General features: G+C 48.9%; 10 protein-coding genes, 4 long non-coding RNA genes and 1 other non-coding gene across 37 annotated transcripts in view; 6 read left to right on the top strand and 9 right to left on the bottom strand.

The window, feature by feature from the left end:
• Positions 1–22,685: 22,685 nt before the first annotated feature.
• PKP1 (plakophilin 1) lies at positions 22,686–71,751 on the bottom strand. 5 transcript variants are annotated; one of them, XR_004433769.1, is made up of 15 exons: positions 71,138–71,751; positions 60,994–61,097; positions 42,027–42,421; positions 38,865–39,009; positions 37,775–37,982; positions 36,774–36,951; positions 35,244–35,358; positions 33,512–33,667; positions 32,458–32,634; positions 31,052–31,205; positions 30,505–30,691; positions 29,833–29,917; positions 26,801–26,907; positions 24,529–25,587; positions 22,686–23,419 (listed from the first exon to the last, which is right to left on the bottom strand). XR_004433769.1 is itself a non-coding variant. In XM_033196883.1 (14 exons), the coding sequence occupies exons 1-13, from the start codon at positions 71,337–71,339 to the stop codon at positions 26,833–26,835; spliced, it is 2,181 nt and encodes a 726-aa protein (XP_033052774.1). In that variant the 5' UTR covers positions 71,340–71,751; the 3' UTR covers positions 22,686–25,587; positions 26,801–26,832. The 5 variants fall into 5 exon arrangements, 3 of the variants coding, with proteins under 3 accessions (XP_033052774.1, XP_033052776.1, XP_033052775.1); XR_004433770.1 differs by having other exon boundaries at positions 24,724–25,587; XM_033196883.1 differs by having other exon boundaries at positions 22,686–25,587.
• Positions 71,752–90,401: 18,650 nt separating this feature from the next.
• Positions 90,402–92,442, bottom strand: LOC117075282. The gene is made up of 3 exons (XR_004433931.1): positions 92,414–92,442; positions 91,329–91,605; positions 90,402–90,506 (listed from the first exon to the last, which is right to left on the bottom strand). It is a non-coding gene; the product is annotated as an uncharacterized LOC117075282 (long non-coding RNA).
• Positions 92,443–117,542: 25,100 nt separating this feature from the next.
• Positions 117,543–155,291, bottom strand: IGFN1 (immunoglobulin like and fibronectin type III domain containing 1). Its single transcript, XM_033197399.1, is given in 32 exon segments — positions 117,543–118,078; positions 119,257–119,418; positions 119,421–119,582; positions 120,367–120,666; positions 121,397–121,592; positions 123,418–123,506; positions 124,496–124,798; positions 127,459–127,587; positions 128,638–128,811; positions 129,352–129,651; positions 130,237–130,536; positions 130,895–131,036; positions 131,751–131,875; positions 132,453–134,623; positions 134,625–134,715; positions 134,718–134,741; positions 134,744–134,848; positions 134,851–134,942; positions 134,944–135,184; positions 135,187–136,707; positions 136,710–139,427; positions 140,186–140,458; positions 141,643–141,811; positions 143,809–143,922; positions 145,149–145,323; positions 145,903–145,948; positions 146,179–146,223; positions 148,299–148,398; positions 149,934–150,073; positions 151,985–152,104; positions 152,920–152,973; positions 155,176–155,291. Coding segments are annotated over 31 exon segments (10,548 nt in total). The 5' UTR covers positions 152,927–152,973; positions 155,176–155,291; the 3' UTR covers positions 117,543–118,064.
• An 18,945-nt stretch (positions 155,292–174,236) lies between these two features.
• On the top strand, positions 174,237–185,285 carry LOC117076832. Its single transcript, XR_004434490.1, has 3 exons — positions 174,237–174,321; positions 175,254–175,367; positions 185,245–185,285. It is a non-coding gene; the product is annotated as an uncharacterized LOC117076832 (long non-coding RNA).
• A 2,949-nt stretch (positions 185,286–188,234) lies between these two features.
• Positions 188,235–207,923, top strand: TMEM9 (transmembrane protein 9). 2 transcript variants are annotated; one of them, XM_033200744.1, is made up of 6 exons: positions 188,235–188,345; positions 188,835–188,936; positions 190,934–191,025; positions 195,962–196,070; positions 198,840–198,971; positions 206,895–207,923. In XM_033200744.1, the coding sequence occupies exons 2-6, from the start codon at positions 188,871–188,873 to the stop codon at positions 207,045–207,047; spliced, it is 552 nt and encodes a 183-aa protein (XP_033056635.1). In that variant the 5' UTR covers positions 188,235–188,345; positions 188,835–188,870; the 3' UTR covers positions 207,048–207,923. The 2 variants fall into 2 exon arrangements, with proteins under 2 accessions (XP_033056635.1, XP_033056636.1); XM_033200745.1 differs by having other exon boundaries at positions 188,235–188,642.
• An 18,704-nt stretch (positions 207,924–226,627) lies between these two features.
• ASCL5 (achaete-scute family bHLH transcription factor 5) lies at positions 226,628–228,477 on the top strand. The gene has a single exon (XM_033200743.1). The coding sequence runs from the start codon at positions 227,069–227,071 to the stop codon at positions 227,687–227,689; it is 621 nt and encodes a 206-aa protein (XP_033056634.1). The 5' UTR covers positions 226,628–227,068; the 3' UTR covers positions 227,690–228,477.
• A 1,469-nt stretch (positions 228,478–229,946) lies between these two features.
• CACNA1S (calcium voltage-gated channel subunit alpha1 S) lies at positions 229,947–304,275 on the top strand. Of its 2 annotated transcripts, XM_033200741.1 has the most exons (44): positions 229,947–230,249; positions 232,136–232,241; positions 248,568–248,707; positions 250,469–250,611; positions 250,790–250,942; positions 253,120–253,325; positions 254,637–254,740; positions 256,983–257,128; positions 257,580–257,661; positions 259,287–259,447; positions 264,757–264,982; positions 265,732–265,939; positions 267,274–267,394; positions 268,267–268,381; positions 269,488–269,581; positions 270,298–270,367; positions 272,678–272,810; positions 273,479–273,608; positions 273,885–273,944; positions 276,077–276,183; positions 276,754–276,841; positions 277,125–277,232; positions 280,753–280,805; positions 281,421–281,567; positions 282,043–282,244; positions 282,694–282,852; positions 284,523–284,633; positions 285,331–285,414; positions 289,222–289,278; positions 290,188–290,316; positions 290,501–290,566; positions 291,126–291,217; positions 292,628–292,787; positions 293,254–293,381; positions 294,675–294,771; positions 295,084–295,186; positions 296,149–296,250; positions 296,535–296,659; positions 299,672–299,800; positions 300,595–300,845; positions 302,191–302,276; positions 303,071–303,162; positions 303,409–303,552; positions 303,699–304,275. In XM_033200741.1, the coding sequence occupies exons 1-44, from the start codon at positions 230,098–230,100 to the stop codon at positions 303,948–303,950; spliced, it is 5,622 nt and encodes a 1,873-aa protein (XP_033056632.1). In that variant the 5' UTR covers positions 229,947–230,097; the 3' UTR covers positions 303,951–304,275. The 2 variants fall into 2 exon arrangements, with proteins under 2 accessions (XP_033056632.1, XP_033056633.1); XM_033200742.1 differs by lacking the exon at positions 289,222–289,278.
• A 2,018-nt stretch (positions 304,276–306,293) lies between these two features.
• Positions 306,294–319,786, bottom strand: LOC117076827. Of its 5 annotated transcripts, none has more exons than XR_004434485.1 (5): positions 319,637–319,786; positions 317,718–318,213; positions 311,764–313,128; positions 308,645–308,712; positions 306,294–307,505 (listed from the first exon to the last, which is right to left on the bottom strand). It is a non-coding gene; the product is annotated as an uncharacterized LOC117076827 (long non-coding RNA). The 5 variants fall into 5 exon arrangements; XR_004434486.1 differs by having other exon boundaries at positions 318,098–318,213; XR_004434487.1 differs by having other exon boundaries at positions 319,646–319,786.
• A 203-nt stretch (positions 319,787–319,989) lies between these two features.
• KIF21B (kinesin family member 21B) lies at positions 319,990–378,545 on the top strand. Of its 7 annotated transcripts, XM_033198889.1 has the most exons (36): positions 319,991–320,366; positions 334,211–334,433; positions 334,752–334,934; positions 340,418–340,567; positions 340,670–340,804; positions 341,180–341,347; positions 341,658–341,773; positions 342,332–342,527; positions 343,761–343,950; positions 345,285–345,348; positions 345,461–345,679; positions 346,106–346,187; positions 346,601–346,718; positions 347,487–347,678; positions 349,671–349,870; positions 353,597–353,704; positions 354,255–354,323; positions 354,841–355,073; positions 355,267–355,414; positions 355,655–355,849; positions 355,944–356,045; positions 357,081–357,246; positions 357,469–357,520; positions 357,660–357,717; positions 358,804–359,009; positions 359,087–359,161; positions 361,094–361,207; positions 362,972–363,010; positions 364,953–365,089; positions 366,303–366,483; positions 368,665–368,829; positions 369,148–369,265; positions 370,382–370,552; positions 371,134–371,333; positions 377,162–377,272; positions 378,411–378,545. In XM_033198889.1, exons 1-36 carry the CDS (start codon positions 320,326–320,328, stop codon positions 378,421–378,423), a joined length of 4,938 nt encoding a protein of 1,645 aa, XP_033054780.1. In that variant the 5' UTR covers positions 319,991–320,325; the 3' UTR covers positions 378,424–378,545. The 7 variants fall into 7 exon arrangements, with proteins under 7 accessions (XP_033054785.1, XP_033054780.1, XP_033054786.1 ...); XM_033198895.1 differs by lacking the exons at positions 377,162–377,272; positions 378,411–378,545 and adding an exon at positions 371,849–372,063; XM_033198891.1 differs by lacking the exon at positions 362,972–363,010 and having other exon boundaries at positions 319,992–320,366; positions 378,411–378,544.
• An 853-nt stretch (positions 378,546–379,398) lies between these two features.
• On the bottom strand, positions 379,399–424,981 carry LOC117074071 (maestro heat-like repeat-containing protein family member 7). The gene is made up of 18 exons (XM_033195304.1): positions 424,912–424,981; positions 424,638–424,819; positions 419,019–419,126; positions 418,376–418,511; positions 417,464–417,552; positions 414,989–415,138; positions 410,078–410,232; positions 398,133–398,277; positions 397,498–397,673; positions 396,730–396,867; positions 396,518–396,632; positions 388,222–388,362; positions 387,448–387,641; positions 386,692–386,941; positions 385,480–385,581; positions 380,932–381,034; positions 380,290–380,349; positions 379,399–379,676 (listed from the first exon to the last, which is right to left on the bottom strand). Exons 1-18 carry the CDS (start codon positions 424,979–424,981, stop codon positions 379,525–379,527), a joined length of 2,466 nt encoding a protein of 821 aa, XP_033051195.1. The 3' UTR covers positions 379,399–379,524.
• LOC117076958 lies at positions 413,944–414,046 on the top strand. The gene has a single exon (XR_004434566.1). It is a non-coding gene; the product is annotated as a U6 spliceosomal RNA (small nuclear RNA).
• A 1,407-nt stretch (positions 424,982–426,388) lies between the features above and the next one.
• LOC117075983 lies at positions 426,389–430,434 on the bottom strand. The gene is made up of 3 exons (XR_004434195.1): positions 430,243–430,434; positions 427,192–427,256; positions 426,389–426,460 (listed from the first exon to the last, which is right to left on the bottom strand). It is a non-coding gene; the product is annotated as an uncharacterized LOC117075983 (long non-coding RNA).
• Positions 430,435–432,020: 1,586 nt separating this feature from the next.
• INAVA (innate immunity activator) lies at positions 432,021–456,345 on the bottom strand. 4 transcript variants are annotated; one of them, XM_033198885.1, is made up of 10 exons: positions 455,788–456,345; positions 449,066–449,214; positions 447,962–448,086; positions 447,337–447,453; positions 446,399–446,621; positions 439,704–439,757; positions 438,659–438,869; positions 438,210–438,383; positions 435,601–436,285; positions 432,021–434,201 (listed from the first exon to the last, which is right to left on the bottom strand). In XM_033198885.1, the coding sequence occupies exons 1-10, from the start codon at positions 456,066–456,068 to the stop codon at positions 434,109–434,111; spliced, it is 2,112 nt and encodes a 703-aa protein (XP_033054776.1). In that variant the 5' UTR covers positions 456,069–456,345; the 3' UTR covers positions 432,021–434,108. The 4 variants fall into 4 exon arrangements, with proteins under 4 accessions (XP_033054776.1, XP_033054777.1, XP_033054779.1 ...); XM_033198886.1 differs by lacking the exon at positions 455,788–456,345 and adding an exon at positions 452,399–452,662; XM_033198888.1 differs by lacking the exon at positions 455,788–456,345 and adding an exon at positions 452,399–452,593 and having other exon boundaries at positions 449,066–449,129.
• A 17,206-nt stretch (positions 456,346–473,551) lies between these two features.
• On the bottom strand, positions 473,552–474,751 carry GPR25 (G protein-coupled receptor 25). The gene has a single exon (XM_033197612.1). It carries the CDS (start codon positions 474,635–474,637, stop codon positions 473,552–473,554), a length of 1,086 nt encoding a protein of 361 aa, XP_033053503.1. The 5' UTR covers positions 474,638–474,751.
• An 11,526-nt stretch (positions 474,752–486,277) lies between these two features.
• Positions 486,278–534,013, bottom strand: part of CAMSAP2 (calmodulin regulated spectrin associated protein family member 2) — a 120,896-nt gene continuing 73,160 nt past the window's right edge. The window contains exons 4-18 of one of the 4 annotated variants that reach the window (XM_033195820.1): positions 528,422–528,505; positions 514,715–514,747; positions 511,010–511,151; positions 510,514–510,653; positions 504,458–504,551; positions 502,022–502,109; positions 499,595–499,677; positions 499,213–499,282; positions 496,698–498,900; positions 494,342–494,478; positions 493,507–493,727; positions 492,126–492,198; positions 490,875–490,990; positions 489,578–489,696; positions 486,278–489,245 (exon numbers count right to left, since the gene is read on the bottom strand). In XM_033195820.1, coding sequence (XP_033051711.1) covers positions 488,940–489,245; positions 489,578–489,696; positions 490,875–490,990; positions 492,126–492,198; positions 493,507–493,727; positions 494,342–494,478; positions 496,698–498,900; positions 499,213–499,282; positions 499,595–499,677; positions 502,022–502,109; positions 504,458–504,551; positions 510,514–510,653; positions 511,010–511,151; positions 514,715–514,747; positions 528,422–528,505 — 3,909 coding nt within the window. In that variant the 3' untranslated portion in view covers positions 486,278–488,939. The remainder of the gene's footprint in view (positions 489,246–489,577; positions 489,697–490,874; positions 490,991–492,125; positions 492,199–493,506; positions 493,728–494,341; positions 494,479–496,697; positions 498,901–499,212; positions 499,283–499,594; positions 499,678–502,021; positions 502,110–504,457; positions 504,552–510,513; positions 510,654–511,009; positions 511,152–514,714; positions 514,748–528,421; positions 528,506–534,013) is intronic. The other 3 variants (XM_033195822.1, XM_033195821.1, XM_033195823.1) reach the window with 3 other exon arrangements.

The following is a 534,013-nucleotide window of genomic DNA, read 5'->3' as shown; positions in this document are numbered from 1 at the left end:
TGCAGCTTGATTTCTGGGAAAGGTGGGGCAGGGCCTGAGCTTCCAGGGAACCCGCCCTGTTTGGGGGGAACAGCTGGGCTCGGGAATATGTCCCAGGGCCAGGCTCTCCAATAGGCTCCTCTTGGGTATGGGGCAGGCTGGGGTGCAGGGGAGACTAGGCTGGACCCCATGTTCCCACAGTGTAGCCGCAGATGCTCACTTGCTTCTCTGGGCTTGGCTTCTCCTCTGAAAGTCCAGTCTGCCCTGTCATCCCTACCAGGAGGAAGACTAAGTGTGAATTTGGGGAAAATGCTGCTGATCTGGGTCAGCTCATCTTCTCCCGCTGCACACATACCCTTCATGTGTTTCTCGCTCTGCCACCCATGCAGGCACTGGGCCAGCTACCTTACCTATGTTCTCTCCAGCCAACCATCCACAGTCCCCAGATCACACCACAGGTTGCAGATGAGGAAACTGAGGTACAGAGAGTTTAGGCAACATGCCAAGGGCCATTCAGGTAGTAAGTGGCAAAGCTGGGATTTGAACCCAGGTCTATGTGACACCAGAGCCAGGATTCTTCCCAACATGTGGATCTTGTAGATTGAGGAGCACCCCAAACCTCCCCAGACTGCAGTGCTTGGGCCAGAATCAGAGCCTCCTGTGAGCTGGCTGGGGGTGAGGGCACAGGGCATGAGTCCAGGAGCTCGACTCTGTCTGCTCCCCTCCAGCTGCCCACCTGGGACCTGACAGGAGATGTGCTATATCCAGCACGTGGAGGCGGCCTCTGGAGGGAACAGTAGAGGTGGGGTGGAGTGGGGCTTTACCCAGGGTGTGAGAGAATTGCCAGCCAGCCTCCTCCTTCTTAGGAGTAATTACACCCTGTACCTGCGTCCCAGAGTAGTTGGGGGGATCTGTGTGTGATGGAAGCACTTGTCTGTGGGTTACCCCTCAACTCTGCAAAGACAGTGAGTAAACCTCAGGGTGGGTAGAGTCCTGGGTCTAGATACCAGCAGGGCCTATCTGGCTGTTGTTGGAGGTGGCAGAGGTGCTTTAGGGACCCTCTGCAGTCTACCTCCAGCCTTACTGCAGTCTACTTTTCAGCCAAATGGAGCCAGCTACTTCTGTTTCTCCAACATGTCCTATGGTCTCCCACCTCTGCATGGCTTTTTCTTGCCCTTCTTTCTCTGCCTATCCAATTGCCCTCCCCCTTCCTCAGGGCCTTGGCAAAGTCCCTGTTTCTCTAAGAAGCCTTTGGGACTCCCTCTTGAGCACCTGTGGCTTCCTGAGCACCAGTGATGCCTCTGGTGCTGCACATTGAAGGCCCATTTACTCTGGGCCTCCTGTGACTCACAGAAACCAGGACTGGGTGCCCAGCCCAGGCCTCTCTGCCTGGCACTGATCCCAGGGCTTCAGCCCCACCCACCTGCTCATCCCAGATTCTCAGTTCCCACCTCAGCATCTACAGGAATTTAAATTGCTCTCAAATGAAGACTCAGGAGAAAAATGTTTCCATACTTATGCAGAGCGCCCTGACCTGGGGCGGGGGTTGGGGGCAGTAGCCCCAGCTCTGCCCTGTGGCCCTGCCCTCAGTGCTGGCCTTGGCCACACTGGCCACACCTGCAGCACACCCCAATCCCAAAGCAGTTTTCCCTGTCAAGTCAGGCCTGAGCAATGCAAAACTGAAGAAGCCTGGGGCTAGGCTGGGGCTGCTCTTCAGGAAAGCGGTGGGCGGAGTGGGAGAGGTAGTGTGATTCCCAGGCTGAGAGGTACCGAGATTGTGCTGGGCTTGCTAAATGTAGGACAGGGAGACCTGTTTAGGATGAGCTGCCTCACTCTGTCCTCTCCCCACCCATCTGTACCCTGCCAATTCCCAGAAGATGGTGCCAGCTAGGAACGCAGGTTGGTGAAGATAAAGGGAGAAGGTCACTTCACTTCTACGTGGGGGCGATGGACAAAGCAGTTTTTCCCTCTGAACTTCACACAGAGACCCCTTTGGCCCCACATCTCCCACCTGTTCAGGCCCAGGTGATGTGGTGAGCAGTGGTTTCTGCTGGGAGACGCTTGGCATAACTTATAAGCCAGCTACATGATAATACTAACAAATGATATTTGCCTCCATATATAAGGCACCTATCATGTGCCATATACTATGTTATGTAATTTATGTGCACTCTGTAATTACAGTAACATGCAAAATTAGGACCTATATAATAACTCCATTTTATACACAAGGAAACTGAGGCTCAGAGAAGTTGGGTGACTCATCCAAGGTCATACAGGGCAGGATCCTGATTACTGTATTTTTATTACAATGTTAAAATTATGTGAATGGTACACTTTCTACCAAATTAAGTCAGGCATCTGATAGAAACAAAGAAAAGCATAGTTTCAAGAAGTCCCTTCTGTATTTTAGCCAACAAATATTTGAATAATTTCTGATTACATAATGCAAAGTACGTGTGCATCAATCCTTATCATAGAAAAACTTGTGTGAAATAATGTTCAAATTTGTCTATTGCAAAAATTTGATCACTCACCTGGGAAATCCAGACTTACGAATGTAAGATCTTACTACGGGCCCTTGCTCATATAAAGTGACTTGTGAATTCACATAGCCCTCATCCCACTCAGTTGCGGTTGTTGGTCTCCTAATCTCTCCCCTACATCTAGCTTGGGCACGTCTTGGGACCCGCGGCCCTGGGTTGTTCATTCATAGATCCCAGTGGCCTCCGTGCATGGGAATGAATACATGAGAAAAATCGTCCTTAAATTAGATGATCTTGTATAAGGTCTGATCTTTTAAATATCAAATATTGTCAGAGAGGGAAAACAGGACCAACTAATCACATTAGAGTTGCATTGTCTTACAGTTGTCAAAACACCGTAACAAGTCCATAGGATGATAACTTTAGAAACAGAGTAACTTTGATCTTGGAAGGGTCATATGTTTACCTCGCTCACATCATATCGATGCAAGCATTAAATCTGCTTGATTATCAATGTTTCTATTAGAAAATAGGGGTCACTGACACATTGGTTCAGTCATTGTGTAAATCCAACACGTATTTATTGAGCACATACTTTATTCCAGGTACTGGCTAGTTATCAATGTTATAACTGAGGACAGACCAAGACTGTTTCCTACCTTCATAAACAAGAGGAGAAAAGTATTAAACAGACATTAGATCATTGGATAGATAGATGATAGATAGATAGATAGATACATAGATACATAGATACATAGGAGACAGATAGATGGATAGATAGATAGCAGATAGGGAGATAGAAAAGAGATAGGTGGATGGGAGACAGGAAGATAGATAGAGATAGGTGGATACATACATCCATATGTGCATAGACATAGACACATGTATATATAGATATAGATATACATATGCAGAGCCTGAGTCTCAAATTGTAAAAGGAGAAACCCAGAGGAAAACAGCAGTGTGCTGTGAGAGAGAACAGGATGGATGTAACTTAAACGGAGGTGTTGGATGAGGGAAAGCTTCCTTGTGGAAGCTATCACTGAGTTGAAAACTAAAGGATTCATAGGCATTGGCCAGAGGAAGCGAGTGAGAAGATGCTGGGAGCAGAAGGAACAGCAGGTGCAAAAACCTTGGTGTGATGAATGGACTGAAAGGAGGTGGGAGGGCTGTATTATGGCTTTGGGGGTCGTGTTAAGGGGACTGGATTTTACTCTGAGTGTGAGGGGAAGTGTTTGATAATTTTAAGCAAGGGGAGGATGCACTGACTTATGTTTTTAGAAGATCACTCTGGCTGTGGAGCGACCTGTTGGTTGGAGGAGGACAGGCGGGGAAACAGGGAGACTAGGTAGGAGGCTGTTCTCATGGGGATGGTGGGGTCATGCTGACGACCTGGGCTGGTAGTGTTGGAGAAGGAGAGGGGTGGACTGAAGATCTGAGGTGATGCCAGCAGAAGGCAGTTTTGGAAAGTAGGGGTAGAATGTGGGGGCTTGTAGAGAGTGCACTGTAGGTGGCGTTTGTTTACATGAGTCCCTCCCGCCCCCAGGTTCTGAACCACTCCCCGCCCCCATCACAGGCATTCTCTCCAGCACCAGCCTTAGACCCTGGCAACTGGGAGTCAGGCATTGGGCCCTACACTTTAAAAGGCCCCAGTGTGGCTCTCCTCTGGCTGCCCTCCTTCCTACGGGACAAGGAGTCTGCAGGTCCCAGGGACCATCTAGACGCAGCCTTTGCTAAACCAGAGCCACTCAGGGAGACAAGCCACATGAGACCTGGAGTTTGCACCAGAAGAGAGGTCAATTCACTGCTTCCGTCATTAGGAAAGTCTTGCAACCAATGACATAATAAAATAAAATAAAAATCAGTTGGAGGAGCAGGGACACCTACCTAAGGCAGACAGCAGGACAGCCTTGGGTACTGAGGAAGGAGTCAGCTCCTTCCCTGGCCCCGTGCCCACCCCAGCAGGAGAGGGGCCCATGGAACAAGGACCCATGAGATGGCAGAGCACAGTCCTGCTCCCTGTTTGTCCCCCAAGTCTAGTCTGTGCTGAGTAGGAGAAGGAGGGGAGGGGGAGCTCTGAGTTGAATAGGAGATTGGAGTTTGAAATGGATGAGGGCAGAGACTTAATAACCAAAATATGACCTTGTAGGAATCAGCAGTGGCTGCAGAGTTCTGAAAACTTTGATAGCACTCACTGTCCAGCAGGGCAGGGGCTTCCCCTGTTGGTAGCAGTAACTGAGAAAAAAATTAAAACTCTTTGTAGTCAAACCTCACTTAAGGCCACACACTCCTCACTTAAGGTTTGACTCCTTGGGTGAGGTTTGACTATAAAACCCCCTTTCAGGCCGGGTGCGGTGGCTCACCCCTGTTATCCCAGCACTTTGGGAGGCCAAGGTGGGTAGATCACGAGGTCGGGAGATCGAGACCATCCTGGCTAACACAGTGAAATGCCATCTCTACTAAAAATACAAAAAATTAGCTGGGCATGGTGGCGGGCGCCTGTAGTCCCAGCTACTTGGGAGGCTGAGGCAGGAGAATCGCTTGAACCCGGGAGGTGGAGCTTGCAGTGAGCTGAGATCGCGTCATTGCACTCCAGCCTGGGCGACAGAGCGAGACTCTGTCTCAAAAAACACACAAACAAACCTCCTTTCAGTCCCCACTCAGCCTTCCCTGGGAGGCCAGCCCCAGCCACAGTAGCTCACTTTGTAGCAACCCACCCTTCCACACTGCACTCCTCCTCTCCTCTCCTGTCTGACTTTTCTCTCCGTGCTTTTTGTCTTTTACACACAATATGTTTTCTCCTCTCCTGTCTGACTTTTCTCTCCATGCTTTTTGTCTTTTACACACAATATGTTTTCACTTTTACCTTGGTTTTTTGTCTGTCTCTCTCTGATTGTAAGATCCAAGAGTTCAGGGTTGTCTGTTCTGCTGACCGGGCACACGGTGGCCCTCAGTAACTACTTGCTGAATGAATGAACGATGTCTGCCCAGGGAGTTGAGGACTCTTATTGAATAGATTGCATATACACAGTGTTCCACAAAGGGCAGAGGGAGAATCTTGCCGAACAGAAGATTTGGGGACTCCAGAACAGGCATAGGTGGGTATTTGACAATCTGAAGAGTTCAGGGAACACCACTTTTGGCTAGTGGAGCTATCGAGGCTGGGGCTGCTGCACTCTGAATGAATGAGTGGGGGACCAGTCAGAAAGGAGATTTTCATGAGAAAGAGACTGGGCTGCTTTGCCACATGGGGCAGAAGGATACTATTGTCCTCGCCAGCAGCAACCCGTTCTGCATCCTGCTCAGGCCGGGGTTGAGAGTGGCAGGGAGTGGGAGGAAGTCACTTGTGCCCCAGAATCTGCCTGGATTCTAGAAAGTGTTGAAGGGCATGGATTCTGAAGCCAGACTCCCTAGGTCCAATCCCAGCTCCACTATGTATTTATTGAGTGACCTCGGTCAAGTTACTGTGCCTCAGTTTCTTCATCTGTAAAACAGGCATGATATTAGCAACTACCTCATTGGGTTATGGTGAGGATTAAATAAGCTCCTATAGGGCTGGGCACAGTGGCTCACGCCTGTAATCCCAGCAATTTGGGAGGCTGAGGCAGGCGGATCACCTGAGGTCAGGAGTTCAAGACCAGCCTGACCAACACGACGAAACCCCATCTTTACTTAAAATACAAAAATTAGCCAGGTGTGGTGGTAGGTGCCTCCCAGCTACTTGGGAGGCCGAGGCACGAGAATCACTTGAACCTGGGAGGCGGAGGTTGCAGTGAGCCGAGATCACACCATTGTACTCCAACCTGGGCCACAACAGCGAAACTCCATCTCAAAAAAAAAAAAAAGCTTCTATAAATATAAGTGCTCGGAACAGTGCCTGGCACATGGAACAAACAGATGAGTGTCTGCTGTTATCTTTGGGATATTGTGGAGATAGGAAGGGTCCCCGGCTCCCTGTCCTTTTCCCTTAATTGTGATGCTCAACCCCTCCTTTCTGCCTGCCCTTAGTTTCCCCCAACTTAGGTTCCCCTTTCCTCCCATGCCCCAGGCCTAGGGTGGGCCTTGGCTGGCTTTCTCCTTCCCACTCTCCCCTTTCTCAGACGGAGTCAGCCCAGCCGGCCTCGCCCTGCTGTGTGCAGCCAGACAGTGATAGGAGATGAGTCTTCAGGGCTGGTGACATCCCTACCTCCCGCCCGCCTCCCACCAGGACAGCAGAGGTCCCTTCAAAGGAGTGGGTGGACAAGGAGCCACGTCTTCATCCTTCTCTCTTGAGGGATTAGAGCTCCCTCTGGGCGAGGTTTGGAAGCCCTGCACCTGAATTATTGTCGCCCTGCTGGTGTGGACCTGCCCACCTCCTAGCATCCACCTCCCAGCCCACATCTGTGTCTCCCACCCCGTTCCTAACTGTAAAATCTGTGCCCCTAGACTACCCTGGCCTCCTTGTTCTCCCTATGTCTCTGAACAATCCTTGCTTCCACACTCTCTCCCCACTTCCACATTGTTCTGCAGCCTCAGCTCTGCTTCCTTGTGTTTTTTCCCTCCAAGTTGCCCTTCTCTTATAGGTCCGCCCTTCCAGGAAGTCTTCCTGGATTGGCCAGGACCTTGCTGCTCCAAGTGTGACCCGCAGACTGGTATCAATGGTACCACCTGGGATCTTGTAGAAATACAGAATCTCAGAATTTGCATTTTAATAAGATTCCCAGGGATCCACGTGCACATTCCAGTTTGAGAATTATTGAACTAGGTTACTCTGAGATCCCAAAGGTCCTCCATTCCTTGAAAAGACAGAGATTCTGGGAGCCTGTCTCAAATGGTGACAGGAGAGAGACAGGAGAGAGCATTTCAAAGAAAGCAGCGAGCCCTGGTCCTGTCTTATATCTTGATTCCTACTTTCACGGCAGCCTGTCCAGCAGCCTGTCTAGGTTTTGAGGCTGAGCATGCTGGAATTCCTTCTGCAGGAATCAGTAGCATTTAGTCCGCAGACACACAGGTCTCTCCCAGTCCATGGCCGTCTGGTTTGCCATTTGACGTGTTCCAGGAGAGCCTTTGCCTGGGATTCCAGAATTTCCCTGTGGAATTAAGCTTAAACAATCTCAGTGTGGCTGCCCAAACTGGCTGTCTGAAACTGGTGTTCTGTTAAAGTTTTCTGCACTGAAGTAAGTTGGGACGGATTTCATGCCACCTCTTGGTCTTTTTCTCTTTCTTTCTCTGCTATGATACACATGAGCAAATTAAAACTTCTGAGAATCATGAGTAAAGAAAACTGATTCACTCATTTAGCCCAGAGTTTCCAAACTTAGACCTCCTTTGTCACTCAGCATTGTGAACATCCTCTGGAACTCATTTTGGGAAATGCTAATCTAATTCCTTAACATACACACCCCCCCCCCCCCCCCCCCACTCACACACACACAGCAACTACTAAGATTTTGTGCAAGGCTCTTTGGATGCCACAGGACCCCTTGAGCTCATTTTCTAAGTGAGAAGCTGAGTCTCCTAGTGTTGGAGACAGTCTGCTGGGGCTTCTCTTCCAAATCCTTTCTGGGCGGGGCAGGGCTGGTACAGGCATTGTCAACTCACAAGGGTCTATGGGGAGGCTGTCCTTACCAACCTTGATTTCTCCTGTATACTGGGTGGCTTGACTTTTATTTTGAGTCTCAAATGCTATTTGTTCTCTCAAATCTGCCAATCTAGTCCTGTAGTTGAAGTTCCTGCCAGTTCCCATGGGCCTGACGGCCACTGTAAAAGGTGTCCTCTCCAGCTGAGGGAAGGTGGGAAGGACTTCTACAAATCCGGTGCTTGGGCTCAGTTTATGCAGGGAAGTTCTATTGGCCTTGCCCACCTGGAGAGTGGTGGCAGCAGGGTTTTCTAGCCAAACCTCGACTCACCTTTTGCTGACACTGTGGTTAGATGGAAGGTGGAACCGGCAGGGCCAGTTCTGACAGCCTGACTCATGGCTTCTCTAGCTCCCCGCCACTGGGTACAGGGAGGTTGAGGCCGGGTGGGGGAGGGTGTGGGAATCTGTGCAGGAATGCTGAACTGGAGGCTTCCCAGGCCTAGCCAAGGAGCTGGGGCAGGCTGGGGGCAGTGTGTGGGGCTCACTGAGAACCTGGGGAAGCTGGCAGGCATGGGAGAAGGAGACCTTGAGAGCGCCAATGCTCTGAGAATCACAGAGTGAAGGCAGAGATTTCCGTTCCACAAAACTCACATGAAGGTCTGATTTGGGCTGGAAGGAACCCCAGATATATCCTCATTTCAGCAGGAAGGAAGCTGGTGAGGAGGTTTATCCAAGGCCACCTGTTGACTCTGTGGCAGATCTGGGATCTCCTGATAGTTCCATTGAGGCATCACTTTTTGTGGCATCTGGGCTGCTTCTCCAACTGAGCTGTCACATTCAGACTTACCTGAGACTAAATTTATCCCGAAGCTGATCTATCAGCTCTGGGGAATCCCATTTCCCAATACCAACATAGGCCACGCCCAATTGCCTTGCTCCTCCTTGAGGAGGTGGCAGAGTAAGATCCACCGTGGGCTGAAGGTGCTGGATGATCTGGGAGCCACGCAGTCAAAAGAGACCTTTGCATGAGTTTCCAAGGAATTGGAGTTTGGAGGCCCCACAACCTGGCAATTTCCGGGCTAGATGATAGATTTGGGATATCCAAAATCTGAGAGAGTCCAGCCCTGCTGTACTCAGTGCAACTCAGACCACATCTGATGTCCCTTGACCTATTCAGAGCTCCAGTTCTTAAGAGGGACAATGACAATCTGAGACATGTTCAGAGAAGGGTGAGGGACACTAAATCATGCCCTTGAGGAATGGTTGAAGCAGCTGAGGAGATTTAACTTGGATATGAGAAAGCTCAGAGGCACCAGAGGGCTGTGTTCAGATACTAGAAGGATTGTCATGGGGAAGAGAGGCTGGACCAATTCTCTACGGCCCCAGTGAGTAAGACAAGACCAGTGAGTGGAAGTAAGTTGCAGGAACCCAGAAACCAGAGCAATACCAGAGACCTAATGGCCAGCACAGCTTTGAGTTCTCCTCCCCTAGAGGTGCTTGGAGGGTGCAGCTTGGCCAATGTGGAAGACGATTTACGGGCCTTCAAGGGTCAGCTGTGGGAGGGAGGCCTGGGAGAATTTTCAGGTCTTTTCAATATGCAATTCTATGCATCTAAACCCAAACTACTGTTCTATTCAGCACATGTTGAGTTTGTGTTCTGTGCTGGACACTGTGCCAAGTATGAGGAAAGGGCAAAAAATGGAGCAAGTCACTATCACAGAGGGGAAAGCAGATGCACGCACAAGCCGGGGCACGACTGGGGCCTCCACACAGGTGCACGCAGGCCTCACAGACAGGATGACACACTGGCTGGGCCTCAGAGGATGAATAGGATTTTGACAGGCGGAGGCAGGAGAAGGGCACACCAGGCAGCAGAAGCAATGCAAAGACAGTGGGATTAACCTGGTACATCGTGTTTGGGGAGATGCCAGTCATGGTTGGAGTAGAGGGAGTGAATGGGAAGCAGCAGGAGGCAGGAGGGCTGGGCTGGGGCCGCCCTGGGAGAGCCCTGGGTGACAGACTAAGAATTCTGGCTACAGAAAAGTGGGAGCTGGCGATGCAATTAGGCAGAGGAAGGATACAGTCAGCATTATTTAGAAAGATGACTCTAGTGGAGGCACTCTGGGGGCAAAGGGGCGGGAAACAAGAGGCAGAGGGCCCAGCCAGGAGGCCCAGTCTGTTGCCGTGGAAGGGGCAGGCCTCATGAAGGCCCGGGGTAGACAGTGGTAGTGGGCGTGGAGATGAGGTAATATTTTAGAGTTGTCAGGACTTGGTGCCTCAGTGGGAAAGGAAGCATGAAAGATGAGGCCAGAGTTACTTGCTGAGGTGACTGGGTGGGTGGTGATTTAATTAACCTTTGTCTTTTGTTTTTCAAAAACAAATGAACCAAAACACATGTAGCTCAGGCTGGTTCAGAACTTTGTGGAGCCCTGAGCGAGGAAGGGAAGGCTCAGGGAGATGTTGGGAAGCTGGGTAGGAGCTCTGAGGGGCAGCCATGAGGGGCCGGAGGGTTGCTGTGTGAGTGCTCCCCTCTTGGGGCCTCAGCTTCCCCTGAATGAGCAGCAGGGGCATACACAGTGTCCCGGCTCTTTAGTGAAGAGCGAGACCCTCTCCTCTGCCTCCCTCTTCCACACCTGAGTCTCTCACTCCATCTCAACCTCTCTACCAACCTCTGCAACTCTCCTCTCAAGATAAGCTGGTAGGTTGATGATATGGCAAGTTGTCAGTGCCCCCTGCACCAGCCCTCACCCATCCCCCTAGCCAGCATTGCTAGGAGTTTAGGTAACCACCAGCCAGGATCTTTGGTCCACAGGGCTCAGACCTACCAGACCACCAGACGTGAAGTATGGAGCCCTTCTCTATCTAATCTCAAACAAGGGTTTGTTCCGGGTTATCTCTGAGTATTTGGAGAAGAGCTCATTTTCATCCCCAGAGGGTTTGTGTATTGACTGGTAACTATCATAGGTGGAGTGTGGGATAGTGGAATGCCTGGCGCTGCCATGGAGCCACACTTCAGTTTAGTTAAACAGATGTCTCATGTCATCACACTATCCCACTGCTGTCCCGTCTGTTGCAGTGACTGATAGACCCCTGGGGCCTCTCACTTCCCTGAAGATTTTCGCTGCAGTCTACCATCACTTTTTCACTGTTAGTTCTATTATAATTCTTGGTGATTTCAAAATCTTTGAGAACAATTCTTCTGATACCCTGGCCTCTTGGTTTCTTGATCTCTTCTCCAGAGATTTTTGTCCATTCCACTATAGCCATTTACTTTCATGGTTGGTCAACCTTGTTGTGACCAATAATGGCGATTCCTTCATAGTCTCAATTCCAAGCAACACACTCTTTGACCACAACTTTCCAAATGACACCTCACTGCCTCAAGTACCCAGGCCCTAATCTCTCTTTGGATCCTGCAATCTGTTTGGACAAACGGAGGCAAGATGGCGCAGTTCCAGGTTCTTCACTGTCAACTTTCCCGTGCCCGGGAAAGACACGGGTCGACTGCGCAGGCGCAACCCGACCTCCGACGGAGAGAAACCGGAACCCGCCTAGCCACGCCTACCTCCCCGCCCCTGACCCGCCTATGTCCCGCCCACTGCCCTCCCACTCCTGGGCCCAGGACATAAAAGCCGCTCCCGGCGGGCGCGCGGCGCGAACTTCCTCGGCCCCTCCTCCTCTACGCGGGACCCGGGAACCTCCTCGGAGAACGCCGGAGCGAACTTCCTGGGCCCCTCCTGGTACCCGGGACCCGGGAACCTCCTCCGAGAGCGCCGGAGCGAACTTCCTCGGCCCCTCCTCCTGCGTGGGACCCAGGAACCTCGCCCGAGAGGGCCGGAGCGAGCTTCCTTGGCCCCTGCTCCTGTGCGGACCTGGGAACCTCGCCCGAGATCGCCGGAGCGACTTCGTCGGCCTCCACCACCGGAGGCTGGTGAACCTCGCCCCTCCCTCACATTTGGTTTGTAAATAAAGGTTTTTTTGTCTTGCCTACTTGCCTTTTCTCTGGCATTTGCTCTGGGGGTCGCATTAAAGCCAATCACAATCTGTTCATACTATCATGTTAATTTTAATGATCTCTCAACCAACTCCCTCATGTTTTCTCCTTCCTTACCCAGGTTAAAGTTTATGGCCCATCTATGGCCATTCCCTTGCCCACATCCTTAACTCCCTTCCTCCTCTCTTGCCTCACTAACCTGCCTGCAAACCCCCCTGGTTAAGTCCTCTTCACTTACCCTGCATCTGCCCCTGTGTGGTAGCAACATGTGAGTAGAGAAAGCACATGACTATGCTGACCAGTCTTCCTTTAAATTCATTACCACCAACCTTCCTACTATATTTCACTAGTTCTTCAGTTTTCCTACACTTCTCAACTATTTCGTGCCTTCTACCCTCTTCCACCATCTAACATGTCCTCCTCTATCCTCACTCTCAGATCTCACTGAGATCATGGACATATCACAAAGAGAACTCCAATAATCTCCCAATACCACATCTACCCCCACCTGCCTCAGGAACCGTAGTTGAGCTGTCCATAGCCCAGCCAGGGCTAACACTTCCACTTATGGATCAGGTCCTATGCCCGTTCACCTACCCACGGACATCACACCAGCAATTTTTTTCTCTCTCTCAGGTCATCGATTTCTCCTTCCCTGCCATATTATTCCCATCAGCATATAAAACATGATTTTATTTTACAAAAAAATCTATGTTTATGCCACATTCACTCCCTAAAAGCACCTCATTTATCTCTTCTACTTTACAAATACCTTCTCAGAAAGCAGTCAGTTCTCACTCTCTAAAATTCTTTTTCTTCCTCTTTCTCTTGAACCCACTCCAGTCAAGTTTCTGCCCCTACCACTCAACCAAAATTGCTCTGGTCAAGGCACCAATGACTTCCATATCACTAAATTTGATGATCAGAAAGTTCTAGCAAATCATAGTCATCTTTCCTATAGACAACAGCTATAAACTCTGGGCAAAATATAAAAAGTAGCAACTACGTGCAAACGCTGATCAAAAGCAAGAGGAAACTGAAGGGAAGCTGGCACTCAGGTAAGTAAAATTTCATTGTGTAAGTTTTCCATTTTGTAGCTTTTCATCAAAGGGCAGACTGCAATTGGCTTCATGCAGACTGTCTCAAGTTCAAGTAGAAGTTTGTAGTCTTACCGGCTTAGAGAACCAGAGGAGAAAGTTTAGGGCAGCTGGAAAATGGAGGAGGGACGTATTATTAGAAAGGAGAGAATCACAGAGATAGTGCCCCAAGTTCTGAATATAAACTTAGCCTAAATCTCTGACTTACTTTAACTATGCAAACATAGGGGAGAATCCAAGAAGCCCAACTAAACGAACAGAACTGAACAGCGATTTCGGCTAATGCTCACCATAAGGGAAACTGGGTTTGAAGTTTGAGTTCAGCCAGTTAATTGTCTGCTAAAACAAAACATCAACACCCTTCAGAGGAGTGAAGAACAGAATCCAGACGTGATACAATGTATCATTCATGAAGTCCAGGATGCAATCCAAAATTACCAACATAGTAAGAAACAAGAAAACCTGACTCATAATTGAGAGAAAAGACAATACATGAGGACTGATCATAAAATGATTTTGATACTGGAATTAACTGACAAGTATTTTAAAGGAGAAATTATACTTTTGCTCAAAGATATAAAGAAAAATATTCTTTTAATAAATAAATAAGAACTGTTATCAACGAAATTGAGATTGTCAAATAAAACCTAATAGAAATTTTAAAACTGAAAAATATGATAAAGAAGTAAAATTTAAAAATTCACTGGATGGGCCCAACAGCACATTTACAATGACAGAAGAAAGAGTCAGGGAACCTGAATACAGATCAATAGACATGTACTAATCTGAAGAACAGAGAACAAAAATAAACAGGCACTCAGAGATCAGCAGGACAATATCAAAAGGTCTAACATACATGTAATTGGAGTCTCAGAATGAGAGAAGAAGAAAAGTGAGACATAAAAATAATTGAAGACATAGTGGCCCAAATTTCCCCAACATGCTGAAAGACATAATGTATAAATCTAAAAAGCTCAGCAAACCCTAAGCAAGCTGTGTCTAAAGAAAACCACACTTGGGCACATTGTAGTCATACTGTTATAAATCAAAGATGTAAAGAAAAGCAGGTGGAAAAAAAAAATGACAGACAGGGAACCAACAATAGAAATGACTACTAAGTTTTTATCAGGAATAATGGAGACCAGAAGGCAGTGGAAGAGCATCTTTAAAGTAATGACAGAAAAAAAGACACCATCAATCAGAATTCTGTGTCTAGGGAAATTGGCCTTGAAGTATGAAGGTAAAATAAAGACATTTAAAGATAAATGGAAACTGAGAGAATCCATCACCATTAGACCTGCACAACAAGAAATGATGAAGAAAGTGCTTCAAACTGAAAGGAAATAATACCAAATGGAAATTTGAAACTTTAGGAAGAAATGAGAAGCACTGCAAATGATAAGTACTAGAGGCTACTTTTCTGTTAATTTCTTTCAAACGGATATGACATTTTAAGGCAAAAATGATAATATTTTATTGTGGCATTTGCAATATATGTAAATATAACACAAATGACAGCTCCAACATAAAGGAAGACGGCTGGTAAGTAGATGTATGTGGCTCCAAATTCTTACATTTTATTTAAAGTCGGACAATATCAGTTGTAAGCAGATTAAAAATTTAAAGATATATATTTTAATCTCTAGATCAATCACAAAAAACCCCCAAAATATAAAAAATACAAAAAGTCCACTGATGAATTAAAATGAAATTCTAAAAATAACCCCAAAGAAAGAAGAAGAAAAAAAAAACCCCCAAAAAACAGAGGGCCAGAAAGAGAGTCGACTAATCAGAAAACAAATAGTAAAATGGCAGACAAATTTAACTGTACCAGAAATTATTCCACCTCTAAACTGATTAAACACTTGTTTAAAATGCATTGATCATCAGAATGGGGAAAAATAAGAGGAAGTCTCAACTATTTGTTATCTACAAGAGATGCATGCTTAATATAAGGACACAGATACATTGAAAGTAAAACAAAAAGGCAAAAGATGCAGGACCCAAACAGTAACCAGAAGACTAGAGAACAGATTAATACCCGACACAACAGATTTCAAAACAAAGAGTATCAACAGAAACAGAGGGATATTTTATAAGGATGTTCTTTGGGAACACAAAGCAAACAAATGTATGTGCATACTTAACAACTGTAGAATACACATGATTTTTGAGAGCATATGGTTCATTCACTAAGAAAATACGTCTGGCTCTGAAACAAGTTTCAATAAGATAAAAGGACTGAAATTATACAGAAAATGTTCTTTGAGTATAATGGAATTAAATTAGAGAAAAATAAAAAGTATCTAGAAACTCCCAAATATTTGAAATTAAATAACACTCTTCTAAATAATCCATGAGTCAAAAAAAAAAAAATCAGAAGGGAATTAGGAAAATATTCTTCCTGAAATGATAATGAAAGTACATGTCAAAAGTTATGCGATGCTGCTGAAGCAGTGTTGAGAGGGGACGTTAAATACTGGAAAGGTTAAAATCGATGGCCTAAGTTTCTACTTTAAGAATCTAGAAAAATAAAAGCAAAATAAGCCCAAAGTAAGTAGAAGAAAGAAAATCATAAAGAGCAGAAACTGATGAAATGGAAAAAAAAATAGAGAAAATTAACAAAGCCAAAAGTTGGTTTTCTGAAAAAATAAACTCCTAGCTATACTATTCAAGCAAAAGTATGTGTGTGTGTGAGAGAGAGAGGAAGAGAGAGAGAACACAAATCACCAACATCAGAAATAAAACAGGGCATACACTATAGATCCTGCAGATATTACTTTTTTTTTTTTTTTTGAGACGGAGTTTTGCTCTTGTTGCCCCAGGTGGAGTGCAGTGGGGCGATCTCGGCTCACTGTACCCTCTGCCTCCCAGGTTCAAGTGATTCTCCTGCCTCAGCCTCCTCTGTAGCTGGGACTACAGGCATGCACCACCAAGCCTGGCTAATTTTTTTTGTTGTTGTATTTTTGGTAGAGACAGCGTTTTACCATGTTGGCCAGGCTGGTCTCGAACTCCTGACCTCAGGTGATCCACTTGCCTTGGCATCCTAAAGTGCTGGGATTACAGGAGTGAGCCACTGTGTCTAACCCAGGCATTACTTTTTGTTTTGTATTGTTTTGTTTTGTTTTGAGATGGAGTTTCGTTCTGTCTCCAGGCTAGAGTGCAGTGGTGCGATCTTGACTCACTGCAACCTCCACCTGTTGGGTTCAAGTGATTCCCCTGCCTCAGCCTCCCGAGTAGCTGGGACTACAGGCACACACCACCATGCCCGGCTAATTTTTTGTATTTTAGTAGAGACAGGGTTTCACCATGTTGGCCAGGGTGGTCTTGATCTCCTGACCTCGTGATCCACCCACCTCGGCCTCCCAAAGATTACATTTTTTAAAATCAGGCAAAATTAATCTGTCATGAAAAAAGCAGAAGAGTAAAATGGCCTCTTAGTGGGAAGGGGGATTGTTGACTGGGAAATTGCATGAGGGGACTTTCTGAGGTGATGACATGTTCTATATTTTGATAGAACTTTGGATTGCAGAGAAGTCTGCATTTGTCTAAATCTATTGAATGGTACACTTAAGATTTGTGCATATCACTGTATCTAAATTTTACCTAAAAGAGCAGAAAGGATGGAAGAGGAAATAAAAGAATCATGAATCCGGTTGTCAGCTCTGCCTTCATCCCGTGTGCTCATCAGCACCATCCCACATAGCCAGGCCCTCCCTCCATCTAGGCACACTTTCTTCCCTTGGCTTCCAGATGCCACACTCTCTTGGTTGGCCTTTCACGTCACTGACTGTTCCTCCTCATTCTCTTTGGTTGGTTGTCTGCTGCCTTTGAAGCTCTTCTCTATTCTGTCTATCCCCGTGACCTTGGTCATCTCATCCAGTCTGATGGTGTTTTGTTTTGTTTTGTTTTGTTTTGCAGATGGGATCTCACTATGTTGCCCAGGCTGGTCTCGAACTCCTGGGCTCAAGCAACCTCCTGCCTTGGCCTTCCAAAATGCTGGGATTAGACGTGAACCACCATGCCTGGCCTAGTCTCATCATTCAAAAGTCCTTGGGTTTTTTCTTTTTTTTTTTTTGAGAAAGAGTTTCGCTCTTGTTGCCCAGGCTAGAGTGATAGGGCACGATCTCAGCTCACTGCAACCTCCGCCTTCTGAGTTCAAGCCTCAGTCTCCCGAGTAGCTGGGATTACAGGCGTGCACCTCCATGCTCGGCTGATTTTCTATTTTTAGTAGAGACGAGATTTCTCCATGTTGGTCAGGCTGGTCTCAAACTCTCGACCTCAGGTGATCCACCCACCTCGGCCTCTCAAAGTGCTGGGATTAGACATAAATCACCACGCCTGGCCTAGTCTCATCATTCAAAAGCCCTTGGATCTTTAATCAAAGGTGTGCGGCCCCAATTAATCTAGACTCTTTTTAGAATGTGGAAATATTTGGCCTCAATCTCTCCCCTGCGGAGTCCTGGTCACCAAAGCTAGGGCTTCAAGAAGAGCCCTACTCATCATATAGGGACACTGGTCCTTGCCAAGCCTCTGCCCTGTGCCCACAGTGCCAGGTGATGCCAGATCCCTCCAGCAGCCTTGTGGGTTGTGTGTGTGTAAGTGTAGGGCTCTATCAGTGTGTGTGTGTGTGTGTGTGTGAATTCCCCCTGCGTTTAGAGAGTCCCACATGTCTTGGAAACCAGTTAAAATAGTATACCAGACAAGAAAATATTTCTGTTCTTTTATTTACCAGTTCCCCCCTCCCTCCCTTCCTTCCTTGTTCATGTAAAAGAATAAATATCCAGTTCCTTCCCTGTGCCAGACACTGCTTGGGTCCCTGCCCTTAGGGAGCTCACAGTCCAGTGCAGAAAGTGGCTGTACCAACCACCCAGGTGCTGGGTGTTAGTTACATCAGGACTCCAGCAGGCACTGTGGAGCATCCAGAGGTGCAGTTAGTCCAGTGGGGAAAGGACGAGGGACTTGCAAGGAAGAGCAGAGAGTGGTGTAGGAGAAGGGGCCTGGCCTTGCTCCTAGTGATGCTTTGTGACAGCAAGTCACTTTCCCTCTCTGGGCCTCAGTTCCTCACCTGCAAAGGAGGGAGTCGGGCTAGACCAGTGGTTTCTCCACAGCTCCTCGGAGCCTGGGGTTCTGAGGGTCTCACTCCTGGGCAGAAAGGGAGTGGGTAGGTGGAGCTCCTGCCCCAAGTCTCTTCCACCTGGGCTGCCTCTGTCTCCCCATGTCAGTGTAGCTTACCTGAAAGATTCTGTGGTTGGAAAATGGGTGGATATCGCCTGCTGAGGAGTGCTCCCTGGCCATTCCACTCTGACAGTCTGTAACCCTGATGCAGGCCAGCTCCAGACAGCAGATCCCGGATGCTGGGTGGTGGGTCCAGCATGCCACCGAGCCAGCCTATTCCCCGCCAGCCTGACTCCCAGCCCCCAGCATCTGTGGCTACAGCCCCACACTCTGCAGTCCTGTCAGTGGTCCAGCCATCAAGGAGATCTGGTTGGTTGGGGCCAAGAATAAAGTTCTGCTCCCAGGAGTACTCAAAACCAGACAGCCAAGGGGACTAGGCAGGACCAGCTCTGAGCTGGCAAGAGAACAAGAAACAGAGAGATTGGACAAGAAGTGACTCCTTTCAGATTCAAGAGTGGCCAGTAGATGGGCTGTCTGGAAAACGACTGTCTCAGTTCAGAGGAGGAGGTGAGAGTAGGGTATTTTTGCCTTGACCTCTCAACTTTAGGAAGAGGACAACAATTTTTTTCCCAGATGTTTCTCGAATTAGAAAGAAAAGATGAGGAGTATATATCTGGGGCACAGGTGCTTGTTCTGTTTTCAAACACTGGTTACAGAAGGCTCAGAGGGGCACCATGGTCTCAGGTTGGAGTCATTAGAGGGCAGTTTTGGAGCCAACCTCATTGTTGGCAGCTGCTGTCTGGATGGCAGCTATAGAGAAGGGAGAGGAGCACCAAACTTGGCTTCAGACCTGGTTCAAAATCCGAATCCATCACCTACTGGTTGTATGACCTTGAAAAAGTTGCTCCACCTCTGAATCATAGTTTCCCTGTCTGTGAAATGGGAAGTATCCCACCTACTCTGCAGCATCCGGATGGAGATAGAAGGTCATTCATGCATGTCAGTGTCCACCCCCGTGGGGGTCACGGAATAGGTGGCCATTCTTCTGTGTTGTCCCCCACAGCCTTGCTATCCTCCAGGAAAACTCTGGGCCCAGAATGCAGCCAAGCGAGCCTAAATACGCATGGGCCCAGCGTGGGCCCCACTGGCCCTGGAGACCTGGTTGACATTTCTTTTCTGAGAGACGTGTAGAGACCAGGATTTTAATGGCCTTGTGTGCAGAGGGTGACATTTATACCCCAGAGATTTAGAACCACTTGGTAAATGCTGAAATGCTTTTTAGAAATTTTAAAAATTAATTCAGCAGCCATAAAACTTCTTAATGGGCCAATTAGAGGGTTTAGGAATGCCAGAAGCCTGAAATCCTTTCTGTATTTGGAATGTGTCTGCTGATCCAACATCAGTGGGGCTTCTCAGCTTTGACATGCTTCCCAAAGAGACTGGCATGTCACTTGGTGACATTCATACTCTGCCGAGGTCTGCAGGATGATGGGTTAGGGTGGAGGATACTGGCAGGAGTCCTTGAGGTATTTTTCACTCTGTGGCCCTGGCCTCATTACCTCCATATTCTAATCAACCAAACCACCAGCCCCAGACTAGATGATCCACACTGTAGTTTCTGGCATCTGATATTCCATCTATCAGAACTCTTCACTTGTTGGCATGTCTGCACAGCAACCACAGCTCATAAGATGTGTAATCTTACGATGCCTCGAGGTGCTGTGCGCTTCTGATTCATTAAAGATTTGGTTATGCACAGTATCGCCTTTTTGTCAGGCCTCTCCGAACATGTTTTAACACTTTGATAACTGGGCAGTCTCACATGAGTTGACCAGAGCGGACTTGGGCTAGGACACAGGAGGCCTGAGTCTAATGCTTGGTTCTGCCACACACTTGCTATGTGACTCTCAGCAAGTCACTTTTTCTCTTTGGTTCTTTTTTTTTTTTTTTTTTTTTTTTTTGAGGCGGAGTCTCGCTCTGTCGCCCAGACTGGAGTGCAGTGGCCAGATCTCAGCTCACTGCAAGCTCCGCCTCCCGGGTTTCCGCCATTCTCCTGCCTCAGCCTCCCGAGTAGCTGGGACTACAGGCGCCCGCCACCTCGCCCGGCTAGTTTTTGTATTTTTAGTAGAGACGGGGTTTCACCGTATTAGCCAGGATGGTCTCGATCTCCTGACCTCGTGATCCGCCCGTCTCGGCCTCCCAAAGTGCTGGGATTACAGGCTTGAGCCACCGCGCCCGGCCTTCTCTTTGGTTCTAAGTGTCCTCATCTATAAATTGAAATGTAATACTCTGGGCTCTGCCTGTCTCACTAGAATGAAGCAAAGATCAAAACAGAAAACCAACACCCTAAGGCTTTGAAAGTGAAAGGGGTTAACATGTGGCCCCCCTCAAGTAAAAAGACTATTGTTATTATTAACGACTTCCGTTCACTCTTTCCTCCAACTGTGTTGGATAACAGAATGCTCTGCATTCCAAAAATGATGCACAATGAATGCTTTTTCTCTCGTGGAGAGAATCGGGTTCCAGGCCAGAATACTTCCAAAGGCAACAGGAGGAAATGGCTTTGGGGCTCAGGGTAGAGAGACCTGGAGGCAGCCTCGACATGGAGTCTGGGAGACTCAGCCTCCAGCACCATGAGACCTTTTCCTTGCCACAGCTTAGGCTGCCAGCTGCTCCTGGTGCCTCTCAATTTGGTCTTGCCCATCTGTTCCTGGACCCTGTCACTCTCACTGGAAGTCCTCTGAAGGGGCCAGAGGGCCTGCCACCCGCTTGGCCAGGGACAGCTGAATTAATACTTCTGTAGCTTTTTGGCACTCCTACACTTTAAGTGCACCCACATCCCACATAAAATCTAATTTATTTACTGTTAGTTGTAATTTCCCAGTAATTATATCACATGTGGGAATTTTTAGGAAGTGAGACAAGTAATCCGCAAATTGTTTCCAGTTGTTTATAAATAATAGATGTAACAATGGTGGTGATGTAATATTGCATTTTACATTGTAGCATAGTTACACATAGATTACTATATGGCAGTGGTAGGAACATGCAATAGGAATGAATGAATCTTGCAAACATATTGTTGAGATAAAATAGCCAGACATAAAAACGGACTTACTGTTGACTGTTGACTCCCTTTATATAAAGTTCAAAAATAGGCAATATTAACCTATGGTGTTACAAGTCAGGACAGTGGTTACCCTTGGGGAGGAGGATAGTGACCTGAAGGGGTCTGAGCAGGGTTTTGGGTGCTGGTAATGTTCAATTTCTCAATCTGGGTGCTACTCATTTGTGAAGCTTCATTGAGCTGCATGCATTTGCAATTGTACATGTTTCTGCATGCATGCTGTATTTCAATGAAAGCTTAGCAATCTAAACATTTGTTGATAGTAAATTTATAACTTGATCTCACGTTTTGGAGCCAATACATGCTTTTCAGGTCTCAAAACATTTTTCAGATGTCCCAGGCCTCGTGTATTTAACAGTCTGGGCCACAGATGGGCCATCTTCTTCTTGTCTGTGGTACAGCTCCTTCTCCCCGACCTCTCTGGACATCACTGAACTGTGGGATGGTCCAGGAGGTCAGGGCCATGGGCTGTAGGGGAGGCCTTGCCAGTCACCACCCTTTCAAATTGGGAAAAGCTCACATTCAGCCCTTCCCCAAGCATCCTGACCTTCTCGACCCAGGCGGCCCTGACTGGCACTGATGGCCCACGGTGGTTATGTCCACACCATTACTTGGAATTCACTACACATGCCTCAGTTTCCTTATGCTTGTCTTGTCCCTTATGAGACTTTTGAGATTGGGGCCCATCACATCCTTTGTTTTTGTGACCCTCCAGCACCCAATACAGAACCCCGGTAGACTAGGCATTCAATAAACATCAGCTCCAGCTGGGCACAGTGGCTCATGCCTGTAATCCCAGTGCTTTGAGAGGCAAAGACAGATGGATCACTTGAGTCCAGGAGTTTGAGACCAGCCTGGGCAACAGAGTGAGACCCATAGTGGGAGGCTAAGCTGGGAGGATTGCTTGAGTCCTCTAACCTGGGCAACAGAGTAAAACCCTGTCTCAAAAAGTAAATAAGTAAAACTAAATAAACAACAACTCCTTGACCTTCATCTTTGGATTTCTCTTTTTCCCACAGATACCCTGACCTGGATGGGTTCAGGCTTGGGGACATTTACAAGCTGTGTGACCCTGGGGGTATGTGTTCCTTCCCTAAGTCTTGCTTTACTTATTTTATAAATCAGGACAGCAATCCTAGTGTCATGGAGCTGCGGTGAGGCTCAGATGTGCTGCTGTAGAGCAGGTGTCCATGGATAGCGCTGTCCCTGTGCCCTTGGGTGGCATTCTCAGTCCTTGCCTGGTACAGGGTAAGAGGAGATCACGGAAGGAAATGAGTAGCCCCTTCATCCCTCAACAGCACCCCAAAGAATCCACTCCTTGAAAAAGTTCAAAGAAACACTAGCAATTTATTGATTTTCTCTATTTCCAAAAAAGCAAATACATTAGTGTGTCACACAAGGAAACTGGGCCTGGCCAGCACAAGGTTCCTCTACAAATATGAAACAAGGGGAGGGTGTGCTACAGGGAAGCTCCAAGATCCCTCACAGCAGCCCCCGGCTTCCCTTCCCTGCCCACCCCAGCCACAGTCCTGGTCCTCCCAGCCAGCTCAGCCAGGTTCTGAGGTGGCCGCTCAGAGAGCAACCCTGCCTCTTGGGTCCCCAAGAGGAGTGTGGAGTCAGGGCTGCTAGTGTGGTCCCCACTGCAGAGGTGGCTGGTGGTCAATGACTGGATTTGTCATTGGCCACCAGCACAGGAGATCCCAGGGTCAGGGTAGGGGCAGAGTCTGTGTCCTTCCTCATTTGGCCCCTAATTGGAACTTCTTATTTTGGGCATTGGCCCTGGTAGTGTGAGGTCAATGTGGACTTAAAATTCTGAGACGTGTGTCGGCTACATGGAGCCTGGCAAACTCCTTGCTCTCTTCTTTAAGAAAAGCCCCTCTCAGTTTTGCCCCTCCCAAAGTGACAGGCCTGGGTCAGTGGCCCGGGTGACCTGAGCTGGCCTGGGAGGGAACGAGCAAGGTCACCAAAGGAAGGCCTGCCCTAACTGTCCACCTCAGCCCCTGAGGTCTGGAAGGCTGCCTGGTTCCTGGGGCAGGGGCTGGGCCCGTGGGGCTCTTCATCCTGTGGGGGTGGGAAGAACATGAGGTGAGGGGCTGCAGGAGGCCAGGGTAGTGCTAAGGGGAAGGGGCATCTGCCTGGGTTGGTAAGTTTCACATGCAGAGGTGCGTTTCCCCTCCCGCCCTGATCGGACTGCACAGCCCCCACCCCGGGGAGCCCTAAAGCCAAGGACTCGTGTCTCCGCTTTCTTCCAGGAAAACATAAGCTGCATGAGGACAGGGATGTGGTCTGTTTTCTTCCCTGATGTAGTCTAAGTGCTTAGGACACTGCCCAGCACAGATGGGTGTGCCATAAATATTTTTTAGGAGAAGAATTCCTCTGGGTTCTGATGGCAACAAAGGAGGCCCCGGAAACCTATGCCCAGGACAGTCCAGGGAGACCAGGCTCCACATGGTTCCCTGAGAGGGAGAGGTGGGCCAAGAGTGGGCCTCCCAGTGTAAGCAGAAGCAGGGACAGACCCACAGTACCACAGCACAGCTGGCTAATGACCGGGGACACCTCTCGGAGGACAGCATTCTCACATGTCTGGCTTCCCCCATCTCAGTTGTCATACTGAGTCCACATCGGTGTTTTCCAGCTCTGATTGCTGGGGCAAGAGGTGGGTTTGGACTCGGGGGTGGTGCAGAAGAGGAAGAGACTTGGGAGGAGGCTGAGAAGGGGTGGGGAGGAGGAGCATCTTATATTCTTCTAGAGAAGGGCACAGACCAGGAAGTTAATTCCTCTCTAATACCAGCAATGCTAGCATGGAGGTAGAGGCTGGAAGGAGGAAGGCTTGGGAGCACTGGGCTCTACTCTGTCCTAGTGTACACCAAGGGCTGTCCACACAGGTTTTCTTATAAGGCCCTCGGGAGCCGTCCTGCTACTGCTCGTCTGAAGTGCACAGAGTCTGGGGGCTCGATGTGGCTGATGCCCCTAATGGCCCTGTTTATCACATCCCCTGTGGGTTTCACAGAGTGGAGACACGACAACTGGGGTCAGGGGACATGGAGGATGGCCCCTGGCTGGGATGTGGGCTTGCAGGTACCCTGATATGGCACTTTCCTTTCCTAGTCTACCCAAATTCCCCCCCTCCAAGTCTCCTGGGACCCCAAACACCCCCTCACTTGACTCACAGCAGGCTTGGTGGAAATATCTTCCTGGTTAATTTATATACCCCAACTCCATCCCACTAGAAGCCAGAATAGGTGTATACACAGCCCCGCCTGTTCCCCTCTCCACTGGGAATATGAAGACCAAACAGCCATTCCCAGAACAGCTCTTGGGAAAGATCTGCAATAAAATAGCCTTGTTAAAAAATCATTTTTTACCTTCTTTCTCCTGCAACAAGTAGATTACAAGACCTCTGAATGCAGGGCCTTTGCAGGCTGAGCCTGCTCTGATGGGCACACAGAGGGTGGCAGGCACCATCTTTCAGCTCCTACTCGCCTGAGCAGGCCTCACTTGGCAAAGTATGCGAAAGTGTCCTGCTGTCCTCTGGAGCCCCACACCTGCCCAACCTCAGTCCTTGTGGTGCTGTAGGAGGGGTGGCATCATCAGACACACCAGATTTTCCCATGCGATACACCAGACCTCCCTTCCTGGAAAGCAGTCTCATAAGCAGGGAGGCTGGCCCAGCCCCAGTTACTCCTGCACCCTCAGATACCGCTGGTAGGAAGCCTGCAGGACTCCTCTGAGGGCCTGACTGCAGTAATGGCCCCCTTGCCCTGGCACCATACATTTCAGGAACTATGAGCCGCTCACCAAAAAGCACATGTTGTCCTTGCCTATGAGTAAGAAACACAGGAAAGTCCTTTTCGCCACCTTACGAGCTGCAACAAAATAGCTTACCCAGCTTTTTGCAGTTTGTGGTTATGCTTTGACACTCACACATACACACACACACACGCACATGCATGCACACACTTACATTATACACATATATATACCATTTCTCAGAGGAAGAAATATTGACTTCACATATAAGCCCCTTTAACTCAAGAAAGCCCCCCCAACCTCCCTAACCCCCATTGCCTGCCAGTTCCCGCAAGGAAAAAAAATCTAAAAATATTTCCGTTATCAACAGTTTTTAGGTTTCTTCTCAGTTTTTTGTGAACTTTTCCAAATACTGCACAGGATGGACAGAAAACCCCATCCAGTGAGGCCTGAGGGCTTCTCAGCTGGGTCATATCTTCCTGGAAAAGGAGAAAGTCCTCCAGTTAGTGTTTACAGTGAGATGTTTCCATACCACAAGCCCAGCCTGTACTGCCACCCTCTTCTCACATCGGCCCTCAGGTGTGCCCTGGCCTGAGACTGGATTCAGGGCAGCCTTAGACACATTTATAGGTTGCCCTGTGGATTCAGAAGCTTGCCAGCTTTGTCTGCCACCCTGCCCCACTGTTCCCTGTCCACTGTGTTCCTCACTAAGCAAGAAGGTGGTGTTCATTAAGGATCTGCCGAACCGAATCTCTTTCCCCTTTTCCGCCTTCAAGTTGTTGCAGCTTGTTTACCAGGAGAGGATATCTGAAGTCTTATTTAACCTTCATCCAGACCAAAGTTACAGTCCTCTCTCCCCACCAGGGGTTGCAGTAGGAGATGCTGGCAGACAGCCTGGCCAAGAGGTCCCCCTCAGCCCAGGAGACCCTGTCTTGATCCCAGGCTATTTGCAGATGGCTCCACACGGGGCTGCCTCTGAGGCCCCTCTCTAGGGGTGACAACATCTGGCTGGAGTATCTATTTGTGATTCTCAGTTTACCTGCATCAGAAACACTTTAGATACTTGTTTAAAAATAGACTTTCCTAGATCCCACTCCAGGGCTATTGAGTCAGAATAGCTGGGGTTGGGCCAAATGTGTGCATTTTAGCAAGCAATCCAGATGATTCCAATGAACACTAAGGTCTGCAAGCCTTTCTCATAGGATTGGTTCTGAGTTTTTGGGGCCTAGAATCATCAGCTGGAAATAAACTTGTCCATACTGGACATGTGCAGAGACTGGAAAGTGAATTATAAAAGGATAAAAAGGTGAGCTGTGGATGACCAAGCCCAGAATGACATATTCTAGAACTCCAGTTATCCATATTGTAGAACTCACTGTAGTCCATGTGAATGGCACCATCTGTGTTGTTCAGTGTGCAACCTACACATTTGTACCTAGCAGTCCTGCCCAGACCCTCTGACCCCTCTGACACTCCTAGGACATTATACACCCCTAACATCCTGAAGGTGGGACAACCCATGCCCCTAGCCAAGCAGTCTACACAACTGCTTGTGTTGTCCAGAGTCAGGCGAAAGGATGCTTCTGTGTTCCTGGGAGCACAGGCCTAGCCCCTGTCTCTGAGACTGGCTGAGGCTATTGCAGTGGTCCCGGAGGCATCCCTCGCTCTGAGGGTGGGGCGATTGATTCTTACCTGCAAGCCTAACTTGCTTGGTCAGCCTCTTCTTAGAATCGGGAAGTGAAGTTCCTGAGGCTGTTGGCCCCAGCTAAGGTCCCCAGCATGTTCCTATCGAAACCTTGCTGCAAAGGCAGAAACAGCAACCAAATGACACAAAACTGGATGGGGCTTGCTGTGGGGTCAGACACTGACCACTGCCCTCCCAGAGCATCCTTGGCTCACATAGCCTCTGCTCTTATTGCTAAGTACATGCATCAGGGCTAAAACCAGCCTCAGTAAATGTGCAACCAAACATAATAACTCTCAACGAGTTGGTGAAATGTGTTTGAACTTCCACTGACACATTTGAATTTCCTATTTGCATTTGCAGAAACCTGAGTCAAGGCATGAGGATTTAGGTTAGTATTATTTTTAAAACAGAGCAAAAATCAAAATCAGATTAGAGACGTTGTCAGTTGTTCTTCCCTCTGACCATCTCTATCTTTTTTTTTTTTAACAATTCTGACAAGAGCTCTTGGGCAGAGAGGACATGCCCAGTGTTTCTCAAACAAAGGAGCAGGGGGCTGGCACTGGTAAGAAGCTGCTGTGCTAGAAGGTTCTGTTTACTTGTCTGTTCTCCACCTCCAGCCCCACTAGCCCCTAAGCGCCTGCTGGATGGAGAGTGAGTCTTGTTCCTGTTATTTCTCCCAGCATACAGCAGGTGCTCAAGACATGCTTCCGAGTGAACGTGGACAGCATGATTTGAATGCAGCAATAGGCCCAGGTGCCCTTGAAAAGAGGGTCCTGCTGCCAGCCCTGAGCTCTGAGCGCCAAGTCAGCCATCACCGACCTGTGGGAACAGGAGGGGAGATGGCATAGGGGATCCGAAACAGCAGGTGGTTCAAGGCCCTGCTCCTCCTGTCTTTAGGCATGTATTACATGAGCCATTTTCCTTCTGCAGATTTGCATGCTCATTCCTGTCGAGCTTGGCTCATGTCCTGACTCACTGAATCAAGACAAAGTCCTTGGACCCTGATTCCCTATTCAGCAAAATGGATACAAGCCATGTGGCCTGTCTCACCTGTGCTTGTGACAACTCAATGCATGATGGATGTGAAGGCCCTTTGGGAACAGAAGCACCAACTAGATCATGCCCAGGACGGTTGTCAAGCACAGCTAGAGGGAGGAGTGGAGACTGAATGGGGACGCTGGTTCCCAAAGGCATGTGTAGAAGGGAATTCCCACCAAGAGCAATGTCAGTGGATTCTCTGTGTGTCTTAGGCCGGGGGTGGACTCCATTTGTGTTTTGGGGTAAGCTGAATGCTTTGGACCACCATTACACAGTGGGAGGAAGCTCTTACCAGTCCTCCTTACCTGCCTCCCCATCTCCCTTTGTCTATCTGGCAGCTGCCATTTGCCAAGCCCACCCCCAATGCAGTGCTGTTGGAAAGGAGCTCTGGAATGTCGCATGGAGAACAAGGGCCACTCTTTGCTGTGACCTTCAGATTTCCCCAATCATCTTTGGACACCATGGGTTCATGGGTCTCCCTATTGTCCCCTGCCATGCTGGAGGAAGAGCTGTGCTTCCCTCTGCCCCAGGCTGCTCAACTGATCCCCCGTCTTCCCAGTCCTCCATCCCCGTCTTTCTCCCTTCTTTGCCTACTCCCTCTCCTCCCATGACAGAGATGCTTGAGTCCCCTCTGTCTTTAAACAGATCTCTTTTTACCCACTCTTTGGCTTCTTCTTCTCCAGGCTAAATTGCAGTGAGCAGCATCTCCTCTCAGCAACTCCACGTCCATCCCCACCCACTGCCTTGTCCCCTGCAGCAGGCCCCATGGGGCTCCCTTTGCTTGCCCAGCAGTGCTCCTGAAGGGCTCCAGAGACTTCTGAAGCACCAGATCCAGAGCCTTTCCCAGTGTCCATCCCCTGGTCCTCTAGGCAGCGCTGGGAACTGATGCCCTGCCTTCCTTAGAGCTTCCTCTTCTCTCACCAGGTCTTCAGCCCCTTCTGGCACCCTACACAGTTCCCCCTTTCCCTGGCCTTTCCTCCTTGTCCCCAGCAGATGGTCTTCATATTTCTGTCCTGTCCCTCAAGACTTTTCCATACACATGTATCCCATGGTGGTCTTGCCTGTTCTCATGGCTTTGCCTGCCTGAACAAAGCACCACTCTGTATGGTAGCTCTGGCCCCTCTGCCAGGGCCCACACCACCTCCAGCCTGGTCTCCCATCCAAGTCTTCCAAACTCAACCTCTCCAAATTGGGATCCCTCTTCCTCCCATCTCAAAGCCTTCTCAGCCTCTCCACGTCTGATCTGTCTTTGTGAATGTAACCATAGTCTTCAAGCTAAAAGCTCCAGCCTAATCAGCCCCACCGCTCCGTTTCTTCCGCCTCCTGTCCTTTATGTCCATGCTCATCACTGAGGAATGGGAAAGAAGGGGCCATGTGAAGATTTCCTACAACAAGACCTTATACCCTAGAGGGCTCTGCCCCTGGCTAGGTGGGGAGGGATTGAGGAGGCCAAGGTCACCACAGGACAAGGACAGCAGGCTCCAGGCTTCTCAGCCCACCCTGCCTGGCTCACACATGTGGGATTAGTCTTTCTAGTGCTGCTTTGATCGTGAGACCCTCTATTCAAAACTTTGAATGGTTCCCCAGTGCCAAAGGTGCAAATCCAAGCTCTTCAGTCTGAAATTAAAAGGGCTTTGTAACCTAGCCCAAACCTACATTTCCAGCTGGAGTGCACCCCATGCCCTCAAGAGACTTGTGTGCTTTCTGTCCACTCTGCTTTTCAGTTTGCTGCTAAAGGATCCCACCGCAGGCCTCTCACACATTTCCTTGATTTCCTCTGCCCTCCATGTTCTCAGCACCCCTCGCAGATCCCAGAGCCCAGAGACTCGATCAGAATGTTCATCACATTCATTTTCATGTAGAAGCTGTCTTTGTTTCTCAGACTGTCCCGAAGGGCAGGGGCGTTTCTCCAGTGCCCAGCCCAGAGCCCAGCATATGCCAGGTCCTCTGCTCATGAGCAGGAAGAACCTCAGAAGAGGATGATGTCCTGAGCTCTTACCTGTCTGAGGACACCCTGCAGTTCCTTGCTGGACCACATGTCAGACAGGAGAAGCCGGGCAGCTTCTGCGGCCTTGGGTGAGGCACTGGGCAGGTGAAAAGTGCATTTGTGAGATGAGATTCCAGGAGGCGTGAGAAGGAACACCCTCTTCCCTCCCACCCCCACTGCCAGGGACTGGACACAGGGGAGGCCTCAGAGGAGGCCTCAGGTGTGCAAAAGAGAGGAGCCCCATTGGGGTGTGGTGAGCCTGGTCACCCTACACAGTGGGCACAACTCCATGACCCTGCCCACCTAGAGCACCCCAGGACTCTCCTCAGGGGCCATGAGGGGGCAGAGCTCTTCCACTCCAGTCCCCAGCCTTGTCCTGGGAAGAGGCAGCCCCACAGAACAGGATAATGTCCCTATTCAGTTGGACCTGCTGTCCCATGCCTCCTGCTGGCCCAGTGTGTTGCCTCTTCCCTCCGTGCAGCCCTGCGGCCTGGATGCTGGACCCTTCGCTCCACGCATTCTCGGCTTCTGGAACTTCTCCTCCATTCAAGCTTCCCCGTCCCTGGCTCCTCCTATCCTGGGTGCTTTCCCTGCTCCATGGAGAGCTGTGGGACTGCCTCCTGCTGTGCAGGGTGAGGAGGGGCTCTGACTGGGGTGCAGCCCGTGGGAGCACCCCCCGCCCACCTGTTGCGGCACAGGTTGATGATGTTGTTGAGCATGCTGCTGGAGAAGTACTGCTTGGCCAGCTGTGGCTGCGAGGTCATCAGGTTCCTCACGGTGTAGCAGGCCGAAGATAAGATGTCTTCAGAGTTGCTGGTATTGCCAGTGTGGCTGGTGAGGAGCCTGGTCACCTCTGGGAACACCTGGTTCCCTGGGAGAGGAAGGAGTTGGGGTACAGGGTCAGGATGACTAGGGAAGGAGGGGCTGAGGGGTTCCCTCTGGGGCCACACTCTTGGATAGCTTTCTGCCAGGCTGTGAGCCAGGGGGCCCTCAGGGCTTCCTGGCAGCTCAAACTCAGGGCTCAGAGACCCAGATAGGACTTTTGCAGATCTGCTCCCAGCCCTCAGGTGACAGGCTCCCCACTCCTGTCTCCACACCTGTCTTTGGCTAGCTTCCTTTCCTAGAAAGCTCATCCCAGGGAATGGCTTAAAAGATGACCTTCAAGCAGGCTTTGAATTGTAGGGAGCCTGCCATGTCTTAGCTAGAGGGGGAGGAGAGAGAGGGACCTTACCCATCACTCTGTGCAGCACAGGGTGGCGGGACATGTTGCTCAGGAGGGAGGCTCCGGACCGCACCACATCAGAGTTGCCAGATTGCAGGAGGCGGGCAATTTGTGGCAGGCCCTTTTCCTTCAGCCCAATCAACTGGCTCATGCCACTGGACATCTAAGAGAGAAGGAGCAGGTAAGGAGCTAGCCTGTGGCTTCCCAGGCACCATGGCAGGCAGAAAGGGGCAAGGAATCCCAAAGGCAGACATCCCAAAACCCTTTCTCTTTCACGTTGGAAGCACTAGCAGACACAAAAATCTGCTCACATGTGGGTAACAACAGAAACCTAGGCTAACATGCACCTCCCCTTTCCCAGCCCTGATCCCGTCTCCCGGATCAACCTGCAGACCAGATGGGTGGAGAGAGGGAAGTTTCATTTCTCCTACTCATAGTAACCCAGAGTCAGCTTCTAGACTAACCCAAGTGTCCAATGCTGCTCTCTCACCCCACTGTCTCAGCACTGCCCCCATTATGTCTCCCCACACTATCTGCCCATGTGAAACTATACGGTCAAGGGTATTTGTCAGTTATACAGCTGGCCTTCTTCTTCCAACTTTCTTACCTCTTTAGAATCCAACACATATTTGTTGAGGGCTTGCTTGAGAAAAGAGGGCTAAGAGAGGGTCTGGGCCCACATGGAGACAGAAGTGGGGTCCCCTAGAGGTAGGCCAGTTTACCCAGACCTCTAAGCAACAGAGCCACCCTGGGTGTAACAGGTCTAGGTGGATTTGGTGTTCTCAGAGCTGCCCAGCCTCACTCCTCACAGCCACAGAAGTTCTCCACCCTCGGTCCACTCTAGTGCTGCTGCTGCTTGGTTCCCTTGTCCTAAGTAAAGCTGGAGAATAGTTGGCTGCCTGGCCCATCTCAACTCTTCTTGATTGCAAACAGGTTTCCTCTGGCTTTGCCCCGTATCACTGTGCCCTCCAAGCTACATACATTTGGCCTTAACATCTGCACGAATTCTGTCCAGTCTTCTCTGGACCTGCTTGGACCCCAAACCCTCTTTTTCCACCTTTGTGAGTTCAACAAATGGGCAACTCCTTTTGCCAAACACCCTCTCCACCCCATTCCCTAACCTCAAGCAGAGCCCAGGAAGCCAGCCAGGGACCAGGAACCATGTGTCCAAGAGGATTGTGTGGCCATGGACTGAATCCAGCATTAGTGGGCCCACCCACTCTGCACCCCCCAGCAGCTCCTAAAGGGCAGAGGTGTTTCCCCAGTGCTCAGCCCAGAGCCCAGCATATGCCAGGCACTCTGCTCATGGGAGACTCCAAAGCCGGGGGACAGGCTGGGGGGAAAGGAGGGAGCGGAGCCTGGACAGTGGCTGGAGGATGGGGCCGCTACGGGAGAGAAGGTACAGCCCCACTCACCAGCCCCTTGCTGGCCGTCAGGTTCTGCAGGGCACCCGCACAGGCCTCCAGGGTGGCATCTTTCTTGCTTTTGCCCATGAGGTTCAGGTAGGTGCGGATGGCATCTGAATGGTACAACCAGCCGCTGCCCTTGGGGTTGGTCTCTTCCTCGGGCAGGGGGCAGTCGTAGTTGTTGTTCTGAAGATAAAGAGCATGTCGGGGGGTCAGTGGGAGCCTCGTGAGAGGACACAACCTGGGCATTCTGTCCCCGTCCCCCCAGCCTCAGAGTCGTGGTTCCAGATAGGGCGAGCTGAGGAAGCACCTGCGGAGGCAGGGAGCCTAGGACAGCCCCGCTGCACCCCTTTCCTCTACGCACTGCAGCAGCTCTGTGGGATGCAGGAATGGGCCATCATCCTCCAGACCACCCCAGGATGTGGGAGAAGAGAGCATCCTGGCATTTTGGGAGCTGTGCTCCAGGGCAGCCTTGGTCCAAACCTTCCAGATACGTGGGGCTGCTTTGGGCTCTCCCATCATGATGCTTCCTCCTCTTCTAGACTTAGAGAGTAGGTTTGACCCAGCCTGGGCCAACGGGGGTGGTCTGGGACCTGGATTCCACAGCTGGGCCCAGTGAAGGAGGGCTGACTACCCATCCCCGGCAGGCTTCTGCTTCTGGGAAAGCCTGGAGGGTTCAGGAGATGGCGGGAACCAAGGCCAGAAAGGGTGAGAGTTCTGGCTTTCCTCAGATTCTCAAGGGCAAGGGAGAAGATCGGGGAGACTTGACCCATTATACAGTAAGAAAGACCAAGGCCTGCAAACAGAGGGCTGGAGTTTTTGACCTCTAAGGTGGTCTGAGCCCTTATACTTCCAAGAACAGATTTCCCCTTGTGCAAGATGAATGGCCTCTACTCAGCTCCTGGCATGCAGCATGAGTCCCAGGCCAAGGCGTTGGCACGGGCCTGTCCCTTAGGGCTGGTTTCGGGCTCCAGGAGGGCCCAGAGGAAAGGGCAGATGAGGCAGTGACTCCTGGTGGGATGCTCGATGGGGCGGGCCCTGGCCCTGCTGATGCTGTACTCACCATCATCTTGTCGCTCTTGTTGCTGAAGCAGCCAGTGGAGGACTTCTCGGTGTAGGTATTGCGGGCGTTATACTCCAGCTGGCGGTAGCGAGTGGGCACCTCAGCATCCAGGCGGTAGGAGAGGTTGTGCAGGACACACATGCAGTTTTCCACGGACTGGGGACCAAGGAAAGGCATGGGCCTGAGCCTCTGCCCAGCCAGACAGGCTCCTGGCCTAACACCTACCCTAACTAATAAGAGAGCAGAGGCATCTGGGCTGCATCAGGAACGATGAGTGCAGGCACCACCACACTCTCAGCCTGGAAAGTCTTCCAGGGCCACCTCTGGGACCTGAGTTTGAATCTGTCATTTCCTGGCTGCATGAACTTGACTGGCCTCACTTCTCTGGGTCTCAGCTATCTCAACCGTAAAATGGGACTACAATCATCCACTTCACTAAGGTATTGGGAAGATGATACAGAGAAAGCCCTTATCACAGGGCCTAGCGTGTAGTAGAACTGCTGTGGACAACATGCCAATGGGCAGACTGGGATGCTGAAGAATGTGTCTTTTTTCCCAGAACAAACTCCTCCAGAAGAAGCCCCATGCCTCTAGATTCCAAAGCCATCCAGTGCACCCCTCATTCCTTCTTCCTATGGCCAGTCCTTAGCTGTCAATGTCAGCGGTGCTAAGTCAACAAACAGCAACACCGGGAGCCCAGGGCTTCACCATGGCATGGGCCCAGATCTTCGTCAATCTCCTTCAGCAAACCTCCAGGACTAGGGTTTGGGGGCAGCAGATTTCCCCTTCTAATGATGTTTGGCCCTTGCTGGGGTCTAAGGGAATCTGACTTCCAGGGCTTGGGGTTGCACAGGTGTTGGGGATGTTGTGCCCAGAGCAGAAAAGCATCTTGCCAGTTGGAACCAGGCAGAGCAGCCCAGCGTCACTGCTCTCCTCTGCGACCCTGCTGTTGTTTCCAGTGGAGGGAGCAGGAGATAAAATCCCTCCTCACGGAAACTGTGCTGAGAACCCAGATGCTGTGATGCCAGCCAGTCCCCTGGCGATCTGGGGCCTGCTGGACCTCACTATCTCCTGAGCCACTGTCCTGCCATGGGGGGGACATCTCAGCCTTCTGTTTATCTGCCCTCCACGATTTTGTTTTCTCTCTGTTTGTGCTGTGTCCAGAAGTCCAGAGAGGGCAGGAAGGTGACCCTGCCAATGGCTTTTCTGGGAGGCAGTGGGAAGATAGCAGTGGCAGAAAGAGTCTCATCTCAAGGGGACACTAAGCCCTGGGGACACCAGTATGGATTCCTCGGGGCTGTGGGGCAGGGCTCAGGGCCACGGGACAGGGCTCGGCACCGCCAGTGAAGTGCAGCCAGCAGATACTCGCTGGGAGCTTCCTCTGTGCCAGGCCCTCTTCGTGTTTTGCTTATTAACTAATCGAGCCTTTCAGACAACCCATGAGTTGATATGATTATGACCATTTCCATTAGAGTGAAGAGTGAACTGGGGAACAGAGAGATGAGGGAAGCAGCTGCATCGACTACACTTCTAAGTGAGGGAGAGTGGATTTGCATGGGCACACTGTCCTCAGAGCCCACCCCTGTAGCCACACTGGGCCCTGCATCCAGATGCCCCTTCTACCACCCCTGACTCTGTGCTACTGTCTTGTCACTGGGCCAGGCCTCAAAGGCACCCAGAAAACGTAGGGGGCTGGGCCTAGGGGTCAGGGTGCCACCGGGGATGCACTCACCTTGTCGTCACAGCGGCTGGCCGCTACACAGTTCTGGACATAGGCCATGAGGGAATCAATAAGCCCTGAGTAGTTACGCATGGTCTGGCGGCCTGCATCGGCCGAGCTCAGGTTCCTGGGGAAGAGAACAGAGAGTGGGAGAGGGCAGAGAAAGGGGGAAGAGAGAACAGGGAAGGTAGAGACAAGAAAGTGTGGTGTGGGACAGGAAGGAGAGAGAACAGGCAGGGGAGGGGAGGGCAGAGAGGAGACGACGGGGTGGAGATTGGAAGTTGTAGTAGGAGGAAGGAAGGAGAAGAGGAAAGGGAGGAAAGGAGTGAAGGGAGGAAAAGACGAAAAAGGAAGGAAAGAGAAACCATTTAGCCAATTCCGCCTGGCCCTGGCTGAGGCTGAAATGAGGTCTCATTTGCACTCAGTTCTTTTCCTCCTTCACTCTGCCCAGTAACTTTATAATTGGCAATGGCTCCATGTGGCAATGGTCCCTCTGCAGCTGCAGCCCAAGGCCCACACCCTGCTAAGCCAGAAGCTCCCACATGCCCAGTCTCTTTCTGTGGGGCAGGAAGAAGCCCTGTTGATGCTGGATCAGCAGTGGAGCTGGGGGTGGCCAGGCTGGGCACCAGAAGCTCCCTCTCCACCCAAGTCGTGTTCTGCCCCTAGCAGTAGGCTCATTCCCAAGCAATCTGGGCTCATCAGCCTGGTGCAGAGGGGTGTGGTTGCTGCTTGCTACCAATAGCACATCAACCCCATAAGACTCTTAATTACCCTCACTTTTCATCTCCCCAGCCTCTCTGCTTCTTGGAGGCTGCTACTGGAGGCTGGCAGGGAGAAACACAAGTTGAGACAGAGGCACATGCCAGCTGCACCCACCACTCTGAAGGGGGGTGGTTCTCAAGAGCTGGGAAAGACAACTCCCATTAAAGCAAGCTGGGACCCTAAAAGGGATCCTGCTCCAGGGTTCCAAGCCCTGTACAAGCCGCCCCTCCACACCCACCCCTCTCGCCAGCTTGTAAACCTCTGCTTCTAGAACAAGCTCTCCCACCAGCCCCATAGGGGCTTTGCCACACCCTGGTACGGAACTTAGGCAACTTTGGGCGAAGCAGTGCTGTCTTCATGCCAATGAACATGGCAAACAGTTTTAACACCACAGCTGGGAAGTGACTCATTAGCAACCCGTCGGTAGACTTTTGTCTAAAAGAACACTCTTCAAGATAGCACAAGAAATGCATTTTTTCATGGGGTGGAGGAGGGAAATGGTTGAACCAGTTTGGATATTCAGATCCAGGCATTTCACGCTCAGATTCCTGATTAATGTCCACTGCATTCTTTCAAAGCGGGTGGTAGGGTCCTGGGCCTTATCCAGATCCAGGGAAGTTAGAAAGGTCTGAGTCCCTGTGTCTTGGAGCCTGCCCATAAGAGCGAGTGCCAGGTTGTCTGTTACGTTCTATGCACTGGCTGAATGTTGGCTGAGATGGGGCTGTCTGGGGAAGGGCCCAAGGCTGGCACAAAAAGACCCCATGTGTCTTCTTCTCTCACCTCAAGCAGCCTGTGGCATTGAAGAAGACCTCAGGGTCCACCGCTTCCCGGGACATGTTGCTATTGCCATCGCACCAGCCAGAGAAGGGGATGATGACGCGGTCGGCCAGAACAGGCAGGGCGTCGGCAATGAGCTCCTCCTTCAGCTCGTCAGTGGAAGACAGGTTCCAGAGCAGCCCTGGGGGGCAGAGACCATCATCCCAATTTGTGCCAGGCTCAGGATGCCCTAGGGACCGAGGTAACAGCCCCAGCCTGGACTCTAGCAAATGGGCTCTACTGAAATGTCACCTTCCAGGTAGCCCTGGTCTATAGAACCTATTGTCTGACTGTTTCATGAGATCATTTCTCAATGTACCAACCAGACTGAAGGTTCCTTGAGGGCAGGGAACATCTCAGAGTTCTCTGTCAAGGCCAAAATTATGCATGTGGAAAGTGATCAAAAAATGTTTGATTGATCAGTGGTTTTTAGTGTAAATTGTAGCACTTGGAATCTTCTAACGCAGTCTCTTTTCCACCTAAAAGTTACTCCAGAAATACTTATCAATTATTACTCTGTACATGGTCTGATCTTCCCAGTCCAATTCTAGGTCTTCATGGTGACCTCTTCCTCTTGTGCCCCCCACCTTGAGAGCTTACCGTATTTCTTGAACACAGCGTAGGTGCTTAAGACCTGTTAACCCCTTCCCCCCTCAGTCTTACTCTCTTTCCATCACCTGGGAATCCCAGGGCTTGTGGAATATGATCTTGCCAGGACATGAGCCTTCCTCCTTTTGCTCTTTAACCTCAAAAAGATGGTGACCCCTTGTGTGTGTGCACACCACCCAAGGTCACCCTCTGGACACCCCTAATTGGTCCAAGGCCAGTGTCACTAAACTCTCAGGATATTGGCCCTAGGTCAAATCTGCACAGCTGTGTCTTGGCCCAGCCTGGAGAGACTGAGGCCATAGCCAGTGGCCTTGCCCAGCCCCCCACGCTGGCTCTCTATGGCCGTGGCATCCTACCGGTCAGCTGCTTCTGGATCTCGGCGTTCCCAGTTCTCCTCAGGAGGGTGACTGCCTCGCGGATCCCATTCTGCCTCCGGGTCTCCAGCTTATTGGTGGTGCTCCTGAACACCAGGTTGCGCAGGGCCCCTGCCGCGGCCTGCTGGACATTCTGGTTGGGGCTGCGGAGGAGGTCCACCAGCTTGCAGATGCCTCCCAGCTGATAGACCTGCCAGGAGAAAGTCGCCACACTGCCTGGTCAAGGGAGATGAGGCTGATCTAGTTATTCTCTACTCAAAGCTGACTTTTTTTTTTTTTTAGACCAAAAAATCTATCAGTTCAGAAATATTCCAGTCTACCAAAATAAATAAGCAGTGTGAGGTCATGATAACTGACCCAGATCAGGAGGCGAAAGACCTGGATGCAGATCCTAGCTCCCATATCCTAGCTCCCATATCCTAGCTGGGAGACCCTCAGCTAGGGTCCCTCCTCTTTCCTGAGTCCTGCTTTCTTCCTCTGGAGAATGATGGTGAGGACCTGATAAGAAAGTGGATGTAAATACATTTCAAAACCCTAAAGCAGAATACAGACATAGAAACGGATACAAACTTATTCGGGACTCTGGGAAACACATTTCTGACACTACATCCTTGGGCTGAACTGAAGAGCCCTGTAGTGTCCTTCCCGCCAGCAAAGCTTTGGAAGCATCAACAGGGCCTATTTTCTACCATAAAATGCCTGGAGAGAGAAGGGGAGTGGGAGAGAGGAAGCGGGTAGGAGGGCAGGAGTTGAGAGGTGGGGAGCAGTCATGTTCTTTAGTGGGATTTGAGAAAGGGGGTTTCTGTTGAACCCATGGCTGGCATTGAAGTATCTCTTCCACAACCAGTGGAGGAAGTGTACATGCCTAGTGTCCACTTAAACAGAGGGCTTTGCTCTGCAGAAAGTTAAGATGCCCAGCTCTAACCTTGGGCAATGTGAAGGCCCCTGGCAGCTGGGCAGGGCAAGAAGAAGCCAACTGCAGATGCCCCCACCCATCTCTAAGAGCAGAGTCAGGCTGACACACCCAGGCCCTGCGCAGGCCCACCAAGGAGGAAGGTATGCAGCCAGCTACCTGTTGCTTGGCAGATTCATCCTGGAAGCAGGTATGCTGGATGTAATAGGCCCCAATGGCCTGGTACTTCTCATCCTGGGAGCTCAGGTACTGCACAGCCTTGGGGATGGTCAGCCCACTGCACTCAATGTCCTCACTGCAGATCCTGTGAAGAATGGGCAGTGGGGGTGGTTACAGGGTGGGCTGGGAGCCCTGTTGAGGGAGCTCGGAATTCCTCCTGGTACGCTAAGCTGCCACAGCCTAATCTGCCTCTGGAGAGCCAGAACAAGGCAGTCTGGGCCCACCTGGAGAATACCCCTGGGAACGGTTCCTCTCTTCCAGAGAAGAGAAAGCTACACCCACTGGATTTTCCCCATGTGAGAATAGTGAATCCCTGGTCACAGTTAATGTCCAAGCAGGTATGTTATCTCTGCACTGAGGAAAAACTCCTCCCTATTCCCTGAGGGGAAGCTTCCCACCCACCTTGCCATCTCTCTTGTTTGTGCCTGGTATTAGGAATATGGAAGACAATGGACATGATCCCATCCATCCATCCATCCATCCATCCATCCATCCATCCATCTGTCTATCCATCCATCTATCCATCCATCCGTCTATCCATCCATCCGTCCATGCATCCATCTATCCACCCATCTGTCCATACATCCATCCATTCATCCATCCATCCAACCACCCATCGATCCATTCATCCATCTGTCTGTCCATCTATCCATCCCCAAGACCAGCTGGGCTTACACAAAAATTTTCACATCTACCCTTTCTTCCCAAATTATAGCCACCAATTTCCTGATTTTGATCACTTTAATGGCAGCAAGGGACTGCCATATTTGGCTTTCTTCCTCAAGCTCCCCCATCTAAAATTCATACCCTTTTTACTAGATAAGTGGTCCTAAAGCCCTGTTCACTGTGTTGTTCTCTAGCTCAGAAGCCATCAGTGGCTTCTCCATACTTCAGGTTCAAGTTTAAACAGCTTAGTCTGATATCCAGGGGCAGGTATTAGGTTGAATTATAGGAAATGTCTGTAGTTAACCTTTTTTGAGCCATAAAACCAGACATTTCATATGTTTTAACCTAATAACCCGGCTGCACTATGAAAACATTCCCCAGCCCCTATCCAGGGTCTGCTCCAGCAAGACTGTCCCCTTCACTGGACCCTGGCCAGGTCTCAGGCTTGCCTCAAGGCTCGTCACTGGCCCTGCTCAAGCCCCACCTTTGTAAAGCATTCCTAGGGAAGGGAAACCTCTCTTCTAAGGACCTCTCCAGCTCCCCTGGTGTAGAGTCACAGGGTGGTGACTGGCTATGTCCAGCATTCAGAGAGGGAGCCCTCTCCTCGTGCTTTGACATACCTAGTGGTCAATAAATACTCATGGTTTTAGCTACAGCAACCCAACTTCATTTCTAAGAAAACCACCCGAGTCGCAGGGCTCTCTGGCACTGGGTTAGTAGTACTGCTGCCTGCATTGAGAGAAGGTCACTGCATTCATCAGTAAAATGGCTTGACACTCATCCCTTCCATATCTCACCTAAAACCTCCGCTCAGGGTCTCCGGTTGGGGCAATGAGCTGAAGCCAGAGGTTGCCCTGATCAGCCTCTAAGAGAGAGCGGTTTCTAAGTTCTTCTCCAGATCATCCTAAATACGCCTTACAGCCTTCAAGTAGTTAGGAAAGGTCTAGCTCTACAATGGGGTCCTGCTTATTTTCAGAACAGTGTGGTATTGGTAGGGAAGAGCACAGGATGGAGAGCCAGCTGTGTGGCCTTGGACAAGCTGCTTAACATCTCTGTGCCTTGTTTTCTCCTCAGGAATACTCATGCCTGCCTGGCGAGGGGTGTGAGGATTAAAGATGAAGAATGCAAAGCTCCTGAGGCTCTCTGAAAAGGAGTTAATTGTGTAGCTCCAGAACAGCTCTGGGTTGTCCCTATCGTGGCTGCTGTCCCCTGCACTTGCCAAAGAGTCTGGCATGTAGTGGATGCTCGGCAAATGTTTGCCAAACACATAACAATGAGCAGTAGGTGGTGATGAAGGACAGTTCAAAGGTTCAGGGAGCCTCCAGCACTGAAGGGCAGGCTCAATGTCACTCACAACACCTCTGCGTCTACGGTTCCTAACGGCGCACCCCATTCGGTGTCCTTTATTCCCTCTGGGTGATGGCCGTCAACATCTATGCACAGGAGTTGTGCTCTGTTCTGTAGCACTAGATCATGAAGCCCCATGAAGTCCCTCAGGGTTTTTGTTGTTGTTGTTGTTTGTTTGTTTGTTTGTTTGAGACACAGTCTCACTCTGTTGCCTGGGCTGGAGTGCAGTGGCACTATCTCAGCTCACTGCCACCTCCACCTCCTGGGCTTAAGTGATTCTCTTGCCTCAGCCTTCTGAGTAGCTGGGACGACAGGCGCCCGCCACCATGCTTGGCTAATTTTTGTATTTGTTTGTAGACATAGGGTTTCATCATGTTGTTCAGGCTGGTCTCAAACTCCTGAGCTCAAGCACCCTCTACCCACTCCTGCCTCAGCCTCCCAAAGTGCTGGGATTATAGGTGTGAGCCACCACACCCAGGCCATGTCCCTCAGTTTTTATGTCTATTCATCTTATTTGTCTTTTGGATTTACAGGTTATGTTTTAGGTTACGTTATAACGTAACCTAAAACCCATTCTTTTCCCATTGTCCGTACAGGGGCATATTCCTTTGCTCTTTCAGAACATGGATAGAGATTTACATGCCTAAGATCAGAGGTTCTCAAACTCTAGTGTAAATCAGAATCACTGAAGGGCTTGTTAAAATATGCATTGCCGGGCCCCTTTCCCAGTGTTAGGGTGGGTCCCCAAATGAGCATTTCTAACAAATTCCTGGGTGATGCTGATGTTGCTGGTTGGAGGAACACACTTTGAGAACCATTAACCTCCCACTGTTCATAAACTGTGACCTTGAAAACCTACACAGTCTATGTCTGTTTCAGCTTCACTCTAAGAACTTCTTGAGGTCAAGGGCCCATCAGGCCAGGTTCTCCCCATCAGGGAGTCCATCACATCAGGGACAATGAACTCCCCAGGGACAGAAGCTATGTCTCTCCTGTCATCCCAGGAGCCCTTTGCAGGGTGCAGTCAGGCTAAGGGTGTGTCTCCCCACTGGCCCTCCTGGCTCCGCAACCCAGCCCAGCAGCACTCACTTGGAGCTGGCCCTGGAGTGGCTGAAGGACAGGTCCTTGTTGCAGGAGATGGGCGGGACATACACAGGGTCCTGCTTGGAGGCACAGGAGGGTGGGCGCACAGGGCACTTCTTCACGGCCTTCTGACCACTGCAGGTGCTGTAGAAGCTGTAGCGGTTCTGGGTGGTCTTGTGGCCCTTGCTGCCCAGCGTGCCCTTGCGCAGGGTGCCCCGTGGGTCACAGTAGAGGTCGGGCTCACTGCGGCTCGCCTTGATTTTCTGCATGAAGCAGATGTCGCTGCCTGCTCCGGTGGTGTTACAGCTGCCTCGGGGATAGTGTCGGCTCCAGTTCTCCATCTGGCTGTAGGAGCTGAAGCGCCTGTTGTCAGGCTCCCGCTTGAGGGTTCCATTGTAGATCTGTCCAGGGAAAGGGAGAAAAGCTCAGTCAAGGTTCCTAAATGGGGGTCCTGGATCCAGCGGGGCATGAGATACAGCCCTCCCCAGGCCCCATAATAACGCTCAGAGAATCCCAGAATGTTTGGCGTGGAAGGAACCTGAGCCATCATGTGATATATTACTTTTCTAACTGCAAACTGTGACACATTACAGATTATAAAGTCAATTTAGAAGACTGTGACCATCATTTTTAAAAAGATGGAATAGAATAATATATCCTGGAATATAAAATATCAGAGTGCAGTGCAGGTAGTAAAGTCACACATTGTTTTGTGAAACAGTGTATGGGTACTGGATTGCAACATACAATGCATTTATTACTGTGAATTGCTGTCAATAAAGTTTGACAACCTCTGATCTAATCCCACATGGTACAGTCCAGGAGGGGGAGTTGGAGGCCCAGAGGAAAGTGACCTTCTAGTAGTCACTCAGTGAGAAAAGGACAAAACCCAGACTTGAGCCTGGGTCTCCAAGCCCTATGCCATTCCCAGACACCAGCAGCTTCTCACACAGCCAGCCTTCTTTGGCCCCTTATACTCAGCACACAGAAACTTCTATTCTGGCCAGGACTGTTTTCTAGTGTTCTTTTCTGCTAGACTCTTCATCTTGCCTCCCTTCTTCCAGGGCAAGAAGCAAAGGGTAACAGATCACCTCAAATGCCAAACAGGGATGATATTCCTGCTCCCTGGGCCCTTTCACAAGGGACTGCGAGCTACGGGCCTGCTTGCACACATGGAGGCAGGCCTGGGGCTGCAGGGTGGGGTACAGGGAGGGCCTCCTGGGCTTTGTTGTTAGGCTGGCAATGGGGAGAAGCCAGGCAGAAGCTCAATCCAGCATGAAAACATACAACAGACAATGAGGTGCCCCAGGGGCTCTGTGTGAGCCCAAGTGGGGAGTTGGCCTCCTTGGGGCGAGCCTGTGAGGTTGGAGACTTGGTGGAATTAGCTCTGGAACAGAACTCTCCGAGGAGGACTTTCCCAGGAGCTCACAAGCTGGTGGGTCTGACCTGCTCCAACTTGTTCTCAGAGTAGAGGATCAACATCGAGTCTGATAAAAAATGTCTTCACACAGGTGCTGACTTGGGACTCACCTTTGCTGGGATGGGCCAGGGCCAAACCCAGCAACCCAGAGCCTGCCTGGCCACCCCTGCCCCTCCCTGAGAGAGAGAGAGAGAGAGAGAGAGAGAGAGAGAGTATATGTGTGTGTAGGGGAGGTCGTTAGGCAACTGGGTAATTCCCTTCCACGCCAGATCTAGCCACACAAGGCTGGGGAGGGGCTGGCACTCAACTTGGTCATTTTTCATCTCTGCAGGGAGTCACAGACAGCAAGAAACTCCCATGGTTTGAGCTCCCAGAAAGACTGGGTGTCAAACCACCAGTCAGAAGTTGCATCCAAAACTCAGAAGCCACAGACTGTTAACCTTGGCAATGGCCTGCTCATCCCCTTCACCCACACACCCAGCTGTGCACTCAGGCAGGCACAATTTTCTTCCCCAAACTGGGTCAAACCAACCTACCCCAAAGAGAACTGGTGTCTGGTTGTTGGGAGAGGCATAGATGGACAATCACAAGGCATGGGGAGAGGAGCTGGGCAATTTTCTGAGCATCTGGGTATGGAAAGCATGTCCTGCAGATTACAGGCAAAATATGCCATGAAAGCCTTTATAAATGGCCACACCCTCCATTCTCCTCTCAGGGGAAGGAAGGTGGCAGATGACAACATGGAGGGGGAAGCCCAGCATTGCCAAAGGGCGAAGAGCCAGCTAAGCCTTAAATGGAAACACAACAAGGAGCACCCTTGTTCTCCGTAAATGACACGCCTGGACGTCATCTCAGACACCTGATGAGAAGCCCAAACGCTCATCCTGGCTCAAACCCAGCAAAGATGTGATCATGCTGATTGAGCCTCTCAGAGGCTTTGGGCTTTGCTTTCCTGTGCTGGGAAAAGGAGCAGCTGGCAGCCTTGCCAAGTCTCAGCCAGGGTGGGCTGCCCACAGGGAATGCACACTGGCTGCACCCACAGGGGAGCGGGCAAGGTGGGGAAGGCAGGGACGTCCCCATAGGACTGCATTTCCCAGCCTCCCACCGTCAGCCACACCCCAGTGGCATCACCCATTCCTGGGAATTCCACCCCAGCTCCTAGTGTCATGGTGCTGGTGGGCTGTGCTGCCTGAGGACAGCTGGGTATGACTCTCTCCAATCATCATGGCCTTTTGCTATCACTTTGACAAGCAGGAGTAAAGTCTCCTCTCAGTTAGACCCCATCCTCCCCAAGTACCATGAGGGGGCCTGGATTCCCTCCAAGGCACGAGGAGGTGAACTGCTACCAGCTCTCCCTGCACAAATGGCCTGGGACCTGGATGAAGCCTGCAGCCTTGAAGACTGAAATGGCAGCAACTGCCTGGGAATTGAGGTGCTTCCTCCAGTTCACTGGGCTGAGACCTACAAAGTGGAGGAAGACCCGGGGTCAAGAACACAGACTCTGGAGCCAGCCTGCCCTGGCCTTGTCAGTTGCCCAGTGCCTCAGTTTTTCCATCTGTAAAACTAGTATAATTATACCCAACATAGAGGATTGTTGGGAGAATCCAATGAACTAATGTTAGGAAAGCACTCAGGATGGTCCATGACATGAGTGTTTGCTCAGTCATCGTATCCCTCTGACTCTTAGATTGGGCACAGGTTGGCTGCCTTAGGACTTGGTTCCTAAAGGAGAGATTGTATGTCACCCGTGACATACCTAAAGGAGCTACCAGGTGTCATAAGAGGGAGGATGAACCCAGGAAGCCAAGACAGTCCAGGAAAGGTATGTGCACCAGTATCAGAGCCCCATGCTAGTCTCACCCCACAGACACAAAACAGTTCTAAATATGTCTCAGAAAAGTGGAGGAGCATGGTCTGCCCAGATGGAGCACCTCGAGTGAAGCCAGGCTTTATCACAAATGGTGCAGTGTTTCTTTACGTGGGTGCTGTCGGCACCTGAGGCAGAACAGTTCTTTGTATAGGCTGTCCCAAGCATCCCAGGATGTTTAGTGTCCCATCCTCCAGGCTCTAAATGCCAGTAATGCCTCACAGTCATTGCAAAATGCCCCCAAACATTTCAAAATGTGCATTGCAAAATGCCTCCACACATTTCCAAACACTGTCTTCCAGGTCCCGGGCAAGGAGCTGCAGCCAGAAGAGGATGCACGGACAGTGCACGTGTGCCTGTTGCAGGTGGGAGAGCTTCACTGCCAAGACCAGCTCTCCCAGCCACACCCCCACATTCAGATGGCAATCTGCTGGCAGTGCCTGGCTCTTTGAATACAAAGGACAGTGACACACACACAACCTCTTGTCTGGTTATCACATGGATCAGAACATTCCAGAGGCTGGAAACTCAATTTCCTGGGAGCAGAGTTGATTACTCTGCCAGACAACAGGCTAGACTGGACAGCCAGACAGAAATCCAGAGTATTCCGAGAGACATGTTTCTTCACTGGAGACCAGTGGGGCTTTCGAGGGTTCTCACAGTCCGAGGTGAGCCAGGAAAAGCTGCTTTTAGCTAGGAGCCCCCAGCCAGTCCCTGCTCTGCCGTCTGCTTGTATAACTCCCCTTCTCCCCTTCCTTCTTGGAGAAGTGGGATGTTTTAACCCCACACTGAAAGCTCCCCTCTATTCCTGTCCCTCATTAAGTCAGGAAGCTCTCAGAGGCCAACCCCTCCTTTATAGGCAAGGAGACAGTCCCAGTGAAGCAATACAAGCCCCAGATCCAGGGCCTCAAAGAACTGAACATGACCAGTTGCCCCTTGAGGGAGCCATTCAATGTGGAGTGGCCCCCAAAGCTGGAAAAGCTCCTGATTGCCCAAATCATCAGATAGGGTAGTAGCCATTCAAAAAGAGATGGCATCCTCCTGTCCTTCCATTAGAGAGCCCTTATTGACCCTCCTCTTTTACACCCCTACTGCCCAGGCTCTGGCTCTGGCTCCCATCAGCTTACCACCAGGCCACTCCAGTGCCCCCACACGGCCCCTGCCCAGCCCCCAGGGCTCTGGTCCCTGCCTTGTGATGCCATCACTCCACCTTCCTCAGGGAAAGCTTTCATCAGCCCTTGCCACACTGGAGAACCTACAGTGTCTGCTCCTTACAAGACAAACTTCTCAGCCCAGCCCCACCCTGCCTGTCCAGCCATCTCTTCCCCTCCCCAGCACACTAAGCTGCCCCATGACCTCAGCCACATCCCGGGCTCCCTGCTTCTGTTCAGATGCTCCTCCACCCTGAACAGCTTTTCCTCACCTGCCGCCTCCCAAATGCTATATTTCTCTAAGGCCTCTTCTCAACCTGTCATCTCCAGAAGGCCTGTTCTAACCCAGCCGTGTCTCCGTAACAACCAGAATTGGAATTATTTGCCCTTACAGCCAGGGGCCTCTGGTCTTGTTTGTTTTCTAGTTGCTAATGTAGGTTTCTGTCTTTTCCCTGAGCTCTCCAGGGCAAAGATGCCCTTAATTGTACCTAAAACAGGGCTGAGCTCACAGCAAGAGCTCAGGGAAAGGTGAACTGTGACTGTGAGAATTTGTGCTAGGGATGGAGATTCAGGATGCTGATGGCACTGGAATTCCCACAGTCTCCAGGGCAGAGAAGAGAGAGGAGGCACCATGAGTAAAGTGGGCTGGCAGGAGGTAGGGCCGTTCTAGGCAGGGTGAGGCAGCCTGTGCTGGTGCACGGCATGGGGTCTAGCTGTGATGTCCAGAATGCTTCCGTTTACCCCTTGACCTGAGCAAAGCAGCTGGGTGGTTGAACCCAGAGAATTTTATCCAGCTCTAGCTGGACAGACAGAAGCTGCCGGGCTCCTTGGGAGCTGGGTATGTGCCTGGCAGGACAAGATGAAAAGAGTGTCTGTGTCCCCAGCTATTAGCCCATTTTGAAACCAAGCTTCTGCCAGCAGGGTGGGGCCGGCCAAACCTGTTCTCCAGCGAGACACACCCTGGTCTGCCTGCCGAGTCACACACCCAGCAGTGTCCAACAGGGCCATCTTCAGCATCGTGATCTCCCAAGGCCCTTTTCATGAAAGGGAGTGCATGCACAGTTTCATGGAGTCCTCGTGCCTCTCAGGCCTGGTGAGGGCTTGCTGGAGAAAGAACCTTGATTAGATGCCTTTCAAGGACAGGTTCCATTTGCCACTTGCCTAGTACCTGCCACTCCCCACTCAGTGCCCAGGTAAGGGGCTCTCATGTACTAGGCATGTAGTGACCCTTGTTCATCTTGCTGGGATTTCAGTCAGGACCGGGGGATAGGGTAGAGCTGACCTGTCACAAGGAGCACCTCGCATGTGGCTTAGTGGCGCTGCTCTCACCCTCTCTAGGGGTTTGGAGAGTACAGGTGATCTCCCAGCAAAGCTGCCAAGATTGGGGCACACAGGGCTCCAGGAGGTTGAGAATCTTCCCAAAGGGGTAGGGGTGGCTGCTTATTCAGCAGTCTGAGTCAGCATGGGAACCACTGGGGCCTGAGTCACGACAGATGGGACTTCAGCAGGGGAAGTGTTGATCCCTGCCTCCTGACTCCTCTGGGCATGGCTCCTTCTCTGAGAAGCAGTAGGTTCCACCCTGGGCTGGCCCTCCTTTCTTTTCCTGGCACACTGTTTTGGGCAGAGTAGCCCCAATGCTCAGAAGCCCTGACGTCTGGACACAGAACAATACCATTTGGCCTTCGAGGAGGTGTGGCGGGTGTGCCTCACTGTGGGTCCTCAAAGGCAGAGGGAGCTGCACCCACAATGCCATCGCCAGCACCCCGAGACCAGCAGTGCCCACCCAGGTGAGAACTCCAGAAGGCACTTGCTAAGTGCTACTGAACTGAAGTCGCTAAGTGTCCACTGAGAGAAGGCACAGCAGAAGCCACAAACACCCTGATGCCCAGTGCAGGCACATGTTGCCACCTGAAGTTTTAAAATGTAAAAAAATGTAAAAGTTTTGGTGCCTGTCCTCAGAGTAGAGACTTCCCCAGAGATCTGGTTAATAATGGTCAGTGTCCCTTACAAGCTTTGAAAAGCAGAAACAGTGAGCATACTTCAATCACGCCAGTATTAACAAATGTCTACGGATAACTGAGGACAACTTTTCTAAGCAGAAAACATCCTATAAAACTGTGTAGCTTGTGGGTCTTTTGGGAAGATGCTGCTTTCTCCCGTGAGGCCCCGATTCTGGGATAAAGAAGGCATCTTAGCCTCTGGGGCTCCAGGCTCTACGCCTGCCTGCAAAGGTCAGGTCCATGGCAGTTCCTAAGCCTGGTGTGGGGGCAACATGCGCTGTACAGCCCAGTGACTAGCCGACACCTGGTGCTCCATCAACATGAACACGCAGCTATGCCAGCTCCTGCACCAGCTCCATCTCCACTTCCTGCTCCCTGCCTATTTACTGCACTGTGGGAAAAAGCAGGTTTTCCGAAATGCTTCTCTTTTACCTTTCCCCCTCTATACCTGAGAAATAGGTTTTTTCTCAGCTCCTAACACTGCTAGGATGGGTTTGCAAACAAGAACCTAAGTTTTCATACACAGATATGTCTGTTTCCTTTTGGAAGGGAAATCCCTGGCAGGCGTTTGCCACTTCAAACGCTGCTCTCACTGCCCGAGTGGTGGAGGACCCCTGGCCCTCAGCATCTCCCTTCCATGGCCCCAGACAAGTGGAAGTCATGGTCATTCTGCCCTCCAGGAGCCCCGTGTTCTGAGGTCATAGCTTCTGGCTTTCAAACCCAGAGGCTGGTTCAACTGTACCAGTGATGGTTCGTCATGAAGAGGGAAAGCTGAGGGGGCCATCCTGATATGAAATATCTCCTGGAGCCCTGGATGATGGGCCAGCACCCCAGAAGAGCACCCTTGAGGGTCAGGAAGATTCCACTGGGCCAGATGCCCCCCATCCTATACTGGGAAGTTGGAGGGAGAGGCTGGCTGGCCCCAGAGCCACCCAGGCACTGAACCAGGAGGTGCTTTCCAGTCCTGGGAAGAAGAGAGCCAAAGGCTAGGAGGTGGCAGCATCCTGAAGGGCAGGTGCTTACCTGGCCCAGAAAAGAGCTCCCTGCAGACCCAACAGTGGAAAGAAACCACTCCTGCTGTTTGAGACAGCTCTGTAGCCCAGGCTGGAGTGGAGTGGTGCCATCATGGCTCACTGCAGCCTCAACCTCCTGGGCTCAAGCAATCCTCCCAACTCAGCCTCTCAAGCAGATGGGACCACAGGTGCACACCACCATGCGCAGCTGATTTTTAAATTTTTCTGTGAGACAGGGTCTCCCTGTGTTGCCCAGGCTGATCTCAAACTTCTGGCCTCAAGTTATCCTCCTACCTCAGTCTCCCAGAGTGCTGGGATTACAGGTGTGAGCCACTGTGCCTGGCCTGTTAGTCAAGAATTTTACATGAAGGGAGAGACACTCAGCTGGGCCCCTCAGTGCTCGGGTAACAAATCTCACTTTTGGAAGAGGAGCATGTGTGCATGCACGCTCACACATGGACACATACACTTCTATATGCAGTCCCCACCTGCTCACATGGGACAGACATCCCATGCCAAAAGTGGACTCAGGTAGGGAAGGTCTTTGGAAGTTGCTTGAGCATATCTTGAACACCATCGCTGGTGTGGCGCTTCCCAGTGTGCAAAGGGCTTCCCTGTTCATCACCTTGTGATTATCTCCCAGCTGGCCAATGAGGTAGCAGGGCAGAGAGCAGTAGCTTTGTTCTGTTTGTGAGCATATTAAGCTCAGAGAACTTTAGACTGGTCCGAGGCCACACAGCTAAGATGGGGCAGACCCTAAGCCAGGACTCAGGTCTTTGGTGTCTCTTACAGTGATTATCCTCCAGCCACTCTGCTACCAGAGTCTGGTGACACAAACAAAGCCTACAGGGCAAAAAGTTTCTGTAGCTAAGGGGGCCCTCTACAGAAATTCTAGCATCTCTGGCCAGTTGCTGGCCCTGACTCCTGGAAGACCCCATCCCCAGTGGTTCTAGACACAGGAGGTGCCAGCCCTTCTTCTTTGAGCCAACCGTGGGAGGTTCTTGAAGACATTTAAGAAGTGTGTAGTTACTTAGCTGTGTGTCACGATTCTAATGCCCAAAGACCTGGGCTGGAAGACCCTCTGTGCCAAGGGATGCCATGCCTGTGGCAAGGAGATCTTGTGGTCATGACAAGTGTTCTGTCCTGGCCAGGACAGTGAGAATGAAGGTGCAGTGAGTAATGGGAGTGTGACTGTTTGGTTCCTCTCCATCCACCTTTTGCTCTAAACGCACCACTGAGCACACACAATTGGGGCTGAGAAAACAGGGACTTGTGTTAAAGCTGGCACCTGAAGCTGAGCCCTGGATCTTCTGGAACTCCTCCAGTCTTGCTGAGCTTCTGGTGTGGTCAGGAAGGAGGAGGAAGGAGGGAAGGGTCCCTGGCTACCCCTGAGCACCCCAACTCTGCTCCCAGCACTGTGGGACCTCCTGAGAGCTGATTAGGACCCCAGGTAGATATGAAAGAAGCTTGGGGACTTCCTGGGGGCCCTCTCCAGGTTGGCCACAGAAGGCAATCCTCCCACAGGGCTCAGCACCCAGCAGGCCCTGGTGAGTCCAGAGAACTATAGGTGCTCAGTCAGAAACATCCACCTTAAATGTGCCAGTTAAAAAAGTGTTCAGCCAGGCGTGGGGCTGGTCACCTCGGTGAGGGAAGGCTGTACTTCATGGCTCTTCTCTTCGGGCCTCAGCTCTCCTACCTTGCCTGCTTTGGGAAAATTATCCTGAGCCATTAGCATATGATCCGGAATCTCCCCCAAGTGCTGGCCACGCACGACTGGTGGCTGTGGGGTGACTCCAGGGAAGTCAAGGACACAGCAATAACTGACATTGAAACTCACAGAAAGGACTTCTTTGTGCCATTTTGATTACTACAAGGAGAAAGTCTAGCTGGGTGTCAATATGTTTCTTTAATATTTGCCAATCTCCCTTTTTAAGCAAAAACAAAACCAAACAAACAAAAACAAACAAACAAACAAAAATTTTTCTGCCAGGTAAAAGTACCTAGCTAGAATTAAATAATGTTATGTTTTTATTCTATTTACTATAATTGATGACCAAAGTTGTGGTTAGTCTTCATTTGTGGCAAAAGATACCGGTTTCTATCATTTGGGTGAGTGATATAAAGTTTCCTTTCAAAATAAATACATTGGAATAGCTGGGTATGGTGGCACGTGCCTGTAGTTCCAGCTACTTGGAAGTCTGAGGCGGGAGGATTGCTTGAACCCAGGAGTCAAGACCAACCTGGGCAACATAGTGAGACCCCGTCTCTAAAATAAATGCATGAATAAATAAACAAATGCACTGGAACTGATAAGTAATTCTTTAAATTTTAAGTAATTACTTTAAGTAAATAATAGTTGGTATGATTTTGCAAAAATTGTGACAGCAGAATGCAAATGACAGAGGTCTGGGAAACATGATTGCTCATAGTGGCAAAAATACCATGATGTAACAGTGTGACCAGGAGCCCTGAGTCAGGAGTCAGGAGACTATGCTCCGGTCTTGGTCTCCCCTGCCTAGCTGTGCAGCCTCAGGCCGTCGCCTCACCTCTCTGAACCTCAGTTTTCCCAACTACAGCATGCCCTGTAAGGCTTCTTCTGAAGGAAGGCAGTTCAGCAGTCTGCGATTTACCCCTTGCTGAAGTCACAAGCAGCCTCCTTCCCAGCCTGTTTTCATCCCCTTCCAGGCCTCGCCCTTGGGCGCCCTGTGGGGGCGGGAGGGGGGGGGCTCCGGGTCTAGAGCTGCTTTTCTCCCCACCTGCGTCTCTACAGCTCCCCTGTCCCCTCCCCGTGCCTGAGCTGATTTTGTTTTCAGCTGAGTTTGCTCTCCTGGGGCAGGCAGGCCTCCGTAGAGACATGCCAGGGCCCTGGGGGAGAAAGTAGAGCCTCACCCTTGCAAAGGGTAGGGATGGCTCTTCCACTCACTTGGGAAATTCTGCTGCATTTGTCTCGCTGAGCCTAGTGACAAAAGGAAAACGCTCAAACCAGAAAAAAGGCACCAGAAGATCCCCCCAGGACTGTATTTTGATGACTTAATCCCATGCCTTGCTGGCTTCGAAACTTGGCCAGCAGGAGAGGCTTGGCCCACTTCTCCCCCTGCCCTTCTAGGTCCTTCCCTCCTCTTGCTCTTCATACCCCCTGCAAAGTCCACTGGGGTCCAGACTCAGTTCTGCCAGATTTATCTGTGAGGTCACAGGCAAGCCCCTGCACTTTTCTGTGGTTTGATTTCCCTACAAATAAAATGAGAATAACAAAGCCTGGTCCACCTACTGAGCTCACAAAGACTGAAGGATCAAGTCAGGAGATGAAAACACAAGCAGTTTGTACAAGTTCAAAATGCTTCAATAATTCAAGGGATTATTAAATAACGGGGGTGCCGCGGGGTTGGAGCACTTCCCCCTTAAGAGCTGACTGAGAACACAGCACAGATGAAACAGCCTTGAAAGCCACCACCTGTGGCTCATTCAGAACCCAAGACCCCCTCCCCAGATGTCCAAGACTCAGAACTTAAGCTGGGGAAGCAAGACTTGGAGATCACCCGGTCCCACGCCTTCAATGACAGATGAGGAAACTGAGGCCTGGAGAGGTTTAAGTTAGCGTGTGCTGCAAAATTTAGCTTTTAATTATATCTTCTTATGCTGTTGTTTTGTCTGTCATTTGTTTTCCACTATAATGTAAGGACTTTAAAGACTTGTTGGTTGAGTAGATTAGTTTTTGTCAGGGCCAAAAAAGAAAAAAAGAAAAAAAAAAGCCCAAAATGAAACTCCACCAATTTCTGCTGGAGCAAAATAAAAAAGTTTAGAATTATCCTTTATTCTTCAAATCTTCTCTCTAAAGTTTCATATTAGAGGAGAAGGAGAGAGAGCAACAGCCAACTCATCCAGAAGCTTCCTTCTCTGGAGAAGACAGAATTCCATCCTCTGTGGCCGGGGAATTGTCTGCCTCACAATATCTCATCAGAATGGAGGAAATCGAGCCCCAGGCCCATCCAAGCATAAGTGTTCCCAGCCTAGCCATCAACTCAGAGCGCTACACAACATGAATGGAAATGATTGAGGAAGACTTGTTGATTAGTGAAGCTAAAGGAAGAACTGGCTTCTGTTGTCTCTGGGAAGAGTGGAGTTCCTTCCTGCAGACATCCTGAGAAGGACCCACTGCTGACCGCATCCTGGGCTGCCAAAGCTTGGTGCTCCCCACTTGCTAAGCAGCTGCCACATTGAGTCCCTTGGCAGTGACGAGTCTCCCTGCACATCCTAACCAAAATGCCCTGGCCTTCCCTCTCCACCCCCCTACAAGGATCCACACTGTCAGGACAGTGACTGTTGGGAGTCTGCCCTCTCCTGGGTCAGGTGCTCCTCCCTGGGGCAGGAGGCTGGAGGGGCCAGCATGCTCACTCAGACCCTAGGAACATTGTTGTGAGGTTGTGATGAAGGCCTGGCAGGCTTACGAGACCTCAGGAGCTGGCAACGTGAAACCAGTTGCCCTCCTTGGGGGGATGCCTATTCTTTGTGAACAGTCAGCAAGCCACTCTCAGACCGCAGCCCAGATCTAGGGGCATGCCTGCTCTGCCCTCCATCCTGTCTGCTAAGGGCAGCCCTCTCTCCTCTCATACTCAGTTCAAAGCTCAGCTCCTCCAGGAGCCGATCCCGACTTCCTGCACCTGGAGCTTGCCCTTGGAGGACATCACTTGCATTTGTTCACTGGAACCATGTCCTCCTCCCTTTGCAAGCCCGTGCTGCTGACATGGGGCCATTCTCTGACTTATCTTCCCAAAAGAGCGACACAGAAGCCAGACATCAGAGTTACAAGGAGGTGGTCTGAGCCACCGGCTAGTCTTGCTGATGATAAGCCTGAGGTCCAGCAGAAGAGGATTCCCCGACACAGTCACGGGGAACCAGCCCTCAGACCAGTGTTTCTGCCTTTTCTCCACATTCTCTCTGGACTCTAAAGGAGCCTCGCTGGCTTGCCCAGTCCTCAGTCAGGAGGCAGAGCCTCAACTCACCTGCCATGGAGGAGAGAGCAAGCCCAGAAAGGAAGCTCCCCGAGCTCAGCCCAACCCTAAAGGCAACAGAAGCTCCTTATGGGAAGCAGAGCCACTCTGAGGGACTGTGGCTTGGAAAGGAGGGCCCCTCCCAAGGAGTACCCAGACACTAACGTTTGCCATAGGCTTCTCCTTCAGTTTAATACAAGGAGCGTCCCAGTGGCAGCAGTGTGTCTGTGAAAGCACACGGCGTGCTCCTTCCACAGGGAGAGGTGCCCCTGGAGCCGGCCCGCCCGCTCCTGCTCACTCACCTCCATTTTCTCTCAGGGGCACATTCTGTCCCTTGGCAAGTAGGATCATTGCCTCTTCATGTTGGGGTGAGAGCCTGGGGCCCTTCTAGGACCCTCCTATCTCCCAGGGCTGGGTGAGGGTGAGTCACAAGCTGGCAGCGGGGACACTGAGTTGGCAAACACATCAATTGCTCCCTCTTGGAGCAGGATCCGTACCTGCCTGGGAGTAGGAGGCTGTGGTCTACTATCAGTCCCTCACCTGGACTTTTCAAGAAAAGACGAGAGGCCCGGCAGGCACTGCCGAGGGAACCCAGCTCACACACCTGGAAAGTGGCATTTGGAGCTGAGACACACGGTTTGGAAAGAGGGAGTTGGGTCTAAGTCAGGGTAGTTATTCAGCAGAGCTACTTGTTGTGCCTCAGTTTCCCTGTCTGAGAAGCTAAAGTAAATGAAGTCCTACCATCTCTCCATCCTATTGCAAGGGCTAATTAACTGCTGTTTTCCTGGTGCCTGGAGTGCTCAGATGAAAGCAAGGAGGAAATTAAGAAGCTTTTATGCATCTGTAGGCTTGAAGCAAAAATCTGGGCTGGAGGAATTAACACTGCCTCTGACCCTGGAGGGACCATCACACAGGTTTTAGCTATGGGGCCCTGTAGCCACTCAGAGTCAGCTCTCAAGCCACATGCATCCCTAAGTGAGTCCTTGGCTATGATTTAGTCCAATTGCCTTGCTCCATAGTTGAGAAAGCCAAGGTCTAGAGAGGTGAAGGCCACTCCAGATCCCTCAGTTTGTAGCAGCCCAGCTGAGACTGGAATCCATGCCTCCCACTGCTGATGTGGTACATCACATCCCTAAACTTCATACTGCTCTTTGAGATAGGAATTTTCACCCATTTCCGAGATAAGCAAGCTGAGGTTCAGCTAGATTAAGAACTTGACTACAGTCACACAGCTAGTTAAGGAGCAGACTTCACTAAGAGTCACACAGCTAGTGAAGTTCCTGGCCAAAGTCCAGGGTCAGGTGCTCCTCCACACTAGGCTGTCTCTGGGCATGGCCTCTGTTGCCTGTGGATTGGTAAGGACAGTCTGTCTCTGCTGCTGCTAGGGTAGGAGTCCTGCCGTGTTTCTCCCTGGCAGCCCCTCTGCAGTACCTGGCCCATGGCTCTGCCCTTGTGGACACTGGATTAGCATGGCTGTGACTGAGGGTGAACCACCAACCTGGGGAGCACTGTGCTTGGCTTCCCCATCCCCTACTGGAGTGTGGTGCAACCCCAGTCCTCTCATCTGTAACAGAGGCTTCATCCACATTTCTTCAGGTCTAGGGTGGCCAAGATCAGTTCTCCTTAGGGTAAGGGTCCCTAGTACATTGTCCACAAGATTCTGTCACAATGGGATCGTCAAACACAGACATATCAGTTAGGCAAGTACAACTGAGAAGAAGCTGGGAGAAAGATTTGCTAGTAAGTCCTGGGTTAAAGTGGAGAAATGGGGTCAATGAATAGGACGATGCCAAGACAAAGGCAGAATTCTCGCTTGTTATATTCTGGAAATTCTCACTTTCAGGTACGCCAGGCTGGATTTAACTGAGAGATTCAATGTGGCAGTCACCATGGTCACCCTGTTCCAGACCTCCCGCTGGTGATGCCTGAACGGTTTTCCTCTCTACTGATTAGATCCTGAGCAGGGTGGTGCAGTACAATCCACTACCTAAGAACTTTTTACTTGGTAGGACTCCCAGAAGAACTGAATGCTCAGGGTGCACTTCTTGATCTGAAAATAAGTAAACCCTTTGGAGCTGAAGATGATAGACAAAAGGATTGTCATCTCAATCCAGAACCATTCCCTGGAAATCAAAATTGTCCACACACCTCAGCTTCATTGAGGACAAACCCATGTGATCAAGGCCTATTTTCAGCTTTGGAGTAGAAAGGCTGTGCCTTTCCATGGCTCCAGCTCTCTATTGCCTGCATCCTGGTCTTTGCTGACCCAGAGAAAGATATTCAAGGGACATATTACAAGGACAACTAAGATGGGACAAAAATCCTCCTTTTATCACCAGAAATGCTGCAGCCTAAAGTAATTCTGCTTCTGCTGGGTCCCTAGCCTAGGAGAGGAGCATGTAAAGGAGTGTTGTTTTTATTACAGGAATGAGTGGGGAGACATCGTGATGGACGGTTGCCAGATTTAATAAATAGATAGACAGCGCATATAGTTATATTTGAATTTTACATAAACAACAAATAATTTCTAAGTTAAGGCATGTCCCAATTATTGTATTTTGTTGTATTTTATCTGGTAACCCGGCCCGGAAACCCATTAATGTTTATAGCCAAGTGAACCCAGCTTGAGTCTAGGAAGGGAAAAACAGAGCCTCTCTCCTGCCTCTTTTGAGCTAGGCTGACTCCCCATGGGGAGAGTAGACCTGGTTGGAGGGGATGGGAAGGGAGGAAATGAAGGGACTCAGACTCATGAGTGTCTTGCAGATCCCTAAATTTTAGTATTTAGTGTTTAGTTGTAATGTTCAAATATTGAGAACGTGGAAACCCGCAGAACAGCAGTCATAAGAAGTGCAAATGTCTGGGGTAATGAAAACAAACACCACTAGGTTAGGAGTTAAGAGGTCAGAGATCTAGTCTGCTGTACCAGTAACCAGCGGTGTTGCCTTCAAGGAGTAATTTCTCCTCTCTGGGCCTGCATTTCCTCAACTGTAAAATGCAAACAGTGTTGGGCTCTAATATTTCACAGGTCTGGTGCTGAGAATCAGAACAGCGTAACTGAGTATGCAGCTGAGAAATCAGGCAGCAAGGCGAAAACCTGTCCCATCTTCTGCTCCATCTCACCATCTGCTTCCTCTCCCTGACGTCTGTGGGACTCTGAGGTTCCAACGTTGTCCTTCAGCAGATCCTTCTGCCTGAAGGAGGAGGAGGCTGGCGTGGCCAGCAGAGAGCAGGACATGGACTGGGCCAATGACTTTCTTTGGAGCAGTCTTTTATTTTCCTTAAGCCCCTAGATGCTTTTTGTGTGTCACACTATCTTTGTTCCAACTTTTATTTTATTATAAGAAAGCCTCTCTACATTCAATTTGTGAAGTGAATAATCATAAAATTAAAAATAATATGATGATTGTTTTTTAATTACAAGGCTATTATTGATACAGACTATAAGGTAAAACTATAAGGTAGGACCCTTGCTTTTTAAACATTTTTAGAGCCTTCTTTTTGGAATTGCCTACAGATCCTTTACATATTTAAATGAGATATGTACAGGAGGTGACAAAGCTTTGCTATTTGAGGATGGTTTGATATTTAGAACTAGAGTCAGATCTGAGGAGTGAGGTGCTCCAAGTGAGTAATATTATTTCTGGTCAAACCCAGGTCATGACAATAAAGAAATGAGACTGGTTTTCTTATCTGGCTCCTGAAATGATGCTGAAGACAGTTCTGAAATTTTAGGGGTTCTAGAAACATTCTGAGCAATGGCAGTATTGGTGTCATGCTCCAGTACAGAAACTAATGCCTTTATCCTATTTGTCTGTTGACCTCTGTGCTTCTAACTTGACTGCAAGTTCATTGAGGGCAAAGTCAGATTCTTTTCAACTGTGTTTCTGTAGCGTGCCTCACTCACTGCTGTGCCTCAGCAATTGCTCAACACAAGTTGGCTGACCAAGTGAATATAAAGTATCTGCAGCAAATGATCCTTCATCAGCTCTCAAAAGCTCCTGAAAATATGCTGATGATGCTTGTGCAGATAAACTACACCCTCCTCCCCACCCTCCGTGCCTTCTGCCGCCATATTGGTTTCACCAGAGGGGAGGAATAACATTGTCCTGTGCCAGTTGTACCATTCATGGGAAAATCCCACAGACATAGGATTATCTCATGCCGCAGATCTCTATTGCCTTTTTGCCTGCTCTCCTTCTCCCTATGTCTGGACCCCGTTTGGTTTTGCCCAGGTTTCATCTGATTATATGTCTGGCTCCAGTATCAATTATTCCACTTCCTCCCTACTTGGCCTCCTTCCTCTGCCAAATCTTCATGTGTGCTCAGCTCTTCCCTCTTCCCATAGCCTCTCCTGAACTGAGAGGAGATGGGACGTGCCTCAGCAGCTACCCTGCCATGAGTCATGTCTGCAGTCCTGCCAGCGAAGGAGCAAGGAGGGTTGGGTCTTAGGGTGTGGAGAAGGAAAGAGATTTTCACTGGTTGTCAGAAAATGGGCACAGGGTGGGGTGGGGACAGTTTGGGGGCATTAAAAGCTAGTGAGATGACTGAGGACTGAGTTAATTAACCAGAAGTGAAATGTTCAACATGGGCAAAATACAGATTTTCCTTCTTTCTTTCCTTCCTTCCTTCCTTCCTTCCTTCCTTCCTTCTTCCTTCTTTCTTTCTTTCTTTCTTTCTTTCTTTCTTTCTTTCTTTCTTTCTTTCTTTTTTTTTTTTTAGAAATACCTTCCCGGATTACACATTTCCATGGTTACATTACCCATTTGATAATACTTCACAGTTAATGTCATCTGATATCAACCCATGAGTGAAGTAGACACATGAGTATCATCATTCCCTTTTTATGGATGAGAAAACTGAAGTCCAGAAAAATTAAACTATCTAAAGTCATAGAGCCAGAGAGGGGCAGAACTAGGACTAGAACCTAAGCCTCCTAAGCTCTGATCAGGTAACGTCATTTAAGTAAAGACATGTACCACCTGTACTGTCAGCATAATCATCCATTCTGGCTGCTGGTGCAGTGATCTGCCTTCCTTGGGTTTCATCTAATCCCTTTATACTGCATTCCTAAGCCATTTTCTCAATTTGGTCATCACCCTTTTTGTCAAAGCCCTTTTATTCACATCTGTGCTTGATCTGTCAGCTTACTGGGTTCAGTCTGCTGGGTTTATTTTGCACTAAGAGTGTCATTTGCCATCAAGAATCAGAAAAAAGTGAGGGAAGAAAATTCGCAGCAAACCTGGTTAATTGTCCCCTTTTGTCCTCAAGCTGTAATATGTAAGAAAGACATAGCCTCCAAGATTAGCCCCAAAAAGAACTCAGGAATGGAAGAATCAAGCACATGACAAAAGAACACCAAACTCATAAACTCCCCACCCTCTCCTCTCCCCAGGACCCAGGACCTTTGACAATCAATCAGGAGTGATATCTGTGAGATGTCTGTGTCTTAAAGCAAATGCTGCTGAATCCTAAGGCCCCACCAAGACAGAGCCCCAGATTCCCACAGAAAAACAGCCTTTATTCCCCATCTGACAATGTCTTGATGGCCTTACAAAAGAATTCCCAAGAATCATGCAGGCTAATGTTGCATTAGCGAAAGTAAATGAAAGTCAAAGAATCTGGAGGCTAGGAGAAACCTTGGGTGCCATCTAGCCCAATACCCCTGATTTTAGAGCAGCAGAAAATTCCTGCACTGGCTGGTATGGTTGTATCCTGAGCATCTACTGCAGTGCTTGTCACAGAATTAGGTCTTAATAAATATTTGTTCAGTAAATGGATAGATGAAGTATAGTGGATTAAGATCACTTAGAAAGCAGACAGAGTCAGGATTACAGGATCTAAAATAACCTCTATCCATGTTAATTTAACAAATAATCTTAAGAATTATTGTAATCTTTTTTCATGTACATTAGTTCATTTAATCCTGAAAATAACCACTTGAAGTACTTTGTTATATCCACTTTCCATGTGAAGAAGCTGAGTTCCAAAGTTTGAAGTAACTTGCCCAAAGCCACATGCTCAGTGAGTAGCAGAGTTAAAATCTGAACCCAGATGTGTCTGGGTTGTCAGGCAGGCTCCACTCTAGCATGCAGCGTCATATGCAGGAGTCAATGCAGTGGACATGTTCTCTTGGATCTTTGACCATAAGCATAGAATGAAGAGAGATGACCCTTCAGGATTTTCCTAGAAACATCTAAACTGGTCCATTAATAGACCTCAAGAATGCAAACATTTCCCAAATCCATGATCAAATCAGACCTACTGGGAAATAGACATTTTTAAAAATGTCTTTTTAAAATGTTTTTCCCAAAATGTTCTCATTTGAGACATTCAAAAATGTCCAGTCAGCCCAAACGAGAACCACCTATGAAACAATGGCCAAGTCAACAGACCTAGTCAGAGTTAATGAGCCTCAACTCACGGACCAAAGCCTACATCACTCTTTTTAGCAACTGGTGCAGATTTTCTCCACTGTAAACCCAAAACCGTCCCCACAAGTACTCCAGGTCTTTTAGGATGGAAGCAGTTCCTTACCGGATATCCCCATGAGCCATTCCCTGCCTGGAACTTGGAGTAGTAGCTGCTTCTGCTGGTGGTCCCATAGTTGTAATTGTCAGCCAAGCCATCATACATGGAACCTAGAGGAGAAAGAAGGGGATTAGGACAGGGATGGCCGTGATCTTCATCCACCCCTCTTCCTCAGGGCATCATTTCTGCATCCAGATCCACTATGCCCATGGAGAAGACCAGGTCTGAGCTCCTGGAGGAGAAGGTGGGGAATGTCATCTCCATCTATCTCCACATCCTCCGCAGCCAGGACCAAGAGAAGGGCTACCACAGACCCCCGCAGGGACAGCTCTAAAACTCTCATCTGTCCCTTCCCGGGAGCCCAGTGGCTCTGCTGCTGCTTGGGTAGGTTAACACCTACAGGTCAGGACTTGGTCTGGAGGGCCTTGGAGCATGGCCATTCCAGTACAGGGAATCATCACTCCATGTTCCACAAGGATAAGATTCCCACTCCAGGGAGACAGGCAGGATCCCAACATTCCCAGTCCAGCAGCAACAGCTGATTAAAGACTGATTCAGGGGAGGACTCTGGATTCAAATTTCAGCCCAGCCCCTACCAGTGACCAGACAAACTTCCTCCTCTTCTTTCACCTCCAGCATACTCTGGCTGGTGAAGGGGGAGCGGCGATCAACCTCAAAGGTCCAGTGAGGATTAATTAATGTTTTCGGAGTGCTTGGAGACCCACAAATGACAGGCTCCGCAGGAGGACAGAGTGTCATTAGAGTTATTAGTGGCAAAGTGGCTTTGCATCACAGAAAACAGAACTGAGTTTGGGGCTCCTAGTGGGGCCACCCCCTTTTCTCCCTTTCATTGGCCAGCAGGGAGACCCTATGGGACAGCCTTGACTCCGCACAAGCTGGTCTGTTCACCGTCCTGCTGTCCTTGAAATATGGCCAATGGTGACAGGCTCACCACTTTACTCACATCTCCCTCCATGCCGAACCTGCCTTCCCTCCTCTGCCACTACCTTCTAATCTTGCTTGTCTCTTGAAGCCAAGCTCAAGACCTCACCCACTTCAGGAAGCCCTTTCTGACCAGCGCTGCACAAGGCAATCTCTCCTGCCTCTAAACACATACTGTCCTGCTCTTGATAGCCCAGGTCTCATTCTGCCCTGCGTCTCATTCCCTCAACTATACTGGGAGCTCTACGAGGAGTAAGCCATGGCTCCGTGGCCTGCCCCACACTCTTGTTAAGTGATAGCCTTGGGGGATGAAGGCAAGTGAGATCCAGTGAGAGCCTCCTAAGAGGGATATGCACTCCTTTTCTCTAAAGCGATGGTCAGATTCCCCCATCAGAAACTCTGTCTAGGGGTAAGAGAGTTGGGCAGTGATCTCACCTGGCCAAGTTAGCTACACCCCATCTGCCACACCCACTTAGGCTCCCCAGCCATTGCCTGGGGGAGCAGGGCTGGAATATCTGAGCTGGGAGTAGAGGGAATAGCCACGGGGCAGCTTAGGAATGAGGCAGGGATCCCCATCTGGTGCCACCTCCCCTGTCCAGGGCCAGGTAAACCACCCATAGCCCACAGCAGAGGGTGCTGCCCGATTCCCTGCATCCCTCCATCATGGACATTAGGGGTCTCGAGCTGTGGCAGACACAGCTTGCCCTGGGGCCTAGCGGTATTGATATTGGTCCTGGTTCTGGTGCCTGGGCAAGTCATCTGCTCTCTCTGAGCCTCAGTGTCCTCTTCTGTCAAAAGAGAGGGCTGGCCTCTTACATCCCATAGGCCCCGTACAGTTCCAGTGTTCTGTGGTGGTGTGATGACAGTAACACGTGACTGACTGCATTCAGAGGAGCCAACTCCTCCTCTCCAGAGATATAGCTCGGCTTACGAGGAAGAAGGGCAGACATCAAAGGCCACACCACTGCCTCGTTTGCCACCTGCCTCAGAGTCCTCTGAGAGGCCTCCCCTATACCCTAGGCCCAGCCCTGACTCCGGAAGGGCCATCCACCTTTGAGTGACATCCTGGGACTCTGCCGTGTGGCGCATTGAACCTCTGGTTTCCTCCAAGCTCCGGTGGAGTGCACACAGCTCTACCTCCACCTTTCCCCAGCAACTGCTCCTCTGGCAAGACTGTCCTTATCAGGAAGAGGCTGGAGATAATCTTGTGGGCTCAGTCACTCAGGACTGGTACTCCCAGGGAAGGGAGCCGCAACCAGGCACACTCACAGTCAGGACCCTAGGTGGCCAACTGCCAGGTCTTGTCTGCCTTCCTTCCACCCAGCCCACTTCAATCATTCTTCCAAGGTTTGATACGATAGAGTTCACTTGGCTCCAGCCCTGTGAGCAGGTATTTCTCACTAAAGGTTAGGTGTGGGTCAGCCAGCTGCTTCTGGATGGAAAATTTGGGGTGGTGACAGACAGAACTCTACGGAGCACTGAGGAGGCCTCCTGCTATGAGAAGCAGCCCCAGGGGTCTTGCACCAGGGCCTCCTTGCCCGTCTTCTGGGAGAGAACCTGTCAGCATGATGCTGCTGTCCTCCTGGGTCATCAGATGAACCATCTTCTCCCACCACACCCTGCACCTGCCTGCCTCCCTCTCATACACTCTTCTCTGTGTGAAGGTAGAGGCCTCTCTGCCATGGAGGTGGCAGTGGACACACAGACACATGGAGGAAGAGGCCAGAATGCCCTACAGTTCCCAAAGCCAGTCCCCATGTCCAGTGTGAACGCTGGTAAAGGCAGGTGTGACTGTCACTCACTTGTGGTTGGGCCAAGGCCTGCAGGCCCTTCCAGGCAGTTCCTGAAGGTGTCTCCTAAGACCTTTCTGTAGTTGAGGTCTGCTTGGCTCTGGTGAGAATGAGGGTAACATCACACCTGCCTACACTGCTAATCTGGCAAAAGTTGACAGTATTTGGGGCGGAGGTGGTGAGAGAGGGGAGGAGTCCATAGTTGTCACACACCTGAAATCACAGCTTGCAGTGTGCCAGATAACCAAGGAGGACTGGGGGCAGGTGTGCTCTCTCTGCAGGAGTGCTGTTCCCACAAATAAGTGATTTTCCGTGCTCTTGACCCTGGGGTGTCTGGCTGGTAAGCAATGCCCCCTAAAAGTCAAGTTCAACAGCAAGAGCATGGGCTTCTAATGAATGTAATGGTGTTAGCTCACTCTTCCACTTGGTCCCCAATGTCTCTAGAACACACTTCTAGGAAGCCTTTCCTGATGAATGACACCTACTCCCATCTCCATCTCATGCCCATACCAGTCTCCACCACCATGTACTTTGGATGCTCTCTGAAGTGCGAACCACATCTCTTCTTTCCTTGGGACCTTGAGCTCAGGGCACTGCCACAGCTGGGTCCGGGCCTGACTGGCCTGAACTGGCTCTTTGTGTCAATGACCTCGTCTCCCTTGCCCAACCCTTGTGGTGAACGTGCTCTGATGCCTGGTGCTTAGAGGCTCAGAATGGGGTCAGGCTCTCCTCCCACTCAAAGAGGTCCCTGGTGAGTGGGGTAAACCAGGAAGAGAGGAGGGCTGCTGTAGCTCTCAAATACTCAAGGCCACCTCCTTGAGGAGGATTCTTAGTTCCTGGGGAATGGGGGAGGGGCTAGTTCCCAGCTCACCCCGCAGAATCACTCCTACCCTCCAGATAAGCATCTGCTTTCCCCCTCTTCTCCCCAGATGGGCGCATGCACCATGAGCAGGGATGTGGTGGCTTCTCGGTGACACTGACAGTGTGCCCAACCTGCGTGTCATCCTCAGGAAGCATCTGCCCACCCACAGAACCCCAGGGTCACGGAGCAAGTGCCTCAGAGCATCTGCCATTTTCCCAGGTATACAAGCAACACAACCTGCTCTGTCCACATAGCTTGTCCGATTTTACGTCCCTGTTTTAGGGTGTAAAACCATCTCAGAAAATCTACTGCTCGGGTCACCAATGTCCTGGCACACTGCTTCCCTTTGGTGCCTTAGACAACGACGGGCTGATTCTCTCTTGTGTCATCGGTGCAACTCAAGCTTTCTCACCTACAAAACCTTTGAAAATGGAGGCGGCTCTTTCTTTAGGATGAGTGGGAATCTCTCTCCAGTAGGGGCAGGCATGCCTTTGCGGGGATGACTCATCCTCTTCCACCTCCAAGCTTTCAAATAGGTCACACTAACTGTACCTGAAACATTCTTTCTCTTCTTCTCCAACCCTCTCTCTGCATTCAAAACCTTGCACAAAAATCAGCTTCTCCTAAAGATGACCCCACCCAGCTCTGAGCACTCCAAACCTGCCAGCATAACCACGTCAGCGCTCAATCCAGTGGCTGACTCTGCACTGGCTTGTGGGTTCCTTGGAGTGTGGCTTCTGTACACTTGTGTGTGTGTGTGTGTGCACTCCTCCCAGAAGGTAGGGCCTGGGTCTCCCCAGCAAAGCTGGGAGCTCCCTGAAGCAAGGAATCTTCACCTTTGGTAGATCCACACTACACACCCCTAATCCCAGAACATCAGCCTTCCTGAACGAGAGGCTGCCCTGCAAACAGAGGTCATCAGGAAACCCGCTTTCTCCACTCTCTTTCTCCTCAAATCCTTCTTCTTTGTCACAGAGAAAGCTGCTCGGAACAGATTCTTGCTGACTCTGTCTCCCTTAAGGCTGATGCTTCTTCTAGCATATTCTACATTTGAATAAAGCCCACCTGTCCTTCAGCATGAAAAGCTTGAGAAAGGAAGCTCATTTTCCTTTAGTCTTGAAAATGCCTTTACTTCACCCTCTGAAATCTCTTTCACCTGTGGTGCCCAGAAAAGCTAGGCCCACAGCAGCAGCAATTTAAATGAGATAACAAGAACTGCCAGGAAGTTACTGCTGAGACAATATTTTCAGAGGTGTTTCGGAGTGGGCAGGAGTGGACTGTGTCTGCAGGATGGTTCTAGCTCCTGGAGGGAGGACTGGCCAGCTAGCCTCCTGCCCTCTCTGCTGGGCTGCTGGGAGCACCATGACCATGCCTCCCAAACTCAGCAGCTTCTAGGAGATGGGGAGGGCAAGGAGTTCAGCACAGCCTCACCGGGCACTTTTGTGTGGCTCTTGACCTTTTCCTGGGTGTACATACTGAACAGAAATGCTGAAACAAACTGGGTTGCCGTGACCTGTGTTCTCTCTTCTCCCACTGCAGCCCATGTGACTCCCTCAGGCTCTGCTGAGGCGCTTTCAGACCCGGCTCTGCCACAATCCTGCTGCTCTTTCAGCAGATCTGTTCATGGCCACCACCAAGACTGAGGACTGGGCAGAACGTGGGAACATCCTGTGGGGACAGGACGGGCGCAAGGGGGCAGGGTGGTGGGTTAGAGTGGGCAAGGGTCGATGGGTTCAGGTGGGGTTCAGAGTAAAAGGATCTTGCCAGCAACTACTACATTAGGAGTGTGTGTGTGTGTGTGTGTGTGTGTGTGTGTGTGTATGAGAGACAGACATGGGTATATGTCACTGTATAGGGGTGATCGCCCATGCTGGATCTATGTGAGTGAAGGACAGGGACTGGAACAGTGGTTCTCCAACTTGGCTACACATCAGAATCACCTGGGAGTTTTTGAAGCCCCGATGCCCGTGTCATCTTCATACTCACTAAGTCAGAATCTCTGGGGGTGGGACTCAGGCATTCGCATTGTTTTAAACTTCCAGGTGATTCCAATATGTAGCCAAGTTTGAGAAGAGTGGATGAGAAGACTTTTTAATATGTTAGGATGTTTACAAGAGAGACACGATGAGTGGCATGCCTTGAGGGGAAGAGCTTTTTGGCAGTACAGCTGCTGGCGGTCTGGGCAAATGGTTTGCAGAGCTAGAGAGTTATAAAATCTATTTCCAAAGAGTGTTACCATTGCAAAGCACTTTGGAGATGATCTAATCCAACCTCTGACAGCTGCAGAGATCCGAAGAGAGGCAGCGACTTGTCCGAGATCGCACACCAGGCAGCGGTAGATGCCAGGCTGGGCTCCTGACACAGCACAGCTGCAAGGACACACGTGTACACACACACGTAACGTATGTGTGTGCATGTTACGTGTGAGTACGTGTGTGCATGTATGGGTGTGTGGATTCATGTGTGGGGTATATTGTGTATACATGCGTATATGCATGTGTGATGTATGTGTGTACACATGTGTGTGCATGTGTCCAGCGTATGCCTAGAAGGGACTTCACATGAAGATCTCTAACATTCCTCCATTTTATTTTGTTCAAACATTACACATCTTCTAAGGGTCACGCCTCATCGCAGAAGCGATGCCCAGATTTCTAAACCTAGAACAATTGGCACATTGATACTTACAATGATATGGGGTAGGGGGAGGAATTTGTACTTTTAAAAAATCTCTGCCAAGGAGCAGGATCCAGAGAAACAGCATTTGCTGCGAAACACCCTAGAATACCCAGCATTTTTGCATGTGTTGTAACAGGCCAACGGAAATTCTGGCTAAAACTCCAACTTCAAGCCAAGGTGCATTGTAAAGAAACAAGAATTGGTTCATTTGAAGTTTAATTAGTATGTTTCGCCAATGGAACAAGCTAAAGCACACATAGCCATTACCATCTGCAATCTCAGCTTCGGTCCCAAGAAAACAACCCCAGAAGTGATGTCTATGGTCAGGAAAAGAAACTTTCAAGAGACTCTAATGAACAGAACATTCACTCAGGCAGAGGCTCATGCTGAGACACGGTCAAACACAAATACAAAAAGCCATCAAAGTGGGGGCTCCTGAGGCAAGCTCCTTCACTGTGCAGGCTATGGAGTTGGTGCAAGCGTGCCCCCCTCTTCCCTGACGAGGGCTGAATAGACACAGGAACCACAGAAAGGGGAGCAGATGCCTCCCCTGGCCCGACGTCGCCTCCGGCCCCTATCTCTGATCAGAGAGAAACAGAGGCTTAGCAATTTTAGATGGGAAACAGTACTTCTGTGAAGAAGGGAGAAAGAGAATTTCAGGCCAAAGGCTGAAATAAAAAATCATGGATGGCTTAGCAGGCAGTGAGACAAAGCAGGCAATGGTGCTGGTATTGCTAGGACTTCCCTGGAAGAAGACGTGACAGGTGAAAGGAAGTTCCTTTCACTGAACTGGGTGTGATCTGTGTTCGCAGTGGTGGGGGAGCACTTGGGTTAGGGCAAATGAGATTCAGGTTCAGCTCTAGGAAGAGATTCTAAGTGAAGTTATAAAGATCTGGAAGGTGGATAAGTGTTTCCTTCCCCATCCTCAGGGAGGTCGTTTCTCTAGCAAAGATCTTTTGCTGGGTGGTGACATCCCCCTCAGTTTCCCCTTGCCTCCCACACAATCTGGGAAGAAAAGGATGCCAGATACCCTGAGGCACACAGGGACAGCCTGAAAACACAGGGGAGCAATACTTCAGGGGCAGTTCAAGATGGGTAGGCAGGTTAAGGGCAACCTCCTTCTGCAAGGTCTCCAGGCCACAGAGGCAACCTTCTTCCTGCCTGGGACCTTCATGACCAGGGTGAGGTGTCTGTCCGATCTGCAGCACTTCAGGGAGGGCATGAGCGCGACAGGCATTTGGTGACAGGCTCCAGGGGCCCTTCGTCCAGCCCTCAGTGGCTCAATACTCCCTCAGTGACAAGAGAGAAAAGAGCCCTAGTGGAAAGGAACTGAGAAGCCACTTATATCACAGGACCAAGGATGGCTGGTCCTGACTGTCCTTCCTGGGGTACAAGGAGCAGTGCCTACTCTTCCAGGCAACCTGTGGGGTGTGGCTGGCCTTTCTTAACTAGGGGAACTTTGGATGGGATTCAAGGGGCTCAAGAAGACCCTAGGTGAACTGACTCTGCTCTTGGAAGAGACTAAAGGAGAATTTGAATCTGTCCAGGGGTCGAGGGAAAATGTCTGGGCATGGTCCTTCCATAGCCACCAGCTCATTCCATTCCAGGAACCAAGGCAGGCTCCTGACAGGTAAACCAGCATGAGAAGGAGGGAGCAGAGTGAGTAGAGGTGGCCACAGAGCAAATAGGGGACGCTTGGGCGTTTCTGATGGAGAGGACAAGGAAATCTGATGAAAACTAAGCTAGCTAAACCAGAAACACCAGCTCCAAGTGACCAAACCGCCTCTTCCAGCAAGGATGCCTCTGGGGAAACGAGCCTCCTTTAGGAACCTCTGCAGAGTCTGAGGGTAGAGGGGACACGCCCACAGGGCCAGACCTTGGAGTGCCTGGAGAGGTAGCCATCAGCATCAACCCTCCCCTGAATGAAGCCCTCTGAAGGACCTTGGGAGGAAAAACAAAGAGGGAACAAAGGAGACCTTATCAGATAGAGGTTCCCCACAAAGACCAAGTCCAGAAAGTGCACTTCATGCTGACAGACACTCAGCCGATATCCTGATAGGTGGGAGGAAGAAGGGGTCCTTGGGGCACCCAGGGCCATTTGAGTTTTCTGGAGTTGTGAGCCAAGAGCTCAGGCTGGGATGGAGTGGAAGTGGGAAGGGGTCAGCCAAGTCTTGGGCAGAGAGGAGAGTAGGTTGAGCAGTGCCCTGGGCTATAGCCAGAAATGGGGGCACTTTGTTCTTCCAAACCTACTTCTAAAGAGGCTAGGAGGCACCTACCAATGCACCAAATAAAAGGGAAGGAGGCATGTGCTCTGGAGGCGGCATGACCTTGAGTGGAAATGTTAGGAGAGGAGCCCAGGGCCCAGACAAAGGCAAAGAGCACACAGAGCAGCAAAGGCCTTTAGGTCTGGGGCCCAGGAAGTCCTCTGTCCGCCATTTTCCTTCCCTCGGCTCTACATGGGGCCACTCAGGAATGAGGGCTAGGGAGTGGGTGGGGGGACAGAAGACAGAGGTAGAAAGTGTGAGGGGTGTGTGTGTGTGTGTGTGTGTGTGTGTGTGTGGTGGGAGAATGGCCAAGGTTGGTTTCTTTTGTCTCCTTCCACCTTGTTACCCTCTGCCCCTCACTCTCTCCTAAGGCCTGTCTTAATAAATAAGTCTTGGTTTACCTGTACTGGTTAGTGATGGGTAAAGTCTTTATTAGTATTTTACTAAACTTAGCTAAATAAAATAAGTAAATAAATAAACAAGTGGAATCTTTGCTCACTTGTGTCTAATTCTTACCAGGCATCCTTTGTATTAAAGCATCTATTTGGTCTATAAGCTCTCCCCTGTCAGGTACTGCCCCTTTCTCCTTGAGTTTCGCGGGTGCTGCCCCTTTCTCCCAGGCTTCCCCAGTCATGGGATCTGGCCTCTCAGAGGCTGGAGGAGGGGGCGCCAGGCCAGGGATCCAGCTTGGAAAAGTTGCCGTGAGGGCTCAGCTAGAGGTCTCCCCGGGGCTTAGGGGGATTTCCAATCTGCCAGGCTCATTCCTTACTCTCCCCATGAGGCACTTGTCTACCTAAGCTGGGTGAGGTAGAAAGAATTCAGTGGGAAAGAGGAGTTCTGCATTGGCTATTCGGGAAAGAAGGCATCCTGACCCCCTTCCCTGTTGTCAAGGGACCCACTGGCCCTGGGGCAGCCTTCCAACTAGGCTAGCCTCTTTCAGGAGGCTCCCAATAAAGTGCCCTGGAGTTCCAGGGCCTCCTCCCTGCTCCCTGTGCCACTTCCCCGTCCCGCAGCGCTTCTCCTGAGTTGGACTCTTGTCTCAGCGACTCCCTCACCCCGCTCGCGGATACACATGCACACAGGGACTGGGGTTCCCCTTGGCCTGAACGCTGGGCATCGGCGGCCAGCTGAAGGCCAGGAGATCAAGCCCAGGAAGGTCGAAGGGTGGCCCACAACCGTTTGAGAGCGCGGGGACCATGGCCCCCAGGACAGCCAGGGTGAGACATGATGCAGGGCTGATCCCTAGAGCAGCATCCGAAAGAGAAAGCCGTCCAGACCCAGGGCTCAGGGACAGGAGAGCTGCTTGCAGGGGATCCTCAGCCTCCTGGCACGCTGGGAGATATTCCCGGCTGTGTCCCGGTGAACCACCCATACTTGCCCACTAGCGCGCCATCGAGCTTGTGGAGCTGTCGAGCCAGCCTCGGGTCGCTGTTCCACCTGCTTGGAACCGGCTAGGAGCTCGGCTGCTCGCATTCGGCGCGTAGACCCTGCATGGGGCCAGCAGCCCCTCGCCTCCCCGCACCCCCTGGGATGCTTGCGTCCCTTGGTCTCCGCCACTGGGCCAGGGAGCTCTGAAAAGCGGCACACGGACCACGCGGGGGCCGAGCCTTTACCTCGATTAGAGTGGCTCAGGGTGGACGACTGGGAAGACTTGGACTTCTGCCGCTTGACGGTCATCATCACCTGCTCCTGCACACGCTGCCTGCCAGACGTGCCTGTTTTCATCTTTTGGTCCGACGGCAAAGCCAACGTGGAGTTGTCCTGGTCCTGGAAGCATTCATACGCCAAGGCGGTCTTGAGCGGCGAGTGGTTCATGGTGGCGGGAGGCGGGAGGCGCGCGGCCGGGGCCTGGGAGAGCAGAGAGGCCAGGCGAGGTGCGGTGCAGCGGGCTGGCGGTAGCGTGCTCTTCTCGCTCTCAACAGCTCCCTACGGCCATAGAGTGCGTGGTCCGCGTGAGGGCTCCCGGCAGCTGCTCCTGGCGCTTCCACCCCGATTCGTCCCTCTCTGGCAGTGGCGAGGCCCGCCCTCCGTCAGACAGGATATACCACCCCTGCCCTGCACCACCCACTCCACCTGGCCGCGCGCTGCTGCCGCTCAGACGCGGAGCTGCAGGGCACTGCTGCTGCGGAGCCAGCGCTCTTGGGGGCAGGGCTGCGAGTCCCCCGTGTAGGACACTGGGCGCCTTCCTGCTCGCTCTTTTTTTCTCTCCCTTTCCTCTCCCCATGAGCAAGAAACGTCGTAAGCCTTGAGGCCCCAGGGAGACGCCCCTCTGTCCTGTTCTGCCGGCTCACTGAGAAAGCATGTGTTCAGCTCAGGAACCGAGGGAGACCTCTCTCTAGGAAAAAAGGAGTCTTTCTTGACCAGGCTGCCCAGGAGAGCCAGGCGTCCATCTCCCTCTGTACTGCGGTCATGGCAGAGACCAGCCCTGGCGGTGGAGGCTCCCGGGCTGATGGCAGAACCATAGCTCTTGCTCCAAAGGAGTGCTCCATCTTATGGGGGCAACCCAGTCTACTGTAAAGCAGTTTCCTCTGAAGCAAGTGGGGTAGGGGCAGGAAGGCCACATCAAGGAGCAGACTTGAGATATCAGACCACACAGTGGGTATGCCTTGGTAAAACTGGTGGTTATTTGTTGTTCATGAGTATACCCCGGTAAAACACCACGTGAACAGCAGATCCTCTCTGAAACTCCACTACAGCCTCTGAAACAATGCCTGGCACACATAATATTAGGCACTCAATAAAAAATATTTTTGAATAGGTGAATACATGAATGCTAGTTAATTTAAGGTAAATTAAATCTAACTTGGATCCTAACCAGATCCTCACTGAAAAATTGAAAAGCTGCTTTATCCTGAAACCCCACTCTGGACTTACTATTCTGGGACCACTGTGTGCATTCCCCTATGCACACTCACACCCCTGGGGACACATGTGCAGTGAAGCTTCATTCATGTAGCATCCTCCCCAGGCATGGAGCGAGCGCACATCAGTGAATCTGGTGTGTAACAGGAACTGAGTGCATTTTTTTTTTAAGTATTTACTTTGATGGAAATCTTTCTAAAAGGTATCACATTCTGCTTTGCCTCCTAAATCAAACAACACTGAACATATTTGCTGTACTTCTTGATGTCCTGAGTTTCACATTCTGGACATCCATTACTGAACCGTGTAGCCGTGCAGTCCAGTCAGCTTCTTGGTTTTGGGGCCTCCACTGGCTGTGTGACACTATCACAGCCGTCACTCTTGCTGTCATTTGAGGCTGCCGTTCACAGCTCACATGCTTTACTTTTAGTTTGCTCTTCTAATCTACGGAGGAAAGGGCAATCAGAAATCTATCCTTTTTGGGAATTTTATGTCGAGGAAGGATCAAGAAGACTGAATAACTGTCTCAGGGACCACATGAAGGTCACTCACGCACTTCCGGAGATGTGGGTGTTACATGCTGGGAGCCCCAACTTTCCCAAGGAAGGTATCCCTAGTAGCAATTTCCAGAGCAGATTGTTGTAAAACAGACTATAGTTTCCAATAGAAACAATTTTATTTTTGAGGGCTCTGTTCCTAAGAACTTATCCTCAAGTAAACCAGAGATGTGACCAAAAATATGTCATAGATGTGTACAAAACACCTGTAAACCTTTATTATCATTTCACATTGTAAGATTCTGCTTCCAGCCATAGACCACCAGGACTGGACAGAGCCTTGGACTTCATCCAGCCAAGCACCGCATTTCAGTGATGAGGAGAGGAGGCAGTTTGCTTGCAATGCCCCAGTTAATTTGTGGCAAAGCCTGCATCCTAACCAGGCCTTGTGACTCCTGGCAGAGTGTTCGTTCCACCACATCATCCAGCTTCCCTTATAAAAGTCCTATAAAATGGACATTAAAGTACCGTGCACACCGATTATATAAGGGCCCCAATGTACTGTAAAGTATACATGGCAGCATATAAAAATACAATTCTATTGTATCACACATTTGGCCTATCTAAAACCTAATATGCTAGCCATAATAAATGTTAATTGCATCTTTAAATAATGATAATTTTCCTATTCTAGGATGCAGAAGGGCCCTGAAGGAGGGGATTAGAGTAGCTCATCTTCCTATAAAAGGCAAGTCTGTGGAAGCTGAACTGATTATCTGTAAAATCATTTTCAGGTGTGAAGTTCAGTTTTTCTAGCTACTTCTCTACTGTGTTAATAGACATTATTTTGACATATTGATAGCAATAGCCAACATTTACTATGCTCCTCCAAACACCATGCCTACCAACCGGGCATGATTCTGAGCCCTGTACATGAACCACATCATTTGAATCCTTACAATGACCTTATGAGGTGGGCACCATCACCCTTCTTTCTCAGATGAGGAAACTGAGGCTCCATGAGGCCACCCAGCTGGTAATGGGCAGAGACAAGGCAACCGCAATCCAGAGCTGGACACTCAGTGGTAGTGCCAGGCTGCCTCCTTGAGATTTCCCTGTGACAAGCAGATCCTTCTCAGGATGGGTCTTTTAACAGCATCTATTCCCATCACAGGGCATGAAAGTCAGGCCAGCTGGGTCCCCGATCTAGTTGTGTCACTAACTAGCTTCATGTTAGGCAAGTGCCTTCCTCTGTGCCTCACACCAATCTGCAAAGAGGGGGTAAACTTAATGGCTCCTAAACTCCACTCTAGCCCTAACACTCTATAATTCTGATGTCAGTTGTGGAAATTTGTAGAGCAGGACATCTTGAATCAGGCCCTTCAGACAGAAGAGGAGAGGAAAGGGCAGTCAGGTTATGCATTCTGGGCCACGGTGAGGGAGACATACTCAGGCTGGGAGGATTGGTTTGGGGCTCGGGTGTATGGTTTTGAGTCAGCAGGCCAATGCTATTTCCATCATCACTCTCTCTCTTCTGCCTGCCTGAGCCCCACCCTATGTGGGGCCTGTCTCAGAAATCAACCAGGAAGGAGGCTAACACTCCTAAAGTGAAAAGTGAAGAAAAGATGTCAAGGAGGCACAGTCGCATGATCCCAGCTCTGAAATGGCATACTTTCAGTTGACTGTCAGAACATATATTTAGATGGTAAAATTCTAATGGATATGGGTTAATTTCGACTTAGAAGGTGTTGGGGGTGATCGGGGGAAGCTTCCTGAAAGAAGTTAATTTTGACTTGATTCTGAAATAAGATGAGTATATTTTTATCCTCAAAGGAGTGAGTATGAATGGGCTTCTAATTCTCTTTGCTGCCTGCCCTAGAGCATTAAGTGTGACCCAGATTTCACTTTCAACATTCTGGCTCCCAGACTTCACATCCTGTCATCTCTATGTTCATTAAAAAGTGAAATATGAGTTCATGTATTCAACAAGTGTCTGTTATGTGGCAGACCCTGTCCCAGGTACCAAGGATACAATGGTGAGGAGGGCAAAGTTCCTGCTTTTATAGAACTTACTTTTTTTTTGAGACGGAGGACTCTGTCACTCTCGCTCTGTGCAATGGTGCGATCTTGACTCACTGCAACCTCCACCTCCCTGGTTCAAGCAATTCTCCTGCCTCAGTCTCCCAAGTAGCTGGGATTACAGGTGTGTACCAGCATGCCAGGCTAATTTTTGTATTTTTAGTAGAGACAGGCTTTCACCGTGTTGATCAGGCTGGTCTCCAACTCTTGACTTCAGGTGATCCACCCACCTCAGCCTCCCAGAGTGCTGGAATTGCAGGCGTGAGCCACTGTGCCTGGCCTAGAGCTTATTTTCTACAGGAGAGAAGGAGAAGGTTGGGCCAGGGGTGGGTGGGGGCTGGCCCAAGGAAGCCTGAGAGGAGGTCTCTGAGGCTCCTGCAGCCTCTAAGAGTGTCTGGGCTGAATCTTCTCCCTCCTCCGTTTCCAGCCCCCCAGGTGAGGGAACCACCTCTAGCTGAGCCCCCCACTGATGTAAACACCCCAGGGGTGTGGAAGAGGTAGGTTTTCTTCCTGGATCCCTGGGCTTGCTGGGTGAACCCGTCTTCTTCAGCCCAGTGCCTCTGCAACTGGACTTCCTGGACAGCAGCCATGGGACCAGCTGCCTGTTCTGAAAGTTTTTCTGGATGACATCCTTTGGCCAGTTAGCAGACTCCTCAATGGCTGCTCAACTCAGGAATCTTATAACATTCCCTGATGAACTCACACTGCCCCCCTCCCTAGTCTCTAAATCGCCTCTGTCTTTTCTCCTGCATTATTTTGTTTTCATCCTAGCACTCACCCCATGGAGTTACCTGCCCCTTACCTTTGCATATTTGCTCTTCCCTCTGTGTGGAGCACTGTCAATCAGTCACTCAAATATGTATTGAGTGCCGAAAGGGGCTAGACACCATGTCAACCCTGGGGATACAATGATGAAAAAGACCAGATCTTGCTCTCATGGGGCATATGTTCTAAAGAGGTAGACAAAGAGTCGATTTGTAAATGATTGCAAATTATATTAAATGCTATGAAAGAAACAATGAGCGGTTTAGAGACTGCAGAGAGGGACAGCTTTAGCCATGGTGGCCAGAGTGTGACAGGCTGAGACGAAGAATGAGAGGTAGCTGCCCATCTCAGAAGTGGGCTCTGAGCAGAGGGAATGGTGAGTGTACAATCCGTGAACCTGGCATGTCTTCAGAACAGACAAACCAGGGAGACCGGGCAGGTGGGCGCAAGATGGGCAGGCAGGCAACGCTGTCCTGTAAAGCTTTCTTCAATTATGAAAATGTTCCATCTCTGTGTCCATTATCTAAATCAGTTCAAATTGTGTAAAGGAAACATTCAGTTCCTTAAATATACCAGCCTCATTTTAAGGGCTTGATAGCTACATGTTGCTAGTGGCCACTATATTGGCCAGCGCAGGATCATGCTGGAGCTTGGAAACTTCTGTCTAGGGGTTGAATTTTATTCTAAGAGTAATGACAGGCCACTGATAAGTCTTAAACAAGGGGGTGACAAGCCCCTCCCACCTCCTGCCTTCTTGCCACTTGTCAATCCTATCTATCCGTGTGGAGGAATCTCCAAACCAAATTCAAGACCCCCCTCCTGGGGACCTTTGTGCCCGATGCCAATTGTGTTATAGCCCTTGGCCACTTTGTTGCACTCACATGTCCATAAGACCTGGAGCAGGCTGAGGAAGGGGATGTGTGCTTTTCATTTCTGTTTCCTCTGTTCACACTGGTACACATCAGGTGCTCAATAAATGTTTTTGTTAAACTAAAGCCACCATCTTGCTCTGGAGCAAGCCCATGTCGCAGAACTTTCCCAGGTCTCTGGAGTGATCTGGGCTTAGGGCATCCTGGCCAAGCTTTTGCTATTCTTAATGGAAACTGTTCCATTAAGACCGCTGTCTTCACCTCCTGCCAGTAGGGATGCCCTCAGGAACAATCCCACTCAGCTTCCACGAGAGCACAGAAAACCGGCCCTTCTCACTTCCCAAGGGAAATTTACATCAGGATGTAAGAATTCATTCAACCCCCTGCCCTGTCCTGGGCATCTCAGAAAAAAATCAATCCCGGAAATCATCTTCACAAGGATCTGGACAAACAATGCCTCATAGAAACCCTGTGATGACTCCTTCCAGAATCCCAGACCCTCACCGCCCTCAGAGTACCAGGGCAAGAATGGACCAGACTCCCTGTCTGACTCCTGGTGTGATATATGCCACTGCAGGTACCAGACTGCAAGCCATTATGCTTGGAAGTGCACAGAGAGGCTTCCAGCCATGGACAGGGAAATGGGGGCTACTGGGGCAGGGGCGGGAACAGTAGGGGCCTCCCTCCTAGCCCTTTGGCAAGCACCCCAGTGAGAGAATCTGGGCATGTGACCATGAGTCTCCTATCCATGAGGATGGGGGCGAAAAGGCTGGCCTATGCCCGTTCACACTAACCCAGCTCTGCTCTGGAAGGAGCTGAGGGGTACGTGCTGGCAGTGGGAGGAGAGAGACAGCAAAAAGGCTGGTTACAGAGGCCTAGAAAGGAGGGTTGGGATGAGTCTAAGGCGTGCTGGGCTAGGCCAGCTAAGGGGCGAGGCCAGGGTGTGCACCTAGGGCTCCTCCACACACAACACTCTCAGAGCTGCCCTTCTGGTCTCTCTGGGTGGGGTGGGTGGGGTGGAGGTGATGAATAACAGCAAGGAGTCAGCACTAGATTTGCCCTGGGTCCCGCCCCTCTGCCAACCCAAATTCTAGTTCTGTCTCCCAACACTGGCTTGCTGGGGGCCTGCCTCTCTATCCACCCTGTCCCCTTGGCCAGCAATGCTGTTTTGTGGCCCCCTGAAAGGATGAGGGCCCCAGGCCTTGGCCACAGCCTCAGGATCCTGCTTAGCTCCCAGCTCTCTCTGGGACCAAAAGCCATTTCACATAGACTCCAAAGTGTGCCCAATGGCACAGACTGGGAAAATAAGAACAGAGACTTTGGGCCGGGTTTGGTGGCTCACGCCTGTAGTCCCAGCACTTTGGGCGGCTGAGGCAGGTGGATCACCAGGTCAGGAGATTGAAACCATCCTGGCCAACATGGTGAAACCCTGTCTCTACTAAAAAAATGTACAAAAATTAGCTGGGCATGGTGGCACATACCTGTAATCCCAGCTACTCGGGAGGCCAAGGCGGAAGAATGGTTGAATCTGGGAGGCAGAGGTTGCAGTGAGCCAAGATCGCGCCACTGCACTCCAGCCTGGCGACAGAGCAAGACTCTGTCTCAAAACAAAACAAAAAACAACAGGGGCTTTGGAGTCAATAGACCAAGCTGTGCACCCCAGCTTTGCCACTGCTAGCTGGGTGACCGGAAATGCTCTAGTCTCTCTGTATCTCAGTTTCCTCCACTGTAACATTAGATTAGTAACAGCCACCTCACAGGAGCCTTATGACCTTAAATGGGTATTATACATAAAATGCCTAACACAGTGTTTGATATACTATAGGTGCCTAATAAAGATGCAGGACTTCTTCCTTCCTTTGGCAGCACCGCCTAGCCTCCTATCTAACTGCCCTCTCTCCCACACTCTCCCCTTTTGACATATTTTCCAGGGCCAGATTCCCAGCTCATGCCCTTCCTTCCTAGTCTCAGGGTCTGCAAGCATTCCTTCTTCTCCTGGGAGCGGGGCCATACCCCTCTCCGGGTTCCACTCACAGCCTGTCTCCTACAGCCCCTGCCTCTCATTCTCTCCCCATTCAGTTGCAACTGTGGCTCTGCCATTAGTACGCTTGGAGACTTCAGAACTGCAGAGGTGGAAGGGGCCTCCGAACCCATCCCTTTGAGCCCCTGCATTTGTCAGAAGAGGCAGTTGAGTACAGAGAGGCATGGTGATGTGGTCTTTTGAAGTCCTGGGTGTCTGGGTCCTACCTCCCCCACACGGGGACCCGGGTTCCCTCCTCCTTCCTTGGCGGGTGGATGGGGGAGGGGGCTTGGTGACAAGTTTGAGCCTTAAAAGGGAAGTCAAGGCGGGAGAGGCATCCCAGAGGCGGTTCTTGTAAGTGCTGCTCCCGCTGCCCTGTGCTGGAGGCATCACTGGTATTTGGGAGGTGGAGCAGCAGCACAGGGAAAGGCCGTGGGAGCCGCAGAGCTGGCATCAGCATAGGGTGTGTGGCAGAGTGCTGAGCAGCCCCTGTGCTCACTCTTTCTTTCGGTCTCACAGTCACGGGCCCAGCCCCAACCCCAGCCCTGTACAGCCTCGATGATAATTTCATGAGTCACCCGCCCTTGCCTGCAGACAGGGCAGCCACACCCAGGGCAGCTGGCACCCTAGCCAGGGTTTCTGCTGTGAGCTGCTGGGCAGGCAGCCTGCCAGGCCACAGACGGCCACTGATGGGGAGCCAAGATGCTCCAGTGCCTAAGGCCAGGCCAGGAACCTGCTGAGTGGCAGAGCCTCCCGTCTGCATTGCCCCATTGCTATGGCCAGGGCCTCCTGCGGAAAGCCTCTGCCAGGTGCCTTCTTATTAGCATTGCCAATAACAAGCAACGGACCTGGCACCTGCCCCATCTGTGTTCAGTAAGGCCCTGGGCTTCAGGCTGCTCCCAAAGGGTTGGAGTCTCCCTCTGACCGGGCTTGAGTCAGGAGCCACGGGTCACTTGCAGCCCTCTCTGCCAGACACAGCTGTGACTTCATCGCTGCCCCTTTGAATCCCATCACAGCTCTGCCCTTTGAAGCCCAAATCAAATGCTCTCATCTCCCTCACAATCCTCCCAGAAGTCCCCAGCTGGGGGTGGCCTCTCCTTCCTTGAGCTCTTAGAGGGAACTCTGCCTCCTTTGCCACTTAACGCATCATGCTAAGTGATTAGGTGCACTGTGGGTTCTTGGCTTCAGCAGCAGACCCACCACAGTGCTCTGAATATCAGAATGGCTCAACAACTGTCTATGCAGTCGATCCACGTTCCACTTACATATTCTATTCTAACATTACTGGGACCAGATGCCTCTCTTGGCACCTTTCTCTTCCCGCTCCCCCCACACTCTTTCCAGGCTGTATCATCCTACGGGAGGCTGTCTCCCAGGCCTTGACTTTAGGCCCTGCTAGGTTGGGGCTGGGCTTTGACCCATTTTGATGAAGAGCCCTCAAGGAATTGGGGGGTTCCATGACACTCTGACCTCCCAGTCATCTCCAGTCTCAGCACTCCATGGTTCACCACAGCTGCCAAGGGAGCAGGGTAGGGGGCACAGAGGCCTGGGCAGAGCCTGGGAGAGCTGGGGAAGAGCCCCTCTCCTGCTTTCCAAAGAGGCCTTGTGATAACGCTTTGTGTTGGCCATTCCTAGCCCTTGACTGGCCTGCTCTGAGAGTCTCTTTTGTCCAAGAAAGACCCTGGGTGACTTCTATCATGCGCGGTTCTGTCCCCCACTACACTCCACTGTCTTAGAAGCTGATCAGTCAAACAGGGATCACTGGGATTGGATTGATAAGAGAGGTCAGCTCATCAGCTCAGGGCTCTCCTGATGAATCTGACCTCTAACTTAGGCCAAAGATGCCTGTCTCACCACTCTCAGCTCCAGAATTCAGGCTGGGAGTATCAGGGGTCAGGGGGTGGGAAGAGGGGGTAATGTGACAGTTGAGACAGAATCTGGGGGCCTTCTAGGAGGCTTTGAATACTGGAGACCACTGAAATTGGGAAGGTGAGTTTGTAGTCCATGGAAAATAGTTCTGTTTTTACTGCTGCAAAGGAAAATCATATGCTGACTCCCCAAAACAGTCAGGACTTTGAGGGTTCCTTGCTGGTTTCGATGATTTTGCCTTTACTTTCAACTTTTTGGACACAGGACCTTGATAATGCTTCAAATATATCTGGTTCTTTACAGTCTACCAAGTGGTTTCTGGTCCTTTATCTCCTGGAACCTGCCCATCTATTCCTTGAGAATTGTGGTCATTCTGTTATCTTCCCATAATAAGGATGAGGGGACTGAGGCTCAGAGAGGGTGTGTGGCTTGTCCAAAGTCACCGCTGTTTAGTGGCAAAACTGGGCCTCAAAGGTGCTTCCTATTCCCTGAACCCACTGCTTTTCCTCCATGCGGCACTGTATGTGCCACAAAACATTTCCAGGCTGGAGACAGCTGCTGTGAAATGCAGTCTTCAGGGACACTCGATTCTTATGAATGGTGCTCACCAAAAAAGATATGTCCACGTCCTAACCCCTAAAACCTGTGACCATGACAGTACTGGGAAAAGGGTCTTTGCAGATGTCATTAAGGGAAGGATCTTGAGTTGCGATTATCCTGGATTTAGGGCAGGCCGCCAATCCGATGGCAGGAATCCTTCCAAGAGAAAGGTAGGAGACTGGAGACACAGAGAAGAAGGCCACATGAAGATAGAGGCAGTCTTATGGAGTTATGCTGCCACAGCCAAGGAATGCCCAGAGCCTCCAGAAGAAACTAACCAGGCAGATACCTTGATTTTGGACTACTGGCTTCCAGAACTGCGAGCGAATACATTTCTGTTGTTTTAAGACACCAAGTTGGTGCTAATTTCTGCAGCAGTCCTAGGAAATTAATAGCGACAGTAACCCTGAAACTCTCCCAGTCATGTGGCATGAGCTGTCAGTCTCTCAGCAAACCGTCTCAGCATGTGGCCTGGTGGGTGTGTGAGATTCGTGAATGGCTTGGGGGGCAGTGACATCGTCCCTCAACAATGGTCCATGTGAGGACCAGCTGGCTCCTGCCCAGCCTGAATGGCCAATATCTTGCTCCTCTGCCCTGCTCCCTACAGCACCCATCTTTACATCTAGTTTCACTCCACACCAAGAAAAGAATGATGCCCCAATGGCCCTGGGAAAAGTGAAGCGGCCATGGACGACGTCACCGTTCCTCCAGGAGGAATTTATGAAGCCAGTTACGCCTCTGCCAGGAAGTTGGTGGGGGGGCAGCCTCTAACAACTGCCAGACTCTCAGCCCTGGCGGCTGTCATCTTCATACTTCCCCACTTAATGGGATGTCTTGAGGTAGTCAAAGGCAACACAGCCACAATTAAACATAACAAGAAAACATAATGGGACTTTGTCTTTCTATGGGGCCTTTCATTCTGAGAGCTCAGGTAGTTTTATGAGCCCCGGGAGGCCCCCTGTTACTCCCTTTACAGAAGCGTAAACTGAGGTACTGCACAGGAAGAGTGCCAGAACGGGGCTCTGTTCAAGTTATTAATCAGTGCTACTGACCAAGAGCTTAATTCTGAGAGTCCATCTGGCTCCCTTGATGGTCAGGGCCACTAGGCTTCAACAGGAAGCTTAGCTTTTTTTTTTTTTTCCCCCAGAAAGTTCTCAGTATTTGTGGTGTCTTCTTAGAGATGGTCAGAATGGGGCTCAGAGAGCCTGCCCAGCCTGATGGGGGTGGAGGACAGATGGGGCAGACGGTGGGTATTGAGGCAGAAAAAGCATTGCACTAGGAGTCCTTCGTACCTCACTCTAGCTGGGACAAAGCAGAGTTATGGGCCTGAGTTGGCTACCAACTTGCTGTATGGCTTTGGACAAGTCATTTGCCCTCTCTGGTTTCAGTTTCCTTGCTTGTAAAATGAGGGGGTTGGACGCTCTAAGTCAGTACTTCTCAAATCTTAATGTTCATCGAATCACTGAGGAATCTTGTTAAAATGCACCTTCTGATTCAGCAGGTCTGGGGCGGGGCCTAAGGCTCTGCATTTCCAGCAAGCTTCCAGGTGCTATTGATGCTACAGGTCCTCTGACCACACTTAGAACAAGTCTCAGGACAGGTCACTCGACCATGAGCTGTAAAATGCCATCGTCTCATCATCTTCACTTCCTCAGGGGTGCTGTTTGGAAAATAAATGGGCTAATATGGGTGAGAGCACTTCATAAGCCATAAAGTCCTGTACAAATACGTTTTTTAAAAAGATCACCACTGTATGATTAAGACCTGATATTTGGTGGCAAAGGACTTGGTTCTAGAGCCTGGTCTTGGTGAGCCTGTGACACGGGAGTAATAAAACTGACCTCATGGGCTTGTTATGAGGACTAAATAAAACAGGATCATTGAGAGCCACAACAGAACAGCAGATCTTATACACGAAGACACTCAGTGGTCATTCTTCCTCTTAACCAAGGTCCCACATGCAGGATGGGAACCCATCAGCAGGAAGAGGATGCCTTTACCCTGCTTTTGTCCCTGTACTACTGGAGTTCACCTGCTGGGTTGTGACATAATGGCCACTTGGTCTCCAAGATCCCTCAAGGTCCCCCTCAAGCTCCTCCACTTTCCTATTTTCCTAGAGGCTGGACCAGCAGCTCGTTCTGCCCAAGTGCCCTGATGGTGCCTGGGTCCTCCACTTGGAGCTGCTGCAGAATCTGTGAACACAGCTCCAAGAGAGCACAGCCATCTTCCCACCCCATCTCCACACTCACTGCTCCTGAAGATGCCCTGACTGGGTGAGGAGGGAGGCTACCTGTCAGGGGCGATGTGCATTTCCTTTTTCTTGGGAAACTGCCCGCCGCTTGAACGTGCTTGGGGTTTGGCAGAGCAGTCAGTCTCCAATGAAGTAAGCTTGTGGGCACAGCCTCCCACCCCCATTCCAGGCCTTAGCAACAATGGGGACTCCTCCAAGTACTGGCTTTTCCTTTCCCCACCCCTGTCTCAGCATCCCACCCTTTCTCCTAGCATGAGCCACTTGCAGGGTGGACACTGTGACACCAGAAGCAGCAGTGTGCAGCCTTCTGGAGAAGGTTTCAAGTGTAGATTCTCTCCCAACCGGTGGCAGTGAAGTCTGGTTATGTCTAAACAGAACAATTATCCTAATTGCTGTTTGTGCTAATTATATTGTCATCATTGGTCCGAGGATAAGATAGGCATTACTCACCTCACCTGGCCAAGGAACAGCAGCCTGCTACAGGACAGATCCCAAACCACTGGAGAGGGAGGACCCAGAATGCGGCTCAGATGGCCCTTGGATGCCAGCCAAGTCCTGTTTGAGCCTAAGTCTACCATGCACCATACTCCAGGCCTTTAGGGGTCTCTGACCATGACTAGAAGATCTCTTGGTTTCTAGGTATGGTATAGGTTTATGAATGCACAAAGTTTACATAATATACTTAAGTGTGCAAAAATAAAAAAAAAGAAAATTACTTTCTTGTCTATACCCAACTGTATTGAACTCACAGGCCCCCTTTCTGATGATGGTGGTGAATCGATAGTAGAAAGCAAACCAAACTTGCCCACTGTAGGAAACTGGGATTATTTATAGGAAACTCTCGGATTCATTCACAGTGATTTGGGGATGTAGTCAATTCAGAACTGCCTATAGGATTGTCCCTGCCCATCTAAAGGGGCTTCTCCACTCATCCACCCCCATGCCTCCTGCCCCAAATGCACACTCACAGTTTTGGGAGAGTGGGGTCTGCCCACTGCCCTCTGCCCTCCGTTTTCAGAGCCTTTTGCCATGTCTAAAGTCTGGGCCAGATCCCACCCCATCTCCATGCTCGCTGGTCCTGAAGATGCCCCGAGTCCTTGTTGTGACAAGAACTCCATCCCGGCCTGGGTGTGCCACCCTGCAGCCTCCTGGCTGTTTCCTGCCCCATCGCTGAATCCCTGGCAAATCTGCCAGGCAGCACTTTCAGCCTCTTGTGCAGCTTCCTCAGGGGCACGCTGGACCTTCTAGATGTCCTGCATGCCTCCTGAAGGCCACAGGCAGCAGGGGACAAGAGCTCAGGACCATCTCCCTCAGCACCTCTCTTGGTCATTTGTAATCAGTTGCCCTGTCCCTTTTTGGGGTCTAGTGGCTTCATGGGGAACACTAGACTTTTCTGAGAGCCTAGCAATTTTCTAGGTCTTTATCCTTAGAACCTAGGAGCAAGGTCCCTGCACCTGAGTCTCCCACCAAACCTCTTTTGGTGTTTCTACCCCTAACAATACTTTCCTCCTCTTGCCGTGAACCTGGTAGTAGAGGAGGAGGTCAAGACACTCGTGTCTGATCCCTTTATCCTCACCCCACAGCCTTTCCTGTCCCCTCTCCCAGGTTACGAAAGGGTTTTCTCCTTCTTCCTGCTGGGTGGAAGCTTCTTTCCCCTCTTCTATATCCTTTCTTAGCAATAAGCCTCCTGGCTTAGCCTAATCACAGAAAACTTCAGGGAAAGGAAGAAAAAAATCTGGATTACATCAGGAGAGATTTGAAAATCATCAACTACATTATACAGAAAACCCAGCAACCTGGGGTAGAGGAACGAGCTGGGACTTGGAGCCAGAAGGACTGGTTTATTTCCCAGCACCGCTCCTTTCCTAGCTCCACCTTTTCAGAAAGCGTGTACCCTGGTATTCAGGAGCCATGACAGTGACATGGACCTTTAGGGGTCCAGCTCGCCTAAACTGCTCCAAACAGTAACCCTGAATATGGAATCGGGACTGTGTGGGAATGAGCCTCTCTGGGTAGCGGGGAGCCTATTTGTCTACCATGTTGTCTGGCATACAGGGAACCCTGCTTCAGAAAGAGAGAATGAAGCAGAGTCACAGAGAGAAAGGAAGAGACAAGTGAGTCTTGGCAGATGTCCAGTCCCTGATTCTCACTCGGGTGGCCTTGCAGCATCCTGGTGTTTGGGCCCATGATAACTGATAGTAGATTTTTTGAGCAAGGGAGGGGTCTGGTTCCTGGGGAGTAAAAACAATGACGACAGCACCCCGTTTACCAGGTAATTCCATGCAGCCTGGCTCTCAAGATCAGACATGGCCTCCTGGCCACCAGCCAATGTCCACCCTCTCCCAGATGCTGCCTGTGGACACTTCCCTATGGACAAAGCCTTTGTGAATAATGACTCATTCTGGACCCAGATGTGGGAGTGCCATGGTACAAGGGAGTCTGGCAGTGATGGGAAGAAGAGCCAGATGGCTTGTCAGGCTCTTCCCATCGTAGGATCTGGTTCTGGGGGATGGCTCTGCCTTGGTGTCGGGTCAAAGCAGAGGAGATTAGCTCTCCACCACCCTCCCTCCCTGCAGCAGCAGCTGCTGAGGCAGCTGGATCAGGGTTCTGTGACAAGGACAAGCTTATCCCAGACAGGGCAAGCTGCCACGTCGAGGGCCCAAGGCCAGCAGACAGAGCAGAGTGGTGCAGGGTCCCTGCAGCCTGCTGGACACAGCCCCCTGCTGTGAGAAGACTGGCCATGTCCGCATACTCCTCTAGACCAGTTTCTTGTCACTAGTCAGCCTTCTTCGTTCCAGTCAATGATTCTCAAACTACAGAGCATGAGAATCATCTGGCAGTACTTCTTTTAAAAGGGACATTTCAGGAAGCCACCCAGTTCTAGGCTGGGGCACAGGAACACGAACTTCTAAGGACCACTCAGGTCGAGCTAAATAGTTATACATGTTTTTATTGTGATAAAATATGCAAAACATGAAATTCACCATTTTAACTATTTTTAAGTGCACAATTGAATGGCATTAGTACATTCACGTTGTTGGGTTGCCATCACCGTCATCCTTCTCCAGAATTGTTTCCTCATCATAGACTGAAACTCTGCAGCCATTAAAAAAGAACTCTTATTTCCTTCTCCCACTAGCGCCTGATGCATCATCCTCTATGAATCTGACCACTGTAGGCAACTCATATAAGTGGAATCATACAGTGTTTGTCTTCTGGTGACTGGCATGTTTCTCTTAGCATAATGCCATCAAGATTCATCCATACTGTAGCACGTGTCAGAATTTCCTTCCTTTTTTACTGTGTGGATAGACCACATACTGTTCACCATTCACCTGTCAATGGACAGAGGGCGGTTTCCGCCTTTTGGCTATGGTGAGTAATGCTGCGATGAACATGGGTGGACAAATCTGTGCTCAAGTCCCTGTTTTCAATTTTCGGGGTATATACCCAGACCCTTCTCTCGTGTCTCCCTCTGCCATTTCACCCCTTTTACTCCTGTGACCTAAAATGCCTTCTTGATTTCTATCTTTCAAGCCCCATTCTGTTTCCCTTGCCTTATTGAAACCTATCTAAATCTCACCTCCTTAACGCCAGCTTGGGAGGCAGCACAGTGGAAGGGCACAGGCTCTGGGGCTGGACCGGTGGGTTTGTGCACCTGTCTCAGAGACTCACGCGTCTGCGTCCTCGGACTACTTACCTAACTGCTCTAACTTCAGTTTTCCTATCTGTAAAAGGAGACATGAAAACATGCTTGTAGGATCATTTGAGAGGATTCAGTGGGAAGGTCCGTATACATTTTCTGGCACAGAGCAGGTATTTAATAAATAGTGGTGGTTGTTGGAATTTTTCCAGAAAGCTTTTCCTGACAGGGTAGATATGAGATGTAGCACTTTGCAAAGCAAACTCCGCACTCACAGAAGATGAGACAAATAAAATCCCCTTTCCTCACGGAAATAACCCTAAGGTTTCTGCCACTGTAAATTAGTATAAGTTAGTAGCAGGTAAACTCTTGGAATTCAGTAAGTGATGTTTTCTGAGTGATTTCTATTTCTCTTGCAGTAATTTAAATATATTTTATCTTGTTTTATCCTCAGTAAGCTCCCAGAGCTGCTGCTTAGAATCCTGTCATTATTTTTCTAAATGCCTTCTAGGATTTAAGAATCTGATATATCCCCCAATCTCTGACAATTAGAGTCAAAACCCAGGCACCCAATTCTGTGTGTCTGTAGCCAGCTGCATACCAGGGAATAGCACCGAGGCTAGAGGAGTATGAAGCAGGCTTCTTGTTTCTGAGGACGCCACAGGCATTCAGGCAAGACATACATGCATGAGGCAATCCAGGGAACAATACGAGACACCTGTGACTCATCTACTTTATATCAAAGCAAGTAGAGGGTGTGGACAGAGCTGTTCATGTTAGCATAAGCATTATGAAAAGAAATAGCATAGCAACTATGAAAATATACTATGGAGGCAGGGGCACAGGAAGGAAGGAATATACCTAAAACAGGTGAAAGAGTCCAGGCTGGAAGAAAACTCTGAGCTGAAAACAGAAACAAATTCCTCACCAGTGTTTCATGTTTCAGAGTATGATAATACAATATAAATCCAAAGACTAGATAATTCTAAAACTGAATGAGATGAAGAGATTGCAGGGTTAGGAAAACAATTGGCAACTAGATACAATTACATAGGTAATAAACTAGTTAGAAACAACAACATACAAGTCCAAAAATAGAATGGCTAAAGGAAAGGTTTGAAACCATCATAATCAATGCAGAGAAAAAAAGAGGCAGAGATTCGAGCAATTAGAAGATGGGAGGTTAGGAGGATAAAAGAAAGGAAGGGAGGAAGGAAGGGAGGAAGAGAGGAAGGAAGGGGGGAAAGAAGCAAGGAAGGAAGGAAGGAAAGAAGGAAGGAAGGAAAGAAAGAATGAAGGAGAGAGGGAAGGAAAGAAAGAAGGGAGGGAGGGAAGAAAGATTAGCCAACATAAGAATAATTAATATTCCTAAGTAGAAAACCATATACATGAAACAGAAAAGATATTCAGGGATATAATACAGAAAAAATTTTCTTCAATAAGGGACTGAATTTGAAAAAAAAAAAAAAAAAAAAGGCACCTGACATACCAGAAAAAAAGTGGAAAATGGTCCACACCGACATATCCTGTTTAAGTTACTGAACTTCAAAGCATAAGTAATTTTTCAGGAGTGCAGGCAGAAAAAAAAAAGCCATCATAAAAGAGAAAATTCACGTTCGACTCAGACATCACATTGAATGCCAGAAGTAAATAAAGCAATGTCCACAAAATACTGAATGGGAAAAAGTATGCCCCACAAATGCTATAACAGGTAAGTTGCATCAGGTCTAAAGGCAGTAGAGGCATCTCAGACATGATAAGCCTGTCTTGAACACGCAATCCAACACACAAGCCAGAAAACCGTGAATTATTTGAGCTAACCAACTTGGGAATAGACAACCCAGAGAATAAAAGGCTGGTGGTAAGCACTGTATTCATTTAAATATGGAATTGTTGCAGAGCAGAATAAAAACATGTAAAACTCCCAAAATGAAAATTATGTAAACAACAAAAATCGGGAGATGGGAAGGGGAGATGAGATAAAGTACAGAGTGCTAGCCATTTCATCTTTCATAGCAGGGAGTCAGCCAGACTGAAATGAAAGCATAATTTTAAAAGTCAATGACTAAAGTTTCTTAAAACAATTTTGAAAAATGATTTTTGTTATCCATAGAGGGATCTGATAGGTACAAGTGTCTCATGTAGTTATGAAACATTTATCCAAGATTGAATAATGCCTTCAGCTTAATTTCCATTTTTTTCTATTATATGTAAGGACAAATACATTTAACGTTTTCATATTTTAAAAGTATGGTCCAGGCATGGTGCCTTACTCTTGTGATTTCAACATTTTAGGAGGCCAAGGTGGGAAGATTACTTGAGCCCAGGAGTTCGAGATCAGCCTGGGCAACCTAGCGAGACACACATCTCTACAAAAAATTTTAGAAACACGTGGTATGTGGTGGCATGCGCCTCTAGTCCCAGCTACTCAGGAGGCTGAGGCAGGAGGATCGCTTGAGCCCAGGAGGTTGAGTCTGCGATAAGCTATGATTGCACCACTGCACTCCAGCCTGGGTGACAGAGTGAGACTCTTGTCTCTGTAAAAAATAAATAAGAGAATGTAACACATGACACCATTCTTATAAAATGATTTATCTATTATTTATTTGTTGACCATTGTATCTGTATTTATATTTTGAAATATGTCAGGACTGATATTTAGCAAATATTTATGTTGTTTTTTTCTGGGTGGTGGGATTTGGGGAGATTGCAAATTTTTGTGCTGCTTGAATTTTTATAAGTATGTATCATCTTAACAAAAATCATCAAAATCTCTACTTAGAAACATTAAAGGAAAGGTTAAAGTGAGAGTAGTCCAAAATCAGTTCTAGAGCAGAAGGGGTGGGCACCACCAGCTGGTATGTGGCGAAGGCTTTGGCCTCCCTCCGTGAGACTTGTTGACCCTCTCCGACAGGGATGGCCAGATATAGAAGACAGCTGCTTGGAGGAGATGGAGTTGGAGCTGAGTGCTGGAGAGCGTCTGCTTTGCCAGGCATTTCGTGAATTATCTTACTTAATCTTCCTAGATCTGTAGAGTAGGAAGTATGTACTCCATTTCAAGGATAAGGAAACTGAGGCCAGAGACCGACAGTAAGGAAGAACATGCTAGACAGAAGCACAAAGCACAGGCACTTCTGGGAACTGAAAGTGCAGTGGGAACTCTGACGGGCAGTGCTCAGACCTGGCCTCCCAGGGCAGTTGAGCAGAACTCTGGAGAGGAGAATATCCCAGTCTGAGTGAGGGAGGTTCTGTACAAAGGCTCTGAGGTGGGACCTTGTAGCTGTGTGTTTGAAAACAATAAGGCTTGTCTTCAGAATTAGATGGCAATGAGATCAGACAGGGGAGGGAGCAGTGATGGGTGTCCATCCCCCATGCCACAACAGACAGGATCCTGGGCACTGGAGAGCAGCAGCTGGCTAAGGCTGCAGGTCCTCTATGGGGATGCCATGCCCAAGAGAGGGGATGTAGAGGAAGACTGAAGTCGAAGCAGCAGGCAAGGTCATGGTGGTGACTGTACCCAACTGAACCTGCAGGGCACAGAGACTCAGATCTCAAATGGGGTCACACTCTCAGAGATCATAAATGACTCTCCTGCTCCTTTTGCCTCCCAAAAGGTCATTAAGTCATTAATTATATAGCAAGTGACAATAAAATGGTCTCGGTCTTCCTCATCTTCCCCAGAGTTCAGAGCCTTGGGACTCATGACCCAAGGGTTCTGTTCTGAGCCAGCTGCCTTGCTGTATCTGAGCTTCAATATTCCACTTGAAACTGGTCTTTGCCTGGATGGCAGAACTGTCATGGTACAGCAGACTTGGCCTTGAAGTCCACGCCGATGACCTACCCACTGGGCAACCTCAGTGAAGCCCCTCAGCCCCTTCCTACCATAAATGGCAGGGAATGATTCTAATGCAGATGCATAGAAGGGCCCAGAATGTTTTCAGAGAACATCAGTCCTGCCCCCATCCTTGCTTTGACCTTTGAAGCTCATTCCTTCCCTCTCCATGGATGGAATTTTCCCAAGCCCCACTCCCACCCCCGAGACTGAAACCGTCTCACGGGATAAGCTAGAGGCAAAGAGTATGAGCTCGTAAGTCCAATAAATTTTATTTGAATCATGGCTCTGCCACTTGCTAGGTGTGTGACCCAGGCTGAATTTGTTAATCTCTCAGGCCCCAGTTTCCTCAGACATAAAATGGAGATATTATCTACCCCATCTATCTGTCATGGAGCTTAAATGGGACAGCACAGATAAGGTAGCTGAGAAATGGGAGATGCCCAACGAGGGCAACTCCTTTCTACTGAACCCATTCCTTACTGTCATGGTCGTGGATTTCCTTCACACTACTGACCTCTGTTAGAGCTGGGTGCTGGCTGGTGGCTCCTGACCTCTGTTAGAGCTGGGTGCGGTTGGTGGCTCCTGGCCTGTTAGAACTGGGTGCTGGCTGGCGGCCTTGGACAGTCAGGCTTCCTCTCTGGGATCAGTTTCCCCACCAGCTACTGGGCTGTGGGTCTAGTTGGCCTCTGATCACCTGACCCTGTTCATAGGTCCTGGCCTGGGGTCAGATTTCTGCCAGTCAGGAGGGCAGGGCTGGGCTGCATGCTGGACAGAGCCTTCAGATTCCAGGGCTGAAGGAGAACGGAAGGAGACACCTGTCAACCACAGCTCTCCAACAGAAACATGACATGAGCCACCTGTGCAATTTAAAATTTTCTAGTACTGCATTTTAAAAAGTAAAAAGAAGTAGTGAATTTTAACATTTTATTTACCCCAACATATTATCATTTCAACATGTAATTAATATAAAAATTGAGTTATTTTGCATCCTTCTCCTATGAAGTGTTTGAAACCTGTGCTCTGCAGGCACATGTGATACTAGACAGCAAAGATTTTCAAGACAGAAACCAAGGGTATGATGACGAGGAGAATGGCGTGGACAAAGGAAGCATGGTGAAATATTCGTCCAGCCAGCCAGCAGCCATGAGCTCCTCCCACTTCCCCTACCAGGCCCTTTGCAGGAGGCCCCCTTTGCTGTGTGACTCCCCTACCCAATTGGGTTTCATTCCCAACTCTGCTCTCAGCAGGTTCCCTACCTGGGAAAAAAGAAGGAAAGGGAAGGGCAGGTGAGGGGAAGGGAGGGAAGAGGGACAGAGAACAGAATAGAAAACGTCCCTCTGGGTCCCTGGCCCTGGGGGAGTTGGGGACAGGGGATCTAGCTTCAAGTCTCCCCACAACTTCATTCAACACATGTTTATGATGGCAGCCCAGCAACAGGCCTTGGGGGGAGTGGCAAGTGGACCAGGTGGGCCCCTGCCCTCACGGAGCTTCCATTTCAAAGTGGGGCAGGCTTCCTTGGTGCTCGTGAGGTGCCACACTCATCTAGAAAGAGCCTGAGACCTGGAGACCTTCAGGGAGGCCTGGAGAGCTCCTCCTTACCCAAAGAACAGCTCCCAACTGCTCAGGGCCCAGTCCTCTGCTCCCCACCTGCCACTCCGGGTGTCCTCAGTCCACTGATGCCCTCATTTTCACTACAGCCCATCATCCCCACTCCCCCTCCACCACCCCCTCTCCCGGCCACTCTCAGGCCCTGCCAGGAAAGCTGGCCTGCCTGGTCACAGAGTTCCTGAAAGAAGATAAGCTCCCTCCTGCTGTCCTGAGGGTGGCAAAGCACAACAGTCAGGCTTCCTGGTGACAACAGCTGCTGGACAAAGACTACCCCTTCCTGCCATGACACAGACTCCTCACCTCATGCCTGGCATGCTTGCTGAGTGACTGTTGGGTGATGTAAACCTCCCAACTCAACACAGACGCCGATCCAGACCAGGGTTCACCCACTCTCCTGGACTCCTCACTGCAACCTGACATTCCTAGAGGGCCCAGGGTTTCTGCTACTAGCCAGTTGCATAATCCCAGGTGCGTTCCTCTCTCCTCTCTCAGTGTACATCCTCATCTGTAAAATGGGGTAGTAACCCCTGCTTTTGGGATGGTTGTGAGAATGAACTTAGGTCATAAAGACTCATGGCACATGGTGAACGCTCCATGCTGGGGAGAGCCTACCCGCCATCACCTCCTTGCTCACAGGGACAGGTCTTTTGGGGTGCCTGGCAGAGCCTAGGATCCATGTGTCTCTCCCCGAGGCAAGGCTCCACTACCAGGAACTTCAGAGTATGCGTCGTGGAACCCAAGGATCTCACTGGAGCTACTGGGGGAAGAGAGAGAAGGTTGCTCCTGGTGGGTGGGGTTCTGGACCCTTCTTGCCTAATTCGGAGTGGCTTCACTTTTGTCTGCTTTATGTATTCAGGTTCCAAACAGTGTTGTTTGAAATTTCTGATGCCTTGAGAGTTTGAGGTCACTTCTTTTTAACTTCATCATTTTATAGATTGGGGAAATGGAAGCCTTACCCAAGATCATAGAGAGAAGGAGGTGCAGAGCCTAGCAATGGAGCTGGAGCTCTGTGGCTATGAGCGGATTCACTCCACCACTGGGGGAAAGGGGCTGCTAACTACTGCTCCACACCTTCCCTGGGCAGAGTTCAGACTCAGCTATCAACACCCCTGGCTCAGGCAGGGCACTCAGCTCCCAGCTCCTTACCTTCCCGGATTCTGTGGGCACAGGGAAGCATCTTGGTCAAGGGTGAGTATGTATAGAGCTCAGAGGCAGGCAGCGCCAAGATCACGGGGAGTGGATTCAGCCTGGACTCTCCGAGTGCAGTGGGGTTGTCCTACACTCACGGAAGTCTCTGGACACAAGCCTGGGTACCCAGAGATCCCCTCTCATAGGAAGAGAGTGTGAGCTGCTCTTTGGGCTCTTGGCCTCCAATCAAGAAAAGAGTCTCCATGCACAGACTGGTGCCCGGTGCCAGGTGCTGGCAGGATGCAAAGGTGATCACAACACAAGTCATTATTTACAGAGAAGGACTTTCAGGGTATGGGAGTGTGCTGTATTTTGATTTTTACACATTCATCAAAATTCATCAAGACATACACTTACAGTCTGAGCATTTTATTGTATGTAAAATGTACATCAGTGACTTAAAAAATCACCTGAGGGAGACACTAGGAAGGAGGAAAATTTGAGTGGGGACTACCAGGTAGGTATGTGCCTCCTGCACAAAAGCCAGAGAAGAAAGGACTCCATCACACGGCGGAGAGATGGGTGTGGCTGCCCGCCCCAGCAGGGGGCCCCTGGAGTGCCCGGATGGGTTCTGTGTCAGGAAGCCCAGGTCAGACGCGCCCATCTGCGTGTGCACATTTCTACCAGAACCCTCCCTCCGCACAGGCCTCTCTTCAGTGTGGAGTACACACCAAGACCTGCCCCCAGGCTGGGGGCAGGCCAGTTAGCTCTTGGTCCCTTTCCCGTCCTCAGCCACACCCTCAGGGTTTGGGGAAGAGGCTGGGAGAATTCGCCCCTGACTTGGAGGAGGAGGATCTGTCAGCCTGCAGCTTCATTTCCCTCCAGTCCACCAGTGGACCTCCCTCTTGCAGACGAAAATTGGGGCAGGCACAGGCCATTTGCAGAGAGGGGCTCTGGGAGCACTCTGCGGAGCTGCCCCAGATGACAGGGTGTGAGCCGCCAGCGGCTTGGGGTGGCTGACTGGGAGCCGTGTCTCATCGCTTGGGAAGCCGGGTGCAAGCGCCAACAGCTCCCCTGACGCGGGAGGTGGGGGTGGGGGGGCAGGTGCTGCTCCAGGGAAAGAGCAGCCCCCACTCCACCAGTCTTTCAGTCGGGCAACAAGTCCCCCATTAAGCATCCCACGCACCTGGCGCATTTTCCCTGGGGGTCCACACCCTGGTGGAGCCCGTGCCTGGCCTCCTGCTGGGGAAGGGGCAGCCCTTCCTGGCTCCGGAGCAGGAGGTTCCCGGAAGAGGGCGGCTCTCTGGGCGAGGCCAGGCCTGGGGGAGGAGCGGATCCGCCACCTCAGCCCCCAAACAACCAGGCCACACCCCTCTTACCTATAACAGGTGAGAGCTCCCCCACCCAGGCTTCCCTGGCCAAACTCGCCTTCTGCCCTCCCTAACCTTGTAACTGCCACGATGAGACATGACTGGCCCCTGCCATCTTCCCCTGCTGAGTTGTCCTGGTAACGTTCCCAAGCCCAGCCTCCCCCAGCTCCAGGAGGGAGGCTCAGGCTGTCGACCTCTATGAGGAAAGCCACCAGAGAAGGAGCAGAGTGGCCCAAGGCAGTACCCAGCTCCTGTGGCTGCTCAGGATTCGGCAGTGCCCGTGATATTGCCAGGTTGAGCCAACACAGACCAACTCACTGATTTTTTTAAAAAATCATTTAAAAAAAACAAAAAATCCCTCCTCCAATTGTCAGGAAGGAGTTTGAAAACTGTAAGCTCAGCAGAACTGGGGGCCTTTCCTCTTCCCAGTGTCAGGGAGTGGCAAGTCTAGAAAGAGGAGAGGGTTGGCCTGGAGCCTCTAGGGCCATCTTTGTGCTGTGCAGTGCCACTGCCCCCCACTGCAGCCCTGCATCCCTCCAGCTCTGCCCCCACACCTTGCCCAGTGCCCACTGCTCCCAGGCCAACACACATGTTTTTCCAGCTTTTGGGCTATGAGTGAACTGCACCGGCTGAAGACAACATCAGAGACGAATGGGACAGCAGAGCGGTGGTGGGTACTCAGCCCCAGGTGGAGGCGCTCAAAGTCCACTGCACTGTGGATGGTAGAACTGCTCCTCAGCTAATATACAAGTGGCCCTCAGAACAGGGAAGTAGCCAAGGAGGATGGGCTTCTGCCTTAGGATCTGTCTCCTCCACAGCCCAGCCATGAGCTATGAGGGTGCCCTGGAGACCTTAAGACTGGGGAACAGGTCCCTGGGGCTGTGAAACACTCATGGATTGAGAAGAGGACGGGAACAGAGGGTCAGGGCTGAGCTTCCTGGGTGAGGGGGGATGTCCACACAGGGACGACAGCTCCACAGAGAACCATTGGGGGTGGGAGTGCAGGCTGGTAGGGCTTGGCTTTGCTGTAGGGGTCGGGGCTTTGCTGGGCACCCTACTCCCCAAAAGTGGAGATTGGAGACAGCAGGCAGCAGCCTGAGTGGGTGAGACAAGCACTCCATCACTCCATCTCACTGCAGCGCTCCATCACTCCATCTCACTCCATCACTCCATCACTGCATCACTCCATCTCACTCCATCACTGCATCTCACTCCATCACTCCATCTCACTCCATCACTCCATCTCACTGCAGCATTCCATCACTCCATCTCACTCCATCCCTGCATCTCACTCCATCACTCCATCACTCCATCTCATTCCATCACTCCATCACTCCACCTCACTCCATCACTCCATCTCACTCCATCACTCTATCTCATTCCATCACTCCATCACTCCATCTCACTCCATCACATCATCACTCCATCTCACTCCATCACACCAGCACTCCATCTCACTCCATCACTCCATCTCACTTCATCACTCCATCACACCATCACTCCAGCTCACTCCATCACTCCATCACTCCATCTCACTCCATCACTCCATCTCACTCCATCACTCCATCTCACTCCATCACACCATCACTCCATCTCACTCCATCACTCCATCTCACTCCATCACACCATCACTCCATCTCACTCCATCACTCCATCTCACTCCATCACTTCATCTTACTCCATCACTCCATCTCACTCCATCACTCCATCACTCCATCTCACTCCATCACTCCATCTTACTCCATCACTCCATCACTCCATCTCACTCCATCACTCCATTTCACTCCATCACTCCACTCCATCTCACTCTATCACTCCATCATTCCATTTCACTCCATCACTCCTTGATCACTCCATCTCACTCCATCTCTCAGGGTTCGGAGGAGCCCTCCCCAGCAGTTGGATGCCGGTCTCTTCCAGCCTGGTGGCTTCTGCAGCATGAGCGGCTGCCAACTGCTTAGGAAAGTGCCTGTCCCTTCCCTCGGGGCCTCTCAGTGAGCCTGTGCCCCACATTCCAGGCGCCTCACCCAGTACACATGTCCTAGTAGTGCGACAGCGCTGTCAGCAGCCAGGGCCGCGCCTCTGAGGCCGCTCGCCTCTCTCCTGGCCACCGCCAGAGACTCCCCTGTCGAGGGCTGCAGGGTGGAGGGAAAGAGTCCGACGCCATCTTCCAGGGAGCGTCTTGTTAGTGAGCCCAGTGCCAGCTCCTGGCCTCAGTGTCCTCTGTTGCAGCCCCTGTCCCTTGATTGGACACTCTGCAGTCCTGTCCCGGTCATCTGAGCCATGTCCTGAGGGAACTGCCATGCTCTCCTTGACTCTCAGACTGCCAGCTGTACATCCTGGGAAGAAGAGGTGAGGCCTGATGTGTGGGCCCGGCCTCTGTTCCACTCGCTTTGTCCCCAGGGACCCGCAGGGTCCCGCAGGGGCGGAGGAGGAGGGAGTCTAGAATCCTGCCAGCATACGTGAGGGAAGGAAGTGGAAAGAGGGGCGGCTGCGCGGCGGTGGGTAGGGCGAGTGGGGTAAGGAGGCCAAGCGGGCCAGGGGCACGGGAGAGAGCGGGTGGCGCCAGGCTGGGGCACTTAGGGCCAGTTAGCCCCTCCCTCACACACACCCCGGGGCTTCCCAGGGCCCACCCCACCGACCTCCACTATGCAGACCCTCTGTGATACCCAGAGCCTGAGTCCTGACCTCCAGAAGACCCCAGGCTGAGGACCAGGCAGGACAGTGAGGAGGCGAAGGAGGCACCCCTCACTTGGGGCCAGGTGCAGGCCTCCTGGGGACAGCATGCTGTCTTCCCCGGAGAGACCTGGCCTGCCGGCGCCCACCACTCCAGCCCCAGCCCACTTTCCACCCCACTCACCTGTTCCCTACCCCAGGTTATCTCCAGAGGTCTCAAAGGGCCCACTGTCCTCGCCCAGGCTCCAGCCCCGCCGCAAAGCCTGTGGTGCCACCTGGTGGTCATATCTGGGATGGCAGGCTGACTCCAGGGACTTGGGAAGGAAGGGGTCCAGGCCTCTTCTGCTCCCTCCATCTCTGTCCAACCACTCAACCCCTGCTTTGCTCTCCTTAGGACTTTTGGCCCTTATGTTGCTGGCCCCACTGATTCAGCCGCAGTGTTCACAGCTGCTTATTGGGTGTGCCGGAGAGCCACGCCATGCTGACCTCCACCTGGGGTGTGAGAAGAGATCTGGAAATAACAGCAGCCCCATGATGCGGAGTGACCTTGAACCCTCACAGCACTCTAGGGGAGGGCCTACTATTATCTCCATGTTACAGACGAGGAGCTGGCCTCCAGATGTTAAGTCACTTGCCCAAGGCTATGCAACTAGTAAACATGACACTGCACTGAATCACACATCCAGGAAGCCCAGAGCTTCCCACAGCAGAGGCCAGTGGAGTCCACAGCCTCAATCCCAGGACAAGCGCCAGCCTTGGATGGGGAGAGTGGAGAGAACGTAAACTAGGAGTTTGGTTTTAAACCCAGATCTGGCACTAACTCACTGTGGGACTCAGGGCAAGGCCCTTTCTCTGTGGGGGCCTTCTCTACCCTGAGGGAGTCACACCAGGCAATCCCATGCATTCCTGAGCTGTAGCTGGGCCCTGGGTTCACAGGTCCAGGCTGCTGCCTGCAGGGCTGGGCTTGGCTGGGTGGCTGCAGCTCCCACAGGAAGGTATTAAATGAAACTCTGAGTTCTGACTGTGGTGTCTGAAATGGGCCCTCACAGACTGCAGGTCAAGGCTCCATGACACCTTATTTGTGCCCCACCTCTCCTCCTTCCAGGAAGCACCTCTGACAATTCCTGAAGGCCCCTGGCTTCCCCCTTGGAAGGCAACCTTCAAAACCCTCCTCTCACTCCCCATGCACCATGGGCTCCAGTCCCCTCGAGCTTCCTTCTGGCTGTCAGAGGTGTTCTCCCGGGCCTCCCACTGCACAGGCGTTTCTGCCCTGGAATGCTCTCTCCTCACCACTTAGCCTGGAAGCCTCTGCCCCGCCAGGCCTCAGTCCAGGCCTGCTCGGGTCCCTGTGTTATATGGCCTAACGGCACCCAGCACTTTCTATGGAATATGCACTACTTTGACTGGTACAGTCAGTCCTCTGGGAAGCCTCACGGGGAGCATGTTGCCGCACCTTGGGTCCGGTGCTGCACATGGCATGCAGCAGATGCTCCAGATGCTTAAGCACTTCAGTGTGCAGCCTGCTACAACTGTCCATCACCACCTGCTCATGGCATCTGGCCCCACACTTATTTTCACCCATTTTGTACCCCCTGCACCCCCGTCCACCTAAAGACAGGAGCTCTGCCTCTCCTGCCTCCCATAGAGGAGGGGAGAGGCTGCTGCTTGGGGTCCTCCTCCAGCCCTGGCTTCAGCCCGCTGTTATCCACATCACAGGCATCCTGGGAAGGTGCCTGACACATTGCCACCCCCAGCCCAGGCCGTGCTCTCCTCTCCTGGGCAGCAGAGCGCAAACCTGGGGAGTGGACAAATGTAGAATGCCAGGAGGAGGGAGGAGGCCCAGCCCTACTGTGGCCAGAGAGTATCAGAAGCACAGGACAAGCAGGAAGGAAGCCTGGGGGTCACCTAGGCCAGCCTTCTCATGCACAGAGAAGTGAACAGAGGCACAGATGAAGTGGGGACTTGCCAGCCTCTCAAAGCTGAGGTTGGAGGTCAGGTGTCCTGGCCCAGGGTTCTTGCACTGTCTGTGGTCCTGGGTGCTACAGGAAAGGTCCCCATGGAGGCAGGAGAGTCCCTGACTCACCTCCCAGCATAGTTGGGTCCTTTGAGACACAGTGTTGTCGATTAGCAGGTAAAGTAGGACTGAAGGACTGGATTCCTCCAGGCAAGAGACAAGAGCAAAGCCCTCTTCCCCCTTGGGTTCTGTTCTTCAAGACCAATGTCTTGCTCCCTGGGGAATTTAAATTCCTAGCAACCTGGCATTGAAACCTGTTATTACTGCTATTATAAATAGCCTGATACTAGTAGCCTGTTAGTAGCCTGATGGCAATTGAATGCCTGCTAGATACTAAGCACTTCCCACACATATTTCCTCATTTAATCCCAACAACTCCAAGATACAGGTATTATTACCTCATTCGACAGATGAGGACAATGCGGTGTGGGTGATGAAGTGGCCATGAGAAATTGGCTGCTTGCTGCTGTTCCCTCCCTGCAGCCCCTTCATACTTCTCTCCCTGCCTGGCTTCCTCACCATCCCTTCCCTGTCTCTACATCCTAGCAGCACCCCCAACCTGTGTCAGGCACCACACAAGGTGGTTGGAGAGGTCTCCAGGATGATGGCCCTGCTGCCCGGCTCTGCACTCTGCATCCAGTGGCCCTGCAGGGCAAGCTGTGTCTGCTGCTCCCGGGCCAGCTTATTGGCCTACAGCTTCTGTAGCAGGGGCCTGGGAGCTGGAGGGCATGGGGCTCTGTGAGCTGGGCCCACCAGCAGCCACTTCCTCCCAAGGTCTGCCCTTGTGGGCAGAGTCTCCAGTGCCCCGAGGAGGCAGTACCATCTCCCCCAGGCTTTGGCTTTCACTCCTCCTTCTCTGCCCAGAACGTCTCACTCAGTTCTGCAGATCCTCCCACCTTGGCACTCTATGGTGTCCCTCCCACTAGCCTTGCTGCTTGGTCCCTGGCTGCTTCTGAACCCTCTGTCCACCTTGGAGTCCACTGTCAGCTCACCCCATTCTCAGTTGGCACCCTATCCTGGGACGACCTCAACCCCTCCCACGTGCTCCTAACTAAAGGGATGGTGATGTCTCCCAAATGCACATCTCCAATCCCAATCCCCTGACTCAACTTCCCACCAGTCAACATGCCGTGTTTAAAATGACCTCATCTCTACCTTTCCCATCTCTCAGGGAGTGGCTCTTCTCAGCTGACAGCCAATCACAAAGAACCATGAACTTTACCTCCTTCTCTCCCAGAACACCCACTTCTCAATGGCTCCTCTATCTTGAACTTCCTCCTTGCCTTTATGACGCTCTAATTTCTGATTTGTCCTTGGGGACGCTGCTCAGGTGCCACTTCCTCCATGAATCCTTCCTTGATTCCTCTAGGCTGAGTTGGTTATCCCACTGAAGCACCCCCATGGCACCCTGTGCTTATCTAAGCTAGGACTGACCTGCTAATAATGCAACTGCCTGGCCGCTGGCCAGTGTCCCCTAAACTGGGGGCTACTCTAGGCCATATTGTGTTCTCTTAGCACCCAGATGATACGTGGCACATAGTAAGCACTCCATCACTACTGAATGAGGGAATGGATACATTAATGAGAATAATACTTGGGAAACCCTGAGGCTTTGGGGCTCAGAAAACATCCACAAGGGAAGAAGTGAGACAGTGGGGTCTCCTCTACCACATCAATACTCCTCCCTACAAAACCCAGGGGCCTGCTGGTATTCACCAGTATCAGCAGGACAACAAAGGAGATCCAGCGGGAGCCAGTTACACGTCACCCGGTATTAGGAGTGCTCGAAGCAAGTTCATCCTCACAACCTTGCGCAGCAGGCAGGACAGCATCTCATCTCATTTAAGGAAAGCCCAGGGCTCAGGGTGGCTAAGTGAGGTGCCCAAGGCCTCCCCGCAGAGCAGGGCTACCCTTCTGACTCCCCATGCAGTCCGACTGACCACCCCTGTTCTCACCAGATGTTCTCTAGCTGCTACACCCCAGAGCCTCCACTTGTCAGCTCTGCCATACTCTCACCTCCCTCAGCTCCCGCTGGTTCCTGTCCGGCTGTAGCTGCAGAGCTTGGGAGAGTGGCTCATCTGGTCCACACCCTCTCCACCTCCAAGGTGCTCTGGGCTACATCCCCCAGCCTCTGCCCCAGCTGGCTCCTGTGCCTCCTATACTCCTCTCTCCAGGGCTTGGAGCATCTCCTGGGTCTCCCGGAGGCTGGTGGCCAGGGTCTAAACAAGGCACACAAGACAGGAGCCTGATGCCTAGACCCAGTCCAGTCCTCAGCTGAGCAGCCTCAGGTCCCTGCTCCAGGCAGGCCTGTTGTCTCCCCTGCAGCATAGCCAGCTGGCCCTGCACCTCCACCCTGCCCCACAGTGCCTAGGCAAATCTCTCTCAGGGTCTTTGACCAGTGCCTGCTTGGGTACCCCTGTTTCTCAGAGCTTCAGCCCCAGCTGGGCCTGTACCATCCAAAGCTCATCCGGTTCCTGCTCCAGGACTCTCAGGCCAGGGCCCCGTAGCCCAACAAAGCAGGGGTCACTCTCCCACTTGAGAAGCATCCTGCACCATTGCTGCATTCCTAATCATTTATAGTCACAACAGGCTCACCTCACATCCTCCTGCCTGCCCCGATGGGAGGCATTTTACATACCTTTATTTCTCACAATTCTGAAAGGAGTGCTGTTTTGTCCTCATTTTGCTGATAAGGAAGGTGAGGTTCAGAGAGGTCAAGGCACTTGCTCAACATCACATATCTGGTCAGTTTATTGAGTTGAGACATTAATCAAACTCCAAAGCCCATAACTGAATTACAGCCCACGATGGTTTGAATGTTCGTCCCTTCCAAGACTTATATTGAAACTTAATCCCCAAGGTGGCAGTATGGAGAAGTGAGGCCTGTGAGACGTGGCCGGGTCATGAGGACTCTGCCCTCATGCATGGGTTAGCCCATTCATAGGTTGGTGGGTGAATGCGTTATCACAGGAGCAGGGCTGGTGGCTTTATAAGAAGAGGAGGAGAGACCTGAGCTAGCATGCTCAGTCCCCTTGCCATGGGATGCCCTGGGCCCAGGACTCTGCCGAGCACCCACCAGCAATAAGGCCCTCACCAGATGCAGCCCCTCGACCATGGGCTTCTCAGCCTCTATAATTGTAGGAAATAAGTTTTCTTTCTTATAAATTACCCAGTGTCAGGCATTCGTTTATAAGCAACAGAAAACAGACTAAAACACTACCTTATTCATTATTTATCAAGTCTTTGAGTATCGGTTTTGTGCCAGGTACTATTTTAGGCCTGGAAATAGAGCAGTGAACCTAAAAGAAGAAAACCAAGTCTGTAAAAAAGCAAGTGGCAGGTAAGGAATCTTACATTCTCATAGGACGGTACAGATACAAGGCAAACCAATAAAATCAATGTGTCATATAGTGATATTGTGCTTTGGAGAAAGATAAAGCAAGGAAAATGGACAGAAATTGATGACAGGGAGGGAGGTTGCCATCTTAGATAAGGTGGTCAGAAAAGGCCTTATGGAGAAGGTGCTTTGTGACACAGGCCTGAAGGAGGCGTGGGAGTGAGCCCTGCAGGTATCTGGAGGAAGAAGGTTCCAGGGAGAGGGACAATAAGGAGACCATTGAGGCTGGAACAAAGGTGACCAAGCACTAGCTGGGCTCAGAAAGGTACAGGCGCACCAGGAACAGATTGCCTAAGACAATGCGACTGGATACAGTACCCAAGCATAATGAAAGATGTCAATTCTTTGAAATCCCCAGAAGTTTACCTAGCTGTGGGTGGTTTGACACCAGGTTTCTCATTCACTCCACATCCACCAAGTCACTTCATCGACCCAACCGTGGCAAGTGGCAGGTAAGGGAGGGATGGCTCAATCTTACAAGAGGAGAACATTGAGGCCCGGAGCGGTTCCTTGTCCAAAGAAAATAGTGACTTCCCCACAAGGAGGATCTGTTCTTTGTGTCTTTAGGATTTGGAGGGTGGGGGAGAGAGAGGACAGAGATGACGGTGATCCTCTTTCTTGTTTGCACAGGGGCAGAGGGATACTCTAGTCTGGAGCCAGAAACTACATCCTCCCCACTCAGTGCTCCCCACAACACCAAGCTCCAGGAACCTAAGGCGCAGGCCTGGCACCCCACACCCGGCCTTGGTGAGCCCAAGCTGCGAAGCCCCAGAAGGAGGCGCGAGGGTCGTCAGAACAACCGGCTTCTGGTTAGCTGCTGCCAGGCTCCATTGGCCAATGAAAGGAAAGAGAGGGAAGGCTGGGCTTGTGCCCTCCGGGTAGAGATGGAGTGGGCGGAGCCAGGAGGGCGAGCGTCAGGTGAACACAGTGGCTGGGAGTGAGGCGTTGCGCATCGGATGATGTAGGGTCATCATTGTTCACCACCGCAGAGGGTTCCCAGTAATGCAGTATTATCTTTTATATGTCAGTGCAGGTGTAACAACTTTTATCCTGTGCAGAGTCTAAAATTAGGAACAGAAAACACATGACTCGAATACATCTACAATCAAATCGAGTAAATTTAGATTTGGAATCTAAATTAATACACTCAACAGCACTCTTTCAACTATCATATATTATATATCTAATTCAGTTAAGGGGAGTCAGGAAAGGTGAAGAGAGAAAGAAGAGGGAGGGAGAGAAATGTTTTGTGCAATCGTTTATTACTTTTACTTATTTTATTGTTAAATATATCATCCATATGAGAATTTATTAACAAGTATTTTTTTGGCTTAAAGAGTGATAATAAACTCCATGTTACATTACCCATATTAAGAAATTAAGAAATAGACCATTACCAGTTCCCTAAAGGCCTCCCCTTAGTTCCTTGCCTATCTTTCCCCCTCAGGAGCAACCACTATCCTGACACCTACCTTAATTACTCATTTGCTTTTCTTTATAGCTGTACTGCCTATGCATGCATCCATCCTGCATGCATGGTTTTACTATGTTTAGTTTTACTTAGTTTTGACCTTTATATAATGGGCTTGGACTGTTTGTAGCTTATGTTATTTGTTTCTCTCAATCAAGTTGTTTTTGTGATACATTCACATTGATGAATAAAGCAGTTGCTCATTCTTTTTCAGAACTTTATTATATTTTATGTTTTTATCTATCCTACCATGGAGGGTATTGGGTTATTTCTAGCTTGTGGCTATTGACTATCCACAGTGCTGTTATGAACATTCTTTTACACAGGACACATATGCAAAAGTTTATCATCTAGCTTATATAGACATATAATTGGAGTTGCTGGGTCAAAAGACATAATTCCTGGCCTGGCACAGTGGCTCACGCTTGTAATTCCAGCACTTTGGGAGGCCAAGGCGGGTGAATCATGAGGTCAGGAGTTCGAGAACAGCCTGGCCAACACAGTGAAACCCCATTTCTACTAAAAATACAGAAATCAGCTGGGCATGGTGGTGGGTGCCTGTAATCCCAGCTACTCGGGAGGCTAAGGCAGGAGAATCGCTTGAACCCAGTAGGTGGAGTTTGCAGTGGGCAGAGATTGAGCCACTGCACTCCAGCCTGGGTGACAGAGCTAGACTCCGTTTAAAAAAAAAAAAAAAAAAAAAAGACATAACTCCCATGGTCAGCCTGATCAGGTAATGGCAGACTTTCTCCAGTTTACACTCCTATCAGCACTCCTATCAGTGGGTGAGAGTTCTCATTTTTTCACAGTTTTACCAAAACTTGTAACAGACTATTAAGTTTTGCCAATGGAATAGAGATGAACTATTACACAATTGTGGCTTAAATATGCACTTCTAGAGTTACAAATGATGCTAAGTATCTTTTCACAAGTTTATTGGCCAATATTTGTATTATCTCTTGTTTGAAATGTCTTTATTTTTTGCCAGTTTTTCTCTTGAGATTTTTTTTCTCAATGATTTGAAGGGTTTCTTATGAATATTAATTATGTACAATAATTTAACAGATATTTCTGTGGCAAATATTTCTCCTGCCCTGTGGCATATTATTTGACATTCTTTATTGTCTTTTGATGAAAATACATGTCTAATTTCAATATAGTCAAATTTATAATCTCCTTTATGGCTTTGCTTTTGGAATCTTGTTCAGAAATCCTTCTCTACCTGAGAAGAACAGAGATATTTTCCTATAGCATCTTCTAAGATTTATAGTTTTGCCACCTGCATATAAATGTTTAATGCATCTGGAATTCATTTTTGCGTATGGTATAAGGCAGCGATTCAATTTCACTTGGATAACCAATTGTCCCAGAACAATGTATTAAACAGTTTATCCTTAAACTGTTGACCTGTAATAATCACTGTGTCATAAATTAAGTTTCCAAATAGGCATGGGTTTATTGTTTTCTACTATTCTATGTGTCTATTGATACACCAATATCATACTGTTTTAATTACTATAGAGATAATAAGTCTCGATATCTAATAGGGCACATTTTCTCCCTTCCTTTTTCTTCTTCAGCAATGTCTTCCCTGTTTTTGATTCTTGGCTCATTCACATCAATTTTATAATCACTTTGTCAATTTGCATGAAAAACCCTATTGGGATTTTTATTGAAATGCATTGAATCTACAGACTCAATTAACATCTTCGAAATATTATCTTCCTATCCTGGAACATAGCATGTTCATTTATTTATGCCTTTTAAAAATTTGTTTCAATAAAATTTCATAATTTCTTCATGGAGTTTTTGCACACTTTTTCTTAGATCTGTTTCTGGGTGTTCCATATGTTTGTTGCTATCCAAAACGATATTTGTTTAAAGTAACATTTTCTAATTGACCATAGCTGTTCATGGAAATGCAAATAATTTTTTAATGTAGATTATTTTATTCAGAACTTTTGTTAAATTCTTTTATTAATTTTCATAATTTGTAGATTTTTTGGCAGTTTTATGTTGGCAATTATATCATCTGCAGTAACGCCAGCTTTGCTTCTCTCTTTCCAATTCTTACACGTTCACTGCACTGACTAGTAGCCCCAGTACAATGATAATTTCTGTAAATGATGACAGTAACAATTTGTCTTGCTTCTGATTTTAAAGAGAATGTTTTCAACATTCCGACATTAATTATGATGTTTCCTGCAGGTCTTTCTAGATGCTCTTTCCAGGGTTATGGATGCTTCCTTCTTTTTCTAATTAACTAACAGTTTTTAAAAATCACAAATGTAAACGCAAACATGTATTACCAGAAAAGATTGTTCTAAATGCTTTATATATGTAAATTATTTTAATCCTCACAACTTCATAGATAATAACTATGAAGAAGTTATTATTAATTTTATCTGTACAGACAAGAAATGAAACTGAAGCTCAGAGAGATTAAATAGCTTGCTGAAGGTTATAAAGTTTCTTAATAGTATAATCAGCATTCAAAACCAGGCAGTTTGGCTCCAGAGTCCCTCTTATAACACTCTACTACCTCTCACTGAATGTTGAATTTTATTGAATCCTTTATCTACATCTACTGAGGTGATTGTATGGTTTTTTCCCTTTATCAATGTGGTGAATTGTATTAATCATTTTTCCAATATTAACTCCATTTTGCAGCTCTGGTATAAATCTATCTTGGTCATAATGTTAAACATGTTTCCTTCTTGCTGAATTCAATTGACTGACATTTGTTAAGAATTTTGTTAAAGATTTTGCATCTATGTTACTAAATTAGATAGCCTGTACATTTCCTCCTTTGTGCTCTCCTTGTGATTCTAGTGTCAATACTAGGCTAATTTCATTTAAAAAATTGAGGAGTATATTAGTCAGCTCAGGGTGCCACAACAAAATATTATAGATTGGGTGGCTTCAGCAACAGAAATTTATCTCAGTTCTTGGCCAGGAAGTCCAAGATCACGGTGCCAGCAGATTCCACTCCTGGTGAAGGCCCTCCTGGCTTGCAGATGGCACGCTTCCTGCTGTATACTCACCTGGCTTTTCCTTGGTATGTGCACATGGAGAGGGAGAGAAAGCTCTTTAGTGTCTCTTTTTATAAGGACATTAATCCCAACATGAGGGGCCCACCCTCATTACCTCCCAAAGGCCTCAACTCCAAATACCATCGCACTGAAGGTTAGGGCTTCAACATGTATATGTTGGCAGGACATAAACATTCAGTCCATAACAGGAACTGAATAGACTGGAAAAGTTTGTAAAGATTGCAAATGTTCCTCAAACATTTGGAAGAACTTTCCACCTATCAGATTTTTGGGCTGTGTTTTCTTTGTGAGAAAATGCTTAACTACCAATGGGATTTATTTGATAATATAGGATTATTTGGGTTTTCTATCTTTTCTTGAATCTGTTTTGGTAAATGATTTTTTTCTAGAAATTTACACATGCCATTGACCTTTTCAATTGCATTAACCTGTTGTTTTAAATAGTATCTTTTGTCTCTTCTGAATCTGTAAGGGTCCTCTTTTTCATTCTTAATAATATTTGACATCTCTTTTTTCTTTGATTAATCATGACACATTTGTTAATATTAATAGCCACTTCAAAAAGACAATATTGAGTTTGATTATCCACTCTGTAATGTGTTTAAAAATCATTAATTGCTGCCCTTTATTGTTTTCTTCTAAGTTCTTTTACATTTATTTTGCTTTTTTTCATTTTTAAAAAGTTATTTTCTATGTTAGTCAGAATAGGCTAATTGCTGTAACAACCTCCAAATCTCAGTAACCTAATACAGTTAAAGTTTATTTTTCATTTCTCAGTCCAGTGTAGGTTGCCATGGAGGACCTTGCTCCACCCAAAGTCACTCAGGAACTGGAGACACTTTCATCAATTGGCTCCGCTATAGTCTGGGTTGCAGAGTCCTATGAAAGATGCTTTGCATTCAGCTGGTAGCTGAAGGAGGAGAGAAAGAATGGATGCTTGTACAGGAAGTAGCGTTATTCACATTGCTTCTGCCCTTATCCCTTGACCAGAGCTCGGTCACATGATTACAGCAGTCTGTGGGAGTCTGGACAGTTGTCTCTGACGGGGATCCTTATCTTATTAATATTGAACCTTTCCATTCTTTTTCAGAGTAAGCATATAGGTTACAGATTTTCTTCTACATTTTATTTTCACTGGATTCTATGAATTTTGATATGTAGCTTTAAACATTATTATTTAGTTCTATATATTTTCTTCTTTTTTATTATGATTTTTTCTTTGTGTAATTAATTGTTCAATGGCATGCTTTTGAATTTCCAGATGTATGGACATTTTATATATCTTTTTTATTTTAAAATATCTATACTGATCATTCTTTCTTGTTTCTCAGAGCTTATCGCTAGAATCATTTTTCTTCCATCTGAAGCTAATGAATGAAAATTATTCAGTTTATTGGTTAATTCTCTCAGCTCTGTTTTCTGAAACAGTCTCTATTTTGCCCTCATAATAATACATTCAGAGAAGTTAAATTATTGGATTACCAAGAGATCTCTACATGATAAGGCTTTTGGTATATATTAACTAATTTTCATGCAGAGACATTCTATTAATTTATAGAACAGCAGTATATGAAAGTTTATATTGTGATACACTGAAAAATTAGTTATTATAATTCTTTAACTCTTGCTAAACTGATGGGTGACAAGTGGCACATAATTGCAATACACTGCTCATAATTTTTATAAACTCCATGATTCCTTTTTGTACAATTGTCTATTACACTGTTGTCCTTTTCTTATTGACTTATAACTCTTTATTTATTATCAAAATTTGACTGCTATATATGTTGTAAAAATTTTAAACCAATTTTTCATTTCCCTTTTAACTTTGTTTATGATCATTTTAAAATTCAAAAGTTATTTTGTTATGTAGTCAACTCTACAAAAAGTTTTCCTCTTTGATGTAAAGGGCTCAGAAAGCCCTTTCCCAGCACCAAATGAAATAAATAATAAATTACATTTTTTCTTTTACTTTTATATGTGCATGTTTTATAACTCTCTTTAATCCGTTTGAAATGTATTACAGTGTATGGTATGAGGTAAGCATCCAATTAATTTTTTCCCAACTAGTTGATCAATTATCCACATACCATTTCCCTCCTTACTCAAAAACCATCATCATTTTACCTTTAAACTAAGCATTTCATTTTTTATTTGTTTGAATAAAGTCTCTCCATCCATATGGCATTTGGTAGATTTCCTCAGCCAAATACGACTAAAAATGGCACTTACATGAAACGTTTATTTCACTTTCTGTACATTTGCCTAATAGTCTCTCTGTAAACCCTCTCTCCTTTTTATAAATTGGAGCCAAGAGAGGGTAAGATATGTGAGTAATGCTGTCTCTGCATGTGGGCCTTTTGAGAGATTGGGAGGGATCATATCTTGAGAAGTAATAAAAAATATTTGAGCTCACTATATGCCAGGGACTGAGCAAAAAGTTGAGATGCCAAGAACAAATAAGATCCAGTACCTACTCTCACGGAACTAATGTTCTAGTTGGACAGACAGACAAAGATGCAGAAAAGACAAATAATGAAACGGTAGATGCATTCCTTTAACATGGTAAACGATACAGGGATGCCTGTTATCCATGCAACAGTTCAATACAGTGTTGGAAGCAGTAGTCAATGCAACAGGTGAAGAAAATTAGGGTGTAAAAAACAGGAAGAGAAGAAATAAAACTGCATTATTTGCAGATGATATGATAAAATATTTAGACACTGAAAAGATTTAACAAACTATTATAATGAATAAGTTCAGCAAAATTGGTGAATATAAGATTAACTTTTAAAAAATCAATGTCATTGTTTTACACCATCAATAACCAACTAAAAAATAGAGTGGACAATAGAATGTCATTCATAGTAGTTACAAGAGCTACAAAGTAGCTAGGAATGACTCTAACAAAGGATGCACATCACATTCTTAGGGAAAATGTAAAATTTAATAAAGACATTTAATAAAAGACATTTAATAAAGTCTTTTTAAATACTTGAATAAGTGAAAAGGTTAAATCTCACTCATGGGTAGAATAACTGAATATTGTAAATTTGTCCATTATCCCCTTTGATTAATCTCAATGAAAATTCCAGCAGTATTTTTTAAAACCCAAACTTATGCTAAAGTCTATATTGAAAAATAAAGTTCTACAAATAGCCATGCTAATTTTGTAAAAGAAAATCCAAAAGAGGGATCTAATCCACCAGATATGAAGTCATACTAAAAATTACACCATATGCTACTGGTGTGGAAACAGGAAATGGACCAAATAACAGAATACAGAGACCAGAAACATACAAAATTATATACTAGAACTTTCCCCAGTGGTAAAAGAAGAGACTATTGAATGCATTAGGAAAATAGATCACTAAATGGAGAGGAAGAAAGATAGCTTCTACTTCAATCCATTTATGAAGGTGAACAAATGAATTAAAGACCTAAATGTCAAGGTAATACAGCCAACTGAAGGAAATGTAGTGGGATATCTTTGTGACTTTTGGCTTGGGAAGAATTTCTTAAACAAAACTCTCCCGCAACACACACACACACACACACACACACACTATAAAGAAAAGAATAATGGATTTTGCTACATCCAAATTAATGTTTCTTGTTTACTAAAAAGCACCATAGGTTAAGTTAACAAACATGATAGGTTAGGAGTCTTCTATTTCTAGCAATACAATGGAAAAAAAAAAAATCCTGAAAACCCAGTGCTGCAAAACACCTAAAAATGCTAGATAAAATATTTTTAAACATAATTTTAAATGCATAGCTGAGATTACAAGAAAGAAAGGAAAATCCTCAGAGGCTAAAAATAAACTGGTAGCACAAATCCTGAGTGTCAAGTGAGTGTTGTGCCATCATCAACACTTTCGAATTTATCAAATTTTTTTTTTTTTTTTTTTTTGAGACGGAGTCTTGCTCTGCCACCCAGACTGGAGTGCAGTGGCCGGATCTCAGCTCACTGCAAGCTCCGCCTCCCGGGTTTACGCCATTCTCCTGCCTCAGCCTCCCGAGTAGCTGGGACTACAGGCGCCCGCCTCGTCGCCCGGCTAGTTTTTTGTATTTTTTTTAAGTAGAGACGGGATTTCACCGTATTAGCCAGGATGGTCTCGATCTCCTGACCTCGTGATTCGCCCGTCTCGGCCTCCCAAAGTGCTGGGATTACAGGCTTGAGCCACCGCGCCCGGCCCAAATTTATCAATTTTAATGAAAGGGGTAGAGGGACACGAAATAGGACCTTTGGTGAAATAAGCCTTAAAAGGAATAAACTGATTCCAAGAAGCTTAACTGTGTGCCAGAACAAAGACCAACTCTAGAACTTCTAGAGATTTAAAGGATACAATATCTGAAATGAAAAACATACAAAACGGGCACCAGTAGTTTAGACACTGCAGAAGAAAAAAATTCAATGAACTTCAATACATAGCTACTGAAGCACGGAGAAAAATAGAATGAAAAACAAACAAACAAAAAGAATACAGCCCTAATGAGCTGTGTTCAAATGTCAGGCATTCTAACATAAGTGAAATTGGAGCCACAAAATTAGAGGCACAGAAAAATATTTGGATAAATAATAGCCAAACATTTCTAAATTTGATGAAAATTACAACCCACAAATCCTTCCCACAAAGAAAACTCTAGGCCCAGTGGTTTATCAGTAAATTCTACCAAGCATTTAAGGAAGATATAACATCAACTCTATACAAACTTTTCCAGAAAATAGAAGAGGAGTAAGTAATAAAGATTTTAAAAGTAGACCCACACATATGGTCAATTGACTTTCAACAACCCCCCACGTTGAATAATCATAAAGAAAATCCCTCCAAGATATATTGTAATTAAATTGCTGATAAGGAGAAAATATTAAAAGCAGAGAAAAGCGTTCTTTGTACCTAACAACAAAGATAAGAATGATAGCAGACTTTTCAACAAAAATTGCAAGTCAAAAGATAATTAAGTGAAAAAAGATAATGAGGTAACAGATTAAGAATAAAAAGAAGACACATGTTTCTACCATGAAGAATGAAAGAGGATATCACTAGAGAGCCTACAGATAGCAAAATGACTGTAAGGGAATATTATAAACAACTTTGTACCAACAAATTCAACAATGTAGATGAAATTGACAAATTCTTTAAAAGTCGCAAATTATCAAAGGTCATTCAGGAAGTCATTGGTAGCTTGGATAGCCCTATGTATTTGCTGAAAAAATTTGCTGAGGTAAAATCCTTCCCACAAACAAAACTCCACGTCCAGTGGCTTTATTGGTGAATTCTACCAAACATTTAACGAAGATGTAACATCAACTCTATACAAACTTTTCCAGAAAATAGAAGAGGAATAAGTAATAGTCTAAAAGTCGACCCACACATATATGGTTAATTGACTTTCAACAAGCATTCCAAGGTAATTCAATGGAGAAAAAGAAACTCTAAGAAAAAAACACAGCTTGACTCTTAATACCTCACATCACATACAAAAATTAACTTAAAATGCATAGAATGAAATGCAAGAAGTAAAACCATAGCACTTCTAGAAGAAAACAGGAGAAAAATCTTTGTGACCTTGGATTAGGCAACTGTTATTCTTAATTTACAAATGAGGAACAAGACATAAATAGGTTAAAAATCTTGCACAACTAGTTAGCAGTGGAACTAGTCTTTAAACCCTTAAACATATGGTCAGATTCTTTTTTATTTTTAATTACACTTTAAGTTCTAGGATACATGTGCACAACGTGCAGGTTTGTTACATAGGTATACATGCGCCATGTTGGTTTGCTGCACCCATCAACTCGTCATTTACATTAGGTATTCCTCCTAATGCTATCCCTCCCCCGGTCCCCCACTCCCCAACAGGCCCCAGTGTGTGATGTTCCCCACCCTGTGTCCAAGTGTTTTCATTGTTCAATTTCTACCTGTGAGTGAGAACATGCAGTGTTTGGTTTTCTGTGTCCTTGTGATAGTTTGCTGAGGATGATGGTTTCCAGCTTCATCCATGTCCCCGCAAAGGACATGTACTCATCCTTTTTTATGGCTGCATGGTATTCCATAGTGTGTATGTGCCACATTTTCTTAATCCAGTCTATTATTGATGGACATTTGGGTTGGTTCCAAGTCTTTACTATTGTGAACAGTGCTGCAATAAACATACGTGTGTATGTGTCTTTATAGTAGCATGACTTATAATCCTTTGGGTATATACCCAGTAATGGGATCACTGGGTCAAATGGTATTTCTAGTTCTAGATCTTTGAGGAATCACCACACTGTCTTCCACAATGCCTAAACTAATTTACACTCCCACCAACAGTGTAAAAGCATTCCAATTTATCCACATCCTGTCCAGCTGTTGTTTCCTGACTTTTTAATTATCGCCATTTTAACTGGTATGAAATGTTATCTCATTGTGGTTTCAATTTGCATTTCTCTGATGACCAGTGATGATGAGCATTTTTTCACGTGTCTGTTGGCTGCATGAATGTCTTCTTTTGAGAAGTATCTGTTCATATCCTTTGCCCACTTTTTGATGGGCTTGCTTGTTTTTTTCTTGTAAATTTGTTTAAGTTCTTTGTAGATTCTGGATATTAGCCCTTTGTCAGATGGGTAGATTGCAAAAATTTCTTCCCATTCTATAGGTTGCCCCTTCACTCTGATGGTAGTTTCTTTTGCTGTGCAGAAGCTCTTTAGTTTAATTAGATCCCATTTGTCTACTTTGGCTTTTGTTGCTGTTGCTTTTGGTGTTTTAGTCATGAAATCTTTGCCAATGCCTATGTCCTGAATGGTATTGCCTAGGTTTTCTTCCAGGGTTTTTTGGTTTTAGGTCTAACATTTAAGTCTTTAATCCATCTTGAATTAATTTTTATATAAGGTGTAAGGAAGGGATCCAGTTTCAGCTTTCTACATTTGGCTAGCCAGTTTTCCCAGCACCATTTATTAAATAGGGCATCCTTTCCCTATTTCTTGTTTTTGTCAGGTTTGTCAAGGATCAGATGGTTGTAGATGTGTGGTGCTATTTCTGAGGCCTCTGTTCTGTTCCATTAGTCTGTATGTCTGTTTTGGTACCAGTACCATGCTGTTTTGGTTACTGTAGCCTTGTAGTATAGTTTGAAGTCAGGTAGCATTATTCTTCCAGCTCTGTTCTTTTTACTTAGTATTGTCTTGGATATTCGGGCTCTTTTTGGGTTCCATATGAACTTTAAAGTATTTTTTTCCAATTCTGTGAAGAAAGTCATTGGTAGCTTGATGGGGATGGCATTGAATTTATAAATTACCTTGGGCAGTACGGTCATCTTCACAATATTGACTCTTCCTATCCATGAGCAGTGTCGTCTTTTGACGTCCATGAGCAGTTTGTGTCATCTTTTATTTCATTGAGCAGTGGTTTGTAGTTCTCCTTGAAGAGGTCCTTCACATCCCTTGTAAATTGGATTCCTAGGTATTTTATTCTTTTTGAAGTGATTGTGAATGGGAATTCTCTCATGATTTGGCTCTCTATTATTGGTGTGTATTGATTTTGTATGCTGAGACTTTGCTGAAGTTGCTTATCAGCTTAAGGAGATTTTGGACTGAGGCAATGGGGTTTTCTAAATATACAATAATGTCATCTGCAAACAGGGACAATTTGACTTCTTCTTTTCCTAATTGAATACCCTTTATTTATTTCTCTTGCCTGATTGCCCTGGCCAGAACTTCCAACACTATGTTGAATAAGAGTGGTGAGAGAGGGCATCCTTGTCTTGTACCGGTTTTCAAAGGGAATGCTTCCAGTTTTTGCCCATTCAGTATGATATAGTCTGTGGGTTTGTCATAAATAGCTCTTAATATTTTGAGATACACTCAGATTCTATACTTGATTGGCAAGGACTTTTTTTGGCTTTGTGTGGAAATGAATGAAAGTGCCATGACTGTTCCTTTTGCCTTCATATCCCACCCCAGTTACAGAAGTATGCTAGCCCCTCCCAGGGACACCTAACCTGGCCTGCCCCAGGATATTGGCATTCTTCTGTCCACTGCCAAAAAGACCACTGTTTTCCATTGTCCCAGTCCTGTGAGAGTAGAAACCCTGCCTCCATCATGGTTGGTGCCCAGAGCACACATACACCTGTAAATTTGGTCCAGGAATGTTTCTCTTTGGCATCAGACCAAAGGGCTGTGATAGCTACATAGGTCACCCTAAATTGTCCAAACTGAACCACTTCCCAGTCCTTTAACCCAATTTTTGCTTTACACCTCCTTGCCTTTGCTCATGTTGTTCTTCACCCCGATACACCCTTGCCCATTCCTGCCTGTCCACTTGCTACTTTTCCCTCAAGTATGTTACCACTTTAGGTAGCCCTCCTTGAGGTTCTCAGCCTGCAGCATCTCTCCTCCTCTGAACTCCTCTGGACTTTATTGGTGCCTTTCTTAGAGTATGCATCACCGGCTACCTTGGATAATGGTTCTTGGTATACAAGTCTTGCCTCCCTACCACGGGTCCCTTGGCGATAGGACTCATATCTGAGTCACCTTCATCTCTGCCTCCACAGTGCCTGATCCAGGCTCATCAAACAAATGAAAGTGTCTCATGAAGCCATCATGGGTTATAGTCTTTTGTCCTTATATTGCTTCGAAAGGTCAGTTCCTTGTACCCCACCCTTAGAGGTGCAGAAAGGTCTCTCTTCTCATCCTTAATATGAGTGTCTGCTCAGAGCTAGGCATGCCACAGGCACTGGGTCACCCTCTCTGTGCAAACGACTTCTTCCCTGCATTTCTGAAACCACAGACTATTGGCCTGAGGCCCTGCCCTGCTTCAACTCCAGGACTGCGCAGCATGGAAAGCACTCAGGAGAATAGCCCCACACAGGCTGAGGTGTCCAGCCGCTGCCTCTCAGTTTCTAATCACCTCCTTCTTTTCCCATGGCCATGCTGTTGGCCTGCTGTGATAGCAAGGTAGAGATAACAAGAGAAATTCCAAGGAAAACAGCTTATGCAGGTTTCTTTGGTGGGGGAAGGAATGAGCTGTAAAAGGTCGTCTGGTCTGTGCCCCTGCCTCTGGGGGACACTCTTGGTCTGTTTTGGGTGAACAGTTCTCTCTCCAGTTCAGAGAACCTTCCCTTGGTCACATATTCTCACTCTTCAGAAACGGATTTTTGGCATTAACCCCTCCTCCCGTGATTTACCCTCCTTCCTTCATGCATCTGACCTGCAATTGGTGGCAAAGGGAGACTGAGGGAAGCAGAAGCCAGGATCTGAGCAGAGGGAGTGAAGGGCAGACAGTGTTCTAGCTCATCGGGTTACCTGCTGGTGACCTCAGAGCTGATGCCCTGGGAGAGAGTGGGGCTCAGACTTCCCCGGGGCTCCTTCCTTTCTTTTGGCTCCTGGAAACTCTGGAATATTTCTGGCGAGCCCGAGAGTTTGGGGGCCATGACTTGAGGATAATGGAGTGCAAGGGTTCTGGGGGCAGTGGTGGGGTGACCCACCTGGGAAAGGGAGCCATCCCATCCCTCCTGTGACATGGTGCAGTGGGGGCTGTGGAGAAGGTGAGGAGGCCCATGCAGCCTTGAGTGAGTCACACTCTCATGCACTTGATGGCCTCGTTCTTCCCCTTCTAACAGGGGCTCAGATCCTGGAGTAGGATTCTCCCCAACTCAGACTCTTTCTAGTCCTAGGGAGTGACAGACATAGGACAGTCCTAGGTAACCCCAGCCCTGTGGTCTCCACACATATAACACCTGGGGAGGCCTCCAGCCCTGCTGCTCACAGGGTTTCTGCCAGTCAGAGGAGTGCAGGAAACACGGGCCAGGAGGAAGAGAAGCATCTCTATTACCCTCTAACCTTTCTTGGCTTTCTCACCCTTGCAATCAACTATGCAGGCCTGGGCTGCAGGAGAAGAGTCTAATTCTGAGCCCATTCTCTCCTCCGTCCAGAACCCACCCATCCTCCCAACCGAAGCCTGGAATAAAGGCTCTGCTTTGGAAATCTTTCCTCCAACACACCCACCCCAAGTAAATTTGCAAATGATCTGCCCGTATTAGCCTAATGTTTTAATGAAGAAATGTACACAAAGCACATGCCGCACCCCTGTCCCCACCACACACACACCCTTGATGCCCCAGTCCTTACCCAGGTCCTCTGACCTCCTCTCCTCTTCCCTCCCTGTGGTCACAGCAGGCCCAGCTGTGCCCACCCTCCCTCCAAGGGGCTCAGCCCAGGAAAATAAGGAGCCGGCCCATCCTGCAGGCAGGTGCCCTCTGGATCTCCTGAAGCGAAGAAGAAAGAAACCCTTATGGTGAGGATCCAGGAGGTTCACTGTCATTCCGTTGAGTGGCTTAGCTTGGAGCCAGGAGGCAGAATGGCCTCCTCCCTTGTTTTTCTTCCCCAAGGACTTCATGTCCTCCTGGCCAAAACCTCACCAAGAGTCTTCTCACTCCTGTCTTCCTGGGGCTCTGGGCACAGCCTCCATCCTTGGGATTGGCTTCCCAGGCCAGTGCAGGTGTCGGAAGTGAAGCTTCAAGGGTCCAGGACCATCCCAGGGTGAGGTGAGGCTAGGCGCTGGGTTCTGCAAGACACAGGATATTCCAGTTGGTCCAGAGGGGCAGCCATCCTGCCTGTTCAGTGGTGAAGAAAACTTAGCATGGTGCTTAGGCTACAGGCTCTGCCGTCAGGGGGTGTGGATTCAAATCCGGAGCCACCATGTGCTCTCTGAGCTTGGGCGAAGCCCTTTGCTGGCCCCTCAGGAAACCATAGCCACACCCAATGCCAGCTTTGTTCCAGGACTACATGTGTACACAAGCTGGGGTGCTTCGAGAGTGGCTTCCTAATGCCTAAGCACAGGTGTTACAGAGAGGAGAGATACTCTGCTCCAGTGCAGAGGGGTCATTTTTCCACAAAGGTCACCTGAGGCTTGCCTTTTATTACTATTCAAAATATAAGGTGTTCTAAGCGCTATTGAAGGAAAAACTTTATTAACATATATTATCTGCACTACTGAAAAGGAGACTACCAATGAGAGAATAAGCATGGCTTTCTAGGCACTAAATGTCCGTATCTCGACATATTTAACAAAGAACAATACGGACGCCTGTTCATTTCTCAGCCTGCAATGTGTCGTGTGGCCCCACTGGGAAGCTTAGGTGGGCAGTACTCAGCCTTTCAATCAAGAGTTGCTCACCAAGTTCAAATACCTCAATTTAAAAGTGGGCAAATTGGCCGGGCACAGTGGCTCATGCCTCTAATCCTAGCTCTTTGGGAGGCTGAGACAGGTGGATCACCTGAGGTCAGGAGTTTGAGACCAGCCTGGCCAACATGGCAAAAACTTGCTTCTACTAAAAATTCAAAAAAATTAGCCTGGTGTGGTGGCAGATGCCTGTAATCCCAGCTACTCAGGAGGCTGAGGCAGGAGAATCTTTTGAACCCAGGAAGTGGAGGCTGCAAGTGAGCCAAGATCACGCCATTGCACTCTAACCTGGGCAATAAGAACAAAACTCCATCTCAATAATAATAATAATAATAATAATAATAATAATTTTTTAAAAGTGGGCAAATCGAGACCACATGCGGGCCTGTGTTGGTAGGTTAAATAGCTGAAAGTTATGCCATAGAGTCAGGCAGAGAGTCCTGGTCTCCTGACTCCCCACTGAATCCCTCTAGGCGTCCCCCGGAGGCTCCCTGAAGGCAGGCAGGTGACTGCTCTCCTGGCTTTCCTTCCTGTCCCACTGCCAGGGCAGCCACCATTACCTATGACAATGAGGGTGGCAGTACTGACTGCCTGGCCCAGCGTGTTCTCGGCCACAGCCTTGTACTCTCCGCTGTCCTTCAGGGATACGCTGGGGATGGTGAGGGAGCACACGCCCATCAGGTCAGTGCTGTACACTGTGGGGTTTCCTTCCAGGCTGCGGTGTTCTTGAACCAGGTGACGTGGGGCCGGGGCGAGCCCTGCACAGCGCAGCTCATGCAGCACTCGCAGCCCTGGGGCAGCAGATGGGACCGCAGGCCCACCAGGAACCGGGGCTTCTGGCTCAGGTCCAGCTCCCGGTAGCTCTGAGCCTTCACTGTGAACTTGTCTGTGGTGAAAGCCAGGGTGAGAGGGAGGAGGGTGAGAAAGTGAGGAAGGCCTGGCTGAGACTCGAGTCTGGATAGAGAGCTCAAGATGCTACCATGTAGGCCTTACGTGGGATTTCCTGCCACACCTTGCCTGCAAATTTGGACCCCAAGGCTTGCCTCATTCTATCCTTTTCCTAAAATTCTTTATGGATTTTTTTTTCACTTTATGTATGGATTTTTTTTGTAGCTAACACGCATTCACTGTGGACAATGAGAATACACTGAGAATCAAAGGAGAAAGAATAAAAACCAGTCATAATCTCACTACCTATAGATGACCATAGCTGACATTTTGGTGTAGAGCTTTCCTGACATTTCTGTATTTTATGAAAAAGAAACCTTCATTTGATTTTATAGCCTGCTTTTCTAGTGACTGATCTTAAGGTCCACATCTACCTTGCTGTAAAATATAGTTTGTTTTCAGAAAAATGTTAACCTCTATTTGCTTATTGTCTGTGGCTGCTTTTGAAAATCCTCCCAAAGGCACTTCAGACACCCAAACACCCACACCAATCTCATTCTCCCCACGGAGGTCAGGGATGTCAGTAGAGGATGTCAGTACAGGTAGATGTGAGGCAGGAGAGGGAGGAGCAGCAGCTCAGGGATGCTGGCTATTATTTGGCATGCTCCAGGCCATTTCTGCCACAGTCCCTATCCTGTGCGCCGGCCATGCTTGGGTGCATCCCGCTGCACTGCAGAGCGCAACCGCACCCTGCCTGCTCCTCCCTCTCAGGGGCTGCTTACCGCGCTGCCGGGGGATGCACCAGGGCTGGCTGGTGTAGGAGGGTTTGCTGGTCCCCAGCTCATTCTTGGCCACCACCCTGAAGTGGTACTCGTGGCCAGGGAGGACGCCCAGGAGGGTGAAGCGGTTGGTGTGGATGCGGTCGGCAGCCTCACGCCAAGGGCCATGTGCTGAGGAGCGTGTGAACACTGCATAGTGTAGCGGGACACCCCAGGCCTCGTCCGGAGAGGGCTCCCACTCAGCCGTCACCGTCCCAGGCACGTTCTCCTGTAGGTGGATGGGCCCAGGTGCCTGCGGACATGCTTCAAGACAGACAGCAGAGGGAGGTCACGTGGAGGGGACCCAGCAGGGCCGCTGCCAGCCCCCTCCAGGTCCCAAGTCTTCTGAGGGTCCTGGGGAATGCAGTCTTGCCACACAGGTAGCTGGGGCCAGAGTGAGCTTGGCCAGAGGTCCACAGTTATCTCTAGAGGGTGGAAAATCTCCCCAAAAGAGTAATTATAATTCACTTCAGTTTTTAAGTAAAATGACACAGGACAAGACATGCATTTTTGGACAGAGGCAGGGCTCTCATGAGGCTGCATTACAGAGCCCCCACTGTTAGTCTATTTGATCATTTCTGGATATCCAGAAGCTCCTCCAGGGCAGGGGCTGTGTGGAGCCAGAGCTGGGGAGGAAAGCCTTTATTCTGTGCAACGGCTGCAAACAATTTTGTCCCCTGGGTCTTTGGAGTGATGTAACAGTGGTGACTGCCTCTGCTCACTGACTCAAAGGGAAGGATAACTGAGGTTGGGGAGGAGATATGACATGACTGTCTCTAGGCTCCTGAGGCAGAAGGACAATGGAAGTACCCGGGGAGCTTCCGGGGTCCTTTCTACTTTCTATCATCAAGCACAGAGGAAAGGTGGAGAATGGTCACCTTGCATACCTAGCCCTGGTAGAGTGGCTGAGACCTATGACCAGACCAGTGGACATCTCCTTGCCTTGGTGAGTGGCCAAGCCAGCGTCCAGAGCCCAGAGCCAGGCCTGCCTCACCTGCCACCCTGATACGGAAGCTGTGGGCAACCTCCTTCCCCTGCAGGGTCCTCAGCACTACAGTGTAGAGACCACTGTCCGAGAGGCCAGCCACAGGGATCAGAAGCTGGGTGAGGCCATCCTTAGTGACGGTCACACTTCTTTTGGGCAAGGGCAAGCCGTCCTTCAGCCAGGTCACCTCAGGCATGGGCACAGCCTGAGAAAGGAGAGGAAGGAAAAGTTGAGAAGGGCAGCTGGCAGTTTCATGGAGGTGATGGCATTTAAGCTAGGCTGAAGGTAGAAGTGGTGAGAACAGCCTTGTACAAGGAGAAAGTTGGCAAGAAAACACAGGTGGGAAAGAGGGGTGGTGACAAAGTGTGAGGTTGGTGGATGGGGTTGGTAGGGGGGCAGTGGAACAGGAAAGGAAGTTGGACAAGGAGGTTTGGCAAAAATGCAAAGTGCCCTCCACATCACACCTATACAGACATCTGGATGTTATCCTGTAAGCCAGGAGCCACTGTTGTCAGATTCTGAGCAGGAAAGTATAATGAGTTCTGGAGTCACATGGCAGGGGGTGGGATGGGAATGAGAAGGGATGTGTGGGGAGGGGAGTGTTAACTACCCTGGCACCCACATAGGAGATAATTTGGCAAAAGTCTAGGAGGAAGATTTCGGTGTCCTGGCCTTGAACTGTGGTGACCCTGAGCAGGGTGGGAAGGCCAGCCCAGCTACTTGGTGACCGTGCCGCCAGTTCCCTACGGGGCCCTCAGTACAGGGCACGGTGGGTACCAGAGTCAAATGAAGACACTGATAGTAACTAACTGAACTTACAGGATTGTTCTGAGAATTTAAAGCGTTAATAATAAATACATGGAAAGCAGAGAGAACAAGACCTAGTACATGATAATTACTCAATGTGCATTAAATATTTTTGTCATCATTATCACTGTCATTATTGTGGTTAAGAACAAGTCATTTAGAGTAAGATAGACTGGTTTGAATCTGGCTCTGTGTGCTATGAGCTTCCTACACAGATGATGATGATTTTAAACAGTAATAATATTAGGACATATTGGGTGCTGCCATATGCCAGGCCCTACATATACACTTTCAATATATTAATTCCTTGAACCCTCGGACCTTTGAGATAGGTTACTATTATTATCCTCTTTTGACAGATGAGGAAGGTAAAACACAGAGACATTAAGATATTTGTCCTGGCTGGGCACAGTGGCTCACACTTGTAATCCCAGCACTTTGGGAGGCCGAGGAGAGTGGATCACCTGAGGTCAGGAGTTCAAGACCAGCCTGGCCAACATGGCGAAACCCAGCTCTACTAAAAATACAAAAATTAGCCAGGTGTGACAGCGGGCGCATGTAATCCCAGCTACTCTGGAGGCTGAAGCAGGAGAATCGCTTGAACCCGGGAGATGGAGGTTGCAGTAAGCCGAGATCTCGCCACTGCACTCCAGCCTGGGCAACAGAGTGAGACTCCATCTCTAAATAAATAAATAAATAAATAAATAAATAAATAAATTTGTCCAAAGTCAAACGGCTGTGAGTGATGACATCAAAATTTGAATCCAGGCAGTTTGTGCTTTTAGCCACCACCCTACTGTTATAAAGTCAAGTGGTGTTAGTGTTGGTTAAGGGTCACCCTGAGTCAAATGTGGGTCATGTGATTGCACAAAACTACATTGTGAAGCCAAAGGGGACCGTCGGCGCGGCCGGCTCTCTGAATTCCCGAACTAGGAGAGGTGGAGAACCGGAAGAGCCTTAATTTGGAGGTGCAGTAGCAGAAGCTACCACTAGAGGGATTTGCAGGCCTGGAGCAGAATGGCCACCCAGTGGCCAAGTGAGGGCGGTACCCTCAAGGAGGACCTGAATCCTTCCTTCCTCATGTCTCTGGCCTGATTTCCATAAGCCCAGGGCACTGACTAGGGGCCAAAAAGGAACAGGGAAGAAAAGAGAGCCACAGGGCTGAGTCTGGCCCCCTTGGCCTCTCTGGGCTTCCCTCCCCACACCCCTGTAGGTATACTCACTTCAAAGGAGATGGGCACACGAACAGTGTCCCCGACCTTGACCGTCAGCAAGTCCTTGGTGCTGGATTCCACAAGGAACTTGGGACAGACTGAAACACACAAGAGGACTGGTTACCTCCCTCCTGCCTCGCAGTTGGACCCCAGCCCCAGGTCCCCAGCAAGGCAGGGCTGGAGGGGAAGACTGGGCCAGTTGGGATGCTGAGATCCCAACACACTGGGGCCTCTAAAGGACTGGAGTGCAACAGGGAGCAGAATCTTCAGGGGGGACCCCAGGGGCTGGTGGGGAGATGCTAGCAGGGGAGGGACAGGAGCTGAGAAAGGGACCCTGCAGGGAGAGGGGTGGACTAGGCTGGAAAAGAGGAAGATGCTGATATGTGGCAGAGCACTTATGCTTTGCAGATGAAATAGACACCAATCTAAGACAGGAAGTGACTTGCCTGAGGTCACACCTTGTTCGGGAGAAAGCCAGGACAAGATCCTGGGACTCTGGACTCCGTGTGCTGTGTTTGTGTCTCCTTACTGTCACAGTGATGACTAGGGTCAGCTGGGGTGGCCCAGTGTCAGCTTGGGTCAAAGGCAGGTCAGGTGCTTGTAGTGGTTAAAGCCCAAAGGGAAAGGCAATCCTCTTTTCAATAATAACAGGGAGCTGGGCATGTCCCATTCTGAACGTGAACCACGGGAGCTGAGCTGCACTTAGGCCTTCTAAGGCCATGCGCAGGAAGCAGTCACTCTCTCTCCCAGACAACATCAACTTTGGAGTCTCCAGGTTTAAATCCTGGCTCTACCACATACCATTGGTGACAACGTGGGCAAAGTACCTTGAACCTCAGTTTCCTTCTCTGTAACTTCAGAATAGAAACATTAATGTTGTAGTATAGTTATGAGTCGTAATGAGAAAACATGTCTAAGAAGGGACTGCCTAGCCCAGTGCCTAGCACCTAGTAGGTGCTCAATAAATGTTACTTCCTGAAACTGAGGGTGGAGATCCTGGCTTAGCAAGTGCATGGCGGCTACTCAGGGGCCCCCTCTCAGGAGGGGCTTGCAGGGCTCAGAGGTCGGGGAAGGAGGCAGCACTCACCAGTAACAGGCATGGCTTGCACTAATGTGTCCAGGGCAGTGGGCTGGCTCTGACCTCCTTCATTAACTGCTGTCACCCGCACAAAGTAGCCCTCTCCAGGCCGAAGGCCCTTGGCTGTGTAGCTGGTGACTGGCACGGTGCCCGCATGGCACGGGAGCCACTGGAGACTGTCTGAGCCACACAGCTCCACCACGTACCCCTGGGCTTCGTCCCCGTCGTTGGTGTCTGGCCCAGCCCAGCTCAGAGTGAGGCTGGTGTTCGATGTGTTTGTGACTTGGAGATTCCTCACCGGCCCAGGGGGTCCTGCCAGGCAGCATGGGAGTGTCAGGAATGGCGTCTCCTGAGGGAGGCCACTCAGTGTGGATATTGATTAGCCTTCCTTGTGGGAGACTGCGAAGTTTTTCCACTTAGCAATTCTGCCTTTAGATTGTTCCTGAAGCACCTACCTTGTTCCAAATTCTTACTGTAACCAGCACTTTGTCTCCGTTATGTACACAGATCCCAGGCCACCTCTCCCAGGAAGCCTCCCCCAACTCCTTTCCCTCATTCATTCACCAACCTGCCAAATGCCTTCTCCTAACTATCCTTCTGTAATTCCAGAAAACCGATATTTTAGTTGATGACCTCTTGGGTTCTATTATCCTGTAAGACTGGACTTCTACATGTTTTTATTCTGAACTCTAAACTCTTAGAGTCAAGACTCTGCCTTTTGGGTACTCAGTGCAGGCTTCTTGTTCTCCACTTGTTACATGAGAACAATAATAATAGCCCCACCTACCCACAGAGGTTTTAGAACAAGCAAAAAGCACAATGAGTGTGGAACCGCCTGGTGAGCTTAAAAATACTGGCACCTAGATGCCACCTCAGAGATTCTGATTTAATTAGTCTGGGGTGCAGTCTAGGCATCAACATTTTTAAGAGTTTTCCAGGTGTTTCTAAATATGCAATGAAGTTTGAAAACCACTAGGCTAGGGCAGTGCTTCTCAAACTTTAATTAGTATAGAAGTTACCTGGGGATTTTGGTAAAACTACAGACCCTTATTCAGTAGGTCTGGAGTGAGGCCTGAGATTCAGCATTCCTCATAAATTCTAATAAGATGATGTTGCTGGGCCATAGGCCTTGCTTAGCAGCAAGAATCCAGAATATGTAGTGATTGCTGTGGCTGCTGTTAGACACTGCTTATCCTGTCCATTGTCTCTACTTCCCACCACTGATAGGAGAGATTAACAGGCTATGGGTCCATGGCTCATGCCTGTAATCACAGCACTTTAGGAGGCTGAGGCAGGAGGATAGCTTGAGACCAGGAGTTCAAGACCAGCGAGACCCTGTCTCTACAAAAACATAAATTAGCAGGGTGTGGTGGCACATGCTCATAGTTCCAGCTGCTTAGGAGGCTGAGGCAGGAGGATTGCTTGAGGCCAGGAGTTCAAGGCTACAATGAGCCAAGATTGCATGACTGCATTCCAGCCTAGGTAAAAGAGTGAGATCCTGGCAGAGAGGAAAGAAAGAAAGAAAGAAAGAAAGAAAGAAAGAAAGAAAGAAAGAAGAAAGAAAGAAAGAAGAAAGAAAGGGAGAGAAAGAGTGTGAGAGAGATAAAGAGAGAAAGAGAGAGAGTGTGAGAGAGATAAAGAAAGAAAGAAAGAAAGAGAGAAAGGGAAAGAAAGAAAGAGAGAAAGAAAAGAAAAGAACAGAGAAGAAAAGAAAAGAAAGAGAAAAGACAGGACAACCTTGGTCCATTTGCAAGGAGTAAGTTGCATGGGCCAGCTTTCCTCCCCCATCCCTCCATTCCACACCCTGCCCTTCCTAGGACTAAAACTCAGATACCACTTGAACAATGAAACTTACAGAATGTTCCGGTCTTGTTGGGTTCATTCAAACAGCCTGAACACCTGCAATGGGCTAGGCTCTGTGGGGCACAGAGATGCTCTCCAGGTGTTGACCACCTGGCCCATCCAGCAAGTGCCAGAAATGTGCTGCTCCCCAGAGGACTTGGTGTAGGCAAACTCATTAGGGGATGAGAAATACAGAGCAGCATTTTCTAAGCTGTATGCCTTGGAGAGACGCTTTTAATAGGTATTTTGTGAAAAAGCTAGATTTGGATCAAGGTTAGACAGGTTTTTTTCCCCTGCAAGACTTGGAAACATCATAGGCTCACATCATACACATCTTTGATCAAAGACATTTTTTGCTGTTCCTGTTGTTCTCAGAATGTCTGTTGGCATCTCTCGATACACTCCATATTCTCAAGACCACAGGTCTCAGATAGGAAACGCTATCTCAGACTGTAAGTTTCTCAAGGGCAGAGACCAGGATTGATTCACCTACTTCCTGGCACAATGCTGGCCATTTAGTAGGTGATGGGCAAATATTCATTGGATAGAGAATTGACGCTGAGCTTCCCCTGTCACCTGCTCTCCGCCCTGCCTGATGGGCACACAGGGGTGAGTGAATGCTTATGGGACTGGAGCAGGTGGGCCAGATTGGGGGCTGGCCTGCCTAGAGGCCAAAGAGTGAGTGAAGTGATCCTGAAAAGAACTCCCCCTTTTTATTTTGTTTTATTATTATTATTATTTTTTGAGACAGGGTCTCCCTCTGTCATGCAGGCTGGAGTGCAGTGGTGCAATCATAGTTCACTACAGCCTCCAGCTCCCAGGAGGGCTCAAGCAATCCTCCTGCCTCTGCCTCCCAAAGTGCTAGGATTACAAGTATGAACCATTATGCTTGACAGGGAAGGAATCTTCTAATCCCACTGCCTGGCTTCTGGGCCTATTTGATCTCAATATAGGGCCCCTAAGATGTGGCTCACCCGAGAGGCCTTTTGATTTTTATATCTCAGCCCTCCTGACCATGTCCTTCAGGACTGCCCCGACCTGTGACCTGTGACCTCCCGTCAAGTCCCACCCAGCTTCAGGGCTATCCTGTGCTCACTCCCACCCCCATCCTGGGTTGGTTCCCTACTTACTCATGGGGTCCCGAGCAAAGACGGCATCTGATGGGGGTCCAGGCTCTCCAGGGCCTGAGGGAGCCACAGCTGTGACCCGGAACTCGTACTGACAGCCCTGCCGCACGTCCGCCACCGTCCACCTCCTCTCTGTGAACAGCCCGCTCATGTGAGTCCCACCCGGATGGGGCTAGACATGGGGAGATAGCTTGGGTGCCTCCAAGTTCTGAAGGAGACCAAGCCTGGGGTCCCAACACATTCCTCCCTACAGCCCTCCATGCGCTGTGACTCAGTTCCCTCCAAAGTGGAAAGAGCACTGCTCAGGGCATCAGGGGCCCCAGATCCCTGTCTGGTTCCACCACTAACTTGCTGGATGTTCTTGGGCAAGTACCTTAATCTCCCTGGTTGTCTCTGCCTTACAGAGTTGCTGTCATATTTAAATAAAGCAGGATAACTAAATAGTGAAATTGTAAGGCTGCCCTTTGCTCATCTCTCTTTCCAGAGGTAAGGAAACTGAAGCCCTGACAGGCCTCAGCTTCTAAGTAGCAGAGCCATGACTTGAACCCAGGTCTCCTGGCAAGCTGTTCTGAGCCTGTTCTTCCCTCCTCAAACCTGGACTTCTGCAGCACACACGCAGAGCAAAGAAATGCTAAGGGTTACCAGAAGACCCCTCGCATCTGCCCAGCCCTTTGGCTTTTCCAAGTTCTTTCTGATCTCAGAATGCAGTTTGTTTCTTAGGAAACTACTTAGTGGGGCAGGGGACCCTCCTCTCCACTTCATGGATGTGGAAATTCAGATCTAGAGAGGAAGTGAACTGTCCAAGGCCAAGGCAAGAAGTAGAGGGGCCAGGGCTAACAGCTTCATCTCTGGCTCCCAGCTGGGATTTCTGAATCAGGGCTTCTTGACCTCAGCATGATTGACATTTTTTTTTTGCCAGATACTTCTTTGGGTTTTTTGAGAGGAGGGGGTGGGTTCTGTCCTGTGTACTGTAGGACGTTTAACAGCATACCTGACCTCTTTGCACTAGATGCCAGTAACATCTACCCTCCACTCAGTTGTGACCATGAAAAATATCTCCAGATACTGCCAAACCACCCTAGATGAGAACCACTGTATTAAACCAATCTGAACTGACAAGTTCCTGGCATCCTGGAGCCAGGAGCGGTCTAAGGAAGATCTGGAAGCCAGGACAATGCTCACCAGGCACCGGCTGGTCGTTCACTGCTGTCCAGGTGTTGCTCCCCTTCTTACGCCTCTCGATCAGGTAGCCCAGGATGTGGGCGCTGCCAGGGCCCCTAGGTGCCGTCCACGTCAGCGTGATGCCCTGGCTGGAGGCTGACAGGATGGCCGGCGCGGAAGGGGCCTTGGGGAGAGCTGGGAGCAAGGAAGATTCCAGTCAGCCAGAGGCCTTGAAAGGTGCCGGCTCACGGGGAGCCCCTGGGGGTAGGAGGCACGGGCATCTGGGGCAGGCCACACTCCTCCCTGTCCTAGCGAGTGTCGGGGCTGAGCCAGCCCACCCTAGGTCAGTGTTCCGGCTATTCAAGGGAAGGAATGAAAAGACAGAGAAGGCACCGTGGCACCGTGGCCTCGGAGCCTAGAGCCAGCCCTGAGGCCCCTCCGCCTCCGGTCCCCTGATAGGATGTTGGAGATGGATGCCTCTCTCTCTCTGGGGCCTGAGACAGTAGGCTTTGCTGGCCCATACCCTCACTCCTGGAGACTCTGTAAAACACTTCCTCATCTGGGTGCCAGATCCCAAATGCAGCTGAGGGAAGGAGTCTCCAGAGTGCTATAGAAGGGCCTCCGAAGCCCTGAGCACAGGCTGGTGTCATTCAGCCTCTGGGACAGCCTGCCCTCCTTGGCACAGTGGGGAGCCCAGGAGCGTCCCCCACCCCCAGCCCCAGCCTTTTCTCTCACCCTCAGGAGCCACCAATGTCTCCTCAGACTCCAGGGCCTCGCCAGCCCCCTCCGAGGTCACAGCCCGCACTCGGAAGGCATACTTCCTGCCTGGCTCCACATGGACATCCGTGAAGGTGGTGCTGTCAGCAGGGGCCTCACCCACCTTCAGCCAAGTGCTCCTGCCAGCCTGCCGTCTCTCCACCAAGTAGCACTCTACAGGCTGGCCCCCATCATCCCTTGGGGGCCGCCAGTGGAGGCAAACACCAGCCCTGTGGCAATCCTGAACCTTCATGGGGCCTTGTGGGGGATCAGGCTTGTCTGGGGACCCACAGAGAGGAGAGGAAGAGGAGGGGTCAGAGGAGCTAGATGGGAACGGCGCCGCCCCCCGCCCCCCTTCGCCACTCATCAGTGGATAAGCCTGCAATGGGGCAGACCCTCCAGAGAGCCTTGGGCATTACCCAGAGGGCCACACATTCTTGAGATGTCCCCACCCCCAACACATACGTGCACCCAGGGATGTGCCATGGAATGCACCAGCCCCTCCCAGCTCCACCGTCCAGGGGCTGGTATGGACACCTGCTCGGCTCACAGCAGTCCTACCTTGCTGGCACCACTCAGGGCTGGGGACCACCATCCTACCCAGCAGCTTCCTGAGGGCCCAGTGCATTGGGGTCAGAGAAGCGTAATTGGCTCCCCCCTAGCAGGAGCCCAGCACTGTGTTGATCTCAACTGCTTCTTCCTAAGCAGTCTGAGCAGAGTTAGGGGTAGGTCTGGATCTTAAACAGCATGCAAATGAGGATCAGAGCCACCAGAGATCACACCCCAGGCCTGCCCTTGATGGCAGGGAGGGCCTAGAATCCTGGGGACTCTCAGGCCTTGGTTGGGGGAAGACGGGGTTGGTACCTATGACTTGCAGGGTGAGCTCAGCCTGCACAGAGCCTCCGTCACTCCTCAGCGTCACACTGTACTGGCCGCTGTCCTTCCTGCCTGTGCTGGGGAGGCACAGCCGCGTGTAGCCGTCCCCCAGGTCCACCTGGGCCTCCTTGTCACCACTGCCCACCACCTTGGCCCCGTCCTTTGTCCAGGCAGCCTGAACGGGGAGTTGGCTCTGGAAGGGGATCTTCACTGTCACCGGCTTCCCAGCCTTGACCACCAGTGGCTCTCTCAGTTTCTCTGTCACATCTGAAGCAATGGTGGGGGAATCTAGAAATACAACAAGAGAGTCAAAGACCAGAGCACTGGGCACCGGGGAATGCGGAAAGGAGGATCCAGAGAAGGAAGTCTGGGGGAAGATTAAGGAATCTCCTGCCCTGCCACAAAGGGAAGGGGCTTCATCTGCAGTGGGAGAGACCAGGCTTAGACCTCATCAAGGACTTCCTGATAAGGAAAGAGCTAAGATGCTGGAACAGGCAGAGTATGAGTCGGCTTTTTAAATCATCTTCTCTGGGGATGAGATTAGATACTGGCTGCAGAGTAGCCACAAATTCAGGTGTTTTAAAGCAAGGCATATCACCTGGTACAAAGAGACTGTGGGACAGAGCAGGGCAGGGCTAGGCCTTACCCTGGACGGTCAGAGTGGCCTCGCTCTGCTGGTCACCAGCTACAAAGGTGTACCTCCCGGCTTGGGTCCCCTGCACACGCGCGATGAAGAGGCTGTGCACGAGACCATCTTGCTTAAAGATGACTCCATCCTGGGCGGTGAGCTGGAGACAGGGCCACAGCAGGAGAAGGTCACCCCATTCCCATCCCAGCTCCTCCAGGCCAGCTAACCAGAGCCCTTTACAGATGCCGGGATCCTTATAACAGCTGTGTGAATGGAATGCTTACTGTGTGCCAATGCTCTCTGTGCTTAGCACCTTATTTAATTGTCGTAACAACCTTATGAAGTAAGTGCTATTATTATTCTCACTTCATAGATGAGGAAGCCAGACTGTTCACCAGCTTGCTTGAGGTCACAAAACTGGTAGTGGCAGAGCCGGGATCTGAAGCCAGACCTAGCTGATACTGAGCCCCATGCCCTGAGTCACTTTGATGTTTCTCTTGGGGTGACAGCTTTAATGGAGGACAGGGAGGTTGTGCAGGGGGACGAGGGACCCCTTCTGGTAGGGATGAGAAGATGGCATTTATATAAACCCTTGAAGGATGGGTGGGATTCGGCAGGTATGGGTACAGAAGAGGCGTTTTGGATGGTGGAAGAACAAGGGGTGTGCTGCAGGGCGTAGGATACACATCATTTAAAAATCCAATTTTATTTTAAACACACCAAGTTATTGGCTATTTAAACTTCTCCTGAGGTAGATACATTAGTAAAATGAAGAATGAAAAATCTTTCTTTCAAAGCCTCTACCCTCTTCTTGTTCTCTGCTTTACCTCTGCCCCTCCTGCTGGTAAAGAGAAGCTGTGAGGGGAGGCAGTACCTTGATGCCATCCTTAAACCAGGTGCCAGGTCCCAGGTCACTGGTGAGGGTACAGGAGAGTGTGGCAGCCTCCCCCTGCTGCACCTTCATGTCAGCCAAGACCTGGGAGAAGTGGCCTATGGGGCCTGGAGAGAAACAGAGGGGGTCGCCAGAGCTGAGCCTCCCAGGCCATGGCCTGCGCTATGCCCTGCAAGGCCACCATGGTCCTGCCAACTGGGCACAGCTGGTGTCAGCAGGGCTGGTTCCCAGCATCTATGCTGCCTTGGTGCCAATGCCCTGGTCTTCCCAGACAGGAGCCCATGCATTGCTGCTTTTCTTAGCAGGACCTAGGCTGGTCCAGGAGACCTGGGGTGTAAAGTATACGAAGTTCCCCTTCCTCCCACCGCTGCAAGTCACCCAGGTGAGAAGTCCGGTAACCCACAGAGAGTTGGGTCAACAACTCTGGTGCTGTGGACATAAGGTTTCAAGAGCAAAGAGGTCTCCTAGGAGAACTCTGAGCCTCTCACAGGCTGGACCCCATCTTCATAAAGAGGAAGAGGTTGCTTCCTAAATTTGCAAAAGGTTCCTGAGAATGGGGAATACTGGCAGGGACAAAATCCTGGGGCCGGAGGCAGAACTGGGACAGACCCAAGCATCCCAGTGTCCAGGGAGCTCCCCACTGTCTCTAGCCCATGGGAGCCAGCTCAGCAGAGAAGCACCTACCTTGGGTCTCCTTGGAGAAACTGCCAGTGCCAGGCTTGTATCTGGATGTGGAACTTTGGGTAGCATCTCTCCTCTCTCCATAGATGTCCAACCTGCCATCTTTGCCACCTCTCCTGCTACCAAGGTGACCGGGGGGCTCCCGGCTCTGATCTTCATTTAGCATCTCCTCGAGGCACCCCCGGTTCTCCCCCATAGACTGCCATCCCATGCTTCCAGCCTCATCTGCTCCCCTTCTCTTTCCTCCTCCCACCTCAGCCCCTGACTGTGCCTGAGACCTGCTCCTGAGTGAGCCAGGCCTCCTGTCTGACCTCCCAGCCTCTTCCGCTCCCTGCACCTCATCCTCCTTTAGGGCCCCAGGACCCTGGACCTCACCATTCTTAGCCTCCAGGGACCCCTGCCCCCCGAGGGATGTCTTTCCTCCTCTCTGTCCCTTGCCTAGCTGAGAGCTCAGGTCCTGGGTCCCTCCTGACCTATCTCCAGAGGCTCTTCTGCCAAAGGGACCATCTAAGCCATTCCAGGCTCCCTGAGGTCCTGACTCCCCAGGTTTTGGGATGACAGCATTTCCCTGCTCAGTAGAATTCCCTTTGCCCAGGATACCTGCGTCCTCTGCACCACCAGAACTGCCCCTTCCAGGACCTGAACCTTTGCTATCCAGGGACCATGGGCTTCGGCATCCACCAGCCGCCTCTTGGCCTGGTGCACCCTCCCTGCCCTTAAAGGCCCCTGGCCCTTCATGGATCCCACCAAAAGCGGCATCTTTTTCCTGTAGAGAACCAGAAGCTCTGGAGCCTGCGGGCTGCTTCCCAGCACCTATGCTGCCTCGGCTAAACCCCTGGTTTTCCCAATCAGGAGCCCAGGCATTGCTCATTCCTAGTCCATCAGCAGGCTCTGATGTTGACTTGCCCCTTTCCCCAGGCATAGAGCTGCTGTCCAGATCCTGGCCTGTCCCCGCTGAGCTCCCTGAGCCTATCCTTCTGCCTCCCAAAAGTGAGTCCCTGCCTCCCTGAGATGCCAATCTCCCCTGGCCAGCAACTCTACCCCTGTCTGTCATTCCTGGGCCTGCTTTCCAGAGGTCCCTTACATGTCCAGACCCCAGAGCAGCCATTCCTGCCCAGGTTTCACCTTCTACTGCCCCCTTGCCATCAAGAAACCCAGAAGACCCCATAATCCCTGCTTGGTCTGGAGACCTATCCTTTGCCCTGGGAGCCCCTCTGTCCCTAGAAGACCCTGGAGTCCCAGAACTATCTTGCCATTCTTTGACATCTGGTTTTCCCTTGGCACCAGCAGCCTCCAAGGCTTCAGGGATCCCTGAGGTTCCATAGCCCCCAAGATCTTTGGTGGAGCCTCTCTCATCTGAAAGAGTCTGCGGCCCTCCCTGAGACCCCAGCACCCCTGGGCCCCTGGAGCTGTCTCTGTGTGCCATGCCACCTGCAGTGCCCAGCATTCCAGCTATCCCAGATTCCACCCCAGGTCCTGCCCCATCCACAAGCCCTGTTTCCCTGGCTCGCTCTGGACCATCCTTGCAGCTCGTGCCACCCTCTGATGCTACCCAATATCCTGACCTGTGCCCCATGGCTTTGTGGCCTCTGGGTCCAGCCTCATGTCCCATTCCAGCTAGTGAGCCTGGTACTCCAAGCCTCCCTGAACCATCTCCATAACCCATCTCACCCTCTGGCCCCATTTCCCCAGATCCTCCTGAGCCTCCCCTATAACTGACTTCACTCCCTGATCCCATGCCACCAGTTCCCCCAAAGCCTTGACCACAACCTGCCTCACTCCTTGACAAAATGTACCCAGAATCCTCCAAACTCCCCCTAGAACCTGCCTCACTCCCTAATGGAATCCTCCCAGAACCCCCTAAAACATTCTTATAACCTGCCTCCCCACCTGAACTAATTTTTCCAGAACCGCCTAAACCATTTCTGTAATCTGTATAACTCCCTGAATCCATTCCCTTAGGAGCCCCCAAATCCTTCCTATAACCTGCCTCATCCACTGACCCTATTTCCCCAGAACCCCCTAAACCATCCCTAAAACCTGCCTTGCACCCTGAACCCACTCTCTTAGGAGCCCCCAAATCCTTCCTATAACCTGCCTCATCCACTGACCCCATTTCCCCAGAACCCCCTACACCATCCCTAAAACCTGCCTTACTCCCTGAACCACTCCCTTAGGAGCCCCAAATCCTTCCTATAACCTGCCTCATCCACTGACCCCATTTCCCCAGAAACCCCTATACCATCCCTAAAACCTGCCTTACTCCTGAACCCATTCCCTTAGGAGCCCCCAATCCTTCCTGTAGCCTGCCTCATCCACTGATCCCATTTCCCCAGAACCCCCTAAACCATCCCTAAAACCTGCCTTGCTCCCTGAACCCATTCCCTTAGGAGCCCCAAATCCTTCCTGTAGCCTGCCTCATCCACTGACCCTATTTCCCCAGAACCCCCTACACCATCCCTAAAACCTGCCTTACTCCTGAACCCATTCCCTTAGGAGCCCCAAATCCTTCCTGTAGCCTGCCTCATCCACTGACCCCATTTCCCCAGAACCCCCTACACCATCCCTAAAACCTGCCTTGCTCCCTGAACCCATTCCCTTAGGAGCCCCCAAATCCTTCCTGTAGCCTGCCTCATCCACTGACCCCATTTCCCCAGAACCCCCTAAACCATCCCTAAAACCTGCCTTGCTCCCTGAACCCATTCCCTTAGGAGCCCCCAAATCCTTCCTGTAGCTGCCTCATCCACTGACCCCATTTCCCCAGAAACCCCTAAACCATCCCTAAAACCTGCCTTGCTCCCTGAACCCATTCCCTTAGGAGCCCCCAAATCCTTCCTGTAGCCTGCCTCATCCACTGACCCCATTTCCCCAGAACCCCCTAAACCATCCCTAAAACCTACCTTACTCCCTGAACCCATTCCCTTAGGAGCCCCCAAATCCTTCCTATAACCTGCCTCATCCACTGACCCCATTTCCCCAGAACCCCCTACACCATCCCTAAAACCTGCCTTACTCCCTGAACCCATTCCCTTAGGAGCCCCCAAATCCTTCCTATAACCTGCCTCATCCACGGACCCCATTTCCCCAGAAACCCCTACACCATCCCTAAAACCTGCCTTACTCCCTGAACCCATTCCCTTAGGAGCCCCCAAATCCTTCATATAACCTGCCTCATCCACTGACCCCATTTCCCCAGAAACCCCTACACCATCCCTAAAACCTGCCTTACTCCCTGAACCCACTCCCTTAGGAGCCCCCAAATCCTTCCTATAACCTGCCTCATCCACTGACCCCATTTCCCCAGAAACCCCTAAACCATCCCTAAAACCTGCCTTACTCCCTGAACCCATTCCCTTAGGAGCCCCCAAATCCTTCCTGTAGCCTGCCTCATCCACTGATCCCATTTCCCCAGAACCCCCTAAACCATCCCTAAAACCTGCCTTGCTCCCTGAACCCATTCCCTTAGGAGCCCCCAAATCCTTCCTGTAGCCTGCCTCATCCACTGACCCCATTTCCCCAGAACCCCCTAAACCATCCCTAAAACCTGCCTTACTCCCTGAACCCATTCCCTTAGGAGCCCCCAAATCCTTCCTGTAGCCTGCCTCATCCACTGACCCCATTTCCCCAGAACCCCCTAAACCATCCCTATAACCTGCCTTACTCCCTGAACCCACTCCCTCAGAAACCCCCAAATCTTTCCTAGAGCCTGCCTCGTCAATTAACCCCATTTTCCCAGAACCCCTTAAACCACCCCTGTAACCTGCCTTGCTCCCTGAATCCATTCCCTCAGGAGCTCCCAAATTTTTCCTATAATCTGCCTCATCCATTGACCTCATTTCTCCAGAACCCCTTAAGCCATTGCTATAACCTGCCTTGCTCCCTGTGCCCATTCCCTCAGGAGCCCCCACATCCTCCCTATAACCCGACCCCATCTCCCCATAACCTCCAATCCCATTCCTATGACCTGACTCACCCACTGACCCCATCTCCCCAGGACCCCTTAAACCACCCCTATAATCTGCACCCATTCCCTCAGGAACCTCCAAATCTTTCCTATAATCTGCTTCATCCATTGGCCCCATTTCCCTGGAACCCTTTAAACCACCCCTATAATCTGCGTTGCTCTCTGAACCCATTTCCCTGAAACCCTGTAAACCACCCCTATAATCTGCCTTGCTCCCTGAACTTATTCCTTCAGGAGCCCCTAAATCTTTCCTATAATCTGCTTCATCCATTGACCCCATTGCCCCAGAACCCCTACACCATCCCTATAAGCAGCCTTGCTCCCCGAACCCATATTCTCAGGAGTCCCCAAATCTTCCCTGTAACCTTCCTTATCCACTGACCCCATTTCCCCCGAACTCCCAATGCCCCTCCTACAACCCGGCCCATCTGCTGATCCCATTCCTTGGAGGTCCCCTGAACTATCTCTAAAGCCTGCCTCACCCCCTGGCCCTGTACTCCTACGCCCAAGGCCCCTTGACCCTCCTCCATAGGCTGTTCTGACCCCAGTTCCCGGAGGCCCTGGAAGTTCTGATCCATCTTCATAACCCAGCACATTGTCAGCCCCATAAGCCCACTGGCTCTCAGAAGCAGCCCCGGTGTGAGGTGCTAGTGCCTCAGGGTGCCTGGTATCATCCCTGTAACCAGTTCCAGCTCCAGAGGCCCTAGCACCAGGGCATCTTGTCCCATCCCCCTCACCCACTTTGCTCCCTGCCCTCAGAGACCTTGGTTCCATGGCTTCTGGACCCCCAGAGCCATCTTCATAGCCTCCTTCTCCAAAGGCCCCCAGGGCCTCTGAGGCTCTGAAGCCAGTCTGACTCCAAGGCCTTATTCTTTCAGAGCTCTCTGGTTCTGCTTCCACACATCCCATCCCAACAGTCTCCACTACTCCAGGGGCCTTGAGACCACCTCTACCCACAGACCCCGTCATCTCAGGACTCCCTAGGCCGCCATCTGAATGGTGCCCTCCCCTACGGCCCATGCCGCCCTGGCGTGCAGAGGCCCAATTCCTGATGTCATCCACGGGTGCTCCATTAGGACCACCTGAGCCATTCTTAAGACTGGCAACTCTCCCAGACCCTCCTCCTGCAGGGCCAGAATCTTCGTTTCCTGACCACACTCCCCCAGGTACTCCGGAGCCACTCCTGTATGCACCCCCTTCCTCAGACTCCATTCCCGCAGGTGCCCTAGGGGAAACTCTACAACCAGAACCATGGCCAGACCCCATTTCTCCTGGAACCCCTGAGCCATAGCTATAACCAGCCCTGCTTTTAGGGCCTATTCCCCTAGAATATCCTAAGCCACCCTCGTACCTAGATTCCATTCTCCCAGGACCTTCCAAGTCATCCTTATAGCCTCTGGGTCCTTTTACTCTGGAGCTCCCTGACCCATTCCAGAAATCTGGTTCAGACCCTATTGACCCAGGACCTCTTAATACTTCCATATCTCCTAGTATCCCCCCAGATCCCTGAGCACCCAGGCCTGGAGACCTGCTTAGCCCATGGCTTCTGGCATCCACCCCCTGACCAGACTCTGTCAGTCCAGCCACCTGGGTACCACCCATACCCTCTTGCCCTCCACTGGGTCCCAGCACTCCAGACCCATAGTGGGCTCCAGTTTTTCTGAGGCTAGATGGTGTGTCATCCCAAGGACTTGTGCCCTTAGATTGTATTCTGCCAACACCCCCTGCTGCTCTGTGATCTGCTGTCCACTCCTGGGAAGACTGGAAGCTTCTGGGGTCATCCCCTATCTCACCTGAGGCCCAAGCTGTTTCCTGGCCATCCCTTCCCCTGAGCTTCTGTAGGCCACCTTCACAGCCTCTGGGGTCTCCTGGGCCTCCAGGGCCAGTTTTGTAGACACTTCCTCCAACTACAGATTCCCCCCTGCACAGACCATCTGCCTCCTGCAGTGAGTCTTCAGCTTTGATCTCAGGACTCCCATCTCCCAGAAGGAATTTTCTACCACCTGATATTGATGGTTCCTGGAAGTCCTTGCCTCCAAATATCTGTCCTAGAAACTCTCCTGACCCCCAGTAGCCCCAGGCTTCCCCATAGTCAGTATCTCTACCTCCCTGAGAACCCCAGGATTCAGGGCCCATACCTGCCTTGGAGCCAGAACCTCTTCCTCCAGTAAACTCCAGGGTGCCAGGACCTCCCGCCCCATTGCTGTCTCCAGCTTCTCCCAGGCCAGTCCCACTACCCCACACTACTACTCCTCTCCCTCTTTCCCTACTTGGAGCATCCTCTCTGTCATTCTCAGCCAAGCTGTCACCCTGTGAAATCTTTATCTGCTTTCCTCTTGGCCAGGACCCTACAGGATCAGACTGGTAGCCCTGCAGGTCACTATTTCCTCTCTCAGGTCTCAGTTGAGCATCCCACAGTTGCTCTGGGGCATGCCTATCCAGTTGTCTTCCACCATCCCCTCTGTGCTCCTTTCCTTCCCTGCTGCTCCCCAGTCCTCCAGCCCGAAGCGGACTGGACTCAGCCTCCCAGCCTCCTGCTGTCCTCCAGCATTCATCACCATTGCTGTCTCTGCCACGATCTTGCTGTTGTTTTTCTGGGAGGCCCAACCCTGATTCTGATCTCTCTCCCTGTAGATGGGGCCTCTCTGCAAGGCTTTCAGCCCAGCCTCCCTCTCTGCCAGATTGCCTTTCCCTGGGAAGAGTGACTCTGCTTCCCTCTGCTTCTAGAAAGCCTTCGCCTTCCTGTCCAGGGCCCCAGGCTGAGTCAGCTGCCCCCTTGTCCTCCATCAAGGAGTAGCCATGTCTGCCACGGCCATCCCTGTCTGGGCTGGCTATGTGCTGGAACCCAGAAGACATCCCTGCCCCCTCAAGGGCGCCCCCACTGGGGTCCTGCTCTCTGAATTTCTCTCCCTGGCTGTTGATGCTCCCAGACTCTTCTGCTCCTGAGGCCTGGGCTCCTTGCCTCTGTAGTTGGTGGTCAGCATTTGTGGACTGAAGGTCTTTATCCTTCCCAGCTTCAGTGAGGGGTTATTCATGTGGAAGATCAGTGCCCACATGGAGAGACAAGAGAAAATACCAAAACTCCTGTTAAATCCAGCCAAAGCACCTGCCTGAGCCCAGCTGCTTGCCTGACCTAGGCTTCCCCAGGAGAGAAGCAAGCTGACCACCTGGCAAGGCAGCCAGGGTGTTCCAGGGATGGATGGGTGAATCCCATCACCACCTCCCCCAGTCCCATATCCACAGGCCACCCTGCTACAGGCTTCACGAGGATTTTGGAGAAAACGCATAAGCCAAAAGTCATTTGTTTATCAAACTGCCGCAGCAGGTGCATGGTTTTTAAAATATCGACTTGCTCTATCACCTGCCTTACTTATATCCAATTTACACTTTCCTGGGAACATCTTGAACCCAAATTTCAATCCCCAGGGAGGTTTGAGAGTGCTCTCTGGTCTGGTGCAGGAGCTTCTCATCCAGACTGAACCTGGGCCACTGTCCCAAGGCTGCCTAGGACCCTGGAGCCATCTGTGCCCGAGTAATTCCAACAGACCCAGTGGAGCAGGCACAGCTGAGAAGGGCTGGGTTGGCCATGAAGGTCTGCACAGCAGTGGGTGGAGAATAATCTAAGGAGCCTTCCTTATTCTCTCTGAACAAGGGAATCGTTCCAGAGCAAATGGCTGGCCAAAAGAAATCCCACTGCCTCGCCTTCCTCATGCCTCCGCAGTCCTGAGGTCTTCCCTGGAGGCAGAGAAAGACAGAGATGTGAAACACTCACCTTCAACCACCAGCCAGGCGCTGGAAGTGTAGGGCCCAGTGCCCAGCGAGTAGGGGCCCATGTCTGAGAAACGGGCCCCCCTCACCACCAGCCGGTGGGTCATCCCGTCGGGGGACACAGACACTTCATATTTGTCACTGGGGTGGAGTGGCCGGCGCCGGAAATGCCAGGCTGCACTAGGGCAGGGGCTGGAGAAGGTACATTCGAAGACTGCGTCATCGTGCTCCTCACAGTGGGTCTCCGCCAGTGGGACCACCACTCTTGGGGGTATGGCTGTCAGGGAAGCAGGAATGGGGATATCAGCTTCATGGTATGACACAGTGTGACCTGAGGCGGCAAGGCTGGCCGTTCAGAAATCCTGGCTTAGACCAGCTCAGCCACAAACTCCCTGTGTTACCTGGGGTAGGTCTCCTCCAGACCTCAGGTATCAATTTCCCCACATAAAATGAGGGGTTAGAATTATGAGCAATGAGGCTTATTTTCAGCTCTGGGATTCCACACTTCTAAAGCCAAAAGTTATATTTGGGGACAAGGTGGATGCATGAAGGAAACCACTATGCTAAGTGACAGTACTTTATCTTATTCATCCTTTACCTTATTCATCCAAGTAATAATTGCTTACCCCCAGGTAAGTATTATTAATTTCTTTTTACAGGTGAGAAAACTGAGGCTTAAAAAGTTAAACAACTTGCTCCAGTCTTATGCAGTTAAGAGAAACCAAGATTCACACCCGGGTCTGGCTGACTCCCAAACCCACACTCCTTTTCCCAAACTGCACTGTTTTCAGGCTTTCCAAAGCCCCATCTGGGCATCTCCCCGCTGCTGGGACACATAACCCCCTTTTCTCTCCCCCAACCTTGATTTAGCTGTGTTCTTATGACATGCTTCCTTTCCCAGGCCTCTCCTTGTCCTTTCAAGAACCCCCTTGAGCTGGCAGGTGCTCTGAGAGTGATGTGGACACAGGTACTCATGGGGATGGGACAGAGTTTGATGAAGGAGGAGTGGCAGTTCCTAGATGGGGAAGGAATACAGGAAGCAGAAAAGGAAAGGTCTGTATGGAGTGCGAGGATGTCTAACCCAGAGATTCTTGCTAGGGCTTTGTGGGAGATGAGGACATGTGACAGAAAAGAGTTCTAGAGGCTGTGCAATTAGTCTGGATCTGATCTGAAAATAATTGGTGGCTGCAGAAGGTCTGAGCAGAGGCATGACACATATGTTCTACGTCTGTGATGGTAATTCAGGAGAATCCAGCTCAGCACCAGGAGAGATAACTTGCACCAAGGCTTTGGAAAACAGAAAGCATCAAAATTTGGCCATCTAGGTATGTGTCCGTCTCCCAATTGTCTTTGCAGCTGGCGCCATGTCACATTTACCCCCCGACACACACATTGCACCAACATGGACTCCACTTCTCACAGATCTCCCCGACTCCAACTTCAGCAGTGTAGACCACTCACCACTGGCCTCCAGTTCTGTGGAGAAGACCACAGCATCCTCCACCTTGACCTGGTAAATGCCAGAGTCCTCAGGCCTCAGGTCTTGGATCTGGAACTCATAGCGCTTTCCCAGCCTGCGCAGACAGTGCTTGGTCTGGTTGTTGAAGCCATAGGGGATCATCTCACCATCCTAAGGCCAGAAAAGGAAGAGGAGGCGGGCCTCAGCGGGTCCTCAGTGCTTCCTGCCCCAGTCCCATTCTGGCTATAACCAGCAGTTTTCTCCCACAGGCCCAGTCACCAGACAACAGATTCCTGGAACCATAGAGGAGCTGGGATGGGGTGGACAGCAGGGCCTGGAGGATATGGGAACAGGGATTGTGAGCTGGATGGGAATCCATGCTCTAGGAATGTCCATGGAGTGAAAAGTCTGCAAGTGTTATACAAAGGGGCACCTGAAGTTGCTGACATTCCAGCTCAGGCTGTGAGTAGAGTTACTCCCCAGCAGCCCTGCGAGGATAGCAGGGGAGGTTGGACACAACACCAATAGCCCACGGGCCCCAGCTCAACTTATTCACCAACGGGAACTTGCAGAGAATACCATCAGATACCCATAAGGCTCTACAAACCCAGTAATCTATATGCATACCTACTTCAAGCCCTAGACAGGTTTGCTACTTGCTGAATATTAGTAACAGCTAATACTTATTAGGGGCTCACTGTGTGCCAGGCACTGTTTTAGGTACTTAGGACACATCAATGCCTAAAAAAAGATTCCTGCTCTCACTAGCTAAAATCCTATGGGGGAAAAATATAAATAATAAATATCATAAATAAGTAAATAATTTATGTTAGAAAGAAATAGAACTGGCTGGGCATGATGGCTCATGCATGTAATCCCAGCACTTTGGGAAGCTGAGGCGGGTGAATCACTTGAGGTCAGGAGTTCAAGACCAGCCTGGAAAACATGGTGAAACCCCATCTGTACCGAAAATACGAAAAATTAGCTGGATGTGGTGGCAAACACCTGTAATTCCAGCTACTCGGGAGTCCGAGGCAGGAGAATTGCTTGAACCTGGGAGGGAGAGGTTGCAGTGAGCTGAGATTGCACCACTGCACTCCAACCTGGGCAACAGAGTAAGACTCTGTAGAAGGAAAGAAAGACAGAGAAAGAGAGGGAAGGAAGGAAGGAAGGGAGGGAGGGAGGGAGGGAGGGAGAGAGGGAGGGAGGGAAAGAGAGAGAGAAAGAAAGAAAGAAAAGAAAGAAAGAAAGAAGGAAGGAAAAGAAAAAAAGGAAGGAAGGAAGGAAGGAAAGAAGGAAGAGAGAGAGAGAAAGAAAGAGAAGAGAGACCCAGGGAACAAAAAGGTAGATATGGGTCCAGGGCTCCTGAGTGCCAGGACGGGGCTGGAGGGACATAGTGGAATCACACGGAGTGGCCAAGGGAAGTCTCTCTGCCATGAAGGAATTAGCCCTGTTGATATCAGGGATGAGCATGCCAAGCTGGGGAACAGCTGGGGCAAAGGAACAGGGACAAGGCCGGTGGGGCAGGAACAGAGGGACAAGGGGAAGAGAAGCAGGAATGAGCAGAGAGGTGAGGGGAGGGGCAAGTCATGCATGATGTCATTTAGCCCTGCAGTACACCATGAGGCAGGTCCTATATTATCCCCAGTTCACAAGTGAGGAAACTGAGGCACAGGGAAGATAAGTATCTTGTCTGAGGTCACACAGCTTATAAGTGATGAAGCTGGATGAGTCTGGCTATAGAACTAGCCAAATTTTACCAGCTCCTCCCCACCTGCCGCTGCCCCCATCTGGTTGGCAGGTAATTACTCCTAGAGCCCAGGTAGGGATGTATGAAGCCTCTGTAAAGAAAGCTCAGATGGAAAGGGGTGCACTTTCTCAGAACCCTCTTTTCACCCCCATGCTCTGGTGTTAGACACAATTTACAGAGAGTCACAGGCCCAGCTGGAGAGACTGGTTGCTCAGTGTGAGCTAAGAAGTCCTTGTGGATGGATGGTCTACACCAGGGTTTGGCCCAACTCCAACTAGGAACTCCATGGGATGAGGGGCTCACCACTTGTGTGCTCTGGTTGTTCCCATGGAGGAATCCAGGGTACCCACAGTTCCCTCCCCACTAGACCTGCAGCATCCCTGCCAGATCCCCCCACCCATAACCCCTCCACCCTCACCTTATACAGGTAAATCTTGCTCTGAGAATCCTTGAGATCCAGCTCCAGGTCAAACTTTGCAATCCCATCCTTGGTGACCCTGATGTGTCTTAAGCTGGAGATGGCATTGATGTACTACAAAGCAGACAAACCCACCAGGAGAGTTCATGAAGCTCTCTCTTCGGGGTACTCCAAACCCTCATAGGCCCTGGTACCATCCCAGGCCCACAGCGTCCCAGATGAGCATGCATTGGCCCCTTTTACAAGTGGGGAAAAGTAAGCCCCTCAAGGAAGGAAATTCTCCAAGATGAGAGATCAGATCAAGAAGACAACCAAGAAAAGACCCCAGGTGCCCAGGTGCTAGAACACAGTAGGGCTTTTCCATTCATCTGTACTTCTAACAAACATTAGTTGAACACCTACTGTGTGCAAAGCTCTGTGCTGGGTCCTGTGTCAAAGCCAATGAGAAAGCTTTGAGGAGAGAAGGCCGAGACCCGAGGTGTTAGGTTTAAGGAAACCTATCCTTCAAGGGGATAGGATACTATTTTCGGGACAAGATACTATTCTCAGGATAATGAAAACGAGTTCTTTTCCATTTCCAGAAGTAAAATTATACTTATGCTATAGTTAAGTTAGACACAGGGAAGAAATCCCTGTACAGCTGATAAGATTCTGGAATCAGAGTGCTAATGGGAACTGTAAAATTCCCTTCCATGAAAGCCTTTAGAAATAAACCAGGTAGCCGGGCGCAGTGGCTCACGCCTGTAATCCCAGCACTTTGGGAGGCCGAGGTGGGCAGATCACAAGTTCATGAGATCGAGATCATCCTGGCTAACACGGTGAAACCCCATCTCTACTAAAAATACAAAAAGTTAGCTGGGCGTGGTAGCAGGCGCCTGTAGTCCCCGCTACTCAGAAGGCTGAGGCAGGAGAATGGCGTGAGCCTGGGAGGCGGAGCTTGCAGTGAGCCGAGATTGTGCCACTGCACTCCAGCCTGGGCAACAGAGTGAGACTCCATCTCAAAACATAAAAAATTAAAATTAAAAAAAAACCAACCAGGTACTGCCCCCCAATTTGGTGACAATGATAATGATAGCAAAAATCAAGCCCTTACCATGTATCAGACACTAAGCTAAGTACTTTAAGTACATTCTCTCATTATCTTCCCAATAACATTACGAGGTAAGCATGACTATAATTCCCATTTTACAGAAGAAACCAAGATACAGAGGCCCTAACTCTTCCAAAGCTCCAGAGTGTGTGGGGTGGGCATGGAGTGAGGGGTGGCCATGGGGTGAGGCACCTGTGGTTCAGGTGTGTGGGGTGGGCATGGAGTGAGGGGTGGCCATGGGGTGAGGCACCTGTGCCATCTTGTCCTCCTGCTCCTTCTTCATCTCCTGTAGCCTGCGCAGCATGCCACGGTAGTCGACGATGCCGTACTTCATGCAGATCTGCTCGTAGTCCTTCCTGTCTGCCGTCATCAGCAGCTGCCATACCTGCTCAAGGTCTATCTTTTTCTCAGGGGCTGGTGGGGCCCTGGGGAGCAAGGCCAGCTGGTCAGAGGCCAGAGGAATCCCTGCTCCTTTGTTGGCCACCTGGCTCTGGTGCCCCAAGTAGTTCTAGGAAGCTGCTCTATCTGCACTCGAGGAAATACAGAGCCTGGAATCTCTGGGACCGACCACTGTTGGGGCCCGAAGGATTCAGAGGTGGGTGGGGCGAGCCTCAGTCTCACCCCACAACTTTCAGGAGAAACGCTCCTAACAACCTGTATTGTAGATTTCTGAGTAAGATGTCTGGGGAAAGTGGGTGCTGCATTGTTCTGTTGCTTTAAAAAAAAAAAAAAGTTACATCATTGTTCCAGTGGACCACCACATTTTGCAAATGAGGAAATCAGAGGAGAGATGATTAACTCAAGGATATAGAGCTTTGAAATGGCAGAGCTAGATCCAGAATTCCCAATTCAGTCCCCTTCCCATCCTCCCATCTGCTACAGGCAGTCTAGCTCCCTGCTGTGTTGGGTGGAGGTGTGGCCCAAGCCCGGCTTACTTACGGAAATAGCAGGGGGTGAATACTGTGGGAGCCTCCAAAATCCCTCATGGACAGGCCCAAACCCACCTCTTTTTCAGCAACTTTCGGAAGTCCATCAGCTCCTTCCTGAGGTCTGGAAAAGGAGCAGGAATGAGGCCTCAGTCCCAGGTGGGATGCCTGAGGGTTGATGCAGGGCTTTTCTGTGTGCCCATGCTGACAACCAAGCCTTTGGAAGGGGCTCTCCTGAAGACTGGTGGTGACCCACAAGGTGTGCATGGTGTGGCTCAACCACGCAGGGAACACTAGGAAAGGAGTAGTCTATCCCCCACAGGCCCTAAGGAGATTTCTGACAAATCTACCTACCTTCCTGTGGTTCCTTGTGCCTCTTCCGATTCTTCCGAAAGCCAACTGGATCATCCAGGGAGGAGAGGAAGGAGTCAATGTGGACAAGCAGGGAGAGAAGTAAGACACGTTGATGGTCTTCCTGAGAAACTGATGGAGTCCCAGAGCCCTGCTCTCCCCACTGTCCTCTAAGGCATGGATGATCCCAGCAAGAGGGATGGAGGAGGATAAACGGCCTGTCCATCATAAGCTTTTTTACCCCAGAGCATTACCCATGACCAAGGGGACCAACCTAAGCATCATCTCATGCAGGGGAGGCCCAGTCATGTGTCCACAGGGGCCAGGGAGGCAGCAGAAATGCATGAAGCAGACATTGGCAACCACAACAAACTCAAGAATATCTAAAGGAGCAGCTGCTCTTTCACTCCACCTGGGAGCTGCCATATCAGGGCATAGGCCCAATATTGCCAAATAGGTCAGACCACCCTGTGGTATCAGGGTATAGGCCCAATATTGCCAAATAGCTGTTTGGCTAATCCTGCAGCCATTTGTAATCCTCATCATCTGCTTCCACTAGAGAGGCTGAAAAAGCTAAACACTAGCCTTCCCAGCTTCCCTTGCAACTAGCAGTGCTCATGTGACACTGTCCTGACCAATGAGCTCCAGGAATTCCTGAGAAAGCCTTTGCTTCCTCTATAAAAAGAGTGGATGGGCTGGTCGTGGTGTTTCACACCTATAATCCCAGCACTTTGGGAGGCCAAAGTGGGAGGACAGCTTGAGCCCAAGAGTTCCAGACCAGCGTGGGCAACATAGGGAGATCCCACCTCTACAAAAAAAAAAAAAAAAAAAAAAAAAAATCAAAAAATTAGCTGGGTGTGATGACGCATGGATGTAGTCCCAGCTACTTGGGAAGCTGAGGTCGGAGGATCACTTGGGCCTGGGATGTCAAGGCTGCAGTGAGCCATAATCACACCACTGCACTCCAGCCTGGGCAACAGGTCTCAAAAAATAACAGATAAAAGGCCGGGCGCAGTGGCTTATGCTTATAATCCCAGCACTTTGGCAGGCTGAGGCCGGCGGGTCACCTGAGGTCAGGAGTTTGAGAACAGCCTGGCCAATATGGTGAAACCCTGTTTCAACTAAAAACACAAAAATTAGCCAGGCGTGGTGGCGCACACCTGTAATCCCAGCTACTCGGGGGCTGAGGCTGGAGAGTGGCTTGAACTTGGGAGGCAGAGGTTGCAGTGAGCCAAGATTGCGCCACTGCACTCCAGCCTGTGTGATGGAGCAAGACTCCATCTCAAAAATATAAAAATAAAAATAAGAGAGGCAGATGGACCTGGGCCACCTCTTCCACCTTCCTACCTTGAATATAGATTAGGTTTGGATCTGCCATAGCCCTCTTATGGCCATGAGGTGATAAGCCAATCTGCTAAGGATGGCAGAGCAGTGGGACCAAAGGAATCAGCTGTCTGATGGCAGCCCTGAGCTGTGGTATCAGCCCTGGACACCACTTGCAAAACTTCTTTTGTGAAGGAATGCAATATCTTTATTTCTTAGGCTACTCTTAGTAGGATTTTCTGTTACTCGTAGGCAGATGAATTGTAAGCATAATCAATGGCAAGACTAGACCCGCTTCCTCAAGAGATATCTACCTTTTAATTACTACAGGTTGACAATTTTTAAAATTTCAAACACCACACACACCCAAATACACATCTGAGGGAGAATTTGGCCTTTGCGTGACCTGTTTGTTAACTCTGGCATAGGCCTGTCCAAAATATCCAAATATCCTTTGCACAGTGGAGAAACTGAGACCCAGAGAGGAAAATAAAGCCCATTCAATGAGTTAGCAGAAGCTCTGGGACTAGAAGCCAGCTTTCAGGTCCTGCTCATTTACTGGGCCAAGAGAATATCCTTCAGAGTATCTGCCAAGATGTGCCTTTTTAAACACATGCAGACTTCAGTGTGCATGTGGATGAAGCCGGGGGCCCAGCACAAGGTGGGGCTGCAGCAGCCGCGGCAGCCTCAGTGGGCCTCCCTCCCCTCTGCTCCCCTCCCTCACTAGCCACGGAGCCTCCGATTCCTCTGTGGGCTCTCTGCCCTGTGCACTGATGAGACAAACTCAGGGAAAAGCCCACCTTCAATGACAGTGAGTCTCGCTGAGCACGTGGCCTCTCCGTACATATTTACTGCTGTGCAGCGGTACAGATCCGTGTCCTCACCTGTCAGCTTGCTGATCTGCAGAAAGGCCAAGGGCAGAGGAGCAGGGCTACCATGTCCCCTTCCTCCATTTACTAGACACAGCTATGTGTTGGGGGTATAAAGTGATTAAGACATGGTCCTAGTCCTTATGGAGCCCACAGTCTTTATCAGGAAAGACAGATCCCAAAACAAAAACCTGGTTCGGGACAGAGGGTGGATGTACCAATTCTTTTTTTTTTTTTTTTGAGACGGAGTCTCACTCTGTCCACCAGGCTGGAGTACAGTGGCGCGATCTTGGCTCACTGCAAGCTCCGCCTCCTGGGTTCACGCCATTCTCCTGCCTCAGCCTCCCTAGTAGCTGGGACTACAGGGGCCCGCCACCGCGCCCGGCTAATTTTTTGTATTTTTAGTAGAGACGGGGTTTTACCGTGGTCTCGATCTCCTGACCTTTTGATCCGCCCGCCTCGGCCTCCCAAAGTGCTGGGATTACAGGCGTTAGCCACCGCGCCCGGCCGGATGTACCAATTCTTTGCCATCAGAGGCAATGTAGCATAGTAGAAAGAGTGTGATTTTGGGGTCAGATGGATCTAGGCCTGAAAAGTCTCTGTCCTGTATTACTGGTTGTGGGACCCTGGGCAAGTTATCCAACTTCTCTCAACTTCAGTTTCTTCATTTGTAAGATGGGACTATAATTCCTCAAAAAAGTGGTGAATAATTAGAATTAAATATAATCTATGTCAAATGTTTAGCCCCTGGGACATAGTAGGGCCTGGCACATAGTAGGTATCCCATGGTTAGTATTTATAGTATTGCTCAGATTAGCCAAGATCGATTGAGTACTCACTATAGGCCAGGCACTAGCTAGACACTTTACATAAAACTTTCATCCTCATAGCAGCTCCTGGCCTGGCACGGTGCCTCATTCTGTAATCCCAGCACTTTGGGAGGCCGAGGCAGACGGATCACCGTTGGTCAGGAGTTCAAGACTAGCCTCGCCAACATGGTGAAACCCCATCTCTACTAAAAATACAAAAATCAGCTGGGCGTGAAGGTGCATGCCTGTAATCCCAGCTACTTGGGAGGCCGAAGCAGGAGAATCGCTTGAACCTGGGAGGTGGAGGTTGCAGTCAGCCGAGATCATGCCATTGCACTTCAGCCTAGGCAACAGAGCGAGATCTGTCTCAACAACAACAACTCATAACAACTCCTTAAAGCATGTCCTGTTATTACCCCATTTTTACAAATGAGGAGACAGAAATAGAAAGAGTAAAGTGACTTTCCAAAGCCAAGGTGGTGGGCCTGGGATTCTAACCCCAGCAGTCTGACTTCAGAGCTTGAGCTCTTAAGCTCCAAACTACACCACCTCCCCAGTTATCAGCAGAGGTATCTGTGAGCCTGCCAGATCCATTCTTGGCTCAGTCAACTTTGAGCCACGAGATGGAGTTAAATGGATTCAACTTCAACGAGGAGTATGTCTTACTCCTCTAGGGACTGGAGGCTGCCAAAGAGATCTTCAAGGGGATGGGAAAAGATGAACAGACCCTGGTCAGGGGAAGAGCTATGGTTATTACCTGCAGCACGTGCTCCTTGCTGCCAGGGCTGGAGGAGATCTTGTACTTGATGGAGTCACTGAGGTCACCTTTGGAGTTCTGCCAATGCACCTCGGGCCTGGGCTCCCCACAGACCACAGCCCGAAAGATAGCATTTTTCCCTGCAGCAGGAAGAGATGAGCAGGAAGACTGACAAGTTGGGAGAAAGTGACTGTATACTTTATTTAAATTCTAATTTACATCATCTTCCTCATCTAGGTATGTCAACAGCCCCTTCCAAAAATGGTGCCAGGCCTTGGTCCCCTTGACTCAGGAGCCAGAACACGCAGGTGGAAAGCAGATTCCAGGCACCTAGAGGGCAGTCCTTCCTCTTTCTGTATTGTGGAAGCTTGGGCTGCTTGAGGGAAAGAGATAGGTGGACTGGCCCTGGTGAAAGGGGAGGCCAGCAGGGCTTTAGGGGAGAGGGGCTTTTCTTGAGAGTGGGTAAGCAAGGAGTCTGAAGGCTCTGCCAAGACTGGGAAGGGAATGAGATTTTGTGCGTTCCAGCCGGGCGCAGGGGCTTACGCCTGTAATCCCAGCACTTTGGGAGGCCAAGGTGGGCGAATCGCCTGAAGTCAGGAGTTCGAGAGCAGTCTGGCCAACATGGTGAAACCCCATCTCTACTAAAAATACAAAAATTAGCCAGGCATGGTGGTGCGTGCCTGTAATCCCATCTACTTGGGAGGCTGAGGCAGGAAAATTGCTTGAACCCTGGAAGCAGAAGTTGTAGTGAGCGGAGATCACGCCACTGCACTCCAGCCTAGGTGACAGAGTGAGACACCATCTCAAAAAAAAGAGAGATTTTTTGTGGGTTCCCTTCCCCTTTCTACTCTCTAGAGGGAGGAGGAATCACAACCACGGGAAGGAATGGCTATTTGGTGCCCAAAGGAGCTGGTGCTGAGACATAGGTTCCAACCTCAGAAAAGACCCCAAGCTCCATGCCTGGCATGGAGGCCTGGGAACTGCCTGCCCTCAAAGAATCCCTCAGCCTCCCACCAGGAACATCTTAGTAGAGAGCAATATAGACCAAAGGCCCAAGGGCCCGTCCCAGTTTCTCATTACTTTGTTCCAGATTTAGAAAAATAAAATACCATTCTTTGGCCAGGTGTGGTGGCTCACGCCTGTAATCCCAGCACTTTGGGAGGCCAAGGCAGGCGGATCACCTGAGGTCGGGAGTTTGTGACGAGCCTGACCAACATGGAGAAACCCTGTCTCTACTAAAAATACCAAAAAATTAGCCAGGCATGGTGGCCCATGCCTGTAATCCCAGCTACTTGGGAGGCCAAGGCAGGAGAATCACTTAAACCCAGGAGGCGGAGGTTGCAGTGAGCTGAGATCGAGCTATTGCACTCCAGCCTGGGCAACAAGAGCAAAACTCCATCTCAAATAATAATAATAATAATAATAATAATAATAATAATAGAAAAAAGAAAAATAAAATACCGTTCTTTTTCTTATTATGAGGATGCTATGAACTAAAATTTATTGCAGGGATGTGTGTTGGGGAAAGAACACCAGTTCCCACTTTTTCCCCAATAAGCCTTTGTTCCCACCACTTTTCTGGGCACTTTCTTATGTGGCCTTCTAGAAGGGCCTTCCTGAGCCCAGCCTGTGAGCCACTGCGGGTGCTGCTGCCTGGAAGCGAGGATTGGGAGGAATCACATTAACTGTATTAACAGTGCCTATCTGCAGCAGTGGCTTTGAGGAGAGGAGAGAGGGACCAGAAAACACCACAACCTCTCCCTGCTCCCCAATTTAGCATTTTTCCATCCTTGCCCCCCAGATATTTCTCACACTGGAGTAGCGTGTTGTCTCTTCATTCTCTTTATCCACTCTTTTCCCCAGGCCCCTTGTCACTTCTAGGGTTCCAGGTAAGCACGCACCCCCTTAAGGATAGGAGGGAGACAGGCTATGGCCTGGTGATGAATGTAGGGCCTGGGTGTCCAGGAAGGTGTGTGCCCTAGCCCTCTCCCCTGGGAGGTAGGAGAGCAGGAATCTTGCTTCCCCTCCACAGCTCCCCTCTGGGCTCTCACCCTCTGGCAGAGCCAAGGTGACGGGCTTCTGCTCAAAGTCCGGTGTGCTGCAGCCTTCAGGGATCTCCTCCACCAGCTGCCAGATGCTCACCCCAGGGATATGGGACTTCCGGAACTTTCCTGGAGAATGCAGGAGAGAGGGAGATGGGCCTTCTGCCTTCTCCCTATTGGGTGACCCTTCAACAGAATGGGCATCCATCCACTCACCCAAGGAGCAAGAAGCCCCTTCTCGCTCCTACTGTTGGGGCAGGATTTTTGTCCTACCTCCTGCCTGTGCACAGTGCTTTTTAATTCTCTAGTGGGAATCTGGTGGCACCCCTCAGGCAATGTGAATGGAGCCTCTAGGAAGTGGGTGGGGCACCCTGGGAAGACCCTGAGTGTGTCACTGGAGAAAAGCTTGGAAGAGAGAGTGGGAAAGGGCTCCCTTTCAGGAAGCAGGAGCTCATGTGGGGGCTCTGCACCCCTTATTCAGGAAAACAAATTGAAATCCAAAGCCAAGACTCTTAAAAAAAAAGGTCCAGCACAATGGCTCATGCCTATAATCCCAGCACTTTGGGAGGCCAAGGCGGGCAGATTGCCTGAGATCAGGTGTTTGAGACCAGCCTGGCCAACATGGCGAAACCCCATCTCTACTAAAAATACAAAAATTAGCCAGGCATGGTGGCACATCCCTGTAATCCCAGCTACTCAGGAGGCTGAGGCAGGAGAATCACTTGAACCCAGGAGTCAGAGGTTCCAGTGAGCTAAGATTGTGCCACTGCACTCCAGCTTGGGCAACAGAGTGAGACTCTGTCTCAAAAACAACAGCAACAACAACAACAACAACAAACAAGATGGGCACATTCCCAGAAATCTCTGATCCCTACCACTTCTCTCCTCTCTGTCCTGGTAAGGATTGCCAGGGAGGGTTGGGGAGGGGAGGTTTGTTCTCTTACCTGCCATAGTTCTACCTCCTCTTTGACTCCTCTCAGGGTAGAAGTTCTATTTTCCTGAGAACAGAAATGGAATTGCTTTTGAGAGATCCAGTCTGGTCTCACCACACCCCTTCCACACCATCAGTGCATAAGCCAATGTCTGGGGTGGGAGCTAGAAAAAGCTGCCACCCCCAAGAGCTTTTCTAACCCACTAATGGCACTGATTAGTTTCCTGCAATTCCCTGTCCCCTGCAAAACCAGTTTCCCAGAGACCAGGGAGTGGGTAGGATGCTACCCAGTTGATAGCATGACCCTGCCCAGAGGGTGAGACACAACCTTCCCAAACCTGAGGAAATCAGACCCATTCAGGACCCTTCCAGCTGTGTAACAGCTTGCCCCGTTGACTTTGGAACGAGAATTCTCCAAGGACATTCTTTGGGACTCCCGGCTCCTTCCCCAACTCTGAAATTTTCTGGCAGGACCCCGAAGTCCTCTAGGTCCCACGTTCCACCAATCTAGAATCCTTCCAGTCACAAGGTCTGCAGGGGAGAGTCCTCAACTTTGCTGCTCTTAAGTTCTTCTTGGCCCAGGCCCATAGGATCCCCATAAATCCATCTGCTCCCCTCTGAAGCCAGTGAATTATAGTGTCAGATGAACAGGAGTATTTTCCATTCTGTCACCACCACCATCTCTCCCGATTTCCTCTTAATTGCATCCATCTGTTATGGCCGATGGGGGGTCCCACACAGGAGAAGAAGGGGGTTGGCTCTGGGATGGGATGAGAGCCATAAATTGGGGTGGGGAGATGTCTTGAAAGAGTTCTCCAGCAGTCCCACCCTCTGTGCGATTGGCTCATGGCCAAGCGGTTCCATTTTGGGGACTCCATTTTCTGCCCCAAAAGCCCTGTCATTAATATAGAATCACACATGACAGAGCGAATTCCTCTCTCCCATGAAGATCGTTCCATTTCACAATGGCCCACCCACTGGCACTTCTGGCCCCTGGCGGTCCCTCACCAGCCCAGCCACTGCACCCTAGCGTGCTGGAATGCCATGGTATGCCAACTGTGTTCTGGAGCGGTCACAGGTGCCACAGGGGCTACGCCTAAGGGAGTCACGAGGAAGGGTGGGAGGGAAGGCAGTCACCAACGGATGAGGACCCAGCTGGCCATGGCCAGGGGGAGGGCTGTAGGGGCCCCCATCCCACCCACCCCTCAGTGCAGCCTCCTGGCAAGTGCACTGGCAGCAGTCGGTGACCCCACACTGGAGTAGTCTGAGTTCAACACAGCTATCTGAGTCATCATCCCCATCGTCACACACATCATCACCATGAGCAGCTATCATCCTGTTACTCAGCTATTGGTCACACATGAAGAAGGATAACAATGATACCACTCTTCTCCCTCCAGCCTCCTGCCTACAGCTCCCAGCTGAGGAGGGCAAAAGAAGCAAAGCCCTTGGGGGATCTTAGGGGTGTGACATTAAGCCATCCACTTCTGGTGCTCCACCGTCTTCTAAAATAAGCCAGATTTGGTACAAAGTCAATGACATGGGGGAAGAGATTTGTTGAGTTGGAGACTAGAGGGATGTGGTCTCAGTTGGAAGAAATGAGAAAGGAAGTTAATTCTCTCCTCCATAATTTATTCCCACATTTAAGAAATCCAGTTATTCCCAAAAGCAAATGGCAGCTTGTGTCCTCACTTCAGCTGTCCCAGCAACACTCTCAGCACTGGATCCCGGGGCAGTGTCTCCCTGGCCCCTCTCCAGGATCTATGGCTCCCTACCCTTTTTCCCTACCCTCCCCGGATCCATCCTGCAGATCCAGATCCCTGCTACCTCCAGCTGGTCCCTGCTACCTCTCAACTGGTAGAAATTGAGGCAGGAAGAGCCAAATGGGGTTCTCTCAACTGCTTTGACCATGTTACTAACCAAAACATAACAAGTCCCAGCCTGAGGTCCTTATTCTGGACTGCTAGTGATATTTTTAATCTGGTCATCGTATCACACTCAAAGTCAAGCAGTGTCCAGAAAATTAGAGCCAGGACAGAACCACCCAGACAGGACACACTGAAATGCTCTCTTCCAGATATCCTGGAGTCGCTTAGAGGGGATATAGGTGCACTCCAGCGTGAGAACGGCCAGCCAGGGAATGTTCACCAGGCAGATGTCCTACCCACTGCCTGCCCCTTCCTGCATAGAAAAACTGGACAGCAGGTTAGTGTCTCCATCTGGCCCTATCCTGGCCTGGGTTGGCAGCCAGGTGTGAGTGCCCACTTACCTGGGTGTACAGCTGGCCTCCCGCTTCCTGTCTGCTCCCTCTTCCCTGTTTCCAGCTGCTGCTTGCTAGAGGCTCTGGATCGACTGGTAGTAGACAGGCAGGGCTGGAGCAGGTGTCAGTTGCTGCAGGCGCCTCTGCTCTCTCCGCCCCTCCCACTCACCCCGCCTCCTCCTCCTCCTCCAGTCCAGGCTTGGCAGGGTAAGGCCCCCCAGGGCTAACACTCTAGCTCAGAGGAGGTCAGAGATGGAAGGGTCCTGTGACATCAGTCCATCCAACTCCTCGCTTTGCAGAGCTTTAAGCTCTTAACCAGACTGGCTTAGTATAAATTTGCCCCATGATGCCTCATTTATATGACCCTGTTTAGCAAGGACATTTTCATCATCCAAACCCTTAACTTTTCAGCTAAGCTGGTCCCTTGGGACCTTTGACACCATAAGTCACACAGATACATCAAGCCGCTGCCCTCTTGGGAATCACATCTCAAAGTGGTACCAAAGAGGCAGCAAACTTTGAGAGTGGGAGGGAAGGCAGTCACTAATGGAGTCATAGACACAGAGTCCACCGAGTGACCAGGAAGGAGGAGACCCTGGGAACTGTGTAGTCAGGAGGCCCGCTGGAGAAGGTGAGCTTGCTCAGGAGCTTTTCAAGGAATAGAAGGGGTGACCTGACCAGCAGGGTTGGGGGCTGAAGTTGGCAGGGCAGATGGTTGGCAGATGGATGGCAAGTGGAAATTGGAAATACAAGGCTGGTAACAGATTTTCTTAGGGAGAGTGAAGGGTAGGTGAGGCCCAGGAGATAAGGCCACTTGGTGTGCTTTTAAAGAGCCACATTCTGTCTCCTTAACGACAGAGAACTGCTTTGTTGCCACCCATAAGCAAGGCTGACCCAGGATTCAGGTGAAGTAGAAGGGAAATAGGGTGAATGTCCTCCAAGGGAGGACACTGAATATTTACACGTATTCATTAGCATCTTGCCGATATCTACAGGCACTACCTCTGGATGTGCTCCTAGAAGGGACGTGTTTGACCTCTTCTGCACAAGTGTGTGTATATGTGTCCGTGCATGCACACACACATGCATTTGTGTGTCCTCCCTGTGTGTTTCTGAGTGTCAGGGCTGGTCTTTCATTTGTTCAACAAATGTGTGTTAAACACCTACCCTGGGTTGAGCCCTGGCTCTGGCACTGTGTTAAGCCCTGGGAATACAAACGTAAGCGAATGACAGGGCCCTCCCATCATGAAGTTTGCAGTCTAATGGGGCAGGCAGATGTGGGGGCTCTGAAGGAGACAATGGAAAGTGTGAGGGGTGGGCTGGACATTGGACAGCAAGGGAAAGAGTGGCAGTGAGAGTTGAGTTTGGACAGGTAGGCTTTGGGGGCCATTGAAGAGTTTTGATTTCTATTGTAAGGGTTACTAAGGTTTGTTTAAGGTGGAGAGGTGACAGAATTCAATCTGCCTTTTAAAAGAACTCATTCTGGCTGCAGAGATGCAAGGGCCCAGGAGTGCAGTCCCAGGAGAACACCCCAGGGTGTTCTTTCTCATGGTGGAGCCCTGAGCTCCAGGGGCCTCCTGAGCTGCAATGCTGCATCATCCCAGGAGCGGGAAGGAGGAGGCTGTGAACATGGCCCAGTGCAGAGCCCTTCAGCATTTCAGGTGCCTCTGTTGCCCCCGTAGATAGCCCATGTGCTCTTCCCTGAAGTCTGGGGACGGCCTGCAGATCCACGAGTCAAGGTGTGCCCTGCTACCTGGCCTCCATTTTCCATGTTGTTGTTGTTGTTGTTGTTGTTTTCTAAATAGAGATGAGATCTTGCCATGTTGCCCAGGCTGGTCTCAAACTCCTGGGCTCAAATGATCCTCCCTCATCGGCCTCCCAAAGTGCTGGAATGGCAAGTGTGAGCCACTACATCCACCCCATTTTCCATGTTTTAACAGCAGCCCACATTAGGGGACTCACTCATCTCTGTGCTGTGTCATACTTGGATCCATATCACTGCAATAAAATGGAAATTTCATGACTCTAAGGAACTGAGATGAGTTACACAGTTTTTACCACTCTACCCACTTTATCCTCCATCAAATGTAATGTCCAATAATATTTAGCTATGTCTGGATCTCTAGCCATCCACCACCACCACCACCACTTCCCAGGGTATAATCTTATTACACCTCCTGATAGACATTTCCTTTCCTTTGGGAGATAAAGAGACAGGACCTGGCCGGGCACAATGACTCAGGCCTGTAATCCCACCACTTTGGGAGGATGAGGCGGGTGGATCACAAGGTCAGGAGATTGAGACCATCCTGGCCAACATGGTGAAACCCCATCTCTACTAAAGATACAAAAATCAACTGGTTGTGGTGGCACATGCCTGTAGTCTTAGCTACTTGGGAGGCTGAGGCAGGAGAATCACTTGAACCCAGGAGGCGGAGGTTGCAGTGAGCCAAGATTGCGTCACTGTACGCCAGCCTGGCAACAGAGCGGGACTCTGTCTCAAAAAAAAAAAAAAAGAGAGACAAGACCTTACCTTCATCGATTAGGGGAATATCCACGTCAAAAGAACTCTGGGCAGTGAATTTGTGTGCATTATTCATTGTTCCTCAATGCCTTATGGAAAGGGCTCAGGGACTTTGGGTAGGGATAAGGTCACAATTCATTAATGCTCTCCTGCCCCCACAAGAATGAAATGCATTATATGGCAGGTACCAAGAGGCTCGGGCCCCATAAAGGCCTCTCTTGGGACCCTTTTACTCCTGATGGCATGGGTTGGATAAGATAGTCTCTGAGATCCTGGCCAACTTGAACCTTCCACAGTCCTCTGACTGAATGGGCAAGGCCCTGTGGACTTGAAGAGCAGTCCATGTGACCCAGGAGAGAGTTTAATTCATTCACAGGCATCCATTGCCTCTGGGCTTGGTGTAAAACTGATTCTGTCCCAGCTGGGTGAGTCACTAAGGGTGCTCTCCAGAGGAGGGTGTCCTCTATCACACCCGATGGGGTCCATGTAGATGAGTTAGCAGAGGAGGGTTCTAACCAAAGACATGCAAACATGCTCACACACAAACATACACATACACCACACACCACCAACAGAGCGGGTCTTTGTGAAAGGTAGAAGACCACGAGCTGCCCTGTGGAGATGGCTTCAGAGCCTAGGGGCCTTCTCTAGGCCTGGAGCTAGGGCATAAGATTCTATTTCACCACAGTTCCTACCCAGGAAGATGGAGCTGGGAGGACCAGTGGACAAACGACACCCCTCCTGTGCTTCCCACCATCCTCCTTGTCCACTGTCATGGCTGCCCTCCAGTCCACCTGCTCCCTTGAACCATCCACTCTGTCCCGCAGCTGCCTGCCTGGCCAGTATTCCTCCCTATCTCCAGTCCAGCCCGTGTGTCAGCCTTAGTTCATGTCTTTCTCACCCCACCTGCAGTGTAGTGAATCTCATGTAGCCTCATGGGAAAGAAGACCTTGGAGACCCCAAGGGCAATTTCATGCTTTCAAAGCTGGCTTTCAGTGATGGAGAAACGAGTCAGGAGCCAATCCCTAATCTGGAAGGGGCTAGTCCAGCAGGCTCAGCTAGCCCAAGGGCTACAGGAGGGGGTCCTTTGGACCCTCAACAAGGAGAGGCTGGGGAGAAGTTACAACTCCACTTTCCAGGAATAGTTGAGCCACAACAGGCTTCAGTCTATTGAGGCAGCGTAGACTCTCACAGAATATCAGAGCTGGACAGGACCATTGAGGATATCTAATAACAACAACAAAATTATAGCAATAACAATAATAGTATTTAAACCTGATAGACTTCTTGCTACATGCCAGATATTCTTTTGAATCTTTAACTATATTAACTTATTTAATCTCTCACAACAAATCCAAAAGGCAGAATCGATCACTAAGCCCATTTTACAGAAGGGGAAACTGAGATACAGAGAGATTATGTAACTTACTCAAGGTCACACAGCTGGTGAGTGGCAGAGCCAGGCTGTGGACCAAGGTCGTCCAGTGCCAAGTCTACTCTCTTAACGACTAATGTCCTATGGATCCAATCCAACTCCCTTCTTTTCAGATACAGACACTGGGGCCTGGAAAGAAGTGATTTCCTCCTGGAAGGCACACAGTGAAGTGCTTTGCAGCCAGATTCGCCTCCTGGTGGGAATGAAGCACCAAACCCTAAGTCATTCCAGAAAGCTGCTCCCTTCAAATCTCCATCAGGTGGTGAGGAGGTAAATAAACCACTCCAGCTAAACAGATGCAAACCCACTCAGCTTTCTAACGTTGCATTTTTGTTTTGCAGGGACACTTGCCTATTTTCATATAATCAAGCAAATCACAGCACTCACTGGTCCCCAACCTACTGTGTGATGTTTTCTACATGGGTTATTTCATTTAGCCCACATAACACCCTATGACGTAGAAACATATCCCCATTTTAAAGAGAAGGAGGTTGAAGCTAAGAGCAACTAAATAATGTTTCCACTGTTACACAGCTAGTAAGTGATTGAGTAAAGATGTAAACCAGACCATCTGATTCTACTACACTTCTGCCTCCTGCCCTAGATATCGGATTCTTTAAAAATAGACAGTCTCATATTTTGCAGGCTTCATGGCTATATTCTTTTAATCATCAATGTTATTCTCAAAAGATCTAACAGGGCCTATCAGAAGTTGAGAAGGACCTGGCCACTTGCAATTTTTGAGACTTCTAGTATTTTTTTAAAAGAAGATAATAGGACTAGAAATAATGGGTAGTACATTTAAAATATTTACATTAAACCACTTAAAACGTTTACAAATCCTGTAATAATCTATGAAAAGCATGATTACATTGCAAGGCATTTTGTGTCTATGAGTTAAAATAGTTCATTCCTGATGCCCACCAGTAGGGTAATAGTGTTTACCAGGAATAAACACAATTTGTGGTTAAAGTTATAAAATGAGTATTCTCTTCTTTCATTCCATCTATCACCGTGTGGATAACTCATTTGTATATAGTGTTGGGGCTCTTCAAGGAGTACCCCCTCCCCATTCCCATGACAGGCCCTGTCTAGGGCAGGAGCCCAGCAAGGGAGGCAGGTCTGCAGGAGGTTAGAGGAGGCTCTGCCTCACCCCTTCCAGGCCCTGGCTCTCTCCGCACAGTGGCTCCAGCTCACAATGGCTTGGAAGACTGGCCTAGTGACTGGCAGAGAGGAAGGAGGTAGCTGGGAAAAAGATGCCCTTCTACCCATCTCTCCCAAGAGTGGTGAGGAGCCTGGGGCTGCTGCCCCATAACTCAGAGCAGCCGTGCCGTGTGCTTCTAACAACCACCAGCTGCCGCTTCTCCTAGTGGCCCTGGGCCTCGCAGCAAGAGGCTTTATGCTGGTAGGAGATGGGGAGAGGTGGGACTGCAGAACCCACCTGGGCAGTCCCCTGGAATCCTTACTCAGCTCTCAGTTAAGTCACCACCCTGAGCAAATCCGAGAACCCAGGACTGAAAACTGTGTTTCTGGTGCAGAAAGAGAGTCCAGAAGGAGCTAGAATGCTGCGTAAGTAGCAGTGAGGCAGTTTGGAGGAGCCAACCACCTTCAGTTGGGAGACCCTGAGGCAGACTGGGGCAAGGGAGCCAGGAGACCTGAGTCCTGAAGCTGTCTCCTGGAAGCCCCAAGCTGGACAGCCTAACGCAGACTCATACTAGAAACATACTCCGTTGGGCTGGATTTGGAGTGGCGTCGCTCTTCCCTGCTGAAGAGGGCACTCTCCTGCTCATGCATGGAGGCTGGCTTATGACAAATCTGAACTCTTCCCGGCATCCAGAGCATTTCACCAACCAACACCCTCACCGCTGACCTCCCAGCATGTTCCCTCCAACTCAGGCAGGCTGCCCTCTCGTCCCCACTGCATTCTCCCTCCTGCCTGGAGTGCTGACCTCCCTGCCCTCCTGTGATCACCATATTAAGTGGCATTTCCATGTGACTGCATTAATTCACCTCCGTTTTCAGGTCTCAGTCTGTCTTGCAGACATACTCTATCTCCTTCTGAGTCCTGGGAATTTCCCAAGAGCCAGAATTGCCTCTCCTTGTATTTCACCTTTCCACAGCCCACCACACCCCAAGACACGGCTCTGACCACAGAAGCTTTATGACAGGGCAGTTTCTCCTGAGCCTCGAGTCGGGAGATGCTCAGAAGCTGTATTGGCCCTTTCCCATCCCCACCCTGCAAGGAAGAGTTCCCTTTAAGTAAAAGAGAGTCCTGGCTAAACATGTGTTTAGCAGATTCCCAAAAACAAGCTTCAAGTGGGTCAAATTTCTTGACATGCCAGGAAAGAGCCCATTACCAACAGGACTGCCCACATCCAGGCAAGCCATAAAGTGTCATTTGTACTTTGCTATGGAGTTTGGCATTTATTTTGGAGTGGATGAGGAGTCATGGGAGGCTCTCAGGCAGAGAAATGACATATTTGTATTCTAGAAAGAGCCCATGGGTGGTATGCATTGGTTGGATTGGAGAAGAAAAAATTCTGAAGTCAGGACCTGTCTCTCCCAAGTGAGGGGCCATGTCTCCTACATCAGACTGGGGGCTCCCAAGGGCAGGGAGAGGGACTCCCAACCCCTGTGCTGAAGCCTGGGGCACACGCTCAGGGAAAGCTTAATGCCTGTGGACTGATTTACCTGAGGTGGAAATTGGGACTGATTTACCTGAGGTGGAAATTGAGGCTGATGGGGACATAACTTATCTCCAGGGACATAACTTATCTCACTCTCCCTGGCCAGCCCAGAAAGGGACCCTGGGGATGCAACAATGTGACACAATCCCCCTGACTCCAGCGTGGCTCCTTCCCTGGATCATCTGTCCTCTTTCTGGCACCAATTTCCCAAATTCCCAGCAGCCCAGCCACACACAGCTGGTAGTAAAGATCAGGCTGAAACCCCATCCCTGCCCAGTGGCTTGGCCGTGGAAGCAGAACACCATGGGCAGAACAGGCTGAGGGCTGGGCAGGGAGTGGCTGGGACTTGCTTGGCACCTCAAGTCCTTGGGAAGCCCAGCCATGGGGAGGAAAAGGCTGACACTCCCCTGCCTAAGAAACATGGGGACAGGACCCTCCCCTGAGGGCTAGTGAGGAGACAGTTCCTGCCCACAGGAGGCTTAGCCTCAGGCTTCCACCTAGGATGGCAGAGGCAAAACCTCAGTCCTCTGATTGAGGAGACACGATCTCCACTATCAGGTCACCATTAAGTTGTATCTGTCGTTGCTATGGTTGGCTCCGACAGCCAGTCCTATCTATGACAAGCAGAAATGGAAGCTCACAGGTATCATGGATCTACAGCGGGTGACTGTGCAAGGCACTTGGCACTGTGCAATTCTCTCTTTAATTATCTCACTCCATTTTACCATTTCCACTGTGGATTGTAGAGAGGTATTTGTGCATGCTATGGCTTCTGCCTAGCTGACTCATCTTCAGATTGGTTTAATGTGACCTTTGTCCAATGCAAAGTAACTAGCACTTATTGTCATTGCAATTTTCTCATCCATCTTTAGGGCATGTATTGGTTTATGGGCTCTCTCCCCACGTAAAATGCAACTTAGATTGCAAGCCCCATGAGAGGGGTTCTGTCTTGTTCACTGACTTTGAGAATAGTGCTTGGCATTCATTTATTAAATGAACAAGGCCTGAGAGAATCTGCAAATAGTTTACCTGACTCTAATTTAAGAGGGAGTAGGGGAGGGTGAGGAAGAATAGATTCTTTACCACCACAACTTGATTTTAAGTCTGGAGATATTTGGAGACCCTTCTGTAACTGTAACTATGAGAGGGGAGAAGATGTCTATTAAGGCTTTGTATAATAAAACTGGAAGACACGGAAGAGAGAGGTTCCACATAAAAGAGAACAATGAGATTCTGAGTGAGAATGGAATTACACACTTTAGGAGCCAAGTTAGAAATGTGGCTGAGCTGGGCTCAGTGGCTCACGCCTGTAATCCCAGCACTTTGGGAGGCCGAGGCGGGTGGATCACCTGAGGCCAGGAGTTTGAGACCAACCTAGCCAACATGGTGAAACCTTGTCTCCACTAAAAATACTAAATTACTAAGTCATGGTGGTGGGTGCCTGTAATCCCAGCTGCTTGGGAGACTGAGGCAGGAGAATCACTTGAACCCGGGAGGTGGAGGTTGCAGTGAGCCTAGATCGCACCACTGTGTGACAGAGCAAGACTCCATCTAAAACAAACAAACAAACAAACAGAAATACCATGGCTGGTCCTTAAAGCTAGGGGCTGAGAGTAGGGTCATGATGTAGGATTAATAAAGAAACTCTCTCTTTCCTCAGCCCTGACTTTTGCATTACCACAGTGTTTTACAGTCACCAAATGGTTTACGAAAGTTGTCCACCCTCCCAGTTCCTGAAGAGCAATGGAGAATTGGTTAACAACTGAAGACTCAAAGGGCCCCACGGTAGAAAGCCAAACTCACTTCTCTATTGACTTTCATTTGAAAGAACAACTGGTGCTTCAAGGATTCAATCAGAATTTGCGATGCAAAGTGTTAAAACTTCCTCAAATATTTAAATATTTCCAAACACAAGTACAAAAGAGCAGCAAAAGGAAATAACCATTGAGTGCTGGAGTAACATCAGTCACTCGAAAGTTAGAACCAGGATTTGGGGTATGTTTGGTGATACGCAAGGCATTTGGCTCTATGCAATGTGGAAAACCTTGCTCCATGAGGTCTTTCTGTTTTAAATTTGCATCTTTTTTTGACTTCCCAAATGTTTTTACCACAATTAATCCCTACTCATTTAATTTCTCAAACATTGCCCCAAATAAATTTGGAGTTTTTTTTCCTAAAAATTAAATCCCATGTTCTGGAAGGTTTGTGCCACTGTCAGAATCCAGTGAATGACAGAGTTCAGGTGAACGTGAAGCCCTTTACCAGGGCTTTATGCCCTGGTTAAGTGCCAGGTGCCATGCTGGGCTTTTACTTGTATGGAGACCTTCAATCCCATAACCCCCCTGTAAGGTGAGATTCTTATCCCTGCTTTACACATAGGAAACCTGGGACATGAGAGGTAAAGTAAGTTTAGGTGACAGAGTAAGCCCTGATGAATGCAGTGGCGGATCTGGAAATGGAACTGGCACACAAGTCTCCTGGCCTCTCAAAATTTGGGCTCCTCCATTTATAAAACAAGAAATCGAGATGTGCATGACACCAACCCTGTTCTGTTCCTCCCTCCTTCTAGAGAACCAGAAAAGATGGAAGAAAAAAGAAGGGAGTAAGGGATGGATGGAAGGAAGGAGAGACAGCATGTGGAAGAAAGAGAGAGAAAGACAAACGTAAAGAAGAAGAGGAAGAAGAAGAAGAAGAAGGAGAAGGAGGAGGAGGAGGGGGAGGAGAACAGAATTCCACCGGAGGAATGCCATTAGTACCAGTCAGAGAAAAGACGACAAACCCTTTGGTTTGTTTAGCTCAGTAACACGCTTTGGTGCTGTTCTGTCCAAATGCCCAGACAGCATCAACCAGTGATTTCAGGCAGCCAGAGCATGCTTCTCCCTCTTATGTCCCAGCTTCCCTTTTCCTGAAACTCCCATTCCTCCTACGCTCCCTGCAGTTAATTCTGGAAAGTGTCCCAGGCGGTCCCTGGGCTAACTTAGACAATATCCCAGGGGGCCACCTGACAGCCTAGGTTGTTAGATGCTTGCTCCTGGGAGATTGACTGAGCCAGCTGGATCTCACTAATGCCTAGGGTGGAAAAGGGCTTTGCTGCCTGGTGAATGATTTGTGTTCCTGGAGGAACTCGATCAGGAACCGCTTGATAGCGCGCCAGTACAGTGGCTTCATGAGCTGAGAACCTGAAGACCTGAGATCCATTATTGGTTCAGTCTTGTGTCCATCCTGAAGATAGTTAACACTGGTGTTCATCTCCATGCTGAAGAAAATTCTCTGAGACTTTCTTTCCCGTTTCTTCTCATTGCATGGGTGTGATCTGACCCACATGAGTGGAAAATGGTGTCCTGAGCCTGCTGGTTTTCTCCTGGGGCTTTCTTGTCTAAAGAGCTTTTCGCTGTCCTCTCATGATGGCTCCACTGATGATACAATGAAAGCTTTCATTGGCATCTCCTGAATCTCCTAGAGTGCCCTGAGTGCCCTCTCTACAAGAGGCTGGGAGCAGACTTCCCAGGTGCTACCCTCTACTTTATTTTAAAAACTCGTGGGGATGAAAAACACTGCCCTTACATTCTGGTAGCATGAGAATGTAAAGGAAGAGAAATTTTCATTTCCTGGTTGACTTTCTGAGATCACTCTAAACTGACCATAAGCTAAAAGGACCAAGACCACAAGCTATGGTAGAAATAAGAATTATGAGGAATTTGGTACAGTGGAAGGGACCTGAACTGTCAACAATATCATATCCTGGTCCACACTGGGGGACATTTATGATCCTCTGGAAGAAATGTCATGGAGACTATCTCAGGATTTACAATTATGCTGACATTTCCTAGTCATGTGACTACAGCCTAGTCTTAAACTCACTGAATGTCTGTTTCCTTATTTGTAAGAAGGGATGACAATATTATTAGTGGAAGAAACATGGACTTTTGAACCAGATCGACCCAGGTTTAAATTCCACTTTTACCACCTGGAGGCCATGAGCCTAGAGTGGAGGGAGCAGAGGGGAAGTGGGAGGAGAATTATCAGAGAGCAAAGGGGCCAGTGATCACATTGGGCTATAAGGCCATACTAATGACCTTGGCTTTTACTCTGAATAAGATGGGAAGCAGTTGCAATGTTTTGAGCAGAGGGATCATAATTTGTAACTCATGTTTTTAAGAGACTGGCCTGGCTGCTGGGTTGAAAATAGACTGAAGGGAAAAAGGGGTGGAAAGTCGGAGACCCAGATATGCAGCCCCTGCAATAATCTAAATGAGAGAGGATGACACTTCGGACAACGGTGTCACAGTGGAGATGGTGAGCAGGTCAGATTCTAGATGTACTTGTAGGTAGATTCTAAGGACTTACTGACTTGTCACAGTTTATCATTATGTAACTGAGTAGTTATTTTTTTAAGAATTTGTCTAATCTACTAAACTGAATACTCTATGGGGCAAGAATTGTATGTGTATTTTATGCACTGATGAGTTTCCTGTGTTGAGCTCAGTTCAGCAATATTTGATGAAGGAATGAAACCTGAACATCTTGAGAAGCTGTGTCTGCTGTGCTCCCTAAGCCAACTCTCTCTCGCCCACCCTCTCCACTTCTCTCTAGCAATTCTCTGACTCCACAGCAAAGTGACAGGTTGGTTGCAGCTGAGGCCAGAGAGGAATTGCAGCCACAGACAAAGTGGGAGAGTGGTGGAAAAGTGGTGATGGAGGTGGAGGGGAAGGAAATATGGAGATGAGAAGGACATACTCAGGCAGCAGCCTGGATAATCACAGGGCCAAAGAGAGGGAGGAGATGGGAGAGTCACATGGAGGAGATGGGAGAGTCACATGGAAGATGGAGGCTGGGGCCAAAAGAAGAGAGAAATGGAACCTGGGCTTTTCTGTGGCTAATGTTAGTGTAGGTGCTCCTCTGAGATCAGTCCACCAACGACATTGATTCACTGGCATGGTAGGGATGGACTTCACATCAGAAATACTGGGAGCCATGGAGTTGTTAGCTTGTGCTCTTCCCTGGGCACCAATAATCGAAGGTCTATATCTGACTTCCTCCTCTTTTGTAGCCTGGTGATTCTGGGACAGGGTAGAAATGGATGAGGGAGGGTGGAGATATTGGGTTTGAAGAGGGTCTAAGTCTGTTTTATGCTGCTGTAACAGAACATCACAGGCTGTGTAATTTATGAATGATAAAAATTTATTTGGTTCATCATTCTGGAGGTTGGGAAGTCCAAGAGCATGGCGCCAACATCTGGTGAATGTCATCTCATGATGGAAGGCAGAAAGCAGAAGAGTGCATGAGACAGAAAGAGAAAGGGGGATAAACTTATCCTTTCTATCAGGATCCCACGTCCATGATAACTAACCCATTCCCAAGATAATGGCATTAATTCTCCCATGAGGGCAGAGTCCTCATGACTTGATCACCTTTTAAAGGCCCCACCTCCTAATACCACCACAATGACAATTACATTTCAACATTAGTTTTGGAGGAGGCATTCAAACCATACCAAGGGGCATGTGTATGTGAGAGCAAAGCTGAAGGAGGAGAATAGTGCACATGGAGGTGCATGGCAGGGCATGAATGCACCTCAGGGACAACCAGAGAGCAGACCATGGCTGGGGTCTGAAGGAGAAAAAGAGAGGGGATCACAAGAAACGGGGGCACAGAGATACAGGGATGCCCCTCTTCTGACCCATGTCATCTTCTTTTTTTTTTTTTTTTTTGAGACAGTCTCACTCTGTCACCCAGGCTGGAGTGCAATGGCACAATCTCAGCTCACTGCAACCTCTGCCTCCAGGGTTCAAGCAATTCTCCTGCCTCAGCCTCCTGAGTAGCTGGGATTATAGATATGTGCCACCACAACTGGCTAATTTTTGTATTGTTAGTAGAGACGGATTTCACCATGTTGGTCAAGCTGGTCTTGAACTCCTGATGTGATCCGCCTACCTCAGTCATCCAAAGGGCTGGAATTACAGGTGTGCACTACCGTGCCTGGCTTTGTCATCTTCTTTTTAAATTAGTGATCTTCCCTCACCAGGCCATCACACACCATCCCTGTCTTCAGCAGGGATTCACACATGTTCACAGGTTGTCTCATAGCTCTGGCCACAGCCTACGCTCACCCCCATACACAGCTCACCTTGCTACCTATGACATATATGTGCACACACTCCTTGCTTTCTCCACTGCCTCGCCTATAGAAGAACTTCACACATTTGGTTGTCTAACATGTGTGTAAACACATGCATACATACGACACATACACACACATCTAGGCACCAGACAATTTAGTCTTAAGATTGTAAGTCCTGCCCTGAAATGTGACACCTTTCTTGCCTCATCATTCTTCTCCTAGGTCTAATCTGGAGAGAGAAAATTCTGGTGATACTAGAATTTTATTCTAGCCCAGCATACCTGCAAGAGCCTTATTGTAGTCCTTCCAATAGAAGGTCCCCTTTGCTGCCTCTGAGCCTATTTTAAAGTCACTTAATCTGCTCTGAATCTGGATCTCTTTCTTTTTGTCAAGTGCCATTCTTCAAAGCTTATTAAAGAACTGTCTCTGCCAGAAACCTTCCGTGGTTAACTATTCTTGACTCAGTTTCCTCCTGCCCTCTCCTCTCTATCTCCTCCTCCATCTGCTGCCATTCCAGCATCACATGAATGCCTTCCAGAGACCAGGCCTGCATGTCTTATCCATTCCCCTCCCCACCTCACCCCCCCGCACACTCAATACACAATCCCTGTGAGCTCCCTAAGGACAGGACGGTGTCTCCTTCTCCCTCTGGTTATCCCCACAGCACCTCAGCCTGGGTTCTGCCCAGGAATTACTCATCCCTGGGTGTTTTGCCAGGAGATGGGATCTTTAAGGGCAGAGACCTGAGCAGACTAAACATATCACATGTTTACCGAATGACTGCCTGAGGAATGGAGAGGGGTGTGGACAGGACATTCAGAGAGTGGCCAGCTCAGGACTGCAGGTGCTAGGGTGAGGCTTCTCACCCAGCAAGGCCAGTCTCAGAACTTGACACGGACCTCCCCTACTAAATGACCTACAGGAGGTTGCCCTTGACTGGCTGGAGAAGATTTAGTACCTCTCCAGCTCTAGCAATGAATGAGCTGCCCAGGCTATTAATTACCTTCAGTTAATTGTTAGCTTTTCTGCCAGGGACACTATGGTGAGGAGAGGAGGTGAGAAGAACCTGGAACTATGGGTAAGGAGGGCAAGTCTTAAGGGCAGGGGGTTGCGGAAGCTCTACAGTCTAAAGGGGACCTGGGCAAATCAAACCCCTGTACTGAGGGCCACCCCAGGAGGTGAGAGGCCAGAGGCCAGAGACAAAGGGCCAGGAATAGAAAGAGATGTATATATTTGCTTGCAATCTATTTTGAATATCCCATAAACATGCTTTGCTCATAACCAAGGCCTAGCTGAGCTTCCAAGCAGGCTCATTCCAGCTGCCCCCCAAGAATTCCTCAAAGGTTATCCCACCAAAGTCCCAAAATCCTGAAATCAAGAGAATCAACAACTCCTGAGTCACAGGTCTGACACTACCCAAGGGCTGTGATTGGGGCCATTTATGGCTGGCCCCAAAGAAAAGGGTGAAAATAGATCAAGACAGGTTTTCCGAAGAGATAAGGAGAGAAGGGCATGGAGGATGCCTGAACAGGCTGGAAACGCATCTTTCCTTCCTCCTCTCCCCACCCCCTGTCCACCCACAAGTTGGGCACTGACCAGCCTGGGGGCAGCAGAGCTACCACCTCCAGTGGCCCCATTGAGGGCGCTGAGGAGCACAGCAGTGCGGCTAGAGCAAGGTGGTGCACAGAAGGGAGGGTGGGCTGCTGTTTGAATTCAAATTCTCACTGGCTCCTTTCACCTGATTTTCTTCAACTTGTGTTTCAGTTTCCCTGACTCTACAACACACATCTGGGCGCCTCTCCTCCTTTCTGGGGAAATTGGGAAGGTTGGTATGATGACATCTGGAAGGTTCTTGCTGCTCCTTGGGAGACAGTTGCTGAGTCCAAGGGGTATTATCAGAACCCTTAGGCTGCAAGCCCAGCCCGTGTTCCCCAGCTGGTGGGAGAGGAGGGTTGGGGGTGGTCTGCAGTTAATTTGCAGTGGTGTAAAAATCCTAATTCCAGTTACAGTTGGAATTTTCTGAAGAACACAATGAGTTCAGGAACACCCCTTTCAAAAGAAAACCCCTCAAACGACTCCCAAGGTAAATACTCACTCTACCAAGGGTTCCTTCACACAACAACACACACAGACACACACACACGCACACAAAACACTGTACCTTTGTACTTATTTTGTATGTATGTATGTACGTATGTATGTATGTATTTATTTTTAGAGACAAGGTCTCACTTTTCCACCCAGGCTGGAGTGCTGTGGCACAGTCATCATCGCTTACTGCAACCTCGAACTCCTGGACTCAAGTGATCCTCCTCCCTTGGCCTCCTAGAGCTCTGGGTATACCTTCATACTTATGAAGGGGAACTAAGTCACGGAGAAATAATATGGTGCCTAAGAATAAAGGGAGACAGGAAGTTCCCCTGCCAGGAGGAGTCCAGGAAAATATTCCTCCCATCACTTTCCTCTCCAAATGAAGGCCCACTGAAACAAGGTGTCTGCCTCTGTTCAAACAATTCTTGGAACATGCAGCACACATACTAATAGGAACAGAAGCTGAAAGGGAAAGGTTGGTTCTATAACCACAGGAAAGGATCTTTACTCTCTCAAACTTCTTGAGAAGTTTACAGAGAATGTGATGGACGCATTCATTTTCACAATAGTTAAAGGAAAGTTCTGCCCACTGACATGAGTGAAATTCATTAATTCATTTAATACATATTTATTGAGCTACTTATGTAGACCAGATATTGTGCAAGATGCTGGGGTCCTTGTCCTCACAGAGTTTTCAGTCTAACTTACATTCTAGTGGAAGATACAGGTGAAACAAGTGATCACAGAGAAGCATAACGAAGGCTTTAGTGGGAGACTATGAATCAGAGCTCAATGGGAGCACATACAGGAAGATCAACCGAACTGAGGGAGGAGAGCAATCTGAGGAGACTTCCTGGAGGAGCTGACAGGATGAGAAGGACTTAGCTAAGTGGAGAAGATGGAAGAAGCAGCAGAGGAAACAGCATATGCAGAGGCTTAGAGGTGGAAGAAAGAGGGATGCCCCAGAGGAAATGAAATAAGTCCATTACATCTGAGGTAATTCCTTGAGGCCCCTCCTCACCAAAGACCTCTCAGAGCTGTTGGGCACCCTGTCCTGAGCAAAAACCACCTCACCAGCCACACACAATCTAATGAGGTTCTGCTTCCGGATTTCTTCCGAAGTGCATCCAAAAGGCCTAGTAAGCTGCTGCTGCTGCTCCAGCCGGAGAAGATAAACACATTCGTCATTGAGATTTGTGTGGGTCTCCTTCCTTAGGGAGAAGGCTGGGCAGATCAGGACTGAATACAGTGGTCAGAAGACCTGTGGGGGCCAGGTGCGGTGGCTCAAGCCTGTAATCCCAGCATTTTGGGAGGCCAAGGCCAGCAGATCACCTGAAGTCACAGGTTCGAGACCAGCCTGGCCAACATGGCAAAACCCTATTTCTACTAAAAATACAAAAATTAGCCAGGCATGGTGGCAAATGCCCATAATCCAGCTACTTGGAAGGCTGAGGCAGGAGAACTGCTTGAACCCAGGAAGTGGAGGTTGCAGTGAACCGAGATCACTCCACTGCACTCCAGCCTGGGTGGCAGAGTTAGGCTCCTTCTAAAAAAAAAAAGTGACCGATGGGTCTCCTCCTCCCTTTTGACACAGCACCCCACAGCTCCATTACAGAACAGCAATCTTGACCCTTGATTAGTACTCCCCAGTGGCCTCTGTCCACCGATGACCTCTGGTGGGAGGGGTGAGGGAGGTGTCCCATGCTTGTGCAGGTCCAGCCAACGGCATTACACAGAAATTGCCCACTGCTGCCTACTGGGGTGCCCACCCAGGCCCCAACCTTAAACCACTTCTATCAGAGACCAGCAAACTATATGGCTCACAAGCCTAACCTGGTCTACAGTCTAGTTTTGTAAATAAAGTTTTATTGGAAAAAGTCACATTCATTTATTTACCTATCACCTGTGGCCGCTTTTGTGTTCTAACAGCAGAACTGAGTCGTTGCCACAGAACTTGTATAACCTGCCTAAAATATTCACTATCTAGGCCTTTACAGGAAAAGTTTGCAGACCCCTGAGCTAGATTATCTGAATACTTTAAATCCTTATATATGCCCCCAACAAATCCCTGAAAGCCTTCCCCCAGAAATTCCATTTCACCAAATGCCCCAGACTTATAAGTTGTCAACACTGAAAAACATTGACAAGAAACATGAAGAACCCCCTTCTATGGAGATTTGGAAGAAGAGCTCTCAGTTGGGCATGGAGGAGGGATCATCCAGCTGAGAAACAGGAAGTGGACTTTTGTACCTCCTAGCCCTCTGTGTGAGCTGAGACCAGATGATGGAGGGATGACGTGGAAGGTTATAACAAAAGATTATGAAATCGTGGCAGCTGTGAGAGAAGCATCAGGTGGAAACAAGAAGGGCTGGGTCACGGGGAGGCCAGGGCTTCTGGAGGAGCAGGAAGAGGGCTCCATGCTCAGCCCTCATGACTCATGAAATAGAGAGGCCCTGTCAAGTGATGTCTTCTGATGGTTGCCTCATCAGCAACCCTAATCCTGCAGGGTTTGCACACTCCTCTTCTGTCCCACAGTGACAGCTGAACTCAGTCAGGAGGCCCAGACCGGCCTGTTGGACAGTACAGAAAGAGAAGCAAGTGAAGTCTGAGAGGGAGGAATTCTCCAGGGGGGGATTGGAGGATTGTAAATCTGCAAGGGCCTCCAGAGGTCATCTTGGTCACCCCTTCTCCAGCAAGAGCTGCACACACCCAGCTAGAGGGAGGGAGGATATTTTGGGTGGATGGAGTCTGAGGCTGACAACTAGGCTGTTAGTAAGTTCTTCCCAGGCCCATCCCTGCTGGGTGGCTCAGAGGATGTACTCTGGAGCCAGAGGGTCTGAGTTTGAATCCCAGCTCTGCCACTTCCTTGCTCTATAACTTGGGTGAAATAATTTAACCTTTCTATTCCTCTGTTTCCATGCTTGTAACGTGGGAATAAAATGTTATCTTGATGTTTGGGGCAAGGCCTTTCAAATTCCAGAGTATTCATTAAGCACCTAATGTGTGCCAGACACTGTGTTAGGCATTTTACTCAGTTTGGGTCATTTGGAAGGACTCAGCCGGAGACAGTGAGACACCATTTATATGTGCCAGTGTCTTCATGTTGGGAGCACTTATTCCACTGTCTTCTTCCTAGGACTGATTTTCGGGCCTCAAGGGTAAATGTAGGAGGTCCTTCCCTGGTCACTCCTGCCTGCGCCTGCCCCTCCTAATCATGGCTGGACAGTCCCTGTCCCAGGCTAAGCCAGCTGCAGTTGGCTGTGATTAATGGCCTCTATTAACAGCAAGTTGTAAACTGATAAAGTACACAGTGCCCATGAAAATCTCACCTCTGCTAAATTCCACACCAGTGAGTACTCACTCCTTAACCCCTGAAACCTCCTGCCTTGCCTCATTTGAGAGACATAGTGGCAGAGAGTACCTTTAACCAGAGGAATTCAAAATGCTTTGGAAGCGGTAAACAACTCCATGAATTATTTGAGGGAAAGGCCCAAATCCTAAAACCTGGTTTCACATGGAGTGGAGCCTGGGGGAGATGAGATTAAAGTCCAGGTCAGGGAAGGTAGTTTCAATCAGCCTCAAAGTAATCCCAGAGCTGCCTCTGGCCAACAGCTATGTGCCCTTGGGTAAGTCACTTTCTCCTATCTGGGCCTCGCTTTCCTTATTTGTTAAATGAGAGGTTTGGTTCAAAATGATTTCCGGTCTACTACTCTACTCAGCAGACTCAAGAGTGGTTCTGATCACAGTAATCTTTACAAAAAAATTAAAAAAAAAAAATCACACTCCAGGCCTTAGTCCCATTCCTTCTTTCCCTGAGAGAATCTCTGCAAAGCAGCAGCCCTCTTCCAACCTGGTCATCCCCTGCCTCTCTACACTCATCCAGCCAAGCAATTAGGTTGGTTTCCTTCAAGTCAATTACCACCATTTTTTAAAAAAACCACGAAATTGGCATTCCTTGGTGAGCAAATGTGCAGGCCAGACAGGGATATGAGATCCACAGTTCAAAGAAACCCTTGCACACTCCTGACGTGTTTTTTCCAAACACTCTTTGGAGTCTCAGCTTTATCCTTAAAAGGCAAAGAGATGCACAGATTTTAGCTTAACCCACTGCGCAGATAAGAAAACTGAGGTCCAGGGAGACCCCACGATCTAGGGCGAGCGGCAGGTGGGAGATTAGAACCTGCGAGGCTGCCGCGGCTTCTGCTCCCTCCCTGCTAAGCTCTGTCCCACAATGCACCCGAGAGCAGGAGCTGAAAGCCTCTAACACCCACAGATCCCTCTATGACTGCAATGTGAGGTACGTAATCTCTCTCGTGTGAAGTGTTTATGTGTAAAAACAGCGGATTAGTGTCTCCGTGCTGCTATGTCTTCTGGGATCAGCAGGACCCAGCCTCCTGCCCCGCCCTGGGATGCGGAGCGGTGACCTCCAGGCGCGGTAAATCGCCGCGGCGCCCGGGACGCACCCCCGCGGTGGGTCCCCGCGGGCTTTCCAAGACCTTCGCCTCACGCTTCTAGCCCGCCGCCCGGCAGGGGGCCTGGGACGTCCTCCCAGCCGGGATCCATCTCAAGCCCTCCCACCTCCACCCGCCGCCCTCACCGCCCCCCGCCCCCGGCCCCGCGCAATCCTTCCAGGCTTGGCCCTCGCGTGGGGAAGGACGGAGCGAGCGGGCGGCTGGCTGGAGGCCCGAGTCTCGGGGATTGGTTACATTTTTCCCTGGGTTAATTACCACGGGGAGGGAATCTGAGCTGTGCCTGTCTCGGGCACAACAAGCCTTGTCGCCTGGTGAGAGAATCTCAATCTTACTCAGGTAACACCTGCTGGCCCGGGACACAAATGTTCTCATTCTGGGAGGCGCCATCTCCCACAGAGGAATGCAAACGCCCCAGGCGGCCTGAACCCGGAGTGGAGCCTCCCGTGGTGGAGACTGGACAGGGTGGCGACGGGATTGGACGGCTGGAGTGTGGGGTCACTCGGGGGTGGGGCTAGGGCGGGCCACGTTTGGGCTGCGAGGTCCGAGCCTGAAAGGAATCCCTCCTTGGCCAACCCCACCCTGTTTAACCCTGATGCAATGCACTTGCCCTTTGCGTTTACCCGGGGGCAAACATTTAACCTTTCCATTTTTTGCACTGACTTAATGAGTCTCGGTGTCTAGCACAGGCCTTGACACATAGTAGGCATCCGATATCTGTTTGTGAATGCACAAGCCCATCAGCGTGTCTGTCTCCTAGGGGAGTCGTGTTCTCAGACTTGTCAGCATTTCAGCACCCAGTTATGACATGTCACGTGGGCTACTACTGGTAAAAATGTGAGCATCCAGATGAGTGCATTTTTCGCTTTTAAAGGTAAGTTGAAATAGATCGAAGATTATTTCCACCATAATGCTGCTCACTCTCTTGAGTCTGATGTGCTATCATAAATGGGAGAGAAAAGGGTGGAGGTTGTAGGGGACATGTTATTTGGTCTTGTTCTAGTAATAGCTTTTGATTTCATCTTGGGGAATGACCTTAGGCCGACAATCAAGGTGTCCTGACCTTCCTGCCAAGGAGCAGGCTTGAGGCCAAGTTAGGTCCAAGGGACTGACTCTGTCATCTGGACTTTGAATGTTGAATAGTGACCTAAGAATAAGGGAAAAACCCATCACAGCCAATGCACCCCCATGGCATACCAGGGGAGGACGCTCTAGTTTCTGCCTTCTTCAAGTCTTGTTCTTCAGTCATTTCATAGATTATGTGAATTTCCCACTTCTTTCCAACAAACTCTTTTTTTTTTTTTCTTTAAACAGTCAGTTTCTGTTGCTTACAACCAAAGCACCCTAACTGCAGGAGTCACAGCTGAAGATTGGGAATATGTAATACCACCTAGCTTCTCTGGGCAGCAACTCAGTAGATTGTGTTCAGCGCTAAAGAATCCTTAGTCTACTCTATTATTTTACAGATGAAGAACTAAGGTTCCAAGTTCAGTGACCAACTCATGGTCACACAGCCAGATTCACAGGATCTCAGAGTTAAAAGGGAACTCAGAGTCATTCATCAAACTTTTCATCTGATATTTAATTTCCCTCTGAAATAGCTTCAGCAAGTGCCCATCCAAAAAAAAAAAAAATTTTGTGAACACTGTCAGTGACAGCAAGAAATCTCTCTGGGCAACTCATTCCTCTTCCACATGACATCACCTCAGATAGCCAAAGACTGCTATCACCACCAAGATTTTTCTTTCTCAGGACAATGTCCCATTTCCTACAGCTGTTTCTCATGTGGCAGGGTTCAAGGCCTTCACCACACTGACCACTGTCCTCTAAATGCATTCTGGTCTGTGTTCCTTAGAGCATATGTCCCTAACATGGAACAGAGCACCCAGCTGCAGGCTACTGGTGCAGAGTTGGTGGATCACCACTACCCTTATTCTAGAGAAAATGTGTTCTTAGGTCCTAAGTTCCTCTAATTCAGCCTGAGGTCAAATTAGCTTGTTTGTTTGTTCTTGTCAGTCACGTTACACTTGTGCTATTCACTAAGCTATCCTCAGTTACTTTTAGCTGTCCCACTCATATTTGTGTAAGTGGGAAACTTAGATTCAGCCTTCATTTCAACCTTACAGTATATTTTTGGATCCTGATATTCCCTGCTCCTGTACCCTCTTCCCCTACCCACCTCTATACCTACACACAGCTTTGCAGTTTCTGCAATTTTCTAAGCATGTGCGCTCTCCTCATCTAAGTTCTTTATACAAATGTGTGCATTCTAAAACCCTCCCTCTAATCACTTTAGCCCAGGAGTTCAGAGCAGCCCAGGCAACGTAGTGAGACCCCGTCTCCACAAAAAAAAAAAAAAAAAAGGGTAACATATAATTAGCTGGGCATGATGGCACAAGCTTGGAGTCCCAGCTACTTAGGAGGCTAAGGTAGGAGGATCGCTTGAGGCCAAGAGGTCAAGGCTGCAGTAAGCCATGATAGCATCACTGTACTCCAGCCTGGGTGACACAGTGAAACCTTGACTTGAAAATAAATAAGTAAATAAAAATAAAAATAACGCCCCCCGCTCCAGGATTTTGTTTACCAGGACACTAAAAACCATCTTATGTTATGTTTTGTTATGTTATATTTTTTTGAGACAGTCCCGCTTTGTTGCCCAGGCTAAAGTGCAGTGGTACAATATCAACTGACTGCAAACTCTGCCTCCTGGGTTCAAGCGAGTTTCCTGCCTCAGCCTCCCAATTAGTTGGGATTACAGGCACCTGCTACCATGCCCAGCTAATTTCTGTATTTTTAGTAGAAGCAGGGTTTCACCATGTTGGCCAGGCTGATCTTGAACTCCTGACCTCAAGTGATCCACCTGTCTTAGCCTCCCAAAGTGCTGAGATTACAGGCATGAGCCACCATGCCTGGCCTAAAAACCTTTTTAAATTAGAAAATCTCTGTAAGAATCTGAAAAAGTTTAAGATCATCTTTATCCCCCTCCCCTAAAATACACCTGTATATATTCATATAAGATTCATACAAGATTGTGTATAGTGATAACCCTGAGTACCCTATTTCTCAGCAATTCTATTCCTAGGTATATACCCGAGAGATGAGTGCACATGTTCACCAAAAGACATTTACAATAGTAGTAGCTTTGTTCACAATAGCCAAAGACTGGAAACAACACAAATGTCCAGCTGCAATAGAATGGATAACTAAATTGTGGTATATTCATACAATGGAATACTATTTAGCAATGCAAATGAATAAACTACTGCTACATAGAACAATATGGATAATTTTCACAAACATAATAATGACCCAGAAAAGCCAGGCACAGATGAAGAGTAGTTACTATATGATTTAATTACAGGAAGTTCAAGAACAGGCAAAACCAATCTATGTTGAAAAAACTCAGAATTCTAGTTACCTTCATAGTGAAGGTAACTAGGGCACAAAGAGCTTCCTGGGGGAACTGGGAATGATTTACATCTATAGTTACACAAGTTTATGTATAGGTAATGAAGCCATCCTTGCAAAAATTAGTAAGAAACTTATGGCAGTAGGGGAGATCTGATCTAGCTAAACTTCATCTTGCCTTTGGCTTTCACGCTGCCCTTAATTATTCCTGGGCTTAGGCCAAGCTAACTTTGGGAGACATTTAGTTTATAGTTTAAAGGATAATCGCCCATCCCCAAAACTCAACCACCTTTGCAAAGCTATATGAGAGACCACCAGGCTAGGAGGATAGAGAAGCCTGAATTCAGCTAAGGTGTAGACATAAATGATTGCCAGTCATTATTCTGGAAGTCACAAGATATACAACTTCTCCAGTGACTCCTGTGGATAACGTCACTGTTGTACAACCCAAGAACAGCTTTTTCAAGTTTTTTCCATGTCTAACACCATGCTCCACCTGGACTCGCCAACCGCTCCTGTGGCCCCACGCAGAAGCAACTTGGCCCAAGAGGACAGCTTTGGCTCCCTGAAATTTTATCTCTGACCCAACCGATCAGCATTCCCCATGCCCTAGCCCCCTGCCCACCAAACTACCTTTGAAAAACCCCTAACCTCTGAGCCTTCAGAGAGATTAATTTGAGTAATAACTCTATCTCCCGCATAGTGTGGCTGGCCCCGCATCAATTAAACTCTTTGTTTACTGCAGTGCCATGGTCTTTAGGAACTGATTTTGTTTGTGCAGCTGGAAGGAAGAACCCATCAGGTGGTTACAGTAACAATTCACTGAACCCTTCAATTAAGATTTGTGTACTTTATCCTATGCAAATTGTAACTCGATATGAAGGTTTAAAAAATAAAAAAAACTCTATCAAAATAAAAAAACTCTTCCAAATACACGTAGAATTGCCTTGCATACACATAGCACACTTTGTAAAATAATGATCTTGTTTAGTGCTCTCACTTTACAGTTAGGGAAACTGAAATTCAGAAGGAAAGAGTTGCCCTACTCAGAATCACACAGAGATTTAACAGCAGAGCTGTGGCCGAACCAGGGATCCTGGCTCCTAGCCCTGAGTTTTCCAGTGTAAAAATTCATGCAGCTGTACACTGGGGCTTATACACTTTATGGTAGATCTGTTATACCTCCATTAAAAAAAATTAAAAAACCAAATATATGACAGGACTGGGGTTTATTTTCTCCCTTTTGACCGCTGGTAGAAGAGTCTTTCATAAAACTATAAAATGTCAGGCTGGGCATGGTGGCTCACACCTATAATCCCAGCACTTTGGGAGGCTAACACAGGCGGGTCACTTGAGGCCAGGAGTTTGAGACCAGCCTGGGCAACATGGTAAAACCCCATCTCTACTAAAAACACAAAAATTAGCTGGGCATGGTGGCAGGTGCCTGTAATCTCAGCTACTTGGGAGGCTGATGCGCCAGAATTGCTTGAACCCAGGGAGCAGAGGGTACAGTGAGCTGAGATCATGCCACTGCATTTCTAGCCTGGGTGACACAGTAAGACTTTGTCTCAAAAAAAAAAAAAAAAAAAGAAGATTCATAGTCTTTTTTTCCAAGTCCAATACTAGATGGACTTGGAAAAAATTGTGAAGCTCATACATAGTATCGTGGGCAGTGACTAACTGGGGCCAGTGGGTGTGGGTGGTAAAAGGAATATACCAAGACAGTCATAGGAAAGAAAGGCAGATGTATTAAAGAAAGTAGAAAAACACATTGCAAGAAAGCAACAGACAAATTAGCAAGAGAGGAGCTGACTGCAAGGAGACAAACGTTTGCTGGGATTTTATAGGATGGTGCCTGTGCTGTGTTCTGGTGGGGGCTACATGCAATATTGATAATGCCAAGGTTGCAGTGAGCTAACTTGCATTTTTCTATCAGCTGAGGGTCTGGTGATAAGTCAGGCACAGAAAGATGGTGAGTTATTTGCACAGGATGGCTATATGTCCTAGACCACTAAGAAAGGCAGACTTACAGCTTTTCTGCTTGTTCTTTTTGCTTTCCCCTGCTCCTGACAGTCTAAATCCTTTTCCCTAATTAGGACTCCATGCATAAGTGATCAGGGGACATGAGTGGAGAGCAATTGCTTACAATCAGGGCCTCCATTTCAGTCTGCCATTCTGGGTAAGCAAGGTCCCACCCTTTAAAATTAAAAGACAATTGGCCAGGCCAGTGGCTCACGCCTATAATCCCAGCACTTTGGGAGGCTGAGGTAGGTGGATCACAAGATCAGGAGTTCAAGACCAGCCTGGCCAACATGGTGAAACCCCATCTCTACTAAAAATACAAAAATTAGCTGGGCATGGTGACGCGTGCCTGTAATCCCAGCTATTCAGGAGGCTGAGGCAGGAGGATCCCTTGAACTAGGTAGGGAGTCAGAGGTTGTAGTGAGCTGAAATCACGCCACTGCACTCCAGCCTGGTGACAGAGCAAGACTCTGTCTCAAAAAAAAAAAAAAAAGAAAGAAAGAAAATTAAAAGACAATTCTCTTTGGCAGAAACCATAGACATAAAACATTGTCTGCATTTCTGTTCTCCTTTTTCTGTATTCACCATAAGCATTATATGCTTGGCTCCAGGTAGCAAACCTATATCTTCTTATCTTCTTCTATCTCTAAGTTACTAATATAAATTTATAAAAGAGCCCTTTTTGAGTATTCTTAGAATTTTTGGCAGACTTCAACTCATGTTGGACTTTTATCTCTCCTAAATATTACCCTTATGATAATGAGTGTGTGTGTATATATATATATACACACACACATAATTTTCTCTTAAAAAGTGATAAAATGTGATGCATGCTCATTAAGGAAAAATTTTAATGGAAAAGTAGAATAAAAAACAAGTTACCCATTGTCCTTTCCTTATCCATTCCTGTGAAAAACAAGCAATCTGTTTTTTCCCTGCTTAGCATCCGATTGGGCCTGACAGCAGTTAATTATGGTGTCTCACCCTCCCTACGGAGACAGCCAATCAGAATTATTCATCAACCTGGCCACAATAATTGGTTGATGGATCAACTTGTGATGCAAGCAAAGCCAGTTAGAGTCTTCCCTGAGATTGGCCCCATGGATGCTATGATAAAGATGGTCACTTTTTCTTTGATGTTCATAAGCCACAACAATGCGGGACTGAGGTCATTGGCAGCATCTTTCCAATGAGGTGAAATGATCCTGTCTGAGAATAAAGCAAGTTCACAGAGGAAAGCAGAGCCAAGAAATGGAGACAGTGACAGAGCCCTCAGGATACCATTTCTCTATTGGCTCCCACTGTGCCTGAAGCTGGTTCTACAGATTAATTTCCCAGTTATGTGTGCTAATGCATTACTATTTATTGTATTTATTAGGTTGAACCATATGAAACCACCATTTTTGTAAGTTGAAAGCAGTCAAATATTGGCAGTTTTATATGGCTCAGCTTAACAAAGCAAATTTGAGTTAGATTGCAAGTCAGCATCTTGACTAATTCAGGTAGGCTTTTAAAAAATTAACTTTTGAGACAGTTGTAGATTTGCACGTAGTTATAAGAAATAATATACAAAGATCACTTATAACATCTTATTAAATGATGGTACAGTATTAAAACCAGGTTATTAACATTTCCATAATCAAGATACAAAACATTTCCATCACTACAAGGATCCCTTACTTTGTCTTTTATAGTCATATCCACCTCCACCCCCTCCTTAATACCTGCTAATGTGTTTTCCATTTCTACAATTTTGCCATTTCAAGAATTTATATAAATGGAATCACACAGTATGCAAACTTTTGGGATTGGTATTTTTACTCAACATAATTCTCTGGAGATTCATCAAAGTTGTTGCATATGTCAATAGTTGATTTCTTTTTTGTTTGTTTTTGGCTGAGTTCTATTTCACGGTACAGATGTACTGAAGTTTGTTTAACTGTTCACCCATAATAGGACATCTGAGTTGTTTCCAGTTTAGGGCTATTTTAAATAAAGTTGTTACAAGCATTCATGCACAGCTTTTTATGTGAACATAAGTCTTCTTTTTTTCTAGGCTAAATGCCAAGGAGTGCAATTGCCTAGAGTCATGTGGTAGTTCCATGTTTAGTTTTAAAGAAACTGCCAAACTGTTTTCCAAAGAGGCTGTGTCATTTTCTATCCCCACCAGCAATGTATGAGTGAGCCAATCCCTTCACATCCTCACCAGCATTTGGAATTGTCACTATTGTTTTTATTTTAGCCATTCTGATAGATACATAGTTAGCCATTCTGATAGATATGTAGTGATAGCTCATTATTTTTATTTATAAAATATTTTTTAATTATTATTTATTTACTTTTATTTTTTGAGACATAATCTCACTCTGTCACCCAGATTGGAGTGCAGTGGCGTGATCCTGGCTCACTGTACCCTCTACCTCCTGGGTTCAAGCAGTTCTCATGCCTCAGCCTCCCAAGTAGCCAGGACTACAGGCGCACGCCACCATGCCCGGCTAATTTTTGTATCTTTAGTAAGACGGGGTTTCACCATGTTGACCAGGCAGGTCTCAAACTCCTGACCTCAGGTGATCTGCCTGCCTCAGCCTCCCAAAGTGTTGGGATTATAGGTGTGAGCCACCATGCCTGGCCTGGTTTTTTATTTTTTAGTTGAGACAGGGTCTCACTGTGTCACCCAGGCTGGAGTACAGTGGCATGACCACGGTTCACTGCAGCTTCAACTTCCCAGGCTCAGGTGATCGTCCCACCTCGGCCTCCCGAATAGCTGGTACTACAGGCGTGCACCACCATACCCAGGTAAGTTTTTGTATTTTTGATAGGGACAGGGTTTTGCCATATTGCCCAGGCTGGTCTCTTAAACTCCTGAGGCAGTTCAAGCCTGCCTCAGGCTCCCAAAGTGCTAGGATTATAGGCATGAGCCACCACACTCTGTCTTCATTATTTTAATTTGCATTTCCCTAATGGCTAGTGATGTTGAATATCTTTTCGTGTACTTATTTGCCATATGTATATCCTCTTTAGTGAAATGTCTATGTCTTTTGCCTGCTTTCTAATTGTATTTTTTTTTTTTTACTGTTGAGTTGTAAAAGTTCTTCATATATATTACATACCAGTCCTTCATTAGATATGTCATGTGCAAATATTTTTATTCTCTTAACAGGGTCTTTCAGAGAGTAAAAGTTTTTAATTTTGATGAAGTCCAATTGATCGTTTTTTTTTCTTTTGTGGATTGTGTTTTTGGTGTTAAGAATTATTTGCCTAGCCCTAGATTCCAATAATTTTCTCTTATGATTTTTTTCTATTCAGTTTTACATTTAAGTCTATGATTCTTTCTGAGTTACATTTTTTACAAGGTATGAGACTTCGGTCAGTGTTCTTTTTTTTTCCCTGTGTATGTCCAGTTGTTCCGGCACCATTCATTGAAAGGCTATCTTTCCTCCACTTCATTGCTTGTACACTTTTATCAAAAATCAATTGGGCATACGGCCAGGCACAGTGGCTCACACCTGGAATCCCAGCACTTTGGGAGGCCGAGGTGGGAGGATTGCTTGAACCCAGGAGTTCGAGATCAACCTGTGCAATATAGCAAGACTCTGTCTCCACAAAAAATAAAAATTAAAAAATTAGCCCAGCATGGTAAAACATGCCTCTAGTCCCAGCTACTCAAGACCCTGGAGGTCAAGGCTACAGTGAGCCATGATTGTGCCTGGGTGACAGAGACCCTGTTTCAGGAAAAAAAAAAAAATCAACTGGGCATATTTACTTAGATCTATCCCTGGGTTCTCTGTTCTATATGTCTATACCTCCACTAATACCACACACTCTTGATCACTCCTAAAAAAAAGGTTCCTGGCATGTAGTAGATGCTCAATACATGGAATTATTATTCAATCATCCAACAAATATATACTACTATTCACATAGTTACTAATATTCTTTACACTTAATTTTCAGCCAAATGCACCTTATCTATTTTAGCAACTTGAAGTTCCCTTAGCTTTAGAAATGGCTATCATAAAGTATCTGCATTAAAAGAACCAAAAAGTACATAAGTAGAATTTTATTTAGAGGAAAATTGGTTCCAAATGATAGAACCCGATCTGTTAATACTCAGGGAAAAGATGTAGAAGTCACTGGAGCAGCACTTCCCAAAGTGTGTTCCTTGGTACACTAGTTTTGAAGGATGCTCTTCAAAAAAGAGTTTGTGGTCAAAACTGTGGGAAACACTAGACACAATAATGTATTGTAAGGGAGTCACAATATGTCTTATCACACCAAAGCATCTGAAAAGTTCTGAAGTAAAATGTGCCTATTTAATTTACTTTAAGGTTCCCCGAACTAATTTATTCATAGAAACCACATTTTCCCCACAGGCAGTTTGCATCCCACGTACAGTAACATCCCATGATACTGTTCCTGGGAGCATACTCCCTGAAGCGTATTTTGAAAAATGCTACCATAGAGTATTATCAGAAAGACTTCAGAATATCAGGTCTGGTAGGAAACTTAGGGCCTTCTGAAGCAGCAGTTTTCAGAGTATGGTCTGAGGACTCTGTGAGCCTCCAAGACTCTTTTAGGGAAACAAGTTCTAACTGTTTTTCTAGAAATACTAAGATGTTACTTGCTCTTTTCACTCATTCTCCTACAAGCATATAGTGGGGTTTTCCGAAAGTTAGATGGCATGTGATATTGCAAGTGACTGAAGGCAGAACCAGATGTGAGAATGCACCTGTCTTCTATTCAACCAGATGGTAAGAGGGGTTATAAAAATATAAATTAATGCCACTCTTCTTACTAAATTTTATCTTTTAGAAAAATGGTTGTTTTTTTTTTTTTTTTTTGAGGTGGAGTCTCGCTCTGTCGCCCGGGCTGGAGTGCAGTGGCCGGATCTCAGCTCACTGCAAGCTCCGCCTCCCGGATTTATGCCATTCTCCTGCCTCAGCCTCCCGAGTAGCTGGGACTACAGGCGCCCGCCACCTCGCCTGGCTAGTTTTTGTATTTTTTTAGTAGAGACGAGGTTTCACCGTGTCAGCCAGGATGGTCTCGATCTCCTGACCTCGTGATCCGCCCGTCTCGGCCTCCCAAAGTGCTGGGATTACAGGCTTGAGCCACCGCGCCCAGCCGGTTGTTTTTTTTTTTCACCAAAAGGTGCTTATACATATAATGAATTCATTGTTGTTACATAAATATGATTAAATTTTCTGTTTTAATTTTAATACTGCAAATATTGATAGGACCCAGATAAACAAAAATTCCTTAAGGTCCTTAATTTTAAAAAAAAATTTTTCCCCAATATAACCTCAATCTTTTTTTTTTTCAAGATGGAGTTTCGCTCTTGTTGCCCACGCTGGAGTGCAATGGCACGATCTCAGCTCACCGCAACCTCTGCCTCCTGGGTTCAAGCAATTCTCCTGCCTCAGGCTCCCAAGTAGCTGTGATTACAGGCATGCGCCACATGCCCGGCTAATTTTGTATTTTTAGTAGAGGCAGGGTTTCTCCATGTTGGTCAGGCTGGTCTCGAACCCCCAACCTCAGGTAATCCACCTGCCTCGGCCTCCAAAAGTGCTGGGATTACAGGCATGAGCCACCACCGTGCCTGGCCTAACCTCAATAATTTTTAAGAATGTAAAAAGACACAAGACCTGAAAGTTTAAAAACTGCTCTTCTAAACAAATCTTTTCAGGGGGAAACTGAGGCCCAATGGGCTAGTGCTTTGATTCACCTCGAATCGGCAACCCATTTTTCCAGGACCCCTCTCTGTAGCGGAGAGCTGTTCTCTTTCTTTCACCTATTAAATTTCCACTCTCAACCTCACTCTTTGTGTGTCTGCATCCTTGATCTTCATGGCCTGGAGACAACGAACCTTGGGTGTCACCACAGACAACAAGGCTGCTTCACTTCTACAACACATCACTTTCTATGCTACATTCCGACCATGTGATTGGTCTCCTATTAGGTTGTGCATTACTTGAAAGCAGAGTTACATGTGAGTTGTCTATTGTATCCCTGGGGTACCTAGCATCTGTGAGCCCTGGAGTTTGGCTCACAGATAGTGCTTGGCACATGTTTATGGAATTAAATTGAATGAATAGGTTCAGACTCACTTCACTGGCATGGCTCATAAATGCAGGGCACATGGAGGATGCATGGGAATGAGGTGCCCTGGGTCAGGTAGGACTATTTGGGAAAAGCTTCTGCAAGGCAAGTGCTTGGGCAGAGAGTTGAATTAGATGAAAGATAAGGACTGGCAGGGCTGGGCATGATAATATCCTATGGAGGACTGCAATGAGCAAAGTCAAATGTAGGGACAGCCAATGGGGGGAGTAACCAGCGATGAGATGGGGTGGGGAAGCGCAGAAATGGTAACCACTTGGCTTGGTTGCCAAGTGGAGGGGTCTGAATTAGATGCAACAGGGTGCTTGCTACCAGAGATTATTGAGCAACGAGCGATGTGCTGAAAACAGAATTGGAGGAAGATAGGATGAAACTAGGAGGACACAGGAAGGGATTGCATTTCAGGGAGCAGAATGCTAGCTGAGGAAAGATACAGGCAGGGTGACAATAGCTACTTCTTGGGGACACCTGGATAGACAAGATGTGGAAATAGGAGAAAGGAGTCAAAGATAGTTTGATGCCATAATCTAGGAGCTGCAGAAATGCCGAATGACAGTGGAAGGCCTCCCTTCTGTTTGATGAGGAAGATGGTGAGCTCAGCACTGGGCATCTTTAGTGTTGTCTGTCAGAGGGTCATCCATTGGAGGTGATAGACTCAGTCCCATGCTTTTGTCCCCGTGAAAGTCCCCACCTCCACATAGAACGTATACGGGGGGACGAAGTATCTTTTTCCAGTACTTGAACTATCTCTTCTGCCCCCACGAGGTAGGCATCCTGTCTCTGCCTGAGCTTGCTCACCAAAGCAGCCATTCTGACCTCCACAATGAGCTAACATTGCCATTTATAGAGCCTTCCTCTTTGTGCCAGATGCTGTTCTAGGTGCTTTGCACATGTAAACTCATTATATCCCCACAACCACCTTGAAAATTTGGTAATATTAATCCCATTTTATGGGCACAGAAACCGAGACTTCCGAAAGGATTCCAAAGACTTCCAAAGACCCAAAGGCGGTGTCCTAAAGGAAACCACCCAAATTCACACAACTAGGAAGGGAAGAACCAGGATTCCTGCCCTGGTCACTCTAGCTCCAAAGCCCCTGACCTTTGCATCACACCACAGGCCTCCTGTCCCTGCTCCCTGCCAACTAGGTTTAATTTAATTCTATATAATTCAGTTTAGCAAACACTTCCTGAGCACTCACCAAGCGCAGGTCACTCTGCCAGGTGGCAAGGATATAAAGAGGAATAAGGCATAAGCTTAGGAGAGAGGAACACAAACTTAATGGCCTCCAGATAAGTGCCCACCTCAGTTCACAGGGCCTTCGAGGGGCTTGATTCCACCTGGACCCAGCCTATATGCTAATCCAGCCACCAACCTCAAGTTTAGGCCATATTGATACCCCTTCCACCCACCCCTAAGGAATCCCAACATATCAAAGCTGAAGGGGATCTTATAATTCAACCAAATCATTTTACAGATAAGTGAAGTAAGGGAAGCTGAGGCCCAGAGAAGGGAGGTATCTTTTCCAGGCTAGCACAACTGCTTAGGGGCAGGGGCAGGGCCAGGGCCAAAGCCCTGGTGTCCTCACTCCAGGTCTGGTGCCCTGAATTCAGATGAGGCCTCTTTCCTTCACAGCTGGCAAGAAGTTCACACCTGCCCCATAGCAACTGGGGACCCCCACCCCTGCATCCTGGCCATGCACACTTTGCCCCATTTTGCCAGGCCCAGCACCAGCATGGGGTAGGGGGATCAGGCTATGGACGCTGTTGTGCACACTCTTCACAGGCCCAGCCCATACCAACCCCTCTCCAACCCTCGATTTCTCCTTCTCAGGTGTGTGTGTAGGGGTAGAGACGTTGCCGCACAGAAAGTCCTCTGTAGCAAAGACGTGGATCCCTAAATAACATTTCCAGATTTTGAATGAAGACAAAGCCCTTCAATCTCATATCGTTTTTGTTGCTGTTACTAGCTTACAGTGCATAAAGCGCTTTCTCTCTAAAACAGCAAGATGAAACAAGCTGAGTTTTAAGATACAAGGAAGGGAAAAGCACTGCAGTGGGAATTCTCAGGCCACACAAAGGCAAGACCCTTCCCCAAGAGTTTGGAAGGCTGACGTTCCCTTTTCTGATTTGGTCGGGTTTGAGAAATGCCCGTCTCTCCCTTGCGCAAGAGTCTCCACGCCCAGGTGAAGGCGGGTCTTGCTGCCATGGCGACAGCGCGGTTGGGCTAAGGAGCGCCTCTGGCAGCCAATAGAAGCTAGAAGAGGGCGGGGCCCGCTGGGTCTTTTGCGGCTGCGGCGGGCTTGCAGGTTCGTGGACGCGGCATTGGGGGAGGGGATGGGGGTCGCGGGGGTACTGGGGGTCCCAGTCTGGCCTAAAACCTCTGGGCGTGGTGGGCACCGGCCTTCGCCGTCGGAGCAGGGGTCCCAGACTTGCACCCAAAAGTTCCCGTCGGGCCCGAGCGGGGAGGAGCTGCGGAGCGGGCAGAGGCGGAGATGGCGGAGGGCAGTGGGACGTGATGCGCGGGTCAGAGCCGGGCCTTGAGAAGGAACTGGAGGCCCCTGGCAGCGGTGTCCTCTCGAGGCCCCCTCTGCCGGGCCCACCAGGTGGCCGGCGGAGAGCCGGAGAGTTGGGCGGGATGGAAAGCAGGGTTTGGCGACCGAGTTTAGCAGGCCTTGGAATCCTGGAGCCCAGCCCCCAACCCCATTCCCACTTCTTGGCAGGATGGTTAAAGGCCTAGCGTGCTGGCTGTGGCGTGGTCACCTTCCCCTTCTCCGACTCCTTATCTCTTTTTCCAGGTGTCCGGCTTTGCTGGCCCAGCAAGCTTGATAAGCATGAAGCTCTTATCTTTGGTGGCTGTGGTCGGGTGTTTGCTGGTGCCCCCAGCTGAAGCCAACAAGGTGAGGGAGGTGAGCCTGCAGCACCTGGTCACGACCGCCGACCACCGTGCACGGCCACCCTGTCTACAGGGCTGACTCAGAGGTAGCTAGTTGCTCCTTAAGCCTGCCTCTCACTCACCTATGGGCCATACTTTTTTTAGTAGTCTTCAGGTTCAAGGCTGCTGGCCTCTCTAAGGATAGTGCGGGGGAAGAGGGTGGGGCACAGAGCACTGACTCACTCTGGATCAGACAGATTAGTGGTGGCTTCCGGCAAGGAAGTTTGGAGAAGTTATCTAAGTTCTCCGTACCTTCCTTTGCTTTGGACCAGAAGTATTTTTCGTTTCAGATATTTTTGGATTTGGGAGTATTTGCACATACAAAATGAGGTATCTTGGGGACCCAAGTCTAAACCTGAAGTTCGTTTATGTTTCATATATGCTGTATACACATAGCTTGAGGGTAATTTTATACAATATTTTCAATAATTTTATGCGTAAAACAAAGTTTATCTACACTGAACCATCAGAAAGCAAAGGTGTCACTATCTTAGGCAGCCATGTGGATAGTCTGGTTGGTTGGCATCACCACGGCTCCTGACAATGAATTTATGTGCTACCGATAAATACTTTCTTACAAATAAATTCTTAACAGTAAAAAATATGATGTACTATTAATACAGTGAAAATAAATGATGTGTTCAGGGTAACTAAGCACAGTAGCATCACCAGAATACCTGTATCAGCTGCTAGACACAGCAGCATCAGGCTTTCTGTCTCCTGCTGTGATGCTGTGTTTTGATTAAAGGTTACTGTGCACAGTATTTTTTTTAGGTGAGAAGTAGTATTTGAAGCCGTAGAGGGACCAGAAAGTGGGTTCTCTAGAGATGAGAAGGCATTCTGCCAGATGGCTTTTAAAAATGTTTTTGCCAGTCACCTGATTCATTAACAAGCTTTTGTCTTAGAAGTCTTTTTGATTTTATAGACCGACACGATTTCTTGTTCTGTTATGAATGCACTCTGCTGTAGTATTTCAAGAAGCCCATGACACATTTTTACCATGTCTATAGGTGCTTTTCTGCAGTGTTAACATCATCTTTGTGGTCATGTCTGTGCTTAACAAGTTTGAGATTGGGAGCATTTCGAATTTTTGTTTTAGGGGTGCTAGTACTGCCACCTGTAGTAGCAGTTGTATCTATTACTCTGCTTAGGGAGGATCAAATTACATAACAATGTAAAAATGCCCTGTCAGTGTAAAGTCCTATACAGTTTGAAGTTTCCATTATTAAGGGTGACCCACCTAAGTTCTAGGACTCCTGAGATAACTTCCATTCTTTAAGGCTACATTCCTATGGAGCTGTTTGGGTAGATCTATGGAACTAAAGATCATCCAGGCTTTGAAGTAAGGTTAAGGCCAGGGGTTTGCTTCCATTCTCTCCTCAGAATTCCTAATTAATAAGGACATTTATGGTGGTATCTCTTACTCATTCCAGAAGGGAAGAACTTTCAAAGGGGTTGCTTGAGTATGCCCACAGAAATGACCCACTTTTTCTTGTTTACCCTTGCCCTTTATGTTTCCCCAATCCTACCAAAGAAGTTGGAGATGGAATGTGGGGAAGAGGCTGGCTGCCAAGTCCACTGGACAGAGGTGTACACACAAGTGTGGGGTCCGGGGTAGAGGACTGCCACTTTGCTACACACACACACACATACACACCCACCCACCCATTTCCCCTCTTCCCTCTCCCCCAATTCCTCTAAGTACCTACTTTGGGACTCGCAGGCCTAGACAACTTTCTGTGAGTCTCATTTGCCACCTGGACATTTTCTGTCTTTAGGACGCTGTGCTGTAGCTTGCCTCCTATAGTGGCAGTCCTTGCTGGACTTGAACTTGGGGATGGAGAAAGCTCAAGAGCATAGATACGGTTCACGTAAAGGATGGGGAACAGAAAGTTGACAACCTTGCTAGAACCTGAACCCAGGCAGGGTCTCTGCATACTTGACATGTGCTTTCTCTTCTAGAGTTCTGAAGACATCCGGTGCAAATGCATCTGTCCACCTTATAGAAACATCAGTGGGCACATTTACAACCAGAATGTGTCCCAAAAGGACTGGTAAGGCATTACACACAGGCCTCTGGCTGCTATACCCAGCTGAAGTTATGGGTGTTTACTAGAGTTCTTGGACCCTGGAGGATAAGCATGCTCTCCCATTCCTATGGGGAGCCTTTCAAAGGAGTAATTATTCATGTCACAGAACCAATTTCATAGTTGTCAATTGTCTATGGAAACAGGACCCAGGTATCTTGAATTCCAGCTGGGTGGTCCCTGGCCAGGAGGAGCGGATTTTGTTGTTTTGCTTTGAATATTGGTCTTTAGTGATGCATACGGAATGGTAGTAGAGAAGTTGGGAGAGGTAGGTATTCTGACCACATACTGTAGGATACCTAATGCTTTTGCAAAGTTGTGTTACATGTGATATTCTGTGCCAGGCTCATAGCATCCTTGTAAGGTAAGTGGGATGGATTTTGCACCCATTTTATAATAGCAGAGACAGAGGCCCAAAGAAATAATTTAGAGTCTTGAATTCATTTGTGGGTACCTCACTTTTAAAAAGAGAAGAATAACCCAGAATTCATTCAGAGAAAGGAGACTAGTGTGGTGAAGGGAAGTTTCAACACATTGTCCTGGAAGGAATGGCTTAAGGAAGCAAGGAGAGCCTAAAGAGGAGAGGACTTGGGGACACAAGATGATTGATTAAGACCTGGCATGTTATGGGAAGTGGGACCTGTGGGAGCAGGTACTGGTGGGGATCAGTTATGTTCAGTGGGGTTTCTTGGTATAGAGTTGGGGCCAAGGGATAAAGGCTTCAGGGAAACCGACTTAAGCATGAGTTGAGGGAGCATTTCTAATGTAGACAGTTTTGGGAGTCAGGAATCTCCATCCTTGAAGGGCCCCGAGCACAGATGGGCTGAGGTCACTATAGAAGAAATCAGCATCAGATGAGGAGTCCGGGTCAGTGCTGCCTCTCCTGCTTTCTGAAAGCAGATGAGCTTTGAGAAAATACAGATTCCCAGTACCACCACCCCCCCGATTTTTATTGTTCAAATACGGAGTGAGGTTGGGGGGAAGCAGTAACCTTTCTTTCCTTTGGTGCTTAGGACGCAGTTGATCCAGAGCAACACTCAAGAATTTTGAAGCTAGTTGGATTTCCAACTCTGAGACTGTGATTTTCTGAGAGGCAGTCTAGTTAGATAGACAGACTCTGTGTTCAACCTTCCTGACTTCAAATTTAGCCTAGCTGATTGTTAATTGTGTGACAAATTACTTAGTCTCCACTGCACTTTGATTTCCTTACTGTAAATAGTGGCAGTGTTTTGAGTGTTAAGTATGTGTTTGTGTGTGTGTTGTGCGTCTGTGTGCACAGGTAACTGTAGCACTTAGAACAATACTTGGCACATAGTAAGTGCTTATATAAACGTTAGCTGATATTAATGTCTTTAACATTAAGGATATTAATGTTAGCTGATACCATGCCTTACTGGTGGCCACATAGATAGTCATGGTCAAACTTACACCACAGACTGAGAAAATGGGCTCCTCCTGAAGCACTAGCCTTCTACTTAGGAGGAGTCCAAGTAGCCCCCTTGTATCTTGTGGTTATACTTCAAATAGCATCAGTAAAAACTTGGATGGGCTGTCTTAGCCCTTCACCAGATAACAAGGCTATATCCCACACTCCTTGTGCAGGCAGACACTTGCAAATTTAGGAACAGTCTTTCTGTCCTGGAGCTATAGATGGCCTGAAAACCCAAGGTTGGATGCCTGCAGAGGATGGAGTCCTGTCTAGACCTCTCAGGCTATAGTTTATCTCCTTCTTCCCCTTAGAAGTCAGAATTAAGGGGCTGCCTGATGAATAGCCTTCCATCAGGAACCTCAGGGCAGTTCCATTAAGGGTGGTGGGTGAGGCTGGAGGAAAGACTCCAGGATTCTAGGACCCAGTGACACTGACCTTGACTGGGAGTCATCATGTGCTTGCCTGGAGCCTCTTAAGGGTAGGGTGGGGCCTTGACATTGATCTGAGTACCTCAGCGCTAGGGCGACAGGAGGCCAGTTTGAGTGGGTCTTCTGGTCTCTGCCACGTTTTCACTTTGCTGTCACGTTGGTCCACTGCTAAAGAACACTTGCACCCTTCCCCTTGGTTGTGCAGAGTAAAGCCAGAATCATCTGAGATGCGGTCCTCAGTTTTAATGGCCAAGCCATGTATGTTCCTATGTTTACTGGTATCCTGCCATCTAGTGTTGAGAGTTTATAACCATATATGCAAAAAAGGCAGAAACCCCAATTTTGCCCCATTGGTGAGTCTGGCAAGGAGATGTGTTATTAGAGACACTCCCAGAGCAGGAAGGCACTTAATAAGTTGGCTAGTTCCTTGCCTTTCAGACTTGTTAAAATAGAACTTTTCTGCAAACAAAATCAATTTTGGAAACAAAATCTATAAAACGTGAAGTCGGAATTGCTGTGGCTGAGAGGGAAGTGGCCCTCAGCCCCCCCGACTACCACCCCACAGTACAGTGGTTCCCGTGGGTCCCGAAAGAGTACAGTTTGGAAGACACTGACCAAGTTCAGTCTCCATTTGTAAATGAGAAAACCGAGGCCTGGAGAAGTTAAATAAACTGCCCACTATCATGGGAGAGTTGGAGACAGCAGAAGTATTTCAGCTCCTTATTGCTGTTTCCCTGGGTAGCAGGATCCCACAGTGAAGAACTCAGGTCGCCTTTCCAAACTGCCCCTGACACCTTGGCCTTGTGAGAAATCCAGAAATCCCACTGCAGTACTGGTATGACTTAGACCCAAGACCCAGTGTAGCTCACGTAAGGGAGGAATCTGGAGGCTTGTAGAGACTTCCTGGAGAGGGGAAGATGGCATTCCCTCTGGACAGGAATGACAACCAAGCACCCTGGGTGACCCTGGCCTTGCCCCTCAACCCCTCCCTCCCAGAGGAAACAGCGTGCAAGGCCTGAAAGCAGTGCTTTCAGTTACAACAGGGGAGCCCTCACAGCAGGGAGCAAGTAGCATGTTGGACACAGAGATGGAACTGGATCATGAAAGGTTTAGATAAACTCTTGTAAGCTACATATGGATTCTTAGGAGAACAGAGTCTTTTAGAGCACATCTCATTCTTATTCCAACACATGATCTTTATATCACACACCCTTGATGCTTCTGCCAGAAACCCAGCCCTATAGCTCAGAAGGGAGCTGTGCTTGACTCTTGCAGGACTCCCGTCAGAGCTGGAAGGGCCTTTTAAAGATGATCTGGTACAACTGCTTTATCTCACAGAGAAGAGGACAGGCCCAGGATATGAACACTTGGTGGCAGAGCCAGGACAGAGCCCAGGTGTGCTGCAGCATGACACCTGCTTCACCTCTGCACACCTCCGAGGAGTTTGGTTTTTTCCATTGGTAGTGATGAAGTGCGTTCTGTAGACTTTTTTGCTTTCTCAGTGTGGTCCATGAACCCAACGGATTGGAACCATGCTGATCTGAGGAAGGCTGGGAATGAGAGGCTTGAGACAAGCCAGGTACCAGCCCAGGCCCCACTGAGGCTGAGTCAGAAGTAAAGACATGTGGCTGAGGATCTGGATTTGGTTTCTGGCCTCACCACCACTGTGGAGATGCCACTTTGCCTCCTAAGCCTCTTTCCCTGTTTTTAGATGTGGAACCTATGATCTTTATCCCAGCTTATTCAAGAGTGCTGTTAGATGAAAGTGGGCTAAGTGGGTCTACTCTTCCTTTAGGAATCACGTAGTTACTGAGCCTGCTCTGGCAAGCACCCAGCTAGGCACTGGGAATATGGAGATGTATAAGACATAACCCTGCGCTCGAGGAATGCACATCTCCTGGGGAGACAGCACAAATAAAGATTGGATTCCAGTGCAGTGCATTGGCGGGGGGTTGGGAGGAGCTGGCTGTTGGGCACAGGCAGCTGAGCTGAGAGTTAAAAGATGAGACGAGGTGGCAAAGCTATGCCCTCCTGGTAAGAGTGTGAGTGTGGCTCATTCAGAGAGCAGCCTGGCAGATCCATGTGACTGGAGGATGGGAAAGTGGGTGAGGGAGGCGTAGCAGGAGATGGAACTGTAGTGACTTGGGTTGGGACCCCTGGCAGAGCAATTGAGTTAGCACTGGCCCTAGGGGCTCTGTGGAGGCACTGACCGGGCCTAAGCTGGGGAATGACATGACCAGAGTTGCATTCTGGAAGACTACTCGGCTGCCGTGGGAAGGTAGTACCTGTTAGAAAGGCCAAACTAGAGGCGGGAGGGCAGTGCGGAGACTGGCGCAGTTGTCCAAGGAAGATAGGATGAGGGCCTGAGCTAAGACACAGCAGTGGGAAATAATAAAGGAGATGAATTCGAGGAATTTTTAGGGAAGTAAAATCACTGGCCTTTGGTGGATTCATAGATGAGAGGAAGGCAGTGTCAAAGATGATTTCCAGGGTTTGACCCGGACAGTGAAGTGGATGGTAGAGGTGTTCTCTGCCGTTGCGAATGGGGAGCCAGTTTGCAGGAGTAGGGAGTAGGGGGCAAAGGGTGTGCAGGGGTAGGTGTAGAGTTCATGGTCTCTATGGGACATGCAAATAGTGACTCCTGTAGCTTATAGAGGAGAGTGGCCCTGGCTGGAGATTCTGATCTAAGGTCCGTCAGCTTCTGAGTTGAATCTTTGGGACAGATGAGCACATGCAGGGAAAACATAGCATGAGATGAGGAAGGCAGCTGGGGGTAGAACTCTGGGAACGTTGATGGTTTTGGTGCCAACACTGTAGGCAGTTTGGAGAACTGGTTTTGATGTGCAAGGGGCATGGGCTATGAGGCTTTGGGTTGGGAAGGGATTCTGCCAGTCTAATCCTTTATAAGCCCTCAGTCCTCTCTGGGGGCACCCTTCACCTTTGCCCAGTCCCTACCTCTCAGCTCCCCTGGCTGCCTGCTTCCCTGGTCTTGAGGCTTTAAGACCTGGTGGCCCTTCCTCGACAGCCCTGTCTGTCTCTGTTGCAGCAACTGCCTGCACGTGGTGGAGCCCATGCCGGTGCCTGGCCATGACGTGGAGGCCTACTGCCTGCTGTGTGAGTGCAGGTACGAGGAGCGCAGCACCACCACCATCAAGGTAATGCCAGGGTCTCAGGAAGCCAGTGGGATTCCCACACTCCATTCCCCAATCGCAGGCTGGCCTACACCCACAGTTTTTCACTTTATTCTGGAACATTCCAACGGCTATGAGACTGGCTTCTAGGCTGGCCTAGTACAGACACCGGGACCCACATCCCACACTTTCCTGGAGCCAGCTCCCTTCTCTGCTCTCTTTCCAGTGGTTCCCATTACAGTGAGAGGGGAGAGCCCTGGGAGAGCTGCTGGAGACTTCCTTTTCCCTGCATTCTTTCCAGATTTTTTCCTTCCTCTCTCTTCTTCTGTTCATCGAGTAAATCTCTTTTCGGTGCCTGCTATATTCTGGGCAAATGCTGCCAATGGGGAGGTTGGCCTGCCCTCCTGGAGCTTAGTCTAATTAAGCTTCCAAAGTGACTAAGCTCCTGTAAAAAGCGTCAGAGCTGTAAACTAGGGCTGGGTATTGGGTGCTGGAAGAACATCAGATTGGTCCTTTTGTGTTTTCCTGAACCTCGTTCTCATTGATTATTTGGGTGAATTCAGGAAAGAGATGATAGACACAGTCACCACCACAGACGTCACGAGGTCTCTGTTCATTCCTCTGCACCAGGCAGAACTTCCTGTGTCTTCTGGAGGCTGTGAAGCTGCCCTAGCAGAGACCCCCATGACCCCCAGCCTCCCAGTGCAGCTTCCTAGTCCAGGTTCTAACAATCCTGGACCAGGCGCCTGGCACACACAGTGCTCACTGATTACATAGTCATTTCTCTCTCTTTTTTTTGTTTTTTAGAGACTGGGTCTGACTCTGTTGCCTATGCTGTAGTCCAGTGGCATGATCACAGCTCACTGCAGCTCTGACCTCCCAGGCCCATGCAGCCCTCCCACCTCAGCCTTCTGATTAGCTAGGACTACAGGTGTACATCCCGACACCCAGCTAATTTTAAAAATTTTTTGTAGAGGCAGGGTCTCACTGTCTTGCCCAGGCTGATCTCAAACTTCTGGCCTCGAGCAATGCTCCAGTCTTGGCTTCCCGAAGTGCTGGGATTATAGATGTGAGCCACCATGCCCGGCCTAATGCAGCCCTTTCTGTTCCAGTTTGTAGCTTTTTTCTGCTTATCCTTTGAAGAGTCTATAGATAGCATTGGAAAATAATTCTCATATTTAAAGGCACTGCCGGGTCCTCCATCAGGTTTCTCCTTTTGAGGCACATTTTGGGGGGTGGTGGTCTTCACTGCTGTCCTTCCTGCTTGTTCCAGGGAGCCCTGTGCTGTAGCTCCTCTGTGTTCTCACCACTCAGGGACAAAGCAGCTGTCTGTCCTCCACCGCTCCCAGCCAGTGCCCTGTGCAGACTCAACTCCTTTCATCCTCCCACCTGAGGCAGCCCCTCCTGCAACTGTCTTTCTCCTTCTCTGAACTTGCTCCAGTGGGCCTCACCCTCCAGGGACCAGACGCCTGAGACCTGAAATTCAGAGCCACATGTCACCGCTGCTCCCTGTTTGGCCGGGAGGGAACTTCCTGGCATGGGGACCTCATCAGATACAACTTCCTAATCCCTCCCATTTCCCCCAGTCCTCCTGCCTAGGAGGCGCCCCTCAGCTTCAGCCTATTGAAGACCCAGCGTCTGTTCTCCTTCTGCCTTCCTGGGGTACAGGTGAGGTCTGATTATTTGACCTGTTTAAACAGGCGTGAACACAGTGCCCCAATCAGGTGGGACATTGGTCCAGTGGAACTTGGCTATTGACTGAGCTGGGCGCCCAGCTTGAAAGTCCTGAGGTTCTTTTTTTCACTCTTGTTCACAGTCTAGGCAGGGCAGGGCTGAGATCAGAAGCCAGCAATGGCCAGGCACTGTGGAATTAGGAAAGGCATTTGAGAGGGAGTCAGCAAGTCTGGGTTCGAGTCACACCTCTACCGTCTGGTAGCCTTGGGATCCTGGGTGACCTAGCCCAGCAGTTCTCCGATGATTGCAGCCCCACAGAGGGCATTTAGAAGCAGATGAAGGTGCTTTTGTGGTCCCAATAACCGAGGTGTGTTACCAACACCGTTACAGGGATGTCCCACCCAAAATCCTAGAGCACCCACATTGAGAAACATTGAATTTGCCTCATTAAATCTATCTTTTCTATAAAAACAAAATGACTCCAGCTTGTGAAGCACTGTGTATGTAAGAGATTCATGGAGTTGTTGTTCTAGCCCTGGCTTTCCCCTCCTTGCAGAGGGGCTGGTGGGAGGGCAGGCGTGACCTCCACCCTCAGTGCACGCCTTACCAGCCCGAGCCACTCTGCGCAGGGGTGTGCTGTGAGTGGGTCAGCGTGCCCGATCCGTCCTGCTCTCCACAGGAGCAATGAGCCCACCAGCCCAGGTTTATTCTTCCTGGTCTCAGCTTTCCAGCCTCTCCACAGCCTGTTCTTCCTTGCTCTTAGTTTCTGATGGCTTCACCCTTCATCATGGACTCTTCTACAGCCAGGGAGGCCCTGTGTTCCCACCTCTACCCCGCGAGCCTCTGGCTCCAGACTTCTTACTCTATCATCTGCCTGCTGCCCTGATGCCTGCTGTGCAGATTCCCTCAAGTTAGGACAGAGCGCTTCCTCTGTGGAGCAGGCCCTCCCTTTCCTTTCAGGGCATGCTTTCCCTCTGAGCCCACATTGCCTCCAAGTCCTTTCTTAGCGCACCACTCGAGGAGTCACTGCCAGCCAGGCACAGATGGCCCGAGACTAGAAACGGATTTCTAGCCCTGGCCCCAGATGCTGATTCACGGGCACGCTGGTCTCTTCCTCAGGTCATCATTGTCATCTACCTGTCTGTGGTGGGTGCCCTCTTGCTCTACATGGCCTTCCTGATGTTAGTGGACCCTCTGATCCGAAAGCCAGATGCATACACCGAGCAACTGCACAATGAGGAGGAGAATGAGGTAAGAGGGCTTTGAGTGCCCAGGCCCTGGGCCCCTGCATGTGTGTCCCCAGGGCAAAACCCAGAGGAGCGCCACCTAGGTCTAGGGCCCACCTCCCCCACACGCTTCAAGTTGCTTTTCTGGTCAATGTCCTACACACCACCCAGACTCAGCAGGGACCTGCCCTTTGCCCTTCCAGATGAAGCAGGACACCAGGCATCAGGCAGGCTCCATGCACAAGCCGGGGGAGCCATGTCATCCTGCTGCACTGTGCTTCCCGGCAGACGGGGTGCAGCCAACCAGGGCCAGTCACACATAGATACACATAATATTCCCCGCATGCTCAGACATGGGTGACAAGCTGCTGGCGGACTGGAAGGCGACAAGTTAATTTGTTTGTCAAGTGATTCCACAAACATCTGTTGAACACTTGCTCAATGCAAACCAGAGCTCCAGGGTCTGGAGGGAAATGTAGGATTTCCAGAGCAGAAGAGGAATGAGGTAGACAGTGGTGCCGGGCGGGGGACGTTGCCACGTACGTGTGAGGAAGTTTGAGCGTTGCAAGCATAGGGTAGGGGTGTTTGCACAGTGGCAGAGAGAGCTGGCTAGTAGATTAAGGCCACATTATTAAAGGCGCTAAATGTCAAGCTAAGGGGGCTTGGCTTTATCTGATATGGAAAGTGGGGAACCACTGACTCCAGACGGCCTGCAAGGCCTCCAGGAGCTCATGCGATGGTGGGTAGCTGACGGGGCTTGGACCAGGCCCAGCGCAGTTAACAAGCGCTCTCATCGTCTTCCCATTCATCCTGATACTAAAAAGATATGGACACCATGGTGAGGAAACCCAGGGGGACAGGAGGGCTCAGGTGAAGGACTCTTGGTAGGAGTGAGACGTGGTGCACCTCCATGTTGAGCAGAGTTGTGATGAGCCCCGCACTCCCCAGGTGGTCTGGGGGAATCTTGCCTGAGTGAGCCCTGTGTGCCTCGGGCTCCCCACTTACGCGCTCATGTACCAGCTAGCTGGGCGCATGAGACAGCAGAGCGGGCTGCTTAGAGGCATGGAGCCGAGGCGGACGGGGTTGGCTGCTGCTTCCACACTGAGCTCTGTCCCCAGGGCCTTGCGGCTGTAAGATACTCCTGTTTATTGACTGATGGAGGGATGCCCTGAGTGAACTCATGCATATGCATAAGGAATATCTAGTGGGGAAGCGCCTCAGCTAGGCCTTGGAGAATTAGTTGAAGAAACTGAGAGTTATTTAGCTTAAAGGAAAAGAGACAACTAAAGGAGACGCATGATAGCTGCCTTCAGAAGTTTGTAGGAGACAGCTTAGCCTCACCTAGGGACAGAGAGATTTAACACAGTATAAGGAGGAAGCTAGGAGTCTTCCTGTAGACAGTGTGGTCTAACTATGGGGTAGGTGGGCTGGGCTCCCTTGCAAGACCATGAGCCAGTTCCTCACCAAAAAGAGGACCCAGGGGCTCAAGTCTAAGTGTGAAGCTGCCTGGGTGATGTGGGTCTGGGCCAGCATGAAGAGTGAAGAGAAGGGCAGGTCAGGGAGGGAGCCTGCCTGCTCTCGAGGGCTGTGTTGCCCCACCCTGCGCACATGCCTGGACTGCTCCGTTTGCCCCCAGCCTCCTGCTGACATGAGTTTGGCCGAAGGTGGAGCAGAGGGGATGAACCTCGCCCCATTGGAGCTGGGGCCTGGGAGGTGGTGGCACTGGCAGTTGGGTGGTCTGTGTTCGAGAGGAAACTTCGTGTGCCTACCTGGTTATTAATGTAGAGTAATAGCAGCTCTGATAGGGGAGGAGCATCGCTAATAAACACTCAGCGATTAGGGGTAATGTGGTAATTGCAGTCCTGGCTGGGGTAGTAATTGAGAGATGCAGCCCAATGATTTCCGTGGAATGCATGGCTCTGGGGCATGGCCTTGTTGTGTCTCCTGCTCTCCTAGCCAGGGAGCCGGAGGGAGGGCAGCTTACCGTCCCTGGGTATGAACCCAGGTCTCTCTTACCCCCAGGAGACCTGGGGTGCTCCTCATTTGAAGGCTGTTCGTATGAGCCTTGGGAGGAAGAAGGGGTTAGATTTGCTAACCTGTAGCAGGACTGCCTGAGAGGACAATAGGCTGTGACAGACTGCAGCACATAGAAGCTGGCGAGCCATGCTCCCTGCTGTAGGGGAGATTCCGGCCCTGGGATGGACAGGATGACATGCCCTCACCTCTCACCCAAGGTTCTAAAAGGTTATAAAAGGTTGTGTTTAATCTCTTTGATACCCTAACCTAGGGTGCAGCCAACTCTGGCTGGTTTTGGCCTGGGGCAGGTAGATCTCATTGGGTGCCCTTGGCTGGGTAAGGAAGTGCCCTCGGTCCCATTCTTTGGCATCACCTCTCCATCCCCTCACCTCCTGTGATTCTGTGTGGTCTGGAGGTCACAGATGTCTGTGGTTCAGCAACCCTGCTTTTCTGAGTGTATTCAGAAAACCTGCAGGTGGCACAGTGTTGAGATTTGCACAGACCTTATGTCTGCCCTCGGGGATTTAAGCCCCAAGATGGCCAAATGCAGGTGAACCAGCAGGAAACATAAAGGCTGGCAGTAAAATCTGGCTTCATGAGATGGATGGTCAGCTGAAGAAGCCAGATGCCTTGGGAGGCCCCTCTTTACTAGACAAGGGGTCGGAAAGTTACCCTTCCCTTTGTGTTAGTCTGGGAAGGAAGGCTTCCTGGCAGAGGGGGATTTTCAGTGCCAGGTCAGGGTGGATGGGAGAGTGACCACTGAACTGCAGGGAGGATGAACAAGGCATTGGGGCTAGACAGAACCCAAGGAACTTGCCTTTACAGAGACCGGGGCCCTAGTCCTGGACGACAAGGGGTAATCTACTGCCCCTCTCAGTGCACAGAGGAAAAGGATGTGGGGAAACATGGGGCTGGGGGGCAGGCACTCAGAGGAGCGGCAGCAGTACCTAGGCTGTAGCCATGTCTCTGGGTTTCACCCCAAGAGGAACAAAGTCAGGACATGGCCTCTTGGGGTTCCTTGAAAGCTCGCCTAGGCCTGTACAACTCGGTGACTTTAGAAGGAAAAGTCTCCCTAGGCTCCAGGAACTTTCAGACCCTATGCCCCAGGAGTTTGGGACCCAGTTAGGGGTGAGATCTGGAAGTCAGGGCATTTTTTCAGGTTAGGGACCCCTTGGCTCCCTCTTCCCAATTCCTGTGGCCAGGAGCTCTCCTGCCCTGGAGGTAAAGAACTGGAAGAGGAAGGGGAGGCCTCCCCCTCAGCCTCAGCCCTGTTCATGGAGGGAGATGAAAGCCTGTCATGTTCCCTTTGAAAGCGCTGGCAGAGCCTCAGTGGGCCCTGATTGCTGGGCGCTGCCTCCCCTGGGATTCCAGCAGCATTAGGTGTAATCCCTGGGCTCAGACGTCCTTTGAAAGGAGGAAGCAAGCATGTTTGCTGGGGCAGAAACGGCAAACAGAGCTGTTTTAGATGTGCAGGTTGGGCCCTCTTTGAAGAGACACACATGGTTTCTCTGAGGCTGGGGATGTCGCTGCTCACAGCATGGGCCCAAGCTCTGAAGAGGTCTTCAAAGTGCTCACCCTCCTGCGGCAGTGGGTAGAGTTCTGGGCCCCGTTTGGGAGAGAGTATACAGGGAAATCAAGGAAAGGCGATGATGATGATGGGAACTGGAAATGCAGGCACCGGGGAGAAGACTCGGGCCCCTGGGGAGCAGTCTCCCCTCCTGTCCGCACATGGGTGGCAGCTGTGTGCTGAGGACCCCAGCCCTGGGGAGCTGACAGTGAAACACGGAACAGACACATTGATGAGGCAATCCAGACAGCCTCCTCCCCTGAGGGCAGGATAGAAAGGTGTGCAATTCAACAGATGCTTCTAGAGCCTCCAGGGGGGCAGCACAGCATTGTGGTTCATCACAGTCGTGGGAGGGGCTGAGCCCTGCCATTTACTATCCGTGGTGCTAACCTCCTGATTTAGTTTCTAAATCTGGAATAGACATAATCATTTTTACCTCAGCATAACTGTTGTGAATGTGTGCGTGGAAGCTTTACAAGTATTTGCTCATCCTTAAGAATGTGCTATTTCAATCAGGTGTTAACACTTAAGTAGCATCATGATTGCTGGAGGGAAGCCTGAGGGGCAGAGTGCACAAGGGCCTGAGTGAGGCGATCACCGCAGGTAGAGAGAGGATGCATGGACCCGTGTAGCCAGAGGCTCGGGGGTAAGCGGGCAGGTGAGGCTGGGAGTGCCCTTGAATGTCATGCTCAGCAGGGTTTTACTTGTGAGCAGCTGGGTCCCAGCTGGGGTTTTTGAGCAGGGAAACAGCATGAGTTGGTGTGTCGTAGGAAGGTGGCTCTGGCCGCAGCATGCAGGGGTCAGGGAGAGCCTCGCCGCAGAGATGCAGTGGGTACGCAGCAACAGCAGCAAGGATTTGGGTCAAACATGGAAAACTCAGGCTGTATAGTCCTCTTGCTAAAGGGCTTTGCACTAGGGCCATGCTTTGCTGAGTGGCTGGTAAGTGACGAGACCGCCTGGTCACGTTCCTGTGTCTGGGATTGGGGAGGAGGGAGGAGGAGCAGCCAGAGAGGGGAGAGCCGCCTGAGGTGGGGTTCTCACTGTCCCTGTGTTCTCGTCATCAGACTTGGGCCAAGTCTAGTGCCAGCTCAGTACCAGTGCTTCTGGGCAGACGGAAGAGGGTTTCATCTGGGATGGCCTGGAGGGCTCAGGGCTAGTTTGATCAGCTTGGGCTTATCCACACAGCTACTTGGGTCCTCCCAGTGCTGGAGAGGAGGGCCTCGCTTGATGTCCTGAGCATTGGTTCCTTTAGAGGTGCTTTGTCCTTGCTCTAGCTGTGGGGAAAGATACCAACCTGTCTCTTTGGTTGTCCATGCTGGCTCCCTCTTAGGAGAAACCTGCTAAAGAAGGATCCAACTGGGTCCTAGGATAAGAGATATACATACATAGGTTCAAATTCTGACTTGGCCACTAAACAGCCATGCAGCCTTGGGCAGCAAGATGATTCACCTTTCAGAGCCTCAGTTTCTGCAGCTACGATACGGGATGGTTTTACCCATTTGCCAGTGTTGTAAGCCTGGGAATAATCTGTGTAAAGTGCCTAGCAGAGCGCCTGGCACGTAGTGGCACTTTTCACAGTCACATTGGTCTGGTCCCTCTGCGGACCTCCTGGGAACCCATCCATGTCCAGGCTCTTTCCCCTGATTGGGAGGGGCTCCACCCGCCTCCCCTCCTAACTGCCCTTCTGTTCCCAAGTTAACCGGAGACCCAGACTCGGGGAGAGGGGAGGAACTGGTGGTATTTCTCCCAGAGCAAGCAAGGATGAGGCCTCACTCTGGCTGTCTGTGAAACAGATGTGGAGTCTTTAATACCTTTTAATCAGACTATTAGCGATGGAAACACAGCCTCTCAGTGGCAGCTTTCCCCCACTTAGGAGCTGTTTGTTAAGACTTTACATGAAGGGAAAACAAATGATACTGTGGTAATGTGGTGAATTTCAGCATATTCCCTTAATGCTCTGCTCTGGGCTCTCCCTGGCTTCCCCTGCTCAAGACGCTCCCCTGAGATGCAGAGCAGTGGAAGGAGGGCAGGGCTAAAACTGCCCCACCCTTCCAAGCATAGCACCCCACCCCACACACACTGGAGCCCTGTCATGAGGAAGACGGTCCCAGAAGGGATGAGAGTGGGAATGGAAAGAAGAAGAGAAGGCAATCCAGCCCCCAGAGCCAGGATGACCAAGTCCCGGTGGGCCCATAGCTTCCCAGATGGGTCTTTAGTGTCCACCTCATGTAGACGGCCACACAGAGGCAGGATTGGGTGGAGGCTTGGTCTTAGCACTGTGGCCAGCTCAGTCAGCACAGTGAACAGGGAAGGCATGGAACTGGAAGGAGGGGCAGCAGCATAGCAGTTCTCACAGGCTGTCTCCTGGCAGCAGGCTGCCAGCCTTACTGCCTGCTGGCTTCCAGAGCTAGGCTTTGATATCAGTCATCGCTCCTAGGGAAGAAAGAAACCAAAGGTTTCTTGAGCCCTAGCTCTGTGACAGGATAGTAAGTGCTTTATGTGTGTGTTATTTAACTTTGCCATACCATCTACTAATCTTAAACCAGTGTATTTCAAACAAGACATTAGGTCATGAAATGAGTTTTGTGAGTCATGACCAGGATTTTTTATAAAATAAAATGGAACAGAGCAAAGAATATCAGAATGCATTACACTAAGTATTGTTTTATGAAACTTCCTTTTCACTGTGTGTGGGGGGGGGGGGTAATATTCGGTAACTATAATTCCTAAAGACTGTAGAGCAGAAAAAAGTCTCAAGGACTACATTTATTATATTAAATTGAAGCTTGGAGAAGTAAAGTAACTTGTTCAGGGATACACTGCCTCAGAAGTGACTGAGGCCATGGCTCCTTCCCAGGCCCCGCTGTGGACCTGTAGTTCCACCTGGGACACGGGCCTAGGGGAGTCTGAGGCTAGAAGGGGCAGGTGGTCCCCAGCCCAGGAACAGAACCCAGGGGTCCTAATTCCAAGCTCAGTGTGCCCCCTGCCTGACATGGCCACACCTGCCTTTCAGGTGTTGCCTGAGCCTCACCTAGCCTGGCACAGGAAGCCTTCCTCAGGACCTGGACAGGAGGCTCCCAGAAGGCAGTGTCCATCTCTATTGCAGCTTAGAGATGAGCACTCACAAGATGAAGTCCTCAGAGCTCCAAGGGGATGATGATGAATCCTTTCCCAGCCTCCTCACTGCCAGCTCATTCTCTGTCCACCCTACCCTCACCTCACCACCCCCCTTCGCCCCAGCCTAGCAGCTGCATGGTGACAGAAGCCGTGCCAGCTTGGGGCATTAGAAGCAAAGTTGCATTTACTGAGCGGCTCTGGGCTTAGAGAAGTGCACTAATCCCTTAAGAGATGTGTGGCAGGAGATGAGAGGCAGGGAAAGCTAGGGAGGAAATCCCCACGGGGGTGCAGGCCTGGCCCTCAGCTCTAATTCTCTCCAAAGATCAGGTTCAGGTCCTGCAGGAAATGCAGAGGCTCCGGAGCTTCAGAGGCAGAGAAGTGGTAATTAGGGGAGGATGCTTTTGACGGCAGCAACAGTTCTGAAAGCAAAGGGGAAGGGGATCAGCAGAGGCAGATAGGGAGGAAGCGGAGCTGTCCTCGGCTATCAAAGGAGGGAATGGGCCAGAGTGGGCTCTGCAAAGGAAATGCTGGGGTGGCTCTGAATTTCCATCCCTGCCAGACTCCCTGAGTGATGTCACATCCCTCTTTCCCAGGGAAACTACGATCCCGTGGATCTGGATCTGTGCAGACTCCTCAGTAGGCACCTTCTCCCATCTGGAGCAGACTGCTGCCATCAGGGTAGCCAGACCCTAGCCCCTGGGCCTTCCTCCCATTCCCTGGGCAATGGCAGAGAGGGCAAGGGAATTCTCTAGCCTAGTACTAGCCCTGGGGGCACCTCAGTACATTCCTGAAACAACGAATGTCATCAGATCCTCTGCCTAAGTGAGGTCTTGAAGCCTATGCTTAGTATCCTTCTTGAGAGTTAGAAATAGTGGAATGGAGCATGATGAGGGGTGAGTTCAGGCTGGGAACCTCACTTGAGCTATCTGTGTGGCAGTAACTGGGGCCCCAGCAGAGCCTACTCTTCCTGGAGTGCTTCCTTTCCCAGGCCCCAGGGAGGGGCAGGGACCCCATCCTGCAGATGCTACAGACACTAAGGCCTCCAGCAGACCTGGCACACTGTTCAGCTCTGCAGATGACAAGGCAAGGTCCTCAGCCCACAGCACTTGTGGAGGCCCAGCCTTCCAGTCTGGGGAAGGTCAGGCTTTGGGGTTGCTCATGCGTCATTCTTTCCATGTCAGACTTTCAGGACCCGAGACCCTTCTGGCTTGCCGTGCCAGATCTTCTCTTTTTTTCTTCCCACTACAGGATGCTCGCTCTATGGCAGCAGCTGCTGCATCCCTCGGGGGACCCCGAGCAAACACAGTCCTGGAGCGCGTGGAAGGTGCCCAGCAGCGGTGGAAGCTGCAGGTGCAGGAGCAGCGGAAGACAGTCTTCGATCGGCACAAGATGCTCAGCTAGATGGGCTCCTATGGTTGGGTCAAGGCCTCAACACCATGGCTGCCAGCTTCCAGGCTGGACAAAGCGGGGGGCTACTTCTCCCTTCCCTCGGTGCCAGTCTTCCCTTTAAGAGCCCGTGGCATTTTTCCTCCTCCTCCCTAACTTTAGAAATATTGTACTTGACTATTTTGATTAGGGAAGAGGGATGCGGTCTCCGATCTCTGTTGTCTTCTTGGGTCTTTGGGGTTGAAGGGAGGGGAAAGGCAGGCCCGAAGGGAGTGCAGACATTTGAGGCGGCCTCAGGAGTCTATGCAGTCTGTCTCTCCTGGCTCCACTCTTGCCACCTTCCAGCTCCGAGTCTTGGGAATGTTGTTACCCTTGGAAGATAAAGCTGGGTCTTCAGGAACTCAGTGTCTGGGAGGAAAGCATGGCCCAGCATTCAGCATGTGCTCCTTTCTGCAGTGGTTCTTATCACCACCTCCCTCTCAGCCCAGCTCCAGCCCTGAGGACAGCTCTGATGGTAGAGCTGGGCCCCCTGAGCCCACTGTGGTCTTCAGGACGCACCTGGAAGCTGGTGTTCCCTGTCCCCTGTGCACTTCTCCCATTGGGGCATGAAGTGCCCATGCATACTCTGCTGCTGGTCCCCTCACCCACACTTGAGGGGGCTGGGCAGTCCCTCCTCTCCCCAGTGTCCACAGTCGCTGAGCCAGATGGTTGGTTGGAACATGAGACTCAAGAGGCTGACCGTGGATCTGAACACCACAGCCACTGTCCTTGGGTCGCCTCTTGTCCCTGAACTTTGTTGTACCGGTGCATGGAGAGAAAATTTTGTCCTTCTCTTGTCTTAGACTTGTGTGTAAATCAAGAAGCCATCATTAAATTGTTTTATTTCTCTCACTTGCTGGATTTTAAGAGATTTAGGGAACTAGAAATTTTTCACAAGTGACCTGGTGAATGTATCCCAGAGGGGACAGAGAGCATTGCGCTTGCTAGGTCCAGACAGGCAGAGCCTTGGGAAGTCCAGGTGGCTGTGGCAGAGCCAACCACAGTGCACTCAGGCCAAGGCCACGGCTTGCTGGAAGTCCTCCTCACCTGATGAGGAAAGAGGTGGGTAGGCTGGGGAAAAGGAGGGTGGTGAACCGGCCCTTGGGAGTTATCCTGAGATTTTACTTGCTTCATGTTTGTGGGCTATTCCTCTGAAACTGAACAGTGCCTGATTCATCCTAATATCCTACAGACACAGTAAATAGTGCTCCCTGCAAAACCCCTAAGTATCCCTAAATGAAAACCAATAGGTATCAGGAGAGGGGTGGGTGGGGGCAACCAGAAAATGAGCTGCCCCGTAGAAGGAAGTGCCAGCAGCTTCAACAGGGACATCCAGAGGAGCCCGGCACTGCGCCAGCTCCAGTCTGGATGTGTGGTGCAGGGCACGTCCAAGACCCAGGCAAGGCATCTAGAGGGACCGAGCTGATCTGGTGTCCCCAGGGTCGTCCAAATAAACATGGATTAAGAACCTTTGTGTGGGCCCCCATGCTGGGTTTTTGGAGAGGGGTGGGAGGCAAGAGAACAACGTGAGGTAGGGGGTCAGTTTGCAGTAGTTTGCAGAAGTTCAGAGACAGAAGCGTAAAGGGGATGGGACGGGGGTGACCTGCAGATGGGGCTCCCAGGAGGAGCAGAGACTGGTTGGCATTGGAAACAAAGAGACCCAGGTGAGAGAGGACCAAGTGCATTGTGGGGTCCTGAGCAAGTCCACTTGGGAAGTTTGTGGTAGGGCTAGCAAAAGATAGATGTGCCCCCAAATGCAAGGCTGGGACAGGGGAGTTGGTACTGACAACATTTCTACCGGTTCATTTACTTGGCAGCTACTCAGCACCTACTAGGGCCAAGTACTGCTGTGAAGCTGCAGTGGGCTCTTTTATTCTTTCAGGATAGGGATGCCCTTCTTTCAAGAGGCACACAAAAGCAGCACTTTCCAAAGGTGGGCAGGTGGGTGTATTAACTTACCAAGGATAACCAGGCCAGAAATTGGTGCCTAACATTGCCAGATCTCCCCTGTAAAACCACATGCCCTGGGGGAAACCTTGAGTGCCACATTTCTCTGAGGCTTGGGTAAGTCCTGCAGATGATCCAACCTGGCTTTGGTAGTTTTCAGGACAACTGCTGTTAACTATAAATAAACCGAACTTTAAGTCCAGTATATGAACATTTATAAAAGATTAGGAGTGACTGTTCACTTTACTAAGGATTCAGCCAGTAACCAAACATCTCAATATGTCTCAACTTCACACACAAAACCCAATTTTCAGACGATGGCAGAGTACACTTCATCTCTCTGTGAATATGAAAGGACGGAGATCCCTAGCAAGGGGTGAGTGCACTGCTTGACTGGTATCTGGAACAGAGATGAAGACCCCTGCAGCCAATGATGGAAAAGATCAGAAATGACATTCTTCACCCTGTCTCGTATGATGTAAAAGGAACAGAACTTGGCCGGGTGTGGTGCCTCACACCTATAATCCCAGCACTTTGGGAGGTCAAGATGGGCAGATCACAAGGTCAAGAGATCGAGACCATCCTGGCCAACATGGCGAAACCCCGTCTCTACAAAAAATACAGAAATTAGCTGGGTGCAGTGGTGCGTGTCTGTAGTCCTAGCTACTTGGGAAGCTGGGGCAGGAGACTCGCTTGAACCAGGGAGGTGGAGTTGCTGTGAGCTGAGATTGTGCCACTGCACTCCAGTCTGGTGACAGAGCAAGACTCCGTCTCAAAAAAAAAAAAAAAAAAAAGGAACAGAACTTGGTGCTGTTGTGTTCAGAAATCCTGTCTTCCCTCAAACCCAACTACCATGCTGTTCTGTAATAGATTGGTCCTACCTGGAAAAACAACTGGTTGGAGTTGGTCCTGGGAGCCTGAGCCTTAGAATTGGTCTCCACAGTTAGAGGCCAGCACTCATCCCTCGTGTGGCTCAAAGGAAGGCTGATGGAGAGGCCAGCCTGCTTCCTCGTGGCCTTTCCTTCATTCCTCACCTAGCCCGACTCAGTCCTCCTCCTCCTCCTCTCATTTCCTGGCATCCACTGTTACGCATCTGCCAGCAAAACCCCAACCCCGCCCAGCCTGACTTCCCTGCTCCTCCCTGGGCAGCCCAGTGCTGCCACAGAGGCTGAGGGTGCCCCAGCAGGTGCATGGCCTCCACCCCCTCCCTTCCCCCATGAGGGCCAATAATTCTCCCGTGAGGCTCACTCTTGAGGCCACTAGGCAACCTTCCTGTCTCCTCATCTCCCTCCCCTAGAAAATCTTGCCTATGACTTCAAGAAAATGGAGTGATCTCTTAACTCAGCCCCATTGTTAAATCATTCTTCATTCATACTCATCCTGACTGCCTTTGCTCAGTCTTGGGGATAGCGTGTTCCTATTCAAAGCCAACCACCCACCCACCCACCCCATATTGCATGGGATTCCCATCATTTCTCCAACCCCCAATACTGTCAGGGACCTCCATTTCTCCAATCCCCCCTGCCCAATACTGCCTGGGACCTCCATCATTTCTCCAACCTTACCCTATTTACTGGCCCTTCTCCTCAGCCTAGTAACATGCTCAAGTCTTTGTCCTAAGAACCCTCCAGGGGCTCCAGGTCCACCCCTGGCTACAGTGGAGTCTCCTCCCTGTCTCTGTGCCCTCGGTCATTCACCCTCTGCCCCTGCCAGCTGACCTTGCCCTCCACGCTCGTCTGAAACTGCGCTCAGCAAGGTCACAGCTGGCTCTGGGAGCACCAGGCCAGGGGGTGTCTTTGGTTCTTCTGGCCCTCTCTGCTATATTTGGTGGTGTTGATCCTCCCTCCATAACACTCTTCACTTGGCTTCTGGGACCTGGCCTCTTGGGCCTTTCTGATTGTCCCCATGAATGTTGGCTCCCCAGGCTTCCATGCTCAGCCTACTTGGCTCAATCTAAAATTTGATTTCTAAGTACTCTCTTTGGAAGTTTACTCTATTTTGCAGTTTCATGGTGTTTATTCAAACATCTCTATCTCTAGCCCAGCCCTAACCAGCCCCTGAGCTGCAAAGTTACGTATCTGGCTCCCAGTTGGACTGTGCCCCTGAGCACCCCAGAGCCAAGATTAAACTCATCTTTGTCCTGAAATTGGCTTATTTTATATGTAATATATAAAAATATGATATATATTATATATAATATATAAATTATAATTTTATTATATATAATAATAGTGTTTAATATATATTAATATATAAATTTATATATAAAAACTAGTATATTTATATAGTATATATTATACATTATATATAAACATATATTTTATGTTTATATATAATATATATTACAGATAATATATTATATATAATTTATATATAATATATAATATATAATATAAAATAAGCCAGTTATATATTATATATAATAAAATATACATTATGTTCATATATTTATAATATACATTATATATAATATAGACTAATATGTATTTTATATATATTATATATATATATATATTTTTTGAGACGGAATCTTGCTCTGTTGCCCTGGCTGGAGTGCAATGACATGATTTTGGTTCACTGCAACCTCCACCTCTCAGGTTCAAGCAATTCTCCTGCCTCAGCCTCCCAAGTAACTGGGACTACAGGCACGTGTCACCACACCTGGCTAATTTTTGTAGTTTTAGTAGAGACAGGGTCTCACTATGTTGGTCGGGCTGGTCTTGAATTCCTGATCTCAAGTGATCTGCCTGCCTTAGCCTCCCAAAATGCTGGGATTACAGGTGTGAGCCACAGCGCCTGGCAGCTTCTTTTATATTCTTAACTGGTGGTACCACCACCCACCAAGTTGTTCAGGCCAGAAACCTGAAGGTCATCAATTCCTGATCCTTCTCTTGTACAATCACTCACAACGTCCCACCAATTTTACCTCCAAATAATCCTCAGATCTGTCCCCTCCCCGCAGCCCCTGTTACCACTGCCCCAGTCCATGCCTCCCCATTTCTCACCAGATACTGCAGTTCTTGTCAGGAGTGCCAGAGAGTATGTTTTTAATCAGACCAGGTCACTTCCCTCCTTCAGAGCCATCAGGAGCTCCCCATTTCCTAAGGCATGAGTTCTTTATTGAGACCTGTAGGGCCTCGAGGCCATGGTCTGTCTGCTCCTCTGGCCTTTAGCCCCAGAACCAATTGGCAGGAGTCTTGGAAGTGAGGGAGTTGGAAAGACCCTCCAGGTGTGTGCTCACCTAGGTGGGTGCCAGGTCTTGAATACCAGGAAGGCAGCGAATCCCAGGCTGCCCCATGAGGCTCTGTGTCCTGGGTAGGAGGTGCCTCATCTCCCCACTGGCTCCCACAGCTCAGACCCTGCCCTAGGGGATGAGGCGGGAGCTGAGCTTGAAGAAGGGATGGAAAGGGTAGAGGGGGGATGCCCCAAGCCTGCATTTACTGTCTAACACTGGAGCATGTATTTCCCAGTGCACAGGCAGTGCCTGTGTGGCTGCATGGAGTCAGTAGGTGCCGTGGACAGAGTGTGGTCTGAAAGCTGGAAGCCACCTGGGTTCTCAACCCAGCTCTTCCCCTTGGCAATGCCTGAACCCCTTTGAGTCGGTTTCCTCATCTCTAATAATACCAGGCCTCAGGGCCTAGCCTATAGTAAATCCTCAACAAATGAGGCACTGGGGCCTAAAGCTCCCTAAAAAATCCATCTTCCACCTAGTGAAATAAGTGGCATGGCTAAGAGCACAAACACTGAGCCCAATACCCTGGGCATAAATCCTAACTGCCACTTACTAGCTAGGCAGCTTAGAATAAATATTCAAACTCCATATGTCTCTGTTTCCTCACTGCAAAATAAAGCTACAACTACTGACTGTGTTGGGTTGTTGGAGGGAGTGCGTTGTGAATGTGTGTAAAGCACTTAGAACAGTTCTGCAGTGTAAGTACTCAGCAAGTGTCGGCTGTTCTTGGTCACGTCACTATTATTACTATCACCACATAACCTGCAGCCATCAAGTCAAGGTTCTGCAGATTCAACAGGGACTTCCTACTCAGTGTTACCAGGGGACCTTTACGCTCCAGAAAACCCGGACCCCTCAGCTAGATCCCACACTTGTTGAGGTTCAAATCCACACTTCCAGGTGGGACAATTTCTCCTCCATCTCCCCTGCCCCCAGGCTTGGAACTGAGCACGGAGCCAAGGCTGCAGGCAGGGCTGGCTCTGAGGGTGCCTGAGCTCTTGAAGGTTTGGGGGCTCCTCTGATTCCTGTCTCCAGGTGGACACGGAGGCCAAGGCTCCAGGCTGGGAGTCGGGACCCCTGACCCTGGCTCTGCTGCTATTCGCTGTGTGACCTTGGGCAGGGTGGCCTCCTCTCTGAGCCTCAGCCTCTCCAGATATCCTCTCCAGATAGAGCACATTAAACTAGCCCGTGGTCTTGCAAAGCATGGTGTACACATGCAAGGCGATTTTAGGTGGCACCCAGAAGAACACTTTTTACTGTAGTAGTTATGTAATTACGTTAATGTGTATTAGAAAAAAACATAATTAGCACATCCACCTCACAATTTTGTGGATATTAATGCTAAGGACAAGCAGAAAGGGGCCAGGGAGTGAGCATATATAAAGAAAATCATTAGGAAAACAGCGAGTACAAATGGTGCTATAAATGGCAGAAACCGTGGAGGCAGCTGTGTGCTGACGATGCCAGTTTGGGTGCCCTGAGCCAATCACTTTCTAAGGGACCTTCAGATCCTGCATCTGTACACTGCAGAATCTCTAGATGTCACTCTGCCTGTTGACCGACTGGGGCTGAAAAGCATGAAGAGAGGGTTTGCCCAAGGCTCTGCTGCTGCAGTGGCGAGAGCGCAGCTCAGACCAGGTCCCGAATGGATCCACACCGGGAAAGACACTGTGGTGCAGTGGCCGGGAGTGTCGACCCCGGAGCCAGACCACAAGGGTTCATTGCCAGCACTGACTCTTCCTAGCTGTGTGACCTTGGGCAAATCAATCTGTCACCATTTCCCCAGCTAAAACATGGGAATAGTAACTTCTCTCAGGGGGTGTGGGGAGGGATAAGTGTGCATGTGGTGCGTGGGGAGCAGGGCCTGACGTGTAGTGAGTGCTCAGTGGCTGTGGTTGTCTGTCATTCGTAATACGTGTCTGTGTGGCGGAAAGGAGGGCCTCCTCACTGCTACCAAGAGAGGTCCCTATTGGTATCTCAGCCCAGCCCCTAGGCTTTTTCTGTCTGCAGAGAAACAATGTAGAGTTCCACGTGGAGTGAGGGTGGGAGGGTGGGGAAGCAGAAGCTAGAACACAGGTCTCCCAGCTCCCAGCACAGGCCTCCTCCCTAGAGCCGCAGGCCTCACCACACAGAGCCGGGCCTTCACCTTGCCGGAGGCTCATCTAGTGGGCCGCGTATCCCTGGACACACCTCTTTCCTCTCTGGGTGCCACTTTCCTCAGCTGGCCACTGGTGAGGATGGCCTTGGTGACCTCCACGGGCCCCTCCAGCTCTGGCTTCAGGCAGCTCTGTGCATGTGCAGTGCAGCTCCCCTGCAGTCCCTGCAGAGGCTGGCTGCACAAGTGCCCCCTCCCCCAGCCCTGCACTGTGTCTCTGGAGAGCCACTGCAGCCCTCTTAGTCCCCGGTTCAACCCCTGGAATGGCCAGTGATCACCTGACAGTCCCCACCTCCAAGCAGGTATCATTAAAGCCACTCCAGAGAGAGTGTTGTCTTCTCCTGACCATAAGGACTTCCCCCATAAAAAGAGACTCCCTGAGTGTTCCTGGTCTCTTGCCCTTCACGCTCACGACGCATTTCCTATGTGCTAATTCAAGTCCCTCCTGCTGCACAGACTTCCATCCAGAGGCTATCTGAGGCTCCCTGGCAGCTGGGCCAGATGTGTCACCCTCCCCTGGCTCTCAGCAGGGCAGCGCCCTGGACAGCATCCCCACTCCTCCTACGCTCCAGCCCAGAGCTGTATGTCGCTTGCCCAGACTCAGGGCAGCCAATCACAGGAGGCCAGGACTGGCCCTCTCTCCTCCTCAGGAGCTGATCCCAGATCAGAGGAGCCCCCACCCCCTGCCGCCCCTCCTCCCTCCCCTTCTGGGTGTGTTGCCGTTTGAAGCTGAATCAGGTAAAGTGTACCTGGCTCCTGGTGCCGTGGCAGGAAAGCCCGGCCAGAGGCTGCTGAAGGTGCTGCTGGGCAGGCGGGCAGCTCCGGAGATTCCGCAGTCCCCCAAGGAGGTTCAAGACCCACTGATCAGGAACAGCGCTGCTGGAGGAACAAACCCAGAGAGGTAACCGTGCGAAGGTGGTGGCTGAGGGATGTGCCCGAGTTTGATCCTGAAATAGTGATGGCCCCACCCGGCCTGGAGGAGGGAGGCCAGGAACACTGTTTACTCAGGGCTTAGTCACCCCTGATGGCTTTCCTACCCAAAGGAAAGGAAAACAGAGCCAAGCCACCTGCTGGCTGGGGTTATGGCACCCACCAGTGCGGGGAGAAGGTGAGACCAGCTGTGCTGCCAAGGCCATTGCCACTGAGCGGGCATTTTCCCAGGGACTTGCTCGATGTGAAGGGTCTAGGCAGGAGGAGAGCTGGGCCTGGGTCTGAACTTGGGAGCAGGCTCAGGTGGTGCAGAGCAGTGGTGAGGGGACTGGCCACGGGAGAGATCGCCGAGGTTCAACCCCAGCTCCATTACTTAGTTGTTGTGGGACCACAGGCCATTTGCATATCTAGGTCTCTGTCCCTTCACTTGTTAAGTGAGTTAATAATAGTATATGGCTCACAGCACTGTGTGAGAATCAAATAGGTAAAGTGCTTAGACTGGTACTTGGCATAGAATAAATGTTATATAAATATTTTTGTTGTTTTTAATCCTGCCATTTACTAAAAATATGATCCCCCTTAAACTCACTTAAGCTCACTGAGCCTCAGTTTTCCCATCCATAAAACGGGAGTAGAAAGTTATTTAAGGGAGGGCGGGGCACAGTGGCTCATGCCTGTAATCTCAGCCAGTCGGGAGGCTGAGGCGGGAGGATCACTTGAAACCAGAAGTTTGAGCTTTTGTCTCTACAAAAAAAATTTAAACAACCCAGCATGAGGGTACATAGCTGTAATCAGGAGTCTGAGGCAGGAGGATTACTTGAACCCAGGGGTTCAAGTTTACAGTGAGCTATGATCGTCCCACTGCACTCCAGCTGGCATGACAAGGTGAGATCCTGTTTCTTAAAAAAAAAAAAAAAAAAAGGAAAATAAAAGAAAATTAACTTTAAAAAGAGCTAAGGGAACTTGAAGAGATTAAATAAATAAATTGCTAGCACATGATGAGGTGCCTAGTAAATAACAGTCTCCTTCCCCATGGTGTGAGCCAAGATTCTGTCCCCATTAGAGCACAGCATTTCCTCCCACTCAGTGCCTGTGCTTTTTATCTTGCTCCCAGAGGAGGCAGTTTGGATGGATGAGTTTTGTATTTTCAGGCTCAGACCTCTGCATCGCTGCTCTACCACAGACATTAAATGAAGGTGACATGGCTCGTGAGACCACCTGCTTTGCTATAACAGTCATGGACTGGTGACACTCACCTGTGCCCATTCAATTGCCATTCATCCAGCAGCCATTCAATTACCCCTCCACATCAGGTACTTCTTGGACACCTCCTGTGTATCAGGCGCAGGGCTGGGCCCACAGGATACAGAGGGGGCATGAGGTTCCTGCCCTTCAAGGAACTCCTGCTCCTTGAAAGAGCAAGACACAAATGCACAGCAAGGTGAAGAGCAAGGCGAGAGCACGCCAACCAACTCTGACCACTGACAGCCAATACGCCAAGGCTTTAGGATTCAGGGAGGAGAAGGAGCAGAAACAGGAGAGGGTAGCAAAGCTCTGTGGACAAAGAAAGACCCAAACGGGTTCCAGAAGTAGGAGTAGGAGTTGGATGAGTAGAAAGGCAAGGGGCTGATTCTCCTGGAAAAGAGCAACTCTGTGAACATGGGCGTAGAGGGGAGAATGCAGAGGCTGCTTGAGAGAAGAGAAAGAGCTGTGTTCATGCTGAAGCTGAGGGCTGATGTGGGGATATGGGGGAAGAGAAGGTTGGAGAGAAGGATGGCAGACTGCTGGAAACCTAGATGCCAGGCCTGGGAGTGTGAGCAGCTGTTGATTACTGAGCACTTCCCAGCCACGAAGCACGCCAAGGTGTTCTCATGCACGATCTCCTTGAACTTCACAGTAACCTTAGGAAGTGAGTGCTGTTGCTCTCCCCAGCCTACAGAAGAGGAAATGGAATAGGCTTGCTCAAGGTCATATAGTTGGGAAGTGGCAAAGCCAGGATTCTCACACACATCTGCCTGGCTCCAGAGTCCCTGGTCGTAAGCCAAGGTATGACAAGTTCAGAGAACCCCAGTTCCCTCTAAAATACAGGTAATTGTATGCATGAGACAGGTTGGAGAATCCCAGTGACAGCCTACACACAGAGGGAGCTGCAAGGGCCTCAGCCACCAGGGGGGGGACCTGGGATGGGAGCAGTGGAGAACCAGAGCCATGGTCTACCCTGGCCAAAGGTCCAGGCTCTCCTGGCCTCGGTCCCTCCTGTGGAGTGGGGTCTGCAGACACCCACTTCACAAGGACACCCTGAGGCCCGAATGAGATCGAGAGTGTGAAGCATCACTAGTGCTGAACAATGTTAGTTCATGAATCTCCTTCCCTCATTACGGGCGCCATCTCCCCTCCAGCCTTGCAGCTGCAGTCACTTTCCACCTACAAATTCTCTGGATCTATTAATATGATCTGGAGAGGCCACCAGGCCCATCTTCCTTGGGAACCCTCAAACTTTTGTTCTGTGGCCCCTAAGGGCTTTTCTCCCCCATGAAATACCCATCACCTACAAGGGAGACTCCTTTTTGTAGAGAAGGGAGTGAGAATCCTTTTTCCTCTGTTCCCCTGAGTTGGCAATAATACGGGCCCCAGGGCATGACTCTCTGCTTGAGGTGGGCACTGGAGCCTAGGGCAGGAGGGCTGGGGAGGAGACAGCCATGATGACGGGTGGGCGACTCAGAGGGCAAAGGCTGGCAGGCAGCACCCTTGGGGGCAGCTTCCATGGTACCCACCCTTCCACCCCAGCCTCCCTGGCTTCCCAGCCTGTGAACCCAGCTCTGAGGCTGACTGTTCCTCATCAACGGAGGCTCAGGCACAGCTTGAATTTCCAGGGTTCAAACTGATTTCCTCTGCAGAACTACCTGGTTCATTCTGACCATGACTTCACTGTGTCTATAGGAGGCTTTTCCTTCCTCTTTGTCTTCTTTGAAATTAACATTGATTAATCATAAGCATTCAGAAACACTCTTGAGCACCTACTGTGTGCAACCAATGATGAGAACAGAAATCGTAGCAACTTGCATTTGCACAGCAGTATGAGTCACTTCAGCCAGAGAGAGCAAGTTAAATACTGGGTTCCTAGTCATAATTTTGGCCAGGGTCTCACCTTTCCCTTCTGCAACCCCAAAACCCACCCCCCAATGAGGTTGTTGGACTCCTCAGAAGGTATTTCTACTCCCCGAAAGGCAAAGCACGGAGCAGTTTTATTTGATGGTAAGATTTGTGCAGTCACATTAGCACTTACTGGTGGCTTTGGGACAAGAGCCCAGGTGTCGGGCTCCTGAGCCATAGACTCTTCCTCCTCCCCTTGGGTGGGGTGGGGTAATAGGAGTAATGTAGGGAATGGACTTTCTTCTGAATCTGAGTCTTATTCTTCTGGGCTACGAAAGACTCGTTCCTGAACAGGATGACAATGTCTACCCAGTCCCAGAGTGTAGAAAGGATCCCTTGAATCCCAGGTCAACATTTATCAGCTGTGTGACCTGTGGCAAGTTGCTTAACCACTCTGTGCCTTGTGCTTCTCATCTGTAAGTTGGGGATACCATTAGTCCTGACATCATAAGGTCCTAATGAGAGTTTTGTAGCACACTTCGAACAGCATCTGGCATATAGGTAAGTGCCAGGTGTTTGTGGGCACTAAGATGCGGTCCTTTTCTCCTCTACTAAACTGAGGGCAGCAGTTGAGGTTGTCCTGTGCTAGGTCCCCAGCCCACAGAAGGATTCCTTGAAGGAGCTCAAGAGATGTTATTTGGTAAGTGGATTGGCAGGCAATAGAACACACGGTTGAGTAAATTCAATTTATTAGAATTATTTGAATTCAGTTACCCTTTCCATTCAAAGATTTGAGGGAAAAAACCAGACATTTGATGCATAGAATTTTCCTTTTAGACTCTGTCAGGACAGATGTGACTATGGGAAGCTACTGGGTGTGAGCATTGGTGCTGTGTCCATTGCAATGTTAGTGGAACAATGTTGGAGGGGCACCTGCCGTCCTGGGCTTCTCTTAGCCACATCCAAGGGTCCTAGAGCTTCTGGGAGCTTTTCTGAAGGTCACTCATCCCCTACCGGCAATAACAGCTACCATTAATTCAATTGCTTTTAGGTGCCACATGGCTCACATACATTACCTTTATCTTTACAGTAACCTCTAAGGTAGGTATTATTACCTTCACTTTTCAGATGAGGAAGCAGGCTTGTAGAAATCAGTAACTGGCCTAAAGCTACTTAGCCAGTAAGAGCAGTGCCAGGATTCATCCCGGCCAGTTTGATCTAAAGCCCGTGCTCAGGGTTTAGGAGGTAGAAGCTTGATATTTTTCCTGGGAATTGGGGGTGGTTGCCTCTGGGAACATCTTCCCATGACTCCAGAGCATTGCAAATGCCCAGTTATATTCAGGTAACTGGGAAGGACTAAGCTCCTCACCCAACTCCACCCCCAGGAGATCCTGTAACAATCACTACTCATAAAAAAGTTGGGGACCCCTGCCTAGCCAAGAAAGTCCTCATATGTCAACCCAATGAGACCCGGGTAAATTCAATCAACTGTGTGACCCTGAGCATCTCTCTTAGCCTCTCTGAGCCTGTTTCCTCTCCTGTAAACAGGAACAGTAATAACTTCTCTCAGGTGTGAGGATGACATGAGATAAGGAAAGCAGAGCACGCCGCAAAGCACCAGGCATCAGGGGGCACCTAATCCACGCTAGCTCTTCCTTCTCCACCCTGTTTCTCTTCTTTAAGACTCTCAGCAAAGTGATGCCACATTGAGGACTTGGCTTGGTCAGCCCATGTCAAAACTCTGTGAGCTTTTCTCTTTGTGAAACTGGATGCAACCAGGTTGCTGGGGAGCAACAGAGGTTTCCAAACCTGAGGCAGGGAGGATGGCGTGGAGGGCAGTGTGAGGGGCTAAGCAGGCTCTGGGGCCCATGGACAGTACTCCCTCATTCAGTGCAGGCTAAGGGGCAAGTGGGGCCGGAATCCCGCCTACACAACACCCACCCAGAGCATGAAGCATCGTTTTCTAACCCAGCAAAGTGCCATGTGGGCTCATGGTCACAGGGCCTGGCTGCCCCTTCTCCCATCAACGTTGAAGCTATACCTGTTAAGACTCTGAAATGATTGTTTATGTTGAATATGTGGTCTGGAGTGTTCACTATGTATACGGTGGGGGTGGTGAGGTTATCCTTCTAGAAATATTTACAGGTTATGTGACAGACCCCCCAGGGGAGATTGTAAGATTTCCTATTTGGTTTTTTGTTGTTGTTTTGGGTTTTTTTTTTTTTAGACAGAGTCTGGGTCTGTCACCCAGCCAGGTGCAGTGCCGCAATCACAGTTCACTGCAGCCTCCACCTCCTGAGCTCAGCTGATCCTCCCACCTCAGCCTCCCGAGTAGCCAGAACTACAGGCGTGCATCACCACATCTAGTTAATTGTTTTTATTTTTAGTAGAGATAGGGTCTCTACTCAAGTATGCAGAACCTAATGAAAGATGAATATGATATTTAATGAGAGTTTTTTTTTCAAGTTAGTGATAAAAAGATGGCCTGCTTAATGAATGCTAAATAAATTGACACTGCCAATTATTGGTCTACAAAATTAAAACAGAACCCTATTGGAAACCATATACAAAACTGAATTCCTAAAGGAAAATGTAGGGGTGAGTAAGACTTAAAAAAGACTAGAAGCACAAGTTTCCCAAGCTGGTCACAAATTTCTGGGCTCAAGCGATCCTTCCACCTTGGTCTCTGAAAGTGCTGGGATTACAGGTGTGAGCCACCACACCCGGCCCCTGTTTGTTTGTTTGTTTTGATATATGTACCCTGGAGATTTAAAGGCAGAATTTCCTGAAGTGTATTCTATTTGATGTTAGTGGGCTTAAGACCATTTTATAAAAAGTGTTCTGTCCCATTGGGAATTTGGGGGTTAAACACAAACAGGTTTCTTTACTTGTGGGCCTTCCCAGGGCCTCTGATGCTAATGTGCCCTCCAAGGGTGAATGCTAATGTGCGTATCCAAGGAGGGGCATGTGGGGAGCTGCATTTCTCAAATTATGGAGCCCTTAGGGGAAAGGTTTTAGAAACCATCTTGCCTGGAGGCAGAGGGATGAGTGAGAACTCCACAAAGCTAATGAGTTCTGTCATTCTGAGTCCTTGGCTTCCTCATAAATGTTCCCAGTTTTGGCAGCAGTGGGTAGAGGGGAGGCTATGGAAGTAGTCTCCCTGTTGCTGCCCAAAAGCAGCATTATGGACTACTCAACTCTCAGAAATCTCTCAAAGTGGTAGGCGAAGAAGAAGACTATGGAATCACTTTCCCCAATACCTCCTTCAGAGTCATGGGTTCCCTGTTGAAAGAGACATGTTCAGCCAGTTCTTGACCTCAGACCCCCAATTCTGCTTCCAGTCCCTCTAAAGACAATGAGAAAAGCAGGAAAGGTAGAATGATGTTGTCTTCTTCAGAGTTCACATCTGCCTTTGCCTCCCCAGGGCTTCCCACCAGTGTCAATCAACAAATACTGAGCTTGTACTGTGTGTCTCAAAGAAGGATAAGACCAGAGTACTTGGGCTCACAGTTTATAGCCTGGGTTGGGAGCAGTGACAGGAAGAGCCCTGGGGAGAGGGCCCTCAGGCTGCCTGTTGCCCATGCAGAGTATAAGACTGAGGAGGGTGGGGAGACAGGGCCCTGGTGAACACTGAGAACCAGGGAGAGGCCTGGGAGAGACGGGCAGGGGATGAGTATGAAACCATTAACAGCAAGTTATGATAATGTGCCATCCCCAGAGGTGTGGACAGTGAGATCCTCTGGCAATAGGGACAACAAGGGGCTAATACTGGTGGGGCAAACACTAATGCTACACAATTAGAAGCAGCAAGGCATTGCAAAGGAGGGCCGGAGACCCCCGCTGGCAATGCACCCTCTCTGGTGCAAGTCAGATTTGAGGATTAGAAAGTTCTTTCCACAATAACTGATGATAGCTGGCTCTAAACAAACTAACTGTACATGGTACAACTGAGCGCAGACTGCAGGCATAAGAGCTCAGGTAGCTTGCACCATGAAGAAAGCTCCGGGGAGGAACAGCAGTTACTTCCTGCCAAGCACATCTGCTCGGCTGCTTCCCAGGGCAAAGTAAACTAGAGTACAGCTGGTGATGAACGGGGTTGCTGAGGGCAAGGAGTGGCTTCTGTCCCAGAGAGGAACCAGGGCCCCTTAAAAAGGGGGACAGCACTGCCTGCAACTAATAGTCTGTGCCTACTCAAGGCAATCAACGGGTTCATTCAACTAGGTCTTTCAGCAGTCACCATGGGGGCTAAGAGTAGAGGGAAAGCTCTTCCACTGTTTCAGAGCCACATTTTTATCTAGTAAGTTGCCTAATGCTGATGCAATTGCTATTTTTAACTCAAAACAACAAAATACATCTAATTATATTGATACATATTTTATGTATGTGTACATAGTGAAAGTTTAAGTGATATGAATTGCTTAACAAACAGGGAGAAAATTAGTAGACGTTGACAGAAAACTCAATAGCTTTTCCTAAGGGGTCTTCTCTTACCCTGAATTTTCCAGGAGACCTAGGGACCCACAGTCCCCAAAGGGAGCTGTCACAGGAAGTGATGACTTTGACACCCGTGGGGTGTGGATGGGAATTTCATCAATCTGTTGCCGCCATTGCGTCTCACCACCACACTGTGGCGCTATTGATAGCTGGTTCTGCCCAGTCCCATGAACTTAGCCAATGAGCAGGATAGATCCTCCTGGGGCCTCTGCTCAGGTTTTCTAAGCTCAGGCAAGCGGGCTCCTGCTCCTTGACTCAATCTGATGATACTCCCGTCCGCGTATTCCCAGCAGCAGAACTCCATGGGCCACCCGCCAAACACATCTTCAAGGGGCTGCTACCCTCCCAAAAGATGACCAGGGTGACCTTTAGCTCTTCTCTTAGCAGAAGTTAAATAACAGCATCATAATTTGAATCTTCAGCGGGATATCCCGTCCAGGAATTATAATTATAATCGTAATTCCTCTCCAGCAGGAATAATTTACTAAGATTCTTTTGTTAGGTCAGTGTAAACCTCTCCAATCGTTTGATCAGATGAGAAGCCACTAGTAGAAATACTGAGGGAAGAGGTGGGAAACTGAGGTTGTGGATTAGCCTTTATTAGTTCATGAATTCCTAACAGTGGGTCCTTAAAAAGTGACTTACCCTTCATGTGCCTCAAGTTTCTCACCCGTAAAACCAAACAATATTAGCACCTACCTCTCAAGGATGGCATGAGAATTAAATGAGATGATTCACATCAGGCTCTTAGCACAGTGTCTTGCACATAATGAATAATAAGTGTAGCTATGATTATCATTATTATTATTATTTCACTACAATGTTTGTTTGCTGTTCTATCCTAATACCTACAGCAGTACCAGGATATCCAGGACCCTCTGTACATATTTACTGAATGAAAATCATACCGCTTAATGGTAATATGCTACACTGTGTTCCTCAGCTTCTGGTATTCAGTGATAGATGCAGAACACAATTCCCTTGCAGTTGTGTACCCCCCATGCTATCTGGCAGGTAGGTTATGAGTTGTTTCTTTTTTTTTTTTTTTTGAGACAGGGTCTTGCTCTGTTGCCCAGGCTGGAGTGCAGTGGTGCAGCCTCAGCTCACTGCAACATCTGCCTCCTGGGCTCAAGCCATCCTCCCCGCTCAGCCTCCCTCTGAGTAGCTGAGACCACAGGCACATGCCACCAAACCCCACTAATTTTTTTAGTTTTTCGTAGAGACAGGGTTTTGCCATGTTGCCAGGTTGGTCTCAAACTCCTGGGCTCAAGTGATCCTCCCTCCTTGGCCTCACCAGGTGCCGGGATTATAGGCATGAGCGACCGCGCCTGGCCTATCAGTTCTTTTCTAGCAGTAAAGACAGAATTGGCTCAAGAAATACATAGTCCAACTGTGAGGTTTCTTGTTTGAATCACTTTTCTGAATTGTTGTATGAAAAAATGTAAATAGTATATGAGGAAAATAAATAAGTTATGAATATTAAATCAACATGAACAAATAGTAAGTTGTACTTGTTAAAATTGTCATAAACTTCTGACCCCTATCAAATTAAATTTAAATAATGAAGTCAAATATGAATAGACAGGGGTCATATGGGAGAGTGCAGTCTGGATCCCAAATTTGTACAATAAAAGAGAACTGCTAGAAAATCATTTTGAGCAAGGGACTGATAGGCGTTACCTGAGAAATAAAAGCCTTAGCCCCTGCCTTCCGGTTGCTTACATTCTGGTTGAAGACAGAAGAATGCACAATCCATGCTGGAAGTTGGAGAGCTCAGGCAGTCAGGATGGGCAGGAGCTGGAATCAAGGATGGCAGGACTCTGGGTAAAGCAGAGAGGTGTAGAGAGGGCCCCCAGGACCAGAGCCAGCACAAGCCAAGTGTGAGATCAGGAGAGCTAAGAGTTCCAGAGAAGACTGACCTGATAGATCTGAGGGTCTGTTTGGGAGACATTTTCTAGAACCTTCTCTTGAAAGCAACGGGGAGGCTTTGAAGGCCATTGAGAAGGGGAGGGATATGTGAATTTGTCCTGAATTCTCAGACATTTGGTTTCACACATTTGGTTTCACTCTTTTTTTTTTTTTTGATGGAATCTTGCTCTGTCGTCCAGGCTCGAATGTAGTGGCATGGTCTTGGCTCACTGCTACCTCCACCTCCCAGGTTCAGGCGATTCTTCTGTCTCAGCCTCCCAAGTAGCTAGGATTACAGGCACCCACCATCCCACCCGGCTAGTTTTTTTATTTTTAGTAGAGACAGGGTTTCATCATGTTGGCCAGGCTGGTCTCGAACTCCTGTCCTCAAGTGATCCTCCCACCTCAGTCTCCCAAAGTGCTGGGATTGCAGGTGTGCGCCACCACGCCCGGCCTGGTTTCACTTTTGAGAACACATCGAAGTCTCCATGATGCTTAGAATCATTGTTGATTTTTCTTGGTCCTCATTTAGTGTGGAGGACAAAGCGAGCTGGAAACAGACTCAGGGCCTGCAATAAGGACAGAGGTGAGAGGGTGCAGAAGGAGACACTCCCAGGAATCTGAGTTTACCACGAACTCCTCCTGTCAGGGAGAGAGCTAGCCCCTTTCTGTCTCTTGGAGAGGCCGTGCCCAGTGGCCAAGGTGTCACGCTGCCCATCACTCACTCACTTGCTAAGTCCTGAGCCTCTTTTATGAAGTGGGAAAAAAAAATAGAGTCATGTGATAAGTGCTAATATAGCCCTTATGGTACCCTGTAGACACACACAAGAGGTGGGAGTGTGATCAGAGAGGCTTCCTGGACAAAATGGCACCTAACTTGGATCTGATAACCACATTCAATGAAGCTTGGTGGCACCTAAACTCAACACACACCAATTATTTCCGAAATAACAGCTTCCTAAATCCTATGAAAGGCTACGTGTAATCAGTCCCACCCTAACAAACCCAGCTTTCTGCCTAATCCTCTCTCTCAGTTATTCCACATGTATTTGTGGAGCATCTATTACTTGACAGGGACTGGGCTAGGCTCAGGACATACAGGTGAAAGAATAGATGCCCCCATTAGGTGCCACAGAGAAACACAGGGTGGGGTGAGAGGGTGTATCTCGGACCATGGGGACTGGGGCAGGGAAGGCTTTGATGACTGTCTCTGCCAGGCAGAGGGCTTTGAACAGACCAACACCACCTACCTTGTTATCAAAGAGGCATTCCTTTCCATAAAGAGTTGGCTTCCCTCGTTGGCTGATGGCTGCTGCTGCTAATTCAATAGGCAGTCTCAGACCTTCTTCTAGATGTAAGGCCCTGGAAGGGATCAGTGACGAGACTTAATCCCCACTCTCAAGGGGCATGACAAAATTGGGCATTTGTATAAGCTATGCCCTTTAGGAGGTGTTTTTGCATACATATTTTCACAGTTGATTTGCTTATTAATTTCCCGTCAGGGATGTTTCCCTTGCCCTTGCGTTACGGAAACCATGACTCAAAGCGGTCACCCGACTATTAAGGGATGGGCACAAGATTTTAACCCAGATCTGTGCCCCTTCAGTAGCCAACCCCCTCTCCTCATGAGGCTTACAATCCCGTTTGCGGGTGGAGATGATACAAGTAAGCCCCTAATACAGGCCTTTCTTAACTGATATGTTCACTCTCCTCTCCTCTTGTTTAGAAATGTTCCCCGGGACTCCCTCCACTGAGCTGGCGCACTCCTAACAACAGCCATCAGTTTGGACACCCCGGACAGCCCAGGGATCAGGGGTCCCGAAGGCCGTGAGGACCAAGGACCAGGCGCTGGGGTGGGGGTGGAGGGCATGGAGCCTGGGGTTTAGGCCTGAGGTGCCCATGTTGGGCAGCAGGAAGAGGCAAGGCGTGCGGGTCTGTGGCCGTGCCCATGGGTGCTGCGGAGCGAGGTGTGGGCCCTCAGAGTTCCGCGGCGCCATGGGCTGGATCTGAGAAGGCGTGCACCGACCCCCTGAGAGGGGCCACACTTGTCTAGAACGATGGCTGGTGTTAGGGAGTCCTTGGAAGCCACCCTAAAGGGCGAAAAGAGGCCCTAGCAAATCCTGGTACCCCGGAGCTGCTGCTAGCGATGTGACTTGCCCCAGTGGTCGAGACCGTGCAGACCCCAAGCAGGGGCCATTCGGTGGGGGCCTCACTCTGGGTCCAGCTCCACGTGGCACCATGAACAATAACTTCTGCCGGGCTCTGGTGGACCGGAGGCCCCTGGGGCCCCCCAGCTGCATGCAGCTGGGCGTCGTGCCCCCTCCCCGGCAGGCGCCCCTGCCTCCCGCCGAGCCCCTGGGCAACGTGCCCTTCCTGCTGTACCCGGGCCCAGCCGAGCAGCCCTACTACGACGCTTACGCGGGGGTGTTCCCCTATGTGCCCTTCCCCGGCGCCTTCGGGGTCTACGAATACCCCTTCGAGCCAGCCTTCATCCAGAAGCGCAACGAGCGCGAGCGGCAGCGCGTTAAGTGCGTCAACGAGGGCTACGCGCGCCTCCGCGGCCACCTCCCCGGCGCCCTGGCAGAGAAACGACTTAGCAAGGTGGAGACGCTGCGCGCCGCCATCCGCTACATCAAGTACCTGCAGGAGCTGCTGAGCTCGGCCCCAGACGGCGCGACGCCCCCCGCCGCCCGCGGCCTCCCGGGCACCGGGCCCTGCCCCGCGCCGCCCGCCGCCCCCCGACCCGACCGCCCTGGCGACGGCGAGGCCCGGGCGCCCTCCTCCCTGGTACCGGAGTCATCCGAGTCCTCCTGCTTCTCCCCCTCGCCTTTCTTGGAATCGGAGGAATCCTGCCATTGATCGGGCCTGTGGCCGCCCCTGGCTTGGGGGATGATCCGTCGGCCCCGTCCCACTTTCGGGAGCAGCGGAAGGCTGCTGGGTCACCGGCGATGCGCCGCAGGCTGGTGACTGCAGGAGGTCCGCGGCGCTCCCGTGTCTGCGACACCCTCCCTCCTCCATCAACTTGGGGAGGAAGTGCAGGGCAACGGGTGCGAGGCGCGCGATAGAGACCTGAGGAGCTCCGTGGGTGCAGCGAGGGCCAGGGCCTGGGACTGTTCTGGGCGTCCTGCGTCCCCTCCGGGGCGCAGAGGGGCACTCCAGGACAATCATCCCTGGGTCTGGCTCCCGCTCGGCCTCAGGTGGCTCTGCTTCGTCCTTCCTCGCCGCAGGCGCAGCCCAGTCTCTGCGAGTTCCCGGGAGGCAAGCCCGGCTTTGATCCCTCGGTTACCATGCCCCTGCTCTCCACCAGATGGCCTCAAATACTAGCGACTTCTTTGGGAGCACGCTTGCCCCTTGAGAAAGGAACCCAGAGGAAGGGATGGGAGGCCAGGCTGCTGCCGTCGCTCAGCCCGGACCGAACCCACAGACTCAGCAGAGGCGACCTGTGTGCCCTGGTGGCGTTCTCTAGCTTCCTTGGTGGGGGGCGATCACTCCCTCCACGCCCCGCAACGAGGTCGTCTAGTTTTGTCCCAGGTTGGGTGGGGACTGTGGTTTTTTTCCCTCAGACTGTAAGCCTTGGGGGAGGGGGGTGTGCATATGGGTACATAGGCACTGTGTTGGCACCAAAGAGCTAAATAAAAGGATTGTTGAATTTTCTCATTCCTAGATCATTGTCTACCCTCACCCTTCCTGGTGCCCCTTTCTCATTCCCACTCCTAGTCCAGAGTACTTGCTGGAAGGGTATGTGGGATTTGCTGTTAGTGCATTTAAGTTTCAGTGTTAGCTCAGGCATTCAATGAATTTTTTTTATTTTTATTTTTATTTTTGAGACAGGTTTTGCTCTGTTGCCCAGGCTGGAGTGCAGTGATTCGATGCCTGCTCACTGCAACCTCTGCCTCCTGGGTTTGAGCAATTCTCCTGCCTTGGCCTCCAGAGTAGCTGGGATTATAGATGCACACCACCACATCCACTAATTTTTGGTATTTTTAGTAGAGTTCAGGTTTCACCATGTTGGCCATGCTGGTCTGGAATTCCTGACCTCAAGTAATCTGCCCACCTTGGCTTCCCAAAGTGCTGGGATTACAGGCATGCGCCACCGCGGCTGGCCTCAATGAACTTTTCTTTTTGAGACAAGGTCTCACTCTGTCTCATTCTGTCACCTAGGCTGGAGTGCAGTGGCCCGATCTTGGCTCATTGCAGCCTCAACCTCCCAGACTCAACTGATCCTCTCACCTTGGCCTCCTTAGTAGCTGGGACTACAAACACACACCACCACACCTTGCTAATTTTTGTATTTTTTGTAGAGACAGAGTTTCACCACTTGCCCCGGCTGGTCTTGAACTCCTGAGCTCAAGCCATTCGCCCACCTCAGCCTCCCAAAGTGTTGGGATTACAGGCATGAGCCACCACGCCTGGCCTCAGTGATCATTTACAGGGAGCATAGTATATGTGGGGACTGTGCAGAGAAGGGGCCAGAGTCCCAGAGATAAAGCACACAACCTTTACACCTGTAGGGGTGGGAGGAGGTGAGAAAGAAAGATACGCAGCAGATGCTCCACAGTGAGGCAGGTGCTATGCCAGAGGTGTGTACACTCAGGATGTTCTGGGAGTCTTCCAGCCCACTGGAGAGGGGTTTACTGTTTCCCTGACATGGGATTGCTTGGGGGGTGGGTTGAGGGTATGTTTGGGGAGTCTTGGCTGATGGTGCAAATACTGAGATGGGCAGGGGGTGCTGTGGAGCTGTCCTGACTTAGGCTGCCCAGTGCCTTCTCCAGACAATGTCATGGGGCTGAGGAGGGGAAACCTAATTTTGACATGAGGGGGCCACTCTGCCGTTTGAGGTTCCATATCCAACGCTACCCCTTCATGATCTCTGTTGCCCCAGGCTTGAAACCTTCCACCCTGTCTCCCTCTCCCACTGCCCCTGCCCCATCCCAGGCCTGTGTGTAAGTTCTTCTCCCCATCCCCCACCCTCCTCAGGGGACAGATTGGGAAGTCACTGGCTGGACTGGATGGAATGACAGCTGCCTGGCCTCAGGAGCTCAGGCCCGGCAGTGGGGAGCCGAGTGGAGGCTAATTTTACTTGCTGAGAGTGGGGAGAGTAATCCTCCTGCCCCCACTCCTGCCCCCGCCCCCCGGCTGGCTCAGCAGGGCAGGCTCAGCCGACAGCCTCAGCCAGCCCAGTCCTCAAGGCGGGGGGCATTGGGGATGCAGGGAAGAGAGGGCACTGGGGTGGGGGAGCAGGAGAAAGCCAGATTCCCAGGGAAGCCATGGAGCCGTCCTCACCCCAGGATGAAGGCCTGAGGAAGAAACAGCCCAAGAAGCCGGTTCCTGAGATTCTGCCAAGGCCACCCCGGGCCTTGTTCTGCCTGACCCTGGAGAACCCCCTGAGGAAGGCCTGCATCAGTATTGTAGAATGGAAGTATCCTTCAGGGCCCGGGCCATGGGGGGAGCATGCATCATGGGGGAGGGATTCAGGGGTGATCAGAGAGCACACACTTCCTACAGGAGGGCCAGGGAGGCCTGGGACTTAGATGTGGGGTGAACTCACAGAATTGAGTGAGGCTGGGGGAAGGAACGTTCCCCTCAGCTGTGCAGGAGAGGAGGAGGGGGAAGAGGAGGGAGAGAAGGAGGAGGGGGGAGGAGGAACAAGAAGAGGAGGAGGAAGAGGAGGAGGAGGAGGACTTGGTGGGGCTTCCTGGGCCTGAGTGGGCCACCCAAGTCCTGGGTGACAACCAGAGATGCCTACTGACCACCTATGGGTGGGGCCTGCTTCATGGGGACTGTTCCCAGGTGTGCCCAAATCCACATTATCATGGGGTGCCACTAGGTTTTTGAAGCACCAGCCTCATTTTGGAATAGGATAGAAACCAACAAAAGGTTCGATGGCCTCTTTGAGAAAACTCTCCCTTGTTTGGGTTGGGTGGGGAATGACCCCTCTAGGGGCAGGTCCCAGCTGAGGACAGAGCCAAGGGGAGAAATGGGTCTGAAAGACGCCTGGTCTGAGTGGCTCCAAGACACAGGCCAAGCAAGCCTGGTTGTTCTAGCTCAGATGTGTCACCCTGGGGACAGGGACTTCGAATCTTATGCTATGTTTGCATTTGCTCTGGGGGGAAGAATGCTGAAAATATCTGGGTTATCTGGGGAAGGGAGGAAGGAGTGACAGAGAGAAGGGGAGGGCTGTGTCAAGTGGGTTCTGAGAGCGAGGGTCGGGCATATTTGAAATATTTCTGAAGGGTTCTGGAAGGCTGGGCTCCTACCAACTGTTCCCTAGAAGGAAGGAGAATGAGGGATAACTAGAAGGACAAGAGAAACATGAGGCAAGTAGAGATAGCTTGGGGTCAGGGTCAGCCCTGTTCCCCTCAACTGCCCTCAGCCAGTCGGTGAATCACCCACATGAAACCCTCCTAGGCCCTCCCTCCTTGCCTGTCTTCTGCAAACAGCTTTACTCCGTGGGTTCTCCCTCTCCTCCATCCTCTGCTCCTCTGCACCTTCCCCTCTCGTAGCCCCCTGCCCCTGTGGCCCTCCTCTTTTCTCAAACACTGGAGGTTACTGGGAAGAAAATGGGATTTTTCTGTCAAGCCCATCTACATAATATGCCTCCCCATCCGCCCCCAAACAACTGCCTCGCTTCCTCCCTTGCTTTCTCCAGCTCTTTCCACACTTGCTGCCTAATGGGTCAGAAAGTCAAGAAAGCCATGGACCTGGGGTACCCTCTAGAAATGGCTGTGGCAGGGTGGGTGTGTCTGGGAGGGGTGAGGTGTGACAGGCGTGAGCACGAGCACACCAGCATGCACACATGGCTCTGGAAATTCAGCGTTCATCTCTCCATCCCTCATTCCCAGTCCTGCTCAGTGAGTTCTCAACCTTACCCCGCATCAACCCTTACCCTCCCGTGCCATTTCTCTGGGTGAGCCTCTGTGGATTGGCCAGAATCTAGGAAAGTCATGGCTTCCTGGGAGGAGGCAAGGGCGTGGACAGGCACTGAGAGTGGAGCGGTGTGAAGACCCCCTAGGCCTTAAAGCTGAGTAGCCCTCAGCCAGGGACCAGACCTTTACCATTCCAAGGAGTCTATGTGAAAGCGACTTGTTCCTGAGGAAAGGGAGCCAGTTGTCAAGGCAGGAACCTGGTCCTCACTGTATCCTGCAGGGGCTCAGGGAAGGAGCAGCGTGGGCGAGTGCCCAACAGCCTGTCCACCAGCCTGGCATCAGAGTCACAGTCCAAACTGACCCTCAGCACCCTCTTCCCCTTAACCCTGTAAGTCCCATGCCCCTGTGGCCCAAGGGTTCTCCTTAACCCTGGCTCCAGGCCCTTCGAGACGATCATCTTGCTCACCATCTTCGCCAACTGTGTGGCCTTGGCCGTGTACCTGCCCATGCCAGAAGATGACAACAACTCTCTGAACCTCGGCCTGGTAAGATTGGCCCTTCCATGCCCCTTCCTGCTGGCCTGCAGCCCCAGGCTTGGGGAGGCCCCTTTGGTAGACTCTGTTCTGGGGGACGGTGCTGGTGGTTTAACTCCCTGCATCCCCACACACCTGCAGGGCTGGCTGAGTGGCTCAACAGGTTTCCAGGGTCAACCTGCTTATTCTAGATTCTGTGATATTGTCAGCCAGCACTGAGCACACACTCATTGGTCCCAGGCACTGTGCTAATACCTGATGAGAGTAAACTCATTTAATCTTCACAACCACCTCATAAAGTGGTTCCATTTGATAGATGTGGAAACTGAGGCTTCATAAGGTCAGCTAGTGAACCACAGAGATTGAATGCTAATTTCCCTTCCCCAGATGTAATTCATAAGAAACTTGTGTCCACTAAGTTTGCCTTCATGGAAGAGTTTTATCCAGAAATCTGAAGCAAGAACATGTTTTAGAGTTCTACAATACCACTTTCTCTTCACCCCTTCATCAGTAACACATACCTGGAATCATAAAATGCCGGGGCTGGAAGGGATATTCAAAAATTAGGCTGTCCTACCTCCTCCCCACCTCATTCTGTTTTATGGATGAGGAAATTGAGGCCTAGAGAGGTTCAGGGACTTACTTACCCAATAGCTAATTTATAATAAAAATGGTTAGCATTTAGTAAGTACTTATTAAATGCCAGGATTTGTGCTAAATATTTTACATTATTGTATTATTTAATCCCCATAACTACTCCTGTGGGGTAAGTAACATTATTAGACCCATTTAAAGGACAAGGAGACTGATATTCAGAGAGTTTAGGTACATTGTCCAGGGTCACCCCACATCTAAGTCTTGTGTTAGGGCCTCCAGCTTGGTCTCTCTGACTTTAGAACCTGCAATTTTTTTTTTTTTTTTTTTGAGACAGAGTCTCACTCTGTTGCCCAGGCTGTGCAATCTTGGCTCACTGCAACCTCTGCCTCTTGGGTTCAAGTGATTCTCCTGCCTCAGCCTCCCAAGTAGCTGGGATTACAGGCGCCTGCCACCATGCCCAGATGATTTTTGTATTTTTAGTAGAGATTGGGTTTTGCCTTGTTGGCCAGGCTGGCCTCAAACTCCTGACCTCAGGTGATCCGCCCGCCGTGGCCTCCCAAAGTGCTGTGATTGTAGGCGTGTGTCACCATGCCTGGCCAGAACCTGCTCTTGTACAGGCTGTGTTGCCAAGGTGGTGGGTGACAGCAGAAAGACTTCTAGGGAAAGCCCTCTTAGAAACAGTGGCCTCAGGCTCCCTAGGGGACAAGACAATGGAACCACCTTTTTCAACAGGGCTTTTTTTTTTTCCTGCACTGAAACTGCAGGGCCTGGGAGGGAGGAGGTATATTAGCATGTGTCCAGGGCCTGACACATCTCTGCCTTTCCCTTATGCTGGTTTCCATGGGAATCTATCTTGAGCTGATGGGAAGCTGGGATTCTAAATGTGTGCTTGCTATGAGGAGAAAACACTCTGAGCTCCCGAGTGTGGAAGGAGAGTGGGATTAAATGTTGGCAGGGCAATGCCACCTTTGCTGTCAAGGAAGGCATTTCTTAAAGTCTGGGCATTCTACACCATAGGCTTAGTCTCTATGTTTCTGAATGCAGGGAGAGCTCTGGGTCTACCCCACCCTTCACGATTTCATATTTGTGGGCCTCAGTTCCTTACAACATTGACTACTTTTGCAAAAAACTCTGCCCCATCTTGGAGGATATTAAACGACACCTCTGCTGGGTGCAGTGACTCACACCTGTAATCTCAGCACTTTGGGAGGCCGAGACATGAAGATCGCTTGCATCCAGGAGTTCGAGACCAGCCTAGGCAACATAGAGAGACTCCCATCTCTACAAAAATTAAATTAGCCTGGCCTGGTGGTGCATACCTGTAGTCCCATCTACTTGGGAGGCTGAAGTGGGAAGATTGCTTGAGCCCAGGAGGTCGAGGCTGCAGTGAGCCAGGATCATGCCACTGCACTCCAGCTCAAGTGACAGAGTGAGACCCTGTCTCAAAAAAAAAAAAAAAAAAAAAAATTACATCTTAGAGGTTATATCATCCTCCATCTTGAAACAAAATGGCTACCTTAACTGTTTCATGTAGTCCTGTGTGTGTTTTTCTTTAGTTTGTGGGCTGGAGTTGCAAAACCTTGGGTTAGGCCTAGAGTTCATAGAGACAGAATTATGAGTTCCCTGGAAGTCGGAAACCTAATAAAAAATGTTTCCAAAGCAGAAAATGCCACTTGGCATGTCAGAGCTCTATGGGAAATGAATATTCAGGGAGGACTCCTAATCTGACCACTTAATTGTGAAGCCCAGAGAAAGTCGGTGATACCCAAAGTCACTCAGCCATCTTCGAGCTCAGGGCTCCTCACTGTTCATGTCCACAAAACTCAACAAGAGGGAGATGAGAGGAGTCAGAGTAGAAAGGGGCAGCAGGTACTCTCTCTCTTATCCTATTGACTGCTTTGTAGGTATCTGAGAAGGGTTGGGGTCTTTCCAGTCATCCAGAATAACCCATAGCTTTCAAGAAAGGAGGCCTAAGGATTAACTATTCATGAACTTTCTCATTCATTTAACGAATGTTTCTTTAGTGCCTATCATATCCCTGGCACATACTGGGCATATCACAGTGAACCAAATAGACATAGTTCCCATCTTCACAGAGCCTCATTACATGGATTAAACAAGTAAGTATGATAAAACCAATTAAACAAGTAATTAAAATGAAATGGGAAAGGTTCAAGGTTTGGGGACATTTTGGTAGCATATTGGCAAAGAGAACCTAAGCTAGTCTTGAGATCAGGAAGGCCTCCCAAAGGATGGGATGTTTAACCTGAGACCTGAAGGCTGAGGACAGGGACAGCTCACACGTGTACAACCTATGCAGTCCCAGAGGACCCCCACTCAGAAGGGCCCCACATTTGGGGCTGAATGCTCTGTGGTCAGCATATTGAAATTTTAATTAATTTTATCTTTGAATTTATGATTTGTAAGTGAAGTCCATTGGAACAATGGTACATGCACCTCAAGCTTGGAGTCTTGGTTCACACGAGGTCCTGACTTCTGCCATCTCCTTGCCTCTAAGGAGAGGCTCTCAGCTTGATGTTTTGCCCTCTGGAGTCCTGGGCCACTTGGCAGAGGCCCGAATGGGAGAATGGGAAGGGCCGTGTCTCAGGGAAGGACATGGCTCTGGTTGTCTCTACCCTGGGCTGACAGTGATGCAGTCCATTCAGTAAACGACCCTATGAGGTTGAGCCTCCAAGACCCTCCCCCATTATTGTCTCCAAGGAAGCAGAGATTGCAACACCCTTGGGTGCCGGATGTCCACTATGGGTTGAGGTGGTGGGTCTGAGTGAAGGGTAGATGCCTAGCTCCACACCTCCACCTCTGGCCAAGGCACAGGATGTTGGGCTGTGGGATAGTGAGGGTGGAGGGGGGAAGACTAGGAGGAGGTGATTGTGACAGTCTGCACTTGCCCCACACAACACTGAACAGCAATCAAAAGACACCACAGTAGGTTGAGAAAGGGGCTGGAAAAAAAGGAAAAACTTTATATTTAGTACCTTCATCAGCACTTATTTTCTACTGTTTGAACATGGGGGCCCATATTTTCCCTTATACTGGGCCCCCCATTATGTAGTCTGGCTGTGAAGGAGCGTATTGTAGAAGGCCAAGAGGGAGAGGGGACTCTGGGCAGAGGAAGCCACATGGGCAAAGGGCTGGAGGCAAGAGACGGAGAGGTCAAGTGGGGATTTAGAAAAATCAGGCCCCATGTGGAGCATGGATTGGGGTGACATGGGTGGGATGGAAAGCAGGGAAGGGGGCAGGGAGCCCAGGGAAGTCATCCAAGCAGGCAACAGGGGAGGCTCGGCCAAGGCACTAGTGATGGTAAAGATGGCTGTGAGGTGGCCTTAAGAAAGACCTGCCAGATGGAATCCATGGTGAGGACTGGATGTGGAGATGGAGGTGTGGGGAAGGGGGAGGATGACACTTGGGGTTCAGAAGGGAACAGAGCAGATGGCAGTATCACTTACCAAGACTGCAGGTGGGGGTGGAAGGTGGTAAGTTCAACTTCAGATGTGTGGAGATACAGGTGCCTGTGTCCACTGACAGGCAACTGGATTTGTAGGTCCAAGCATTTTATGACAGAGATTTCCTCACTTTGGCACATGCCAGACTGGCTGGGTGGGGCAGGGGCGGGGATGGTTGTGGGTAAGAAAGGCTCCCCTCAGTTGCCTTGTGTGTGAGCAGGGTCGGGGATATGACTGCTGTCTATGGGAATGGACTCCCTTGGCAGTGTCCCTCCATATCCCTTCTGCCAGCGTTGGCTGAGGGTAATAGACTTGGGGCCTGGGTTTCCTGGGGCTAAGGGTGCTCCTCTGACTCTGCCTGCTCTGTGTCAGTGGGAAAGCCCAGGATCCTCCCTGAACAGAAGAGGAAACTGAGGTCCAGAGAGAGCAAGGAGTCCTGGGAATGAATATGCAGCAGGTCAGAGGGTGGCAAGAGGGGCATCCAGGATGCTGAGGTCCTGGCCAACCGTGAGATGTTACAGTGGCACCGGGCTCTGAAATCAGCCCATTATGGCATGGTGGTTATAAAAATGGGTTCTGGAGCTAGAACCTGCTTTTGAGCCCAGGCCCACTCATGTACTAGCTGTGTGATCTTCGACGAGTTATATAACCTTTCTGTTCCCTCAGTTTCCTCCTTTATAAAATGGGGATGATATTGTATACTTAAGAGAAGTAACTGGATGAGTGAAGACCTTCTCAGTTTTAGTGCTTTGTCTATCAACAGAAGGAACTTTGATCATGCAGGTCCCACAGAGCAGGCTCACCAGCCAAAATGCCTATAGTCACAGAGACCCCCAGGCTGTTCTAGATTCAAAGGGTCTAACTCCCAACAGTTATGCCAAAAGATTATTTCAGGTAAAGAACTCCTCTTCACCCCGCCCATCGTCTGCCCCTGATTTCTCTTTAACTCTGTGTCTTCTCTCCTTGAAACCTCTAACTTTTCTTAGTGGCTTTCCTGGTCAACCCTCCCCAGTCCTCCAGCAAATCAGCAGCAGCAGCAGCAAAAATGACATTCAATATTTGTCGATTACTTGCATATTGTCAGTCACTGTTCTAATGCCTCATATGTGTTATCACACTGAATGCCCATGAGGCAGGTACTTTTATTTTTCTCATTTGTACAGAGGAGTAAACTGCAGTGCAGAGAGGTTAGATCACTGCGCATGCCCAGGTGGCTCTATGGGCAGGCCTACATCCTTTATTGGGCAGGGTTACCACTCCAGCCTAGGCCAGGCTGAGGGGACCAATGTGGAAAAGCAAAAACAATCATCAGACTTACTAATTGTTGGGCAGACATGAGAAACTGATTGCTTTTGCTACATTATCTCATTTCACCCTCAAAGCAGTCCTACGTCAAAGTATGATGTTCAAAAAGTGAAAACACAACTGTAAGTAAAATACGGAAGGAACACATATCAAAGATTAGTTCAACTCAAAAGAGAACAGGCAGGGGTGTGAAGCTGGGTTACAGGGAGTTGGAGGAGCAGAAGTTATGATACTGGAGAAAGAATGATGGAATAGGATTGCTAGGTTAGATACCAAGCTGGTTAATGTCCTACAGGGCAATAAAACTCTAACCATTGGGATTATCTTCCTATCAGGCAGAATTCATTTGCATCTCTAGAGGACAGAAGAGTGAGGGCTAAACAAAGTTACATTCCCTCCTAGTCAGTGGTTTTCAAGGGATTGGGGAGGGGAAGTAGTTCTGCCCCAGAGGATATTTGGCAACAACTGGAATTGTGAAGGGGAGGGGCAGGGGCAGAGATGTGCCCTACTAGCTTCTAGTGGGGTAGAGGCAGGGGCCCTGCAATGCACAGGACAGGCCCCCCTCCCACCAGCAAAGAAGTATCCAGACCAAAATATCATTAGGGCTGAGGTTGAGAAACCCTGACCTGGATAATTAAATAATCCTTGGCCAGGCCTATTATAAAATGCTCCAACATGATATTACAAAGATATGGCATCCTTTCTTTGCTTTATTTCCAAGTTCCGGATAATTTAGATTTTGCTTAAGTAGATGGTGCCTGCTCTCCTTGAGGGCAGGGCAGGGCAGGGCCCGACAGGCTCGGCAAGATGGCGCCCCTTTGGCCCCTCCTGGACTGTAGGGCAGCTGCCCACCCCTCAGGCATCAGCCGGCTCCACCAGGCCCCTGTCGCATTCCTGGGGTTCAAGTTGCCGCAGTGTCCTCCACGAGGCTGGAGCCTAAGCCTCTGGCAGCCAGGGCGTTTGTCTTTTTATAGGGTTTGGAATGCGCTTGCCAACTCTTGCGGCCAGCAGCCCATTCCACTCGCCATCTGGGGAGGCTGGGGCCTCAGAAGGACCGCAGCTCTGGCTTCACCCCTCAGAGATCCAGCACCTGCAGAGCACAGGGTTGTTTGAGCCTGGGCCACTGTACAGAGAAGTGACGGTGCTCAAAAAGGGTCTGTGGAAATGAATGAAAGCCTGGATTTTAGACCCACCTGGGAGCCTGCCCTCCCACCACTGCAAGAACTTAGGTCCCCTTTCAGGGCACTTAGTTTCCCCCTCCCCGCCCATCCCAACTCATGCCCCTTCACACCAGGCACAGGGGCTTCAGACATTGTAAGAGCTGAACAACAGAAGCCTTGGAGGAAAGCCTTTGCCCAAGCTGTGCTAGCTGTCTGGGAGTCGCAAGAAAGGACAGGCTCTCAAGTCAACCAACCTGCCTCCAATCTAGTCTTTGGTTCACAGCTTCCTAAACTCTCTGAACCTCCGTTACCTCATCTGTGAACAGAGGACCACAATATCCCTTCCTTCCTTCCTTCCTTCCTTCCTTCCTTCCTTCCTTCCTTCCTTTCTTTCTTTCTTTCTTTTTTTCTTTCTTGACCAAGTCTCACTCTGTCACCCAAGCTGGAGTGCAGTTGTGAGACCTCAGCTCACTGCAACCTCCACTTCCAGGGTTCAAGCAATTCTTCTGCCTCAGCCTCCCGAGTAGCTGGAATTATAGGCACACACCACCACACCCAGCTAATTTTTTTTTGTTTTTAGTAGAGATGGGGTTTCACCATGTTGGTCAGGTTGGTCCACAATATCTTTCTTTTCAGGACTGTTACATCCATGAGTGCAACAACCTCGTGTTTGACCTGGCACACAGGAGTTGCGCAATAAATGTTCATTCCCTTCCCTCTCTGACCTCCCAGCACTAACAGCCCACAGCTGAAGTCATGCTGAACCCAAGCCTTGGGGGGCAAAAGACAGACCTGGGGTGGACTGAGGGCAGGATCTAACAAATGTACCCAGATGTCCCAGGCATGCTCTTTCTCTCTCTTCCCCGTGCCTGGCATGGTGGTTGAGACCACAGAGTCTGGAATCAAACTGTAAATATCATGGCTCTGCCTCTTGGTAGCTATGTGATCCTGGAGAAATTAATCCCTCTGTGCTTTGGCTTCCTCATCTGTAAAATGGGGATGAGAGTACCTACCTTAGTCGGCTGTCGTCAGAAGCTAGGGAGGATGATGATGGACTGCCCCGCACAGACCAGGATGCGTGTTGGGTGTGGGTATGACTGCGTGTCCACTCTCAGCGGGAGCTAGGCAACATGGAGGAGTTTGTGGTCCTGTTGCTTGCTGATGGAAATGTGTTGGGCCCTCCTTTTCAACTGGTTCCTCTGTTGGGCCCAAGGGTTGGGAGTAGGAGACAGTATCTCAGGCTGGCGAGGGCCTGCCCCTTACCTTGGGCACCTCGTTGTTTTCGGCCTGTACCCTTCCCTGCCTTTGCCTTCCTAATGGTTGTATGTGGGAAACCCATCTCAGTTCCTGTGATCTATTCACCTTGACCCAAGGAGGAGTGTCTGGCCTCTGCTGTGACACTGGGATCCGAGGCCTTTCCTTGCTCAATCTGGAGCCTGCCCCACACTAAACCAGGCACTGAACTCCAGGAACCCCTCCTCCCACTTTCTTTTCTTCAGGTCACACCACCCTGTGCTGTATCCAGCACCATAGAAACCTCAGTATTCGTCCTCTGCTGGGCTCGGAGGCACAAAGAAGCCTTGGGGTGTGGGGAAAGACCGTTCTTATCTAGAGTTTACTCCAAGGCCGGGGGCTAACGTCTTCCTCACACACACCCTTGAAAGAGGAAGCCTCTTTGGGGCAGAGAGGTGAGGGCTTCGTCTCAACATTGGCTGGTGGAGGAGGGGGATGCTTTTTCTTTTCTTCTTCTTTTTTTTGGACTTGTTAGGAGTTAAGGTTGCAAAGAGTAGGTTACATTCTTCACTTTCTGAAGACACTTGAATTGAGAACCAATGTAGCTGTCATGGCAAGGGCCATCGGGGCTGGCCACCTCACACCCACCATCTTCCCATGGGACTCCAAGACCTGAGACACAAAGCAGCAGCCAGCCCAGATCCCCCTGTTCATCCTGCATGCTCCCAAGGTTGCTCCATGCCAGCACAACCTTTGGGCATCAGACATCAGAATGTCTGTGTGCCTCAGCCCTGAAAGTTGCAGGTCTCTCTCACCCTCTTCTGCACCTGGGAGCACATGCATTACCAGTAGATGAGGGCCACCTGGCCCTGCTCCAGCCAGGACCCCTGCGGCTCAGGTAGAGGTACCGAGCCCCTGTGTCAAAGTTGCTAAACGTTTTACTTTTGTTCCATCCTAGCTCTTTTTTCTCCCTTTCCTGATGATTGATTTTACAAAAGATAGAGCTCAGAAGGCCCTGAAGTGAGGAGGAGGGGCAGGGAAGATGACTAGTAGATGGAGGGTGAGGGCTGTTTTTTGCCAAAAGCCTGAGTAGAGTGATCTGGGTTATCTGACACCCTCCTGGATGGAACCCCGGAGTACCTCCTGTGTAGAATGTCCCTGGATTTTCCCCAGCCCCCAACCTCTCCCTCCTCTGCCATGGCAGAGAAGACAAGAATTTTTAAGAACTTATTATAGCCTGTTTCTCACTGGAGAGGAAAACTTATCTGGCTTTGTGGAGAAATTTCTGTCTGATACTCTTAGTACATGATCTTTACTATATGCTAAGATATCACATTTAAAAGAACATAAAAAAAGAAATGTAAAACGCTTGAATGAGCTTGTATTACAACATTAATACTATTGAGAGTATCCGCTTTCCAGGCTAAAGAGAGTCATTCATTCATCTATTCTTGCTTTAGCCCTTTGTAATCTGTGATAATGATTTTTTTTTTTTTTTTTTCTGGAGACAGAGTCTCGCACTGTTGCCAGGCTGGAGTGAAATAGCGTGATCTCGGCTCTGTGCAACCTCCGCCTCCTGGGTTCAAGCAATTCTCCTGCCTCAGCCTCCCAAGTAGCTGGGATTACAGGCACGTGCCACCAAGCCAGGCTAATTTTTTGTACTTTTAGTAGAGACGGAGTTTCATTATGTCGGTCAAGCTGGTCTTGAACTCCTGGCCTCGTGATCCACCCACCTCGGCCTCCCAAAGTGTTGGGATTACACATGTGAGCCATCTCACCCAGACCTACTTTTCTTTTTAAGACAAAAATGTATACAAATAAAAACTTGAAAAGGCAAAAAAAAAAAAAAAAAAGTACTTACCTTATAAGGTTTCAGTGAGTATTAAATGTATGCAGGCGGCCAGAATAGGGCCTGGCGCATACATGGGTGCTTACTAATGCTTAGCTATTATTATCCTCATTACCCAAGACAGCACTGGTCTCCCTTCTTCTCCCAGCCCCCTTCACCCTGAACGTACGGAGCCCTCCTGGGACCCTCGGCCCCATTGTCCCTCTGTCTAGTCCGTCCTGGTGTGTCTGGCTCGCCCAGACCTGAGGGAGCCTGGTTGCCTGGTGAGGGAAGTGAAGAGGGAACTGGAAGAGGGAAATGAGACCCCTGAGATGGAGGTAGGATGGCAAGGGAGACCCATTCCAGTTACATCTATTTGGGTGAGCGTTCGTTAGACTAAACATAGCCACTTCCCTCACTCTTCAACGGGTCATCTGCCAAACCTGGAGAATGAGGTGGAGACATCAGGGCCCTGGACATCCAGTGTGCGACATGGCCATAGAGGCCAGCACATCAGGCCAGCCTACCAGAAACTCCGTTACTTCAGTCACGGCAGACAGGGCCTCCTCACCTTTGGCAGGCACCTCATTCCCCTCTAAGTCTCACTTCCCTCCTCTGTGAAACAGGAAAAACAGCAGAGCCGGACCAAACCTCTGTCCACAACTGAGGTGTGCTAGAAATGACTTATTTTTTCCTGTGAACCAACTTTCCATGGATCCTGAGCGCATATCCCTCTAGGATGGAGAGGGATCACTGCAGCTATTCTGGTGCCTTCAGTTATCCCGCCTGCCTGGGGAATGTGCCCAGGACCTGGGTCTCAGGCAGTGCGCAGGTGACAGGGTCATAGGTCCTCTGCACCCTTCTTAAGGCAGGAATTGAGGCTGAGTCCTCTTTCCTGGGGGCCCCAGTGCCTCCTCCCAGATCCTGCTACACCTTCAAACTGTGAGTTCTACCCCGAGACCTCCCAATGTTGCAGTGATTCTCAGGCTTTGGAAGACAGAAGCCTGGGCCCTGCCACAAACCAGTTCTGAGGCAAGGGGGCCCAGCCCTGCTGTCAGCTTAAGGGAACAAGAAGTGGGGGAATCTGGGAGGAAAGCAATCATGAATATTGTAAAACTGTCTTCTGATAGCACCTGCCAAGGCTGTGTGGAGAGCTTCCTGTAAGGTCCCTAAGAGGGAGGGGACATTTGAGGATGCCTGTCCTCCACCCCAGCCTGAGCTCCCTGCAAGCACCCTGGGCTTCCTCCTCTTCAGTCAAATCTACCTTGTCTCCTTGTAGCACACATGCCTTAAAGAGTTAACAACAAATATGAGTCCAGTGCCTCCCTGCTCCAGTGAGATTTGTGCCTGAGCAGATCACTCTGTCTTGACCCTAAGGAAGGAGACTTTCAGGGCCAGGTGACAGGCAGTCATGTGGTGGCAGTGCACCTTCCCAGGGAGCCCTTCAACTGCAGACACTTTGCTGCCTCTGCCAGCCCCTCCCCAGGCCAGCCGAGTAAGGTCCTTTCAGTGGGCTCTGTAGATCCCAGAACCCTCCAGGGGGGCACATGGGGAGCCCGGGAGCCTGGAGTCCTGACCAGGCCACTGTGTCAGGGGTAGGATTGCAGGGGAAGAAGGTGTGGTAGCTGCTGCCTCTAGTCCCAGATAGGGACACTGGCACTGGGCAGATCCCTTTGGAGGGAAGCCCAACCAGTTCTCGTTGTCTTCCCACAAAGCCCCATGCAGGCCGGGGGAAGAGAAGCATTCAGGACTGGCTGACCCTTGGAGATAGCAGACTCAGCCTGAAAATAGAAGCAGTGGGAGGGTGAGGGGATGTGCGGTTCCAGCCCTGCTGTTTTCAGCCCAAGACTCTGGGAGTTCCTGGCTCCAGTGCCCCTGGGAGCAGGTGCAAGGCCTGTGCATCAGGGGTCACACACCAGGACAACCTCCAGCTAAGTGTGGCCCCAGGGAGCACCAGTTAGAGGCTTGTCTATGGAAGGATGAGAATTCCCTTGAAGGGGACATTTAGTAATAAAGGCCCTTGTTGGGGGCTGAGGTAAGGGAGCTCTCACGTCACGAAGTCAGACGGGCTCACTGTCCTCCCCTGAGCTCAGAGATTGGGGGTCAGGGACAGCCACTGCTCTCCTGCTCTGGGATCAGGACCTGAGGTCCAGTGTCTCTTCTTAGGAATACAGATCCCAAGGCTGCACCTGGTTTGAAGGTGAGCAGAGATTGTGACTTTCCATTGTTCATTTATTCAACAAACATAGCTTGAGGGCCTACTGTGTGCTGGGCAGGATGATGCATTCTGGGGCAGGGCTTCTCAGATGATCTGTAGGGAAAGACCACAGTTGGTCATTTTTAATTTCTACTCCATCATGGCCTGATACATGGTCCTACTGTGTAGGACCCCTCCACAGTGTGGGCCAGCTGGGATTCGCCATGTGACTTTGACAAATCCAGAATGGTCTATAGTCCACCCATATGTGTGGAAGTGGCTACAGATTACCATAGAATTTTCCAAATGCTTACTCAATGCCTCCACTGACCTCGTCTCAGAGTGATAGTGATGGTGTGCAGCCGCACCTGCCCACAGCCTGCACCTCTCGCAGCAGTGCCCCAGGACACTGGTTCATTCATTCCATCACAGCACTTTCAGGCACTGTTCCAGATGTAGTTGACACAGCAGTGAATAGAGCTAAGTCCCTGCTCTCAGTGATGTTATATTCAGGTCAAGAGAGATGGGTCAAATAAATTAACAAATATATAGCGAGTCAAGTTTTGACAACAGCTAAAAAGAAAAATGAATCAGGCTAAGAAGATAGACAGTCAAGGGGTGAGAGCCAGGAAGGTCTCAGTGACAAAGTGACCTTCAAGTTGGGACCTGCAAGGAAGAAGCAAGTGAGTCATGTGGATATCTGGGGAAGAGTATTCCAGGCAGAGAGAACAGCAAGGGCAGAAGCCCTGAGTCCGAAATACTTTCATCTGTGTCGGGGGACCATAAGCCCCTGGGGGAAGGGCATCAGAATCATCAGTTGGTGGGGGCCTTCTCAACCATAAAACCTCCCCTCACCCACCACCAACAGCAACTCCAAGAAGCCTTCTTTGGAGAGTGACCCTGGCCCCCAAGCTCAAATGCTATTACTGATGGGGGAATGTCACCTCTCTCCTGTTCTTGGTACAGAGAAGCCATGGAAAGTCCCCACAGTTAGGAACACATGTGAGGATGACATGGCCTCAAGGAAGCTGCAGTCTGTCAGAAGGCAGCAAAGAGCAGCACAGGATTATAAGGGACGGTGAGGACACAGGGCTGGTGCTCCCTGTGGGGGGTCAAAGGGTTATAAGAGGCAGGAGGTCTACTTGGGCAGTGGGCCTCAGGGACACTCTAGGTAGAGGGGCCGGGATGAGCAAAGGTGGAGGCTGGGGCAGCTAGAGAGCTAGGGGACCTGAAAGTCATTCCACATGATTGACGGGGTGGCCAGCAGGCTGGTGGCAAGGCCAGAGGGATCAGCAGGGGTCATGTTATGGAGGACCTTGCATGCCATGGGAACGCATTTGGATTTTCTGCTAAGTGTTGTGGAGCCATTGCAGACTTGCAAGCAAGGCAGTGGCCGGATCTGTATGGAGAAGGGCCCAGGGGAGGAGATGTGGATGGCGGTGGACCACTGCAGGCAGGGGAGAGCAAGCAAGGGCAGGAGCAGTTGAAGAGGAGGAGCTGGATTCTGGAGATGGTAGGGCTGGAATGGCCTGTACCTGCCAGACACTGGGACCCAGGGAGAGCAAGAGGGAGGAGGAGTCCAGAAACACCCTGGGGGTTTCTGGCTTGGGCCACTGAGTGCCTTTGGCTGAGACAGGGACACATGAGAAAGAGCAGGTTTATCAGGAGGAGGAGTTTTGTTTCAAACATATGAAGTGTGAGGTGGGTCAGAGCCAAGCCCTGGTGACCACCCACAGCCATGACATCAAACAACAGCTCTGTGAAAACCAATAGAACATAATGGAAACCAACAGAACACAGTGTAGGCAGAAAACAGACCTTCGCCAAGGGTCCAGGTGTCTCATAAGAATAGCTGTGATGTATTCAGCATTTGGTGCATGCCAGGCAGGGGCAGCCACTTACTCACAAGGTGCCGTTTAATCCTCACCATGACCCTTCAATGTAGCTCTCATTGTCTCAGTTTTACAAATGAGGAAACAGAGGTTCACAGAAGCTTAGAAACTTGCCCAAAGCAGCAGAGTTGGTGAGAACCATCACACCACGTATCTCCTGCCTCCCACCTGCCCATGGTGGGCTCTGGGGGTTGTCACAGGAAATTAGGATGTTTTAGGAAGGTTGATGACTTTGATCTTGGGGAGACAGCCAGGTCTCACCCAGGGCATCCAGTCCAAAGCTTAATAAATATCTGTGGAATGACTATCCCTCATTCTTCCATGGAAGACTGAGCCCAGGCTGCAGAGGCTGTCAGCCAACCCAGTGTGACATTGATGACACTGTTCCTATGATGCAAGAGTGGACACATCCCTTTTCCCTCTCCTCCGGAACAAGGGCTCATGCTGTGTGCACACACAGGGATTGTGTGGTACTGAGTTTTACTTCCAGGCACTTCAGGGTTGGGCTGGAGGGAGTATGGTGGAAAGAGGCAGGCCTTGGAGTTAACAGGCTGAGGAAACTGAGTGACCTCATCTGAAGCCCGCAGCCCCCAACAAGCTCTCTCTGAGCCAGGCTGAGCCAGACAGGCAGTGGCAGGTGCAGGCAGTTATCTGGTGTTCATGGCTGGCCGCCCAGCCTGTGAGCACTGCAACTATTTCAGGTCCTGCTTTTCCTTGCCTCAACCCCACTTCTGTCTATCCCCCTGGGATTGCAGCAACCTGAAATTGTAAATGCTGCCTTGACTCCACTCTCCTCCCTTACACTTTTCCCTTAATGGTGTGCCTGACTCCCAGGAAACCTGTCCTGCAGAGGAGGGGAGATCACCCACCCGATTCCAGGGAGATACCTCTGTAGTTGGCCCAGTCCACTCTTCTTGACAGGGAGGGTGCCCAGACCTCCCTTTGCAGCTCCCCTCCATGGAGCGGCTGCTCCACGATTCCCCACGAGTGCCAAGCACAGTCTCCATCAATAGGCCCTTTCACAGAACTGCATGGCTTTGCATTTTAATTATCATATTACCATTTTCTGGAAGAAGGGGAAGGCTTTGGGATCACAAATTAATAGAAGGAATGAAGGGCAAAATTAAGAATAGCAAGTCTAGTCCACGTATGCTGTAGTTTTCCCTTCTATGTGGAAGGGGAAAATCATGCTTTCAGGAAAATTCTCTGAATGACAAGTTTGGAGGATTCTGGAGCCCTATCCACAATAATGAGCCATGTGAGGGCCTCTTCCCTTGCTTCCCACACCTACTCACTTGGAAGTAAAAATACATTATCTTCCATATCATTAATGGAGTGCCCCATTCCCCAGTCTGGCTCCGCAGTAAAGGAACTGTGAATATTGAGTGACGCCTCTGCAGTGTGCTGATGGGGAGGGCCCCTGGCCCCAGGAGATGCTTCCATGGGTGTGAGTGTTGGAGACTAATGGGGGCTGGGTTGTGGGCATACAAACCCCCTTGTTGTGTGACTCCAGGGAGCACCAATCAGGATAGATCTGTGTACATATATACACACACCTCCTGGAGCTGTGCCGTGCTGCAGCCTGGCCTAGGCTGCAGGCTAGGTCAGCACCTCCTAGGGAGGCTGTTCTTATCTGGGGAGGCCTGGAGGCCAGAGCTCTTAGAAGCTGCCAAGCCAGGGTTCAGATGGCTGCAAGGAGAGCAGTTTCAGCCTGGAGTCCCAACAAGAGAGACCTGCTTCCTCAGTTAGAAATAGCTCTCACCTGGGCCCAGAAGAGGGGGAAGGGTGACAGGACTAAGGATAGGGTAACACAGAGGATCAGGCTACAGGGTCAGGGCCTGGAGTGTCGGCAGGGCCTTCTGCAGAGTGGGGCTGAGCTGAAACCTCAGCCTCTTACCTGTGCTCCCCACACACAGTGTACCCCACACTCCACTCACCCTGTGTAATAGGGTCATACCCTTTAAGGAGCTGCCTAAAGGAAGCCAATGTGAGGGCAGGTGGGACGGGCAGGGAACCTTAAAGGAAAATGAATTAAAGAGCAACACTGCCCAGCAAGGGAAGGCGTCTGGAGTTCTGAGCAATCCACTCCCATCTCCTACCATCCATCCCCTGCATGGTGGGAGAAGAAAGGTGCCAAAACCAGAAAAACCACCTGGGGACTTTCATTTTGGGTGCCTCAGATCCTTCATATATTCAACCCATTCTCATCTCTGGAAGTCGAGTAATGAAAAAAAAAAAAAAAAAAAGGCAAAAATCCCCATGCTTCATGGAGTTTATATTCTAGTGGGGAAGATAGATAATGAACAAGATTTCATATATATAATATATATAGATATGGTATTTAAGCTAAGAGTAAGTGCTAAGAAGACCAAATTAAGCAGAGCAGAGGAAGATGAAATGCTGGAGATAGCTCACATTACAGTTGGTGGCCAGAAAAGGCCTCAGTGAAGGAATTTTGAGTAAAGACCTGTGGAAAGTGAGGGAGTGGCAGTGCGGGGGTGTGTAGGTGTGGAGGTAGGTGGGCATTCCATCAGCAGGTGCAAATGTCCTGAGGCAGGCGTGCCTGAGCAAGAGCAGGGAACCCAGCATGGCTGCAGGGAAGAGAGCAAGGGTGAGCTCGGAGAGCACAGAGGCATGCTGTGGACCACGTTTGCTCCCACAGGAGAAGCTGGAGTATTTCTTCCTCATCGTCTTCTCGATTGAAGCCGCCATGAAGATCATTGCCTACGGCTTCTTATTCCACCAGGATGCTTACCTGCGCAGCGGCTGGAATGTGCTGGACTTCACCATTGTCTTCCTGGGGTGAGAGCTGGGTGTGGGGAGACTGGAGGTCAGACCCTCACTGAGGACTCTGTACCCACTGCCACCACCACCAGCATCTTAGAGGTGGAGTGGGACTCCACCGTTGTGCTAACCACTGCATGGAGCAGCCTCTGTTAGAGGCTGGCCTGGCAAGGGTGCTGTCCATGCTGGTGGAGAGTGGGTCATTGCTCCTGACCCTGCCCGCAGGTCACAATCTCCTTCCCCAGCTAGATGCTATAAATTCCATTATCCTCCTCACATCACACAAATTTGGAAATGATATGGAAGGTTCCACTGGCCAGCAGTTTCTGGATGTTCATAAGTTTCTCACCCTCTGTCCTTTATTAGTTTATTCCATGGACCTGTATTGAGTACCTGTTATTCAGGTTCACAAAACGGACATTTATTAACTGTATTAGTTTGCTAGGTTTGCCATAATAACATTCCACAGATTGGGAAGCTGAAACAACAGCAATCTATTTCTCACAGTTCTGGAGCCTGGGAATTCAAGGTCAAGATGCTGGCAGGTTTGGGTTCACACGGTCTCTCCTCTGTGCATGCGCATCCTTGGTGTCTCTTTGTGTGTCCAGAGTTCCTCTTCTTACAAGGACACCAGGCAAACTGGATGAGGGCCCACCCTACCAACCTAATTTCATCTTCACCACCTCCTTAAAGACCCTGTCTCCAAATACAACCACATTCTGAGGTGCTAGGGGTTCGGGCTTCAGCATATGAATTTAGAGGGAACATAACTCTACTCATAGCATTACCGTAACTACCACGTAATGATAACAATAGCATTTATCAAGTACTTAATATGTGCTTACATGCACCGTCTCATTTAATTCTCACCACAATCTTGTTTTTCCTCATTTTATGAATAAGGAAGCTAAAGAACAGAAAAGTCAAGCAACTTGCCCGAGGTCACACAGCTAGCTGGTGGCAGTGCTGGGATTCAAGCCAAAGCAGTCTCGGTTCCAGAGCCTGCATGCTTAACCAGAATGCTGTCCTTTAGTTCTGAAAGGATGGTGTTGGTTACCTGCTAGCCATCCAGTGCTACTTTTGGCTCAACAGGGAAAATAGAAGAATTCTGTGAATCGGCCTCTGCCTTTTACAAACTGTCCTGGTTGGAAGCCAAGACAAGTGCGTACAGAATAATAGAGTGCAGAGAGCAACACCTCACAGCGCATTGTTGTTTCGTACACAATGTGTCCCAGGGAGTTCTGCCATTAGAAGGATTCGGAGGCGAAGGAATTTGAGGTAGACTTCAAAGGATAATGGAAATTTGAGTAAATTAAGAGAGGAAGAGGAGGCTAGTAGGAAAGAAAATAAAGGGCATTATTCAAAAAGTGCAGCCAGGAGGAGAAGCGTGCAGGGAGAACTTGCTGTGGAGTTTCTTCTCTGGGTCGCCACTGAGTGTGATACAGGTAACCACCAGCCCATGTAGGGGGTGCTCAGCCCTAGGGCCAGGGACGACACCTGTGGCACACATACCTCAACCCCGTTGAGCACGCAAAGTAGACCTCACAAGTGGAGCACCACTCTTTTCCCTGAGTATGAACTTGATGTCAGAATCCTTTTAAGTGAAATTCCCCAGGTAAGCATGATCAGATCATTTGTTAGTTGATGAACCATATTTGCCATCTCTCCCCCAGGCCTTTCCACAGGTGCTTGAGCATGGACAGGACACAGGGACCCAGACCACTGGGGCAGTGGCTTTTCCAACCCCTGGACCCCTTCTCTCCCTCTTCTCCATTCTAGGGTCTTCACTGTGATTCTGGAACAGGTTAACGTCATCCAAAGCAACACAGCCCCAATGAGCAGCAAAGGAGCCGGCTTGGATGTCAAGGCCCTCAGAGCCTTCCGAGTGCTCAGACCCCTCCGGCTGGTGTCGGGGGTGCCTAGTGGGTGGCAGTGTCCCTGCAGACCCCTTTCTCCTCTCCCTTCCTGTTCCCTTGTCCCCAGTTCTGGGTCCCCTTCCTACCTTGACATCTCAGAGGCTTCCCAGAATTTATAGGGAGGGAGGGCCGTGAGACCAAGTGGAGGTGACTCCTCTTTTCCCCTCCCTGGCTGCCTCTGCAGGCCTGCAGGTGGTCCTGAACTCCATCTTCAAGGCCATGCTCCCCCTCTTCCACATCGCCCTGCTGGTCCTCTTTATGGTCATCATCTATGCCATCATTGGGCTGGAGCTCTTCAAGGGCAAGATGCACAAGACCTGCTACTTCACTGGCACAGGTGAGCTTCCAGGGAAACTGGGACTGTGGGACAGGGCCTAGGACGGCTCAGAAGGGGGAGCCACCCTACCTGGTGAAGGATCCCAGGGCTTGGCCATTGCCCCCACATCTATTGACCTTGGGAATGGGCTTTTCCTGGATAGGGAGGACTTGGAGGAAGGACAGCTCTACCGGGGTCAGTGAGCCAAGAAAGTGAGCAGGGGCCTGGGCCACAGCTTGTTCTGAATCACCCTTACCCCCTACCCCACATGCAATGTGGTATATTCCAGGCTCTCTCAGCCAGTGGTGGATGGAGACACAGGCATGGGATAAGCCTGAATTTCTATGTGTACTTTTCCTGTCACATAGTTTTAGCTTTAGTCTGAGCTGCCCCTCAGAGCAGGCACCCAGAATAGGGTCTGAATGGGACCTCAGAAAAAACACCCAAGAGCCAAAGGCAGTCATTTTTTGAGTTTCCAGAAATAACCTACATTGAAGCCCAGATATTCTTGAGCTGAACCAGCAGTTCTCAAACTTTTTGGCCTCAGGACCCCTTTTCTCTCTTATAAATTTCAGAGAGCTTTTGTTTATATAGGTTTTGATCTGTTGATATTCATGGTATGAGAAATGAAAACTGAGGAACATGTCACAAAATTAATTTATTAATTCACTTTTAAAGAACAGTAAGAAACCCATGACATGAGAACATAAATAGTACATTTCTAATAAAAAATAACTAGATTTTCAAAAACCAGTAATATTTGGTGAGAAGAGTGGTGACGCTATTTCACACTTTTTGTAAATCTCTTCAATGCCTGGCTCGATAGAGGATGCTGGACTCTCACATCAACTTCTGTGTGTGCGTGCTGCCACATCACACCTCATGTAGCCTCTGGAAAATTCCAGTCTACATTGTTGAGAGAATGAGAGACAGATGGGCAACTAACATCTTAGCAGTATTGTGAAAATCGTTTTGGTCAGGCCAACACCCTGAAAAAGTATCAGGTCCCGCTCTGAGACTGGCTGCTCTACCCTGCCAGCAGCTCACTGGGACTTAGCCTCCTCCATGAGTCCTGGCATTGAACTCACCAGAATAACTCTCCTTGACCTTCAGTGTCTCAGGAAACTCTACTCACCTCCTCATGACCACTGACAACAAAGGGACAGTCAACATCAGTCCCAACCCCAACTCACAAGAGTAAACTCTGGTCCAGCTTTCAGGGGTTATATTCCCAGACCCCTCCCATCTCAACCTCTTCCCATCACCACCACAATCTACATCCTATAATAAGCATTATCAGGATGGATAGGAGGGGACCTTCGATCACACCTTCAACCCAAATTTGGAGGTCTCAGTGGTGTTCTCATGAGGTCTTGAGGAATGCTGAGCAGCAGTGCTCAAAAGCCCCTCTCAGATCAGGGCTTCTGACTTCATGGGGTCAGGGCCCCCTCAGGACCATCAGTGTCCTCTCCTTTCCATCTTCAGAGCATTGAGCCTACATGCTAAATAGGTTAATAGCCTACACGGTAAATAGGTGAGGCAGGGTGTTCCAGTTCTGATGAGCCAATCTAATCTCTGAACACAAAAGGAGACTGTAAAACATCCTAAGATGAAAGGGGATGCAGGATGTCATCAGAAGTACAGGATTTTAGAGACAAGAAAGCATCATCCAGGGGAACAAAGGAGAGTGCAGGCTCAGGCCTGGCGGGAACTTCCCCTGAGTGCAGACCCCTGCCCCGTCAGCTGGGTGTCTTGTACAGCTCAGCCCAGTGCTTTTGGAGCTTCTCCAATTTCACCTCCCAGACATAACTCTCAAGTCAGAACATGTGAGCCCTCCACCTCCAGCCCTACTCCAGCCAGGCAGCTGCCTTCTTTTTTAAAGTTCTGTGGGAACAAATGACACTCAGATTACTCCTCTTTCATGGGTTGCACTGCATAGGACAATTAATCTTAGAAGCTGACCCTGCCATGAGGCCCGGGGGCCCAAGACGTAATTCCTGCTGCCTGTAGCCATCCTCAGCCCCAGGCATTCCTCTTCACTGTCACCATCTGCTCCGTGTGAAGCTATCTTTTGCGTTTTCAGCAGAGTGTCTTTAGACTTACTGCTCAATTCTCTTAAACTGCTCTTATACACCTTTCCTCCTGTCATTGTCCACCTACTACTGTTGTCTGATGCTCCCTCTGCCTTCTGCCTCCAGATATTATGGCCACGGTGGAGAATGAGGAGCCATCGCCCTGTGCCAGGACAGGCTCAGGGCGCCGGTGCACCATCAATGGCAGTGAGTGCCGGGGTGGCTGGCCAGGGCCCAACCATGGCATCACCCACTTTGACAACTTCGGCTTCTCCATGCTCACCGTGTACCAGTGCATCACCATGGAGGGATGGACTGACGTCCTTTACTGGGTGGGTCTGGGCCCGGGCCTGCCAGAACCATCTCCCTTCATCCACAGGTTTGCAAGGGAGCAGGGAGGGAGGGCTTGTCAGTCCACACAGGAGGACAGTCTCTGACTTGAGTGACCACAGCTCCCTCTTGCTCCTCCCTGGGGAGTCTATACAGGATGTGTGTCCCCTTCTGGTTCCCAGGTATGTGCCCCAGCAACTTATGGGGAAATCCCCACGATACAGTATGTCTATGCAGAATCCAAGGGGCGGGTGAAGAATGGAAACCAGGAAAAACCTGGCTGTGAGTGACCTAATTCTGATGGCTTAGAATTTCAGACTTTTTGAGGAATGAAGGGCTCTTTGAGTCTTTTTCCTTTCCTCTGCAAGACTGCTTTCCCATGTAACTATTATAAGATATTAGTTTCCTCACCTGTAAAATAAGGATAATAACACTGTCTATATCAGAGTTAGTGGGAGAATTACAACAGTGCCTGGCATACGGTCAAGACTCCATAAGAGTTTCTTTGTTGGAGTGTATTATTTATTTGGTGTTTGTTAAGAGCTAGTTAGATTTCTTATTTCATCCTTCAATGATGGAAAGCATTGCTCCCATTTTACAGATAAGGAAACTGAGGCTCAGAGAGATTAAAGTAACTTGCCCACGGTTAAGAACTTAGTGAGCAACAGAGCCAAGAATCGAACTCTGATCCCCCAGCTCCAATCCGGAATTAACCACAATATGATGCTGCCTATTAGGGGGGTGGGGGGATTGTAAAACTGTCAAATGCTTTGCAAATGTAAAAGATTAGTGTAAATATTTATTGTAAGTGTGTATTAGGAGAGCAAATTATTTAAAATATCAAAGGACTGTCACATGTATGATTTCACCTCTGTTTCAAGCCTGTGAGGAGAGACAGCCCATGTTATTATCACCATTAGGCGGATGGGAATAATGATCAGAGATGTTAGGTGACTTGTCCAGGGTCACAGAGGTTGTTCATGTGAAAAATCTTGGCTTTAAATAAATCAACCGGAGATAGAGTCTATGAGGGAGGTCAAACACTCTTGGTTGGAGGGAAATTAGGTCAGTCTTGCCCAGACCAGGTAGGCAGTCAGCAAGTCCTCCCTAGGGAGATCCTTTCAGACCAGATCCTAGTCCTCAGGCTGGAAAAGGCCTTCCAGACTAGTCCTCAGGCTAGGAAAAATGTCCACTCACTGTCCCAGGGTGGCTTCTCTCCTTGTCCCCCAGGGTTGGGTGGAGTCTTAATGAGCAGACTTGGGGAAGGGGAGCCAAGTCCTCAACTCAGTGAATCACACCTCTGTCCTGACCAGGTCAATGATGCCATCGGGAATGAGTGGCCCTGGATCTATTTTGTCACCCTCATTCTGCTCGGATCCTTCTTCATCCTCAACCTGGTGCTGGGTGTCCTGAGTGGGTAAGAAAGTTCAAAGGTAGCCAGGGGGGAAAGGAGAAAGAGGAGGGGGGGAGAAGGAGGAGGAAGGAAAAAGAACGGAGGGAAAAGAAACAGGGTGGGGGAGGGAGGAGGAGAGAAAGGAGGAGGAGGAAGGAGTGGAACAGGGCGGGGGGCTGTGTGTCAGGCCCTTGGCTCATCCCTGGGTTCCCTGCTGTGTCAGCTGGGCCAAGAGCGCTTCCTTCCTGGTGAGCAGGAAGAGAGGAGATACACACAAGAGCCCTTCAATTTTTAATTTGCCTTTCTCCTCCTCCTCAAGTCTTCTCCCATTCTCGCCCCTCCTGTCCCTCTGCTTTGACACTCCTCAGTGAAGCCCCTGAGACTCCAACCACCTGGCCCTGGGGGTGCCTAAGTGGAGCCTCAGCACTAAGAGGCAGTGGGGCTTTCGGTTCAGCACACGGACTCTGGAGCTAGAATGCCCACATTTAAATCTGAGCACTACTGCTTGGTGGGTGTGTGACCTTTACCTAATTACTTAACTTCTCTGTGCCTTAATTTCCACATCGGCCACATAAGAATTATTTCGGTTTCTATCTCACAGGGTTGTTGTAAGGATTAAATAAGTTAATATGTATAAAGTACTTAGAGCAGAGTCCAGCACAAAATAAGCACTAAATACTAACGGTTATTATTGATGAGAGCTGTTCTCTTTGAGACAGTCCTGCTGTCATCCCTCCACCCACCCCAGCACAGCAGAGAGGCTAGAAGTCACCATCAGCCTTCTTCCCCATTGGTATTATCCCATTCCAGAAGCTTCCCTCCAGGCAGTCTGTAGATAGAATTCTGGGAGACTGTGAACTTGGATAGGAAACATTTATCTTTATTTTTCACAACTGTAACTGAAATTTAGTGTTTCCTTTAGTAACGAACATAGGCAACAAACCACAGTGCTATTAGCAGGGCCTATGACTTGTCCTAATAGAAATCATGTCACATTACAGTTGTGAATAGTATTTATACTAATTACTTCATACTTTGAAATTATGATAGATACAAGACCTGCAGCTAGATCTTGCTAGTTAATGAGTTAATGAAAAAGCAAATGTATTACTCGATCACATTTTTTTTGCATTTTAATAACTGCATTTTAACATGCAGTCAAGTGCTGCATGAAGACATTTCAGTCAATGACGGGCTGCATCCACTACAGTGGGGCGCTAAGATTGTACTGTATTTTTACTGTACCTTTTCTATGTTTAGCTATGTTTAGATCCACAGATACTTACAATTGCTTATGGTGTGCAGTACAGTAACATGCTGTCCAGGTTTGTAGGTTAGGAGCAACAGGCTATGCCATATAGTCTAGATGTGTAGTCGGCTCTCCCATCTAGGTTTGTGTAAATATGCTCTTGATATCTGCACAGAGACGAAGTCACCTGACAATGCCTTTCTCAGAACGCATCCCAGTCATTAAGTGAAGCCTGACTGTAACTGGCTTCTTTGTCATGCTTTGGTTTTATTTTGTGCATTTCACATTATTCTGAAGACAGATCCATAGGCTTCACTGGACTTTCAAAGGGTCCATGGCACAAACTGGTCAAGACCCCCTCCCTGGACCCCACCTGACCAGGGCGACTCGACCTGCCCTGTGGGCCAACCCCTCCTGGCTGCCAGGCGCAGCTCCTCAGAGCCCACGCCTGTGCTGCTGTCTTCCCCCTGCCCCTCGGGGAAGGTGGCCATAGCCCAGGGCTGCCCTCTGCTGGCCTGAAGATCCCTCGCGGAGCCTCGGGTCCTTTTCTTCCAGCCCTGCCACCTGGTTCCTCAGAGTCCCAGGAGAATTTTCCCAGGCCTTTGGTCTACACGAAACTAAATTTCTAAGGTAGTCTGAAGGGTTGGGGCAGTATGGCCAATTTGAGGCTCCGTGGTTGATTCAGTTAGGCAATGGACTGCCTTGTCGTTCACCCCTAATGTGCAAGGGGAACCCCAAAACAAGGTAGGAGACAATGAGATGGATGAGAAGAAAGAAATGAGGAAGGGGCAAGGAATGCTCCAGGGTGTTTCTGGTGGGTGGGGATGGGTGAGCGGGAAGTGAGAGGGGCTGTCTCTCAGCCACCTTGAGGGGCACCTGGACCCCAGGCAACACCCTGGGCCCAGTAAAAGGAGCACTCCAGCCACAGAATGGGTTTGTCTGTCCTCAGAAAGCTCAGTCTTTCCCTGACCCTGTTTCCTCTTCTCCTCCCCTCCTGGATCATCCATCCCATTTCAGGGAATTCACCAAGGAGCGGGAGAAGGCCAAGTCCAGGGGAACCTTCCAGAAGCTCCGGGAGAAGCAGCAGCTAGATGAGGACCTTCGGGGCTACATGAGCTGGATCACGCAGGGCGAGGTCATGGACGTTGAGGACTTCAGAGAAGGTTTGGGCCCAAAGGCTGTGGTTAGTACTCACCCCACTCTCTGACTCCCACCTCTGGGCCACACCTTGCATTTGGGCTCCGTGGACAGCGCTACCACATTTAACCCCCCAGCAAGCCTGGGAGGCCCACTGAGCAAGTCCAGCATTAGTCCTCTGAGGGTGAGTGACTTGCCTAAAGCAAAACGGCTCAAAATGGTAGGATCCAGGTGTGACCAGAGCTCTTCCCAAAGGTACATACTGCCCATCCTCACAGCCCTTCTCCTGCAGATAAAGTGGGCTTTTTGTCTTTGGAACTCTCAGTCTCTGGAAAGCACCAAGAAATCCAGGCCTATCTAGGACCCATTGTCACACATGTCTCTGGTCAATGGGCCCTTGTCCCAGGTGCCCAGCCCAGGTGTGTCCAGCCTAGAGGGGCCCCGAAGGCTGGCTGACTCTTTCTCTCCTATCTCCAGGAAAACTGTCTTTGGATGAAGGTGGCTCTGACACAGAAAGCCTATATGAAATTGCAGGCTTGAACAAAATCATCCAGTTCATGTGAGTATCTGCCCACCGCCTCAGGACCCCCCCAACCCCCAGCTCCCTGAGACATGAGGGTAGAGTCCAGTTACTTCCCCTCAGCGGTTTCAGAGTCACTTGTCTAATCCTTTAGAAAGGCAGCCTTTTTAAGAAAACAGGGCCAGTTCCTGCTCTGAGGGACTCCACAGGGACCAGACCTCCGGGGAATGTGCGATCAGAGGGGTCTTGAGCAGTGACCTATTTATATAGCACATAAGAAGGACACTGGGAGCCTCCGGGAGCAGTGAGCATGCTTGCTACTGCTTCACCCTGATCAGGGCGGAGCTGGGTGAGGTCATTTGTGTTGGAAACCTCCGAGAGGGAAGAGGGAAAGTGTATGCAGCAGAGGCTGCACAACCCGGGAGCCCCTCAGGAAGGAGGCTGGAGGCAAGAGCACACTCCACGCTCTCTCGCCTTTGTCTTAAGAGGAGGGTTGGTTTGTTTGGTTGGCTGTTTCCTTTTACAAATTCACACTTAATTATGATTTTGAAAGATCAAACAATAGAGCTATACATCAAAGAAAAAATGAAGGTCCCCAGTGCTTTTCAAAGAGGTAACCATGGTAACAGATGTGTAGCCTCTAAGATCTTTTCTGTGCTTTCATCCCTCTTGCACCAACACACACACGCGCCAGGATTTTTTGGTTTTTGTTTTGATTTTTTACACAATGGGGTTGTTTATGTTAACTACTGTCACTACAGGGACTAGAAGAGTGCCTAGCACATATGAGGTTTTGCCAAAAATTTGTCAAGTAAATGAATATAATATACCCTAAAGGATAATCCAATAAAGGATTATCTAGTGACTTACTTTTTTTTACTTAAAATTATCTATGGAGAGCAATTTTCAGAACAGATTCACTTTCTTTTGTGTATCTTTGGATGTAAAATATTCCACAGGATGAATATACCATAATGTAGTTAATCTTTGCCCTCTTTGGCAATACAAACAGTGCTGCAGGGAACAGTTGTAGATGAGTATGACCATTTCTGCTGAAGGAACTCTAGAAATACTTGCTGGGTCAAAGGGTATAGCTACTCCCAGCTCCTCGGGAGTCTGAGGTGGGAGGATCACCTGAGCACAAGAGTTCAAGTCCAGTCTGGGCAACCTAGAAAGACCTGTCTAAATAAATAAATAATAAAACATTAATAAACAGAGCATACATATTTTAAATTTTGGTAAGTGCTGCCAATTCATCCCAAAAGATTGTACTGTCAAAGCTCATTTCCCCTCACCCTCCCCAGATATTATTAATTTGTTGAAGAGTGGCCTTGGATAATGGGCAAAATGTGGCATCTCAGAGTTGCTTTAATTAAAATTAAACCACACGGAGTGTCTGCTCCTTGCCAGGCACTTGTGCTAAGCATTTTGCGTGCATCCTCTCATTCCATTGCCTCGGAGGTTTGGGTCACTATTGCTCTTCTGTGAAAGATGGAGGATTTTACTCAGTTTGGATCCCCAGCTCATGCCCTGAGCTTCTCTCATGTGGCTGGAGGAAGAGGAGTGGTCAACTACGCATGGCTGGAGTTCGTATGAAGGTAGCTTGGACAGGTGGGGCGTAGACCAGCGCAGCACTGTGCACCATCCTCTGTCCCCTCCCTTAGCCGGCACTGGAGGCAGTGGAACCGCATCTTTCGCTGGAAGTGCCATGACATCGTGAAGTCCAAGGTCTTCTATTGGCTGGTGATTCTCATCGTTGCCCTCAACACCCTGTCTATCGCCTCAGAGCACCACAACCAGCCTCTCTGGCTGACCCGTTTGCAAGGTGAGGCGGAAGGGAGTGAAGCCGGGAGGAGGGCACATGTGGCTGTGGCTTGATGTCAAAGTCAGCCAATGGTACTGCAGGTTTTGCAGAAGAAGTTAATTAGATATTGACATCATTTTCTAAAAATTATGGACCATGAGTGTTGGATTATATGACCAAATCCACTCCTTTCACGGGGGTAAAACGAAAACCTCAAGTAGCAGACAACATACCCAATTTTCCTCTTCGTGGCATTGTAACTTACCAAGGTCAGTAAAAGCAATAGGCTGGGACAGGTGCTTGCCCAGGTGTCCAGGCAGATTATTCTAATCACAGATCCCTGGACATAAAATTGCTAGTAATTTAGAACTCTAAGCACCCAAGTTCAGATTCTACTACAAAAACAATAATCTTTCACCAGCTATTTATTGAGTGCATCCTATATGTAAGGTACAGGAAAAGAACTGAGGGTACAGAGAACACTCATACACTGCTCCCGGCTTCAAGGAGCTTACTTAGCCAGAGGGGAAGACTGATGTTAATAAATAATTCCAAGTCAATACAAGGAGGGCAATGATAGAGGTAAATACAAAATAGCAGCAAGAGGAGAATCACAGAAGAGATGTTGGAGCTCTGTGGATCTTAAAGGATAGGTAGACAAACCCCAGGTAGTCAAAGGGAGGAGGGGATCCTGCAGAAGGAACAGTGTGTGCAAAGACATGAAGATGTAAAACAGTTTAGTGAATTCAGTAAGCCATAAGAACATTGCATGTGACTAAGAGAGTGGCAATAGATATGTTTGCTCACATGTTTGCCTTGTGTTAGGCCATTCTTGCATTGCTATAAAAAAATACCTGAGGCCGGGTGTGGTGACTGACACCTGTAATCCCAGCACTTTGGGAGGCCGAAGCGGGCAGCTCACAAGATCAAGAGATTGAGATCATCCTGGCCAACATGGTGAAACCCCATCTCTACTAAAAATACAAAAACTAGCTGGATGTGGTGGCGTGCACCTATAGTCCCAGCTACTCGAGAGGCTGAGGCAGGAGAATCACTTGAATCCAAAAGGCGGAGGCTGCAGTAAGCTGAGATTGCACCACTGCACTCCAGCCTGGTGACAGAGCGAGACTCTGTCTCAAAAAAAAAACAAAAAAGGCCGGGTGCGATGGCTCAAGCCTGTAATCCCAGCACTTTGGGAGGCTGAGACAGGCGGATCACGAGGTCAGGAGATCGAGAGCATCCTGGCTAACATGGTGAAACCCCATCTCTACTAAAAAATATAAAAAACTAGCCAGGCGTGGTGGTGGGCGCCTGTAGTCCCAGCTACCAGGAGGCTGAGGCGGGAGAATGGCGTAAACCTGAGAGGCGGAGCTTGCAGTGAGCTGAGATCCGGCCACTGCACTCCAGCCTGGGCGACAGAGCGAGACTCCGTCTCAAAAAAAAAAAACACCCGAGACTGGGTAATTTATAAAGAAAATAGGTTTGGTTGGCTCACAGTTCTGCAGGCTTTACAGCAACCATGGGCTGGCATCTGCTTAGCTTCTGAGGAGGCCTTGGGAAGCCTACAGTCATGATGGAAGAAAGGGAGGGCAGGCATGTCATATGGTGAACGCAGGAGCAAGAGAGAAAAACTGGGAGGGGAGGTGCCACATACTTTTAAATGACAGGTTTTGTGGTGAACTCAGAGTGAGCTCACTTAACACCAAAGAAACGGCCCAAGCGATTCATGAGGAATCCACCCCCGTAATCCAAACACCCTCCACCAGGCCCCAGCTCCAGCACTGGGAATTACATTTCTGCAAGAGATTTGGGCAGGGCTATCTATCCAAACGGTATCTTATCTTATATGTGAATAACGTGTTGGACTTTACACTTTAGGCAATGGAAAGCCAATGAGAAGTTAAAAGCCGGAATATAGTGTGATCAGACTTGAGTCTTGGAAAGCTCAGTCTTGGTGGAAGGTCAATAAGTCAGCCTCCTCCACGTGGTAGATGTTCCCCTGGGTGTGGAGCTCTGGACCCTGAGAGGAGTAGGATATGAGAAAAGAAGGACCAGTTCCAACAACACGGTGGACAAGCTCAGTACCCTCCCCGCAACAAACATGTAACAGTGCTGCGTAAGGCATAAGAACTATGTTTCCCGGAATGAAAAGCAAGTCTTTGAGTGGTGGAAACAAAGAAGTGACCCAAAAGCAGAGCAGCGAGTTTGTGAACTGACTTCCAAGGACATTTTAGACCTAGGCCTAAATCCTAATGGGTAGCAGCTGGGTTCCTAAGGCCTGTGCAGGGCTGGAGACAGGGCCCTGGGCCTGCATGAGGTGGGAACTGGAACTGTCACACCTACACAGAGCCAGGGCCCTGGAAAGGCTGCCCCCATGGAAGGGAAGCCAAAATCTCACTGGGCCAGGAAACGAGCTTGGAAGTTTATTCCTGCTAGAGGCCCTGGGAGAAAGGAAAAATGTCTCAAGTGAAAAATCAAAATCCTGTCAGTGCCTTGTGTAGGTATGGAGTCCAATATACACTACCTCTCATGGTCCAAGGATCCTAAGCTAAGATAGTAACATAAAAATCAAGTTGCAAACAAGTAAAATCCCTGGGGTACCCCACAGAAGCAAACATAAACCATTCTTTAAGGATGCTTCTCAATTTAAGGCATATAGAATTTCTGCAGGGAAAAGTGTTTCCTGAAGATGAGCTCACAATTAAAAAAACAAACAAACGAACGAACAAAACTGCAAACCAAATAAGGAACAGAGCCACCCTGAGAAACAGTCATCAGGTACAACCGATGGAAGCTGATAGTCCCCAAAACCGGAGATGATAGAATAGTACAAAGGAGACTGTTGAAAATGATGAAAGAGGTAAAAGAAGGAAAATAAATAGAAAACGAGATTATCTTTTTCTGTGGGAATGAAATAGGAAAGAAAGCTAGTTCTAAATGAATTCATTCATTCATCCGTTCATTCATTCCAACTAGTCTTCTCAAGAGCACCTTGAATGTGCCAGTCGTTGTCAAGGCACTGTCAATGACCAAATGTGGAGATGGTGTAAACAGTGCCCACCAAGAGGAGTCAGGGATGATTTTGAGGTTTGTGGCCTATGCAGATAAATGGATAGTAGTGCCACCTGCTGAGAAAATGGTTAATGACCAAGTATTTTGGGTAGTGGGTGAGGATGGGCAGTATCCATGAGCTTCGTCTTGGGCATGGTGAGTTGGATGTGCCTTTGAGACCTCCCAATGTACATGTCAAGGAAGCAGGTGGAAAAATAGGTCTGGAACCCAGCAGAGCAGTCTCAGCTAAAGAGCTAAATCTGGGAGGCCGTGGTGGGGATGGTCTGAAGCTATGGTCTTAGATAACACCAGATCCCCAGGGGAGAGTGTATACTCAAGTCTATCACTCAAATCAAGCATTCAGTGACTCGCTGTTTCATCCTACTGAACCCTCAGCTGGAATTGCCCCAAAAGCAGTGGTAGGGGAATTCCCACAAAGGACTACCCCAGACAGTCCTGAGATAGGGTCGGTTGTGATTCCAAAGGAAGAAGTACTAAATGCCAGGGTGATCAGTCCAAAGCTTTTGTTGGGGAAACTTACTACAGAATGTTGCAGCAATCCTCGTGATGGACAGCAAGAGAAAAGGGATGTTCTACCCAGACTTATCCACAGCAATGGGATCAGGGCATGGACTTTACATAAGGGTTTAAGGGATCTGGCTAAGGGCTGTGTCCAGTTCCTTTCAATGTTTGGGGCAACACCTATTACCTTTATTAGTGCCTAGGAATGTTCAAGGCCCCAATTTGAGGTCAAGCCTGCTGAGAATAAACTGTAGCTGCGGGTCACAGAGTAGTCAAAGCAGTCTGCGATTTTCAGTCAGGACACAGAAAGAAAGTGGCAGGGTGGGAGTGGGGAGAACTGGAAGACCCTATGCTTGCTGATGTAAAGAATGCATCTGCAGAGGAGGCTTAGGAAAATACAGAGTAGAGGAAATCCAGAAGGATGTGGCACCACAGAAACCAAGGGCAGAATGCTTGAAAAAGCAAGAGGATGGTCAACAGTGCCCAGTGCTGCCGGTTGGTCAGGAGCGGGAGGGTTAGATCAGCATTGGATGTGGCAGATTGATGCCCCTGGAGAGAGTTGTGTTGGTGAAGTTGTGAGGGCGCATCCAGGTAGGGATGAGGTAAAGAGCAAATGGGGCAGGGCAAGGGGTGAAGAAGTGAAGAAAGCAATATAGTCAACTTTTGGGAGTTTGACAGTGACAGGGAGGAGAGAGCTAGGACAGGAGTTAGAGGGAAAATGGGAGAGTCTTGGGGTTGTTTTGTTTTTGTTTTGAGATGGAGTCTCACTCTGTCGCCAGACTAGATGGAGTGCAGTGGCTCAATCTCGGTTCACTACAACCTCCGCCTCCCAGGTTCAAGTGATTCTCTTGCCTCAGCCTCCCGAGTAGCTGGGATTACGGGCGTGTGCCACCACACTGAGCTACTTTTTGTATTTTTAGTAGAGACAGGTTTTCACCATGTTGGTCAGGCTGGTCTTAATCTCTTGACCTCATGATCCACCTGCCTCGACCTCCCAAAGTGCTAGGATTACAGGTGTGAGCCACCACGTTCGGCCTAGACTTGGGCTTTAAGAATGGCAAAGGGAGGGCCTATTTGAAAGAAAGAAGTTAAATATATAGGAAAGAAAAAGAATCATGGATAGGGAGCTTCCCGAAAAGGGGGGGCGGGCAAAGCATAGGAGGACGGATTGGCTTCAGGTAGGTGGCAGGACCCTTCTCTACCGGGAGGGAGGTGTATAGGAATGAGAGAGTAGCAGACTTAATGAACTTTGGTAGAATTAAAAGTAATAAAATCATCTTCCTGTTAAATATGATATGAGTTAGCTTGCAAGAAATCAATGGGCAAAATTTACCAAGTTTTTTTTTTTTTTAAGTTAATTAAAAAATTCGCTGGACATGGTGGCTCACACCTGTAATCCCAGCATTTTGGGAGGCTGAGGACAGCGGATTGCTTGAGCCTAGGAGTTCAAGACCAGCCTGGGAACATGATGAAACCCTGTCTATAAAAATACAAAAAACTAGCTGGATGTGGTGGTACACGCTGGTAGTGGGGAGGATCACTTGATCCTGGGAAGTTGAGGCTGCAGTGTGCCATGATTGTGCCACTTCACTCCAGTCAGCAGAGTGAGGCCTTGTCCCCTGCACCCCCCAAAAAAATCCATGGTGCCTTGGAAACAAGGGAAGGGGCATCCTGGGTTGAGGCCCAGCCAAGGCCAAGGCTGGGAGGCAAGAGAAGGGAAGGAGAGTGATGCCAGAGCTGTGCTGCCAACCCTGCAGACATTGCCAACCGGGTGCTACTATCCCTCTTCACTGTTGAGATGCTGATGAAGATGTATGGGCTGGGCCTGCGCCAGTACTTCATGTCCATCTTCAACCGCTTCGACTGCTTCGTGGTGTGCAGCGGCATCCTGGAGATCCTGCTGGTGGAGTCGGGCGCCATGACGCCCCTGGGCATCTCCGTGCTCCGCTGCATCCGCCTCCTGAGGATCTTCAAGATCACCAAGTGAGCGCTGGGGTTGGCTGGCACTCCCGGGTCCCCGGCAGTCACCATGGCCTGGTCTGGTCTACACCCACCTCATTTCCCGGGGTCTGGAATGTGTGTAGGTTCACCAGTGGCCCCTTGCCTGGACTTCCCTCCCTCCTTGAAATGACCTCCTTCTGTGAAAAAAGGAATCACTTCCCCACTTTGAATCCATTTCTCTGTTTTTTTCTTACCATAGTCTATGGTAGGGCAGGGAGAGGGGGCGGTGGAAAAGAGAAAGGAAGAAGAGAAAAGGAAAGATGGGAAGAGGGAAGAAGGACAGGAAGAGCTGTAGGGAAAGGGGTGGAAATAAGAAAGAAGGAGGAACACAGACAATCAGAGCCTTTGTGAAGTGGTGAAGGAAGAGGAGAAGGGTTCATCTGCTTGCACTATTTATCCATCACTTGCGTGAGCTAGGTACTGTGCTAGACACAGGGCATCGAAGGTGTGCAGGAGAAAAGCCATCCTTACTCTCACGGGGTTTCTCGTCCAGTGATGGGACCTAAAGTTAATCAATAGCCATATTTAACCAGTGTGAAATTACAGACAAGTGCTCCGCAGGAAGGAGACAGCGGGCATGTAGTCATGAATCCAGGGCCTTCCAGCCCCAAGGCAGCCCCCCTCCCTCTGTGTCATGTCAGTCCTGAGTCTTTCCCCCAAGCCTGTCCACACCTCGTGGGCCCCAGTGAGAGGGTCTATCTCCTCCCATCTTGTGCCTCCTCCTCCTTCAGATATTGGACGTCGCTGAGCAACCTGGTGGCATCCCTGCTCAACTCCATCCGCTCCATCGCCTCCCTGCTGCTGCTGCTCTTCCTCTTTATCGTCATCTTTGCCCTCCTGGGCATGCAGCTCTTTGGGGGAAGGTATGACTTTGAGGACACAGAAGTACGGCGCAGCAACTTCGACAACTTTCCCCAAGCCCTCATCAGCGTCTTCCAGGTAGGCTGTCCCTCTGCGTGGCCACCCTTCTGCACAGTTGCTGAATCCTGCTTCTCTTGTCCTTTAAGATCAAGGCGGGCATCACGTTCTCCAGGAAACCTTCTCGGATCTGCTGGTTGAGTGCAATGTCCTTCTCTGGGCTCCCCTATCACCTGTGTGTCTCTCCATTGTGACACTTGCTTATTTGTCTCCTTCACTGTAGCTGCACCCACTTTGTTTGATTAGTCTTGTTTCTGGTCTCCAGCACAGTGCTGGCCTACTGCAGGATAGTATGACTGGGTTAGGGATGGCCTGGGAGTCCAGATGCATGCTTTCTCTCCCATGTGCTACTCAGGTCTCAGGGCAAAGTCAGATAAGGGGAGCTTTTCCTCCCCAAGGCTGAGAAAGCCCCAGAGAAACGCAAACCATTTCTCACACTACAGGCACGGCACAGCCAGTTCACTATCAGCCACCCAAGGGAGCATGGCTGTGGCTCAGTGAGAGGCTTTCAGGGCCCCTGGCTTCCTGGAGGAGTTTTCTTAGTATAGACGTGGAAACATTCCTCTCTGGAGTGGCCCATATTTCATGAGTGATACTTCCCTTTTGTACCAGTGAGAGAGGCAGTGTGTGATCATCCGTCGGTCCTGTGGATGGCTTTGCCCACTCTTTCTTCCATTAGCCCCCCTGGCTGGTCAGGCCTTGGACCTTTCAAGAAACTTGACATTTCATATGACTTCTAAGGCCAGAATAACAGGAGGCCTGGGTGGGTGCAGCACAGTGAAGCCCGGGGATTAGGAACAGAACAGGGAAGTGGCAAGCCCACAGTCCAATTCCTTGTCCATAGAGAGCAGTGATAAGCTTCTATATCATTGGAATAGGGGTTTTGTTCTGTTTTTGGAGATGGAGTCTCACTCTGTCACCCCGACTGGAGTGCAGTGGCACAGTCTCAGCTCACTGCAACCTCCACCTCCTGGGTTCAAGCGATTCTCCTACCTCAGCCTCCCAAATAGCTGGGATTACAGGTGTCCACCACCATGCCTGGCTAATTTTTGCATTTTTAGTAGCAATGAGGTCTCACCATGTTGGCCAAGCTGGTCTCGAACTCCTGACCTCAAATGATCCACCCACCTCGGTGGTGGTAAGTTACAGAGTGATAAGTTACAGGCGTGAGCCACCACACCCAGCTGGAATAAGGGTTTTGGGGAGAGCAGGGGCTGGCCACCCGGACTGTGGAATGAAAAGAGGGAAGGTCTGAGAGAACCACAGAGTTGGAGGAGACCTTCGGTCTATGTAGTCCCAACAGAAGACTCTCAGGCCCCCTGTGTTCCCGAGCCCTCGTTCCTCCCTCCACACAGATCCTGACAGGTGAAGACTGGACTTCGATGATGTACAATGGGATCATGGCCTACGGTGGGCCGTCCTACCCTGGCATGCTTGTGTGCATTTACTTCATCATCCTTTTTGTCTGTGGCAACTGTATCCCCTTAGGAGCAGGGTGCAGAAAAGAGCTTAGGGAGGGGGTGGGGGAAAGGGCTTAAAATGGGGGTCAAGGGTGTCCAATTTCTGGTTAGCCAGCCCCTCTGGCTGGAGGGGAGCTCCCAAGCCCATGGGGTAGGGGAGTAGGACGTAACAAATGCAGGTATAGCTGTAGAATAATTCTTTCTGCCAAAAGATTAGAGACTCACAGTGGTGTTTGGCTACAGCTGGGAGGAATTAAAAGCCCAGTAAGGTCAGTGAGCCTAGAGCAGTGGGGAGGAAGGACAGAGCTTTGCTGAAGAGCATGAAGATGGTGGGACAGCCTGCTCCAAAGGTTCGGAGGCAGGCAGGGAGCCACCAGGACCCTGTGGCCGGGATGATCAGCCTGAGCACTGGGACCAGAAAGATGGAGCCAGGACAGGCCGAGAGATGAGAGGAGCAGATATGAGGGTGAGGTGGATGGGACTGGAGAGATACTGGCAGTGCCTGAGGCATCCTGGTGCCTGCACCATGGAATGTGATACTGTGGGTAGTGGGGAGGAAGGGCACCATTGTTCCCCGACTCATGCGTGCCTCGCATGGGTCTCACTTACTTTGCCTCACTGGCTCTCTACGCAGCTCAGTGTGGGAGCTGGGACCAGTCTGGACAGGAAACAGATGGGAGTCAAGGCCACAGTGGATTCAGGCTCCTTCCTGGGTAATCTCCGCAGGCAGGCCTCCCTGAGGGCCTTCCATGATGTGCCTGGACCCACACCTTCCCATGGATAGCTCTGGGAGTGGGGTTAGGTGCTGCCCACATGCAGGCAGGCAGGACTCCTGCCGCAGGCTCCCTTCCACCTACAACCGAAGGCTCCTTAGCTAAACCCGCTCAGACATCCTGCTCAATGTCTTCCTGGCCATTGCCGTGGACAACCTGGCCGAGGCGGAGAGCCTGACTTCTGCCCAGAAAGCCAAGGCTGAGGAAAGAAAACGCAGGAAGATGTCCAAGTGAGTGCTTCCTTAGCATGAAGGGACCTGGAGTGCTCAGCCGTGGCCATGGCCTTCCAGCCCTGAACAAATGATCAGGGTCCCTGACATGGTAACACCCACCTTACTGGGCAAACTTCTGCCTGCGACCTGCGCATGGAGATGGCTGAGGTCCTTCCCTGTGGACAGGAACAGAGAAATGTTGGCCTTCTGCACAGACAGGCCTCAGGATGCAGAATGCCAGAGCCTCAGAGCCCAGCCAGTTGAGCAGGGCTCCCCTGGGGAGGGATCCTGGGAATTCCCTTCCCAACCCTGTTACTGAGTCACCATGCTTCTAGGAGAGAGGTGTTGCCCTTTGCTGAGCCTCAGGCATCCTCTCTTCTGTAAAGTGGCCATTGGCTTCTCAGGTTCTTCACAATTCTCTCCATCTGTGACTTTGTTAGTGAATTCTTTGTAGCCTGGGACCCTCCTCCGGGAGTGGAGGCAGACTGGTGTTCTAGTGTTCTAGACAGTGTTTCTCAAACTCTAACTGCAAAAAAATCACCTAGGAATCTTGTTGAAATGCTGATTCTGTTTCAGCTGGTCCAAATCAGATAGGGCAGGGTCGGAGTTCCACATCGAACAGGCTTCCAGGTGGTGCCCATGCTGCTGGTTGGAGGATTATGCTTTGAGTACCTAGGTTCTAGACAGAGTCCTGCTTCTTCCAATGCCCATGCCTACAGGAATGGGACACCCGTTCCTGTGGAGGCAAGATGGAAAAAGAGGGACCAGCAATGGAGTTCAGACATTTCTAAAGAGTTGGAGCCATCTTGGGCAAACCATGTTTCCACTCTGTGAATCTTGTATAAACCCAGTACAAAGCCACATTCCACCCATTCACTATCAACCAACATTAAACATGGCTGACCAGTGAGCCACAGGTAGCCATGGGCCCATGCTGTGTGTTGGGCCCACTCACCATAGAGAAAGGACTTGCCTGAGCCCACTGCACTTCCCATCTGGGGGCCGATGCCACTCCTCCTACAGATCCCAGCCCTTGGTGTGGGATCCTCCTGAGGGTGTTGTCAGGCTCAGCAGACCCCTGAGAACTTTCTGATTTGGCTTCCACTTTGGGTTTTCTAACTCAGGGGTCTCCCAGACAAGTCAGAGGAGGAGAAGTCCACAATGGCCAAGAAGCTGGAGCAGAAACCCAAGGGTGAAGGCATCCCCACCACTGCCAAGGTGAGCACCTCGTGGGGATGTTAGAGGCAGGCTGGGGGCTCTTCCAGTCCCATGGTTCCCCTCGTACCACAGAGTACAGTGGGATAGGTTGGGGAGGTAGGAGAGTTATCAGCCAGGTGAGGGCATTTCCCTGTGTCTGACTGGAGGGAGAGCCAATGAATCCATCTCCAGAGACTCCTGCACTGAGAAGCACAGACCTCCCAATCTGGGAGCCAGACTTCTCCAGCATAGCAGCTTCCACTCCAGACCAAGGAGTTACCTCCTCTCCTTGACACCCACTGTTCCACTGACAGGCCCAGACTGGCTTCCACCATTGCTAGCCCCATCCTGCTTGTTCCCATCTGGCTCTGCTCACCATTCCTGAAAACTGAGGAACTGGAGTTCAAAAAGTCAGGGAACCAGGCCCAGAGGGGCTGGAGGTCCTGGCCTGGGAAGTTCAACTCTCTTTTGGAGAACCAAGCAGTGGGTGTGTGAAGATAGAGTCAGACAGGCTAGGGCCGGCTCAGGCCTTGCCCCATGGGAGCTTGTGCAAATTGTCTGGCTTTGTTGGGCCTGGCCTCTCATTTGTAAAATGGGGTGATCATAATATTCCCTGTCCCTTAGCCTGTAGGGATGATTAAGTGAGCTGAACGCTAATAGGCTCTCCAGTATATGCTCAATGAGGGGAAACCGCAACTTCTTTTTCATTGTTATAGTCATTGTGTTCCTTCCTACAGCTGAAAATTGATGAGTTTGAATCTAATGTCAATGAGGTGAAGGATCCCTATCCCTCAGCTGACTTCCCAGGTGAGGATGCTGGAGACTGGACTGGAGTGGGGTGCTGGGGTAAAGTAGGGGTGTGCCGGTCCTGAATTCTCCCCGTGGGCAGTCTCTTGTGTGTCCCTACCTGGACTCCTCCATGTGGAGATCAGAACACTGGAAACATCCTTCTGTGCAAATAAGCCATCTGCCAGCTTGTCTCTCCCAACAATGCACACAACAGAAAAACCCATAAATTTTATTTTCATGTAACTCAGCAAGTATTTATTGAGTGTGTGGGTATACAAGTCTTCCCTGCCAGTCATGCAGAATGGATCATACATGAGGACACACCTATCTATGTAGTAATGAGGCAGATTACTCACTATCCAGTGTCCAGTAGGACTGGGGGCTGGAAGGATACAGGGATGAATAGAACCATGACAGGCAGTGTGGGTAAGTTCAAGAAGAGGAGACAATGGTGGGGTAGGGAGACCATGGATAAGAAACAACCGTGGATAAACCACAAACATCTCATAAATGCAAATAACCAGTAACTGCTGCAGAAATTCCGTTTATCTGGACCAAGAAGAGGACAAGCAGAACCAGGCTGGATTAATCTTACCAGGCCACCTGGCAGAGCCCTGGGGTCCAAGAACTCTCTGAGTCCTGGGTCCTTTGGAGCACCAGGTCAGTGGGGCAATTTTAGGTCTATTTGTCCCATCAGCTGATCAGCTACTTTTGTGTCTACTTATGGAATCAGCTGATTAACATCTGTTTGCTCCGGTGATTCTAAACTCCAGGGGGACTTTTGTGTTCCACACAGCACAGTGTTTGGCTCAGAGGAGGCCTCAATAAATTGAATTAATGAATGAATGCATGAAAGAAGTTTGCAAAGTGAAGTATGGGGAGAACGGAGCTGGTAGAAGTAAGACTAATGAAATTTCTTCAAATATCCACCAGCAATGAATATTTGTGTTTTAGAATAACTCATTTTGAGTTGTTTCATCTAACAGTTACCACCTATTAGATGGGAGTGACTGGTGTGCAGGTGAGATAGTGGCTGACAGGAAATCTGAGGTCAGGGAAAGGGAAGGGGCTGCAAAGAAATGAGGAAGGGAGGGGTAGAGGAGGTATGGGCTGGGCAGCAGGAAGAGAGTCTTACCAAGGGGACTGAATGTGTTTATATCCTGCTTCTTTCTAAAAGTTAGTTTGAAATGGCTTACAGCAAAAGATATGTGCAACGAAATTAACAAACTGGGCATAGGCAGAGGAAGTAAGAAGATGGGGGAAGGATACAAATACACTAAGAATTAACAGTCTCTTCATATTAAGCATGAAATGTGTCTCTGGGGTCTGTGGCAGGCTGGGCAAGACAGGAGCTGTCAAGTTAGGCCACTCATTCTGAGGAACAAGAGTTTTAACTTCTCGGGGGAACAGAAAAATTGGAATGTGACTTGGTGGATTTGAGAACCCCTACAGGTGGCCATGATGGAGACAGTAGAATCCAGTAGCTCTTGGCTTCCCTCAAGGCCTCTGCCAGGGGCCAATAGGGGTAGGGAGGAGGTAGCTGTCAGGGGAGGGAACCAATAGAAACCCCAGCTTCGTAGTGCCCCCAGCATCTGATCACAGGATTCTCCCACCCTAGGAGCTGAGGATTTCAGGTACTCAACTTCCTCATGAGGTCATGAGACCCAGTGAATGTGCTTGGAATGTCTGTCTCTTCCTCTATCCCCTGCTCCCATCCCCTGTACCTGGTGTGGTCCTGGGGACTGGGTGAAGCTCAAGAAATTCTGATTGCTTTTTTCCATGCTGGAAGCTTCTCTGTGAAGTTACTATTTTTTAAAATCCTAGCCCAGGAGAGGATCACAGAGTCCTTTTATTTCAACAACCCTCCTGCCCCTTGTCGGTTTCACAAATTGGAAAGCTGAGGCTGACGAAGGGCACAGACCTTCCCAGCACTGCACAGCAAGTTAGATGCAGAGCCGGAACTAGGACCCAAGTCTCCTCTTCTGAAGCACCGTTTCCCACTCCATCCCCCAGCCTATGGATATTTGAGGCGGTGTGGATTGAGCCTTGAGACACAAGATGCAGCCACAAAGTTACTGGGGCTTGCTCCTAGCCCCACTTCTGGAAGGTTGTGAGCCTCCCTTACCTATCCTTGACAGCTCAAATCTGCTCACTGTGAAGAAAAGGAGATGCCCGGGCTGGACTCTGCCAAAGCCCTAGAGTCCCAAGTCAGCCCGGTACCACCTTGCTTACCAGCTGCAGGGGCTCCTAGGAGGGCTCTGAGCACAGAAGCCAAGGGCATAGCAAAGCATAGGAAGACACCCCTAATTCCTCCGTTTCTCCCCACAGGTGACGACGAGGAAGATGAGCCCGAGATCCCACTGAGCCCCCGACCACGCCCCCTGGCTGAGCTGCAGCTGAAAGAGAAGGCCGTGCCCATTCCAGAAGCCAGTTCCTTCTTCATTTTCAGCCCCACCAATAAGTAGGTGCCCCTTGGCTGCTGTGGGGGTGATTGATGAGGCTCTCATCTGCTTCCCTTCCCTGGTAAAACCGCCATCTGACTCCATGCCTACAGTTATACTATGAGAAACTCAGTGTTTTAGCTTAAGATCTTCTGCCCTGTTTAAAATGCTAGTATATCTGGGAAAAGTAATGCTTTAAACCTTACCAGTTATTTGCACCTAAGAGGGACCTGTTTATTGATTCCTTTCTGAGAGAATAGCTTTAGACAGGACAAGGGGGAGAGAGCAAGGGAAGCTATAGTTTTTATGGGCTTCATAATTTTACACCTTTAAACTACACACAGGTCATAGTCTCTGTGGAGTTTCATCTGTCTGCCTCATGGCTAGAGACCAGCCTGTCCCATTTTCATCTGATGGGAAACCTCAGGGTGGTGCCATAATTGCAGGAAGGGGCAGGTGGTGGGAGGGGCTTGGCTGGGAGGTAGAACTAAGGCTTTAGAAACAGAATGAGGGGTCAGGGCCCCCTGTGTGTCCAGCCAGAGGACCCCGCAGGTGCAGGGCTGCACTTCTCTACTGGCCAGGGAGGAGCAGGAGGTGTGTCCCACGTCCCTCTGCAGGACAGAGGCTGACGAGGCCAGAGCCTCCAGCAGCTCACAGCTCCCCTGCCCTCCCTACCTTGCCCCACCAGGATCCGTGTCCTGTGTCACCGCATCGTCAATGCCACCTGGTTCACCAACTTCATCCTGCTCTTCATCCTGCTCAGCAGCGCTGCACTGGCTGCGGAAGACCCCATCCGGGCTGATTCCATGAGAAATCAGGTGATGGGCCTCACCCTCTCTGCTGCTCAGCACCCCTGCCCCCTCCAGCCTCAGCCTGGTGCCCAGGGTTCAGCTGTATCCTCTCTGTGGCGACAGGCATCAGAGTTTCTTAGAGTTCAATTTATCAGGGCTAGGACTGCCCACTCCACTCCTTCTGAACGGCACAGGCTGGGGCACAGACTGGCTCTGACTGCCTGCTTTGATGTTGCTGCTGCTGCTGATACTTTTGCCCCTTCCTCTTTTCACTGGCTGCTCCCTTCCCTGCCCTGTCCCCAGATCCTTAAACACTTTGACATCGGGTTCACCGCTGTCTTCACTGTGGAGATTGTCCTCAAGGTGAGTGAGGCTGTGGGGCAGCCCTGGGGAGGGAGTTTCCCTGATGTGGTTCCAGCTTACACACACTGAACTCGGGGGCTGGAGAGAAGTGGAAAAGAGGTGGAGAGTGGCAGAAAAGACTCACGGGACCCAGCATACCGGGCAGACCCATAGGTGTCTGGGTGGTGGGCTGGAGAGCGAAGCCCAGCCAGCCTGTGGCTCCCCTATCCACAGAGTACAGCCCATGTCTTGAAGCCTCAGGCATTTTTCTTTTTAGACGTAGTCTCGCTCTGTCACCAGGCTGGAGTGCAGTGGCGCTATCTCAGCTCACTGTAACCTCCGCCTCCTGGGTTCAAGCGATTCTCCTGCCTCAGCCTCTCAAGTAGCTGGGACTACAGGCGCATGCCACTGCACCCAGCTAATTTTTTGTATTTTTAGCAGAGACAGGGTTTCACAACATTGGCCAGGACGGTCTTGATATCCTGACCTTGTGATTTGCCCGCCTCAGCCTCCCAAAGTGCTGGGATTACAGGCGTGAGCCACTGCGCCCGGGCCAAACTCCGGCATTTTTCTTCCATACAGTTAGTTTAAGAGCAGACCTGGTGGCCGGGCGCAGTGACTCACGCCTGTAATCCCAGCCCTTTGGGAGGCCAAGGTGGGCGGATCACCTGAGGTCAAGAGTTTGAGACCCACCTGGCCAACATGGCGAAACCCCGTCTCTACTAAAAGTACAAAAATTAGCCAGGCATGGTGGTGAGCACCTGTAATCCCAACTACTCGGGAGGCTGAGGCAGGAGAATCACTCGAACCCCAGGAGGTGGAGGTTGCAGTGAGCTGAGATCGTGCCTCTGCACTCCAGCCTGGGTGATGTGAGAGACTCCATCTCAAAAAAAAAAAACAAAAACCTGAGCAGAGCTGGGGAGCTGTGTGATTTGTTGTTCCTAGACCTCTGTTACCAGCAACTGGAAAGGCCTTTTCCTTCAAGAGTCCCCAGAGAAGTGACTGCTGCCCTGAACTGGATTCCTGGCAGCTCTGCCCTATCATGCCTTTTCCACACCTTACCCACAGCATATCACTGCTCACCCATTCCCAACACAGATGCACGGAGTTCCAGCCATCCTGGGGGTGGTGGGCTCTGGGGGCAGAGGGAGGACCCGTGTAACTGAAACCCAGTAGCCCTAGTGTGTACATTCACAAACTAAGAGAGGAGAGGCTAGCAGAGCCCCAGGAATAGGTTCAGAGCAGGCTGTGGTGTGAAATCAGGACAGTACCTTATTTCAGGGCTTCTACTATTGAAGGAATTGAATAGAGGGAGATGGTGGCTTTCTCGAGGTCAAGAAGTCTGTGGAGTTTGGGGCATGAGAGCCAGACCCTGAAGTTGGACAGGCCTTCACTGGGTGGAGATAGCTAGAGCAGCCTAGGACAGACGGTAGCAAGTGCATTATAAGAAGATTTGGAGACATTGCCAGAGAGGACAAAGTGGCCCCTTTGGGCTGGGATATATTGCACATACAGGGAGGCCTGGGTGCTGAGTCTGAGAAGGCAAATTAAGACAAAATCATATAGGTCCTTGAATGCTGGGAAAGGTTTCAGCCCTGTTTGATTTTAAGGGCATAATGCATTTGTGCAAAGGCCTGGGAGATTATTAGAGAATATATCAAAGAAACTGAGAGGGGAGCAAGAAGGCAGGTGCTGGGAAGGAGATGGAGAGGGAGGAGAGAGGGCCCAGGACCCCTGGAGACTTGGAGGGCTTGTTCAGCCTGATTCAGAAAGCCACAAGGCAGAAGGGATTGCCCAAAAAGCTTTCCAGGAAGGAGGAGAAATTTTATGTCATAAAGGAGACAGTGGGGCCAGGGCGTCCCACTCTGTGGCCCCATGGGAAAGGAGATGGTTCAACCCAGGGTTCCCTATGGCATGTGAAGACAGAGACTTCTGGCCCAGCTGCCCATGGGAAGTCCCCAAGCTTCAACACTGTGAGCAGAGGTAGGAAATGCATTTAGGCCACTGCAAGGAGTTGAGTGAAATATAGAGATTTCTGGAAGATTATTGCCTCAGTAAGTGCTCTCCTGAGCAGAGGCGAGAAGCCCTTGTCTGTGGGAGACAGGCCCGTTCCCCAAGCTCCTCCACCCAGGCTGCTGCCTCTGTCTCCCCAGATGACGACCTATGGAGCCTTCCTGCACAAAGGTTCCTTCTGCCGCAATTACTTCAACATGCTGGACCTGCTGGTGGTGGCCGTGTCCCTCATCTCCATGGGACTTGAGTGAGCAGCGTCAAGGACCAGCCCTGGACACTGACCACCCTCTACTCTGTGCCAGGGCTTTGTAATGGGAGGCCCACCCACGTTGGTGGGCCCCTGCCACAAGAGGAGGGTCTCTCAGGGCCTCTGATGGGGGCAGGGGTCCTGTGGGTTGTCACCAGCTGGAGTGTGAGTTGCCACCAGCGAAGTGGGCAGCACTCTGTTCTGGAGACTGGCAGGGGATGCAGAGAGGAGGAAGTGGTCCCTCCCTCCCCGACCCTGCGGAGAGCACAACCCCTGCCTTCAGGGTGCTCACTGTCTGATGGGAGGGACGGAGCCTCTAGCCACCCACAGGAGAAGGCTGTATTCTGCTTCATGACACACCCATGAGAACACAGTCCAGACAGCAGGGGTGGCTGTGCCCTGGAGTAGGGCACACACTCACAACTGGAGGAAATGGAAGGGGAAGATGGGAGGGTTTTCAGGCAGAAAGGCAGCTGGTGTGGAGGGCGGGATATGACTAGAGGCTCCACTGCAGACCAGGCTGGCTGGAGCAGGCTGCCCTCAGACCCCGCACCATTGCCACCCCCCCAGGTCCAGCGCCATCTCCGTGGTGAAGATCCTGAGGGTTCTGAGGGTACTCCGACCACTCAGAGCCATCAACAGAGCCAAGGGGTTGAAGGTGAGAGAGGGCCTGGGCATGAGCCCCGGAGAGGGATGGGAGGGGTTACAGGGGCCTCCTGACTCCAGAAACTTCAGCCCAGCCATGGCTGGGACCCCTGTCCCATCTGCCTGGCCAGATAGAGGTGAGGATGAGGCTGGGGTAGCCATGCTTCCCCACCAGCCTCTCCCCGCCTCCAACTCATCAGGAGGCAGCAAGTCTTGCACTCCTGAGGTTTCCTCAGCTGGGCTAGCGAGGTTACAGTGAGTGCACCCCCAGCCCCCATTGGCCCGTCTCTCCCCAGCATGTGGTGCAGTGCATGTTCGTGGCCATCAGCACCATCGGGAACATCGTGCTGGTCACTACCCTCCTACAGTTCATGTTTGCCTGCATCGGCGTCCAGCTCTTCAAGGTGAGGCCCTGCCTGCGCAAGCAGCTCCCGCTCCCACTCCCAGCCCTAGCGCCCACTCTCAAGCAAAAGGAGCCCCAAATTGTAAAAACAGATGTCTTTGAATGCAGTTTTTCATACGAGAATATTTTATTTTGAAAAATAGATCTTCACCACACCAAGCACGTAAGTCTGCAGAAAACCAGTAAGACATCATTACATTTAAATAGCACCTTGAGTTCCACAAAAGCAGCCCGATGATAATCTCAGAAACAGTCAATGGGCTTCTAACACTACTGAAATGGTAGCAGAGGGTCATGTGTCTATTGAGTTGAAATTAAAATACAATTCAAGCACCATCTCTTAAAGCTATTGTCATGAACTTAGAATTCTATCAAACAAAACAAGAAAACGGTTAGTTTGATGTCCATCTTCTAAATATGACTATGAAACTTCAGTCTATAAATACAACTCTCCTAAATCAAACTTTTAAGAGGCAGCCATCTTTCAGTGATGGTCGATAACTTTAAGAGATCAATAAGCTAAAATGAAAACCTGACAGCAACTATCTTAAGCTCTTCAAAAAATTAAATACACAAGCAACACAACACATTGAGACTCAAAGTGAATTTGCTTCAATTGAATGCACAGAGTTTTGAGGCTAATATATGGCAAGTCCAGATCCGGTTTCCTCAGTGACATCCATTCCGGGCCTCTGTGGTTCTGCTGACCACCACTGCCATTGTGCCATTGTATCTGCTCTCTCCCTGCCCCTGCATGGCTTCTCCTTGGGGAGGAAGGCCCCTCCTCCCAGAGCCCTGCAGCCATTCCTCTCCCTTCCCACCCTTGCCCACTTCCTCCCATCCTGCCAGGCCTGTCTGTGCCAAGCATACGCCCTATCCCAGACCCACACTCCACCTCCGTCAGTGCAGCTGGGCTGCGGCAGCCCATCTTCCCTGCTGGTATGTCTGGCATCATTCACATCTACCGGGAGCTCCTAAGGCTGAGAGTTCATCATCTCACATCTGGAGCCAACCTTATTCTTTTCTCACTTTCTTTTTTTTTTTTTTTTTGAGACGGAGTCTTGCTCTGTCGCCCGGGCTGGAGTGCAGTGGCCGGATCTCAGCTCACTGCAAGCTCCCCCTCCCGGGTTTACGCCATTCTCCTGCCTCAGCCTCCGGAGTAGCTCGGACTACAGGCGCCCGCCACCTCATCCGGCTAGTTTTTTGTATTTTTAGTAGGGACGGGGTTTCACCGTGTTAGCCAGGATGGTCTCGATCTTCTGACCTCGTGATCCGCCCATCTCGGCCTCCCAAAGTGCTGGGATTACAGGCTTGAGTCTTTTCTCACTTTCTTAGGAGAATACAGCTGTTCAGTTCCTCTCTAGGAATCAGCCCTACAAAGATGTCCCTCCCGCAGAACCCTGATTTCCAGATGTCTCTGGCCCTCAGATCATTTGCAGGACAGAGAAATTGATTTCTGAGTATATACCAACACCTTTGACACTTCCTGCATGACCCAGCTGCTCCTCCTACCACCAAAGCACAATCTTTCAAAGTCATGATTACATAACCTCAGTCAGTCTTAGACAGGCAATGGCATCATCTTACAATCATTCATTCATTCAACAAACATGTACAGAGCATGTTTTCCGTACATGAGCCAGGGCCTCTGCTAGAGCTGAGGGCCTTACAAGCCAAATCCTCCTGGAGGGCAGGGAACAGGCTTTGAGAGAAACAGCAGCGTGAAGCTCCCAGAGGACCTTCGGGAGTAACAGGTCTTGTTGGTCCCTGTCCTGGAGGGATGGGAGGGATGGGAGTGTTTATCGTGTCTGGCCACTCTGCCAGCTGCATGTGGCCTTCTCCCCCTGGCCCAGCTGAGGGCTGTCCACCTCCTGCCCCCCAGCCCCTTCCTCTGCCAGGCTTGGGTCCCCAGAATCCCCTGAGGGCAGAGTCTGTGTCTGCCTCATCCCTTCATCTGGCCCCCTGCCCAGGGGCTGGTGCAGACGAGGCCCACCAGACACGCTCCCTGAAGGAATGAATGAGCCGCTGCCCTCCCTTTGGCTTCCACGTCCCTTCCAGACAAGCAAGAGCAATTGCCTGTCAACACCCAACTCTCGCCATGCTTTAATCTCTCATTAAAAGACCCCCAGCTCCTGCCTTCCAGGAAGTCCTAGAAGCATAACACTCCCAACTGGCATTTGATGTTGCATTTGACTCCGTGGAAGCTTGCCACGTGCATTCCATGTTATAGCAGAGAGTCGAACTTTGCTTTCCATAGTAAATTGGGCATTTGGTGTTAAGTGCCCAGACTCTGCCCAGTGGCAGCTCTATCCACTCCCTGCTTACCCCCCAGTACCACCTGCCTCACCTTCACCCTCTGCTCCAGCAACTATAAAAAGGGCATGTAATAGGAACAGCACAGACCTGTGTGGCAGGGGCAGTGGGGGGCAATGTCCAGCTGTGTCTTTAGCTAGTGCTGTATCCTTGGCTGAGGCAGTTTCCCTATCTGAGTCTTTGAATGAACTGCACCAGAATCCGTGGATCTCAAGCCTGATTTAGCCTCCTTAAGACCTAGCCACCCTGCTGGGCATGGTGGCTCACGCCTGTAATCCCAACACTTTGGGAAGCCGAGGTGGGCAGATTACTTGAGGTTGGGAGTTCAAAACCAGCCTGGCCAATATGGTGAAACCCCTTCTCACTAAAAATACAAAAATTAGCTGGGCATGATGGCACATACCTGTAACCCCAGGTACTCAGGAGGCTGAGGCAGGAGAATTGCTTGAATCGGGGAGGCGGAGATTGCAGTGAGCCGAGATCATACCACTGCACTCTTGCCTAAGTGACAGAGTGAGTTTAAAAAAAAAAAAAGACCTAGCTATCCACTACTTTCATTCAAACATATTGTTCAGGGGTTCAATCTGTGACACAGATAAAAGGAGCAACTGCTTTGGCCAAAGTCAGTGCAGAGGAGCACAGAGCCCCCCTACACAGGCCTTGGGCTAGGACATGGGACCCCGCTTGACTCTGAGACAAGTTGAGTCATCAGAGCCCAGCTGGGCTCCAACTCTGCGGCTCCCGCCCCACTGGCAGGAGGATGGAGGTGGGAGGTAGGCAGCCCCTCCCCCTTGTTCCATAATGGGAGACCGCAGAAGGCCTTCTGCAGCAGTAGGGGAGGTGAGGGGCTCAGAGGCTCAGCTCCCCAATGGAGGGGCAGGGGCAGAGCTGCACTCATGTACATCCCCTCAGCCCATCGGGGTACTCAGTAAATGCCCCTCTGAGGCACTGCCTTCTTGGTCTTGGCAGCATCTAGGCTGGGTGGGAAAGCCCTGGGCGAGCTATGGGAATGGACGATGGTGAAGAAAGGAGACTGCTCTGGGGTCCTGCCCCAAGGGCGAGTTCACGCCTCTGAGAGGAAGAGATCCTTTTTCCAGATGCTTGCCTTCCCTCCCTGCTTCCACTGTTCACTCCTAGTGCCCACTTTTCTATCCTGTTTCCATGACAACATGCCTCCCTCCTTCCCTCCCTCCTTCTCCTGGCTGCAGGGGAAGTTCTTCAGGTGCACCGACTTGTCCAAGATGACAGAGGAGGAGTGCAGGTACACGGGGCAGGGAGCACGGCGGGATGGTCACAGGGCAGGGAGCACTGTGGGACAGTCATGGGGCAGGGAGCACAGCGGGATGGTCACAGGGCAAGGAGCACTGTGGGACAGTCACAGGGCAGGGAGAGCAGCGGGACCGTCATGGGCAGAGAGTGTGGCAGGACGGTCATGGGGCAGGGAGCACTGCGGGATGGTCACAGGGCAGGGAGAGCAGGGGGACAGTCACGGGGCAGGGAGAGCAGTGGGACAGTCAAGGGCAGAGAGCACGGCGGGAGGGTCACAGGGCAGGGAGCACTGTGGGACAGTCACGGGGCAGGGAGCATGGCGGGATGGTCACAGGGCAGGGAGCACTGTGGGATGGTCACGGGGCAGGGGATTGTGTGTTGGTGGATGATGGCCCTGCAAGCTGGAAACAGGGGAAGCTCAGCCGTTAGGCCTAGGAGGGATGCTCACAGAGGCCCCTTTCCTCGGGCTTGCCCAGCGATGTCCCCTCAGGTCCCAGATCCAGACCTTCATTTCTCCTGCACACCCCACACCCAGGGCCCAGAGGGTGTGGGTGGGGCAAGGCAGCCCAGCCGTGCCCTGTGGAGTGACTGGGCCTCACTGCCACAGGGGCTACTACTACGTGTACAAGGATGGGGACCCCACGCAGATAGAGCTGCGTCGCCGTGAGTGGGTACACAGCGACTTCCACTTCGACAATGTGCTCTCAGCCATGATGTCCCTCTTCACGGTCTCCACCTTCGAGGGATGGCCTCAGTGAGTGGGGGCTGGGGCCTAGGTCCCTCATGGGCATGGTCAGGTAAGACCAGGCAGCCAGCCTGCCCTTCTGCAGCCCCCATGGTGCTACTGCTATCTGTGGCAGGTGCCCAACAAACCCACCAACTCTCTGATGGTTTGATGGTATGTTGACTGGTCACTCCAAAGTAGGCCTGACCAGGGCGCTCTGACAAAATGTACTCAGTCCCCCATAGGTGTATGCCTCTCTGCCCGCAGGGCAGATTGTTAATACTGATTGACTAGGGATAGATGGGGCAACCTCTGGAAAGGCAGGGCCATTCCAGGATTAGGTCTGGTCTTTCCTGGCCCCGTCCTAACTCCTGTCCCATAACTTGACTGTTGAGAAGGTTCCCTTGGCTCTCTACAACCAGTGGGATAAGGCCCATCCTTCCCAGCCTGACTCTCTGCCTTGTCACCCCGCCCAGCCTGTCCTCTCTTCTCTGCTCACCCCCAGGCTGCTGTACAAGGCCATAGACTCCAATGAGGAGGACGTGGGTCCCATCTACAACAACCGTGTGGAGATGGCCATCTTCTTCATCATCTACATCATCCTCATTGCTTTCTTCATGATGAACATCTTCGTGGGCTTCGTCATTGTCACCTTCCAGGAGCAGGGAGAGACTGAGTACAAGAACTGTGAGCTGGACAAGAACCAGGTGCCTGGCCACCTGCCAGAGGTGGAGGGCAGAGCTCCAGCAGGCATCCTTCTGACCCGAGCCCTAGGTCCAACCAGGGAAGAGAGGTCTAAGGGTGACCCCAGAACCGCATTTGATGTCAAGCCCTGGCCTCCATGCACCCTACCCTATCTCCAACCTGAAGCAATACAAGTTGGTAGAGTGGGTCTTCTCATGGAACCTCATGATGCCCAGAGAAAGGAAGCCCTTCAGACCCCCAGGCTAGTCTAGAGCACCCATGGGAATGGGCTGTGATAACTCAAGGGGAGCCCAAGAGCCCAACAGGATTCTTCCCCTAAACAGTGCAGAGTCCTCAGCCACAGCCCCTGGCCACAGCTGCTACTGACTTGCCCGTCAAGCCCATGGATGTGGGTGTGGAGAGGGTGGGAGGGGCCTCTTGGTGCTGACCTGTCCTGTTGTGTGTGTTGCAGCGCCAATGTGTACAGTATGCCCTGAAGGCCCGCCCACTGAGGTGCTACATTCCCAAAAACCCATGCCAGTACCAGGTGTGGTACGTTGTCACCTCCTCCTACTTTGAATACCTGATGTTTGCCCTCATCATGCTCAACACCATCTGCCTTGGCATGCAGGTAAGGGCTCCTGAGGAGACAAATGTCTGATCAGACTGGGACCTGGGCCTTGGGTAGGGCAGGGTGAGTAGGGCAGGATAGCCCAGATTCCCCCCAGCAGACATTTCCTGTGTACTGTGTGCTGAGGCGCTACATGGAATACAGAAGTTAACTGTACCCAAGCCTTGACACCAGGCACTTATAGCTTATTAAGGAGGTAATTCGAGCATAAAAATAGTATGGTAATTCTGCAAACAGGAGATAGCTATCACAGAAGGAGGAGAAAGTGTGGGAAGTAGAAAGTGCTTTCTCTGTTTTTCTTCTGCTGTTGCAAATCTGGATGGTTGAGTTGGCTGGAATCTTGGCTCTGGTCCCAAGAAAAATGGATTTAGTATTTGCAAAACAGGTGTCTCTCTTGGGAGTTGAGCACCCTTTATAGACAATATCATAATTAGCAGCATCGTTATCAAGCCTTGGTTAAGCATCTGATTCCTTAAGCCCTGTATAAATAGGATGGTGCAGCTAGGCTTCCTGCTCGTAAAAGCCTGAGACACACTCAATGATAAGAACACACACTGCAGGCCGGGCGCGGTGGCTCACGCCTGTAATCCCAGCACTTTGGAAGGCCGAGGCGGGTGGATCACGAGATCAGGATATCGAGACCATCCTGGCCAATATGGTGAAAGCCCGTCTCTACTAAAACTACAAAAAAATTAGCCAGGCGTGGTGGCGGGCGCCTGTAGTCCCAGCTACTCAGGAGGCTGAGGCAGGAGAATGGTGTGAACCCAGGAGGCGGAGCTTGCAGTGAGTCGAGATCGTGCCACTGCACTCCAGCCTGGGCGACAGAGCGAGACTCCGCCTCAAAAAAAAAAAAAAAGAACACACACTGCTAGGTCATGATGATATGGAAAGACAATCACTGAGCCAGGAGGCCGAGGTAGCAGAAGATCATCAGCACTGGCTTGTGTTTGGGGCTGAGTCAGGCAGCAGAACTGGGCAGTCCTGCCGAGGCAGGGCAGGGTGGAGGCAGTCATCAGATCCTCCCAAACTACCTGGAAGGTTTTGTGGAAGAGGTAGAATTTCATCCACTTTCTAATAAAAGGGTCAGAGATCCCTGGGAAAACTTACAAGGAAGTAGATTTAAGGAGGGTCATAGTGGTGGGTAACAGGGGCCTCACCATCATGCCTCACCATCACTGGGGGTGGTGTGCAGACACAGGAAGCTTGGTGAGCTCTCGGTTTCCCACTAGTAGCCAGTGATAACACGGACTGTGGAACCCAGGGGTCTTCTTTCCTAGTCCTATACCCAAATGACTAAACAGAACCTGTCACAGAGCCCTGCCTGGACAACCTCCCATCCTGGACCTCCCAGATCAGATATGTAAATGAGCTCTGGCCTTGCAGCCCTGCATGTAAATGAACGCACTCGACAGGACTTGGAATTGGAGCCCCCTCCCCTCCTGTGTTACCTCTTTTGTGGTGGTGGGGTAGGGGGAGGATGATCGTAAAATTTGGTGGAACTCAGGGGATTGCTAAAGCAGCTTCTAGTTTTCTGAGCTAAAACAAGGTGAGCAGGGGGCCCAAGAAAGGGTTGGGGCCTGCCCAGGAAGAGGCAGGGACTCTGGGAAGGCAATCTACAGGGTGGGCAAACCTGGCCCCCCTGACCCACTGCTCCTGTGTCCCCTCCACAGCACTACAACCAGTCAGAGCAGATGAACCACATTTCAGACATCCTCAATGTGGCCTTCACTATCATCTTCACCCTGGAGATGATCCTCAAGCTCATGGCCTTCAAGGCCAGGGTAAGTGTGGGGGCTGCAGGGCCAGTTAAGAAGCTGCTGCTGGGCGGGGGGGCTTTCCAGTGGAACATCCACCTCATCCCTCATCCTATCAGGGCCACTTTGCCCAGCACTTCTGCTCCCAACTTGCTCACCCCTTTGCCCACTTCCACCTTCAGACACAGGGCAGGCAAATCTTCGTACAGCCAGAATTGACCGATGACAGAAAGACTCTGGGTGCCTCTTCCTTTGAGCTTCTCTTACATTCTCGCCTGCCCTGAAGTTTCTGAAGAACAGGCCCAGGGCTGGGGGAAAATCTTGCCTTGTCTCTATGATTCTCAAGTCCATTCCCACAGTTCCCAGCACAGCCCTGTCAGTTCTGCACTGTCAAGCCCCAGACAGGATGTTCAGTGGGGTTCAGGGGATGAAAGATATCTCTATATGGACCAGGACCCCAAATCCTGAGTTCCCAACGATTCTCACCTCCCCCCCACCCACTGCTTTCTGCTCTGGAGGAGGGGAAATAAAGAGCAAAGGGTAGAGGAGGGTTGGCGTGTGGGAGCCCACTGGAGCACCAGTGGGAGGTGGAGTCACAGGCACCCCACCTTGACCTGACCCACAGCTCCACATTAACTCGAGTGGGACACTGTCCTCTGCTAGCAGCCAGAGTTCCTTTCTCCCAAAGCTCACCCCCTGGCTCTTCCATCCTTTTCCCTCCCAGGGTTACTTTGGAGACCCCTGGAATGTGTTTGACTTCCTGATTGTCATTGGCAGCATCATTGATGTCATCCTCAGCGAGATCGACGTGAGTATCAGGCAGGCAGAGCCATCACTAGGGTGGGTCCAAGAGCATGTGTTCAGTCCACAGATATTTGTGGGGTGCACACTGTGTGTGCAACATGGAACCCCAGGGGTTAAAAAGATGGAATGACAAGTCATGGCTTCTCCCCTCAAGGGACTATCATCCTGCTGGGCGGAGAGATAACTCAGATACCAGGGAGACACAATGGGTGTACCTACTACACTATCAAAGGCAAGAGCTGTAATGGAAAGGAAAGGCATCTCTGAGTGGGGTGGTCAGAGAAGGCTTCATGGAGGTGGTGCCATCTGCCTGAAGGAAAGGGAGGTGGTGACTGGAGCTGGAGAGGAGAGCAAGCACCTCAGGCAGGGCTATTGTAGGAGAGGCACAGAGCAGGAAATGCAAAGAAGGTTCAGGGCATGCTGAGTGGTCCAGTTTATCGAAGCATAAGAACATGCAGACAGGAGAACAGAGAGGGCAAGGCTGGAGAGCTAAGCGGTAAGAGGAGGCTTCAGCTTTATGGAGCAGGCAGTGGGAAGTCACTAAAGGTTTTTAAACAGGGCAGTGGGAGGACTAGAGTCCTACTTCTTTTTTAAAAATATGTTTTTGGAATATACAGATGGGGTCTCGCCGTGTTGTCCAGGCTGGTCTCCAATTCCTGGGCTCAAGTGATCCACCTGCCTCAGCCTCCCAAAGTGCTGGGATTACAGGTGTGAGCCACCACGCTGAGCCCTTAGAGCTCTGCTTCTAAAAAGCTAACCTGGAGGTGAGCGGCAGGAAGTCAGAATGACTAAAATTAAGAGACCCAGTTAGAAGACTCGCTCATTTATTTCTCAAATATGTACTGAGCACCTCCCGTGTGCCAGGCTAGGTTCTTGCTGCTGAGATATTGCAGTGAACAAAATTGTGGAACAAACTGGCAATAAATAAATCAATCCCTAATACGACAGGTATGACAAATACGTAGTATTATACAGAAACATAAAGGGAAATAGGGGCTTAGAGTGGAAGAGAATGGAAGGGTGGTGTCCATATGATACTGTAGCAGTGACCTGAAGAAAGCAAGGACATGAGCCATGCCAGAACGGGGGCCAGAGTGTTGGCAGAACAGGACGCCAGTGCAAAGGCCCTGCAGCAGGATGGTGCTTGCTGAGTTGGAGGAAGAGCAGGAGGCTCTTATAGCTGGAGGAGAGAGTGGTGGAGATGAGGTAAGAGAGAGAAGGCAAGGGCCAAATCATCTAGGCCCTTGAAGGCCACGGTTACGATCTTGAATTTTATTCTGAGGGAGACGAGAGCCCTTTGGAGGGTTTAAGTGTGAACAGACTTTAGTTCTAAAACAATCACTGTGGGTGCTGTGTTGTGAACAAGCTAAACTGCAGGGGTCACGAGGGCTGAGCCAGTGAGCGCAGTCAGGCGGTTCCCGCAGTGATCCAGGTGAGAGGTGATGGGGGCCGGGGCTGGCTGTGGAGGCCGTGAGAAGGGATCCGTGTCTGGATCTATTTTGAAGGTTGAACTAACAGGAAGGCTCCCAGAATCTGGACCAAGGGAATGAGGCCTCGGCAGTGGAATGAGAAACAGCAGCAGGACCTGCCTCGTGAGGGGGATGAAAAGAGCAGGGAGGCAGTTCCAGCCGGAGAGGTCCACATTCAAGGTGTTAGAAGCAGGACCCTCCAGAGGCTGCCTTGCCGCGGGTCTGCAGCTGAAGGTTGCTGCAACGATGGAGGGCGGAGACTATCCGAGAATCAGAGGCCAAAATCAAAAAACAGTTGCCCAAGTGGCATCCTAGGAGGGACACAGTGGAAGAGAGAAAAGATGAGCATTCTTCTTTCTGAGCCAGGGTGGGATATCAGAAAGCTGGCTGATCTGGCCATGAGGGATCCCAGCAGGGGACTGGCCCTAAAGCTAGGGGCTCACCCATGCATAGGGCTTTCTTCTGAACTGCCCACTGCTCAACGGAAAGCCCTTAGGCTGTGCCAGCCTGTGGGGTGAACCTTAGGGTGAGCTGGGGATAGGGGTAGAAGGATGAGCACTGCAGATGCCTGAGGTGGGGTGTGGGTGAGAGGAACAGCTGAGGAAAAGTCTGGAGTCTCTGAGGAAGGAACCCTCAGCTGAGGCTGAGCTCTGGCAGGGAGTGGGGACTTGGCTGTCACACCAGCTGTCTGATGTGCTAAGGGAGGACCAGGGGGGAACCCTGTTCACTCTCCATGCACAGAACAGTGACAGACAACCCCATCTGCTCAGATCCCCTGGGGATGCTGAGCTAGCGAGGGCCAGGGTGGGCTCTGAGCAAAACCAGTGTGCGCGCGCGCGTGTGTGTGTGTGTGAGTCTGTGTGTGTGTTGTGTATTTCTATCCACACTCAGTTTTTGCTGGGAAATAGTATCCCAAAAAGCTCCATGGTTTGACAGCAGCACTTCTCACCAGCACAGCCAGAGCAGAGAAATCTAAACAGCCAAAATAAACAGCCCAAACTAAAAATAGTTACTTGTTAAAATTTGAGGTCTGTGTAGGGGAAGCCTGGATATATCAAAACGGTGTCTTTGGTGGTGGAGGCCAGGAGGGTGTCACTGGTTTTTATTTGATTTTTAGCAGATGTCCCTTACCAGTAGTGTCTGCTTAAAGTCATGTGAAGGTTGATTTACATACCTGATGTACAATCCAGGGAAAGGGCTAGGGGAGCACATTGGTTAGAACTTTCTGCAAGGACAGAAATGGTCTGCCCTGCCCAATAGAGTAGCCTCTAGCCACACATGTCTACTTGTCACTGGAAAGGTGGCTAGAGGAACTGAGGAATCGATTTCTGGTTTTATTCAATTTTCATTGTAATTCAAATAGTCACATGTGACTAATGGCTACCATATTGGATAGCACAGGTATAGAACACTGGTCATCATCCTTGCTTGCATATGAGAATCACCTGGGGTGTATTTAAACTTCTGAAGCCAGGCCCCATCCCCTGGAAGCTGACTTAATTGACCTAAGTGGAGACCCAGCAAAGATATGTGTATTTTTTGAGTTCTTCACGTGATTCTGACATGCATCCAGGGTTGAGAACCAGTAGTCCAGGGAAAATCTGCCCCAAACAGTGTTGTTTAATGGGAACACCAGTATGCCGGGGATCAGTCTACCTGTGGATAATTGGAAGATAAAACAATGACTTCTTTTGACCCAGGGCTCCGGAACAAGGGTGTCACATGAAGCGTGGCCCAAGGGAATAAATAGGAAGAAATTGCTCCCACACACCTCCCCACCTGCTCTTCAAGAGCCTGACTACTGAGATAGCAGCCTTGGTCCCAGTTCCAGTTCGGGGCAGAGAAACATCTGCTGTGGGGATCTCAGACTCCCCCGGAGGAGTGTGCTCCTGGGAGATGGGACTTCCACAGGGGCCTGGACCCTGGCCTCAGGGCACTACGGATGTGAATCCATTTACAATGAGCAGGCATTTTCCAGTGCGCCCTTATTAGGGACATCCCTAGCATCACATAACCCAAACATAAGAAAAACCCAAACCCTTGCCACTGGTAGCTGCATTTCCAAAATGAGAAGGGACCTGTCTGTGTCCAGCCTTCCCTCCCCTTCTTATTTTCTCATCCCTGCCTCTTGCCTCACAGTTCCCACAGAGCTTCAGTCCTCACACCCACCCACCCCACCCCTGATTGACAGCCATGTGGGATCTTTAGCCCCTGCCTCTGTCTTTTTCTCTTTAACTCTTCTGTGTGTCTGTCCTTTCTGACACGTCTCTTCACCTCCCTCCCACGTGTCCCTCCTCCTCTCTCTCCTCTCCTTCCCCTCCCCTCGTCTCTTTTCTCCACAGACTTTCCTGGCCTCCAGCGGGGGACTGTATTGCCTGGGTGGAGGCTGCGGGAACATTGTAATTTCAGGCTGCACGAGCCTGCCTGGCACGCTCACCAGCTCCTGCCCTGCCACTTGCATGCATGGGCCTGGCTGCGTGGATTGCATGGGGTGGATCAGCACTCAGGGCTCCCCCCGCAGGGCAGGCCCCGCTGAGGACCCAGGCTAGGCTCGGGTGGGGGCAGAGGCTCTGCAGTCAAGTGTGCATGGATATAGTGGCTTCCTCAGAGCCCTGGGAGATGGAGTGTGGGTTCTCTCTGGCATCATCTATGCAGATGGAAACACAGTCCAGAGAGAACTGTGACTGCTGGCAAAGGACCTTAGTGACAGTTCATTGGGCACAAGGCCTTTGAGGACACAGGAAGCAGAGCAGGGACAGCTCTCCCCTTTCAGAGTAATTCGTGTGTCTAAGGCTGGCACAAGATTAGAGGCTTGCCTGGCTTAGAACAGCCGCGTGTGAGGTGGGAGTGATGGGGAGTAGCCACATTGAGTTTATGCAATAATGCAGCCAAGCTTTGGGAAATCTTTGCACTGGGAGGATGCCGGGGAGGGGCTCTAGGAGGGCCACCAGGGTCCTTGACTCCATGGCAGCTTGAGAAGATAGTGAGATGTGCAGGAGGTCCGAGAGGGCAGGCAGTGGGCCTGGGTGCAGCCACACCCCGAGGCAAATCCCTGACACTGCTCCCAAGTGTGGGCTTCACCACACTGCCTGGTGCCCCACGTCCTCTTCCCTACCTCCCAGCTGAACAGCCCCAGAGCCCTGCGCCCACGGATGGTCCTGAACTAGTGGACAGCAGGGGCCAGAGGTGGGGCTGGAGCCTTCCACAAACATCTCCCCAACACACACAGTGCACCTCCCTCCCCGCCCTGCCCCTTACCCCTCTGAGGTGCTGCCCCCAGACTGACCTCTGGGGCTGCTGCCCCGCAGGACCCAGACGAGAGTGCCCGCATCTCCAGTGCCTTCTTCCGCCTGTTCCGTGTCATGAGGCTGATCAAGCTGCTGAGCCGGGCAGAGGGAGTGCGCACCCTCCTGTGGACGTTCATCAAGTCCTTCCAGGTGCAACAGGGACCCTGGAAACTGCATGTACCTGGGGAGGCCACTAGGGACATCTGCCTCAGCCCAGGGTGGGCCCCAGGGGAGCCCAGGGCAAGGCAAAGCCCTGGGGAGCTAACAGAGGGCAGGGCTGCAGACACACAGTGGAGCCCTAAGACACTGACTGGTGCTCCCGCCCGCCCTGCAGGCCCTACCCTACGTGGCTCTGCTCATCGTCATGCTCTTCTTCATCTACGCTGTCATCGGCATGCAGGTGAGAGGCAGGCGGGCCCAGGCCAAAGCATGAATCTTGGCCAGGTTAGAGGGGGCATCAGTGGACCCTGAGGAGCCTGAGCAGCACACGGGCTGGACCCTCTGCCCTCCCTGCCTTGCTCGTGAGAAAGAAGGAGGGGCAACCTCCCTGATCGTGGATGGCTGGAGTGTCAGATGCTTGGATGCCATCCAGGAGAAACCTGGGCATGTGGGTGGACAGCAGGGGCCAGGCTGTGTCTCTAAGGCCCAACTGGAGGCCTGGGTGGCCTCTGTCTACCCTCCCCTAAGAGCCCTTCCCCCACACATTGACTCGCCAGGTCTGCTTGCTGCTGGGAAAACGGGTCTACCCTCCTACTTTTCCTTGGCTTGCTGGGAAGAACTTTACCTGACCTAGAAAATAATCCCATTTTTTTGGCTTCAGGTCTGATGTGGCCTGTAATGAAGGGGATTTTGGGGAAGTAGGGGCGAAAGTGGGGGTCAGGCAGGAGAAGGCAGTGGGGTATAAGCTGAGGGGACACTTGAATCTAGGTTCCACAGTCAGGGCCCTTTGTGACTTGCAGATGTTTGGGAAGATCGCCTTGGTGGATGGGACCCAAATAAACCGGAACAACAACTTCCAGACCTTCCCACAAGCTGTGCTGCTGCTCTTCAGGCATGTGTCTCCCACCGCCCCCACCCCCACCCCACTGACCAGTCAGCCTTTGCTCTGTTGTAATCTGCACTGGAGCCAGGGCTGGCTTCATGGGTGTGTGACCTGTGCAGCCACACCAGGCCCTACACTCAGAAGGGTCCCCTGCTTGGTTGCATGCTCTGCTGTCACTGTCTTGAAGATATTCATTGTTTTTGAACAAGTGGCCCCACAGCCTTGTTTTGCACTGGACTCCTCCACTGAGTGAAGTGCTGCGTTCTCCTCCCATCTCATCCCTGTGAAGCTAAAGACAGGGTCAAATATCTTCTCCTGGACATTTGCCCTTGTCGCTCCCGGAGCATGAGCAGGAATGCAGGGAAAGGCAGAACAAAGAACCAGATGCGGCGGGGGGCGCTGCCACAGGTAGGGCGCAGGGGCCTATGCTTCGCCAGGGCACAGGAGCTAGAGCTTGGATTGCAACCGAGGATCCTGGGCTGCAGGCCTGCTGGGTGTGCAGGAGCCAGGTAAGAGAGGTGAGCTTCCTGGCCCGCAGTGGAATGCTCCACTGAGACCAGACAAGGCCTAGGGACACCCACACCCACGGCCCCTTCTTGACACAGCCTGTCGAAGGCTCCATGAGGTCACAGCAGCCTGCAGCCCTTGTGGCCTGTGAAAAGGAGACCGCCACCTCACTATGTTCAGGCGGAGATTCCCACCTCGCCCCTGGCTCTGCACCTCAACTCCAAATCCGAGGCCACCCTGCACTGCCTGCTCCAGGAAGGAAGAGAGCTGGCTGAAGAGACAGTTATTAGACACAAAGGCGTGGGAAGTTATGCAGTCTGGCTGAATGTGACTAGGGGAGACACTTCTTCCCAGCTGGAGAGGTGGAGGGAGGTAATGTACAGCGCAGGTGGTAGCAGTTACAGGAAAAATGCAAACATGTCATGCATATGCACCTCGGATGCATTGAGATTCTTCACTCGATAGCAACACATCCACAAGGTGTGAAATCTAAGCCTACTTTTGTGACTCAGTTAGAGTGGCTGGTAGTTGAATTCAGCCAGTTGGGTTCAACTGTGGAGTTACCTCAGAGAGTGGAGTCAGTTAACCTCTTTGAGGCCTCTGTGACATCTGACCCTGCCTTGCTTTGGTCAGAACAGTGCATCCCTCTAGTAACTTGAATCATAGATTGACTTTGCCCTCTTCTCTAAAGTTTAGCTCCTGCTAGTAACACCCCGTGAGGGCTGCAGCACAGAGGGGAAACAGGCCCAGCTCACACTGAGCTACATGGTGAACATGAAGATCGGACCTCCCTACCTTTGGGCAACAGCCCCATTTTGCTCATCTGTCCTCACCCTGCTCCCACCTGGCTACCAGCCTCCTGCGGAGCCAGGCAGGAGCAGATAGGTGACAGGAGCCTCTTCTGTCCTCTAGGTGTGCAACAGGTGAGGCCTGGCAGGAGATCCTACTGGCCTGCAGCTATGGGAAGCTGTGTGACCCAGAGTCGGACTACGCCCCAGGGGAGGAGTACACATGTGGCACCAACTTTGCATACTACTACTTCATCAGCTTCTACATGCTCTGCGCCTTCCTGGTGAGACACTGTGGGCCTGCGGGATGGGGAGAGGGCTTTGATGCACTGAGGCATGGGGGAGCCTATTTGCCCCTTCCTGGCCAACTTCCACCTCTCCTGGGATACATCTGGGGGACACAGGAAGCTCTAGTTAGGTTGTCCCTGATTCTGGTCATCCTGAGTGTGGCTTTGTTTCCTGGGTGCTTTTTCATACTCTAGAGAGGTTGCCAAAAGTTCTTACTTTTTTTCTTGTTTGGGTTAGTACTCATCAAGGCCAGAATTTAGCAAGGCCAGAGGGCACTGTCTGTGCAAGAGCACAGAGACATGACGGAGCATTGCTGTGTGCCATGTGGGTGGTTCAGAAGGGCTAGAACCAAGAGCACAGGTAGTGAGAAGTTGTAGGCCAGTGGACACCTCCCAGCTCCCCCACCCTAACCCTGTACCACCTGCCTTTCTGTGTTGGGACTCCTTGGTTCTTCTCTTGCAGGTCATCAACCTCTTTGTGGCTGTCATCATGGACAATTTTGACTATCTCACCCGGGACTGGTCTATCCTGGGCCCTCATCACCTGGATGAGTTCAAGGCCATCTGGGCAGAGTATGACCCGGAGGCTAAGTGAGTCCAGTCTGTAAGCTCTGTGCTGGGCCCTCCATCCTAGACCCTTCCTAGCGTCTCTCAGGGAGTCACTCACCAGTTTATTCAGTATGAGTGGGCTTCTCCTTCCCCCTTCATTTATCCTAGGTCTCAGACCAGAGAATCAGAGTCTCTCCAGGTTGGAAGGAATCCTACAGCTTCCCAGGATGGACACACCCTTGACTTTATTGAGAAATGGTCATCCAGCTCCTGCCTGAACACTCCTAGGAGTAGGAAGCTCTATACCTCACCAGACACTCTAGACCCCAAGTCAAAGTGTGGTCCTCTGACCAGCAGAATCTGAGCTTGATTAAAATGCAGAGTCCCAGGCCCCTCCCAGACTGACTGAGTCAGACACTTGCATTGCTCTGAACCTGAGCCTTGGGACATTCATATGCACTTTAAAGCTTGGAGAGCACAGCTCTCTTACTTTCCTTCCCAATAGGAAATAGGCATCTCCCAATGGTCTCAGTCTCAGATGAGGAAACTGAGGTTCAGAGAGGTTAAGTAAATTGCCCCAGGCCATGCAGCTAGTAAGAGATGGTGCCAAGATTCAACGCAGGTCTGTCTGGTGCCATAGTAACCATGCTTTAAAGTGCCTCCATCAGCAGGAGCCAAACCTACTTGCCTCTACCAGTCACCCACAAGTCCTCACTCAGCCCTCTGGAGACAGGCGGGGAATGTTTCATCTCTTTTTCACAGCCCCCCCCCGCCCCATCAAAGAAAAGAGGAAGCCAGTAGGACCTTCCAAAATGATTTTTCTCAGACAACACTCACAAGGTGCTCTTGCTATGCTTGTCTTTTGATCTGACCTCCCTGGTTGTTCTATTTTATGTCTATTCTGGGAGTCATGGTGCCAGTGAAAATGTGGTTTCCAACTCTGGACCAGTCTCTGAAAGTGGGCTTCCACCTCCCTTGATCTATACCCTCTCCTTCTATTAATATAGCCCAAGAGGCCCTATTAACTTGACCAAAACCTAAGAAAGATCCTGATGGGGAAAATGAGGGCTGGATTCCAGACCTGGAGATCCGATATCCGAGGGAATGCCCCAAAAGAGAGAGCTTATTTTGGGGTACCCATTTTGTAGACAACAGTTAATCCTAACATTGTCTCTTCTTTTAAAAGGGAACTGGGCTCCCACTTCCTAAACGCAGTTGGAAAATAAGGAAATGCTCCCCTGTTTCCTGGCTGTCTTTCCCTTTGCCCATCCTCTGAGCAGAAAGGTTCTGGCGGCAGAGGAGGGTACCAGTTACATAAGTCTGTGTGTCCTGCAGGGGGAGGATCAAACACCTGGACGTGGTGACCCTGCTGAGACGGATTCAGCCCCCTCTGGGCTTTGGGAAGTTCTGCCCACATCGCGTAGCTTGTAAGGTAACCAGAGCTGCCAGGGATGGGTGGCCCCAGGGAGGGGAAGAGTCACCGAGACACAGGGAAGCTAGTGAGGACCTGATGGAATGAAGCTTTTTAGAGCTGGAATCTCCTGGGTCCCCAAGTTCCTCCTGGAGGACCTAAAGTCTCAACAATGTCACCCAACTCATCATTCTGTCCCCTCACAAAGGATGTCCTGGTCAGCCGACACCCCCAGCCCTCATCTCCCATCCCCTCCCAGCCCACAGACTGGGTGAGGATGACTTGCCAAGCTTGTCCCAGCTCAGCAGCAAGCCACTGCCTCTCCCTGCACAGCGGCTGGTGGGCATGAACATGCCCCTGAACAGTGACGGCACAGTCACCTTCAATGCCACACTCTTCGCCCTGGTCCGCACAGCACTCAAGATCAAGACGGAAGGTGAGAGGGCCTTCCAATGTGAGCCCCTTCCTTTCTCCCAGAGACTGTTTCTGGCACAGATTCTGCCAAATTCTCAGAGCTCAAGATTGCTCTCAAAAACTGTGGGAAGCAGCAGAGGGAGGACCCTAGGCCACAGGAACAAAGTCCTCATGCCCCTCAGGGCTCAGAGGGAGTCTGAGGGTTCTCTGCAGGGCAAAGATCATCAAGTGTCTGTTCTCACACTCCTCAGCTATGTCTGGGGACCAGAGAAGGGCCAGTGCTAGCACAGGGGTCAGGAGTGCCCTGTAGTTTGGCTCTGAGCAGGAGCAGAGGAGGTTCTCAGGCAGCACTGGGCAGGCTGACGGGAGTCCACATTTGACTCCACTAAACCTGCAGGTCCTCACCTACCAGGAAGACAGACATGGTGGAAGCAGGGGAAGGAGTCAGGGTGGGGTCTTAGTATTGTCTCTGAGCCCTTGCTCAGGGCTTCCACTGTATCAAGCTCAAGTCTCCAGTTGTATCAGGTCCATCCTCACACGGGGACCACTGCAGGGTTCTGAGACAACCTCAGGGTAAGCTTCATTAGGAGGGCAAGATGAGGAAGGCCAGGAGTCAGGAAGGAGCAGGTTAGAGCTGCAGCGAGTCTGCCTGGGGGTATTTGGGACAGACCACAGTGCATGGGGAATTGAAAGATTTTGGAAAAAGAGCAGGAGATGACAGCCTGTAAAACCAACCACTTGGGCACTGGAAGCCAAGGCCTGTGGGGAGAAAGTACATGACCCAAGAGGTGGGCTGCCTCAGGGGGACAGTGATGCCCTCCCACCATTGCCAGTACCTGCAAGGCAGCTGCTGCAAAACTCAGCCAATGTTTCTTAGTAAATGACTGGCTGGCTGAGAGGTTCAGAAAGAACTGGGTGGCCTTGTCAAGTGCAGTTGGTGTGATCTGTATAATTTTTGGCCTCTTTGCCTTTCTCCTGCTCCAGGTAACTTCGAGCAGGCCAATGAGGAGCTGAGGGCCATCATCAAGAAGATCTGGAAGAGAACCAGCATGAAGCTCTTAGACCAGGTCATCCCTCCAATAGGAGGTAGGTGCTGCTTTGGGGAACCAGAGTCCAGAAACAGCCAAGGAATGGGGTTGGGGAGCTTCTCCAAGGAGCCCTATGGGAATCTGAGAATGGACTAAACCCTCCATAAATGCCTTAGGTAGAGCCCACAGGCATCTAACCTCAGGATGGAAAGTGCCCAGTGACCAAGTCAGCAAGACAAGGGATCGCTCACATGCCTGGGCCTGGCTACAGCTGGCTCCCACTCTGAACCAGTGTCAGGTTCCCACCAGCCTTCAGGGCATCTCTTGTTGGCTCCTCTGCAGATGATGAGGTGACAGTGGGGAAGTTCTACGCCACATTCCTCATCCAGGAGCACTTCCGGAAGTTCATGAAGCGCCAGGAGGAGTATTATGGCTATCGGCCCAAGAAGGACATTGTACAGATCCAGGTAAGCCCAATCCAGGTACATTCCAAGGGGCTCCCTGACTGAGCCAGGTCTCCAGACTCTAGTTATCCTTCCATGTCATTGAAGGGCCAATGACGGAGACATAGAGGGACAAAGAAAGCCCAGAAGAGTGAAAAAATGTCAAGACAGTTCTATATAGTCCACGATTGAAGATGTTTCAACCTCAAAAAAAGAACCAGGGGCACTTCATCTCTGGATGATAGGACCAAAGAAAATAGGATTTGTTCGAAGAAGAAACAAGTTAGACAAGAACAGTGGTCTCTAGGTCAGGTGTGGTGTCTCACGCCTATAATCCCAGCACTTTGGGAGGCCGAGGCAGGTGGATCACTTGAGGTCAGGAGTTCAAGAACAGCCTGGCCAACACGGCGAAACCCCATCTCTACCAAAAACACAAAAATTAGTTGGGTGTAGTGGCATGTGCCTGTAAGCCCAGCTACTCAGGAGGCTGAAGCATGAGAATCACTTGACCCTGGAAGCGGAGGTTGCAGTGAACTGAGATTGAGACACTGAACCCCAGCCTAGGCGACAGAGTGAGACTGTGTCTCAAGAGAAAAAAAAAGAACAGTGGTCTCTAAAGAAAGGCGATCCACGAAGAGCTCTTAAAATGTCCCACTGGGTATGGGTCCAGGTGCGGCGCCTCACACCTGTAATCCCAGCACTTTAGGAGGCTGAGAAGGAAGGATCACTTGAGGTCAGGGATTCGAGACCAGCCTGGGCAAGATGGTAGAACCCCATCGTTACTAAAATTACAAAAATTAGCTGGGCATGGTGGCATACGCTTGTAATCCCAGCTATTTGGGAGGCTGAGGTGGGAGGATCACTGGAACCCGGGAGGCAGAGGTTACAGTGAGGCGAGATTGCACTACTGCACTCCAGCAAGGGTGACAGAGTAAGACTCCATCTCAAAAGATAAATAAATTTTAAAAAATGTCCCATTGGGTATGAAAAGAAAATGTTAGAACTTTTATTTTTTTATTTTTATTTTTTGAGAGGGAGTCTCGCTCTGTCGCCCAGGCTGGACTGCAGTGGCCGGATCTCAGCTCACTGCAAGCTCCGCCTCCTGGGTTCACGCCATTCTCCTGCCTCAGCCTCCCGTGTAGCTGGGACCACAGGCGCCCGCCACCTCGCCCGGCTAGTTTTTTGTATTTTTTAGTAGAGACGGGGTTTCACCGGGTTAGCCAAGATGGTCTCGATCTCCTGACCTCGTGATCCGCCCGTCTCGGCCTTCCAAAGTGCTGTGATTACAGGCTTGAGCCACCACGCCCGGCCAAATGTTAGAACTTTTATGTTTTATCTTTTCTGGTTTTATTTCTATTTTTGTGTTCATTGTAATGCATGTAATTTATAAATCCCCCAAATACACATGCATTTGAGCTGTGCTCAAAAATTTATTTCAATGGCTATTTTTATTTTGAAATAATATCATATTTTTAAAAAGTTGCAAGTATAACACAAAACCTTTTTTTTCTGAACCATTTGAGAGTAACTCCAAAACGATGTTCCATCATCCAAAAACACTTTAATGCATATTTCAAGGCATTATGTGTATTCAAGGCAAAATGTGTATTACAAGGGCATTATCCTGCATAATTCTTCTATGTAACTGCATAATTCTTCTATGTAACCACAACATAACTACCAAAATCAGGAAATTAACACTGATGCTTTTTTTTTTGTTTTGTTTGTTTGTTTGTTTTTGAGATAGAGTCTCGCTCTGTCGCCCAGGATGGAGTGCAGTGGCAAGATCTTGGCTCACTGCAACCTCCGCCTCCTGGATTCGAGCAATTCTCATGCCTCAACTTCCTGAATAGCTAGGATTACAGGCACACACCACCACGCCAGGCTACTTTTTGTATATTTAGTAGAGATGGGGTTTTGCTATGTTGGCCAGGCTGGTCTTGAACTCCTGACCTCAAGTGATCTGCCTGCCTCGGCTTCTCAAAGTGCTGGGATTACAGATGTGAGTCACCATGCCAGGCTGATACATTACTACATTCTAATCCTCAGATCCCATTCAAATTTCACTTGCTGTCCCAATAAATGTCCTTTATAGCAAAAGGATCCAATCCAGAATCACAGTGCATTGAGTTGCCATATCTCTTTAATCTCTTCCATCTGGAAGAGTTCCTCAGTCTTTCCTTGACATGACCTTGACACTTTTGAGGACTGCAAGTCAGTATGTCCCTCAGTTTGGGTTTGTCTGATTACTAGGATATGCATCTTAGATAAGAATGCCACAGAAATGATGCTATGTTCTCATTACAAGCTATTAGGTGACACCAGTCTTGATTTGTCCCATTACTGGTGATATTAACTTTGATCAACTGTATATATATGACATATGCAATCAATAGAGATCACTACTCTAGAAGACTGTACTGAGTAAGCACACTTCTCAAACTGGAAGCCTGGGAAGGGCATGAAATTTTCACCTATGGGGTCAAGAGATGACTCCTTGGGAACAATTAAGGTGTGGGCTATCCCAGAGGCCAGAGCAGAACCTGGTGGCCTCTCAGGTACCTGAGACATTCAATAACCCAAGAGGGAGAGTGGGGCCTAGGCTGGGGCTTCGGGAGAGCCCTGGGTAGTGATAAGAAACAAGTAAGCCATAGGAAGTGGTTCTAGCCAGGTACGGTGGCTCATGCCTGTAATCCCAGCACTTTGAGAGGCCAAGTGGGCAGATCACAAGGTCAGGAGTTCGAGACTAGCCTGGCCAACATGGTGAAACCCCATCTGTACTAAAAATACAAGCATTAGCGGGGCATGGTGGCACATGCCTGTAATCCCAACTACTCAGGAGGCTGAGGCAGGAGAATCACTTGAACCTGGGAGGCGGAGGTTGCAGTGAGCTCAGATTGTGCCACTGCACTCCAGCCTGGGCAACAGAGTGAGACTCTGTCTCAAAATAAATAAATAAATAAATAATAAAAAATAAGAGGTTCTGATCTCCTCTCCTGGGCTGGAGAGATAACTGAGTCCCTTCGCCATCCCCAGGCAGGACTGCGGACCATTGAGGAAGAGGCAGCCCCCGAGATCCGTCGCACGGTCTCAGGAGACCTGGCTGCTGAGGAGGAGCTGGAGAGAGCCATGGTGGAGGCTGCAATGGAGGAGGGAATATTCCGGGTGAGGGAGAGCCAGGAGCACCCCTAGTGGTCTAGACACCATGAGTGGCAGTGTCTCACAGAGAGGAGGGCCAGGAGCCCAGCCACACGACAGGGGGACATGGGAGCTGAAGATATCCCTCTCCGTCTCTCCACCTCACCACACACCTCTCCTGGAAGTCAGAATCAATGACCTGACCTACTAGAGGTGTCAAATGCAACACACCCTTTCCTGCTTTTCCCTACCAAATCTCACCCCTTCCCTTTCCTCCCCACAAACCTTAGGCAACGACCCATTTCCCAGAGGCCCTCCAGGATCAAATGCCCCACCTGCCTCCACTGAGGCCAGTCCTCCATCCTTAGTGCTGTCTGGTGTTTCTTATAACACTTTAGAGCTGGAAGGTCTTTAATGACACCTAATTAGGTCTTTTTGGGTTATTCATGAGGAAATAGTGGCCCACAGAGATCATGTGAGATGTCCAATATCACCTAGTAAATCCGTTTCAGAGAGGGGACTAGAACCCAATGCTGCAGACTCCCAATTCAGCCCTCTCTCCCCTACACCACACTTCTGTGTGCCTGTGTCCCCTATATACCTCCTTAGGTGTGTGCTCTCTACCCCATCAAACGAAGAACTTTCTAAGGGTAGGAATTCTCTGCTCTTTTGATCTCACCACTCAGTCCATCCTCCTTTGGCCTTATAAGATTTGTCTCCCAATACTATCGCTTGTTCCCAACACCACTGTCCCAGAGTGACAGCCCCCCATGCCCTCCCTGCCCTCATCCCCTAGTCACTGCTTGTCTCCTTGCCCCTAGAGGACTGGAGGACTGTTTGGCCAGGTGGACAACTTCCTGGAAAGGACCAACTCCCTGCCTCCTGTCATGGCCAGTCAGAGACCCCTCCAGTTTACTGAGATAGAGATGGAAGAGCTGGAGTCACCGGTCTTCTTGGAGGACTTGCATCAAGATCCACGCACCAACCCCCTGGCTCGTGCCAATACCAACAATGCCAATGCCAATGTTGCCTATGGCAACAGCAACCATAGCAACAGCCATGTGTTTTCCAGGTAGTGGCGGCCACTGCCATCCCTAGGTGTAGAGGTACTGGGAGGACAATGTTAGCAGGTTCCACGTTGGATTGGAAGAGGGTACCCCAAAGTTGTAGGGTGTCTTTTGCTTGCCTTTGTGCCCCAATCCATCCTGAACCTTAATGTAAGAGGCCAACCTGGAGGGCAGAGGCTTCTTTGGCCAGCAGGGGGAAGCCTCACGTCATGTCAGTATTGGCCCCGATGCTGAGAGGTTCTTTTATTCTGTTGGCTTCAGCAAGTCTAGGAGCTGAGATGTATTGAACACATGATAGGTTAGGAGAGGACCTTTGGTGGTAGCACATACCACAAAAGACTGTGGACAATAAGGTTCCATCACTGGATTTACGTTCCAAGGAGATCCCGCTGTGCTGGGCGGTTCCCATCTCACCAACCTTAGGCTGTAGACTAAATATAATCTGTGATTGGGTGATATGTTATGTTATATGATTGGGACCAAATAATCACAGAGGCCGGGCGTGGTGGCTCATGCCTGTAGTCCCAGCACTTTGGGAGGCTGACGTAGATGGATCACTTGAGGTCAGGAGCTGAAGACCAGCCTGACCAACATGTTGAAACCCCATCTCTACTAAAAACACACAAAAAATTAGGTGTGGTGCTGCATGCCTGAAATCTCAGCTACTCGGGAGGCTGAGGCAGAAGAATCTCTTGAACTCAAGAGGTGGAGGTTGCAGTGAGCCGATTGTGCCACTGCACTCCAGTCTGGGTGACAGAACTAGACTCCATCTCAAAAAAAACAAAACAAAACAAAGCAAAACAAACAAACAAACAAAAAACACCAAATAATTACAGAGATTTAGTGTCCTGAGAGTGCAGAGGGGGCATGGATCACCATGGGCTAGAAAGACCTAGAGTGGTTCTCAGCCTTGGCTATACTTTAAATAATCCAGGGAACTTCTGCAAATCCCAATGCCTGGGCCTCACCACAGATGCTGGGTGTGGGACACAGCCACCACTCACCTTTGAGCTCCTCAGGTGATCCTGTGTGTGGCCGAGATGGAGAAGCAGGGTTCCAAAGGCTAGGAAGCTGCAGCTGGGCCTTGGAAGATGAACAGAATGTAGAACGGGTAGAGGGAACAACTGAGCAAAGGAGTGGAGTCAGGAATGCACTAGGCTCCTTCCTCCTAGAGAGTCAGGGCTGGCTGGGGCACCTTGGTGGGAGGGTCAGCCCTAGAGTCATGGCCACTATACTAGGTTGGCCTTGTACAGGCTCTAAGGGAAAAGGATGTTTGGGGCCACAGAGAGGCAGGGATGGCAAGAGAGCTAGCAGCCTTCTCTGGTTTACCCAGCCTTGCTTCCATTTCAGTGTCCACTATGAAAGGGAATTCCCAGAAGAGACAGAGACATCTGCTATCAGAGGAGAAGCCCTTGGCCAACCCTGCAGGGCCCTGGGTCAGTGCATTCTGTGCATCTAAGAAGATTGAGTCTTCTTCCAGAGGAGTCCGGGAAGCCCCACTCTTTTCTTAGAGTCTGGGAACTTGGCTGGGAGGGCTGGCTTGGGAGCCTGTTACAATGGCAATCATCTGGGCCCTGGAATGGGAAAACCATCAGGGCCAGCTACTTGTCCAGGTGGGGAAGCAGGGCACCATCTAGGTGGCTGAGTGAGGTGGAAGGGGGAAAGCCCATGCATGCTAAAGGGCCCTCTGCTGGCCTCCCAGGAAACTCACCCAGCCCACTACACCATCCCCAGCGCCGGAGTCCCCACACTGCCCCAGGTCCCTGGAAGGGCAGCCCCTGGACACACTGATGTTTTGACTCTGGGGCCCTTCCGCAAATGACATTGAAGTCTCCTAGTATGATGTAGACTGCTGTGTGACAGTAGGAGCCCCAGGGAGGCTGGGGGCTAGTGGCAATAAGGGTACTGCTGTGTTCCCCAACACACATTCACATTAATGTGCACACACCCAGGGACCACAGAGAATCAGCTTGGCCAGAGGCTCTGGCCCTTATCCCCTCTCCCAAACCTTCAAGAAGAGCTACTAGGGCCAGTAAAGTTGGGGCAGCCCTGCCTGGCCTGGAGTTGGTTGGGCCTCATCATGTGTCCACCCTCTAAGACACCTTCTGCAGCCGTGAGAATCTCAGAGCACTCACAGAGTGTGGCTAGCCGGCCAAGCGAGCCTCTGTTGACTCAGGGCTCCTGGCAGGAGTCAGCAGCCCTTCTTATCCTTGCCCCTTCTTGCCCACAGGACCCCACAGCAAACCTTGTGTGGAGAAGCTAAAGGGACTGCTGACCCAGAGGGCAATGCCCAGAGGCCAGGCACCTCCTGCCCCCTGCCAGGTAACAGGGGCAGAGGCCTGGGAGCAAACTCCATACAGAGACCCTGCCTGGCCTGATACTTGGAGTGGGACCGTGGCAGGGGAAGGCTGTAGCAGCAATGTGTCCAATAGTACAGAAGGGAGGGGATCCCTTCATCCTCCTTTTCCGTGGATCTTGGTTGAGCTGCCCTCAGATGATCTGGAATTTTGCTCATTGGTGGGCTCCAGCACCCCCGTGGGGGTCTTTGCTTTTGTGCATTTGGAACAGTGCCCCAGGGTGGAGTCCCCCATGCCTGAGGACAGAAGGAGCTCCACACCAGGGTCTCTGCACGAGGAGACACCCCACAGCAGGAGCACCGGGGAGAATACTTCCAGGTGCTCAGCGCCAGCTACAACCCTGCTGATCCAAGAGGTGAGCCAGAGGCTGGGTCACAGCAGTGGCTGCATTGAGCGGTGGCCCTGTGATGACCTGGCATGGAGAGAGGGTAGGGCCAACAGGCAGGTCCCCAAAGGTGGCTCCCCAGGAAGACCCCACCCAGCCTCCTCTCTTCCCTGCAGGCTCTGGTTCGAGGGGGCCTGGGCACCTTGGCAGCTGATGCAAACTTCATCGTGGCAACAGGCCACGCCCTGGCAGATGCCTGCCAAATGGAACCAGAGGAAGTGGAGGTCATGGCAACAGAGCTACTGAAAGGACGAGAGGCCCCAGAGGGCATGGCTAGCTCCCTGGGATGCCTGAACCTCGGTTCCTCCCTGGGCAGCCTCGACAAGCACCAGGGCTCCCAGGAGACCCTTATTTCTCCCAGGCTGTGATGCCCACACAGCATCAGCATGGGCTTAGAGCTGGCATGACCAATGGGGGTGGGGAGGTTACTGGGGTGGAGAAGGGCTAGCCCACCACAGCAGCCTCCCTCCCTCGCAGCAGCTAGATGCATGGCCTGAGGCGGGGTGGTCAGGAACCACCTCAAAAAGTGGGGAGGAAGTAGCTGGACAGGCCCTGCCCCTCACCAGCAAGAGGCATGATTGGATGGAGCTTCTAATGTCATTCAGAAAGGCCTAGTTGGTGCCTGTGTCTGTCTGGCCTAGGGCCACTCCCACCTGCAGGACATTAAAATCTCCAGGCCTGTGACACTGGCAACTGGCCTCTCCTTGTCCAGTTTTTTGGACTCTTCTACACTTGTGTTTCCCCCTCCCCCAGGCCCTGCCCCAGGAACCCTGCCCATGGGCTTGGGAGACTGGGCATGGAGAAAGACAGAGGGGCCATCTGGATTTTTTTCTGCATGAGGCAGAGAGGGACCTATAGTGGGTTCTCCTGGAAGTCCACAGCCAAGTCCACTGACCGGGACCAAGCAACCCCAGGAAGGACTGGTGGCCTCAGAAGCAATCGCACACCCCAGGTCACACCAATGCCAAACATCTTCAAAGCTGTGACCGTGAGGCATTGGCCAGAGTACACTGCCAACAGAGGCTCTCAGAGCCCTCAACTGCCCCCTGTTTATGGCCTTGAATATCAAAGATCTGCATTCTCCAGGGCTCCTCTTAGCCACACCAAGTAACCATGAGTAACAGTAGCTACTGTTTACCAAGTGCCTGCTCTGTGCCACCTACACACCTGCTCTCATGCCAGGGGCCGCGATACATTATGTTTACAAAGCACTTTCAGTTACAATATTCATTTCATTGCCACCACAACCGTGCGAGGTAGGTGTGAATTCTACGTTAAAGATGAGGCAATGGAGGCATGGAGAGGTGATGGGACAGCCCTGGGGTGCACAGCCAGAGGCGAGGTCAGGACTCTGTGCCGGGGCCTCCGAGTCCCCATAGCATCCTTCCGCCTTCACTGGACTCCTTGCTTTTCTCGCCATTCCGTCATTAAGCCTGTGCCAAGCGCCTGCTCTGTGGCTGTTGCTGTGGAAACCATGCTGGCTTCCCCCTGCAGCCTCCTGGCGAACCCCCAGGCAGCTTCTGGGCTTCTCAGCTGGGCCTAGGGTATCAGTCATGCAGGGCAGGGATACTCACACTCTCAATGCACTGTACGTCCCTGCCCCCAGTCTCAACAGGGCCCCAATGCTTCCTAGTCCCTGTCAGTGCAGCAATCTCAACGCCCTTCTCAGCTCAAACCCCAACACCAGCAGCTAGCTTTGCTCCCTTCTCCACAAAAAAAATAGAAGCTACCAGAAGGTTCCTCCCACAGCTCTTGTCCCCACACTGATGAACTCACCTGTTTCTGCTGTCTCATTCTCCTCCTTCCTTTCTGACCCAGTGGAAGCCAGCGCTCTCCTGCCGGCTGCTCGGATTCCACCGCAGCCCTTATCCCCTCTCTCTGCCTCTGTATAGGCCCCTTCTAGTTGCATGGAACACATTCCAGGTGCCTCCCTCTTAGCAGCCTGACTCTGCAGCCATCCTATTTCCCTATTTCTGTCTCCCTCTCTCTTTTTCCATCCATCCCTCCATCCCTCTCTCCCTCCCTCCCTCCATCCATCATCTATGATCTATCATCTGTCGACCTCTTTTTTTTTTTTTTTTTTTTGAGACAGAGTCTCACTCTGGCACCCAGGCTAGGGTGCAGTGGCATGAACTCGGCTCACTGCAACCTCCACCTCCTGGGTTCAAATGATTCTCCTCTCTTAGCCTCCCGAGTAGCTGGGACTACAGGTGTGCACCACCATACCCAGCTAATTTTTGTATTTTTAGTAAAAACTGGGTTTTGTCATGTTGGCCAGGCTAGTCTTGAACTCCTGACCTCAAGAGATCCGCCCCCCTCAGCTTCCCAAAGTGCTGAGATTACAGGCGTGAGCCACTGCTCCTGACTGAGGACCAAACTTCTTACCTGTGTGGTTTCCTTGTCCACATTTCTATTTCCCCTTCCATTCTCATTTCTCCTCTCTAGGCAGTCTGCCTCTGCCCCACCTCTTCTCTGAAACCACACTCACCAATGTCACTATCTAGTTGCTCAGTGGACTCTTACATCTTTACCTTACTTGACTTCCAGGCAGCATGAGATACAATTTACCCCCCTCCCTGCCTGAAATTCCCCCTGAATGTCAGATCTCCTGAATTTCCTCATACCCCTCAAGTGTTCCAACTTGAATCTTCCTTGGGAGTTCTCCCTTGGCCTGCCTACCTCTCGGGTGGACTCTGTCTCCTTGACCTTTTCTTCTCATGCAGTACACGTTCATATCTTAGTTGCATGTATGTGCCAGGAATTCCAAAATCCATATTTCTAGTCAAAATCTGTCCTAAATTCCAGGTCTCTGTATCCTGCTCCTCCCAGACAACTCTGCACAGATGTCTCACTTGTGCCTAATGCTCACCTTGTCCAGTGGTGGCCTCTTATCCTTTCCCCAAAGCCTGCTACTCCTCTGGTGTTGCTGGTCTCGGGGAAGCCCACTTCTTATTCAAACCAGAAGTCTGGGTATTATCCTGGATGCCTACCTCCCCCTCCCACCATGTCCCACAGATTTGCCCTCCTAAGTATCTCTCACATCTGTCTCCTTTCTCTTCATCCTCACGGTCACTTTCCTGATCCGTTCAACCATCATCTCGTGCTTTATCTATTGTGACAGCCTTTGAACAGGCCTCCAGCCTCTTCTTTTCTCTTGCTCCCCATCTGTCTCTGATCTTTCGAAAAGGAAGAACCAGTCATCTTGTCTCCTTGCTGAAAACTTTTAAAGGCACCCCCAAAGCCCCTGAATAGCAAGTAAAACCCTTGCCTGGGCTCACAAGCCTCTCCCAGATCAGACCCTGCCCAAGTCTCCTGTTCGCCCCACCCAGAGGAAGCTCTCACCTCTGAGCTCACATGTACTGTTCTCTCTGGAAGCATCCTGAGCCTTCTACCTGACCGAGCTCTAGTCACCCTTCAAACCTTAGCTTTGCTATTCCTTCCTGCAGAAGGCTTTCTCTGAACACCCCCAAACTCTCTGCAGCCTGGCCCAGAAATTTGGCTGCCATCTCTCCTCCGTTATGGTAGGGATTGTAACTGTGTTGTAACTGCTTGTTTATTTTTACCCCAGCCAGACACCAAGCTTCACAAAGCAGGAGCTGTGTCCACGTTGTTCACAGTTCTGTCTCCAGGGCTGAGCACTTTTCAGCAGAGATTGTTGGCTCAATGTCGCTTGTTAAATAAATGCAGGAAAGAGCTATGGGGTGTGGACCCTGCCCGCAGCAGGGTCGCTGCCCAGTATCACCTTCTCAGTTCTGCAGCCTCCGCCACCATGGCTGTCCACCTACACCAAGAGGAGGCACAGAGGTGGGGCTCTGCCTCTGCAGATAACAAGCTAGACTCCACGGTGCAGCTCCCACAGGCAGGAGGGAGTACTCGACACCCCCACAGCTGCTTACACTGTCTCCTGCTCAATTGGCTCATCTCTGGGGAAGACAAGATAAAATGGAACATAAGTGTATGCTGTAAAGTTTTATAAAAGGACACTCTTATTTATGAGGTATCTGAACATCTTACAGTAATGCCTACCACATATAGAGTGTCAACTAGGGCTGGATGCAGTGAATCACACCTGTAATCCCAGCACTTTGGGAGGCCAAGGTGGAAGGATTGCTTGATGCCAGGAGTTCAAGACCAGCCTGGGAAATGTAGCAAGATCCCTGTCTTTACACACACACACACACACACACACACACACGCACACACAAAATTAAAAATTAGCTGGACGTGGTAACATGATCTGATAGCCCTAGCTATTTGGGAGGCTGAGGTGAGAGTGTGGCTTGAGCCCAAGAGTTCAAGGTGAGCTATGATTGTACCACTGTATCCAGCCTGAATGACAAAATGAGACCCCGTCTCTGAAAAACACAAAACAAAAAAGAAAGCAAACTATATGGCAGGCCCTCTTCCAAGGGTTTTGCATATATTAATTTATTTAATCCTCTTAACTATTAAGAAAGGTATCATCATCCTCACTTTGCAAAAATGACACATAGAGGGCCGGGTGCAGTGGCTCATGCCTGTAATCTCAGCACTTTGAGAGGCTGAGGCGGGTGGATCACATGAGGTCAGGAGTTCGAGATCAGCCCGGCCAACACGGTGAAACCCCATCTCTACTAAAAATACAAAAAATTAGCCGACCATGGTGGTGTGTGCCTGTAATCCCAGCTACTTGGGAGGCTGAGTCAGGAGAATTGCTTGAACCTGGGAGGCAGAGGTTGCAGTGAGCCGAGATCACACCACTGCACTCCAGCCTGGGCGACAACTGCGAAACTCCTTCTCAAAAAAATAAATAAAGACACAGAGAGAACAAACGTTAACTTGCCTAACCACACAGCTCATAAGAGAGCCAAGGTGGGAGTCAGTTTAGCATCTAATTCCACATCCTTAATGGTACACCATTTGTCAAATCTATGCTGTCCCTCCCAGCCTAACTAACAGATACGTGTGTAAACACAGGCTCTGAGAAACTTTCCTATTAGGTCTTCACTCTATGGAAAAGTTCAGGCATTTTCCTTTGCAACATATAAGATGTTGTAATTTATCAGAATGTGCAAAATCCTACCTCTGCACCAGCTTCGCTTCAACTCATAGGTGGGTTTCCCCTTATAGGGCTGCCAGGCTACTCAAAGCCTAAAAGGAACAAATTGTGGTAGGATGAGGCCTGAGGTGGGAGGGAGGGAAAGTGGGCAAATACAGAGAAGACAGACGCCCCTCAGCAGGACCCCCTGACAGGCAGTGTATCCCTAGGAGCAGGTGGGCCCCCTTCTGTCACCTGGGGGCACTGGCCAGGGACAGTGTCTGCCAGACCCCTGTCTTCTCCCTGACAGTTCCCTGCAGACACGGGACCCAGCTGCTGGGTGGGGGGTTCTGCCAGAAGGGGCGGGGTGTGGCTGGCAGAAGGGGTAGACACAAAGCTGCATGCTAGGGCTGTGGGGGCTAGGGGAGCCCTCCATCTGCGGGGTGTGGAGCTCAGTTGGAGGCTCTCTGGAAAGGTGGAAGAGGGTGGGCCTCAGTTCCAGTCTGTCTTCAGAATGGGGAGGAGCTCCCTGGCCCTGAGGGACTCCTGCCAAGTTGCCTGTCCTGGGTTCTTAAGGCAGGGAGGTGGTGGCTGTTGTCTGCAAGGTGTTTCCAAGTAGAGCCTTGGAAGCCCGAATCCCCTTCCCCTGGATCCATGTTGAGTGATGGTCAGGCAGTTCATATAACCCTTTGAAGTCTCTGCTCCTCAGTCTGTCTAATGGGAAGGTCATTCCTACTCCCAGAGTGGTTGTGAGATGCAAATGTAACGGAGGAAGGACCTGACACAGGAAGGGAAGGAAGCTGTTGTTTTGATTCTGTCTGATGCTGGCTAGTGATGGGGTCAGATCTGTAAGACAGGAGGAAGCCAACCTTGGGGGTTCCCGGGCACTTTAGGGGGCACAGGGCAGCAGCAATGGGCAGCCCACACACCTCAGCACCAGGCCTCGTCCTCCTAGAGGCTCTGCCAGCTCTCACCAACTGGCATGGATGTAGAGGCTGGCTCCTGCCCCAGACTGCTAGAGGAGACACTGCCAAGGCAAGGCTGAGCTTAACCCCAACTCCTATTTCACAAGGTTATGCCCCCATTCTTCTGGCATCTGATCCCTGGTACCATGTTACCCCAGCCTTGGGGCTGACAGTTCACAGTGCCAACCCCACCACAGGTCATCCTCCTGCCATTTTCCTAATGAGGCCACTGAGAGGTCTATAGTTGGTAAGTGGCAGATCTGGGATGTGCCCTCCAGCCTTCTAATTCCATGGTTACTTTCCCCTGTGGTCCATAACTGTGTGTCTCAATGGAACTTAAAGTCCAGTTGAGGAAACCAAAGCACAGAAGCATTTTTAAAAGAAATTGGCCACAAATACAAGGGGCAAGCGATGATTCTGGTATTGTCAGCTGAAAATGCGATGGTGTCACATACCTTGGTGAGACAGACACTGGGGTTTGAAAGGTTCAGATGAGGCTGGGCGCAGTGGCCCATGCTTGTAATCCTAGCACTCTGGGAGGCCGGTGTGGGTGGATCACCTGAGGTCAAGAGTTCAAGACCAGCCTGGCCAACATGGTGAAACCTCATCTCTACTAAAAATATAAAAATTAGCCAGGCATGGTGGTACACACCTGTAACCCCAGTTACTCGGGAGGCTGAGGCAGGAGAATTGCTCCAATGCAGGAGGCAAAGGTTGCAGTGAGCCAGATGACACCACTGCACTCCAGCCTGGGTAACAGAGTGAGACTGTCTCAAAAAAAAAAAAAAAAAAAAACAAAGAAAGAAAGAAAATTAGCCAGGCATGATGGTGTGTGTCTGTCATCCCAGCTACCTGGGAGGCTGAGGTGTGAGGATCCCTTGAGCCTGGGAGGTCAAGACTGCAGTGAGCCATGGTTGCACCACCACACTCCTGCCCGGCCAACAGAGTGAGACCCTATCTCAAAAAATAAATAAAAATAAAGTCAAATGAAGAAAGAGAGATTCCATGGTGGGGAGAAGGGAAATGAAGACCTGGGGAAGGAAACAACCCCATGCACCTCACATCACTAAGTTCATGAGAAGAGCCAGGAAGAGACTCCAGGCTCCCTCAACCATGCTTCAGAAAGGCTGTCCTGAAATGTGCAGGGTGCAGCAGAGTGAGGCCCTGGACTTGGAGAACACGCATTCCCATTCCCACTTGTGTGTTCTCCTAAAAATGTTTCTGCCCTTTGGTTTCCTCATCTGTAGAACAATAATGGTTATAACATACATTAAGCCTGATTCATTAAGCATTTTGCCTTCCATATCATGTAATCACTGCAACACCTATAAAATAGGTATTACTATTAATCTCATTTTATAATGAGAAAACAGAGGTTCAGAAAGGTTGAGTGAATTAGTTGCAGTCACTTGACCCTGAAATGGTGAAACCAGGTGTCCAGCGGGAGCCTGGACACTATTCTTAAGCCTCTTACTTTTTGTATTCTTGTGAGGCTCATATGACAATTCACCCCTACCCTCCAGTCCCCACTCATCCTCCTCTAATCTGGCCTGAAACCCTTTGCACACTCTGCCAAGCACCAGCCCAACCACAGGCAACTCAACAACTCCCTCTTGCACAGGCCACGCACTCTCAGGCTTCTACTGACAGTGTCTCTGCGCCCAACAAACTCCTCCTTGGGTCTCAGCCTGACAGTGCCTCCCGCAAGTCTTCTCTGATCACCCAAGTAAACTTAGTTGCTGCTTCCTTAGTGCTCTTAGAGCACCTGATAACTCTCACTATGGCATTTATTACACTGTATCCTAATTAGGGGTTTGCAGTTTGTTTCTTTCCAAGCATACTGTGAGTTTCTCAGGGGCAGGCATTGAATCTTTATCAACTTTGTATTCCTAGCAAGAAAAAAATGGAAGGAAGGGAAAAAGGAAAGCAGGAAGGGAGGGAGAGAGGGAGGAAAGGTAGGCAAATGCAAGAGACTGCTACATAGAACATATTAGATGGTATCATTTGAAATTGCCAATATTCTATGCCTTAAATGGTAACTTTATATTTCACCTGGTTTAATGAGGGTCGGTTTCCCCACTAGCCAGACCCACCCGAGTACATCCACTCACCCTCTAGTAGTCCCTGCTCTCTGTCTTTTGTTTTGGGACAGTTTACATGTGTTTTGACCACACAAAATGGTTTAGGATGGGGACTCACCAAGGAGGGTGGTTCTTGGGCAGTGTACAGACCAAAATTGATGGGGGCTTTCTGTACCTCTTCTCATTGAGACCACCTTGAGAGGTCCCCCTCTGAGCGGGGAGGAGAAGGCTGACTCAGTGATGATGGGGAGTGGTCTGCAGGTAGGGGCCCAGCCACTCTAGCACCAGCCACTGTCAGAGCTTGACTGTCTCTCCGGGAAGACCTCCCTCACCTCTCACAGCACCCCAAATCTGATCCTCTTGTCTTAGGGTTTGACCTCCATCAAGGCCTAGCCTTCTATCTCCTCCTTCCCCTTTTCCAGCCCAAGGGACCCTCATCACTGGAGGGTGGGAGAAAAAGGCCTCTTCCTCTATGTTCTTTTCAATTTTGGCTATGACTTAACGTCTTTGCTCCACCCAGTCCTGGCCTGCTATTTGGATCCTCCGAGTTTAGAAGTTAAAGAAAAAAAGGGTATTTTCCTGCTTCTCTGCATCTTCACTAGATCCTAATTCCCAAATTCTCCTTAAGGCCAAGGGTCTCCTCTGTCTACTGATACAAGTGTCAGGAAATACAAGGGTTGCAGGGAGGACGCAGACTAACTTTTCCAGAGTTGTTTCACCTTAGGCCAACGTGACTATCTTGGTCAAAAAGGCCTTTGAAGTGCTCCTAAAACCATCCTATGAGATTCAGCGCACACACTGCCTGGAGTGCTGGCATTCACTACCATCCCTTAAAACCCTCAGTCTGGCTGCATTTCTGGAGAGCTGGCACTTTAGAGGTTGACCTCTCCCCACATGCTGCCTCCAAGCCCTCTCCTCTTCCCCTCGATTTTTAAAGTGTTAAATGAACATTTGCTGGCAATTTGCTCTGCAGGGTCTGGCCAAGGCAATTATCTATTAAAATCCAAGAAAATGATGCATCCTGGGGACTGAACGTCAACAGCAACCAGGCCAGGGCAGGCTGGTGGTGGTGATTTGTTAACTTCATCGGCGGCAGGGGTGTACACGGGTGGCATCTGTCAAAGGAAGGGAATGGGTCCTCTGGGGCCTGGCCAGGACTGCTCAGAGCCTCCTCCTCATCACCAGGTCTGGGAAGGGGTCCCATCTCCTGTCTCTCCTCTTCCCTTGTCCTCAGGCGGCTTCATCTCTGTTTCCCTCTTCTCTGACGTACCCAGCCTGGCCTCTTGCCGGCCCCTCTCCAGTGTCGCCCTCTCCTGTTTTATGCCACCTTTCCATCTCTCTGTTTCTCAACTTCCCTGCCATTAGCCCCTTCTTGGGAGGTGGCATCTTCCATGAAGCCACAGGCCACGTGGTCTCAGGGAGAGGTAGCCAGGACTTTGACTGTCCTCATGGCCCAGGAGAAGTCACCAACCACTCTGCACCTCTGTTTGAACAAAGAAGAAGTTGGGACAAGTTACTTTTCAACAGCTTTATCGAGGTATGTAATTAATGTATAATAATCTGCACATATTCAAAGTATATGATTTGATTAGTCTGACAGATGTATTAGCATACACCCACGGAAGCATCACCACCATTGAGACAATAAATATGCCGGGCGCAGTGGCTCACACCTGTAATCCTAGCACTTTGGGAGGCTGAGGCTGACAGATTGCTTGAGCCAAAGAGTTCAAGACCAGTCTGGGCAACATGGTGAAACCGTCTCTACAAACATACAAAAATGAGTCAGGTGTGGTGGTGCAGTGTGCGCCTGTGAGGAGGCTGAGATGGGGGGGATCCCTTGAGCCTGGGAAGCTTGAAGCTGCAGTGAGCCACGATTGCACCACTGTACTCCAGCCTGGGTGACAGAGCAAGGCCTTGTCTCAAAAAATATCAAATAAATAAATAAATAAATAAATATACCCACCACCTCAAAACGTTGCTCATGCCCTCATGCCCTCCTACCCCTCCCAGGTCCCTCCCCTTGCCAGGCAACCACTGATCTGCTTTCTGACACTATAGTTTACATTTTCTAGAATTTGTATATCAGTGGAATTGTACAGCATGTGCTCTTTTTGGTCTAGCTTCTTTCACTGAGCATAATGAATTTGGGGATTCATCCATATTCTATCACGTATCAATAGTTCTTTCCTTTTTATTGCTAAATGGTATCCCACCATATGATATACCACAGATTCTTAATCCACTCCCCTGTTGATGGACATTTGTGGTGTTTCTAGTCTGGGCCTATGACAAAGCGGCTGGGGTCCTTCATGGGCAAGTATTTGTGTAGACACGTGAAGCTCATAACTCCTTAGGGGGCTGTGCTCACTTTCTTGGCAGCTCAGCAGCTGCCAAGACCAGATTCATCCTTTTCCCTCCCTATAATCCAGCCGAGGATGAAACGGGCAGGCAGCATGCTTGAGTTTGAACCCTGCCCACCACTTGCAATGTGACCTTGTGCACCTCTTGGTGTCCTGGCTTGCTTTATGTTCCTACCTCCATGGGTTGTGTGAGCATTCCATGACTGTACGACTCTGAAGCATTTGGTGCAATGCCCAGCACAATGTTCAGAAATAGTAGCTGTTCTCATTTTGCAGGCACCTCTGAGAAGATCTATACAATCTGGAATGGGCTTCCTCTAGGATCTCTGAGCAGTTACCCTAACCCTTTGAAGTGGCTCCATTTCACAGAGGAGTAACTGAGTCCCAAAGCAAAGAGTGACTTGAGTAGGGTTGATCTTTGATTTGGGAGTGAATGCAGGCACGTCCTGATACCCAGCTATTTCCTATTTGGGTGATGGGCAGGGAGGAAGTCGGAATTTTCCAATTACTTCTCAGAGTGTCTCCTGGGGAGCCCTGAGAAGTAGCTCAGCACTTCTAACCAGAAGACTATGAGTAGTAGCTAACCAGAAAACTATGAGCCCCTAAGGGTTCATACAAAACCACACTCATTTAGTCAGTTCCCCCGGGCTCAGCAACCTGGAAACCCCATAAAATCACAGTCAAATCAGGAGGGAAAGAGATAAGGGTAGGGAGGCTGCCTACCCTCCTCCCCTGCCCCACAGGGCTCTAAGTAGCCCAGAAAGGGGCTTCTGCGTGTCTTAGGCAAGCAGGTCGATCTCTGGAAGGTACTTACACCATCTGGCATCTTTACAGACCAGGCCTCCGAACTCTGGCTCTGCCCCTTCCTAACTGTGTCAGGGTAGGCCAGGCTTGCCATGGCAACACACAACTTGTAAGTTCAGTGGTTTAACACAATGAAAGTTTATTTCTCATTTACACTCTATGAACAACATAGGTGTGAGGGTGCCAGAGTCTTAATGCTTCGCTAGAGCTAACGCACATCAGTTCCGCCACGTTTTATTGGTTAAAGTTGTTCACATGTCCACAGCCAGCATCAAAGAAGAGCGAGAACATGCAGTCTTACCTTGTGCCAGAAGGCAGAGAGCCGGAAATATTTGGAGACAGCACTAATGACTACTACACTAGCCAAGTGACCTTTGAGCTCATTTCCTCTTCTGCAAAATGGGGACGAGAACAGTATTTGCCTCATAGATTGTTGTGAGGATTAAAAGAGAAATGTTATGTAACACCCTTGGCACAGTGTGGCACACGGGTGAGGTTGAGGCCCGGGGTATTTGTGTACAATGAGGACCCAGCATGCCCAGCCTCCCTCCTCCCCTGCAAACACTGACCCCGGACCCCGAGGCCCGTCACTGAGTGGTTGGCAGAGGATGGATAATTTTCCGCAAGTCTGTCTTCTCCCACCCTCTGGATCTGACACTGACCACTTGCGCCAGGCAAACTTCATTGCCATAAACTGTCCCCCCCCACACCGCCAGCTTCATTCACACTCATGTGAGACTTCTTATCCCTCACATGACTGCTTTATGACAAATCTGCCCTTCTGTCCAGTTAGAGGAGTGCGTTGAAGAAGGGATAGAGAATCCGAGAGAAATGTGAAGGAAATTAACATCCATTTTTTGCTGAGCACTGTGCTGGATGCTTGACCCATGTTACCTCATTTAAACCTCATAATAGTCCTGTAAAGAAGTGAGTGTGATTATCCTCATTTTGAGATGTGGGAGCTGATGCTTGGAGTAGTTACACACCGGCCCAGGGTTACATAGCTAGTCAGTTGCAGAGCTGGGATTTGAACCCAAAACTCTGGGATGCAGAATACCACACTTCAGCTTCTGGGCTGTCTTTTGCTATTTCATTTAGACATTTTTTGTTTGTTTGTTTGAGACAGAGTCTTGCTTTGTTCCCCAGGTTGAAGTATAGCGGTGTGATCTCAGCTCACTGAAATCTCCACCTCCTGGGTTCAACTGATTCTTGTGCCTCAGCCTCCTGAGTAGCTGGGATTACAGGCATGTGCCATCACATCTGGCTAATTTTTGTATTTTTTAGTAGAGGTGAGGTTTTGCCATGTTGGCCAGGTTGGTCTCGAACTCCTGGCCTCAAGTGATCCACCCGCCTCAGCCTCCCAAAGTGCTGGGATTACAGGCGTGAGCCTCCACACCTGGCCCAGACCTAACTTTTATTCAGGCTATAAACTCACCAACAGCTCAACCATAGATGTTTAGCCTTTGGGTTCTATTGTGCTGTTGTGGAAATTGCCCTGCTTCTGGAGTACAGGGACTAGGCTTTTAGTCACTGCTCAGTCCCTATCTTACTGTGCAACTTTGCACAAGTCCTTTGACCTCTCTGGGACTCAGTTTCTTCACTGAAAATGAAAGGGCTCGACTAAATTTCTCAGGTTCTTTCCATATCTAGGATTTGGTAACATTGAGAATTGCCCATATCTCTTTCTGCCTTTGGCCCTAATACTGTATTAAAAGCATCACAAAGTAGAAAGGTAGATAAAGATCCCACATTTGAAGTTACACAGAGCATTAATTAGACTCTCATTATTATTTGAAACTAAAAATAGTTTAAGATTGATGGTGTGTTTGTAATCCATAGCAGTTTTCTCCCTTCCTTGCTATTTATAACAACTCTGGTTTCCTCTGTAACTAAGTCTGTCTCCTCCTATAAAAGAGGAAGTCAGGCTAAGTCTGCTCCTGAGCTAAGATCTCCTGAGTCTGCACCCCAGGAGAGGCTCTCTAGAGCTCTGAGCTCCTGTTGCTGGGCAGAACTGGGCTCAGTCTCCAGGTGGGCATTGGAAGATGTGGCTGGACTATATGCCAGCAGGATGGGCTATGCCTGTTCTCCCATGGAACCATGCATAGCTGCTGGGGTGTGGCTGGGTATTAGGACTGGAGATCCAGAATGCTGTATCTTCCACTCCTATAACTTTTGCTTAATGCTTAGAGAGTTTTTGTAAATGCCAATGCCCAGTGCTAACCCTGAAGAAGATAAAAGGAAACAGAACTCAAGTTCAGGCCACTTTTGGGAGACATTTCCAGGGCCTATAACTATCTCTTAGGTTTTTAATTTGTTCCTATAGGGTTGTTGTTGAGAGCTGAGTGTCCTGGGAGATCTGGGCATCCCAGATGGCTGCCCCAAGTTGCTGCCGGAGTATTTTAACTACAGTAGTGTGGGAGCTTCCTGCCTCAGAGAGAGCTCCCCACACCTCCCCCAGGTTCCCATCTGCCCAGACGCCCACAGCTCCTGTCAAGAGAAATGATGGAAGAAGCCCCAAGATACCTGGGGGAAGGGCCTCAGGACAAGAGCTGGGGCTCCAACCTCAGTCCAATTAGGGAACTCTCAGGGCAACTCATGGTTGTGTGCATGTGCATGTGTTTGCCTATTTCTGTGAGACAGTGAGGAAAGATTTGGGGGTGGGAGAGATATGCACATGGGCAGCTAATCCTGAGAAACTTTGGGGTCTGGGAAGGAGGGAAGGAAAGAAGAAAAGCTGGAAGGGGATAGAGGTGGTGGGAGAGGGGGGGATGGGAAAAACCAAAGAGAGGAAGCAGTAGCTGTGCTGAAGCTGGACAGAGACCGAAAAGGACAAGTCTTGTCCTAAACTTCCTCTGACCCACTTAACCTAAATCTCCCCATGCTGTGGTTTAAGCCTCTTTCCCACCTTGGTTCTCCATCTAGCCTCTGAGCAGCAGAGTCCAGGAGTGACGTCTGGATGCTGGCTGCCCTGCTGCTTCCTAGTGGCCCAGGAGGGAGCTACTTCTGAGTAGCCAAAGTCCTGAGGCTCTGACATTTAGGAGGCCTGAGTTTCCCACCCATGTGCATCCCTGCTTCCTCTGACTCGACACCCAGTGACCTGGAGGGATGCAGAGGGGGTGGGCAGCAGCTCTGGAGGCATTTCCCAGCAGTAGAACTGTGAGTCAGAAGGGTCATCAACTGTCGGAAGTCAGAGGGGACCTCCTGCAGGCAGGAAATCAGAGTTGGGCCCCAGAGAAGTCCAGAGATGAGTTGGCGGGAAAGTAGCTCTTCAGAAAGCAACATTACCGTCCGGGAAGGCTGAACCTGGAGCCGGCTATGCCTACAGGAAAAGCCTGGGCCAGCCTAGCTCCCTTCTGCCTGGGCATCACCATCGCTTCCGCCTTGGTGGTCATCTGGGAAGTCTGGAACAAGATATACAAGTTCAAATCCGGAGTCTGTTGCTTATATGCTGGAATTCATACATGTGAGGCTCAGTTTCCCCATCTGCAAAATTTAAAAAGAATAAAAAAGCCTATCTCACAAGGTTACAGGGATAAAATGAGAGTATGTGCATAAAATACCTTGTGTAGGTGGTCCATATGTGTTAGTCTCCTCACCACGTCTTATTTTGGTTGGAAGATGGGGAGGAATGTTGCAGGATCTGACTGCAGCATTCTGCTAGCCTCCTGGTCCAGGAGAGGTGATCCCCTGGCCCCAGGGAGAGCTTCCTCTAGATTCAAATGCTAATAAAAGGTCCAGGATCCCACCAAGACCTCCTCTCCAGCCTCCATCCTGGGGGCACTGCTGGCAGTGCTCCTCCTGTTTGCCATGGGGATGAAAAGGATGTGTTGATTGGCCCTTGAAATTTGCTCTTAAAATTATCTTTAGTTTTGATTTGACCTTAATAGGTCAAGCCAAACAGGGATCTGAGCTACTGCATGAAGCAGTTATTGCAGGGGGTGGTGGGTTGCGAGTGGAGGGGGGAAGGGGAGGAAGATGGCACCAACAGATGCATCCTCAGACCCCAGTCCACACCCTTGCCAAAATCTCTGACATGGTTTCATCATCTGAGGGTGATGTAAGAGGCCTGGAGTCAGACTACCCTCGCTCCCCTCCCCCAGAGATCCCCATCCACATCTGGAGCTGCAGCTGGGTCCTCCTCTTGGGCCCTTTCCAGGAGAGGGAGCTGGGTGAAGTGAGGGCAGCTGGTGAGGGGCCCTGTGAATGGCCCCAATGTTGGGAGGCAGGGGGCAGGGAAGAGGCCTCTGGGCTCAGAGGGAGGGAGGTGGACTGGGAAGGGAATTGTGACTTTGCAGCATTGGTCTCCTCCTCCATCCAGGCCCACTGTTAAAGTCTCCATGGTCCTCCTTGTCCTTTATATCCATTCCTGCAGGCAGCTGCCCTCCTTCTTCCCTTCCCCACCCACTTCACCGCCCAGCCTCTCTACCCAGGTGCTCGGAACTGAGGGCCCCCTTTGTTCCTTCCTTTCCCCCAGGGCAGCTCAGGCCTCCCACACTGACCCTCTGGCCCTACTGCCACAACAAGCAGAGTGTGAGCCAGGCCCAGTGGGGTCATCTGTGGGTCATAAAGGTCAATGGGACAGTCCTCTAGCAGTAGGGAGGGGCTAGTCTTGGGCTAGGAGCCTGGCCAGGAATCAGCTAAAACACGAGCTTTAAAATGCTGCAGGGCGGAGGTAGGGGGAAATTTATTTAGGGGCTAGCAAGAACTCCCTTCAAGAAGGGTTGGCGAATTTACTGGAATAAATGCAGAAGGGAAGCTTTCCTGGCTCTTGTGAACTATAAACCGTCAATCGCTGTGGGATCCCCGGGAGACCAGGGTTCTTACCATGCTTACCCACGAACTTGCTCTGTGACCTTCGGTAGTTCCCCTCTTTAAATCTCAGTTTCTTCATTTATGAAATGATGGTCCCATTGAAGCTGAGGTTCTGCTACTCCGGGAGCCAAGGTTCTAACGTGGTCTCTGTCCCGCGCCTCCACCCCCACTCCCACCCCCACCCTCCAATCCCGCCCCCTACCCCCAGCCACCCGTGGCCGCGAGCCAAGAGGTCCCTTTAAAGGCGCGAGTCCCGCCCCCGCTGCTCATTAGGGCTTTCCATTGGCGGCTCCCGGGCTGGGCGGGGTCCGGCGCGGGCTCGGGGCAGGCTCGGGGCGGGCTCGGTGCCGGATCGGCCCCCGCCCCCTTTGTTCGCGCTGCGGCGGGAGGTGGCGGCTGGGTGGGAGGTGTGTGCGCGTGTGCCGCGCCGTAGGGAGCGACGGGTCGCGCTGCCGGCTGTCAGCTAGCTCCGCGCCGCCGCCCGATGGCGCAAGGAGGCGCGCGGGCCCAGCCCCGGGGGGCCGGCCGCGGGTGAGCCCCTCGTCCTGCAGCCCGCGAGCATGTCACCTCCAGCCGCCGCCGCCTCAGCCTCCGCCAGCAGCGCCCGCGCCCCCGCCTCCCGCAGCCGCAGCCGCTGCCTCGGGCATTGGCCCCCAGACCCCCGCCTCTGATCCACGCCCAGACCCTAGAGCCAGAGGGCCATGGCCGGCCAGGGGGACTGCTGCGTCAAGGTGGCCGTCAGGTAGGGACCCGGGGCAGGGAAGGGGGCGCGCGGAGAGGGCTCGGGCTTTGTCTCGCGTGGGCTTTGGGCGGGGGGCGCGGGCACCTCTCGGGCTGGAGCCTGCACTCCCGGGGGAGGGGCCGGCGTGGGACGGGATGGAGGGCGCCGCGCGCTGGCCAGGCTGCCGCCGGGGAGTAGCGACCCCGCGGACTACTGCAAGGTGGCTTTGTTTGGGTGGTAATTTTGGGTCCCTCTTGGGAGCCCTTAATGATCAGAAAATCGAATAAACAAGGAAATCCGGTATTTCACACCCAGCCCTGGCTCAGGCCGGAGCGTCTGTGTGTTTCCTCTTCGCCTCCCCACGAGGCTGCTGTCTCATACGGGGATACCAGAGGGAAATTTCCCCCTCATCCACGCGAGTTAGCTAGTTATGTGCTCTTGGTCCAGCTAGCAAAGGCAGCACACCCGCCCTGGGAGCCAGATCTGCAGACAAAGATCGGGTGCGGGGACCAACGGAAAACCTGGGATGGTGCCTTGGCCTTCTGTGGGAAGTCAATGGCCTTCGGGGAGAATCCTGCCACTCCTGTCCCAAGAGGAGATGGGGCTAGGAAGGGAGGAAGAGGTGTATCTGAGGTGCTTCCCTCTGAGAGGGCAGGAGGGTGTGATGTGGATGCCCCATCCTCAGACACTCAGATAAAATTGAGCAGGGGGGGTCGCCTAGACTTATCTGGGGTTCCATTCTGAACAGCTCTGGGACTTGAGCTGGCAAAAATGAGACAAGGAGAGGACATGGCTGGGTGGGTTCTATTGGGAGGGGTACACAAAGGTGCAGGAGCAGGAAATGCTGTGAAATTGAGCCATCTGTGTTCTTTGTGCTGGGTGGAGACGCTTTACACCTCACCACCTCTCCCAGTTTTTGCTTTGGGTTTTTCTCTTTGAAAGGGGTGTATTGGCAGCAGCGTGCCAATCTGGGGCTGCTCACCAAGGTAGGGGTGTGGAAAGAATGTCTATCTCTGCCCCAGCCCTGTATGATGAAGGGGGCGGGGGATTGTCCAGGTCTAGGGTAGGTCTCTCAGGTCTCTAGATCCCTTGGGTCATATGTGACCCAGATTCCAGGGACCCGGGAAGGTTGCTCCTAGACAGAGTCAGAGATGGCAAGGAAAAAGCTTTCCTCTTCCTGCCCCAGGGCAGATGCCCCTCGCCACGGCCACCTGGCCAGCCCTCTGCAGCCTAGAGAGGAGCTGACACTGATCAGTGCTCAGCTGGAGGGAAGGAGATTGAGGCGCCCCCACCCATGCACCCTAGGCAGCACTCAAGAATCACTTGAGAACAGCTTTCCTGGCCCTGAGCAGCCAGAGAGACAAAGAGGAGCCCTGCAGGTGCCTGGTGGGCTGGCTGGGGCGGGGCCAGGCTGCTACTGGGGCTGACATTGCAGCAGGATCTTGTGGAGGTCGAGGGAGGGTTGCATGGCTGGGGGTGGGAGTGAGAAATGTAAATATGGCATCTGCAGCAGATTGGGAGAGTCCGAGAACACCATAAAAGGGAAATGAAGCTCTGGCCCCTCTGGCCCCCACCCATTGTGAACGAGGACTGGGAAGGAAGGGGCTTGGGGGTGCCCTTTCCACAGGGGGGGTTTCCTTTAGATTCCATCTTGCTGGAGAGAGCTAAACAAAGGCCCCCACCTCTGTTCAGGGTCTCCAGGCTGGACTGGGGTGAAAAGATGTGGGTCTTCCACCCGGGGAGCCTCATGGAATTGGCACAGTTAGGATAAGCTGATGTTCTCTTCCCACTGCCACCTCTAGAAGCTTCCCGGGACCCTTTCTGCAGAGAAGGGATCATGTCTGCCCTCTGCACCCAGTTCACGGCGATGTGTGTCATCTCTGGTTCCCAGTCAGATTGCCCTAAGTGGGGGCAAAGTTGCTGATCTGTATGGGGGGTGGGGCATTTGAGCACCAGAAGTCAGGCTTTCAGGGTCTCCGGGAAGGTGAGGGCCCCACCCACTCCTCCCCTCCCACCCCAGCATGAGTGCCCAGCCCCAGCACACGCCGGACCTCAATGGGCAGCCGGCTGTGGAAGGCAGACGATGTCTGGACAGAACCCAGTTTCTAATCAGAGAGCTTAGGACTGAGCTGGGGCTGGGCTGGGCTGGGAAGGAGAGCAGGTGGTGCCAGTGACGGGCTGTAGGGGGAGTTCTCCTTGTTTTTAGATCCTCTTCTACCCCTCCTCCCCTGCAGCACCCCCAGAAATCACTTCTCTCACCTGAAAGACTGGGTGGTGGGCTGCACTAGAGTAGAGCATTTATGGGAAGGGCAAGGCTTGTCCAGGGTCTAGTCCAACCCCAGGGCTCACTACCTCCTGCCAGGTCCGGCTGTCTTTCTGACTTTATGGAAGTCCTTTCTTGCATCCAACTGAAGTGCTTTCAGAATTTCCATAAGAATAACTTGTACCGAGCCTGGAGTCCAACTCTTCAGACAAGGAAGACCAGGAATGAGACAGGCGTGGTCTGATGTGTTTGTGTGTGTGTGTGTGTGTGTGTGTGTGTAGAGGAGAGAGGCCCCAGGACTATTAGACAAGGTGAGAAGTGCCAGGCCCAAGGCCCTTGGCCTTGCAATCTGTTTGGGATGAGGAGATCGAAGCTGGCTGGCTGTGGAATGCTTCAGTGAAGGCCTGGGTTCCTGGAGAGCCAGAGGAGGAAACTTTCAGGACCTGGGTCTCGGGGTAAGGGAAGAAGGTCCAGGGGTGAGCAGACCCCAAAAGCCCTACCTTGTGGCCTCCCCAGCTAGATGGAATCTGGCCCATCTGTCCCTGAACCCAGGCTAGTCGGCTTTGCACCAAGGGATTCCCAGGCCGGCCTCTCCAGCCTGCCCTGTGATCCCTTTATCCATTAATCCCCTTGTACTGTAAAGATTCTCAGCTTCCTGGGCTGGACTAGAACTGGCCGTTACCTGGGGGAGGAGGTATGTAACAAGGCTAGAGAGAGGTGGGGCGGAGCTGTGACCTGCCCCAGGCTGCAGAGATACAGGCCTGACAAATGTGGGGAGAAAGGGGTAGCTGTTAAGAAATGCAAGTTGGCAAAATTAAAATTGGGGAAGGAAGCCAAGTCACATGGAAGTTTGTTTAAGACCCTTTCATGTCCCCAGCTCTGAGCCCCCACCATGAGGGGAGACCTCAGTGTTGCCTAGCCCCCTCCCCTCTTTTCTCTGCCTGGCTTCCCTAAGCTTCCTTCCTTTAGTCTGCTTGGCCGGCCCAGCATCCATCTGTTGAGACTACAGGGTTAAGTAGGGGATAGGGAGGGGTTTGAGGGGGGTCCAAGGGACCCAGGAACAATGTTAGATTGTACCCCTGCCCTCTCCCATTTGGGTTCTCTAGCTGCAGTTATTTCCCTAGTTCTAGGTTACTCTGAAATCTTGGTCAATGACTGTCTGAATTTTGAACCAAGAGCAGTGGTGGCTTGGGAGAGAAAGACTAAAGAAGACAGAAGAAACTGTAGGGGAATGGGCATTTGGGGTGCCTTCCAAGTCCCAAAGCCAGTCAGTGCCAATCAATGCCACCTGTGTCCAGTTTACAGCTCTCGGAAACTGAGGCCCATACAGGGCCTCATGTGGACTGTGTGGAGACCTGAGAATCTTGGTGCTGGCCTCCTGCTGCAGAAATAGGGTTTATGTCATCATAAGGAAGTGGAGTGTAGTAACCACAGGCCCCGGAAACCTCCCCCTCCACCACCCAGCCTGACTGCCTGATTGGATCTCAGCTTTTGAAAACCTCCAAGTGGAGGTGAGGCGGGGCCCAGGCCAGGGCCAGGGAGGTGCCAGAGGTTTTATGTGCCTGGCATGCTTATTTTTGCAACCCTGGGGGCAAAGAGCAGGGCAGGAGCTGATACAGTTCATCTACTGGCTGTGTCATGGGCGCCTTCCCTGTTTGTCTTTGTGGGCCTCAGTTTTACCCACTGGAAAATGGGAACAGCCACTGTGTTCTGGTTTGTTCATTTGTGAAGAGCAGTGGCTTGGAGAAAGACAGGCATAAAATCTTTGGAGGGAATAAAACGCAGAGTAGATTCCTGAGGAACTGAATATAAATAAAATGTTTTTTTAAAAAAATAGGCCCTAGGCCAGGCGCAGTGGCTCATGACTGTAATTCCAGCACTTTAGGATGCCGAGGCAGGTGGATCACAAGGTCAGGAGTTCAAGACCAGTCTGACCAATATGGGGAAACCCCGTCTCTGCTAAAAATGCAAAAATTAGACGGGCATGGTGGCGTGCGCCTGTAGTCCCAGCTACTCAGGAGGCTGAGACAGGAGAATCACTTGAACCTGGGAGGCGGAGGTTGCAGTGAGCCGAGATTTCGCCACTGCACCCCAGGCTGGGTGACTAAGCAAGATTCCGTCTCAAAGATAAAATAAAATAAAATAAAATAGGCCCTAATGTAAGTGTACCTAAGAGATGTCTCTGTAGTTTAAGCTTTAGTGAACTATTTAGTAAATTGAATTCACCCCCAATCCTTTGATTAATATATTAATTTAGAGCAGAATGCATGGTATGATGGATAGGAGTATGAACCAGGAGGTAGCTAGGCACTATAATGTATTGAACACTTACAGTGCCTGCAGCATCCTATTCAACTGGCCAGGTGACTTATTCCCATCATATAGATGTGCAAACACAGGTGGTACATGGAGGAGGCTGGATTTAAACCCAGGGTATTCTCAGTTGTGAACACATGCTCTTCATGCAACTGTAAGCTGCCTCCTAATTGAGGTGGTAATTAGCTGTGTTCTTGAAGTCTCTATGCCTCAGTTTCTTCAAATGCTTTACTACACACAGTGGCCGTAAACATGAATGTGGGAAAGTGAAAATGGGAAGGCACATGGTGCTGTGCAGATGTGTGGCAGGGCTGAGGCTGTCCAGATTCTCCGGTATGGGATTGCTTAGCAGCGTGGGACTGCCTGGCACCACCACGGTCCTAGCTCCTAAATCCGTGCTGTCATCGTTTGTGTTTGGGGAGCTTCTCCCACCACACTCTCCCTTTCTTAGATCGCTGCAGCCATCCCTGGCATGTGTCTTCCTGCCTGAATTCTACCTTGGCACTCTCTCAAGAAGGATATTCTGGGGGCAGCCAAGTCTTTTGCTGGCCCCCCACCTCACACACACCAAAGGGCAGAACCCAATGTGTGCTGGGTCTCCTAGCCTTTCGTTTTACCCTCTAGAAAGTATTGAGAACATTGAGGAGGAAAGCAATGTCTTCTCTGCCCCTCCCTCTTAGAACAGCCGGACGGGCACTGAGAGGGCCCTGGGCTAGGTGGGGGTTAGAGGTTGCTTCCGTGCCGTGAGGGAAGCTGGATTGGAATGGCTCTTCCTTGGCCACAGAGATCCACCCCTCGATCCCTATGTGAAGCTCCAGGGCAGGTGGCAGCAGTGTTGGCTGCAGGGCTCTGTTTCTGGAGGACTTTCTCTCACCTCCAGCTGCTCTAGGGTATGGAAAGGCGATCATGCTGCCATCCCATCCCCAAATGCCCGAGTGTCTATCCCTCTGCCTTCCTGAGGTGAAGCCCCCTGTCCTTTATGAAGGCTGGTCTGGTCCCACCTAAGGCTGACTTAAGGTGCACCCAGGAGAGCTATCCTGCATACAGTGTGGGCAGGGGGCCAGGGCCAGTGTGGTGGGGAGAGGCTCGCTGCCCTCCACAGCCAGCCTCCTGTTGCTCTGCATTCCTCAGCAGGAAAGCATCCCCAGGGCCCAGTCCCCACTGGCCGTCCCCCACCAGATGCAGATGCCGATGCCGTCACAGCTCTGGGCTCTGGGTGAAGCCTGACTCTGCAGCATCTCCTGTCTCTGGGGAGGTCATGGGAAACCCCTGCCAGATGCCCCGAGATGGGGGTGGGACAGGGAGAGTGGTGCTGTAGCACAGCTGAGCAGTACTTCCCTGGGCTGGGCTCACCCTCTTCCCAGGCCCCAGAGATGGAGGAGTCTGACCCTGGCCCAGGAAGTTCCTGGCTCCTGCTCACAGCCAGGCTTGTGCGGCCAATGGCAGGCTGGGGATATATCCAACTCAGGACAGGGTCTGGCCCCTTCTCTCAGCCCCTCCTGCATATCCCTGCTCCCTGGCTTCTGATATTTCACCCCAGTCTCCTTGCTGGCCTGATTCCTCTGCACAGCTGAGATCCTGATGCCCTGGAGGGCCACAGACAACAGGACTCTCAAGGTGCCTCATGGGAGGCACCCCCTCCCCTGTTAGCCTGCCTGACCCTTGGCATTACTCAGAAGCCAGTGGCCAAGACCCTAGGAAGAACTGAAAGAGTAAGGTCAAAGACTCAAGAGGAGGGGGTAGGGTCAGAGTCCTGAACCCCAAGCATCCCAAGCTGACACACCAAGGTTTTCCTGGAGTATCACATCCAGGACAGGAATGTGATTGGGGGCAGAAATCAGGCAGAGAGGGCTGACAGACTGCTTTCACCATGCCGACCAAGGCCTCCTAAACCCATGCCCTTTGGCTCCATAATACAAAGCCTTCTTGTTTGGGGGTTCAGAGTCCTGAGGGCAGTCTCAGGAGGGCTGACCTGGGGAAGGGTCTGAGAGGCCAGGAGAGGGACAAAGGGGAGGGCAACAAGACCCTCTGGCTGTTGCAGAGCTCTGATGGCACTGCCCCCGATAGTGCTGGGCTCTCCCCACACCTTACCCCTGCAGCTAAAAGGGCAAGCACCCCAAATTCGATCTTGCCACCCTGTTTTATAGAAGACTGGCCTCTATGGGAAGATGCTTTGTCTGGGCTAAGTCAGCTAAAAGCCCCCGGGGTGTCTGGGAGCCAGACTCCCCTGAGAGCAGGGATTTTGCTTTCAGCCGCCTTCCCCAGAACTGGCAGGCTGCCATGGGGAGGAGGAGAGGAGGCTCATTAAAGTGGGGGTATAGATGTCCTCTTTCTGCCACAGAGGAAAACCGCCTTCCTCTGACAGGGAGGCAGCCTCCTGGGTTCCTGACTCCGTTCCTGACTCCATACTTCTCCCTGCTCCAGGCTTCAGCTTTCTTAACATAAAACAGGGAAAACGCTTTCCCAGCAGGCAGCTTGTGGTACTGCTGGCAGCTGTCGGTAGGATCAGTCCGGGAGATTCTCTGAAGGGATCGTTTTTCTCCAAGCCAACCTCTTTCCTGCCCTGGTGCAGAGCTGCTTGGTGAATGCTTCAGGATTGGGCACTGGCAGGTTTGGTTTGAATTTCGTCTCCACCATTACAAATTGTGTGACTTTGAGCTTTCTAAATTTCACCTGCTGAGCCTTAGTAACATGGGGCACATATCGCCGGCTTCACAGGGTTGTCTTAACACATTACATGTGTTCATGTACATAAAGGAGCTTGGCACATAGGCTCTCAAAAAGTATTAGGTAGTGTGTGTCCTCATCAGAAAAGACCTAGGTGGTGAAGAACACATAGAACAAGGCAAGAGGGATATCAATGACGAATGATTTCTGAGGAAGAAGACTCCACAGACCCCTCCAGCCTCTCCTCTCCCAGCCTTAATCATCTTTGCAAGGAGGAAGTTCTCTTTACTAGCTTATCTAAATCCCTCCTGCTACTGCTGAGTTCCCTTTTGATCTTTCCCTGTCACTGACGAGGAAGAGCTGGTGCCTGGTAAGTCACCACATAGCTAAGTGACCCCTGTGTGCCAGACAGACTAGCCATCACCGGGCTTCTGTCTGTGTCCCCTCCATACACTCACACATCTGCCACAGAGGATGCAGAGGCTTGGCTCTGCTCTGCCCCGCTGCCCAGGCTGGAGCCAGGCATGCCAATTGGAGGCTGGGCACAAGCAGAGGTCATGGAATCAGGGCAAACATTGCTTTTCCCCTTAGGCTTGCTGACTTTGCAGTCCCTTTCTGGGCTGTCTTACCAGCTTCTAGGAGCTCCTTTTCAAGATTCCAGAAAGGCATCAGGGGTCTTATAGGAGAAAAGAGCAGATATGCTTTTAGCCCCCTGGGGCTTTTTCTGAAGGGACTAACATTTTGGCCATCTGAAAAGGTGATTCTAGTCCAGCTCTCTGGTTCTTCTCAAAGCCTTTGAGGTAGGGAAGAGGGTGTCTGCCAGCCTAAAAGTCCCTGAAGTGCAAATTACACACAAGTGGGCAGCTGCGAGCATGCCAGTTCTCCCCAGATTTCCCCTGGATTGAATCTTCAGGGCTGATGGCTAATAAAGATGAAAACCTTTTTACATATTAGCTATGTGACCTTGGGCCGAGTTATCAGTTTCTCTGTGCCCTCATTTGTAAATTAAGGGCAAAAATACCCACCTTAGAACTAAATGATGTAATGTAATGACCTAACATGTGCAAAGCACCTTAGATAGTGTCTGTGAGAGGCCGTCTTGGCTCTATAAATGTGTTGGTGGTAACTAATTGAGGAAGTTTAGTAAGCCAAGTGTGATGGTGTTACCATTACTAGCAAGGAAAAGGCATCAGGAATCACAGATCATGCACCATAGTTGTAAGAAATTCTTGGATTCTGGTTAGCTGTTTTAATACCATAGCCTGTGACCTCTCATCAGTGAGAAGACAGACCCTTCAAGTGGAAAGAGCCTGGGACTGCACCAATGGGGACCTCAGTGTAAAGATTTGGGGGTAGCTACTTAGTTAGGAGCCAAGGGAGGCACCCTAGCCAGCTGATTGGGTGGGACTGACTTCACCTAAGAAGCTGAGCCAACCCCTAGGAGCCCAAGGTCACTGGGCAGAGCTCCTGGGAGGGCTGATTGGTGGGCTTTGTGTGATGTCATTAAGGAGGAGGTTGGGGATGATGCCCAGCTAGCGCCATCCTCCCCCTCCTAAGCCGCGGGATACTGTGCGGGGCTCCTGGCACGTGCCCGGATGTGCCCAGTCGGTACCCTTTGCAGTTTTCTCTCCTTGGCAGTCTCTCAGCATACCCCTGAGCTGCCTCCTCCCTGTCTCCTCTGTCCTCCCCTTCCGCCCCGTCCTCCTGGCTCCTCTAAGAGCCGAGGATCCGCTGAGCTCAGCCCTTTCTGCAGCTCTGCGCTCCGGGCTCACAGCCTTTGTCCCGCTTCCACTGCAGGCACCCAGCGGGTCAGGGGCAGGGGGTGGGGGTCAGCCTGGGAGGAGGGGACTCTCCAGCCGCCCGCACCTCCCTGGCCTCCGCGTGCGCGTTTCTCCCGGGGTGGGGGATGGCTTCCCACATCACACCAGCTCCTGCTCAATTGTGAACAGAGGAAGCTCAGCAACTTCGCTGCCTGTGCCAGATCCTGCCTCTGAAAAGCTCCGGGCCCTTTCTCCTCGCTCTGGCGCCCGCTGTACCCGCCGCTCAGCCTCTGGATTGCCAAGTAGCAAATAGGCCCGGCTGTGTTCTGGGAGATTCCGGGGGCCTTTCCGAGTGGAGCTGTCCAGCCGGCCTTCCCTCCTGGCAGAACCTTGAGAAGGGATGGAAGGAAGATTGGAGGGGTGGGGCCTGGGGTGAGATGCCCTCCAGGTACCCTGGACAGAAATGACACTAGATGTTTGGGCAGCAAACCTTTACTGACAGAAACAGGCAGCTGGCCTGTGGGCCACAATTTGCTAATTTGATTTTTAAAATACTGCACTAAGTTGTAAGTTATCTTGATTACTGAGGTTTTTCCTTGCCTCCTTAAATTTTGTGCTGAGGGTGAATGCCTCACCCTAGTCCTGGCTCTGGTCCACAGCCTCTAGGGCCTGTATTTTAGTTGGAAGACCCTAAAGGCCACATGCAGTGGCTCATGCCTGTAATCCCAGCACTTTGTGAGGCCAAGGCAGGAGGATCACTTAAGCGCAGGAGTTTGAGACAAGCCAGGGCAACACAGTGAGACCCTGTCACTGCAAAAACATTTTAAAAAGGAAGACCTTAGAGAGCCTTGACCCCCCCCCTCCATGTCCCCAGGGAGGAAAAGGACTGTTAGGTGGTACCCATCCTTGCCACACTGCTTCTTCCTTCTGCTTATCTGGGGCCAAGTGGGCCACTGTCGCTTTGAGGGCACCCCACAGAAGTGACCTCACCAAGGGTGGGGCCGGGAGAAGACACTGCTGGAGGGGTGGGCAATGGAGTTCTTAGAAAGTTGAAAGCAGGAACAAACCTTCTAGATAACTTAGAAGGAAGCAGTGGCTCATAAACCACAAGAGAGTCAGGGTAGAGGCTTGGCAAGGACCCTGGTCTCTTGTTTCCCAGCCCTCTTGTCTCCTAGTTGTGGGGCATCAGTTTGAATTTGCCACCAGGCAGGATGTGGTGAAGAGTGAACCCCGGATGACTGAGACAGTGTCTGCCACCGCCAAACTGTGAGCACTCAAAGGCAAGGCAAGCCTGATGCCCAGCCCTGCACATATGTGAGCAGACATGCAGGACTCCTTCTAGAGAGCCCCCCTGGCTCTGATGGAGGTGGTGTGGGATGAAGTTTATTTAGCAATTTTAGGATTAAGAGTTTTCAGCTGGGCATGGTAGCGCACGCCTATAATCCCACTTTGGGAGGCCGAGGTGGGAGAATCGCTTGAGCTCAGGAGTTTGAGACAGACCTGGGCAACAGGGCAAAACATCTTTATAAAAAATACAAAAATTAGATAGGCATGGTGGTGCATGCCTGTAGTCCCAGCTACTTGGGAGGCTAAGGTGGGAGGATCACCTGAGCCCACGAGGCTGAGGCTGCAGTGAACCATGATTGCGCCACTGGATTCCACCCTGGAGCAACAAAGTGAGACCCTGTCTCAAAACCATACATGCATACATATATGCATACGTACATACATACATACATAGAGTTTTCTGACAGAAAGCAGCTTGAGGAGTGGAAGGGCATTCAGTCAGCCACATCAGGAGTTGATGCCCAACTTCACTGTATTTACTGTGTGTGTGGCTTAACCACTTCAAATCTCAGCCTTCCTTGCTGGAGAATGGGGATTTAAATCCTCAGGTCATAGCATCACTTAAACGAGGTAACCTGTGGAGGTGCCTGACCCAGCGCTAGCACATGGAGCGCATCCCTGATATCTTAGCTTTCCTTTGCTTCCATTTCCATTTATTCAGTCAGTCCAACACTCTCTCCCTCTTCCAGGTAAGTTGCTTTGGGAATTGGTGACTCAACCAGGGTCCATGCCCCCTGTCTCCCAGCCAGTATCAGTTTATCTGGGTGACACTGCTCAGGCATGCTCACCTGCACCCTGACAAAGTAGTCTGGTGCTAAGAGTTGACCAGCATTGGGTGGATGTCTCTGACTACAAAGACCCTCACCTCAGGATGTGTTGGGTCAAGAAAGGGTCCCAGGGTGAATGCCCAACTGACCCCACAACTCCTGGACCCTAAAACCCTGGGTCTCCTCCTCTATATCCTCCCCGCCAGACTGTTCTGCCCACTCTCTTGATCCTGGCAGGCAGCCTCCCCAGGGGGTCAGGGGGCTGATTTCTGAAGCAGAAGCTGCCCCTCTCATTGAAGGGCTCTGACAAGCAGGGCTGTTGCTCCCCCTCCCCTGCTCCACTGTCTCCAGGGATGATGATTCGATTTTCTCCAATCGCCAGCATTGCCATCTGCCTACAGTAATTAAATGGTATTTGAATTGAATCCAGAAATCCCACTTCAGGCAGCCACGTGGTAGGGAAGCTGTCTTCAGGAGCTGGTGCTAGCCAGCAGAGCTGGAGGGTCCTCAGAGGCTGCCCAGGCCAGGCCCTTGGTTTACCAAGGAATACCTGGATGCCCTGAGAGGAAGTGCTTCATCTTGGGCCCCACAAGCCCAGGGGCAGAGCCAGGTCTGAGAGCTAGATTCCTGTTTAGTACCTGTGTACAACGCCATGCTCCTCCTTCTAAGGTTGCTCCCGCTCTCTCTCCCTGCACATAGGAGATGTTCTTTCTCCCTGGCACTTTGAACCCTGGTCCTTAGAGACAGTGTAGCATAAGACCATTGAAAGGGCAGTGCATGCAGACTGCATAGGTTCAAGCCCTTGATCTGCTCCTGACTGTCTGTGACCTGTGACTCTGGCTGTGTGCCATCTCAGCTTCCTCATCCATACATGAGGGTCATAATCCTCACCTCCCAGTGTTGTGAGGACCAAGAGTTAATCTATGGCAGTGTTTAGATGCTGCCTGGCATAGAGTGAGTGCTCAGTGTATGTCCGCTGCCATTATTAGCAGTAGAGGTAGAAGTAGAGGTGGGAGCCTTGCTGACCCTGAACTCTTACTGGAGACTGGAATTTCTGGTCTGGAGGTCCAGACGGTTGAGCAAGAATCAGCCATTCTCTTCCCAGGCAGAAAAACCAATTCAGGTGGGAGACAAAGAAGCTGGGCTCCCATTCCAATTTGGGTGAGACAGCTAGATAAATGTGGTGACCTCCTTTGGGCTTCCATCCCTTTTAGAGGAGAGCCATTGACCTATGAGGACCTGTTCACACCTTGGAAACACTTCTGGAGAAGGCCCAGACTCCCATCTGTGGGTAGGAACTGGGCCTGGTGTTGCTTACCCCCAGTGCCTCCCTGCTGGGCTTTCCCCACCTCCCCAGTCCCCTTTAACTCCCTTGCTGTGGAAGTGCAGGCAACAGGCTCAGGTGAGCACTTTCCCCAGCCTACAGCTCTGAGTGAGCCTTGGGGGCTGGAGCAGCTGGGGACAGACAGGATGGCGACTTGGAGGCCCTAGACTCTGTGGCTAGGCGCCTCTGGGCCCAGGATGGGTGCTGGCTTGGCCCCTGGCATTGTTTCTTCTCTTGGTGAGTGTTGGCTTAGGGAGAGGAGGCCTGACAAGTAGCTCATTGTGAGTGCCTGCTGATGGACTGGCTTGTGTGAGCCCACGGGCATGAGAGCCTAACCTCCAGCCCCTTTTACTTTAGGGAGTTGGGGTGGGGGTGGTGCTTTCTGCCAATCCCTGTGCACGCATGCTTGCTGACTCCTGCTTGGTTGCCATGGGAACCTTGTCGTGGTGATGGCTGCTTGGGAGAGAGAGGAAGGGGTGGCTGGATGGAGACAGTTGTGTCAATGGCTGCCTCCTCACTCAGTCCTGATGCCACTTTTCTTCCTCTTTACAGGGAAGCCTCCCAGAATCTGGGTTGGGAGCGCACCCCAGGCTAGCCTGGTGTCCTTTCTAGAGGTCCCTGCCCTTCACAAGGGAACCTGGGACTTGACCTGGTCAGCTCCAGCTCTGCAGGTCTGACCCCTCCACTCCTGGAAAGGAAGCAGAGCTCAGGCCTGAGAATGTTTACCAGGCTCTGGCATCTGGGAAGGGTGCTCCTGGTCTGGCGTCAGGGAGGGGAGCTCCTGGCCTCCTGCTTGCAGCCCCGATAGGCATTGGCAGAGGCTCTGGCCTCCTCTAGAACTTAGTCCTGGCTCTGGGAATGTGGCCCAGAGCTGTGGGAGCATCCAGTTCCTTCTCTTCCCCATCCTGGCCCTGTGCTTTGCGTCCCCAGCAGTGGACAAGCCGCCTTCTCTCCCCTGACGAGATGCTAATTTCTAGGGCTTCCGGTCCAATCAGGAGTATGTGCTTTTATGTCACACAGACCTGGACATGGCGCCATCACTTTCCGTTATACACCCTTGGGCAGGGTCATTTAAACTCTCTCAGCTTCAGTTTTCTCATCTGTAAAATTAGGCAAATAATAGGTACCTCACAAGTTTATAGTGAAGAGTGTGTGAATTAATTTATGGAAAGTACTTTGAACACAGATCTGATATATACTGAATGCTCAATAAATGTTAACAACTGCTGTTTTGATGATGTTGATATTGTTATTACTATCGTATTACAAAAGTTGCCCATTTCCTCTGGGGGCACCTAAGCTTCCTTCCTTTCCCTCTGGCTCATAGGGGAAGTGGCAGTTTGGCAGGCAGTGTGAGGGAGGGACCTGTGGCAGCCCCCTTCCGGCTGGGCCTGACCCAGGGCTCTCTCCATCCTGGGCAGGATCCGGCCCCAGCTGTCAAAGGAGAAGATTGAGGGCTGTCACATCTGTACCTCTGTTACGCCGGGAGAGCCCCAGGTCCTGCTGGGGAAGGACAAGGCCTTCACCTATGACTTTGTCTTCGACCTGGACACCTGGCAAGAACAGATCTATTCCACCTGTGTGAGCAAGCTCATCGAGGGCTGCTTCGAGGGCTATAATGCCACGGTGCTGGCCTATGGGCAGGTAAGCCATCTTCACGCCCACCTATGGCTGCTCCAGCCTCGGTCTCCCTGCATCCAATGGAAAGAAAGCTCCACCTTCAGAGCAGCTGAGACACAGCCTCAGGGTTTTGTCTATTGTCTAAGGAGGCCGCTGCACTGCTGGTTAGCAGAGGGAGGGCTGTCAGTCAGTGATTTCCCCAGAGTGTGGCTTCAGGACCAAGAAAGCAGCAGGGGAACCAGGCTGGGAGGTAGATGAGCTAAGGGGATTTGGCCCAGGTACAGGGCTTGCTGGTGTCCCCAAAGGGTGTGGGGTTACACCCTTCTATCTTTGCCAATGCAGACAGGGGCCGGGAAGACGTACACCATGGGCACTGGCTTTGACATGGCAACGTCGGAGGAGGAGCAGGGCATCATCCCAAGGGCCATCGCACACCTCTTTGGGGGCATTGCTGAGCGCAAGCGTCGGGCACAGGAGCAGGGCATGGCTGGACCTGAGTTCAAAGTCAGCGCCCAGTTTCTGGAGGTACTGTGGCCCCATAGGGCGGGCAGGTGGGAGGCTTGGTGGACGACAGGACCATGGAAGCCGGGCCTTCCTCCAGTGCAGTGGAATGAGCCCAGGGAACCATGGGGGCATCTCCAGGTGATAAATTCCTGCTACTGAAAGAATCCAAGCATGGGCTGGAGGACTACTTGGTGGGACACTCAAAACGGGTTCCTGCATCAGATGGCGCTTGAGTCGATGACCTGTATGATCCCTTCACACCCTGACAGGTTCTAGCTCTGACACTGATTAGCCTTGTGACCTTGGGCTAGTCATTTACCACACTGAGCCTCATCTGCAAAATGGGGTGATACCGGTTTCCTTAGGGTTTTGTGAGAACCCTGGCTCTCTCGCTTCCTTCTGGCCTTCTCTGGGTTCCCCCTCTGCCTCAGGGCAGCCTGTCCTGCCCCTTTGTGGCTCAGATGTTTCCTGGCCCCCTGAGTTTTCTCTTACCCCAGGGCAGAAAGGTCCTCCAGGAAAGGTCTTTCTGTGCACCTGGCCTTTCCTGTCTCTGGGAGAATGTCAGGCTCAGACTGTGGCAGCCAGGGAGGGGCTTTTAGTGGGGAGCAGGGGGTCTCTGTGCTCTTGACCATTGGGCCTGTGCTGAGCCCCTGCTCAGTAAGGGCGCTTACCCCATAAACCCTGCTGCTCTGATTGTCCAGGTCGCCTTCTGAGGGACGCATGTGGCCTTGGCCCTCTCCAGGCCTTCCCCAACGCCAGCCCCTGCCTCCCACAACACAGCTGCTCCCTCCTGGGCACACAGGTGGTGGCTTGTCCTCTAGGGTATCCTGCATTTTAGAATTTGGAGGTTTTCTTTGCCACTCTGGACTTTTGCTTCTGATAAATGGACTGCCTATGTGTGTGTGACTGTGTGTTCATATCTGTGTGTGTGTGACATCTGTCTCTATGTGTGTGTCTCTGTGTCTTGTGTGTCTCTGTGTGTGTGTGTGTGTCTATGTGTCTGTGTGCACATCTTTGTGTATGTTTGTCTGTGTGTCTGTGTGTGTGCATCTGTGTATGTGTGTGTCTGTGTATGTGTGTCTATGTGTCTCTGTGCATGTGCAGCTGTGTCTGTGTGTGTGCCTGTGTGTGTGTCTATGTGTCTCTATGTGTGTGCGTCTGTGTCTGTGTGTGTGTGTCTGTGTGTCTCTTGTGTGGGTCTCTTTGTGTGTGTGTCTGTGTGTGTGTCTGTGTGTGTGTCTCTGTGTCTGTGTGTGTGTCTCTGTGTCTGTGTGTGGGTGTCTGTGTGTGTGTCTGCCTGTGTGTGTGTCTGCCTGTGTGTGTCTGTGTGTCTGTGTGTCTCTGTGTCTGTGTCTCTGTGTCTATGTGTGGGTGTCCGTGTGTGTGTCTGTCTGTGTGTGTGTCTGTGTGTGTGTGTCTCTGTGTCTGTGTGTGTCTGTGTGTGTGTCTGTCTCTGTGTGTGTGTGTGTCTCTGTGTGTGTGTCTGTGTGGGTGTCTGTGTGTGTGTGTCTCTGTGTCTGTGTGTGTGTCTCTGTGTCTGTGTGTATGTCTGTGTGTCTCTGTGTCTGTGTGTGGGTGTCTGTGTGTGTGTGTGTCTCTGTGTCTATGTGTGGGTGTCCGTGTGTGTGTCTGTCTGTGTGTGTGTCTGTGTCTGTGTGTCTCTGTGTCTGTGTGTGTGTGTCTCTGTGTCTGTGTGTGTCTGTGTGTGTGTCTGTCTGTGTGTGTGTGTGTCTCTGTGTGTGTGTCTGTGTGGGTGTCTGTGTGTGTGTGTCTCTGTGTCTGTGTGTGTGTGTCTCCGTGTCTGTGTGTATGTCGGTGTGTCTCTGTGTCTGTGTGTGGGTGTCTGTGTGTGTGTGTGTCTCTGTGTGTGTGTATCTGTGTGTGTATGTCTATGTGTCTCTGTATCTGTGTGTCTCTGTGTCTGTGTGTGTGTGTCTCTGTGTGTCTGTGTGTGGGTGTCTGTGTCTGTGTGTGTGTCTCTGTGTGTGTGTGTCTGTGTGTCTGTGTGTGTGTGTCTCTGTGTGTGTGTGTTGGTGTGTGTGTGTCTCTGTGTCTGTGTCTCTGTGTCTGTATGTGGGTGTCTGTGTGTCTCTGTGTGGGTCTGTGTGTCTCTGTGTGTGGGTCTCTGTGTCTGTGTCTATGTGTCTCTGTGTCTGTGTGTGGGTGCCTGTGTGTCTCTGTGTGTGGGTGTATCTGTGTGTGTCGGTGTGTGTGTGTCTGTGTCTCTGTGTCTGTGTGTGTGCGTCTGTGTGTGTTGGTGTGTGTGTGTCCCTGTGTCTGTGTGTGGGTGTCTGTGTGTGTGTGTCGGTGTGTGTCAGTGTGTGTGTGTCTCTGGTGTCTCTGTGTGTGTGTGTGTGTCTGTGTGTGTGCGTCTGTGTGTGTTGGTGTGTGTGTCCCTGTGTCTGTGTCTCTGTGTGTGTGGGTGTCTGTGTGTTTGTGTCGGTGTGTGTGTCTCTGTGTGTGTCTGTGTGTCTGTGTGTGTGTGTCTGTGTGTGTATGTGTGGTTCTCTGTGTGTGTGTGTGTGTCTGTGTCTGTGTGTCTCTGTGTCTGTGTGTGGGTGTCTGTGTGTGTGTGTCTCTGTGTGTGTGTCTCTGTGTGTCTGTGTGTCTGTGTGTGTGTCTGTGTGTGTATGTGTGGTTCTCTGTGTGTGTCTGTGTGTGTGTCTGTGTCTGTGTGTCTCTGTGTCTGTTGTGGGTGTGTGTGTCTGTGTGTGTGTGTCTGTGTGTGTGTATGTGTCTGTGTGTGTGTCTGTGTGTGTGTCTCTGCCTGTGTGTGTATCTGTGTGTCTGTGTGTCTCTGTGTCTGTGTCTCTGTGTCTATGTGTGGGTGTCCGTGTGTGTGTGTATGTATGTGTCTCTGTGTGTGTATCTGTGTCTGTCTGTGTGTGTCTGTGTGTGTGTCTCTGTGTCTATGTGTGTCTGTGTGTGTGTGTCTCCATGTCTGTGTGTGTGTCTGTGTGTGTGTCTCTGTGTGTGTGTCTGGGTGTGTGTGTGTGTGTGTCTGTGTGTGGGTGTCTCTGTGTCTGTGTGTGTGTCTGTGTGTGGGTGTCTGTGTGTGTGTGTCTCTGTGTCTGTGTGTGTGTCTGTGTGTGTGTGTCTGTGTGTGTGTGTCTATGTATCTCTGTGGTTGTGTGTGTGTCTCTGTGTCTGTGTGTGTGTGTCTCTGTGTGTCTCTGTGTCTGTGTGTGGGTGTCTGTGTGTGTGTGTCTGTGTGTCTCTGTGTGTGGGTCTCTGTGTCTATGTCCATGTGTCTCTGTGTCTGTGTCTGTGTCTCTGTGTCTGTGTGTGTGTGTGTGTGTCTCTGTGTGTGGGTGTATCTGTGTGTCAGTGTGTGTGTGTCTCTGTGTCTGTGTCTGTGTGTGGGTGTCTGTGTGTGTGTGTCTGTGTGTCTCTGTGTGTGGGTGTATCTGTGTGTCAGTGTGTGTGTGTCTCTGTGTCTGTGTCTGTGTGTGGGTGTCTGTGTGTCTGTGTGTCTCTGTGTGTGTGTGTATCTGTGTGTGTCGGTGTGTGTGTCTCTGTGTCTGTGTCTGTGTGTGGGTGTCTGTGTGTGTGTGCCTGTGTGTCTCTGTGTGTGTGTGTATCTGTGTGTGTCGGTGTGTGTGTCTCTGTGTCTGTGTGTAGGTGTCTGGGTGTGTGTGTCTGTGTGTCTTTGTGGGTGTATCTGTGTGTGTCGGTGTGTGTGTGTCTCTGTGTCTATGTGGGTATCTGTGTGTGTGTGTGTATCTGTGTGTGTTGGTGTGTGTGTGTGTCTCTGTGTCTGTGTCTCTGTGTCTGTGTGTGGGTGTCTGTGTGTGTGTCTCTGTGTCTATGTGTGGGTGTGTGTGTATCTGTGTGTGTTGGTGTGTGTGTGTGTCTCTGTGTCTGTGTCTCTGTGTCTGTGTGTGGGTGTCTGTGTGTGTGTCTCTGTGTCTATGTGTGGGTGTCTGTGTGTGGGTGTGTCTCTGTGTGTGGGTCTCTGTGTCTGTGTCTCTTGTGTCTGTCTGTGTCTGTATCTCTGTGTCTGTGTGTGTGTGTGTGTGTGTCTCTGTGTCTGTGTGTGGGTGTCTGTGTGTGTCTCTGTGTCTGTGTGTGTCTGTATGTCTCTGTGTCTGTGTGTGTGTGTGTGTGTGTCTCTGTGTCTGTGTGTGGGTGTCTGTGTGTGTCTCTGTGTCTGTGTGTGTCTGTATGTCTCTGTGTCTATGTGTGTGTGTGTGTGTGTGTCTCTGTGTCTGTGTGTGTCTGTATGTCTCTGTGTCTGTGTCTCTGTGTGTGTGGGTGTCTGTGTGTGTGTCTGTGTGTCTCTGTGTGTGTGTCTCTGTGTGTGTGTCTGTCTCTGTGTGTGTGTATCTGTGTGTGTGTCTCTGTGTCTCTGTGTCTGTGTGTGTGTGTCTGTGTGTCTCTGTGTCTGTGTGTGGGTGTCTGTGTATGTGTGTCTGTGTTCATGTCCATGTCTGTGTCTTGCTGCTTGTGTATCTCAATAAGCTTCTCTCTCACATCTCTTTGTTTTCATCCCTTCCCTGTCCTGTTGCCATGGAGAAGCCCGGAAGAGCAGGTTCCTAGAAAATCAGTTCCATGGGGTGAACCACAAGATGTCAAATGATAGAGTGTGTCTACCCCAACACAGACAGACAGACGTAGGCCCCCATCTGCACCATCCTTTCTATCTCCTCTTCGCCATTCATGTGGGGTATTTTTGTCCCTTTAGGGCTGTCAGTGCCCCGGATGTCAGAGGGCTGCAGTCTCCCCCTTAGTCCCACAGCATTTTCTTGGCTGCTGCCCTAGCTGCCCCCATCCCTTATTCCACTCCCCAGCCCTAGCTCCCTGCCTGCTGAACATCCCAGATCTTCAGCAGGTGACACTTTCCCTGCCAGCAGTTCCAAACACAGGAATCTCCTTGGCTGAGACCACCTGAAATGGGGTGACTGCTCCTGGCCAGGCCCCCTCCCCACGATGGTCTCACCAGGCCCTCTCCAGGACACTGGGCCACAGTGGCGTGCTCTCCATGCCCACCTGCTGGCAAGCATAGGGCAAGGCACACAGGTGTGTTCCTCCCCTTTGGGAGCTTGTCGTCACATCAGAGACAGTCAGGGCCAGGGCATGGCTCCCCTGGTCTCCACTGAGCTCTGTCTCTGCCCTCCCTCATCTGGAATCACATCCCCATCTACTCTTTCCCAGACCAGGAATACAACAGGATCTGCTCAAATTGTGGCCACATCTTCCTCATCTCCTACATCTGGGACCTGTGTGCCTTTGTCCTCTTTTGGTCCTTAGCCCCTGCTGTGACCGAGCTGCTGGCTGCTGGTTCCTTGAGGATGAGGAACAGTGTGCAGCCTCCAGCTAGTTCTGGCCAGGGCCCAGCTGCCTCCTGCCCCTGTCCTGCAGAAAGGCCATGGGATTCAGAACCCAGAGGGGACCCACAGCCTCAGTTTCCACATCTGTAAAACAGAGATGGTTTATAGGCATGTGGCAGCCACCTAGGGCCCCACTGCATGCCCTATGAATTCAGCTGTTTCCTTACTGCACAGCTCTACAATGAGGAGATCCTTGACCTGTTTGACAGCACCCGTGACCCTGACGTCCGCCACCGCAGGTCCAACATCAAGATCCATGAGGATGCGAACGGTGGCATCTATACCACCGGCGTCACTTCTCGCCTCATCCACTCCCAGGAGGAGGTGAGCATCTGCTGGAGGTCTGGAGCAGGCCCAGGGCATCCTGAAAGGGCAGGGGCTGGCACCACGGCAATCCCGAGCCCTCACTTCTGCTTCTGTTTCCAGCTGATCCAGTGCCTGAAGCAGGGGGCCCTGTCCCGCACCACAGCCAGCACCCAGATGAACGTGCAGAGCTCACGCTCCCATGCCATCTTTACCATCCACCTGTGCCAGATGCGCATGTGCACCCAGCCCGACCTGGTGAGGAGCCTGCAGGGGGCCCAGGAACCAGCTTGCTACAGGGGTATCCCAGGAAGGGCAAGATGAGGAGCCACAGATTCAGAGACAGCAAACCAGATTGAGGCTGGCCTCTGCCATTTGTTGATTTTTATATTTTTCTTGAGCCTCAGTTGCCTGATTTGTAAAATCGGTTAATGATCTCTCAATCATGGTGTTGTGAGGATTAAATGGAAATCAGGCTTGAGCAAGTACTCTACACGTTGTCAGATGCTCTGCATGTGCGAAGGGCAAGGTACTTGGCCGTCCACCCTGCCTCTCCTGGATGGCAGTACTGTGAATAGGGGAGCCAGCGAGGTAGGTGAGGGCTGGGTGAGTCAGAGCTGACTTCTGTTGCAGGTGAATGAGGCAGTGACTGGACTTCCTGATGGTACACCTCCCTCGAATGAGTATGAGACACTCACCGCTAAGTTTCACTTTGTGGACCTGGCCGGCTCAGAGCGGCTGAAGCGGACAGGGGCTACTGGCGAGCGGGCCAAGGAGGGCATCTCCATCAATTGTGGCCTGGTAGGCACATGGCGGGTCATCAGCCCCAACACCCGCACAGCTCAGTCTCAGACCCCTCCAAGGCCCTGCAGTCCCACGCCTGCTGAGTCCTCCTTGGACATCTTGCCAGTTAGCCCTTCACTCTCAGGCCTCAGCCCTGCCCCCAACTTCCCCCTTTCACCGGTTTATCCATCTGCCTGTAAACCCACCCAGGGAGCAAAAGGGCTGCTGGGGCCAGAAAGGCAGGTACAGATGGTTTGGGGATTTTCTTGTCCCTCCCTACCCTTCTCTCCCTGAGTGACTCTTGAGTGCCAGGGTCTGTCTCCCACAGCTGGCCTTGGGCAATGTGATCAGCGCCTTAGGGGACCAGAGCAAGAAGGTGGTGCACGTCCCCTACAGGGACTCCAAGCTCACTCGGCTCCTCCAGGATTCGCTGGGGGGCAACAGGTATGTGGTGACCAACACCCAGGGAAGGGACAGGGGAGGCAGGGAGGTTCCTGGAAAATAGTGCCGTGTGGGTATGGTGCAAGCCTGCCCCAGGAGGAGAAGGCCCTCCCATCCTAGGCTGCAGGTTTAGGAGGTAGGAACCTTGAGGTGCTTTATGACCTTTAGGCAGCTATGGTCAGACTTAGTTTCCTTATCAGTGAAACAGGGAGAGACATTCTCAGGGAAGTCATATGACCCAGGCAAGATGATAGATGGGAAATGCTAGAAAATTCAGGGCTGTGACTCATCCTCATCACCAAGCAAAGGACTCTGGCAATTATGTATCACCACCTCCCCAGCCTTGGTAGCCGCCTTTACTATGGTTATCTGCTGTTGCAGTGAAAACTCCTGGCCAGGTGGTCCAGATCCCCACATCCCAGGTTCTGTCCTGAATGCCCACATGCTTTGGGCATTAAGGTAGTGGGGGAAAGGGATGGGAGCAGGACCTCTGCCCTGAGGCAGTGCTTCTGGGGGCTGGCCGTGTCCCTCATCCTCACACCAGCCTTTCTGCACCCCCAGCCAGACCATCATGATCGCCTGTGTGAGCCCCTCAGACCGAGACTTCATGGAGACCCTCAACACACTCAAATATGCCAATCGAGCCCGCAACATCAAGAACAAGGTGGTAGTGAACCAGGACAAGACCAGCCAGCAAATCAGCGCACTGCGGGCTGAGATTGCTCGGCTGCAGATGGAGCTGATGGAGTATAAGGCGGTGAGCATGCTTCTGGGCATTGCCCAGCACCCTTGCTTGGAGCTGGTGCTCCATACGCACCCTCTGCCCTGCAGCCTCATCCTAACTTCCTCAGCATCCCTCCCACCTCCCTATCACCCACCATCCACTTTGGACATGACTATTGAGCATCATTTGTGTGCCAGGCATGATGCTCACTATTAGGGACTCACCCAGGTGAATCAAGCACAGTCTGAGCCCTCAAGATTTTAGAATACTAAATCCAAGAAAGAAGGGACCCCCAGCTTTTGTTGCATAGATCTTATGCACAGGGCAGACACTCTCCAGGGTGTTTTCATGCCTGCTGAATGTGTTGTGTTGGAACAGATAAGACTGCTAGACTGGCACAGAGTCACTGATAGAGGGCCCACAGGAGTACCCAGTGTGCTGCAGAGGGGCAGAGGAGAGAGTTGGCCTTACTTGCTTGGATGGTCAGAGAGGACTCATGGAAAAAGGGGTCTTTTATATGGATTTTGAAGAATGCATGAGGTAACGGCAAAATGAGATGGGGCAGCCATTCTAGGTAAAGAACAAGCCATGCACAAAGGAACAGAGTGGGAAAAAAATGGGTCCTTTGGGGGAAATGTCTAATTCTATGTGACTAAGACAGAAGTCACCAACTGGTAGCCCATGGCCTGAATCTGGCATATAGATGAGTTTTGGTTTGGCTTGCACTTGTTTTAAAAGAATACAGCTTAGTTGTCAACCTTTCTGAAAGTCAGGGAGTTTCAGTTTAGCTAAAAATTTTAAAGATCTAACAACTTATGGTACTAAGTTGACTGGAGAGGCATAGGGACTGCCCCTTTTAGACTAAGTCTGGGACTCTCTTAGGTCTAGTCTCTACCTTTCCCTATTGTCTTACAACCAGCCTGACTCATTTATGCCAACTGCCTGGCAGAGAGGGTTTTGACCCTTGGACTAGAGTTTATGGAGATATGAAAATACACTGTGGAAAGTTAGGTCAAGTAAGATTGTGAGAGGCCTTGAGTGGCTGGTTACAAAATTTGGACTTTTTATTGTCAAGGAGAACTGTGTAAGGTTTTTGTGCACTGGGGACCAGTAGCTGTGTTTTAGGAAACCTGGGGCAGGGAAGACTGGTGATGCTGCCATATACAGGGGAAGGCCAGGGCACTGGCAGAGGGAGGGGCACCATCAACCCCTTCCCCCACCTGTGAGCTGTGCCGCCTGACTGCTCCCCTTTGCCCCTGCTCCCAGGGCAAGCGAGTGATAGGAGAGGATGGCGCTGAGGGCTATAGCGACCTGTTCCGGGAGAATGCCATGCTACAGAAGGAGAATGCGGCCCTGCGGCTGCGGGTGAAAGCCATGCAGGAGGCCATCGACGCCATCAATAACCGCGTCACCCAGCTCATGAGCCAGGAAGCCAACCTGCTGCTAGCCAAGGCTGGTGAGTTGGGCCTTGCCAGGCCATGTCAGAGCACCAACAGGCTAGGAACCCCTCTCTCCACACCCACCCCAGAGTATCAGGTAGACTAAGCCAGCCAGTCAATTCACAGTTCAACTCATGTATGCATTTTCTCACTTGATTTTAAAACATTTTTGTATGGCACAAGCAATACATGAACACATCCTTCTTGTTCAGCATGCAAACAATACATCACTATATGAAGCAAAAGATTAAAATCACCTCTCCCTGAACCCTCCACCCCAAGCCATCTCTACTTCTCAGAAGGAACCTCTATTAGCAGCTTGGTGTGTATTTTCCCATGCCTTAGTATTTGTTTCAAGTATGAATGTGTATTCATATACATTCTTAAATGTGTGTAAGATATAGACTATATTTTCTATGTATGAGATTATATATATTGCTCTAAGACCCCTTTTTCATTTAGCATTATGTTTTATAAATCTTTCCATATTAAACCTACTTCTGGTTCACGCCTGTAATCCCAGCACTTTGGCAGGCCAAGGCAGGAAAATCTCTTGAGCCCAGGAGTTTGAGACCAGCCTGGGCAACATAGGGACACCTAGTCCTGCAAAAAATACAAAAATTAGCCAGATGTGGTGGCACATGCCTGTAGTTCGTGTTACTTGGGAGGCTGAGATGGAAGGATTGACTGAGCCCAGGAGGTTGAGGCTGCAATCAGCTGTGACTCTAGCCTGGGCGACAGAGCAAGACCTTGGCTCTAACCAAAAAATAAAAATTTTTAAAAACCGACTTCTCTTAATCTTCTGCCTTGGTGTCCCATATATAGCAATGATGAATACATTTATTACAATAGCCTTCTAGTGATGGGGATTTAGGCCAACAGTGCTTGTATACCTCTGTGCAAAGTATTTTTTTCTATAGATTTCTTTTTGGAAAAGGCCCATATGAGCTACCCTATTCGAGGCACAGATATAAGAGCAGTAGTATCAGCGGTAAAGACCCTCGCTGCTATTTATCTTTTTTTTTTTTTTTTTTTTTTCTGAGACGGAGTTTTGCTCTTGTTGCCCAGGCTGGAGTGCAATGGTGTGATCTTGGCTCACCTCAATGTCCACCTCCCGGGTTCAAGTGATTCTCCTGCCTCAGCGTCCCGAGTAGTTGGGCTTAGAAGCATGTGCCACCATGCTCGGCTAATTTTGTATTTTTAGTAGAGACGGGGTTTCTCCATGTTGGTCAGGCTGGCCTCAGGTGATCCGCCCGCCTTGGCCTCCCAAAGTGTTGGGATTATAGGCCTGAGCCACCGCTGGCCTATTTATCTTCTTCATCGCACCCTCCTTCCCACCTTCCCATTCCAGGCGATGGCAATGAGGCCATTGGCGCACTGATCCAGAACTACATCCGGGAGATCGAAGAGCTGCGGTGAGTGAGTGAGCCCCGCCCCGGCAGGTGTGCACGGGATGGGGGCCTCGGCCTGGTGACGCCAAATGGGTGGCAGCTCACTCGGCCCCGCCCACTTGCTCTTCCCGCCCAGGACGAAGCTCCTGGAGAGTGAAGCCATGAACGAGTCCCTGCGCCGCAGCCTCTCACGGGCCTCGGCTAGGAGCCCCTACTCCCTGGGTGCCTCTCCAGCCGCCCCGGCCTTCGGGGGCAGCCCGGCCAGCTCCATGGAGGATGCCTCGGAGGTGATCCGTAGGGCCAAGCAGGACCTGGAGCGGCTAAAGAAGAAGGAGGTCAGGCAGCGCAGGAAGAGGTGAGTGGAGTGTCGTCCCCACCCACGAGAGCCCTTAGACCGCCCCAGTGGACCCTGCCCGTCCCCCAGGAGGACTGCTGCCCACCAGCTGTTGAGGAGGGAACCTCCACGTCTCCAGCCCCAGGGGCTGCCTCAGTATTGCTTGGGAATTCGTGGCGCAGATTTGCTCAGCCTTTTAGGCAACCTCCCTCCCTCATGTTCTCCCACGCCATATGCTTTCCCCCAAGGAGAGGAAGGACTGAGCTGAACCAAGGTCAGCTCTGGGTGGCCCTAGGGAAGAGCAGCGGGGTTCTCTGCAGAGTAGGAGCCAGCGCTTTCCCCGCCGTCTGGTGAGAGGCCTCCTGTCCTGCCGCTGCCGCCACCCTGCCCATGTGCTCAAGGCAGGGGCGGCCTTCCTAATCCAGCCTCCCTGTCCTCCCTGAGCAGCCCCGAGAAGGAAGCCTTCAAAAAGAGGGCAAAACTCCAACAGGAGAACAGCGAGGAGACAGATGAGAACGAGGCAGAGGAGGTGAGGAGCACGGCCCGTCCCACCTCACCACATGCGTGCCCCCTCTCCCTGCTGGGGTTGGGGGGCCCCATAGCATCCTTGTATAGAGTGAGGGAGGCGGTTGGGTCTGCATCCAGTTGATCCTTGTACTTTCTTGTATCTCTGACTGGTTACCACGGTGATCTCCAACCCCTAGGCCCCCATCTCATCCCATATGGATGATGCAGGTGGGGAGGCCCTCCCAGAGGGGTTCTGCAGGGACGCTGAGGGAGGCGGCGCTCTTCCAGGAGTAGGGGGTGGGCTGGGGGGCTCAGCTGTGGCCTGCCCCAATCCCCACCCTCCTGACACACCTGAGGCATTGTGTCGGGATGCACCTCTGCTTCTGGGCTCCCCTCTCTGAGGCCAGGCCCACCCCAATGGTGCCTGGTGCCCAGGAGGAGGAAGAGCGAGACGAGAGTGGCTGTGAGGAGGAGGAAGGGCGAGAGGATGAAGACGAGGACTCGGGCAGTGAAGAGAGCCTGGTGGATTCAGACTCAGACCCCGAGGAGAAGGGTGCGTGGGCCTGGGCTGTGGGCTGTGGAGGATGCAATGCCTGGCTGCCAATGCCCAAGTGTGGGGTTGGGCTCTGCTCAAAGATTATGGTGTCCAGGCCCCAGCACTCCCAGACATGAACCCAGTGACAACAGCAGTCATGACGGGAATGACAGCGAACACTTCCTGGTCGTTCATTAGGTGCCAGGCGCTGTACTTACCTTAACCCTTTGAAAGGCTGGGTTCTTTCAGTCTTGACTGCAACTGTATGCATAGGTGTTATGAGCTTCCCTATAGAGGAACAAGCTCACATGGGTTTAGTGACCTTCCCCTGTGTGGTCCATGCAGAGCAAACGTGAATGTAGGCCTGACTGGTGCCAAAGCCCTCTCCTCTAAATGGAGATGCCTGCCCTTTCAGCCCTGCCTGCTGCCAGCCCTGGCCCTAGCCCTGTAAGTTGTTCTCAGCCATCTCACCCTCCTCCACCGAAGCTGGTCCCACATCATCTGGAACAAGTGGATGCTCACCTCAGGAATGGCTGGGCTGGGAAGGACGTGTAGATCCCCCCCTGCCAGCTCCTGAGTGCCACCTTGCCTTTCTGGAACTGCTCTTTAAATGGGTTGTTCCTTCTGGTCGCATTCTACCTGCATTGGGATTTATCCTTTTGCTCTCTGGTCACTGATTGGTTGTGGCTGACCAAAAGAGGGTCCCAGCTCCCCAAGACTGGCACATCTGCTCCCCATTTTGCCCCTCGCCCTAACGCTGGGCTGAGCCTCTCTGTGCCCCCACAGAGGTGAACTTCCAGGCGGACCTGGCCGACCTGACTTGTGAGATCGAAATCAAGCAGAAGCTGATCGACGAACTGGAGAACAGCCAGCGGCGGCTGCAGACGCTCAAGCACCAGTATGAGGAAAAGCTGATTCTGCTGCAGAACAAGATCCGAGACACACAGCTGGAGCGCGACCGCGTGCTGCAGAACCTCAGTGAGGCCAGCACCACACCCCCCCCACCCCATCCGGACCCTCCCTTTCCCCTGAGCCCTTCCTCCGTCAAAAGCAACTGGTGTGTTGGGGTTATCCTGGCCTTCTAGGCAAGGGACTTCCCAACCTTTGACTTTGGCCCTTTGACCTACAGTTAAAGGTTCTTACGTCTAACCCTAATTCCTATGAAACATTCTAAATTGATTTTTTGTTGTTGTTGTAGTTGTTATCGTTGTTTACTATCATGTCACGTATTAGAATTCTTTATATACCTAGGCACACGAGCATGACATTCCCAGCCTTTCCTCCTGCAGTCAGTTCCTTGGGTCTTTTCCTTTGGACCTGTTTGTAAATGTTCTTGCATTATATCTTCATTATGCTGCTCTTCAGCCCATTCATTCCATTTTTTATTTATTCGTTCATTGATTTACTTATTCAGCAAACACATGTTGAATATGTCTTATAGAGTAGTCATTGTGCTAGTGCTAGAGATATTGGAGTGGGCAAAACCCCTGCTCTCGTGCGGCGTACATTCTAGTGGGGAAAGACAGACATAAAAGAAAGAGCAGAATCTATAGGGTGTCAGATGGTGGTACGTATAGCCAGGAAGGGGAATGGGAACTGCTGAAGAGTGAGTTGGAGTTTTGTTTTTTTTTTGAGACAGAATCTCATTCTGTCATCCAGGCTGGAGTGCAGTGGCGTGATCTTGGCTCACTACAACCTCCGCCTCCCGGGTTCAAACGGTTCTCCTGCCTCAGCCTCCCAAGTAGCTGGGACTACAGGCACCCACCACCATGCCCAGCTAATTTTTGTATTTTTAGTAGAGACAGGGTTTCACTATATTGACCAGGCTGGTCTTGAACTCCTGACCTTGTGATCTGCCTGCGTCGGCCTCCCAAAGTGCTGGGATTACAGGCGTGAGCCACTCCACCTGGCCGAATTGGAGTTTTTTAAAGGATGGTCGTGAAGACTTTACTGAGCAAAGACTCGAAGGAGGTGATAGTGCTAGAGCAGCACCAACCAGGGGAAGAGCGTCCCAGGCAGAGGGAACAGGAGATGCCAAGGCCATAAGGTTGCCATGTGCCTGACATTTTGGCAGAATGATAAGGGGACCAGGATGGCTAGAGCACAGTGAGAGGGGACAGGTTGGAGAAGAAATGTCATTGTAAGGAGGTTGCCTTATACTCTGAGGGAGACGGGATGTGTGGAGTTTCAAGAGAGCTACATGATACCAAATTTAAAAGCATTTTTAAAAGACTACTCTGGCTGCTGCATGGGGGAGTGAAAGTGGAAACTGGAGACCACTTAGGAAACTGTTCTACTAAAGATCCCAGGGGAGGTGGCTTAGGAGGTAGTGAGAAGTCAGATTCTGGATCTATTTTGCAGGTTGAGCCCGAAGACTTTGCTTGCTGGGAGGTGGATGTGAGGGAGGGGAGCCAAGGCTGCCTCAGGGTGTGAGCTTCTGGAAGGAGCATGATGCTGTGTACTGAGATGGGAGAGGGGTGGAAGTGAGGAGTTGGGTTTTGTACGTGTTAAGTTGGAGATGTCTGTTGGTAGTTCTGGTAGGAGAGGCCAAGAGTGGAGAATCAGGTTATTCCTTCTGCCCTGGCCCACACCATTCTGTCTTCTCTTGCTAATTCTTCCTCTTTCCATGGGCCCCAGCTCTTTCCTCCAACACTGGATCATGGGTCAGAACCCAGCCAGCATGAGTGAGCTACAGGACCCTCATGGGAAGCTGGGGACCAGGGCTTCAGAGATCCAGGATGAAAACGCCCCTGCCCATTTCAGTAGGATGTCAGAGCAGGAAGGGGCCTTGGGCATCGACTAGTCTGACCCCCTCATTCAAATGAGGCAACAGGCTCAGAGGGGGGTGAGTTGCCCGAGGTCATACAATGGGACTGGAACAGAGGCTTCCTGTGTTCCCCCTTGATGACCCTATATTTAGTGGGAGCCCTTAGGGACTCAGCACCAACAGCTGCTGCTTGTTGCTCTCAGGCACCATGGAGTGCTACACGGAGGAGAAGGCCAACAAGATCAAGGCAGACTATGAGAAGAGGCTGCGGGAGATGAACCGGGACCTGCAGAAGCTGCAGGCCGCCCAGAAGGAGCATGCCCGGCTGCTCAAGAACCAGTCACGCTATGAGAGGGAGCTGAAGAAGCTACAGGCCGAGGTGGCTGAGATGAAGAAGGCCAAGGTAGGGGTCGAGGGTGTGAGGAGTGGGACCTGGAGTGCATGTGACATCTTCTTAGAATCCACTCACCATAGTAAAAATAATCATTGCCATCAAGTGTGGATTCTCTTCTCCACACACAGCATTACCTAGTTTGACCCTGTCTTGACCCTTAACACGGTCCTTTTAGCTGAGTGCATCATCCAAGGCAAAACAACCTGCCCCAGTAGTGGGGCTAGTGTGCAGGGATGCTGGGGTGCACGGGGTCGTGTTCAGGGCAGGTGAGGATTTCAGGGGACCCCACTCGGTACTGCCTCCTGTTGGGGAGGCTGCAGCACACTTGCTTCGGGTTTGCACAAAGCGCACAGGAGGCCTCTCATTTGGTGCAACCTGGCCCTGAATGATAATAGTAACAGTTGTCATCATTTGAACATTTACTATGGCCAGGCTCCAAACTAATCATCTCACACGCATGATCACATTCAGTCCTTAGAAGAACCTCATGAAAGAAGTCTATTATTATTCTTTTATATATGAGAAAGTGAGGCTCAGAGAAGTTAATTCCAGCTTCCAAGAGGTAGCACTGGGATTTGAACTCAGTTCTCTGGCTCCCAAGCCACTGTGTGTTCCAGGTGGCACAATGCCTCCCTTTTCTACTTTGCCACCACTCAGAGTGCTCTAGTCTCTGGGACCTGGGGTCTGCCCCTGCTCTTCTGACTTCGGGGCTCAGGTCTTGTGTTTCCGGTGTCTGGTGTGTTCTGGCTCCCGCCTGGGGCTCAGCAGATCCATGCTCCCTTTCGGTCCTCCCTCCCTCTGGGCCTTCCAAGCCCTACATTCCTGCCTGCTCTGACCCTCAGCCCTCAGTGGAGCCTAGATCCCCATAGCCCTGGGCTAAGCCCTGGGCACTGGTGGCAGCCCCAGCAAGCTGTGAAGGGCTGGCCTTGGGGACAGAGACATAGGGAAGGGGAGCTCCCCAGTGCTTGAGGCTGATGGGGCATCTAGGAGTCATCGGTAGTTACACCCTCACGGCCGACTCAGTATGCAGAGGAGAGAGGCAATGCAGTGGTGGCTGATGTAAATTCTGAGAAGAGGTGGACCCATAGCTGTCATTGAGGCCCAGCCACCTTACCTGGGCAGGCTCTGTCCCCAAGCCTGGGCTGCAGGTCCGGAGGCTTCATCAGCCTGACCAGGGTGGAGAAGTCCCTGCCTTGCTGTGCTCATACCTGCGTGGCCTGGGCTAGCCCCAAGGAGCCCCCGTTTGCACCATCTCCTTCAGTGTGTTCACCCTGTGGGGTGTTGAGACTCAAGTGTGGACTCAAGTATCCAGATCACCCAAAGGCCCCAGGCACCTGCTGATGGTTTAGAGGGAGGGACTGGTGGGCCTTCATTATCTCGGGTGGAGCAGCACTCCCACCAGGGGCCTGCACATTCTGCAGCAGCTTCTGGAGCACTTCTGCGGTGCGCTTATGTGCGTCCCTACTCTGTCTCCCTGGGGGTTGCCGGCTGGTGCTTCTGCAGGATACCCCATCCTGTCCTGGCCAGCTCACGTCTCAGCTGCAGAGGCCCTAGAAAGCCTCATGAGGGAAGATGCTTATATGGCTCTGAAGCCGGGCAAATAATATAACGCCAAGATGCATCTGACAGAAGGCTCATGTGTAGACCTGTGTTTCAGTCTCTGGATTGCTGAGCTCCTTCAGCCACGTGCCCAGCTCTGTCCACATTGACCGTGCTCTTATGAACCCAGAGCTAGAACCTGAGAGGAACACCCTTGGGTCATCCCAAAGGGGCCCAGGCTTTCTGTTGGAGGGACAGAGGGTGCAGCAGCCAAGGATTCAAACCAGACACTGTGAGAGCCAGTGCCCCAGAATCCTCCCATGGCTGTTCAGCTACAGGGCCCCAGCGATTCACAGAATGGAACTGGGGTGGAGCCTGCAGCCATAGCGTCTCCCAGGGAGAGGCCACAATGCCTTCTACCTTAAACCTGTGGAGTGATGCTAGTCTCGGGTACCATGACCTGTTTCCGCTTGTCGTGTGCCTGGAATGTGTTCACCTGTTCTGAGACCTTTGCCTCTGTGGTAGCCACCATGGAGCTTGGCCACACATGCAAAGTCAGCTGGATAGGTCTTTGACCAGGAAGACATAGCACCTCCCCAGGAATCCTTAAGTTCCTGACCCCAGAAGATACCTGATACCTTGGGTTTGCACACAGCTCCTGGGATGCTGGAATTTTCAGGTCCACTTTTAGCCAAGGGTCTGACTTGTTCTTCTAGTCCTTCGGGAGAACACTCATTCTGGACCCCAAAGCCCCAACAGCAAGCAATCCCTCCTCTTCTCTGCAGATTCACCCCAACAGAGCCTGCCTGTCCTCCCACCCTCCCAGAGAGAAGCTGACCCTGCTGGCCATTAACCCACTCCCTCATGCCATTTCCTTCTTCTTTCTCTTTTGTTTTGTTTTGTTTTAAAGGCAGAGTCTTGCTCTGTTGCCTAGGCTGGAGTGCAGTGGCGCTAACACAGCTCATTGCAGCCTCAACCTCCTGGGCTTAAGCAATCCTCCTACCTCAGCCTCCTGAGTAGCTGGGACTATGGGCACACACCACCACACTGGGCTAGTTTTTGTATTATTTTTGGTGGAGACAGAGTCTCCCTATGTTGCCCGGACTGATCTTTAACTCCTAGAATCAAGCATTCCTTCCACCTTAGCCTCCAAAGTGCTAGTGCTGGGATTACAGGTATGAGCCACTGTGCTCAGCCTGTTTCCTTTCTTGACTGTTCTGAGAGCAGGGCAGATTGATGACATTCCTGGTGATGTCCAAGGCTTCAGTGGCCGAGGAAGGATCAACTGTCATGTGTTTCTCATGCCCCTGTCACTTGGAAGGTGTCCAAAGCCCTGTGTACATTACACTTCTATGTTCTGGGCACCAGGAATAGGGAGGCAGATGCCGCAGGGCCCCAGGTCAGTGGCTTCCCAGCACATAGAGTTGCCTCCGGCCACACTAATGGTGCTCTCTGTGCCTTTGGCTACATTTCCAACAACTCTGGGGTCCAGGTTCTCTGTGCTTGGTCCCTAGCTTTGCTGACTTACCATGGAGCCATCCCTGGGACTGCAGGAAAAGTCGACTGGAAGGCAATGATTTGTTTTCGGAATAGGCCATCTATTACTAGTTTTATGACTTTAAGTCCTTTTGTCTCTCTGAGGCTCATTTCCTTGTTTATAAAACAGGAACGATAACGTCTCTCTCATGATTGTCATGAGGAGGGTGCCTGGCATATAGCCGGATCTTAGTAAATAATGGTGGTTTTTATTGCTGTCACCGTGAGCCTGGCCATGAGGGCCCTGACCTTCACCTCAGCCCTGTCTGCAGCTCAGCCTTCAGTAGGGAAGAGGGTTACCTGCCTCCAGCAACCCAGACTGTTTCTGGAATGGCCACAGGACAGTGGCTGTGGGTGAGGGCCTCCAGGGGCTGTGGCATTCCAAGCAGCGAGGGCCGCAGTTGGGCCCTGCAGAGTGGAGCACCTGCACTGCTGGGCTGGCTGTGAGGCCACTCCTTTTGGCAGGTTGCCCAGGTGGCTTCAGCTCCTATGGAGGAGTGGGAGGTAGAACCCCTCACTTCAGACCCCCAGGCCCTAAGCCAGGGTTGCCTGGCTCGCCACTGTCCCTGCTCCATGCCCTCAGAGCTGGCCCCTCCCTGGAGAGTGTGGGCCACCTGCTTCCCAGCCCTGTCTCACCACCATCACCTCTGCCCATCCCAGGTGGCCCTGATGAAGCAGATGCGTGAGGAGCAGCAGCGGCGGCGGCTCGTGGAGACCAAGAGGAACCGGGAGATCGCACAGCTCAAGAAGGAGCAGCGGCGACAGGAGGTGAGGGGTGGCCCTTGAGCCTCCAAGGAGCCTTTGGCCCTAGCCAGCCTCCTGGTGCACCTGGCTGCCCCTCCTGACCAAGCAGGCCTTAATCTCCACTGTCCTAAGTGGTAGTGGTCGTGCTTGGAGGACAGTGCAGCCTGTCAGAGAAAGATGAGACCCTGTGGCTTCTGGTCCAGCCCCCACATTTAGTTAAGAGGAGGGACTTGAGCCCTGGAGAGGGGAAAGAACTTGCCCAAGGTGACCAGCAAGCCGGAAATGTGCAGCTTCAGGCCCTGCAGAGAAGCCCCAGTAGGGCTGAGCCCTCCGCTCCAGGATTCCTCCTCACTGGAGGGAAGAAGAGGCTAAGGAAATTGCCCTTGTGGAGAAAGCGGATTTCACTGCAACCTCTGGGGAGGGGAGCTCAACTCTGGGTCCCACTTTATCAAGAGTTTGGCTGCATGAGAATCACCCTGAAGCCCAGGCTTTCAACTACAGGGCTAGCCAGCCTGTGCACAGAGAGGGCTGAGGTGCCTGAGTGTGGAGCCCAGCCCTCTTCTGTCTCCCACAGTTTCAGATCCGAGCTCTGGAGTCCCAGAAGCGGCAGCAGGAGATGGTCCTGAGGAGGAAGACCCAGGAGGTAAGCTCACTTGAGGGGCTGACGAGGCCTTGGCCCTGCTGCACATGTGTGCGTGCAAGTGTGCGTGCGTGCGTTGCTTGCCTTCTCTTTTGGACCTCCAACTTCCTCGTGGCGGAATAAAGGCGGTATTTCCCAGTTCTGCCAGAGCTGGCAGGGAGGGGAAGCAAGCCCTGCTTATGGCCCTGACTCTCCCTACTTCCATTCAGCAAGTGTAGTTGGTGTCCAAATTGTGTCCAACCTGTTAGAAGGGCCTTTCTCAACAAGAGCTCAGGCTGCAGGGCAGACTGCAGGCCTATTCCCAGATGCCTGAGCTATGCATTAAAAAAAAAGAAGGTGGCAGCCTCTTTTGTGTTCGTGCCACATCAAACAGAGATCCCTTGGCCCTTTTGCAGCCCAAGCCCAGTCCAGCACAGAGCAGCCTCTGTGTTCCTGCTGCCTGGCACCCCAACCTGGGCCCTTCTGTGTGGCTCCAGGCCACCCAGCTCACCGGCTCCCTCTTTTCTCCCTGCTGCCCCAGGTTTCTGCACTGAGGCGCCTAGCCAAGCCCATGTCTGAGCGGGTGGCAGGGCGTGCAGGACTAAAGCCACCCATGCTGGACTCTGGGGCCGAGGTGTCGGCCAGCACTACCTCATCTGAGGCTGAATCAGGGGCCCGCTCTGTCTCCAGCATCGTGCGCCAGTGGAACCGCAAAATCAACCACTTCTTGGGGGACCACCCTGCGCCCACTGTCAATGGCACCCGGCCTGCCCGGTAAGGTGGACTGGCAGTCCTCTGGCCTGGCAGGCAGAGGGGGTGGGAATATGGGGCAGGACCAGGGTGAGGAAGAGGGAAGCTCTTGGGAGTGCTCTGGGTCCCCGTGGCTGTCAGCTCCAGGTAGGGGGTTCGGTGGAGCGATAGAGGTTAAAAGGAGTCCCATCCAATCTCCTTTGCCTATGTCTCCTAGAAAGAAGTTCCAGAAGAAGGGGGCCAGCCAGAGCTTCAGTAAGGCAGCAAGGCTCAAGTGGCAGTCCCTGGAGCGACGGATCATCGACATTGTCATGCAGAGAATGACCATTGTCAACCTGGAGGCTGACATGGAGCGACTCATCAAGGTGAACCCTGCCTCCCCCTTCTCTCCCATCCCACCCCTCTGCCTGTCCTGTCACCTCCAACTTCCCTGGCTCTTCAAACTTTCCCCGCCCCACCTCCCTCTGCTCCTTGTGCCTGCTCTGGAATCCCGAGGTGCTGGGGGGACCTCACAGGCCAGCCTGTGGTGGGAGCTATGGGCAGGGCTGGGCAGCTACCCGAGGCCTCTCCTTCATCACAATCACCGCCCTCCCCTCCGACCCCAGAAAAGGGAGGAGCTGTTCCTCCTGCAGGAGGCACTGCGGAAGAAGCGGGAGCGGCTGCAGGCTGAGAGCCCCGAGGAAGAGAAGGGGCTACAGGAGCTGGCTGAGGAGATCGAGGTGCTGGCAGCCAACATTGACTACATCAATGATAGCATCACCGACTGCCAGGCCACCATCGTGCAGCTAGAGGAGACCAAGGTATCTGCAAGGCTGGGCCTGGTGGGGCACAGGCGGGAGAAGTGGGTGGCAGGGGCAGCCCCAGGCGACAGGGCTCTCTGCCTCCCGGTCCTAGGAGGAGCTGGACTCCACAGACACATCCGTGGTCATCAGCTCCTGCTCCCTGGCCGAAGCCCGCCTCCTGCTAGACAACTTCCTCAAGGCATCCATTGACAAGGTAAGCTGGGAGCGTACCTGGGCAGGGGTCTCTATGGGCACAGATGCCTCTGTGATATACCCTAGTGTGAAGCCCAGGGGACTGGCTCCGCCTCACCTGCGTCACTCACAGGCTAGGTAAGCCACCTAACCTCTGCACCTCCCATGCCACAGCCATAAAGCTGAGAGGGTGACCGTACCAAGCGTATAGCTTGCTGTGTGACTTTAACGAGATGCTGTGTGTAAGGGATGTGGCCTGGCACCTGGCACACAGCAGGGCCTCTGTTAAAGTTGACCCTGGGTGTCTGGCCCAAGCCTATCCAAAGCAGTGCTGGGCTTGAGTCTGTTGGAGGTAGAGGGAGAAGTGTGCGTATGTGGGCATAGGGGAACGACAGACAGACCACATTCCACCCGGGAGCGTTTACACCAGAACATCAGGTGTCCCTTGACGTTTCTTGGGCTCCTCTCCCCTCTCCTTGACAGAGAGCTAACCAGAGGATGTGCCTCCTTCTCTCCTGGGGCCTGTGGTCTCTGGGGACAGACCCTACATGGTGTGAATCTGTGTAACTCTGGAAGGAGACAGGAGACTCTGCTGACTGACCCCTGCCCCGGGCCCCACTGAGCTTCTCTCAGCTCTGCTTTGTGTCTGGGGACTTTATGAGTTTGCTAGGGCTGCCATAACCAAGTACCAGTCTGGGAGCCTCAAACAAGAGATTTATTTTCTCCCAGTTCTGGAGGGTGGGAAGTCCAAGGTGCAGGTGTTGGCAGGGCTGGTTTCTTCTGGGGCCTCTCTCCTTGGCTGTAGATGAATATGAGTTTTGGGAGGACGTAACCTTGCCCATAATAGGGTGTGTCCTAAGGTGACCGTCACTTAATGTGTGTATGTGGGAGCTAAGGGGGCTGGCGGCGCTCTCAGGTCTGTGCTAGGTACAAGGGTGATGTTGGGAGCTGGAAGGGAGACCTCCAAGGTGTCTTGAGGCGTGCAGGTTGTGTGATATGGGGGACCCCCAACCCCAGGTCAGGAGAGGTAACTCCAGGCTTTGTTCCCTGCCCCCAGGGACTGCAAGTGGCACAAAAGGAAGCCCAGATCCGGCTGCTAGAGGGCCGACTGAGGCAGACAGATATGGCAGGCTCCTCCCAGAACCATCTGCTCCTGGACGCCCTGCGTGAGAAGGCCGAGGCTCACCCCGAGCTGCAGGCACTCATCTACAATGTGCAGCAGGGTACGGGTAGGGGCGGGTGGAAGCTGCCAGCTCCTTGGCACTCCAGTGCTCTCGAACTCGGACCCCCAGGAGGCCCTCACTTCCCCTAGAACCACCCCTAACCCCCACCAGGAGCCCTGGTCTGATTCCAGTGGGTGAGATATAGGAGGGAGACCATCATCCCTCCCCCGACACTTGGATGAGGCTTCTCAACCCCTTTCCCTCCCTCCTGCCCTCCCACAGAGAATGGCTATGCCAGCACCGATGAGGAGATCTCAGAGTTCTCTGAGGGGAGGTGAGTTTGCAAGCTGGGAGTGAGAGGCTGGCTCTCAGCATGTACCTGGGGCTGGTGGGAGGAGTTGCCATAGGTCCCAGGGCTGAGCCTGAATTTGGGGGCTCCTCAGGATCCTGAACTCTCTCTGCTTCTTCTTCAGCTTCTCCCAGTCATTCACCATGAAAGGATCCACCAGCCATGATGATTTCAAGTTCAAGGTGAGCCCCGCTGGAAGTCAGGCAGTGGGTGCAGCAGGACCAGCCTCCCCACAGCCTGTTCCCTGCTTACTGTGGCTCTGTTCCATCCTCAGCCATAATACAATATTGTCCCCAGCTGGGAGGGAGGTGCCAAGAAAATTTAGCCTGGAATTGGGGGTTGTCCAGATATGTAACCTGTTACAGCCCATTCCTTCTGAGGTGGGTGGAAGGTGGGAGAGGGACCGCTAGCCTCTGTTGCCACCCTGCTAGCAATAGCACCATAACCAGGGGCCCCGCTTTTCAAAAATATCCCCTTTCCCTCACCCATGATTCTGTCTCATGCTCTGAGTCAAAACCCACCTCTACATGTCTGGTTATCTTACGTGCACACAGTCAGTTCAACCATATGGGAGTCAACAATAAGGAAGTTTACCTGATAGCGAGGGATCAGTTTCATTAGACTGAAGCAAGATGCAGGGTTTTTTAAGGAGACAAGGAGGGAAAAAGCTTCAGACTGGGAATAGCAAATTATGCATAGTTTTGAGATAAACTGATTAGCTGGTGACCCGCAAAGAAGTCAGGCTGGGCATTCTGTGTTTACGTAGTCCAACTAAGGGCAGTGAAACCATTTCAGTTGCTCTGGATTCTCCAGAAACCCGGAGAGTTTAGCTGTGGAGCACAGGTGATGTCTGTCTGGGTCCTTTCATCAGGTCCTCTACCTTAGGCCAAGAGAGCATCATTTCTCTTGTTAGAATTTCCGGGAGGGCTAGGTGTAGTGGCTCATGCCTGTAATCCCAGCACTTTGGGAGTCTGAGGCAAGAGGATTTTGTGAGCCCAGGAGTTCAAGACCAGCCTGGACAACACAGTGAGACCCTATCTCTACAGGAAAAAAAATGTAAAAATTATCCGGGTATGGTGGCCGTGCCTGTAGTCTCAGCTGCTCAAGGAGGCTGAGGTAGGGGGATCACATGAGCCTAGGAAGTTGAGGCTGCCGTGAGCCAGGTTTGCACTACTGTCTTAAAAAAAAAAAAATAGAATTTCCCCTGGCTCCCCTTTATGTGCCATGCCATTTGGGCAAGTTGATCCACCCTGTTCTTCCTTTCCCAGAGTGAGCCCAAGCTGTCTGCCCAAATGAAAGCTGTGTCGGCTGAGTGCCTGGGTCCCCCACTGGATATCTCCACCAAAAACATCACCAAGTCCCTGGCCTCCCTTGTTGAGATCAAAGAGGACGGAGTGGGCTTCTCTGTCCGAGACCCCTATTACCGGGACAGGGTCTCGCGCACCGTCAGCCTGCCTACCCGGGGCAGCACTTTGTAAGAACGGGAACGGGAATGTGGGTTGGGGCAGGGGTGGAGATGGGTCTGGGCCTCACTGGACTCTTCTGTTCCAGCCCCAGGCAGTCTCGAGCCGCAGAGACGTCCCCGCTGACGAGAAGGAAGTCCTACGACCGAGGGCAGCCCATTAGGTGAGATCACCTTCTAGAATCTGCTCCAGAGTCACCACCAGTCTAGTCCTTGGGTGCATGAGTGGCTGTGATGTTCTGCTCTGTTGATCATCTTGTGCACAGTGTAACCTGGGCCAGCTTGACTGAGCCATTCAGCTTCACCCAATGGTCCCTTCCCCACTCTGTCAGGTGTGGACTCAAGAAATGGGCCAGGCGTGATGGCTGACACCTGTAATCTCAGCACTTTGGGAGGCGGAGACGGCCAGATCACTTGAGCCCAGGAGGTTGAGACCAGCCTGGCCAATATGGTGAAACATCATCTCTACTAAAAATATAAAAATTAGCCAGGCATAATGGTGCATGCCTGTAATCCCAGCTACTCGGGAGGCCGAGGCATGAGAATGGTTTGATCCTGGAAGGCAGAGGTTGCAGTTAGCTGAGATCGTGCCACTGCACTGCTGCCTGGGTGACAGAGCGAGACTCTGTCTACAAAAAAAAGAAAAAAAGAAAAAGAAATGTAATCTCTATAATGCACTTGAAAGTGAATAGCTGAGCCAGGTGCTGGAAACTGTTTGCTGATGTGCACCCAACACAAGTGGCTTTGTAGTGGCTGGGATTAGTCATTGCAGTGAGGTGCTTCAGCCCCTTTTCGTGACCATGGGTTCTGGGGAGCTTTCAGGTCTTTTTAAGGCCTTATCGTGTGAGAGGAGATTAGAAATTCAAAGGAAAGGCCAGATGCAGTGGCTCACGCCGGTAATCCTAACACTTTGGGAGGCTGAGGCGGGTGGATTGCCTGAGCTCCGGAGTTCAGGACCAGCCTGGGCAACACGGTGAAACCCAGTCTCTACTAAAAGACAAAAAAATTGGCTGGGCGTGGCGGCGTGCACCTGTAATCCCAGTTACTTGGGAGGCTGAGGCAGGAGAATTGCATGAACCTGGGAGGCAGAGGTTGCAGTGGGCCAAGATCATGCCATTGCACTCCAGCCTGGGTGACAGTGCGAGACTCCATCTCAGAAAAAAGAAAAGGAAGGAAAGAAGAAAAGAAGGGAGGAAGGGAGGAAGGAAGGAAGGAAGAAAGGGGGGGAGGAAGGGAGGGAGGAAGGAGGGAGGGAGGGAGGGAGGAAGGAAGGAAGGAAGGAAGGAAGGAAGGAAGGATGGAAGGAAAGAAGAAGGGTGAGGGAAGGAGGGAGGAAGGAAGGAAGGAGGGAGGGAGGGAGGGAGGCAGGAGGGAAATTCAAAGGAAAAAGAGATCAATGCAGAATGGCAGGGAAGTGCCCAGCTGGTCACCCACATGTGGGCCAGGCCCACAGAGCTTCTGTAGATCGAATGATGACTTTCAGGGTTTTCTCGTCCATGCACTTAATTAAGAGGTTTGGTGGCCCACAGCTAAATAGTGGGAAAGCAGGGGCTCCAGCTGGCCTCTTGCCACCTGCCTTGGTGGGAGGCAGGAGGATTTTTTTCTTTTTAGAGATAGGGTCTTACTCTATCACCCAGGCTGGAGTACAGTGGCACAATCAGGGTTCACTGCAGTCTCTACCTCCCAGGCTCAGGCGATCCTCCTGCCTTAGCCTCTCAAGTAGCTGGGACTACAGGCATGCACCACCATGCCCGTCTAATTTTTTTACTTTTTGTAGAGTTAACTCCAAGTTCAAGCAATCCTCCCACCTCGGCCTTTCCGTTTACTGGGATTACAGGCATGAGCCACCGCACCTGACCACAAATACATTTTAATAAATAGGTGAATCCCCAAATATGGAATCAGCGAATGATGAGGACTGATGTTTAAAGACAGCATCCAGGAGTTTAATTGAGTGTTGAGCTCTGAGAATACTGCACAGCAGGCCCTGGTCTGCGGGCCTCACAGCCAAGGCAGAAGGTGGAAGCCCAGCACCAAGTGGGGGCCTGTGGGCAGGGGTGGTCACTAACAGGCTGCCCTCTGTCCCGACTCACCAGGTCCACAGATGTGGGATTCACGCCACCATCATCCCCTCCCACTCGGCCCCGCAATGACCGAAATGTCTTCTCTCGTCTCACCAGTAATCAGAGCCAGGGGTCAGCGCTGGACAAGTAAGCAGGGCTGAGGAGCAAGGCGGGGAGGGCACCGAGGTGGCAATGGGGAGCCTGTGGACGGTCCTTGCTGGAGGAGGGCTCAGGCGGCCAAGCCAACCCCAGCCTGAAGTTCCAGCCCCCCAAGAGCTGACGCCCTGATGCGCTCTCCTGGCGTTTCTCTGCTTCCTGTACTGACCATGGGCCCTTCTCACCTGAGCATGCCAGGCCCTCAGGAGAGGGCAAGAAGGAGGCCACAGGGATTGGGGCTGGGCAGTCAGGCGGGCTGGTCGCATGGGCAGGTGTCCGAGGGCTCTTCAGAGCTGCCCTTTAATCCACCTCTGCTGCTGCTTTGAGTCTGCTTGAAGCCCCTTCCTTCAGCGTCAGCCACTCCACTCTGTGTATTCTCCCAGCAGAAAGAGACCAGACCCCCAAATTGCCTTCCTTAGGCAGGTTCGGGTCCACCTATATGCACAGCTCCTGATGCAAGACTCTAATGACTAACGGTGTGGTTTATGTTAACAGCCTCCCCTGCATTCAGAAGGCTTTCTCCCTGTGCTTTACAACCTGCTTTCATGTATGTGATTTCATTAGGCAGTAAAACAACCACGAGAACTGTCTTCCCTGTTTCACATAAGAGGAAATGAAACTCAAAGAGGGAGCCAGGGATGTTCACCTGGAAAGTGGCAGAATTGTACTCAGAGCCTGGGACTTCCAGCCCCTGCCTGCTGTGCCTCAGGAATGGGAAGGACCCTATCCTCCATGTGCAGCTCTGGGCTCCCCAGCATTGCTGGGCCCACCCTGGTCCTGTTTTGCTCTCTGCAGCCCTCAAGAGGGCTCCTCTCTTAACTCCCTGAATGCTTCCCTGCCCCAGGGACGACACTGCTGTGTCCTTCAGGGGAGTCTCATGCTAGAAAATACTTGTCCTTGTATCTAGTACCTGCTGTCCACCTTCCCCACCTCCTCACAGAAATGCCCCTTCCTGAGTCAAAATACTACTCGATGAATGCTAAGCCCAGGAGTCAGAGCCCTGCAGACCTGTAACCCCAGACACCTCCTTCCCCAAACCTATCTTGGCCCAGACTGCTGTGCGGGGAGCCGTGGATCACTCCTAGCCCATCTCCATGTTGTCACAATCAGCAGGTCCCCTTTTTGGAAGGATTGGGGCAGGACTCTGCCCATCCCAGCCTGGTGGTCTTCTGGAGGCCTTGGTCTTGTCCAGTGGTCCAGGTCTTGGAGCCTGTGCATGGTGCAGAGCCAGCTTCTAGGCACTGTCGCAGTGGGCCCCCTGGGAATAGTGGGCTTTGTAAATAAGTGAGCCCTTGAGGAATTGCTGGAAGAAGCCAGCTTCCAGGGAGGGGTAGGATCAGGCATGGCTTCCTTCAGCCTTGGGCAGGTATGAGCATTGCTGGGGTGGGGCAGGTGCCCCCAGCTTGTGTGATGGGGCAGCCAGAGAGCTTGGAACCAGCAAACAGCCCCGGAAACATCTCCCCACGGGTGGGGCTGGTGCTCCCATGTCTCCCCGTGGCCCCGTCCTTGCTCCTCCCCTGCAAGCCGAGAGACCCTGGCGGCCCACTCCTGGGGGAGAGTCCCAGCTCCCAGACCAGCCCACCTACCTCCTCCCCTGCTCTCCTGAGGCCCTCATTCCTCTGCCTGTCTCTGCTCCCCTGGAAGAGAATAACCTGCCCTCTGACCACCCCACACGCTGCTGCTGCCGCCTTTGCGTCCCTCTGTGTGTGTGTCTCCTCTCACCCCCTAATCCAGCTAATTTTCTGCCCTCCCCAGGTCTGATGACAGCGACTCCTCTTTGTCGGAGGTCCTGAGGTACACACAGAATGTCTCTCGTGTTTGGTTCCCCACTCTTACTCTCGGCACCCTCTTCTCTCTCTCTCTCTCTCGCTGCATCCCTCCTGCCTGACACCCGTGTCCTCAGCATGCGGCCCCTCCACTCCCCTCCCTGCTGCCCTCCTATCCAGACTTGTTCCTACCCTCATGGTTCCTCCCTCTCAGGGTGGCCACAAGGCCTTGGACTGCACCGGCTAGAGCTGGGGGCTTGGGGAGGGTGCACAGTTGCTTGTCGCAGGCCCTGTTCTCTTCTCCCTCCTCACCTGGGCAGGGAGGGCGCAGCATGGAGGCCTAGGGGATGCTGGGCTGGGGCTGAGTTCTCCACAACTGGAAGGCAGGGGAAATGCTGAGGGCTGCTCCTTTTGGGGGTGCCAGTGGTGTGCTCCGGGTCCTGATTCCCTCAGCTTGTTCTGGGGGTGAGCTCTTCAGACACTGGCTCTGGGAGGGGCACCATGGGGGCAGCACCCCTTGCCCACACGTCTTGGCACATAGATGTGCGGGTACCTCTCCTTCCCTTACCCTGTGGGATGGCTGGAGGCTGGTTCTCCCCGCCAGCCTAGCACCACACCCCACAATGAGGAGTAAGACTCAGGACCTGGGGGCCCAAGCCCTTGGCAGCCAAGGGCCCCTCATGGGCAAGAGCTTCCTGGGCTCTCCTGGCAGGCTGTCTCAGCTCCTTGAGCCTCCAGCCCTGGGTGTCGACGTCTGGTTTACTGCGGGTCATGAGGCTTTGCCACCACAAGATGTTAGCCAGCTGGCCAGGCTGTCATCGGGGGGAGCGTGATCCCTCTGACATAGTTCTATGGCCATGCAGTGAAGCCAAACCATTGTCAGAAGCGGAGCGCTGGAGCAGCTTGGGGAGTTATTTGTGCGTGTGTGGCACCCGGCTGGCAGCTGGACATATCCGATCACCATCCTCAAGGGTGGGCCTGGCAGAGTCTGGGGGGAGCTGTGCCAGAAGCACCACAGGCAAAACCTTGATCATTTCAGTAGACCCTTGGCCACAGAGTCACTGTCAGGAGCAGCGTTCTCTTGGGAAAAGAAACAAAGCTAGGATATATTTTCAGACATAACTCAGCCAGGGTCTCATCCCAAAAGACCCTCACTGAGAAAATAAATCATCCTCAGAACATCAGGAAGCTGGATGTGTCAGAATCCTCACCCTCACTTGGGCCAGGCTCATTCTCACTGCCCCAGCATCATGGGAGCGAGGAGGTGTTGTTCCACGTCCATACAGCCCCAGTCCAGAGAGCCCAAACCTCCTACCCCAAAGCCAAGCCAGCCCCTAAGGGATTTAGCCCTTTGAAATGCCAGTCACAGGTTTGGCCCCGTTGGTCCGAAAGGGGTGTGTGTGTGTGCACATGGCTCTCTGCTTGGAAGATGCCAGCCCCAGAGGCAGTCACTGGCAGAAGGGTTTACTGGGATCAGGGTACATGGGAGTGGTGGCCTGAGCACCCCTCCCTCTCAGCACCCCTCCCTCACACTTGGTTAACTAAAGCAGCATGCAACTTCTGGTGGAAGCTGTAGGGCCCAGTTCCAGCCCCTGGGCCTGTGCCCTGCCCAACTGGACCCAGGTGCATTCACGTCTCAGGATCTGGGTCAGACATTGTTAGACGGGAACTCTCTGTGGACAGAGCCCACACCTCCTGCACCTTCTAGCTGTGCCTGGCACAGGGTTTGCTTCCCCAGAAGTGCTCAGGATGGCAACTGACAGATTGCTGATTAAGACAGGCCATCTCCACTCTGTAGCCCATTCCCGGCTCTCAGACTTTGGTGGAATTTGGCTGAAGTCCTTAAAGTCTCTGTTATGAGGTCCTCATCCCCTCCCCGCCCTGTCCCCGTCCCACACACGTGCCTTGATCAGCCTGGCCACGGTCTCGCTGGCTGATGAGCATGCCCTCTCTCCCTCTCTCCCGGGAAGGGGCATCATCTCCCCGGTTGGAGGAGCCAAGGGTGCACGGACAGCCCCACTGCAGTGCGTCTCCATGGCCGAAGGCCACACCAAACCCATCCTCTGCCTGGATGCCACGGATGAGTTGCTATTCACAGGGTCCAAAGGTACGTGGAACCCCAACTAGCCAGGTAGGGTTGGGGTCTCCTACTCACCCCTGCTTCCTTTGTCAGAGTGGTCTATAAAGGAGATAAGAACATAGAGACTCCAGGAGTTGAGGATACGGGGGTCTATTTACTTACTACCCTTGTTTCTTACCTTGGCTCAAGGCCTCCATCCCATGCATCCTTGGCCAAGCCTTCCTTCATACCTGACCTGGTGGCTCCATCCAGCACTTCCTTCCAGAGCTCCCAGGGAAACTTCAGGAAGCTTCTCAGGTGCCCCACCTGTACTTGCACTGCCCAACATCACCCCAGCTCATACATCTAGGCACTCCCTATGATCGCAGCAGCACTTTACAAAGTCACGCTTACCTAATTACAGCAACAAAGTCAAACATCTTACCAGGCTGGGCACAATGGCTCATACCTATAATTGCAGCACTTTGGAAGCATGAGGCGGGAGAATCTCTTGAGTCCAGGAGTTTGAGACTACCTGGGTGGGCAACATAGTGAGACCCTGTCTCTACAAAAAATAAAAAATTAGTCACAATGACATGTGCCTGTAGCCCCAGCTACTCAGAAGCCTGAGGTGGGAGGATCGTTTGAGTCCAGGAGGTCAAGGCTGCAGTGAGCTGTGTTTGTGCAATTGCACTCCAGCCTGGGCAACAGAGCAAGACCGTATCTCAATAAGTAAATACAGAATTCTTTATTTACTCATTCATTCATTTTACCAACAGAACTAGTCTATAATAGACACACATACTAAAACACAAGCATAAATATAGCTCTCCACGGCAGTAGGGGGATAACTGTCAATCTAGGTGTGATTGATTGATTCCAAGTTTTCCCATACATTTGCTTGCCCTGGTTCATTTACTTTGTCAGCAATTAGCGTTTGGAGGAACAGGCATCATAAAAGCTTAAGAATTTTATTTTAGCCCTGGATGCTTTAGCAGTGTGGCTCACAGAACTCTGGTATTAGTGGAAAGTTTGCTTGAGGAACCCTGGTCTGAAGTTCTGAGGGAATTCTCTCTCCCCTGAGTTTTTACTAGCACACACACATGCCAGTGAGCACACGTCTCTCTTAGAACTGGAGCTCCATCCTCTGGAGCTCTCTGGATCCCTTTCCCCTACCCTGGGCAGCCCCTGCAGAGGCAGAGCTACGCCCCCTAGTGGCTGACACCCTCCCTTCCCTGTGGCTTCCTCCCATCTCTCACAGACCGAAGCTGCAAGATGTGGAACTTGGTTACGGGACAGGAGATCGCCGCTCTAAAGGGCCACCCCAACAATGTGGTCTCCATCAAGTACTGCAGCCACTCGGGGCTTGTGTTCTCCGTGTCCACCTCCTACATCAAGGTGTGGGACATCCGGGACTCAGCCAAGTGCATTCGGACTCTCACGTGAGTACCCCTCACCTGCCTCGCAGTGGTGGGCTGCAGCAGGCTGGGTTGGGTGCACATGCTCCCAGCCCAAGTGACCCACTCAGCACAGCACAGCACAGCACAGCACAGCTACATGGGCACAAAGACCATTACCAGCCTATGAACTTGGCTTGACCCTGGGGGTACAAGGTGAGATCTCTTGGTTTGGGAGACAGTGTCTAGGGTAGCACCACTAGAGGAATTTTTGGCCTGCCTGGCCTCTACCCACGGCCCAGTCCCCCAAGCCCTGACCCTTGCGGTGTGTTAGATATCATCCTATGAGTCTGAAAGAGGAGCTAGGAAACAGGGCGAGCCCCCAAAGCCATGCTGGACACTGCCTGTATAGGCATGACTACCCAGTCATGGCCCTGAGCCCTGCCCCGACAGTCTCAGACACACAGGCATAGGGCAGGGGAGGCAGAACTGAGACCAAGAGCCTTGCGAAATAAAGGTTTTTTTTGTTTTTTTGTTTTGTTTTTTTTTTTAGCAGAAGTCCTACTACATCCTTACATTAACACTGTAAGCTACAATCTATTAATTTGATCCTTAAAAAGTAAACAGGCTGGGCACAGTGGCTTATGCCTATAATCCCAGGTATTTTGGAGGCTGAAGCAGGAGGATCACTTGAGACCACGAGTTCAAGACCAGCCTGGGCAACAAAGGGAAACCCTGTCTCTACAAAAAACATATTTTAATTAGCTGAGCATGGTGGTGCGCACCTGTAGTCCCAGCTACTCAGGAGGCTGAGGTGGAAGGGTTGCTTGAGTCCAGGAGGTCGAGGCTGCAGTGAGCCATGTTTGTGCCATTGCACTCCAATCTGGCCAATAGAGCAAACCCTGTCTCAAAAAATAATAATAATGAATAAATAAAGTAAACAGAGGGTTTTTAGGGCAGTGAAATGATTCTGTACGATGCTGTAATGGTAGATGCATGCCATTATACATTCGTTCAAACCCTTAGAATGTACAACACCAAGAGTGAACCCGAACGTGAACTGTGGACTCGGGCAATAACAACACCTCAACATGGGTTCATAATGAAAACCCAGGCAGCTTTCTGGTTGGTAACGGGGGAGACTGTGCCTGTGTGGGGGCAGGGGCATGTGAGAAATCTCTGTATCTTATGCTTAGTTTTGCTGTGAACCTAAAACTAGCCTAAAAAAAAATTAAGTCTTTAAAAAAAAGTAAACAAGGCTGGGCACGGTGGCTCACGCCTATAATCCCAGCACTTTGGGAGGCCGAGGCAGGCAGATCACCTAAGGTCAGGAATTCTAGACAAGCCTAACCGACATGGTGAAACCCTATCTCTACTAAAAATACAGAATTAGCCAGGCATAGTGGCACATGCCTGTAATCCCAGCTACTCAGGAGGCTGAGGCAGGAGAATGGCTTGAACCCGGGAGGCGGAGATTGCAGTGAGCCAAGATTGCGCCCTTGCACTCCAGCCTGGGCAACAAGAGTGAAACTCCATGTCAAACAAACAAATAAATAAATGTAAACAGGCTGGGTGTGGTGGCTCATGCCTGTAATCCTAGCACTTTGGGAGGCTAAGGCAGGTGGATCACCTGAGGTCAGGAGTTCAACACCAGCCTGACCAATATGAAGAAACCCATCTCTACTAAAAATACCAAATTAACCTGGCATGGTGGTGCATGCCTACAGTCCCAGCTACTCAGGAGGGTGAGGCAGGCGAATCGCATGAACCCGGGAGGCAGAGGTTGCAGTGAGCCAAGATCACGCCATTGCGCTGCAGCCTGGACAACAAGAGCGAAACTCCGTCTCAGAAAAAAAAAAAAAAGAAAGTAAACAGAATGGGTATAATCACTTCTTTTAACAGATGAGGAAACTGAGACTCAGAGAGGTTGATTTCCAGAAGATCCAGGTTCACACCCAGTCTCATGACTGAGCCTTACCATCTTTCCAAGCCAGCGACCAGGCACCCGGGCAGGCCACATGGGGAGTTGACTCACCGGGGACTGGAGTGGAGCTCTCCCCGGGGTCTCACTTATGGGAGAAGCTATTGCTCTTCTCTGTCAGTCAAGGAAGACTTCCTAGAAGAAGTGGGTTGTTTGGGCTGGTCTTAGTGACGTTTTATTGGTTCCCTGTACTGTGCACACGGATTGTTTTGACCTCTGGCCTTGCCTTTCTCCCTTATGGGCAGATCCTCAGGCCAGGTGATCTCAGGGGATGCCTGTGCCGCCACGTCCACCCGTGCCATCACCAGTGCTCAGGGTGAGCATCAGATCAACCAGATCGCCCTCAGCCCTTCGGGCACCATGCTGTACGCCGCCTCAGGCAACGCCGTCCGCATCTGGGAGCTTAGCAGGTCAGCGTGATACCTGGGGAGAGAGGGGGCATGGGCATGCCCAGGCAAGGTCCCCAGGTCTTGGCTCACGGGGACCCACCCCAGGGTGGGTAGGACCTCAGCAACACCTTTATTCCCCCCATGCTGCTGGGCCTGTGCCCTCTCTAGTGAGACTGCTGGGACGCAGGGCAGCTGTTGTCTAGATTCTTGATCTTGCCTTAACCAAGCAGGGGTGGGTGAGTACCCTGACCAGGCCTATTTGTTCTGGGGCAGACACCCCACCCCAAGCCAGGGTCCCCTCTAATTTACCTACCCCGGCTGGGCCTCTTCCCACTGCAGGTTCCAGCCTGTTGGCAAGCTGACTGGCCACATCGGTCCTGTGATGTGCCTGACAGTCACCCAGACAGCCAGCCAGCACGACCTTGTGGTGACTGGCTCCAAGGACCACTACGTTAAGGTATCTGGGGCTGCCTCAGCTCTGAGGCCTGGGTCAGGGCTGGTCTTCCACTCTCCCCAGTCTTTGCCCTCTGTTGCCTTGGGAGTACCCATGAAAAATTAGAAGCCTTCTGGGGATGTTTGCTGAAGAAATCACCCCAAAGAAGGCAAGAAGTTATGTGCAGAAAGTTATAGATTGCAGCATTATTTTGTAACTGGTGAAAAATTCATAACTTAAATGTTGAAGGGTAGAATAACAATCAAATTATGGAAAATCCACTAAATGGGATGCATTGCAGCTATTAAAATGATAAATAGCAAACCAAACATGAAGTAGACAAACAACACTAATTTGTTTGCTCTCTGATTATGCCATTGAAAACTGTCCATACACAGTCAGAAACTGAAAGGAAGCAGGCCAGGCGTGGTGGCTCACGCCTGTAATCCTAGCACTTTGGGAGGCTGAGGTGGGAGGATCACTTGAGGTCAGGAGTTTGAGACCAGCCTAGCCAACATGGTGAAACCCTGTCTGTACTAAAAATACAAAACATTAGCCAGGCATGGTGTCGGGTGCCTATAGTCCCAGCTACTTGGGAGGTTGAGGCAGGAGAATCGCTTGAACCTGAGAGGCAGAGGTTGCAGTGAGCTGAGTTGGAGCCACTGTACTCCAGCCTGGGCAACAGAGTGAGACTCAGTCTCTAACAAAAAAGAAACTGGAAGGAAGCAGGGTTTTCAGGGGTGGTGGGATTATGGTGAATATTTAGTAAAAAACAAAAGAATTCTAGAGGGAGGCTCACACCCCAAACCCGCCTTTCTCCTTAGCAGCTGCCCGGTGAGCTGTGGGGTCTCGGCGTGATGAGCTGATTCACCCCTGCTTTACTTGAGTTGGTCTCCTCCCACCCCTGCCCCAGTGTCCACGGGAAGGGTCAAGACCTGAACCGTCAGTGTTCCCAGGCCCTTGGAAGGAGCAGCCCCACCTCCAGGAACCTTCACCTGCTGGGAAGCTCCTCTCCCCAGAGGGCAGTGGCTCTCACCCTAGCCAGACTCCTGTGTCTTCAGGCCCCTGGGTCCACAGTGCTGCAGGCCCTGCCTTCCCTCCTCCCACTTGGCCTCTCCCTACTGGCCCCTCTTCCCGCAGATGTTCGAGCTGGGTGAGGGTGTGACGGGCACCATTGGCCCCACTCACAACTTTGAGCCCCCGCACTACGACGGCATCGAGTGTCTCGCCATCCAGGGAGACATCCTGTTCAGTGGCTCCCGAGATAATGGCATCAAGAAGTGGGACCTAGACCAGCAGGAGCTCATCCAGGTGGGGTCAGGAGGAAGGGGAGAGGGTAGACTCAGGTGGGGTGGTTCCCGTAGCACACGCAGAGCCTTGGAGACCCTGGGGCCTGGACTTGTGGGCCCCAGGCCCGATGGTTTTCACAGCTGCCCAAGTCCTCCTGTTCTCCCTCTTCCTCCACTGTCTCTATCCTGCCTTCTCCACCCACGGCCTTTCCTGATGCCACACCTCCCCGTTAGGCAACCTGCCCTCAGCAAAGCCTTTGCTCTCAGCTCTTGCGTTTGAATGTGAAACTCAGTTACCCAATTCCTTTCCTGGGAGCATTTGTGTTTTAGCCTGACCCATGTGAGGGCTGAAGGGTTCTCTGCCAGGGCAGGATCTTAGGCTTGAACCTGGAAGAAGAGCAGAGGGACCCATCTCTGGTCCCCTAAAGCCCACAGCACAGGCCACCCTAGCATGGCTCCTGGAACCAGTGTCACCTGCCTGTGTGGCAGGTCTAGAGGCCAGGGGACCCTGGAAGTAGCTCCACTACTAGCAAGAGGGACCCTGGGGCAGGTTCTCTCCCTCACCACCTCCCCCAGCCCTCACCAGCCCTGATCCTCCCGCAGCAAATCCCCAATGCACACAAGGACTGGGTGTGCGCTCTGGCCTTCATCCCAGGCCGCCCCATGCTGCTCAGCGCCTGCCGTGCGGGCGTCATCAAGGTCTGGAACGTGGACAACTTCACACCCATCGGTGAGATCAAGGGCCACGACAGCCCCATCAATGCCATCTGCACCAATGCCAAGCACATCTTCACAGCCTCCAGGTGGGTGCTGGACAGAGAGATCTGCCTCTGCTCCCCTCATCTCCTGGTATGGGCAGGGGAGGCTGGGAGGCTTAGGGCCCTGCAGTTGTCCCCGCAGGCTCAGTTCACAGAGCAGATTCCATGGTGGCCTCCTTTGCATACCTAGCCCGTGCCAGCCTTCAGTGGGTGCCCACCATATGCTGGGCACTGCGCTAGGCAGGGGAGGAGGAAGGTACTGGGCCCCGGGCCAGGCCTTGCCCGCTTGTCTCCAAGCCCTTCCTACCCTCCCCTGCCCTGGCTGTCTTCCCCCGTCCAGGTATCTCTCAGAGCACAGAGCAACCCTGCCAGTCCCCAGACCATGTCTCTTACACACGCCTCCTGCTCTGGCCCCCTGCTTGGGGAGCCCCCAGGCCCTCTGTCCCATGGGGTGCTACTCAGACGGCTTCCTTTCTTGTTCCGACTTTGTCCCTTCTCTCCCTTCCCCTTCCCATCTCCTCCCACCTCTCCTCTCTGTCCTCGCCTCTCTCCCCCAACAGTGACTGCCGGGTAAAGTTGTGGAATTACGTCCCTGGACTCACCCCCTGCCTTCCTCGCCGAGTCCTGGCCATAAAGGGCCGCGCCACCACCCTGCCCTGACCCTCCCCATCTCTCCCTGTCTCCTCTCTCATTCTTCCCCTCTTTCCTTTTCCCCCTCTTTCCTTTTCCCTCTCTTTCCCCACTTCGATCTGAGCTGCTTCTTAACGGTATGAGATTATTTTACTCCTCCTTCTTCCTCTCCCTTCCTGTCCTGCCTGGCCCAGAGAGGTGCCCTGCCTGTCCCTCCTGCTCCCATCATCCTCTCCCGAGCATGAACAGTGGGACAGGCCCCAGGAGATGGGTGCCAGGGAGCAGATGGGGGGACTTCAGGCCTGGACAAAACAAAACATCCCCCCAAAAAAAACCCATGACAAAGCTCCCCCGGGGGCCTCCGAGTGCACAGGCCTCTCCATCTGCCCAGCACCCCACCACCTGCAGTCCACCTGCCCGTAAGCGATGCTTGCCTCCCAGCCCCAACCACATTTGGGGAGTTTGGGGAATCCAGTTCATCCTCTACTTTTGGGGGCAGCTAGCCAAGCTCACTGTAAGAGCTGACCCACGCCCCTCCACTTTGTCCTCCACCCCAGTGACCTGACGGTGAAGTTCTGGAGTGTCCGGCGGTTACCCCACAGCGGCCCACCCTAGGAGTGAGGTCAGAGGGATGCCCCCGGACCCTCGACTCCGGCAGCCTGGACAGCATGGAAGGGAAGCTGTGACCCAGCCGATGGGGCCAGCTGCCCTGGGGACAGAGAGCGTGGCCCCCTCTCCTGTCCTCCTCCCTCTCCCTTGGCCTTCCCACAGGACACTGTTCCCTCAGTCCCTCTCCTGCCTCTCAGGAGCCTCTGGGTGAGAGAGAGGCTGGGGAGGAAATTAAGCTGTGAAGCCAAAGGGCATTATCCCTTCTTGTTCCACTCCCAGTGGTCCTGGCCACAATGTCTCCTGCTGAACTGGCTCTGCCCCTTTCTCAGGCCTTTGGCCCAGTGGTGGGGCCCTGTGGGGAGGTGCAGCAGCCTGGCCCCATCCCACCCTTCCGAGGAGCTGGCCTCCCCTCATCTCCCAGCCCAGCCTCTAGAGCCACTGCACCTGCCTCTGAGCCCAAAAAGATAGTCCTCAGGTAGCTAAGGAAACCAGGTGTGGGCGGCTGGGCCTTGCAGCTAACCCTTAACCCTCTGGCCACCCGCAGATAGCCCCAGCTGGCCCCAACAATTCCCTGGGGTCCCTTTCGGATGGGGCCAAGGTAGAGCTGCTAGAAAGATTCCTTTGGGGAGACAGTCAGAAATACTTCAGTTATTTATTTTGTTATTTTTATTTTTTGCTATTGCCTCCTGGAAACTGACTTGAAGTTTCTTCCCATATATTCTTTCCCTCAGCTCTTGGGGGCCAGAAATTCCAAAGGGAGTCCGCTGCCCCGGCCCTCCAGGGCCGCCTCCTCTGTTTGCTTTGCGGAGGAGGGAACTGCTCCTTTCACTCTGCAGCTTGGACCTGTCCCCGACACAGCCCCCAGGGAGCCTTCTAGCGTACCCCCTGGCCTCTAGGCCGCCTGACGCTCAGTGCCTTCCTCCGTCCCGGGGCCTGGCACCCGTGCCGGGCAGCCTTACACCAGCCATGCCCGTGGCACCACATGTGTCTTCTCACTCGCGAGGTCTGGTGCCCAGCGCCCCTGGGAAGGCGGGGGCGCTCACCCCACAGCCCAGGCCCCGGGGTTCCACCCCAGAGTCCTGCGTGGGCCACGTAGGAAGCAGCGTGGGGGCTGTGTCTGCTGGGAGGCGGCTTGGATGGGGAAGACGGCCCGGCACCCTGGCCCCCGCCCCTCCCGAGCCCTGCAGCCCCCCACTGGGCCGGGGAGTCTCTCCAGCTTCTCTCTCTCTGGTTATTCAGGAGACACATTTTCAGCCTTAAAACTGGCATGGAGCGCAGGCCCTCCCTTGCAGGAAATTGTCAAGGAAGAGAGAGTTGGCAGTTTCTCTGCCCCGGGGCTGGGGACACCGAGCTCGGGACACCGAGCTCCGGGGAGGTTGTTAAATCAGTGTTCTGGCGCCCCCTGTTGGGGAAACTCTGGAATTACAGGAGTGGGCCTTGGAAGGTACTGAGCTCCATCCCTCTCCCCCGCCCCACCCCCACCCAAAGTTGCCCACCCTGTTTTTCCCTTGCTTCGCTGGTCTTGTGCTTCCCGGCTTCAGTCTGGGAGCCAAGAACCAGCGCCACCTCCCTTCAGAGGACGCAGTGACTTGGACTTACCGGAGGTAGTTCTGTGTTTCTGCCCTTGGCTCCTCTCCATCTTGGGCCGGGGCCCTTGGAGCCCTCTCCATGTGGCACCCAGTGTGGTGGGGAGGCAGGCCCCAGTGGAGGTTAAGTGAGGCCTGGTCCCTTCCCCGTGCCCTCCTCGGAGCTGCCATAGAGGCTAAGAAGGCTGTCCTGCTGGTGCTGGCCCTGCTGGAAGTGGTATTGAAGTCTGGGGCCGCTGATGGCAGGAAGGAGACTGCCTCCCTGGGAGTCTGGTCTCCCGGGACCTGAACAGTCTGTCTGCAATGACTGGAAATCCTTCTTCCTCTGGCCACCCTGGGGGTGCTGGGTAACCCCTTAGCTCTGAGATGTGGCCACAAATCTCTTCCCACTCCTCTCCATCCCTCCCCACCTGAACAGAAGGTTTTGACCTTGCAACCTGTAAGAAAGAATCCGTCCGCATGACTGTTTACAAGCGATAGAAACATATAAGACTCTGTCCCCGGAGCTCCCACAGCCGGGCCGGGGATGCCCCATCTGGGGTGACTGCACTGTAGCTGCAAGGCGTGTTCTTGCATGAAGTGTGGTCTTACGGCCCCGTGAGAGGTGCTCGTCATCACTGCCCATTTTCTGCTGTTTCCGATGGGCCAGCTACCTCACGGCGGGGCCAGCTCTGCTGTCCTGGCAAGTGTCATTGACTCTCTAAACTTGAAGTCCTTCAGGAGCCCTGAGCCCAACATCCCTGAGACACCCCAAGTTGTGCTCCATGAGAGTTGGAGTCTCTGCCCACTCTTTCAGGGATGTCCAGGGTCCATCGTTAGGGGGCAGGCCCCCAGCTCCACTCACTGCACAAGCACCCTAAGTGTTGGAAGCACAAAATGGTTGTGATTTGAGCACAATGGCAGGGTCTTGCAGGCAGACTTGATAGACCTGGGCCCGGGAAGTTCCTCCCAGGTTGGCTCTGTCCAAGGTGAGATTGGGGATGCCTGTGTCTGGGACAGGGGGCTGCCCTTGCTCAGACCAGGCCTTGGCCCATGGCTCGTGCTAATTCTGGGACTCGTCAGCTAACTTCTCGCCCTTCTGTGCCCATCTTAAGATCTGAGCCTTGTCAGGCCCAGCCACATCTGTATACCATGGGACCGGGAGTAAAGCGCTGTCTAAACCCCACACCCCAAATCTCTAAACGCCTGAATTCAGGCTGAGTCCTAGCCCTAGTGAGCCTGAAGAGCTTGCTCTGATTCCCTGTCTCCTGCGTCAAGCCCTACTTTGTGCTTTCGAAGCTTATGAGCGGGTTCCCTGGATAGAAGGAGTCTTCCATCCCCACTGCCCCTGGGCCTCTTCAGCATAGTCCTGTGCTGGGGCCCTGTCCTCACTATCAGTCAGTTCAGTATTTGCTTTCATGTGAGTGACGGACTCCTCTGAGGCAACCGGAACTCTCAAAGGCAGCGCCTAGAGTTGTCTTGAGAGATTTCCAAGGAAGGAGGAAAGACTAACAGGCGGAGGCTGGCACACCCAAGCCTTTGAGGTGGTCAGAGTGCCACCTTCAGCCCCTTGGGAAGGGACAGCGGTGGATCTGGGAATGGCCTCACCCTGGATTCAGCCTAGGAATCTCGTCACCCTCAGCTGCCCAGCCCTGCTGCCTGTCTGGGGCTGTGTGACCTGGGCAGAGGGCAGTTTAAAGCACAAAACCACATAGGGAAAACACAGGTCACAGGGACTTTCTCATGTGCCTGATGTGGTGGAGGGAGACACCGGCAGGCGGCTGCAGTGAAGTTAGGGAACATAACACTTCTTTGCCCTGCTAACCCTCAGCTCTGGGGGACATCCCCCCATGTGGTCTGGGCTGGGAGCAGGCATATCCCCTGGGTGTTGCCTGTGCCTGGTCTGTTCACCATCGTGTTTGTGTGGGCAGAACCTGCCCTGCAGGAGCCGTGACTTCCCACTGTGTGTCCCGGACCTGTGGTATGTGTCCCTTTGCCATCCCGAACGGGCAACTGCTCGCTGCTCTCCTCGCTCGGCATAGCCTCCTGGTCAGTGGCCAATGCCCCGCAGGCCTTCCTGGGCCTGGCCCTCCTCTCTTGACTCCCAGATCCTTCCCTGCCCTCTTATGTGCAAGGACAGATTTTGCAGGGAAAGTTCTGTGTCTTCTTTGATATCTTTGTTCTGTCCCCGCCCCATCCCCAGCACTCATGATCTTGAAGCCCCCATCACACCCCAGTTCAGTCCCATGAACCATGTCCTGAGGGCCTTGCAGGGAAGTAGGAAGTAGAAACTGCTTCACAAAGAGCCGAGGGTCAGAGAAGACCCCTGAGATGAATCAGGGCCCTGCCCTGCCCACCAGCTCTTTTCTAGCAATCATGCCCTGCCCAGGCTGCAGGCTTCGTTAGGCTCCTGCTGTCCTCCGCGATGTGACTAGCACAAGGTGTATATATGTTTTGTACCTCTGCCGATGGCTGTACATAGTGTATGAAACTTATTTAAGCCTCATGTTGTACATTTCTGTTCCTAGATTGGATGTGTGTGTTCTAAGAAGTTGTCATAAATAAAACCTGAATGACCAATATCTGTGGAGGTGTCCCCTGCCCCCAGCTGACTTTTGGCTGGGGCCTTTGGAGAGGGAGTTGGTAGTGGTGGTGGGTGGGTGGGTGAACGGGTGCAGCAGGCCTCTGGGGCTGGGCCCAGTCTGATGAGAACTTCCTGAGCTGTGAGTTTGCGGCTTCACCAGTTAGAAAGCAGAGAGCTTTGAGAGTGTCACATTCTCCTCCAGACTCCATATGTTGTCTCCGGAGGCAGGTGCAGTTGCTGGAAGAGTGGGCAGCAGTATTTGTGGACCACCTGCTATATCCTAGGCACTGTTCAGAGCATTTTTCATTGTGTCTTCACTGCCCTGTGTGACAGGTGACGTTCTCATTTTATGAAATGAAAAAGGTCTCAGTATGGAAGTGACTTTCCAGGATCACAGCTAGTAAGGACAGAGCCAGGATCTGCATCTAGACCTGCCTGAACACAGCAGCCTTTGCCTTTTGATAATGTAACATGTGCCTCTCTAGGGCCTGGACTATGCTGTGTGTGGTGCATGCCAGATGTGTCTCAGTCCCTTGCCACTTATGGAAAGAAGGCAAGACTATAAAAAGATCATATAAGAAAAGAACTCTACAAAGGTAATTTTTTTCTTTCCTTTTTTTTTTTTTTGTGTGAGTAGAGATGGGATCTCACTGTGTTGCCCAGGCTGGTCTCGAACTCCTGGGCTCAAGCCTTACCTCCCATCTCAGTCTCCCAAAGTGCTGGGATTACAAGCATGAGCCACCATGCGTGACAATAATTTTTTTCCTAGATCAGTGCTTTTCAGTCTTTAAGAACCCATATTTCCCTTTTGATAACCACGAATTGTTTCACCAACTCCCGGAGATTCTGGCCCATCCCCTGGGCAGAGCGGCCCCTCGGGGATAGTCCACATCTTCATCACCAGCCACGACTGATGAAAAAGCTTAACTTCCTGATTTTTGTATCAGGAATATAGTGGGGTCTCTCTTTGCTTTGTTTCCCAAATATAAAACCAAATTGCTTCCTCAGCCTGCACAGGTCCCCTGCTGCTTGTCCAGCACCTGGCTGTGACAGGTGCTCGGCCAGGGAATTCCTGGAATCTGTAGGTGACAGAAGTCACCGTGGGTGGGAGGCCAAAGGCTTCCTGGGGAAGGTTTCCTCTAGAGAGGCTTCTGGTCCTCCAACAGAAAGGCCTTGGTGAGTGAGAGGGACCCTGGGCCATGGAAGGAGACACACGTGGGCGGAGTTGTCCTGACTTGCCAGCCCCGCTGGCAGGCACAGAGCCTCTTGCCCGGGAGCAGGGTGGCTTCTTGTGAACAGCTGTTTTTGGCTGGCTGACCCAGCATCATCCATGCCACTCCCCGGCCCACCCTCGCTCCCCATAGGCCCATATTTTGCATAGGATCCTGCCTGACAGTGGGACAGAAGAGCCCGCTGTGAACTGCAGGAAGTGACACCTGCGTATGACCAGCTGCAGGCTGGGCAGGATGTGTGGGCAAGACCCAGAGACCGGCCACTGGGGAACTGGTCACGGGCCAGACCCGGAGTGGACTCCAGCCATCTGGTTCCTCCTTGCCACTGCGCTCCTCCCTGCACCCCCGAGAAAGTTTGCAACACAAGGTAATTTTTCCAAACGCAGTTCATCCTGTTTCTCGAGGATGCCAAGGCTCCTGCGGGATGTTGGGGGGGACAGGAACGCTGGGTTAAGAGACTCTTCTTTTATTCTTTTAATGTGGGGTGGTGTTTTGTTTCCAGATTACATGCATAATATCTGCTTACTTTAGAAAATTTGGAAAACAAGAGAGTGTCAAGAAAAATTCCATTGAGGATATAAGCTATGGGGCAGCTTTCCCAGGCGCAAGGGAATGGCACCTCTCAGAATTTGGTAAGAGCCATTCAATTGTCAGAACTAGGTGGTATCTTAAAAGGTATCTTTTTCTCAGCCTCTGAAGTTGAGTTTTAAAAACAAAGATAATGTTTCCCAACTCTCTGTTTATAAATTTACATTTTACAGAATTGAGGCCCATAGAGGCCAACAGAGTTGGCCAAAATCTTCCTGGGACAGAGATGGCCCTAGAATCCATTACTTTCCATTTATTCATTACCTTGTATTTGTTATTTTATGCCTGACCAAAGTGAGGGGGTGACTTGTGGGGGTGTCAGAGCAGTCTTTGAGGTGGGTCTCATCCCAATGCACTTGACCTGTTAATAGGTTTTTAATAAGATCTATCTTTTATCATCGCTTGTAACAAAGCAAAACTGCCCTGGCAGAGGCAGGGCACTGCAGGACAAGTGTCCAGGCCTGAGTGTTGACACACGGGGTGTGGTTTGGGCTGTGCCAAGGGCCAGTCGTGGTGGTGTTTCTATGGAGCAGCACTGTCCCCGGCTCTGTGGTACCCAAACTCTCTGATCTTCCAGGATGTTTTTCACTAACAACCCTTTAATAAATCACTTTCCTGCTTAAGCAACTCTGTTGCTTACACATTCTGCATTCTAGAACACCTCATGTATGCCAACATGACTTCCCCCTAGGCTCATAGTTGAAGTTGGTTCAAAAGAAACAGCTGGCTCTGGCCTCAGACCCATGGCTGAATGGGAGAAGGGAACAGAGGGGCAGAGCAGGGAAAGGTCACCCCGACCCAGATGTTCATAGGAAAGAAGGTGGCTCACAAGTGACTCTACCTCAGAAGACCAAGAATTGACTGGAAAGACAACATAATAGCTATTTTCACAAAGGTGCATGCTTTTTCCTTTATTATAAAGATTCTGCAGGGATACACCTCCATTTCTAGTGCAGGACCTAGGAATCTGGCCCCACTGTCACAGGGTCTGATGGTCAGGCCTACATCTGAGACTCAAGGATGCAGGCTCAGAAGTAGTGCCTTTGGGGCCTCCTCCTGCAGAAGCAGGAGGTCGGGGGTTTGGCCAGTAGCAGCTTCTTCTTGGCTTCCAGGATATAGAAAGTCTGCGTGGTGAGGCAGCTGACCATGGGGTCAGAGTCTCTCTGCATGTGCCTTAGGGCTGAAACACAGACAGAGAAAGGATAGTGGGCTGCAGGAGGGCCTAGGCCCTGTGGCAGAGAGGTACCAGGCAATGGGGTCAGGACTGGTGGATTTTAAACTATGAGCAAGAGTTTCTTGTAGGAGTCCACAACGCTCTGTTGCAAGCAAGACCACATAGCTGCTGTGAGCACAGGGAGATGTGACGCCCACTTGCTCCTCACTCTGCACCCATTACCAACCACTCACTCCTCTCCTCTGCCCCTCCCTGGCCCTGCGTCCTCTCTTTCCCATAGAATAGCTATGTGTGAAGTTCTCTGACTTCAAAGAGAGCTGCAGCCAGGGACTCAGCCACATATGGGAGCCCAGCGCTGTCTCTCCTGCAAGAAACCTAAGGGACCCTCCTGGCTGAGGAATGGGCTCCATGGTGGTGAGGGTGTGAGTGAACATGGGGCAGGAGGGCTCTGACCAGCACCTCGGAACCTAAGCACCTTGGGGATGAGCCTGCCTCTTCACACTTCCGGATGATCATTTTTGTGAGGCCATCTGCCCACTTTTCCTAACTTCTGAGCATTCCCCACCAACACCAGTGCCACAAAAAGATGCAAGGAGGGGGCGACTGGGCTACCACTCACCTGTGTACGCCTCCTCAATTTCATCAATCTCTTCCAAGTCTAGGGTTTGGATAATCTGGCCTACAGGGACGCAGAGAAGGACCTCAGTGGCCCCACCAGGAATCAGGGGGGTCCTGGCTGCAAGTACTCTCGGCCCCCTTCCCAAAACACTCACCATTCCCTCCATTTTACTGTCTTTCCCTCCCTTGGCCACCAGCCTCAGGTTTGAACTTTTCCCGTAAAGTCAAACTTGTGTCCCTTGCTTCTCTGAAGGGTTCTAAGCAAATTGGGCTGGGTGAAGGAGTGGATACTCCTCTGCCCTGAAGAGCTCTTCCCTGGGGTGATCTGAGGCAGTCCCCCACCTACCTCTGAACTTCCCCCACTGAGCAGCTCCCAGACCCCAGATGCCCCACCCTTTGTCTCTCTGCTGGCTGGTCTCCTAGGACTTGGCACATTCTGCTATAGGAAGGTTACCATCCAACCCGACCAGGAGCTTCCTGCAGGGGAGGGAGCAGGCAGGTACAGGCAGGCACTCCCACCTCCACTCCCACCCCCCAATGTAATTCCCATGGGTTCTGTGTGTCCTCATGTCCTGGGTGCCCGGTCGGTTTAAGGGACTCTACAACAAGGACACAGTAGCTCCAACAAGACAAAAGGCCATACCTGCAAACCACACAGCTGCCCAGCGGATGGGAACCTGTGGGCTCTTGAAGAGAGCCACACACTGCTTCAGGAACCAGAGGGCTTTGTTTGTCTCCTGCTCCAGCTGTAAGAAAAGGTGTCAGATTATGGAAGGGACCCTCAGACCGTTTTGAGATTACACTGGAGCCATCCCCTGAGTGCAAAAATCTGTCAAAACCGTCTCCATCTCCATCCCCTCCTACCACAGCTCCTGAAATCTTCTTTCTTTCATGAAGCCTTCCCGGATTGACCATGCCACAGAGATCATACTCCCTGGCCTTGACCCAGTTTGAGCATGAAGCTCATAGAGACTGGCCCCAGTGTCTGGCTCATACATTTTTTTCTCTACTGCCAACAATAAGGTGAACCCTATTGCTTAAATCCTGTTTATTTCTATCTTAGTTTAAATCTTCAATCTCAAGGTCATATGCTTTAGGTTGCAAAAGATCATGCCTACAGCATTCTGTTTAAGCAGAGCCTTAGTCACACGAACACAAAGATGCGAACAATAAACACTGAGAATTCCAAAAAACAGGAGGAAGGGAGTGGGGCAAGGGTTGCAAAACTACCTATGGACTATGTTCACTCCTTGAGGATGGGAACATTAGAAGCACAAACCTCAGCATCACACAATATACCCATGTAACAAACCAGCACCCGTGCCCCCGAACCTAAAATTTTTAAAATAGGCCGGGCATATAATCCCAGCACTTTCGGAGGGCCAAGGCAGGCAGATCGCCTGAACTCAGGAGTTCAAGACCAGCCTGGGCGACATGGTGAAACCCATGTGTACCAAAATGCAAAAGAATTAGCCAGGTGTGGTGGCACGCGCCTGTAGATCCAGCTTCTCAGGAGGCTGAGGAAGGAGAATCGTTTGAACCCAGGAGGTGGAGGTTGTAGTGAGCCGAGATCGTGCCACCGCACTCCAGCCTGGGCAACAGAGCCAGACTATCTCTAAAAAAATAAATAAATAAAATAAAATGAAATAAAATATTTAAAATAAATAAATAAAAATGAACAGAGCCTAGCGGTGCTGCATGTAATTACGTGTTTTCATCCCTTCCACCGCCTGCCTAGGAAGGCAGTCCCTTCTGCGTTCATCAGACTTCCATCCTTGGAGGTTCAGAGGATAGTATGTCCTTCCCTTTGCAACAACCACTAACCCAAACCCCGTCTCCTGCATCTCCTTCCTAGCTCCGATCCTAACTCTCCTCTTTCACTCTGTAGTCTAAGTTCTTAAAACAGAAGGCTACATCCATGGTTTTTCCCAGCTTCTTTTGGCAGGATCTTTTCTTCAAAAAGAAATCTTAACTGGAAACCCAATATCCCAAACTAATAGAAGGAGTGGGGGGTGGGGGTGGTGGCCCTCGCCTGTAATCCCAGCACTTTGGAAAGCCAAGGTGGGAGGATCACTTGAGCTCGGGAGTTGGAGACCAGCCTGGGCAACATGGCAAGACCCAGTCTCTACAAAAAAAGAAGAAGAAGGAGAAAGAGGAGAAGGAGAAGTGGGGCTGCTGGGGTTGAAGGAGGTGGGGAGGCTGAACCTAGCCTGCCTGCTCATCTCTCCCATCTTTTGAAGTTACCCGAGAAACCCTTGGGTTTTTGTACCCTTGACTGCTTCCTGAAACTGGTCATGGTCCTTCCTAGGTGACCATGACCCTCCTCTCTTGTTGTCCTCCTTTGACTTTCTGCCAGGTTTCCTTTTCTAGTCTCCTCTGTGGGATCCTTGGAACTGATGTCTCCTGGGATCTCAGTGTTGACTCATATGCTCCTCCCACCACACAATTTCCTTAGGAGAGCGTATCTGGGCTCAGGGTTGCAGTCTTCATCTACCACCCAACGGTATGCTCAGGGTTCACCAAACACAGCCCTGTTCTCCAAGCTTCAGTGATACATATCTAACTTCCAATGGAAGCACAAACCTGTGGTGTTCTCACAGATTTTAGAAGCTTAACATGCACAAAATCAAGCCACCACCTTCCCCTCCACGCCTGTTCCTCCCTCTGTATTTCTGACCTCAGTCTAGGACACCAGCATTCACCCATGTCGGAAGCCAAGAGGCAACTTTTACTTTCACAGTTCACATCAAATCAATCTCCACAACTAGCTAATCCATGCCTTTGTCTTTTTGACTTCTTCGTCTCTCCCCAGACACTCTCCAGCGCAGGCTCCAATTCCATCCCTTGGAAACGTTTCTCTGATCTGTAGCTTGGGTGATTTATGTGAAATGCACAGCTCTCTAACCATGCTACCCACTTGCTTAAAACGCTTCAACAACTCCCCTTGCCTACAGCCTCAAGTCCTGCTCCTCACTGGGCCCAAACCTCCACAGAACAGTGTGGCCCAGCCTCCTGCTTCCGTGTCTCCTGCCCGGACCGGACTGCACACTGACAGTCCCTGAGAAAAGTCAGCCTGAAGATATTTTTTTGTTTGATCTATACAGTATTTTACATTTTAAATTATTTGCCAACATCAATGGGGGAAATTTCACCCCAATCAGAGTCTTGCTCTGTCAGCCAGGCTGGAGAGCAGTGGCTCGATCTCAGCTCACTGCAACCTCCGCCTCCTGGGTTCAAGCGATTCTCCTCCCTCAGCCTCCCCAGTAGCTGGGATTACAGGCGTCTGCCATCTCGCCTGGCTAATTATTGTATTTTTAGTAGAGTTGTGGTTTTCCCATGTTGGCCAGGCTGTTTCAAACTCGTGTTCCCAGGTGATCCGGCCACCTTGGCTTCTCAAAGTGCTGGGATTACAGGTGTGAGCCACCGCACCCGGCATGGATTTCCTGCTTCTCTTAACAACCCTGAGCCACCTTCTCTCCTAGAAACAATTGGTGGGTTCTCAACTGGGGACTGTACTGTGTGGAGGGAATTATGGAACTGGGGGATGTTTATGGTTTTCAAAATGATAAGAGGGGGTACACCAATTTCTAATATCCCATTACACATTTATGTCTACCAAAATCCTACTTATACTAATCCATGCCTAGAAGGTGGCTCTTTTAGATAACAGAGTAGTTTTTCACAGTTCAACTACATGCTGGATTTTCTAGGAGTGCATCTGCAATAGACATCAAAGACTATACTTCATCTTGTTCAGAAAGTCATCAGACTTTCTGATCTAATCAGACTTTCCTGGTGTCGGGGGAGCTATTAATACAATCGTTTTGGAATTCCCATCACCAATGGTGACCCTTCTTGTGGTGACTCCTATATCATTCTGCATTTGTAGCAGATCCAGTCACAGTGATTCTATGGAGAGGGGCGAGGATTCATGTACATCATTGTCTACTAAAGTAACTGGGCCCTGGCAGGGCACAGTGGCTCACACCTATAATCCCAGCACTTTGGGAGGCTGAGACAGGCAGGTCACCTGAGGTCAGGAGTTTGAGACCAGCCTAGTCAACATGATTAAACCCTGTCTCAAAAAAGAAAAAACAAAAGAAAAAAGAAACCCTGTCTCTACTAAAAATACAAAACTTAGCTGGGCCTGGTGGCAAGTGCCTGTAATCCCAGCTACTCGGGAGCCTGAGACAGGAGAATCGCTTGAACCTGGGAGGCGGAGGTTGCAGTGAGCGAAGATCGTGCCACTGTACTCCAACCTGGGCTTCAGAGTGAGACGCTGTCTCAAAATAAATAAATAAATAAATATAAAGTAACTTGGCCCAAGCATTTACATACAGTATATTCTATTATTATATTGTGTTATGCTATATTGTGTTCCATATATTCCTACAGATTATTTTGTTGTAGATTACTTTCACTTCTCCTTTGGAGTTAGGGCATTATATGACTTATTTTGGAAATATGCAAAGGTAGAGGATATTATTTATGAATTTCACTTTAGGAGAGTAAAGGCGGTGTTACTAGATGTGTGCTGTGACAATGGTGTGTGGTTTCTGGCCACGCTGAGGAGGCTGCCTGGGCCTACATCTCTCCTCCAGGCCCATCCAGTCTGATCTCTGGTTAGTGTTTCCTGCATGACCTTGTAAGCATTTGCCTTTTCTGCCCTGCTCTAATGATTCCAAGGCACTTACATTAACAGCTCCCTACACCAGGCCCTTCTGCCCTTATTTCTCAGGATGGTTGTAAGGATCAAATCATACCAGATAATGTGTGCTCTGCTCCACACCCCTATGTACAGCATCACCTTGGCCTGCACTCTTGATTCCTTCCCTTTGCCTAAGTGTTATCCTGCTTTATATTTCTCCTTCTGAAGATGACACCTCCTCCAGGAAGCCTTCCTTCGACTTCCAGACTGTGCTGGGTATCCCTCCTTTGCCTTTCCCGAAGTATTCTGAGATTGTCTACTTGTGTGCCTAGCTCCCCAGTTCAGACAGGAAACAAGGGGAGGGCAGGAACTATAGGTGCCAATCACAAAGTAGGTGCTTAATGAGGATCTCATCATTGAACTGTTGCCGTTGCCACTGCCATTACTGCTGCAAACCCCAGAGCTGCAGGAAAAAGACCTAGACCACTGGGGATGCCACCCTCCCTTGCATAGGAGAAGACAGTGAGCAAGCTGCTGGCTTACCAGGGCTCCAAGAATGTTCCACACATCTTTCTCTGCAAATACTGCTTTCAGCTTTGACCAGCCCAGCACGGCAGCTGTGTGGCAGAGGGCAGACCGGCAGATCTGGGAGACAAGGAGGCTCAGCGTGAGGAGCTGAGGAGTGGGACTGGGCAGGGAAATGGAGGGGTTCAAAGAACAGAGACAAGCAGCATCACACTCAGCCTCGATGGGATGGAAATGCTGGTGAATCGACCGGGATCCAGGGCTTAGGAAAAAGGCAGGGGTCCAGGCAGGTTGGCTCTACTTACAACCTCCTATTCCCCCTAATAAGAAGTTTAAAAATTACAGTTCTAACAATTTTCCCAGTTGCTGTGGTGTGACACTGAGACCCAGAGCACTGGAACTATTCAGCTCAGAGCCTTATTCACCAGCCGCATGGCTTCCCACGCCGCCGCCCCCACAACCCTCCCTGCCCCACAAAACAGTCTCTCTGAAAATAAATTTCCCCAAAGTCTTAATCCCCCAACTGGGTGGTCACTGTTCTAAATCAGGGCTGGCTCTGTCAGGAATACCACGGCTGAGTTCACCGGTGGGACTCTCCGCACAAATATCCCCATTCAATCGCTTGCCCAGCCGGACTCAGATGTGCCTAAGAGGCCTCAGTGATGGCAGAGTGGCCTGCTCTGTGGAAACAAGGTGTCCTGTCACAGAGTAAGTCAGCCAGTCTTCAAGTGTTCAAGCTGCAGTTCACGTTCCTGGGTCTCCTGGGCTCAAAGCTGTACTCATTCATTCCGGAATGAAGGCCAGTTCCAGGCTCTCTCTATTCTGCCCACCACACTGCCTCCCACGGGGTCTTCCTGACCCAGGGAGCTCTGTCTCCATTCACAGACAGAGAGTATGCAGAAAGCAGCATCGAGATGGGGCTCCTGGAGCCACAGGCAGGGAGGCAGAGAGAGGGACTGCTGCCCGTCGATGAGACTTTCCTCCTGGGAGAAACACCCACAGTATTCCACTGGGAGTCAGTGGCCAACCGGATGGAGCCAGAAGCTGGAGAAAACTTTAGTGCAAGCATCTGTTCATCCCTAGTCTCTCATTCGGCAAGGTCAGAGACTAGTTGACTCCTTCAGCACCATCCAGTACTGCCACAGCCCTGCCTAAGCACTCAACATGCTTAGCATTTACCTCCCATGAAAACGGGGACTGAAGACCAGGCTCCAAGGCCTGGCCTCTCACCAGAGCCACGTCGGTATTTACGTCCCTCAGGTGGAGCACCAGGGGGACTAGCAAGTTGAGGATCTGGTGCTTCAAGGGGAAGACAAGGCCTCTCTTCTTGACCTTGGCCAAGAGACTCCCATAGATCTCAAAGGCTGCCAACCGCAGATGCTCTGACACCTGGGAGAGAAGACATGCATGCGTGGGGAAGCAGGAGCGATCAGGTCCCTGAGCTCCACCCCCGCCAACCCCACACTCCCGTGTCCATTCCCTCCCTCAAATGACCTGCTCTGATCCCCGCCTGCTGTGGTCTGTTCTCTCGCTCCATCTCACCCCTTCAGAAAGATACAAGGAGGGCAGGAGCAATCAAGTCCCTACAGAACAGTACCATATTCAAGGTGAAGGGCCTTGAATCATTCTGCCAACTCTGTGAGGGGTTTGGTTTTGTTTTGTTTGACACCGGGTATCGCTCTGTCGCCCAGGTTGGAGTGCCTGCCACAATCACAGCTCACTGCAGCCTTGACCTCCTGGGCTCAAGCAATCCTCCTGCCTCAGCCTCCCAAGTAGCTGGGGCCACAAGTGCACACCACCGGACTCAGCTAATTTGTGGTTGTTGTTGTTAGAATGGGGTCTCACTATGTTACCCAGGTTGATCTTGAGCTCCTGGCCTCATGTGATCCTCCTGCCTCAGCCTCCCAATGTGCTGGGATTACAGGCGTGAGCCACCATGCCCGGCCAACTCCCTTATTTTACAGATGCCGAGAGAAAGAAAATGACCCCAGAGGGGCCTTCACCTCCTCAAAGAAGGGCGCCAGCGTGAAGCTGAGCTGGATCAGGAAGGAGGAGGAGTGCCACCAGGTGAGGTGGCGCAGGAGATTCTTCAGCACCAGCAAAGTCTCCAGTACGATGTCGCTATTCGAGGAGTAGCAGCAGTTCAGCACATAGGGCTGGAGGATTCGGAGCCGCCTCACCTGCGGGGCGACAGTGGCTCAGGAGCTGGGGAAATGACTCCCGCCAAGTCAAGGAATTCTCATTTCAAGTCAATTCAGCCCCGCAAATGAGAGCCACACTCTACTGCTTCTTCATTCCAGAGCTGGGACTGGCCCAGCATCTGGATAGCCATCAGAGTGAGTAGCCCAGGAGAGCATTTGGAGAGGTACCTTGCGTCCATCATGAGAAAAGGGGAGAAAACAGAGGAGGCCCCCTCCTCCCACCATGCCATAAGTTTCCATCGCCACTGCCCTTCTCATCCCTGATGATGACAGCAATCTCCAGGGGACCTGGATGACATGTGTGAGATCCTGGGGTTAGCTTCACCTATTCTCTGAAACGATCCATGAAAAAACTTCCTCAGGAGACCTTTACTGGAGGGAGAAATCATGAATGGCTCAAGCCCCAACTCCTGTCTGTGGTGCATTGGCCTCATGAGGATTTGCTCTCTTTGATCCCAAGAGTGTGTCCCACCCTATCTATAACTGGACACAGCAGATGTTACCTCCCCTGGTTACAACATCTCCTGAGAGCACACCCTTAGCCCCTGCCCCATTTTACCATGTTTTCATGCTTCGCAAAGACCTCTAGCATCTGCAGCAGTGGCTTCACTATGGCTGGCTCCTCACTCTTGAACCAGTTTGCCAGAATGCGGGTGGTGAAGTCATCCACTGAGGCTGCCACATCTGGGCACTGGAGCAGCTGGGGAAGGGAGGCCAAGAAAGATGGGCAGGCAAGGAGAAAAAAAATCCTCGATGACTTTGGACTAGGTTCCTACTCACTAGTAGGGAAATGCTTTTAAGGGTTTAGAATCGGTAGAGAGGCCAAAGCATAAAAGGTGAATTTGCACCTGTCATTCCAGAAGTCATTTATTCATTCTCCAATTTTTCCTTAAGCATTTTTCTTTTTTTTTTTTGAGATGGAGTCTTGCTGTGTCACCCAGGCTGGAGTGCGGTGGTGTGATCTCAGCTTACTGCAACCTCCGCCTCCCCGGTTCAAGCAATTCTCCTGCCTCAGCCTCCTGAGTAGCTGGGACTACAGGATGTGCCACCACGCCCAGCTAATTTTTGTATTTTTTAGTACAGATGGGGTTTCAGAATGTTAACCAGGCTGGTCTTGAACTCCTGACCTCAGGGGATCCACCCACCTTAGCCTCCCCAAAGTGCTGGGATTACAGTCATGAGCCACCACAAAACTGGCCCCGTAAGCATTTTTTTTTTCTTTCTTTCAGACAGAGTCTCACTCTGTCACCCAGGCTGGAGTGTAATGGCACGATCTCGGCTAACTGCAACCTCCACCTCCCAGGTTCAAGTGATTCTCCTGCCTCAGCCTCCTGAGTAGCTGGGACCACAGGCATGTGCCACCACAACTGGCTAATTTTGTATTTTTAGTAGAGAAGGGTTTTCACCATGTTGCCCAGGCTGGTCTTGAACTCCTAACCTCAGATGATCCACCTGCCTACCCTCCCAAAGTGCTGGGATTATAGGCGTAAGTCACCACATCCAGCCCCATTAAGCATTTTTGATAAAGGAAACTGTAGGAGATACAAGTAAGAAATGCACTCTGCCCTCAAAGATCCTAGCAATTCAGCTGGAGAGTCAAGACTTAGGTACATGAACCACCTAGTGAACATTTCAAGGCAATAACAATACTACATAAATTAAAAGCAAGTAAAAAATTCATATAAACAGATGTTGATTCATCTAGGAAAAGTTTATGAAAGAGGTAGAACTTGGCCAGGTGTGGTGGCTCATGCCTGTAATCCCAGCACTTTTGGAGGCCGAGGCGGGCGGATCACCTGAGGTCAGGAGTTCGAGACCAGCATGACTAACATGGTGAAACCCCATCTCTACTAAAAATAGGAAAATTAGCTGGGTGTGGTGGCAGGCACCTGTAATCCCAGCTACTCAGGAGGCTGAGGCAGGAGAATCGCTGGAACCCAGGAGGCGGAGGTTGCAGTGAGCCAAGATCATGCCGTTGCACTCCAACCTGGGGGACAACAGCAAAAGTTTGTCTCCAAAAAAATTTAAAAAAAAAAGAAAAAGAAAGAGGTAGAACTTGAGCTGAACTTGAATAAAGAGAACTTCAATGAGCAGATGGAAGGGGAACGTAAGCATGTGTGTGTTTAATGGGAAAAGGTGGGCATAGCAAAACAAGGGCGAAATGTAGGGATAAGCTAAGCATAATGTAGTTGAGGGAAGGGCAACTGGGTGCTGACCCGACTCCAGAGGAGGATTCCATTGGCAAGGAATGTTGGACCTCGGAAATGCATTATGTTAACAGAAGATCCTAGGAGGAGAGAGACCAGCATGTTATCTTTTGGAGTTGCTCCAGTCAGGTATTGTGGCTCACACCTGTAATCCCAACTATTCTGGAGGTTGAGGCAGGACAATCACTTAAAGCCAGGAGTTGGGGACCAGCCTGGGCAACATAGCAAGACTCGCTGTCTCTAAAAAAAGTTAAAATAATTGCTTCAAGCACAGGTAATAAGGGTCTGGACTAGGCCAGGGTAGTGGGAATGGAGAAAGGATGACCCTGAAGAACACTGCAAAACACAGATTTACTGACCTGCTGAAAAGGCAAAAGAGAAAAGTCAAAGACAGTCCTCCAGAATAATAATTTTTTAAAAGGGAGGGGGAAAAAGGAGAATTATTAAGAAATCATTGTTGGCCAGACATGGTGGCTCACGCCTGTAATCCCAGCACTTTGGGAGGCCGAGGCAGACAGATCACCTGAGGTTGGGCGTTCGAGACCAGCCTGACCAACATGGAGAAACCCCATCTCTACTAAAAATACACAATTAGCCAGGTGTGGTGGCACATGCCTGTAATCCTGGCCACTCAGGAGGCTGAGGCAGAAGAATCGCTTGAAACCTGGAGGCGGAGGTTGCAGTGAGCTGAGATTGTGTCATTGCTCTCCAGTCTGGGCAACAAGAGTGAAACTCTGCCTCAAAAAAAAAAAAGAAAGAAAGAAAAAGAAAAAGGAAGAAATCCTTGTAATGATCATTCAACAGCACTGGGGACTCCAGACTCTGCTGGGTGATATCGAACAAGTGATGCTGACTCCAAGGCAGTCAGCCTTGGCTGCATGTGAGTGTCACCTGCAGAGCTATTAAAAATGCTGATTCTTGGACCCCACATCACCCCCAAGATTCTGAGTTAATTGGACTGAGTTGGCCCCCAAGTATTAGGGTAAATTCTCCTGGAGATATGAATATGAATATGCATCCAGCATTGAGAACTCCTGCTCTAAGTGCATATGCTTTGGAATAAACATGCCAGATGGACACCTTGAGTCTGCACAGGTAGGCTGGCTCAGACTCACATACATCAGTACATTCACCTGGATAGACCAGCCTGGCACGCACTCTGTTTAAGGATAGACTAGCATGCACATGATGGAAAACATTATGATGGAAAAACATGTGCAGTCGTGCAAATGGAAAATCAGGAGTTAAAGTAGTCTTGTAGACAAGAAAAAGCCAAACAATTCAATAGGACAATGGGCAAAGGACATGGGAAGGAATTCACAGAAGGGCAAATCCAGATCACAAACTTACATGCAGAATGCTCAAAATCAATAGGAGCCAGGGAGATGCAAACCAGAGCAGCAATAAGGTATTGCTTTACACCAAGCCTGTCCAACGCACAGCCCAAAAGCCCCACGCAGCCCCGGACGGCTTTGAATGTAGTCCAACACAAATTTGTAAACTTTCTTAAAACATTATGAGGTTTTTGCGATTTTTTTTTTTTTTTTTTTAGCTCATCACCTATCATTAGTGTTAGTGTATTTTATGTGTGGCCCAAGACAATTCTTCTTCCAATGTGGCCCAGGAAAGCCAAAAGATTGGACATCCCTGCTTTATACCTGCCAGGAGGACAAACATCTAAAAACAGTTAAGCTTTGTTGTTGGAAGAGATAGAGAGAAACCCTTCTCTCACACTTCCCTGAGATAAATGTGAATTGTTAGTGTTTCTTTGGAAAACAATCTGTCAGCATCTATTATGTGTGTATGATTATTTGAGCATGCAGAAGGATACATACTTGGTTGCTTGCATCTGAGACACTTGGGAGATGAAGAGGTGGAGGTATAGACTGAATGTGGTAGGAGGGGAGAAGGCAAAAGTAGAAGAGAAAAAAAAGACTGCATTTAAAAAATCAGTTTGCAGACCACTTAAGGTCAGAAGTTCGAGAACAGGGCCGGGCGCGGTGGCTCAAGCCTGTAATCCCAGCACTTTGGGAGGCCGAGACAGGCAGATCCGAGGTCAGGAGATCGAGACCATCCTGGTTAACACGGTGAAACCCCGTCTCTACTAAAAAATACAAAAAAATAGCTGGGCGAGGTGGCAGACGCCTGTAGTCCCAGCTACTTGGGAGGCTGAGGCAGGAGAATGGCGTGAACCCGGGAAGTGGAGCTTGCAGTAAGCTGAGATCCAGCCACTGCACTCCAGCCTGGGCGACAGGGCAAGACTCTGTCTCAAAAAGAAAAAAAAAAAAATAAGAAGTTCGAGAACAGCCTGGCCAACATGGCAAAACACTGTCTCTACTGAAAATACAAAAATTAGCCAGGCGTGGTGGCAGGCATCTGTAATCCCAGCTACTCAGGAGGCTGAGGCAGGAGAATCACTTGAACCCAGAAGGCAGAGGTTGCAGTGAGCCAAGATCTTGCCACTGCACTCCAGCATGGGCAACAGAGCGATACTCCTTCTCAAAACTAAATAAATAAATAAATAGGCCGGGCGTAGTGGCTGACACCTGTAATCCCAACACTTTGGGAGGCTGAGGCAGGTGGATTGAGGTCAGGTGGACCTGATTGAGGTGGATTGAGGTCAGGTGGACCTGAGGTCAGGCATTTGAGACCAGCCTGGCCAATGATGAAACCCCATCTTTACTAAAAACACAAAAAATTAGCTGAGTGTGATGGTGGGTGCCTGTAATCCCAGCTACTCAGGAGGCTGAGGCAGGAGAATTGCTTAAACCTGGGAGGCAGAGGTTGCAGTGAGCTGAGATTGCGCCATTACACTCCAACCTGGGCAACAAGAGTGAAACTCCATCTCAAAAAATAAAATAAATAAAATTTTAAAAATAAATACATAATCAGTTTCCATGGTTTAATTTGCTTGTTTGTATTATATGTGTATATAGATTATTTTAAATAATATTTATTACTTGACTTGTGAGATAGAAAATATCTTTTATATAATAAAATACCATTTAAAAAGCCAAAAGTCAATCAGATACCTTTAAAATATATGTACTTGCTTTAGCATGCATGTATGGATGCACATATGAATGTACATTTACATGTTGCTAATGGCAAAGAAGTCTTCATTAACATCTCAGCAGTTTTCATCTGTCTTTGATTGGCAGTCAGGCAGATTCACCCTAATTTACTCTCCAGCTGAATAAGTAACTTCTTAAATTCTCTGAGCCTCACTTTCGTTCTCTACAAAATAGAGGTAAATAACACCCTTTTCACAGAATTAGAGAGAAATAAAAGAGCTCTACTGTTTCTTGAGTACACTGAAGAAAAGCACACAAACTTTTCTCTTTTAAATATTTCTACTTGTGATCATCTCAAGGAAATGAATAAAGATAACGAACCAACAAACAGGGAGTGACAAAGGCTGGGAAATATTAGAAAGCTTTCTTAGCCATGGTCTCTCACTTAACAGATCTTGACCTACTTACTTACCTAGTACTTAAAACCCCACTGGCTTTCCACTTTAGAATCTACTGCTTCTCTCTCTGATTGCTAAGAATGGGGTTCACCTATCTCGCTACTGGGGTGTGCCTTCCAGCCTCTTCCCAAGCACGCTGACCTCCCCTCCCCGTTGTCAGCCCAAAATCCCAATCAGGGTGGCAGATGAGCAAACGCTCTATTGTGTGTCCCTTTGTTTCAGTTGGGTATCAGACACTTGGGGAAATTCTAGAGTGATTCTCAATCCTAGCTGTATTTCTAGAACATCGCTTTAAACCTGGGAGCTTCTAAAACAAACTGATGCCTAGACCCCGTCCCAAATCGATTCAAATAGAAAAACTTGACAGAGAGTGAGGGGTGGGGTGGGGGCTTGGCATTTGCATTTTGGAAACCTCCCGGGAGGATGCTGATATGCAGCCAGGGTTCAGAATTACTGCTCTAAAGAGAGTGGCAGCTATCTCATGGTGGCCTCCAGCCCACGCAGGCTTGTGCCTTGTATTGTTTCCCAAAGCTGGGTCCAAGCACTTCCTGTGGCACAGCAACCACTGGAGTACTTTTAGAAAATTAAGACTTCGTCTGGATATGGTGGCTCACGTCTGTAATCCCAGCACTTTGAGAGTCCAAGGCAGGCGGATCAGCTGAGGTCAGGAGTTCGAGACCAGCCTGGCCAACATGGTGAAACCCTGTCTCTGTTAAAAATACAAAAATTAGTTGGGCATGGTGGTGCATGCCTGTAGTCCCAGCTACTCAGGAGGCTGAAGCAGGAGAATCACTTGAACCCAGGAGGTGGATGCTGCAGTGAGCCGAGATTGTGCCATTGCACTCCAGCCTGGGCAACAGAGCAAGACTCTGTCTCAAAAAAAAAAAGAAAAAGGAAAAAAGAAAATGAAGACTTTTGGAGGGTGGGCACAATGGCTCATGCCTGAAATCCTGACACTTTGAGAGGGGAGGCCAAGGCAGGTGGATCCCTTGGGGCCAGGAGTTCAAGACCAGCCTGGCCAACATAGTGAAACCCCCTCTCTACTAAAAATACAAAAATTAGCTGGGCATGGTGATGCGTGCCTGTAGTCCCAGCTGCTCAGGAGGCTGAGGCAGGAGAATTGCTTGACCTGGGAAGCAAAGGTGGCAGTGAGCCAAGATCATGCCACTGCACTCCAGCCTGGGTGACAGAGAGACTCCATCTCAAAAAAAAAAAAAAGCCACCAGCAAAAAAGGCTTCTGGGCCTTACCCCAGACTTCCAAGTCTCTGGGGACAGGGCCCAGGAATCTGCATTTTATTTTAATTTATTTTATTTTATTTTATTTTATTTTTTTTTGAGACGGAGTCTCGCTCTGTCGCCCAGGCTGGAGTGTAGTGGCCAGATCTCAGCTCACTGCAAGCTCCGCCTCCCGGGTTTACGCCATTCTCCTGCCTCAGCCTCCCGAGTAAGCTGGGACTACAGGCGCCTGCCACCTCACCCGGCTAGTTTTTTGTATTTTTTAGTAGAGACGGGGTTTCACCATGTTAGCCAGAATGGTCTCGATCTCCTGACCTCGTGATCCGCCCGTCTTGGCCTCCCAAAGTGCTGGGATTACAGGCTTGAGCCACTGCGCCCCGTCCAGAATCTGCATTTTAAACAGCTTCCCCAAGATATGAAGTTCATAAATGATTGAGATCCACTGGACTAAGCCATCCCCTTCCAGTCAGGGTTCTGCATCCTACATGTCTCATTCCCACACCCTGAGCAGGAGTTCTGCCAACATGACATATATCCTTGAATGTGTATCTCAGTACCCCATACCAACATGTACAGGTCAGCCTCTAGCAGTGGACACCTTCCAACAAGACACCAATGTCCTGTAATCCACATAAGGGCACACGACGACATACTGGGATAATATCTGTTTACATCCTAGTATTAGTAATGTATTATCTTCTATCTCTGTGGTTATGTTCAAAAGTAGTCCAGCCCTTATTAAAAAAAAAAAAAAAAAATCTGGTGGCTTGAATTTTAAAAGGATCCCATTTAAAGCTGTAGTGGGTCAGAAACTCTGAAATTCTCCCAGATACTGTTGGTGGAAGTCTAAATTGGTACAGCTCCACTGGAAAGCAATTTGGCATTATTGTTAAAAGTTATAGAAGACATTCATACTTTTTGGACCAATAGTTCCACTTATTATATTCAATAGTTAAGGAAATAATCTGGAATACGGGCAAAAACTTTTGACAGAGATGTTCATTAAAGTGTTATTTCTAATCTTGTAAAATTGGAAACAGAATGTCAAATAAATTATAGATCATCTTTGTGATGAAACATTATATCACCATTAACATTTACATTTATAGGCCAGGCATGGTGGCTTACAACTGTAACCCCAGCACTTTGGGAGGTTGAGGTGGGAGGATCACTTGAGCCCAAGAGTTCAAGACCAGCCTGGGCAGTTAGCGAGACCCCTTTTCTATATTAAATTTTGTTTTTTAATTAGCCAAGCGTGGTGCTACATGCCTGTAGACATCGCTATTCAGAAGGCTGAGGTGAGAGAATCACTTAAGAACACGAGACGGAGGCTGCAGTGAGCCACGATTACACCACTACACTCCAGCCTGGCCAAGAGAGTGAGACCCTGTCTCAAAAAATAAAACAAAATTTAAAAATGTGTGTTACAAAGAACATGCAATGACATAGACAGATATTTGAATACAGCAGGATATAGAATATTAGTAGAAAATGATTTCAACTATCACACATACACACACACCTCTATATAGGCAAAAACCTGAATAAATGTGGTTTCCTCTGGGGATTATGCTTAGTAATGGTTGTATAATTTTTGATATACTTTTCCATGTTTTCTAAATTTCCTATTTTCTTTTTTTTCTGTCAGGTGGCTGAATTGTACTGAGTCAATCGCTAAGCAAGGATTAATTTTAAAAGGCTGCTCAAGGCTGAAGTGGTTGAAGGAGAGAGCTGTGCTTTTCTGTAAAGTCAGGGCAGAGTCAAACTGCTGTGAGATTCAAGAAGGTACCAAAGGCCCCAGCTCAAGGTAACCACTAGTCATGTCCCCCAACCCTTCCTAGCAGTGAGTCAGTGGCCTTTCTAGGAGGCGTCTGTTGGGTGTGGCTGTCTCACAGAGGGATCACCCTCACCTGCCCCCCTCCCGCCAAGAACCAGCCACCTCTGTCAGGAACACAAGGGCCGTTAAGTGATTCTTGCAGTCTGGGTCCTGGAGGAATCTGATGATGGAGCTGAAGAGGGGGCGGTTGTGCCAACAGTTGTTGATGACCAGGGACCTACCAACAAGAGCACAGTGTTCAGGTGAGGCCTGGGCCACAGAAGTGGGCCAAGTGAATGGACGGCCCTCCAGCCGAGGACCCAGGTGCAGCTCACCTGGCCAGCACAGTGACTCCATCATAGTGTCTTTCAGGATTGACAAGAAGCCACCAGCCCCCATGTCTCTGTATAGAAGACACATAGTCCCCATACCCAGAACTTCGCATCAAGGTCTTCAGGGCCTCCACGGTAGAACTGAAGAAAGGGCCAAGAACAGATAGGAAGTCATTCACCACCTGCGCTCCTCTCCCTCACCGGCCACCTGCCCGACTCCCAAAACTTTCTCAGGATCATGAACTGCTGGTGTGGGACAGCCCCCAGAGACCCAGGCTAATATTTTACAAGCAAAGCAACTGAGACCAAAAGAGATGTAGCATCTGCAAGGTGACTCAGGGAGCCAGCAGAAGGGTAGGGAATGCAATCCAGGTCGTGGACTTGGATGTGTGTTTTATCCACGGTATTGATCTCATTTTGGTGCAGAATCTCTGCATCAGCCTAGTAGGCCAAGTTTAAAGGAGTCTTTTCTAAAAAGTCCAGACAGCTGGACTTGCACCTGTAATCCCAGCAACACAGGAGGCTGTGAGCCAGGAGTTCAAGACCAGCTTGGGCAAAATAGCAAGACCCTGTCTCTAAAAATAATAATAATAAAATATAATTGTTTTAAGTCCTGGGGGACTTCTTGAAATGACACATAGGGAACATGTTAAGTGCCCTGGCAGGAGGGTGTACAAAGGGTATTCAGGCCCAGCAGGCTGACACCAAGTCAGGCGAAGGTGCCAAGCTGATGGTCCCTGGAGCATAATCACTAGCAAACACCAAAGGTACCTTATAGGGTCCACCCATTCAGCTATGTGTTGCTGATCCTGGCTTATTTCAGTGTCCACTTCAACCACCAAAAAGGAGATCTGGAACAGCAGGGCCATGAACAAGGAAGAGAAGAAGGACTGCACCTCCATCCGCCGACTGGGTTCCAGCAGGAGCTCATGGATGGCTCTGGTGGCCTGGGAGGGAGGAGAAGAGTGAGGCATTATCATATCTTCAACTCATAGGTCCTGTCACCAGGAAGTCTCTTTCCACCACCCATCACCATACAGACTTGCCCAGTAAAACCCATGCTGTTAGAGCAAGTGAAGACTACTTTAGTGTAAGCCAGAAAAATGAAGGGCAATTTCTAGAATGTCACTGTTTTAAAGCACTCTTCTAATCATAGTGGTTGTTTTAGTCTCTTACCATCTTTGAAAGTTAAAGAGGAACTGGGGAATTCAGTTATTCTATCTCCCTGACAAAGCTAAGTCAACTGGAAAACCCTCCCTGCAACCCAACTCCAAGACTGCCATTAGACTGTTCTACCAAACACTGATACCTAAAAGGTCAAGGCCAAAGAGCCCAAGTCAGCCAAGGACAGGAGAGCAGGGAGTCCCCTTCCCCAGCCCAGCCCCCCTCTGCTGGCCTTTCCATACAATCAGTGGTGAGATCTCTGTTCTGTGGCTGGGCTCCTGGTCCTTTGATCTCTGGTGTGGAGTCAGCCTCTGGAGCAGATAGTCCATGATCGTTTCGTAGCCTTTGGGGAAGGATGCCAGGATTTCCCAGGGCCTGCAAACCCCCCTGCAGAGTCAGAAACCCATGGATGTAGTTACCCACTCCAGGTAACCCACTCTTCACAAGTCCCACAGTGCTTCCAGGGGAGGGGACTCTAGGCTCCTTTGCCCAGGCCCCTAGTTCCCCTGGTTTCTTCCTTCTTTCTTGTCTCTCTCTTCATTATCCCCTCTCTTTTTCTCCTTCTATTCCTTTCACCTTGCCATCACCTCCAGACCTCCCTGTTCTCTGTCATCTCACAGAAATCTGGAAATGTTCACTTGGTCTGTGAACCTGGTTTGAGAAAATATCTGAGGCCAAAGCTTGTTGACCACACTTGAATGTGTCAGATCAGAGAGAAGAGCCTTCTCTCTGGCCTGTCCAAGCTCTCACTACCCACCCACCCTCAGACCACTGCATCTGTCTTCCAGGCTTTCCCCTGTCATCCTTAATATCCGGCATGACCGCACCTCTCTTCAGGCCAGGTCTGATCACCAGCCCTGCACAGCACCCCCAACCTCACCCCATGCACGGACTCTCTCTCCTCTATCATTGGGCACATGCCTTTCCCTTTGCCTAGCGTGTCTCCCCTCTCACTTTTACCTGGAAAAATCACACTCAGAAGAAAAGTACATATCTGAAAAGCATTTGCTACAAATAACATAAAATTTTAAGAAAATGTGCTTAGTATCCTCAAGAAGTCATGGCCTTTTTGAAACAGGAGGACAAAGCATTGAGGAAGTGAAGGTGAGATAAAAGGTGAAGACAGACTTTCACAGCTGGTAACAATACACAGCATGCTCTGGGGACAAAGACAAGGGAGAAAAAATGAGTTGTCAATGAAAGAATGGCAATGAGACTGACAGCCAACTTCCCCACAGAAACAGTGGGGAGCAGAAGACAATGGGATAAACCTTCCAAGTGTTGAACAAAAATAAACATCAACCCACAAGTTCCCAGCAAATCTATCATTTCATGCAGATTTGCTTTATTTAGAGATAAACAAAAATAGATGGTTTCACCAATAGGGTCTCCCTAGAGGATAAACTCCTAAATAATACCTTTAGAGGTTTTGTTTTTTCTTTCCCCTTTAGGGAAAAGAAAAATTATTTCCTAAGGAAAGTTTGAGATGCAAGGGATGGTGAGCAAATAAAATGGTAAATATGCCTATAAATCTAAACACAATATTAGAGTAAGAATGTGCACAACAGCACTGTTAATAATGGCAAGAAGCTGGAAACAACAGTCATTTTAAAAAAATGGATAAAACAGGCCGGGCGCGGTGGCTCAAGCCTGTAATCCCAGCACTTTGGGAGGCCGAGACGGCGGATCATGAGGTCAGGAGATCGAGACCATCCTGGCTAACACGGTGAACCCCGTCTCTACTAAAAAATACAAAAAAAAAAAAAAAAACTAGCTGGGCGTGGTGTGGGCTCCTGTAGTCCCAGCTACTCGGAGGCTGAGGCAGGAGAATGGCGTGAATCCGGGAGGCGGAGCTTGCAGTGAGCTGAGATCCGGCCACAGTACTCCAACCCGGGCGACAGAGCGAGACTCCGCCTCAAAAAAAAAAAAAAAAAAAAAAAAAAAAAAAAAAAAAAAAAAAAAAAAAAAATGGATAAAACAGTTTGTAATAATCGTACAATGAGATATTATAAAACAATTAAATAAGCTTGGTCTGGCTGAGTGAGGTGGCTCACACTTGCAATTCCAGCACTTTGGGAGGCTGAGGAGGGAGGATTGCTTGAGCCCAGGAGTTCAAGACCAGCCTGGGTGACATGGCGAGACCCATCTCTACTTTAAAAATATACAAAAAAGAAAAATAAATAAATAAACAAGTCTGGTCTAATAGATGACTTTGCATGCAGTAGAGAATATAAATTTATTTCAAATAGCCATTAAACATATAGTAAAGTTGATAACATTAATCTTCCTGGTCTATACACACAAAAGAATCCCTCAACACATTATCAAAAGGAGAAGACATTTAGATTGGGTTCTCTAATTATCATCCAATAAATCTAGAAAAAGATGATCAAAATATCTAACCACTTGGAAATTAAAAGATTAAAGAAAGAAACCTGTATAAATTTGTATAAATATGTCGTTAGATGTTGCAATGGCATTTGGTATTTCAAAGTCTATTTTTTATTTTTCAAAAATCTCAGCAGATTTTACCATTTCTTTGCATTGAAAGCATTGAAAAGCCTCTCCTCTGACTGTTTTGTAATATATGATACCTTACTGTTGACCACAGTCACTCTACTATGCCAGAATTTATTCTTCCTATCGAATTATAACTTTGTCCAGCCAGGTGCAGTGTTTCACGCCTGTAATCCCAGCACTTTGGGAGGCCAAGGCAGGCAGATCACCTAAGGTCAGGAGTTTGAGACCAGCCTGGCCAACATGATGAAACCTTATCTCTACTGAAAATACAAAAATTAGCCGGGCATGGCGGCACACGCTTGTAATCCCAGCTCCTTGGGAGGCAGGCAAATCGCTTGAACCCAGGAGGCAGAGGTTGCAGTGAGCCGAGATCGCACCACTGCACTCCAGCTTGGGCTACAGTGAGACTCCATCTCAAACCACCCCCGACCCAAAAGAAAACACTCTAATTATATGATGTCAACCTTTTGTTAAACAATTCCACATCAGTGAAAAGAAAAATACTCAGCAGATACAGAATAGAAAGACACTTCCTTCTCATGATAAAGGAATTAACAACAAGCAATCCTAATTTCCCTAGTAAGAGAGTCTACGCAATCTGCTAGGACAGAGCAAGCCCACTCCAGCCTAGCTCTCGCACCAATTAAAACTAAAAACACTGGACAAATACAAAAAGCAACTACCTCCCAACACTGGAAAAACAACATTTGAGTGAGTTTCCCAGAATTCTTTTTTCTCTATTATCTTCCAGCTTTGACCCGAAGGTGACCCAAGGACTGAACTATGCAGCAGGCACAGGCAACAAAATCTCTGAGTTAAACTCTGTCTCTCTGGTCAGAGGACTGGGAAAATGGGTCCTTGTGAGTTGGGGAAGTATGGGTGGGATCCTTGTTTCTTTCTTTCTTTGTCTCTTTCCTCTCCCAAGCTCTGTCCTGAGAGTGACTCCAGATGCAGAGCTGCACAGTAGAAGCATTTGGGCAGCAACAAAAGCACCTAACACAGGGCACTGTGGCCCAGTGAGTGTAAGGATGGGGGAAGCGCCAGTTGTTTTTTTTTCCTCTCTCTCTCTCTTTTTTCCCATTTCATCACCCTGAAGCCAGATCCAGTTGTGCAGCTGTAGCAGCACAGGCAGCTAAAACTCTGAGACACGACCGGGTGCATTGGCTCACACCCATAATCCCAACACTTTGGAAGGCCAAAGCAGGAGGATCCCTTGAGACCAGTAGTTCAAGACCAGCCTGAGTAACATAGTGAGATCCATTCTCTAAAAAATGACTTTTAAAAATAGCGGGCATGGTGGCACATGCCTGTTGTCCTAGCTACTTGAGGAATAAGGCAGGAGGATCACTTGAGCCCAGGAGTTCTAGGTTGTAGTGAGCTATGATCACATCACTGCACTCTAGCCTGAGTAACAGAGCACAACCCTGCCTAAAAAAAATAATAATAATACTTTAAGTACACATTTTAACCATGCTCCATGAGGTAAAGATGTACATAACTGAAATAAATGGAAAGGTCGGGCATGGTGGATCACACCTGCAATCCCAGCACTTTGCGAGGCTGAGGCGGGAGATCGCTTGAGCCCAGGAGTTCAAGACTAACCTGGGAAACATAGAGAAACCCTGTCTCTACAAAAAGTTAAAAAATTAGCTGGGTATGGTGCCACACCCCTGTGATCCCAGCTACTCAAAGGCTGAGATGGGAGAATAGCTTTAACCTGGGAGGTTGAATCTGCAGTAAACTATGATCATGCCACTGCACCCTACCTCGGGCAACAGAGCAAGACTCTGTCTCAAAAAAGAACTAAAGAGAGAGAGAGAGAAGCAAAGAAACAAAGAAAGAAGTGGAAAGATGGATGTTCTCATGTTCTCAGCTGAAGAATAAGCTATTTTTTTAAAAAACCAAATGGAAATTTTAGAACTGAAAAATATGATATCTGAAACAAAAATTCACGGGATGAGATCAAGAGGAAAATGGAGATTACAGAAAGAAGAGTTCATGAACTTGCAGATGAATCAATAAAAATTATACAATTTGAAGAACTAAGAAATTAGAAAAAAATTAACAGAGCTTCAGAGACTTATAGGACACCATTAAAAAGTCAAATATTCATGTCATTGAAATCTTATAAAAAGAAAAAGAGACTGATACAGAAAAAAATATCTGAAGAAGTAATGACCTAAAACTTCCCAAATTTGGCGAGAGACATATATTTACAGATTCAAGAAGTGCATTGAAGTTCGAACAAGATACATCAATCACAAGACACATTGTGGTTACATTAAGAGCCCACTTGAGTAATTCACAATAATCTCCCCTTCTCAAGATTCTTAGCTGAAAAAAAGCCCCTTTGCCACTGTCTCAGTTTGTATTGTGCTGCTATCACAAAATCTCATAGACTGGGTAATTTATAATGAACAGAAATTTACTGTCCGGGCACAGTGGCTCACGTCTACAATCCCAGCACTTTGGGAGGCCGAGGCAGGCAGATCACTTGAGGCCAGGAGTTTGAGATCAGCCTGGCCAACATGGCAAAACTCCATCTCTACTAAAAATACAAAAAAATTAGCTGGGTATTGTGGCAGGCTCCTGTAATCACAGCTACTCGGGAGGTTGAGACAGGAGAATCACTTGAACCCAGGAGGCAGAGGTTGCAGTGAGCAGAGATCGCATCATTGCACTCCAGCCTGGGCGACAAGAGCGAAACTCTGTCTCAAAAAAAAAAAAAAAAAAAAAAAGAAGAAGGTAAAATTGAAACTTTCTCATATGGAGAAAACTAAGAATTATCGCTCAAAGACATGCTCTAAATGAAACGCTAATGAAGTTATTCAAGCAGAAAAGAAATTTTTTCAGAGTGAAAGTTGAAATTTTAACAATGAAGATAAAGCAACAGGAATGGCAAATATATGAGTAAATGTAACAGACCGTTTTTCTCCCCTTACGTTTAAAAATATGTATGACTATTGAAAGCAAAATTAGGTGGGCAAGGTGGCTCACACCTGTAATCCCAGCACTTTGGGAGGCTGAGGCGGGCGGATAACTTGAGATTCAAGGAGTTTGAGACCAGCCTGGCCAACATGGTGAAATCCCATCTTTACTAAAAATACAAAAATTAGCTGGGTGTGCTGACGCATGCCTGTAATCCCAGCTACTCGGGAGGCTGAGGCAAGAGAATCGCTTGAACCCAGAAGGTGGAGGTTGCAGTGACTGAGATCATGCCACTGCACTCCAGCCTGCAAGACTCTGTCTCAAAAAAAAGTAAGTAAGGTAAAACAAGCTGTATAGTGAAAGCTTCTACCTTTTCTCAAAATTGTAAAATACTAACTCTAAGCAGACTATGGAAGTTTAGGTATGTAAATAGACTATAAAACTTTAGGTACGTAAATGCCCAGGAATCCAAAATTGGTACAAAGAATCAAAATCTAATAGATAAGTTAAAATAGAATGCCAAAAAAAATTCAAACAATTTGAAAGAATGTAGGAAAGGGGAACACAGGAATAAAAAACAAAGGGGAAAAACAAAATAAATCATAAGATGGTAGACTTAAATCCAAATATATTATTAATTACATTAATTATAAATGATTTAAATACACAAACTAAAAGGCAGAGATTGTCAGATTAAATAAAAACACAAGTCCAACCATATGCTATATTTTTAAAAAATTTAAATATAATTATATATATTAGTTTAAGAATGGAAAAAGATATACCACACAAATACAGACTGTTTAAAAAACAAAATGGCCATACTACCATCAGACAAAGGGAACTTCAGAACAAAGAGCATTATCAGGTACAAAGAGGGACATTAATTAATGATAAAACAGTCAATTCATCAAGAAGATGTAGCAATCTTAAATGTATATACACCTAATGAAATACATGAAGCAAATATGATAAAACCAAAGGAACAAATAGATAAATGCATAAGTAAATTAGGAGACTTCAACACTCCTCTCTCAGTAATTGACAGAATATGTAGACAGAAAATCATAAAATTATAAAAAATTATAAAAGTCTTGAACAACACTGTGTTGTTCTATAACCTAACTTATAGAACACTCCAGACAACAACAGCAGAATACACATTCTTTTTTTTTTTTTTTTGAGATAGGCTGTCACTTTGTCACCCAGGCTGGAGTGCAGTGGTGGGATCTCAGCTCACTGCAACCTCCACGGCCCAGGTTCAAGCCATTCTCCTGCCTCAACCTCCCGAGTAGCTGGGTGTACAGGCGTGCACCACCATCCCTCATTAATTTTAGTATATTTAGTAGAGACAGGGTTTCACCATGTTGGCCAGGCTGGTCTTGAACTCCTGGCCTCAGGTGATCCAGCCACCTTGGCCTCCCAAAGTTCTGGGATTACAGCCATGAGCCACCGCGCCTGGCCAGAATACACATTCTTTGTAGGTGCACATGAGCATTCCCCACAATATACCATATTCTGGGCTACAAAACAAATCTGAACAAATTTTAAAGAATAGAAATCACATAAAGTATATTATCTGGCCATAATAAATTTAAACTAGAAATCAGTAACAGAAATATATCTGGACAATCCACAAATATTTGGAAATTAACAATACTTCTAAGTAATTCATGGGTGAGAGAAAAAGACCCAAGGAAAATTAGAAAAGATTTTTGAACTAAAAGAAAATGAAAACACAATATAACAAAAGTTGTTAGATGCAGATAAAGCTATGCTTAGAGGAGCATTCATAGCATTAAAATGCTTATTTTAAAAAAGAGGAAAGTTCCCAAATTAGTAATTTACATTTCCACCTTAAGAGACTAGAAGATGAACAAATTAATGGATAATCTGAATGACCCTAACTACTAAATAAATTCAATCCATAGTTTTAAAACTTCCAACAAATACAACTCTAGATCCAGATGGCTTCAGTATTGAATTCCACTAAATGTTTAGAAAAAAGTAACACCAATTTTACACAATCTCCTCCAAAAAATAGAAAATAAGAAAATAGGCTGGACGTGGTGGCTCACGCCAGTAATCCCAGCACTTTGGGAGGCCGAGGTAGGCGGATCATGAGGTCAGGAGTTTGATGCCAGCCTGGCCAATATGGTGAAACCCCATCTCTACTAAAATATACAAAAATTAGCGGGGCATGGTGGCACACACCTGTAGTCCCAGCTACTCAGGAGGCTGAGGCAGGAGAATTGCTGGAACCTGGGAGGTGGAGGTTGCAGTGAGCTAAGATCGCACCAGTGCACTCCCGTCTGGGTGGCAGACCAATACTCTGTCTAAAAAAAAAAAAAGAAAGAAAAAGAAAATACTCCCAAAACAATCTTTTGAGTTCAGCATTATCTTGGCACAAAAACCAAAGATATACAAGAAAAAAGAGAAAGAATAGGCCGGGCACAGTGGCTCAAGCCTGTAATCCCAGCACCTTGGGAGGCCAAGACAGGAGGATCACGAGGTCAGGAGATCGAGACCATCCTGGCTAACACAGCGAAACCCCATCTCTACTAAAAAATACAAAAAAACTAGCCGGGCGAGGTGGCGGGTGCCTGTAGTCCCAGCTACTTGGGAGACTGAGGTAGGAGAATGGCGTGAACCCGGGAGGTGGAGCTTGCAGTGAGCTGAGATCTGGCCACTGCACTCCAGCCTGGGGGACAGAGTGAGACTCCGTCTCAAAAAAAAAAAGAGAGAAAGAATAAATGAATGACAGAAAAAACTACAGACCAAGTATCTCCCATGAAAAAAATCCTCAACCAAATAGACACAAAAGTCCTCAACAAAATATTAGCAAATCAAATCCAGCAATATGTTAAAAAGATAAAACATCACAACCAAATGGGGTGTATCCTGGGAATGCAAGGCTGGCTCCACAGTCAAAAATGTAATTTATTATATTAACAGGATACAAAAAAAAAACCACACAATTATCTCAATAGGTGTAGTAAAAACATTTGTGATAATCTCCATTTGTGGTAAACACTCACAACAAACTAGAAATAGAAGGAAACTTTCTTAACCTGATAAAGGACATCTGACATCAACAACAACAAAACCCTGCCATCTAACATAATAGTTAATGGTGAAATATTGAAAGCTTTTCCTCTAAGATTGGGAATAAAGCAAAGACGTCCATTCTCGTCACCCACACTCAGCATTGTACTAGGAGTCCTAGCCAGTGTGATAAAGCAAGAAAAAGAAACACAAATTTGGAAGAAAAAGAAACACTATAAACCACCTCTATTTACAGATGATATGATGGCTTATGTAGAAAATCCCAGTGAATCTGTTAAAAAGTTCCAAGAACTAATAAGTGAAACCTCACTTATTGCAGGATATAAGGTCAATGAAGGTCAATATACAAAAATTGGTGTTATTTATATATAGCAGTAATAAACAACTAAAATTTTAAAAAATTATGTATGTACCATTTACAATTGCACAAAAATACTTAGGTATAAAACTAACAAAATATTTGCAAGATTTGTGTGCTGGAAAATACAAAAGATTGATGAAAGAAATTAAAGACCTAAATAAATGAAGAGATACACTATGTTCATGAACCAGAAACTCAATATTGTGAAGATGTCAATTCTCATTATATTTTCTATAGATGCAACATAATCCCAATACAAATACCACAAGAATACCTTTAAAGAAATAAATATTCCATATAAATTATAAAATTTATATGGAAAAGCAGACCAGGCACAGTGACTCATGCTTGTAATTCCAGCACTTTGGGAGACCAAGTTGGGCAGATCACGAGATCAGGAGTTTGAGACCAGCCTGGCCAACATAGTGAAACCCCATCTTCACCAAAAACACAAAAATTAGCTGGATATGGTGGCATGCACCTGTAGTCCCAGCTACTTGGGAGGCTGAGGTGAGAAAATCACTTGAACCTGGGAGGTGGAGATTGCAGTGAGCCAAGACCATGCCATTGCTCTCCAGCCTGGGTGACAGAGTGAGATTCTGTCTCAAAAAAAAAAAAAAAAAAAAAAATTATATGGAAAAGCAAAGAAAATAAAATAGCCAAAACAATTTTGAGAAAGAGTTATAGGCCAAGTACAACAGCTCACACCTGTAATCCCAGCACTTGGGCTGAAGCAGGAGAATCATTTGAGCTCAGGAGTTTGAGACCAGCCAGGCAACAAGGAGAGATCTCATTTCTACCAAAAAAAAAAAAAAGGCTGGGTGAGGTGACATGCACCTGTGGTTCCAGCTATTCAGGAGGTGGAAGTAAGAGGATTGCTTCAGCCCAAAAGTTCAAGGCTGCAGTGAGCTGTGATTGCACCACTGCACCCCAGCCTGGATGACAGTGAGACTCTGTCTCAAAAACAAAACAATAGTAATAAAATTGAAGAACTCATCCCACCTGATTTAATACTTAATATAAAACTACATTAGGCTGGGCGCCGTAGCTCACACCTGTAATCCCAGCACTTTGGGAGGCTGAGGCGGGTGGATCACCTGAGGTCAGGAGTTCAAGACCAGCCTGGCCAACATGGTGAAACCGCGTCTCTACTAAAAATACAACAAATTAGCTGGGCATGGTGGTTGGCGCCTGTAATCCCAACTACTCAGGAGGCTGAGGCAGGAGAATCCCTCGAACCAGGAGGCAGAGGTTGCAGTGAGCCGAGATGGCGCCACTTCATTCCACCCTGGGTAACAGAGTAAGACTCTATCTCAAATAAATAAATAAATAAAACTACACTATTAGAGACAGTATGGTATTGATGAAAGAATTGACATATAGCTCAATGGACAAGAAGAGAGCCCACAATTAGAGGCACATGAATATTGTCAATTGATTTTTTTTTTTTTTTTTTTTGAGACAGGGTCTTGCTCTGTCACCCAGGCTGGAATGCAGTGGCGCAATCTTGGCTCACTGCAACCTCCACCTCCCCGGTTCAAGTGATTCTCATGCCTCAGCCTCCCAAGTAGCTGGGATAACAGGTGCAAACAACCATCCCCAGCTAATTTTTGTATTTTTAGTAGAGATGGGGTTTCGCCATGTTGGCCAGACTGGTCTCAAACTCCTGACCTCAAGTGATCCTCCCACCTTGGCCTCCAAAAGTGCTGGGATTACAGGTGTGAGCCACCACGCCCAGCCATCAATTGATTTTTGATAAAGGTGCAAAGACACTTCAGTGGAGAAATGATAATCTCTGCAACAAATGGTGCTGGAAAAATTAGACTTCTATATGCAACAAACTGAACCTAGTCCCACTCGTCACGCTTTCTAAAAAGTTAAATAAAAGTGAAATATAAACATAAATATAAAACACAAAAGTTAAAACTTCTGGAAGAAAACATGGAAAGAAATACCTATGACCCTAAATATGATCCATAAGAAACAAAACACTGGATTTCATCAAATTAAAAACTTCTGAACTCTTAAGAGAATGAAAAGACAATCCACAAAATGGGAGATATACATGAAAATCGTGTATCTGATAAAAGACTTGTATACAGAATATATAAAGAACTCTCAAAACTCACCAATAAGAAAACAACCCAACTGAAATGGATAAAAGACTTGGATACTTGGTTAAAGAAGATATATGGGCCGGGCGCGGTGGCTCAAGCCTGTAATCCCAGCACTTTGGGAGGCCGAGACGGGCGGATCACGAGGTCAGGAGATCGTAGACCATCCTGGCTAACACGGTGAAACCCCGTCTCTACTAAAAATACAAAAAACTAGCTGGGCGAGGTGGCGGGCGCCTGTAGTTCCAGCTGCTCGGGAGGCTGAGGCAGGAGAATGGCGTGAACCCGGGAGGCGGAGCTTGCAGTGAGCTGAGATCCGGCCACTGCACTCCAGTCCGGGCGACAGAGCGAGACACCGCCTCAAAAAAAAAAAAAAAAAAAAAAAAAAGAAGATATATGAATGGCAAAGAAAGACATGAAACGATGCCCATCATCATTAGTTGCAATTGAATTAGGGAAATGCAAATTAAAACCACAATGAGAGGCTACCACACGCTTGTTAGAACAGATATATATATAAACCTTTTTTTGTTTTTTTGAGACAGTGTCTCACTCTATCTCCCAGGCTGGAGTACAGTGGCATGATCTTGGCTCATTGCAACCTCTGCCTCCCAGGTTCAAGTGATTCTCCTGCCTTAGCCTCCTGAGTAACTGGGATTATAGGCCCCCGCCACCACGCCCGGCTAATTTTTGTATTTTTAGTAGAGACGGGGTTTCACCATGTTGGCCAGGATGGTCTCGAACTCCTGACCCTAGATGATCCACCCGCCTCAGCCTCCCAAAGTGCTGAAATTACAGGCGTGAGCCACTGTGCCCAGCCGCGACTTTTTTTTTTTTTTTTGAGACAGAGTTTCCCTCTCGTTGCCCAGGCTGGAGTGCGATGGCGCGATCTCGGCTCACTGCAACCTCTTCCTCGCAAGTTCAAGCGGATTCTCCTGACTCAGCCTCCTAAACAGCTGGAATTACAGGCACCTGCCACCATGCCCAGCTAATTTTTTGTATTTTTAGTAGAGATGGGGGTTTCACCATGTTGGCCAGGCTAGTCTCGAACCCCTGACTCCCAGGTGATCTGCCCACCTGGGCCTCCCAAAGTGCTGGGATTACAGAAGTGAGCCACTGTGCCCGTCCTGAATATGTTTTAAGAAGAAGGAAATAGACTACTGGGGGGCATGTACTTATGCTATTGAAAGTCACCTACTTTTGTGACTGATCTTCTATTTTCAATAGTGTCAGGATAACTTCATCAGTGTAGTACTGGGACAGCAAATACAGGATCTTCTTAATGGTCTTTTGGGCTGTGGTTTCTGTAATGCTGTTCATATGGTAGTAAATGTACTGGATGATTTCCGGCACCTGAAATGAGGGAAAAGGAGGTTATTTCCAGATACTCGACACCAGCTCACCAGCATCCACATAACTAGGCACCCACTTCACCTGTAGGGCTGCACATAATGCATACACAGCATGTCCAGACCAAAAAAGTTACCGTCCCACCACACTCTGCTCTAGTCAGGCCACACCCTCAGGACTGTGGACTGTCTTGGACCCTATGGGGCCTGAAGCAACCCCATGTTGGATGCTAATCCACCATATTGACTTTTTTTTTTTTTTTTTTTGAGACAGGGTCTTGCTCTGTCGCCCATGCAGCTGGAGTGCAGTGGCGAGATCTCAGCTCATGCAACCTCTACCTCCCAGGTTTTATCATGCCTCAGCCTCCCGAGTAGCTGAGATTACAAGTGCACACCACCACTCCCAGCTGATTTTTTGTATTTTTATTAGAGACAGGGTTTTACCATGTTGCCCAGGCTGGTCTCAAATTCCTGGGCTCAGGCAGTCCACCTGCCTCAGCCTCCCAAAGTGCTAGGGTCACAGGCATAAGCCATAGCGCCTGGCCCAGCATATTGACTTCTTTTTTGTTGCTGTTGTTTTATTTTTTCCTTTTCTTTTCGTTTTGGCCACCATATTGACTTCTGATTAATCTTTGTTCCCAGAATACCTCTAAGATTTCTACTTTATCTATTTTTTTTTTTTTTTTTTGAGACAGAGTCTCGCTCTATCGCCAGGCTGGAGTGTAGTAGTACCATCTCAGTTCACTGCAACCTCCACCTCCTGAATTCAAGCAATTCTCCTGCTTCAACCTCCCAAGTAGCTGGGACTATAGGTGCTCACCACCACGCCCAGCTAATTTTTGTATTTTTAGTAGAGACGAGGTTTCACTATGTTGGCCAGGATGGTCTCGATCACCTGACCTCCTGATCTGCCTGCCTGGGCCTCCCAAAGCACTGGGATTACAGGCGTGAGCTACCACACCAACCTTACTTTAACTATTGTTACGGTAAATCCTGTCCTTAGGTCAAAACAACCCCTGCCATAAATCCTGCCCTTAGGGCAGATTTGCATAGCATTCTTGCTTTTTCCTGAGGGATTGATTTTAATTGTCCTGCATATTCCTTCTCTAAGGTATATCTGCTTGTTTGTTTCTTAGAGACAAGGTAGTGGCATGCTCATAGCTCACTGCAGCCTTGAAGTCCTGGGCTCCAGTGCTTCTCCCACCTCAGCCTCCCAGTAGCTGGGACTACAGGCACACCCACCATGTCCGACTCCTATTGTATAGAAGCCCTGGAACATGGTGGGTGATGGCTAGGGGGTCGACCAGCTCCTCTCACAGCCTCCTGGGACTTGGCTTCCATTATGTTTTGTTTTGTTTTGCTCTAGATGGAGTCTCACTTGGTTACCCAGGCTGGAGTGCAGTGATGCAATCTCAGCTCACTGTAACCTCCATCCCTCAGGTTCAATCAATTCTCCTGCCTCAGCCTCCCAAGTAGCTGGGACTACAGGCACATGCCACCATGCCCAGCTAATTTTTGTATCTTTAGTAGAGATGGGGTTTTGTCATGTTGGTCAGGCTGGTCTCAAACTCCTGACCTCAGCTGATCCACCTCCCTCAGCCTCCCAAAGTGCTGGGATAACAGGTGTGAGTAACCACGCCCTCTCTCTTTCTTTTTTTTTTTTTTTTTTTTTTTTTTTCTGAGTCAGTCTCCTTCTGCCTCCCAGGCTGGAGTACAGCGGTGTGATCTGGGCTCACAGAAATCTCCGCCTCCCTGGTTCAAGTGATTCTCCTGCCTCTGCCTCCAGAGTAGCTGGGATTACAGCTGCACATCACCACACTTGGATAATTTTTTTTCTTTTTTTTTGGTATTTTTAGTAAAGACAGGGTTTCACCATGTTGGCCAGGCTGGTCTTGAGTTCCTGGCCTCAAGTGATCCACTCACCTCAGCCCCTCCAAAGTGCTGGAATTACAGGCGTAAGCCACTGCGCCCAGTATGGCTTGTTTTTAAGTTAGTATTAAATGTTTCTTTCTCAGAAACTGGATTCATCAACCTCTTTCTTTGACCTCTCAGCTTCCTTGGATTTTAAGGGTAGCTTTATACACACCTGCCCACCACGGAACAACCCCGATATTTTAAGAGGGACAAAATAGAGAGCAGCCAGGGGAGACCAGAACCATGTCTGGAAACCATGTCATGAAGAATGAAGGAAGAATCTGAGGATGAGTAACTTAGAGACAGGAAGGCAGAGGGCATAGGATTGCTGCCTCCACGTGGCCTCAAGACTATAAGGGAGGGAGGGAAGAGTCAGTCCTTGCTGTTTACTGGCTATGCAGGGTGGAGGCAGCAGGTGGTGGTCCGCATGAACTCTAAAGTCACACTCCCTGGATGTGAATTTCACCTCCTCACTTACCAACTGTGTGACCTTGAGAAAGCTTTTCATTGTCTCTGCGCTCTATTTCCTCACACAAAATATGAGGACGATTTTACCCACGTCAACAGTTCTGAGTTAATGCATCTGAATTGGTTGGAACAGTGTCTGTCACCTAATAACTGGTGATGAAACTTCAGTAATTAAGGCTCATAGCCTCTTTGAGCCTTTTCTCATTTTGTTTTTCTTTTGAGACAAGGTCTAGCTCTGTTGTCCCAGCTAGGGTGCAGTCACGCAATTATAGCTCCCTGCAGCCTCCATCCGCTGGGTTCAAGTGATCCTCTCAACCCAACCTCACTAGTGGGACTCAAGTGAGCACCACCATGCACAACTAATGCTTTTGATTTTTAGTAGAAATGAAGTCTCACTATATTGCCCAGGCTGGTCTTGAACTCCTAAACTCAAGCGGTCCTCCTTCCTGGGCCTCCCAAAGGGCTGGGATTACAGGTGTGAGTCACTGCACCTGGCCTTCTCATTTATAAAGAGCACAACCATTATGGAAAATTCCAAGATGATGGAGGTTACTCAAAAAACTAAAAGTAAAACTACCAATACCACTTATGGGTATACAGTCAAAGAAAATGAAACCAGTGTCTGGAAGAGATAACTGCACTCCCCTGTTCACTGCAGAATCTTTTGTAATAGTCATCATAGGGAAAGAACCTAAGCTTCCAATGACAGATAAATGAATAAAGAAAATGTGGCAGATACACAATGGAATGCTATTCACCCTTAAAAATGAAGTAAACTCTGTCATTTGTAACAAAATACATGAACCTGGAGGACATTATGAAAAACAAAACAAGCCAGGTATAGCAAAACAAATATTGGGTGATCTCACTTAGATATGGAATCTAAAAAAGTCAAACTCATGGAAGCAGAGAGTAGAACAGTGGTTACCAGGGGCTGGGGGTGAGGAGGACTGGGGAGATATTGGTCAAAGGATACAAAATTTCATTTAAACAGGAGAAATCAGTTCAGATCTATTGTACAACACGATAACTATTCTATACTTGAAATTTGCTAAGATAGTAGATTTTCAACGTTCTCACTACAAAAAAAAGTATGTGAGTTAATTGATATGTTAATTAGCTTGGTTTAGCCATTCCACAATGCATACATATTTCAAAATATCATGTTGTATGCCATAAATATATATCCTTTTCGTAAATTAAAATTTTTTAAAAAGAAAGTAGTTTACAAATACAAATGAGCTATGGTTTAAGGTAGTGAGCGCCTCAAGATTGCTTTCAGCACCATCTGGCTGTCCAGTGGTCTGGGGTGCTCTCAAAGAGATTACAAGCATTGTGCTTGCTTCACAGATACTAAAATTGGAATAATACAGAGAAGATTAGCATGGCCCCTGCACAAGGATGACATGTACATTTGTGAAGCATTCCATACAAAATAGATTTAAAACCTTCAAAAGAGATTACAAGCATCAAGTGGGGAGTTAGAGTAGTTGATCTTTGGGGTCCCCTTCAACTTATCAGCAGTCTGCTCTGAGGCATTCAATCAAAAGGCAATCCAGGCCAGAGAAGTGGAAAGTGTAAGATCCCAGAACTGCTCATAGAACCTATTGTGGAGAGGTCATAAGTGAGTTAGAGAAGTGGGTTAGGCCATTAAAATAAGAGGGCCTCCATCAGTCCATAAGATCTTTTAAAATACTATCATTAAAAGGACCGCTAAACTGTGCTGTCTTAATTTTTTTATTAATGTTTTTAAGAGATGGGGTCTTGCTATGTTGCCCAGGCTGGTTTCAAACTCCTAGGCTCAAGTGATCCTCCCACCTCAGCCTCCCAAAGTGCTAGGATTACAGCTGTAAGCCACTGCGCCCAGCCCTATGCTGTCTTAATTTTACTGAGAACCAGTCCCAGCTCTCATAAAGGAGTCTCTGTATTTCATCTCTATTTATGTTAGTGTGTCATAAGTTTGTGGATGTGTGTGTGTGTATATACATATATTTATATGTATATACACACACACGCCCCTGAATTATCCCTCCTGAAGAAAGAAGAAGGCACCTATAGATCTAACATATCAAATACTGTCTGGAAGCAGGAAGAAAGACTGAGGTCTCTCTTGGTCCTAGCAGCCCCTAGTAGTCTGCTACAGTTTTGACTCAATTCTTCTTTCCATCCTGTTGGAGATAGAGGCCAGATGGTCAACACTTCCCAAAGAAGAGTCTTTTCCACAATCACAAACTATTCCTCATTTAGCCTTTTCTCCCATGGGTTGAAGCGTGTGATTCTTTAAACTCTAACTGGTAGGAGATACAAGACCCAAAACAGAACAGAAAGAAAGAATCCTTAAATTGACCTTGAACCATTAGGTCCCCCAGAGCTGCTACCTTCCCGATCTCTGGAATCGTGTACTTCAGGATCATCTTTAACATCTTGGAAGCTGCAGAGATGTCATGCCTGCTGGTGTTGGTCATGGCCTCCATGCTCACCATGATCATATCTGCTCTCTCCTCAGGGGTCAGGTATTTCTTGAAGAACTGAAGAAAGAAGAACAGCTGTCTCCACGATGCCAGCATCCCAACTTGGGTCTGCCCCAAAGCCTCTGGCCTCCAAAGAGACCAATCAACCAGGGGCCAGTGGAGGCAGTCCCTGGCCAGCATCTGGCTATTCTATGGTGTGAAACAAGCTTCAGAGTGCCACCAGCTCTGAAATCTCCAGGAAGGAGCAATGGTCCAGACAGCTTGACACAGAGGACAATGCAAAAGACATTTCTACTTCTATTTGGAATGCAAGCAAATGAGTCCATTGGAAATGAGTTCTGATGTTTAGTGAGCTTGCAGCATTCCAAAGCAAGTAGGACTGCTATTATGTACAGCAGACATGTCTCATATCTCTGAGCCTGCATCTGCATATCCACGTGAAGCTCATTCGCTCAAACAATATTGAGGCTCAGCTCTGTGCCTGGTCCTATTGCTGGGAGCTCAGGAAAACTGCAACTAAGACATACAATGCCTTTACCCTCAAGGAATTTACCATCAAGTCAGGGCAAGTAAACAGGCAGTTATAGTGCAATGTGAGTGATACAGTTTGGTTATATTCCCACCCAAATCTCATCTTGAACTATAGTTCCCATAATCCCCATGTGTCAGGGTGGTTACCCTCATGCTGTTCTCGTGATAGTGAGTGAGATCTCACAAGATCTGATGGTTTTATAAGGGGCTTTTTCTCCTTTGCTCAGCACTTCTCCTTCCTACTGCCACGTGAAGAAGGATGTGTTTGTTTCCCCTACCGCCATGATTCAGACCCAAGGAAAAAGAAGGACAGAGTTCCAGGCAGAGGGAACAGAATATGCAAAGGCCTGGAGTGGAAGGAAGTTCAGCCTAACTACTGTGTTCTGCAAGGGAGACCTGGGCCAGGTGGAAAAGGAGACTGAGACAAGATGAGGCAGGACGGTTACAGCAGCGACCAGATCATGAAGGGTCTTGTGGGTCAAGTGAACAAGTTTGGACTTTAGAATGAGGACAGTGGAGAGTCAGTGCAAAGTCTGAAGGGGAATAATACATCTCAGCAATTGCATTTTAGAAATGCAGTTCTCTGACTGTAGCATAGAAAATGATGTGACAAGAAGCATAGTTGGAAACAGGATGATCAGTAAGGGGCTGCTGGAGTGACCCAGGTAAGAGATTCTGGGGGCCCCACAGTGGGGCTGGAGCAGGGTGGACAAATTCAAGAGCTATCCAGAAGGGAGAATGAACAAACCTGGTGTTGAATTGGATGTGGAGAGTGAGGGAGAGGAAAGAGCAAGGGATGACTCTTGGATTTCTGACTGGAGTGATTTGAGTTGATTGAGCCTGAAGACACCATATCTAAGACAACCAATACATCTTTTTTTTTTTTTTTTTTTTTTTTTTTTGAGATGGAGTCTCGCTCTGGCCCAGGCTGGAGTGCAGTGGTGCGATCTCGGCTCACTGCAAGCTCTGCCTCCTGGGTTCACACCATTCTCCTGCCTCAGTCTCCCAAGTAGCTGGGACTACAGGCGCCTGCCACCACGTCCAGCTAATTTTTTTTTATATTTTTAGTGGAGATGGGGTTTCACCGTGTTAGCCAGGATGGTCTCGATCTCCTGACCTCATGATCCACCTGCCTCAGTCTCCCAAAGTGCTGGGATTACAGGCATGAGCCACAGTGCCTGGCTAAGACAACCACTACATCTTTACTGAATAAAAATAATTAGGGCTAGGCTACAAATAAGGTACAAGGGCACAATCTGTAGGAGGAGAATAGGGTTGACTATACTTCTTTTAAAGAACTATCTTGGCCAGGCGCAGTGGCTCACGCCTGTAATCCTAGCACTTTGGGAGGCCAAGGCGGGTGGATCACCTGAAGTCAGGAGTTCAAGACCAGCCTGGCCAACATGGTGAAACCCCATCTCTACTAAAAAATACAAAAATTAGCTGGGTGTGGTGGCATGAGCCTGTAATCCCAGCTACACAGGAGGCTGAGGCTAGAGAATCACTTGAACCCAGGAGTCAGAGTTGCAGTAAGCTAAGATCGCGCCACTCCAGTCTGGGCAACAGAGGAAGACTCTATTTAAAAAAAAAAAAACTCTCTCAGTGACTTCAAGCCTCAGTCAACTCAAGTGCAGCAGCTAGGGAATGGGTCTTACCCCTCCAGCCTGCTATCCATGTGACCTTGAGCTTTGGAGACACTCCCCTTGAGCTTTGGAGACACTCCTCTGGGTGAAAGATTACTCCTCTGTGGCCCCACCCAGGCCCTCTACAATCTCCCCACCCCAACCCTCCTTATTCCCTGTCATGGTTCCCCATTTGGACATTTCATGCACTGTGGAGAGTGATGGTTACCAGTGTTAGATCCTGCAGGCTGGTAAGCCACGCTCCACGGAAATGCTTCTGCAAATCCTTCAGGATAGTCTCTGTCTTCTGTTTCACACCTTCAGTCCAAAAACAAGAATTAAGGGGCAGGGCCTTAACAGGGAAATAGGAACACACCCTTCTTTATTTCCCCTCCAAACCTCAGAGAAGATCAACAGAGTGAAATGGGTGAAATAACATTTGCTCAACAGAGTGGGCAGAGTTCCCCAGCACCAGGCCAATGGGTGGAGGGAGAATGCGGCTGGGGACTCAGTCTAGTCCTTGCAGCTCTTCCTGCGCTGTGCCAGAATGTGGACTGTTCTACCCGTGGGTGCTGAGCAAATGCCCTCGTAAGAAGTATGCCCTGTTGAACCATGAGAAGTAAGCGTTTCTGAAGCTCCTTTTAGGGATATTTGCAAATCCTCCTGGCACCTCTGTAAGTGTATATGACTGTTTGTATTTTTTTGTTTTCCTCGAGCAAAGAGGGGCTCAATCTGGGACTCCCAAATTTGTTCCCTAAGAAAAGATGTTCATTTTCCCAGTCTTAGGCCTAGCAGTAAGGCTGAGACCACTGGGAAATATTGAGTATCCAAGTTGATTCCATAGGTGGCTGCAAGCCTAGCTCCCCTTTTCCCTGAGAATCTCTTAGAATCTCTTACAAGAGGGCATTGCATCAGCAATGGGGTTGGAGCTCATCCAGATAAAATTTCCAGATCTACCTGTAACAAGGATCCCTCATCTTGGGGCATCATAGCATATCTACTCTGCCCTCGTGAGAAGGAGCTGCCCTTCATCGTGCGCCTGACACAAAGTGGGCATTCAATGAGCAGTGCTTATGTGCTCCTGTTATTTGTGGGCCCCCATGGCTGCAGCCCAGTGGCTACCCAGGCTCATGTTACTTACTTCTCTGAAGCACAAGGATTTTGAACAGGTAATGCAATGCCTCCGATGCCTCTATGCTGATCTCGTGGTTGCAGCCCATGCAGAAGAGGCCGAAGATGCTCATCAGTTTCCCACTCATTGAGAATTCCTCCATGTGCTGCCACAAAGAGGAAACTGGTTAACTCCCCATCACCCGAAAAGGAGCTTCCCCATACTGTGGCCACCATCCCTCTCCAACCTCCCCACCCCTCCACACCACTGAATCATTTGCCTGCATGTATCCCCTCACCACACCAGCTCCACACTCTTTCCCTGGCCAAGAAAAACCTTTCAAAGCAGCACCCAGGGAAATGGGGCAGCCAGATCCCCGAAACATGTTAGCCAGTGGGAAGTTGTGGACCCAACTCAGCTGTTTAGGCCAAGGTCCCCCAGCAAGGCTGAGATGTGTCCAGCCAGTTGGAACTCACTTGGCCAAGGGCAGACCAAGGAAACAAATCAAACCTCTTACCCCATAGGAACAGAAAAGTCACTAATGCAAAAAAAGAGGGACACTCTGACCACCCACCTCCCAGTAACCCCCTGCAGAGCCATAGGCTCTCAGGTACCCCATGTGCAGAGAAGCAGGGCCTGCTGAGTCAGCTTTTCCCCAACTCCAAGCACTCACTGACAGTTCCGGGAAATTGCAAATAAACCTCAGCAGCCGGGAAATAGTGCCCAAGGCCCGCATCTGTTCGTGCACTTTGTCTGACAGTAATGACCAAGGTAAGATGATCTGGAAAAAGAGTAAAGAGACCTTGTGAACACCTTTTGTGGGAGTGCTGCTCCCTTCATTCTCTTGATTCCACATCCCTGGCTGCTAAAAAGACAAAAAGGAGGGAGTTGTGGCAGGCCCCCATGAACTTGGCAAAGCAAAGGTGTGTTTAAGAGTCACCCGGGCTATACAAAAAATTAGCTGGGTGTGGTGGTGCATGCCTGTGGTCCCAGCTACTCAGGAGACGGAGGCAGCAGAATGGCTTGAACCCGGGACGCGGCGGTTGCAATGAGCTAAGATCACACCTTTGCCCTCCAGCCTGGGTGACAGAGCAAGACTCTGTCTCAAAAAAAAAAAAAAAAGTCTCCGGAGTTTCACCTGCTACCTTCTGGGTCTCTTCTGAGATGAATGTTTAAAGACAGCGCTGTGCCTTAGATGTAGAATTACATAACAGTGGGTAAGCAGGAATGGGATAAGGTGGGGAGATGGGCCTTTCTTGGCAGCATATCCATGCAAACCCCTACCTGCTAGGCCAGCGGAAGGGGTAAAGTGGTCTCTGAAGGATGAGATTCAGAGCCATTAATTTCTGGAGGTTAATAATAATGGTGACACAGGTAAGTATTCTGAATAGAATAACCCACTCTATCCTCCCAGCAACCCTGTAAATGTTATTATTATTACACTAGGTTGAGATCAGACCAGGGAAAAGAGGCCTGTGTCCTGCTTGCTGCAAACTTTTGGGAAAGTGTGTACTGTATCACAGCTGCTGGACAGGTGTCCTTCAGGGTAGACTTTCTCCCAGAGCACTGAACCCCATCATGGACAGCCATGGGCCAAAAAAAGAAAAATGAACTACAACGTACACCTGACCGTCCAATACAAAAGTTAATTCAGAATTGACCACAGACTTAAAATCTAGAACGATAAGATTCTAGAAGAAAATGAGAAAATACTTAAGGAAGGCAAAAATTCCTAAATAATATAAACAAAATATAACCATAAAAAATAATAATAATTTGGACTTCATCAAAATTGAAAAACTACCTGCTCTTCAAAAGATACTGTTAAGAGTGGCCAGGGATGGTCGTAGTGGCTCACGCCTATAATCCCAGCACTTCGGGTGGCTGAGGTGAGTGGGTCACCTGAGGGCAGGAGTTCAACACGATGTGGGCATTCAATGAATGCCTGGCCAATATGGTGAAATTCTGTCTCTGCTAAAAATACAAAAATTAGCCGGGCATAGTGGCACACACCTGTAATCCCTGTTATTTGGGAGGCTGAGGCAGGAGAATTGCTTGAACCGGGGAGGCAGAGGTTTAGTGAGCTGAGATCGTGACACTGCACTCCAGCCTGGGTAACAGAGTGAGACTCTGTCTCAAAAAAAAAAAAAAAAAAAGACACTGTATAAAGTCAGGCCACAAAATGGGACAAAATGTCTGCAAATCACATATCTGACAAAAGATTTATATCCAGAATATACAAAGAGCTCTCAAGGCTGGGCGTGGTGGCTCACACACTTGTAATCCCAGCACTTTGGGAGGCCAAGGCAGGAGGATTGCTTGCACCCAGGAACTCGAGACCAGTATGGGCAACATAGGGAGACCGTAGCTCTACATAATTTTTTTTTTTTTTTTTTTGAGACAGAGTCTCACTCTGTCGCCCAGGCTGGAGTACAGTGGCATGATCTTGGCTTACTGCAACCTTCTCCCTCCAGGTTCAAGAGATTCTCCTGCCTCAGTCACCTCAGTAGCTGGGATTACAGGCATATGCCACCACACCTGGCTAATTTTTGTATTTTTAGTAGAGATGGGGGTTCTGCCACGTTGTCCAGGCTGGTCTCGAACTTCTGACCTCAAGTGATCTGCCCACCTCAGCCTCTCAAAGTGCTGGGACTGCAGGTGTGAGCCACTGTGCCTGCCCATAACATTCAAAAATTAGCGGAGCATGGTGGCGCACACCTATGGTCCTAGCTACTCAGGAGTCTGAAGTGGGAAGGTCTCTCGGGGAGGTTCGAGGCTGCAGCGAGTAGTGATGGTGTCAGTGCTCTCCAGCCTGGGCAGTAGAGTGAGATGCTATCTCGAATAAAATAAAATAAAATAAAATAAAATAAAGAAACTTCAAACCCCCAAATAAGAAAACAACCCAATAAAAAAATGGGCAAAAGATTTAAACAGACGCTTCATCAAAGCAGATATGTAGATGGCAAACAAGTCTATGAAAAGGTGCCCAACATTAGTCACTAGGAAATGCAAGTTAAAACCACAAAGAGATGCCACTACACATCTATAAGAATGACTAAAAGGAAACACTAACAGTACCACAAGCTGGCAGGGATGCAGAGCAACTGGGACCCTTACACATTGCTAGTGGGAATAGAAAATGGCCTCTTGGGAAAACACTTTGAAAGTATTCCCCTCTCCTTTTTTTTTTTTTGAGATGGAGTTTCACTCTCATTGCCCAGGCTGGGAGTGCAATAGTGTGATCTCGGCTCACAGCAACCTCCACCTCCTAGGTTCCAGCGATTCTCCTGCCTCAGCCTCCCAAATAACTGGGATTATAGGCATTTGCCACCACGACCGGCTAATTTTGTATTTTTAGAGAGATGGGGTTTCTCCATGTTGGTTAGGCTGGTCTCAAACTCCCGACCTCAGGTGATCCACCCTCCTCTGCCTCCCAAAGTGCTGGGATTACAGGCGGAAGCCACTGTGCTCAGCTGGGAAGTATCTTATAAAGTCAAACATCCACATGCCATACAACACAGCAATCCCACTCCAAGAGATTTACCCAAGTGAAATTAAAACCTATGTTCATACAAAAGCCTGCACATGAAGATTTATAGCAGCTTTATTTGTGATCATCCCAAACCAGAAACATCCCCAAAGTTCCTCAACTGGAAAATTAATGCACAAACTGTGATCCATCTACTCAATAAAAAATAAAAAGAAATAAAGTACTGATACACATAACAACATGAATAAATCTCAAATGCATTATGCTAAATGAAAGAAGACAGACTCCAGAGACTGTCTACTGGATAATGCTACTTAGATGTCTTTTTTTTTTTTTTTTTTTTGAGACAAGGTCTCCCTCTATTACGCTGGCTGGAGTGCAGTGGCACTGTCACAGCTCACTGCAGCCTTGACCTCCTGGGCTCAGGTGATCCTCCCACCTTAGCCTCCCAAGTAGCTGGGACCACAGGTACACACCACTATGCCCGGATAATTTTTTTATTATTTGTAGAGATGGGGGTCTCACTGTTGCCCAGGCTGGTCTTGATCTCCTGGGCTCAAGTGATCCTCCCAAAGTGCTGGAATTACAGGCATGAGCCACTATACTCAGCCTTAGGTAACATGTTAATTATTTTATTTATTTTTGAGACAGGGTCTCTCTTTGTTCCCCAGGCTGGAGTACTTGGCCTTAGATAACATTTTAATTATCTTATTTAATTAATTATTTATTTATTTTCGAGACAGGGTCTAGTTTTGTTGCCCAGGCTGGAGTGTGGTATTACAATCACAGCTCACTGCAGCCTCAACCTCTAGGGCTTCAGGCGATCCCCTCACCTCAGCCTCCCAAGTAGCTGAGACAACAGGCACACACCACATGCCCAGATAATATTTTTTTTAATTTCTAGTAGAGATGGGATCTCATATGCTGCCTAGGCTGGTCTCAAACTCCTCGGCTTAGGTGATCCCCCTACCTTGCCCTCCCGAAGTGCTGGGACTACAGGCATGAACCACTGCACCTAGACAACATTTTAGAAAAGGCAAAACTATAGGGACAGGAAACAAATCAGCCATTGCCAGGGATGGGAAATGGGGAAGAGGTTGACCATAGAGTCATGGGGGAATTGGGGGGTGATAGAACTGCTCTATAGCTTAATAGTGGCTGTAGTTACAGGACTGCATGCATTTGTCAAAACCCACAGATCTACACACTAAAAGCTGAATTATACTATATGTAAATTATACCTTAATTTAAAACAGAAAAAAAGAAGACAAAAGAAAAAGGAGGGCCCTTAAGAAAATTATATAGCCCTCAAATTCAACCTTTCTGATCCAGCTCTGCAGTCAAATGTGAAATAAATGATGTTGTATTATGCCATCATGTCATTTTGTAGGAAAAATATGTCTAAAATATACACACTTGACTGAGAATTACCTCAAAGTAGCAAAAATAAATTTCGTTACACACAAAAATAACTTATTTTTATACTTTTAATTTTATGTATCAAGGTAAATTGATTTCTCCACTATTTTATACAAAATGTTGGAACCTGTTTCAGGTGGTGCTTTTGCAGGGCACCATTTATCTTTGGATAATGAGAACCCCAGTAATGGATCTCTTGAAGACTCTACGCTGACCAGGACCAAAGTTTTGCATCTCTGTTTCCCACAGACTCCAAGAACAACAGAACATTTGTTCTTACATTTATAGCAAGGTTGCCTAAAAAGCACAAAAATCCTTCTCAACAAACATACCAGAGATGGTACATTCCAAAAGAACTATGTCACTCATCCAAATGTGGACAAATTTCCCTCTAGCTAAAGTCCTTGTCAAAGTCTTTTTTAGGTTTTTTGGGTGTTTTTTTGAGACGGAGTTTCACTCTTGTTGCCCAGGCTGGAGTGCAAAGGCATGATCTTGGCTCACTGCAACCTCTGCCTCCCGGGTTCAAGCGATTTTCCTGCCTCAGCCTCCCGAGTAGCTGGGATTACAGGTGCCTGCCACCATGACCAGCTAATTTTTTTGAATTTTTAGTGGAGACAGAGTTTCACCATGTTGGCCAGGCTGATCACAAACTCCTGACCTCAAGTGATCCACCTGCCTCGGCCTCCCAAAGTGCTGGGATTACAGGCATAAGGCACTGTGCCCGGGCTTGTCAAGGTCTTTTTTTAAGATGCCTGGGCAATCTTGTCTCCTTCTTTGTAGTCACACCTAATGTTTTATGCAAAATTATATTACCCTAATTAATTACCATCCTGTTCATGAAAGTCAGTTTCAAGTGACTCTTGGCTGTTTCCCCAACTCAAACTACCCTCAGGAGAGAACAATTTGTCATAACTAAGAATATTTGAAATGCTCTAAAGCTCTAAAGACAGTTAAAGGAGTACATTGAGTCTCTGGTGGGGATTACATTAAGGGATATAAAAGTAGCCTGATGGTTAAGCACTGAGGTCTTCTTTATCACAGAGCAACAGCAGACACTGCAAAAGGGGAAAATACTTTGAAGATTAAAGTCTGGCAGGGATGTAAATGTTACTACCATTGAAGCCTCAATATGTCCAAGTCCTGGGCGGAAATGGGTCCTCAGCTTAGCTGGCTATGTTTCCAAAAATGTGATCCTCAAAACGATATTTTGTGGGAGACACAGAAATTTGTCTTCAAGTGATGTTTATGCATGCTGAGGCTTGAGAACCAATGGTCTTTGGACTAGAATGACACCCAGGCTATCCTGATATTCTTTTCCTTTCCTCCCAAACAAACTAGAATTAATATGGACTTTCAGTTTCCTTGATTTCCACAGCCACTTACCTCGAGGAAGTGTTGTAGTATGAGCATGTTGGGGTTCATACCGTCCATCACAAGAGCCTGCAACATGTCATCTAAGGCCTGGACTGTCTGACAAGTGAAGAGACAGGGAGTGTCCAGAACAGACTGCCACAGTGCCAGCTCGGCTCCCTGGGGGCACTCCCCTATCTCCTTGTCCCCTACCTCTGGAGGAAGGAAGTGGGGCCAGCCTGGCTCTGCCACCCCCAGCATTCTCTCTCTCATGGCCAGCCACACTCTGATCTTCCTTGGTGCTAACCTTTCTTGCCCTCAATGAAGACTGGACCAGGTCCAGCCCAAATTGTGAGCCAGTGGTAAAATGTAGGCATTGGGCCATTCAGGAGCCAGACCCCGTGGGACTCTCCGCATTAGATTCATTCCACTGGGTTCAGGAAACATCTATTTTTATTTATCTTTTTATTTATTTTTGAGACAGAGTCTCGCTCTGTTGCCCAGGCTGGAGTGCAGTGGCACGATCTCGGCTCACTGCAAGCTCTGCCTCCTGGGTTCACGCCATGCTCCTGCCTCAGCCTCCCGAGTAGCTGGGACTACAGGCGCCCGCCACCACGCCCGGCTAATTTTTGTATTTTTAGTAGAGATGGGGTTTCATCTTGTCAGCCAGGATGGTCTTGATCTCCTGACCTCATGATCCGCCTGCCTCGGCCTCCCAAAGTGCTGGGATTACAGGCGTGAGCCACTGTACCCGGCAGGAAACATCAATTTTTAAAACTACAAAGGCTGAAGTGGGAAGATAGCTTGAACTTCAGAGGGTGAGGCTGCAGTGAGCTATGATTGCATCACTATACTCCAGCCTGGGCAACAGAGTGAGACCCTGTCTCAAAATTTAAAAATTAAAAAAAAATAAAAAACTGCAGGCCCCTGGGAAGATTTGACAGTCTACTGGTCAGTTGCTCCATAGTATCCCTGGGTTTTATTATCAGACCGTCTCCTCCCATGACTGAAGCTGCTGTGAGCCTTAGTGAGCAAGGACATGGATAGGGTGGGAGCATGGGCCGATCCCTGGAAAGGCAGGTGAGGGTATGACAGCCAGAGTGCTTCTTAGCAGCCCGAGGGCCACAGGGCCAAGGGCTCTGCAGAGAGATCAGAGTAGGAGAAGGGAGGGGAGTTAAAGGACAGGAGGTGACTCCAAAGACAAACCCTCCCTGTGGAGCTCCATGAAGAGGTGGGGATTACCTGGAGGTAGAGACTCGCATTGTCTCTTCGGTACAGGCTGGGCATGATGGGTGGCAGAGAGAACAGGCTGGAGACGCCCACATTTACCAGATCCAGTTTCTGGGACAAGTGGAATGGTGGATTCACCTGACTCCAGGGAGAGGCAGGGAATGACAAGGGGCTTTGGGGATCCCTGGGAGAGGCTGGGTTATGTTTCTAGGACCCTCTGGGAGAATTGCTCTGCTGCTCTCTCTGCGGTGCAGGAAAACAGCGGGGACCTGAGACCCCAAACACTTTCTAATGGCCTCTCCTCCGGGAAAGGAGGGCCCAGGCTTCTGGGGAAGCTTCGCTCACTGGATGTCCTAATAGGCTCCCAAAAGTACAATTGGAGAACACCCCCTCCACCCCAGGATGCAGGCAGATAAAGTGGCAGCCACTGGGGCTCTGCCACCCACAGGCCAAAAGTCAAGTCCCCAAACCTTGCCCTCCCTCCCAACCCAAATGTTCTCAGCACCAGAGACCAGGCGCTCTGAGGGGTAAGGGCAGGAAAGGCACCTCAGTGCCACGATGCAGAACATGGCTTGCTGACGCATGTTGCCCATCAAAATCTCAGTGGATTCTTCAAGAATTAGTATCTAGAAAGGCCAGGAAAAAAAACAACAAAAACAACAAGAACCCCCTCAGAGAGAGATGCCAGCCCTCAGGTCCAGGACTTGTCATCCTCATCCCTGAATAATGAACTCCCAGAAGAGCTTGGGTCTTTCTCACCTCAATTTTCTTGGCCAGGATGGCTTTGGGATAGTAATTGTCCATATTGCCATCTGCCTGGGCACGCACAGCACTACTCAAAGTTTCCACAGCCCTCAGGAACTTCAGCTTGGCGAACTCAGACTAGAACACAATACACAGACTGATGCCCATAAGCTGGGCTTCAGCCCTTAGCTCTGCCCACAGGCAGCACCTGAGACCTTCACCGAACCCCTGCTCCTCACACCCAGCCCAGGTTCCAATCAACTAGGCCAAAGGATGGATTGCTCACTTGATTTTCTCAGTACAATATCCCTGTCCCCAGGACTGCTGCTCACCAATGTCTGGTCACCTATGTAGGGCTCTAGAGGACAGTGGGGCTAGGGATCTCTGATGAAGATCCTTCCTACAGGAAGGGAACTGCAAGATCTGAGCCCTAGACACCCTGTCCGGTGGCCTAGCCACCAAAGATCTGCCTGGTCAGGAGGCAACAATGGGCTGAGTATCTGGTGGCTTCCAAGCCAGGGCTAGTACTCAAAACCCAAGGAGGCATAAGCCCTCTTTTTATTTTTTCTACTTTCTGCCTCAGTTCACACAAAGGTCCAGATAACTTTCTTACCATATGTTCTTCTTCTAGAAATTCCAGTATGAACGCATAGGCTTCTCTTTCTGATTGGCGCAATCCTGAAAAGGGATGTAGTTGGGGGAGGTTAGCTGATTCCACCAGATGGAACAGGAAGGCAGAGTCATCCTCCCCCTCCCTTCCTGTCCGCCAAGGAGGTTCAGAAGCTACCAGGGTCCCCAGAACCAGCTTCTCTAGGCCAATGGAAGCCAAAGTGGAAAGGCCATCATGTGGGACTAGTTAAGAGATTTTCAGCCGGGTGCAGTGGCTCATGCCTGTAATCCCAGAACTTTGGGAGGCTGAGGTGGGTGGATCAGCCGAGGTCAGGAGTTTGAGACCAGCCCGGCCAACATGGTGAAACCCCATCTCTACTAAAAATAAAAAATTAGCCGGGTGTGGTGGCACGCACCTGTAGTCCCAGCTACTCGGGAGGCTGAGGCAGGAGAATTGCTGGAACCTAGGAGGCAGAGGTTGCACTGAGCCGAGATCACACTACAGCACTCCAGTCTGGGTGACAGAGTGAGACTCCATTGAAAGAAAGAAAGAGAGAGAGAGAGAGAGAGAAAGGAAGGAAGGAAGGAAGGAAGGAAGGAAGGAAGGAAGGAAGGAAGGAAGGAGGAAGGAAGGAAGGAAAAAGAAAAGAAAAGAAAAGAAAAGAAAAGAAAAGAAGGAAGATTTTCTGTATCAGGTATGGCCCGGGATGGAAGAACAATTGGGAGGAGACCTTTAAGTCACTCCTAGTGGCCACAAATTCTAGGGCTGTCCTACACTGACTTTGAAAGTTTTGATTGTGAATGGACTTGAAACCCCAAGTCAGCCTGGGAGGCTTCTTTGCCAACTGTACTGGCACAGCCTTCAGGGCATGCCTCCCTGAGCCTGAGGGTTGAGACCAGGAATAGAGCCTGTTTGCCCCAAGTGGAGTCGGAAGAAGGTAAAGCAAGAAGAAGGAGCTGGTGACACCACTGGGCTCCAAAGCAACATGGGCCACGGGCCTGAGTTCAAGTTGCTGCTGCCCTCTCATTGCCCTGCAAGAAAAGCCGCCCGGAATAGGGCTTGAACCCAAGGCACGGGAGCTACGCACAATGGCCCTGGCACCAAACTGCATGAGTTCAAAGCTCAGTTCCTCTGCTTCATCAGCTCTGTGATCTCCAGCAAATTAAACTCTGTCAACTTTACCTTCCCCATCTGTATGACAGGGAAGATGATACTATCTGTTATTATTTGAGGATTAAATGAACAATGAGTCTTAATACATGTAAGAAGTGATCTTGAGCAAATTAAATTCCCCCAAGCTTCAGTTCTGACATCTTAACCTGGGGATGATCATCATAGTATCTATTATTGTTGTGGATTTAAATAAATTAATATGTGAAAAAATATTTAGAATGCTTTCTAGTATATAGTAGAAAATCACTAAGTGCATTCTTCAGCATACATTTATTGAGAGCCTGCTATGTTAAAGGACTCTCCTAGACCCATCAGGGAAGAAAAGAGACAATAATCTTTGCTGTCATAGAGCTTCTTACACACCAGGGAGTTCCTTCACAGGAACTACCCTTATAAAAGAATTTTTATTTTGTATTTTTCCATATAGGTTTGTATATACACAGAAGTCAAAGAAAATCTCATTGAATTTGAGTGGGCTTGAAGGACGTGAACGTCAAGCCATTTATACATCTGGCGAGAGAGCATTCTAAGCCAAGGCAATAGCAAATGTGAAGGCCCAGAGGCAGGATCATGCCTGGAAAGCTTGAGGAACAGCAAGGAAGCCTGGGTGCCTGGAGTGGGAGGAGCAGGGAGGAGTGGTGGGAAGTGAAGGTAAAGTACTAATTAATGGGGCAGATCATGAGGGAATCATAGCTTATTGTAAAGACAATTGGCTTTGGGGACAGGAGCCCCAAGCAGGTTTTGAGTAAAAGTGGTCTGACTTTGATTAACAACAGCACTCTGGCTGTTCAGTTGAGAATAGATCAGGAGTAGAGGTGGAGAATGGCATGGGGTGTGGGCAGAAGCAAGAGACCAACTGGGAGGTTGTGACAATAATCCAGAGGTGAGATGGTGGTTCACACCAAGGGATGTGGTTAGAAGTGAATGATCAGATTCTGTATCCATGTTGAAGGTAGAACCCATAGGAATAGTTGATGGCTAGACGTGCGTATGAGAGACAGAAGTCAAGAATTTTGACCTTGATACACTAGAAAGATTGAGTTCCCATTAATTGATGTGGGAGAACAGAACAGATTTGCCTTTGGGAATAAAGTTAAGAGTTCAGTTTGGAATATATTAATTTTGAGATGTCTACTAGGCATCAAAGTGGAGATATCAATAGGCAGTTGGATGTAAGAGCCTGGAATTCCAGAATTGCAGATCTGGACTGCAGATACCCATCTGGGAATTGTTGGCATGTAGATGTTATCTGAAGATTTCTCTGCCTGGGTGCAGTGGCTCATGCCTGTAATCCTAGCACTTTGGTAGGCCAAAGTAGGAGAATCCCTTAAGCCCAGAAGTTTAAGAACAGCATGGGCAACATAGTGAGACCACATCTCTACAAATAACCAAGAATTCGCTGGACACGGTGGCACGCACCTGTACTCCCAGCTACTTGGGAGGCTGAGGTGGGAGGACTGCTTGAGCCCAGGAGGTCAAGGCTGCAGAGAGGTATGATGGTGCCACAGCATTCTAGCCTGGGTGACAGAATGAGACCATGTCTCAAAAGAAAAAATATATATATATACACATAGAGAGAGAGAGAGAGAGAAAGAGAGAGAGAGAGAGAGAGAGAGAGAGAGAGAGAGAGAGCGCGCGCTCTGGCTCTCCTGAACAGCTGTCAGCTACAGGAGGTGTCACTCAAATCCTCAGGCAATGTCTTGTTCCTGGCCCAGCTCCAGGCTTCTCAGGGAGGCAGGCATGCAGAGACTAGAGCTGTGACAGGGGTAGCCAGAAGTGGGCAGATGTGTGCCCATTAGGTACACCTCAAGTGAGGGCTTGGGCAATCATCACCACTTCTGAGCACCCGCAGTTGAGATACAGGACCAACTAACTGCTCACCCGGTAAGTGGGACTTGCAAGAGACTTGTAATGTCGATGGCTCAAAGGTTACTCTCTTTGATTTTCGCTTGTTAGAACTCGGATTCATCTGTACGCTTGGGGCAGCAGCCTGTAGCTTGTGAGGAGAACAGTGGGCAGGCCAGGCGGGAGATAGTCCTTCCTAGGGATGCAGCTGTCTGCACTCACTCCAGGGGGAAGCTGCAGGAGGCAGACCTGCCCTTTTACCACAAAAGGAATTGGCTGAGTAGGGCCAGTGCTGGGTCCCAGGGTCAGCTTCCCATTTCCTCCCCATGGGAAGATTCGGGACCCTCTGAAGGGCCCTGGTCCCTCTTGATTTGCCTAGGAGTCTTCCATTCTGGGATCTTCCAGCATACAGAATCTCAGACTCACAGGTGAGCTCCTGGGTCACAGTGGCCATCCCTGCGCCTCCAGGCCAAATTGCCTCTAGGAATCTTGCTGCTAAAATCCCGAGGTCCCCTCTTCCCAGAGGCTTCTGTCCCCACTCCCTAATTCATAACTTTCCTTCTGCCCTATGGTAGGGGAGCTAAGAGCCCCCACATGTCTGCCCTCCCAGACATGACCCAGGGAAGCCTGCTCCTGGACCAGGAAGAAACTGCTGCGCAACCTGCTTCTCTCACGGCCCTGCACTTGGGTCCCCGAACGGGCGCGTCCCATCGCTCACTGCCTTAAAGGGCCTTGCTCTGCCCCTGTGTGCGTCTCTTTTGTATCCCTTCTCTTAGCTGGTCTCTGTCCTGTTTTTGGGAGCTGCCGCTCGGACAGGCCATCCCCTGGGAACTTGCTCACCCTCAGTTTTCCCTAGGCCTAACTCACCATCGTCTAAAATACAGAATCCAGCGCCCCATTCCCCACAAATAATAAGTCGAAGCGCTCAGGTCTGAGATCAGGATACCCGACAACTTCTCCAGAGACCCTGGAGCCGTCTCCCCTCCCCTACCTTCCCCCAGAATGGTGTGCCCCAGACCCCTGAGGCCCACAGATCCCCGCGGCCCCGAGGGCTGCATCCAGGCAGGGCTGGAGGCTCCCCTTCTGCAGCGAGGGCCGGGGCCCTGCCCCGCCCCTTCCTTGGCGGTGGAGGGAACAGGCGGGAAGGGGGAACTCTTTACCTGACACGCCGGCGCCTCAGGCCGGCGCCTCAGGTCCGGGCACAGGCTCTCCAGAGGGCGCTGTGCTCCGGGGCCCTGGAGCGGCCCCTGCAGGGCAGGCACGGAAGTGTCCAAGGTGGCGCTCCCCACCAGGCCGCAGGGGGACCCCATGCAGCGGACGGGGGGCTGAGAGCCCCGCCTCCTCACCACCCCAAGGAGGGGCCCCAGTCTTCCAGGTATGGGGAAGAGGCTGTTTCTCATGAGCCTGGGCTCCGGGCAGTCAAAGCTCCAGGAATGGCTTGGAGGCGCTGAGCCACCCATCTCTACCCTCTGCTTGGCCACTCCCCTGTCCTTCTTGGGGAAGTGATTCCCAGAGGACAGCTCCTCAAACTGAAGAGGAGGCCGTAAGGAGCTTTGACAGGGGTTGTGCTGGCTTCCACCCTGCCCCGGAAGCAGAGAATCTGAGAGCCTGCCTCTACCAGGCAACCCATCACACCAGCTCCCCAGGGACCTGGCCAGCCCAGCTGGAGGGGCCGGGCAACTCAATCACCTTGGCGGGCAGCCCAAGGGGCCGGGCTCAGCCTCTGCTCAGGAAACCTGGCGCGCGCGCACACACACACACACACCAAAATAAAAATAAAATAATAATAATAATAATAATCCCTTATCCCCAGCTCAGCCAATCACAAAAAAACAGACTTTATTGAAGTATTTAGCACTAAACCCCACACAATTCCAGCTCTGTAGGTGAGGACACAGCCACTTGGCAATGGCACCAGGTGTTATACAGGACCAATAAGTTAATGTAAAGGACTAAGCTTAGGTGTGGAAGGCCAGTGCTCAGCCATCTCCTGGTTCAGACCAAGGCGCTCTGGGCTCCAGTTAGAACACTGAGAGACCAGGGAAACCAACATGCCCTGGGGAAAGGGGCTTAGAGACAAACCAGAAAAGCACAACATCCAAGCAGGGTATTCACACATGAGGGGCAGAGTAGGCCCAAAAGGTAGGGGTTGCTGATGCGGTAAGAGCACAGTGAGAGAAATGCCAGGTGCATCCCTTCAGCCTCCTGCATCCTCCCACAGGTTCCTTTGATGGGCCATCCTGGGTCTTCCCTTGGCACCCTTGTGCAATCAGCTACACCGTTTTCTTTCCAGTAGGAAGAACTGTGCCTCTTTTAGGTCAGACACCAGAGGTTGAACCTTCCGCTATACTCACAGTCTGTTCCAGTCCAGGTAACATAGGAACAGAGTTCTGCACAGGTAAAGTCAGAACTTAGCTCTCCCTACCTCTCCTAGCCTCAACTCAGTTGCTTTCTCATTGCAGCAGGTCCCCTGACCTGGAAGCAAAGAAGGCCCTAGGATGAGAACCCAGGGATGGCTGGGTGGTCCCAGCCGCTGCAGCTGGGACAAATAATGAATGCCCTCAAAGAAAATTCAGCATCTCATCAGTCCTTGGGAGTAAGTATGTCCATGTTGGTATAAATAAGCACCTTCTCAGAGCAGAGGTAGCTGGTGGGGGCAGTAGGAACTGTGACTCCCTCCCCCAACCAGAACATGCCACAAAAGTGGTGCCTTTCCAAAACCACTTGTAAAGTATTCGTTTTTGGGACTACAATGAAAAAATGTTAGAAGGGCCGGGTGCGGTGGCTCATGCCCGTAATCTCAGCACTTTGAGAGGCCAAGGCGGGCAGATCACTTGAGGTCAGGAGTTTGAGACCAGCCTGACCAACATGATGAAACCCCATCTCTACTAAAAATACAAAAATTAGTCAGGCGTGGTGGCGCTTGCCTGTAATCCCAGCTACTTGGAAGGCTGAGGCAGGAGACTCGCTCAAACCCAGGAGACGGGGGTTGCAGTGAGCCGAAATCTTGCCACTGCATTTCAGCCTGGGTGACAGAGTGAGACTCCATCTCAAAAACAAACAAACAAAATGTTAGAAGGAGCAATGGGGCTGCAAGCCCTTGAGATGCCCAGAGGTGGCTGTCAAAAGGTGGCCACTAACCACCAGCATGGACCAGTTCCCCGCCGGACTCCCTGAGGCTACAAACCATGATGCCACTGACTCAACGCTCAGAGGTCTAGGAGCCCACAGGGCATAGACAGGGTATAGTGACTGGGTCCCTAAAGAGGATTTATGGGATCAGGAAAATAGGAGAGTCTAGCAAGACAATACACCACCAGGATATACTGACCTTTGACCTACCACTTGGTGTGTGCATCACAGAGCACATTAGAAAAGGGGAAAGGATTCTCCCCCATCCCAGGCTGGGGTACTCAGAGACCTGGGAAATGGGGGAGAGTCATGTGCATGACTCTCATGTACCATGTATGTACCATGTCCAGCCTCCAGCAATAGTGGGACAGGAGGGCCAGGGGCAGTTCCCCAGGGAAGTTCTTAGAACCAGAGCACAGAGCATTGGAGAACTCCCAAGGTGGCCCACTCTGCTTCACTCATCCCCTGCCACTTGTCTTGCATAAGGAGATAGAGGCTGTCAGTCAGACAGGCAAGGCCTTAAGTCCAGTGGGCTAAATCCTGGGGGATAAAGCATAATCATATCACAGGAGTCTTGAGGACAGTCCACATATATAAATCCTTAGGTCAGGGCTTCTGAAAAAAGTCGTGTAAAAAAAAAAACATAAAAGGTCTCAGCTCCAGGTCATCGGCCTGCGATGGGGATGGGGGAGCTGAAAGAGGCACTCAGGGGTAGGGGGTCTCAGCCCAGCCCCTCTATGAAACAGTCTTTTCCAGCATGGGGTGCAGAGTTACACCTGGCTGATGATCTCTCCTTTCTCAGGTACAAAGACTTGCACAGGGGCCCCGTCAGGCGATCTCCGCAGCACACACACTGTGGGCACCTGCCAGGGTCAGGAAGAAAGGAGAGGTGGGTAAATGAACCAGACCGAAAAGCGGGGACTGCAGGCGCAGTTACACCATCCTTATCCCTTAGGGACACTGAGCAGCAGAAGCAGCAGCAGCAGCAGCAGGCCCTGGCACTGAGCCCTTTTCTCCCAGGAGGCTCTCTGTCCTTCAGAGACCCCCTTTACACATTTTCCTCCAGGTTCCTTTGGGGTGTGACAGGCACCCTGACCTCCTCCTCCCCCACCTTTCCTGGGCTCACTTCTCATCACCCTCCCTGTCTGGCAGGTTGGGATGGGCTGGGTCTATCCGGCCAAGGACAGGCCCAAGCGCGCAGGAAGGGAAAAGCACGTCAGCTGGAGGGCGCGGCCTGGGACTAGGGCCAGGGTGCTGCCAGGCCCAGGATGCCAGCTGCAGTCCAAAGAACCGTGAGTGGGGGAGGGACACGCAGCTGGGCCTGCTGGGAACCTGGGGTCTCAAAGAAGCAGCTTGTTGGTAACTTCTGGAGCACATCCCCTGCAGAGCCCTCCGTACCAGGGAGAAAGAATAAAGAAAGGATTCCTGTGTGTGGCTCCCCACTTCCAGAATGAAGAAATAGGGGCCAAGAAAACCAAGGCTGCCACCCTACCCAGTATCAGGGTGCTCTATCCTATATACTACCCTCCAGCCTGCTCCCTGGCCTCTGTGGCCCCAGAGGATAGTATCACATATCTAGTGCTCACCATGCATTGCTGTAATTATTTCAGCCTCTTGGCAGCCCTATGAGACAGGTACTCTACTACTACCATGTCACAGGGAGGAGACACTAGGTCCAAAGGGGTTAAGTCATTTGCCCAATCATACAGCTCGTAAGTGGCAGAACTGGGATTTGAACCTGGTTGTCCAGCTTGAGGATTGGTGCTCTTAACTCTGATGCCACTCTTCTTCTCGGCTTGGTGGGGAGGAGTGTCAGGGAGGATGCTGATGCCCAGAAAATCACAGGTTCTGGCTTCTGCAACACACTTCCTACTCTCCCTTTGTCCCAGACCTTCAAATGGAAGTTTGAGGGGCTGATTTGGACTGGACCTTTGATCATGAAGAGGCTTATCTGCTTTGTGGATCATCATTTAGGGAGGGAAAAAGTCTCAGCTATTTTCGGGGATCATCTCCACCAGTGTATACGCTTTTGAGCTAGACATGGCAGGCAAAATTAGGAGGTGCCCCAGGGAAGCCAAGAGTGCCTTCCAAAGCCGAGAGGAAATGATTTTTTGGCCTGTTCTTCCTAGCTGGGGTTTGATTACCTGGCCACTAGGTTGCTGCTTTGATGCCTCTCTACCCTTGGACATGCTAGAATTGTAGCCCCTCCCCAGCAAGACAGCCCTCCTGCCTGGCCCCAGGGTCCCTCCAGAGCAGCCGTACCTGTGCCCGGGGTCCCAGGGCTCGCCCGAAGCCCTCTCTCCCGAGGGGCAGGCTCCTGACCCGGAATGCTCCTTGGCGGTCCAGTGAGTGGGGGCGGGTGCTCCGGAGGCGTGCACGCTCGTGCCACCACTTGAGCTCCTCGGACACGGCGGCCTTACTGAGCCCCCGGCCTGCCGGGCTGTCCTTCAGGGAGGGCGTCCGCACAATGCGGCTGCGGGAGGGCACCAGCCGCTGGTAGCGCAGGGGAGTGCCCTCCTCCTCGTAGGCGGGGCCCGGGGCTGCGCGGCACAGCTCCCACTCGCCAGGCGGCAGGGGGCTCTCAGCCACCACCACGTACCGCCCCGCCGGGAAATAGCCAGGTGGCAGCAGTAGCTTGGGGTGGTGGGCGACCAGCTCTCTACTGCCGGCTGGGCCCCAGGCCCCGCGGTGACGATGGGTCTTCGGAGGGGAGAGAGGCTGCAGAAAGGAGATGTCGGGGCTGCTGCTGCCGGGTGAGGTGGGATGGGAGATGCTGGAGATGTCAGAGCCACTGTCTTCTGAGCAGGAGTGGCAGGCGGCGTGGGGCAGCGGGGGCTTGGTCGCGGGAAAGCAGGACTCTGGCACTGTCACCGTGTAGTGAGTGGGGCGGCGGCGGGGAAAGGCGCTGCGACCTCGGCCCTCAGGACCCGCCCGGAAGGAATCCACCCTGAAGAGGGAAAGAGAGGCATTCTGAGTGTGGGGGTCAGAAACTCTCCACTGGGGTTGGGATGGGAGGTGGAGTTAACACAGGTGAATCCTGCTCTACCTCAAGACCCAAGCATGGCCCTCCTGCAAGGGTCTTAGGTCAAACCTCCCAAAGCAAACCAACAAACCCTCTGCTGGGCTGTGTGGGTGCAACACATTCCCTCACTGTGTGCAAATGTGTACCTGCTGCATTCACAAGCTTGTGATTCATGTAAAGTGTGCTACATCAAGTAGCACATTAAGTACTCTTTTAAAAGTACTACAGTAAGTACTTTCAGCTTAGGTACAGGTGTCCAGTGGCAGATCATCCACAGCATCTGTTTGGTAGGCACTGCCAGGTACCTGACTTGAACGTGTAAAAGCGGTCATGTGGTACCCAGAGCAGTTACATGCAGCCCAGGACCGGCAGGGGCTGAAATCCAGCCTTCGCTTCACTCTGCTAATGCACCCAGGTATGGGGCTGTGTCCCGCTTTTCCTAATTTGCACAAAGGCATGGTTTGTAAAATGGCCCTTGTAGCATGTAAAATATAAAATCTATTGCTTTGTGGTGGCGGATGCCTGTTATCCTAGCTACTCAGGAGGTTGAGGCAGGAGAATCACTTGAACCCGAGAGGCGGAGGTTGCAGTGAGCCAAGATTGCGCCACTGTACTCCAGCCTGGACGACAGAGCAAGACTCCGTCTCAAAAAAACAAATTAAAAACTAAATAAAATCCATTGCTTTACTTGAGAGCAGTTGTCCCAAGCTGCCCACAGTTCAGTGCTACCTGACCAGCAAATTTAAGCTGACGGAGAATTCAGCAATGCTTTCATGGTGTCCCAGTCCCCCCATGGTATGGCCAATACTGCCTGTCAACACTTAACCATTTAAACTATTACCAAGTAGCAGATGACTTAGAAAGTAACATACAATCAATTATCATTATTTGCAGATTCATTATTTGTAATTTTCCTAGTTGCTAAACTTCATGTTTAATCCCCAAAGCAATATACACAGTGCTTTCATGGTCATTCTTGGACACTGCAGAAGAGTGACAAATTTGAGTCTCTTTAAGTTTCAGTTGAGGTTAAACGAGGCCATGTTCTGCCCTCATGTTTCAGTTCTCATGCTGTAAGCACACAGTGTCCTTTTTGTGGCATATTTATGTAGTGTGTGTGTTTTTGCTTTGATTGGTGATTCTGCTGTTTAAAATGGCCCCAGATACAGTGCTGAAGTGCTATCTACTGTTCCTCCCTAAGGCATACTGGGAAAAGGCTATGGTGTGCCTTATGGAGAAAATATGTGTGCTAGGTAAGTAAGGTTCATCCGGGTATGAGTTAGAGTGCTGTTGGCCATGAGTTAATGGATCAACAACCCATATTAAGTAAGGTGTCCTTAAGCAGAAACTCACACAACACAAGGTTATATATTAATCAGTTGATGCAAAATGTGACCAAAGGCTCACAGGAACCTAACCCTATATTTCCCCAGGGGAAATACAGTATTTGCTAATTCAGGATTTGCGTCAATTTTTCTTTATAGAACATAACTACCACAAATAATGAGAATCAACTGTGCGTCAATTGAAAAAGTGAATTGCCTATTGTCAGTGACCAATAATTACTAGCATGAGGAAACATGGCAAGGGTAGAAAATTTGAATCAAGTTATGCAAAAAGACAAAACAAGAGTCTTTGGAAGAAAACAACTTGCTTCATGGATGGCCTTTGGCTTTGCGGGTTGCAGTGTAGTCTCTGTCAAGAGACGCCCCAAGAAGAGACCCTAAGAGAAGCCAAGGCACTAGCCATGTGTCACCCAGCATTGTCCCACCTGTGTCCTGGGAGCTCCCACCCTCCAACGATAAGCTCTGAGTGGGTCCCCCATCTCTCTGGGGAAGCTGCCTCTTACCTCAGAGACTGCGACTGGCCCCTCCTCCCTTGCATCTCGGGGGTGGCTGGGGCACTGGTGCGGCCCTGCCACTGGCCAGGAACACCACGGATGGGAACCATGTGGTAGGAGGCAGGCTCCAGAAGCCACAGGCTAGAGGCACTGGGCCCATCCTGTGGTGTGGTGGCTGGGCTGCTGCAAAAGGATTAGAGACAGGTCAGTGGCAGGAATGCCTCCATTCAGGAGCTCAAGAGGTGCAGAAGAATGGGGATGCAGTGGAAGGGGCTCCGAAAGTTAGTGGGGCAAACTGCCAGCACCCTTGGGGAACTGCCAAGGCTCATGCTTCCATCGCTGCTGCAGGAGCTCTCTCCACCTTTCCACTCTTCCATCCACCCAGCCTATGGCCGTCCCCAGCACAGCTCCCACCAACTCCCAGCCCTCCCCTTCTCCCTTCCCTCCCCGATCCTGACCTGGATTGGCTCCAGGGCTCAGAAGATTTCCTGGGCTTCTCATAGGGGTGGTCCAGGCTGGTCTCCTTCCAGGGGCTGTTCTGGACTGGAGCCCGTTCCGGGCCCCCAGGCTCAGGTTCTGTTGGCTGCAGACCCTCAAGGGTTTGGGGTGGGAGAGGCCGAGAAGGTGGGGCTGGGGACTCTGGAGGAGGTTTTGGCACTTGGGATTCCTCTGCAGGAGTAAAAGAAACCTGGTAAGGCCAGAGGCTGGGGGAACCGGCCCAACAAGAACCTCCACAAACCATAGCCCATGCCTCCCTCTCCCTCCCATGCTGGCTTGTGCGGCTGCTCCAGGCCATGGCTCCAGCCCTAGATGCTCAAACATGTTTTCTTCTTTGAGACTTACTCCTTCCCACACAGCACTATTTTATGTCTTCCTCCTTCAAGAAGACTCCCGGGTTGACTCTCTTGGGCTTACAGTGCTCCACTTTCTAACCTTTATTCCTGGTACCATGTCTGTAGTTATCTTTTGTTTACCTATTTCTCTTGTTCCTGCCATGCCCATATGGCCTATTTCCTTATTGGCTTGGGCACTCCCCTGGGCAGGACTGTAACAGCTTCTCGATCCACCTTGACCCTGGCATCCTCATGGTTTGTACACAGGGTTCTTAATCTATAGACTTGTGTTTCCTCCCCCAGTGCTCCCTTCTTTTCAAAAACGGCAATGATTGTGGGCAGATTGCTCTTTGGCTCTGACTGGTGCATCTTGAAATCAAATCCCAGAGTGAAGGAGGGACATCTGGGGTTGATCAGTTCTCTTGGAGTTCACCTTTCCTTTCCCTGTAAAAATAGTGAGCTTCCAGAATGGAAGATCAGCACATTCCCCACCTTCAACTGAGCATGTGCAAGGGCACATGGAAATCGACATGAGGTCAAAGCGGAAATCCTAAGCCTGGCACCCTAGCCTTCACTCCCACTTAAATTCTATACCAGAAAACTACCCAAACCCCATGGTCTTGCAGTAGGAGTCCAGCCTTGACAACAGGCCCCCAAACGTCCTTCTTACCTTCCTCCAGGAGGAGCCCATCTGACAGGGAGCTGTCATCAGAGGCACTGAGCTCTGGGAAAGACAAAGGGGAGAGAAGAGAAGGAAGTGAAGAAATGAACAAACAGATATGAGTAACCAGCAGTGCTGAGCAGCTCAGGCCTGATCACTCCCCCAGGACAGCATCTGTTATGAGGAAATACCCACTGTATGCTAAATACACATTGGGAGTGAATTTTTTTTTTTTTTTTTTTCAGAGACAGGGTCTTACCCTGTTGACCAGGCTGGAGTACAGTGGTGTGATCATGGCTCACTGCAGCCTTGACCTCCCAGGCTCAAGAGATCCTCCTACCTCAGCCTCACAAGTAGCTGAGAACACAGGGGCATGCCAGCACATCCAGCTAAATTATTTCATTTTTTGTAGAGAAGAGGTATTGTTGTCTTGCCCAGGCTGGTCTTGAACTCCTAGGCTCAAGTGATCATCCTGCCTTGGCCTCCCAAAGTGATGGGATTATAGGTGTGAGCCACTGCACCTGGCCTGGCTGTAAACTTATTACATGGAAGTAGAAAAAAATAGAAGGCAGAGGCTAGGAGACAGGAAACCTGATTTTAATCCTGACTCTGATATTAGCTCTGCAACCTTGAATAAACCATTTCAATGCTCTAGACCTCAGTTTCCCCACCTGTCAAAAAAAACAAAAAGGGTGTCCTCTGGCAGGGCTTATTGGCAGTGGAAAGAAAAGACAAAGAGTCATTTTAGAAGCCCTTGGGATAAAAAGAATGTCATGGCCAGGCGTGGTGGTTCATGCCTGTAATCCCAGCATTTTAGGAGGCCAAGGCAGTGGATGGCTTAAGCCCAGGAGTTCAAGACCCGCCTGGGCAAGATGGTGAAATCTGGTCTCTACAAGAAATACGAGAATTAGCTAGGCATGATGGTGAGTGCCTGTAGTCCCAGCTACTCGGGAAGGTGAGATGGAAAGATCACTTGAGCCTGGGAGGTTGAGGCTGCAGTGAGCCGTGATCACACCACCGCACTCCAGCCTGGGAAACAGAGTGAGACCCTGTCTCAAATTTAAAAGAGGGAATTTCACTCTAATTTGTGTATAATCATCTCATATCACAAATACAATTCAAAGATCCCAATATGAGACCTGCTGCATTACCAACAACAAGAGCAACGCAAGATAGGAATTTGAATTTAAGATAAGGTCTGGCCAGCTGGCCTCACGGAAGGTTCTTCAGTTGGTGACCTGGCAAGTCACCTGAAGGTAATGTAGTGTGACTTTTCTGCATGGTATAGCAGCACTTGTTACCTAGGAAATCAGAGGGAACTCATTTTTGCTATTGCCCTTGAACAAACTTAAGCCTTCAGATTTTTTTTTTTTTTTTTTTTGAGATGGAGTCTTATTCTGTCACCTAGGCTGGAGTGCAGTGGCGTGATCTTGACTCACTGCAAACTCTGCCTCCCAGGATCAGGCGATTCTCCTGCCTCAGCCTCCCGAGTAGCTGGGATTATAGGCACCCACCACTATGGCTGACTAATTTTTGTATTTTTAGTAGAGACAGGGTTTTACCAGGTTGGCCAGGCTGGTCTCGAACTCCTGACCTCAGGTGATCCACCCGCCTCGACCTCCCAAAGTGCTGGGATTACAGGCATGAGCCACCACACCTGGTCAAGCCTTCAGATCTTAAGAATAAGCCTAAAGTGACCTGGGTGGAACTAACGAAACTTTTGCAACTGTGTTTGAGAATGAAGATGAGGAAAAAGTAATAATTGCTAATGTTTCTACTGTGCCAATACATTTCTAAATACAGCACTTTATATATATTAATTCAGGTAATTCTCATAACAACCACGTAAGGCAGATATTATCATCTGCAAGTGACAGTTGAGGAAACCACGTCTCAGAGGAGTTGAGTAACGTGGTTTAGGTTGTACATTCAACAAAGCTGGTTGAGTCAGAGTTCACACCCAGACAGTCTGACTGGAGTCTGCTCTTAACCACAACCCTTTATGGGCTCTCCCCTATGAGCTTGCATCTCAAATGCATGAGCATTACACAGGAAGTTTAAAGAAAAGTAAAAAGTTCCAACCATCTTGAAAGCCCTTACAACAGGGGTTAGCAAACTATGGCCCAGGGGCCAAATCCAGTTCAATGGCTGCTTTTATAAATAAAGGTTTGTTGGAACACTGCTATGAATTTGTTTATGTAATGTCTGGCTTTTTTAGCACTGAAGTAGCAGAGTTGAACAATTGTGATAAAGACCAAACAGCCCACAAAGCCTAAAATACGTGTTATCTGGTTCTTTATGGAAAAGTTTGTTAACCTTTGCTCCACAACTTTTTTTTTTTTCTTTAAAGATGGGGTGTTACAATGTTGCCTAGGCTGGAATGCAGTGGCCCAATCACAGCTCATTGCAGGCTTGACCTCCTGAGCTCAATCAGTCTCCCACCTCAGACTCCTGAGTAGCTGGGACTACACGTGTCCACAATCATGCCTATCCAATTTTTAAATTTTAATTATTTGTAGAGACAGGGTCTCCCTATATGGTCCAGGCAGGTCTCACACTCTTGGGCTCAAGAGATCCTCCTGCTTGGCCTCCCAAAGTGCTGAGATTACAGGCTTAAGCCACCATGCCCAGCCTGCTCCACAATTTAACGAAAAAATCTTTATCCAGAGCAGGTGTTAGATTTGCAGGACACACGGTGCCAGAAGCTGGGCCTGACTCCTGAGTAGACAGCCAGCCCATGCTTTGCTTGGCTCACAAGTAGCCTTTGCTTTAGGGTTCAATTAAAGAGACACCCTCTTACTGAATTCTGGTCTCTTGCCTTTGATCTTTTATACAAACTTTAGGAATAAAGATTTTTATTGGGCCAGGCGCACTTGTAATCCCAGCTACTCCAGAGGCTGAGGCAGGAGGATTGCTTAAGACCAGGAGTTTGCGACCAGCCTGGGCAATAAAGCAAGATCCCATCTCTAAAATAGTTTTTGTTTTGTTTTGTTTTAATTTGCTGGGTGTGGTGGCACATGACTGTAGTCCCAGCTCCTAGAGGCTGAGGAAGGAGGATCACTTGAGCCCAGGAGTTCAAGGCTGCAGTGAAGTATGATCACACCACTGCACTCCAGCCTGAACAACAGAACAGGACCCTATCTCTAAAACGATTTAAAAAAAAGATTCAGGTTTCTGAGAGCTGCTCACTATCTCACCCACTGTCCCAACCTCTGCCCCGCAGCAGCATCACAGGACACCCCAGGTGGAGGCGTAACAGTGGAGACTATACTCACAAACGCTGAGCCTCCTCCAAGGCTGTGCTGTCCAACAGTTGCCACTAGCCGCATGTAGCTATTTTCATTACAACTAAATAAAGTCAGTTCCTCAGTCACACTAGGCAGAGTTCAAATGCTCCATAGCCACATGCAGCGAATGGCTACTGTATTGGACAGCACAGATACGGAACATTTCCATCATCTCAGAAATGCTATGAGAAGCCAGGTGCAGTGGCTCACACCTGTAATCCCACCACCTGGGAGGCCGAGGCGGGAGAATCCCTTGAGGTCAGGAGGTCGAGACTAGCTTGGACAATTTGGCGAAACCCCATCTCTACTAAAAATACAAAAATTAGCTCGGCGTGGTGGTGGCACGCATCTGCAGTCTCAGCTTCTCAGGGGGCTGAGGCAGGAGAATCGCTTGAACCCAGGAGGCGGAGCTTGCAGTGAGCTGAGTTGGCTCCACCGCACTCCAGCCTGGGTGACAGAGCGAGACTCTGTCTCAAAAAAAAAAAGAAAAGAAAAGAAAAAAAAAGGAATGCTACGAGGATGTTGCTAATGGCTGGTGTTGTTGATCAACAAATGCATCAGAGCACCTATTACACTGCACAGGTGGGTGCCAGGTGGCCCTCATGGGCTTCACCCTAGTAAATGAGCTCAACACCTGACTGCTCCCTGCCACTGCAGAGTATGGCTGATGACTCTCACTTAGCACAGTTACTTTCCCAAACTGAATTACCCTTGTATGGAGCCCAAAGGGGCAGGGTGGTTTTTTGTTTGGGTTTTTGGTTTGTTTGCTTTTCTCACCTTTTTTTTTTTTTTTGAGACAGAGTTCGCTCTTGTCGCCCAGGCTGGAGTGCAATGGTGCAATCTCAGCTCACCGCAACCTCTGCCTCCTGGGTTCAAGTGATTCTCCTGCCTCAGCCTCTCAAGTAGCTGGGATTACAGGCATGCGCCACCATGCCTGGCTAATTTTGTATTATTAGTAGAGATGGGGTTTCTCCATGTTGGCCAGACTGGTCTCGAACTCCCGACCTCAAGTGATCCACCCGCCTCGGCCTCCCAAAGTGCTGAGATTACAGGTGTGAGCCACTGTACCTGGCCTCCTTTTTTTTTTTTTTTGAGACGAAGTCTCACTCTGTCGCCAGGCTGGAGTGCAGTGGCACGATCTTGGCTCACTGCAATCTCTACCTCCCGGGTTCAAGCGATTCTCCTGGCTCAGCCTCCTGAGTAGCTGGGACTACAGCCATGCGCCACCACGCCCAGCTAATTTTTGTATTTTTAGTAGAGATGGGGTTTTACTATGTTGGCCAGGCTGGTCTTGAACTCCTAACCTCATGATCCGCCCACCTCGGCCTCCAAAAGTGTTGGGATTACAGGCATGAGCCACTGTGCCTGGCCTTCCCTTTTTAATTCAAAACACCTCAGCTACTAATAATTCTGCTTTACTTTCTCCTTTCTAGAAGGGCTCAGATGGGCAGAGGAGCCACAAATCAGAAATTACTTGTCTAGAACTGATCCCTTCTGTGCTCTCACGACAGGACTTTAGATGCCAGGGCCTGAAGTTGGCGAGTGGGGTCTTGATTCCTGATGCGGGAAAGTCAGCAGCTACACCAGCTGTCTCCTCTCCACAGCTCTGTCTTCACCAAAACTTGGACTGAGTGCTCCAAGTTTTCAGAATCTCATCCTCCTGCCTTCTACAGAGCCCCAGCCAGTCCTGGCCTGCTCCCGACTCCCAGCAAGAAGCATTATGGGTCACAATGGCAGCATCAGGGTGACACTCCCTTGCCACCCATCATGGACAGAAGCTCCCAGCAATGGCAGCACCAGTGGGTAGGGGAGGCTGCTGGGCAGCGTGAGGTTGCAGCGGGGAGCAGGAGGCACTGCAACCAACTGGCACGTTTCACCACTCTGACCTCTGCCTGCAAGCACAGAGCAAGCTGGCCCTTAGGGGCTTCCATGCCCAAATCAGCAGCTACCTTTCAAGGCTGCTGTCAAGTCCTGGGGTCCCTGCTGAGGGTGGAGTAAGGATTTAGAATTTGTCTTTCATTAGAGCCTCGGAGACTGGGAGTGTTGTTCTGTGGCCAAGCCAGAACCACTGGAACCAGACGGAGGTCTGGCCATTTTCCCTGGGTCAGCCCCACTGTCTTCTGAGTTTACTGGGTTAACTTGTCACATGGAGGCACCTCCTCTTTATCACCCACTCTTGGCTGTGGGAGGTGACCTGGGTGGTGTCTGGTCACGCACTTTCTACCCTAAATTAGAGGCCATGGATGGGAGCAGGGACTCCTGAGACCTGTGCTGAGATAACCCCCTGCCTGAGGCATGGGCCACAGGGCACAGGGACTAGCAAGGGCCTTCCAGCTTCCCCATGACTGCTCCCAGGCTGAGGAGTACTCTTGGCAAAAAGCCAACACGATATGCAGGGATGGGAGCCTGAGAATGTGAGTGAAGGCCGAGACCTCTGAATCCAATTCTATTGCAGGGCCACTGCCTCATTCCCTCTTGGTTCCCTCTGAGGCAGCCGGGGAGGTCTGGGCCCCATGTGAGAGACTAGGGGGCAGAGCTGAGTCATGGGCCCACTGCGGTGGGGCTTGGAATGGAGAGCTGCAAGTCCTGACCTGATAGGCTAGTCCTGGGTCAGGACAAAGGAAAGCAGTCACACTTAAGGGCTCAGAACCACCTGTTGGAAGCTAACCTAGGCTGGACACACTGATGTGATGTGGCGGGCCCTGGGCATCAACAACTCACTAGGTGCCCCCACAGCCACCAGTCTCTGGGCCAAAGAGCTCAGGGATTGAACTACAGACACAAGGAGGGCAGAGAACAGCCATGGAAGGATCCCACGCTTGACCAGGGTGGCTGTAGATACTTAAGGGGCTGTGGGGCGTGGCACCAGTGCTGCTGGATTTCAACCTGAACATCTTCTAAGTAGCTGTGGACCCCTGAAACAATTCAGCAATCAGTAACACAAAGCAGTGGTCAATCCCTTTGCTGCCTAACTCAGGCCAGGGGACTACACATCAACTCAGAGCCTCAGGCTCACGTGAGCCTCACACTACCCTGACCCAGAGAAGCCATCACCCTGTGGGCCTGGAGGGCAGCGGGACCAGCCTGGGCTACCCAGTTGAATGCAACTTGGATTCAGCTCAGGGTCGGCTGAGAAGTATCTCTATGTAGGAAGTCTCTTGAAGGGAGTGCATTTTGAGGAGGGTATGGAAGGAGAGAGTAGGGTGTTTTCTAAGTAGACGGAGGAGAGGACCTCACAGGATACGGAAGACTTGCTGAAGTTACAGAGAATTAGGATGGGGTGGAGCTGAACCCGAGAATCAGCTTTACCCAGCTGGAGCCGAATGCAAAGGCAGTGGCACGGGGCTGTGCGCCCACCATCCCTCAAAAGCTTGTTTAAGGAGCATGGCCCAAGGGCCCTGGGGGCAGCCGGCTCACCTCGGCCCAGGGGGAGAGCAGCAGCCGGAGGTGGTTCGCTGTTGCGCCGCCGCTCGACCAGGCAGCGCTGGAGCTCCTGCAACTTCTTCTCCTCCTGCAGCATGGAGTGCTTCCGCTGCCGCCGAGCCTGCCTGCTGAGATTCTCCTCCAGACACAGCCGACGGGCTGCCTCTGTGATCTGCAGCTGCAGGGCCAGCTGGCGCTCCAGGCTGCTTAGGGGGTCCTGAGAGAGGGGGCAGGAGTGAGGCTAGACAGAGGCAGGGAGATTGAGGGCCCAGAGGGTAGAGAGTGGCCCTGACACAGTGCTCTAGGTCCCAGTCCTAAGCCCTGAAGACAGAAGAGAGGCAGACAGCAGCACCAATGGACGGACGTGGAGCAGAGGGTGGAGGGGTGGGAGGAGCTGAAAAGCAAACTTGTCAGCCTGAAAAGCTGGCATGGGCACCCACCCACCAACCTGCCTGCTGAACCGGGCAGGGTGGGAACCCAAGTGGGACACTTTCCCTCCTGACCCCAAAGGGTGGGGCAGGCTGGCCCATGGGAAACTGCTGCCATTGATGCCACGGGGAAAGGGCACCCAGGGCCTGACTGCCCCCACCTCCTCCTAAGAAAGGAGGACAGCCGTAGGGGCCAGAGTAACCTGTCTGAGCAGGCTATTGCCGCTGGGTTGGTGGCTGGCGCTCTTAACTGATCTTCTGCCCACTGGGGCCAAACCCAGTGTCCTCCCTTGAGCTCCCAGCTTGCGGTTCCATGGTGGCGCCCCTTCTCCACGGCCGTTTGGGCTACATATTCATGGTGCCCCTCGCCAACATGCAGCCAAGCACCCTCACTGGGTGTGAAGGGGTGGAAGGGAACCTGCCAGGGTACTGGGCTAAGGTGTGGCGTCTCAGTGATCAGCTTTGGGGATCGAGGGGTACTGGCAGCTTCCTGAGGTTCCTCACCTCTCTGTGCAAGGCCCAGTCATCCAGTTTGTAAGCTGCTCCGATCCTGCGGCGAACCTTGGGGGCCTTTTCCCCTGGTTTGAGGGGATACTCCACTGGCAAGGTGCCCGTCAGCTCCTAGGGAGGAAGCAGAGTCAAGCCAGGCCCCCTGCACAGCCTTGGCCACTGGCCCCTGCACTGCAAGTACCTGCCTTCCACAGAGGCCCTGTTGGGACCACCTTCCACCCTCCTCCCCCATCCCATCCTCCACGCTGTCTCTCCCGTCTTCAGACCCACTCTGCACCCCTCCCCTTTCCCTTCAGACCTCCTCTGATCACTTCCTCCAGAGCTACACCGACCCAGGTTACAGCACTCATATGCACTTATGTCTACGCAGTCCCTCTGCAGCCCCTGATGAGCTTTGTTCTCTGTGCCTGGGCCCCCGCATGGGTCTGACTCTTCTCCATCCACCGCAAGGTCAAACACTGTGTCATGGGGACTCTGGGCCCCAGCCCCCAGCCCCCAGCCTGATGTCCAGAATTCCCTCAAGAATGGGGGTCCCTCTCCCCAGCTCCCGCATCCCCAAACATGGCTCCACAGCCCCTCAGATGAATGCCATGCTTGTGTGTGCTGGCTGGGGCCTCACCGCCTCCCGCAGGCAGAGTCTCCTCAGCTCCTCCAGGCAGGCCTCCAGCCTCGCCTCCAGGGCCCTCTGCTGCTTGTGCACTGCGTGGGCCAGTTCCTTCATTGGGGAGACTGGGCTGTCAGGGCCTGCAAGGGTCGGGGGCACATGCTCAGGGAGGCTGAAGGTGGAAGCCTCCTCCGTTACTTGTTGACCACCCCTAGGGGAGCACACATGCACACACACACACGTCTCATGCCTGCCCACAAATTGCAGGCTGCCTGCTGTGGCCTGTGTCACAGCCGCAAAACACCATGTCTCTTGGCTGCACAAATGTTACAGCTCAGAAGGGAGGGTCATCCTACCAGGTGACCTACAGTAGGGGCAGTGCAAGGGAGGGAGTTCTGCCCATGCAGTCCTCTCCCCACTCCTCCTCCCTTCTCCTTCCTCTTTTCCTTCTTCCTCTCTCTCTCTCTCTCCCTCTCCCCACTACCCGTCTCTCTTGCACACACACAAAAGCCTCTTATTTCTTGTCCTCTGTCAAAACTAGGCCAGACTAGGCCCACAGGTCTGGCCAAACAGAGAGGCAAGACCTTCACACTGGCCAGATGATATATATATTTTTTGAGATGGAGTCTTGCCCTGTTGCCCAGGCTGGAGTGCAATGCTGTGATCTCGGTTCACTGCAACCTCCACCTCCCAGGTTCAAGCGATTCTCCTGCCTCAGCCTCCCAAGTAGCTGGGACTATGTGGTAGCCAGGATGGTCTCGATCTCCTGACCTTGTGATCCACCCACCTTGGCCTCCCAAAATGCTGGGATTACAGGCATGAGCCACCGTGCCTGGCTGAGATTTTTCAGCTTCTCAACTGTGGCTAAAGTTGAACACTGCAGATTCCTCTTCCAGATAGAACCAAAACTCCAAGCCAGTTTTCTCCAGGGAGGAAAACTCCACATGTCCCTGAGGCTGCAGCCCTTCCAGAACCTCCCCCTCCTCCCGGCAGAGGCCTCTCCCTCCCCTTCCTCTCAGCCCTTGGGAGTCTCAGCTGGGCCAGCCCTAGTGCCTGGGGACTCAGAACTCAGGAGTCAGGGCCGGGGACCAGGGCAGGGGGATTTCCCTGAACACTCACCAGACTGCAGGATGATGCCGCTGTCGGTGTCACTGACCTCATCCTTACTCTCCATGGTGGATTTCTGGAAGGAGAAGGCACAGAGCAGGGAGGGGGGATACCGTGACCAGCCTGGGCCAGGATGTGCAGGTAGCCTGGAGTTTCCCCAGCTTTAAAGAGAAAAGAGAACAATAACAAAAAAGCTAGATATGAACCATCTTGGTTACAAAAAGCTTAATAGATGCTTAAGAGCAGGGGAGTGGGAGGGCTGTGCTTCAGGAACCATCTAGGGTGGGAGATTCTGGCACTGGGGGTGCTGCCCGAGAGAAGGGACTGTGGGCCTCACCAGCAAACCCTGTTCTCAGTGGACACTCAGGGGCCCAGCCTAGCTCCCCTCTGGGCCAAAGTCCTTTAGGCCTAAGGAGGTTGACAACTGTGGTAGCCACAAGAGCCACCTGACTGGGGAGAAAGGCAAGAAGGAAAAGAGCAGAGATAGGATAAAAAGAAGGGGGACAAAGAAAGGAGGAAGGGGGCCCAGCATGGGGGCTCACACCTGTAATCCCAGCATTTCTGGAGACCAAGGCGGAAGGAGTGCTTGAGGCCAGGAGTTCAAGACTAGCCTGGACAACTTAGACCCCATCTCTCCAAAAATGAAAATTAGCTGGGCATGGTGGTGTGCACCTGTAGTCCCAGCTACTCAGGAGACTAAGGCGGAGGATTGCCTGAGCCCGGAGAAGTCAAGGCTGCAGTGAGCCGTGTTCGCGCCATTGCTCTCCAGCCTGGACAACAGAGACCCTGTCTCCAAAAAATAAGAAAGGAGGAAGGGGAAGATGTCTTTATGGGACACAGCTATCCTCAACCCAGGAACCCAGGAGGTGTGAGGCATGTCCTACTGCCCCAGTGGCCGAGGGCACTTCAAGAAGTGGGCAGGCACATGGCCAAGGCCCTGGTCTGGGACCTCCAAAGCCCAGGATGCCTGCTCTCTGAATTGGCGCCCTAGACTCTGATTTTCACATCTACAGACATGTGCGGCCACTGTATGCCACAGAGCTGTCCCAAAGCCCTCAAACAACTTTCAAGCCATCAATTGCTCCTAAGAGACCCTTGAAGGGGAATCAGCCTGGATCCCCTACACCCCACAGCCAGGGGAGACCCAGGGCTGTGTCTGTCAGGGTTGTCAAGAGTTGACACATAGGGGGCGAGCAGTGACTAGAGCAGAAGCTGCGCAAGGACAGAAAGGAGATCACCCGCTCCTCTGCCTGCTTCGGGGTGGAGAACACTCGGGTGGTACAGGTGCCATCCCATTGTGTTGGCTCAGCTAGGGAGCAGTCACCCAGATAACACCTGTGCCCGCCCCCTCTCCCTCCTCACCAACCCACACCCCTGGTTGGGGTCCCAGCTGGCCAGGGCCTGGCAGCTGCTGGCTGCAGCAGGGGTGGGAGGGGTAGGCGGAGCCCGTGCAGGCGGTCGGTCTGGAAAGAGAGCCCAGCCACCTCCTCACTGAGTCAGCCCATTGAGCAAGAGTCCAAAAGTCCTTCCGAGTTTCTGTCTGGAGCCTATCCTGCCTCCTCAGAGCGCGGGGCCGCAGGGTGGGGGAGGCGAGCTCCACCCCTCTGCAGGCAGCCAACAGGACAGAAAAGTCGGCCGGAAAGCTGGTAACAAAGCAAGGCCAACAGAGAGAGGGGACTGCTGTCAGCCAGGTCCCCAGTGATATGTCTCCACCCATCAAGATGATAAGAGCAGGACGATCAAGAACTTTTATAGACCTACATAAACAACACAGCAACTACAGGCAGCAGCAATCAAACACAAAGCCCTAAAAGCAGCATGTACCTTGCACTTTGGAATTTCAATTATTCAAGGAAGTCTAGAGAATGCATGAGAGAATTATTTTTTTTTAAGTTTATGGGAGGCCTTTGCAAACAGGCCAAAGTTCTGAAAGATTGGCCATATATTCTGGGACCCCACCCAGCAGAGTACTTAGGATGACTATTAGCTCTGCACTGTCCATCTGTCCCAAACTCTATCCCTCATAGAGATAAGAACAGGACAGAGGAGCAGGCAGCTCACCCCCACCCCTTCCCACTCATCCTAGCCATCCTCCCACCTTCCCCAGAAGCCAAGGGCAGGATGCAGCCAGAGCTAGGAAGCAAGGTGGTCTCAGCTAGCACGCTGAGTGTGTCTGCTTTGGACAGAGGAGGAAGTAATGTGGGAGGGGAAGCCATTAATTAGTCACGCTTGCTAATGAATTATTAACCACTAAGTAGTTGCCTTGGAAAGTTGGGCCAACTCAGGCCCTGCTTCTCAGGGGCTCTGAGACTGTTGCAGAGGAGCGGGGACTTACAGGGACAGTGGCGTACCTTAGCACGCCTCCTGTCTCCGCCAGCTGCCCCTTCTCCCAGCTCAGCCCAGCCTCTCACTGCCAGCGTCAAAGGGGAGGCACTGATCTTCCCGGTGGCCCCAGGCTGATGCTGGGTGCTCTCTGGGATGACTTGCCGCCCCAAGTAGAGCAAAGAGAACAGCGTCAGAAGCCCATAGTCCGGTTGTGGAATCAAGGCTTGGTTCTGCTGGGTCTGTGCTACCTTGGGAAGGTCACCAGGCCTCCCTGGGCTTCCTTTCCTCCTGTGCACAATAAAGACTGCATAGTGTCTAAGGCCCTTCCAGGTCCCCGGTCTGAATCTTGACCTCTTGGTCAATGTCAGGCCAAGAAGGAAACCACACAGCCATGTAGCAGACCCCCACATCTGCCTCTGCCGAGGCCGCCCTCCACAGCTGTAGGGAACCTGCCCTAGAGTCCACAGGTGAGAGCAAGGGCACCACCCCCACCCAGGAGGCTATGAGTCTTAAGTGTCTAAGGCATTGCTTTTAGATAAAGGCAGTTCAGGTAACATCCCACCCCCTCCCCAACACAGGGATCCCTCCTGGGCCTCTTCAAGCCCCAGTACTGGGCCCTAAAAAGCAGCCACCCGGCTGAACAATGTCCCCAGAAAAAGGCAGAGGAGACCAGAAGGGGCCCAGAGGGAGGGAGGGAGGGAAACTCCAGAGCACCTTCCCTCAGGCTGGGCCATGGGGGATCCTCCTCTATCCCAAGTGTGTCCCCCAAAGCCAGGTCTCGGGCCGGCCTGTCCCAGCTTACCTCTGCTTGCCCTCCCTCTGGTGGAAACTAAGGCCTGGGCAACCACAGGAACAGGCTCCTGTCCAAGCCCACCAACACCCCTCTGTCATCCCTACACCCCAGACATAGGCTGGCAGGGGTGGGGGTTGGAGGGGGTGATGGCCACTGCTTGGGCTCCTCCGCTCCCAGGCCAGCCTGCTCTCAGTCCCAAAGACCCATTCCACCTACCCCGCCCTCACCTGCTTCTGGGCTTTTGTCCAGGAGTTTAAGAAACAGCCCCTACTTCCAGTCAGGGGGCGCAGGGCCCTTGCATGTCGCCTCAGGGTCTCCCAAGCCACAAGCCTGTGCTCTCTCTCCAGCAGACGGGGCTGCTGGCCATCTGTCTCGGCTCACCTGCCTGCCTTGCCGTCCCTCCCAGGCTGCCGGGCCAGGGGAACCAGGTTACTTGTTATGACTTGAGTCAGAGGGGAGGAGCAGGTGAGCAAGTCCTTCCTCGAACTAATCCCGTGCAACTGGTGCCGGCAGGCAGCTCCTGGGCCTCTGCACTTCCGGGGGGCGGGAGGGTAGCAGGAAAAAAGGGGCTCCCATGGAGGAATCCCCGAAGAAGGCAACAACAAGGGTCATGTTTTCATGGCCTCAAGAGACCCTAGTACAATGTTCTGAGGTGAGGCACCTGCGTGCTCTCCTGTCCTGACCCTGGCTCTCCCTGCCTTCCTTTGACCTCAGTTTCTCTTTCCAGAAATCGAGGCCTGTTAAGCCCCCCAGAAGCAGGGTGAGATGTTCACTGTCCACTAAGAAAACAAGTAGGACATTTACAAACTGACAGGGATGGGTCATTGCTCTTCTCCATATACCGAAATGGAGACCAAGGCCTGGGTTTTATCTCTACCGGGTGAGGATTTTAAAACCTCAGGCAAGGCAGCTGGAATTCCAATATGCAGAAGTTCTAGAATCCTAGAGAGGGAGGATCAGGCTGTTCTTTTTATCCCAGACATTTTCCCCCAGGGGTATCAAGGCCATCACTTCTCTGTTTATTATTACATCCATCTCCCAGCAACGCATGTTCATGGGGCACTGACAGGCACTGACCTGAGCCCAAGTCCTGTTCCCTACTCCACAGGAGGTCCACTGTGACCCCAGACCCTAAGCCCACTCCCCAAATGCAAGGAACCAGAGACCAAAATGGAACTTATTTCCTACAGAAAAATAAGCCTCAAGGTCTCCCCTGAGGAGAGACCTCCCGACCCCCAAGCAAATGGGAAACTGGAATCTAGCCTATTTCACAGAGGGAAGCAGAACTAAGGCTGACTGTTGCCTGTCCCTAGCAGGCTGCACCCCTCAAGTCTTCATCTTACCACCTCCCTTTCCCCCCACTCTCTGATCTTCCCACCATTCCCCCCACCCAGATTCCAGTGCCTCAATATATGTCTGGATTGCTTCCGCTCCCCCAGACCCTAAAGAGCCCTGTCCCTCATTCCCTACTCCCCACCCCCTAGTGCAGAGAAGACAGAGGAAGTTTGCTTTCACCAGGCATCTCGTGTGGAGCAGAACTCATGGGACTGGAGTCCGCCAGCATCCCCCACTGCTCCGGTACACACACCCAGCACACCTTCACATTCCTGTACACACCCTCTTTCCAAACAATGCTAGCCCCAGAGTGCTCCAGGCTGACCACCTCATTTTCTGCCCAGGCTGAGGCTGAGGGGCCCTAACAGGGGACAGTTCCTCCTCCCCCCACCCCAAGCACCCCATGGGGAGCTTGTTCTCTGGATCTCCCAAAGAGCCTGCAGTCCTGCCCTTCCACAGTCCTCCATGACACACAGCCCTCCCCATAGAGGCTTGGCACTTTCTTACAAAGTCAAACAGAGAGCGGTTAACTCTGGGCATAAGCGGCCCTTCCTCCACCTTGCCCACCCCCAGCTCCAGGTGGGGGTTGGTGGAAGTTTCTAGAATTGGCTCACAGTTCACATTTCTTAATGCATAAAATAAAATTAAGAAGATCACTAAAAAAGTCAATTGTATGAAATAAAGTTCTAAAAATATAAAAACATAGCAATATATATGCTTCTTTATTAACATTAAGCAGGGTCTAGCAGTGGGTAATTTCATACAAGGGCTGAGTGTAAACAATATTTCAAGATAGCTGTGACTACAATGTGATATGAAACTGTGAAATCTATTAATGGCAAAGTCACAGGTACTGCCAATGCTACCGTGATTTGTTGTCTTCACAACTAAAGGTGATGTTAAAATCTGTTAAAGTTTTGTGAAAAACAATATCTTTTTTTCCTCACCTAGTTTACAAACCCTCTGAATTCTATCTACAGATGCCTAATGCCAATGAACCCAGTTAAGAATCCCTGCCCTCAGGTAATCCACCATCTCTGACTTCAGAGGAGGTTAGTACAGATGCTCAATCTGTTTGCATTGATCCTTTGGAATTCTCCAAAACGCTTTGCTCCCCCAAATTCACACTCAATATTTCCCAACCCTGCAGAATCTGAGGCTTGGAAGGGAGCTGGCAAACCAGACTTCCTGCCAAGAATCCCAGGGAGCCATCCTTGGAGCTCTCTGATAGCCATGTCATTCAATTCAAAATACCAATGGGGGAGGTGGGCACTCCAGAGGCCAGCTGGGAATCCGATACAGCTCCCCCGGACTCCAGCCAGGCTGGGGAGTCAGGGGACTGATGCCCCAGCCCCAAACCCTAGAGCACCATCCAGACCACCAGTTGGTGAGGAAGTGGTATTTCCTTGCAAAACATTATAGTAGTTGGAATCTGATCTTTGCAGACAAGAGCCCTTCCCCAGGGAAGGGAAACTGGACCTCTTTAGTGTTTTCATTTCCTAAGGAAAAGTCCCGAATCAGAAAACTCTTCCCCAGCCCTGTAGCCATCCACTCTCCTTTTTTTTTTTAAAGTTCCTTCTTCTAGCGTCTTCTGATAACACCAGATTGGAAGTTCTTTAAAGCAAGGGCCTGATCCTACCATCTTCACATCCCCAACAGCCCCCAGCAAAGTAGTCTCAGGCACTGCTAAAAATCTTACTTCATGAATTAAGGAATCAATGGCCAGCGCTAGAGCCAACAGTGAAAAAAGGAAGTAGTGAAATAGCCCGGGACCCTCCAGGCAAGAGGGGTGGGAGATGGTTCCTTCACTGTTTTCTTACTTGCATCTGCTCCCTGCTCACTAGGAAAGGTGTTCGCCTCCACTAAGCAAAGGTGGAGTGGGCTGGGACAGGGGAACTCCAAGCCAGCCTGGAATGCGCCCTGAAATGAGACCTCTAGGCTTTCTCTAAAAAGCCCCTTTGTCCTGTCCACCCTGCTCCCCTCCCCCACCGCGCCCTCCACATCCAGGCTGGCCCGACTTTGCTCCTTTTGTTTGGCTGCTTTCTGGCTTCCCGGAACCTGGCCAAGAAGATCCACAGGCACGAAGAAGGTCGACGGAGAAAGGTTGAGGGGCTGGGAGGGTGCATTTTTGGTAGGAACTCAGAATTCCTGCCCCCTTGATAAAATAACCCCATTCCCTGTAGGCACCCTCCCTCCGCTAAGGCTGAAGACCATGGGTTCAGGGGCCCGATCCCCCGCCCCAGTTCACCCGCGCTGGGTGCCCCGAAGTTTTCCCGCTTACCTGTCCCATGGAGCTCTGGCGCCGCCCGCCTGCCCCTGCGCCCTCCGCTCCAGCCTCGCAGCTTCAGGACCTGTTTGTCCAGGCCATCTTCCCTCCCCGCGAGCCTGCCCGCGGCCTGCCCTCCCCGGAGGTATTTCATTTAACTTTGGCATTTGCAGCATCCCAAATGTTAAAGATCCCAAGACATCTGTCCCCTGGGGCATACCAAGGCCCAGAGGAAAGAGGGGAAGACGCAAGAAGGGACTGGAGAGTCCAATCCAAGAATCGGGACGGGGCCGCATACGGGAGTGACGAGGTACCCGCAGGGGTGCGCGAGCTGCGGGAGCAGCCGCTCAAGGGGCGAGGCTGTCCCCTTTGCCCCGCTTTCGGACGCCCGCGCGGCGGGACACCCCCGGCGCCGCCAGTTTCCGCAGCCCAGGCGGGACGAGGCTTCTCTCTTGGTCCCAGTGCCGCCTTTCATTCGCGCGCTCTGGCCTGGTTGGGGCCAGTTTTCATTCCTGGAGACCCCCGAGTGGAAGAATGAAAGGAGCCTGCAGAAGGGCGCTCCTCCGACCCTGTCCTCCCCGCAGGCGCCCTACCCCTCGCTGTGCCGCGCTGCGGGCGGCGGAGCCCGGGTGTGTGGGTCGTGCGGGGATAGCCGCTCCTCCCCGGCCCCGGCCCACTCCCACTCCTCCCGCCGGGGCCGTCGGCTGAACTCGGGCTGGCTCTGAAGGGAAGGAGCACCCTCTCGGCGAGCGCCTCCTGCTGCCCTCTGCGAGCTGCTGTGTCCCCATTCATCCATTCATTCACTTCCCAGTTTTCACTTGTTACTAAACATTTATTGAGCACCTACTAGTGCCCAGCCCGATGGATCAAAGCTCCAGCCCTATTCACTGGAGGAGTATCCAATCTGACGAGTGATGAAGCAGCACAGTATCTGAAGTAAGGGCTGGGACCCCGGGCAAGGAGAGGGGAGGCTGACCCAGGCTGAGCCTTGGCAAAGCTTGGCCAGAGGAAGCAATACCAGAAGATAAGAGGGGGCTTGAAACAGCAGTGACAGGTGTACAAAAGCATAGCAGCAAGGGAGCACAGCGGGTTTCAGGAGCTGCAGGGAGGTTAGGGTTTGGGATAAGGAAGGAGTAAAGGGAAAGAACATGGAAGAGAGACGAAGTTAATTCGTCAGTCAGGGGCTCATCCAGAAGCAGGGCAGCAAGGCGCAGAGGCTCACACCTATAATTCCAGCACTTTGGGAGGCCCAGGCCAGAGGATTGCTTGAGGTCAGGAGTTGGAGATCAGCCTGGGCAACATCGTGAAAACCCGTCTCTACCAGAAAATAAAGAAATTGGCCAGGAGTGGTGGCACACACCTGCAGTCCCAGTTCCTTGGGAGGCTGAGGTAGGACGATCACTTGAGCAAGGAGGCGGAGGTTGCAGTGAGCCGATATCCCGAAACTGCAATCCGGCCTGGGAGACAGGGAAAGACCCTGTCTTAAAAAAAAAAAAAAAAAAAAAAAACCCACAATGAACAGCCAGGCGCGGTGGCTCACACTTGTAATCTCAGCACTTCGGGAGGCCAAGGCGGACAGATCACCTGAGGTCAGGAGTTCAGGAATGGCATGGGCAACATGGTGAAACCCCGTCTCTACTAAAAATACAAAGAAATTAGCCAGGCACAGTGCTGTGCGCCTGTAGTCCCAGTTACTCGGGAGGCTGACCCACCAGAATTGCTTGAACCCATGCGGCAGAGGTTGCAGTGAGCCAAGATCACTCCATTGCACTCCAGCCTGGGTGACAGAGTGAGACTCTGTCTCAACTAAACACACACACACAACAAACAAACAAACAAAAGTAAGGCAGCTCCATGTGGTTGTCCAGGTTGTGCACCATACTAAGAGGGAAGGTTCACCATTCTCCACCCACCTCGCCCTGTGTTTGGTCAGAGCTGTATCTGCCTAGAGAGGGTGGCTTTCTCTAATTTGTACAAAGGCATTATATGAGCTAAGATGACTAAGAGCCTTGTGGGCTAGGTGAGGATTTAAGATTTTTATACTGAAGTTGAAGAGAAGCTACTTGAATTAATCAGTGTTCTCCAAGAAACAGAACCAGTAAGATGTGTACGTATAGATAGGTAAATAGATAGCTATATCGAGAGAGAGAGAATGCAAGAGAGAGATTGATTAATTTTTAAGGAATTGGTTCATTGGATTGTGAAAGCTGGCATGTCCAGAATCTGCAGGATAGACTCTCAGGCTGGAGACCCAGGGAAGAGCTGGAGTTCAAGTTCGAAGGCAACCTGCTGGCAGGATTTATTCTTGCTCCAGAGAGATCAGATTTTGTTCCAACCAGGCCTTCCACAGATTGGAGGGTAATCTGCTTTACTCAAAGTCTACTAATTTCAATGTTAATCTCATCTAAAAACACACACACACAAAACAAAACAACAAAACACCTTCTAGAAACATCTGAAAAAAAGTTTAACCAAATATCTGGGCACTGAGCCTAGCCAAGTTGACATGTAAAATTAACCATCACACTGCTGAAAAATGTTGACCCAGGAGATGAACTGGGCAGACTGACCTTTAGAAAATGAATGGCGTGTGAGTGGTTGGAGTAGGGAGAAAGCATGGGCAGGCAGGAGTGCAGAGTGCAGGTGAGGGCGATGGCGTCTAGACTCCTGTTGTGGCAGTGGGGTGAGAGTGGGTGAAAGGCGGAGGGAAGAGGTCAAGGGCCTGAGAAGCAGGCATCATGGACGCACAAACCAGAGTCCTCACTGGAAACTGACTGCTCAGCCCATGGAGGGGGATGAAGGAAGTGCGATTTGGAAGAGGCCGCTAAGCCCCCATCAGCTCTCTCTCCTTCCCACTTTGGCTGAAGGGGCAAGCATTTTCAGTCACATGGGCTTTTCTGGGAAGTGGAAGGGAAGTGGGGAAAAGCTTCAAGTTCTTGCTGGGGAGGAGAAAGGGAAGCAGAGTTGGATGTCCTTAGCTGAGCCTCTAAAAGCTGCATGGTAGCTGGGCAGCTGCGCGCACCCTGAAGCTCTGTCCTACGCAGTAGAGGGACTCACTCAGCCCTCTCCCTGCCCGGAGGAAGCTATCCTGGTCCAGCTTCGCAATCCTCAGGCCCCCTGGCCAGGCAGAGGAAGAGGGGGAGGAGGCTCAACTTCCCCACTCTCCCCTTCACCTCACCCTTGCTCCAGGGGCGGGATGAGGAGAGGGAGGCCTGCCTAGACCCAGACGGTGCCCTGTCAATGCCCTCAGTGAGAAGCTCTCTGGAAACCCCAGAATGACTCGGGCCTAGGCCTCACTTCCTCTTCTGACCGCATCCTGCAGCTGGCAGCCAGAGGCAGGTGCAGGAGGGGCACTGTCCTATGTTGGCCTCGGCCTCTGTGGACCAGATCCCTCTCCACTGATTGAGTGCAGGGTGGGCTGCAGGCAGGTAAGCAGCTATGCGAAACGCATACAGCCGACTTAGGAGGTCCAGCCAGAGAGCCTCACTCAGCTGCTTCAAAGGAAGAAAACCCCCAAACGGGTCCAGGATACTGAATCTAGAGAGATGCTTGGAGGACGGGGCAAGCCCATCCCTGGTGCTCAGACTCTTGAGTTGCATGAGATGGGAAAGGAGCCTGCTCCCCAGAGACACACCAGCATCCTCCTCGCCAGCAATCCTGGGCTGGTTTCTCAATGTTCCCAGGTCCTCTCCAGGGAGTTAGGGTCCTCTTCCTAACCTACCCGCCTCCTCTCTTTCTTCACTTTTTTTTTTCCTTCGCTCTCTCTCTTTCCTCCTCCCCCTTCCTCTTCAGCTCTTCTATCCTGGCCACCTGGGCTCCCAGAAGATTTCAGGGACCACAGGCCCGTGACCTCGCACTGCCCATGGAGAGCACTGGCCCCTGACGCGCTATCCCTGACCTCTGCCCTGCTTGTAACTCGCTCTCCCGGGTAGGACCCCCAGGGGTCGACAGTTGCCAGAAGACTGCTCCTCTGTGTGCCCTCGAGGAAGAAAACCTAAGGGTGAAAGTGCTGGGGGGTAGAGATTGGGAAGTGGGGTGGCCAGGAGGCTCTAATTTAACCTGGGACTCCCCGCTTTCTGTGGCCCTGCTTGGGGAGACTTGGACCCCTGTTTTGGGGAGAGCAAAACCTGGCCCCTCTCTCACCACAAGCCCAAGCTCCCTACAGCATCCCTGGTCCAGCAAGCGCTAATGCCCTGGCCTCTGTGGCCATTCTCTCACTCCTTTTTTTTCTTTTTTCTTTTTTGAGACGGAGTCTCATTCTGTCGCCAAGCTGGAGTGCAGTGGCGTGATCTCGGCTCACTACAACCTCCACTTCCTGGGTTCAAGATAAAAGCTCTCCACTGTCATCCTCAGTTTCTCTTGGAAAGCCCAGTTCTGTTTGCAATCAGATGGCACACAGTAAAGACACTTTGTTGCCAGTCCATGCTTCCTTCCCGGTGGGCGGTGGTGTGTGGGGTCGGGAATTTCCAGGTCCCAGCTGGGCTGCACCTCAGGAAGCCTGAAGCACTGGCAGGAGGTGAAGACACCATGACTGGAGTCTGAGGGCTGGATGATTATTGTCCCTCTGTCGAAACACAAAATTATGACAAATTTAGTTAAATGATCTAATTGGCTTTTATTTGTGATTTATGAAGCTGGGTAGCATTTTTCTCTAAAAACTGAGAAAAAGTGCTCCAATGAGCTGAGCAGAAGAGGTTGGCTTTATAGGCAGAAAAGGGCTGAAGAAAGCAGAATCAGAACAAAAAGCAGCTGGTTAGCATCAGGTAACTTCAATTAACTTTCCTTGTAAGGGTTAAAGCAGAGGGGACTTCTTATCATGCTGGCTAAAACTGGCCTATCTGGGGATTTGGCTATTATCTTTCTCTCCTGTTTTCTTAGAAGATCAGATAAACAATTTAGTTTCATTTTGGTGGCATGAAACTTTAGCATAAGTGACACCATTTTGGTTTGTTCTGTTGAACCTAGAGCAGGAGGTCAGTCCAAATCGTATGACCTCCAATAAATTTTATTTAATACCACTAATAACAGTTGCATTTTTCAAAGACCTTGGGCCGGAGGTGCCCTCTAAAATAGCACCTGACAGGCTGGGCACAGTGGCTCACGCCTGTAACCTCAGCACTTTGGAAGGCCAAGGCGGGCAGATCACCTGAAGTCAGGAGTTTGAGACTAGCCTGGCTAACATGGTGAAACCTCATCTCTACTAAAAATACAAAAATTAGCCAGGCATGGTGGCTGGCTCCTGTAATCCCAGCTACTCAGGAGGCTGAGGCATAAGAATCACTTGAACCTGGGAGGCAGAGGTTGCAGTGAGCCCAAGATTGCGCCACAGCACTCCAGCCTGGACGACAGAACAAGACTCCATCTAAAAATAAATAAATAAATAGCACCTGATCCATTTGGGGCTTTTTAATCAATTTACCCTGTGAATGTTAAGTGCCCGGCTCAGGTACATAATTTGGGGAAAACTTTTAAAATATGTGTTTTGTAGTCAGATGGCCTCAGTTTCTTCATCTGTAAAATGGGCATGAGAGGACCCACTCACATGACTGTGGTGAGGATAATGAAATCATGCAGATAAAATGCTTTTGAGCATTGTGCTTTGCACATAGTAAGCACCCAATAAAATGGCAGGGTTTTTTTTTTAAAAAGATGTTTTCCAAATTTCCAAATTGTCTTTTTTTTTTTTTTTTTTTTTTTTTTACGTTTTGCTTCTTCCTCACACCCAACCCCCAGGAAAAACATGATAGTATTTACTCATGATAATTACAAATTAAATGGTCCAAACCTGTTTACTGGCGACCAAGTTCCACTTCCTGTGGTTTAACAACTTGAGGCTTCGAAAGGCCAATCTCCCCCTGTGATCAGGCCTGGGCCTATGGCCTTGGCATGCGTTATATAAAAACAAATTAGTACCTCATACCTTTGCCTTGTCTTAAAATACTCAAAGTGATGAGAAAGGAGTGTGTTTTTGAAGAAAGGAGGGTTTTAATTGAGGTCAGATGCTGTCTAAATCCATTGAAATGTTCCATAAACCCAGCTATGTGTGACCTCCTCCCCATCTCTCCTCAGAGCTCTGCCCCCAACCCACACTCGTCCACACTCCTCTGCAATTGGTTCATTTAGGTCAATGCAGTTTCATTCATTTGTTCAAAAATGTGTGCACCAAAGTGTTGTAGGTGCTCTCATAGCTCTGAGGGCTCGGGCAGTGGTGAGACGGGGCTCAGTAGAAAAGTCAGTTCTATGGAATGAACTCCCATTTACCCATCACCTACATTTAGTATATTTAGTAAAGATTAACATTTCCCTATATTATTTTTTCTTTTTTATAGTTTTTTCTTTATTTCCTTTTATTTTATTTATTTATTTATTTTTCTGTTGTTGTTGTTGTTTTGAGACAGGATCTGGCTCTGTTGCCCAGGCTAGATGACAGTGGCACGATCTCAGCTCACTTCAACCTCTGCCTCCCAGGCTCAAGCCGTCCTCCCACCTCAGCCTCCCGAGTAGCTGGGACCACAGGCATGCGCTACCACGCCCGGCTAATTTTTATATTTTTTGTAGAGATAGGGTCTCACTTTGTTGCCCAGGCTGGTCTCGAGCTTCCGAGCTCAAGCAATCCATTTGCCTCGGCCTCCCAAAATGCTGGGATTACAGGTATGAGCCACTGCACCGGGACTATTTTTTTCTTTAGTGAAATATCTTAAAGAAAATCCCAGGCATGGTGACATATGACTAATAAATGTTTCAGAATGTATCTCTAAAAATAATTGGACATTTTTCTTATATGATCGCTTGACCATTATCACAATCACTTCTTAATATCACCTAATACCCAGTTATATTCCAAGTTCCCCAGTTGTCTTCATACTGTCTTTTAAAGTTGGTGAGCCCAGGAACAGTGGCTCCCACCTGTAATCCCAGCACTTTGGGAGGCCTGGGCTGGCCTCCATGCTTGAGCTCAGGACTTCAAGACCAGCCTGGGCAATATGGAGAAACCCTGTCTCTACAAAAAATACAAAACTTAGCCGGGTGTGGTAGCACACTCCTATAATTCCAGTTACCTGGGAGGCTGAGGTGGGAGGATCACCTGAGCCCAGGGAGGTCAAGGTTACAGTGAGCTGAGATCCCACCACTGCACTCCAGCCTGGGCAACAGAGTGAGGCCCTGTCTCAAAAAAATAAAACAAAATTTTGGTTTGGTTGTATCTAGATCCAGTAAGATCTACACATGGCATTTGGCTCTTTTAATCTGGTATCGTTCCCTGCCCTGCAACCTCCAACTTTTAAAATCATGTCAGTGACTTGTTTAAAGAAATTGGGTCAGTTGTCTCATGAAATGTCCTAAATTCTGTTTTATCTGTCTGTGTCCTCACGTTATCATTTAACTCCTCCTAACCCCTATGTTTGCTAAAACATGGAAATTAGCACCAAAGGCTTGCATAGATTCAGGTTTATCATTTTCTGGCAAGTACCTCACAGGTGGTGCTGGGTGCTTCATCCTGCTCCTACTCTGAAGCACGTCATGTCTGTTTGTCCTCTTTTAGCAATGCTAAGTAGATCAGTGGGTTCAGATGGTGACAGCCTGACCCCTCCATCATCATTTTGCATTTTCCCCCTTCTCATTGGGAAGTAATCTGTGGGGCGACATGTTGACATCTTGCCTCTCACCCAATGGTTTTAGCAGCCGTTGATGATCTTTTCCTGAATCAATTATTTTATTAGAGGTTGCAAAAGGCGATTTGCTATTTCTACTAAAACGAGTTTTACTGTTAAAAAGCAATAAACTTCATAAGGTGTGATCAATTACCTTCTTACTGATCTAGCTTCCAAATTCAGCTTGTGATATGAGAAAAACCCATAAAGACACCCGTATTGATTTATTACATATTAAAAATAACTTCCCTATTAGTACCGCATTCTGGAGAGCCCTCTGCCAATTCTGCTCTGTTGTCTTCCTTAGACTGTAACCTCTGAGAATGCATAAAGTATGTGTGCACATATCTCTCTTGGTACAGGACCACATAGAATCAGGCTCTTACATGTCACAAAGTATGTATTAAGTGGGCTGATAAGTGTATTTTACTTGCATAAGTGCTGTCAGTTATTTCTCTTTCTTTGATCTCCTATTGATGGTCTTGTTCATAGTAATGGATGGGTTTTTTAAATTGTTTTGCCTGATTGATCTTTAATTGATGAATGTCTGCTTCTAGTCTTTTGATGGGTCCATTTTATTAAATGTTAAATAATAATTTTAAGCAATAAACTAGACAAGTCTCTAGAGAACAGGCTAGGCCTACAGTCATAGGATTTGGGGACCTTTCGGCTGACAGGGATCAGAGAGGTTTCCTTATCCAACCCCCACCCAGTGCTGGGGCTTTGTCTGTAGATAGCACCACCACAAAACTATCGCTGTGGATTAAGCACATAGCCTCACTCATTTCAGAGAGCACTCTGGGCTCTGGTAGGAAATTCCCAGACAGAGAGACCAAGTGTCCTGGGTCTCCTCACAGTCTTTCACTGGGGGGACACACTGACCAACTGATCCCCACAAATCAAAGGTATACAAAAGCCACCGATTTGCCGCATGGTTTTTAATTTCAAGGAAAAGAGATAAGAAAGGGAAAATAATATTTTACCCAAAACAAAAGATCCACACAAGCCCACATTTTACATTTCTTTTTCGGTGTGGGATGAAGACAAATTATTCATGGTTGCTCTGCAGGAAAGCTGGGAGTCTTTTTCATTTCTTTTTTCTTTTTTCTTTCTTTCTTTTTTTTTTTTTTTTGAGACAGAGGTTGAAGTGCAATGGCATGATTTCGGCTCACTGTAAACTTCACCTCCCGGGTTCCAGCAATTCTCCTGTCTCAGCCTCCTGAGTAGCTGGGACTACAGTCGCCCACCACCACACCCGGCTAATTTTTCTATTTTTAGTAGAGACGGGGTTTCACCATATTGGTCAGGTTGGTCTTGAACTCCTGACCTTGTGATCCGCTTGCCTCAGCCTCCCAAAGTGCTGGGATTACAGGGGTAAGCCACCAGGCCCAGCCATCTTTTTCATTTCTGTAGCCCCACAGTCTTGCACCCTACCTGGCACAACAGTAATGCAAAATGAAAGTTTGTTGAATCACTGAATTTAAGAAGAGAAATCCAGCCAGGTGCAGTAATTTACACCTGTAATCTCAGCACTTTGGGAGGCCAAGGCAGGTGGTTCACCTGAGTTCAGGAGTTTGAGTCCAGCCTGGCCAACACAGTGAAACCCCGACCTTACTATAAGTACAAAAAATTAGCCGGGCATGGTGGTGGGTGGCTATAATCCCAACTTCTCAGGAGGCTGAGGCAGGAGAATTGCTTGAACCTAGGAGGCAGAGGTTGCAGTGAGCTAAGATCGCGCCACTGCACTCCATCCTGGGCAACAGAGTGAGACACAGTCTCAAAAAAAAAAAAAAAGAGAGAGAGAAGAGAAATCCACAACCACGGTAGAATTCAATTTTACTCCTAAATTTATAGCAAACATAGAATGCTTAATATGTGCCAGACAGTCACAGTCAACACATTTCACCCTCTCACAAACTCTATGATTTAAGAAGTATCATCCCCTCCTCCTGTGATCTGAGGAGGATCCTAAGGGGAAAAGTAAGTGAATAACTTACCTAAGATCTCAAAGACGGTGAGAAGCAGAGCTGGAACTCAGCTAGTGGCACTGGAGTTTGTGCCCTAAATGCCTATATATGGTTATTAAGAAGCACTTACACTAAAAAAAAAAGTATGCTTTTTTTTTTTTTTTTTTTTTTGAGAGGGAGTCTCGCTCTGTCACCCAGGCTGGAGTGCAGTGGCGCGATCTCAGCTCACTGCAAACTGCACCCCCTGGGTTCATGCCATTCTCCTTCCTCAGCCTCCAGAGTAGCTGGGACTACAGGCGCCCACCACCACACCCAGCTAATTTTTTGTATTTTTTTAGTAGAGACGGTGTTTCACCGTGTTAGCCAGGATGGTCTGGATCTCCTGACCTCGTGATCTGCCTGCCTTGGCCTCCCAAAGTGCTGGGATTACAGGCGTGAGCCACCGCGCCCAGCCTAGTGCACTCTATTTCTTTTCAAAATGCATTTTCCACAAGTCCACAGCTACTGCTTTTGAGGAGGTTTCAATCTTTCGAAGGAGAAAGAACATAACAGGTGATAGAATCACACAGGGTGGTGAGGGGGAAGAACCCAAAAGAAGGTGATGGATGTAGGGGAATTTTTTCAGTTTGAAACAGACACTCAAAATTAGCCCCAAACTAGATAGAAATGATGTTTGTTACGGTATATTTATAAAAGCAGAGGTTCCTGAGCAACATAAATGTCTAATCACGGAAGAATGGTTAGTTACACTGTGGTCTATACACTGAATGATGCCTTTAAAAATGATAACTATGAAATCTATATAGTGGCACAGGAAACTTTATAATATGTTCTGCAAAATAATAGAGCTGAACATGACATGATCACAGCAATGTAAAATGTGACCATGTGGAGAAGGGTTGAGAGGATGGGCAAAAATGAAAATTATTGCAATTAGGGTGCAGGATCTTGAGTTAGTTCACTCTTAATATTATATTTTCTCTCTTTATGATAATAATAATTTTAGAAATTTAAACCTGAAAAGGCTTGACACAGTGGCTCACACCTGTAATCCCAGCACTTTGGGAGGCCGAGGTGGGAGGATGGCTTGAGCCCCAGAGTTTGAGACCAGCCTGAGCAAGATGGAGAGACCCCATGTCTACAAAACAAATTTTTAAAAAATTAGCCGGGAGTGATGGTGTGTGTGTGTGTGCCTGTGGTCCCAGCTACTTGGGCTGAGGCGCGAGTATGGCTTAAGCCTGGAATTTCGAGCCTGCAGTGAGCTACGATTGCGCCACTCTCTCCAGCCTGGACAACAGAGCAAGACCCCACCTCTTAGAAAAAGAAAATAAAATAAAAAGAAACCTAAGAAGATTTGGGACAATTGGCTATATAAAGAATAAGGCTTTGACTACAAAGAAACGGAATTCAGAGTGCCCTGTGACCTTCCTTATCCTGCCACTCTGTGTTTGTGGGACCCAGAATAAGAGCAGCCCATGGCACAATCTGCTTGCTTTAGGTTGTTCAGAAGCAGAGCAGAGAAAGAAATGGTCGCATGCACAGCATGAAGACAGTCATTTTCAGAGCAGGGTAGCAATTAATCACCCCTTGTCTAGTACATCTCCCAGAGCAAACCACAGTCTCCACCCAGACACTGGCAGCTGTTGTCTGAGGTCTGTGCCCATTGAAGCCCAGCCCATTTTCCCCCAGCTCTCTCACTCACTGCTGGGACTACCAGGCAACCCTGAGGTTGGTGGGTTTCTCCTCAGTCCTGCCCCTAGCACCCCTGGGAAGAGCCCCATTTCTCTCTCAATCCGATGCCCCAACAATTTACTGTCCATATCCATAGGACAGGGATTCTAATTTTTTGAGAACAGAAGTGGGGTAATTTCCATGCTGGGCAACAGCCTTGACTCTGGCACACTTGGTTTATACCAGTGAGTGAGAAACAGGTTAGCTGGGCACTAGAAAACTGGTGGAAGATGGAAGGTGGGTTGAGCTGTGACCCAGGAAGCAACAATTTTCAACCCTGCCCAGTGTGTGTGATCCTGGCAAGTCAACCGAGCTCTTGGAGTTCTGACTCTCCTCTCTAAAATGGGGATAATAATATAGGTTCTTTATGCAAGATGCTTTGGGCAAGTTATATAAACTCTCCAGAACTCATTTTTTAAATTGTAGAACAGAAACAGTAATATTATATACCCCATAAAGTTATTGTGAGGATTAATAATATTATATAAATATATATATAAAGTAAGAACTTTAGCTCAGAGCCTCTCATCTGTGCTCGGTAAATATTAGCTATTATCTTGACACCTACTTCAGAGGGATATTGTAATGAGATATTATGTATAAAAGGTTTTTGTCTTTGAAATAATATAACAAGATAGTAAATATTTTTAAGTTGGGCAGACACGAAACTGACAAATTTATTTTTGTTTTCTTTGTCTTTTTTTTTTTTTCCAGGCAGAGTTTTGCTCTTGTTGCCCAGACTGGAGTGTAGTGGTGTGACCTCAGCTCACTGCAGCCTCCGCCTCCCCACCTCAAGCAATTCTCCTGCCTCAGCCTCCCAAGTAGCTGGGATTACAGGCACCTGCCACCAGGCCCGGCTAGTTTTTTTGTATTTTTAGTAGAGTCAGGGTTTCACCATGTTGGCCAGGCTGATCTCGTACCCTTGGCCTCAGGTGATCTGCCCACCTTGGCCTCCCAACGTGCTGGGATTACAGGCATGAACCACTGCACCCGGCCATTTTTAATTTTTTTAGAGACAGGGTCTCACTATGATGTCCAGACCAGTCTCCAACTGCTGAGCTCAAGCGATCTTCCCACCTCAGCCTCCCAAAGTGCTAGGATTACAGATGTGAGCTACCATGGCCAGCCTGCTTTTAAAAAATTTGCAACTGGGTGTGGTGGCCCATGCCTGTAATCCCAGCACTTTGGGAAACCGAGGCAGGTGGATCACTTGAGCTCAGGAGTTTGAGACCAACCTGGCCAACATGGTGAAACCCTGTCTCTACTGAAAATACAAAAATTAGCTGGACATGGTGGCGTGTGCCTGTAATCCCAGCTACTTGGAAGGCTGAGGCAGGTGAATCGCTTGAACCCTGGAGGCAGAGGTTGCAGTGAGCTGAGATCGTGTCACTGCACTCCAGCCTGGGTGACACAGAAAGACTCTGTCTCAAAAAAAAAAAATTGCAATGTGCTACACAGGTATAAGTGGTGATTATTTCCTTAAGCGACTCCCATCTCTGGCCCTCAGTCTCCTCATTCTCAGAATGGACAAAATGAGCTTCTGGCCTTAAAGCCCTGTGATGGATGTAAATATGAACTTCAGGCAGTACCCACTTTCATTGAAGATGTAATTACACACTCAATAAATACTTTTTGATTTCATGATGATGAAGAGGAAGGGTGATTTCACATCATTGCTTTCTCCTTTCCTCTCATATCCCAAGCATTTCCCAGTCTTTTCATCATTTGACCCTTTTGACTGAGGCTAGGGGTGATGGGATAAGTACATCTTGTGGCCACTTGGCCCAGGTAGGACAGGGAGTTAGACCCAGTAAGTTCTAACAAGCAAGACGTACTCACAAATGTCCAGAGTCCTCACTCTGCCTTCAGAGTGGTGTGGGGCTGAGTCATATCACCAAATGCCACCCTTGGAGCTCTGCCACTCTGCTGAACTCCCCAAATCACTCATCAACCCAAGTGCCCTGGGTTCCCACACTGTGCCCCAAGAAAGCACCCAAGGGGTTGACAGAGGTGAGGAGGAAGCCCAGAATTAGTCACAAGAAGCAAATCAGAATCACACACAGCCAGTGCACCCAGCCTTAGCCCAGATGCTGACCTTTTGAAAACCCAGAGCAGCTCCACCCGTCTCCTCTCCACGGCTACAAGGATGGGGAGGGGGTAGCCCGGCCTGGAACAAGCTAATCTTGAGGGTATGTTGTCTAAAACTCCTGCAGTATGTTTGTCTAAAACACCACAGCTTACAAAGTACTTTCAAGATTATTTCCTTTGATCTGTGAGGCAGCCTGAGGAGATAGTATCATCTTCATCCTTTAGATGAAGAAAGTGAGGCTCAAGAAGGTTAAGCGAAGTAGCCGAGGACAGGCAGCTTGTTACTGAGCTCCAGTGCTTTGGTAGCTTGCTGCTATTTGTTAACTGCCCTTTAAAAGAAGTTTATAGGGGGCCAGGCATGGTGGCTCACGCCTGTAATCCCAGCACTTTGGGAGGCTGAGGCGGGTGGATCACCTGAGGTCAGGAGTTCAAGACCAGCCTGGCCAACATGGGGAAACCCTGTCTCTCCTGAAAATATTTTAAAAATTGGTGGGCGCCTGTAATCCAGGCTACTTGGGAGGCTGGAGCAGGAGAATTGTTTGAACCCAGAAGCAGGAGGCTAGAGTGAGCCGAGATCCCATCATTGTACCTCAGCCTGGGTGACAGAGTGAGACTCTGTCTCAAAAAAAAAAAGGAAGGAAGGAAGGAGCTTATAAACCCAGGCACAGTGGTTCATGCCTGTAATCCTAGCAAACCTTGGGAGGCCAAGGTGGGGGGATTGCTTGAGGCCAGGAGGTTGAGGCTGCAGTGAGCTATGATTGCATGAGAAGACTCTGTCTCAAAAAAAAAAGTTCATAGAAAATTTAAAAGTAAAGAAATGGAGGGGAAAAAAGGATCTAAAATCCACTTACTCTAACACAATCATTATCATTAATGATTATTGTATTTCTTCCTAGCCTTTTTTTGCAAGTCCTTTAATAAAACATAGCTGTTATACATAAAATGCAATAGCCTTCCTTTTACTCTTCACATTCTATGACATTATTTCATATCATGACATGGTCCTGATGATCATTCATTCAATAGGTAGGTAGTGAGTGCCTGAGATGTGCAGGCGTGTTCCAGGCACTAGGAACACAGCCTTGAACCAACAGACAAAACTGTCTACATGCATGGAGCTCGCATTCTGACAGGAGAGACAAGCAAGAAGCAAAGAAATAAACTGACAGCATTCCGTTAGTTAGCACCTAGAGAAAAGAGATATAGTGTTCAAAACTTGAGCTATGAGAAATAAAAGAGCAAAAGATCATTTTTTATCAAAAGGACTATGAAGCATGTTGTTTTACTTAACAAAACCAGTGCTAACCATTTTACATCCTCCAGATTTGAAGTGTGTGGAGGCGTTTAACAGATACAGTTTTACCTTTTTTTCCCTTTTAAGTTATTGTCAGCATTTTTCAGTCTCTCTTTAAAGAACATCTTAAATTTACATAATAGTCATTCGTCTTAATAAAGACATTACACTATTGTTGGACATTTAAAGTTGTTTCCTTTCAGGTTTAACTCTTTAAAAACTTCTTTTTTTTTTTTTTTTTTGAGACGGAGTCTCGCTCTGTTGCCCGGGCTGGAGTGCTGTGGCCGGATCTCAGCTCACTGCAAGCTCCGCCTCCCGGGTTTAGGCCATTCTCCTGCCTCAGCCTCCCGAGTAGCTGGGACTACAGGCGCCCGCCACCTCACCCGGCTAATTTTTTTTTTGTATTTTTAGTAGAGACGGGGTTTCACCGTGTTAGACAGGATGGTCTCGATCTCCTGACCTCGTGATCCGCCCGTCTCGGCCTCCCAAAGTGCTGGGATTACAGGCTTGAGCCACCGCGCCCGGCCAACTCTTTAAAAACTTCTACAACTCAGCTGCCGGGTGCAGTGCCTCACGTCTGGAGTCCCAGCACTTTGGGAGGCCAAGGCGGGCGGATCACGAGGTCAGGAGATCAAGACCATTCTGGTTAACACGATGAAACCCCATCTCTACTAAAAAAATACAAAAAATTAGCTGGGCGTGGTGGTGCATGCCTGTATTCCCACCTACTTGGGAGACTGAGACAGGAGAATCACTTGAACCCAGGAGGTGGAGGTTGCAGTGAGCAGAGATAGCGCCACTGCGCTCCAGCCCGGGCGATAGAGCAAGACCCTGTCTCAAAGAAACAACAAACAAAAAAACTTCTATAAATCAGTGCAGAAATGTTAAAATTTAGATTTAGTACTGTTGCATTAGAAGAGAATGGCAGAAGCAAAACTACAGGGTCGAAGGGTATAAACATTTTAAAGAAATAGGATGTGAAAAGTTTTAAAGCTCTTCATAAAGACTGACAATTGCTTTCTACAGGAATCTACTCCCACCAGCCACATATGCGGGAATGCTCCTTTAACCAGTTCCCTGCTGAATCTGAGCCTCATCTTCCCCAGTAGGAGATGGGAGCTCACTGATCCTCTTTCATTTTTGTCTGTATTTAAGGGAAAATTTCCAAAGGACACATGGTAGATCAATTCCATGATCTACTCAAACAAAGGGCGGAAACTGTCTCTCCACATCGCACAGAGTTCCACAGCAGGAGGGGAATGTTGAGTTTCAATAGCTACTGCAAGAGGGGAGCCAAAAACCCACCAGGGCATGGAGAAGCCTTCTTTCTTCCCGTCTGTTTTCAGGGAACTCAACTAGTCAGTAAGTCAGAAGCAGCAACCTGGCAGGGGTGGATGTGGGGACTCAGTCCCAATAGCCTGGAAAAGTGCCTCCTCTGTATTCTGAGATCTTGTTACACACAAACCCAGATCAGAGTCAGCTTCCCTGCCCTGAAAATTCTGGGGTCTCAGCCCCATGAAAAAATAATTTCTTGCCTCAGAGAGCAATAGTGAGGATAAGAAGTGCCAAGACTTAACCAAGCTCTCAAACACCAAAGTGCCTGAAATGTGTCCTGCTGGCAGAGGTGACCTCACAGGCTGCAAGGCTTGCCTCTCTTGGAGTATATGGGAGGAACATGCAGAAATGCACTTTTTGGCAGGCTGACCTAGGAGACCCGATGTTCAATCTGCTCTAATTCAGCAGCTCCAAATGCTGAAGAGAATACAGGGGTATTTGATGGGGGGATGGGATGGATAGCCTGCGACAGAATGCCAGGCTTCTGACCCAACCTAGCACTGAGGTGCTTATCCCCGTGCATACCCTCTCTTTCCCCAGAGCTTGCAACATCAAGACCGGCCTGTGGGGATCTGGCTAGGATGTACACTGACTGAAATGTCTTTAGGCCAAATCCTCTTAAATCAAAAGTATAAACAGTGAATTTCCAAACCCTACAGAAACCTCAAAGGAGAAATGACAGAGTCAGAAAATGGCTAATCCCCATAGTTCACACTGGAAGGTCTGAAAAAAGAAGATAGAAAAAAAAAAAAAAAGCCTGGTATATATTTGAAAATCCAAAATGACATATCTTCTCTTGGAAGTGACACCCAGCTGGCAGATGCCCTTACATAAATATATTTTCTTTCTGTAACTTTCAAAATGTGAAATGTCCTTAAAAAAAATAAGAATAAATGATTTGCTTCCTCCTGTGGGATTACTGCACCTGCAGAGTGCAGCCAGCTCTCATGCTCCCAGACACCACCCCAAATCCTCATCATCCTGAGATCAACCTCAACTACTGTGTTGAGTTTTGTGTCACCCAGTGTGCGACCCGCCTCCTGATATGCATTTCACTCCCACTGCTCAAGTAAAGACGATTGTGAAGACAGGGCTAGCAAGAGTGTTTGTTTATTGAGAAAGATGAATTCACAGAGAAGATTTTGAGTGATGGAGACCTTAAGAAACGCCTGGTGAGCGATTTCAGGACCTTCTGTTGAGAGGGAAAGACCAGAACCACTTCCAGGTGAGTCCTACCGCTTCATAGGGGGAGAAGTGTCACCAGATTCTACACCAGGGTTTTGTGAGTGAGAAGGGCAGAGGGTCTGACTTGGAGAAGGTATTTCTCTGAAAGCAAAAGCTATTGTGGGAGACGGGAGAAAGCACAGCCAGAAACCAGAATGGCATTTGGGGGTCTGGGTTCGATTTCTGGTCGGTGCTCTTCCCAATGAGGCAGAGAAGGAAACCCCCTTCCCTTCTGTCTTCTTGGTAAATCTGCGGGTCTCCGAGTTGCTGTCTGCTCCATCTCACAGCACTTATCTTGTACCCTGCAGGCTGAGAGCTAGTCTCAGGAGCCTGGTTTAGGGGAGTTCAATTGCTCTGAGGTTCTGGGGAAGCTGATGGAGGAGACCCTGGGAGTCCAGGCGGCGCGCGAGGCAATGCGATGCGGCCCAGTGCAGTTTGCTGCCGCCAGAACAGGCGCATCTGGGTCCCCTCCCGGGACCTCTCCCCTCCTCTCACCAGGAGGCCGAGGCAGTGTTCGCGGGCTGGGCCCGGCAACGGAACACGGAACTGTCGTCCCTGGAGAGCGAGGAGGCCGAGCTGATCCTTCGCGCCAGGCGGCCGGTGCGTCCGCAGGCCGCGTCCAGCGCCCGGGCTCGGAATGAGCGGTCCAGCAGGAGGTAGATGAGCGGGTTGGCGCAGCTGTTGACGAAGGCCAGGCAGGTGGCGATGGTGAGGCCCCAGCGCAGCGCCAGCAGCAGGGGGCACGGCAGCGGCAGCGCCCCGAGACGCGCCAGGTGGAAGACGGCCCGCAGGGCGCTGAAGGGCAGCCAGGAGCCCACGAACGTGCTCTCGATGGCGAAGATGATGCGCAGCGAGTTCCTCCGGACCCGACCCACGTGCGGCGGCCGGCGCAGGCGGCGCGAGATGCGGCAGTAGCAGAAGAGGGTGACGACCAGGGGCAACACGAAGGTCAGCAGCAGCAGCAGCAAGCTGAGGCCCTGGAAGGTGTGGGAGGGCTCCTCCCCGCACTGGCTGCCCTGGCCCCCAGGCAGGGGCTGCAGTCCCCGGTAGACCAGGGAGGGCAGGCCAGCCAGCAGCGCCACGGCCCAGACGCCGCAGCACGAGGCCAGCGCGCAGCGACGAGTGCGCAAGGGCCGCGCCTCCAGCAGCTTCACCACGGCCAGGTAGCGGTCCATGCTCATGCCAGCCAGCAGTAGTGCGCCCGCGCAGCGCGTGCCCGCCAGCGCGAAGCTGCTGAGCTTGCAGAGGCCCTCGCCGAACGGCCAGCGGCCGCCTAGCGCCGCCGCCGCGGCCCACAGCGGCAGTGTGAGCACTAAGCCCAGGTCAGCGGCCGCCAAGTGCAGCACGAAGGTGTCCACTAGCCGCCGTGGGCCGCGCCGCCCGACCAGCAGCCACATCACGAAGGCGTTGCCCAGCAGGCCCATGGCGAAGGCCGCCAGGTAGAGTGCAGGGATGTAGACGTAGCCGAAGGGCAGGTCCCCGGCCGGACACAGCTCCAGCTCCTCCAGGCCGTCCAACCCCGAGTAGTCCCAGGCCCCTGACCCCGGGCTGGGGCTCCAGGGCTCTGTGGGGTCCATGGCCTGGCCACGAGGCCTGCGCTGGGTGCAGCCCTGGGCTCAGGCGGCAGCAGCTCTGAGCAGGAGGGGGTTTGCTCTTCATGCCCGTGCCGTGCACCTCCCTTCCTGCCACCCCAGCTCGAGCAAATAGGTGGGCAGGAAAGACAGGAGGGAGGAGGGGATAGGGTGGGAGGGGCAGGCTCCTGTGGGAGAGATGGTGGCCTCCGATTTGGGGCTGACCCGAGAGGTAAGGGCAGGGACAGGCAAAAGGGGCTTCACCACTAAGTCTTGGGAGGAAAAATCCTCAGGGCTGGGAGACCTGCCCTGCCTCCCAGTAGGAGCGTGGCCCATTCCTGTATTAGTTGCTCAGTTTCTTTGTTCGTGAAATTGGGATACTTGCCCCACTGTCTCAGGGTCGTGTTGCAAGAGGTGGTGGGTGCCCGAGAGCCCTAATCTCTTCTCAGCCTCCACCTCACCCCTTCCCACCTGCACCCGCCGGCTGCTGTTTTCTCTGTTTTAGAGGGGAGAAGACAGGGGATTTTATGAGTATGGGGCCTAAGGCACGCCCCACCCCAAATCCACCTGTTCCCTAGGAAAGAGTCCACTGCCAGGACACAGCAGATCTGGGTGGGTCGGGGAGCCCGCCCTGGGCACTCAAGCCGTTGTTAGCATCCTGAAATGTGGGGCTTATGTCTTCACCCTGTGAGTGGCTTCTCTGACCCAGTCAGGTCCTCATGAAGCGACGTGGAAGGGTTTTAAGGCATCTAGGAAGGGGTGTAGTCAGATCATCCTGCTGGACAGGGGCCAAGCCTGGGATTCACATCTGCCTCTTCTCTGTCTTCTCCCAGCCTAAAAAACCTATCTATTAAGCCAGACGCAGATGTAAGTTCAGTTCAAAAGATGACACCTAATGAAACACCAGATTAGTTGTCCTAAATTATGAGTCAGGAGCTTGGAGGCAGCAAGATCCTTTGTGAAATGAGAAACTGAGAGTAAGGGGAGGATTCCTAAAGAAGAGAGGGAATGAAGTCTGATCCTGAGTGGGCGGTGGGCCCTAAGGAGGAGAGGATGGGGGAGGGAAAACTTGCTCTTTCTCCTGAAGGAGGCATGCAGCCACTTACATCTGAATTCTTCTTAGCAGATATCCCTTCCACAAGATATTGTGGTGGAACTGATGTCACAGTGCCCTCTGAGTTCTGTCCCCAGTGTCCCCAGGAATGAGTGGCTGATGTGCCGGGCAACCTAGTATGGAAAATTTGAGGTGGATTATCAATTTTATTCGATTCAAACTTGTTAACAATGAACTCCTCCATGAAGCAGGCACTGTTTCAGGCACTGCGAGAGATGCCATTCTTGGCCTTAGCAGTTTATTGCATAGGCAGGAGAGATGGTTACATGAGCAGAATGTGCAATGGCCAACATGCTGGGAGTCCAAATTGTAGTAAATGTTAAAAGCCAAGCCCTCTTAGGGTTTAGTGGAGGGGGAGTGATTATTTTTAACGGGAAAGCTAAATCAGAAAAGGCCTTCTAGGAGATGACGCTTGAGATCAGTCCCAGAAAGGAGCTGAACGTCAAATAAGAGCAGCAGAAAAGAGAAGAAAGGGTTAGACTCGGAGGAGGGAGTAAAGGGAACAAGTATACTGAAATGAGTAGGAATGTGGGCTTTTCAGGGGACAAGCAGTCTGCCAGAGCCCAGGGTAGGAAGGTGGGGACAGGAGATGAAGCAGGATGAATCATGAAGGGATTTGGATTTCAATCTATAGGTCAGGAGGCATTAATCTGTGTTTTGAAAAGATCGCTGGCAGAACTGTGGAGAAGGGAGAGGCTCAAGCCAGGGAGACCCCACAGTGGGTTGTAATTATTTGTGTCTGAAACAGATCATGAGTAGTTGGGACAGAAAGGAGAGAATATATTCAGGAGATAATTGTAACATCATAGGTCTCACAAAGAAGAGTCAAAGATAAGCCTGGGGTTTCTCTGCTTAGGGACCATATGGACACTGTCCCCTGAACTGCCAAGAACAGAGAGGCACATGTGTGTATGTGTTCAGTTTGATGTTGGTTTGAAGTAGGGTCATGAAATAATTTATCATCTAAACCCGGATGTTTCTGAGAGTGAAAGGGACACTATGAGAATTAACCTGGGCCATAAACCAGGACTATTTTGGGCAAACTGGGACATAAGGTCACCCTCACTTGGGGTCCCTCTGGCACACGGAGATCCCCAGGAAGGATTTGGGAAATGGTCTTAGAGGCCGGGCGCAGTGGCTCACATCTGTAATCCCAGCAATTTGGGAGGCCGAGGCAGGGAGATCACTTGAGGTCAGGAGATCGAGACCAGCCTGGCCAACATGGTAAAACCCCGTCTCTACTAAAAATACAAAAATTAGCCAGGCATGGTGGCACACACCAGTCCCAGCTACTCAGGAGGCTGAGGTGGGAGAATCGCTTGAACCCAGGAGGCAGAGGTTGCAGTGAGCTGAGATCCAAGCCACTGCACTCCCGCCTGGGTGAAAGAGCGAGACTCCATCTCAAAAGAAAATGGTCCTAGAGCTCACAGAGAGTTGGGCATGCAGTGTTCAGGCTGCACCTGTCAAGAATTTCTCCCACACCAATTACAAGATGGGCAAGGAAGAGGCTAGGGAACGAATGGTCTGGACCTTCCCTTCACGGGCATTTCGGCCTCTGGGCTTGGTTTTCCCCTGAAGACCCACCCCAGAGCCTTTTTTCTAATGTCTGAGCATGTGGTTGCTGGTGAGTTGTGCCCACATCCGGGGTGGAGTAGGGGGCTGCAGCCTCCTCCCCTAGAAGGCTAGCAGGGGGAGTGCTTGCCTGCCAGAGCCCAGAGACCATCAGAGACAGACCCAGTGTTGCTGGACTTTACCCCCTTGGGCACACCTCAGTCTGGGGCTCAGAGAGTGTGAGTGATCCTGAAAGCTAGAGATGAAGAGCAGCAAAGCCGCCAGGTGAAAACAAAGAATGGGGCAAGCAGACCAAGAGGGGAGTATAGGAAGGGGGTTGAAGGGAAGTAGAAGTAGGTTGTTCATTTTAAAAAACACAGAGCTACTTGCTTCCTGGGCCATCATCTCATACCTAAGGGAAGTCTGTGGCCCACAGCATATGCTGAATTTTCTCTGCTGTCCGTGGGCCTTACTGAACTTGTCTGGATGGGAAGAAGCAGCAAAGGTCAGAGCCAGGGACACTGCCTTGGGCCTGGCCTCCCGGGGTGCCCAGCCCGGTTTCAGTGACCAAGGCCAACTACACGAGACTGCTCTTTCACCCTTCAGGAGGACTCCCCACAGGATCACACACAAGTCAACTAATAGAGACACACCCTTACAGGCTGTGTACACATCTCACCCCTGGGAGCCTTCTCTGACCTCCATCCCTAATAGGACTTCCTCTCTGTGCACTGCTGGAACCACCAGGGCGACTGTTATGTGGCTCCGTCTTGTCTTGCCTATGGGATTATGAACTTCTCAGGGCGAAGAGGAGCTTCTCTCTACCCATCAGGGTGATTAGCACAAGCCTGAGAACAGAGGAGATAGTTTAAATAAATATCCAATGCTTCAGGCTAAATTGTTTTCGAGAGTAGGTTTCTTTTTGCCCCCTTACAGGTTATATTTAAGTTCTTGTAACTTATTTTTTCCAATTTTAATTATTCTGTACAAAGAATCTTAACATTTTAAGTAAATTGTATTTGCCTTTATATTTTTAATCATAAAAGCCATCTAATCACATTACAGAATAGAGAAGAAGTAGTCATCTTGGACTTGCTACCGCTACACAACCAAACTTAGCCAGTGAAGGACATTTTCAAAAATATTCATTTGTAATCTTATTATTTTTAGATTTTCTATTTTTAAATATTCCATTTCAGATATCCTTCACATTTTTTACACAGTTGTTTCAAAGTCATATCTGTAATTAGAGTGTACACAGTATCTTCAATATCATATAAATCCATGAGTCTATGCTGCTTAATTTTCTAAACCCTTAAATATGGATATTTAGGATGTTTCTAATATTTTTAACTGTTATAGAAATTTGTAATGAATAATTGCACTGATTTTTTCTTTTATACTGTTTTTATAACATACTCTTGTATTTGTTATAAATATTATGTATTGTTATGTATTATTTATGTATTATGTAATAATACATAATATAAATATTATGTATTATTGTATTGTTATAACATGAATACTCTTGTATTTATGTTATAAATACATGTAAATATGCATTTATACATATTTTTATATGTATTTATAACATGTTATGGACTCTATCATGTAACATATATGTTATAAATACAAATTTGGTAGCAAAGGCTATGAAAATTTTTATTGCTTGATACAAATGCTTACAGTGATTAATAGTTTAGAATGTCACTGGCATTGTATGACAGTATAAGGTTCAACACAGTCTTCTTAGAGATGTTCATCAGTAACATATATTTTCCATTGTAACAGGCAGTGAAGTAAAATGGTACCTCATTTCAATTTGCACTTGTTTATAAATAAGATGGAAAATCTATTTATTTCCTCTTAAGTGAACCATTTTAATCATGTCCTTCACATATTTATTATAATCTATGTATTTCTTATTAATTTGTACAAACTATATATTTAGGATGAATCATGTTTCATTCCACTTGATTCAAATATTTCTCCAAATTCTTTTCTTAGCTATTATTTATTTTAGTTTTACATTTTCATAGTCAAATTTGTTGCTATTAGCAATTTCAGAGTTTAGAATGTTACTTTCTCTTTGACAATGTAAGAAGATGCAGTCTGTCATTAAAAAATAATTTTCATATTTTAAAATTTACCTAGTGTTTAACTGATTTTTTCCTATTTCTATCTAGCTTTAACATCATTTATTAAATTTAAAAAATATATTTTTTAAAACCTTGCTCTGTGTCGTGATATAGAATTTGTTAGATGCATTTCTTCTTTTTTTAAAATTATATGTATTTCTTCTTCTTTTTATTTTTATTTTTTATTTTTTTGCAGACAGGGGCTTGCTCTGTTGCCCAGGCTGCCGTGTAGCCCAGTGCGATCATAGCTCACTGCAGCCTCAAATTCCTCAGCTCAGGCAATCCTCCTGCATCAGCCTCCTGAGAAGCTGGGACTACAGGTACACACCACCATGCCTGGCTAATTTTAGTTTTTACTTTTTTTAGAGACATGGTCTCACTATATTGCCCAGGCTGGTCTCAAATTCCTGGCTTCAAGCGATCCTCCTACCTTGGCCTCCTGAAGTGCTGGGATTACAACTGTGAGTCACTGTGCCCAGCCAATATCAATTTCTTATATGTCATTTTGTCTGTTTCTGATTAGTGAACACCCAGATCAGATTATTAGTGGTCAGAGTCCAGTTTAAATGTCCACTTTATAACTTGATAGCTGTGTGATCTTGGGCTCCAGTTTCCACATCTTAAAATAGGCATGATAATATCTACCTGATAGGGGTGTTGTGAAGATCAAATGAGGCACCCTTTGTGGAAGGTGCTGCCCATGCTGGGTCTGAGCTAATGGGCTCACTCCGTTCCCTGGCTGGCAGCATCGTGAAGAACGGCTTTAGTTTCTGGTGGTCCTGCTGCTAGACTCAGCTGCTTGCACTGCTTCTCCTACCCTCCAGGTCACGGTGCTTTCTTTCCACATAGTGGGTGGTCAATAAATGTTTTGGGGATTGGATTGGGATTCTATAAAGAGAGACTCCCAAGATTTGACTCTTCAAGATTTGACCACCACAGTGCCTGGTGCCTGGTATCATCCTAATGGTGATTTCTACAAGGTGACAGTCTGGATGCTACTGAGAAACTGCTGACAGGACTGAAGCACAGAGAGACAGGAGGCCTTTTGCCAGGTCAGTTGCGGTTGATGGAGGGGTTAACAGTAACCTGAGTCCTGAAGGTGAGGAAAATCTTGCAAAGCCACGTCTCCTGGTTTTTACAACCTCTCTTGATAAGCATTGAACTGGGAATGGGGAGTCCTCTATTTTATTCACTATTACTGACTGGCTACCTAGATGAGGTTTCCCATAGACCACATAGCCCTGAGACCGTGTGTGTGTGTGTGTGTGTGTGTGGTGGCAGGGAGGGTAGTAGGGACAGGGTATTAGAGGACAGAAGACAGCAATAGCTCTTGCCCCTACCCTGCACGCTCAACATCTAAGGAACGGCTGGCACACACCAGATGAGAAGCCCCACCCTGGATACCAGAGGCCCTGCAGAACGTTTCAGATGTTCATTTACTTCAGAAACTTTCAGGTACTAAATATGGGGTAGCTGGGAAAGGGCACCATGTGGGTTAGACATGAGACTCAGCTTCAGCCTACACTGCTAAGGAGATGACTCAATGTGAAAGCCTTGTGGCCTGCAACTGTGTGATTGTCCCAGGGCCCCCCATCTACCCCGGATGTCATTGATGCCTCTTAGGGGACATGCGGGAGGGGGTCAGGGAAGGGAGGGGAGGCTGGAGGAGAAGAGTGTAGCTTTCAAGGAAAGTGAGACTCCTTTCTTCCACTGCAGGTTTTTGTAGCTCAAGCGTTCTTTTAAAGGTAAAAAAACAAAACAAAACAAAACAAAAATCAGAAACTTAAAAGACAAGCAATAGGGACATCCCCAATACAAAAATGGCCCCAGAATTTGTTTGGAAAGGAAGTAACATTTTTTCTTTGTAGCAATTATTCTGCCCACAGGAGCTTCGAACCTATGATTTGCCATTACTTTTCAGTGATTTCACAGAGTTAGTGTAAATTTCCACGTATTTGCAACAGGAATTTGGCAACATTCCCTTGGCATTGGTAGAGGCTCCCTTTACAGTGCTGTGATCCTGCTACTGATCAATGAAACCAATTCCTTTTTTTTTTTTTTTTTTTTGAGATGGAGTCCTGCTCTGTCACTCAGGCTTGAGTGCAGTGGGTGCAATCTCAGCTCATTGCAGCCTCTACCTCCTGGGTTCAAGTGATTCTCCTGCGTCAGCCTCCTGAGTAGCTGGGACTCCAGGCATGCGCCACCACGCCCAGCTAGTTTTTGTATTTTTAGTATTTTAGAGACAAGGCTTCACCATGCTGGCCAGACTGGTCTTGAACTCCTGACTCCAAGTGATCTGTCTGCCTCGGCCTCCCAAAGTGTTGGGATTATAGGTGTGAGCCACCACGCCCGGGCCAAAACCAATTCTTAATATCACTTTTGATTCCAGTCGACTTTGTAAACAGCCCCTTCTTACTGTGGGGCAAGCACTGTTATCGGGTAATGTAACAGATACAAAGAATGTGACATGGTGCACCCTTACAGGAAGCTTACACATTATTGGAGATTAGCTGTAAAGTACAAATAACTTTGATATAAGGCAGATTGTGATATCCTAACTTCTATCAAGATTGAAGCAGGTCAGCTTTTCTGAAGAAAAGGTCTGTGTCTAGGAGCAGCCTGAAAAACAGGATCAATACCTTTAGTGGTTCCAAGCACTGCACAGAGTACCACCACCTCAACACCCCACCCCCATCCTCCCTGCAATTCAAAATAAAAACAATGTGGAACTTTTAAGATAAGTCTCAGAAAGTTAGATTTTGCAAGACACTTTGGAGGGTGAAATCGAATTAGGGAAAGACCACTTGAAGGTTCTTGCAGAGTTAGGCATAAGCTTTTGGTGCCTGGACTTGAAGCTGGTGGCAGCAGGGATAAGGAGCAGTTTCAAAGTATAAATATTTGATAGCATTTGGTGGCTGTCTGGGCACGAGGCTGTCTTCTGTGTTAGACAAGAGAGGAAGGGATAAGACCTTTCAGTCTTGGTGGCTGGCTGTCAGGAAGCAGACTTGATTTTATAAGGAAGTTGTAAAATCAGGTTGACTTTTGGTTTTTCAACAGATTGAGTTGAGGATGACATTGGAACTCCCAGGTGAAAACGTTGAGATGGCAGTTAGATGCATGAGTGGGCCCAGAGGGGGCTTTCAGGGCTGGAGATGTAGATTCTGAATGGAGGTGTCAGTCAAAGCTGATATGGAAGGCCTTCTTGGAAAGAGTGGAGGCAGCAGAACATGAATAACTGAGCCTTGAGACTGGCCCATAATTTGTGAGAGGAGCTGGAGAGAGGTAAAAGGGAACAGCACATCATTGTGTCATGGTGACCAATAGTTCAGATTTTCAAGCTGCATCTGGGTCCTTTGAAATGGCATGAACCAGAGGGAGTCAGAGCAGAAAAGCCAACTTTGGGTTTATATTTTGGGGGCAAAAATATCTATAGTAAGAAATTAGGGGTGACCTAGCAGAACTCAGAACACGTTTTGAATTTGATTTTCAATTTTGAGGCGGGACTGCATAGTCTTCCTTTCATGTATTCATTTGACGAATATTTATTGAATACCGATTGTGTTGAGACTATAAGGATAAAGAATACAAGCACAAACTCATTTCCTACTGTATACAAACATATTTGTACTTAGCCTCTGGCTAAGAAAAAGGATGCAGTTTACAGTTAGCTTTGTTCTCATCATAAATGAGTACCTCAAGGCCCTATCAACAGAGCTGATGTCTCTGCAAGTCAAAATTCACTACTTATTTATTTATTTATTTAGAGATGGAGTCTTGCTCTGTCGCCCAGGCTGGAGTGCCGCGGCGTGATCTCAGCTCACTGCAAGCTCCACCTTCTAGGTTCACGCCACTCTCCCACCTCAGCCTCCTGAGTAGCTGGGACTACAGGTGCCCACCACCATGCCCGGCTAATTTTTTGTATTTTTAGTAGAGACGGGTTTTCACCGCGTTAGCCAGGATGGTATCGATCTCCTGACCTCGTGATCCGCCCACCTCAGCCTCCCAAGGTGCTGGGATTACAGGCGTGAGCCACCACGCCTTACCTTTGTGACCTACCTAGCCCCTTTCATCTAATAACTGTTTCCTAGATCATTCTGATCAACCTGTTATCAGAATTTGTTTTCACCACTTTTGCAATTTCTCCATTCTCCCATCCTTACGAATCTAGATATTAAACAGTAGGTAAGCGTAACCGTCTGATTTTAGCTGCTGTTGTGTTGATGGTTAAGTCTTGGGCAAGAGAACAAAATCCACTTTAACCACAAGTTCTGAGTTTTCTACCAATGGTGAACACATTATTAACTAGTACAGCCGTGAGCCTCATTCTTATTCCACAACATGTACAACGCAGTGGGAAACTCGGTACCACATGGCACGGTAAGGGGATTTGAAACCAGAAGCCTTAGATGCCAGTTGTAACGCTGTCACTTACTAGCTTTGAGTCCCTGGGACAGCTACTAACCTTTTAAAAGTCTCATCTTCCTCATCTGTAGAATGGAGATGTAAATGCTCACTTCCTCCCAGGCAGCAGCAAGTTAAAAGAGAAAGCAAAGCAAAGAACCTTTTAAATTATAAAGCAATTTTTTTTTTTTTTTTTTTTTGAGAGTGAGTCTCACTCTGTCACTCAGGCTGGAGTGCAGCAGTGTGATCTCGGCTCACAGCAAGCTCTGCCTCCTGGGTTCACACCATTCTCCTGCCTCAGCCTCCCAAGTAGCTGGGATTACAGGCGCCCGCCACCACGCCCAGCTAATTTTTGAATTTTTAGTAGAGACAAGGTTTCACCATGTTGGCCGGGCTGGTCTCGAACTCCTGACCTCAGGTGCTCCACCTGCCTCAGCCTCCCCAAAGTGCTGGGATTACAGGCATGAGCCACCGTGCCTGGCCTATAAAGCAGTATTTAAGTGGATGGTTTCTTTGGGGGTTGAGAGCCACATTTCCTTTTCTATATAAACACACAAACCCTGAAGTATGAATAACAGGGTCAGCCAGGAATCACAGCAGCTGAATGTAACTGTGAAGTAGAGGTGCTGTAGACAACACATGCCACCTGTGTCCTTTATCTCTGGGATGCTCTAACACCTACTGAAGGCTGAATCACAGGTTCAACCACCTAAAGCAACAGGTTGGGTTTAAGAAGAATCAAATGAATTAGTAGCCTAAGGTACCATAGAGGCTTTGCTTAATGTGTTAAGAAAAAAATCTTAGTGAGTCTTAAAACATTTCTTAATTTGCTTTTCACCTCTTCAATGGAAAGTAATAATTGCCCCCATTTTCCTGACATAAATAAGCCACTGTAGGTGGAGATAACTTCGGTTATGAAGTTATCTGCTTTTAGCTGTTGTTGTGACACAAATCACCACAGTGATTTAAACACATGTACAAAACTAATCTTTGTTGTCTAAGCATATGGTCATGAGTTGTTAGACCTATATGCCCACAGGGGCAAAAAGGAGGTGACTGAAACTAGATTCTTGATCTCCTTATTTGAAGAGCAACTCTGACATACCTTCTGTGTACTTCCCCCACCCCCATCAAATTAGGCAAAATCATTAATATCTCATTTGTTTCTTTTAAGATATGTTTCTTAAGCATCTATATACTTCTGAGGGACGACAGAATTTCATACTCATTTTATAGATGTGTTTTTCCTATAGCCAATTCCTAGGTCATAACATTACAACTACATTTCCTTTGCTGAATTTTATTATGATCTTTCTGTATAGACAGATCATGAAATAAAGGTGTTTGTTTCTATTCAATATAGAATATTTTCCTTTGCCCTAGTTAAGAAGTATCAATTTCAGTCATAAGGCAACACATTCTTATTGTGTAGGGGGGGCTCTAGGGTTTGTGTATGCTTTTTTTTTTTTTTTTCGAGACAGAGTCTTGCTCTGTCATCCGGGCTAGAGTGCACAGGTGCGATCTTGGCTCACAGCAACCTCCGCCTCCTGGGTTCAAGCAATTCTGCCTCAGCTTCCTGAGTAGCTAGGATTACAGGCATCCGCCACCATGCCTGGCTAATATATATATATATATATTTTGGTAGAGACAGGATTTCGCCATGTTGGCCAGGCTGGTCTCAAAACTCCTGACCTCAAGTGATCTACCCGCCTTGGCCTCCCAAAGTGCTCAGATTACAGGCATGAGCCACCGTACCTGGCATTGTGTACATTTTTCTAATGTTGCCTGGGTCTTAGGGTTAAATATTTTTATTTCTGAAAATTAAAGTACTAGTAAATATTGTGGAAGTATAGCTGTGTCCTGAAGATACAGAACCTATCAAAAAGGTCCCAAGGTAGAGAACCACGTTTATGTCTACTAACCACATATTTCTTCAGGTGTATAATTATGCATGAAGATTATTTTATAGTTTTGTTATCAGATCTTTTTTTTCTTAAAAAACACTTTTTTCTTTGTTTTGAGTAAGTAGAATCGGCAAAATCAAAGTGAAACATAAAATAATGGTCAAAAACTAGCTTCTCATGGCTACTCTAGATCAGTGAATTCACTGGCCATTCAGTTTCAAAGACATAGAGCACTAATTCTGGTACAATTCACCAAAAGATAGTGAATTAGTATGAGTAAGATTAATGTAAGATAAGCACATTTATAAATCATACTATGTACACCGTCTGAGCTAAGCACAGAAAGTTACAGACTTTTTAATATTGCCTTAAGTTAGTATTTTTAAAAGTCTAATTATTTCAAGTTGCCTGTTATGAATATTCAAGTTACTAAATTTAAACATAGGTTAGGGGACAGAAAAACTATATAATGAGTTCTCTCAAGTTCAAATAATTTTACTAAACACTACATTTTATTCAAGAGACAGAAAAGGAGTCATTTGGTGCCATGCTTTTATTCAAATGAAAGGGGAAAAACTACACTGTACGAGGAAATAGCAAATATGACAGTATTTTACAGCACAGCATTTTAAAAAACAAAAAACCTGTAAGCAATGCTCTAGAGTGGACAGGTAAGCACACCATACACTGTACATTGCTCAACAGTGTCCATGAAACCATAATTAAATAGCTGAATTTGGCTTTAAACAGCCAAATAAAACTGTAACAGTCATTCTAATACAAAATGGAAAAACCAGGAAGAACTAAAGGCTTTCCAAAGCTGTGTCAAATAGCAGAATTTGACAGGCTGCACTGGTAATCACAATAAATGTTTGGCAAACTTAATGGAATAGTTATCATAATACTTTGACCTCTGATGATGAAAGCACCAGTGTGTTTCAGTAAGGTTGACGAAAATCCCCAGACTTTATGAAATGGCATATTTTTCAACTGTATAATTTTAAAAACATAATTCAAAAAAAAAAAAGCTGCACCATAATAAAAAAATCTGCAGACTTAAAGAAATATATCCATATTCCTTCTGCATTAATAAAGTAAAATCTTATACTGAGAGCAATGAACTCTGTGGCAATATTCACATTCTACCTTTAGACCTTATAGACATTCAATTCAACTGTTGGACACACACAAATTTAAGAATAAAGGGTGGTCCTGTTTAGTTTTAAATAGTTTCTCCATTGTCTTGCATCCAATTTTCTTTATATAATAGCTAAGTAATATCAAAAAGATTGCTTTGATGAGGGAAATTTAGTTAATATTGAAATGAACAAATTTAGTAATGTAAAATGCTTATTAAATTATCCTTTTGACTACTATTCACATTTTGATTAGATTCATTTATAATTTTTTAAAGTAGTTTTAATCTAAATGTATATTTGACAATCATGTCCTTCTAACTGTGATACAAATTATTGTCTAAAAGGTAAAATGTGCAATTCCCCATTTTTAATATCCATATGTTATATACACAATATGTATACACTTAAAATATAAGAGTTACATATCCTGGTCTCTTACATGCAAACAGTAGATCACAAATAGTTTTGAGCTACACATGTATCTTGCACAGGTATTGGAAAAAAATCTGTGAAATTTTTTTACAGTTTTAACAAATATACATAAATATAAGAACATAAATTACAGTAAAATATTGACAGCATTTGAGAAAATGTTGATAACCCAGATGCACTGATGCCTAAAGGCCTTATAATAATAGAAAAGTACAGCTCAGGGACATCTCATTCCTACTCTTTTTTTTTAAAATAAGTAAATACATCATATGAGACATTAGTTCTTTCTCTAAACAACTCAATTAGAGAAATGTATATATTTTTCTCTCTACTTCCCATGAAAGAAAACAAACTACGCATCTCATTTATGATACAATACTGTCTTCCCCCCCTAGTTTACACAGTTGTCACAACACTGAAACATAACAGGGTCACATAATCATTCAAGTCTTTTCCTGAGAATGAAGTTTTCCCCCAACTAACCCTCTGGTATACACTGTTAAAGAACAAAGATCATGTAGAGGAGATTTCAAGTGTATACTTAATCTAAGCCATTCCACTTGAAAAGGATTAAAACGAAGAAAAACCCAATATAAGTAAAATAATGTGAAGCTATTTTAAAATTAAAATGTAGCCCTTTGTACATGTTTAAAAATTCTAAATATAATTTGACATGAGTTATAAATATAATGTAAAGACTTCTTGAGAACTTGTTTCAGGAAGTCTTACATCTTCAGACTGAAAGACTACTCTCAAAGTGTCACTCACTTCTGCCGACTTATAAAGTGACTTACTTTAAAAGAGATAGAAAGCCTTTTTTGTTAAAAGAACAATCTAAATTATTCTGAGTTGGCCAGAAGTGGTGTAAAAACAGCACTGATTTAATCAGCAACTTCTTATAACATATTCTTGGTTAAGCTCATGTGGTTTAAAGCGAACCTACTAGCAGCTCTTTACAACACCTCCTCTTATTTAATAGAGAATGTTAATACTTGAGTGAATAATAAATAGAGTTGTAAATACTTAGCAGAATAATTTTTGCAAATGCGGTAACACCACTAAAATATGAGGGTTACTGTAAAACTAAACACTAGTGTTTCTCTTAACATCATAAGAAAGGTGCGAGTTACTTCTGAAGGTATATTTCCTACTTTCATGATCTCCACATGAAACAAAATACAAAGGTATCTTAGAATAAACCCCCAGGAGAGAATAATAGCAAAATAAACCATCTGAAGACAAGAATATACATTAAAAGGTTTAAAAAAAAGCAACAAATAAAACACATAATTTGTAATCTTAACCATATTTCAATAACAAATCCAACTAATATCCATGAAAATTCAGTGCTTTAATGTATCTAATATCAAGCAGGTGAACCTGATAACACATACAAATCTCCATTTGTGAATTAAAACATTTCCTTCATCACTTGGACTTATCACCTAAGTGAGAATCTTCTGCACTCCAAAACACTGTGGTTTACATTCCAGTTGTTCATGACAACAGAGCTTAATGTCTAGTTTTAATTAATAAAAGTCTTGTTGGCAATTAGAAAGATTTTCTATAGGCAGGAAACATGAAGTGCAAATTTACCATGAATGTTCTGAAGCAAGCATTTCCCAACTTCTATGCCTTAGTGGGTAACAGTTTTTTGGGTGTTACTGGTCTTTTGGTCTGCCATAAATGGCTATGAATGGTAATTGCATCGACACTGGCAGATAAAGTTTTAGCGGGTATGTGGCTAAACTGTTTCCTGTCAGAATTATATTTGTAAAGTCCTTCAATCATTTTTTTAGTAATAGATTTAGGGCCTATCCCAGTCAGTTTATTGATTTCTTCGGTTTCTGGGCAATAAGTATACAAAGATCTGAACTGGCATCCTGAATCCCGGAACAAGATCAAGAAGTTGTTGGCGTCTGATTTCTCCATTTCCTTTAAAATAAAAAACAAAAACAACATAACACCACCAATAAAAACCCTTTATTTTGCTGAATAAAGTTTATATAATGATGTTACATTTCTTAGTCACATTTTATAACATTATTACAATGACAAATTTTAAAGCCTATTGCTGCTAGTCTTTAATCAAATCTGCAGGCTTCCAGAACCCAATGTGAAAGTAAACTAAATCTGATAATGAAAACGTCTAGCTATAGATCTTTTTACATGCTGTTGAAATTCTAGGCCCATGAGAGTACATTCTCTTGAATGGATAAAAGACTTCTACAGTTTGCCAAATTTAATTTTCATGCAAACATGCTTACCTCCAGTATTTTTTTCTTCTGACCTTCATTTACTTTTCCAGCCAAACAGCAATGAGCTAAAGCATTCTGTATTATGTGCTTATTGGATTTTGCACTGGGTTCTTTGTAGAGCTTTGGTCCTATGGTAGGGATTTAACAACAATAATAAAAATAACATTCCTAAGTCAGAAATACTACTATTTTAAAATGATGTAATTGTTCCTACACTGCTGAAATACTGTAATAGAAGACCAAATTCTTTGCTTAAAGGCCTCTTACTGGCTGCAATCCAACCAAAACATTGTTTTATCCACCCAGAGATATGGAGGATGTTCCTATGGCCTTCTGGAGTACCCTGTGAGAGCAGTACTAAAAATAAAATATTGCTATAACTGTCATACTGCTTATTTAACCTTCTTTCTTAAATCTATAAGGTTACTGGTTAGCTTAGAGTCTAATGGGTCCATGAGTAATTTAAGTCTTTTCAAAAGGCAAAAAATACCTTTCTTTTTCAGATTGTTCAACTGAACTAACATAGAGAAGCAGAGGGAGTAACATGGAAATACTGTCAAATCCCAGGCCTTAAAGGCTGTCAGACTGGCTGTAGGAGGTAGTATTAAAAGCCACAGAGTGGGTCTCCCAGCAAGTTCTAACCTCTAGCCTTTCTAGGGTTTCCACTTCCACTCTATCATGGATAGATGGAGGCATCTCCTTTTCCCTCTGCTCTTCCCCATACATGTTCTCCCATGCCTTCCTGTCTTACCTCTCAACATGCTGCTGACATTTCTTCTGATTTCTCTTCTGCTTCATTTATTTATAAGTCTCCTTAACCCACATTCTACTCTTCATTGCTTTTATTCCAATCATGCCTATCTAGAAGCTAGAAGAGGACTTGGTGGGGATATGTGAGGCTAAATACCTTCCTAGATTCAATGCATTCTTATCTTTGAGAGCCTCTTAATACTTGCTAAAGGTGCACAATTCTGGATACCTGAAATCTCAGTATTAGGGAGAGGACTTGGTAGATTCTAGCCTTTACTTGGTACTGAGGAACTATGTAGAACTTCTCTAAAACTTCTGCAGACCCAAACTACACACAGAAATGGCCAGCATTGGTTAGAGGGATGAGATATAAGTGGCATCACTAATTTTGTTTAGAAACTTACTCAACTACCTGAAAGTGACCACCTGCATTCGTTGTTTATTAGTCACCTGCGTTTAAGGCCCAAAGGTGAGCCAATAAAATTTTCTTTAGTACAGCCTCCATTTAAGAGTGTGTTAAATTCAAATATTTCTCTAAAAATGTACAGACACTAACCTGTATATTCCGTTCCAGAAGCCACTGAAGAAGTTGTTGATGCATTTTCCCAGTCTTTTTCTCCATTTCGACTGCCACAACGACTTGGAGATAAGAAGCCTTCTACAGACTCTGATCTAATTAGAAAATAAAATATATTTTATGTCTCAGAGAAAAAATGGGGCCCAGATGGTATATGTGAAAGTACCAACCAAAATCAACCTAAAGGCCTAAAAATAGTATGATGAGGCCGGCCGCAGTGGCTCATGCCTGTAATCCCAGCACTTTGGGAGGCCAAGGCAGGTAGATCACAAGGTCAGAAGTTCGAGATCAGCCTGGCCAATATGGTGAAACCCCGTCTCTACCAAAAACACAAAAATGAGCTAGGCGTGGTGGTACGCGCCTGTAATCCCAGCTACTCAGGAGGCTGAGGCAGAAGAATCGCTTGAAGCCAGGAGGCAGGGGTTGCAGTGAGCCGAGATCATGTCACTGCACTCTAGCCTGGGCGACGGAGCAAGACTCCGTCTCAAAAATAAATAAATAAATTGCTAATTAATTGAAAATAAATAAATAAATAATAAAAAATAATATAACATCGTCTTATTCACGGCTACACATCCAAGTTCCTAGAACACAGTAAGCATTCTATAAATATCTATGGAAAGAATGAATGTTTTTCAATGTGAAAATAGGCAAATAACACAAAGGATGGTAATACAAAGAACTCGAAGATGATGATTGTCACTAGAAATGTTCTCTTCTGATATTATAGTATAAAGTAATAAAATACTGACTTTTAGCTTCTAATCTATATACTAGAGAAAGAAAATACAAACGAGATCTTTCCTAAGTCACAGGCAACCCACTTTGGAATTATTCTAATGGGGAAAACTCCTTTGTATTAGTGGGTGATAGACTAGAGAAGGTGGCACTCTCATTCTACTGACTGTGATTTAATAATAATCATATTAGGAATTACTGATGTACAATTACTGTTAATGTTTCATAGCTTATAAAAAGTATGTTATCAATGTCAATAATTCTAAATTCTAAAAGACAAAAAGCACTGAAAAATGAACAGACCTTTTTACATAATTTCTTTGAACAGAAACTCAAACGGTCCTAAGTCAGCAAAACTTAGAAAAATTTGTGATTATGATTTAGTCATTACAAAATATAAAATAAAAACATGAAAGAATTTTTACTTAGAGTTTGTGTAATTGCAGGTACTATATTCTTTTCTGTAAAAATATTCGTATGTTATGGATTTACCTTGGCGTCCTCTTGCCTGAATGTACACTCTCGTTATCACCTGTGTTCAGCGATGCCAAAGAAAGGCTAGAGACTGAAAAAACACGATAAATTCATGATCCTGAATAAAAACAAAATTAGAAATTTAAAAGGAGCAACTAGCAAAGAGTCTGTTCATTAGATAACACCAGCATATAAAAATTGAGCTTCTATAGTTTCTTTTCCTTTTCTCTGTACTTTTAATTTAAACACATAATATGCTTGCATGCATATATACACAATCTATTTAAAATTAGCAAGGAACCTACTTTTAGGAAACAGTGATAAAACTAACTTGCATTCCAAAAGGAAAGTGTTAATATGAGATATGATACTGTGATCCTAAAGAAAAAAAAAAAATTTCATAGTATCTAAATTCTAGGTAGAAAATTATATCAATTAGTTTTACAGGGCTGAATACAGAGTTCTCTTTAAATAGTCAATATTATGTTATTTTTCCTCAGGTTTGGTATAACTATGAGAATTCTCTAAAAAACTTCCACGGCATTTGGTTTTAATAAAGATTTCTTTTCTTTTTACAAATTTATCCCTGCCCAAGATTTTTTAAAAATAAAGAGTATGGCGAGGCACAGTGACTCACACCTATAATCCTAGTACTTTGGGAGGCCAAGGCAGGCCAATTACTTGAGCCCAAGAGTTCGAGACCAGCCTGAACAACATGGTGAAACCCCATCTCTACAAAAAATACAAAAAAATTAGCTGGGTATGGTGGCACTCACCTGTAGTCCCAGCTACCCAGGAGGCTGAGGTGGGAGGATCACCTGAACCCAGGCAGGTGGAGGCTGCAGTGAGCCATGATCACACCATTGCACTCTAGCCTGGGCAAGAGACTGAGACCCCGTTTCAAATAATAATAATAATAATAAGTATGCATATTGACTTTTAAAGGAAATATGTTCTCTCAACTCCAGATATTATAAATTTGGATTTTCAACCATTTCTATCTCGAAGGAGGGACTTATGAACTCTTGATCTTGCATTCTTTATTATACCAACATGTTTCTTGTACATTTCATGCATATAACATTTCTTAAATTTGTAAGTATGTAAAGGGCAGTTAATAGTTCAAGGAGATTATATCTGAGGGCAGAGTTCCCTAATAGATTAATATTTAGATTTCATTTTTATCATTCACATTTGTTCTGCTGAATATATGCATGCACACATAATACATTCAATTCATTAAAAACTTCATTTGCTCATTTTGGTTTTCCAAAAGGGAGCATGCATAATCTCAAAGTGTGTATCCAATTTTGCATATCAAAGTACAACCAAGTTAGTACGACAAACCAACCAAGCTGGTGTTTTTTATGAACAGACTCTTCATAATAAGCTATGTTACCTGGAGGACCCTTTATTGGTGTTTTGGGGGATTCAATATGATCTCTGTGAATAGATTTTGGTCGCTGTTTTTTTTGTTTTACTACTTGAGGACGGGGTTTAATTACTGTATCCATATCTTCCATTAGTTTCAGTTGTTTCCGCCTCATATATTCTTGCCTAATAAATTCTCTGCGTGCTCTCTCATCTTCTTTCTTCTGACGTTCCTCCTCAGTTTTACGCCTAAGAAATCAAATGGTTACAGTATTTATTCTGCATACCAAAGACAAACCACACAGGAGTTAGGTATTTGATATGAGAAGGGAGAATTCTATTTCATCACCTTGGGGAATAAATGGTTCATTTAAAAGGTACTTGATTACTTGATGATTCTGCTGAGACATGGGATTAAGCATAAATAAATAAAGGAGGGAAGGAAGAGTCAAAGAAATTTAAAAAAATAAAGGTAGTTGAGATAATTTAGGTCGTATGTGTATGTATCTACGTGTGTGTGTGTGTGTGTATACATGTCTCCCAGGAAAGTTATTTTAATGTTTTTTAAACATTTAAATTAATTATTGAAATTAATGTTTCTAGAGAACTTTACCACGTGATGCCTTAAACTTAAGATAAAAATGTAAAATTAGGCAATACTTTGGGAAAATAAATTGATTTCTACAAAGCACCAAAAAGTAGCACCGATCCAGCTCTCTATCTATACTACAAACTTCTCTGAAAAAAATCTGTTAATAAAAATTAATGAGAGACCACCTCTTTGAGTACTTACCAACTTTTTCTAAATATGCCCATGCATCATTAAAGTTCAGATCTAGCACTGACCCAGCAATTTCCTTTACCTTGTTTCCTCCTTCTTATGCTCCATTTCTGCTTCCAACTGTTGTTTCCGGAGTTGAGTTTCCTTTTCCCTTCTTAATCTTTTCTCCAACAAAGCTGCCCGTTTCATTGCCATATCATTTTCTGCTTTTTGATCATCCTAAGAACGAATTTCATTGAAAACGATGAAACATTTTAGGTACCAATATTCTCATTTTCAATTGTTACAGTCACATTTTGTGGTTAGTTCTATAACTGAAAGTTTGAACTCTCTATTACGACCCTTCTGAATGTGGATGTGGTTCAGGAATTATGAAGGAAGAACTGAACTACAGTGGTAACAGTTCCATCAATAAAAGAGGACACGCAAACTTATTTAATTACACTCTGTCAAAACTTATGAGATTTGCAAAGAACAACCATAAAAACAAAAAAACACAAAAGATTTTTTTAACCCTAACTTAGTAACTTACAAAGTTCCCCCACCAATTTTTAGAAATGCATTTGAATTTTACTTGAAATACAAGCTCAGTAAAAATACCTCAAGTAAAAACATCCCAAATTAGCCACCCAATGTTATATCACATAAATGAAACTACTGCTGCATGATTTTAAGTTGAGGTACTGACAGTCTAAGCTGCTTGATAGGTTCTGAAATATAATGAAAATTTTTCCATTGAGGAAAAGATGGGTGTGATTATACTTCTCCTCTACAGCTCTTTTAATTTGAGAGCTAGTTCATTATCTGTAGGCCTCCTGGGCCTGCCCTAGTTTCTACCTGAATCCTTAGGGACAGCCCTAGTTCTCAGGGGGCTTCCAAAATGCGTCAGAATTCAGCAAAGTAACAAGCTGGTGTAGAAGTGGTTCACTGTCTTAATGTCTCCTTGTCAACTGTCCCTGCCAATGCGTAATTCAATAAACATTTCTTTGGTGTCTTAATACATTCACAACATAGTGTCAGATATTACATATATTAAAATATACGGTACCTCCGGTCAAGGAGCCTAAAAAAATCACAAGGGGAAGAGGCACAAACAACAGGCTTTGTATAGAAACCCAGAGAGAGATTTAACTCTGAATGGAGAAAGTCAGAAGACACCATTCAAGCAATTAGTTCAAACATTCATATAGGTCTTCATCTATCAAATTACATATATTGTAGTTTGCCAGACACTTTACTATACTATGGGAATTAAATAGATGCAGTACCTTGGCTGGGCATAGTGGCTTATGCCTGTAATCCCAGCACTTTGGGAGGCTGAGGCGGGTGGATCACCTGAGGTCAGGAGTTCGAGACCAGACTGACCAACATGGAGAAACCCTGTCTCTACTGAAAATACAAAATTAGCCGGTCATGGTGGTGGCGCATGCCTGTAATCCCAGCTACTAAGGAGGCTGTGGCAGGAGAATTGCTTGAACCCAGGAGGCAGAGGTTGCGGTAAGCCGAGATCACGCCATTGCACTCCAGCCTGGGCAACAAGAGCGAAGCTCTGTCTCAAAAAATAAACAAATAAATAAAAATAAAAAGATGCAGCACCTCTAGGAGGTCATGGTCTAACAGACAAAGCAAATCATACGAAACAGTTGAAAACTCCAGGACACAGGACAGGTGTAAGTATATTAAGGATACAATAGATAGACAAATGATGAAACATTTGACCTTGACTGAATTATAAAAGGCTTTAGATGAAGCTTGAAGTTAATCTTAAAGAACAGTACAAAATAAAATTACAGGGAAGAGGCTAGACAAAAAGATTTAGGTAAATCTGTGAAAGTCCCTGAATGTTATGCTAAAGGGTTTGAATGGCATGATTGGAGACAGATGGCCCAGTCAAGAAGCTGTAACCATAGCCCAGCAGATGAGTAATGGGTTGGTGAAAATACGGAAATGAATGGAATAGAAATGAAGCAACAGAGGTACTGCCTGTGTTACACTAATGATTTTCTTCCCCTTTGTTTCCCTTTCTCTGCAAGGAACAGAGTCTCTAGACAGTAAATTTTAATGTCAATTAGTGTCTAGAGTAGCATTCTGTTAAAAAAATGGCAGTGTTACATGATTAAGAGACAAAATGGAATCACTCTCTGAAGAGATCTGAGTAGCTTAATTTTTAAAAGGCTTTTGTTAAAGTGAGAAAGAGCAGTAGAGGAGCAAAACCAAAGAATATATCTTAACATGTGATAAAAGGATTTACTACAGCTTTGAGTCCATACTGGAAACCACAGTGTGCTTGAATGTTACTACAGTCCACGGGGATGGACTTGTATCAAAAGGGACTGCTACTGAAAGAAGTAAGCAAGTCAACTGAAAAAAAAAACAAATCCAACACAACCACACTCATCTAATGAAGATGCCCAAAACTATGCAGATTAATACTACACCTTAAAAAAGAATCCACAGCATACTTTCTGGTCATCATCAAATTGTTCTTTATCACTTTCTCCATCATATTTTTCAACAGGTACATCAGCCTTTTCAGGGGGTTTCAAATCTGAGAGGGAAACTTCAATCAGATTAACATTTTTTGGAGCAGTGGGTGGGAAAACGGGTTTAGGAGGGGGTTCTGTGGGTTGATTCAATTGGTCCTCATTTGGTGTCAGACATACAGTCTCTGTGACAGGCAGTGATAGGACTTCAGAGACTGTTGACTCAAAAGGTTTGATTTCCTTTTCTTCTGGATTATGTCCACGCTGTTCCAAAGTCCCTTTGGATTCCAATTCCTCCTTTTTAACTTCCTCTTTAGGTTTGGATTCCTTTAACTGAGGTTCTCCATCATCCCCAAAACATACAAATGACCTAGTCTGAATAGGAACTTGACTTGGTGAAAACCTCCTTAACCGAGGAAGGCTATCCACAGACCGAGGGGGTGTCAAGGTTCGATTCAAAGGTGTTATTTTTAACTCATTTGGCCTAGGAGTCCTTTGATTTTTAACAGAAAAAGATGCGCTTTTCCTGTTAGAAGACTGTGGAGATGGGTGAGTAGGACGAGGGGAGTCTGAGGAGAACGGTGCAATGGCTGATGACAGGCCTGCCTGCTTAGAAGGCTTAAAATCTCTAATCTGTTTCTGTGGAGAGGGTTGTGGAGGTGAAATCACCCAAGATTGTTGCTCTCTCATCTGCATTAACATCTCCTGCTGAAGTGACAAGCGTTGCATTTCTTGTTGTAGAAAATGGAGGGATGAATTTAACTTTTCAATGGATTTGGTATATTCTAAAATCTCTCCTTCATTTAAAGTTTCTTCTGAGGGGCTTGCCAGGTTCCACTGCTTCTCAGGATCAATAGGTGTAGTTGGAGACTTTAGCCATTTGGCTTGAGGATTCTCCATGCTCTCTTTTATATCTGCCAGTGACTTGCTCCTTTGTCCATCAGTTTTTTGTGATTCCTTTTCCTTTGCTCGATCAGTATATACTTTCTCATCTTCTGCACCTGCTGCTTCCTCTCGTAGAGGAGAAATTCCATCCCCTTTCTTTTTCACTACAGTAAGGAATGCTGTCCTTCCCATTTTCTGTCTCTGTTTGGTAAAAGCAGCTTCCATTTTCTTCTTCTGGGCTTCTATAGCACGCCTCTTTTCTTCTAGTTTCATCCTAAGGTGCACCATCTCAGAAGCCAAGAGCTGGGTAGTGTCCCGTCCCTGTGGAAGCCCTGTTTCTTCTGGAATTTGTGCCCAAGCAACCACATGAGGAATATTAAGTTCAGAGCCCTCTGGTGTCGTTTTTTGAGAACTGCTTCCACTACTTTTTCCATCAGTATGATTCAGTTTCCTGAACTTTTGTTCAGCAAAACTGGTCATTTTAACTCCAGAACTAGAAGAAGCACTGCTGCCTGGCTGAGACTTGGTACTTACAGTACTTGGACAAGGACTCAAAGCCTCTCTGGTGTTGCCGGTTCGTATATCATAATCCTGAAGAAATTTAGATGCATCATCCATGTCAGAGTCCAAGCTTACAGTATAATCTCTCAATGAAGAATCTTCATCCATAGTTTCAGGAATATCTTCTGAAGGAACATGAATTCCAGTGTCTACTTCAGTATTGTCAGTTATGGGACTCAAGGCACCTTTTGTATCAGTTACATTATCAGGACTAGACTGATTTAACTTGATATTTGAATTTAGGATACTCATTTCTTGACTATGAAGAAAGAAGCCATTAGCAATTTGGTCTGGCTGAGGTGTATGAGGAGATTTTTCAGTATCATGAATTATTTGTAATGCTTCTTCAATGCTTGGTGTCTCAATCTGATTGCCAAACTCATCTAGAAGTATTCTATTTTGTAAAGCTCCATTTGGAAGCTTGTAATGAATATTCTCATTAGAATTTAGTTCATTTGTGTTAAGGGGCACATAAGATTTGAGGTCACTGTGAGAATCTATATTAAGTTCTTCTTCAATGCTCTCCTCTTCCTCTTCTCCATTTATTGGCTTGAAGGACAAATTTTTCCTAATGTGTTTAGATACACGATTGTTGTTCAGAGTAAGTCCTTCATTACTAATAGAACGAGTGATTCCTCGGTTTGGAGTGGATCTCTGTACACTATCTTCTTTATCAAAAGAAATATCAAATGATACGCCATGCACTGATGATCTAAATTAAAGAGAAAAATCCTTTAAAAATCCTAGAAATGATTTTTAGTATCATTTAACAAGAATTATTTGAAATTACATTTCCTTTCTTTCCCCAGTTCTCATAATCATACTGTCTTCAAGGTAAGGGGATGGCTATCCAGCTACTTTTTAAAGTTAGCCTCTTTTACCTCTCTCTCATCTGCCTATACTGCCTTTTTCAAATTTAGGAACTAATTAAAAGTTTTAGCAATTTGGTTATCAATAAAAGACACAGATGAAATTTGCATTTCTTAATAATCTGAATACACTAAAAGTAATTATCTTTGTTTACCTTTTCTCTTTGGGCCATGTCCCTATGAAGCCATCAACATAAGACATAGATGAAGACCTTCTAATTCCTCCTTCAAATGCAAAAAAGAAAAAGCCATTGAAATCATGTAAAAAAATTAACTTATAGCAACTTAGGAGATTTCACGTATTTGAGGATTCATTAATAGCAATACAAATTAAGTAGGTACATAAGGAGAATTAGAGATCATTTTATCAAGAAAAGTAAGCACAGTGAAACTGACCATGCTTTTAGTGTTATAATACCCATTTTGCAGGGAAAAAAAAAAAAGCCCTGGATATTTGTTTATTTATATTTACTCTCAATCATTTCCCAGGTAACCTACTTAAAAGAGTATTTTCCTAGGCTTTTTCAAATATATTACCTGAGGCTGAAGAATGAGCTTGGGGACGTGAATACCTAGAAGGCAAATGATGATGAGACTGTGTAAATGTAGCTCCTTCCCCACTGCAATGGAAAATAAATTTAAAATGTTATATTTTAGTTGTTTAATATAAATTTTAGGTAGAATGTCTTAAGTTAGAAACAACACTACCACCTCTGATTCTACATCCTAAATTTTAAAGATATGGAAACATAATATATTGTTTAAACCAAAGAATGGCTGTGATTATAGTACATATCTATAGATATTTTATGTCTTTTAGCCAAACAACTTAAAGTACTTTCATATACATCTCAATGTCCTTGTGAGATATGAATTACTTTCATTTTATAAACATAAAAACTGATATATAAAAAAGTAAAATGAAACTCACCAATCTGAAATATTTTGGTCAAATTTAAATCTCTAAAAACTATAGACATAATACACCCTAGTAAAAGACCTTGACAGCCTCTCTGCTCATGGACCTATGTTTGTATATCTCTAACAGCCAAGTGTGTGGAGTAGCTGCTGAAAAACATCTTTTGCTTTGTCTGTCTTCTTCCTTTGTTTTTTTCTTTCTCATAAAATCATTATTTAGGTGCACTAACATTTGTAGATGTGGCTACATTATTCCCAGGAAGGGCAAAAATACTTCAATTCTTTCTGAAAAGTTCCACAGTGTTGGAGAACTACAATGGACCACATGGAGACTTACAGAAATCAGAGGATGAGTAGGAACCCAGAATAGCCTAGAATAATGGCTACACAATAACTTTTCAAGGAAAAGAATGTAGACATCCATCTGCATTATAAAAAGAGTTTCTGCTGGGAAAAATAGGAAAAATGAGCTGCTGAGATGTCTGAGACACAAAAAAGAGATGAGTCTTCCAGAGGACATGAATTAAAAACATTTTTCAGAAATGTGGGAGACTGTCCATTTAGGTTCCTATAATAATTATGGAATAATCTAATCTTTGAGTGGAAAGCTTTACTTTCCACTTTAAAAGTGGAATTTCAAGATTTAATAGAGCAAGAGTGATGACCTAGAACACTGTTTTCTAAATCTTCAAGGAAGGAAATGTCACTATTGACCGATCATGCCTGCTAAATTTCATATTTTTGTGTTAAGCCAAGAATTCATACAGAAATTACTTTGGATGTTTTACTCATAATTTTTAAAATGTATTTTTAATGTGTCTGAATTTCCAAAAACCCACAAAAGACATTAGTTTTAACTTAAAAAATCAGACAGATTAGGGAGTCCAAAGTCAATATAAATTGTAGGTTCTAATAAATACAAATAAAAAGCTGCTTATAGGAGCTGTTGAAATACAGTTTTAAACAAACTAATGTTCCTATCACATACCTGGGTGAGAAGTCAGGATTACCTAGGTATTAATATGATAGGACATTTTCACTTTGCTTTCAATTTAGTTCCCAATATTATGTACTAAAGCATTAAAGATTCAATATTGTAATAAATATTCTATTGTTGTAAGCCAGGGTCCTTGGGTTTTCAGGTACACACTGTGAAAAGGTACCTGCTTGTAACTGTTGCATCTTGAGGTTTTTATTGTTTCAGAAAGTTCCAGGAAGCAGCCCAACCCCACATTACAAAACAAAAACTACACAAACTGGGTGGATGCAGAGATGTCTGAGTCGGGGATGTATTACTATTACCACACCAAAAACCCCATCCAAGGAGGAGCTTATTCCGCATTTTCTATACATGCCAGTATGCAGAAGCATTACTGATGACTGCGCCTTTACTGCCTTTACTCCACCTCTATACACAATGATTCAGCTAAGCAGCCTATACTAAAAGCCCTATTTTCATCTTTGTTTGAGGAGGCACTGCTTTGGGGAATTATTCCCGGTGTCCTCCTTACTTGCTGCAAGTAATAAAATCCTCGTCTTGTTAAATCCTCCTTGGTTGTGGTTTTGGACTGTCATCTGCCAAGAGACCAAACCCACCTGTTGTGTGGGTAACACTGTGATCTCTCAATAGCTATCCTAACCAGAAAAAAAAAAAAAAAAACAGCAGGAAAAACCTTCAAATATTTTTAAAATAATAAAATATGTAGAAATCCTAATAGACTTTCAAAATTTCCCTCCGAGGCCTAAGAGTTACCTATTAGACAGTTCTCAATTATGAACAAGTTATGCATCAAAAGTTTAGTTTTAGGTTGGTTATTGGGAACTTAGAATATATTCTCCCATCTTTTCAGTGTGGTACATATAAACATTCATTTCAGTGTATATTTCAATTTATATTTAAGTTAAAACAGGCTTTAATAGGGTAAACTAATTATAACAGTTCAAAATCCAACTGAAATTCTTAAAAGCCTTATTTAATATAATATTATTTGATTTAATTAGTAAATAGAATAGAAATGGTGAAAATAAAGTCATTGTGGAGTTTACCTTGAAGGGAAGTCAGAACTACTATCTAAGACATTTCTTTTGGCAGCATTCAAGACAGGCATTGAAGGCATATCTTTTACAGGTTCAGCTGGAATAAAAGATTTTTAAAAAGACCCTCAAATTAGCATATTTCTATGAAAAATTCTGGACCATAAATAAATTTATAATAAAATTTAACTTCTATTTCCCTTTCTATGTATTGAGAAATCATAGCATAAAGTTTTCTTCTTAAATAATTTTCAAAGGGTCAAGTTTCTTTAAGCTCTTTTTGAAGTATTCAGACTTAAATTCAAAATTAAAAAAAAAATTCCTTCTTTTTTTTTTAGACAGAGTCTCACTCTATCGCACAGGCTGGAGTGCAATGGTGTGCACTCAGCTCACTGCAACCTCCACCTCTTGGGTTCAAGTGATTCTCCTGCCTCAGCCTCCCGAGTAACTGGGACTACAGGTGCCTGCCACCACACCCGGCTAATTTTTGTATTTTCAGTAGAGATGGGGTTTCACCATATTGGCCAGGCTGGTGTTGAACTCCTGACCTTGTGATCTGCCCGCTTTGGCCTCCCAAAGTGCTGGGATTATGGGTGTGAGCCACCATGCCCAGCCAAAAATTTCTTAAATTAAAAAATTCATTTGATTAAGGATAATTGGGGGAAAAAACCTAACATAAAATAAACACATGTATTTAAAACAAAAATAAGTTTGAGTGTTTAATTTTGTGAAAGCTTTCATAGAACTTCAGACACACATGGTCAGCTCTGCTGCTTTATGAAATAGCTGGTATTTTGGTCAATTAGAGAAAAACAGAATTTCTTTAGAAAACAATTAAACCTGCTGGTATACTTTTATTTTTGTAAGTAACTCTGGAGGAAGACTCAATTTACTTTTTGACTTTGAGAGCTGATGCAACAGCTATTGGTATTTTGAATAGTGGGTTTCACAGGTGAAATCACAGAAAGCAATGTAGTGAAAACTCTGTTAATAATTTCAAAAAATTATACAAATATTGGTTATGAAAATTACTAAGAATATCTGACTTCATTCAATGGCTTTAGGGGAGCATCTCAATTTCTTTATAGGCATGTAAAAAAGTTATATAATGTTATATAATGACACAATATTCAGAATCTGCCTCAAGAAGCTTAGCAATACTAGAATTATTGCTTATTTCACAGATTTTTGCCTGAGATGCGGTGGGCTGCCTGAAGTAACCTCACTGTACTCACTAGACTATGCCTCCCCTTTGGTTACATGTTTTTCCTCCTTCCCGATCACTTTCTCTTCTTTCATTTTTGGGAGGCTTGGTGGAGGTGGAGGTAGCCGTAGCAGTTACAAAAATAACAAACTTTGGAGCCAAGGAAAGTTGCTAAGTTGTTGGGATGCACAATAATCATATTTTGTGTTGGGTGGGACAGCTATTGGTAGCAGACAGAAATGTTTCCATAAGTTATGCTGGAAGAAAGTTATTTAGAGGGCTAAGCTTATAATTTAAGATCATTTTTTCCCCTATAGAAATAAACCTCTGGGCTTTTTTTTTTTTTTTTTTTTGAGATGGTGTCTCATCTCTGTCACCCAGGCTGGAGTGCAGTGGCGCACTCTCTGCTCACTGTAACCTCTGCCTCCTGGGTTCAAGTCATTCTACTGTCTCAGCCTCCCAAGTAGCTGGGATTACAGGCATGCACCAATATGCCTGGCTAATTTTTGTATTTTTAGTAGAGACCAGGTTTCACCATGTTGGCCAACCTGGTTTCGAATTCCTGACCTCAGGTAATCCACCCGCCTCGGCCTCCCAAAGTGCTAGAATTACAGGCATGAGCCACTGCACCCAGCCTAGAAATACACCTCTAGTTTTATAATGGGAGCCAAGAGAAAATTGGTTTTGCTATGCGAAATTTCGCTTTACAGAAAATTTAGGAGGATTTTTTGTTCCTTATATCTAGGGGTCTTTACAGTAACCCCTTTATTTCTTACAAGTTTTATTCTTATTATATACAATCAATAGTTCATAATACTATAATAGTCACAAAATTCACTAGGTTTAAAAATCCATACAAACCTTTTTATGGTTTAATGGCAAATTCAAGTTACAGGTTAAGGCCAAACAATAATTTGTGGGGATTCTGGGTAACACGATGTTAAAAACTAAGGATCTAAAAGGGAATAAAAGCTGGGATAGGGATAAAAGATGCAAAGAAAAGAAATGGACAGTTAAAGCTAAAAGTTCCACATCATAAGACTTCAAATTCAAAGTCATTCCCTCCATTTTCTTTTTCTTCTCCTCTAACCATTTTAAGAGGTTAGGAGAATCTATCAAGGGTAATAGCTGAAATCTAAAAAAAATTAATAGGCTGCTTTCTAAAAATGCAGCCAGATGAGGTTATATCAACATTCCATTTTTTTCTGTTCATAGGAACATTAAAAATTAAAAAGATTGATTACCTCCTTGTGGACGAATAACACGAGGCTGTACAAAAGACGGCTTCACCACTTCAAACCACCAGAACAGTTCCGCCATGAACACCAAATAATTACTCTATATAGGAAATTTAACAGAAAGCCTACATTAGGTAAAACTTAATGATAAATAGAATTTTATTGTTTTAAAATATAGGTTTAAATATCAATTCATTCATCACTGGAGTATATTCACTACAGGCTATCAAACATGGGATGGAACATTAACTCTTGTGGGTAAAAATTGTAACAACTATTCAAAACCTCTTGCAGATGATTTGCTCTATAATTCTAAAATGGTGGCCCAATTGATCTAGCAGGCATGAATACCTCTAACTGTGTAGAACACAGATAATATATAAGGCACTTTCATTCCAAAGTAAATACAAGCAACTTAAAAAGTTATTCAATCACCTGACACTCTAAAGAGGGGTTATCCTCTAAAGACACTCTAAAGAGGGGTTATCACAAAAAATAACTAAGCTCTACTCAGATCCCTAGAAACTTCTCCAAAAAGTAATTTGACGTAGTGTTAAAAAAAATATTATTATGTGGCCAGACACGGTGACTCACATCTGTAACCCCAGCACTTTGGGAAGCCAAGATGGGTGGATCACGAAGTCAAGAGTTTGAGACGAGCCTGGCCAACAAGGTGAAACCCCGTCTCTACTAAAGATACAAAAAATTAGCCAGGTGTGGTGGTGCGTGCCTGTAATCCTAGCTACTTGGGAGGCTGAGGCAGGAGAATAGCTTGAACCCAAGAGGCAGAGGTTGCAGTGAGCCAAGATCATGCCATTGTACCCCAGCCTGGGCGACAGGGCAAGACTCCATCTCAAAAAAAAAAAAAAAAAAAGTTATATGTATGTGTTCAGTAATGCTAAACTCAACAGTAACACCAGTGCTAAATAACACCAGAACTAAATTTTTATAGCTATTTTTAAAAATAATTTTGAAATGTACAAAACATTATTTATACAATTAATGTATCTACCTAACTTCAAAAAGTTATTAGTAAGTCAACAACGTTACCTTTTATTATTACTATTTTAAAATGTAAATAACTTTTTAAATGGCTTAAAATTAAGAGAAGGATTAAGGGTCCTCAAAAGCACATTTCTACTACAAGTTTATATTTTAAAATGCGTATATAATAAAAGCTATAAGCATGAATAATTATTTCAATTTTAGGCATTTGCTGAATTTTAAAAAACTGTACAAAATCTGTTTTCATAACTATTTAAAATAATATGTTTTCTAAATTTTGGGTATTTGGCATTTAATAAAATAGTTACTATCAAATTTATTAATCTTTAATAAGTAAGGTCTTATTTCATATTAAAGTTTTTAAGATTATCCTGGATATGGTTATTTTCTAATGTCTTGCCTTCTTCCCACTTGCTAATTATGAATAATCCTTAAACTCTATATGCTCTCCATTAGAACTCATGCATTCTCTTGGTTTTGTTTCTCATATTTAAGTTGGTGACTTTCAAATATCATCTCTCATCTGATAGTTCTGGAACGCTATTGTGTATGTAGAAAGTGAAGAAAAGAGGCTGGGCACAGTGGCTCATGTCTGTAATCCCAGTGCTTGAGGAGGCTGAGGAGGGACTGCTTGAGGCTGGGAGGTTGAGACCAGTCTGGGCAACACAGCTTGTCTCTATAAAAATTTTAAAAATTAGCCACGTATAGTGGCACAGTCCTGTCATCCTAGCTGCTTGGGAGGCTGGGGCAGGCATACAGTTTGAGCCCAGGATTTGGCTGATTGTGCCACTGCACTCCAGCCTAGGTAACAGAGTGAGACCCTGTCTCTAAAAAAATAAAAAGAAAGTGATGAAAAGAAGAATCAAGAGTGATGACTCTTAGGTTTTTGTCTTGAGCAACTAATAGTGAGATGGAGAGGACTGGGAGAAACAGGTAATGAAAGGAATCTAGAGTCATTGAGATGTTCACTGGACATTTAAGGGGACCTGTCTTGTAGGTGGCTGAGTGTAAGAGTCTGGATTGTTACAGAAGATAATGCACAGTGGTGAAGAGCATTTGGTAGGTTTCTACTTTACCTTCAGTGTTTGCTTTTACTATAAATTCTCAGAATTTTAGAATGTTGATATACAGATATATACTAATTGAAGCAGCCATTAAAATTTGTGACTAAAAAAGTAGTAAGAATGCTTATAATCCATAAAAGCTATGCAGTGGATCTCATCTCTGCTTCACTTCTCAGAAACTTTACAGTTTTAAAAAATGTATTTCTTATTTCAATAGGTGTTTGGGGAACAAGTGGTGTTTGGTAATATGAAGAAGTTCTTTAGGTGATTTCTGAGATTCTGGTGCACCCATCACCCAAGCAGTGTACACTGTACCCAATGTGTAGTCTTTTATCCTTCACCTCCCTCCCGCTTTTTCCCTGAGTCCCCAAAGTCCATTGTATCATTCTTATGCCTTTGCATCCTTATAGTTTAGTTCCTACTTATGAGTGAGAATATATGATGTTTGGTTTTCCATTCCTGAGTTACTTCACTTAGAATGGTCTCCAGTTCCATCCAAATTGCTGTGAATGCCATTATATTCTTAATCTTACTTTTCTCTCCTACATATTTATCCTTCTCCTCTCAACAGAATCCTTCCTATTTGGCTTTTAAACATGCTCCAATCCCTCCCATCAAAATAAAGGAAACAAAACCTTCACTTAGTAACTATTCTCTAGTTTCTCCTCCCTCCTGCCATCTTTTTACCACTTCACAAACTTCTTTTAGGAGCAGGCCTCTACTGACACTCTCCATTTCATCACTTTTACTCTCTAATCTACTTCAGTCTTGGCACTGAATCACATCATTCCCCTAACAGCAATTGCTCGAGTCACCAATGATGTACATATGTTGCGAAATCAAACAGATTTCCCATCTTACCTGACCTCTCAGCTGCATTTGATATTCCTGATTTCATTCCTCTTTGAAACACTGCCATGCCTATGTCCACCAGCTACTAAATGATTCTCAAATGTACTGACTGCACTTACAGATGCAGCGGCCTACCAAGCATTTTCTTTTGGATATCTGAAAGGCCTATGTCCAAAATTGAAACTGTGACCTTCCCAACAAATGTGATCTTACTGCAGTCCTATCTCACTGAATGGCACCACTATCCCTGTGTGCAAACCAGAAACCTAGGAGTCATCCTTGACACCTTCTTCCTTCTCCCATGTCCAATTCATCAACCAAAGCATGCAGATTTTGCATCCTAAATATTTATGGAATTCACCAACTTCTCTCTATCATAACTGCTCTGATTCAAATGTTTTTGCCTTGTTTGGAACACAATAGCTTTTTCTTTGGCTTGCTAAGAAAACAAACTTTTCAAAATGCAACTCTTTTTCCATTGCTCTTGAGGTAAAGGGAATCACTATGGCTTACAAGAGGATACTTGGTAGAGTCCCTTTTTCTCTTTCCACATTTATCTATTACTATATTGTCCAGGGTTCCTCATCTTACCCTCCAGATTATAAGGTCTAAAAAGACAAAGCTTATGCTCATCATTGTATCTTCAGTGTTTAAAACAGTGTCTGGCACATGATAGATGCTCAGTAAATATTTATTAAATGAATGTACAAATGAATGAATCTACGCATTAAAAAAAACACCAGTCAGTAAAACATCAAAACACTGACAGAATATTTCTGGGTAATATTACTGTGATTTATATTTTTTCTTTACACTTATCTTTATGGTATGCTTTCTAAAGCCAAAGTATAAAACTGGTTTTTAAGTACTGGTGCTAGGTTACATTTTACTAGTGTAGTTAACTGAAAGCTGACTATATTTTGAAAAAATACTGCTTAAGTGCTCAATAAATTATCTGTTGACAGAAAATAAGTTACTATTTTAAGGACTTTGGTAAGACAGCCATCCTAATAACATAATTGTACTGTTTGGCCACAAGGTGTCAGTACAGTAAGAAATAATTTTCCCAGTAATTAAAGCTCATGAATATTACGTCTTTCTGAGTTTAAGACAGGGTCTTGGTTTGTCACTAAGTTTGGAGTGCAGTCATGCAATCAGGGCTCACTGCAGTCTCAGCCTCCTAGGTTCAAGCAATCCTCCAACATCAACCTCCTGAGTAGCTGGTACTACAGTGTGTGCCATCACGCCTGACTAACTTTATTTTCTGTAAAGACAAAGGTTTCACTATGTTGCCCAGGCTGGTCTCAAACTCCTGGACTGAAGTGATCCTCCTGCCTTGTCCTCCCAAAGTGCTGGGATTATAGGCAAGAGCCACCGCACCTGGCCTAAAGTTTTTATATTGTAGTTCAGTGTTTCATAAATTAATATGACTCAATTAGAAAACATTTCTGATTTCTTAATTGACTTTATATTATTAATTCACATAAAATACAACACTAACATTACTAAAATAATATCTGGAGGATAAGAAATAATTCTTGAAGTATTAAAATTAATAGTATTCACAACACAACTTAATTTTCAAAATTGGGAATGGAATGGAATGATTTTCAAAAATCTCTTCATGATGATGATTTTCTTTTTTTGAGACATAGTCTTATTCTGTCACCCAGGCTGGAATGCAGTGGTGCCATCTCAGCTCACTGCAACCTCTGCCTCCCAGGTTCAAGTGATTCTCCTGCCTCAGCCTCCCAAGTAGCTGGGATTACAGGCACACACCACTACGCCTGGCTGACGTTTGTACTTTTAGTAGAGGTAAGGTTTCACCATGTTGGCCAGGTTGGTCTCGAACTCCTGGCCTCAGTGATCTGCCCACCTCAGCCTCCCCCGCTCGGCCATGATTATTATTTTTAACATTTAACATCAATGTAAATAAAATATATTCAACTTAAAATTAAGAAAATAATACTACCCATGTGAAATTTTATTCTTTTAACACAATCTGACAGCATACATTAGCCAACAGTCAAAGGACAATAAAGGTGACAAACTTCAAATAGTCTGATAACTACAGAATAATTATATTTAACCTAGTGAGAATAAACAAACTAAATTTCAATTTAATGCTCAATGACTCATTGTATACATAAAAATATGCAAGGATACCATATCATTTAACTATACATATCATATATTTATGCATAATGGTAGTTAAATAGTACATAATGTTACTTTTCAATTAATTCTGTTTAATTCAAAAATTAAAAATTAAAAATTCTTTAAGAAAAAGTAAGCATTATTTATCAAGATATCTTACTATTTGTAAGCATTGTTATTGTAAGAAACATTTACTGGCTTATTCTCTATTTTGCAAACATTAAGACAACAGATTAATTTTGTAAATGACTTCTTTTTTTTTCTTTTTTTGAGACAGGGTCTGGCTCTGTTGCCCAGGCTAGGGTGCAGTGGCGTGATCTCAGCTCACTGCAACCTCCGCCTTCCAGACTCAAAATTCTCCCACCTCAGCCTCCCGAGTAGCTGGGAACACAGGCACATGCCACGACACTCAGCTAATTTTTGTATTTATTGTAGGGATGGGGTTTCACCATGTTGCCCAGTCTGGTCTTGAACTCCTGAGCTCAAGCTATCTGCCCACCTCTTCCTCCCAAAGTGCTGGGATTATAGGCACAAGTCACTACACCTGGCCAATTCTGTACATGACTTTAAGTCTGGCTTTGCACTATAAAAGAAGCTTGTGGTTAATAGTATATTAAAAAACAAAATAAGGAGAAAAAATCAAAAACTGTTTTTTCAAAAGCTCTTTTGACTGATATAGTTAATCTATAAGCTTAAAGTTGCTAGGTCATTTACATATCTTGTTCTATGGTTCTTTATTTTTAAAATTTTATTTATTTATTTTTTGAGACAGGGTCTTACTCTGTTGCCCAGGCTGGAGTGCAGTGGCACAATCATCACTCGCTGCAGCCTCGGCCTCCTGGGCTTAAGCAATCCTCCCACCTTGTCCTCCCAAAGTACTGGGATTACAGGCATGAGTCACTGTGCCCAGCTTTTTTATTTGTTTGTTTTTTTAAAATATATATTTTAACAAAGCAAAGGGGAGAAAAGAATAATTTAATTTACCTTTATGGATGAAGCAGCATAGAGCATATCTTCCAGAGTGAAATGGCAACACTGGTTCAAGTATTCTTGGCAAAATTCTTGAATCAGCTGCAGATTATACAGGCTATCAGCCAAAGACATAGTTTCTTTCAAACAAATATCTTCAAATAAGAAAAGAGCAAGGTGGTGACTTTGGATTAATTTGATAATAAATAGTTCATATCCATCTTGTAATCAGTACAAATACACAATTCTGGTTAACAAACATACCTTTACAAATATAGTAGTCATTATACATTAAGACTTAGAAACCAAGCACTTTTTTGAACTATCTCCCTCAGAATTATATATGTGTTCTTTTTTTTTAAAAAAATATTCATTACTTATTAAATAATATTGTCTTTTCTTTTGAGACAAGATCCCACTCTGTCACCTAGGCTGTAGTGCAAAATAATATTGTCTTAAATATTGGTTATCATCTGTCTACAGTTCAGAAATATTACACTGGAACACTTACCCTCTAATCGGACAACATCGGGACAGTAAAAATGAATAAGGGCAGCTAATGCGCAGCCATCTGTCCCATCCTTCAACAAATTTTCTACCAATGGAATGCAAGGCAGTTGCTTAAGTAATGTTTGCTCTTTCCTATAACGAGCCTAAAATATAAAAAAAAAAACAAAAACATGAAAATAAGTACCAAGCAACACACACGAAAAAAATCAGTACCATAAATTCTAATGTATCAGTAATAAAATAAATCATGAGAAATGAGACCACTCACCAATATTCCTTTTTTTTTCTAAATAATGGTAGGTATCACCAAAGTTAAATACACGGCAACAATAGCTATAGTTTTGAAGCTCAATACTTAATATAATATACTGCTAATTTATACTATGTGACATTTAGCTTAAATATTTAAATATAAAAGCATCACAAAACAGACTTTGAACACTTTGTATCCAAATAATTCTGCTCTTTTGAAGATAATAAAATTCATCCACTTTAATTCAGACTTAATTTAGACTGAAAATTCTTATATGGGAAGAGCAAGAATACTATTCAAGCAGAAAGAGTTATCAAAATGAGGGGGAAGGTATAAGAATATACTATTCTTAAAAGAAATTTGAGGAACTGGAATAGTATCACCAAGACATTCTGGGTTATGATTTGAATGTTGAGGAAACACAAATAGTTAACAACTTTGAAAGTGAAAAAACACCCTCCCAACTTAGGTTTCATTAATAATTGAGCAAGTATATGGGTTCTTGCTCTCCCTCAGAAAAAGAGAGGAAACCTTTGTTTTCTAAAGATTATTTGGTGTGGCTAGATAGAATTTTTAAAAATAGTTCTCTAAAAAATGAGACATGCTGTAAAAGTAGTCTCAAGAGAACGAATTCAGATCCTGGTTCAGATCCTGGTTCTGCCACTTACTAGTTTTATGATCTTGGACAAGTTACTTAAACTCTCATTTCTCATTTTCCCATCTGTAAACTGGGGTAATAATAGTACCCACTTCAGAGAACCACTGGAAGATTAAGTAAGATGATGGACACAAAGTGCTATACATCCTGCTGGGCACATAGCAAGCAATCAATAAAGGTTAGCTCTTATTAGTTGTTAACTCTTCTAAAGCCAAGTAAAATAATGCTGAAGATTTAATGAATGTACACACTGAAGTATTTTACTAACAAAATATATAACATAAGTTACCGGTATTTTTTAAAGGTTATCAAAACTATTTTTTCTTCTAATTCCATCCAAATTGGTCATCTCTATATTTTAGAATTAAAATATAATTATGAGATAAAACACTTTTGTGAGAATAAAAATAGAAAAACAAAAATTTATTGAAAGAGAATACCTAACATTTGGTAGTGAAGTTAGATTTCTTTTCAATGCTATCTCTCAGAAAAGCATCAGTATTAATGAAGGAGACACTTATTCCTGGATTTCTCTCACTGGCTACCCAAGGACAAAATTCATGGAACATGTTTTCCTCTTGAAGATTTCTGAAGGTTCTTATTAATTAGTGCATACTAAACTCTGTATTTAAGAATACATCCCTAATTCAGGGGGTAACTATATTCAGAAAAAAATTACTTGCAGTACTATATAGATTCTTTAATTGATTATGAATTTAATATAATCCTTAGAAAAATTCCTCACTTTGCAGCTAAGAGACTGTTTAAAATCAACCATGGGGAGGGAAGAAGAAGGAAGAAAGAAAAAAGAAATCAAACAGCATAGTGGTATCTTCTAGGCTTAAGCTACTGTTCTCACAATTAGTACTATTCCAGATCCTTACATGCTTTTTCTTCAGTTATCTGGGATCAAAATAGTCTGCCTCTTGGACATCCTCGAAATTCGTCTGGGACTAGTAGTTTGTTTTCAGCCTATGACCTGAATTGGACTAAGCCAAGCACCCAGGGTCATGGAACAAAGAACTGAATTATGTGATTTGTTCTACCCCCTCCTGCAAAGTAGCACTTTTGCACAAGGTGTGTGCAAACAGGCACATGTATGCATGCACACACACACACACACACACACACACACACACAGCTTTATATGACATTAGCAATAAGTATCTATGGTTTAGACAAGACAATCAGAGAATTATGGATGGGATGCTAAAACATTTTCCTAACGATTGTATTCTAGAAGATATATTAGGTAAATCAACTTTAAATCTTGAGATTATGTCCAGCTCTCAGAAGGTTCATCTGTAATTCATGAAAAAGTCTTTTGTACTTGAACATGCTATTTGCTTTATAAACTCATTGCATGGAAACATGCCCTTTCTTTCTGCAAACTTAGAAGTTTGGCATTTAGAAAGAACACCCTATATTTCAACATTATGATATATTTCTTTTCCTTTTTTTTTTTTAAGAGACAGCGTCTCACTCTATTAGTCAGGCTGGAGTGCAGTGGCACAATCATGGTTCACTGCAGCCTCGATCTCCTGGTCTCAGGTGATTTTCCCACCTCAGCCTCTTGAGTAGGTGAAACCACAAGTGTGTACCACTATGCCTGCCTCATTTTTGTATTTTTTGTAGAGACGGGGTTTTGCCAAGTTGCCCAGGCTGGTCTCAAACTCCTGGGCTCAAGGGATTCACCTGTCTTGGCCTCTCAAAGTGTGGGATTATGCACATGTGAGGCACCACATCCAGCCATTACGGTATATTTCTAAATTAGAGTTTTATTCTTGAGGGTGTAAAATAGTTCTTAAGTAGTTTAACACACCCATCCCCATATTTAAATCTGAAAGATCAATCTTTAAGTCAAATCAGAATTTAATATGGTTTTGGTCCACTACTGGTAAGGTAAGGAAAGAAAACTTTCTGCTTTTTTAATCACACAAAAAGTGAAGTGTCATCTATAATTCAAGCTGAAAAGGAACTACTTCTGTCAAAAAGATAATTTTTTAAAACTAGAGATGGGGGTTCAATATGTTGTCCAAGATGGTCTTGAACTCCTGGGCTCAAGGAATCCTCCCACACTGGCCTCTCAAAGTACTGGGATTACAAGTGTGAGCAACCACGCTCAACCACAAAGATGATTTTTAAATGCAGGCATTTATTCGTGCAATTCAAATTAATATTTACTAAATTATTTAAATTAATGAGAAACTACACTGTACTTTTTTTTTTTTTTTTTTTTTGAGACGGAGTTTCGCTCTTATTGCCCAGGATGGAGTGCAATGGAGCGATCTCAGCTCACTGCAACCTCTGCCTCCCAGGTTCAAGCGATTCTCCTGCCTCAGCCTCCCGAGTAGCTGGGATTACAGGCATGCGCCACTACACCCAGCTAATTTTGTATTTTTAGTAGAGATGGAGTTTTTCCATGTTGGTCAGGCTGGTCTCGACTTCCTGACCTCGTCAACTGCCCGCCTTGGCCTCCCAAAGTGCTGGGATTACAGGCGTGAGCCACCGCACTTGGCCCATAAGTTTTTTTTTCAACCTACTTACTGATAGTCTGTGAATACTGACAAGATTAGCAATAGGATGTTTACCCTTTAAATTATTTTTAGAACTTCTGATCTAAACCTTGGCTATATCTTTTATCTTTCCATTTTACATCACCAAATACCTTAAAATCCAATCTCTATTCAGTGACTAACAGAATTACACGAAATGACTTTACCAGCAAGACATAAACAATACCATTCTATAATTACAATTCTGGAGAGCAAACTGAAGCAGCTGAACAAACTTACTGGAACCAGTTTCCAAAACCATTTGGAAGGAGACTTCAGAGGAAGCAGCGGGAAAAAAGGGGAAAGCAAAAGGTAAAGGGAAAATTCATCAGAATTATCTTCAATTAACAAATTATAGTAAAGCTTCTGATAGTGGAGTTCCAAGTTTATAGTTCTCATAACATTTCATATGTTAATTAATACTTTAGTTAAAAATATATAGGTTCCTAATGATAAAGACCACCATCTTCTCCTGTCTCTCTCCTCTCCCCATACAGATATTCATATACTCATTTTAGGATACCTAGAATATGCTGTATACTTTAGCAGCAAAAAATTTTATTTCTGAGTTTTGGAAACATATGTCATATTAAAAAATAAATCTATGTCACAAAAGGGAAGTAAAAAGATTCTACAGCTAGGTTTGCAATCGTAATTCTTAGGTATTAGTAGACTGTATCTGATAAGGCAATATTCCCCAAAAAGCAAAGTAGAAAGATAATTTCAATAAAAACAAGTATAAAGCAAAGAATAATGTAGTAGAATATACCAAGATTATCATTTATTTCACTATATAAAAAGTTTCTTTTAATTAATGGAAAAAACCGTAGTTGGCAATTGTTACCAGTTAAGATTTTTATAAGTGTCTAAAGCAAGTAACTACTCACATAAAGAGAATATAAATGTTATTGAATTTACTATCTAGGGCTGTCCCAAAGAATCTTTCTTCTTTTAAAAAAAAAATGAATATAATAAATCCATAATTTCAGATAACATGAATTAATCATTTGTGTTATCTTTGTATCCGCTAAAACAACTTCTGGCTCTGAATAAATATTTGTTGAAGTGAACCAAAGTAAATAGGATCTGAGTTAAAATTCATATTCAAAATTTTTATGTAGAAAGCTTTTCCTGTATAAATTAACAGAAAAATAAGATTTAGAAAAATAATATAAATAAGGTATTTTCAAGAACTTTAAGAATTAAAAAATGTCACCTGAAGAATCAGAAACATACCAGCTTCCTATATATAAGCAACATTTCCAATAAATTTTTCTTATAGCACCACGAAGAACAGCCTCAACAATTTTGTGGCATGTATTTTAATCTCCCATTTAACTGAATGTTTTTGGCAGCTGCAGTTACAATAGCCACAAAAAGTACAAGAGCAGGACCAAAGAGCAGGAAGCCACTGAAAACGTGTCAGGGTTTCCAATTTGTAACAGAAATTTTAAAGACAAGGATTTTTTTGTTTTCTAGACTAGAAGAACCCATTAAATAGAAACTGGTGATAACAAGAAATTATTGTGGACTATTCATCACAGCAGGTATACAAAGGAGTCTGCAGTGGTTACAGTTATTCCATATTTCTTGTAAAATATGCAATAATTGGACTTTGTTACTAATTCAGACTGCTCTGGCCTTTCTCTTACCCCTCCATTGATCTAAACTGGTAACAGCAATCTTCTTAGGGGAAAAAGGAAAACCACAGATCGGCTGTGTGAAGGAAATTTAACTAAAAAGAGTAAATGTACTAAAAGAACAAATAAATATTTATACTACGCACACTTATATACTTATGGTTCAAAAAGCTCAAATACATAGCATAAGTTCCTTGCTGAAGAGTAACCATTTCTGAAGTGATCAGCAACTATCCTTTGGTTTTCAGGGAAGAATTAGGCAAACTGCAACATCAAATTCTGTTTTAAGATGTAAATAACCATGAGGACAAAGGGTTTTGTTTGGTTTGGTTTTTTTCTCTCTCTCTTTTTCCTTTTTATCAGGACCACCAAGGAAGAAACAAAGGGTTTTTTAAAAACCATGGATAACAGGTGAAAAAACTTCTATTAAGTTTCCACTGACAAAGGGGCCAACCTAGGCAGTCGAGATTTTCTGGAATAGTTCTAATTTCAAGTATTCCTTTCAACTGTCTTTATAATACATGTTTGGCTCACCCTAAATTTTGGCTAGTTGTTTTAGGACTTGCCATTAATACTCTCCAAATAATACTCTTCCTCTGGGTATCTACAATATTCTGGAAAGGTAGGATAATTCCTGAACTACTTCTGGGTGCTCTCAGGCCATTCCAGGAGGTTATTGGTTTGGTGTGGTCTTTATTGGAGACCTCAAAGAGTTGGGGTCCTTCAGGGAGTTAATCATGGCTGTGACTTGCCACTGCATGACTTGTTAACTTGTTAGATTTAATCTTTTTTTTTTTTTTTTTTGAGACAGTCTCCCCCTGTCACCCAGGGTGGAGGGCAGTGGAGCTATCTCAGCTCACTGCAACCTCCGCCTCCCAGGTTCAAGCGATTCTCCCACCTCAGCCTCCCAAGTAGCTGGGACAACAGGCATGCACCACCATACCTGGCTAATTTTTGTATTTTTTGGTAGAGATGGGGTTTCACCATGTTGGCCAGGCTGGTCTTGAACTCCTGACCTCAAGTGAACCTCCCACCTAGGCCTCCCAAAGTGCTGGGATTACAAGTGTGAGCCACCACGCCCAACCATTAGACTTAATCTCTTAGCTGTTGTAGATCCAAAAGTTGTGTAGAATAGCTGATGGAATATAAAATGGTACAAACTCTTTTGGAGGGGATTTTGTCAATATTTAACAAAGCTACATACAGTATACATTTACCCCTCAATCTAGCAGTCCAACTTCTAGGAAATGTACCTTGAAAATACATATCCAAAATACAAAAGGCCACATATAACATTATTCTGTGCAGCACAATCTGCAATAGCAAGACACTGGAAACTACTTAAATGCCTACACATAGGTATGTAGTTGAAGAAACTATGGCACATATTCACAAGGGAGCGCTATGCTGCTTTAAGAGATAATGATAGGCTGGGCACGGTAGCTCACATCTGTAATCCCAGCACTTTGGGAGGCCAAGGCGGGTAGATCATGTGGTCAGGAGATCGAGACCAGCCTGGCCAATATGGTGAAACCCCATCTCTACTAAAAAAAAAATACAAAGATTAGCCAAGTGTGGTGGCACTCACCTGTAGTCCCAGTTACTCCAGAAGCTGAGGCAGAAGAATGGCTTGAACCTGGGAGGCAGAGGTCGCAGTGAGCCAAGATTGTGCCACTGCACTCCAGCTTGGGTGACAGAGCGAGACTCCGTCAAAAAAAAAAAAAAAAAAGAAGAAGAAGAAGAAGAAAGAAAAGAAAAGATCTCTAGGGACTGTACTGAATGATTTCCAGGATATACAGTTACTGAAAAGAGCAAACTGCAAAAGAATAAGTTATGTTTTGTGTTAGAAAGGAGGAGAAACAAACATGCACATATGTGCTTGGTCCATTTAGAAGGGCTGGTGGGGAGTACATGTGGAATAAGTAAGGGGTAGAAGAGATAGGGGAGGGAGTAATACTTCTCTGAGTATACCATTTATATAGTTCTGATTTTTGGAATGATGTCAATGTTCTACATAGTCAAAAAACAAAAGTTAACAAGGATGGTGTCAAAAAAGATCACTAAAATGGAATGAATACAGAAACCAGTTAACACAAATGTATTTCAAAGGAATAATATAACCACAATGAAGGTGGGGGCAGAGGGAAACCACTTAAGAACACAGTAGTTTGACTATATACTATTAATCTAAAAAAAAAATTGCAAACAAATCTTAAGCTTTTAAAAATTTTAAAAATTTTTTTTTGAGACAGAGTCTCACTCTGTCACCTAGGCTGGAGTACACTGGCATGATCTCGGCTCACTGCAAACTCCGCCTCCCAGGCTCAAGCAATTCTCCTGCCTCAGCCTCCCAAGTAGCTGGGATTATGGGCGCATGCCAACAGACCTGGCTAATTTTTGTATTTTTGGTAGAGATGGGATTCACCATGTTGGCCAGACTGGTCTCGAACTTCTGACCTTAAGTGATCCACCTGCCTCGGCCTCCCAAAGTGCTGGGATTATAGGCATGAGCCACCACACCCGGCCAGTAGGTTTATGTTTCATATTGGTATAACAATTCTGAAACCACTGTAGATGTATTGTAGGATTGAGCAAATAAGTAAAACACATTAATGCTCTTGGGAGCCTGAGTTCTCACTGTGGAAGGGGAAGTCCCGTGTGGAATAGGGGAAGCCAGGAAGAACTCTGTGGAGTTTGATTGGAATTGGAGGTTTATATATGAACTCATGTTTGTGTATTTTTAAAATTTTATTTCTGAACTCTATCTACTAAAATAGGGCCTAGAAGTAATGATATTCATGTAGCAATTAGCCACTTAGTGCCCAGATTTTACAGTTGCTAAATACTGTTTTCCATAAAAAAGAATTAAGACTTATTGAAGAAATGGCTGATTTCAGGATTATGGCAAGTAAACTACAAAATGAATCTGAAACATCTTGTTGAGCCAGAAATTAAGTAAGGAGGGGCAAAAAGAAAAAAGAAAAGAGAGAGACAGATGAATGGGGGCATATCAAAAGCACAGGAGTCAGTCTGAAGGGACTCCCGTTGGCCAAATCTGAGACCATTTTAGCATCAAAATAAAGAAATAGCTAATTTTAGGTCAAGGAACGAAGGAGATGAGCCTGGAGCATCCTGTAGTGCCAGAAAGTAAGGAAGTGCTCAAAAAACAAAAGGCTTGGGGCATATCCAAGAGATACCAACCAAAGCCAACCCCAAAAAGCTCTCAATGGCTGATGCTGTACAATTGTGAGCAACAAAATAATGCAGTATTAGATTATAACCCAAAGTATAAAATATTGATAAGTATACCTGAGTCCATACTGATATAAATAAATGATTGAATATAAAAAATAAATGGGCCGGGCGCGGTGGCTCACGCCTGTAATCCCAGCACTTTGGGAGGCCAAGGCGGGTGGATCACGAGGTCAGGAGATCGAGACCATCCTGGCTAACACGGTGAAACCCCATCTCTACTAAATATACAAAAAAACTAGCCGGGAGAGGTGGTGGGCACCTTAGTCCCAGCTACTTGGGAGGCTGAGGAAGGAGAATGGTGTGAACTCGGGAGGCGGAGTTTGCAGTGAGCTGAGATTGCGCTATGGCACTCCAGCCCGGGCGACAAGAGCAAGACTCTGTCTCAAAAAAAATAAATAAATAAAAATTTAAAAAAAAATGGGGAAGCAGACACAAATCTTCCTTACAGAAGAATCCCCAATAGTATATGCGGGCATTCTCCCTTTCAGGGAGTGAGCTTAATTTCCCTCCTTTAGAGTGCAGGATGCAGTTGGTGGCCCACTTCCAAAAATAAGAAGGGAAAACCAGTAAATTTATAATGGAGAAACCTGACAAACACTACCTTAACCAAGGGATCACAGTTAATATCACCAGTGATAAATCATGTTCTTATCATGTACCCCATGATACAATACATGATATGATACATGACCTCTCTGGTAGTCTTCTCAAAAAACTTGTAACTCCAGCCTCACCATGAGAAACATCAGACAAACCCAAATTGAAGAACACTACAAAACGCCTGACAAATATTTAAAAAGGACATCAGTGGAAAACTAGTAGAATCTAAATAATTTAAAGTCTGTAGTGTACTCAATAATAACGTACCAATGTTACTTTCTTACTGTTCACAAATGGGCTCCAATTATGTAAGATGTTAACATTAGAGAAAACTGGGTGAAGTTGTACTATCTTTGAAACTTTCCTGTAAATCTAAAATAACTCCGTAATAATTTTAAAAGTAAATACATATGGACAAAAACTGATTATAACCCATTATATATCCATTAGCTCATTCAGATAGTAGGGAAATGCTATATAGACAGGTAGATGGGTGGAAGAGGACAAACTTGCTTATAACAGAATGCTAAGTAATAAATATGGAATAAATGAAGGGGTTAGAAAATTACAAATTTGTGACCATCATAGTAAAATTAATTCAGGTAGATATATTCAATGAATGCTAAATCTTGGATGAGGGGAAACTTTCAAGAAAGACAGGCTATTTCCTGCGGTAGAGTAACTCCTCTCAAATTACCTATTACAAAAGGAAACATAATATAGCTGTCCCCCCTTGCCCATAGTTTTGCTATCTGCAGTTATTCACAGTCACTGTCTGAAAATACGAATGAAAAATTCCAGAAATAAACAACTCATAAGTTTTAAATTGCATGTTGTTCTGAGTAGTGTGATAAAACCACATGCTGTCCTATTCCATACAGTCTGGGAAAGGAATCATACCTCTGTCCAGCACTCCATGCTGTATATGCTACCTGCCCATTACTGTATAAGAAAAAACATAGTGTAGATAGAGTTCAGTACTATCCGAGGTTTCAGGTATGCACTGGGGGTCTTGGAACATATCCTCTGAGGATAAAAGAGGACTACTGTAACCCTGCAGTCAAGAAACCAGAAAATATCTTAACCAACTGATCAAAATGAATATTATCTAGCAGGGGTAAATGGATATCATGTGCCTCTGGATATTACATTGTGATAAGGACACAATTTACATAGTATTCCAGCCTGAAAAGCATAACCTTCATCTAATAATGAGTAAATATTAGAAAAAGCCAAATTGAGAAATGTTCTATTAAAACGGCCTGATTCTTCAAAAATATCAAGGCCACGAAGAAAAGAAAAGCTAAAGAACTGCTTCAGTTTAAAGAAGACTAGGGATATGACAACGAAATAAATTAATGATAAAATGGGAACATAAATGATAAAGTATTATACTGACATTAAATTACCTGTACTGTCGTTATGGAAATGAATTGCCTTGTTCTTAGGAAACAGACATTGAAGTATTAAGGGGTAAAGGGACATGATATATGCAATCTTCTTTCAAATGTTTAGAACAATTTGTGTGTGTGTGTGTGTGTGTGTGTCTGTGTGTGTACACCGAGAGAGAGGGAGACAGAATGATAAAGGAAATGTGGCAAACTGTTGAAAAACTGATGAATCTGAACATAAAGTTTGAGAGAATTCTTTTTTTTTTTTTTTTTTTTGAGACGGAGTCTTGCTCTGTCGCCTGGTCGCCTGGGCTGGAGTGCAGTGGCCGGATCTCAGCTCACTACAAGCTCCGCCCCCCGGGTTTACGCCATTCTCCAGCCTCAGCCTCCCCAGTAGCTGGGACTATAGGCGCCCGCCACCTTGCCCGGCTCGTTTTTTTTTTTTTTTTTTTTTGTATTTTTTAGTAGAGACGGGGTTTCACCGTGTTAGCCAGGATGGTCTCGATCTCCTGACCTCGTGATCCACCCGTCTCGGCCTCCCAAAGTGCTGGGATTACAGGCTTGAGCCACCGTGCCCGGCCGAGAGAATTCTTTTTATTATTCCTGCAACTTTTTGTAAGCGTGAAATTGTTTCAAAATAAAATAAAAGTTCTTTAAAAGTTATATTAGATCTATACCAATCCAAGTCTTTATAGGGTCTTGTGTCCAAATGCACAAGACTATTAATTTATAAAACTGTTAAGAGAAATCTAATGGGTATCATACTCTTAGGTAAATATTAAAACCATGGTACTATCTCTGAATTCAAAAAAATGTTTAAAATGCCAAGTTCTCTTAACTACACTAAATGAGTTAATAATAGAATGGGACATACCCTAGGTTGTTGTGTTTCCTGTAAGGGCAAGTAAACTATTATGAAAGAGAAATGGTATGTTGATATTAGAGATTTAAAAAAAAGAAACGGCCAGGTGTGGCAGCTTACACCTGTAATCCCAGCACTTCGGGAGGCCGAGGTGGGTGGATCACTGGAGGCCAGGAGTTTGAGACCAGCCTGGCCAACATGGCGAAACCCCATCCCTATTAATATAAAAAATATTCAAAAAAAAAATAAGAAATGATTTAGCACTGACCACAGAAACCTACACATTGGCCAGGCAAAGTGCCTGTAACGCCAGCACTGTAGGAGGCCAAGGCAGGTGGATTGCTTGAGCTCAGGAGCTTGAGACCAGCCTGGGCAACATGGTGAGACCTTGACTCTACAAAAAGTAAAAAAATTACATGGGCATGGTGGCACATGCCTGTAGTCCCAAGTAGTTAGGAGGCTGAGGTGGGATGACTGCTTGAGCCCAGGAGATCGAGGCTACAGTGAGCCATGATCTCGCTACTTTATTCCAGCCTGGGCAATAGAATGAGACCCTGTCTCCAGAAAGGAAAAAAAAAAAAAAAAAAGAGGAAGCCTACATATGGATAGATTTATAATTATAGAACAGAATCTTAAAGGTAGGATTCAAAAAAAAAATTATCTAATTTAGGCAGGCCATGTCTTCACAGTTTCTTAACTAAAATAATGGTATAAAAGAAATCAAGGTAAATCTTAGAGTCAAATGAAATGATGTATCTGAGAATGATGTGCTGTATTTGAACATTAAATGTTTTATATATTCATATACATATTAAATAGACAACTTAAGTGCAAAATTATAGATTACAAATTATCGTTTTCTACATTGTGCACTGAAGAACACTAATTCTATGGGATGCTAGTAAAAGTCATTCATAAAATAGTTCAAAGATAAAAAATGTTTGGAAAATGGCTAGACAGTCTCTTTGACTGGGCCTTTAATGTACTACAATGGATTGCAACATTCTTAAAGCGGCACAGACTAGGCAGCATTTCCCAAATGTATTTTACTTCAGAGCCCTTCTCTCAAATAGTACTATTTGAAGAAACAGCATTTGAGGGAGAAAAAAGTGGGTTATAGTTTTTAACTGTTAAGGAATTTTAGTCAAGGGAGAAATTCATAAGGGCTGAAGTAATCAGGCAAAGAGGTATAAGCATTTACCTACTCTCTCACAGGGGGAAAGTGTAGTCTATATTGAGATACTCCTTAAAGTGAAAAGCAATTAAGAGTTCTGTGCATGTCTTTTCTCCAAAGGTTATTCCTTCATCTACTTCCTACTCCCTTGTAAAATACCTCACAAATATTTCTTTTTAAAAAGTAGCAAATACCACACTGAGTAAACATGTATCTTTAATACTTTGAGAAACATTGGCTGCGGTGGTGTCTCATACCTATAATCCCAGCACTTTGGGAAGCCAAAGCGGGCAATCACCTCAAGTCGGGAGTTCAAGACCAGCCTGGCCAACATGGCGAACGCCATCTCCGCTAAAAATACACACACACAAAAACTAGCTGGGCGTGGTGGTGCACGCCTGTAATCCCAGCTACTGGGGAGGCTGAAGCACAAGAATTGCTTGAACCCAGGAGGCTGAGGTTGCAGTGAGCTGAGATCATGCCTCTGCCTTCCAGCCTGAGTGACGGAGCAAGACTCTGTCTCCAAAAAAAAAAAAAAATTGAGAAACATTAAACTTCATTCTCTATATAGTTAGTATTAGAATACAAACGCATGAATTCATAGCTCTTTCAAAACTGATTCTGCCAAATTCATCCACTCAGTAATTCCCACAAGTGCCTTCACTTGCAACTTAGTGTCTCTACTTAAATTGTTCCCTATGACCTAGTATCATGAAATCTACTAAGGCCCTGTTAAAGTCCCACATCTTCTAGAAGGTATTCCTAGATATTTCATGCATACAGTTAGCATAAATCTACTAGTAATATACATATAGAAAAGTCTATGATAACTATTTACTATTTTCACCAACCTTTTGTTTTTTTCTCTTATGTTTACTAATATATTGAGAAGGGAAAAACTGAGCATCTTTTTAATTACAGAATTAAGAAACCGATTAATCCAACCTTTTACTTTTTACAGATTAAAAAAACAAAACAAAACAAAACAAAATAAGGCCCAGAGAGGTCAAGTGCCTTTGTAAACATCATGAAGCTATTTAGCAGCAGAACTAGCCTGACTTTATGTGCAATACTCATTTTACCATAGTACTTTATATAAACTCTTCAAGAGAATCAATGTTGCACTTAATGTCATCTTGGCTATAAACTTCAGAAATCATTCAAGTACGGCTTCCAAATTTAGCAAATATACACAAGATGCTCACACAATACAAGACACCTGTGCAACTTATTTAAGAAAGTTATTTGTTGTTTCTCTGGCATTCAAATTTAATTGGGCACACTATTTTACAGTCAAAAGAAGTATTAGAAGCAAAACAAGCAACTTGGGAAAAAAAGAGAAAATAACTTTAGTAAACTGTTTAAACAAAACATTTTCCTAGGACATGACACTATTTAAAATGCCTTTCTCTTAGGATACCACCCAATCCAATGATCAGAAATACATCATTGGAGGATCTAATATCCTAAAGAAATACCTTTGACATCTTTCATTTCAGTCCCACCCTCATAATTTATAGTACAAGTATCCTTCAACATGTGCATATATTTTACCAAGAATATGATTATAAAAAGATATTTCGGCCGGGCGCGGTGGCTCAAGCCTGTAATCCCAGCACTTTGGGAGGCCGAGACGGGCGGATCACGAGGTCAGGAGATCGAGACCATCCTGGCGAACACAGTGAAACCCCGTCTCTACTAAAAAAAAAAACAAAACAAAACAAAATAAGGCCCAGAGAGGTCAAGTGCCTTTGTAAACATCATGAAGCTATTTAGCAGCAGAACTAGCCTGACTTTATGTGCAATACTCATTTTACCATAGTACTTTATATAAACTCTTCAAGAGAATCAATGTTGCACTTAATGTCATCTTGGCTATAAACTTCAGAAATCATTCAAGTACGGCTTCCAAATTTAGCAAATATACACAAGATGCTCACACAATACAAGACACCTGTGCAACTTATTTAAGAAAGTTATTTGTTGTTTCTCTGGCATTCAAATTTAATTGGGCACACTATTTTACAGTCAAAAGAAGTATTAGAAGCAAAACAAGCAACTTGGGAAAAAAAGAGAAAATAACTTTAGTAAACTGTTTAAACAAAACATTTTCCTAGGACATGACACTATTTAAAATGCCTTTCTCTTAGGATACCACCCAATCCAATGATCAGAAATACATCATTGGAGGATCTAATATCCTAAAGAAATACCTTTGACATCTTTCATTTCAGTCCCACCCTCATAATTTATAGTACAAGTATCCTTCAACATGTGCATATATTTTACCAAGAATATGATTATAAAAAGATATTTCGGCCGGGCGCGGTGGCTCAAGCCTGTAATCCCAGCACTTTGGGAGGCCGAGACGGGCGGATCACGAGGTCAGGAGATCGAGACCATCCTGGCGAACACAGTGAAACCCCGTCTCTACTAAAAAAAAAAAATACAAAAAACTAGCCGGGCGAGATGGTGGGCGCCTGTAGTCCCAGCTACTCGGGAGGCTGAGGCAGGAGAATGGCGTAAACCCGGGAGGCGGAGCTTGCAGTGAGCTGAGATCCGGCCACTGCACTCCAGCCTGGGCGACAGAGCAAGACTCCGTCTCAACAAAAAAAAAAAAAAAAAAAAAAGATATTTCATAAAACAAATTCTACTGGACATCTGACTTAAGAGTAGTTGGGCAAGGACAAAAGGTAAGATATGTTATTATCCAATACCATGGGCTTTGTCTAGAGCTGGACAAGCAATAGGTAACAGGGCTAGGCTCCTGTGTACGCGTCACTAGAAAAGCTGACTGAAGTAGATGGAAAGAGTGGCAACTTCTTACCAAATGTATAGTAATAAGAAAGAGCAAGTCATCTTCTCTCTCATTTGTAAAAGAAGAAAAGGAGCATGAATTTTGCTTTTACAGAGTTAAAAACCAAGATTGGAATGATAATATTTCCAGCCAAACCAAGTACATAGTTCAAATGCCAAAAACTCCATTGTTAGGTAACAGAGCAAGATTCCTTTCCCTAGTTTATTCTGTGATAGTGTGTTTCTTCATAATGACAACACCTGAACCTACAGTAAGATATGTTAAATTAACTCTTATTTTCACAAAGATTCAATTTTCAAAAACAATGGGAGAAAAAGGATAAAATTCATTTGAAAATGAAGGGGTAAATGCTATGTATATGCTAAACTAAAAATGTATACTAATCAAATATTTAAAAATTAATTGCACAATCATTTATTCACTCAGTCACTCATTCAACAGATACTAGTTGTACAGTTAATATGTGCAACTGCATGGAGTGCTGTGAAAAAGTAAAAGCCATGTAATACAATACTGTCTAGATTCCAAACAGTTTTTCTCCAAGATCACTTTACTTGGTTATTTGAAATACAAATGGCATTTTTTTTTCATTAAAAAAATGTTTGCTGGGCCCTCTGTCATCATATAAAATCCCCATTTGGTTCAAAATGTATATGCAATACTACAGAATTTAACCATTATATATAATACAGAAGATTTCTACAGAGAAATTTCATTAGTGTTATAACTCAGAATGATGCCACCTCAACCTTATTACTGATAAAAGCCAGGAGCAAAATTGAGGGGCAGGATTATATGTATCTGCAAGGCAGAAGTTTCAGCTCCTATGATAAGAAAAAGAGAAAGGGAAGGAAGCTGACAAGAAAAGACTGTGGGACGTAACAGGGAGGAGACAAGGACAGAAATTGGCTGGCAGCAGGGAAATGAAACATAATCTGGGGTGATGGGAAAAAAGGAGAATTCCTTTCCAATCTACCTTTAGGGGAAAGGACCTCAACAGAGTTAGGATGAAGGATTAAGCACAAATCGTATTTTCAGGAGCCAGTCAGTAAACCAGATGGGGGAAAGCATTGTGATCCCAAAACATCAAAATCAGACAAAATTGTATATGGTCCTCCACAAGATTTTTCTATTGAAGTTGATAAGAGACAGAATAGCTTCCCTTTTCCTTCCTTTTTTCTTTCTCTTTTTACGGAGAGATCAGTGACTAATGGAATAAGAATAAGCTCAAAATAATAGAAATACTGTGTAATAATGAAGAAACTGTAATCCAAATGGAGAATAAGGTTTCTGAATTATTACAATTTATTATACCTCAATTCTAATACTATACAACATGTTTAAAAGGTTCCAATTACAATACATTTTAAAAGACATAAGATATACTATACCACAGAAAATATACTTGTGGTCTTAGCATATGACAAACATACAACTAAATCAGAGAAGAAAACTCTAAAAGACTGAGAGTTTTAAAAGAATAAATCCATGTTAATGTTTCCTCTTTCTTCACAGAATAACCATACTGTACATTTTGAATATATATATATATTTTGAGATGGAGTCTCGCTCTGTTGCCCAGGTTGGAGTGCAGTGGCATGATCTCGGCTCACTGCAAACTCCGCCTCCTGGGTTTAAGCGATTCTCCTGCCTCGGCCTCCTGAGTGGCTGAGATTACAGGTGTACGCCACCATGCCCAGCTAATTTTTGTATTTTTAGTAGAGACAGGGTTCATCATGTTGGTCAGGCTGGTTTCGAACTCCTGACCTCATGATCCGCCTGCCTCGGCCTCCCAAAGTGCTGGTATTATAGGTGAGCCATCACGCCCAGTGAAATTCTGGGAATATTGTTTTAAATGTTGGCAAATGTTGGTCTTGCTGCAAGTCATTATAAAGGCTGAACATTTAAAATTGTTTTCTTGTTGTTTTATACATTTTACCAAAGAAAGGCAAACTGCTATTTTTGACAAAAGAACCTCAGAACTGAGTTCTAGTCATTAATACATTTTTTTACAAATACCATCATCCAAATAACCTTCACTTTGTACTTCTCTTTACTTAGTGTTTACAGCATGGCTTTCTAGGGTACAGTTAACACCACTAAAAAATAATTTAATAAACACAACTATTAACATTTCCCAAAATAATACAAATATGTGAACATATATACAGTCTCATAAAGGCACCTTTTGTGTTTGAAATATATACCTTTTGACCTCCTGGAGCTTCAACTGTGTGATGTTCTTTCAGTTTTTGTTCTTGTTCCATTATGTCTTTCAAATGTTCATTTACCTTAAAATATAAAAATATCAGTTTGAATTTGTATTTTTTAAAATTTATTTCAAATATAACAATAAAATAACACACATTAAGATGCCTATAATCAGAGCCCTGATGTCAAATATCAGTCTCACTCAAACAAAGAAAATTGCAGCTTCACAACCACAAAAAAATTGTTTATGGGCACTTATTTGATAATCTAGAATTCATTAATTTATCAAATAGTTGTTGAGCAGATACTATATGTCAGAAACTGGTTGGGGTGCTAGGGAAAAAAAGGTACTCGGTAATGTCAGTTTTAATGCTTAGGAAGCAAAATAACATCAAGTAAAAAGTTTACAATTGATTTTAGAACTAGCAAATGAAAGTTATTTTCCCTAAAGTTAATGTTGTTATTATCAATAAATAACACTGTCAATCAAGTTCTTAAGGTGTGATTTCTGACATGTCCATGATCATGGGGGAGTTTAGGGCAGTCATAATGCCACAGTTAAAACACATGCAAAATGTTTGCATATGAAAACTTTTTGGGGAGAGAGCTTAATTTCTCTCTCTCATCAGATTATTCACGCAGTCCATAATCCAAAAACAGTTAAAAAAAAAAAAAAGTACATGGTGCATAAATTATATCTTGAGAAGACTTTATTTTGGATTTTGAGTTAATGATTTTAAGGTCACTCTAGTAACAATCAATAAAAGTGCAAATTTATTAATTATGGCACTGTAGAAAATATTAATGCCATTAGCCACCAAACTTTCAGTCCCCACTTTGTTTCTGGCACCTGAGAATTCCCTTTTCTTCCTTTAAACTCAACTCTGCAGTATAAACTTTTCTAATTATATTTATCAAGCATGTTTAGGTGTTCCTAACAGGAAGAGTTGTAGTTTTAGTCTGACATGTTAACAAAATCATTCATATTTTCTTCTTCTTTTTTTTTTTGAGACGGAGTCTCACTCTGTTGCCCAGGCTGGAGTGCAGTGGCACCGTGTCAGTTCACTGCAACCTCCGTCTCCTGGGTTCAAGCAATTCTCTTGCCTCAACCTCCCGAGTAACTGGGATTACAGGTGCCCACCGTCACACCCAGCTAATTTAAAAAATATTTTTAGTAGAGATGGGGTTTCACAATGTTGACCAGGCTGGTCTCGAACTCCTGACCTCAGGTGATCCGCCTGCCTCGGCCTCCCAAAGTGCTGGGATTACAGGCGTGAGCCACCATGCCCAGCCCCATATTTTCCATCATGGTAATATACAGTGTTACAAAGCAGTTTTATAACACCCATGTATCTTTAAGCATTTTGGTCTCTTTACCAATTGGGGGAGGAGAGGAAAACGGGACCAAATCCTGGTAAAGTTTATAATGTTTTCTATTGATTTGTTTTGTAGTATTTTCATTCCCCACACCCTCCACTCCCAACTTTTTTAGAGAGACAGTCTCAATCTGTCAGCCAGGCTGAAGTACAGTGGCGTGATCTTGGCTTACTACAACCTTTGCCTCCTGGGCTCAAGCAATCCTCCTGTCTCGGCCTCTTGAATAGCTGGGACCACAGGCATGCACCACCATGCTTGGCTAATTTTTGTTTTTTGTTTTGTTTTGTTTTGTTTTTGGTAGAGACAGGATTTCACCTTGTTCCCCAGATTGGTCTTAAACTCTTGGACTCAAGCAATCCACCTGCCTCAGCCTCCCAAAGTGGTGGGATTACAGGCATGAGCCACCACATCCAGCCTCATTCCCTTTCAGTTAAAAAACAAACACTTTCTAATTCATTGTCAGGTAGTCGTAATTGATCTGCCAGTTTGGAAATATCCTTGTTTTTATTTTTTTCCCTACTGAGGAAATATCTTCATTTTTAAAGAGGTTTTTTATCTGATTCTGTCCAAAAAGCAAAGTGGTCACAAATTAACATTTTAAACCACCATTCACTCATTTATTCGCACATTCAACAGATATCTACTGAATGTCAGTTATGTGCCAGATACTGTATTAAGAGGCTAGGTATACAATGGAGTACAAAGCCAAGATGATTCCTGTCCTCATGAAGCAGGGGAGATAGGAAAACCATTTGTAAATGCTATAAATAAATTAAAATGTGAGTAGAAAATAATGAGAGCAGGAAGACCTGTTTTAGAAAAGATGGTTATATCAGACAAGGCCTTTGCTTTGGTCTAAATGTTTGCCCCCAGAGTTCATATTTGAAACTTAATCCCCAATGTGTTAATATTAAGAGGTGGAGCCTTTTGGGGCATGATTAAGTCATGAGACTCTGCCCTTGTGTATGGATGGGGTTGGTTCCTTTATAAAGGGGGTTGAAGGAGCACAGTGGCCTTTTGGCCATGTGAGGACACAACAAGAAGCAGGCATTCTGAAGCAGAGAGCAAGTCCTCACCAAAAACTGAATCTGCTGGCACCTTGATCTGGGAATTCCCAGCTTTCAGAACTACGAGCAATGGATTTCTGTTGTTTATAAATTACCCAGACTAAGGCATTTTGTTATAGCAACCCAAACAGACTAAGACAATTTCTTTAAGAAGTAACTTTAAGCTGAGATCTTAAAGAGAACAAGTTGGTTATGGAAAAAGTAGAGAAAACAGCATTCCAGAGAGAGAATGAAAAACATAAGCAAAAGCCCTGTGATAGTAAAAATGCTTGCGTGTTTAAGTAACAGAATGACATAGTGAACCCAAAGAAGTCACAAAATGAGATCTGAAACAGAGGTAGAGCCAAACAATATAAGGTTAAATATATTCATGATTTTTGTGTACCTCTGCATGATTCAATCACCCAATATAATCTTGTCTTCTGTGATTTTGCTTTATTAAGTTTAAATTCATTTTAGCCACTATGTTGATAATGATTTTAGCCATGTTATTGCCATTTTTCTTTGGTAGGTTTTTTTATACTTGTGGATGCATTATCCAGGAAAAAAGGCAACTGGGTTAGGATGAGCCAAAACAAGAGCCAGAAGGAGAAAACATATACTAAATCTGAGAGGTAAGGGTGAAGTCATAATGCGAGAATAAAAAATAATGCTGAGGCTAGTAGAATGGATCAAGGGAAAAAATACACTGCAGTTCAGGTTGAATCAAATTGTTTTAAACCGAATTTGAAAATGGAATAAGATGGATATGACTGCAATAAAGGGGATGAACATTCCTAAGTAAGTGATTTCCTTAATTTTGTGTAGATTTCCAAAGTTCTAAAGTGCCTAGCTTAATTCAAAGGCTTTAACTATCTCTTCTCTTTATTAATTTAGTTAATGTTTATTAAATATAATCTCTTTGTCAAACACTGTGCTAGTCTAGACACTAAAACTGAAAAGAAGAAAGAAGGTCATCGTAGGCACTAGAAATAAAAAGTTCATTGTACCTGTCCTCACATAGACTATTCTAGTTAGGAAGACGGATTTTAAAAAATTAAATGATTAAAAAAGTAATTAGTCTGAAAAGTGCTATGAAAGAAAAAAGGTAGAGTGTTAGAGTATAGAAAACAAGGGTTGATAGAGGCACTTCATTTAGATAAGGTTGTCAGGAAAAAGTGCTATCCAAGCTGATGGAGAGCAGAAGCACTAAGCCATGCAGAAGCACTAAGCCAGCTCCCAGCTGAGCTGCCCCGGAATAGGAAACACGAGGTTCAATGGTTCAGAGGTGAGAAAGGGCATATAGCAGGAATGAAGTCAAGTAAGTGAGAAAGGGGAACAGTGGCCATGAGCCTAGCATGGAGTACACAGGGTCAGATTAGGTGGTACCTTGCAGGCCATGATAAATTTTACATTTTATTTTAAGGGTAAAGTGAAGCACTGAAGAGTTTTGAGCAAAAGAATGGCCTGATCCAAGCTGCACTACAAAAAGATACTTTTAGAATTCTGGTTCTGGTAATAGTAGAATAGTATGCATCACACTAAGCCCTGCAGAGAGCAATTATAAACTCTGGACAAAATATATAAAGCATCTGTTGGAGGTACTGGTGAGCAACCAAGAGCAAGTAGAAGCAAGAAAGAATTCAACTTTGAAAAAGAAAGAAACACACTGAGTGAAATCCATGTTTATATGGCCTTACCCTCAATTCAACAGTACACTGTGACCATAACTCAAGGAGAAAACTGTAGTCTAGTTGGCAGGAGGAATCAAGGGAGAAATCTGGCACTGCCAGAGTAGCTGGATATTGAGGAGGAATATTGTAGGAAGGGTAATGGGTGAGGCCTAAAATCTGCATATAAATTTCCCTCAACTCTTGGCTGAGCCCTAGACTGGGCATGTGTAGGAAAGATTTTAAGAAATGCAGGGAGAAGACAACTGCTGAGAAGCCAAAGAAATTGCCGCCACAGGGGAGGCAGAGTTTGGTGTTCAAATTCTACCAAGTAGAGGAGGGCTTGGTAAACACCTTGGGTTTTCCACTGAAACTTCAAAAAGGTGGTTCAAGCTTTAGAAGTAAAAATTGAGTTTAAATTAAGGACAGAAAATTATTGATTAGATTTGCCTTTTTGACCAACTCAGGAACAACTTCAGGGTAGGAATGGGTATGGGAGAGAGATAAAAGTAGGCTAAAGAAACAGCAAACAACTCGAGAGATTCTGTTGTATGGAGAAATAGGCTTGTATTTGGATGGGGAAGTTTTGTTTCTTAGGATGGAAGACACTAGAGCAAGTCTGGTTTTGTTTTTTTTGAGATGGAGTCTTGCTGTGTTGCCCAGGCTGGAGTGCAGTGGTGCAATCTCAAGTCACTGCAACTTCCACCTCCCAGGTTCAAGCAGTTCTCCTGTCTCAGCCTCCTGAGTAGCTGGGACTACAGGTGCGCATCACCACGCCCAGCTAATTTCTGTATTTTTAGTAGAGACAGAGTTTCATCATGTTGGTCAGGCTGGTCTTGGACTCCTGACCTGAGATGATTCACCCGCCTCAGCCTCCCAAAGTGCTGGGATTAGAGGCATGAGTTGCTGCACCCAGCCTCCAAGTCTGTATTCTTTTTTTGCTTGTTTGTTTGGTTTGAGATGGAGTCTCGCTCTGTCACCCAGGCTGAAGTACAATGGCACCACCTTGGCCCACAGCAACCTCTGCCTCCCAGGTTCAAGCAATTCTCCTGCCTTAGCCTCCCAAGTAGCTGGGATTACAGGTACCCACCACCATACCCAGCTAATTATTACTACATTTTCAGTAGAACGGGGTTTCACCATGTTGGCCAGGCTAGTCTTGAATTGTCTACCTCAGCTGATCCGCCTGCCCTGGCCTCCCAAAGTGCTGGGATTACAGGCTTGAGCCACCACATCTGGCCCAAATCTGTATTCTTACGAGAATGATCCAATAGGGAGCTTCAAGAGTCAGACGATGTGGGAGTGAACAAATAACAGTGTGGTCCCAGACAAGCAGCATTAGTATCACCTGGAGCTTGTTAGAAATGCAGACTCTCCTGCTTCACCCTAGACACCTCCATTCAGATCAGCCATTTTAACACGTTCCCAGGTTCTTATGGTTTGAATATTTGCCCCCCTCTGAAATTCATGTAGAAACTTAATCTCCACTGTGGCA

The sequence above is a fragment of the Trachypithecus francoisi genome, unplaced genomic scaffold, assembly GCF_009764315.1.
Source record: "Trachypithecus francoisi isolate TF-2019V2 unplaced genomic scaffold, Tfra_2.0 Lachesis_group5, whole genome shotgun sequence".
Lineage (NCBI taxonomy): Eukaryota > Metazoa > Chordata > Mammalia > Primates > Cercopithecidae > Trachypithecus > Trachypithecus francoisi.
Note: the sequence above shows the minus strand (reverse complement) of the source record. Positions and strands in the feature narration are given on the sequence as shown.

What these genes read in the sequence shown, in the direction of transcription:
- PKP1 (XM_033196883.1), bottom strand. Translation starts at nt 71,339, where the DNA reads ATGAACCACTCGCCGCTCAAGACCGCCTTGGCGTATGAATGCTTCCAG. An exon ending in ACAAGAGCGACAAGATGATG is followed by an intron (nt 32,635 to 33,511) that starts GTGAGTACAGCA and finishes CTTTATCTTCAG; the next exon opens with AACAACAACTACGACTGCCC. An exon ending in ATCAACCTGTGCCGCAACAG is followed by an intron (nt 29,918 to 30,504) that starts GTGGGCGGGGGG and finishes TCACCTGCCCAG; the next exon opens with TGCCTCACCCAAGGCCGCAG.
- TMEM9 (XM_033200744.1), top strand. Translation starts at nt 188,871, where the DNA reads ATGAAGCTCTTATCTTTGGTGGCTGTGGTCGGGTGTTTGCTGGTGCCC. An exon ending in AATGTGTCCCAAAAGGACTG is followed by an intron (nt 191,026 to 195,961) that starts GTAAGGCATTAC and finishes TCTCTGTTGCAG; the next exon opens with CAACTGCCTGCACGTGGTGG. An exon ending in GCAGCACCACCACCATCAAG is followed by an intron (nt 196,071 to 198,839) that starts GTAATGCCAGGG and finishes TCTCTTCCTCAG; the next exon opens with GTCATCATTGTCATCTACCT.
- ASCL5 (XM_033200743.1), top strand. Translation starts at nt 227,069, where the DNA reads ATGAACAATAACTTCTGCCGGGCTCTGGTGGACCGGAGGCCCCTGGGG.
- CACNA1S (XM_033200741.1), top strand. Translation starts at nt 230,098, where the DNA reads ATGGAGCCGTCCTCACCCCAGGATGAAGGCCTGAGGAAGAAACAGCCC. An exon ending in GGTCATCCCTCCAATAGGAG is followed by an intron (nt 296,251 to 296,534) that starts GTAGGTGCTGCT and finishes GCTCCTCTGCAG; the next exon opens with ATGATGAGGTGACAGTGGGG. An exon ending in TGGAGGAGGGAATATTCCGG is followed by an intron (nt 299,801 to 300,594) that starts GTGAGGGAGAGC and finishes CCTTGCCCCTAG; the next exon opens with AGGACTGGAGGACTGTTTGG.
- KIF21B (XM_033198889.1), top strand. Translation starts at nt 320,326, where the DNA reads ATGGCCGGCCAGGGGGACTGCTGCGTCAAGGTGGCCGTCAG. An exon ending in GCTATTCACAGGGTCCAAAG is followed by an intron (nt 365,090 to 366,302) that starts GTACGTGGAACC and finishes CATCTCTCACAG; the next exon opens with ACCGAAGCTGCAAGATGTGG. An exon ending in CACATCTTCACAGCCTCCAG is followed by an intron (nt 371,334 to 377,161) that starts GTGGGTGCTGGA and finishes GTGCCTCTCTAG; the next exon opens with GGCCTGGACTATGCTGTGTG.
- LOC117074071 (XM_033195304.1), bottom strand. Translation starts at nt 424,981, where the DNA reads ATGCCTACATTTTACCACTGGCTCACAATTTGGGCTGGACCTGGTCCA. An exon ending in ATAGAAGATCAGTCACAAAA is followed by an intron (nt 398,278 to 410,077) that starts GTAGGTGACTTT and finishes CTGACTCTGCAG; the next exon opens with GGGGGTTTGCAGGCCCTGGG. An exon ending in GGAACATTCTTGGAGCCCTG is followed by an intron (nt 381,035 to 385,479) that starts GTAAGCCAGCAG and finishes CTTTTCTTACAG; the next exon opens with CTGGAGCAGGAGACAAACAA.
- INAVA (XM_033198885.1), bottom strand. Translation starts at nt 456,068, where the DNA reads ATGCGGCCCCGTCCCGATTCTTGGATTGGACTCTCCAGTCCCTTCTTG. An exon ending in TGGGCTCCTCCTGGAGGAAG is followed by an intron (nt 438,870 to 439,703) that starts GTAAGAAGGACG and finishes TTACTCCTGCAG; the next exon opens with AGGAATCCCAAGTGCCAAAA. An exon ending in GGCCAGTCGCAGTCTCTGAG is followed by an intron (nt 436,286 to 438,209) that starts GTAAGAGGCAGC and finishes TTCCCTCTTCAG; the next exon opens with GGTGGATTCCTTCCGGGCGG.
- GPR25 (XM_033197612.1), bottom strand. Translation starts at nt 474,637, where the DNA reads ATGGACCCCACAGAGCCCTGGAGCCCCAGCCCGGGGTCAGGGGCCTGG.